The 576716-nt window shown below is 40.3% G+C and overlaps 4 protein-coding genes and 4 pseudogenes across 12 annotated transcripts; 5 read left to right on the top strand and 3 right to left on the bottom strand.

The window, feature by feature from the left end:
• Nucleotides 1-35835: 35835 nt before the first annotated feature.
• Nucleotides 35836-275977, top strand: PTPRJ (protein tyrosine phosphatase receptor type J). 9 transcript variants are annotated; one of them, XM_073216569.1, is made up of 25 exons: nt 35837-36282; nt 203964-203982; nt 205699-205923; nt 211187-211438; nt 212551-212769; nt 214018-214281; nt 217565-217816; nt 228611-228868; nt 229533-229811; nt 233758-234051; nt 237266-237397; nt 238817-239027; nt 239142-239266; nt 240473-240560; nt 243545-243586; nt 244224-244311; nt 247471-247561; nt 249190-249263; nt 249368-249502; nt 251807-251926; nt 254796-254956; nt 256482-256617; nt 265805-274278; nt 274547-274621; nt 274755-275977. In XM_073216569.1, exons 1-23 carry the CDS (start codon nt 36019-36021, stop codon nt 265961-265963), a joined length of 3888 nt encoding a protein of 1295 aa, XP_073072670.1. In that variant the 5' UTR covers nt 35837-36018; the 3' UTR covers nt 265964-274278; nt 274547-274621; nt 274755-275977. The 9 variants fall into 9 exon arrangements, with proteins under 9 accessions (XP_073072674.1, XP_073072670.1, XP_036874707.2 ...); XM_037018812.2 differs by having other exon boundaries at nt 265805-267823; nt 274180-274278; nt 274547-275977; XM_073216571.1 differs by lacking the exon at nt 274547-274621 and having other exon boundaries at nt 265805-267823; nt 274180-274278.
• A 48790-nt stretch (nt 275978-324767) lies between these two features.
• On the top strand, nt 324768-325742 carry LOC108403478 (olfactory receptor 4B1-like). The gene is given in 3 exon segments (XM_017670645.2): nt 324768-325095; nt 325098-325555; nt 325557-325742. Coding segments are annotated over 3 exon segments (972 nt in total).
• Nucleotides 325743-375802: 50060 nt separating this feature from the next.
• Nucleotides 375803-387392, bottom strand: LOC118966902 (vitamin D 25-hydroxylase-like; annotated as a pseudogene).
• A 33636-nt stretch (nt 387393-421028) lies between these two features.
• On the top strand, nt 421029-421961 carry LOC108405322 (olfactory receptor 4B1-like). Its single transcript, XM_017673431.3, has one exon. The coding sequence runs from the start codon at nt 421032-421034 to the stop codon at nt 421959-421961; it is 930 nt and encodes a 309-aa protein (XP_017528920.2). The 5' UTR covers nt 421029-421031.
• A 12442-nt stretch (nt 421962-434403) lies between these two features.
• On the top strand, nt 434404-435338 carry LOC108405321 (olfactory receptor 4X2-like; annotated as a pseudogene).
• Nucleotides 435339-516831: 81493 nt separating this feature from the next.
• On the top strand, nt 516832-518745 carry LOC108409658 (olfactory receptor 4C12-like). Its single transcript, XM_017680329.3, is given in 3 exon segments — nt 516832-516842; nt 517835-517898; nt 517900-518745. Coding segments are annotated over 3 exon segments (921 nt in total).
• A 22574-nt stretch (nt 518746-541319) lies between these two features.
• LOC108406570 (chromobox protein homolog 3 pseudogene) lies at nt 541320-541897 on the bottom strand (annotated as a pseudogene).
• Nucleotides 541898-558649: 16752 nt separating this feature from the next.
• Nucleotides 558650-559648, bottom strand: LOC108406568 (olfactory receptor 4C13-like; annotated as a pseudogene).
• Between the last annotated feature and the right edge of the window lie 17068 nt (nt 559649-576716).

Below are 576716 nucleotides of genomic sequence, written 5' to 3' on the forward strand. Positions count from 1 at the left end.
ATTGGGCTGACCATCAAGTTTTTTTTCACTACCCTGGCCTTTATCAAATCAACCCACATCTGGGTCCTCGAGACCTTCACGAGGCCTTTTGTACTTCTCCTATCAGTCATGGCCCGTACTTCTGTCCATGCCCTTATTGTTTCAACCTCCCCCAGATCTGCTAAAGTACGAGTAGCCTCACTCATGGGTTGCCCTAGGTAGGGGGCAAGAGTATTCACTAGGGAAACAAAGAGAGATGTGGGAGCTGTATGCAGCACCAGGTTTCTCATTCCTATAGTGAACACCTACTCATCAGGGCCCTGGGGGTCCATATTATAGATGATGTTTTTCATACCCAATTCCACAGTACCTGTTGGAGCTCTGCATACGTTTTCCAACTACTGGAAAAATATGGTAAGTCACCCTGATTAGGCCAAACTATCCTGATGGTGGCTGTCAGCCATTCCAGGAGTGTCTGATTCTCTGAGGCATGATGGTCATTTTGCAACAGCTGCTGGAGGGAAGGGTGAGTTGTCAGGGAAGCCATTCTATTCATCTCAGTACCCAGCACAACAATGTTTTCCACCCCCATATCGCAAAGACATAAAAGCCATGTAGGCAGAGATTCCAATGGCCTCTGCCTATACTGGATGCTCATGTCTACCAGCTCTTCCTGGGTATAGGGGCAGAGCATGGAGTGTTCCACAACCTGGGGGTGGGGCTGCTCTTCCCCCTGAGGAGCCCGTAGTTGCTTTGTTTTTATTTTCTTAATTACAGCTGGGCAGGCCTTTAAAACAGGAGAAGATGGTACCTCCAGTGGTGGCCCGGGTAGCAGATCCGCCAACGGCCCCGCCTCCTCCTCTTCTCCCTGGGGCTTCTCCGCCAACAGCGACTCCTCCACCATTTCCGGGGCTGAAGGCACTACTCTTTCCTCCCCTCCCCCACGGCCTTCTGCAACGTGGCTTTTCCTGCCATCTCTCTCCTCGCTGCTGCTAAGGAATCTTCTAGGAGCGTGAGCTGTCTTTTCAGTAACTATCTCTCTTCTTTAACAGCATCCCATAGGTTATTGCCCAGCTCATCCAAGCAATGCTGAAGTGTGTCTCTCTCCTGCCCAAGTCCCTCGATAATCCTCTCTTTCTCCTGTATAACATTTTCCACTATGTCGATGAAAAGAGACCCTACGATGCCAGCCACTATACAGCCCCCTAAGGTCTCCAAGCAGTCTTCCAACTCACAGAGGGCTAAATCTGCAGCTACCAATGTTCCCACCCTTCCCCATTTCAGGGGAGGGCCCCACCTCTCTAAGATGTACTTTACCCTAGACCAATTCCCCACTAGGGGTTCCCAACTTGGAAGCCCCACAGCTGGGGGGATAATCACAGGTGAAGCCACACCCTCTGTTGCTGCATCCCCTGGGGCCTCCCCAGCATCCACAGGGGGGCTTCTAGGCATCTCCCCGCCATCTCTACTGGCAGCCCTCCCATTGGTTGCAACCATTTTGACACATTTTGAGTTCAGAGATCCTGCCGATGATGCCAGATATAAGTCCGGGGAGAGGAAATCCCAGGGCAAAATACCTCTAAAACTGAGGAAGTCAAAGGGAGAAATAAAATTTAAAACCTGCTTATTGCTTACAGACTGCATTGTGGGGTTGTCTCTTTCCTGCTCAGGTAGAAGCAAGCAAGACCCCCCTAACCTCTCAGGTTCAGATAAGCACTTTGTTGTCCAGGTAATTACCCATTGGTACAAAGCTGAACAATTCTCCCCCCCCGAGGAACACCTGTTGATATCCAGATGCACTAAAGTCATGCAAGATATTCTGCAAATATTGCAATTTTACCCACAGGATAAAATATCCTAGGGAGAGAAAACAGCAAGAACAAAGGCTCTGTGTTGTGGACATTCGTGGTGAATTAGAGGAGCCCTATCAATATAGCATGCACTCTTGTAGACTCTTGCACTCCTATGAATGTGGTACTGTTGTCCCCATTCACAGATGGACAAAATGGCCAGAGAACATGAAATCTATTCTAGGTTAAATTAGAGGTACAGGCAGGCTGTAATCTAGGTAGTCTGCTTCCAGACAGTTTGCTCTTAAATACTGAGCTTTGTTAAGTGAATTTGTTGGCCTGGGTAACCCAGGTGCTAAAGAGTTCCACCTCCAGCTCTAAGCTTCCTTCCTAGCCCTGGAGGAAAACCCTGGGTGTGGTGGTAGGGGAGGGAGTGGCTCAGGCCTTGGCTGACTTCCTGCTTAATCACTGCTGATGGGCCCTGGAGGTGAGACAGGGACTGCTGATGTAGTCAGAGTAGGGTGAGGGCCTCCGGAGGGGGCATCGCGGGATATTTGCAGTCAGAGCAATGTTACTACATGCAAAGAAACTCCCCTGCTAAAGCTCTATGTTAAACATTGAGCTCTAGAATCATTCTTCAGTGAAATCAGTTAATGTTCCCCAGATAAAGAAGAGTAGCACATGTTTTATTATCCTAACCATTTATAATCATGTGTAAGGTTCACTTTAGCATACCAAAAGGCCCAGGCCTATGTGCTGTCTTTCCTCCTTCAGATCTGATGAAGTGATTTTGCAAGCTGGGCAACTAATTTAGCAAGTAAGCCCAGGCATAAACAACACAGTAAAAGGCAGGAAGGATTCCACCTTAAAGATAAGATTGCATTTTAATACCCAAGAAATTAAGATTTTAGAAATTCTTAATTTACTCTTTAGCAAACAATACCTCAGCCCACCTTGGGGGGCTGAGCAGGTGGCCTTGTTTCATATGCTCCCAGACCAAGATGCTGATATCTCAGAGAGAAATCATCAGAGGAAGTTGCTTGTGTTAATTCTAAATATTCAGAGGCCACTTAACAAGTCCACACCCCTAAGTTTTCTTCATGTTCTTGAAAAATCCTCAACTGTCTATAAAACCCCCTAGACAATACACCACTACGGGCTCTCTTGTCCCCTCCTGGCGTGAGCCAGGAGCTCTATTCTCTCACTAAATAAAAGCCTGTGCCTTGCTCTCCTACCTTGGCTGTTTGTGAAGCTCATTCTTGGCTTCATGAACAAGAACCCCAGCATCAAAGGGGTGCAAGTGGCACTCAGTCCTCTCCTCACACTGGCACGTTCCTGCTTTTTGGAGGGATATGCCTGGTGACAGGCCATAAACCACACACCATCAATGGACACATTTGTCTGACTCTCTCCAAGAGCTCCATTCTGAAATTGTGGATGGGCTCCATTTCCTGGTGTGGCTCCACAGCCAGCAAGAGGGTCTTCCTGCTCAGCTTAGCCCTGCATTCTCCAACATGTCCTGGATGGACACATTCTGTCCCATATCAGGTTGTCTTTCCTCTTGGGTTTAAGTATTCAAGAACAGATATGTGCTTGGCATTGTTAGGAAAGTGTATAAAACCTAAATGTGATTTATTCCCATTAGGATGTTTAAACATTTTAACAGTAAGGTATTAACAAAGGGCCACTGGTGGAAGCTGCTTGGGCTGAAAGTGGGGTGGAGGTGAGAGAATTGATAAAGGTCTGGCTATACCTGTTTAAGTTCTTTAAACCTACCAATAAGATTAAGACAGATGTAAAGGAAAGACATAATGGGCTTAGGCAAGTCTGGGGAAGAATGTGAACCCTGTAGTACTCAGCCAGTGAGGAACCAGGGGAGGGACTCACGCACTAGGAGATAAATTATTGGCGCCAAACTCCCCAGGTGTGCCTGCTCACCAGACACCCGATCTTGCAAAACCATCATTAAAGCCTCGCTAAGCTGTTCTCTTTGTCTCTGTGTCCACTTACTGAATTTAGACCAGTGAGTGTGTTTCTCACAGCATGCCACTACAAAGAACAGGAAGATGCAAGGGGCAGCCACACATGTCACCCTGGGCCTCATTGAGACAGGGACCATGGGCTTAGACAGGATAGGGTGAGGGCCTCTGGAAAAAGCAAGGCAGAATATTTACAGTCAGAGCAATGTAACTACATGCAAGGAAACTCCCTACCAAAACTCTGTATTAAACATTAAGCTCTATAGAGTCATTCTTCAGTGAGATCAGTTAATATTCCCCAGATAAAAAAAATAGCACATGTTTTTACTATGCTAATCATTTGTAATCATGTGTAAGTTTCACTTAAGTATGTTAAAAGGCCCAGGCCTATGTGCTGTCTTTCCTCCTTCAGATCTGATGAGGTGATTTTGCAAACTGGGTAACTAATTTAGCATGCAGACCCAGCTGTAAACAACATAGTAAAAGGCAGGAAGGATTCCACCTTAAAGATAAGATTACATTTTAACACTCAGGAAGTTTAACAAGTAAGATTCTTAACTTACTCTTTAGCAAACAGACAATACCTCAGCCCACCTTGGGGGCTGGGCAGGCAGCCTTTTGATGTGCTCCCAGACCAAGACGCCAGTATCCCAAAGAAATCAAGGCAGGAAATTGCTCATGTTAAGTTAACTTTTAATATTCATGAACCACTTAACAAGTCCACACCCCTAAGCTTTTTTTTCACATTCCCAAATATCCTCAACTGCCTATAAAACCCCTAGACAATGCACCACCATGGCAGGAGCTCTGTCTGTCCTCTCACTGTATATAAATAAAAGTCTCCCTGGCTCTCTTACCTTGACTGTTTGCCAAGTTCATTCTTTGACTCCGCATAGAAGAACCCTGGCATCATCGTGATGCTCACCCTCTTGAAATACTCATTCACAAATTCAGCAAGGAAGGAATGCATAAGTATATAATGTGCATATCAAGTTTGTTAGGATTTCACAAGCATTAATGAATAATAATAGCTAACAGGTACTGAGCACTTACCATGTGCCAGGCAGTATTCTAAGCACTTAACATGTTTTATCTCATGTTCATGACTCTCACAACACCTAATAAGGAAGGTACTTCCCATTTTATAGGTATGAAAATGGAGGCTTAGAGATGTCACAGCTAGGAAAGGACAGAAAGGGCAATGGGAACAAAATCCTAGGATCAGGAAAGTGCAGGCTGGGTTTAGGGAGCTGTGAGGGGCTGGAGCAAGAGGCTGAAAGAGGATGTGAGAGATGGTGCTGGAGAGGACAGTGGGATGAGACTCCAAAGTCTGGACTTGAGTTCATGGTGCTAGGGAACAACTGCAGATTTTTCAGCTGCCGGGAGCCATGCTACTCAAGCTGTGTAGCAAAGCTCAGGCTGGAGGAAGACCCCCACAAATCAAGGGCCTTTGCAGCTGGCTCCCTCTATTACCCACCTTGATTTTGTTATTCTCTATTATACTATTGGCTTTGCTTTTGCTTGCATTTTTGCCAAAGACTAAGCTATCCTTTGATAAGCAGCACTGAAAAGAGGAGAACATAAACTTCCCAAAAGCTTTTCAGGACAGTGCTCCTGAAGAATAGAACACGCAGGGCCAGATGGCCATCTTAGCATAGAATACCGAAAACTGCAGTCAGTCAGTCAAACACTGACTACCCCATCTCCACCTAAGTAGGAATGCCCCCCTTGTTTGCAAAGCTAGTGAAATTAGTGATGAAGAGTTTTATAGGAAAATTAGAGAAGTAGAGTTATAGGGGAATACTGAATGGAATAACCCTGTCTGACAATCAATCTTCTCATGTTTTCTTCCCTCTGCTACTTCTATAGTTTTTCTTCTTTCTTCCTAATTACAGACCTTTACTAGAATTTGTGCCTCATATGTGAAATTACCAAGTACCATAATTCTCCCAAGTGGTAAAGATACCTCAAGACAAGTGCTGGGCATAGAAGCCACGGAGCATAAATCTGCAAAGAAGTGAAAAACAAACCTTTTCAAAGAACATTACTTCTCTCTCACTTACCAGCTTTACATCTCCCTGCATGGCCCCAGAAGATGGCTGGTTAGCCAGAGACGGGTAAGATTCCTCAAGGGAGGAACAACCTAAGACAGGCACAGTCACAGGGGAGCTATCAGTTGAGAAAATGGGGGCCAACAGAGGTGAGGCTTAGAACCTCACCTACCCAGTTTTGAGGGAAATTGTCTATACCCATGTATGTTTTGTTGCCCTTGTCTGGCTTGGATTAATACCTAGTCTACAGGAACAAACCTGATCATCTACACTTGCCTTCTTACAGTTCTAAATCATGCTTTTTATCTTTATCTTGCATCTACCTATGATAGAATAAATATTATAAGGGGATAAAATGTACCCAGTGCATTAGAAATATAGATGATGATACCTGCCTAGCTAACTGTAGCAGTGAGTGACCCATATTTCACCCTGAGCTGATAGACTCCAAAGTGACTATTATATGCTGCACATTTCTGTGGTCACATGCATTACTTAGAAACCGCTTTGCATAGAAACAGGAGACACATAGAGTACATGTTGCTAGGAAAAGTTTCAGTCAAGGAACAGAAAAAGATCACCTGTCTAACACTTGGCTAACCATGTATAGATTAGAAGAAAACAGAAAGAAAAAAGCTTGCCTATGCTTGTTAATCAAAAGAACAACTAAAAAATAATCATATCCTTGTGCAAAATGGTATAAATAAAGCTGTCATTGGCCCTTTTTCGAGAGACCACCTCTATCTGACTCTGTGTCCTGTCTCTCCGTGCATCAACTGCGTCTCATCCTTTTGGACTTCATCCCCCCCCCCCCCCCCCCCCCCCCCCCCCCCCCCGCCGCTGGAGCTGGACTCCGGCATTCAGCAATTTCTCCTTTGTGTAGCTGTAGCTTTGTTGCTTGGGCTTAGGGTCACCTTGGAGCATGAATAGTGGGGATTGAAGAAAAACAGTAGGAAGAACTCAGACTGTGTGTGGCAAGGAGACCTCTCACTTGTTCTGAAGGGTCCCCACCAGTAAGATGGCAAACTTCCGGCTTCTCTTCGGGGTCCTCAGTTCCCGCCGGCGCCACCTGAAGCCCAATCACCTCTTGCCCCCCTCCCAATCCCAGCACCTATCCAACAGCCACCAGCCCCATAGAAGTGACACCTCAATCAATCATGCCCCCTCCTATATAACCCAGCACCTTTCCCTAATAAAGCGGAACTCTCCGGTGAATTGCTGCTATGTGTCGCTCCTTTCCTTTCATTGGTGCCGAAACCCGGGAGACGGGACACCCCAACTGGGCCCCGTCTTCCCCCGACACCAGCAGCAGCTTGCCCTCGTCCTCTTTTTCCGGCGCTGGCTCATCACACTCACCACTCCTCTCTGGCCTTTAGGTAAGTTTTCCCCCCCGGAGTGGGTCGCTCTTCCCTGAGCTATCGCAGTGCCATTGACCGTAATCGTCCCGCAAGGCCCTGACGCTCGGGGATGAGGAGGGAACGCTCCCCGCCTCAGGCCTTCACGGCTGCGGCGGACCCTCAGGCCTCTCCTCCAAAAGCCATAAATCCCCGCCTCAAGCCTTTACGGCTGCGGCGGATGCTCAGGCCCCTCCTCCGACAGTCATAAATCCCCGCCTCAGGCCTTCACGGCTGCGGCTGACTCTCAGGCACCCCCTCCAACAGCCATAAACGAGGTGACTCCTTTGTGGATGAGAACGCTCCCTTTCCCCCCCTCCTCCTTCTGCTCCGTCCGCCGAAAACGCCTAGCGCTAGGTACCTCGTGACTCCGGCACTCTGCCTTCTTAGGGAAGTCTGGGTGACGACCCACACTTCCCAAGAAATTCCGACTCATATACGAGTTTCCGCAGACCCCCAAGGATCATCGGGGACGCCCTTTGTCTCCTTGTGGTCTGCTTCCAGTCCGAGGATCTCCGTTCGTCTTCCCCTGTTTGTCTCCTTCTCTGTCCTTTAGCCATGGGAGCCTCCTCATCCCTCCCTGAAAGTTCACCTCTTGAATGCCTGCTTAAGCATCTGGCTACCCTCTCCCTGATGCCTGATATAAAACCAAAACTTCTCCGTAAATATTGCTCCCAAGATTGGCCGACATACCCCCTAGACAATAAAAACCAATGGCCTGCAGGGGGAACTCTTGATCCTAACATCACTCGCGATCTTTTTAACTACTGCCAGCGCCTGAAAAAATGGAAGGAGATTCCCTATATCGAAGCTTTCCGCCTCCTCCTCTCCCCGCACCCTTCCAAGTTCTCCTAGCCTGCAAGCCGCCGCCCCCGCAGAAGCCTCCTGTTCACTCCCTTCCCCTTCTTCTCCTACAACAGCCCTTCTCCCTTCCTCCCCAACCATCTCCTCCCCCATCTCACCTCCTCCACATTCATTCCCTGCAGATTAAGCCTGAGCCTTTCAGCCCCCCTTTAACTAGGTCCCAAGAGCCTCCTCCGTCTTTGCCCTCACCACCTGTTTCTCCCCTGTTAGGGACCGCCTTTGTCTTCTCACATGTTTGTAGGGAGAATGGGAAAGCACCTTCCCCCATGTCTGAACGCAGCATGGGAAGGCACAAGCTAGAGAACAACCGGTACAGTCCTTAGAAGTTATCTGTCTACAAAAACATATCTTGCCAAGACTCCTCACTCTGAAAATAGGGAGACCTTGAAGATGTGTAGAAAAACTGCCCCTGCTTCTAAATATGCCCTTCCCCCACTTGCAGATGTGGCAGCAATGGAGAACAAAGAACATTCTGTTTACGTATTCCATAAGCAATTAACTAGAGCCCTGCTGCAGCTCAGTTAGTAGAGCATGGGACTCTTAATTCAGAGTCATGAGTTCAAGCCCAACTAGAGCGGCAGAAGTAAGCAGCTGGGCTGCTAGCTGGCCACATGTGGGTCCGATTCTATCTTTCTTTATTTTCTTTGCCCCCCTTCTGCACTTCAGGACCTGCTCGACTAGGCACGGCTAGACCGCGTCACTCCCCCACAGACTGAGCCAGAACCCTTCAGTCCCCCTCAGACTCAGTCCCGAGAGCCTCCCAAAATTATCGCCCCCCTCCGGGAGGTAGCAGTATCCGAAGGCAGCGTGCGTGTTCACATCCCTTTCTCCTTAAGAGATTTAGCCCAACTAGAGAAACGCCTAAGTTCCTTTTCCACTGATCCCATGACATACATCAGGGAGTTTCAATAGACCCTCCAGTCTTACAGCCTCACACATCATGACATTTTCATGCTCCTTGCCAATACTCTCCTCCCTGAAGAGCGTAGACGAGTTTAGGACTTCGCCCAAATGCAGGCTACTGAAACCCACAGGACTGACCCCACTTATCCCCCTGGCCCCACTGCTGTCCCCGAACAAGACCCACACTGAAATTATAACACCGCCATGAGTCTCCGCTCTTGAGATATTTTTGCCTCCTGCTTAATAGCAGGTCTGAAAAAGGGCAGCTTGTAAAGTAGTCAATTTTCAAAAGCTCCAAGACATAATTCAAAAGAGAGATGAAATCCCCTCCGAGTTCTTAGACAGACTCACTCAAGCCCTATTACAGTATACCAGCCTGGACCCAGAAACACCTGAAGGAAGACATGTCCTTATGACATACTTCCTAGCTCAAGGCTACCCCGACATTAAAGCTAAACTCAAAAAGTTAGAACAGGGCCCCGCTACCCCACAGACTGAGATCCTAACAGTGGCCTTTAAAGTCTTCCATAAGTGGGAGGAGGAGAAAGAACGCGGTAAACAAAAGGCTGATCAGGCCAATTTCCAGATGTTGGCCCAGCTGATAAAACCACAACCTGGGCGCCCCTCTACAAACAAGCCCCCCCAAGAGCTTGTTTCAAGTGCAGAAAAGAGGGACATTGGTCAAGGGCGTGCCCCTCCCCCAGATCTCCTACCACCCCATGCCCCAGATGCCACAAAAAGGGCCACTGCGGGTCTGATTGCCCAACCACCCGAAGGGGAGGCTGGACGAACAACCCCCATCCTAAGCCCGCTGTAGTGGGGCTGGCAGAAGAAGATTGATGGGGCCCGGGGGCTTCTCGCCCGACCATTTCCATCCCCAAACAGGAGCCCAGGGTTACTCTAACAGTAGACGGTCACCCCATCTCCTTCCTCCTAGATACAGGAGCCACCTTCTCAGTCTTGTGAGAATACCAGGGCCCTACCACGCCAGCCATTACTCCTATAGTCAGAGTAGGAGGTAAACAGATTTTCCGATTAAACCCCCCACCCACCCTTTTATGCACAATCCAAGACAATCCCATACCTTTCTCCCACTCCTTCCTGGTTATGCTCCAGTGTCCCATCCCTTTACTAGGATGAGACATCCTTTCCCTCCTCCATGTTTCCATAACTATATCCACTCCCACAGCCCCCAGTACTCCCTTTCTGATGGCCCTCATAGCCGACGACCCCCCTCTACCCAATGAAAACTCCGGTTCTGCCCTCATACACCCTGTAAATCCCAAAGTTTGGGACATTACAAGCCCCTCCGTGGCCCTATGTCCCCCTGCCTCTATCAAATTATGTGACCCCTCTCAGTATATCTGTCAGGCCCAATACCCCCTAACCACTTCAGCCCTCATAGGCCTCCAACCCATCATTCAAGCAGACCCACTCACTCCCCATTTAATACCCCCATATTAGCTGTTAAAAAAACCAACGGATCTTTCCGCCTTGTCCAAGACCTTCGCCTCATCAACATAGCCATTGTCCCTATCCATCCCTTAGTTCCAAATCCATACAGCCTCAGCATCCCACTTCTCAGTCCTAGATCTCAAAGACATACCCCCATATTAGCTGTTAAAAAAACCAATGGATCTTGCCGCCTTGTCCAAGACCTTCGCCTCATCAACATAGCCATTGTCCCTATCCATCCCTTAGTTCCAAATCCATACAGCCTCAGCATCCCACTTCTCAGTCCTAGATCTCAAAGACCCATTTTTCTATCCCTCTAGACCCCTGCTCCCAAGATTTTTTCATCTTCACCTGGACGGACCCATACACAAGACATTCTAAACAACTCACTTGGTCAGTTTTGCCACAAAGCTTCCGAGATAGTCCCCATATTTTTAGACAGGTCCTAGCTCAGGACCTCAAACAGTTTCATCATGATCACTCCAAGTCCACCTTATAATACATAGACAATCTTCTACTCTGCAGTCTCTCGTGGGAACAGTCTCAACTTGACACTGCCTCCCTACTTAACTTTCTAGCTTCCAGAAGTTACCGAGTATCCCCCGTCAAAGCTCAAATCTCTTCCCCTCCTTTCACTTACCTCAGATTCCTTCTATCTCAACAAAGAAAGTCCATTACCTTAGACAGAAAATGGCTCCTCTCTGACCTGCCCATTCCCAAAACCAAGACAAAAATCCTTTCCTTTTTAGGCCCTTTCTAAGCCTAGCTAGATATTTTAGAACGTAGATCCCTAACTTCTCCCTGCACCCTGTTGGCAAGACCCCTATATAACCTCAGCAAGAGCCCCCCTAAAAAACCATTATCCTCCTCACCCCGACACTCCTTCATTAAGCTCTGTCAAGCCCTTGTGGAAGCCCCAGCTCTCCATCTTCCTGATTTGTCGAAGCCCTTCTCATTATACATTCATGAGAGGTCCAGTCAAGCTCTAAGAGTCCTAGGCCAATATTATGGCCCATCCTTTGCCCCCCAGTAGCTTATCTCTCCAAGCAATTAGACCCCACAGTTCGGGGATGAGCCCCCTGCCTACGAGCATTAGCCGCTAGACAGCTCTTTCAGGAAGAAGCTCGTAAACTGACATTCAGGGCGCCCCTTACCATTCTGTCCCCACATCACCTAAAAGATCTCTTAACCTACAAAAGTTAACAGACTCTCCCTCCCTCCAGACTCCTGACCTTACTGTCCTCTTTCCTCCAAAATCCCGTTCACCCCCTTTGCCATCCATACCCAAATCATGACTTTTTCCTCCTTTACTGCTCTCTCGCCTTTTTTTCCTCATTCCTATTGTCTTCCCCACCACCCCAGCCTCCTTTGTATGGCGATTCAAAGTCAGAGAGACTTACACACAGCATCAAACAAAAGTTACTGCCCTCATTGCCACACCAGACTGCCCTCTGAAAAGCTGCTCTGAGCCTTTACACCTCCACTTTCCTCCCTCCACCGAAGTGTTCACTAGCAGCTACCCTTATTCTCCCTACCTCTGCTTCCTCTATGACCAAAAACAAGCCTATTGCAGGCGATGGTCAGACACCTACGGGAGATGTCCCTACTAGTCTTGCACCATTCACTACATAGGTAACTTCCAGTACCCACAGTATTACTCCTCCAACCGTTTCATGAAATATCCCAACAGCTCATTCTCCTTATCAATCCCAGATCCCTGGGACTCTTGATGGGCTGCCAGAGTCACAGCCTCAGTTTACTACGGGGAGTCCTCGACCCCCCACAGTACCCTTCATATCTCTCGAAAGTATGTTCCCTCTCATTCCCAGATCTCTCAAGTTGCATCAGATAGCAGACATTCCGAAAAAGTCATTATCCAAACTCTTGATAGCGCCTCTTCATCTTCTTATCCCCACCCCTCTTCCCATTTCTCCTACTCTTCATTACAGCTCATTCAGGACACCACCATCTTTCTCAACCACACCCTTAACACAGCCAATTGTTTCTTGTGCGCATCACTACAGCGCCCACTGCTGGCCGCCGTGCCCCTTAATATTTCCAACTACTCCTTCCATGCAGAAAGACAACCCCTCTGCCCCCTGGTAGACATACCCCTATGGGAACCAGAATACGCAGATAATCTCACCATCCACCACTGTGTAGGCCCAACTCCACCCCCCTCCAGCGCACTTCACTGCCTCTCTATCTACACCCCTACCTCCAGCTCTAAGACTTTTACGCAACCGGGACACTTCTTTTAGTGTAATAGTCTTTTCAACTCACTGCCTCTCAACTCCGATACACCCTGCATTCTCGTCACCCTAATCCCACAGTTAACACTTTACAGCATGGCAGAATTTCTTGAGCTCCAACCTCCCTTGCCCTCGTGCACAAAAAGAGCTGCTTTCCTTCCCATCATGGTCAGTAGCTCTTTGATCACCTCAGCCATTGGGGCAGGGTTTTCGGGAGAAGCCTTGGGTCACTCTCTATAGGCAGTTAGAGATCTCAACGCCAAACTTGAGGGAGCCCTGACATCCACTGCCGATTCTCTAGCCTCTCTCCAAAGACAGGTCACTTCGCTAGCTAAAGTCACCCTTCAAAACCGGCGGGCCCTAGATCTGCTTACAGACGAGAAGGGCGGCACCTGCGTCTTCCTCTGGGAAGAGTGCTGCTATTACATCAACGAATCTGGCATTGTAGAAACTGACATTACCAAACTCACCGACCTTGCCTCCAGTCTCCACTCTGCTTCCAATTCCAACCCATTCTCTTCAATACTAACAAACCCCCTCCTCACCTGGCTCTGGCCCATTGCAGGCCCCATAATAATCATTCTTCTCGCCTGTCTCTTCTTACCCTGTATAATAAAGTTCATCAAATCCCAAGTCGGAAAAATCTCTAATCAAGCTTTCAACCAGCTTTTACTCAGGAACTACCAGCTTCTGGCCACAGAAGATCCCTCACCCTCACGTGACCTCCTCACCACACGCTGAGATGGACCCCTCTCTCCACTGGAAACTGTTCCTGGAAACAATAGCCGCAGACGCCTGGCTCCTGACACCCATATCCTCTTGGCCAACCTATGGTTACAGGGAACCTTCATTGATTTCCAAACCTGAAGAAGTCCACATCTACTCGTCCTTACTGCGGGGAGTCCTATCAACCCTTTCCTCCCAATCCTCAAGCCCTCACTCCCTTCTCCGCCCCTGTTCAGCAGGAAGCAGCCAGAGAGAAAGCAACGTCCACAAACCCATAGAGGAGAAAGGGGGGAATGAAGGGTCCCCACCAGTAAGATGGCAAACTTCCGGCTTCTCTTCGGGGTCCTCAGTTCCCGCCGGCGCCACCTGAAGCCCAATCACCTCTTGCCCCCCTCCCAATCCCAGCACCTAGCCAACAGCCACCAGCCCCATAGAAGTGACACCTCAATCAATCATGCCCCCTCCTATATAACCCAGCACCTTTCCCTAATAAAGCGGAACTCTCCGGTGAATTGCTGCTATGTGTCGCTCCTTTCCTTTCATGTTCCTTGTGCACCAAGAGTACTCTATGTATGTTGAACTTCTGTTGCAGAATATCTTTAGATAAATACTGTATTTTCTAGGAAATGTCCTGACAGGTGCTGTCTCACAGCAGGCTAGTCCTCTCCTTTGGGGCTGTGCCCACTTCCCCTAATTCAACTTTTCCTGGATTTCGCCTCCTTCTTCCCAGTTCTAATGTAAATGTCAGTTATTTCTGTCAAGCCAGCATTTCCACTTTTTTGCAAAATTTCCTCCTGTTTGTATGACATGATCTAATGAGGATGCTTCACACCTTCTTGTGGTAGGTACCATTAATTACCTGCCCAATCTAATTGCCCTCTTTCCTGGTTTATGAAACCCCAATTTTGTTCAGAGTGACCTTGTGGGCTAGCCCCAGGCAATGAATCATGATACATCTAAGCCAATGACAGCCCTGTATGATGTTTTCCCAGACTCCCTCGCAGCTACAGGTATCCATGTGACCCAGATTTGCCAGTAAGACCTGAGGGGAAGTCTGTTCTGGGGTTTCTGAGAAAGCTTCCAACAAATGGGAAGAGTCCCAGCTTCCTCCCGTGCAACCTCTTCCCCTGCCCTCAGTTTAAACACAGTCATGATATGGCTAGAGCTCTCTGCAACTGGAAGGATGTCAATGAAGGATGCCATCATTTGGAGAAAGCCTGCTTTCTGAAGAGTTAAGATCGAACCCAGAGCAGAAAGCAAACTATGACCAAGTTTGTGTATTGTGTGATCAATGGAAACTATGTCAATGGCCTGGCTGTCAGCCATTTGAGATGCTGTTGATTACAATACACAATGTTCTTTTAAATGTATAAAAATATGGAAAAAAGTGTTATAAATTTGATGATAAAATACAATATTAAAATTCAAATACCCCCACCCCCATCCCCACGGCTGTATGGTTCCTTATTTGGTTTTCCAAAAGCCATGATGGCTTAAATCAAACCTATTTAGGTTTTCCTTCTAGGTAATGACTTTGTGTTGCTTAAAGCAATGCTAGCTGCTATGAAAGATAAACCCTAAAATGGAATCAGTTAACACTATAAATGTTTATTTCTTGCTTATTTAAAGACCAAATCAAATATTCCTCCATGTAGTCATCCAGGGATCCAGATACATAGAGATTTTGTCAGGTCATTTTAAGGGTTATTGTAGACCCATAAGCATAGAAGGTTATATGGGCTGACCTGGATGTGGCTTGCACAGCACACATTTTCTCACATTCTACCACTAGAGCTTGATCACATGGCCACATCTAACTGCAAGGGAGGCCTGGAAATGTCCTGTAGCTATGTCTCCAGGAAGAAGAGGAACTCAGTTTAGTGATGATGTACCAATTTCTGCTCTAAGCTTTATAGGAAAAAAGGTGCTCATTTGATGGGCATGCTGCATAAGTTAATTCATTCCACCCTCTTAGCAGCCACACAAGTGGGTATTATCTTCATTTTACAGATAAAGAAATAATCTCAAAGAGGTGAAATGACTTGTCCAAGGCCATATTGCTCCACAGTCAGGGAGCAGAGTTGGGGTGTTGTCTACTTATATTCTTCTCATCACACCCACTTGCCCCTTTGAATTATACAAGAAAGGCAAGGGGAGACAGAGAGAGAGAGTATACTAGTCCTTTTCATCTGGGGCTGATTCACATATAGGGTATCCTTTGGTTTGTTTTTCCAAGTCTGGAGGCTTCATCCATATTCAGTCACCTCTTACAGTGGATGGGAGGGAATAAGGCCACAATGGGAGGGGAGCAGGCTATAACATTTGCCACCCATGAATTGGCTGTTCTTGTGGCTGGGTCTGGCAACAACGCATCCTCTTCTGAGTACATGATATCTGGAAGCAGTCGTTTTTCTCAATGAAGATATACCTGTAGGTAAAGATACAGATACAGATGAGAAGTAGATATAGATATTAAAAAGAGACTAAAAAGCAAAAACAACCAAATGTGTAGATGCCAATTGGATCCTAGTTTGAAAAACCAGCATTAAAAAAATTGGGGGAACAACTTTACATATTTGAGTATATATACAGAGTATTTGGTTATATTAAGGAATTATTGTTAACTTTCTTGCATATGATAATAGTGTTGTGGCTAAGTAGAAAAATGTCTTTATTTTTAAGAGATGTGCACTGAAGTACATAGGGGGGAATGTCATGATGTGTGTACTTTAAAACACACCAACAAAAGCAGCAACAGAAAACAGATGAAGCAAACAAGGTAAAATATTAAGAACTGTTAAATGGCTGTAATAGGTACGAAGATGGTCCTTATATTTTGTTTTCTCCATGACATTTACTGTTTGAAGTAAGACAATGAGGATATTTGGATGAGGCTTAAAAATGAATAGTGTTTGGAGTAGCAGTACTTGTATCAGACAAAATAGACTTCAAAACAAAGAAGGTCAAAAGAGACAAAGAAGGGCATTATATGATAAAGGGGTCAGCCCAACAATAGGATATAACCATTATAAATATCTATGCACCCAACATAGGAGCACCCAAATATGTACAACAGATATTAACAGAATTAAGAGGGAAATAGAATGCAATGCATTCATTTTAGAAGACTTCAACACACCACTCATTCCAAAGGACAGGCCAACTGGACAGAAAATAAGTAAGGAGACAGAGGCACTGAACAACACATTAGAACTGATGGACCTAACAGACATCTACAGAACACTCCACCAAAAAGCAACAGGATACACATTCTTCCCAAGTGCACATGGAATGTGCACTTGGATTCAAGAATAGATCATATACTAGGCCACAAAAAGAGCCTCAGTAAATTCAGAAGGATTGAAATTGTACCAACCAACTTCTCAGACCACAAAGGTATAAAACTAGAAATAAATTGTGCAAAGAAAACCAAAAAGCCCATAAACACATGGAGGCTTAACAACATGCTCCTAAATAATCAATGGATAAATGACCAAATAAAAACAGAGATCAAGCAATATACAGATACAAATGAAAACAAGAGCTCAGCACCCTAACTTCTGTGGCAGTAAAGGCAGTTCTGAAAGGAAAGTATATAGCAATACAGGCTTGTCTCAAGAAAGAAGAACCATCCAAAATGAACAGTTTAAACTCACAATTAATGAAACCAGAAAAAGAAGAACAAATGAGGCCCAAAGTCAGTAGAAGGAGGGATATAACAAAGATCAGAGAAGAAATAAATAAAATTGAGAAGAATAAAACAATAGAAAGAATTAAGGAAATCAGGAGCTGGTTCTTTGAGAAAAATAAACAAAATAGATAAACCCCTAGCCAGACTTATCAAGAAAAAAAGAGAGTCTACACACATAAACAGAATCAGAAATGAGAAAGGAAAAATCACCACAGAAATACAACTAATTATTAGAGAATACCGACCCAGTAAGAAACAGAAAATCTGAGCAGACCAATTGCCAGCAATGAAATTGAACTGGTAATCAAAAACCTACCTAAGAACAAAACCCCTATAAAAGATGGCTTCAACACTGAATTTTATCAAACATTTAGAGAAACCTTAATATCCACCTAAAGGTTTTCCAGAAACTAGAAGAGGAGGGAATACTTCCAAACTGATTCTATGAAGCCATCATCACTCTAATACCAAAACCAGGCAAAGACACCACAAAACAAAGAAAATTACAGACCAATATCCATGATGAACATGGATGTAAAAAAACTCAACAAAATATTAGCAAACTGACTTCAAAAACATGTCAAAAAGATCATCCATCATGGTCAAGTAGGATTTATTCCAGGGATGCAAGCATGGCACAACATTAAAAAATCCATCAACATCATCCTCTACATCAATGAAAAGAAGGACAAAAACCACATGATCATCTCCATAGATGCTGAAAAAGCATTTGACAAAATTCAACATCCATTCATGATAGAAACTCAACAAAATGGGTATAGAGGGCAAGTACCTCAACATAATAAAGGCCATATATGACAAACCCACAGCCAACATCATACTTAACAGAGAAAAGCTGAAAACTTTTCCTCTAAGATCAGGAAGAAGACAAGGATGCCCACTCTCTCCACTTTTATTCAACATAGTACTGGAGGTCCTAGCCATGGCAATCAGACAACACGAAGAAGTAAAAGACATCCAGATTGGCAAGGAAGAAGTTAAACTGTCATTGTTTCCAGATGACATGATATTGTACAGAAAAAACCCTAAAGAATCCACTCCAAAATGACTGGAACTAATAAACGAATTCAGCAAAATTGCAGGATACCAGATTAAAACAGAAATTTGTTGCATTCCTCTATACTAATGATGAAGTAGCAGAAAGGGAAATAAGGAAAACAATTCCATTTACAATTTCATCAAAAAGAATAAAATACCTGAATAAACCTAACCATGGAGGTGAAAGACCTATACCCTGAAAACTACAAGACACTCTTAAGAGAAATTAAAGAGGGCACTAATAAATGGAAATTCATCCCATGTTCTTGGGTACGAAGAATTAATATTGTCAAAACGGCTATCCTGCCTAAAGCAGATTCAATCCCTATCAAAATACCAGCAGCATTCTACAACAAATTAGAACAAATAGTCCTAAAATTTTGTATGGAACCACAAAAGACTTTGAATAGCCAAAGTAATCCTGAGAAGGAAGAATAAAGCTGGGGGGATTATGCTCCCCAATTTCAAGTTCTACTACAAAGCCATAGTAATCAAGACAATTTGGTACTGACACAAGAGCAGACCCATAGATGAATGGAGTAGAATAGAAAGCCCAGATATAAATCCTCACATATATGGCCAATTAATATATGATAAAGGAGAAATATATATACAGTGGGGAAATAACAGCCTCTTCAACAGCTGGTGTTGGCAAAACTGGAGAGCTACATGTAAGAGAATGAAACTGGATTACTGTCTAATTCCATACACAAAAGTAAACTTGAAACGAATCAAAGGCCTGAAAGTAAGTCATGAAATCATAAAACTCTTAGAAGAAAACATAAGCAAGATCTATTGAATATAAACATGAGCAACCTTTTCCTTAATGCATCTCCTCAGGCAAGGGAAACAAAAGCAAAAGTGAACAAATGGGACTACATCAAACTAAAAAGCTCTGTATAGCAAAGGACACCATCAACAGAACAAAAAGGCATCCTACAGTATGGGACAATATATTTGTAAATGACATATCCAACAAGGGGTTAAGATCCAAAATATATAAAGAACTCACATGCCTCAACACCCAAAATGCAAATAACCCAATTAAAAAATAGGCAAAGATTCTGCAGAGACACTTTTCCAAAGAAGAAATTTAGAAGGCCAACAGGCACATGAAAAGATGCTCCATATCACTAATCTTCAGGGAAATGCAAATTAAAACCACACCACCTCACACCAGTTCAAATGGCCAACTTTCATTGAAAAGACTAAGAACAACAAATGCTGGCAAGGATGTGGAGAAAGGGGAACCCTCCTACACTGCTGGTGGGAATGTAAACTAGTTCAACCATTGTGGAAAGCAGTATGGAGGTTCCTCACAAAACTCAAAACAGAAGTACCATTTGACCCAGGAATTCCACTCCTAGGAATTTACCCTAATAATGCAGCAGCCCAGTTTGAAAAAAACATAAGCACCCCTATGTTTATCACAGCACTATTTACAATAGCCAAGAAATGGAAGCAATCTAAGTATCCATCAGTAGATGAATGGATAAAGAAGAGGTGGTACATATACACAATGGAATATTATTCAGCCATGAGGAGAAAACAAATCCAACAATATGGATGGAGCTAGAGGGTATTATGCTCAGTGAAATAAGCCATGTGGAGAAATATAAGTACCAAATGATTTCCCTCATTTGTTGGAGTATAACAACGAAGCAAAGCTGAAGGAAGGAAACAGCAGCAGACTCACAGACTCCAAGAAGAGACTAGCAGTTACCAAAGGGGAGGGGTGGGGGAGGATGGGTGGAAAGGGAGGCAGAGGGGATTAAGAGGCATTATGATTAGAACACATAATGTAGGGGGGTCACGGGGAAGGCAGTACAACACAGAGAATACAAGTAGTGACTCTATAGCATCTTACTACACTGATGGACAGTGACTGCTATGGGGTGTGTGTGGGGAGACTTGATAATATGGGTGAATGTAGTAACCACAATGTTGCTCAGGTGAAACCTTCATAAGATTGTATGTCAATGATACCTTAATTAAAAAAAAAAGAATAGTTCTTATCAGTGTCTGGTATTTTTTTTGTCTTTATTTATTGCCTGATCAGTCAATTTTCTCTACCCTCTCCCCACTCTGACTGTAACACCATGAAAATAGGGACCTTGCTAGTTTGGATTACTCCTAGCTCCTGTATCCTTATCACCTAGCACAATACCCAGGGCAAAGTTGGATGTTCAGTTTTTTTCCCTGCTAAACTCAGTTCTCACTGGTGTTGTTGGCCCTCCTCCATCATTGCCAGTCTTTGTTTTGGTTCTCCCTGGTGCTGGTTGCATCTCTGGCTTTCAGGTTCCCCCATCTACAGCCCTCCCTGCCTCTCTTGGTCTATTTCTGGTCACAGGCCCATAGATAGGCAGGAAGCAGAAGGCTGCTGGTGGCTCACGTGCCCACCAGTCCCAGCATAAGCCTGAATCCATCTCCAAACCCTCCCCTCTGACTTGCTGCCTCCATGTTGTTGACTCCTGGAGGGCAGGGACCTTGCCTTACAATTCTTGGTAGCTGCTGAAGTTTTTGACACTACACACAACCAGTGCCCTGAAATAATTTGCTAACTGATCACTTGTATTCATTCCCCTTCTGGCCCCACTTCACTTTTTTTATTTTTTACTTTAGGTATCATTAATTTAAAATTACACGAGCAACACTGTGGTTACTAGATTCTACCCATTATCAAGTCCCCACCATATAACCCATTACAGTCACTGTCCATCAGTGTAGTAAGATGCTATAGAGTCACTACTTGTCTTCTCTGTGCTATACTGCCTTCCCCATGCACCCTCACTACATTATGTGTGCTAATCGTAATGTCCCTTTTTCCCCCTTATCCCTCACTTCACACCCATTTTCCCCAGTCTCTTTCCCTTTGGTAACTGTTAGTCCATTCTTGGGTTCTGTGAGTCTGCTGCTGTTTTGTTCCTTCAGTGTTTGCTTTGTTCTTATGGTCCACAGATGAGTGTGGTACTTGTCTTTCTCTGCCTCGCTTATTTCACTGAGCCTAATACCCTCTAGCTCCATCCATGCTGTTACAAATGGTAGGATTTGTTTTCTTTTTATGGCTGAATAGTATTCTATTGTGTATATGTACCACCTCTTCTTTATCCATTCATCTACTGATGGGCACTTAAGTTGCTTCCATTTCTTGGCTATTGTAAATAGTGCTGCAATAAACATAGGGGTGCATATGTCTTTTTGAAACGGGGCTGCTGCATTCTTGGGGTAAATTCCTAGGAGTAGAATTCCTGGGTCAAATGATATTTCCATTTTGAGTTTTTTGAGGAACTTCCATACTGCTTTCCACAATGGTTGAACTAATTTACATTCCCACCAGCAGTGTAGGAGGGTTCCCCTTTCTCCACATCTTCACCAGAATTTGTTGTTCCTAATCTTTTCTATGTTGGCCATCCTAACTGGTGTGAGATGATATCTCATTGTAGTTTTAATTTGCATTTCCCTGGTAATTAGTGATGTGGAACATCTTTTCATGTGCCTGTTGGCCATCTGAATTTCTCCTTTGGAGACGTGTCTCTGCAGATTCTCTGCCCTTTTATAATTGGGTTACTTGCTTTTTGGGTGTTAAGACATGTGAGTTCTTTATATATTTTGGATGTTAACCCCTTGATGGATATATCTTTTATGAATATATTCTCCCATACTGTAGAATGACTTTTCGTTCTGCTGATGGTGTCCTTTGCTGCACAGAAGCTTTTTAGTTTGATGTAGTCCCATGTGTTCATTTTTTATTTTGTTTCCCTTTCCTTTGGAGATGCATTCAGGAAAAGGTTGCTCATGTTTATATGCAAGAGATTTTTGCCTATTTTTTTTTCTAAGAGTTGTATGGTTTCATGAGTTATATTCAGGTCTTTGATCCATTTCGTGTTTACTTTTGCATATGGGGTTATACAATAATCCAATTTTATTCTCTTACATGTAGCTGTCCAGTTTTGCCAACACTGGTTGTTGAAGAGGCTGTCATTTCCCCACCACTTCACTCTTTTTTGATGAGAAATATTTTCATGCATTCATTTCTTTGTATTAATTTTATTTATACATGTAACACATGGTCATTGTAGAAAAATTAGAAAACAGAAATAAACTAAAAGAAAGAGGATTGAAATGATCTGAAATCTTATCCCCTATTGTTATCATTTTGATGCATTAATAACTTTATTCTGTGCATATATTAAAATGATTTTTTCTCTATATAAAATCAAATTACTTTTTATCCTGCTTTCTTCTCCCAAGAAAATATTGAGACTCTTTCTCCAAAGCAATAGGTATACATCTATGTCATCATTTTTTAATATCTGGTAAGCCTTCTCTTAGAATGCTATACCATAATTTATTAACTAGTCTCCTATTGGTTGGCATTTAGGTTATTTCTAATTTTGTACTGTACTGAACATCCTTGAATATGCCTTTTTGTACATGTCATTCATCCAGTTGTTCATTCAGTTTTTTTATCAAGTCCCTTCTTTGTGTCAGGCTATTCAAAGGAGAAACCATAACAGTGGATTTTCTTGGGTAAAGATGCCTTTATTATTATTGTTATTGTTGTTATTATTAAAGACTTTAATACATATTGTCAAACTGCCTCCAGGAGACTAGATTGGTTTCCATTTCCATCTGCAATGTGTGAGGGTGCCCATGCCCCATCCCCTCCTTGTCCTTAAGAGCCACCTCTGCAAGGCTCTTTAGTGTCCAGGAGTGTGTCTGGCTTCAGTTCCTGGCTCTCCCCATCCTTTGGGTTCTTTTCTTGACCATTCCTGCTGCTCTTTCAGCATCAGCTCTGGTCTTTCATGCTGCCCTTCTCTGGCTCAGTTTCCTGCCTGCCTCTGAGCAGGCCTTTGATTTTGAGACTCCCTACAGATACACTTTCTACCTGCTATGGCCCATGTAGTGCTCTCCACAGTGTCAGCTCACGCATAGAGGGTTCAGACAACTGGAGGACAGGAACCAGGGAGGCATCTGGGGCTCCATGGCTGAAGGCAGGTTTTAGCTTTCCTTTGTCTCTTTGTCTTGTTTTATTAATACCCTCAGGAACAATCTAGGGGAGTCTGCTTTGTACAGGAAACCTCACCGCTTGCTGGAATTGAATGTTAGCCCTTGGCCTAAATCTTTCCAGGGCAGCAGGGATGTTCTTTGGCTTCCAAGGATTAGTGCAGGGTGAGCAGTCATGTATTTGGATGTGGCCTTAGAAACAGAGGGACCAGTGGTCTATGGAAAGGGCATTATGGAAAGAGTACAGAGGCTGGGGCCTGAGCCCTGGCTCTGCATGTCCCCTGTGACCATAATAGACAAATTTTGGGGTATCTTCCCAGATCACTGCCATCCCTTTTTGTGCATCTGCCCCCCATGGGGGTGATCTTTGGTAGCCATTTTAGTATAATCTGTACTGTCCCTGTAACATTGATTGAACTAGGGATGGGCATGGGAGCCTAATTGGGCCAATCAGATTCCTTCTGGGAATCAGAATTTGAAATGGTCTTGGAGTTTCTGTAAGAACCTGAAACAGAAGTGAGGAAAACTGGAAAGTTGAGCAAAGAAATACAGAGGAGGGTGGCCTGCAGGAGGCAGATGTGCAGAGACAACTAACTGGCCTGGACTCTTGGTGGTGTTCCTGTCTCAGTGCCACAGCTGTGTTCCCACCTTGGGGGGGTCTGTGAGACACCGCAGTGCTCTCATAATAAGGCCTCCCTTTTTGCTTAAGCTGTCTCAGTAAGCTGCAAAGAAGCAAACACAAATCTTAGCTAAGTTGGTGAACAGGGCTAAATGCCAACCTTTCTGAGTCTGTTATCTCCTCATCTGTAAGGTATGAACAGTAATGGAGACCATGTCTTAGGGTTGTCAAAAGGACCAAATGTATTAATGTTTGCAGAGCTATAGGCTGGTGTCTATCCTGATTCATCAGAACCTGTGCCTGACAGGTTAAAATATTTTGAGTATCATCCTTGACTGTATGTGAAAGAACTCTGTAAACTATAAAATAACATTATGCGTGGTGTGCACTCGAGCATGTGAGTATATATCTACATATATATCCCATCTCCCATCCCGGTCCCCATTTTGACTTTTCCTATAGACTTTTCCACGGCGTTAGATAGGTCACTGTCTTTCCCTTGGCCTTTGTTTGTTGGTAAAAGCAGGGGTTGCATGCTTGACCTCTAAACTGACTTCCAGTGCTGGGAATGGAAGGTTGAATTGGTTGGCTAACACCTGGGATGGTCCAGACGTACAGAGAACACACCTGCTTTAGTTCGGTGCTGAAGGCCAGGGGGCTGGGAGCCAGGGATCCTCCCAGCTAACAAATGCCAGGGTGAGTTAGGGAGTTGGGCAAGATCCCTTCACTGCTCTGCCCTGTTTAGGTTTATGCTTGTGCTATGTGGATGGCTTGCTCCAGCCATAATGAGTCTCCAGGCTGTTACTGTGTCAGCAGGGGCCAGAGTGAGGGAAATATAGCTTTGCCAGAAAAGCCAAGACCTTGAGGACACTTGCTCAGCCTCACCTATGCTGGGGTCACAACTGATCCACAAACTCCTCTCTGCTGGATTTCTCTGCTTAGGATGAAGGCCCAGTCAGAGCCAGGCCCAGGATCAGCCCAGCCTAGCTTGCTCTCCCAGGGCCCAGAGGCTCAAGGCAGAAGCACTTCACATTCTGTATGTCTTTGGTGACTGCTGCAAACTTCAAGTCTTGGCTAAATCAAACATGACTGACATTTCTTTATAGTCCAGAAATTAATGAAGGTCATTTGAGAAGTCTAGAGGGCCAGAAGGAGGGAGATCTTATTTTCCTCCCAGCCAGTCACACAGAGGAGAGGGAGCAGTGTCATGACAGATGGTGGGACAGAAGCCTTATTGCTAAAGCACTGCTGAATAGCTAGACCAGCTGTGTTTCCATTCACAAGTCACAGCCTCTCTGAGCCTCAGTTTCTTCATCTATAGCATGAGCAGGTTGGACTGGGTGGCTTCCAAGGTTCTTGGTCGGGTGTTACATTTTACAATTCCCTGAATTTCAGAATGATAAACCCTAAATGCATCAGCAGCATCTTTCAACAGAGTGGAAGCAAGGCTCTGAAAAAATGCCTAATGAGAATGACAACAACAGAGGATGACAGCAACAGATGAATATGAATCAAGGGACATGAGGAATTTGTCTACGTCTCTGTATGGAAACCACTCATTTACTAGATACATGTAGGGAGTTCAAGGGCATATATGTTATGCTACCCTTGGCAGGAGGGTGAAGGTGGAGGCCACAAAGCTGGGGAATGAATTTTGCAGAGGGACTTCCTTAGGTCAGGGATGCTTGCTCTGGGAAGTGATTATGGTTAACACAGGCTTTGGCTTTAGGCAGATCTGTGTCTGCCTCCTGGTTCTGCCTCCTGTGCGTCTTTGAGCAAGATATTTAAACTGTACATGCTTTCGCTTCCTTAACCAAAAAATGGGGACCATAATAGTGCCTCTGCAGTATGGTTGTGGTAAGGATTACACAAGATAAAGTATATCAAGTATCTTTCACAGAGCCTGGTTCATAGTTAGCTGCCAATAATGCGAGTAGATAGAATTACTTAGGTTTTTACCCTCTGCCTTAGGTTATAGTTTCCAATTAAGGAAACTCTCAAGGTATTCTGCTTATATGTAGTGGTCTAGGCCTTTTAAAATTCATTTTCCTTCATAGAAAAAAAATCCCACAGATTCAGATCAAACTTGAGAGTATTTTCTCAAAGTGTCATTGGAGGAAGCTGCCTACAACTGTGTCACCTGTGTGCTTCTTGCTGCACTGTCTTGAGCTCTGATTCTAATTAGAAATAGAACTGATTCTGAGTCTCTGAGGGTGGCCCAGGAATATACATGTTATCCAAATCCACCAGTAGAGGCTGAGAGCCAGGCTCTCAGGAGGATGCTGCCTTGTCACCCAAAAGACTGGGGCGATTCTTCTCACACTTTAATGTGTATAGGAATCTACTGTGAATCTTGTTAAAATGCAGATTCTGATTCCATAGGTGTATTAGAGTTTGCCAGAGAAACAGAACCAATAGGATATCTATTTAAATAAATAGATAAATATATATAACATAAAATTTTGGCTCATGTGATCACAGAGGCTGAGAAGCCCCATGGATCTGCCATCTGGCAGCTGGAGACCCAGGAAAGCTGGTGATGTAGTTCAAAGGCCAGAGAGCTACCAGTGTGGATTCCAGTCTAAGTCTGAAGGCCTGAGAACTGGGAGCTCTGAAGGTAGGAGAAGCTTAATGTCCCAGTTCAAACAGGTAGGCAGAGAGAGAATTGAGGCATCCTCTGCCTTTTTGTTCTATTCAGACCCTAAACAGATTGGATGAGGTCCACCACACTGGGGACGGCCATCTGCTCTACTCAGCCCATCAATTCAAATGTGAATCTGTTCTGGAAGCACCCTCACAGATACACTCAGAAATCATCTGGGTACCTGAGGCTTTCTTAATTTGACACATAAAATTTACCATGACAGTAGGTCTGGGATGGGGCCAGAAATTCTTCATTCCTAAGAAGCTCCCAGGGAACATCCATACTGCTGTGGACCACACTTTTAAAAGCAAGGTTTAAGAGGTTCTGGAATTTTGCTGGTCATGAGTGCTGTTCACCAGACATTTCTAGCTCTGCTTTCTAGGCAAATGGTAGAACTGTACTTCTTGGTCCCCTTGTAGCTGGGTTGTGCCATATGACTAGTTCTGCCTAATGATTTGTAAATGAAAGAGATTAGTGTCACTTCCAGAACAGGTTATTTAATTGCCTGCTCAAGACTCTACAAAGTTCTTTTTCCCTTAGCCACAGCAATTGGCAATGTGTCAGATAGTGGCTGCTCCAGCAGACAGTGCTGGCCATCAGGATGACATGGAGCCAGCCCTCATCTGACCTGTGAGTACATGTAGTGAGAAGAAGACATACATGTTTGTTGATTTTAGTCACTGAGATTTGGGCAGGTATTTGTTGCTGCAGCATAACCTAGCCCATCCTGATACACTAATCTAATCCCTTCTTCACAAAAGAAGAAATGAAGCCCATGAAGAGTGACTTGTCTGTGCTCTGAGACCTGGTTAAGAAAGTCTTAGGGCTCTGACTCTCAGTCTCCTTTTCTTTCATTCAATGGTTTCATTAATCTACAATTACATGAGCAACATGATGTTTACTAGACTCCCCCCATCATCAAGTTCCCATGACATACCCCATTACAGTCACTGTTCATCAGCATAGTAAGATGCTATAGAATCACTACTTGTCTTCTCTGTGTTATACAGCCCTCCCCGTGCGCCCCCCCCACATTATGTCTGCTAATAGTAATGCCAATTTTTTCCCCCTTATCCCTCCCTCCCTTCCCACCCATCTTTCCCAGTCCCTTTCCCTTTGGTAACTGTTAGTCCATTCTTGGGTTCTGTGAGTTTGCTGCTGTTTTGTTCCTTCAGTTTTTCTTTATTCTTATACTCCACAGATGAGTGAAATCATTTGATACTTGTCTTCCACCGCCTGGCTTATTTCACTGAGCATAATACCCTCTAGCTCCATCCATGTTGTTGCAAATGGTAGGATTTGTTTTCTTCTTATGGCTGAATAATATTCCATTGTGTATATGTACCACCTCTTCTTTATCCATTCATCTACTGATGGACATTTAGGTTACTTCTATTTCTTGGCTATTGTAAATAGTTCTGCGATAAACATAGAGGTGTATATGTCTTTTTCAAACTGGGCTGCTACATTCTTAGGGTAAATTCCTAGAGTGGAATTCCTGGGTCAAATGGTACTTCTATTTTGAGTATTTTGAGGAACCTCCATACTGCTTTCCACAATGGTTGAACTAATTTACATTCCCACCAGCAGTGTAGGAGGGTTCCCCTTTCCTCACCAACATTTGTTGTTGTTTGTCTTTTGGATGGTGGCGATCCTTACTGGTGTGAGGTGATATCTCATTGTGGTTTTAATTTACATTTCTCTGATGTTTAGCAATATGGAGCATCTTTGCATGTGTCTGTTGGCCATCTGAATTTCTTCTTTGGAGAAGTGTCTGTTCAGATCCTCTGTCCATTTTGTAATTGGATTATTTGCTTTTTGTTTGTTGAGGTACATGAGCTCTTTATATATTTTGGATGTCAACCCTTTATTGGATCTGTCATTTATGAATATATTCCCCCATATTGTAGGATGCTTTTTTGTTCTACTGATGGTGTCCTTTGCTGTACAGAAGTTTTCAGCTTGATATAGTCCCACTTGTTCATTTTTGCTTTTGTTTCCCTTGTTCATGGAGATATGTTCATGAAGTTGTTGTTCAAGTTTATATTCAAGAGAGTTTTTCCTATGTTTTTTCCTAAGAGTTTTATGGTTTCATGACTTACATTCAGGTCTTTGATCCATTTTGAGTTTACTTTTGTGTATGGGGTTAGACAGTGATCCAGTTTCATTCTCTTACATGTAGCTGTCCAGTTTTGCCAACACCAGCTGTTGAAGAGGCTATTTCCCCATTGTACATATCCATGGCTCCTTTATCATACATTAATTGACTGTATATGTTTGGGTTAATGTCTGGAGTCTCTTTTCTATTCCACTGGTCTGTGGGTCTGTTCTTGTGCCAGTACCAAATTGTGTTGATTACTGTGGCTTTGTAGTAGAGCTTAAAGTTGGGAAGCGAGATACCCCGTGCTTTATTCTTTCTTCTCAGGATTGCTTTGGCTATTCGGGGTCTTTTGTGGTTCCATATGAATTTTAGAACTATTTGTTCCAGTTGTTGAAGAATGCTGTTGGTATTTTGATAGGGATTGCATTGAATCTGTAGATTGCTTTAGGTAGGATGGCCATTTTGACAATATTAAGTCTTCCAAGTCAAGAGCATGGACTCTGTATGTATTCTTTCTTTGCATCTTCACAACTATGTGAGGCCAATATATCATCATTCTCATTCTTTATTTCTCCTTGAACCTATGATCATCTGATCCAAAGCACATATTCTTCCCATTATGCCATCCTACTTCAGATCTGCCAAAAACATCTTTGAATAATGGCAGATAATTTCATGGTATTTGTTTTATTCCAGTCATTATTACCAGTGTTTTAACTATTTTAATACTTGTAATAATCATATGATGTAGATATTATCAGTTAGAACATCCTCATTTAAAGATAAGGATTTGGAGGCACAGAGAACTTAAGTAACTTATCTAGGGTCACAGAGCTAATAAATAGCTGTACCAGGATTTGAATCCAGCAGTTGACTCCAGAGTCTATACTCATACCCACTATATACTTTATTGAATATGAGCAAATCTCATGCATCTATCTTTGTTATATTATACACACACACACACACAAATACATACACACACCTGTTTACACATACATACATAATATAACTATGTGGTCATATATAATTTTTACTTCCTTATTTAGATTGCACATTATTTTCTTTCCTACTAGCAAGATTCCACTACACAATCATTCCAAGATGACTTATTTCCTGAACTGCAGGGACCCAGGTGTTCTATACACTCAGCACAACATGCTTAAGAATCTTTTTCAACCTGATAAAAAAGAACTTTTCAAACCTGAGAGGTGTTTTTTTTTAATTTTTTTATTAAGGTATGATTGATATATACTCTTATGAAGGTTTCACATAAAAAAACAATGTGGTTACTACATTTACCCATATTATCAAGTCCCCACCAATATACCCCATTGCAGTCACTGTCCATCAGTGCAGCAAGATGCCACAGATCCACTATGTGCCTTCTCTGTGCTACACTGTTCTCCCCGTGATCCCCAACACCATGTGTACTAAACATAATACCCCTCAATCACCTTCTCCCTCCCTCCCCACCTGCCCTCCCACATCCCTCCCCTTTGGTAACCACTAGTTCCTTCTTGGAGTCTCTGAGTCTGCTGCTATTTTGTTCCTTCAGTTTTGCTTAATTGTTATACTCCACAAATGAGGGAAATCATTTGGCATTTGTCTTTCTCTGCTTCGCTTATTTCACTGAGCATAATGTCCTCCAGCTCCATCCATGTTGTTGCAAATGGGAGGATTTGCTTCTTTCTTATGGCCGAATAGTATTCCATTGTGTATATGTACCACATCTTTCTTTTTCTTATTTTTTGTATCATTAATCTACAATTACATGAGGAACATTATGTTTTCTAGACTCCCCCATCACCAAGTTCTCCCTACATACTGCACTACAGTCACTGTCCATCAGCGTAGTGATGGACAGCCCTCCCTGTGCCCCCCCATACATTATGCATGCTAATTGTAATGCCCCCCTTTTTTTACCCCCTTACCCCTCCCTTCCCACCCATCCTCCCTGGTCCCTTTCCCTTTGGTAACTGTTAGTCCATTCTTGGGTTCTGTGAATCTGCTGCTGTTTTGCTCCTTCAGCTTTTTCTTTGTTCTAATACTCCACAGATGAGTGCAATCATTTGGTACTTGTCTTTCTCTGACTGGCTTATTTCAGTGAGCATAATACCCTCTAGCTCCATCCATGTTGTTGCAAATGGTAGGATTTGTTTTCTTCTTATGGCTGAATAATATTTCATTGTGTATATGTACCACCTTTTCTTTATCCATTCATCTACTGATGGACACTTAGGTTGCTTCCATATCTTGGCTATTGTAAAAAGTGCTGCGATAAACATAGGGGTGCATATGTCTTTTTGAATCTTAGAAGTTGTATTCTTTGGATAAATTCTAAGGAGAGGGATTCCTGGGTCAAATGGTATTTCTATTTTTAATTTTTTTGAGGAACCTCCATATTGCTTTCCACAATGGTTGAACTAGCTTACATTCCCACCAGCAGTGTAGGAGGGTTCCCCTTTCTCCGCATTCTCACCAGCATTTGTTTTTATTAGTCTTTTCACTGGTGGCCATCATAACTGGTATGAGGTGATATCTCATTGTGGTTTTAATTTGCATTTCCCTGATGATTAGTGATGAGGAGCATCTTTTCATGTGCCTGTTGGCCATCTGAATTTCTTTGGAGAACTGTCTCTTCATATCCTCTGCCCATTTTTTAATAGGGTTATTTGCTTTTTGGGTGTTGAGGCATCTAAGTACTTTATATAGTTTGGATGGTAACCCCTTGTTGGATATGTCATTTACAAATATATTGTTCCATACTGTAGGATGCCTTTTTGTTCTGTTGATGGTGTCCTTTGCTCTACAGAAACTTTTTAGTTTGATGTAGTGCCATGAATTCATTTTTGCTTCTGTTTCCCTTGCTCAAGGAGATACATTCAGAAAGAAGTTGCTCATGCTTATATTCAGGAGATGTTTGCCTATGTTGTCTTGTAAGAGTTTTATTGTTTCATGACTTACATTGAAGTCTTTGATCCATTTCTAGTTTATTTTTGTGTATGGGGTCAAACAATAATCCAGTTTAATTCTCTTGCATGTATCTGTCCAGTTTTGCCAACACCAGGCATTGAAGAGGCTATCATATCCCATTGTATATCCATGGCTCCTTGAAAGAAGGTTTTTAAGAAGCCTGGATGGATCCAGCTGCTGAGAAGCCCTTGGACTCTGGGTCCCCTGCTCCCTCTCCCTTTCTTGTCTGTGTGTGTTTGAGATGATGGCTCTGCTGCAGGCTTGACTGCCTTCTGACCCCTGCCTGCCACTTCTGGTCTTTGTGATGAAGTCACTCTCAAGTCCTGGACAAAGGCTCCTTGTGCCCTAAGACCCCCCTGAGTTTCCTTGCCATAGACTTTCTTTGTTTCCAGGCACCCTAAGACCCTGGTTCCTGGTTCCTGCCAGAACATGGAAGGTCCTGGCCTCACTGGCATCTTGACTCAGGACCTAACTGCTGGGAGCACAGAAGCCAGTGGGCTCATTCTTGTGGGGGCCTAAACTTGGAAAACGATGGGAACTCTTAAGAGAAATGGGTTTGTTCTAGGCTCCCAGATTCTGAGGTGGCTCCAATAGGCTTCTTTCCTGCCCTGAAAATCTGTCACATGCAACTACTTTCTTTTGTAAGTCAAATTTTGTTTCCTACCTCAACACACACACACACACACACACACACACACACACACACACACACACACACACACACACACACACACACACACACACACAGTAGAAAAGGATTAAGAAAATGCCTAATGTTGCAAGTGCCTGAAGTCAGAAACAGAAAGGCATTGTGAAGGCACTTCCTGGCTGGGTGCATGGGCAGGTGATTAAGGCACTGTTTAGGGAGGAACTGAGGTCTGGTTGACAAACATGGAGTTCTAACCACAGTCCAGTTATTAGTCCACGGGAAACATCCTGTTACTATTATAAAGATGAAGTGCTATTTTTTTTTTAACTTTCTGAAAGTCTTCCTTTCCATTCTGATTCCGTTCAAGTCTGTGAGGCAGGAAGGTCTTAGGGCAGCCATGCCTGCAACATTAGCTAATCAGACTCCCAAGAAACATTCCATTCTGCTTAGGAGGGCTTTGGAGAATGGTTTGCTCATGGTGGCTTTTAAAATAAACTGAGGGTTGCCAGGCTGGACTCCCTGTGGGGCTGATGACCTGGTTCCAGGCTGGTTCCCAGTAGGCTTGCCTCCTGGTGGGATAGTGACGTGTCATTAAACATGGTTGCCTCCCCTGTACCCTATTCTTGGGGGATGAAGTAGAAAGTCTCATACTCACTGTCCCTTCCCATTTTAAAATTGGGGAAACTGAGGCCTAGGAGATCAGTAATAAAAGTAATAATAACAGCCAACACATACAGCACTTTATATTATCTTACCTATAAATGTCAAGGAGGACAGCACCATGGCATAGTGACAAGAAAGATTTGGTCTGATCCTGATTTGCCATTCTGATGCTGTGTGACCTTGTGTAAGTAACTAAACCTCTCTGAGACTTTGTGTCCTTTTTTGTGAAATGTTGATAATCCACCTACAGGGTTGTTGTAAGGTAGAAATAATGAATGCAGAGTACCTAGAGTAGTGTGTGGCACCTAGCAGGTACCTGATCAAGGGTCTTTATTATTACTAGAGACACAATGCAAGCCAGTTATAGGATAAACAGTGTCAGTGTTTTCCATCTTGCTTGATAGCAAGAATTACCCAAGGAACTGGTTAAAAGACGGATCCCCAGGTCTCATCCTCTGCAGCTGATGGAAAGGTACAAAGTCTATATTATTGCAAGCTACCAGGCGATTCCTATCAGGCAATTCTGGAGCACATCCAGGAACCCTCCACTCCAAACTTGGGGTTTGGCTCTTTTGTTTCTTTGTGTACCTGGCCCCCATTCAGTAAAGCTTTAGCTTTTGCTTGAAGATGGACATAATTCAAAGGTCAGATATTACATATTCTCAAAGGGAATGTGCCCTGAACTTCGCACAGCAGATATATAGCCTCAAAAGCTGTTTGCAAGTGGAATTGGTGTGTGTGTGTTTGTATGTATGTATGAATGGGCATATATTTACTAGCTTAGTTTGCTATTCAAGGAATGCTTTCAATTCAACTAAATAATGATTATTTGAGTGACCGTTATGTGCTGGGGATACAATGATAAGCAAGATGCAGGCCCCATCTTCAAGGAGCTTACTGAAAAGTCCAGTGAGGAAGATGGTCAAATGAACAGGCAATTACAACACTTTGGTTACATGAGGTTAAGACAGGGAGCCGTAAGAGCATGGAGGGGGAAGTGCACTCAACATCTGGGAAGTTCTAGGGTTGGGACATCTGAGGAAGAGACATATGAATTGGAATCTAGTCTCAAATCCTTTTGTAGAGTGAATGATCCTTCCCTAATTTATCCTTGTGGAAAAATGAACTTTCATATGGTAACCCTGGATACATTTATACAACCGGGCAGCTGCACAAATATTGAGTTCCTGCCTTGGGCAAGGCACTGAGTGAGGTGTTGCAGGGCAACCAGGGTGAGAAAGGCCCAATTCCTGCCCTCAGGGGGTTTATACCACACCTACTCAGGATTAATTTCATTTCTCATATAGATTATTAATCCAGTGGGATCTGTTTATGACTAACAGGGAGTTTATTATTCAGGTTTTAACTCCTTTAACTGAAAAGACTATTTATTCTCTTTCATCACTATGGTGAGGAAGTGGAGGTCCAACCAACACTTATGTGCTGGCATGTATTTTATCGAGGAGAAAATCAAAGGGCACAATGGAGTCCATAGAGTTGTTTACAGACCCAAGCCGCAAAGTTGTGGAGGCCTGGATGGATCTTTAGGGTCTGTAGGATCTGTGAGTATCTGGGACAGCTTGCACTAAGTCATGCTTTCCTTCCCTCTGGGCATCATGGACACGAACACCTTTCAAACCTATCTCTGCCCCAGGAAAAGGAGGAGGCAGGGAGGAATTCCTTGTGAATTGTGATAATTATGTCATGTTTACACAAAACTTGGCAAGGTATTTAAGTCAACAGGAGAGGTCCCCTTACCTTCTGAGCTTGTGTGTGTGCGGTCGGGTAGCAACTATTTAGGGCTTTTGAATGAAGGTGTGCTACCATCTTGCAGACAGGTACGAGGGCTGTCTGGAGGCAGTGTGGACACCTGTTGTTTGCACCTTGCTGCACACAGAATCCAGCCCAGACTCATTATTCAAAGTTTCCCACAAATATGAGCCCCTCCACCCCCACCCCCACCTTCTCATTCCCTGTTTCTCAGAAGACCAACTTTGGAGCATCTGTCTACTGCTTTTTGCCAAGTTGCTCCCACTTCCTGAGGTGCTACCCACCTCTATCTGGTGAAATTCAACCCATCCTTCAAAGCCCAGCTCAGGTGTCACCTCTCCGCCTCCTTGGAATTCATCTTCCCCTCCCCAGGAACTCCTTAGTTTGGCCTTATCTCTAATTACTTCTCCCTGGGCAACGGGCCTAGGACCCAGACCTTCTGTTCTCTCCTCTGTGCAGGGTATAGTTTTAACATCTGTCGTGATCTTCACCCCCTTTCAGGTGTGGGCTTCTTTGACGGTGTGATGCAAGCTGCCAGGAGAGCTAATGTTTACTGAGGCCCACTGTGTGTCAGCCCTAGTATTCAGGACTTCTCTGCCCATTATCTCATGGGATCGTCAGTCGAGTCTATCCAGGTACTAGCACTACCTTCATTTCACAGATGAGGAAAGGTGTGCCCAGAGAAGTGAAATGCCTCTCCGGAGGTCACACAGCTAGTACTGCGTGACTAGCAGAGCCAGGCTTACCATACGCCAGAGCTGGAGTCCTAATCACTGGACCCGCTCCAATGCCGGCTGTCTCCGCGGCCTGGGGATGGGGGCGGGGAGAACATAACAGCACATCTCCTACAATTTAGGGGTTCAATCAACCCCGAGCCTGATCACCAAACGGGCTTTTGCGGGGTTGCTGTCCAGACACAGGCCTGGCTGTTTCTCAGGGTCTCGGTCCACATATGGAGACCCAAACCCGGTCCGTGGAACAGCGCGGAGGCTGCGGTGCTCGTACAGAGAAGTACCGGCTCGCAGAGGGCGGGTATGCCGGTGGCGCTTCCTCTGCCGGCAGGAGGGGAGCCGCCAGGGCGCGCACGGGGCGCGCCGCCGCCCCCTCCCCGCCGCCCACCCGGCCGGCTCGGCGGGGGCGGGGGCTGCAGCAGGAGGGCTGTGAGGGCCCCCGGCGCGCTGCAGCCACCCGGCCGGCCCGGGCGGGAAGAAGTGATGAATATTCAGAGGGGGAGGAGGCTGAGTGCTCGCTGCGGCTCCCTTAAGCCCCAACCGCCTGACGCGCGGAGGAGGCAGCGGGAGCCGCCGGTGCCGCGAAAGCTGAGATCAGGGCGCCGAGCGCGAGGGGTGGGCGCCGCTAGCTCCGCCCCGCGAAGCTCCTGCGCGCCCAGGGACGCGTCCCCTCCGCGGCAGTCGCGCCAGGCTCCGCCGTGTGGCCGCCGTTGCCATGTCCCCGGGGAAGCCCGGGGCGGGCGGAGCGGGGACTAGGCGGACCGGTTGGAGGAGGAGGCGGCGGAGGTGGCGGCTGGAGGCTGCGACAGGGGCGCCCGGGCTCGGGCGTAGAGCAGAGCCGGACTCCCGGATCCCGGGCACGTACCAGGACGCGCGGGAGATGAAGCGAGCGGCGCGGGAGGCGCAGCCGCCTCCGCGCTCACCCCGGCTGCGCTGGGCTCTGCCGCCGCTCCTCCTGCTGCTGCTGAGCCTGGGCCAGGTGAGCCGGCGGGAGGGCCCGGGCCCGGGCGGGGGGCGGGGTTGGCGTCCCCTGCACCTGCCTCGTGAGCCCCACCTGCGGGCTTCGCGGGCGCCGGCGGGGGCCTGCGTCTGGAGCTCCCATCTTGAAGGGCTTCGCGGGCCGGCGACCGAGCCGCTTCCCCGGCTGCCCAACTGCAGACGGGGGCTGCGGGAGCCGGGGTCCCGGGGTGCCCGCTGCCTCCCACTGGAAGCGCCCGCTCTGGCTGCAGGCCGCCTCTAGCCCGGCCCTTCCCGGAGCTGGTCACATCTGCACGGCACGGGCCCGGCTCGCCCGCCCGAAGAGGCCCGAGGGGGGCGTGTTTGCGAAGGGGCCACGACGCGGAACCGAGCGTCCTGGCCGAGCCACGGCCGTCCTCCGACCCGGCCTTCAGGGGCCCGAGGGGCTGGGCCGAAGGGCAGCGGCGGTTTCGGGGAACCGGGCAGGGCCGGGCGCCGGGCGGCTGGGCGGCCGGGCGGTGGGAGAGGCCCGGGACCTCTGGACCGAGGGCACTGCTTCTGGGGAAAGTCCCCAGCCCCGGGGAAAGCTGAGACTCTCAGGCTTTTCTCAAGGAGGACGGTCCTCTTCCTGGAGAACCTGCTTGCTTCCTTGGGTGTTTAATTCGTGCTTTGTGGGCGCGGACTCTAGCTTCCCTACCCCCCACCGCCCTGTTTTCTAGCTTTGCTTTTCAGATAACGCCGGGCTTGGCGTTCTGGTGACCAACCTTTCTGAAAGCGCCGTTTCATCCTCTTGGTATTCCCATTGGGGATGAGGCAGAGCAGCTGGGGAGGCGTTCCCATTTCACAGATGGGGAACTTGAGGGAGGGAAGTGAAAGGAGCATCATCGCCTAGCCCTTTGCGCGGGAGCTGAGCAAGCGGTTTGTTATCACAGCCTTCTAGGAGCCAGCTGGGGTCTTGCACTGCAATGGAAGGTGGTGTGGTGTTCGCCCTGCTGTGCGTTTTGTTAATGAAAATCTTGCTTGTTTTATGCAGACAGCAGCTCTAAGGAGATGATGTTTGAAGCCTGGGAAGTGAGTTAATGGCTGGGAGGAACCTGGTTTCAGGGAAAACTTTTAAAGGACAAACACAGGATTGTCCAAGAGCAGAAGCATTATTAGCCTTGGAGCAGCAATGAAGCCCAGCAGGCAGGATGAGAAGGGAGCTGGGGCTTGGGCTCTGTAGTAACTCTCTGCACCCGAAGGGTAGCAGTGGGTACTAATGTCCCCTCAAACCTCGGCAGGCTTTGGGAGGCCGTGTGATTTCCTGCAGAGAATGCTCGATTCGGTGTCAGAAGACCAGCTCCAGGGCCAGGCTTCAGGGCTGGACAAGGTCTTTAGTCTCCAGCACACTCAGCTGACAGCATTTGTAGGATGGGTGTGATACCAACTGCCCCACAGAATGGTTTGAGGGGCTTCCACTGACCAACGTCCGAAAGAGCTTTGTAAACATTAATGGGTGGGATTATCACTAAGGTGAGTGTGTATGGGCTGTCCTCTCCCTGTCCCTGTGGGGAAGTGCATGGAGGGCAGTCTAAGAGATTAAAAAAAATTTTGCCTTATGATTGACGATCTCTTACATCAAAGTTTATACTAAAGAAATGTTTTCCTTCATTTATTTTTTCATTTAATTTGGTACATATACAGATATGTGGGCATTTAAAATTTTATTTATTTATTTTTGCTTTGTAGTTGCTATCTATGCTTCAAATCAGTGAAAAATTTCTTCGGTAAATTTATTTCTTGCCCAATCCTTCCTTGTAACATAATGCCGCTCTTCCCTCATACCCTATTCAGATATTTCCTTCCTTTCTCATTTGTTCTGAGGAAACTCCAGATGTCTCTTATTTTTGATTTTTGAATACATTGTAAAGTAGGAAATCTAAAAGACTCTGAAAAAGTATTTTTGAAATCCACATTTGACAGTTCATTTTGATATCGGATATTTTCAATGCATTTTTGAGCTGGACCAGATTTTCAAAATAGCTCAAATTCTTTACTTTTTTAGATGAGGATATTGAGGTGCAGACACGACAGAGATCAAGCTGAGGCCCCCTGGGCAGGACCACGGAGGAGCGGAGCCTGGGGTCTGCCATGCTTGTCTGTGCCCGGTGTTTTCAGGATGCTTTTTTTTTTGGCCGTGTTTTCACTTTGCTGTTACTTTTTTTTTTTTTTTGGTGTCATTAATCTACATGAAGAACATGTTTACTAGGCTCCCCCCTTCACCAAGTCCCCCCCACATACCCCTGCACAGTCACTGTTCATCAGCGTAGTAAGATGCTGTAAAATCACTACTTGAATTCTCTGTGTTGTACAGCCCTCCCCGTGCCCCCCACACACTATACATGCTAATCGTAATGCCCCCTTTCTTTTACTTTGCTGTTACTTTTAACTGTAGGCACAACCCTACCTCACTGTGTACTCCCAAAACTGTAACTGCAAATTGAGTTTTTCAAAGTTAAGTATTTGAGATATTTGAGGCTGGAAGTAATATTTAATATTTCTGAAGTTGTGTGGTTAGGAAATGTGGGTGAAGGTGTCTATTTCTGTAACACTGGATTGGTTTTGTGAGGTTTGGATAATGTGTGTGTCTAAATGGAATCAACTATAGCAGGTTAAAAAAAAGGACAAGTCATGGAAAAGACGAAGCTATGTTTGGGCATTTATGAGGAAGGGGTGTGGAAGCTGGAACCCGGAGATGCTGGAAAACTCAGTGCTTAGTAAGACCAGAAAAGCCATTTTTGAACCTGGCATCCCATTCCCATTCTTCAAGACAGGAAGGAAGGATGGTTGGAGATGATTCCAACATGAGGACTTTGTTGGTCTGACTTCACCCATTCTCGTAGCAAGTTTGCACACCAATTTTGGTTTATGTATATGTTTTAGGCAATGTGACAAAGCAATTTCCCCCCTTGCCACCTCCTCTTCAGAAATGTAGTTTTGACAGATTCTTTAAGCTCGATAGTGGGCTGCTTTAAAATGAGGAAAGAAAAAAGCTAGTGATCTGTAGCTGCTTTGTTGCTCATATAATTGTTTTGGATTTGCTTCCCCCCATTTTTTTTTCCTGGTGAAAAAATATTTGTGTTTATTATCTATTACAGCTAATCCTTAAGCCTGATTACCTTCATCCAGGATCCAAAAAATACTTTGACTTCTCTTTAAATTGCTTGTTAAATTCTCATAAGGGCGACTTCAAATATTTTTTGTTTCTCTTCAGAACAACAATGGAAAAACCAAACGGTCATGTTTTGTTTGTATCCAGTGTAAGAAAACGGAGCAAACTTGTTTATGGTCAGACTGTGATTTTGACTTGACTTCAGGTTTAGCCCCACGATAAAGATAACCATGGAATACGCAAGGTTTCCTGAGCAGGCAGATCCTGGCTTCTCATGAGTCATTTTGATCAGCTAAGAGGTTATTTGGCTCCTAAAAGTAAGTTTTGCGTGGGGTTGAGGCTGAGGCAGGGTTGCTGAATGACTGTAGGCCTGAGTTTTGTCAGCATATCATTAGCAATTACTTCTTAGTTCCTTTGCTACTTGGTCAAAAGAATTATGTTGAGTGTAGGATCAGAGACAGTTTGCTATGTTATTTCCCTTCTAACATAATGCTGATGATAGCATTATAATTAATAGGTAACATTTTCATGGCAGGTACTGTGCTAAGGGTTTTAATGCGTTATCTCATTTGACCATATCAGAAATACTAGGTTCTGTTCATATTCCTATTTTTCCTGAGAGAAAACAGCCAGAACTTCAAAGATTCATAACTGGTGTGTGATAGAGCCAAGTCTCCGTTGCCCTATTTTACTATCCTATGTGTAAGGTGTCTTGTGTTCTAGAGGGTTTCAATGTGCAGCCCAGAGATGAAGTGACAGACTTTTGTGGTGGACAGTCTTGTGGTACCTGAACCCAGATTGGTCAGGGAATCATTTGGGGTTTTCTGCATCTCAAACCCAATAGGATCTGTTCCTTTGGTCACAAGGATAACCCAGGTTCTCTCCTTCCTGCTCATGTTCCTTTGGGAGCCTGAGTTTATGAGGCAAGCCTATCTTAGTGGAGACAAAATGTGATCTGGAGTGGAAAGACCTGGGTTCAGGTCCTCGCTCTGCCACTTATAGCTATATAAACTTGGGCAAGTTCCTTAACCTCTGTGACTCCTCATTTCCTTATCTGGGAAATGGGACTAATACTTCCTGCTTCACTGGGTAGTTGAAGGGATCAAGTGAGTTAGAAGAGGAAGTACTGTGTGAAATCTAATGCACGATGCAATTGCCAGTTGTGGTTGCTGCTGTTATTTGGGGAGAAGTGGTGAGGCTTCAAGTCATTAGTTTATGTAACATTTATCAAGTAGTTATGTAATGAAAATTTATCAGTATTTTTCACTTGCAGGAATGCAAAATGAACTTAGGTCAGTCACAAAACATTTTTTTAATGTTAAGAATTATTTACTTTAGGCCTTATTAGTAAAAATGGTAAGTTGCTTATCAAGCCCTTGATATTATATAGGTAGAGTGAAGGTAAATGTAGTAGAATGGTAACTAAGTTGGTTTAAATTTAATAAGTTCATCTAAAGAAAAATGTTGAGTAAATAATTATGTAAGGGTGATGTGGTTATGGTAAACTTGTAAAGGTGACGAATTGCTTAAGTTTGGGAAATACTGAATGCAGGGCAGACACTGAATGGAGGCCAGGGTGATGGGCAAGAAAGAAAGGCAGGCTGAATTCCTGACTCTCACAAGCCTTGGAAGAGAGACATTACCCCCATCACCCGCAGCCAACTGATCACATACAGGCGGTGCGTGAGAGGTCGTGGTCATCCCTTCGGAGAGAGAGTGTAATGATGAGGCAGAGTCCCCACATGGAGATCCTGGAGTGGCAGGTATCTCAGATCAGAGAAGTCCACTCTGCAGGTTTGTCACCATCACATATGGCCTTCAGTGGCTTTTCTGGACAAGAGCTGTAGGAAATTCGTTATTACTTCCTTAGTAGTGATAGCTGTGGTATTCCTGTTGTCTCGGAATTTCCATGGCATGTAAATGCTTGGATGGAGGGGTGGTGGTTCTGAGATGGAGGATGGGGGACATTTTGAAAGTGAAGTAGTGTCAGCTCCCACAGAAGGTCTAATTTTAAACATGCAGATAATTTTCAGTTCCACTTTTCCTTCTTCCTATTAAAGGGAAGCAGTACCCTGTTGCCATTTCTGAGGCTCGAGCAGACAATGTCAGTATTATGCCATAAACTGTCTCCTTCTCTAGGGCAGGAATGGGGTGGGGTTGTTCTGGTGCCTGTGCAGGGTCCCAGCCCAGTGTTACTTCATGACTTCGGAATAAATGAGTGAATATTAAAACTTAGCACCAATATGGAGTCTGTAACATAGTGGTTCTGAGTCTTTCTGGGAATGGGAGGTATAAGACCTTTATAGTATGCAAAAGGGAAGAATCCTCTCCCCAAGAGGAATGTATATATTTACAATTTTGTATCTGATTTCAGGGGTTTCATAGACTCTTTCAAAGAGCCCATAAATCTCAGGTTAAAAACCCTCCAATTTAAAACTATATAATGTTAGAAAAGTATAACTCTTCTTCAAGGATAACCACTGTGGGAAAAACAAAATTCCTGTGTAATATACACAAATATCTATTTGCATCTTTTAAAAAAGTTACATTAAAGAAAACAAATGTACATTACATTCTAGTTAGCTTTTTAATTTACTTAGTTGTCTTGGAGATTATTTTATATCTGTACCTATAGTTTGAACTCATTCTTTTAAATGACTGCCTGGGTATTCTGACGTGTGAATTTACCTTAATTTATTCTATCAATGAACATTTAGTTGTTTTTAGCCTCCCCTTCCCCCCTTTTACAAATCATGTTTCAGAGAATGTCTTTTATGTGTATTTATTGTGACTTTCACAAGGATGTTCATAGGGGTAAATTTCTAATTTTAGGATTGCTGGATTAAAGGGTACATGTATCTAGAAATTTGATAGCTGTTGTTAAGTAGTCCTCCAGAAACTTTGCCGCAGTTTGTACCTGTACTCACAGGCTTGAAAAGTGTCTGTTTCTCCATACCATCACCTGAATGGAGGATTGTTAAGGTTTTAAATGTGTGCTGGTCTGAGAGATGAAAAATTGTATCCTGTTGCTTTTATTTACATCTTTAATTTTGAGTTAGTTGAGCATTATTTCCCAAGTTTTGGGCCATTTGCACTTTTTCTGTTGTTGTTAACCCCTTGCTTGTTTAAAAAAAAAAGTCTTTGTTATCGATTTGTATAAGCTCTCTGGAAACTAAGGAAGTCATTCCTTTGGCTCTCATTTGTGTTGCAAATATATATATTTTCCAACTGTTTTAGATGAAGCCCTTGTTCCTTAGGAACTCAGAGGTAAATAATACCCCTGGGTGGTGAAGAGAATATAGAACTTGGAGCCAGACTGCTTGGTTGGAATCCTGTCTCTACCACCTAACTAGCTGTGTGATCTTGGGCAGGTACCTTAACCTTTCTGACCTTTGATGTTCACATTTCTAAAATGCTAATGATAATAATAGGACCTCTCACATAGGTTAGCTGGATAAATTGAGATCACATTCTGTTAAATTCCTTGTAAATGCATATAGAAATGTAAGAACAATATTTAACAAAATAATCCATTTACTTAAGAGTTAGGTTTTCAAGTTAGTGCAAAAAGGCCATAATGTGAATTGTCAAAATTGTGCTACACAATCTTTTAAATTGGATTAAGAGATTAAATCTACAATGGATAGTGTGTATGGTATATATATAAATGTATAACATGGAACAGTCCAGGCTTCACTGATAGCACAATTTAAATTATGTTTCTTTTTGACAAGTGAATATAATTGAATTAATACAGGTTAAATGACTACTCAATGTGGTTGTAAAGTGTCCAGTGTGTTTCTAGCCCCAAAGGAGAGTAGGAATATTGACGATGTCCCTTGTAAAAACAGGGTCCTCCTTATATTGGCTTGAGCATTTCTTATCTTGTGACCTGGCCGGCTCTGGCTGTGGCTGCCTCCTATCTCTGGGTACATTTTCTGTAGGTGCAGTTATTTTATGCCACCAACTGAAAGCTTAAAGATAATACTCTTTGGTTGTAATTGCAGGAGATGGGAGGCCGAGGGAATCAGCTGACTTTGCCACCTGTTTCCACAGCAGGAAGGTGATCCTGCATTTCTTGCTGGTGGCTGAGGGGTCACCATGTTTTCATGTCCTTGCGTCATGGGCTGCTTCTTTCCTCATTCCGAGCAGATGACACTGGTAGTCCTGTTCCTGAGCCCTGGAGATGGAGACCTGTGAGGAGGTGGTTGTGGTTGTGGAGGGAGATTGTTGCCCAGCGCTTGGTGCACTGGCTTTGGAGTCCGACAGATTCAGCTCCTCCACTTCTAGCTGTGTGGAGCCTCACTTATTCTCATCTGGAAAATGGGGGCAACAAGAATACCTACCTCATAAGTCAATTGTGCAGGACTAAATGAATCCACACAACAATCTCTTAGCATGAAATAAACCTTCAAGAGATATTAGCTGTTGTTTTATCATGTTATTTTGCTGGAACACTGGCATAATTCAGCACTTAGATCAAAAAATTGTTTTTTTACCTTAGATTTCAAGGCCCCTCAACATATATGAGCCCATTCAGGTGTCATATGTCTTCTGCACAATAATAATGTATAAGTATAGCCAGTTTTGAAAATAACTCAAATTTAGAATTAGCTTACAAGAGGGAATTGGGCAGTTGAGTCCCCTACTTTGGTTCATATGTAATTAAGTTGAACCATATGAAATTAATGTTTCTGGTTCTTTGAATATCAGTATCTGTATATGGTTCCACCTAATATGTTCCAGAAAATGTGCTTTTTAGGGTGAAGTTTCAAAGACCAAATCATAGGCTTACATGCTGTAATGGAGTGCATTTAAAACTGTGGGTCATAAAATCAATTTAGTGAGTTATGATCAGCATTAAAAATGATAGAAAATAGAGTTTGCTATATGTAGGAAGGTAAGTATTGTGTCATAAAAGTTGTTTCAGTTATAAATACTTTGTGTGTGTGCGCGCACACGTGCGCGCTGAGTTGCATATATAGTGAATTTCTTATTGTGGCTTCAGTCATTGCCCAAAAAACTGGAAGTCATTGTTACATATATATGGAACCGAGTGGTGAAAGATGGGGGTAGGAGGTGGAGGTGGAATGTTGGATAGGAGCTGGAGGTGGGTTCTGTTCCCAGAAACAGTGGAAAACCTGTGTAAAGTCCCCAGTTACACATCATCACTGCCCCCATGTGTAGCTGAAAACCATCTTGCAGTGGCTGGTGCAGGAAGGACCAGCTTCTGGAGAGGTTCGTTAGGAAGAGAGTGGGTCAACTGAAAGCTGAGGAGGACTTCCCTTAGGTAGTTGCTCTTCTGGAAACTTCCAGGGCAATGCCCAGTGGAACAAGCTATTGGCCATCCTCTGTGTTCTGTGGTTACTGGGTTCCATAGAGAGTGAACACTTACTGCTGACTATGTTGTGTACATTGAGAATTTAGGACCACTTCCCAGGCTCTGAGGTTTCACCACCTATCTTAAGTACTGGGCCACTCAGACTGGGCCTTGCTTGGCCTCAGCCCAGAATCTTTACCTCCAGGTCACATTGCCCACCCTCCCCATGCTGATGCCCTCTTGAGGCTGTTGGCTTAGGTAGCGGAGGATCCTGATCCAGAGGTTGATTTGAGTCCATCTGGGTTCTGGATTTTTATTTTTTGATATAAGGAATTAGAAATATAGGTAAATAAGAGAAGAAAGCAAGATTACCTGTAATGTTCACTCCTCTAAAGTTAATTCCAGGTACCATTTTGATGGATAATCTTTGTCTTTTTTAATGCTTGTTCTGTCTCTGACTCTCTGTCTCCCCTCACCTGATCCATCCATTCATCCATCCATTTGCGTATCCTAAAATAGGATTACCTCCTATACATTTTGTTATTTTATTTTTGACACAGTAAGGGTACCCCAGGAAGTCAGAGCATAAACATGAGCCTTCTTCCTGGAGGGTCACTGTTACTCTATGGAAGGTATTTTGAAAACAGACATGGACTTATTATAGATTATATACCAAATGTGCGTCCAGAATTTTTCAGCAAATACAGGAGACAACAAAGAAACCTCAACTCCTCAGACCCTCAATTCACTTTTTTCTCCTGGGCAGTTTGTGACAGTTTATGAAGTAGGGACAGTATGTTACAAACATTTTCCCTTGCCAGTAAATATTCTTCTCCTGTATAATTTTTAGCTGTTGCATCCCACTGAAGTATATGGAAATACCTTAACTTATCTCATTTGTCCTCTGATTGGTCCTCTAGTTTATATCCACCATTTTATGCCTTGATGGACACTATTCAGATGACACTGTGATTAAATCTCAGAACATATCTTTGATTGTCTTAGGATAAATTGAGATAATAAAAAATAACAATAGCAGCTATCATAGGTTGAATATTTGTTACAAACTGTTGTCAGCACTTTGTACATAGTAACTCATGTAATCCTATGACAGAGGTACAGGGAAAGAAACAGGCCCAGAGAGTTAAAATCCAGTCCATGGCCACGTGCTGTGCCAGAACATCACCCAGCTAGTTGTAGGCTCCCTTAGGGCATGAGGACTATCTACACGGGCCAGTGCATGTCTGAATCCTGGGAGGGCAGCTGGGCTCCAGGGCCATTCACAGGTGGGAGGGAGGCTATCTTCCTGTGTGATGGTGGCACATGGACATTTGCTGCTCAGAGCCATGGCGCAGCAGGAACAACATGCTTCTCAAAGCCACAGAAGATGAGTATCTTTGCCATGGATTTTAGGTGGTGGAGCCAAAAGTGGTAAAGGCTGCCTGAAACTTTGGGGCCTTGGCTGCAACTAAATGGATGCCATAGTGCATCTTGTTGGGGCCTTGGCCTTCCTGTTGTGACTGAATTTGGATTTCATAGAGCTTGAAATTGGGCATGGATGGCATGACTTCAGGGTGTTCTGTAAGAAGACCATGGAAAAGAGCATGGGCTTTGGTGACAGCAGAGGCATGGATCCACATCCTGTGGCTCTGCTCTCTGCCCAGGTACTCAAGCTTCTTAGAACCTGTTTTGTCACTGGAAAATAGGTGATAATTGCAGAGCCACGGGTTGTTAGGCTTAAAGGTGGGAAGGTGTGTAAAGCAACCCAGTCCAGTTTGTGGCACTTGGGATGTAGACCCTTAAACGTTCACTCCTAGCTCACCCCTCTCTGTTAGAATACAACACATCCTGACTTTGGGGCTACAGCTGCCATGTACCCAAGGTTGAGAGCTGCTGTGAAGGTTTTCAGATAACTTCTGCTGGCCTTGATGCCTCAGAGTTTTGTTGTCTCAAGTGGTCACCAAGTCCCACTGGGTGAAGAGAAATTGTGGGGGAAGGAGGGGTGAGAGCTTTTATTTAAGATGCGTCAGTGTGTCTGAAGATCTCCTGTGCTCACCTAGAACCATAACTCTCTGAAAAAGGGTAATGTTAATTATGGTAGAGATGAAGCTCTCAAGTGAGGGACCACATATAACCAGCCAAAGCCAGCCTAATACTGGAGAAGAATAGTGACTTGCTAGCCCTTTTTCCCTGCTTGTTGAGCCATCCCAGCCCCTCAGATCCTTACCTCAGGGAGGTATTTTTAACAACCACTCACCATCTCTTTCAGGTTGAGCACTCTCCAGGCTCTTTTTCTCCTAAGTGGTGACACCTGCACCTGCTACATATATTTTGGCCTTATCAAATGCCCATCTTTTGACTTCATGCCTCAACCCATTTCAAGCTCCTCTCATCGGCAAACCACTCTGCCTGATACCACCTTTTCCCTTATTCTTGGTCCTGCATTCTTATTATAGTTTAGACCTAATACTGAAGTTGTTTTCATAGCTCAGACCTGGGCTTCTCTAAAATTGATAATAAACTCCAATTTACCTTCACAGTATTTATCTGCTGGGAGCCCCTCCCTCTGGCAGTGGATATCTGGCACTGTGAAGTCAGCTTTGGTGATGGTTTTGCTCTGGGCTCGCTCATGGGGCTGAGAGACAGTATGGTGCAGTGGTGAAAAGCCCAGGCTCTGGAGCCAGATGCCTGGGTGGGAATTCCTTGTTTCTTCTTAACTGTGTTGGTTGACCTTTCTGGGTCTGGGTTTCCTCAACTATAAAATAGTAGTGATAAGAGGGCTGTTCAAGGAAGTACACAAAATAAGGTATGTGTCACAAAGAATTGTTTAGCACATAAATATTAGAAAAGAAAAAAGATGACGTGTTGGCTGGGGAAAAGACTCAGACCCTCAGCTTCTGTCTGACCACCGAGTTTGTGACGAGCCTTTGATTTTTTTGGGAAGATGCATGCAGTACTTAGCTGTTGCGCTCCCCTGGAATCTGGATTTTAGGTACTAAATAATTGTTTAAAAAAACCCTGAGGGGAGGAGCCAAGATGGTGGCGTGAGTAGGGCAGCAGAAATCTCCTAAAACCATATATATTTTTGAAAATACAACAAATACAGCTATTCCTAAAAGAGAGACCAGAAGATACAGTACAACAGCCAGGCTACATCTACACCTGTGAGAACCCAGTGCCTCACGAAGTGGGTAAGATACAAGCTGTGGCCTGGTGGGACCTAGGCACGCCCCCCACCCCAGCTCGCCGGTGGGAGGACAGGAGTCGGAGTAGGGAGGGAGAGGGATCCTAGGACTGCTAAATGCCCAGCCTTAGTAATCCGCACTGGGAGCGCAGACACACAGTGTGTGGTGTGCTGGATAATAGGGAAACGAAACAGTAAAACCTGTGAGTGGGTTCCCATAGCTGGCACCCCTGGGACAAAAGAAAAGTGAGTGCTTTTTGAAAGTCTTAAAGGGACAGGAGCCTCACAGCTGGACAGAAGCGTCTTGGCACACTCAGCCTAGCAGCTGGGAGTCCCGGGGAACTCTGGGCACCCTAACCCCCTGGACGGCAGCACAGCTCTAAGGCCCTTCACGGTGATAAATAGCCTCCTACCCGTTCCACCTCCGGTGTGGCCCCACCATAGTGGAGCAGCAGCCTGAGACCAGCCATGCCCACAGCAGCTGTGCAGAGCCTCCCGTGTAGCCGCCAGGGCCAGACTCAGAGACCCTGTGGGTGTGCAGCTGCCCAGCACAAGGCTCTAGGGATCGCCGTTCTTGCAGGAGAAGAAGGCAACGAGCAAGTGGGAAGGTACTATGTTCTCCCAGCTGACACACGTGACAACTGCCCATGACTATTTCTATCGCCATGAAAAGGCAGGAGAATTTGATCTAGACCAGTATCACAGACATTCCCTGAGAGGGAAGCTGGGGAGATAGATTTAACCAATCTTCCTGTAAAACAATTCAAAATAAAGGTCATAACCATGCTGATGGAGCTGCAGAGAAATATGCAAGAGGTAACGGATAAAGTTGGGAGGGAGAATACAGAAATAAAACAACCTCTGGAAGGACATAAAAGCAGAATGGATGACGTGCAAGAGGTTGTTAATGGAATAGAAATCAGAGAACAGGAATGCAGAGAAGTGGATGCAGAGAGAGATAAAAGGATCTCCAGGAATGAATGAATATTAAAAGAACTGTGTGACCAAAAGGAACAATACCTGCACTATAGGGGTACCAGAAGAAGAAGAGAGAGAAAAAGGGATAGAAAGTGTATTTGAAGAAATAATTGTTGAAAACTTCCCCAACTGGGGGAGGAAATAGTCACTCAGACCACGGAAGCACACAGAACTCCCAACAGAAGGGACCCAAGGAGGACCACACCAAGACACATAGTAATTGAAATGGCAAAGATCAAGGACAAGGACAGAGTATTAAAGGCAGCCAGAGAGAGAAAAAGGTCACCTACAAAGGAAAACCCATCAGGCTATCATGAGACTTCTCGACAGAAACCTTACAGTCCAGAAGAGAATGGCATGATATAGTTAATGCAATGAAACTGAAGGGCCTTGAACCAAAAATACTGTATCTAGCACGATTATCATTTAGATATGAAGGAGGGATTAAACAATTCCCAGACAAGCAAAAGTTGAGGGAATTTCCTCCCACAAACCACCTCTACAGGGTATTTTAGAGGGACTGCTCTAGATGGAGGCACTCCTAAGGCTAAATAGATGTCAAAAGAGAAAATAAAATCACACCTAAGAAAGCAGACCAACCGAATACTAACTAAAGGCAAAAAATAAAATCAACTACTCACAAAAGCAGTCAAGGGAAACACAAAAGAGCACAAAATAAAGCACCTAACATATACAGAATAGAGGAGGAGGAATAAGAAGGGAGAGAAATAATCATCAGACTGTATATAATAGCTCAATAAGCGAGTTAAGTTAGATGGTAAGGCACTAAAGAAGCTAACCTTGAACCTTTGGTAACCAAGAATCCAAAGCCTGAAATGGCAATAAGTACATATCTTTCAATTATCACCCTTAATGTAAAAGAACTGAATGCACCAATAAAAAGACACAGTAATAGAATGGATAAAAAAGCAAGACCCATCTATGTGCAGCTTACAAGAGACACACTTCAAATGCAAAGACATGCACAGACTAAAAGTCAAGGGATGGAAAAAGATATTTCATGGAAAGAACAGTGAGAAAAAAGAAGGTGTTGCAATACTACTATCAGACAAAATAGACTTCAAAATAAAGTAACAAAAGATAAAGAAGGACATTACATAATGATAAAGGGCTCAGTCCAACAAGAGGATGTAATCATTATAAATATATATGCACCCAATATAGGAGCACCAACATATGTGAAACAAATACTAACAGAATTAAAGGAGGAAATAGAATGCAATGCAGGAGCACCAATATATGTGAAACAAATACTAACAGAATTAAAGGAGGAAATAGAATGCAATGCCTTCATTTTGGGAGACTTCAACACACCACTCACTCCAAAGGACAGATCCACCAGACAGAAAATAAGTAAGGACACAGAGGCACTGAACAACACACTAGAACAGATGGACCTAATAGACATCTATAGAACTCTACACCCAAAAGCAGCAGGATACACATTCTTCTCAAGTGCACATGGAACATTCTCTGGAACAGACCACATATTAGGTCACAAAAAAGAGGCTCAGTAAATTCAAAAAGATTGAAATTCTACCAACCAACTTCTCAGGCCACAAAGGTATAAAACTAGAAATAAATTGTACAAAGAAAGCAAAAAGGCTCACAAACACATGGAGGCTTAACAACATCCTCCTAAATAATCAATGGATCACCGACCAAATTAAAATAGGGATCAAGCAATATATGGAAACAAATGACAACAACACAAAGCCCCAACTTCTGTGGCACACAGTGAAAGCAGTTTTAAGAGGAAAGTATATAGACATCCAGGCATATTTAAAGAAGGAAGAACAATCCCAAATGAATAGTCTACAGTCAAAATTATAGAAATTGGAAAAAGAACAAATTAGTCCTGAAGTCAGCAGAAGGAGGGACATAGTAAAGATCAGAGAAGAAATAAAATTGAGAAGAATAAAACAATAGAAAAAAATCAATGAAACCAAGAGCTGGTTCTTTAAGAAAATAAACAAAATAGATAAGCCTCTAGCCAGACTTATTAAGAGAAAAAGAGAATCAACACACATCAACAGAATCAGAAACAAGAAAGGAAAAATCACGATGAACCCCACAGAAATACAAAGAATTATTAGAGAATACTATGAAAACCTATATGCTAACAAGCTGGAAAACCTAGAAGAAATGGACAACTTCTTAGGAAAATACAAGCTTCCAAGACTGACCAAGGAAGAAACAGAAAATCTTAACAGACCAATTACCAGCAACAAAATTGAAGTGGTAATCAAAAAACTACTCAAGAGCAAAACCCCTGGGACAGATGGATTTACTGCAGAATTTTATCAGACATACAGAGAAGACATAATACCCATTCTTCTTAAAGTTTTCCAAAAAAACGGAAGAGTAGGGAATACTCCCAAACTCATTCTATGAAGGCAGCATCACCCTAATACCAAAACCAGGCAAAGACCCCACCAAAATAGAAAATTAGAGACCAATATCCCTGATGAACATAGATGCAAAAATACTCAACAAAATATTAGCAAACCGAATTCAAAAATACATCAAGAGGATCATACACCATGTCCAAGTGGGATTCATCTCAGGGATGCAAGGACGGTACAACATTCAAAAATCCATCAATATCATCCACCACATAAACAAAAAGGACAAAAATTACATGATCATCTCCATAGACGCTGAAAAAGCATTCAACAAAATTCAACATTCATTCATGATAAAAACTCTGAACAAAATGGGTATAGAGGGCAAGTACCTCAGCATAATAAAGGCCATATATGATAAATCCATAGCCAACATCATACTGAACAGTGAGAAGCCCAAAGCTTTTCCTCTGAGATCGGGAACAAGACAGGGATGCCCACTCTCCCCACTGTTTTTCAACATAGTACTGGAGGTCCTAGCCATGGCAATTAGACAAAACAAAGAAATACAAGTAATCCAGATTGGTGAAGAAGTCAAACTGTCACTATTTGGAGATGACATGATATTGTACATAAAAAACCCTAAAGACTCCACTCCAAAACTACTAGAACGGATATCGAAATTCAGCAAAGCTGCAGGACACAAAATTAACACACAAAAATCTGTGGCTTTCCTGTACACCAACAATGAACCAATAGAAAGAGAAATTAGGAAAACATTTCCATTCACAATTGCATCAAAAAGGATAAAATACCTAGGAATAAACCTAACCAAGGAAGTGAAAGACCTATACCCTGAAAACTATAAGATACTCTTAAGATAGAATTAAAGAGGACACTAACAAATGGAAACTCATCCCATGCTCCTGGCTAGGAAGAATTAATATCGTCAAAATGGCCATCCTGCCCAAAGCAATCTACAGATTCAATGCAATCCCTATCAAATTACCAGCAGCAATCTTCAGTGAACTGGAACAAATAGTTCAAAAATTCATATGGAACCACCTAAGACCCTGAATAGCCAAAGCAATCCTGAGAAGGAAGAATAAAGTGGGGGGAATCTTGCTCCCCAATTTCAAGCTCTACTACAAAGCCACAGTAATCAAGACAATTTGTTACTGGCACAAGAACAGACCCACAGACCAGTGAAACAGAATAGAGACTCCAGACATTATCCCAAACACATGTGGTCAATTACTATATGATAAAGGTACCATGGACGTACAATGGGGAAATGACAGCCTCTTCAACACTTGGTGTTGGCAAAACTGGACAGCTACATGTAAGAGAATGAAACTGGATCATTGTCTAACCCCATACGCAAAAGTAAATTCGAAATGGATCAAAGACCTGAATGTAAGTCATGAAACCATAAAACTCTTAGAAAAAACATGGGCAAAAAGCTCTTGATCATAAACATGAGGGACTTCTTCATGAACATATTTCCCCGGGCAAGGGAAACAAAGGCAAAAATGAACAAGTGGGACTATATCAAGCTGAAAAGCTTCTGTACAACAAAGGACACCATGAACAGAAGAAAAAGTCATCCTATAGTATGGGAGAATATATTCATAAATGACAGGTCCAATAAAGGGTTGACATCCAAAATATATAAAGAGCTCACGTACCTCAACAAAGAAAAAGCAAACAGTCCAATTAAAAAATGGGCAGAGGAGTTGAACAGACCGTTCTCCAGAGAAGAAATTCAGATGGCCAACAGACACATGAAACGATGTTCCACATCGCTAGTCATCAGAGAAATGCAAATTAAAACCACAATGAGATATCACCTCACACCAGTAAGGATTGCCACCATCCAAAAGAAAAAACAACAACAAATGTTGGCGAGGTTGTGGAGAAAGGGGAACCCTCCTACACTGCTGGTGGGAATGTAAGTTAGTTCAACCATTGTAGAAAGCAGTATGGAGGTTCCTTAAATTGCTCAAAATAGACTTACCATTTCGTCCAGGAATTCCATTTCTAGGAATTTACCCTAAGAATGCAGGAGCCCAGTTTGAAAAAGACAGATTCACTCACCCCTGTGTTTATCGCAGCACTATTTACAATAGCCAAGACATGGAAGCAACCTAAGTGTCCATCAGTAGATGAATGGATAAAGAAGAGGTGGTAGATACACACAATGGAATATTATTCAGCCATAAGAAGAAAAGAAATCCTACCATTTGAAACAACATGTATGGAGCTAGAGGGTATTTTGCTCAGTGAAATAAGCCAGATGGAGAAAGACAAGTACCAAATGATTTCACTCATCTGTGGAGTATAAGAACAAAGAAAAAATGGAAAGACTAAAACAGCATCAGACTCACAGAACCCAAGAATGGACTAACAGTTACCAAAGGGAAAGGGACTGGGGAGGTTGGGTGGGAAGGGAGGGTGAGAGGGGAGGAAGAAACGGGGCATTATGATTAGCATGTAAAATGTTGGTGGAGGTATGGGGAGGGCTGTGCAACACAGAGAAGACAAGTAGTGATTTTGCAGCATTTTACTTTGCTGATAGACAGTGACTGTAATGGGTGTTGTCGGGGGAACTTGGTGAAGGGGAGAATCTAGTAACCATTATGTTCCTCATGTAATCGTAGATTAATGATACGGGAAAAAAAACCTGAGGTAAGGATATGAAGGAATCAGCTCACAGTGTGGCTAGGGTGAACGGGATAGCTTCCTTTCCTGTAGAACAGGGTTTGTCACCCTCAGTACTATCAATACTTAGGCGCTGATAATTGATTTTTTTGGGGACTGTCCTCTGCACTGTGGGATTTTCAGCAGCACTCCTGGCCTCTGTTAGATTGCAGAAGCATCCCTGCCCCCCAACTTGTGAGGATGAAAAATGTCTCCAGATATTTCCAAACAGTCCCCTGAGGGTGAGAACTGTTGCCTGAGGCAATGCCTGCTTTGAAACAATGGCAGTTATTGATCATCTATGCTCAGGCAGTGAGATTTGGTGGGGGTCGGTGGGGGTGGGTGGTAGGGGGCGAGACTGACTGACTGACCTTCCATTCCCATGGATGTCACTGGTAAGTGACTTCCTCCCGGTTAGACTGTAGGGGAATGAATGAGCTTTTACAGATGTGACAAGTACCCAGGTTGTGAGTTCTCAAAAGGAGGTTCCCATCTGACCTCCAGCTTAGCTTGTTCAGTTCAGGGATGTGGTGGTGGAGTCGGCGCTCTGCTGGGTGGCTCTACATCTCTGTGTTGGTTCCTGTGCCACATTTCTGTCTGTGTTCTCAGAATAACCGATGCTATTTCCACCATGCATGTTCTGGTGATAATGATGCGTGTGGTGCTCAACTCTGCTGCTGGGGCTGTGAAGTTGAGGGAAGGGCCAAAGGTGTCAAGTTCCACAGGAGAGCTAGACCCTGTTCCAAGGAGTTCACATTGCAAAGGGATTCACTGCCAAGTTCCACCTCCCACCAACTCCTGAAGCAATTCTCAGCTTTTAGAGTGTTTAGAGGCCCCTGGCAGAAAACTAGAGTTAATGCCTTCAGACCCAGAGACTGGGAGACCTGCAAGAATGAGGTGGGAGGAGAAACCCAGGAAATATACTTAAACTTAATAAAAATGCCAGCCAGGGACAAGGAGGGTTGGCTTTCTGCACACTCAATGTTCATACAGCTTTTCAGGAAAACATCACTTTGTGAAGCCAAAAAAGGGCCCCAGCTCAGTGTTGGTCAGACCTGGTCAGGACATACTGTTGTCTGGGACTCCTTTTTTCTTTTAAAACCTAGATTTCAGCCAGTTATTTTGCGGTGTCCCCTGTCCTGTCACACAGTGTGCTGGGCTCTTATCTCATTCTTACAGTTGCCTTTAGAAGGGACTTGCTCCAGGCCAGGTATATGGCTGACAATCTGAGGCCTAGAGCTTTTGTGATCAGCTTCAGCTTAGTAGCTTTCAAAGGCCTGAAATTTCTTGGGTGCCAAATAGGGACAATAAACACCTTCAGAGGACTGTGATCAAGATTTCAGGAGAAAATGTGTGGAGGTCCCCAGCATGGTGCCTGATATAAAGAAAGTGCCCCATGAATGCCAGCTCTTATCATTTATTATTATTTCAAGTGTCAGTGATAGCCCAGGGCAACTGCTTTGATGGGCTTTTCCAGAAAGAGGACTGGTTTGCTCTTATCCAATCATTCAGTTAATCTCAGGCCCTGTTCATTAAATATTTGGGGGTGCAGCTGCCTGGGGTGGGTGCAGTTACCTGGAGAGGGCAGAGTCTGAGATTCAGGAAATAAAGCAAAACCTGCTCTCAGGGATGGAACTTGTGATCTCACAGCCTGTCTTCAAACCAGCTGAGCTCATTCCCATGAACAGGGTAGTTAATCATTATAGTAAGAATATAAAAAGGATCATCACCTTAAAGAATGTCATAGTGAGAAAGGGCCTTTGGGATATTAGACTCAGAGATAAATGGGTTCCAGTTTGAATTTGGGTTCACCTTCACGTGATTGACAGTGGCTCCTCAGGCCTTGCCTAAAGGGTTATCAGATCCCTTGGGACAGCCTAACTGCAGGAGAGAGTGCTGGCATTGATTAGTGATGTCTGTGGTGGCCACAAGAAAGGCAGGGGGTGGTGCACATGCTGTTTATTCATTCTCTTTGATTATAGTTGAGGACAGTGAGGCCTAAAACTTGCTCACTGTAGGGTCACCCAGCAAGTCATAAAACCACAAAAATCTCTTTTGGAAGGCATCTTGTAAGGGTGTCAGATTCTTGAGTTTCATCTCTGCAAAAGTGGTTTTTGCTTGACTGTCTTCAGCAAGGAGGAGCTGTGTTGGAAGGCAGTGCATTCTTTCTGGCCACCTCTCCCAGTTAGTACTTATTCCATCAGTGGGGAGAAGGCATTGGAAGCCCCGTTAAGAGGGCTTATCTTAACTGTGGCTGCTTTAGAAAATACTGATTGCAGGCCCACATTCCTGATCAGTGAGATTTGAATATCTGGGTGGATGGATGGGCACATACCATCCCCAGCATTGTTGTTTTTCCCAAACTCTTCATGTGATATTGATTTGTAGCCAGGATTGAGAATCACTGAGACCAAACAGAGGCCCAGAAAGGGCAGGATTGTCCGGGGTTATGTAGGGTAATAGCATAAGAAGAAGGAAAACCAGGGGCTAAAACCCTTTAAGAAGTGCTGATGGTACTCTAGGCTCTTTTACTTCCATGCTGAGATCTTCTTGTCCCACCCAGTCATGTTATTCCTCTGCTTAAAACCCTCTGTGGCTTCATATTGCACTTAATGTAAACCTAGATAGTGGCTTGCAGGACCCTGAACCTTGGACCTGATGACCAGCCCCCTTCCTTCCCTCTGACCTCACCCCATCCATCCGCCCCTTTTTATTGACTTCAACCGCATTGTCTCTTATAGCCACACTGGTACCCTCCCTGCTGTCCCTCAGGGGGCACTGGCTGCAGTGTTGTCCTCCAGATCTTCCTCTCTCCTTTTCAGTCCTCAACTTGCCCTTGCCCAGGCTGTTTATCCTATTATCCTGCTACCTTTCCTCTGTCATTAACACCTCCTGAAACTATCTTATTAGTTTACTGTCTCTGTTTCTCCACCACCTGGAATAGGGACTTCAGGAGGTAGGGACCCCATCTGGTTTTCTGTTCCATCCCTCATACCTAGCACAGAGCCTCCCTCAAAAAGATGAGTGTTGACTGGATAAATTGAAAGAACAACCCTGACACAGAGTTGGTATTATACCCCAGTTACAAACATCTAAAATCCCCTTTTACTGTCTGAGTCCCGTATTATTTCCAGTTATGTCATATTTTTACCTTTTGTTATGACAGCCCTAAATGTGTGTGTGTGTTTGGAGGGGATCATAGTAATCTTTGGGGGTTGGTCTAGCAAAATCCTTGCTCTAGTAAAAAGAGCACAGAATTTGAAGTCCTTTGGATCTGAGTTTGAATCCCAGCACCACCTCTTAACTAGCTGTGTGATTTGGGGAAACTACTGAACCTGTCTGAGGCCTTATTTTTCTCATCTGGAAAATGGAATCACACTACTATTGGTTAGCCAACATTGATCAACCTTCTATGTGCCAGGCACTGTGCTAGGTGCTTTATATGTTTCAACTGAGTGAATCCTCATGAGGTGGTTCTCTTCTAGAAAACACTGTAGAGAGAGGTTAAGCAACCAGCCTGAGGTTACACTGCTAATCAGTTGAGGGACCAGGTTTCAAGCTTTGTCAGCTTGGGTCCATAGTCAGGAAGTTAGGAGTTTGTGAAATCATGTTCAAATAGCCCCAGAACAGGTGGTGGTAGAGACACTCAATAAACATTAATTCTCCTTTGAATTTTACTCTCAAAACAGTTTTCTTACTGTTTTGTTTTCAAGTTGGTGACAAACCTACCAATTTCCTGTCTGCTGGAGGTGCTCACTTCCAAACACAGCTTCTGTTGACATGACATCAGGGACCATACCTTGCAGGCCCTGAGGGGTGTGCACTGTGTGTTGGGCCCTAGTGCTCAGGGAGGTCAGTGAACAAGTGCATTTTCCCATTAAAAACAATTTCTGCCTCAAGTGAGTGCCTACTTTGTGCCAGGCATTGTGACTATGGCCAATCAAATGAAAACAATCATTCTTAGTCCAATCACCCCAGCTCATCAGCCCTCCACTCACCATGTCTTGTCACCTCAGCACTTTTCTTGGTTGTGATCATTCAAATTAGAGATGCAGACTTGTGGCTGGAATGGGCCTTTGTTAGGTGTCACCTTGCTGAGGCATTTCTGGGAGGATTTGCCCTGTTTTGATAAACAGAAGCATGAGCAGTCAACGCCACATTCCAAGTGGCCTCCTCATTGTGGGGCAGGTGTGTGATCTCTGTTGGTAGGAGACCAAACAGCTTCAAAATGATTTTTTTTAAATTAATTTTTTCTGAATTATGTAAGAGTGGTATACTAGCATTAAAAGAAATTTAGAAACTAGATGTTGCCCCTCACCACCGAACTATTATAATTTTAAAGTAGTTACAGCTATGATTTATTCCAGGTGGCTCCTCATTTAAAGTAATTGTGATCACAGAGCAGGGATAGTTTCAGATCCTTTAATGCCAAAAGGCCAAGGGAAGTTAACATTTTTTCCATGGTGCTACATGGATGATAATCACAGTTTTTAATAGCTGCAGGACACTGCCTGGAGTGGTGTACTGTAATTCACTTAACATTTTTCCTATTTAGAGATTTACATAGCAGCCAGTTTTTCACTAAGTAGTACAGGGCTGAATATCTCCACTCATACAGCTTTTTCTGTGAAACAAATGATTTCTCCCAGATTAATTTCCAGGCATCTTTATAATCTTTGACACTGTTTGTCAAATGACTTCCCAAAAGTGGTGTATTGTTTATATGGCCATTAGACTGAGACTGCCTGTTTCATTATGCCCAGCACTGAATGTTGCGTTTTTTAAAAACAGATTTTAAATTTAATACTTGCAGGCATGACAGCTTGGCTGTGGAGTGACTGCCTCACACTGCTTTGTGACCATGTGTGACTCACATAGAACTTGTTTTGTGGGATCTTTTTAAAAGAGTCATTAATTGTTTTATGCTCAGTGAAAAATGTCAAGTCTCTGTCTGTGTTTTGCACTGTGATCTGTGTTTGTCTGGCTTGTGGTACCTAGAAAAATTCTAAGTGCAACCAGAAAGTAGCTGAGCTGGGTTATGTATTACCCAACTGCAAAGATAATCAGGTATATTCATTTCATTTTTAGAGCTAATTGTAGGGGTGCCTGCTCTCCAGTATCTACCTTTAAACTGAAATTGCATGATGGTTGGATGGTATTTGCAGAATGAAGTATTATTGAGCTCCTTCCTGATTACATCTCAAAAGTGGCAGCATGTGCTAGCACACTGGGATGAGAACATTGAGTTCAAATCCCAGCTTAATCCCTTGTATTGTGGCCTTGATCAGGTTTCTCCCCTGTCCCTTCTGCCCCTCTTCCATTACCTGGCTTTGTTTCCCCATCTGTAAATCAGTCTGATAGTGCTTATACAGAGGGCTGAGGTCAGGGATTTAGCAGCAGGAAGTCGTCAGGATCCTGCTGTGGGTACTGACATAACTATGGCCTGGGGTGGGGATAGCAGGGTTAGAGAAAGGAGCGGTCCAGATCTCCTTCCTTTAGGACGCTCTGGTTTAGTGGGAGAGAGAAGATGGGCTGGCTGGGGACAGTTTCAAGTCACAGACAGTGCAGGCCTCAGGGCAACACCCAGAAGTAAGGCCAAGCGAGTAACCTTGGTTGCTGTTTAGGGGTGAGTGGGGAGAGCCCCAGGCCTACCGTGGGGAAGAGGCATTCTGGGTACCATGAGGGCTCACACCGGGCAGTCATATTGTCTGTGTCAAGTAGGCTGGGGCTGGCCTGGAAGTCTTGGTTATCTGCAGTACTTAGGCTCTGTCTTGTAGAGATTGAGACATTATGGAGGATTTTCTTTCTGGATTTTGAATATTAATCACTTTATTATTTTTTTAATGGCAACTTAAAAAATAACAGCCTCATTGAGATGTAATTCACATTCCATAAAGTTCATTCTTTTAACTTGTACAGTTCAGTTATTTTTAGTTTACTAAGAGGTGTGCAACCATCACCATTATCTATTTCAGAGTATTTTTATTACTTCAGAAAGAAACTCCACACCCATTAGCAGTTACTCCCAATTGCTTCCTCTTCCCCCAGCTCCTGGCAACCACCAATTTGCTTTCTGTTTCTAAGAATTTGCCTATTCTATGCATTTCTGTATTAAGTATAATTTGGCATATTTCACCTAGCATGTTTTCAAGGTCCACCCTTATTGGAACACATGTCAACACCTCATTCCTTTTTAGGGCTAAGTAATAGATATACCATGTTTTACTTCTTTCATGAGTTGATGGACAGTGGGGTTATTCCATTTTTTGGCTCTTAAGCATAATACTTCTGTGAACATTTGTGTACAGGTTTTTCGCATGTGAGGATTTTCAACATGGGAGGATTCTGGGCTGGGGAGTGGTGTTTGAAGCCTTTGAGCAGGGTGGGCAGTGAGGAGGCCTGTGTGTGTGTCTGCCTAACGAGCCAGTCCGGGCAAGCTTTACCTGCTTCATTTCTTTTCATTGACCCTGTAAGTCAGGGTCTGTTATTATCGTCTTTTTACAGATGAGGATACACAGGTTCCATGAGGTTAGGTAAGCTGCACAACTAGATGATAGATCCCAGCTCTGTCTAGCCCTCAGCAGGCCAGTGTGCCACCTGCTCCCAGTAGACCAGGTGATTGTGGTGGCCTTGCTGCAGGGGGGGTGGTATCAAGAGACTGAGTGGTGCTGTAGAGCAGCAGGAAGCTGGACAGAGGGGTCTGTGTGTGTGTGTGTATGTTTTTACTGGTGTGAGTGGGGTGAGGGGAGATGTTTCAGAGGCAGCTTTGGCAGGACCTGCCAAGTAGAGGTGGTAGTAGAAACAATGCTAGCTTGGAGTTATGAAAGAGGGTGGGATTCTTGGCATGGTCTTTGTGATCTCGGGCTGATTTGGCTCCTGGGAGCATCACTTTACTCAAGTGGAACCTGGGGCTCTTCTCTCTGCCTCCTTCCTTCCTCAAGGCTGATGTGAATAAGCTGGAGTGGAGGGAGGAAATGGAAGACCGGCACTTGCTAGAACATGTGGAGCTGATTATTTGGGAGGCGGGGTAGGGGGACATGCAGCAGGTATAGGCTGGTTCAGAGGGAGGTGCCCCCTGGTCTGGGAGGGCATCCGCATTCTGGGGAGTTTGGAATCCTGTGAAAGCTCATACCCAGAGGCTAGTAAGCTGGTTATAACCCAGAGCATTGATTTTTCTTAGTATTTGTATGTGAGCCTTTGTTTCTGGGAAGAGTCTGGTGTTGACCTACCCCCAGTATCAGTAGCTGCCCCTCCCTCAGCATGTCCCTCCCTCGTTTTGGTTAGGCATCACCTTAAAACCATGAGGCTTTCCTGAGTTGTAGCAGTCACTGGAGTGGCCTCTCCTATCTGGGCCTGTCTCTGTTCAAGTGGCAGGGCTACTGCCCCCTTTATCAATGACTTGCAGCTTGCCTGGGCTTTGTGAAAAGCTTGTCATTGCCAGTTAGAAAATAAAGACAGAAACCTCCCCTCTGGAGTTTAAGTTGCAATGACTTGCTCTTGTTCTGACTCCAGTATTTTGCTGGGTTGTTATGAGTCAGTGACTTTATTTCTTTTAAGTGTGACAAGCACATTAGTCTTTATGAGAAACTAGGCTTATGAGGTTCAAGTTAGATGATTTTTTCCTGGACAAGGTCAGAATCTGGCTCTGTCAGAGAACCACCTGATGTATTCTTTTTTATTCTGAATGATGAGGACATGAGGGGACCTAGGTAAGAGGTCTGGCCTCCATGTTTCTGCTCTCTTCCCTCCAGGCAGCAGCTGTTGGTTGGGGGCTGTACTTATCAGTTTGCACCATGAAGTGCAGTTAGTGTTCATTTGTACAATTGGTCAGGCCCAGTGGTTTCATTTAGAGCAAGAAGGGACCTTGAAAATCATCTAATCCAACCCTTTCACTTTGCACATGTTCAAACTGAGGCTCAAGAAGGGAAACAACTTGCTTAAGACCACATAGCCAGTCACTTTGAGCCCAGCTTTCTGACTTGATCACCCAGGACTACAAAATAGCATAACTCAGTAACCTGTTCTTTCAGACAGTAAAATGCCAATAGTGAGCACACAGGGGATTCAGGGAATTTACCTCTCTTGACCTGTTTCTAATGAATGTTGGACTGGTTTTCTGGAGTTGAATTCTGATGTGTGCTTGGTGATCTGCCGGGGAGGGTAGGGAGATCCATTTCATCTGGGGAAGAGTTCCATTTCATCCAGTGTCTGCTGGATTCTTGCATGTCTGCTTTTTTTTTTTTGCCATCTGAGGGGAGGGTGAGCATTCATGGCTCACCAGGAGGTATTGGCTGCCAGATGGTCCCCACCTGCCACCCCCATGTATTATATTTATATCAGATAGAGAAACTGACCCCTTAACCAGATGAACTTATGGTTTGTAAAACTGAGAGGCTGTTTGGGAGGTGGGTTGGGGAAGAAAAAAGTGTAGGGTTCTTTCTATAATAAAACTTGCTGATATAAAGTTGAAAGTCATTGTCTTACTCATCCTCATCCGAGATAAGTCACACAATGGGTGGTACAGGGCTAAGGAGTTTCCACCCCATGAGAACCCAATGAGATGAACTCTTCTTGGGCTGCTCTGTTAAAAGAAAAGCCATGGGTTAGAAACAACCTAATGTTAAGTAGTGGGAGATTGCTACAGTCATAGAGTACTGTGCAGTCATTACAAATACTTTGGAAGAATGCTTCGTGATGGGGGAAAGTGCTCATAATATGAGACATTTAAAGATGTGGGCTATAAAATAACATAAAGTATCAACCCACTTGGGTAACACAAACAGACTTCAAACTCAGAATGTGTGTTGTACAGATGTGTGAATGCACTGTAGTATGGTATTTAAAAGTTAGACCTGGGGCAAGGCCACAGGGCTCAGCCACATAATTGCTGTGTGCCCTTGGGCAAGTCACTGGACATTTTCAAGCTCAGGCTTCTCATCCTTAAAATAGGAACCGTACATTATCTCTGGGTTGTTGTGAGAATTAAATGAGGTGACTGGGCCTTCAGGGACTCATGCCTCCAGGTTGGGACATCTCCAGTTGAGCTTTTGTACTATGACTGAGTGATCAGACCAGAGCATGGTATGCTTCAAGCCCACCGAAGCTCCCTATGTTTTCTGAATCTGGACACACACCCTGTGTGGGCTCACCACCCCCATTTCTTGCAGTTCCTCCAGTGTGCCAGGCCCTTTCTTGCCACCAGGTCCTTACACATGCTGAAGTAACTCTTGTTTTATTATCTCCCTAAATAGACTGGGTTTCCCAGTGACACCATGTCACAGGGCCTGGTACCCAGTAGGTGCTCAGCAAGTGTTTGTGTGGTGAATTGAAGAGCTGGGACTTTAATTGGGCCTTTACATAAAAAGTGGGGGTTGGTGAGCAGAGTGGGAGCACTGTTCTAGAAGGTGGTTAGGGGAGAGGCAGTAGTGGTCATTGCTGCCTGTTCAGGGACCAGACCCTCTGGGTGCAGCAGAGGTTGACATAGGTGCAACCTGCCTTTCAGTGTTCTTTGTCTTGCAGGAGTCACCACACAATGTAAGACATCTAATCTATGAAGCCTGGTCAGTTTTGGTACCTTTTGTAGCCTGGGGCTGTGTGTGCTTCTTTATAAGAGAGACCCATCAAGACCAAGCAATACACATGCAATAACATGTGTACATAAGGCTGTTGGAACTGTGCTAATAGTAAGACAAGAGCTGGACTTAGAGCTGGGAGCAGAAGGCAGCCTGAGTTCTGTTTCTTGCCTTATCACTTACTAGGTTGGCAGACTAGAGGAGAGTGACTTAAGGAAGGAAAGTAATGTTTACCAGAGTGTCCAAGTGCTTTACACACAGTATTCTCATTTAGTTCTTATGGCAGGGGTGCAGCTGGAAGAGAGTGACAGGCCACACGTGCCTGATTGGTGTTAATGAGGCAATAGGGAGTAATGAGGACTCTTTAGACTATGAGAACGTGCCCTGTTTGAAGGGAAGTGCCTCCTGAGCCAATTTTTAAAAATTAATGCAATAATTTAGAATGTGGTAGGCACTGTTTTTTAAAAAAAATTATAAAATGTATGTAACGTAAAATTTAGTATTTTAATCATTAAGCATATAATTCGGTGGCACTGTTAACATGTCTGATACTGTTTGCGCATCACCACTCTCTTATTTGGGTACTGCTTTTGCGCTATACTAATATCAACTCACTCAGTTCTCACTACAGTCCTATAAGGTGTCTCTGGTTTTTATCTTCATTTGAGAATTGAGGAATCTGAGACACAGAGGGGTTAAGTAACTTACCCCAAGACCACTCAGCTAGTTAGTGTTAAGGCTAGGATTCTAACCCTAGGGAGCCTGGAGCTGTCAGGTACTCCTTTTTCAAGAAGAGATGCAAATAGCTTTCAATGTTAAGTCTCTTGCTGTTAAAAAATATTGACTGAAACAAACCAAACAGAACACTGTTGGGGCCAGATGATCCACTGTAGGCTGGGCAGGGGCCGCCCCGCCTCGTGACTTGCTGCCTCTGCCCTCCCTTACTGCCGCTGCCCTCCCTGCATGTCCCCAGGAGCACGTGGGAGGGTCCATGGGGATGGTGTAGGGGAACACCATTTGTGACCTGTGAAGAGCGATTCAAGCGTCAGGTGTGTTAGTGCTCAGAGCTGATGTGTATGTGGAGTGCAACCTATGTGCCAAGCTCTCTAAGCACCTTCATTTTCAGGAGAGCCCTGTGAGGTTGGGGTTTTGTTAGTCCCCTTCCGTGCCCCTTTTGCAGATGAGGAAACTGAGGCTTAAAGGTGTCACATGCCTGTTTGAGGGCATACCTGAGAGTGACAGTTGGGCACCAGAGTGGGGCTCTGTGCACTGGGCCTGCTGCCTTGGCCTGGCTCTGGAGAATTGTCAAGGGAGGGGCAACAAAGAACATCGAGAAGCCCTGGCTGGTGCCGTACCTGGTGCCAGGCACTTTCTCTCACTTTGTTTCTTTCAGCTTTCACAACCATCCTGAGCCCACAGTGGGGTTTCTTATTTTACAGATGTGGAAAGTGAGGATCACAGAGGTCTAGTGACTTGCCAAGATCATGCAGGGTGGGAGTGACAAAGTTAGGATTTGAACTTGGATCTGAGAGACTTTAAAGCCTATGATACTCTTTCTACCACATGGAAGGTGGTTATCATCTGATTTTTCAGTTTTTTAAAGAATACAAGCTTGAGGGGAATGCACTGGAAAGTGCTGTGAAGAACTTCCTGGGTGAGCTCTGCAGACGGACTAAGAGGTAGAGCAGTTTCTTTTTGCAGGTGTTTAGGTGGCTCTTTATGGAGGTCACATGAGTCAAGTTCTAAAGCAGCTTGTGGGCATGGGGTGGGGATGCATCATACTAGGATTCCTGGTGGGTGCGTGTGGCTCTAGCCATTGCCCCGGTTTCCCTCTCATTTCTTTTTTTGTGAAAGTTTTGCTGGTAACCTTGCAGAACAGCTTGTTTTGATCCACACCCTTTCTCTAAGTGGTGCTAATTGAATTAAACCACAGCCCCAGTGTGGTGTTTCTGAGGTTGGCATCCAGGAGGCTTTTGTCATAGGTCTAGCCAACCAGAATGTTGACTGTCAGTGCTGTTCCTGTGAGCACATGTTCTGTGCCAAGCCCTGTGCTAAGTACCAGGGGAGTAAGCCTGCAGGAGAATGTCAATGTATGCCACTACCTCATGATCAATCATGAGGACCTCATGATCTAGTGGGGTACGGAAGGGACAATTGCTGTGCCTGTTAGGACAGCAGATGCAATCTTTAGGGAGGATGTTCTGGGTGGCAAGAAAACCATGGGTGGACCGGGGAAGGTGGGAAGGGAGACACACATCCAGGAGGTCTCATCCAGCTTCCTAGCCCTGGCTGGCAGACAGGGACTGCTGAGAATGCATTTCAAGATTGCATTTAAGATGTCAAACTCCATGGGGCAGAAGTTAAATGACAATTGATGTTAAACTCCATTTGGGCCCATGTTAGCCTACAGGCCACTTTAATTTCTTTCTAACACATAGAATAGGCACCTAGAGCTAGAAGACTAGGAATCTGTTGGCTGTGTAGGTCCACATTAGGTATGGACAGCAGACCTGGAGCCCACAGTGTATAGGTCAGTGTTCTAGTTAGAAGCCTGGACTGGTACTGAGTACTGAGTAGGTGCTTAGCAGCTGCTTCACAAATAAGTGAATGTGGACCAGAACCTGTGGGGTGGAGGGACTGAGGCTGGGAACAGCCCTCTGCTACCTGGAAGTGCTCAGTAAACACTCGTTAATCATTTCCTCCCCAGCCATCCCTGTGGTGTGCCCAGAAGAGCCCAGGTTTGCATGGGGGAGGGGGTGCTAGTCACTTGGTGGCCTGATCTCCCAGCTGCCTGGATCTCTCAGAGCCAGAGGGTGGCACCAGTCTGGAGGCAGGCAGTAAGAGCACCAGAGAGGGGAACCTGTTGCCAGGCGTCTTCTCAGCACAGTGATGCAGAAACCTGTGATGCACCCTGCAGACGGCCACTCAGGAACTCTGGGATGCTGGGGCAGACACAGGCCTAGAACTCTCCTCCCCTGTTCTTTTCAAAGAAAGTGCCACCCTCCTTGGGGGTGGTGAGGACCCTCCCCCTGCCCCGTTTTCTGGGACCTTTGCTTTGACTTGGGCATTTTTCTACTAGATGCAGGTGACCCTGAACCAAGAGATTGGGAGCCGGTCTTGCTGAAGTTGAGCTGAGCAAGTGGGTTCTGGAATGTTCAGGGTCCTTGTGCCCAGACAAAGGGGGCTGTTCAGGTCTGGAGGATCTATTTGACTTTAAAAAATGCAGTGTATCCCAAAGTTAATGGGTGGTTGGTGGTGGAGGGTCTGGCCTGGAGAATGGGGATCCTCTTGTTTCTTGGCTGTTAATGAGACCACCCCTTATCTCTGGGGTGGCCCCCTTTCTGTCTTAGGATCAGTTAGAGTCTCTTAGGGTCATGGGAACACTGTGGGTCTGTCTCCCTTCCTGTGGGGGGAAAAGGGAGGGTTTGTGGTCAAGCAAGTTTAGAGATCTCTGGGGTTAACCACATCAGATGTCTTTCTTTCTTTCAGGACTTCGAAGAACCTTGAATACTGATGACTCTGAAAAAGGGAGAGGGATGTAAAATGCTCATTTTTCCAGGTTTTTGTTTGATGTTGTATCTTTTTATTTCTTTTTAATATTATCTTGTGAGACTAGTGTTTTCCTGCAGAACCTGCTGCAGGAAATTAATTTATTCAGTCAACAGGTATATATTGAGTACCTACTATGGGTCAGTGAGCATTCTAGGTGCTTGGGGTATGTCAATTCAGACTGAGAATTATATCCTGGAGGAACTCACATTCTCCAGAAGCAGTGAAATGATCTTTGTGGAGCACCTACCTTGTGTCAGGCATGTGCATTTCACACAACAGCCTGCTTAGGTAGATGGGTATTTTACAGACTAGTAACTGAGGCTCTAAGAGGTAAAGTGGCTTGCCCACTTTGGCTGAATTGTCCTTTGGATTATGCCTTTGAACTGCAGGAGGAGCTGGTGAAGTAGGAACACCTGAAAGAGACATTAGTGTCTGTGGTGGGGATGTCACAGGCCCTGCTGCTGTGCTGCTGTGTCCCTTTATGGAGGTCAATGGTGAAACTCCTCTGAGGCTCTGAGGAAAGAGAGACATGCTTCTGTAGGACAACTGGACTGTTTTCATGTTCTGGGCCCTAAGAATCTCATGGCTGATCATGTTTCCCTTTGGCTTTGGTTACTAAGAACCTGAGAGCTGGATTTGTGGCCCATCTAGACACTTCTGCAGAAAGAGACCAAATGGTATATATTTCCATGTGTTCATCTTACCTCTGGCTTTTTTATTTCTTTACACTTATTTTCTCTTGGCTGGATTTTCTTGACTGTTTATTTTATTCTTTTGTGTTGTTTGTATTATTCTAAGCCACTGTAAATACTTGGTGGATGGAGCTGAGTGTCACTGAATTTTAAAAATAATGGTAAGACAACTTCTGTAAGATTCCCCAGCTGGTCTGTGGGGAGGCAGGCTCCACCCTCTTTCCATCACACTACGCTCCAGGTTAGGACCCATCAGGAGACAGGTCTGTTTGCTTCTGCAGCCACCATTTTGTGGGTTCCAAAGAAGCTGGCCTGGCAGGATTGGAGGTCTTGAGAGGCTTGAACTGACCTGAATGTTACAAATGTGGTTTGAGCAAGGCTCTGGGCCATGGATTCCTTCAGAAGGTCAGGGCCGCTTAGCTTCTCCTTCCTGCTTGTGGTGCAAAAAGTCCCATGGGGGGACACATAGATGAGCACTTATGCCCTTTGCAGCTACTCCCCATTCATAATACTCATGGCAGCTCTGCGGGGCAGAAGGAGAGGAGGAGCAGGCAGCATTGATGAGAAAACTGAGGTCTGGAGAGGGTGAATGACTTCCCCTGCTGGGTGATGCCCAGGCCTGCACCCCAGCATGAAAGCACATGGCTCCCGTTAGAGCCCACCCACCCTCCGTTGGGTAGAAGGCAGCATAGGATTGGGAAAGACCTTAGGCTTTGAGATTGGAGTCCTGGCCACAACTGTGTGGATGTGGGTAAACCCTTTTTCTGAGCCTTGGTCTCATACTTAAAATGGGTACCCTGATTCCTGCCCTGCCAGCCTCACAGGATTATTGTGAGAAAATGAAGAGTTCAAGCATGGAAGTGTCTGTCTGGTGTTAGGCACTGTCCCTGTGTGCTGTGCTCTGCACTATGCTACCACTGTGGTTACAACACAGTGGTGGTGATGATGTGAGTGTTGTAGGAACATTAATTCTGTGCCAGTTACTGTGGTAAACTTTACATACCTTATTATTATTATTTTATTGAAGTGTAGTTGACAGACAATATTATATTAATTTTAGGCATCAATATTTATACATTACAGAGTTATCACCAGGATAAATCTAGCCACCACCTGTCACCATACAAAGTTGTTACAGTATTTTAAACTATGTTTCTCTGTTATACATTACATCCAGTGAGCTTATTTTATAAGTGAAAGTTTGTACCTTTTAATCCCCTTCAGCTATTTTGCCCATCCCCCACTCTCTTCCCCTCTGGCAGTTACCAGATTGTTCTCTGTATATATGAGTCTTTCTGTTTTTGTTTATTGGTTTTGTCTTTTAGGTTCTACACAGAAGTGAAATCATGTGGTCTTTGTCTTTCTCTATGTTAATTTCACTTAGCATAATACCCTAGGTCCATCTATGTTGTTGCAAATGGTAAGAGTTCATTCTTTTTGTATGGCTGAGTAATATTCCATGGGGTATATGTACCATATCAGTCAGCAGACACTTATGTTTCCATATCTTGGCTATTGTAAATAATGCTGCAAACCATAGGAATCCACATGTCTTTTGAAATTAATGTTTTGTTTTGCTTGGATAAATACTCAGAAGTGGAATTGCTAAATCGTATGGTATTTCTATTTTTAATTTTTTGAGGAACTTCCATACTGTTTTCCATAATGACTGTACCAATTACAATCTCACCAGCAGCATGTGAGGATTCCCTTTTTTCTGCATCCTCATGAACACTTGTTATTTCTTGTCTTTTTGATCCTAGCCATTCTGACTGGTGTTTTCTGACATTGACTTAGTGAATGCACAAAACAAATAGATGAATAGAGACTAGTATGTCTCTTTTTATAGGTGGGAAAGATTTAGTAATTTGCTTTAAAAAGATTATGTAATTGTGTAAGGTCACTATTAAAAATGGTAGAGCCAAGATTTGAACCTAGGCACCTGAACCTACAGCTGAATTTAACACCACTGTTATATAGGAAAGGGCATAAGCCGGGGACCTTTTTGGATAGTGGTATGTATGCACATCAGTGTGGTAGTATTACTACATGGGGCAGGGATTAGCCTGGTGGTCCTGGGGTGGGGGCCGTAGAACCTGGAATTCAGCAAGGTAAGAGCCCTGGGTGACTGAGCTTATCTCTGAGCTTCACGTTTCTCACCTGTAAGATGGGTGTATAATAATATTTGTCAGTGGGTTAAATGAAATAGGCGGTGCTTGTACAGTGCTATAAAATGTCTGTGATACATGGATGCCATTCTGCAAATATGGAGAGTAGATGTAAATTAGTTGAAATGGCCACGTCTCTGTTTTAGAATGATCTTCCTTGCTGAGGTGACATGCTCACCCCCAGTATGCAGCATTGGGTCATCTGGCTGGGGAGCAGCATTTGTATTCTAGCCACTCTGAACAAGTTCTCAACTGTGGAAAGAATTCTACCGTCACTCTTACCTGCAGGCATCATGTCTGTGCTCTCTTGTATGCTGAAGCACCTTGCAGAGAGCTGTCTAGGGCCTGCCAGCTGCAGATTGCCTGGGTGGGGAATGGATGAGGGATGAAGGTGAGAACAGTTCAGTGTGTCATGGTTTACTCATAGAGCTCTGGGGAGAGATGCTAGGAAGCAGAAAGTCATAGGACCATCATTGACTCCTGAAAATTTTGTGGCTTTAAAAGTACTTTCTCTCCTCCTGAGCCCCTCACCACCTGCTCTGGTAGATTTAGCCGTCTTTCAAATTCACTTTTATTTTCATCCTTATATTTCATATACTCCCATCTCAATGCTGTTAACAATTTATATTTGAAGTAATAGAAGTTTCTCCAAAACCACTGATAACATGGAAAATTCAAGGATTATTTAAAGGCCTGATGATCACCTACAAAATGTTATTCTGGTTATTTAAGTCATTTCTGTGATTCTATCATGTACAGTTTCCAGAATTGTCACTGTGCATTCAAAAGTACTGAATCTAACAGAATGATTTAATATACACTCCCCTTTGCTTATAGTGTGCATTTTTTGGAAGTCACTCAAATTTTCCCTTTTCTGTGATTGCTGTAGTTTCTTTCATAGAAAGCAGCTAATCCAATGTAATCGTTTTACCTTTTCAAAAACCAGGATAGAATACTTATTAGAGTTTTACATCGTTGATGACAGATGAACAATAAAGTGATGTTCTGGTGGGGAAAAAAAAGTGCTTTCTAAACTGTGAAGCTCTTTAGTACTGCGTTAGTTTCTAAACAGACATGGAACATAAATATACAAAAAATGAAGGATCTACCAGGTTAGGGTGGGGAGATGAATGTGTATGCATATGTGAATATGATTTATTTCTGATTTTAAAAATACCTATGTGAAACTTGGAAAATAGAGGAAAATAGAGAAATGTACAAAATTGAAAATAAAAAGCACCTCTAATCCTACTAAGTGGCTATATCATTTAATATTTATAGTGTCTATCCTTCCAGTGTTTTTTACTTTGTGTATAAGCAAAGGGTTTTTAACCCTTTACTTTCTGGAAACTGTTGGACCCTTCTTTTCTTTAACCAATTTGATGAGAATCCATTTTTCATAGTTTTATCATAGTGCCAGGGTTGTTGGTGAGGTTGGGGGCTGAGGGCAGAAGAGCCACAGGTGGCATGAAACTGCCTTCAGGAGAGTTGGGAGAAATCTTGAAAGTGGACTCCCTGGGATCAGGGAGTGTGATGTATACCTGGGCTTTGACCTGAGAGGGATACTTTCCGCTTCATTGTTTAGATCTTTTTTCTTACCATGTGCAAATCATAAAAATAATTTAAAAAATTATATAACAAGCAGCTAATTAAAAAAAACAACAGACGATATCAAGCTGAAAAGCTTCTGTACAGCAAAGGGACACCATCAATAGAACAAAAAGGTACCCTATGGTATGGGAGAATATATTCATAAATGACAGATCCGATAAAGGGTTGACATCCAAATTATATAAAGAGTTCATGCACCTCAACAAACAAAAAGCAAATAAGCCAATTAAAAAATGGGCCGAGGAGCTGAATAGACAGTTCTCCAAAGAAGAAATTGAGATGGCCAACAGACACATGCAAAGATGCTCCACATCGTTAGTCATCAGAAAACTGCAAATTAAAACCACAATCCACACCAGTAAGGATTGCCACCATCCAAAAGACAAACAACAACAACTGTTGGCGAGGTTGTGGAGAAAGGGGAACCCTCCTACACTGCTGGTGGGAATGTAAATTAGTTCAGCCATTGTAGAAAGCAGTATGGAGGTTCTTCAAAATGCTCAAAATAGACTTACCATTTGACCCAGGAATTCCACTTCTAGGAATTTACCCTAAGAATGCAGGAGCCCAGTTTGAAAAAGACAGATGCACCCCTATGTTTATCGCAGCCCTATTTACAATAGCCAAGACATGGAAGCAACCTAAGTGTCCATCAGTAGATGAATGGATAAAGAAGAGGTGGTACATAATACACAAAGGAATATTATTCAGCCTTAATAAGAAAACAAATCCTACCATTTGCAACAACATGTATGGAGCTAGAGGGTATTATACTCAGTGAAATAAGCCAGGCAGAGAAAGACAAGTACCAAATAATTTCACTCATATGTGGAGTATTAAGAACAGAGAAAAACTGAAGGAACAAAACAGCGCAGACTCACAGAACCCAAGAATGGACTAACAGTTACCAAAGGGAAAGGGACTGGGGAGGATGGGTGGGAAGGGAGGGATAAGGGCAGGGAAAAAGAAAGGGGGAATTATGATTTGCATGTATAATGGGGGGGCATGGCAAGGGCTGTACAACACGGAAGACAAGTAGTGATTCTACAGCATCTTACCACGCTGATGGACAGTGACTGTAATGGGGATTGTGGTGGGGGGGGGCTTGGTGAAGGGGGGAGGCTAGTAAACATAATATTCTGCATGTAATTATAGATTAATGATAATAAAATAAACATAAATAAATAAATAAAAAACAAAACAAAACAAAACAAAAAAACAACAATCCCCTTGGAGACTAGAAACAGGCACAAGAGAAACAGGTTAAGTGAGAACAAGACCCTTTATAGTTCCATTGAAGGGAAGGGGTGAAGAGAGGGGGTCTGGTAGGCAAAGCCCTCATTCTGAAGGGGCTGGGGGCAGGGTGCTCCCTTTAGTTAGACTTGATGAGCTTTAGATTTGAGTAAGTGACAGACCTTTTATTTCCTGCTTTGTTCGCTCCCGGGTACAAATTGACCTTACTCTTCATTCATGCAAACGCAGCTGGCAGAGGGAGGGAAGATAACCTGGAGGATGAAGGAGGGCCTTCCTTTCCTCCTGGCCTCTCCAGAGTTGGGTCACCCCTCTCGCTGAGCTTCTCTGGGGTGTGTGTGTTTTGGGAGTGGAAACGCCCCCTCCGCAGGGCCTGTGGACATGCCAGGGAAGGGGGTAAGGCTGTCAGTTCTCCCCTTCCACGCTGCTGGGAGTGTAAATTACCATGTCCCAATCTCTGTGTTCTTTTCTGGGATTTAGGAATGTGGAGGCTGGTGGTGGTGGGTGACATGGGCATTTGGCCTTTAGAGAAGGACTCTGTGGAAGAGAGGCCCCCTTCTTGGTTCCCCGTCATCCATCTATCTCCATGGGGCAGGTGCACAGGGGCAAGCCTGTCTTGACTTGAGACCTCGTGATTCGCTAGTCTAGAATCCCCACTCACTGCCATGACACCTCACCTCTCCACCCCTCGCCAAAAAGCCCCAAAGCCCCACCTCCTTTGTCTGAGCCTGAGAGGAGTTAGTTGCGTTGAGTGGACTGAGGAGCCTTCAGGAAGGGGTCCTACTCGTAACGGCTGTTGGGTGAACTCATTTGTTCAAGTCTTAAAGTAAAATACCCTGACCCAGGTTACGGAGAAAATGTAGGTGGTGATGGACATTTTGCCAGGGTACCAGGCAGTATGTTACACCTCTTCCAAGGCATCACCCTGAGACCTAGGAACATTTATAATTTTTTTTCCCCACTGTGGTATTGAATGCTGTCAGCTTTTCCTCCTAATTATTTATCTTAATAAATTATTTGAGAAAAGTTATCTGCTTTTAAAAATCAGCATCTAAGCATCCCCTGTCACACTGCACATGAGAGATTAATGCAGTTCTCTAGAATTTGTTGCTGGTGTTGTGTTTTGTTGTGTGTTGTGTGTACATAGCAAGAGACCTGGGTGGTGGTCATGTGCTCACATGGTGAGAGAAGAGGAACTATAAATTTTGCAGCAAGAATCTGTTTTGGTGCCCGGTTCTATTTGCTTTCCATCACATATTGTTTAAAAGAGGGATATTTTTGTTAAGGGAAAAGGAGCTGTGTATTTGAGATAAGAAGTAGAATAAAGTGAAATAAATAATTAGGTTTTGTCATGTGGGTGTCAGAATGGCATGATTTCCGAGGTCACCATGTTTCTGTACTGCTCCAATATTTACACGAAAATTAGAAAATACAAAGTATGGCTAGGTGCTGAGATCCTGGTTAGATTGTGATGTATAATGGCGTTCTTTTTCATTTTTTTTTGCAGAACTGAGTTTGGTGAAGTTTCAGGAGGTTTTAGCTAGTGGTGATCCAAAGACAGTAACTGTTGCTTTTGTGGGGAGGTCTCCACACTGTATCTTATTTGGTGACCATTAAATGATAGCCAAATGTCAGAAGCCTTTATGCAAATACATAAGTGGCCGGATTTGAGTCAGTCACCTCAGCTCACGGCATGAAATAACCTGGTGTTTGGTGGTGGAGGGTGTTGGTGTGGAAAGTGGGGATACTCTTTGTTCCTTGCTCTGTGGGAAAGTCTTGTTTCTCCCAACCACTTGTTTGGGGTGGCCTCCTTTCCTTCTGAGGACATTTAGAGTTCCCTTGGTGGTGAGAACCTTTTGCACATCTGTGGTTAAACTCATGGTTGGAGGTCTTGTAGCTGAGCTTGCTGCAGTCTGGGTGCAAAGAGAACGCTCAGTGACTGCACCTGTCATGGCCCTGGTGCCCGAGGTGGGTCAGCAGCTAAGTGGGTAGAGGTTTCAAAGCCCTCTAAAAATCCAGCCACATGTTGGCTCCACCACTGCCAGCCATGAGCCTGGAGCTTCTGGATAAAGTGCTGACTGATCTGGGTCTTAGGGCTGGATGCCTCTGCTCTTCTCCTGCCCCTCTCTGGTGTGGATGTGCTGGGGAGCCATGAACAGGCTGTGGGCAAGTGAATAAACCAGTGAAGAAGCAGGGGATTTTGAACCTTATCTGGGTTGTATGACTTTATTTTGAGGGGTATGTGCCAGATTTGGTGAAGAAAGACCCCCAGATAAAGTCAGAGAAAGATCCCCAGAAGGGTAGGCTGCCACTAAAAAGTTGTTTTAAAAGAAAGGGTGGGACATTTTACTCTTCTGTGGTAGACAGGTAGGCTGGCCAGAGCCCCCGACAATTAACAGGAGGTTAGGTTTTGTATGTGGGCCATTTCTAGTCCTTGTTGTGGAAACCCCACAGGGTTTGGGGCATCAGGAATGGGAATGAAACCCAAAATGGGTATGTGCAAAGGACAAATGCATTGAGAATAGGTAAATAAAAAAATGTGGCCTGGTGTTGTAGATTAACATGATTGCCCTGTGTCATTCCTCCCCCACTGCCACCCCGCCCGCCACCAGGCACGCAGCATCCTGAGAATGGAATGAAAGCTGACAGAAATGTACTAGTGTGGGTCTTGTACCTTTAGGCTTTCATTGTAATCTCCAGTTGTTTTTATTTTTCATTTTTATGGGTCTTTGCTTTTTAAGACAGATGCTGTGTATATTTCATTTGTCAAATGAAATATTTGGTAACATAATATTCCCTTTTCTGCCTAAAGGCAGCAAGTGATTTGTTCTTGCAAACTGCTTAAGAACTGTGAGTGTGGAGCCAGGCTGCCTGGGTTCAAACCCCAGCTCTGCCACTTAACAGCCCTGTGACCATCACCAAGTTCCTTTATCTCTCTGTGCCTCAGTTTCCAACTCTGTAAAATAGGGAGAATAAGAGAATTTACATCAAAAGATTGTTGTGGAGATTATATGTTCATCTACGTAGAGGGTTTAGGGAAATGCTGGGCACATGGTAAGTTTTGTATGAGTGCTGATCGAGTACAATGATCACAGTGCAGTGTGGACAGTGAAGAGCACTGGTCTGGTGAGTCAGGAAACACGGCTTCTGGCCTGTTTCTAATAGGTGGTGTGTGCTTGGGTCAGACTCTTTGCCTGTCTGGGGTTCTGATTCTATACCTGTGAAATAAGGAAATTTGACTTGAATAGTGATTTTTTTGGACTGTGTAGCGAGGGCTAGAGATTAGGGGCAGCCCCAAGGCAAAGCGATGGAGGCCTATAAAGCCCCAACTTTACTTTAGCCGAGGCAGTGCGGGCTCATTTCATGTATGGATTTTGGTTTAGGGGGAAGAAAGGTTGTTTTTTTTTCTCTCGTGTGTGTGTGTGTGTGACATAAACAAAGAAAACACATAAAAGTGGCTGAATGCACGTATCCTTCCTGGGGGCAGTTGGTGAGCTAAAGGGCAGCTGGTGAAGATGGGCCAGGTAGTGTTAAAGGGACCCGGGGAGAGGGATTTGAAGGCTGAAGTTACATGGTACAAGATGGGACTAAATGTGGTGTAGGATAGACCTGTGGGGAAATGCTGCAACCAGTTTTGTACAAGTGGTATGTGGGCTGACTTATTTATTGGGGTACAAATGGCTGCATGTGTTAAGGTGACCAGAGGTTCGAGGAGAAATTAAGTCAAGAAAACGAGGAAAATGACTATTAAAAGTGTAAAAAATTAGTTTTATTTTAGCTTGGTAGTTCTTGCTGGAGGTCATCCCAGCTTGAATGAAACAGCTGTTGCCTTTGCCAGAATTTAAGCCAGAGGGTGCCTGCCGGTGGTTAATACTCTTGCTTCCTCCTCCCTCTTTTCTTTCCTTTCCATTCTAATAATCACCGGAATTTCCCTGGTGTGAATGCCCATTCATTCCTTTGTATTGTCACTTGGAGATGAGGAGCTGTCTTGCCAAGTGAAAAATCCATTCACAGGCTGAATCTGTGACTTACTGAGCCAGAGATTTCCCTGGGACTTTGACTTTCACTCCAACTAAAGTGGATTTAATATTTCCTATCATTTCTGCAGTTATAGTGTTATTAGATGCAGTTTTTTTCAGTGGGAGGGCCTGATGATTGGTCAAAATCAGAATTTTGATTATTTGTGCTTTTAGCATGTCCTTGGTTCAAGAAAATCTTTCAAAACCCAGGTCTAGCACACTTCATCCAGCAGGCCTCTTACCTGGATCCCAGCCCATATTCACATTCCTTCCACACCTGTATTTATGACTTCATTAATCTCTAGGGTTTGATGTTTTGATCCCCAATTAGACTGTTTACTCACCAAAAACAGGAACCATACTTCCATTTCTATTTATCTACTATGACCAACCTTTTCTCCCTCTCTCTTACTCTATCTGTAATATCAAAGCAGTGGGTAAATTTGCTTGCCTGTTTTGCAAACAGCTGATGGTGATGGCAATAAGTGTTAGAGACCAATCTGCCTAGTCTGAAACATGTGCCTGCTGCCTTGTTTACTAGCTAGTGAGTGCTGTGCATGTGGTTGTAGACTGTATGTGGATTGCCAAGTTTCATGCATGAGCTCTGTTGTATTTCATTCATTCTGAGTGGCAGTAAGCTAGGGCTACCTGGAGTTTTTCCTGGCCCATCAGACCTGGTGAAGGCAGGAATTCCATCTTAGTAAGCTCTATTTCTTGAGCCCTGGTTAGAAGGCCTGACACACAGTGGGTAATGGGGAAGAGTTGAGTTGGTGATAGAAGGGAAATTAAAGATATATTAAATTTCTTCTAAGCTTGTTGCTCAGTTCTCTTGAGATTTCTTCTGATTTGTTTTAGCAGTGCCATCTGCCAGGGCTGGAGGCTTATATGGGAAATAGTGAGTGCTGATCTTGCAGGGGCTGCTGTGGATCTGGTGAAGGATTGGTAGCTGGGATTGGAAGGATCGGAATCTTGTAGGCTCAGAAATCTAGGCTAAATATGGTGGGGTGTTGCAAATTTAGAGGCCTTTGTGGGTGTGTGGTAGGTGGCTTGGTAAAAGGTAGGCAGTGGATATTTATTCTTTTTTTAATTTTATATATATATATATATATTATTTTGGTATCATTAATCTACAATTACATGAAGAACATTATGTTCACTAGGCTCCCCCCTTCACCAAGTCCCCCCCACATTCCCCTTCACAGTCACTGTCCATCTGTGTAGTAAGATGCTGTAAAATCACTACTTGTCTTCTCTGTGTTGCACAGCCCTCCCTGTGCCCCCCACGCACTATACATGCTAATTGTAATGCCCTCTTTCTTTTTCCCCGTCCTTATCCCTCCCTTCCCACCCATCCTCCCCAGTCCTTTTCCCTTTGGTAACTGTTAGTCCGTTCTTGGGTTCTGTGATTATGCTGTTGTTTTGTTCCTTCAGTTTTCCTTTCTTCTTATACTCCACATATGAGTGAAATCATTTGGTACTTGGCTTGCTCCGCCTGGCTTATTATTTCACTAAGCATAATACCCTCTAGCTCCATCCATGTTGTTACAAATGGTAGGATCTGTTTTTTTTCTTATGGCTGAGTAATATTCCATTGTGTATCTGTACCACATTTTCTTTATCCATTCATCTACTGATGGACATTTAGGTTGCTTCCATATGTTGGCTATTGTAAATAGTGCAGTGATAAACATAAGGGTGCACCTGTCTTTTTCAAACTGGAGTGCTACATTCTTAGGGTAAATTCCTAGAAGTGGAATCCCTGGGTCAAATGGTATTTCTATTTTGAGCATTCTTAGGAACCTTCATACTGCTTTCCACAATGGTTGAACTAATTTACATTCCCACCAGCAGTGTAGGAGGGTTCCCCTTTCTCCACAGCCTCACCAACAGTATTTGTTGTTTTCCTTTTTGATGATGTTGATCCTTACTGGTGTGAGGTGATATCTCATTGTGGTTTTAATTTGCATTTCTCTGATGATTAGCGATGTGGAGCATCTTTTCATGTGCCTGTTGCCCATCTGGATTTCTTCTTTAGAGAACTGTCTATTCAGCTCCTCTGCCCATATTTTAATTGGATTATGTGCTTTGTTGAGGTGTGGGAGCTCTTTATATATTTTGGATGTCAATCCTTTATTGGATCTGTCATTTATGAATATGTTCTCCCATACTGTAGGATACCATTTTGTTCTACTGATGGTGTCCTTTGCTGTACAGAAGCCTTTTAGCTTGATATAGTCCCACTTGTTCATTTTTGCCTTTGTTTCCCTTGCCCGGGGAGATATGTTCATGAAGAAGTCACTCATGTTTATGTCCATGAGATTTTTGCCTATGATTTTCTCTTAAGAGTTTTATGGTTTCATGACTTTCAGGTCTTTGATCCATTTGGAGTTTACTTTTTTATACAGGGTTAGACAGTGATCCAGTTTCATTCTCTTACATGTAGTTGTCCAGCTTTGCCAGCACCATCTGTTGAAGAGACTGTCATTTCCCCATTGTATGTCCATGGCTCCTTTATCATATATTACTTGGCCATATATATTTGGGTTAACGTCTGGAGTCTCTATTCTGTTCCACTGGTCTGTGGCTCTTTTCTTATGCCAGTACCAAATTCTCTTGATTACTGTGGCTTTGTAGTAGAGCTTGAAGTTGGGGAGCGAGATTCTCCCCCACTTTATTCTTCCCTCTCAGGATTGCTTTGGCTATTTGGGGTCTTTGGCGGTTCGATATGAATTTTTGAACTATTTGTTCCAGTTCATTGAAGAATGCTGTTGGTAATTTGATAGGGATTGCATCAAATCTGTATATTGCTTTGGGCAGGATGGACATTTTGACGATATTAATTCTTCCTAGCCAGGAGCTTGGGATGAGTTTCCATTTGTTGGTGTCCTCTTTAATTTCTCTTAAGAGTGTCTTGTAGTTTTCAGGGTATAGATCTTTCACTTCCTTGGTTAGGTTTACTTCTATGTATTTTATTCTTTTTGATGCTATTGTGAATGGAATTGTTTTCCTGATTTCTCTTTCTATTAGTTCATTGTTAGTGTGTAGGAAAGCTACAGATTTCTGTGTGTTAATTTTGTATCCTACAACTTTGCTGAATTCCAAAATTAGTTCTCGTCATTTTGCAGTGGAGTCTTTAGGGTTTTTTTAATGTACAATATCATGTCATCTGCCAATAGTGACAGTTTAACTTCTTCTTTACCAATCTGGATTCCTTGTATTTCTTTGTTTTGTCTGATTGCCATGGCTAGGAACTCTATTACTACGTTGAATAACAGTGGGGAGAGTGGGCATCCCTGTCCTGTTCCCGATCTCAGAGGAAAAGCTTTCAGCGTCTCGCTGTTCAGTATGATGTTGGCTGTGGGATTACCATATATGGCCTTTGTTATGTTGAGATACTTGCCCTCTATGCCCATTTTGTTGAGCGTCTTTATCATGAATGGATGTTGAATTTTGTCAAATGCTTTTTCAGCATTTATGGAGATGATCATGTGGTTTTTGTCCTTCTTTTTGTGGATGTGGTGGATGATGTTGATGGATTTTCGAATGTTGTACCATCCTTGCATCCCTGGGATGAATCCCACTTGGTCATGGTGTATGATCCTCTTGATGTATTTTTGAACTCGGTTTGCTAATATTTTGTTGAGTATCTTTGCATCTACGTTCATCAGGGATATTGGTCTGTAGATTTCTTTCTTGGTAGGGTCTTTGCCTGGTTTTGGTACTAGGGTGAAGTTGGCTTCATAGAATGAGTTTGGGAGTATTCCCTCCTCTTCTGTTTTTTGGAAAACTTTAAGGAGAATGGGTGTTCTGTCTTCTCCATATGTCTGATAAAATCCAAGGTAAATCCATCTGGCCTGGGGTTTTTTTTTCTTGGGTAGTTTTTTGATTACTGATTCAATTTCGTTGTTGGTAATTGGTCTGTTTAGATATTCTGATCCTTTCTGGGTCAGTCTTGGAAGGTTGTATTTTTCTAGGAAGTTGTCCACTTCTCCTAGGTTTTCCAGCTTGTTAGCATAAAGGTTTTCATAGTATTTTCTAATAATTCTTTGTATTTCTGTGGGGTCTGTCGTGATTTTTCCTTTCTCGTTTCTGATTCTGTTGATGTGTGTTGACTCTCTCTTTCTATTAATAAGTCTGGCTAGAGGCATTTTGTGTATTTTCTCGAAGAACCAGCTCTTGGTTTCATTGATTTTTTCTATTGTTTTATTCTTCTCCATTTTATGTATTTCTTCTCTGATCTTTATTATCTCCTTCCATCTGCTTACCTTAGGCCTCATTTGTTCTTCTTTTTCTAATTTCAATAATTGTGACATTAGAGTATTCATTTGGGATTGATCTTCCTTCTTTAAATATGCCTGGATTGCTATATACTTTCCTTTTAAGACTGCTTTTGCTTCATCCCGCAGAAGTCGGGGCTTTGGGTTGTTGTTGTCATTTGTTTCCATATATTGCTGGATCTCCATTTTAATTTGGTCGTTGATCCATTGATTATTTAGGAGCATGTTGTTAAGCCTCTATGTGTTTGTGGGCCTTTTTGCTTTCTTTGTACAATTTATTTCTGGTTTCATACCTTGTGGTCTGAAAAGTTCTTTGGTAGGATTTCAATCTTTTGGAATTTACTGAGGCTCTTTTTGTGACCTAGTATGTGGTCTATTCTGGAGAATGTTCAATGTGCACTTGAGAAGAATGTGTATCCTGCTGCTTTTGGGTGTAGAGTTCTATAGATGTCTATTAGGTCCATCTGTTCTAGTGTTTTGTTCAGTGCCTGTGTCCTTACTTATTTTCTGCCTGGTGGATCTATCCTTTGGGGTGAGTGTGTTGAAGTCTCCTAAAGTGAATGCATTGCATTCTATTTCCTCCTTTAGTTCTGTTAGTATGTATTTCACATATGCTGGTGCTCCTGTGTTGGTTGCATATATATTTACAATGGTTATATCCTCTTGTTGGACTGAGCCCTTTATCATTATGTGGTGTCCTTCTTTATCTCTTGTTATTTTCTTTGTTTTGAAGTCTATTCTGTCTGATACTAGTATTACAGCACCTGCTTTTTTCTCTTTGTTGTTTGCATGAAATATCTTTTTCCATCCCTTGACTTTTAATCTGTGCATGTCTTAGGGTTTGATTTGAAACTCTTGTAAGCAGCATATAAATGAGTCTTTTTATCTGCTCTATTACTCTATATCTTTTTATTGGTGCACTCAGTCCCTCTCCATTTAGGGTGATTATTGAAAAATATGTACTTATTGCCATTGCAGGCTTTAGATTCGTGGTTACCAAAGGTTCAAGGTTAGCTTCTTTATTACCTTACTGTCTAACTTAACTCACTTATTGAGCTATTATAAACACAGTCTGACCATTATTTCTCTCCCTTCTTATTCCTCGTCCTTCATTCTTCATATGTTGGGTGCTTTTTTCTGTGCTCTTTTTGGGAGTGCTCCTATCTAGAGCAGTCCCTCTAAGATACCCTGTAGAGGTGGTTTGTGTGGAGGCAAATTCCCTCAACTTTTGCTTGTCTGGGAATTGTTTAATCTCTCCTTAATATTTAAAGGATAATCATGCTGCATATAGTACCCTTATTTCAAGGCCCTTGTTTCATTGCATTAAATATATAATGCCATTCTCTTCTGGCCTGTAAGGTTTCTCTTGAGAAGTCTGATGAGAGACTGATGGGTTTTCCTTTGTAGGTGACCTTTTTTCTCTCTCTGGCTGCCCTTAATACTCTGTCCTTCTCCTCCTTGATCTTTGCCATTTTAATTATTATGTGTCTTGGTGTTGTCCTCCTTGGGTCCCTTCTGTTGTGAGTTCTGTGTGCGTCCGTAGTCTGAGCAACAATTTCCTCCCCCAGTTTGGGGAAGTTCTCAGCAATTATTTCTTCAAAGACACTTTCTATCCCTTTTTCTTTCTCTTCTTCTTCTGGTTCCCCTATAATGCAGAGATTGTTCCTTTTGGATTGGTCACACAGTTCTCTTAATATTGTTTCATTCCTGGAAATCCTTTTATCTCTCTCTGCATCAGCTTCTATGTGTGCCTGTACTCTGGTTTCTATTCCATCAATGGCCTCTTGCATCTTATCCATTCTGCTTATCAATACTTTCAGAGATTGTTTCATTTCTGTAATCTCCCTCCAGACGTCATGCCTTAGCTCTTGTATATTTCTCTACAGCTGTGTCAGCATGTTTACGATTTTTATTTTGAATTCTTTTTCAGGGAGACTGGCTAGGTCTGTCTCTGCAGATCCTCTCTCAGGAGTTGTCTGAACTATTTTGGACTGGACTAAATTTTTTTGCCTTTTCATGGTGATAGCGGTGGCTGTAGGCAGTTTGCGGGTGTGTCAGCTGGGAGAAGAAAGTCCTTTCCTACTTGCTGGATGCCTTGCCCTTCTCTGCTACCTGTGTCGGTTACCTGCACTGCTGGAGCAGCAACCGGGTTAATCCCCTAAGATGCTGTGGGTGGGGTCTCCGTCAGAGCAGCGTGGAGCCCTGCAGGGAGTGTCAGGCACACCAGGTGCGCTCCTCCGTGATAGTGGTGCTTCTGCTGGGCAGCTGTGTGCCAGCAGCAGCCTTTTGGTCTGGCCCGAGCGGCTGTGCGTTGGGTTGGGATTCCAGTCGGCTGCTGGGAGTGTGCCTGCTCCCTCTGGCTCTGCTGCAGGTGCGTGTGGGGCTCTCCTGCACGGGCCTCTACCAGGCTCCTCTGGCTCCACTACCACCGGTGTGCGCGAGGCGCACCCAGGCTGTTCGGTCGCCGCTGCTGCAGGCTCTCTCAAGCCTCTCCTGGGTTCCTCTGGTGCCGTTGGTGCACGCAATCTGCTCCTGGTCCCTTCTGGTGCCACTGCCTCCGGCACGTGCTGCCAGTCTCCCGCTACTGGGTCGGTGTGTTGGTGTCCGTGCCAGTTGGAGGAACGACTGGCAGACTGCTTAGTGCCATGAGGGGCTTTAGAACTGCACTGCCTCCTTGGGGTTTAGGGCACCTAAGGTTCCTGGGGATTCCCAGCTGCTGGCTAAGTGTGCTGGGACGACTTCGTCCAGTTATGGTGTCCCTGTCTCTTTAAGAGTTGCAGATAGCACTTGCTTTTCTTTTGTCTCAGGGGCACCGGTTGCCGGGACCTGCCCACAGGTTTTGCTTTTCCATTTCTCTAATATCCAGCACCCTGTGCACCTTGTGTCTGCACTCAAGGTGCGGATTTCTAGAGCTGGTTGTTTAGCAGTCCTGGGCTTTCACTCCTTCCCTGTTCTGACTCCTTTCTTCCCTCCGGTTTCTGGGGTGGGGATGTGTTCAGGTCTCGCCTGGCTGCGGTTTTTATCTTATCCCCATCGTGTGGTGTTGAGTTCTTGCAGTTGTAGATGTATCCTGGCAGTTGTACTGCATCCACTGGTGTCTCTTTTAGGAATAGTTTATTTATTGTATTTTCATAAATACATATGTTTTGGGTAGGAGATTTCCTCTGAACTACTCACACCGCCACCTTCCCATGATCTCTGGATATTTATTCTTAGTTTTGGATATTAAAAAGAGGTGAGACTATGGGAAATGGAAGGATTAGCTGCCTGTCAGTTTCCTTGTTGCCATGTAGTGGTGTAGTCCTAAAGAATCCAGACTTTTTGATGAGATGTCACTTTATTTTTAAATGTTGGCAACCGAGTCAACTACGAAATCATGCCTGCTGGCCTCTGAGTGGAAGGCAAGGCTAGTAAATGCCAGAGGGCCACCAGGGGACACACACATACCATAGGGTTAGATTAGCTGGGTGATAGTCACTGTCCAGATGGTCAGATCCCGGGATTGCCTTAGAAATGGACATGACATGACTTGCAGAGTGGATAAATCAGATGCCAAAAATTGACATCAAGGAGTTAGTGATGACCAAGAGCAAGTTATTTATTCACCAGAAACCTTTCTGTTCATGTCCCCTTCTCTCCTCTATGCCCCAAGGGCTCCTCACTGCTCCCCATAAGAAAGTCTGAATTTTCCAGTCTGTGAAGTTTACACTGGTCCTACGAATGGTGCCACCATTTCTATATGTGGCCTCAACTTACCATTCCAGTGCTATCTCCTGAGTTTACGGGGCTGCAGCTTTCTCAGACATGCCCATGGTTTCTTCCCTTGTGCCTTTTTTTTTCTTTTTATTATTATTATTTTTTTATTTTTTTAATATTTATTGAGAGGGCATCTCTCATATTTATTGATAAAATGATTGTTAACAACAATAAAATTCTGTATAGGGGGGTCAATGTTCAGTGCACAATCATTAATCCATCTCAAGCCTAATTCTCGTCAGTCTCCAATCTTCTGAAGCATAACGAACAAGTTCTTACATGGTGAACGAATTCTTACATAGTGAATAAGTTCTTACATGGTGAACAGTACAAGGGCAGTCATCACAGAAACTTTCAGTTTTGATCATACATTATGAATTATAAACAATGAGGTCAAATATGAATATTTGTTTGATTTTTATACTTGATTTATATGTGGATCCCACATTTCTCCCTTTATTATTATTATTATTATTATTATTATTATTATTATTATTTTTATTAGGAGACATTTTTTTTTAGATAAATATTTTATATTGAAGGGTAGTTGACACACATTATTACATTAGTTTCAGGTATACAACACAGTGATTCAACATTTATATACATGATAATTCTACATGCCAGCTATCACTATACCAAGTTGTTACAATATTTTGACTATATTCCTTATGCTATACATTACATCCTGGTTACTTATTTATTTTACAATTGGAAGTGTGTACTTTTTTTCTTTTTTCTTTTTTTTTGAGAGGGCATCTCTCATATTTATTGATCAAATGGTTGTTAACAACAATAAAATTCAGTATAGGGGGGTCAACGCTCAATGTACAATCATTAATCCATCTCAAGCCTAATTCTCGTCAGTCTCCAATCTTCTGAAGCATAACAAACAAGTTCTTACATGGTGAACGAATTCTTACATAGTGAATAAATTCTTACATGGTGAACAGTACAAGGGCATTCATCACAGAAACTTTCGGTTTTGATCATGCATTATGACCTATAAACAATCAGGTCAAATATGAATATTTGTTTGATTTTTGTTCTTGATTTATATGTTGATCCCACATTTCTCCTATTATTATTATTATTTTTATTTTTAATAAAATGCTGAAGTGGTAGGTAGATGCAAGATAAAGGTAGAAAACATAGTTTAGTGCTGTAAGAAGGCAAATGTAGATGAACAGATGATCAGGTGTGTGCCTATGGACTAAGTATTAATCCAGGCTAGACAAGGGCAGCAAGACATCCACGGATGCAGAAGATTTCTCTCAAAGCAGGGGGGATGAGGTTCTGAGCCTCACCTCTGTTGATCCCCAAATTCTCACCTGATGGCCCCCCTGCGACTGTGCCTGTCTTAGGTTGTTCCTCCCTTGAGGAATCTTACCCGTCTCTGGCTAACCAGTCATCTTCCGGGGCCATACAGGGAAATGTAAAGTTGGTAAGTGAGAGAGAAGCCATATTGTTTGCAAAGGTTAGCTTTTTACTTCTTTGCAGATTTATGCCCTGTGGCTTCTATGCCCAGCACTTGTCTCGAGGTATCTTTACCACCTGGAGGAATTATGATACTCGGTAAATTCGATATGAGGCACTAATTCTATTTAAGGGTTGTAATTAGGAAGGAAGAAGAAAAGCTATAGATGTAGCATATGAAGGAAACATGGGAGGATTGATTATTTCTTTGACATATCTTCTTGTATAGTACCTTAAGTATGTATAGGTTTTAAACTACTAATTTGCACACACATATTAACATAATAGGAATACGGTGACATAAACAAAGCAAATCTATAATTACCATCCATCTCCAGTGAAGCCAAGAAAACCATTTAGGCACCCTAGGCATTTGTGAAAATTTATCTATGATATGATGGATATTGTCCAACTGTACTTGAATCATCAGACAAATTAAAGCAGCCCATTTCTGGGATCTGTTCACATCCCATATGTTCTTTTAACCATAGATAGTCTATAGTCATGAGATTTTGGAGTGCTACAACTTGCACCCCTCCCAACTCCTGGTTGAGTTCCAACAGTACAGATCGGTCAAATTCGTTGTCTCACTGTATGCACATGCCAGCCTAGACATCTCCCTCCTCCTTCTTATGGCAAGTCCAGGAGACGGTGGGCTGGATGCAGCCACAACCGCAGCATCGTCTGGATCCCTGTGGAGGCTTTCTGATGATCATCCTCCTGCACAAGTCCTCTAGAGAGTGCTGATGCCGGAAGCTCCTCCTCATATCGTATCTTAGTTCATTTTCTGGGTATCCAAGCTAGGCCTTGATCTTCTGCATAGAAACAAACAGACCCTTTGCCCACAGTTTGACATGCCCTCTATACCACTGTGCAGAAGTCAGCACACAGTAACTGCTTTTTTTTTTTTTATAAAGAGAAAGGAATATTATCAGAAAAGAATACCTCCATAGCTGATCATCTGACACCCTTTAAGTAATCAACATTAAGGATATTTAAAGCATGCGTTGATCTTTGATTTACCAATAGTTTTATCCTGTTAAGGAGTAATCCCCCTTTTCTTTCTTTCTTTCTTTCTTTTTTTTTTTTTTAATTTTTAATCTACACTTACATGAAGAATACTGTGTTTACTATGCTCTCCCCTATATCAGGTCCCCCCTAACAACCACATTACGGTTACTGTCAATCAGCTTAGCAAAATGTTGTAGAGTCACTACTTGTCCTCTCTGTGTTGTGCAGCCCACCCTCCCCTTTCTCCCTTCCCCTCATGCATGCTAATCTTAATACCCCCCTTCTTCTTCCTCCCCCTTATCCCTCCCTGCCCACCCATCCTCCCCAGTTCCTTTCCCTTTGGTACCTGTTAGTCCATTTTTGGGTTCTGTAATTCCACTGCTGTTTTGTTCCTTCAGTTTTTCCTTTGTTCCTATACTCCTCAGATGAGTGAAATCATTTGGTATTTCTCTCTCTCCGCTTGGCTTATTTCACTGAGCATAATACTCTCCAGCTCCATCCATGTTGCTGCAAATGGTTGGATTTTTCCACTTCTTATGGATGAGTAGTATTCCATTGTGTATATGTACCACATCTTCTTATCCATTCATCTACCGATGGACACTTAGGTTGCTTCCAATTCTTGGCTATTGTAAATAGTGCTGCGATAAACAAAGGGGTGCATCTGTCTTTCTCAAACTTGATTACTGCGTTCTTAGGGTAAATTCCTAGGAGTGGAATTCCTGGGTCAAATGGTAGGTCTGTTTTGAGCATTTTGATGAACCTCCAAACTGCTTTCCACAATGGTTGAACTAATTTACATTCCCACCAGCAGTGTAGGAGGGTTCCCCTTTCTCCACAGCCTCGCCAACATTTGTTGTTGTTTGTCTTTTGGATGGCAGCTATCCTTACTGGTGTGAGGTGATACCTCATTGTAGTTTTAATTTGCATTTCTCTGATAATTAGCGATGTGGAGCATCTTTTCATGTGTCTGTTGGCCATCTGTATTTCTTTTTTAGAGAACTGTCTGTTCAGCTCCTCTGCCCATTTTTTAATTGGGTTATTTGTTTTTTGTTTGATGAGGCATGTGAGCTCTTTATATATTCTGGCCGCGAAGCCTTTATCGGATCTGTCATTTTCAAATATATTCTCCCATACTGTAGGGTTCCTTTTTGTTCTATCAATGGTGTCTTTTGCTGTACAGAAGCTTTTCAGCTTAATATAGTCCCACTTGTTCATTTTTGCTGTTGTTTTCCTTGCCTGGGTAGATATGTTCAAGAAGAGGTCACTCATGTTTATGTCTAAGAGGTTTTTGCCTATGTTTTTTCCCAAGAGTTTAATGGTTTCATGACTTACATTCAGGTCTTTGGTCCATTTTGAATTTAATTTTGTATATGGGGTAGACAATGGTCCAGTTTCATTCTCCTCCATGTAGCTGTCCAGTTTTGCCAGCACCATCTGTTGAGGAGACTGTCATTTTGCCATTGTATGTCCATGGCTCCTTTATCAAATATTAATTGACCATATATGTTTGGGTTAATGTCTGGAGTCTCTAATCTGTTCCACTGGTCTGTTGCTCTGTTCTTGTGCCAGTACCAAATTGTCTTGATTACTATGGCTTTGTAGTAGAGCTTGAGGTTGGGGAGTGAGATCCCCTCTACTCTATTTTTCTTTCTCAGGATTGCTTTGGCTATTCGGGGTCTTTGGTGTTTCCATTTGAATTTTTGAATTATTTGTTCCAGTTCATTGAAGAACGTTGCTGGTAATTTGAGAGGGATTGCATGAAATCTGTATATTGCTTTGGGCACGATGGCCATTTTGACCATATTAATTCTTCCTAGCCATGAGCATGGAATGAGTTTCCATTTGTTAGTGTTCTCTTTAATTTCTCTTAAGAGTGACTTGTAGTTTTCAGGGTATAGGTCTTTCACTTGTTTGGTTAGGTTTATTCCTAGGTATTTTATTCTTTTTGATGCAGTTGTGAATGGAATTGTTTTCCTGATTTCTCTTTCTATTGTTTCATTGTTAGTGTATAGGAAAGCTACAGATTTCTGTGTGTTAATTTTGTATCCTGCAACTTTGCTGTATTCCGATATCAGTTCTAGTAGTTTTGGGGTGGAGTCTTTAGGGTTTTTTTATGTACAATATCATTTCATCTGCAAATAGTGACAGTTTAACTTCTTCTTTACCAGTCTGGATTCCTTGTATTTCTTTGTTTTGTCTGATTGCCATACCTAGGACTTCCAGTTCTATGTTAAATAACAGTGGGGAGAGTGGGCATCCCTGTCTGGTTCCCGATCTCAGAGGAAAAGCTTTCAGCTTCTCGCTGTTCAGTGTAATGTTGGCTTTGGGTTTATCATATATGGCCTTTATTATGTTGAGGTACTTGCCCTCTATTCCCATTTTGCTGAGAGTTTTTATCATGAATGGATGTTGAATTTTGTGAGATGCTTTTTCAGCATCTATGGAGATGATCATATGGTTTTCGTCTTTCTTTTGTCGATGTGGTGGATGATGTTGATGGATTTTCGAATGTTGTACCATCCTTGCATCCCTGGGATGAATCCCACGTGGTCATGGTGTATGATCCTTTTGATACACTGTTGAATTCTGTTTGCTAATATTTTATGGAGTATTTTTGCATCTACATTCATCAGGGATATTGGTCTGTAATTTTCTTTTTTGGTGGGGTCTTTGCCTGGTTTTGGTATTGGGGTGATGTTGCCTTCACAGAATGAGTTTGGGAGTATTTCCTCCTCTTCTATTTTTTGGAAAAGTTTAAGGAGAATGGGTATTATGTCTCGTCTGTGTGTCTGATAAAATTCTGAGGTAAATCCATCCGGCCCAGGGGTTTTGTTCTTGGGTAATTTTTTCATTACCATTTCAATTTCTTTGCTCGTAATTGGTTTGTTTCACTTTTGTGTTTCTTCCTTCGTCAGTCTTGGGAGGTTGTATGTTTCTGGGAAGTTGTCCATTTCTTCTAGGTTTTCCAGCTTGTTGGCATATAGGTTTTCATAGTAGTCTTTAATAATTCTCTGTATTTCTGTGGAGTCTGTCGTGATTATTCCATTCTCATTTCTTATTCTGTTCATTTGTGTTGATTCTCTTTTTCTCTTAAGTTTGGCTAGAGGTTTATCTATTTTGTTCATTTTCTCATAGAACCACCTGTTGGTTTTGTTGATTTTTGCTATTTTATTCTCAAATTTGTTTATTTCTTCTCTGATCTTTATTATGTCCCTCCTTCTGCTGACTTTAGGCCTCATTTGTTCTTCTTTTTCCATTTTTGATAATTGTGATGTTAGACTATTCATTTGGGATTGTTCTTCCTTCTTCAGGTGTGTCTGGATTGCTATATACTTTCCACTTAAGACTGCTTTCGCTGCGTCCCACAGTAGTTGGGGCTTTGTGTTGTTGTTGTCATTTGTTTCTATATATTCTTTGATCTCCATTTTGATTTGTTCATCGATCCATTGATTATTTAGGAGCATGTTGTTAAGCCTCCATGTTTGTGAGCCTTTTTGTTTTCTTTCTAGAATTCATTTCTAGTTTTTGTACCTTTGTGGTCTGAAAAATTGGTTGGTAGAATTTAAATATTTTGTAATTTACTGAGGCTCTTTTTGTGAGCTAGTATGTGGTCTATTCTGGAGAATGTTCCATGTGCACTTGAGAAGAATGTATATCCTGTTGCTTTTGGATGTGGAGTTCTCTAGATGTCTATTAGGTCCATCTATTCTAGTATGTTGTTCAGTGACTCTGTGTCCTTACTTATTTTCTGCCCGGTGGATCTATCCTTTGGGGTGAGTGGTGTGTTGAAGTCTCCTGAAATGAATGCATTGCAGTCTATTTCCCCCTTTTGTTCTGTTATTATTTGTTTCACATATGCTGGTGCTCCTGTGTTGGGTACATATATATTTAGAATGGTTATATCGTCTTGTTGGACTGAGCCCTTTATCATTATGTTCACTGTCTGGAGATTTTTTTCTTCTCTCCCTTCTTATTCCTCCTCCATTCTTCATATGTTGTGTGTTTTGTTCTGTGCTCTTTTTAGGAGTGCTCCCATCTAGAGCAGTCCCTGTAAGGTGCCCAGTAAAGATGGTTTGTGGGAAGCAAATTCCCTCAGCTTTTGCTTCTCTGGGAATTTTTTAATCCCGCCATCATATTTTAATGATAGTCGTGCTGGATACAGTATCTTTGGTTTAAGGCCTTTCTGTGTCATTGCATTAAATATATCGTGCCATTCTCTTCTGGCCTGTGGGGTTTCTGTCGAGAATTTTGATGTTAGCCTGATGGGTTTTCCTTTATAGGTGATATTTTTCTCTCTAGCTGCCTTTAAAACTCTTTCCTTGTCCTTAATCCTTGCCATTTTAATTATTATGTGTCTTGGTGTTGTCCTCCTTGGATCCTTTCTGTTGGTGGTTCTGTGTATTTCCGTGGTGTGTTCGATTATTTCCTCCCCTAGTTTGGGGATGTTTTCAGCAATTATTTCTTCAAAGAGACTTTCTATCCATTTTCCTCTCCCTTCTTCTTCTGTTACCCCTATAATACACATATTATTCCTTTTGGATTGGTCACATAGTTCTCTTAGTGTTATTTCGTTCCTGGAGATCCTTTTACCTCTCTCTATGTCAGCTTCTCTACGTTCCTGTTCTCTGGTTTGTATTCCTTAAATGGCCTCTTGCATCTTATCTATTCTGGTTATAAATCCTTCCTGGGTTTGTTTCCCTTCTGTGACCTCCTTCCTGACATCTGTGATCTCCCTCTGGACTTCATCCCATTGCTCTTGCATTTTTCTCTGCATCTCTGTCAGCATGTTCATGATTTTTATTTTGAATTATTTTTCAGGAAGACTGATTAGGTCTGTCTCCTTCTTATGTGTTGTCTCTGTGTTCTTGGTTTACCTGTAGTTTTGCCTTTTCATGGTCATAGTAATGGTTTGCAGAGGTGGCACGAGTGATGCCTGGAAGAGCTTTCCTTCTTGTTGGTTTGTGGCCTTCCTCTCCTGGGAGAGTAGCGACCTCTAGTGGCTTGTGCTTGGCAGCTGTGCGCTGACAGGGCTTCTGCTTCCTGCCCCATTGCTATGCAGTTTATCTCCGCTGTTGCTGTAGGCGTGGCCTGGCTCGGGCTGCTCCTCCAAAATGGTGGGGCCCCATTGGAGGGGGAGCGGTTGGGAGGCTATTTATCTCTGTAAGGGGCCTCTCTGCTCCCTGGTGCCCAGGGAGTTAGAGTGCCCAGAGATCCCCAGACTCCCTGCCCCTGCGCTATGTCTCCTGTCCTGCCCCTTTAAGACTCCCAAAAAGCACTCTCCAAACTAAAACAACAGCAACAACAAAAGAAAAAAAATTAAATAAATAATTAAAAAAAATAGGGAAAAACGCACGATTTTTTTTGTCCTCAGGTGCTGGTCTCAGGCACCCGCTCACTGGTCCTGTTGCCCTGTTTCCCTAGTATCCAGGACCCCACGCATGCACTGTGTGTGTCCTCTGGTCCGGAATCCTGGGGCTGGGTGTTCAGTAGTCCTGGGCTCTTTTTCCTTGCTGACTCCTCTCCTCCCACTGGGAGCTGGCGGGAGGGGCGCTCAGGTTCCACTGGGCCGGGGCTTGTATCGTACCCCCTTCGCGAGGTGCTGGGATCTCACTGGTGTGTATGTTGTCTGGATGTTGTCCTGTGTCCTCTGGTCTCTATTTTAGGAAGAGTTGTCTTTGTTATATTTTCATAGATAAATGTGGTTTTGGGAGGAGATTTCTGCCGCTCTACTCACGCCTCCATCTTGGCTCCCCCCTTCTGCCTTTATTAATGGTGTTCCTTCTTTCTGGGATGCTTGTTCTCCCAGTTTAGGGAATTCCACTCTCCATTCATCCTTCAGTGGGCTCTGCTCAAAAGGCTCATTCTACCATAAGTTCATTGCTTGCTCCCTTCTACCCCCCAATTTGGAATAAATCACATCTTTCTCTTAACTTCTACTGCACTTTCTCTCCATCTCCACCATAGTACTTGGATCATGGTTGTTCAGAAGTCTGTCTTCCATGGTAGATTGTAAGGTCATTGTAGAAGGGTTCAAGTCTTCCTCATTAACATGTCCCCTCAGCATTTGGCTCAGGGATTTATTGAATTAGACACTTCATTTTGGGGGTTCGAGAACTGATCTGCAAGAGGAAGCTGCTTACTGGAGAAGACAAGTTATGACTCTGTAGCATCTTAACTATACTGATGGACCGTGACTGCAGTGGGGTCGAATGGGGACTTGATAGTATGGGTGAATGTTGAAACCACAATGGTGCTCACTTGAAATCTTCACAGGATTGTATATCAATAATAACATAATTAAAAAAAAGTTGGGGGGCAGAAGAAGCTGCTTAAGATCTACAGGAGCATGGACAAGGGGGCAGTTGGCTGGAACAGAGGCTGTGGTGGGAGCGTATAAGGCTGGATCTAACTTCTCTTCAGCCTAAGGCAAGACCTAATGCCATACCTCTGACTTGGGTGGGCTGCAATGTGGTGGTGACCCCCATGTGGGCCTGACTTGAACACCATGATTTTAGGTCTGTCCTTGACACTTGCAAGAAGCTGAAGATAGGGACAAAATAAAACAGATCCAAGTTCATCCTTTTCCCCAGATAGCTTCCTGCTTATCATACAGCCATTCTAGAGTCCCTTGAGGGGGTAAGAGGGTGGGAGGAGCCTAGGGGTGGTGAGCAGGTGGAGGTCCACCTTCCAGGAGAGTGAGAAGAGGCTGTATGTTGTAGGGAGAACCCTGGTTCTGGAGTGGGGAGAAGTGGATTCTAGTGCCAGATCTGCCTCTTCTGACTGGGTGACTTTAAGCAAGGCTCTTAACCTCGACCTTATTTCCACATCCAGGTTAAATAGTTGCTTAAGTCCTTTGGGCTCTGACGTCCCATGACTCAGTCTTACTTGGTCAGGTAGTCAGTACTGTAGGTTTGTGAACCCCTTTGTCATTCCCTGTCTGCCATCTCCTTACCCCCGAAATGAACATGGATCCAGTGCAGGGGTTACAGTAGGATGATCTAGAGGAAAGGAGTTTTTAAAAGACCCTTTTCAAAATTAGAAAGAGCATTTCAGTACAATGGCCCAGTTTGGATGAGCCTTGGAATCCCTTTGAGTTGTCATAATCAGAAAGGGCTGAGGATGGGAGAGATCCTGTGACAGAGTCCACCCATGGAAAGAAGTGTCACCAGGAAAGATGGTCTTTATACGGATTGGGTTAGAATTGCCATGTTGTTGCTCAGAATGTGCAACAACTTAAACCCTCTGCTTCCCTCTCTGCCCCCACAAAAAGGGCAAGTGGTTGAGAGTTGGAACAAAGGTGCCTTTGGCTATGAGTTTCTGCTCAAAGAATGAGACTTTCCGTTGATGATTATTTCTAATGGGCTTTGTCATGGAAGTTTTCAGTTCATTGGTTTCAATGAGAGGAAATGTTGTGGGCACCAGTTTTATCTTTCTCAGACCTGTTAGAGATTCAGTGATTAGGTTTTGAAATATGCTTGTTACGGCCCAGCTCCTCCCCACCAGTGAGGACTGCTGTACAGGCTTCAGCGGTTCTGTTACCAGACTGGGTCCCTAAGGGTGGTGAAAGGCCAAGTCCAAGGTGGTGTTTCTTAGTTGGCCAACAGGACACAGAGATGGTTAGTGTGTGGTTGGGGGCTAGAGGCAAAGACCCAAAGACCCCGGAGTGAACACAGAGAAGGGTTGTGGCCTGGGAGGGCATGGTGCCTGCCTTACAGTCTTACCTGGAAGGAAAAAAGATCTAGTATGTCTGCAGACTGACCCAGCCTTCCATAGGAGGCCATGTGCTCTGCTGTGAAGGATGGTGACACACTGAATGGCATGTGAGGATAAGGCTCACAGTCCATCTGCTGTGGAGATTGTCTCTCCCAGGCAGCAAAGGCACACACGCTATTTGAATCTGAATGGCTGCAGCCGTTCACTTTCTGCTCTTGCCCTGATGGCTTCCTGCACCGTTGATCATCCTCCAGCTCAATCCCCGAGAGCCTTCAGCCCGCTGCCTATCTCCAAATTACTGACAGTGACTTTGGGTAAGTTATTAGCTTCTCAACCTGTTTTTCATCCGTAAAAGTGGGGTGGATGCGACCTAAGTCGAGAGGCTGTGAATATGAAATAGGACTACACATGTAAAGCACCTGGCATATCGCCTTGAATAAGCTTATGAAATGGAGGTTCCTGCCGTACAGATGTCTTTCCCAACCCTAGACACTGTCATTCACATTCCTGTCCTGAGCATTTTGGTGGCCGCTCTTTCAGGTGTATATAGAGGGGAGGGGGTGACAGATGTGTGGTTCATTCACTCCCCAGAACAAGGCTGTGAGCTCTGTGGGCTGGCTTAGCTGGCTTCTCTTGGCTGGGGGCTGCTTGGATCACTGGCCCCTAAAGCTGAGTGTGGGGGGCTTTTTGGGCTCCCAAAATAATAATAGAAACTGAGAGTAGATATCTTAATATATCACTCCTGTGGCCTTGCAAATGCACATTTGGCAGTGGCCTGTGACCCATCTAATGGTCTTTGCAGACGTCTGTGTAGAGGCTGCCTGCCCTCCAGGGGACGCTGCAGTACTTTCAGGTTGTTAACTTTTTCTCCACAAAAGCTCTTCTTTAGAGAAGTCTTAGATCCTAAGCTGACATGCATCCAGGACCCAGGCAGTGAGTGGGAATGAGAGTGGCTCCCCAGGTGAAGGAAAAAAAACCCGAAGTGAATAGTATTTCTTCACAGTTTTACTTGGCTTGCATATTAGCCAGAAAGCAAAGGCCTTCCTTACTACCAAGTCTCACGCTCTCTCACTTTTCTCAAAATATAACATCTTCTTGGTTTAGCTTTCCATCTTGTGCATGTACACTGGGAAATGTTTCTCTTGTGATGGAAAAATAGGTTTGAAGATGGGTGACAGCCCCAGCTGTGGTGGTACTGGGTGGGGCCCAGGGCTTCTTCCCACACCACCATCTTCCTGATGGCCAGCCCACGAGTTTGGGCCTAGTGTTGCCATACCTGTCAGTTCTTTGTGAAAAACTTAAGTCTTGGCTTTTAATGTGAAACCTATTACTTGTGAAAGTTGGCTTAGATTTGTTTCAAACCTTGTGTGGGTGAATGCATCTATGAGCCCAATTCAGCCTTGTATCCCACCAGTCTCAGCCTTTGTGTGGACCCCTAGCAGAGAGGGAAGTCACACCTACAAGTTAGGACCCCTGCAATTGAAAGGTAGTTTGGAAGTGAATCTAAAGCAGGAAGAAAAATTTTAATTTGTGATTTCATACCATGTTCTTGTGCTATATGACACAGCCTTGTCCCTGCTGTTGTACAGGGGCCTTGTGCCCAGCACTGGTAGTGGGCTTGCCACGTGTGGGCCCGGCTCTCAGCTGAGAGCTGTGGATGCAGCAGGGAACACAAGTGGGCAAGGTCTGCATCCTTTCACATCCCTACCCATGCCTTGTGGATGTGAGCTTGTCTTCTTGGGCCAGGTGGTCCACATACCTGCGTGCATTGCTTAAATTGTGTGACCTTATGCATATTGAAAATAAAAAGAAAATTACTTTTCTTTTTTTAAAGCCATGAGAAGTAATTTTTTTATTATTTTGAAAGGAAAAATATAACCAAAAAAATATGTGTATATGGTTGTATAAAATTCAGATTATCCAGAAAGATAAAAAGAGGGAAAACTGCTCTTTCATCTCTTCCTCTCCCATGTATTTTAACAAGAAGAATGTCTGACTAGTTGTATGACCTCAGACAAATCCTCTAACCTCTCCAAACAGAAGTTTCCTCCTATGTTATGAGTTAATAGCAGAACTGAACTCATGTTTTTATTATTTCTTTAGTGTGGGTTAAATGAGGTGATGTAAAAATCCCATAAACCTATGCACAGGTAAGGGTGCTCATAAAACTTTTTTTCTTTTGTGTATATTCAGGATTTCTTTGGCAGTCCCCTTTGTAATTACTGCATGTTTTTTGTCTGATAAACATACATGTTTGGCTGCATAAGAGAAAGAATAAAAATATTAAACATGAGCAATGCTATTTTCAACTTGAAGTCCTGCTCTGCTCTTCATCCTCCCATGTGGGAGCTTAAATTTGCTTATTACAACCTCTCATTCCCTGGCCTCATGAAGACCTCTGATAAGTGCCTCCCAGTAAGACTGGAGGACCTTTCCTCCTAATTAACAAAGGACATTGATGCTTGATTGTAGGTTACTTGGACCTGGTGATAAAGATGATAGTATAAGAAATTCTGGATGTTGAATGTAAAACATTAATTTGTAGGCATGTTGGATTTTTATCTGGACAGATGTTTTGCTTTTTATGGAGCTGTTTGGGAATAACAATGGGGTAGGATTTTGTCTGTGTTTTCTTTTTGCTTGGCTCCTGAAACTCCAGTGCTCATGTCTGAGCTGGGTGCTGGCAGAAGCAGAAGGGGTACAAGCCAAAAAGGAGGCCATTCTCTGCTGAATCAGCTCTCTATGCTCATTTCTGGAAGTTTTTTGGAACCTTTCTGCTTATGCCTCATCAGCAGTAACTTAGTCACATGCCCACACCTAGCTGCAAGGGAGGCTGGGAAGTATAGCCTTTTCATCCCAGGTACAATATTTAAAATTAAGACTAAGGGTCTTTTACTAAGTAGGAAGAGGAGATTGGATGTTATGCATGTGGGCAGCAAGCAGTGTTTTTTAAGATTTTAATAGTTTATAAACATTTGTAAATTGTCTTCTTTCCTACTCCTCTGCTTGCCTCTAACCAGAGAACAACCTAATTGTTCTGCACAGTGACAGTCGTCTGTTAGAGTCTTGGTGTACAGCCTCCTAGCAGCTCTTTCTTTTTATAAATGGTAGAACAAGGATGCAGGGAGCCTGAAAAGGTAGAGTGCTGAGGGGAGAGGTAACTAACACAGGGGTAGAAGATCAGTTCTATTGAATTGTAGAATGAGCCTGGGCCCTGGTGTCAGAACACCTAGGTCAGCTCCTGTCCTCCCCTGGGACTAAGGTGAGCTCTTACCTCTCAGAGTCCTCCACATCAGTGAGATGGGGAGTAACACCACCTTGTAGGGCTGCTAATCTGGAGCCTATAGAAGCCTCTGGTGGACTCTAAAGCATGATGCAGATGATTAATACTCTGCTTGACTGAAGTGCTTCCAAGGCACATCAGGGCACATGTGGAGCAGGGACTCAGGAGGACTTAGTGTGAACTCTGAGGTGCTGACACCAACAGTTGCTGAGTGGAGCCCTTCACGGTTGGAAAACAACCTATAAACTTGGCCCTAGTCTCCCTTTTCCTCTCCTTCAGCCCATCCTGTCCTGGTGCTGGACGTTGGCTTGGACCTCCCCACTGGCCGTCCCGTCAAGATGGCATGTGAGGAGGATGCACTCTGTTTGGAAGAACTTGGCTGTACAGGCAAAGATTTGAGCTAGGAAGAGAGCAAGTGGTCATTCATTTGGTACTTCCTATGAACCAGGGCCTTTTTTTCTTCTTTCTTAAAGTAAACTTTTAGGAAAGGAAGATTCGCAGGCCTTCCTTGGAATTTAGGCCCCAATTTCACATCATAGGATTGTTTTACTCAGGTTTCAATTAAAGCTTTAAATAAGGAAACCATAATATGATAATGAAAGCATAATGTAGATATTAGTAACTGCTGCTATTGCATTAAGGACACGCTCCTGTTCCCTAGATCCCCATTTATCTATCTTACTTTTATTTACCTAAAAATTCATTAGACTACGTTTAGACGGGAAGATGGCGGTGTGAGTAGTTCAGTGGAAATCTCCTCCCAAAAACATATATATTTATGAAAATACAATAAATACAACTATTCCTAAAAGAGACACCAGTGGATGCAGTACAACAGCCAGGATACATCTACATCTGTGAGAACTCAGCATCACATAAAGGGGGTAAAATACAACCCCCAGCCAGGCTAGACCTGAATGCTCCCCCACCCCAGAACCTGGCGGGAAGAAAGGAGTCAGAATGGGGAGGGAGTGAAAGCCCAGGACTGCTAAACAACCAGCTCTAGAAATCCACACCTGAAGCACAGACACAAGATGCATGGGGTGCTGGATATTAGAGAAACGAAAAAGGAAAAGCTGCGGGCAGGGCCCCGCAACCGGCCCCCCTGAGACAAAAGCGAGTGCTTTTTGCAAGTTTTAAAGAGACAGGGACCCCACAGTTGGATGAAGTCGTCCTGGCACACTTAGCCAGCAGCTGGGAATCCCAGAGAACTTTAGGCGCCCTAAACCCCTGGGTGGCAGTGCAGCTCTGAAGCCCCTCATAGCACTAAGCAGTCTGCCAGTCATTCCCCCAACTGGCGTGGACCCCAACACACCGGCCCAGTAGTGGGAGAGTGGCAGCGTGCACCAGGGGCAGCGTCGTCGGAGGGGACCGGGGGCAGCTCGTGAGAGCCCGCCGCGGCAGGGACTGAACAGCCCGGGAGCAGTGTGCACGCACCTGCAGCAGTGCCAGAGGGAGCAGCCATGCTCCCAGCAGCTGAGCAGAATCCCAGCCTTATGTGCAGCTGCCCGGGCTAGACCCAAAGGCTGCTGCTGGCACACAGCTACCCGGCAGAGGCACTGCTATCACAGAGGAGCACACCTGGCGTGCCTGCCACTCCCTGCAGGGCTCCTCACTGCTCTGACAGAGACCCTGCCTGCAGCAGCTTACAAACTAACCCAGTGGCTGCTCCAGGAGCGCGGGTAACCGACACAGGCAGCAGAGAAGGGCAAGGCATCCAGCAAGCAGGAAAGGACTTTCTTCTCCCAGCTGACACACCGCAATCGGCCTACAGCCACCGCTATCACCATGAAAAGGCAGAAAAATTTGGTCCAGTCCAAGACAGTTCAGACAACACCTGAGAGAGGATCTGCAGAGACAGACCTAACCAGTCTCCCTGAAAATGAATTCAAAATAAAAATTATAAACATGCTGACACAGCTGCAGAGAAATATGCAAGAGGTAAGGGATGACGTCCAGAGGGAGATTACAGAAATGAAACAATCTCTGGAAGTATTGATAAGCAGAATGGATAAGATGCAAGAGGCCATTGATGGAATAGAAACCAGAGAACAGGAACGCATAGAAGCTGACGCAGAGAGAGATAAAAGGATTTCCAGGAATGAAACAATATTAAGAGAACTGTGTGACCAATCCAAAAGGAACAAAATCCACACTGTAGGGGTACCAGAAGAAGAAGAGAAGAGAAAAAGGGATAGAAAGTGTCTTTGAAGAAATAATTGCTGAGAATATCCCCACACTGGGGGAGGAAATCATTGCTCAGACTATGGAGGCACACAGAACTCCCAACAGAAGGCACCCAAAGAGGACAAAACCAAGACACATAATAATTAAAATGGCAAAGATCAAGGACAAGAACAGAGTATTAAAGGCAGCCAGAGAGAGAAAACAGGTCATGTACAAAGGAAAACCCATCAGGCTCTCATCAGACTTCTCAAGAGAAACCTTACAGGCCAGAAGAGAATGGCATGATATATTTAATGCAATGAAACAGAAGGGCCTTGAACTAAGGGTACTATATCCAGCATGATTATCATTTAAATATTAAGGAGGGATTAAACAATTCCCAGACAAGCAATAGTTGAGGGAATTTGCCTTCCACAAATAACCTCTACAGGGTATTTTTAGAGGGACTGCTCTAGATGGGAGCACTCCTAAAAAGAGCACAGAACAAAACACCCAATGTGTGAAGAATGGGGAGGAGGAATAAGTACGGAGAGAAACAAAGAATCACCAGACAGTGTCTATAATAGCTCAATAAGCAAGTTAAGTTAGGCACTAAGATACTAAAGAAGCTAACCTTGAACCTTTGGTAACCACAAATCTAAAGCCTGCAATGGCAATAAGTTCATATCTTTCAATAATCACCCTAAATGTAAATGGACTGAGTACACCAATCAAAAGACAAAGACTAATAGAATGGATAAAAAAGCAAGACCCATCTATGTGCTGCTTACAAGAGACCCATCTCAAACCCAAAGACATGCACAGATTAAAAGTCAAGGAATGGAAAAAGATATTTCATGCAAACAACAGGGAGAAAATAGCAGGTGTTGCAGTACTAGTATCAGACAAAATAGACTTCAAAACAAAGAAAGTAACAAGAGATAAAGAAGGACATTATATAACCATTATAAATACATATGCACCCAATAGAGGACACCAATATATGTGAAACAAATTCTAACAGAATTAAAGGAGGAAATAGAATGCAATACATTCATTTTGTGAGACTTTAAGACATCACTCACTCCAAAGGACAGATCCACCAGACAGAAAATAAGTAAGGACACAGAGGCACTGAACAACACACTAGAACAGATGGACCTAATAGACGTCTGTAGAACTCTACATCCAAAAGCAACAGGACACACATACACATTCTTCTCAAGTGCACCTGGAACATTCTCTAGAATAGACCACATACTAGGCCACAAAAAGAGCCTCAGTAAATTCCAAAAGATTGAAATCCTACCAACCAACTTTTTAGACCGCAAAGGTATAAAACTAGAAATAAATTGTACAAAGAAAGCAAAAAGGCCAACAAACACGTGGAGACTTAAAAACATGCTCCTAAATAATCAATGGATCAACGACAAAATTAAAATGGAGATCCAGCAATATATGGAAACAAATGACAACACCACAAAGCCCCAATTTGTGTGGGATGCAGCAAAAGCAGTCTTAAGAGGAAAGTGTATAGCAATCCAGGCATGTTTTAAGAAGGAAGAACAATGCCAAATGAATAGTCTAATGTCACACTTATCGAAATTGGAAAAATAAGAACAAATGAGGCCTAAGGTCAGCAGACGGAGGGACATAATAAAGGTCAGAGAAGAAATACATAAAATTGAGAAGAATAAAACAATAGAAAAAATCAATGAAACCAAGAGCTGGTTCTTCGAGAAAATAAAAATGCCTCTAGCCAGACTTATTAAGAGAAAAAGAGAGTCAACACACATCAACAGAATCAGAAACGAGAAAGGAAAAATCACGATGGACCCTACAGAAATACAAAGAATTATTAGAGAATACGATGAAAATGTATATGCTAACAAGCTGGAAAACCTAGGAGAAATGGACAACTGTCTAGAAATATACAACCTTCTAAGACTGACCCAGAAAGGAACAAAAAATCTAAACAGACCAATTCCCAGCAGCAAAACTGAATTGGTAATCAAAAAATTACCCAAGAACAAAACCCCTGGGCCAGATGGATTTACCTTGGAATTTTATCAGACATATGGAGAAGACAGAACACCCATTCTCCTTAAAGTTTTCCAAAAAGTAGAAGAGGAGGGAATACTCCCAAACTCATTCTATGAAGCCAACATCACCCTAATACCAAAACCAGGCAAAGACCCCACCAAAAAAGAAAATTACAGACCAATATCCCTGATGAACGTAAATGCAAAAATACTCAACAAAATATTAGCAAACTGAATTCAAAAATATATCAAAAGGTTCATACACCACGACCAAGTGGGATTCGTCCCAGGGATGCAAGGATGGTACAACATTTGAAAATCCATCAACATCATCCACCACATCAACAAAAAGAAAGACAAAAACCACATGATCATCTCCATAGATGATGAAAAAGCATTTGACAAAATTCAACATCCATTCATGATAAAGACGCTCAACAAAATGGGCATAGAGGGCAAGTATCTCAACATAACAAAGGCCATATATGATAACCCCACAGCCAACATTATACTGAACAGCGAGAGGCTGAAAGCTTTTTCTCTGAGATCAGGAACAAGACAGGGATGCCCACTCTCCCCACTGTTATTCAACATAGTACTGGAGGTCCTAGCCATGGCAATTAGACAAAACAAAGAAATACGAGGAATCCAGATTGGTAAGGAAGTCAAACTGTCACTGTTTGCAGATGACATGATACTGTACATAAAATACCCTAAAGACTCCACTCCAAAACTACTAGAACTGATATTGAAATTCAGCAAAGCTGCCGGACACAAAATTAACACACGGATATCTGTGGCTTTCCTGTACACTAACAATGAACCAATAGAAAGAGAAATCAGGAAAACAATTCCATTCACAATAGCATCAAAAAGAATAAAATAAGAATAAAACTAATCAAGGAAGTGAAATACCTATACCTTGGAAAGTACAAGACACTCTTAAGAGAAATTAAAGAGGACACTAACAAATGGAAACTCATCCCATGCTCCTGGCTAGGAAGAATTAATATCATCAAAAATGGCCATCCTGCCCAAAGCAATATACAGATTTGATTCAATTCCTATCAAGTTACCAACAGCATTCTTCAATGAACCGGAACAAATAGTTCAAAAATTCATGTGGAAACACCAAAGACCCCCTGAATAGCCAAAGCAATCCTGAGAAGGAAGAATAAAGTGGGGTGAGGGGGGAATCTCGCTCCCCAACTTCAAGCTCTACTACAAAGCCACAGTAATCAAGACAATTTGTTATTGGCACAAGAACAGAGCCACAGACCAGTGGAACAGAGTAGAGATTCCAAGCATTAACCCAAAGATATATGGCCAATTAATATATGATAAAGGAGCCATGGACATATAATGGGGAAATGACAGTCTCTTCAACAGATGGTGTTGGCAAAACTGGACAACTACATCTAAGAGAATGAAACTGGATCACTGTCTAACCCCATACACAAAAGTAAATTCAAAATGGATCAAAGAGCTGAATGTATGTCATGAAAACATAAAACTCTTAGAAAAAACATAGGCTAAAATCTCATGGACATAAACATGAGTGACTTCTTCATGAACATATCTCCCTGGGCAAGGGAAACAAAAGCAAAAGCGAATAAGTGGGGCTATATCAAGAATAGACAGTTCTCTAAAGAAGAAATTCAGATGGCCAACAGACACATGAAAAGATGCGCCACATCGCTTGTCATCAGAGAAATGCAAATTAAAACCACAATAAGATATCACCTCACACCAGTAAGGATCACCATCATTGAGAAGACATAGAGCAACAAATGTTGGCGAGGTTGTAGAGAAAGGGGAACCCTCCTACACTGCTGGTGGGAAAATAAATTAGTTCAACCATTGTGGAAAGCAGTATGGAGGTTCCTCAAAACGCTCAAAATAGAAATATATTTGACCCAGGAATTCCACTTCTAGGAATTTACTTTAAGAATGCAGCATTCCAGTTTGAAAAGGACAGGTGCACCCCTATGTTTATCGCTGTACTATTTACAATAGCCAACATATGGAAGCAACCTAAGTGTCCATCAGTAGATGAATGGATAAAGAAGATGTGGTACATAACAATGGAATATTACTCAGCCATAAGAAAAAAACAGATTCTACCATTTGCAACAACATGGATGGAGCTAGAGGGTATTATTATGCTCAGTGAAATAAGCCAGGTGGAGCAAGACAAGTACCAAATGATTTCACTCATTTGTGGAGTATAAGAAGAAAGGAAAACTGAAGGAACAAAACAGCAGCAGAATCACCAAACCCAAGAATGGACTAACATTTACCAAAGGGAAAGGGACTGGGGAGGATGGGTGGGAAGGGAGGGATAAGGGCGGGGAAAAAGGTGGTATTACGGTTAGCATGTATACTGTGGTGGGGACATGGGGAGGGCTGTGCAACACAGAGAAGACAAGTAGTGATTTTACAGCATCTTACTACAGTCATGGACAGTGACTGTGAAAGGGGTATGTGGGGGTTTCTTGGTGAAGAGGGGAGCCTAATAAAGATAATGTTCTTCACTGTAATTGTAGGTTAATGATACCAAATAAAATATCATTAGAGTAGTGCCTGTCATCCCTCTCTCACTTTCTCTCTCACATACACACAGAAGCACAGTAGCTATACTTTGCACATACTCACTCATTTAATTCTCATAGCAGCTCTAGGTGTTAGGTAGGTACTATTTTCGTCCATTTTGCAGGTCAGGAAATTGGCATGGAGGTTAAATAAGGTCACCCAACACCTAGCAAGTGGTAGAGCTAGAAATTGAACTTGGGGTGCCTGCCTACAGGGTGCAGGTTCTCATACATTATTTTCAAGGCCTGATAGTTTTTCCACAATTCTCTGCTAGAGAAGAATGAGGATGGCCATGCCAATAATTGGTGCTCTTTGTGTGCTGTGCAGTTTGTGCCATGAATTTCAGATGCATGTGTAAGACCCCTCATCCCTGCATAGTATTCAAAGCCTGTGTTTCAGAGGCAAACACAAAGGCCTCTGGAAAATGGAGAAGGAATGGAGCCAGGAAGCAAACTTTGGTCTGTGTGGTTTCTGAATCCTGCTGTTTTCTCACCACAGTGACTGTTCCATAAGACCACAATACTCTCCTTCACTGGTGGTTCATGGCACCTGGTTACCTCCTTTCAGAGTCACTCTGTGTCCCTAGCACTGGTTGGGCCACAGGAAGGGACAGCAGCCCATGTTTCTCTAGGCCTGAATCCAAGGCCACATGGGCCAGTCCAGGGAGACCAGCAAAATCAGAGCTTGGATTTGAAAGAAGTTAATCCAGCTGGGCCCTTCCACATCCAGTGCTCCATTTTATTAGGCCTAGAGTTTCCCTAAAGCATGGTAAATCTCGCTTTCCTGTGTGAGGAGATCAGGCCGATGTACAAATGGTGGTGCACAGGGTTTTCTGGTCAGTATCAGGATGGACCATTTCTTGTGAAGTGCCTGGGCCTACTGAGCTCTTGGGAAGGGTGGGGACCATCTGTGCTGTCCTGTAAAGGAAATTGTGGTTTCTTTCTTTTTCTTTTTTAGTTTATGGGAAAGGAGACTGTCTCAATCAAGCCTTTGTGGCGTTGTATTACAGAGAGTCACAGAAAATGTTCTATGTAAATGACTGTGTGCCCTGATTAGAGCCTCAATAAGCTCCATTGTGTCATATTGCTGTTATTGGCAATTGCAGGATACTAAATGATATTCTCTTCAGGCTGAAAAAGTTCAGTGTTAGTGGTGAAACTCAGGGTTAATTACACTGCTCTGAATCAGAGCGTAGAATTAAGTCATAGGGAGAGCAGGACTTTTGCTTTCTTTTCTTTTGTCTCTTCAGGGCTGTTGCTGGGGGTCTGACCAGAGCACTGTTTAACCCATGTTCTAAATTTGTACTTACTGGCATTTTGCTCTGCATGATTTATTATCCTTTTTGGTGTTGGGAATCACAGGACCAATTATTAGGAAAGTTGGAGACGGGGAGAAATATTCTACTTAACAGTGCATTATTCCTGGTCAATAGCTGGGTTAAAAATAGCATGAAGACTGAAGTCTTTGGGGAGTGCTGGACTCTCTAGAGAGGCCTCTTTAATTTAGCTCTTGTCTCTTCTGCCTTTGAATTATCGGCAGCTCTGATCCTGACTCACTTCTTTGAAGAAATGACACACTGACCTATATCTCTGGTGAAATAGAGGAGCCGATCTCTGGTCTGCCCCTTCTTGGTGTTCCCTGTACAGCCTACGGGGTATCTGTTGGAGGGCTGAGCCCTCTCGGGTTTTGTGCCATTGACTTCTCTGCTTTGGTTTAATCCTGGAGCTTTGCGCTTTTTGAGTCATTCCTGATTGTAAACTTCCTGCATTCCTTTCCTCATTTCTTTTGTGTATAAATTTCACGTCACTGGTTTTGGAGTCAAAGCCACATTTCCTCCCTTTAATGTTACATGGGTCTTGAATATAATTAATATCAGGACATCTTTGAAAAGTGATTTTTAGTGGTGACCTCATAGTTTATCATGTATATATGTACCACTACCTATTTAACCACAGCATCAGTTTGAGATGTTTAGGTTCAATGTTTTTTTTCTCTTCTCTGTTGCTATTATAAGTCACACTGTATTGGCAATTGGCCCAGGACAGATTCTTAGAAATGAGTTTACTGGGAGTATGAACTTAAGAGAAAGGATATAAACCCAGATCTGCCTGCCTTCAAATCTACTGCTCCTTCTACTGCTGTTAGTTCTCCTTCAGAACTCCAGAGAAACCACACACACATCTCTCCAGGAGCAAACTGCCTCTCCTGGGTGCCCAGGGCGATTGGGTGCTGGATTTCTTTTTCTTCTGCTTCCTCTTCTTTTTTAAAAAATTTGTGCATGGTGAACTGTTCTCTGGAGAGCACTGGGTAAGCCAGCTTGCACCCCAGGGCCACCTCCTTTACTTGCACAGCACACACAGATACCATGTTAAAGAATATGGTATTGTTTATAAACAGTTGCATTTAAAGAGTAAAATGTAATTTGTTGACTGTGTTGAAGGTGATTTATCCTCCCAATTCAGAACTCTTGCAAGAGTGCCTCATAGTCCTATTTGGAAACACCAGTTAGAGTTTCAGTCAGTAGAGTAATATATTTCCTACATTTATGATCCTGAAAATAGACTTTCTGAAGAGGTTCCCCGATGAACACAACAGTCTCTTTACACTGTATTCTCTCAGAACAAGGAGAAAATATGAGGGGGAAAAAGGGCTTTTTTGGCCAAACATGCTGTGGGAAAGCACCATTCATTCTAAGGAAATTTCCTGAGGTCCTGAGAGCTCTGAATCAAACTGGTCAGAAAGCCTGTTTGATTCTGTAGAAGCCAGTTTTTGTCCCACAGGACGCCTGTCGATATCCTGTGGAATAAGCAGCATGTGGAATGATGCAGAGCTAAGGATTAAAGTCTAGACTTGTAGCTTTTAAGCCTCATGTGATGTCTGTTGTCTCCCTTACCTTTCTTATCCTTTCTGACCTCTGTGTCCCATTGTCTCTGCCTGGAGTGCCCTTCCTCTGCTTTCTACATGGCTTAAAAAATCCTACCCCTTTTGCAAGGCTCAGTCCAGATCATCTTTCTTTGCTTCATCCTTATACATTCTCTGTTCAGTTGGCCTCCTGTATCCTTACAGCTGCTCTTGGTACCTGCCCCATGCACGCTTTGCTGATATTTCCTATGACTTATTTGTGTCTATGTCTTTTTGATAGTTCATCTCCCTGAAGACAGTACAGGCCTTCCACCATTGCTCCGGTATTGGTTGTTACATGGGCTGCGCATAGACAGTGCTCTCATGGGGTGGATGTTCACTGTGCCATTTAATACTCAGTGGAGGGGGCCTGACCACAGCACTGACAGTGGCAATGTTTCCATGGCCATTTCTATACTGACCTCAAACAGGTCACTGCAGGAGACAAAGAACCTGTCGTTTTCTTCAGTCAACATCTCTGGCGGGGGGGTGCTGGTGCGGGGGAACAGCTTTGCTTATGATGCTTTTCTGGTCAGTTACATGAAAGTTTCATCCTAAGATTACTGGTAAAAGTCTCACTTTTTGAGCACTTATTCTTACTAGATTTTATTGTTCAGGCAATGTTTAAAAACTGTGGCCCAGAGAGGTTAAAACACTGGCTCAAGCAAGGTCCTGCAGTAAATGGCCATACTGGGGATCACATTCAGGTCTGATTCCAGAGTCACTACATCACAGAACTGTGCTGCCTCATGCCAGTGTGCCAACATGTGTGTGGCATTTACTGATTTGCTGAATTGATCCTGGTACCTTCCTGCTTCCTGGCCCACTTTCTATTTGAGAATAACAACATTTAACACCATTTTTTCTCTGTCTCCTGTGTTTGGTATCTATGGATTTAAGTGTGGCTAATTTACCCAGTTTTACAAGTTCACGTAATTCCACGTTTCCCTTACCCCTCCTTTTGAAGCTTCATTGAGAAGCTGGCTTGAAGGGAGGCTCACGGGCTCCCAGTGTCAAGTTTGATACTAGAAGTTAAGTCTCCCTCCTGGTCTGCCTTATGCCTTTTCTTGGCATCACTGATGCATCTGGTCCCTGAGCCTTTCCAAGTCTTGGATTTATATTCTTTGGAGAAAAATTGCAAGTAGGTATTGCTTCTTACTGAAGTTCCCAGATAGCACAGACTTTGCTGAACAACATGGCACCAGGAGCTCTGTGGCAAGACTCTGCAGGATGCCATGTGCGTGCATGTATGTGTGAGATGTAAACATTTATGGGGAAGAAAAGACATTCCTTCCATAGAGCCAAAATTTGGATAGTATGTACACAACTTTGTCAGTGATTCCATGTGTTTTGTTCATCTTTACTTTTTGCAGCCTCCACAATGTATTTTCCATACTGCTACCATCAACAGAAGAGGTGTTTCCAAAATGGAGGTCTGATCATCATGTCATTTCACTGCTAAAACCCTTCTAGGGCCCTTTGGCTGCTCACCTCTCCAGCTTCTTGTCTTACGCTCCTCACCTGCTATTTGCTCCAGTTATTTTGAGCTCCATGTTGTTTCTGCATGTGTGTGGTCTTCTCTCTCCTTTCTAAGGCTTCCAGGCTGGCTGCACCCCTTGTCCAGGTCACCTTCCGCCTCCATCTGGCTAATACCTGTTGGCTACTTCCAGAAATCTATGTCCAATCAAATCAATCTGGGGCCCATCCCTCTGCTGCATCACTCAGCTTACTGTGCTCTATTTCGTTTCTCTGTCTCTCCCTTAACTGGACTGTTCACATCTTGCCTTCTTCATCTGTGTACCTCCCAGCTCAGGGTCTTGCTCACTATATATAGGAGCTGATAAATAAAGGAACTGTTAAATGAAGGAATAGTCAGGTGTGTTTATTTCCTGTGAAAATGTGATCTTGTTCTGTGAGCACTCCTAGGTTTGTGTAATAACGACAATACGCACTACCGTTTGTCAAACATCCACTATGTACATTCTGTGTGCTTTACTAGCTTATTGCTGTCCTCATAGATCCCATGTTCATCACAAAAATAAAGAAACCAGGACTGGGTTTCTTTTTGTTTCTTAGTTGCGAAGTCTTTTCTCTGGCATAGACTGTGTTTCTGAGCATTTCAAGGTGTTTTCTGGATTTAAAGCTGAAAGGCATTATTAGTGAGGCTCAGGGAAATATTGTGACAAAATTTCAAACATAATTCTTGGTGCTTAGACTCCCAACTGTTGAGTGCAAAGAGGGAGAGAGAGGATTTTCTTTCTCAAATGGTTTGCATTTATGTGAAGGCCAAGTTGGACTTGTTTATTGAATCAGTAAAGATACTATCTCTTTGAAAATTCAGAATCTGATGTCCCTATTAGACTGAGTTCACCTTTTGTGAGGGTCACAGGTCTGCTGCATGGGGCATTGCAGAGCTGGGAAGTTATGTTATAAGGGGTCTTTTCAGTGTCTTCTTGGTCATATGAATTTTATTTGCCCAATCGGACATCACTGAGGCTCTGAACAGTCAAAGAAAACATCTCTCTTACGTTTTCCTCATGAATAGAACGCACTGTGTCCTGAATTGTTACTCTATTGAGGCCAGTACGTGGTGTACTTTTCTAACGTTTGAGCCAGTAGGCTTTTTCACTTTGGGGTGACCCAGGTAAAGATTTTCTGGTGCTCCTGTGTGGCAAGGAAAGCATGTCTTCTCTTCTCTCCCTTTCTCTTTGCCTCTGTCTGTGAGTTTGAAAAATATATTTTGAGTTACACGACTTATTTTAGCATATTTACTAGAAATGTATGTTCTGCCAGTGATGGGGATTCCTTCCTCTATTCCTTTCTCTCAAATCAAAACATTGCTGTGGACTGGAGCGAGAGGGTGTTCAAAACCAGAAGACAGCAGTTGAGAACATTGCAGACATTTGCAAGAATAAATCTGTGGCCATGGGCTCTGACTGTGTTTTTATCTGTTGGGTGTGGATGTGTGTGTGAAAGAGAGAGAGAGGGAAACAAAGAGAGGAAGACTGACTGGAAGGAGGCTATTGTGCAGAGTAGAACAGGGCTTCCTGAAACATGGGACCCAGAGACATCATAGATAATTATGTTCTCCAGCCCCTGAATCAGGCTCAAGTTCTGGTAAAAGATTTTCTTATGATGTTTGAATGTGTTCATATGGAAAGCCTTACAAAACTGTAAAAATGCAACTGGTAGGCAGCCTTATGAAAGAGAATAACCCCTTACAAAGAGAGACCCAGAACTTGGTACAAGTGCAGATAGTGGTTTTCTTAGTCTTTTAATCGGCTCTTTTTGGGATGGAAACTTCTTTCCTACCCTGATATTCATAAACAGGCTCAAACCTAGTCTGAGGTCTTTTTCTTTCCAAGAAGAATGGAACCACACCCCTCAGGCCCGCAGGACTTGGGCACAGCTCTGGAGAGAGCACCCCTTTGGCTGGGGAATCTGTGAGCTGAGGGTAGATGAGTACAGGAAAGCAGTAGGTTCTTCTTTAGCAAAAGTTCAGTGCTCAGTGGAGTAGAGCAAGTGCCACCTGTATGACACTGTGGAAGATCAAGCAGAATGGGGAAGGAAATGGTGGAATAATTTTTTTTCCTTTGTTGAGTTTTTCCTTTCCCCTCCCTTCAAGCGGGATATTTTCTAATTGTCAAGGTCCAGTGAAATGGCTCTCAGTGTCTGTGGGGGTGGGATCTCTGAAGGGGCTCAGCCATAATTGACTGATTGTTGCCTCTCACTGAGTGCTGCTCCATGCCAGCACCATGGGGGCTTAGAGAGGGTGAGTACCCAGTATCCCAGATAGTAAATGCCTTTCCAATCCATGCTGATGGGCAGATGAGAGAAGTCAGAAGGGCACAGACATAGTCAGAAGGGCAATTGTATATCCCCTCTCTTCTCCCTTTGAAGGGAAGCTTAATGCTTCACTGTTGTTTTGATGTTCTGGGGAGTTCTAGAACCAGGTGAGCAGTTTGTCATAGGGCTCCCCAGTACTGGGCTCATTTCTTCCTACCTGGAAACTGGACATATGGGAAAAGTGGAGGGGATCTGATGTGCTAGACTGTGGGAGGCCTTGTCCTCGTCCCACATAGGCTTCACTGGGATGGGGAGGTCCACCCTTGTGCTTTTCACTTGTATTTTATTTTGAGGCATATATGCTTCCTGCTTGAGTGATGTTGGACTGGTTCCTTGCCCAGATGGACATAGGTTGACTTCCATAGTGGGTCCACTTGGGCGATGGGAGGTGCGATCTCTTGTGAGGTTCATGGTATGGTTGGGCAGATTCACAGCTGCTCTGAGGTCAGGCCTGATGGCTGGTGAGAGCCTGAGAGGAATTGGATCAAACAGAGACCAGGCTAGGGCTGGGATGTTTACCTGTGACTATCAGAATGGCTGTCCAAGGGTCTCCAGAATTGGTTGGCTTGCTAGTGATGCTGGACAAAGGAACAGCTCATTTGCATAATGCTTTCATATGTGTCAACTAGATTTTGGTTCTCAGAATATACCAGTAAATAGGTCAGGTCAGGTGATTCCCTACCCCATTCCATACATGAGAAAATGGAGATTTATTTAAGATCATGAAGTAGTTGAAACTCAGCTACCCTCTCAGGTCTGGATGAGTACAGGAAATACTGTACTGGATGAAGCCAGGGTGAGGACACAGGCCACGCAAATCAGAGCTTTAGTGAGCAAAGCTACAGGAGAGGGAAGGGCCAACTCAGCAGTGAACGAAGACAGAGGCAGTCTTCATGATTGGGGTTGGTCTTGGTCACTGCTGTCTCACTAGCCTTGGACAGGGCCTGGCCATAATATGTTCTCAATGAATGTTTGCTGAGAACATGAAAGAATTTCTTACAGCATGGGGGAATCATCTTGCTCACTTGCTCAACACCTTCCAGGAATTTTCCCTTCCCTATGTGATCTGTTCTTTCCTCTCTTAGTGACACTGCTCACCCCAGGAGTGGGATGGGGTTCGAGCAGTACTCTTGAGAAAACCTATCGGGTTCTCCCCACACCCCCAGGTGATGGGACTTGGGATTGTTCTGGATTTTGATCTGAAAGAATGTCCTTGTAACCTGCTTATTTTGACATCTGGGATGAGTGGGTCACAGGGAGGCTTCAGGAGCTGCCTGGGGCCCCAGCGAGCAGTAGCAGTGCTGAGCTTGAACCTGCTCCTTCACTGCAGTGCTTTCTCTGCAGGGTTCAACTTCTATCCCAGATCTCAGTGGCAACCTTGGACTTCTTTTGAGGTTTCAGTCTCTCTAGTTTCTGCCACTTGGAGCTGAGCAGGAGAACTCTTCAATGCAAAGATGGTGGGAGTGTCTCTGTCCAAATTTAAACTTATGGCTGTTTGCTCAAGCCTCTTGTAGCTCTCAGGTTAAGATCTCGCAAGGATTTTTCTTTTGAGAGTTTGTTTTTCTCCCCTTCCCTCCACCTCCCTTGTCTCTATCCATTTTGTGTTTTGAGTTCCCCATGGCCGCCTGGGCAGAGACAGATGGAGGGAAGCTGGTGGAGTATTTGAGTGTGGAGCCCATTTCTCAGACATTTTTTGGGTCAGTGTGGGTGGTAGTGGTTGAGGTTGCTTGGCCTTGTGGTCTGAGTTCTATAGGCCACACCCTGCCCTGCCTCTCTCCAGGGGCAAGGGGCTGGCCACCTGTTACTTGCAAGTATGGTTCTGTGTGTTCCTGTGAATAGAGGAGAAAATGAAAATGCCACCTGATGATATGCATATACTCTGTGACTGTTTCAAAGCCTAGTTCTGTTTGCCGTCTCATTTGAGCTAATGAGAGGTGGATTGCTACTTAACAGGTATCTCTGTGGAGGCCGTGTGCTGGGCATCTTCCCATACATTAGTTCATTTAATCTTCACAATTATGCAGGGGATAATATCTGCCTTAATAAATAAGGACACTGCGACTTTGCTCTGGGTTAAGTTTGTTTATCTGTTCATTCAATGGATAGTTAATGAGCAGCTGCTATGGACTAGGCCCCATTCTAAGCTTGTCCTTGGTGGAAGAGACTGTTAGGAATAAGACAAGGTCCCTGTTCTCACAGAGCTGAGACTGTGGGGATGGCAGCCTCCCTATTAAGGTGTATGTTGTGTTGCTCTGGGTGGGAGGTGGATCATGGGAGCAGGGATTGGAGGCTGGAGGAGAGAGAGGATTTTAGCCCATTGTACTCAAATGCTTTATATTGCACCATGGTACCGCCCTTCTCCTTGTTTGTCCTCCCCCACCCCCAACAGAGATTATTAACACAGTTGGCATATATGTTAATGTAGGCTCAGAGAGGCTGGATAACTTATTCAAGGTTGCACAGGAGATGAGCAGGAGTTTGAACAGACTCTGGATTGAGTTCTGTTTTCTTATCCTGCCTACCTGTGAATAATGTGACTTTTTTCCCTCCTTTTTACTACAAGTTTTAAAATTGAGATTATTGATGTATAACATTATATTTTTTGGTGGACAACATTAAGGTTTCTTTGTAAAAATAATCTGTTTGCAGAAGAATATGCAGTCATTCTGTTAACCTTTTGGTGAATGCTTAAACACATTTGAGATGTTCAAAGTTGCTAGTAAGTCCAGGGTGCAGCCCTCTGTCTCATCTTGTAATTTGGACTCAGCAGCATGGGCTATCTGACCCTTGGGAGTAGCTGTCTGTAGACATGGGATTGACCAAGTATCACAATCATAGTCTAGTTAAAATTGGGGTAGAAAGCTCTTAGAGCCCTCACATTTGTTGCCAACATTAATCTATATTAATTAATTAATTTTATTTATTTCATTTTTAAAAATTTGGTATCATTAATCTACAATTATATGAGCAACATTATGTTTACTAGACTGCCTCCATCATCAAGTCCCCCCCACATACTCCATTACAGTCACTGTCCATCAGCATAGTAAGATGCTATAGCATCACTACTTTTCTTCTCTGTGTTGTACAGCCCTCCCGTGTCCTCAGGTACATTATGTCTGCTAATTGTAATGCCCCATTTTCCCCATTGTCCCTCCCTTCCTACCATCCTCCCCAGTCCCTTTCCCTTTGGTAACTGTTAGTCTACTCTTGGATTCTGTGAGTCTGCTGCTGTTTCGTTCCTTCAGTTTTCTTCTTTCTTCTTATACTCCACATATGAGTGAAAACATTTGATACTTGTCTTTTTCCACCTGGCTTATTTCACTGAGCATAATACCCTCTAGCTCCATCCATGTTGTTGCAAATGGTACGTTTTGTTTTCTTCTTATGGCTGAATAATATTCCATTGTGTATATGTACCACATCTTTATCCATTCATCTACTGATGGACACTTAGATTGCTTCCATTTCCTGGCTATTGTAAATAGTGCTATGATAAACATAGGGGTGCATATGTCTTTGTCAAACGGGCTGCTGCATTCTTTTTTTAAAATTTATTTTGTTATCATTAATCTACAAGTACATGAAGAACATTATGTTTACTAGGCTCCCCCCTTCACCAAGAAACCCCCCCCCCCACCCCATTACAGTCACTGTCCATCAGCATAGTAACATGCTATAGAATCACTACTTGTCTTTTCTGTGTTGCACAGCCCTCCACAACCCCCCGCTACATTATACATGCTAATCGTAAAGGCCCCTTTCTTTTTCCCCACCCTTATCCCTCCCTTCCAACCCATCCTCCCCAGTCCCTTTCCCTTTGATAACTGTTAGTCCATTCTTGGGTTCTGTGATTCTGCTGTTGTTTTGTTCCTTCAGTTTTTCTTTGTTCTTATACTCCACATATGAGTGAAATCATTTGGTACTTGTCTTTCTCTGCCTGGCTTATTTCACTGAGCATAATACCCTCTAGCTCCATTCATGTTGTTGCAAATGGTACGTTTTGTTTTCTTCTTATGGCTGAATAATATTCCATTGTGTATATGTACCACATCTTCTTTATCCATTCATCTACTGATGGACATCTAGGTTGTTTCCATTTCTTGGCTATTGTGTATAGTGTTGCAATAAACATAGGGGTGCATCTGTCTTTTTCAAACTGGGCTGTTGCATTCTTAGGGTAAATTCCTAGAAGTGAAATTCCTGGGACAAATGGTATTTCTATTTTGAGATTTCTGAGGAACCTCCATACTGCTTTCCACAATGGTTGGACTAGTTTACATTCCCACCAGCAGTGTAGGAGGATTCCCCTTTCTCCACAACCTTGCCAACATTTGTTGTCTGTCTTTTGGATGGTGGTGATCCTTACTGGTGTGAGGTGATATCTCATTGTGGTTTTAATTTGCATTTCTCTGATAACTGGTTATGTGGAGCATCTTTGCATGTGTCTATTGGCCATCTGAATTTCTTCTTTGGAGAACTGTCTGTTCAGCTCCTCTGCCCATTTTTTAATTGGATTATTTGCTTTTTGTTGAGGAGCATGAGCTCTTTATATATTTTGAATGTCAACCCTTCATTGGATCTGTCGTTTATAAATATATTCTCCCGTACTGTAGGGTACCTTTACCTTTTTGTTCTATTGATGGTGTCCTTTGCTGTACAGAATTTTTTCAGCTTAATGTAGTCCCACTTGTTCATTTTTGCTTTTGTTTCCCTTGCCCGGGAAGATATGTTCATGAAGAAGTTGCTCATGTTGATGTCTAAGAGATTTTTGCCTATATTTTTTTCTAAGACTTTTATGGTTTCATGACTTACATTCAGGTCTTTGATCCATTTCGAATTTACTTCTGTGTATGGGGTCAGACAGTGATCCAGTTTCATTCTCTTACATGTAGCTGTCCAGTTTTGTCAGCACCATCTGTTGAAGAGACTGTCATTTCCCCATTGTATGTCCATGGCTCCTTTATTGTATATTAATTGACCATACATGCTTGGGTTAATGTCTGGAGTCTCTATTCTGTCTTGATTACTGTGGTTCTGTAGTAGAGCTTGAAGTTGGGGAGCAAGATCCCCCCCAACTTTATTCTTCCTTCTCAGTATTGCTTTAGCTATTCGGCGTCTTTGGTGTTTCCATATGAATTTTTGATCTATTTGTTCCGGTTCATTGAAGAGTGCTGTTGGTAATTTTATAGGGATTGCATTGATTTTGTATATTGTTTTGGGCAGGATAGCCATTTTGACAAAATTAATTCTTCCTAGCAAGGAGCTTGGGATGAGTTTCCATTTGTTAGTGACCTCTTTAATTTCTCTTAAGAGTGTCTTATAGTTTTCAGGGTATAGGTCTTTCACTTCCTTGGTTAGGTTTATTCCTAGGTATTATATTCTTTTTGATGTTATTGTGAATGGAATTGTTTTCCTGATTTCTCTTTCTTTTAGTTCATTGTTAGTGTATAGGAAAGCCACAGATTTCTGTGTGTTAAATTTTGTATCCTGCAACTTTGCTGAATTTGATATTAGTTCTAGTAATTTTGGAGTGGAGTCTTTAGGGTTTTTTTTATGTACAATATCATGTCATCTGCAAATAGTGACAATGTAACTTCTTCTTTACCAATCTAGGTACCTTGTATTTCTTTGTTTTGTCTACTTGCCATGGCTAGGACCACCAGTACTATGTTGAATAACAGTGGGGAGAGTGGGCATCCCTGTCTTGTTCCCAATCTCAGAGGAAAAGCTTTCAGCGTCTCGCTGTTCAGTATGATGTTGGCTGTGGGCTAATCGTATATTGCCTTTATTATCTTGAGGTACTTGCCCTCTATACCCATTTTGCTGAGAGTTTTTATCATGATTGGATGTTGATATTGTTGAATGTTTTTTCAGTATCTATGGAGATGATCATGTGGTTTTTGTCTTTCTTTTTATTGTTGTGGTGAATGATATTGATGGATTTTCGGATGTTATACCATCCTTGCATCCCTGAGATGAATCCCACTTGGTTAGGTGTATGATCCTTTTGATGTATTTTTGAACTCGGTTTGGTAATATTTTTTTGAGTATTTTTGCATCTACATTCATCAGGGATATTGGTCTGTAGTTTTCTCTTTTGGAGGGGTCTTTGCCTTGTTTTAGTATTAAGGAAATGTTGGCTTCATAGAATGAGTTTGGAAGTATTCCCTCCTCTTATACGTTTTGGAAAACTTCAAGGAGAATGGGTATTATGTCTTCTCTGTATGTCTGATAAAATTCCTATGTAAATCCGTCTGGCCCGGGGGTTGTGTTCCTGGGTAGTTTTTTGATTACTGCTTCAATTTTTTTGCTGGTGATTGGTTTGTTTATATTTTATGTTTCTTCCTTGGTCAGTATTGGAAGGTTGTATTTTTCTAAGAAGTTGTCCATTTCTCCTAGGTTTTCCAGCTTGTGAGCATATAGGTTTTCATAGTATTCTCTAATAATTCTTTGTATTTCTGTGGGGTCCATCATGATTTTTCCTTTCTCATTTCTGATTCTGTTGATGTGTGTTAGGTCTCTTTTTCTCTTAATAAGTCTGGCTAGAGGTTTATCTATTTTGTTTATTTTCCTGAAAAACCAGCTCTTAGTTTCATTGATTTTTTTTCTATTGTTTTATTCTTCTCAATTTTATTTTTTTCTTCTCTGATCTTTATTATGTCCCTCCTTCTGCTGACTTTAGGCCTCGTTGGTTCTTTTTCCAGTTTTGATAATTGTGACATTAGACTATTCATTTGGGAATTGTTCTTCCTTCTTTAAATATGCCTGGATTGCTATATACTTTCCTCTTAAGACTGCTTTTGCTGCGTCCCACAGAAGTTCGGGCTTTGTGTTGTTGTTGTCATTTGTTTCAATATATTGCTGGATCTCTATTTTAATTTGGTTATTGATCCATTGACTATTTAGAAGCGTGTTGTTAAGCCTCCATGTGTTTGTGGGCCTTTTTGCTTTCTTCGTACAATTTAGTTTTAGTTTTATTCCTTTGTAGTCTGAAAAGTTGGTTGGTAGAATTTCAGTCTTTTGGATTTTACTGAGGTTCTTTTTGTGGCCTAGTATGTGCTGTATTCTGGGGAATGTTCTGTGTGCACTTGAGATGAATGTGTATCCTGTTGCTTTTGGATGTAGAGTTGTATAGATGTCTATTAAGTTCATCTGTTCCAGTGTGTTGTTCAGTGCCTCTGTGTCGTTATTTATTTTCTGTCTGGTGGATCTATCCTTTGGAGTGAATGGTGTGTTGAAGTCTCCCAAAATGAATGCATTGTATTCTATTTCCTCCTTTAATTCTGTTAGTATTTGTTTCACAGATATTGGTGCTCCTCTATTGGGTGCATATGTGTCTATAATGGTTAAATCCTCTTGTTGGACTCCGCCCTTTATCATTATGTAATGTCTTTCTTTATCTCTTTTACTTTCTTTGTTTTGGAGTCTATTTTGTCTAATACTAGTACTGCAATACCTCCTTTTTTTCCTCCCTGTTGTTTGCATGGAGTATCTTTTTCCATCCCTTAACTTTTAGTCTGTGCATGTCTTTGGGTTTGAGATGGGTCTCTTGTAAGGAGCACATAGATGGGTCTTGCTTTTTTTTCCATTCTATTACTCTGTATCTTTTGATTGGTGCACTCAGTCCATTTTCATTTAGGGTGATAATTGATAGATATGTACTTATTGCCATTGCACGCTTTAAATTTGTGGTTACCAAAGGTTCAAGGTTAGCTTCTTTAGTATCTTAGTGCCTAACTTAACTTGCTTATTGAGCTATTATAGACATTGTCTGGTGATTCTTTCTTTCTCTTCATACTTATTTCTCTTCCTCCATTCTTCATATGTTGGGTGTTTTATTCTGTGCTCTTTTGTGTTTCCTTTAACTCCTTTTGTGGGTAGTTGTTTTGTTTTCTGCCTTTAGTTTAGTATTTGTTCGGTTTGCTTTCTTTGCTGTGATTTTAGTTTCTCTCGTGACATCTGTTTAGCTTTAGGAGTACTCCCATCTAGAGCAGTCCCTCTAAAATACCCTGTAGAGGTGATTTGTGGGAGGCAAATTTCCTCAGGTTTTGCTTGTCTGGAAATTGTTTAATCCCTCCTTCATATTTAAGTGATAATTGTGCTGGATACAGTATTCTTGGTTCAAGGTCCTTCTGTGTCATTGCATTAAATGTATCATGCCATTCTCTTCTCGTCTGGAAGGTTTCTGTTGAGAAGTCTGATGATAGCCTAATGGGTTTTCCTTTGTAGGTGACCTTTTTCCTCTTTCTAGCTGCCTTTAAAACTCTGTCCTTCAAGTAGTGATTCTACAACATTTTGTTAAGCTGATGGACAGTAACCGTAATGTGGTTGTTAGGGGGGACCTGATATAGGGGAAAGCATAGTAAACATAGTATTTTTCATGTAGATTAAAGATTAAAAAAAAAAGATGGAAAGAAAGAAAGGGGGATTACTCCTTGATAGGATAAAACTATTGGTAAATCAAAGATCAACACATGCTTTAAATATACTTAATGTTGATCACTTAAAGGATGTCAGATGATCAGCTATGGAGGTACTCTTTTCTGATAATATTCCTTTGTCTTATTAAAAAAAAAAAGCAGTTCCTGTGTGCTGACCTCCAATGAGTTCAGCACAGTGGTATAGAGGGCATGTCAGAGTGTGGGCAAAGGGTCTGTTTGTCTCTATGCAGAAGATCAAGGCCTAGCTTGGATACCCAGAAAATGAACTAAGATACGATATGAGGAGGAGCTTCCGGTATCAGCACTCTCTGGAGGACTTGTGCCAGGGGGATGATCATCAAAAAGCCTCCACAGGGATCTGGGCGATGCTGCGATTGTGGCTGCATCCACCCCACCGTTTCCTGGACTTGCCACTGTAATGAGGAAGGAGATGTCTAGGCTGGCATGTGCATACAGTGAGACAATGAATTTGACCAGATCTGTACTGTTGGAACTCAACCAGGAGTTGGGAGAGGTGCAAGTTGCAGCGGTCCAAAATCTTACGACTATAGACTATCTACGGTTAAAAGAACATATGAGATGTGAACAGATCCCAGAAATGGGCTGCTTTAATTTGTCTGATTTCTCTCAGACTGTTCAAGTACAGTTGGACAATATCCATCATGTCATAGACAAATTCTCACAAATGCCTATTGTGCCTAACTGGTTTTCTTGGCTTCACTGGAGATGGATGGTAATTATAGATTTGCTTTGTTTATGTCACCGTATTCCTATTATGTTAATATGTGTGCGCAAGTTAGTAGTTTAAAACCTATACATAAGGTACTCTACAAGAAGATATGTCAAAGAAATAATCAATCCTCCCATGTTTTCTTCCTTATGCTTCCTCTATAGCTTTTCTTCTTCCTTCCTAATTACAACCCTTAAATAGAATTCGTGCCTCATATCGAATTTACCGAGTATCATAATTCCTCCAGGTGGTAAAGATACCTCGAGACAAGTGCTGGGCATAGAAGCCACAGGGCATAAATCTGCAAAGAAGTAAAAAGCTAAGCTTTTCAAACAATATGGCTTCTCTCTCACTTACCAACTTTACATTTCCCTGTATGGCCCCGGAAGATGACTGGTTAGCCAGAGACGGGTAAGATTCCTCAAGGGAGGAACAACCTAAGACAGGCACAGTCGCAGGGGGGCCATCAGGTGAGAAATTGGGGATCAACAGAGGTGAGGCTCAGAACCTCACCCCCCCAGCTTTGAGAGAAATCTTCTGCATCCGTGGATATTTTGCTGCCCTTGTCTAGCTTGGATTAATACTTAGTCCATAGGCACACATCTGATCATCTACATTTGCCCTCTTACAGCACTAAACTATGTTTTCTACCTTTATCTTACATCTACCTACCACTTCAGCATTTTCTTAAAAATAAAAGTAATAATAATAATAAAGGGAGAAATGTGGGATCAACATATAAATCAAGTATAAAAATCAAACGAATATTTATATTTGACCTGATTGTTTATAGTTCATAATGCGTGATCAAAACCGTAAGTTTCTGTGATGAATGCCCTTGTACTGTTCACCATGTAAGAATTTATTCACTATGTAAGAATTCGTTCACCATTTAAGAACTTGTTTGTTATGCTTCAGAAGATTGGAGACTGACGAGAATTAGGCTTGAGATGGATTAATGATTGTACATTGAGCATTGACCCCCCTATACTGAATTTTATTGTTGTTAACAACCATTTTATCAATAAATATGAGATGCCCTCTCAAAAAAAAAAATGCCCCTTGGTGCAAAAAATTTATGAGTATGTGCAATAAAAACAACAAAACCCCCAAAAAAACAAAACAAAAGAAAACTCTGTCTTTGATCTTTGCCATTTTTATTATTATGTGTCTTGGTGGTGTCCTCCTTGGGTTCCTTCTGTTGGGAGTTCTGTGTAATTCCGTGGTCTGAATGATTATTTCCTTCCCCAGTTTGGTGAAATTTTCAGCAATTATTTCTTCAAATACACTTTCTATCCCTTTTTCTCTCTCTTCTTCTGGTACCCCTATAATGCAGATATTGTTCGTTTTTGGATTTGTCACACAGTTCTCTTAATATTGTTTCATTCCTAGAGATCCTTTTATCTCTCTCTGTGCATCAACTTCTATGCGTTCCTGTTATCTGATTTGTAGTCCTTCAATGGCCTCTTGCATCTTATCCATTCTGCTTATAAATCCTTCCAGATATTGTTTCAATTCTGTAATCTCCTTCCGGACTTAATCCCTTAGCTCTTGCATATTTCTCTGCAGCTCCATCAGCATGGTTATGACCTTTATTTTGAATTCTTTTTCAGGGGGATTGGTTAGGTCTCTTTCTCCAGATTCCTTCTCAGGGGAGGATGTCTGAGTGAGTCTGGTGTGTATGAAATTCTTCTGCCTTTTCATGGCGATAGAAGTAGTTGTGGGGAGCTTGTCTATATGTTGACAGGGAGAATGTCCCTTCTTGCTGGTTTGTGGCCTTACTCTCGTGGGAGAATGGCCACCCCTAGCAGCTTGTGCTGGGCAGCTGCACGCCGATGGGGTCTCTGATTCTTGCCCAGCCACTGTGGAGTTAAGTTCTGTGGCTGCTGTGGGCATGAGTGGCCTCAGGCTGCTGCTCCACTACGGCAGAGCTGCATTGGAGGGGAAACGGGTGGGAGGCTGTTTATCTCTGTGAGGGGCCTCCGAACTGCAGTGCCCCCCAGGGGGTTAGGGTGCCTGGATTTCCCTGGGATTCCCAGCTTCTGGGCTAAGTGTCCTGGGACGTTTCTTTCCAGCTGTGGGGTCCCTGTTCCTTTAAGCCTTTCAAGAAACACTTGCTTTTCTTTGTCCCAGGGGTGCCAGCTGCGGGGACCCGCTCACAGGTCTTACTGTCCTGTTTCGTTTGTATCCAGCACACCACGCACTGTGTGTCTGTGCTCCTGTGTGCGCAGGGCTAGGGCTGACTATTTAGCAGTCCTGGCCTCCCTTTCCCTCTCCGCTCTGACTCTTCTCCTCCTGCCAGGAGGTGGTGTGAGAGGTGCTTGGGCCCGCCGTGCCATGGCTTGTATCTTACCCCCTTCATGAGGTGCTGGGTTCTCGCAGGTGTAAATGTAGCCTGGCTGTTGTCCTGTATCTTCTGGTCTCTCTTTTAGGGATAGTTGTTTTTGTTGTATTTTCAAAAATATATATGGTTTTGTGAGGAGATTTCTGCTGCACTACTTATACCGCCATCTTGCCTCCTATATTCTTTGGGTAAATTCCTAGGAGTGGAATTCCTGGGTCAAATTGTACTTCTATTTTGAGTTTTGTGAGGAACCTCCATACTGCTTTCCACAATAGTTGAACTAATTTGCATTCCCACCAGCAGTGTAGGAGGGTTCCCCTTTCTCCACAACCTTGCAAACATTTGTTGTTTGTCTTTTGGATGTTGGTTATCCTTACCGGTGTGAGGTGAAAACTCATTGTGTTTTTAATTTGCCTTTCTCTGATGATTAGTGATGTGGAGCATCTTTTCATGTGTCTGTTGGCCATCTGGATTTCTTCTTTGGAGAAGTGTCTATTCAGATCCTATGCCTATTTTTTAATTGGATTATTTTTGTTTGTTGAGGTGTGTGAGCTTTTTATATATTTTGGATGTCAACCCTTTATTTAATCTGTCATTTATGAATATATTCTCCCATACGGTATGATGCCTTTTTGTTCTATTGTTGGTGTCCTTTGCTGTACAGAAGCTTTTCAGCTTGATATAGTCCCACTTTTTCATTTTTGCTTTTGTTTCCCCTATCCGGAGAGATATGTTCATGAAAAAGTTGCTCTTGTTTATGTCTAAGAGATTTTTGCCTATATTTTTTTCTAAGACTTTTATGGTTTCATGACTTACATTTAGGTGTTTGATACATTTCGAATTTACTTTTGTGTATGGGGTTAGACAATGATCCAGTTTCATTCTCTTACATGTAGCTGTCCAGTTTTGCCAGCACCGTCTGTTAAAGAGGCTGTCATTTCCCCATTGTATGTTCATGGTTCCTTTATCGTATATTAATTAACCATATATGTTTGGGTTAATATCAGAACTCTCTATTCTGTTACTCTGGTTGGTGGCTCTGTTCTTGTGCCAGTACCAAATTGTCTTGAGATTACTGTGGCTTTGTAGTAGAGCTTGAAGTCGGGAAGGGAGATTCCCCCTAGTTTTTTCTTCCTTCTCAGCATTGCTTTGGCTATATGTGGTTCCCATATGAATTTTAAAACTATTTGTTCCAGTTCATTGAAGGATGGTGTTGATATTTTGATAGGGATTGCATTGAATCGGTACATTGCTTTAGGTAAGATGGCCATTTCGACAATATCAATTCTTCCTAGCCAAGACCATGGGATGAGTTTCCATTTGTTAGTGTTCTCTTTAATTTCTCTTAAGATGTCTAGTTTTCAGGGTATAGGTCTTTCACTTGCTTGGTTTGGTTTATTCCTAGGTATTTTATTCTTTTTGATGGATTGTGAATGGAATTTAACCTATATTAATTTTTAAACCCTGCTCAATCTTTTAGAAAGCGGAGGTCTGGAAATACCAAGTTGAGCCACTAGTACCTTCCTGCCACACATGAGAATGAGTGTGGCATTGGATCCTGGAGGATGATGTGGCCTCAGGGCTGATGTTTTTGTGGTTCTCCTTAAAAACAGAAGTCCCACTGCACATGGAGTCCTTGCCCCTTTTGGCACTTCTGTGGGTCTGCGAGCTTTCCTGGTTGGTTATTATTAATGTTACTTGACTCTGGTTGTTAATGGCTTTCTTTGGGAAATGCCTTTTAGTGAGTGGGCTTTTGGGGGGCCTGTTTGAGGCCCCTGAATGTTGCAGTCTCAGTTGTCACATTCTTTAAAGGACAGATTGCAGGGGGTTGTGGTTCATTCAGCTGCTGTTTCCTTTCGGGTCTACTGAAGAACCCCAACTAACCATCCTCTTTGATAGTATTTGCCCTTTCCCACCAAATGCTGACCTGGGTGTGCTCTGGCACATGGGCGCCCCTCCTTCCTGCCTTTGCTTGGTAATCATTGCCTCTATTCAGGATGCCTTTTAGGGTACAGGACCCCAAGAAAATCTGCTCAGCTATTGGTGTCTCTTCTCAGCATGCTCTGAGCTGCCCAGATCTCAGCCTCCCCAGTGTTCTGACTTGCATCTGGAAGACTCACTTCTGCCTGATGCTTCCTCAGGCCTCGGCTCCACAGCTGAAAGTGGTGATGGTGTTAACAGTCCAGGAGATGTCTCAGCTTTACTGATTAGTCTTGTGTATTTTGTGTTTGAGATGTGCTGGGCGCTGGAGCCCTCCAAAGTGTTTGTGTCTAATAGGCTCACATTGTTTTCACCAGTCTTGGGAGGCAGGCATTTTTATTATCTCGTTTTTATAGCTTAAGAAACAGAGTCTTGGATAGGGCAAATCAGTGTCTAAGCACACACAGCTGACGATGGAGGGCTGCGCCCTCCCCAAAGGAGCACAGATGTACTTTGGAATAAACCTTCATTTACAGTCTTGCAGCAGGAGTTTTATTAAAGGCACCCACAGCTTTTCCCTTGTAAGATTTCTGGTTATGGCAGGGCCCTTCAGCCTCACACTACTGTCATTTGGGGCCTGATAATTCTTTGCTGTGGGAGCTACCCTGTGTATTTAGGCTGCATAGCAGCGTCTGTGACCTCTGCCCACTAGCGGCCAGTAGCCTAGCTTTCCCATCCCATGCTCCACCTCACCTCACCCCACCCAGCTGTGACCACCAAAAACATGTCCAAGCATTGCCATGCCCCCTGGAGGACACAACTGCACCTGACTGAGAACCGCTGAGTTATGGCCACTGTTCATACCCTAAATCAGGATGTACCAAGGGTGGAGGTGGAGAAAGGTAGAACATTTGAAATCAAGACTGTCTTAGAAACCTGAAACAGCTTCTTTAACTCCCGCCCTCTACAGGGGAAGGATGACTGACAAAGGGTTTTATGTGGGGAGAACCTTTCATGATGAAATGTACACTATACTGCATGCCTCCTGGGTGCCTCATTATAGAGCCCCCTTAACATAATGTTGTTATGGACTGGAAACTTCTGGGGCAAAAAATAGTGTTCGATTTATTGAAATTTTGTGGTTGAAAGCACTTTTTGTTGAAAAGAACCTGGTGAAAATGAGAAGGGCCCCCTTGGAGCCTCTGACAAGTAGAGAATATGCGGTGGGCAGAACATTCCTGGGCTGCCGTCAGTGCCCCTGGTGAACCTGCTTTTCAGGTTTCATAGCTGCTCCAGTCAGATGGTTTGAGAAACGTGTTTTGTGGAGTGTGTACGGAAGCCCCAGTGAGTTTGTTTTCACACACATGGCTGGTAAACCTGTCATGTTTAGTCAGATGTGGTTTCTTTTCCTTATCCTATAGATCTGTTTGTTCACACATACATCCCTCAGAGTGCTTAACTGCCTACAATGTACCCCTGAAGCCTCTGAGCATTCATTTGGATACTTTATTGAATATTAGAGTATGTAATTTGTCGAGATGACTTACACTGAGAAAAATCCAATTTATAAAAACCTCGAATAGAACTGTAAAATTAGGGAAATTTTTATTTCCCCTCAGTAATATAATCAGATTAAAAACCTATTTCTTGGATTATGTGAAACAGAGTTCCCTCTTGTTATGTTATAAAGAGGCTTCAATTTACAATATCCCCTTACAAGCCCTTTTTCAGCCAGATGTCTACGATGAGGTGCAGTGTGCCCCTTTCTTAAGGCAACCTTTGTGGATAGACATGCTAGTGGATTTATGTTTGATACCACTCGCGAGAATGGCTAGTTTTCAGGTAATGGCTTACTTGTCAGTCCTGTGAACTCTGACAGAGGAGTTTGGTGAAAGTGCCTGGTACATATTTGTCTTCTTGGGTTACTAATATAGTTCCTTCAGGGGTGACAGTTAATTAACCAATGATGTCTTTTTTTAAATTTTTTTAAAATTTTTATTTTTAAAATATATATATTTTTTGAGAGGGCATCTCTCATATTTATTGATCAAATGGTTGTTAACAGCAATAAAATTCTGTATAGGGGAGTCAATGCTCAATGCACAATCATTAATCCACCCCCGGCCTAATTCTCATCAGTCTCCAATCTGCTGAAACATAACGAACAAGTTCTTAGATGATGAACAAATTCTTACATAGTGAATAAGTTCTTACATGGTGAACAGTACAAGAGCAGTCATTACAAAAACTTTTGGTTTTGATCACTTATTAGAACTATAAACAATCAGGTCAAATATGAATATTCGTTTGATTTTTATACTTGATTTATATGTGTATCCCACATCTCTCCCTTTATTATTATTATTATTATTATTTTTTAAATAAAATTCTGTAGTGGTAGGTAGATGTAAGATAAAAGTAGAAAACATAGTTTAGTGTTGTAAGAGAGCAAATGTAGATATCAGGTGTGTGCCTGTAGATTATGTTAATCCAAGCTAGACAAGGGCAATAATACATCCACGGATGCAGAAGATTTCTCTCAAAACAGGGGGTGTGAGGTCCTAAGCCTCACCTCTGTTGATCCCCAATTTTTCACCTGATGGCCCCCCTGCGACTGTGCCTGTCTTAGGTTGTTCCTCCCTTGAGGAATCTTACCCGTCTCTGGCTAACCAGTCATCTTCCGGGGCCATACAGGGAAATGTAAAGTTGGTAAGTGAGAGAGAAGCCATATTGTTTGAAAAGCTTAGCTTTATACTTCTTTGCAGATTTATGCCCTGTGGCTTCTATGCCCAGCATTTGTCTTGAGGTATCTTTACCACTTGGAGGAATTATGATACTCGGTGAATTTGATATGAGGCACGAATTCTATTTAAGGGTTGTAATTAGGAAGGAAGAAGAAAAGCTATAGAGGTAGCAGATGGAAGAAAACATGGGAAGACTGATTATTTCTTTGTCATATCTTCTTGTAGAGTAACTTAAGCATGTATAGGTTTTAGACTCCTAATTAAATTGCACACACACAGTAACATAATAGAAATACAGTTACATAACCAAAACAGATCTATAATTACCAGCTATCTCCAGTGAAGCCAAGAAAACCAGTTAGGCACCCTAGGCATTTGTGAAAATTTGTCTATGATATAATGGATATTGTCCAACTGTACTTGAACAGTCTGAGAGAAATTAGACAAATTAAAACAACCCATTCCTGGGAACTGTTCACATCTCATATGTTCTTTTAACAGTAGATAGTCTGTAGTTGTAAGATTTTGGAGCGCTACAACTTGCACTTCTCCTAATTCTTTGTTAAGTTCCAATAGTGTAGATCCAGTCAAATTTGTTGTTTTACTGTATGCACAGGCCAGCTTAGATATCTCCTTCTTCATTCCCATGGCAAATCCAGGAAACAGTGGGATGAATGTAGCTACAGCTGTAGCAGTGCCTGGATCTTTGTTGAGGTTTTTTGATGATCATCTTCCGATATATCTCTTCCAGAGAATGCTGAAGTTGGAAGTTGTTCTGCATATTGTATCTTAGCTCATTTTCTGGGTAGCCAAATTAGGCTTTGATCCTCTGTATAAACACAAACAGACCCTTTGCCCACACTTTGATATGCCCTTTGTATCATTGTGTAGAGAAAGGAATATTATCAGAAAAGTGTACCTCCATAGCCGATCATCTGACACCCTTTAAGTGATCAAAATTAAGGATAAAGTATGCATTAATCTTTGATTTTCAGTTAGTTTTATCCTATCAGGGAGTAATCCCCCTTCTCTTTCTTTCGTTTTTTTCTTTTTTTTTTGTTATCTTTAATCTACACTTACATGAAGAATATTATGTTTACTAGGCTCTCCCCTATACCAGGTCTCCCCTATAAACCCCTTTACAGTCACTGTCCATCAGCATAGCAAAATGTTGTAGAGTCACTACTTGTCTTCTCTGTCTTATACAGCCCTCCCCTTTCTCCCCTCCCATGCATGCTAATCTTAATACCCCTCTTCTTCTTACCCCCCCTTATCCCTCCCTACCCACCCATCCTCCCCAGTCCCTTTCCCTTTGGTACCTGTTACTCTATTCTTGGGTTCTGTGATTCCGCTGCTGTTTTGTTCCTTCAGTTTTTCCTTTGTTCTTATACTCCACAGATGAGTGAAATCATTTGGTGTTTCTCTTTCTCTGCTTGGTTTATTTCAGTGAGCATAATACCCTCCAGGTCCATCCATGTTGCTGCAAATGGTAGGATTTGCCCTCTTCTTATGGCTGAGTAGTATTCCATTGTGTGTATGTACCACATCTTCTTTATCCATTCATCTACTGATGGACATTTAGGTTGCTTCCAATTCGTGTCTATTGTAAATAGTGTTGCGATAAACATAGGGGTGCATCTGTCTTTCTCAAACTTGATTGCTGCGTTCTTAGGGTAAATTCGTAGGAGTGGAATTCCTGGGTCAAATAGTAAGTCTGTTTTGAGCATTTTGATGAACCTCCATACTGCTTTCCACAATGGCTGAACTTATTTACATTCCCACCAGCAGTGTAGGAGGGTTCCCCTTTCTCCACAGCCTCACCAACATTTGTTGTTGTTTGTCTTTAGATGGCAGCCATCCTTACTGGTGTAAGGTGATACCTCATTGTAGTTTTAATTTACATTTCTCTGATAATTGGTGATGTGCAGCATGTTTTCATGTGTCTGTTGGTCATCTGTATTTCTTTTTTGGAGAACTCGCTGTTCAGTTCCACTGCCCATTTTTTAATTGGATTATTTGATTTTTTGTTTTTTGAGGCATGTGAGCTCTTTATATATTTTGGACATCAAGCCTTTATAGGATCTGTCATTTACAAATATATTCTCCCATACTGTAGGGTTCCTTTTTGTTCTATTGATGGTGTCTTTTGCTGTACAGAAGCTTTTCAGCTTGGTATAGTCCCACTTGTTCATTTTTTACTGTTGTTTTCCTTACCCGGGGAGATATGTTCAAGAAGAGGTCACTCATGTTTATGTCTAAGCGGTTTTTGCCTATGTTTTTTTCCACGAGTTCAATGGTTTAATTACTTACATTCAGGTCATTGATCCATTTTGAATTTACTTTTGTATATGGGGTTAGACAATGGTTCAGTTTCATTCTCCTACATGTAGCTGTCCAGTTTTGCCAGCACTGTCTGTTGAAGAGACTGTCATTTCGCCATTGTATGTCCATGGCTCCTTTATCAAATATTAATTGACCATATATGTTTGGGTTAATGTCTGGAGTCTCTAAAATGTTCCACTGGTCTGTGGCTCTGTTCTTGTGCCAGTACCAAATTGTCTTGATTACTATGGCTTTGTAGTAGAGCTTGAAGTTGTGGAGTGAGATCCCTCCTACTTTATTCTTGTTTTTCAGGATTGCTTTGGCTATTTGGGTTCTTTGGTTTTTCCATATGAATTTTTGAATTATTTGTTCCAGTTCATTGAAGAATGTTTTCTGGTAATTTGAGAGGGATTGCATCAAATCTGTATATTGCTTTGGGAAGGATGGTCATTTTGACAATATTGATTCTTCCTATCCACGAGGATGGGATGAGTTTCCATTTGTTAGTGTTCCCTTTAAGTTCTCTTAAGAGTGACTTGTAGTTTTCAGAGTATAGGTCATTCACTTCTTTGGTTAGATTTATTCCTAGGTATTTTATTCTTTTTGATGCAATGGTGAATGGAATTGTTTTCCTGATTTCTCTTTCTGTTGGTTCATTGTTAGTGTATCGGAAAGCTACAGATTTCTGTGTGTTAATTTTGTATCCTGCAACTTTGCTGTATTCTGATATCAGTTCTAATAGTTTTGGGGTGGAGTCTTTAGGGTTTTTTATTTACAATATCATGTCATCTGCAAGTGGTGACAGTTTAACTTTTTTACCAATCTGGATTCCTCGTATTTCTTTGTTTTGTCTGATTGCTGTGGCTAGGACCTCCAGTACTATGTTAAATAGCAGTGGGGGAGTGGGCATCCCTGTCTATTTCCCGATCTCAGAGGAATAGCTTTCAGCTTCTCGCTGTTCAATATAATGTTGGCTGTGGGTTTATCATATATGGCCTTTATTATGTTGAGGTACTTGCCCTCTATTCCCATTTTGCTGAGAGTTTTTATCATGAATGGATGTTGAATTTTGTCAAATGCTTTTTCAGCATCTGTGGAGATGATCATGTGGTTTTTGTCTTTCTTTTTGTTGATGTGGTGGATGATGTTGATGGATTTTCGAATGTTGTACCATCCTTGCATCTCTGGGATGAATCCCACTTGGTCATGGTGTATGATCCTTTTGGTATACTTTTGAATTTGGTTTGGTAATATTTTATTAAGTATTTTTGCATCAACATTTATCAGGGATGTTGGTGTGTAATTTTCCTATTTCGTGGGGTCTTTGCCTGGTTTTGGTATTAGGGTGATGTTGGCTTCATAGAATAAGTTTGGGAGTATTCCCTCCTCTTTTATTTTTTGGAAAACTTTAAGGAAAATGGGTATTATGTTTTCTCTGTGTGTCTGATAAAATTCCGAAGTAAATTCGTCAGGCCTTGGTGCTTTGTTCTTGGGTAGTTTTTTGGTTACCGTTTCTATTTGTTCGTAATTGGTTTGTTTAACTTTTGTGTTTCTTCCTTGGTCAGTCTTGGAAGGTTGTATTTTTCTAGGAAGTTGTCCATTTCTTCTATGTTTTCCAGTTTGTTGGCATATAGGTTTTTGTAGTAGTCTCTAATAATTCTTTGTATTTCTGTTGGGTCCATCATGATGTTTCATTTCTTGTTTCTGATCCTATTGATGTGTGTTGATTCTCTTTTTCTCTTAATAAGTCTGGCTAGAGGCTTATCTATTTTGTTTATTTTCTCAAAGAACCAGCTCTTGGTTTCATTGATTTTTGCTATTGTTTTATTCTTCTCAATTTTTTTTATTTCTTCTCTGATCTTTATTACGTCCCTACTTCTGCTGACTTTAGGCCTCATTTGTTCTTCTTTTTCCAATTTCAATAATTGTGATGTTCGACTATTTATTTGGGATTGTTCTTCCTTCTTCAGGTGTGTCTGGATCGCTATATACTTTCCACTTAAGACTACTTTCGCAGCGTCCCACAAAGTTGGGGTTTGTGTTGTTGTTGTAATTTGTTTCCATTTATTCTTTTATCTGTATTTTAATATGGTCATTGATCCATTGATTATTTAGGAGCATGTTAAGCCTGCATGTGTTTGTGAGCCTTTTTGTTTTCTTGGTAGAATTTATTTCTAGTTTTATACCTTTGTAGTCTGAAAAGTTGGTTGGTAGATTTTCAATATTTTGGATTTTGCTGATTCTCTTTTTGTGGGCTAGTATGTGGTGTATTCTGGAGAATGTTCCATGTGCACTTGAGAAGAATGTATGTCCTGTTGATTTTAGATGTAGAGTTCTATAGATGTCTATTAGGTCCATCTGCTCTACTGTGTTGTTCAGTGCTTCCATGTCCTTACTTATTTTCTGCCTGCTGGATCTATCTTTTGGGGTAAGTGGTTTGTTGAAGTCTCCTAAAATGAATGCATTGCAGTCTAATTCCCCCTTTCGTTCTGTTAGTATTTGTTTCACATTTGCTGGTGCTCCTGTGTTGGGTGCATATATATTTAGAATGGTTATATCCTCTTGTTGGACTGACCCCTTTATCATTATGTCTTTTTTTATCTCTTGTTACTTTCATTGTTTTGAAGTCTATTTTGTCTGATATTAGTACCACAACCCCTGCTTTCTTCTCGCTGTTGTTTGCCTGAAATATGTTTTTCCACCCCTTGAGTTTTAGTCTGTATATGTCTTTGGGTTTGAGGTAAGTTTCTTGTAAGCAGCATATAGGTGGGTCTTGCTTTTTTATCCATTCTATTACTCTGTGTCTTTTGATTGGTGCATTCAGGCCATTTACATTTAGGGTGAGTATTGAAAGATATCTACTTATTGCCATTGCAGGCTTTAAATTCGTGGTTATCAAAGGTTCAAGGTTAGCCTCTTTAGTATCTTACTGCCTAACTTAGCTCACTTATTGAGCTGTTATATACACTGTTGGGAGATTCTTTTCTTCTCTCCCTTATTATTCCTCCTCCTCCATTCTTCATATGTTGGGTGTTTTGTTCTGTGCTCTTTCTAGGAGTGCTCCCACCTAGAGGAGTACCTGCAAGATGCCCTGTAGAGGTGGTTTGTGGGAAGGAAATTCCCTCAGGTTTTCTTCTCTTGGAATTGTTTAATCCCACCATGACATTTAAATGATTGTCGTGCTGGATACAGTATCCTTGGTTCAAAGCCCTTCTGTTTCATTGCATTAAATATATCATGCCATTCTCTTCTGGCCTGTACGGTTTCTGTTGAGAAGTCTGATGTTAGCCTGATGGGTTTTCCTTTATAGGTGATCTTTTTCTCTCTAGCTGCCTTTAAAACTCTTTCCTTGTCCTTGATCTTTGCCATTTTAATTATTATGTGTCTTGGTGTTGTCCTCCTTGGATCCTTTCTGTTGGGTGTTCTGTGTATTTCTGTGGTGTGTTCGATTATTTCCTCCCCTAGTTTGGGGAAGTTTTCAGCAATTATTTCTTCCAAGATACTTTCTGTCCCTTTCCTCTCTCTTCTTCTTCTGGTACCCCTATAATACGGATATTGTTCCTTTAGGATTGGTCACACAATTGTCTTAATATTGTTTAATTCCTGGAGATCCTTTCATCTCTCTCTATGTGAGCTTCTGTGCATTCCTGTACTCTGGCTTCAGTTCCAGCAATGCCTCTTGCATCTTATCCATTCTGCTTATAAATCCTTCCAGAGTTTGTTTCATTTCTGTAATTTCCTTTCTTGCCTCTGTGATCTACTTCCGGACTTCATCCCATTTCTCTTGCGTATTTCTCTGCATCTCTGTCAGCATGTTTATGATTTTTATTTTGAATTCTTTGTCAGGAAGTTTGGTTAGGTCTGTTTCCTTCTCTGGTGTTGTCTCTGTGATCTTGGTTTGCCTGTAATTTTGTCTTTTCATGGTGAAAGGAGTAGTTTGCAGAGCTGGGACTCGTGATGGCTGGAAGAACTTCCCTTCTTGTTGGTTTGTGGCCTTCCTCTCCTGGGAGAATAGCGACCTCTAGTGGCTTGTGCTGGGTAGCTGCGTGCAGACAGGGCTTCTGCTTCCTGCCCAGCTGCTGTGGAGTTTATCTCTGCTGTTGCTCTGAGTGTGGCCTGGTGGGGGTGCTGCTCCAAGGTGGTGGAGTTGCGTTGGAGGGGGAGCGACTGGGAGACTATTTGTCTCTGTAAGGGGCCTCCATGCTCCCTGCAGCCCAGGGGGTTGCAGTGCCCAGAGATCCCAGGATTCCCTACCTCTGGACTAAGTGTCCTGCCCTGCCCCTTTAAAACTTCTGAAAAGCACCCGCCAAAACAAAACAATGACCACACACACACAAAAAAAGGCCCCTTGTTTTTCTTTATTCTCCGGCGCCAGCCTCAGGTACCCGCTCACTGGACTTGCTGCCCTGTTTCCCTAGTATTGGGGTCCCTATCCCTTTAAGACTTCCAGAAAGTACTTGCCAAAACAAAACAAAACAAAACAGAAAAAAAGGTGGCTGCTCGCGTTTCTTTTGTTCTCTGGCTCTGGTCTCCGATACCCGGTCGCCGGTCTTGCTGCTCTGTTTCCCTAGAGTTGGGGTCCCTGTCCCTTTAAGACTTCCAGAAAGCACTCACTGCAAGAAAACAACAACAACAACAACAACAAGAACAAAAAAGATGGCTGCTCGCTTTTCTTTTTTCCTCCGGCGCTGGCCTCCGGCACCCACTCACTGTTCTTGCTTCCCTGTTTCCCTAGTATCCAGGGCCCTGTGCATGCACTGTGTCTGTGCTCTGGTCCGGTTGGCTGGGGCTGGGTGTTCAGGAGTCCTGGGCTCCTTCTCCCTCCCGCTCAGACCTCTCTCCTACCGCCCGGAGCTGGGGGGAGGGGCGCTCGGTACCTGCCAGACCCGGGCTTGTATCTTACCCCCTTTGTGATGCGCTGGGTTCTCACAGCTGTGGATGTGGTCTGGATGTTTTCCTGTGTCCTCTGTCTCTATTTTAGGAAGAGTTGTCTTTGTTATATTTTCATAGATATATATGGTTTTGGGAGGAGATTTCCGATGCTCTACTCACGCCGCCATCCTGGCTCCCCAGTGATGTCTTTTTATCCCATAATATCTATTTTTATTTCCAGGGCTCAACTCCCCCCTCCAGTTATAAAAGTAATAAGAATATTAGCAACCATCCAGAGTCCTTGCTAATATTATTATTAGTGTTGCTAACCAGGAGAAGTTAAATATCCAGCACAGGGTCACATAGCAGGTGAATGGTAGAGCTGGGGTTCCAACCTTCACTTACCCACATAGCTGGCATTCCTGCCTCTGATGGTCATTGTAGATGCAGAGCTGGGGAAATGAAGGAAAGTTTAAAGAAGATATAAAAATCCCTCAGTCTGTTATCTAGAGATCAACATTGTTATCCTTTTACTGTATTTACTTATGACTTCATCCCCCAGAATACACATATTACAGAAATGATCATATTATATATATAATTTTTTGTGTCTTGTCTGCCTCACTTAATGTCTTACACTATTTCATATTGATACTTTTTCTTTCAAAGTATCATTTGTTAACTGCATAATATTCCAGCACCCATTATAACATATTTCTTTGCATTATTGAGCATTTGGTTGTTTTAGTATCATAAAGGGCTGCGTTGTAGTCTTGCTTTGCTCCAGATATTTGTGTGTGAGCATGCATGTGTGCCTGTGTGTGCACAAACTGACTCACAGCATCAAGGATGTGTGATGGGCTATTGGGATTCAGGCTTGAGCTGGAAGATTCTTACGTTTGACTTCCAGGCTAGGCTGATTGTGATTTTCTTTCTTTTTATTTCCTTTTTTATTTTTGGTTTCAAGGAAGTCCACTGATCATCTCCTCCCCCAATCTGATGACTTAAGGAAAATGGTGTTTCTGATGGTTGTGTTATCTATAAATGTGGAAAGATCTCCTGGTTTTCAGAGATATTTTCCAGTTCACTGTGAGGTGGGTCTGAACTGGATGGCCAGACTCATTCTGTCAATGATTAACGAAGACATTTAGCATTGACCATGAGCCAATCACTGACTTAGTCCTTGGCAAAGCTAGTTTCATTTACTCTTCGTATCAGCCCCACGAGAGAGATGCAGTATCATTTCTGTTTTACAATGGAGGGGACTGAGGCACATGCCAGGGGCTGGATTTAAGGGCAGGCTCATACCTGGTCTCCTCTCTCAGCTTGTGCCTCTTATGCTATGTAGTCCTGGGTTCTGCCCATAGTGTCCTCTGTATTCACAACTGGGGACTGCTTTTCCCCCCATGGGACATTTGTCAATATCAGGAGATATTTTTGATGTCATGAAGGAAGGGCAGAGGATTCTAAGGGCGCTCTTGGCATCTACTGCATAGAGGCCAGGAGTACTGGAAGAAGTGCACAATGTACAGGACAGCTCCCCATTCAATGAATTATTGAGTCCCAGATGCCAGTAGTGTGGAGATGGAGAAGCCCTCCTGTGAGGGGAGATAGTGAAGAAAACAGACTTCTGGGGAGCGGTCAGTAGGGAGTGAAAGAAAGTGGGGTTGGAAGTAAGAAAGACCACTTCCTACTTTTGTCATTTTAGACAAATTGCATAAATTAACAAATTGCATAAACTTTCTGAGGCTCAGTTTCCTCATATGAAAATTAGGAAATGATGCTACTCTGGTATTTCCAAGATGTGTTCAGGAGTCAGACAACCTGGGCTTGAATTCTAGCTCCCTCTATGACTTTGAGCAACTCACTTTAACTTTGCAAAGCCTCAGTTTTCTTGTTTGTTAAGTGGGCATACAACAGTCATCCCAGGATGTGCTGATGAGAATGAAATGCATGACATACATGCTGGGACATCATGAGTATTTGGTATCTTTTTTTTTTTTTTTGTGGTGTCTTTCCCTGGTTTTGGTAGGGAAATACATTTTTACCTTTAGTAAAATTAAAATGACCAGATACTAGGGTAACTGAGAATTCAAGAGGTAGATTAATGAAACAACATTTGAATGTAATTTTATCTTACCAAAAACATTTTTGAGAAGACCTGTTTGTTACCAGGAAACAAGCTTCAGGAAAACTCACTTTTCCACTGAAATGTGTGTGGTTTACTATAAACAAAGATTGAGCTCCTGTGAGCTGCTTTTTCATAATTTATAGAAGCTATTTTTTTAAAAAAAGGATCCAAACTCATGTTGCCACACAAACAGCAAAATAAACCAGTATGTTCCAAGAATAAACATTTACTTTACCCACCCACCAACTTGGAAAGATGTAGGATTGAAGGAAAAGTCAGAAGCTAGGGAGGTAATGCCAGATTCCTTTAGGGATACCTCTTAATTTCAGCAAGTCTGGAAGAAGCTCTTAAGTCTTTTAATGTTTGAATAGAGCTACCACCTCAACACATTTGTTAGAAAAAGTATTATTGTAGATTCACTGGGCTCTGTATCCCCTGAGCATTTGGGAGCTCCCAGCCCCTTAACAGGGAGGAAGGCTTCTATCTGCCTCTCTTCCTCATCCCCCCTTTTCAGAATCATGGAGGGCAAAGAAACCTTTGAGTCCTAAGTAACCAGTGGCTTCTGAGGGAGCACTGAAGAGGCATAGGCTGCTCACTGCTTGACCTATCCCCAGGAGCCCTCCTCCATGGAAGTATGGCCACAGGCTGCCTGGGCTCATCTGACTCCACCCTGGTGGGGACCCTGCTGGTTTGCTTCTCAGTTCCCAGTCTTCCAGTTTGCTTCCTGAGTCTCACTTGCACACAGGGGTGGCCACCTAACCTTATTCTGGTGAATGGTTGCATGTTGTCATCACTGGGCAGGACTCCTGGGAGAGCCTGGTACAGGGTATTGACTCTGGTTTGTTTGCTCTTTGGCTGTGCCCCTCTGCTCAAGTGTGCTTGGTCAGTGATACAGCTGTAATGCTGCTGCTAATAGTAATAATAAATACTTAGTGTGTCTGTGTGTCAGGAACTTTTCTGAGCCACTTCTGTTAACTCATTTAAGATAGGTAATATAATGATCTCCATTGGATATATGGGGAAACTGAGGCTGATGAAGGACAGTGGACCCTCCCAGGGCCTCACACTAAGTGACAGAGCTGGGACCCTGGCACCAGCATTTGTATCTGCTCCCTCTCTGTTATGCCACCTCTCACAAAGGTTTAAGTTCTGTCCTGAAGCATGTGAGCAGGAAGGAGCCTTGAGCCACTGTAAGTGTCCTGGGCAGCCTGCTTCTGGAGTACTTGTTATTTGGGAAAAATAAATTCCTTACTTGTTACCAAGGACAGAGTGCTTTACAAAATTGATGGAAACACTCCCTGTTATGTGACATTGGACATGTTTCTCAGCCTTTATCTTGGTCTTCTCATCTGTAAAGTGGGGATAATAATGGCTCCAACTTATAGGTTGTTTAGAAAGTGCCTGGTATATACTCATGTGCTGTTACTGTTTTATCATCATCATCAACAACATTGACAGTGAATTCAACAACTATTGATTTCCTACTGTATATCAAGTCAATGAATATGGAGACAGAACTACCTGCAAGGGTTGGATAAAGTCCTGGAGGCACATTGAGAAAAGGGATAAGCAAGCAGGTTGCTTTGTCCTCGGACAGCTTTGTTTCTGAAACCCTTTCTCATATGTTGTCCCATTTAATCACCTCCTCTTGCAACTGTGCTAAAAGGTACATCCCTACGTAGAGCTATTCCTTACCAGCCTAGGGTTGAGATTTGTTCCAGGCCAGGTTGCCTATGTCTACACCTGAGTGGATGCAGAGCAATGGATTGGTGTGAATTCCAGGCTGCTAGCTAGGCAGAAATAGGAGCCAGTTAAAAGCAGGTATACAGGCATGAATGAGGGCATAGGAGAATGTCCTAGATGTCATTTCAGTTGTAAAAACTAGAGAAATGGCCCCTTTATTTAAAAATCTAACTTTGGGAAAGTTAACCCCACAAGGAGAGAGGTTTCTGTCTGTTTTGCCCACTGCTCTAAAATAGTGATTGGCACATAGTACATTGGTTGAAAGAGTGATGGAAGAAATGGGCCTTCTTTGCTCATTTCTCATTGAGAAATCTCATTTCACTATGTAGGTCCGTGTCCTGGAGCTGCCATGAGGGTAGCTGTTTGTGATCGCCTCACCAGTCTTTCCTGATGGATGGAACTGCACATTTTTAAGCTACTTTTGCTCTGACTGATACACTTGGTTGCCTAACAAAAAGCCAGAGAAAAACCCAGATTTTTAGCATCATTCAAAATGCTTGCCATTCCTCTTGATTTGTGAAATCATGAGCTAGTTATTTGGAGTTCATGTAAAGGTCAAAACTTGATCTGCAGGAAGGAGGTTCCCCTTGGTTTATGCTACAGAACATTTTTCCCCTTCTGTTTATTTTACCCAAAAGCTCTGTTTTTCTCCCAAGCTAAAATCTGGCATTTGTTGTAGAAAGTTCTTGGCTTATGCGTGTTTTTTAAAAAGAGCTCATGTTTTGGCTTTAGTTTTGATTCTTGGTAATTTTTTTTGCTGCCTAAAAGTTGATTTTCTGCTTCTTGAAAGGCTGTTGCTGAAGTGGGTGCCTGAAGTTCACTTTCAGTTTTAGAGGTGACTCAGACACCAGTTTCCTAGGCTGTCCCAGCTGGTGTTTCTTTCTGTTTTTAGTTGATATATGGGATGGAGTCTCTTGAAATACATGGGCTCCTCTCCCTACCATTCCACCCCAGTTTTGTTTTTAAGGACTGTGAGACAAGGGAGACCTTTTCTCCTTCATGTGAAATTTTTTTTGTGTGGGGGTGGGGAAGCGAAAGCCCTTGAGCCATGGCCTTGTCAGAGCCCCTCCTCTGAGGAACTGAAGGTCTCTTCCCTCAGGGATGAGTTAGTTCAGGAAGTGGGGAGGGTTGGACCTTGGGGGAAGGATACTGTAGGGACTGAACGGCCAAGCAGAGGCTGGGCAGGGGCCAGCGGCAGTCATGGCTGCAGGCTCAGCTCACTGTGGCCTGGGTGGCTGCTACCAGGGCTTTGCTTGGGTGGTGAGGTTGCCTGAGCCCTTTCTGCTCCTCCAGGAGCCTCAGAATGTTTTGTTACATAGCAAGGAGTGGAGGATAAATCCCACGAGTCAGCCAGTTTAACAAAGGAGTGGGAGAAAGAGTTTCTCCACACCCCTGGCTAGGTTTAGCCTTGCTTCTCCCAACAGGCTTGGTTGTTCAGCCCTTCCCACCGCTGCCACCCCTCAACATGTGTCCCTCCAGGGAGGAGGACCCCACACCCTGCTCTGCACTCTTATCTTCGTTTTCTCACCCTTTTGTACCCACCAGCTTTTCTCCATTGCACATATTTGCATTTATGAGTTCTGGAAACATCTGCAAGTCTTTTTTTCAGTTTGTAAATTGTATATCTCTTGTTAGAGTTTAAAACTGTGTAAAGCAAGTGCCTTTCAGTGATGCTGTGACCTGTTTGTCTAGTACATTATAGATTACAAAGGGCTTTCATACCTTATCTTACTTAAAAACAATAACAATGGCAAACACTTCCCTAGTGCTTACTATGAGCCAGGCTCTGTTCTGAGAACTTTATTCATGCTAACTTCCTTCATGCCACCCCTTGTGCTACTTTCACCCACATTAGAGGGAGAACTCTATCACCCTCTACCTAGGGGAGAGCTCAGGCAGAGAGAAGCTAAATGATACTCCCAAGTCCACATGTTTGCCAAATGGAGGGCTGGGACTTGAGCCCAGGCAGGTGAGCTCTGGAGCCCTGGCATTTAACCAGTATATCATCCTGGCCTTTATCTTAGCAAACAGAGTTAGGACTTAACACTTTTATTTCTCAAAATGAAAAATCTCTCTTAAAAATATTCAAAAGTAATACCATAGGGAAAACTTAAATGATGCTGATGTGTAAAAGCAGAAACAGATCCCCACCCCTCCATTCCCAATTTTCTGAGATAAGCCAGAGTGCTAATAGGGTATCCTTGCAGACTTACCCATTTGGAATCTTTATGTATTTGATATGTTAGCTATTGTAACATAGCTAATTACACTAATGGCCCCTGTTATTGCCCTGCAGGTGGTAGGATGGAAGCTCAGGTGTTAAGTCTACTCCAGGGCACACAGTTGTGCCTCCTGTGGAACTAGTTAGAAATCCTTTTGCTGTATTGTTGACAGATGGTCTTCAACTTAGTTGTGGCCACCTTCCAGTGTTATGACTAAAAAGGGAATAATAGGCTTCAGGCAAAGACAGAATAATGCAAATCTTCAGTTTCAGTTTATAAAATCTGAAACTTGCAGTGGGGATATAGAAAATAAGGAAGTACAATTTTTCCCTCTCCCTTCTTTCTGTCTTCCAGAGAGAAAAGGGATTATTAATAGGCCTCCTGGAAAAGAGTCCCGGAGAGTTCTTTCCTGTGATAAAACAGCCCCTTCCCCTTCCCCTCCCCTGGGCAGTTGCGAGTCTTGCCTGGAACCGCCACACCAGCCTGTAGGAGACACCATCTATGAACAATGGGGGGAAGGAAAGGAAAGCAATGCGCTTGCCAAAGGTGCGGATGACTTCCTCAATGCAAGACTAGGGCTTGTACTTAGAAAATCCCCACCTGGAGGTTCCCTGGTGGGATGCGCTTATAGGTTTTGCTTTCACTCTCACGTCCTGTTTGTTGTCCAGGAAAGAAAATTTCAGGCTGTAGGGACGGGCCCTTTGACTGTCAATTCACCGGGAAATCTGAAAGTGAAGCGAACCTTATCCTGGGAAGCCTCTGTCTTTGGATTTGCCTGGTCAGGCAACAGCAATTATCCAAACCACAGCTCTGAGCAAGAGGCAAACCACAGGAAAGAGAAGTCTGAACAAGCAATGAAAATAGATGTCCCCTGAAGTATGCATTAATGTTTTTTCAGAGGAGAGTTCTTTTATTCATGTTGGAAAGACTGGTCCAATAATTGTTCTTCTGGCTTCCTGTCCAGTAGCAGATAAATAGGACATTAGAAGGAATAGGAGAAGCCTGTAGAATAGGAAAGGATAGCCAGGGCAGAGATAGAAGAAACTGGACAAAGGGGGGAACACATGCTTAAACACCTCTCTAGCTCCTGGAGACCCTTAGGTTCTTGGTTTCTAAGGAGAGTGTTGAAGGCCCATATCTCAACAGGCCTGGAAAATAGTAATGTAGTATAGTATGTAAGGCTGCTAATAATGTGACTGGACATCCTCAGAAGATGAGGTGAAGACCAGGGTAATATTAGTAAACTCTGAGTGGTCAGTCTTATGAGGTGAAGACCAGGGTAATTAATATTAGTAAACTTGGAGTGGTCATCTTAAGACAACAAGACAGTGTGATAAAAAATCATTTCGTTCTTTATTTCTCATTTTGGAGAGGCAGCACGATTGAGATAGGCATGTGAGCAATGGCTAGACTGATTATTGATTTAATAAGTGGCCTCTCCAGGCAGCAAGAACACTGAATAAACATCTGTCAGCTGGTACAGATCGAGTGTTCAGGTTGCTGGGAATAGGTAGATGAAAGACACATGGAGCTGGTCCGCAGGATTGCACTTCAGTGGCTGTGAGAAGCATGTGATCAGTGTTGAGCCCAGACAGGGAAGCATAAAGCCAGGATGAGTAATGCATGGAAGCTGACCCTGCCATTTGCCTTATCAAGGAGTGCTGGCTGGGCCCCTCTCCTCCCTAATCCTCCCTTTGCTCCTGTGTGAAATGAAGCCCGTGAAAAATTCTACTCTGTGAAGATTAAGTGAGAAAAGGCATAGAAATTGCCTTTGCACATAGCCTGGCATATCCTGATAACTGCTGTTCTTATTTTTATTCTTCACATTCTGAATCTGTCTCAGGTGGAATTCCAGGACAGCTTTGGAGGGGAAATTATCTTTGAACCCCATCAAGTCACCATAGTAGGTGCAAAGTAGGTGACACAAGTTGAGAGTAATTACAAATGGCTGTGATAAAAAGTGCTCTGACAGTTCATTTGTGTATATGGAATGTCGTGTTGCCTGATGATGGTAGTAAATGCACCTTGACAGCATAATACTTTGATTTTGGACCAAGATCATCATCAATGAAGCCAAATAGAATTGCATCTCAGTTGGAGTATAGGTTCTTGATCAGAAAATAAGTGCTGTGGCAGAAATGCTGTTTAGTTAAAATCACAAATGAAGAGATTTCCTTGAGTCATCCCAAAATACAGGTATTCATTACCATCTCTTAGTAAGCCTCCCTCAGGTAATTATTCTTCCATGGTTGAAAGAGGTGCCATCTGTGTTTGAACATCAGATGAAATATTATATTTAGGGGTATCTGGAATGGAAAACCTGTATCCTTAAATGTTAGGGATGCACTAAGGCCACAGTGGCTTTGAGTCTCCCAATTTAGGCTCATTCCGGAGTGTGGGTGGAGAAGTCAGCACTATTTAAATTATGTTCCCTTCACTTTTACCCTCTCTTCAGCAGGTATGCATGTGTGTATATATAGGTATATATGTGTACACACACACACACTCAAGTGATTGGCTTGTATGCTGAGACTTCAGCATGGGCCTTTTGTTTTTGTTACTGATGTGATGTTTAAATATGAATATGTCATTGCTAAGAGTTTTTGTTTTATGTATTCTCTGAAAAATTTATTAATGTATACTTCATTATTTATCTCCTGGCAATTTACCAATGGCAGCAAATATCATTCATTTTATTGTTTGGAGGAGCACACTCTTTTTATATTTTCCAGTTAAAAGTGGCTTTGACATTTTCAACTACAGAGGGAAATTTTGCAATTCAGTGTCATATGCTAGCTGGTCTGAATGTTACCTGATACTGCTAATTGCCATGGAGGTTGTTTATTGCCTGTTTTCTGAGGAGTATAGGGCCTTGGTTTTCCTGAGATTGCACAATTATTTTGTCATTAAAACTGCAGACAAGTTGAAAGACAAGTCAGAGACTGTCTAGCTTACCTCTTTCTAGTGCAGGGAACTTTCTACAAGATTCTGAACAGATACAATAGGGCATAATGACATCGACCAGCACTCAGTCGAGTTCTAGAGTCTGTTGACAATCCTAACTGCCACCCCAATAGAGGAGGTGCTATTTGATACCCATTTGCAGGTGAGGAAATGTACAGAGTGGGGAGTTTTGCCCTACGATTGTCTAATTGAAAAGCCAATGTTGTGTTTTGCTTGACTCTTTCTGGTCCGTGGTCCTACATGTGGTATTCATATACCTGCTGATGTGTGAGATGATTTTTAGATGCTGCACAGATGAATATTTATCTCCATAGTTATCTATTTAATGACCACAGAGCAAAACCAAATCATTTCTTGAATAGTATTACATAGAATGAAGTTAAATTCATCTCAGTAAAATATGGAGGTAATTTAAAGAAAAATATTAAATTGATATGTGGGTGGTTTATGACTATGGTAACAGTGATACTGGAACGACAAGTAATTTCACTGATGCGTTTGTTCATAGATATTGTTCCACTGTTAATGGGGTTATGCTTGTTAGAAACTCCTTACAAGGGGGTGGTCTCCTTGCCTGCACCTTTTGCCCACTAGTTCTGTTTGGTTCCCCTGGAGCCATACACAGGGAACCTGCATACATCTTTCTCATTCCCTTCAGTATTTTCTTCGTGGGTTAGATGTCAGCTGCTGTCTCAGCCATTCCCCGTGTGCCTTGGTCATTCCTGCCCACATCATTCCTTAGTTCTAAAATGTGGGCATCCCACATGAGGCCAGATTCCTTCTGGGATCTGGAAATGCTGCTTTTCTGATGGCAACCTTCTTCAGCAGATCCTGGGAGCACTGTGACCTCCCACTCATTGCCACTTCATGTTTTTCTCAAGAACCACTCACATTAGTTTTCTCATCTGTAAGGTGGAGTGATTACATGTATGTAAAATGCTTAGCACAGTGTTTACACAGACTTTTGCTACTATCAAGTCACTTCTCTGCTGCTCATGGGTCATATTCTCTGATTATGGCCTCTTCAATATGAAGGAGGCAACTGTGACTTGAAAATCTACAGACTTAAGACTTTTGGCCTCATAGTGAAAGGATTCCTTCTCAATTCCCTTTATCACTGTTGCCTTTCAAATTAAAAAAAAAAGGATGTTTTACATTTTTTCACTTTCAAGTTTAGTTTCTCTCTTCTGCTTTTTTCTGGGTGATAGTTAAAATTATTATTTTAAAAAATTATGTTCATGTAATATCAAATAAACCAGTGTGGTTGCAAGTATCTAAAAAGTTTTTCATGCATATTTTAAAACTCATCTACTTTGTAAGTCTTTAAGATATTAAGTTAAATTACAGTCTTTTACATATATTTTATAGGGCAACATTATACTTACAACATATTAAACTCCTTTTTAAACCATAGAGGAAAAACTTTCTAAATTTTAAAAACTAGAAGTGTTTACAGCATTTAAATTTGAGAACTCCAAGTTCTCAACTCCACTTCACGTGTTCTGTGATCCCAATTTACTTTAATAGTAGTAATTATTTGAGCTGTCTTTAGTATTAGCATGTGGAAACACTGGAATAATTTGTGAGTAAGTATATTTAGAGTCTTTTACTCAATAAGAATCATGTACATCATGCCTGAATTTGTAATTACCCAGCATGGACCCAAATTAATATATAGTGTTTAGATTCTAGGCAAGAATGCTTTATTAAACTGGCATCATTTACATGGTGGTAGAGTCTCTGCACTTGGTCAGAGTATGTATTCTGAGCCACAGCTCCTAATATATCAAATGGGATGATTAGACCCTTACTCCTTGTAACTCACAGGGATGTTAGTAAAGGTAATTGAAAACAATCATTGTAACAGTACAACTTGCGTGAAACTGCGAAGTTCAGTGTTAATGTCACAGTCACGGAGATTTTGTACTTTAGTCTTTAGGTCAGTGCTTCAAAATTTTTTTTGCCACTCTCGTTTGATGTTCTCTAAAGTGCAGTGTGTCATCGTTTTTAGGTATTTTTGAGAAGACTAAAGCACTTGTTGGAATAGTTGATGAACCTGTGGTATTTCATCAAATTAGGGCTAGGAGTCAGTGCTGTCAGCACAGAAGAATCTCACCTTCTGTGTTTGTGATGCAGGTTGTGCACCTTCAGCAAGCACAGTAGAGACACAGTGAGGTGACCACTGATTGCTATCAGACCTGAGTTTTCTTTGTGACCAGGGGAGCTAGTGAAATCTTACCAGGTGAAACATTAGCTAAAAGGAGAAGAACATAAAGAATACTTGATTGAGACTTGAATTTTCAAGATTCTCTGGTCTTTATTTACAACTAGAAGCTATATTCTTGCCTCTTCTTATGCCTTTTCCAGAAACTCAAGAAGAATATTTTGCCATGTGATCACATCCCTCTCCTGCTCCAAAGACCTTGGTGGCTTCTGCTTTCTGCCACATTTCACCTTGGTATTCCACACCCTCTACTATCTGTCTTCTTCCAGCCTCACTCCTCTTGACACAGGCCAACTTTAAGTCTAGCCAGTCTGCTTATTGTTTTCCCTCAGAGAGCCAGGTGTTGCAGATTCCTGCTTGGGAAGTCTTCCCTTCGCAGCTGTGTCTATTAAGGTGCTGATTGTCTGGTCTCCATCTTGAAGGTTCCTTGTTCCTGAAGCCTCCCATGGTCAGAAAGCCCACCCAGAGCGGGCATACTTTTTCTGTTCTTGGTCTGCGGTGGCTTGACCTAGATTCACATTCCCACCATGTGTCTACCTGAGAGATGATCTCGGGTGGGTCAGCTCATGTAGAGCCTTTGAACACCTTGCTTCCATGAGATGGTATAGCTGGAGCACCTCATGCAGGATCCAGCCTTGGGCTCTCTCCAAGTGTTGGTGTCTTACCTCTTCTGTTTCCCTAATGGTGTTTCTATTTGCTATTGTACTAGAGTTTTGTTTTTGTCTTGTATTGATACATTATAGTAAATTATAATCTGATGACAAAAAGAACTGTCTTTTCTTTGTTTCTCCAATAGTGCCTAGCATAGTGCTTTTACGTAAGTAGGTGTTTTGCCAATTTTTACAGAATCAAGTTGGTCCATAGTTATTCTGGTTAAGGGATGAAATTGGAGAGCTCTTGTATCCAGAAAGCCCTTCCTCCCCTTTTTTATCCTAGTATTTTTATCTTCTCTCCATCTTTTGGTTTCCATTTTTTACTTCCTTTAGTACTGAGAAAGTGCCAAGCTCACTTCAAAGAGCTGACTTCAAAGTCCCCTTGGCTGAGAACTGCTTGCCACTGAAGCCTATAGGAGTTGGTGTCAATAGAAGGCCTTGTGTCAGTTGCATTTAAGTTTTTTGGGATTTCCATTTATAATCCTTTTTAAGGGAAAGCAGAAAGGGTTACTGAAACATCTGCTGCTTAAAAAATTTCTAACATAAGCCAGTTTAATTCCTCAAGAAGTTATCCTTTAAAAAATGATTTTATAATTGGTGGGAAAGAACAAGTCTTCTTTCTTAAAAAAACTTCCCTGTTTTGTCCTAGTCACAAGGACTTAGGGTAGAAATACAGTCTTGAATTACATGCAACATTTTCCAAGGTCTTTAAGCAGGATTGTGGGTTAAGAAGCAGAAAACGGCTGGGGCTTGGTGAAACCTCACACTCTGCTCCCCTTTGAGCTGTGGTGTGGGCTGGAGGAGGGGAGAGGGAGGTCAAAGACCTGCCTCTCCTGCTGTGGGCCGTTTGGTGCTCCTGTTTGTTGATGTTTTGATGCTGGGAATGATTGACTGTTCCAGAAATGAGAAATGGAACTCTACCAGTTGCTATGGCAGTCCCAGAATGTATTCACCAGAGGTCTACTGTGTGTCTCAGCGCCATGTCATGCCCCACAAGGCCTTGCTAAGTGTGCTCCTGAGTCAAGGAGCTCTTCGTGATCTGACTTTGGTGTCTACTCAGTCTTCACCCTTGCCTTTGCACAAATATTTCCAATCTGTTATGCTGCTTTGTCCTGCTCTCAATCCCTTACATCTTACTGGCTTAATGAATCCTTACCCACCTGGTTAAATCCCTTATGGAGACTTCCCCTAGTTTTCCCTCAGCTGGTTGCTTTGTTCTCCAGGATGACCTTGTGAACACCCATTAGAATGTTTTCAATAACTGTATATTTACACCGCAGTCCCCTGCAGACTGTAAGGTTGTTGAAGGCTAAGTGAATGGTATGAAACAAGTGCTGTGGGAAATAATATTATGTTGAGATTAGGGGATCAAGGAAGAGAACTGAGTCAAATCTATAAAGAATGAATACAGCTTGTTTGCACAGTGGATGAGGATGGGCTTAGACTGTCCAGACTATTAGGACAAGGGTGTAGAAATATCTTGTAGCCTGACTGAGACAGGCCTCAAGTGCCAGCCAAGCTCTTTGGCCACATTTAGGAGGGGAATGAGGTGATTAAAGTAGATTTTTTAGGAAGATCTGCCTGGAGAAGAGTGAGCAGGATGGATTGAAGGGGTAGTGAGAGGTGCCAGGAAGGCCAGGTAGGAGAAAGTTGCTGAGATTGGGAATGAAGTGACAAGGGTGTAGACCAGGGTTCATCAAACTATGGTCCACCACCTATTCCTGTACAGCCAGAGTGCTAAAAAAATATGTTGTCACATGTGGAGATTATATGAAATTCAAATGCCACTGTCCATAAGTCAAGTTTTGTTGGAACACAGCCATACTTATTTATTTATGCTATTTATCTGTGGCTGCTATCACACAATCATGTCAGCCTTGAGTAGTTGCAACAGAGACCCAGTGGCCTGCAAAGGTTAAAATATTTACTATCTGGCCCTTTACAGAATAAGCTTGCTGATCCCTGGTATAGGCCAACCAGAGTGACTGACAGTATGAATGGGAAGGGAGAGATGGGAAGGATGAAGGGACATTTTAGAGGAAGATGTAATATAGGAGTTTTTCCAAGTAGTTGCTTTCTCCTTCTGTAACTCCAGGTTGTGTTAATGGTGACCTAGATTTGGGCTTTGTTAGGGCAGGGGAGTGTGGAACAGCAAAAGGATTATGCTTTCATGTTGGGTGGCCTGGGCTGATTTTAGAGCAAAGTCTGATGAGCTGGGTGGCTCCAGGTCCAAGGTGAGTTCCTCATGCCTAGGTCAAGGATAGCTTGTCAGCTGCTGAGGATGCAGGACAAGACAGAGGCCTACACCTGACTTATTGAGGGCTTTTGGGGGCAACTTTTTTCCTCAGAGAGGGCAGAAAGAGAGGTGAGGGGGGAGGCCACTGGAGGATGCCTTTGCCCAGCTGCCACTTCTCAAGGGTGTGTTTGTGTGTGATCTAGGCTGTGGAGCTCTTTGTTTCTGGCTGATGTTTCTTTTCCCTGCCTTTGGGGATGAGAGAGGCAGCTGATGACTCCCATTATTAGCCCTTAGTGAGAAGGAGGCTGGGAGGTCCAGTTACCTACTGTCTCATGCCTGCTTTGGGGGAGTGTCACCCACAGAGCTCTTTTAGTATGGAAAGATACGAAGAAGAAGCATGGGGTGAGAAGGGAGGCCCAAAAGGAAAACAAAACATCCTGAGGCATGTGCCCAGTCAGGGAAAAGGTATGACTTTCACTCAGCCTTAGGAGTGTGGAGTGGGCCTCTCAGGCACCATGAGTTAGAGGGAACATGCTTATCTGTCTAGGACACATCTTGGGGACTAATTAATGTCTCTTACCACTTTTACAACAATTTTTGTTGCCAGAAAAGATTTTAGAGAAGGTCTTGGTCTAAGACTCTTGTTTTTGCCAGTGACAAACCCAAGGCCTAAGATGGATGGATTTACCAAAGCTGGTTAGTGGTAGATCTTGGGTTTAATTGTAGACCTTTTATTATTATTATTATTATTATTATTATTATTATTATTATTATTTTTGTTTTGGTATCATAAATATACAATTAGATAAGGAACATTATGTTTACTAGACTCACCCCATCACCAAGTTTCCCCCACATATCCCATTGTAGTCACGATCCATCAGTGTAGGAAGATGCTGTAGAAACACTACTTGTCTTCTCTGTGTTGTACAGCCCTCCCCATGTACCCCCCCACCATTACGCATGCTAATCGTAATGCCCCCTTTCTTCACCCTGCCCCCGCTTATCCCTCCCTTCCCTTCCATCCTCCCCAGTCCCTTTCCCTTTGGTAACTGTTAGTACATTCTTGGTTTCTGTGAGTTGGCTGCTGTTTTGCTCCTTCAGTTTTTTCTTTGTTCTTATACTCCTCAGATGAGTGAAATCATTTGATACTTGTCTTTCTCCATCTGGCTTATTTCACTGAGCATAATACCCTCTAGCTCCATACATGTTGCAAATGGTAGGATTTGTTTTCTTCTTATGGCTGAATAATATTCCATTGTGTATATGTACCACCTCTTCTTTATCCATTCATGTACTGATGGACACTTAGGTTGCTTCCATTTCTTGGCTATTGTAAATAGTGCTGTGATAAACACAGGGGTGCATCTGTCTTTTTGAAACTGGGCTGCTGCATTCTTAGGGTAAATTCCTAGGAGTGGAATTCCTGGGTCAAATGGTATTTCTATTTTGAGTTTTATGTGGAATCTCCATACTGCTTTCCACAATGGTTGAACTCGGAGGGTTCTTTCTCCACAACCTCACCAACATTTGTTGTTGTTTGTCTTTTGGATAGTGGCGATCTTTACTGGTGTGAGGTGATATCTCATTGTGGTTTTAATTTGCATTTTTCTGATGACTAGTGATGTGGAGCATCTTTTCATGTGCCTGTTGGCCATCTGAATTTCTTCTTTGGAGAAGTCCTGTTTAACACCTCTGCCCATTTTTTAATTGGATTATTTGCCTTTTGTTTGTTGAGATGCATGAGCTCTTTATATATTTTGGATGTCAACCCTTTATCAGATCTGTCATTTATGAATATATTCTCCCATACTATAGGACAACTTTTGTTCTATTGATGGTGTCCCTTGCTGTACAGAAGCTTTTCAGCTTGATACAGTCCCACTTGTTCATTTTTGCTTTTGTTTCCCTTGCCTGGGGAGATATGTTCATGAAGAAGTCACTCAAGTTTACGTCCAAGAGATTTTTGCCCATGTTTTTTTCTAAGGGTTTTATGGTTTCATGACTTACATTCAGGTCTTTGATCCATTTTGAATTTACCTTTGTGTATGGGGTTAGAGAATGATCCAGTTTCATTCTCTTACATGTAGCTGTCCAGTTTTCCCAGCACCAACTGTTGAAGAGGCTGTCATTTCCCCATTGTATGTCCATGGCTCCTTTATCATATACTAATTGGCCATATATGTTTGGGTTAATGTTTGGAGTCTCTATTCTGTTCCACTGGTCTGTGGCTCTGTTCTTGTGCCAGTACCAAATTGTCTTGATTACTGTGGCTTTGTAGTAGAGCTTGAACTTGTGAAGTGAGATTCCCCCTGCTTTATTCTTCCTTCTCAGGATCGCATCTACGTTCATCAGGGATATTGGTCTGTAGTTTTCTTTTTTGGTGGGGTCTTTGCCTGATTTTGGTATTAGAATGATGCTGGCTTCATAGAATGAGTTTGGGAGTATTCCCTCCTGTTCTATTTTTGGAAAAGTATAAGGAGAATGGGTATTATGTCTTCTCTGTATGTCTGATAAAATTCCGCGCTAAGTCCATCTGGCCTGGGGGTTTTGCTCTTGGGTAGTTTTTGATTACCAGTTCAATTTCGTTGCTGGTAATGGGTCTGTTGAGATTTTCTGTTTCTTCCTTGGTGAGTCTTGGAAGGTTGTATTTTCCTAGGAAGTTGTCCATTTCTTCTAGGTTTTCCATCTTGTTAGCATATAGATTCTCATAGTATTCTCTAATGATTCTTTGTATTACTGTGGGGTCCATTGTGATTTTTCCTTTCTCATTTCTGAATCTGTTGATGTGTGTAGATTCTCTTTTTCTCTTAATAAGTCTGGCAAGGGGCTTATCTATTTTGTTTATTATCTCAAAGAACCAGCTCTTGGTTTCATTGATTTTTTTTCTATTGTTTTATTCTTCTCAATTTTATTTATTTCTTCTCTGATTTTTATTATGTCCCTACTTCTGCTGACTTTGGACCTAATTTGTTCTTCTTTTTCCAATTTCAATAATTTTGACTTCAGACTATTCATTTGGGATTGTTTTTCCTTCGTCAAATAGGGCTGGATTACTGTATAGTTTCCTCTTAGAACTGCTTTAGCTATGTCCCACAGAAGTTGGGGCTTTGAGCTGTTGTTATCATTTGTCTCCATATATTGCTTGATCTCTTTTAATTTGGTCATTGATCCATTGATTATTTAGGAGCATGTTGTTAAGCCTCCATGTGTTTGTGAGACATTTTGCTTTCTTTGTACAATATATTTCTAGTTTTATACCTTTCTGGACTGAGATGTTGGTTCATAGAATTTCAATCCTTTTGAATTTATTTCGGCTCTTTTTGTGGCCCAGAATGTGGTCTATTCTGGAGAATGTTCCATGTGCACTTGAGAAGAATGTGTATCCTGTTGCTTTTGGATAAGAGTTCTATAGATATCTATTAGGTCCATCTGTTCTAGTGTGTTGTTCAGTGCCTCCGTGTGCTTACTTATTTTCTGTTTGTTGGAGCTATCCCTTGGAGTGAGTGGTGTGTTGAAGTCTCATAGAATGAATGCATTGCATTCGGTTTCCTCCTTTAGTTCTGTTAGTATTTGTTTCACATATGTTGGTGCCCTTGTATTGGGTGCATATATATTTATAATGGTTATATCGTCTTGTTGGCTGAGCCCTTTATCATTATGTAATGTCCTTCTTTATCTCTTGTTACTTTCTTTGTTTTGAAGTCTATTTTGTCTGATACTAGTACTGCAACACCTGCTTTTTTCTCCCTGTTGTTTGCATGAAAAATCCTTTTCCATCCCTTGACTTTTAATCTGTGCATGTCTTTGGGTTTGAGGTGAGTCTCTTGTAAGCAGCATATACATTGGTCTTACTTTTTTAATCCACTCTATTACTCTGTGTCTTTTGATTGGTGTATTCAGTCCATTTACATTTAGGGTGATTTTTGAAAGATACATACTTATTGCCATTGCAGGCTTTGGATTTGTGGTTACCAAAGTTCAAGGGTAGCTTCTTTACTATCTAATCATCTAGCTTAACTTGCTTATTAAGGTATTAAAAACACAGTCTGATGAATCTTTATTTCTCTCCCTTCTTATTCCTCCTCCTCCATTCTTTATATGGTAGGTGTTTTAATCTGTACTCTTTTGTGTTTCCTTTGACTGTGTTTGTAAGTAGTTGATTTTATTTTTTGCCTTTAATTAGCATTTGGTTGTTCTGCTTTCTTTGGTGTGATTTTATTTTGTCTGTTGACATCTATTTAGCCTGAGGAGTGCCTCCATTTAGAGCAGTCCCTCTAAAATACCCTGTAGAGGTGGTTTGTGGGAGGCAAATTCCCTCAACTTTTGCTTGTCTGGGAATTCTTTAATCCCTCCTTCATATTTAAATGATAATCGTGCTAGATACAGTATTTTTGGTTCAAGGCCGTTCTGTTTCATTGCATTAACTGCATCATGCCATTCTTTTCTTGTCTGTAAGGTTTCTGTTGAGAAGTCTGATGATAGCCTGATTGGTTTTCCTTTGTAGGTGATTTATTTTCTCTGGCTGCCTTTAATACTCTGTCATTGTCCTTGGTCTTTGCCATTTTAATTATTATGTGTCTTGGCGTTGTCCTTCCTGGGTCCCTTGTTTTGGGAGATCTGTGGGTTTCAATGGTCTGAGGGACTATTTCCTCCCACAGTTTCAGGAAGTTTTTAGCAATTATTTCTTCAAAGACACTTTCTGTCCCTTTTTCTCTCTCTTCTTCTTGTCGTACCTCTATAATGCGAATACTTTTACATTTGGATTGGTTACACATTTCTGTTAATATTCTTTCATTCCTGGAGGTCCTTTTATTTCTCTCTGCCTCAGCTTCTCTATGTTCCTGCTCTCTGATTTCTATTCCATTAATGGCCTCTTGCACCTCATCCAGTCTGCTCTTAAGTCCTTCCGGAGATTGTTTTATTTCTGTATTTTCCCTCCCTTTTTGACCCTTATTTCTCTACAAGTCCATCAGCATGGTTATGACCTTTATTTTGATTTTTTTTTTCAGGAAGATTGGTTAAATCTATCTCCCCATGCTTCCTCTTGGGGGTTGTCTGGGTAATTATTGACTGGATCAAATTCTTCTGCCTTTTCATGGTGTTAGAGGAAGTTGTGGACAGATGGCATGTGTGACAGCTGGGAGAACAAATCCCTTCCTGCTTGTGGGTTGCCTTGCCTTTCTCCACAACCTGTGCCGGTCACCCTCACACAAGGAGCAGCTTCTGGTTTTATTTCCTGAGCCGCTGTGGGCAGGGCAGCTGTCTGGGCAGCCCAGAGCTTTGCAGGCAGTGGCAGGTGCAGCAGGTGTGGTCTCCTGTGAGAACGGCGCCCCATTGCACCTTGTTCCTGCTTCTTCTGTCTTTGCTGGGTAGCCACATGCTGGTGGGGCCTGTGAGTCTGGCCTGGGTGGCGGTGGAGGAGGGTTTGGGCAGCTGCTGTGGGAATGGCTGCTCTCATGCTGCTCCCCTGCTGTGGCGGAGCCATGCTGGAGTGGGAATGGATGGGAGGCTATATATCGCCATGAGGGGCTTCAGAGAAGCGCTGCTGCCCAGAGGGTAAGGGCACCTGAAGTTCTCTGGGATTCCCAGCCTGGTGGGCTGAGTGTGCCTGGACGATTCCGTCTAGCTGTAGAGCCCCTGTCCCTTTAAGACTTTCAAAAAGCACTCGCTTTTCTTTTGTCCAAGGGGTGTTGGCTGCGGGGACCTGCTCGCAGGTTTTACTCTTCCATTTCCCTAGTATCCAGCAGACCATGCACTGTGTCTGCACTCCCAGTGCGGATGACTAGGGTTGGGTATTTAGTAGTCCTGAGCTCCCAATCCCTCCCTGCTACGGCTCCTTTCCTTCCCCTAGTAGGCTGGGGTTCGGGGAGCCCTTGGGTCCTGCCTGGTCTTGGCTTGTATCTTACCCACTTCATGAGGTGCTGAGTTCTTGCAGATATTGGTGTAGACTGACTGTTGTACTGTATCTTCTGGTCTCTCTTTTAGGAATAGTTGTATTTGTTGTATTTTCAAAAATATGTATGGTTTGGGGAGGAGATTTCTGCTATCCTACTTATGCTTCCATCTTGCCCTGGAAAACCCTTTTCTTTGTTTTTTTAATAACAGAAGAATAGATTAAAAAAAGTGAAGTACAGTTGATATATACTATTATTTTGATTTCAGGTTTCCAACATAGTGATTTGACAATTACATACAATACTAATTGAGGCCAGGATTTCTTCATATACTTTGGTCCCCCGAAACCATCCTGTAATAGATTGAATGTGGAAGCACATCAGAATCCAGTTGTCTCTTACTCAGCAGGACATTAAAGAGACTTGAAGAATATAAAATAATGCCACTCCTCTCAGGAGGGTTTTTTTTTTTTGTATTGGAAAATATTTTCCATGAAGTTTTATTTCTGTTAACAGAGAATAAGTTTTTTTTATCAACAAAAGTTCTTTGGGGTCCTTGGTAATTTTTAAGAGCACGGAGGAGTCCCAGGACCAAACAGTTTGAGAAGCACTGGTTTAGATAGAGCCTCAGGGGCTATGGAAGGGACTGTGTCCATCCCACAGCTCACACAGGATTCTCCTCTAGGCATGTGATGAGCATCCTGTATGTCAGCAGGAGCCTGTCTGGGTATGTTTGCCTTCCAACTGTGTGTATTTGGACAAGTTGCTATCTCTCTGGGCCTTGTCTTTCTTATTTGTTGACAATTGGGCCTGGGAGCTGGGGGAATGGTGATATGATGATGCGTTGGGCCTGCTCCAACTCTAATATTTTTATATTTAATTCTTGAAACTTTCTCTACATGTTAGCTCCATTCAGCCTTCTAGAAGAGACTGGTTGGAGTTGAAATGGAGGTTTCAGGGAAAAGGGGAAGCTAAAGCTGAGCAATGTTTGCCTGTGAGGCAGGGAAGGACTTATCGCATCTTGCAGGCACACTGAGGTTCTCTGACACCTGAGACAAGAGGCACTGGTGGAGGTTCAGTTACATTGATTCTGGGTCCCATACTGTCTCAGTCTGTAGCCTCGAGCTTCTTTTTCTCATTCCGTAGTCCATGATGACAGCGCTGACTTCACATGGTGCTTTTCCTGGGATTTATTGAGCAACTGTGGTCAGTGGCCTGGAGCCACCTGTCCTTCCTGACTGCAGGATGACAGTGTATGTGTATGTTTATTTGAATTGCTCTTCTGTTACTTCCTGCCTCTCTTCTCAGTGCAACAGTTCTTTAAAAAAAAGACTATGTGTGAGGTGGATCCAAGATGGCGGCGTGAGTAGTTCAGTGGAAATCTCCTCCCCAAAAACATATATATTTATGAAAATACAATAAATACAACTATTTATAAAAGACATACCAGTGGATATAGTACAACAGCCAGGCTACATCTACATCTGTGATAACTCAACATCACACGAAGGGGGTAAGATACAAGCCGCAGCCTGGCGGGACCCAAACGCGCCCCCCCCTCCCCACCACCCCAGAACATGGTGGGAAGAAAGGAGTCGGAACGGGGAAGGAGTGAAAGCCCAGGACTGCTAAACAACCAGCTCTAGAAATCCACACCCGGAGCGCAGACACACGGTGCATGGGGAGCTGGATATTAGAGAAATGGAAAAGCAAAACCTGTGGGCAGGTCCGTGTAACCCATGCTCCTGAGACAAAAGAAAAGCGAGTGCTATTTGCAAGACTTAAAGAGACAGGGACCCCACAGCTGGACAAAGTCGTCCCGACACACTTAGCCAGCAGCTGGGAATCCGGGGGAACTTTAGGTGCCCTAAACCCGAGGGCAGCAGCGCAGCTCTGAAGCTCCTCATGGCACTAAGAAGCCTGCCAGTCATTCCCCCAACTGGCGCGCACCCCAACAACCGGTCCAGTAATGGGAGAGTGGCAGTGTGCATCAGGGGCAGCGGCGCTGGAGGGGACCAGGAGCAGCCTGCATGTGCCGGCGGCACCAGAGGGCACCGGGAGTGGCTTGTGCGAGCCCACCGCGGTGGCGAGTGAACAGCCCAGGAGCGGTCCATGCGCGCCTGTAGCAGTGGCGCCAGAGGAGCCCGGGAGACATCCGCGTGTGAGTCACCCATGCGCACCTACAGCGGTGCCAGAGGGAGCAGCCACGCTCCCAGCTGCTGACTGGAATCCCAGCCTGACACACAGCTGCCCTGGCCAGAAACAAAGGTTGCTGGTGGCACACAGCTGCCCGATAGGGCCACCACTATTGCAGAGGAGCGCACCTGGCATGCCTGCCACTCCCTGCAGGGCTCCTCACTGCTCTGACAGAGACCCTGCCCACAGCAGCTTAGGGGACTAAACGTGTGGCTGCTCCAGGAGTGCGGGTAACTGACACAGGCAGAGGAGAACGGCAAGGCGTCCAGCAAGCAGGAAAGGACTTTCTTCTCCCAGCTGACACACCCGCAACCTGCCTATAGCCACCACTATTACCATGAAAAGGCAAAAAAACTTAGTCCAGTCCAAAATAGTTCAGACGAATCCGGAGAGAGGATCTGCAGAGACAGACCTAACCAGTCTCCCTGAAAAAGAATTCAAAATAAAAATCATAAACATGCTGACTGAGCTGTAGAGAAATATACAAGAGCTAAGGGATGACGTCCAGAGGGAGATTACAGAAATGAAACAATCTCTGGAAGTATTTATAAGCAGAATGGATAAGATGCAAGAGGCCATTGATGGAATAGAAACCAGAGTACAGGAACGCATAGAAGCTGACTCAGAGAGAGATAAAAGGATTTCCAGGAATTAAAGAATATTAAGAGAACCATGTGACCAATCCAAAAGGAACAATCTCTGCATTATAGGGGTACCAGAAGAAGAAGAGAGAGAAAAAGGGACAGAAAGTGTCTTTGAAGAAATAATTGCTGAGAACTTCCCCAAACTGGGGTAGGAAATAGTTGTTCAGAGTACGGGGGCACACAGAACTCCCAACAGAAGGGACCCAAGGAGGACAACACCAAGACACATAATAATAAGAATGGCAAAGACCAAGGACAAGGACAGAGTATTAAAGGCAACCAGAGATAGAAAAAAGGTCACATACAAAGGAAAACCCATCAGGCTATCGTCAGACTTCTCAACAGAAACCGTACAGACCAGAAGAGGATAGCATGATGTATTTAATGCAAAGAAACAGAAGGGCCTTGAACCAAGGATACTGTATTCAGCACGATTATCATTTAAATATCAAGGAAGGATCAAAGAATCCCCAGAGAAGGAAAAGTTGAGGGAATTTGCCTCCCACAAACCACCGTTACAGGGTATTTTTGAGAGAGTGCTCTAGATGGGAGCACTCCTAAAAAGAGCACAGAACAAAACAACCAATATAGGAAAAATGGAGAAGGAGGAATAAGAAGGGAGAGAAATAATCATCAGACTGTGTTTATAATAGCTCAATAAGCGAGTTAAGTTAGACAGTAAGGCAGTAATGGAGCTAACCTTGAACCTTTGGTAACCACGAATCTGAAGCCTGCAATGGCAATAAATGCATATCTTTCAATAATCACCCTAAATGTAAATGGACTGAATGTACCAATCAAAAGACACAGAGTAATAGAATGGATAAAAAAGCAAGACCCATCTATATGCTGCTTACAAGAAACTCACCTCAAACCCAAAGACATGCACAGACTAAAAGTCAAGGGATGGAAAAAGATATTTGATGCAAACAACAGGGAGAAAAAAGCAGGTGTTGCAGTACTGATATCAGACAAAATAGACTTCAAAACAAAGAAAGTAACAAGAGGTGAAGAAGGACTTTACATAATGATAAAGGGCTCAGTACAACAAAAGGATATAACCATTATAAACATATACGCACCAAACCACTAATAGAATTAAAGGAGGAAATAGAATGCAATGCATTCATTTTGGGAGACTTTAACACACCACTCACTCCAAAGGACAGATCCACCAGACAGAAAACAAGTAAGGACACAGAGGCACTGAACAACACACTAGAACAGATGGACCTAATAGACATCTATAGAACTCTACATCCAAAAGCAACAGGATACACATTCTTCTCAAATGCACATGGAACATTCTCCAGAATAGACCACATACTAGGCCACAAAAAGAGCCTCAGTAAATTCCAAAAGATTGAAATCCTACCAACCAACTTTTCAGAGCACAACGGTGTAAAACTACCAATAAATTGTACAAAGAAAGGAAAAGTCTCACAAACACATGGAGGCTTAACAACATGCTCCTAAATAATCAATGGATCAATGACCAAATTAAAATGGAGATCCAGCAATATATGAAAATAAATGAGAACAACAAAACAAAGTCTGAACTTCTGTGGGACGCAGCAAAAGCAGTCTTAAGAGGAAAGTATATAGCAATCCAGGCATATTTAAAGAAGGAAGAACAATCCCAAATGAATAGTCTAATGTCACAATTATTGAAATTAGAAAAAGAAGAACAAATGAGGCCGAAGGTCAGCAGATGGAGATAACAAAAATTAGAGAAGAAATACATAAAATGGAGAAGAATAAAACAATAGAAAAAAAATCAATTAAACCAAGAGCTGGTTCTTCAGGAAAATAAACAAAATGCCTCTAGCCAGACTTATTAATAGAAAAAGATTCAATACACATCAACAGAATCAGAAACGAGAAAGGAAAAATCACAGCGCACCCCAGAGAAATAAAAAGAATTATTAGAGAATACTATGAAAACCTATATGCGAACAAGCTGGAAAACCTAGGAGAAATTTACAACTGTCTAGAAAAATACAACCTTCCAAGACTGACCCAGAAAGGAACAGAAAATCTAAATAGACCAATTATCAGCAAAGAAATTGAAGCAGTAATAAAAAACTACCCAAGAACAAAACACCCGGGTCAGATGTATTAACCTTGGAATTTTATCAGACATACAGAGAAGACATAATGCTCATCCTCCTTAAAGTTTCCAAAAAACAGAAGAGTAGGGAATACTCTCAAACTCATTCTATGAAGCCAACATCACCCTAATACCAAAACTAGGCAAAGTCCCCACCAATAAACAAATCTACAGACCCATATCCCTGATAAACTTAGATGCAAAAATACTCAACAAAATATTAGCAAACCGAATTCAAAAATACATCAAAAGGATCAAACACCATGACCAAGTGGGATTCATCCCAGGGATGCAAGGATGGTGCAACATTTGAAAATCCATCAACATCATCCATCACATCAATAAAAAGGACAGAAACCACATGATCAGTTCCATAGATGCTGTAAAAGCATTAGAGAAAATTCAACATCCATTCATGATAAAAACTCTCAACAAAATGGGAATAGGGGGCAAGTAGCCTAACATAATATAGGCCATATATGATAAACCCACAGCTAACATCATAGTGAACAGCCAGATGCTGAAAGATTTTCCTCTGAGTTCGGGAACAAGACAGGGATGCCCACTCTCCCCACTGTTATTCAACATAGTACTGGAGGTCCTAGCCATGGCAATTAGACAAAACAAAAAAATACAAGGAATCCAGATTGGTAAAGAAGAAGTTAAATGGTCACTATTTGCAGATGATATGATACTGTACATAAAAAAACCTAAAGACTCCACTCCAAAACTACTAGAACTGATATCAGAATACAGCAAAGTTGCAGGATATAAAATTAACACACAGAAATCTGTAGCTTTCCTATACACTAACAAAGAATCAATAGAAAGAGAAATCAGGAAAACAATTCCATTCACCATTGCATCAAAAAGAATAAAATACCTAGGAATAAACATAGCCAAGGAAGTGAAAGACCTATACCCTGAAAACTATAAGACACTCTTATGAGAAATTAAAGAGGACAGTAACAAATGGAAATTAATCCCATGCTCTTGGCCTGGAAGAATTAATATCGTCAAAATGGCCAACCTGATCAATGCAATATAGAGATTTGATGCAATCCGTATCAAATTACCAACAGCATTCTTCAATGAACTGGAAGAAATAGTTAAAAAATTTATAAGGAAACACCTACGTCCCTGAACAGCCAAAGCAATCCTGAGAAGGAAGGATAAAGTGAGGGGGATCTCGCTCCCCAACGTCAAGCTGTACTACAAAGCCATGGTAATCAAGACAATTTGGTACTGGCACAAGAACAGAGCCACAGACCAGTGGAACAGAATAGAGACTCCAAACATGAACCCAAACATATATGGTCAAGTAATACTTATTAAGGAGCCATGGACATACAATGGTTAAATGAGAGTCTCTTCAGCCGATGGTGCTGGCAATCCTGGACAGCTACGTGTAAGAGAATGAAATTGGATCACTGTGAAACCTGATACACAAAAGGAAATTCGAATTTGATCAAAGACCTGAATGTAAGTCATGAAACCATAAAACTCTTAGAAAAAAACATAGGCAAAAATCTCTTAGACATAAATATGAGTGACCTCTTGTTGAACGTATCTCCCTGGGCAAGGGAAACAAAAGCAAAAATGAACAAGTTTTACTATATCAAGCTGAAAAGCTTCTGTACAGCAAAGGACACCACCAATACGATAAAAAGCTATCCTACAGTATGGGTGAATATATTCATAAATGACAGATCTTATAAGGGTTGACATCCAAAATATACAAATAGCTCATGCACCTCAACAAACGAAAAGCAAATAATCCAATTAAAAAATGGTCAGAGGAGCTTAATAGACAGTTCTCTAAGGAAGAAATTTAGGTGGCCAACAGACACACGAAAAGATGCTCCACATCGCTTGTCGTCAGAGAAATGCAAATTAAAACCACAAATTAAAACTCACACCAATAAGGATCACCACCATCCAAAAGACAAAGAACAACAAATGTTGGCGATGTTGCGGCGAAAGGGGACCCCTTCTACACTGCTGGTGGGAATGCAAATTAGTTCAACCATTGTGGAAAGCAGTATGGAGGTTCCTCAGAATGCTCAAAATAGAAATAACATTTGACCCGGGAATTCCACTTCTTGGAATTTAACCTAAGAATGCAGCACTCCAGTTTGAAAAAGACAGATGCACCCCTACGTTTATCGCTGCACTATTTACAATAGCCACGAAATGGAAGCAACCTAAGTGTCCATCAATAGATGAATGGATAAAGAAGATGTGGTGCATATACACAATGGAATATTTTTCAACCTTAAGAAGAAAACAAATCCTACCATTTGCAACAACATGGATGGAGCTAGAGGGTATTATGCTCAGTGAAATAAGCGATGTGAAGAAAGACAAGTACCAAAGAATTTCACTCGTATGTGGAGTATAAGAAGAAAGAAAAACTGAAGGAACAAAACAGCAGCAGACTCACAGAACTCACGAATGGACTAAAAATTACCAACGGGAAAGGTTGGGAAGGATGGGTGGGCAGGGATGGATATGGGCATGGAAAAAGAAAGGGGGTATTACAATTAGCATGTATAATGGAGGGCGGGGTTATAGGGTTGTGCAAAACAGGGAAGCAAGTACTGATTTTATAGTATCTTACTATGCTGATGGATCGTGACTGTGTTGGGGTATGTGGGAGGCACTTGGTGAAGGGGGGAGCATAGTAAACATAGTGTTCTTCGTGAAATTGTAGATTTATGTTACCAAAGGAAAAAAGAAGAGAATGTGTTGTGTGTGCGTTTCCCCATGTTGAGCTGTGAAATGCACTGAAATCTGTTTTTTTCCCAATCTGAAAATATTTCCGTATCACTGTGCTGCTGGAGAACTGCACACCTTGGGGGAAAATGGGAAAAAGTTGGAAATGGAGAATTAATAGAAGGAATGAATACAGAGCACTGAGCACCTTGCTTGTCTCAACAACAGCAGCAACCATAAAATTAAAATGATGTAGAATCATTATGACCAATGCTGTTTCTCTTCAGCGATCTTCATAATTGATTTGTACAACTCACATTATACTACTAGTGCATTCTCCAACTAAAATGCATTGGATTCTCCCAGTACCAGCAAAGCAATAAATTTTATGTCCTGTGATGATTGTGATTAGAAATGAATGTGACATTGGTTCCTAAACAGTGGTTTGCCAACTGGTGCACAGCCTGTGATGTTTCCAGTGGTCCAATGTAAAAAGAGAAAAATCAGGACAAAGTACTGAGATTCTCATGACACCAAGTCAGTTCAAAGGATCATCCTTTCATCAGAATATGCACTTCCTATATTTTTTGGGGGAAAGTATCTCCTTTTGAGAAAGAACAATGAACGTAGGTGATAAGTAAAGAGTTGTAACCTCTGGGCGAAACCTTAATGTTTTGTGCGCAATTTTTGTAGCTGCATTGATCTTTGAAATCTGAAGCCAGGTAGATGAAACCATATGTCAGTCCTAGAAGGAACCCTATGAATCAGTCAAGGTGTGCTCACCTCATTTTATAAGTAAGGACCCTGAGATGCAGAGAAATCATCCAACTTGCCCAAGGTCACACAGCAAATTTGAGGCAACTCAGGGCTAAAATCCAGAGAGGATGCTGTGAGACTTGTCTGTGAGCCAGCCATATCTGTATTAAAATTCGTCCTGTGCCTCTTATGAGGTGATCTCTTACCTCCTTTGAAATTGTGACACCTAGACAAGGAATTAGCGTGAGGATTTAATTAGATGATTTGGTTTAGGAGAAATTTAGGCTCAAGTGCAAGGGAAACCTTCTTTTTGCCCTCTCAACTCTCTGTTTCTTAACGTCAGTGCATGTCATTAGTCTGTAAAGTTTTATTTTAAAAAAGGTCCCTGCATCCCTGCTTGTAATTCTGAGTAGTATCAGCTGTTCCTTATATTGGTTTCCGTCCACTTTGATGATCTTTCTCTTTGACTATTGAATGATTTCAAAGATCTAATTTGAGCCTGTGTGTCCTCAGTCCCAGGCACAGGTCCAAGGAGGATGGGATAAAAGGAGTTTGCCAGGGTCCAGTGCTGTACACGGAGAATGGGTAGACTTCCTTTTCTTGAGGGGACCTGCTTCCTCTCAAGAGTCCAAGACAATTGAGGACCCAAACATTTTCTTTCTTGTCTGGAGCACTGAGAGGCAGCCTTTTAACAGGGAGACCACAGGGGCACATGTAGAGTCCTCATGACATATTGTCAGTTTTACAGGCCAAAGGACATCCCATGCTCCCTCTTAAAGCCTTGTAATAACTGACATGTGGGAATGGGATGGCCCTTGCCTAAGCAAAGCTGTACCATGCTCTCCTAGGGACAGTTTAGTGACTCTATATGGTCCCAGATGAAGGAAACATGGTAACTTGGCAGATGGACCAAAATGCCTCTGGCTTCCTGCCCCAGGTATTTCTGAGAGACCTGGATGGAGCAATGTGTGAGGAACACCCGCCTTTGTTCCTGGTGTCCAGGGGGCCCACTGTAGGTGGTGGTCCTCACCCCTGGGACTTCCCACTGTCGCTGGTCCTGAGCTATTCTATTTACATGCTTTGAGTCTCTTCTTAAGTCTCCTGTGTCCTGCTGGATGGATGAATTACATGCCAGCAATAGGTCCATCTGTGCATAAGGGCAGGAATCACACATGGCTTCTATGCTAAGACTTGCTGTGCCTGGCTTGGGGCAATCTTGGCAAAGACAGCTTCCATCTTGGTGTGTCATAGCAAGAAAATTTATGTTGTATTGGCTTCAGCCAAGTCAGTCAATGTGCTTTGCTTTATGGACTCTGTGAAGTCTTTAACGTCTGTTATTCACTCAGGTAACAAGTTGTATCTCTCTATCTTAACTGTTTCTTTGTCTTCCCTGGCCAGCACCTCTTGCAGCCAGGAGGACTGTTGCCTGTTTGAGAACCATTTTGAATGTTTTAATTTTGGTTGTTACTCATTCTCAAATATGTGTTAAATGGAATTAAACAAAATCCCATGTTTGAAGGAAGCCATGCCCTGTGTGGAAATTATGGCAAGTACATAAACCTATTAGAAAAAAACATTGCCTATAACCAAATACCCGAGGAGATGGTGATTTGGTGTCTTCTAAGTACTGTTTTAATGCATTAAAATAATGTAGTTGGAAGCACAGAGATTAAAGATGGTGGTGTGAGAGGAGAGACAGAGGATTCCTCCTAAAACTGGATACAATTAGAAAATTTAATTGGCACAACTAATCCTGAGAGAGCAACAGGAAAGAGGATGCATCAGACTGCACACACCTGGAGAAAAGAGCAGACCTTTCAGAACAGGGTAACGTACTGGAGCTGTGGCTCCGTGGGACCTGAGCCCCTCCCCTGCTCCAGCTCACCGGTGGGAGGAAGAGAAAGGAGCAGGGAGGGAGTGGAAGGCTTTGGACTGCTGAATACCTAGCTCCAGAGATCTGTGCTGGGAGCAGAAACCTACATTTCATGATGCTTTCATGAGACTCCCATGACTACCAGGTTGGAAAATTAATACAGGCAGAGTTCCTGGGGAGACTGGGATTCTAGCTCCTTGTGGAAAGCAGGGATCCATATCTGGTTGCTCTGGGACAAAAACTTATAACTGTGTGCATGGCTCACTTGCTCAGGCAGTGGAGACAGGCACAGCAGCCAGGAGGTGGGGAACAGCTCTTTCCTACCCCCAGTACCGCTCCCCTGCAACCCGTGACATTGCTTCAGGGGCTCAGGAGGTCCAGAATAGAGCTTCTGGACACTAGAGGGCACCAGATACAAACATGAAACGCCAAAGGAATCTTGTCCAGACTAAAATTGTTAATACAACTCCCGAGAAAGATTTAAATGATATGGACCTCGTGACTCTTACTGAAAGTGAGTTCAAAATAAAAATAATCAACATCCTAATGGAGGTATGGAAAGACATCCAAGAACTCAGGATAGAATTCAGGTCAGAGATCCAATCGTTAAAGAACACGATGGAGGGTATTAAAAGCAGTTTGGATACGGTGGAGGAGACAATAAATGAAATGGAAACTAGAGAAGAGGAATACAAAGAAGCTGAGGCACAGAGAGAAAAAAGGATCTCTAAAAATGAAAGAATATTGAGTGAACTGTGAGACCAATCCAAGTGGAACAATATACGTATTATAGGGATACCAGAAGATGAAGAGAGAGAAAAAGGGACAGAAAGTGTGTTTGAAGAGGTAGTTGCTGAAAACTTCCCCAATCTGGGGAAGGAGATAGTCTCTCAGGCCATGGAGATCCACAGATCCCCCTACACAAGGGACCAAGGAAGACAACACCAAGACACAGTAATTAAAATCGGAAAGAACAAAGATCAGAAAAGACTGTTAAAAGCAGCCAGAGGTAGAACTAAGATCACATACAAAGGAAAGCCCATCAGACTAACAACAGACTTCTCAGCAGAAACCTTACAGGCCAGAAGGGAGTGGCATGATGTATTTAATGCCATGAAGCAGAAGGAACTGGAACCAAGATTACTTTATCTGGCAAGATTATCATTTAAATTTGAGGGGGGATTAAACAATTTCCAGATAAGCAAAAGCTGAGAGAGTTTACCTCCCACAAACTATCTCTGCAGTCTATTTTGGAGGGACTGCTATAGAAGGAAGTGTTCCTGGGGTTGGATAGCTGTCACCAGACATACTAAAATCATGGTAGGGAGGGTGGAGCAGCTGATTGTGAGGCAAATGCAAAATTAAATTGACTATCCCCAAAGCCAATCAAGGGATAGAGAAAAAGTATAGAATTTGATACCTAGTATATAAAGAATGTAGGAGGAAGAAAAAGGAGGAGAAATAGAAAAGAACCTTTAGATTGTGTTTGTAACAGCATACTAAGTGAGTTAAGTTAGACTCTTAGATAGTAAGGAAAGTAACCTGGAACCTTTGGTAACCATGAATCTAAAGCCTGAAATGGCAATAAGTACATACCTATCGATAATCACCTTAAATGTAAATGGACTGAATGCACCAATCAAAAGACATAGAGTCACTGAATGGGTAAAAAAACAAGACCCATCTATATGCTGCTTACAAGAGACTCACCTCAAACCCAAAGACATGCACAGACTAAAAGTCAAGGGATGGAAAAAGGTATTTCATGCAACAATAGGGAGAAAAAAGCAGGTATTGCAGTACTAGTATCAGACAAAATAGACTTCAAAACAAAGGAAGTAACAAGAGATAAAGAAGGACATTACATAATGATAAAGGGCTCAGTCCTACCAGAGGATACAACCATTATAAATATATATGCACCCAACACAGGAGCACCAGCATATGTGAAACAAATACTAACAGAACTAAAGGAGGAAACAGACTGCAGTGCATTCATTTTAGGAGACCAGAACACACCATTCACTCCCAAGGACAGATCCACCAAACAGAAATGAAGTAAGGACACAGAGGCACTGAACAACACACTAGAATGGATGGAACTAATAGACATCTATAGAATTCTACACCCAAAAGGAACAGGATACACATTCTTCTCAAGTGCACATTGAACCTTCCCCAGAAAAGACCACTTACTAGGTCACAAAAAAAGCCTCAGTAAATTAAAAAAGATTGAAATCCTACCAACCAACTTTTCAGACCACAAAAGTATAAAACTAGAAATAAATTGTACCAAGAAAGCCAAAATGCTCACAAACACATGAAGGCTTGGCAACACGCTTATTAATATTCAATGGATCAATGACCAAATTAAAATGGAGATCCAGCAATATATGGAAATACATGACAACAACAACAGAAAGCCCCAACTTCTGTGGGATGCAGCGAAAGCACTCTTAAGAGGAAAGTATATAGCAATCCTGGCATATTTATTTATTTATTTTATAAGCTCTCTTTGGGACATTTAAAATTTCAGCAGTCTTATAGTTTTCAGTTACAGAGTGTTATACATTTCAGTCATACAAGTTTGTAGAATTCCTGTACATTTTTGTTAAGCATATTCTTCAGTATTTATTAATATCATAAGTGGTAATTTTAAATTTTCATTTCCAATTGTGGTTTATACAATTACTGCTGATTCTAGGACCTTAAAATACTTATGTAGATTTTTTAGGATTTTCTGCATAATTATATCGTTTGCTAATACAATCTGGGGCTGACAATAGACTATTATATAAAAAATGATAAAATGCGTATCCTTGCTTTGTCCCCAGTCTTAAAGGAAAGTAACTTAATATTTCATCATTATTAAAGGAAAGTAACTTAGTATTTCATCATTAAGTATAATGTTATCTGTGGGTTTTTCATAACTGCCTTTATTCAGATTCTGTTAATTCCCTTGTTTCTCATATGCTAAGCATTTAAGTCATGGATGGGTGTTAAATTTTGTCAAATGTCTTCATTCTTCTATTAATATGGCCTCATGGGGTTCTTTCCCCTTCCTTTATCCTTTTTTTTTTTTGAGAGGGCATCTCATACTTATTGATCAAATGGTTGTTAGCAGAATAAAATTCTGTATAGAGTTCTCAATGCACAATCATTTATCAACTTCAAGCCCAACTCTCAACAGTCTCCAGTCTTCTGAAGCATAAAGAAAAAATTCTTACATGGTGAACACATTCTTACATGGTGAACAGTGCAAGGGCAGTCATCAGAGAAACTTTCGGTTTTGATCATGCATTATGAACTATAAACAATCAGGTCAAATATGAATATTCGTTTGATTTTTATACTTGATTTATATGTGAATCCCACATTTCTCCCTTATTATTATTATTATTATTATTATTATTATTATTATTTTTAATAAAATGCTGAAGTAGTAGGTAGATGCAAGATAAAGGTAGAAAACAGTTTAGTGCTGTAAGAGGGGAAATGTAGATGATCAGGTGTGTGCCTCTAGACTAAGTATTAATCCAGGCTAGACAAGGGCAACAAAACATCCACGGATGCAGATTTCTCTCATAACAGGGTGGGCGATGACGTTCTAAGCCTCACCTCTGTTGATCCCCAGTGTCTCACCTGATGGTCCCCTGTGACTGTGCCTGTCTTAGGTTGTTCCTCCCTTGAGGAATCTTACCTGTCTCTGGCTAACCAGTCGTCTTCCAGGGTCATACAGGGAAATGTAAAGTTGGTAAGTGAGAGAGAAGCAATATTCTTTGAAAAGGTTAGCTTTTTACTTCTTTGCATATTTATGCCCTGTGGCTTTTATGCCCTGCATTTGTCTTGAGGTATCTTTACCCCTTGGAAGAATTATGATACTCGGTAATTTCAATATGAGGCACAAATTCTGCATAAGGGTTGTAATTAGGAAGGAAGTAAAAAAGCCATAGAAGTAGCAGATTGAAGAAAACATGGGAAGATTGATTATTTCTTTGACATACCTTCTTGTAGTTTAATATAAGCATGTATAGGTTTTAAACTACTAATTAAATTGTGCACACACATTAACATAATAGGAATACAGCTACATAACCAAAGCAGACCTATAATTACCAGCCATATCCAGTGAAACTAAAAAAACCAGTTAGGCACCCTAGGCATTTTTGAAAACTTATCGATTATATGATGGATATTGTCTAACTGAATTTGAATACTTTGAGAAAAATCAGACAAATTAAAACAACACATTCCTGGGAACTGTTCACATCCCATATGTTCTTTTAATAGCTGATAGTCTATAGTCACAAGATTTTGGAGCGCTGCAACATGCACTTCTCCTAATTCTTGGTTCAGTTCCAACAGTACAGATCCAGTCAAATTTGTTGTTTTACTGTATGCACAGGTCAGCTTAGATATCTCCTTCTTCATTCCAATGGCAAGTCCAGGAACCGGCAGGATGAATGCAGCTACAACTGAACAGTGCCAGGATCTTTAAGTTTTTTGAAGATCATCTTCTGGAATGACTCTTCCAGAGGATGTTGATTTTCGAAGTTCTTCTTCATATTGTATCTTAATTCATTTTTTGGGTAGCCAAATTAGGGTTTGATCCTCTGTATAAACACAAACAAACCCTTTGCCCACACTTTAATATGCCCTTTATACCATTGTGAAGAACTTATTGGAGATCACCACACAGGAACTGCTTTTTTGTTTTTCTTAAGAGAAAGGAATATTATCAGAAAAATGTATTTTGATAGCTGATCATCTGACACCCTTTAAATGATCAAAATTAAGGATAATTAAAGCATGCATTAATTGTTGATTTGCAGTTAGTTTTATCCTATCAGGGAGTAATCCCCCTTTTTTTGTTTTTTTTTTGTTATAGTTAATCTACAATTATATGAAGAATATTATGTTTACTATCCTCTCCCCTATACCAGGTCTCCCCACCCCACAAACCCCTTTACAGTCACTGTTCATCAGCATAGCAAAATGTTGTAGAATCACTACTTGTCTTCTCTGTGTTGTACAGCCCTACCCTTTCTCCCCCCCCATTATGCATGCTAATCATAATACCCCCTTTCTTCCCCTCCCCTTATCCCTGCCTACCCACCCATCCTCCCCAGTCCCTTTCGCTTTGGTACCTGTTAGTCCATTCTTGGGTTCTGTGATTCTGCTGCTGTTTTGTTCCTTCAGTTTTTCCTTTGTTCTTATACTCCACAGATAAGTGAAATCATTTGGTATTTCTCTTTCTCCCCTTGGCTTATTTCACTGAGTGTAATGCCCTCTAGCTCCATCCTTGTTTTTGCAAATGGTAGGATTTGTTTTCTTATGGCTGCATAGTATTCCATTGTGTATATGTACCACATCTTCTTTATGCATTCATCTCCTGATGGACACTTAGGTTGCTTCCATTTCTTGGCTATTGTATAGTGCTGTGATAAACATAGGGGTGCATTTGTCTTTTTCAAACTTGAGTGCTGTGTTCTTAGGGTAAATTCCTAGGAGTGGTATTCCTGGGTCAAATGGTAAGTCTATTTTGAGCATTTTGAGGAACCTCCATACTGCTTTCCACAATGGTTGAACTAGTTTACATTCCCACCAGAAGTGAAGGAGGGTTCCCTTTTCTCCGTATCCTCACCAGCAGTTGTTGTTCCAATTCTTTTCTATGTTGGTCATCCTAACTGGCATGAGGTGATATCTCATTGTGGTTTTAATTTGCATTTCCCTGAGAAAAAGCGATGTGGAGCATCTTTTCATGTGCCTGTTGACCATCTGAATTTCTTCTTTGGAGAATTGTCTGTTCACATCCTCTGCACATTTTTTTTTTTTTTTTTTGAGAGGGCATCTCTCATATTTATTGATCAAATGGTTGTTAACAACAAGAAAATTCTGTATAGGGGGGTCAATGCTCAATGCACAATCATTAATCCATCTCAAGCCTAATTCTCATCAGTCTCCAATCTTCTGAAGTATAACGAACAAGTTCTTACATGGCGAACGAATTCTTACATAGTGAATAAATTCTTACATGGTGAACAGTACAAGGGCATTCATCACAGAAACTTTCGGTTTTGATCACTCATTATGAACTATAAACAATCAGGTCAAATATGAATATTCGTTTGATTTTTATACTTGATTTATATGTTGATCCCACATTTCTCCCTTTATTACTATTACTATTTTTATTTATTTATTTTTTTAATTTTTTTTAAATTTTTTATTTATTTTATATTTTTTTGAGAGGGCATCTCATATTTATTGATCAAATGGTTGTTAACAACAGTAAAATTCAGTATAGGGGGGTCAACGCTCAATGTACAATCATTAATCCATCTCAAGCCTAATTCTCGTCAGTCTCCAATCTTCTGAAGCATAACAAACAAGTTCTTACATGGTGAACGAATTCTTACATAGTGAATAAATTCTTACATGGTGAACAGTACAAGGGCAGTCATCACAGAAACTTTCGGTTTTGATCATGCAATATGACCTATAAACAATCAGGTCAAATATGAATATTCGTTTGATTTTTGTACTTGATCTATATGTTGATCCCCCATTTCTCCTACTATTATTATTATTTTTATTTTTAATAAAATGCTGAAGTGGTAGGTAGATGCAAGATAAAGGTAGAAAACATAGTTTAGTGCTGTAAGAAGGCAAATGTAGAGGATCAGATGATCAGGTGTGTGCCTATGGACTAAGTATTAATCCAGGCTAGACAAGGGCATCAAGACATCCACGGATGCAGAAGATTTCTCTCAAAGCAGGGGGGGTGAGGTTCTGAGCCTCACCTCTGTTGATCCCCAAATTCTCACCTGATGGCCCCCCTGCGACTGTGCCTGTCTTAGGTTGTTCCTCCCTTGAGGAATCTTACCCATCTCTGGCTAACCAGTCATCTTCCGGGGCCATACAGGGAAATGTAAAGTTGGTAAGTGAGAGAGAAGCCATATTGTTTGAAAAGGTTAGCTTTTTACTTCTTTGCAGATTTATGCCCTGTGGCTTCTATGCCCAGCACTTGTCTCAAGGTATCTTTACCACCTGGAGGAATTATGATACTCGGTAAATTCGATATGAGGCACTAATTCTATTTAAGGGTTGTAATTAGGAAGGAAGAAGAAAAGCTATAGATGTAGCATACGAAGGAAACTTGGGAGGATTGATTATTTCTTTGACATTTCTTCTTGTATAGTACCTTAAGTATGTATAGGTTTTAAACTACTAACTAATTTGCGCACATATATTAACATAATAGGAATACAGTGACATAAACAAAGCAAATCTATAATTACCATCCATCTCCAGTGAAGCCAAGAAAACCATTTAGGCACCCTAGGCATTTGTGAAAATTTATCTATGATATGATGGATATTGTCCAACTGTACTTGAATCATCAGACAAATTAAAGCAGCCCATTTCTGGGATCTGTTCACATCCCATATGTTCTTTTAACCATAGATAGTCTATAGTCATGAGATTTTGGAGTGCTACAACTTGCACCCCTCCCAACTCCTGGTTGAGTTCCAACAGTACAGATCCGGTCAAATTCGTTGTCTCACTGTATGCACATGCCAGCCTAGACATCTCCCTCCTCATTCTATTGGCAAGTCCAGGAGATGGTGGGCTGGATGCAGCCACAACCGCAGCATCGTCCGAATCCCTGTGGAGGCTTTTTGATGATCATCCCCCGGCACTAGTCCTCCAGAGAGTGCTGATGCCGGAAGCTCCTCCTCATATCGTATCTTAGTTCATTTTCTGGGTATCCAAGCTAGGCCTTGATCTCCTGCATAGAAACAAACAGACCCTTTGCCCACACTTTGACATGCCCTCTATACCACTGTGCAGAACTCATTGGAGGTCAGCACACAGTAACTGCCTTTTTTTTTTTTTTTAAATTAAGAGAAAGGAATATTATCAGAAAAGAGTACCTCCATAGCTGATCATCTGACACCCTTTAAGTGATCAACATTAAGGATATTTAAAGCATGCGTTGATCTTTGATTTACCAATAGTTTTATCCTGTTAAGGAGTAATCCCCCTTTTCCTTCTTTCTTTCTTTCTTTCTTTTTTTTTTTTTTTTTAAATTTTTAATCTACACTTACATGAAGAATACTATGTTTACTATGCTCTCCCCTATATCAGGTCCCCCCTAACAACCACATTACGGTTACTGTCCATCAGCTTAGCAAAATGTTGTAGAGTCACTACTTGTCCTCTCTGTGTTGTGCAGCCCACCCTCCCCTTGCTCCCTCCCCCCCATGCATGCTAATCTTAATAACCCCCTTTTTCTTCCCCCCCCTTATCCCTCCCTGCCCACCCATCCTCCCCAGTTCCTTTCCCTTTGGTACCTGTTAGTCCATTTTTGGGTTCTGTAACTTCACTGCTGTTTTGTTCCTTCAGTTTTTCCTTTGTTCGTATACTCCTCAGATGAGTGACATCATTTGGTATTTCTCTTTCTCCGCTTGGCTTATTTCACTGAGCATAATACTCTCCAGCTCCATCCATGTTGCTGCAAATGGTTGGATTTTTCCACTTCTTATGGCTGAGTAGTATTCCATTGTGTATATGTACCACATCTTCTTTATCCATTCATCTACCGATGGACATTTAGGTTGCTTCCAATTCTTGGCTATTGTAAATAGTGCTGCGATAAACATAGGGGTGCATCTGTCTTTCTCAAACTTGATTCTCTGCACATTTTTTAATAGTGTTATTTGCTCTTTGGGTGTTGAGGCATATGAGTTCTTTATATATTTTGATGTTAACCCCTTGTCTGATATATCATTTACAAATATATTCTCCCATACTGTAGGATGCCTTTTTGTTCTTGTGATAGTGTCCTTTACTCTACAGAAGTTTTTTAGCATGATGTAGTCGTATTTGTTCATTTTTTATTTTCTTTCCCTTGCCCAGGGAGATATGTTCATGAAGAAGTCACTCATGTTTATATCGAAGAAAATTTTGCCTATGTTTTCTTCTAAGAGTTTTATCGTTTCATGACTTACATTCAGGTCTTTGATCCATTTTGAGTTTACTTTTGTGTATAGGGTTAGACAATTATCCAGTTCCATTCTCTTGCATATAGCTGTCCAGTTTTGCCAACACCAGTTGTTGAAGAAGCTGTCATTTCCCCTTTGTATGTCCGTAGCTCCTTTATCATTTATTAATTAACCATATATGCTTGAATTTATATCTGGGCTCTATTCTGTCCATTGGTCTATGGGTCTGTTCTTGTTCCAGTACCAAATTGCCTTGATTATTATGGCTTCATAGTACAGGTTGAAGTCAGAGAGTGTAATCCTCCATGCTTTATTCTTCTCAGGATTGTTTTGGCTTTTCACGGTTTTTGTGGTTCCATATGAATTTTAGAACTATTTGTTCCAGTTCGTTGAAGAATGCTCATGATATTTTGATAGGGATATCATTGAATCTGTAGGTTGCTTTAGGCAGCATGGCCATTTTGACATTATTAAGTCTTCTATCCATTAGCACAGGATGTGTTTTCACTTATTGGTATCTTCTTTAATTTCTCTCTTGAGTGTCTTATGGTTTCAGAGTATAGGTCTTTACTTCATTGGTTAGGCTTATTCCCAGGTATTTAATTCTTTTTGATGCAATTGTGAATGGAGTTATTTTCATCATATCTATTTTTACTAGTTCATTTTTAGTGTATAGGAATACAACAGATTCCTGCGTATTGATTTTGTATCCTGCAGCTTTGCTGAATTCAGATATTTGATCTAGTAGTTTTGGAGTGAGTGGATTCTTTAGGGTTTTTTATGTATAATATCATGTCATCTGCATATAGTGACAGTTTGACTTCTTCCTTGCCAATCTATATGCCTTTTACTTCTTTGTGTTGTCTGCTAGCCATGGCTAGGACTTCCAGAACCATGTTGAATAAAAGTGGAGAGAGTGGGCATCCTTGTCTTGTTCCTAATCTTAAAGGAAAAGCTTTCAGCTTCTTGCTGTTAAGTATAATGTTGGCTGTGGGTTTGTCAATATATGGCCTTTATTATGTTCAGGTATTTGCCCTCTGTACCCATTTTGTTGAGAGTTTTTATCATGAATGGATGTTGAATTTGTCAAATGCTTTTTCAGCATGTATGGAGATAATCATATGGGTTTTGTAGTGCTGTTTGTGGCTGTGGTGGATGATATTGATGGATTTTCAAATGTTTTTCCATCCTTCCATCCCTGTGATGAATCCCACTTGATCTTTTTGATGTATTTTTGAATTTGGTTTGCTAATATTTTGTTGAGTATTTTTGCATCTATGTTCATCATGGATGTTGGTCTGTAGTTTTCTTTTTTTGTTGTGTCTTTTCTGGTTTTGCTATTAGAGTGATGTTGGCCTCAGAAAGAGTTTGGGAGTATTCCCTCCCCTTATACTTTTTGGAAAAGTTTAAGGAGGATGGGTATTAGGTCTTCACGAAATGTTTGATAAAATTCAGCAGTGAAACTATCAGGTCCAGGAGTTTTCTTCTTAGGTAGTTTTTTGATTACCAATTCAGTTTCCTTGCTGGTAATTGGTCTATTCAGATTTTCTGTTTCTTCCTGGGTTAGGCTTGGAAAATTGTATTTTTCTAGACAGTTGTCCATTTCTTCTAGGTTATCCAGTTTGTTAGCATATAATTTTTCATAGTATTCTCTCATAGTTCTTTGTATTTCTGTGGTGTCTTTAGTGGTTTTTCCTTTCTCATTTCTGATTCTGTTTATTTGTATGGACTCCCTTGTTTTCTTGATAATTCTATTGATGGGTTTATCTATTTTGTTTATTTTCTTGAAGAACCAGCTCCTGCTTTCATTGATTCTTTCTATTGTTTTATTCTTCTCTATTTTATTTATTTCTGCTCTGATCTTTATTATGTCCCTCCTTCTACTGACTGTAGGCCTCATTTCGTCTTCCTTTTCTAGTTTCATTTAGACTAGTTTCATTAGTGAGTTTAGACTGTTAATATGGGATTGTTCTTTCCTAAGGTAAGCCTGTATTGTAATACACTTCCCTTTTAGCATGGCCTTCACTGCATCCTACAAATTTTTGCGGTGTTTAATGGTTGTTGTTATTTGTCTCTGTATATTGCTTGATCTCTATTCTTATTTGGTCACTGATCCATTGATTATTTAGGAGCATGTTATTAAGCCTCCTTCTGTTTTTGGGCTTTTTCATTTTCTTTGTGTAATTTATTTCTAGTTTCATACCTTTGTGATGTGAGAAGCTGGTTGGTACAATTTCGATCCTTTTGAATTTAGTGAGGCTCTTTTTGTGTCCTAGTAGATGATCTATTCTTGAAAATGTTCCATGTGCACTTAAGAAGACTGTGTATCCTGTTGCTTTTGGATGGAGCATTCTGAAGATATCTGTTAGGCCCATCTGTTCTAATACATTGTTCAGTGCCTCTGTCTCTGCTTATTTTCTTTCTGGTTATTCTGTCCTTTGGAGTGAGTGGTGTGTTAAAATCTCCTAAAATGAATGCATTTGCAGTCAATTTCCCCCTTTAATTCTGTTAGTATTTGTTTCAAATATGTAGGTGATCCTGTGTTGGGTGCATAGATATTTATAATAGTTATATCCTCTTATTGGACTGACCCTTTTATCAATATGTAATATCCTTCTTTGTCTTTTGATACTTTCTTTGTTTTGAAGTCTATTCTGTCTCATGCTAGTACTGCAACTCCTGATTTTTTCTCCCTATTAGTTGCATGAAGTATCTTTAACATCCCTTTATTGTCAGTTTGTGTATGTCTTTGGGTTTGAAGTGAGTCTATTGTAGACAACATATATGTGGGTCTGTTTTTTTATCCATTTAGTGACTTTATGTCTTCTGGTGTATTCAGACCATTTACATTTAGGGTGATTATCGATAGGTAAGTACTTTTTTCCATTGCAGGGTTTAGATTCGTGGTTACCCAAGGTTCCATAGTAATTCTCTTACTATCTAACAGCATAATTTAACTCACTTCATATGCTATTGCAAACACAGCCTAAAGGTTCTTTTTTTCCCCCTCATTTTTCTTCCTCCTCCATTCTTCACATATTAGGTATCATATTCTGTAGTCTTTGTCTTTGTCTATCCCTTGATTGACTTTGGGTGTAGTTGATTTGATTTAGAATCTGTTTAGTAATTAATTGTTCTACTTTACTGTGGTTTTATTTCCCCTGGTAACAGTTATTTAGCCTTAGGAGTACCTGCATCTATAGCAGTCCCTCCAGTATGCACTGTAGAGGTGGTTTGTGGGAGGTAAATTCTCACAGGTTTGTTTATCTGAAAATTGTTTAATCCTTCCTTCAAAATATAAATGATAACCTTGCCAGGTAGAGAGTATTATTGGTTCGAGGCTCTTCTGCTTCATTGCATTCAGTATATCATGCCACTCCCTTCTGGCCTGTAAGGTTTCTGTTGAAAAATCTTATGATAGCCTGATGGGTTCTCCTTTGTATATGATCTTTTTTCTCTCTCTAGCTGCTTTTAAAAGTCTGTCCTTACCCTTGATCTTTGCCAGTTTAATTATTGTATGTCTTGGTGTTGTCTCGCTTGGTTTTCTTGTGTTGGGAAATCTATACACCTCCATGTGTTGAGACACTATCTCCTTCCCCAGATTGGGGAAGTTTTCAGCAAATACCTCCTCAATGACACTTTCTATCCCTTTTTCTCTCTCTTCTTCTGGTACTCCTATAATGTGAATATTGTTCCATTTGGATTGGTCACACAGTTCTCTCAATATTTGTTCATTCTTAGAGATTCTTTTTCTCTCTGTGCCTCAGCTTCTTTATATTCCTCTTGTCTAATTTCTCTTCCATTTACCATCTCTTCTACTATGTCTAATCTGCTTTTAAATCCCTCCATTGTATGTTTCATTTCAGATATGGAATTTCTTAGTGATTGAATCTCCATCTTAAATTTGTTTCTGAGTTCCTGAATATTTTTCTGCATCTCCATGAGAATGTTTATGATTTTTATTTTGAACTCTCTTTCAGGAAGATTGGTGAGTTCAGTTTCATTTGGCCCTTTTTCTGGGGATTATGAGATTTTGGTCTGACTCAGTTTCCTGTGATGTTTCATTTTTCTATGTGGTGCCCTCTAGAGTACAGAAGCTCTACTCTCTGGAGTTACTTGGCCCCTAGAGTGAGGTTGAGGGTCGCAGGGGAGTGGAGGTGGTGCCTGGGGGGAGGAAAGAGCTCTTTCCTGATTCCTGGCTGCAGTGCCTATCTCCAGTGTCAGAGTTAGTGGACCGAGCACAGAGGTGTAAATCTCTGTGCTTTGTGTCTCTAGCTGTTGTAGGGAGTGCCTCCCTTTGGATGGCCTGACACCAGCACCTTGACTGCCAGTTTGTGAACTGGTGCTGTCAGGCCAGGAGGAAGGCACAGCACACTGCATGTCACAGTTGGGGGCCTTGAAGATGTGTAGCCAGCCAGGGATATTGAGGGCCTGAAGCTCCTCAATGTTCCCAACCTGCTGCGCAGAGCATGCCCAGACAACCTTGTCTATCTATCCCTTCTCCCATGCAGCAATCTCCATGCAAAGCCCGCCCCTTCAGCAGCCTTCTCACTGCTAGGAAGCATCTCAGACCACCTGCTTTTCCTTTTTCCCAGACCTGCTATATGTGGATCCCCATACTCCATAACCTGCTGGAATCTCAGTCTCTCAAGCACTCTGCCTGTCCCAGATCCCCAACCCACCAACCTCCAGAGCACCACACAGTGCAGGTTTTATGCTCCAAAGCAGACCTCCAGGGCTGGGTGTTCAGCAGTTCTAGGCTTCCACCCCATTCCAGCTCCATTTCTCTTCCTCCCGCCAGTGAGCTGGGGTGATGGAAGGGCTTGCGTATCACTGGATCAAAGCTTTGGTACGTTACCCTGTTTTGTGAAGTCTGCTCTGTTCTCCAGGTGTATGCAGTCTGGTGCAGCCTCTTTCCTGTTCCTGTTTTAGAGTTAGTTGTATTAACTACATTTTTGTACTATATGTGGTTTTGGGAGGAGTTCTCTGCCTCACCTCCTATGCTGCCATCTTGAATCCATCTCTGTTGAATTTACATTTTTAAAATTACTTTCCTGTGAGGAGTTGTGTGTGTGTGTATTTAATAGTTTAGGCTGTAAAATAAAACTCTTCATAGACCTTAGGGTGGGATGTTTCTTTAGCAGTGTTGGTGACTGAGGGAAAGTCGTGACCATGCTGTTCTGGCCTCTGCTTTCCTCTTAAATGCAGGTCTCCATGGGCCTTTTCTAAGTGAAAAACATGTTCTTTTCCCTCTCTCCTCCTGCTTTGACCTTTTGTTCTTTCAGGTGATTGAAAAATTTCGGAAGGACTCTTGCTTCCTTAGGATTGGTATCAAGACAAAACTAAGTGAAACCACTAGTTCAACCATTGTGGAAAGCAGTATGGAGGTTCCTAAAAAAACTCCAAATAGAAATACCATTTGACCCAGGAATTTCACTTCTAGGAATTTACCCTAAGAATGCAGCAGCCTGCTTTGAAAGACATATGCATCCCTATGTTTATCACAGCACTATTTACAGTAGCCAAGAAGTGGAAGCAACCTAAGTGTCCATCAGTAGATGAATGGATAAAGAAGAGGTGGTACATATACCCAATGGAATATTATTCAGCCATAAGAAAACAAATCCTACCATATGCAACAATATGGATGGATGGAGCTAGAGGGTATTATGCTCAGTGAAATAAACCAGGTGGAAAAAGACAAGTATCAAATGATTTCACTCATCTGTGGATAAGAACAAAGAAAAAAACTGAAGGAACAAAACAACAGCAGACTAACAGAACCCAAGAATGTACTAACAGTTACCAAAGGAAAAGGAACTGGGGAGGATGGATGGGAAGGGCAGGATAAGGGGGAAAAAGGGGCATTACAATTAGCAGACGTAACAGAGGGGGGAGGTGCAGGGAGGGCTGTACAACACAGAGAAGACAAGTAGTTATTCTATAGCATCTTACTACGCTGATGGACAGTGACTGTAATGGGGTATGTGGGGTTACTTGATGATGCGGCGAGTCTAGTAACCATAATATTGCTCATGTAATTGTAGATTAATGATACCAAAAAAGAAAAGCTATGTCAAACCACCAGAAGTCAGTTCTAAGAGCTCCTGGCTTTTGCTCCAGGATGTTATTTCTGAGAATGGTGTTCCCTCCCCCAGCCACAAGAAAGGTCAAATCTTGTTCTCTGGGGTCTTGGGAGGGCAGAGGCTGCTGAGGATTGGAGTGGGGCCTGAAGGATTGCCAGTCTGAGGTGGAGTTGTGTCTCTACAGTGAAGCTTGTAAGTTGTAGGTTTGGGCAGCATACAGCCTTATCTCTGGATCTTCCTGGTGCTCTGCAGAAATGTAGGTGCTTCTAGTCCCTGCTGTGGGGTCGTGAGGTAGTTAACAAATTGAAAATGGTGGCCCCCTGCTTCTGAAAAGCTGTCTTAAATATGTACTTTTCTAGACAGGAAAATTCTGTGAGCATATATGAAGAGAGCAGTCTGCAAAGCATTAGTCTATACCTCACTGGGTCTTTGAAGAATTCTGTGAAGTTAGAGGCAGGAGTGAGAAATCTCATGTTAATGGACAAAAGAACAGAGGCTTGAACAGGATGAGGCATCTTGATCTCAGGTTTGGAACAGTAGCTAATCCAGACCAGGATGCAGGTCTCCAGACTCACTGAGTCTCCCCATTCTCGTAGATCCGTTCTGAAGTGGGTGTCCTGTTCTGTGATCTCTTACCAGCTGTCTCCTGCACTGTCCTGCTGTGACCTCATCAGTCAACCACCTGATCTAACTAACCAACCAGCAAGCCAGCCACCTCCACCCTGCTCCTGACATCCTAATCCTGCCTTTCGCTCTTATTCTTCCTCCCTCCTTCCTTAGCTGCCTCCGTTCCCCCTGTCCTCCCTCTCTGTCCTCTCTCTATATTATGGTCCTTGTTGCTGCTTCCCTGCCCACTGCACAGGCCTGTAGCCCCAGCCTGGCCATAAACTCACCCCTTTTCCTCCTAGTTAATAAGGCCTGTTGAATCTTGCAAGTGATGGCTGTTTGGAGAGCTTTGATTTTGCTCTACTAAGAAGAGAAGTCAACTATTTGCAAGTTCATTAGTAACAAACTATAGGCAGACTCCTCATGACTGATGGCGGCACACCCTTCTGTTGCCACCTTCTCAACCAAGAGCCTCTTTGCTAGAAGCTAATGATTAGCTGCTAAGGGATGAAGCAGTGGGTTCTAAAGTGTGTGTGGACACATGGGCTGCCTCATCATGCTCTGCACTAACTGGCTGAGCATGTCACTGTGGAGCCTGGTGCACTTCACAAAGCCTCCAGGTGGCAGGTATTTATCAGGCACCCATGTGCCAGGCGCTCAGAAGGGACGAGCTGAGAAGGTGTGTCCCTTCACTTACACCGTAATCTGGGAAGTGAAGCAGACCCTGAAATCCTGTAGGCTGGCGTAGTAAGGCAGAGAGCAGAGCGGGAAGGGGGCACTGGCTGAGAGTGAGGAGGTCCAGCATTGCTTCTGGCTCCTTGCCTCCCCGGTAGCGCTGCTCTGGGCAAGCCGCCTGCCTCCTCTAGCCATTTGTCTCATGGTGGGGGCAGTGCCTGGCCTCTGGGCACTGCCTGGGGAGCATTAGCTGCTGTCAAGGGCAGTGAAGATGATGACTGTAGATGGTCTCAGTCATTTAAACATTTTTATCATGTAGTATTTGATAATCAAAAACACCCTTGAGTTGTAAGTACAATAATAAAGTGTACACCTGTGAACGCACCACCCAAATTATTCCATTTTTAGTCTGTCACTTGCCTATCCTCTAATCAGATCACCACTATCTTGAATTAATTTATCACTTATCAACAATATTTTAAAAACGTATCTGTATGTATACCTAAGCAACATATGGCTTAGGTTTGCTTCAGGTTGTAGCTCACACAGCTTTCTACCACTTGCTGTTTCTGCTCAGCATTGTCTCTCTGACATTTGTCCATACTGTGTGTTGCTGCAGTTAATTCAGTTTTATGCATATAAACTGTTAATTGGTATGTTATTCTGCAGTTTATCCCTTTTCCTAAATAATGAAAATTTGGATTTTCCCACTTTTTTTTGGTGTTGCCGTGAACATTCTTGTCCATTTCTCCATGTTCACATATATGTGAGAGTTTCTCAGTGGTTCATCCCTGTGAGTGGTTCATCCCTGTGAGTGGAATTGCTGTGATGACGTTTAACTGCCGAGTTGTTTTCTAGAGTGGTTGTGCCCAATTTCCCCTGTCAGCACTGTATGAGTTCCTGTTGATCCATGGCTTCTCCATCACTGGTTATAATCAGAGTTCTCAATTTTTTGCAAATGCATTGGGTGTAAAATGCCATGTTTTTGTGCTTTCCATCTGAGCAGATGTTTGTATTTTTCTTGGTCATGTATATTTTTGTCTGTGTAACATTGGGTCATCCAGTCTTTTTTTTTCTACTGGATTATTTTTTTCATAGATTTATTGAAGCTCTTTTTATATTCTGGGGATTAATTCTCTCTTGGCTATAGGCACTGCATCTTCTCTCAGCTTGTGGCTTGTCTTTTTAAGGTATCTTTTGAGGAACTGAAAGGCTTAGTTTTTTATGGGGTCAAATTTATCAGTCACTTCTTTTTATGGTTATATTTTTGAGTTTTATTTAGGAAACAGTTCCTTACCCTGAAGTTACAAAGATACCCTCCTCTATTTCATTCTAAAAGTTTCAGGGTTTTGCCTTTCACATTTATGTCTAATTTGTTTAGAAGTGATTTTGATATCTGGTATGATGGTAGAGATCCTGTTTCACTGTTCCATGTGAATATCAAAATTTGCACCAGTATTTGATGAATTCTATCTACCTCAGTTACCTATGATGGTCAGAATTGCCTGAGCCAGAGAGCAGGTTCTGTATGTGGGTGGGTTTCTTTCTGGGTTCTTCATTCTGTTTCATTGCTCAGTTTTTGTGTTCCTGTGCCAACACCACATTGTGTTAATTACTACTAACCACATTGTGTTAATTACAATAATCTTTATAGGTGGGAGAGGAAATCCTTCCAAGTTCTTCAGGAGGAGGTCTTGGCAGTTGCTGGCTTTTTGCACTTCTGTTTAAGTTTTAGGATTAACTTTCTGAAAAAAAAAAAAACAACCTCATTTGGATTTTGGTTGGGTTGAATCTGTAATCAGCTTGGTAAGACTTGACATCTTTCACTATTGAGTATTCTAGTCCAGGAACATTGTGTCTCTTTCCTCTTTAAAGTCTTTGAATGAAGTTTGAGAATTACTTCCATATACAGTTTACATATTTTTTATTAGATGCAGTCGTGGGTTCCTTAGGCTTTTATTGTTATTGTAAATGCTAACTTAAAAAAAATTACCTCTTCTCTTTAAGGCTGGTATATGAAAACACATTTTATAGTAGCTGTGCTAAATTAAATTCTTTGATAACTTGTAATACTGTGTAGATTAAAAATTTTTCCTATACAGCCAATTCTATTACCTCATTTTCTGTAAGTAAGGAGAGTTTTATTTCCACCTTTCTAATTCTTACTTATTTCCTTTTCTTGTCTGTTATGTAGACAGAAGTAGTAACAGTGAGCATTCTTGTCTTGGTCTTAATCCGCCCCCCCCACACCCTCAGGCATTATTAAGGTATAGCTGACCATTAATGTCCTGGTCTTGATTTTAAAGGGAATCCTCCTTGGTTTTACCTGGGTTCAGAATGATACCTACTATAACTGTTTAGTAGATTGCCATTATTCAGTTAAGAAAGTTCCTTTCTAGTTTTAATTTGCCAAGAATTTTTCATGTGTGAGTATTGAATATTACCAAATGTTTTTCTGCGTCCATTGGGATGAGCTTGCGGGTTTTTTCCCTTTAATCTGATACTGTAATAAGTGACATATGTTTACTATTTCTACGCCAGTCTTACATTCCTGGGTAAAATGAACTTGATCATGATACTATTGTTTTTATACATTGCTGGATTTCTCTTTACTAATATTTTGTTTGGGATTTTTGCATCTGTGATCATGTTCAAGTTGGCCTGTAATTTTGTTTTCTCATTTTGTCCTTGTCTGTTTTAGCATCAAGATTATATTGGCTTCATAGAATGAGGGAAGGCCCCTCCCACCCCTTTTTAATCCTTTAATAGGCTTTGTGTAAAATTAGAGTAAAGATTAGTAGTTTAAAAATCTTCTAAGGAAACATTTTGTTGAAGTGTTTCAGGAGTTCTGTTAAATGTTTGGTTCAAATTTCTTTTTTTTAATTTTATTTATTTTTCATTATTTAAAATTTTTAATACAATACTGTACTGTTTGCTTAAAAGTTCCCAAAAGAGTAGATTTCAAATATTCTCATTGTAAAAAAAGAGAAACTATGTCAGGTCATGGATGTGTTAATTAACTTGATTGTGGTAATCATTTTGCAATCCATACATGTGTCAAATCACCACATTGCACACAACATTATCTGTCAATTATATCTCAATAAAGCTGGGGAAAAAACTTTTAACACTGTAGGCTACCCATGTGCTCCTTTGTACTGCTAGCTTAACTTTTTTTCTATGACACCTTAATTAAGCTTTTACCATTTACAACTCCACATTTATGTGAATCAGAATTTTATTGATTTTTATGCCAAGTGAAACCAAATGAAACTCCGAAATGGATGAGATGTAACATGTGACTTCAGATTTTTGTGTTTTCCCAAGTTACTATTTAAAAAAAACGGATTGTTGCTTCATAATAAGTAAATGTTACCAATTTAAACTTTTAATATTAAGTCTTCCTAATAATGTTAAACCATCTTATCTGGTTTTATTTGCATTTCACATAAGATTTAATCTGGTAAGAGGATTTTGCTGCTCTAAAATAATGAATAGGGAAGCCACTGACTGCTAATGGCTCCTATAGCTCTGACTGTTCATGATGAAGTGTTCTTTGATTATGTGTCAAGATGAATGGTGCTGACCTTTGACAGACACACAGCTGTAGCTGGAGAGGGCCTAGCATTAACTGCTGCCCGTGCATTCCCAAGTAACCAGGTGTTGGGCGAGCTTCGTTCCCTCTTGGTCCTTCCTTTCCGCTGGTGTTGGTCATTGGCTCCTGAGTAAGACAGATGCATGCAAGGGAAGAGCTGATAATGGTATTTACTCTGTCTTAATGCTTTTTGACCCCATTCATATTTCAGTGTCTGAAACTTAGTAGAATGTCAGAAGCCACAGGGCAACTAGGGAAATTTTTCTTTGAACAGTGAGGACCAAGTCAAATTGTTTTCCTGATTATTAATTTGTTAAAATATGTGAAAGTAGAATTTTCCCTCTTAGATCCCAAATAGAATGCCACCAAAAGATCTTGTCAAAATGACCTTCCTGGAGCTTCTCATTATCTTTAGTTTTAAAATATGGCAATAAAGTCATTTTACCAAACTTACCAAGTACCATAATAAGACATTCCTGGCATATAAGTTTACTGAGTGGAGACATAACTTTGACAGAGGTCCATGTCTGAAATCAAGTGTTGTTTGTCTGATGTAAACCTGTGGGGAACTTGGACCTTTCACTCTTCACTGAATTTATGACTTTAGACTCTGCTTGGGCTTGTTGGCCATACCTTTTGGTTAACAAGACCTGGCTGTTACCTTGCACATCTAATATTAGGAATTTGGAGAATCCCAGTACAATGCCAGGAAGACTGAGGCCCCGGTTTCTGTTGAGATAAATTTTGAGACAGGGTGGGCTGGGCCGCTGTGCCTCCTGTGATGGATGGATGTATTGAAGTCTGTATGTGGCCACTAAGAATGATTTTGGGTGTAGAAGTTCTTAGTAGAACAGCAGCTCCCCAAATGCTATATTCTGGATCAGACCTGAGGTCAACTTCAGGGTAACAAGAGGATGGATACCCAAGAACATGCTGTCTTCGATTTCCTGGCCTTCCTCTTCTAAGTGCTGGACTTTACTGGCTGGAGATGGGTCTTGTCTGGAGAGGGAACCCTTTCTGCCATTTGGGTTCCTGCACAGCCCCGGGGTGAGGGCTGGCTGAGGAGGGTCCACGCCATTGTGGGAGAGAAGGCTGAGAGCTCCTTGGGGAACATTTGGGGTTTGAGTCAGTTGTGTCTTTGAAAAAATTTTCAGATTCTGGACTTGTCTGTGGAAGCAATTAGGAAGATCACAGGACCATTTCTGATTCCTGATTCAGTATAGTGTCTATTCAGAAAAAATAGATAACAGTCAACTGGAACAGGGGATTATTTGAACTCACACGGAGTCCTGCTGTCTCAGAGGCATGCCCTTAGACAATCTGCCTTTTAGTGAAGTTTAAACCCATGAAAGGAAATAAAAAAGTATTTTATTAGATGGCAAAGAAAGATGGACTGGACTTATGAGACTTGGAGAATTTTAGCTTTTTCTTTGTTAAGGCAAACTTTGGAAGAGAGTGACTCTTTATATAATGTTATTTATTTGGACATTGTAATTATTGCTAGTAGTTAATAATTATCTTCAACTGGGTAAAATACCAGTGTGTGTGTGTGTGTGTGTGTGAGAGAGAGAGAGAGAGAGAGAGGGAGTTGTGTATCTTCCGTTCAAAGCTAAATATCACCACCTTTGAAGATGAGTGTGTCTTACAGATTTAGCCTGCTAACATTTATTGAACATCTATTTTGTATAAGACCTTATAGAGAAGTTCTTGCTTGCCAGAGCCATAGGAGGTCAAGCAGCATTGTTTTTTCCTATGAATATGTGGAAACTAAAGCTTTAAGAGAATTGGTCATTTACCCAATGTCATACACACCTAGTAGGTGGAGTGGTGGGGCAGGGATTCTAACCCAGGCCTGACATCCACATCAGTCCTTCCTCTGCAAACTGCTGACTCATTCACTTTAGGTCTGGCTGGAACCCAGCACAGGTTATTGCAGTTTACAGAACATGTTTACATCTAGCATGTCTTTTAAGTGTTAGAGTTTGTTTGTTTCCTGAAAGGACACAAGGAAAGGTGAGGGATTTGCCCATGTGGCAAGTAACGTGCTGTGTGAGCTCATGATGCTGGTCTGCAGGCAGGAAAAGGATTTAATAAGTGCTGAGCAGCAGAGTGTCGGTCTTCTTGACCTTGGTGTGAAAACTTTTCAAGGTCTTGGTTAGTGAGGAAAATCATTCTTAGCCCAAATTCTTCCAAAGGCCGATGGGGCTACTGTTTAGGGTTTGTCGGGTTGCTGGATTTGTTGAAGGGAGAACTGGAAGAAGCTGCCAGAAGTTTGAAGTGTGTCCAAAGGAAATTGTCCCTTTGGCCCACCTTCTCCACTAAATATAGTCTGGTTTTAGCCTAGGTAGAACCTGTTGGGCAAACACAGATGGTGTTCCAGAAGACAAAGCCCCTCCTTTGTGTAAAAATCATTTAAGGATATCTTACAGTTTATTCTGGGTTAAATTTTTCTCCAACCAAACCAGCTTCCATCTCAGCCCCTGGAGTTCAGAGTTTTTCTGGGAGCTTAGGGGTTGTAGCTGTTTTGGACCTGAGGTGATTCTGTGGGCTACATCATCTTATCTCACTGTCCCTTTAAAATATCTTAAGCCAGTGGTTTTCAAACTTTGGAGGGTATTTGAGTCACCTAGAGAACTGATAAGAACAGGGAGGCCCAGGCTGGTTGAAGTAGGGTATGGGTGGGCCTTTGTGTTTTTTACCCTAGTTCCCCCCACATGGTTCTCATACCTAAAGTGTGAGAACTGCTTCTGTGTGCTTTCTTGCCATTGCATTTGTGTTCTCACATTCTTTTTGGCTGAATGCTCTCCTTTCCTGCTGACCAAGTCAAATCCAGTTCTCACTCCTAGACCTTGATCCTGTCTTCCTTTCAGCTTGCCCAACTGCTTACCTACCAACCATCTAGCCATCTGGCTGACTGTGCTAGGTGTGAATTACAGAGTCCCTACCCTCAAGCAGTTTTCAGCCAGTCACAATAATGATCAGTAAGAGGTGAGGTGAGGTGCCCAGCACACCCACAGAGAGATGCGCCCTCTGGGCTGTGCTGGAGCTTGAAGCTCATTAGTGAAGTTGTCCTGATAGCAGAATGAGCAGGAATTAGCTGGGCAAAGGAGGGAGTGTGACAGCTCTTACTTTCTAGGTAGTAGGACCAGCATGAGGCCAGGTAGGGGGTGGTACAGATTATTCAGGGAATTTGTGGTATGTTCATATGTGGAAAAATGTACATGAAATGTGAGTTCTGCTTTTATGACTCACACTTGCCTTTATGGAAGGCATTAATTACAACTGTTGTTTAAAATAAGTGTGTGAAAAGTTCAGAAGAGGACAGAAAGTGGTAGAATGTAAAAAGTTGATACCCTCTTTTAAATCTTAATTTAAATATTTCCACCTAAGAGCAGAAAAGAAAAACCGTTTATTTCTTTGTCTCTTTGCCAGTATTTAAGCAACTTGAGTCAAGGGAACTTTGATTTCTGTGTCCCTAGAATGATGACAGGACCTGATATAGAGAATGTAGTCAGTGAACACGGGGTGAATGAATGAGTTTCAGACCCAGGTACTTTGGACAAACCATGTTACCTCTCTGGGCCTGTGTTCCTTCAACTTGAAATAGAGGCAGACTGGTACACATAGTCCATAAGGTTTTATCCTACTCTGTGACTGACCACGTGTACCCGAACTGCTTGCTTTCAAGGCCCTGAAGTACATGTTCCTATTTTAGCTTTACCTGCTACAACTGAGTTGGCTCCATACCAGGCCCTGGAGATACAGTTGAAACCCACCACTCAGCCAGTGCTGAATGAGCATGTGGCAGGGAAGGCCTTGTGCTGGATTGGCATGGTGCCTGTGAAGTGTCTGGCTGTCCTAACCTTAGGAGGAGTTTATCCTCTAGCTAGAAAGAGAAGGTAGGTATGGAAAACCAAACTGGCTCATGCTGAGTGCTGAAAGAGACAGTCAGCCAGCAGATATGCAGGGCACCAGAGGGCCCACTCTGAGAAGCAGCTCTGTGGCTGAAGAGCGTCAACCACCAGGCACCATCCTCCATCCTCTGTCGCCAGTGGACCCCTATCACAAGTTATTCGTGAAGAAAACCTTTGTTCCTTCCCATGTCTATAATCAGCCAGAGACTTCCAATTGGAAATTCAGACTAGCATTGAGAGATCTGTATTCTTGAACTGAGTTGACTGAAATCTAGCCAAAAGCAAAGAAACAATGGCGATGATGATAGTTATCCTCTCTTGAACATTAGCCTTGTGCCAGACATTATTTCATGTAATTCTCTTAAGTGTTTAAGGAGGGGACTGTCATAATTCCTGTTTTCTGAAGAGAGGATTAAATTTTCACTTAATACTCAAGCTAGTAATTGTCAGAACCAGAACAGAGAACCAGACCCAGACTGCAGGCTCTTGCTTGTCCTGCTGTAGGCCTGTGCCGGTGCTCTGTCCATAGTGAACATGTGTAAGGCCATGGTCGGTAAGTTGCAGTTTGCAGGCCAAATCCAGTTGCTGCTTGTTTTTGGGTGGCTTGTGAGCTAAGAGTGGTTGAAAAAAGTAGAATAATATTTTATGACAGGTGAAAATTATATGAAATATAAATTTAATGCTTAGAAAAAGTTCTGTTGGAACTTGGTCACTATTATTAGTTCACATATTTTGGCTGATTTCACACTTCAACAGCAGAGCTGTATGACCTGCAAAACCTAAGCTATGTACTGTACTGTCTGGCCTTGTACAGAAATAGTGTGCTGACCTTTGACTTAGGGCCTTCATTAGGCTTTATGAGACCTTAAAAATAACCTGTCACCTCCCATTGCTGTCTTCACAATTTTTGGACAGGCTCTGCTGAGCTAGCTCTCCCATAATCTGCTATTTTATGACTCAGAGTTCTCTTCTCATTGCTGGGATGTCAAATAAAAATGTTGACTTTGTGGCATCACTGGTTTGACAGCACCTGCTCCAGGGAATTTGCCAAGGTGCCATTTTGTCAAAGGTCAGTCCTTCATAGAGGACGATGGTGTGGCTTTACCTTCACACTTTTCTTGGTGGTTGTTGTAGTTAGGTGGTTGTGAAAAGCTGATTGGAGAACAAAACAATTGAACTTCCCTGTGTTATTGGGATAGTTCAGTGACGCAGTTTTAATTAGAAAGGAATATTGTAGGCAGAGAAAACTGCAAGAACTGACCTGCCACCACCACCTGTGATTTTTTAGGCCACCTTGAGACTGTTCTGGCATGTGGGGGAGGAGGAGGACCTGAATCCTGCACTGTCAGCTAAACTGAGGAGACTCCACTGGTGATATGGGGAGAAGGCTTGATGGTGGATTTGCAGAGAATGCCCTTCTCCATGGGCTGCTGCAGGATGGTGGCACCCCTGGCCTTGGTGGGTGGTGGTGGCGGAAGACGAGAATGCTGCCAGCCTGAGAATTTTAGCTCAAGTTCGTCTCATCATGCAAACATAATCCAAGATGCTGACTTTCCCTTTTCTGCTGTTCTTGCTTCTGTGTTAGAAATATCTCTTGTTCTGCTTTTTCTTAGTCTTATTGCAAGACAACTCACCTCTCCCCATGCTTTGCCTCCCATGCCCTCCTGTCTTAGCTCCTGCTAGTAGGAATAATTGTAATAATGCTAACATTTATTGTTTGCTCACTGCATTTTAAGTGCTTCACATGGATTATACTATTTAGGACTACTCATAACATCCTATAAACAGCAAATACTGTTTATCCCATTATTTTTCTAGTTTTGAAAATTATCAGGTATACACAAGTGAACTCTCACACACCAATCGTTCAGGTCCAGCACTTCTCAGAATCTCCACCCACCCTTGTTCAGTGGGTCCTGTTGCTATCGTTGCTGAAAGAGGATGCGGAGCTCGCTCAGTTTCATGCAGCTGGAAGGGCTGGACTCCCAAGCATGTTCTCTTAACTCCTGTGCTCTCCTTCCTTGATGACTGATGTTCGCTGCTGTTTGTACAGTGCCTGCTTGTATTTGGGTCTTGCTGGTTTCCTCCCCCACCCTGAGGTTCCCTGTCCTCTCAGTCGCACAGCACAGTGGGAACCAATGGGGGTGGTTTGGCTTGTGGGAACTTCTGTTTGCAAAATCTTGAAAGAACACAGGATTATTTCAGGATGCTTCTAAGAGGGCATGAGAAGTATCTGGGTCTGTTGAAATCACTGCTGGCTCCTGTTGCTTCTGAGATAGGATTCACCCTTGGCTTTTTGTCCAGAGTGAATATCGTAAGAGACCCCTTAGCTTTTTGTGGTCAGTCAAAAGGTGGAGTCAGAGGTGAGATCCTAAAGCTGGAACCTGGAGTCCTGAGGTTCAAGGGGGAGGGACATGAGAGACTGGGGAGTCAGGGAGGTGTAGACTGTCCCTATATGTACAGCTGGGTGCAGAGGGGAATGGGGGGATTCCCTGGGGCACCGGCTTGAACATAGTAAGCGCTTGGTAAATGTTGGCTATTAGTTATTTTTTATTCTTACTCTATGGATGATGAGCAGTACAGGAGGGAATTGGTGAGGTTTATGGAGTGTTTTATTACTCATATTCAAGGGTAGGGTATTAGAGTCTTTAAGGGGAGGATCAGAGCTCTCTGCCCTGCTTTTGCTCCCTTTGGGGTGGTGCTGGCTTCGGTAGGGGCAGGTCAGTGAATGAGCAGAGAATTTAGGGGCAGACAGTATGGTCCATTTTATTTTCACATTGTGCACGTTATTCACATTGTTCAAACTGAAGTGTGGTTGTCATACAATATTATATTAGTTTCAGGTGCAGACCATAGCGATCTGACAATTTATATATTATGAAGTGCTCACCATGATAAATGTAGTTCCATCTGTTACCATACAGAGTTACTGCAATATTATTGACTGTATTCCCTATGCTGTCCTTTTCATACCTGTGACTTATTTATTTGGTTAAATATCTCTTCCTAAGAGACAAACCTAGAAAGTAAATGGTTTTTTAAAAATAATTGCACCCCTTGAATTTTGTGAGATGCACTTCAGCAATGATTAGAAACTCAAATATTTCCAGGGGTAGTTGGGAACATAAATAAATAAATGGAATGGGCCAAATAATGAAAAGTCACATCACCTCTTGATGTTTCATATGCCCACATTTGATAGAGAAAACGAACAGTGTGGGTACCTTGTTGCTTGGCAACTGCCAGTTGTCCTTAGCATTGGGATGGTAATTCTAGGGAGTGCACTCCATGCCCTTACCTCACTGAATAGGGAGAGCTCACACTCACATCCAGTTAATTGCTTATCTGTGACCAGATAAGAAAGCCAGATCACCTTTGGGTTTTGTTTTATTATTTTGAGAAACTAATGATTAGAATTTCTAAAGTGCCAAGTCTCCTAAATTTAAAATATGTGCTTGAGATTTTAAGAAACATTGTGGCAAAACATCGTATTTTAGACCTTAAATATATAGTTGTTTATTTGTCAGTTATATCTCAATAAAGTTGGTGGGAAAAAACCAATGGGGAATAATTGGACCATGTTCTAATGGAGGTAAATTTTAAAAAAATGCACACAGTGCATCAAGCAAAACATGTCAGTGGGCTAAGTTAGGACAGTGCAGCTCCAATTTGTGCCCCGCTCCCCCCAGCCTCTGATTTATTCTGTGACGTGGACCAAGGGTTCAGATAGGAACCTGGGGTTTGCCAACTCTGACTCTCTCTTGGGATAAGGGGATGAGGCCTGCCACGCAGTCCATGGATTTGCCTGTTAGCTCAGTACTGGGTGATCTGGGTTGAGTTGCTGAACCATTCTGGGACTTACTTTCTTCCTTCATAAAGTCAAAGGGTAGGTGTATCACTGGTTTTCAAATTGTGTTCCTTGAGGCCAATCAGGGGGTTCCGTAAGTGTCATATTTGAGTTTTATTGAAAACACACCCCCTTTCAATTTGGCTGTGTTTGAAATTGTAATGAAAACACTTGCCCAAGTGTGTGTTAGGCCAAATTTTAATACACTGGAGAACACTAGAGTCTTCACTTGGTTACACACTGATTATATTGAAAATGAGAACAAGGTAACTTGAACTTTAAAATATACATAACAAAAAATAAATGCTTTCATCCAAGTATACACATATACACATACACATTTATATGTATGTAGATATATGAAATGTAGAACTCTATGTGAGGTTCTTCATAAAGTTCTTTTTGAAAAATTATTTCTGCTGCTAAAAATACCCATGGAAACTTCTGGCCTAGGGTTTCCAAGAGCATCTTTTGCTCTGTGTTTCAAAGTTCACATAGTCTCACCAAAATAGCCCTTCCGGTCACTTTTTTCTCTGTGCATCTGGAAGAGTTCACCACGTCTCCAGCTGCCCCAAGAGGGGAGAGATGAACCAGCTGGTCTTTGTGGGGTGGTTGGTGCTAATCTCTTCCATCAAAACCTTGCTGGGGGCACAGAATTATGGATTATAGAGTCTCTTTTCCACAGTCCCTTTTCATGAAAGCATCAAGTTCAGAGAGTCATATATTTGCAAACGAGGCAGAATAATTCAGTGCATTCTTACTGTGCTTTGCCCATTGATCTTAAACCTCTGTGGGCACCTCTTTGTGTGAGCCATGGGCACTGCTTGCCATGCTGCCTGTTGGGCTGCCTATCCCTTGCCTTTTGTACTCTAGAGTGGAAACGGATGCCAGGTATTTGGGCTACCCACAGTGCTACACCTGTTTTCGTGGAAGTTTCCCTAAAGATGTTTATTTCCTGGCTTCTGCGTTCAGAGGGAGAGCCCATCTACCATTTTTAAGATCAGTGATGTATCTTTCAGCAGCCAGTTTTATAGGGAGTTCTTGAGTAGTTTTCACAAGGGAGATAAATGAGACTAAGGAAGAATGATGACCTTTCAGAATTGAAATGTGTGCTTTGTAACAAATCCCATAAAATACAGTTTGATTTTAAAAATTGCTTGAAGCATTTCACATTTTGGTTAATTACATCAGTGGGTAAAAATAACTATCGTCATATGGTGTGTGGGCATGGTTTTAGAAGGATAAAGAGTCTATTGTGTTATTCAGTTACTTATTACCCATCCCTAAAAACCAAACATGTACAATAAAAACCCTGAAGGTTTGTCACTTGCTGAAATCCAGGTTTCTCTGTGAATTTACCCTCAACCTGTGCTCCTTTTGAGAATAGTGCTGATGCCTTCCTAATGGAGTCAATTTACATGGAGTGATAGGGCTTGTCCCCAAGGCCCATGATGAGGGTTTGCGGGGGGTGGTTTGTGACCAACAGCCCTGGGGTTGCTTGTGTTCCGTGGTGTCAGCTGAGTCCCAGAGATAAGCCAGCCTAGTGCCCCTGGGAGAGGTTGGGGTCAAGAGCTTCAGGATCTGGTAGACTTGAGTCAGAATCTTAGACTTACTAACTGTAAGATGCCAGGTCAGGAACTTAACTTTTCCAAGGCTTAGTTTCTTCATCTGTAAAATGGAAATAAACACAGTTCTGGCCTCCTGGGATCATTGTAAGGCTTAAATGAGGTAACAATCAGAGTATCTGTTAGCACAGTGATGGGCCAGTAGTATGATCAGTATTCTAACAAGTAGAATCAATTAGCATTAAGTTCCCACAGTGGGTCATTCTTCCCCGGCGTGTTTCCTTCAAGCCTCCTGAGCCCCTTCCTCCTGTCCGCCAGGCTCCCCATGTCCTGGGCACCCTTGTCTGTCCCGCGGGCTGCTCCTGGCTGACTCTGCACATCCGCACTGTCCTGTTCTTTGGCGCTTCTCTGCCTCTGCGCTCTCGGAGAGGGGAAACCACCTTAAGCGCCTGCAGTGTCTTTGGCACCTAGCCCAGAGCCGAGCACAGTGTGGGCACAGAAGGCATGACTGGCAGAGACTGAATGGGCCTCAGAGGCTGGAGGGCTCCTGGGGGCTGGAGCAGATACAGAAGGTCAAGACAGCTAAAGGGTATCAGCTTTGGAGGTTCAGTGAGGCCGGAAAAGGGAATACAGGAACCTTGTTTTGTCTTAGCCTCAGGGTAGAACTCAGACACAGGCTCTGTATCACTTTTCCACTATTTTGTAATTGATGAAACGGATGGCTTGGTGAGACCCTCAAGTCCCAGAGCTCACAAGTGTCAGGGGAAGTCAAACCTAAACCTCTTAATCACCATGCAGAGCTGTGCCTACCAGATTCACAGGCTCTTGGTGGTGATGTGACACGAGCTCTGTGCTGTGTGTGGATCTTTTGTGTGCCCTGCAGACCACAGCCCACCCATCTCTGCCTACTGGGAGGAGGCTGACCTTTATAGTCTACACCAGTGAGTGCCCTTGACTTCTAGCTTCCCATGTGGCCAGCCCAGCAGGAAGCTCCAGATGGAGATGGGGGAGAGAGGCAGCCTCTTAGCCTGTTACCTTCCCCATTCTCGCTGCTGCTACCTCAGGATTCTTACCCATCTCTTATGGGTTTCCACCCTTGTAAACAAACCTTCAGAAATTCTCCTCAGTTAACCTGGTTGAATCTGTCCTCTGTCCCGATGGATACTGGCATGTTTTAGAAACAGTAATCTAGCAGGTCTGTTTAGTTTTCACTGTGCATTGAAGGAGAGGCAGTGAGGTCTGTGCAGGAAAAAATCAGGCCTTTCTCCCACCTCTGGTGTTCACAGAGGGCCTCAGTTTAGGGTTTGACCTTTTATATTTCAAAGGAGGGATTACAGAGTAGAGTTTCAGTGATACTTTGACAAGATGGAAACAAAAGTGTACTGCAACAGATATAACCCTGTCCTGACACTTTTTAATTTTTTATGTGTGTACTGAGAGCTTCAAAAAATAAGTAGGAAAATGGCCATCCTGTCTAAAGCAATCTACAGATTCAATGCAATCCCTATCAAAATACCAACAGCATTCTTTAATGAACTGGAACAAATAGTTTTAAAATTCATATGGAACCACAAAAGACCCCAAATAGCTAAAGCAATCCTGAGAAGGAAGAATAAAGCAGGGGGGATCTCACTTCCCAACTTCAAGCTCTACCACAAAGCCACAGTAATTAAGACAATTTGGTACTGGCACAAGAACAGACCCACAGACCAGTGGAACAGAACAGATAGTCCAGATATTAAACCAAACATATATGGTCAATTAATATACGATAAAGGAGCCATGGAAATACAATGGGGAAATGACAGCTTCTTCAACAGCTGGTGTTATCAAAACTGGACAGCCACATATAAGAGTGAAACTGGATCATCATACACAAAAGTAAATTCAAAATGGATCAAAGACCTGAATGTAAGTCAAGAAATCATAAAACTCTTAGAAAAGAATACAGGCAAAAATTTCTTGGACATAAACATGAGCTCTTTCTTATGAACATACTCCCCGTGCAAGGGAAACAAAAGCAAAAATGAACAAGTGGGACTATATCAAGCTGAAAAGCTTCTGTACAGCAAAAGACACGACCAATAGAACAAAAAGCCATCCTACTGTATAGGAGAATATATTCATAAATGACAGATTGATGAGGGGTTGACATCCAAAATATATAAAGAGCTGACCCACCTCAACAAACAAAAAGCAAATAATCCAATTAAAAAATGGGCAGAGGTGCTGAACAGATAGTTCTCCAAAGAAGAAATTTCAGATGGCCAACAGACACATGAAAAGATGCTCCACATCGCTTGTCATCAGAGAAATGCAAATTAAAACCACAATGAGATATTACCTCATACCAGTAAGGATCGCTACCATCCAAAAGATAAACAACAACAAATGTTGTTGAGGTTGTGGAGAAAGGGGAACCCTCCTACACTGCTGTTGGGAATGTAAATTAGTTCAACCACTGTGGAAAGCAGTATGGAGTTCCCTCAAAAAACTCAAAATAGAAATACCATTTGACCCAGGAATTACACTTCTAGGAATTTACCCTAAAAATGCAGCAGCCCAGTTTGAAAAAGACATATACATCGCTATGTTTATTGCAACACTATTTAAAATAGCAAAGAAATGGAAGCAACCCAAGTATCCATCAGTAGATGAATGGATAAAGAAGAGGTGGTACATATACCCAATGGAATATTATTCAGCCATAAGAAGAAAACAAATCCTACCATTTGCAACAACATGGATGGAGCTAGAGGGTATTATGCTCAGTGAAGTAAGCCAGGTGGAGAAAGGCAAGTACCAAATGATTTCACTCATCTGTGGAGTATAAGAACAGAGAAAAAAATCTGAAGGAACAAAACAGCAGCAGACTCACAGAACCCAAGAAGGGACTAACAGTTACCAAAGGGAAAGGGACTGGGAAGGATGGGTGGGAAGGGAGGGATAAGGTGGGTGGGGGGAGAATGGGGGCACTATGATTAGCATGTGTAATGTGTATGGGGGCACGGGGACGGTTGTACAACACAGAGAAGACAAGTAGTGATTCTATAGCATCTTACTATGCTGATGGACAGTGACTGTAATGGGATGTGGGGAGGGACTTGGTGATGGGGGGAGTCTAGTAAACATAATGTTCCTGAAAAAAAAAATCTTTCAAATAAAAATGTAAATGAAAGTAAAAAAAAATAAGTATGGAAATGATCAGAGTCTTTCTCCTACCTAGGATGAGGCTGTTTCTGTTATTTAGGGTCAGGGCTTATGAGGATTTGGTTTGCTTTGGCCACAGCACGGAAGTGGGAAAGTCAGGGTGCTTTGGGCAAGGAAGCATCTTTAGAATGTAAGCCCTGAGTGTACTCATGAAGGGGGAAGGGGAGGGGAGGGAGGACTTGGAGGTTTCTCTGAGGTGTATAGAATAGGGGATAGGTTTAGTGAGGCAGTTACATAGGGATGTGGAGAGAGTGGAAGAGAAGATGTGTGAGTCTGTTCTGGTACGTATGTAGGAGTAAGGTTTATGTGTAGAGGAGATGGGGAGAATTTAGGAGTTTAAGGTAAGTGCAGCTAGGTATTGAACAACCCAGTGTTCAGAATGGACCACTGATATATGGTCCAAAGCTGTTACATCAGCTATGACTGAATTGGAATGGCTTCAAGGGCAATGTTAATAGTTTTGTTTTCTCTGGGGCCTGGAGAAAGATCCTTGTGCCTCGCACCAGTTTCAAGACTGGTGGTGTTTCCCAAAGAGAGGGAGAGAGAGCTTTGGCTCATTAGCATAAACAAAGGAGGTTGTTTGGTCAGGCTCTTTCCCTGGCCCGTATTTTCTGATTTCCAGTTGCAGTGGGTTCTTCCCTCTTCTCTGACTGTCTAAATCCACCTTTCAAAACCTCCCTACTTACTGCCTTTCTCTTCTCTGCACTGTGCTGTCTCTTCCTTCAGGAAGCTTCCTTTCCCTCCTCCCTTCTAGTGGCTGAGCTTGATTATACACAGGCAGCTGTCTACTATTTTTTTTTATTAAAGTAAAATTACCACAACATAAATTTAACTGTGTATACAGTTCAGTGGCATTTAGTACATTTGCAGTGTTGTGCAACCGCCACCTCTGTCTACTTGCAACCATTTTCATTACCCAAAAGGAAACCCAGTACTCCTCTGCAGTCACTCTCCTGTCCTCGTCCTAGCCCCGTACAACTGCCAGTCAGTCTGCTTTCTGTTTCTATGGATTTCCCTGTTCTGGATGTTTCATATAAATGGAATCATACAATATTTGGGCTTCTATGTGTTTGGCCTCTTTCATGCATTATAATGTTTTTGCAGTTCATCTGCATTGTAGCATGTATAAAATTCCATCATAGAGATTTTCACATTTTGCGTATCCATTCAGCAGTAGATGGAAATGATGTCGTTTCCACTTTTTGGCTGTTGTGAGTAGTGAATACTGCTGTTGTGACACACCTGTCTTTTACGGAAGTACTGCCCTCAGATTCAGTTTGGGTCCAGGAGCTGTGACTTCTGACATCCTCTGAATCTGAGCCACAGGGTGGGCTCATTCATACTCTCTTATTGACTGGTTTGCTGAAGCCAGAAGGGAGAAGGTGGGTGCCTCAGAGGAGAAGGGAACAGACTTGGAGCCTGATGTGCCTCTGGCACTGGGCTAGGCTCTGCGTACTTTATTGGGTTTAATTTCTACCCAGAGGGAGTTTTAGAGAGTGAAAAGTGGTGGTTTTATTTCTAGCCTGAAGCCCCTCTTTTCCTCTCTCCTCTTGTGCCCAAGGCAAGTTTGTACTACCCAAACTCCTCAGCTGTGACCTCAGGCCTGTATTCTGTGCTCCAGTGTCCTCAATGTGTACAATGGGGATTATAATTCCTATTTTACAGGGTTGTTGTGAAGATGAAATAAAGTGGAAGCTTGCCTTTCTCCCTACCAGGATTTGGAGCCACTGGGTACGGGCCGGTTGTGGAAGAGCAGACATGTGCAGGATGATTTCTGTGGAATCCTCTGTGGATTAACAACTACCCTTGTCTTTCTGGGTCTTCTTAGAAGGGGAAGGTCCTGAGGTTAAACTCATCATCCTGTTGAGCTGTTCCTGCTGGGAAGTTGTCCCCAGCTTCCTTTTTCTGCAGTTAACTTTGATGCCCAGTGTATAAATCTGTGGAAACTGGTTTCTTCCTTTTTCACCCCTTGGCACAATTAGGCTTTGAACTAAATTTAGGAAGATGAGATTTCTGCCGATTGTATTCTTTTAAAAAGCATTTACAAAGTGCACACCATGCCAGCTATCTTGCAGGATGTTGTTCCCTGTGGTTTGGGGGCCTGGCAGATGTGCATTTGCTGGCTTTACCTCTCACTGACCAGCTCTGTCACCCGGGGCAGCAGATCACTGGCGTTTTGCTTTCTTTATCTGTAAAATGGGGGTTAAAGTGAAAATTAGTTACCTTGCTGTGTTGTTATTGTATCAACTAGTGTTCTTTTGGTTGTAAATATTAGAAAACTCAGACAAAAGTATTTAAGTGATGGGTGTTGCATCCCCTCCAGGCAAATCTGGAAGTAGGAAGAGTCTAGGATTGGTTGATTTAGTAACACAAGGATCCAGGTGTTTTTCCCTCTTTCCCCTCACCAGCCATCCTTAGCAGATGGGTGATCTCTCTTCTCCCTGTCACACCGTGGCTGTAGAAGCTCCAGGCATCATAGGCAGATCCAATGAAGGCTTGCAAAGCAGGGTGTTATTTCCTTCCACGTAATCCCTTGTTATTAGTGAGGAAACTTCTTTCCCAGGAACCCCTTTGCAGACTTCTCTGAGGTCCCCTTTTTCCATGTGTTAGTCTGGGTCCTTCGGGTTCCCTGGGTCCTGTGTCAAGGATAAAAGTGTCGATGCTGTATTTGGGAAGACAGGCCCAGTGAGGTCAAGATGAGGGGAAAATAGGGGGAGTGAGGCCAGGATGAATGTGAAGCCATGTGATGCACTGTGTAATCATCCTGGCTCTTGTTTCATGATGAGCCGCAAACAGATGCAGGCTCATGTGTTTGCATTGTACATAGGGTCTTGTTTGGGAAGGTTGCCAGAAGAAATCAGATTTGTCAAGGCTGGATTTTTTGGAGGGTAGAGAGAAGAATGCACACTGATGATAACTTTGGAAGTTAGTCCTCCCCACCACCGCCCAGTCTCAGTAAATGTCTTGCCTGTTGGTTTATGCTGGGAGGTGGTGTGATCTAGTGGCTAAGGACATGGCCTCTGGAGTCAGGCTGCCTGGGTTTGCCCCCAGGCACTGCAGCTCACCAGCACACAGAGGACCTCTGCCTACTGTTCAGGGAGTGTTTGGAGGGTTGAGTTAATATTTGAAAGTACTTGGGGGCAGTGCCTGGTAGAGTCAGCACTCTGTGTGTATTGGGTCAAAAATAGAGTCAAGGCTGTGATTTTAATTTTTGGAAACTTGCCTTTTTACCTTGCACTTTCATCACTAGAACTTGGAGCTCTTTGACAAATTGTCCCACATAATGATCATCAGCCAGTCAACGTTTCCTGAGTCCAGGACTGTGAAGGGCAGATACTCTTTGCCTTCAATTCAAGCACACCCTTGTCTGACCTCCCCCAGTGACAGCCCCAACCCCAGGGTGTCCTTCACCTGTCCTGTGCTTTGGTCCACCTGCCTTCCTTTCTCCCTTAACCATGAGGCCCCTGGGATACAGAGGCTGTCTGCATTAGCCTTAGGGCTTTAGCACAGTGCCTAGCACATGTAGGACCTCGGGAATTGCTTATTCAACAAGGTGTCAGTGCTTTCTACCTGGAGTTACTTTTTACAGACATCTCTTATTTCCCTGACTTTTGAGCTTAGGACCCAGATTTTTAATGTTTTTAGGCAACATTTGGGTGGATGGATGACTGCATGGATTCCAGTTGAGGATCTATCACATAGATACATATTCAAAGAGATAAGAACAATACAAGGGGTTGGGATGTGCCACTCTAGAGTCATGAGGTTATGTAGTTTAAGCTACTATAGTTCCAGTGACTGAGAAAAAAAAAATGCTTTGCTGCCCTGTGCTGCTTGCCTGGCAGCTGACTCCGGGTTTTCCTCCTAGGGCCTGTCAAGGACTGTGTGGACTGATGCATGGCAGAGAGTGAGGGCAAGGAAGATGAGCTGAAAAAGCTTTTAGGCCTGAGTTGGTGAGGGCTTGATGGTGAGTCGGGTGTGGAAAGGAGAATCCACAGGACTGGGGCCCAGGCTTGTGTGGAGAGGAGGAGGACTGGGATTCCTTTGAGGTGCCTGAGCCACAGGGAGCTGGGCTAGAAACAGGCATTTCAGCATGTGTATAAATTCACAAGATGAGAATGACTGCTAGCCTGTCTTCTCCATTTGGTCAGTGCAGAGGGTGAGTTAAGTGGAAGAAATCCACCAGATGATCAGGCTCATGGACTTGACCACCCTTGGCCTTGGCCTTGCTGGGGGAACTTGAGCAAATCTTTCCCTCTCTGGGCCGTGGGGATTGCCTCTGCTCCCAAATAAGAGGCTCCTTCCTTTCTTCAGTGGCGTTTATGGAGTGCCTGCTTTGCGCACCACTCTAGGTCTGGGCAAAGATGTGGTTCTGTTCTTGTAGAGTACGCATTTTAGTTGGAGGAGACTGACAAGAATTGAAGTAAATACTGAGGAGAAAATACCCCAGTGATGTGATGGGGGGTGAAGGGAGGCGCTCATTTCTTTTGGTTGGTTGGAGAAGGACGCTGTAAGTCCGAGGAAAGGAAATCCTGGGGGCAAAATACCTCTAAAAACCGAAATCAGTCAAAGGGAGAAATAAAGTTTAAGACTCATTTATTGCTTACAAACTGCAGTCCAGGGCCATCTCTCTTCCCTGCTCCTGAAGGAAGCAAGCCAGCAAGCCTGCCAGCCCCTCCCCTTAAACTCTCACATTCAGACACGCCCTTGGTTGTCCAGGTATTACCCAGTGACATGGAGACAAGTGCTTTCTGCCCTTGAGGATATGTAAATGAACTAAAGCCAGGCGAGATACTCTGGAAATGTTACAATTTTACCAACAGACGCCCTGAAGAGGTGGCATTTCAGGCCATGACACAGGAAGGTCTTGGGCAGCGTGTTTCTGGAGAAGGGAAAAAAGCCGGAGGAGCCGGCTTCAAGAACATTGCGAGGGGCATGAGGCAGTAGCGTCAGAGGGGCTGCAGAGGTTGTGGTTAAGAGTTTGAATTTTATTCTGAGAGTGATGAGCAGTTGGAGGACATTTTTCTATTAGAGCTCCTTTGGATTATTTTCCTCTTCAGGAGGACCATACTTTGAAAAATACTGTTAACCGAAAAGGTGTGTTTATTAAACAAGGGAATGCACACCCTTGACTTATTTTAGCTTTTAGAGTATGGAGAAGTATTTATGGATCATGGTGAATACCTTTGAGGCCTCTCCAGGGATCTGAAGCTGGCAGGTCAGGTCGCTGTCAACTAAATAGTCTTTATAGTCTGTTTCCAATATTCTTCCCAAAGCTGGGTGCCATGATTTAAGAGAAAAAAAAAAAAAGATTACTGCCACGTAGTGATAGAAGGAAAAGGTGAATTTTTGCACAAGAACCCCAAACCGCATGGAATTCTTCTGTCACCCGTCTGGCTTTCCACTCTGCAGTTGCGACCTCGAAGTAGCTCTGGGGCAGGGACCTCGTGGACCGCCTTCCATTCTCTCTGACCTGGAGGAGCTGACTCTGCTTCTGTATCCTTCTGCTTCAATTCGCGATGCAGTGTCGGGGGGAGTGCTGGCCTGGGCAGCGGCCCCAGTCTGGGATGTGCCTGTGAGGAAAAACACGGGGTAGCAGCAGCCAGTTGGTCTCCATATAACCCATTACTCCACTGTTGTAACCAACCTGTGGTCGTACTGAATTCCCATACTCAGTGTCCCCATAAGCTAGCCCCAGCCATCTGGTCTGTGCTGCACATGCTTAACACCCCATCCCCATTACTACATTCTCAACCGCCTTATTTCTGATTTGCATTTTCCGGGGTTGAATGAATCTGCTGATTTCCGTTTTCTTTTTCTGTTACAGATTGTGTGCGCAGGTGACTGTAAGTACCACTTCCCTCTCCGCTCTTGTATTTTTCGCTACTGCCCCCTGATGGACGTAGCGACCTTAATGGCAATGGGACAATCACAGAAAATGCTTCTGTGCTAAAACTCGCTTAATATTCAGTTTCTCCTTAGAAGTGGGGAGAGGGTGGGAACAGCAAGTGAGAGAAAGAATACAGTCAACTGTGCAGTACTGACAAAAAGGTTTCTATTTTCTGTGAATTTTTCCTCCAGCCTACATCTGTGAATGATTAAAAAAATAAAACTCAAGTGTTCAGAATGCAGTGTGATTACATTTATTTTGTGTGCTTTTATCCCATAAGTATTTTCTTGGGTTGCCACACTCATCCATGATTTTTAAAATGGTGTACAGGGTTTGTATGCTTTGGAAAACCAAATGTATATTTTGCTTCCATGTGGAGAGCTGAGTCCCAGTTGCTAACTAGTGTTGGTCCTGAAGTCTTCCTTGGTCTAGAGTAAAATGAGAAAAATAAGGTGTGATAGCAAATTTTTAATGAAGCTAAATGTATTCAGTTGAAAGCACTGTTTGTTCTTGAATTTGTCTGTACTAATTTTTTAGATCATAATTTGTTTCTTTAAGTAAGAAAGATAATGGTACTTGATAATTGTTGTTATTAATTTTTTAAATTTACCTTTTGGAAAAAAATAAATATTGGTAATTTTTGGTCTGTCTTCAAAATTTGGGGACTTATTCTTTTTTTTTTCCTTCTGATTGGTAAAATCCCAAAGTCTGTTTACCTTAGAGATGAAGTAATTAGAGTGTTCTTGCAATGCCAGTACTAAGGGGGCAGATCTTGCTGAAACCTTCTAATAAAGCAAATCTCAGTTAATGATAGTAATTAGGCAAAGCCGGTGCAAACAGTGGGAAGAGTTCTGCAGTTGCTTTTCCTTTCCTTCCTTGTTGATCAGTGTGCTGCATAAGCTGGTGGGCACCTTGTGTGGGCTAGGATCGCTGGTGCAGAAGAAGAAAATGTCTCAGTGGGGTGGTATTTTAAAGCCAGGGAAGGGGAGATGAGGGAACTGTGATGCATTAAAAATATTTTTAATGGTCAAATCCAATGACCTTGTTTAGCATATCATGGTACTTTAAAAAACAATACTTTCTGTTTAACATAGTGCATCAGAGCTGTCAACAGAGGAACCTGAGACTGAGGTTCTAAGGGACTAAAGAGGCACAGCAGTTCTTTTATGTCCAGGTCTAGATTCCAAGACCAGTTATTTTCTCTTTATGCTATTTGTTCCCATGCCATTGTTATATGGAGCTTCCTCCTGATATCAAGGCTTGGCAAAAATAATGATCACCTTCTTCTGCACCATGTAATGCCTGTCCACATGCAGTGTTTTCTGAGAATCAGGAGATAGACTCATGCTGCTTTTTAGCTCTCCTTTTGTATCAGCTTCTCTATAGATTTAATCCATGTTCAGGTCACAGCCAGCATGGCCAACCTCTATCATTTTTGTCTGTTTTTTCACTAACATGCATGCTTACATGTATGGCTATCTAAAATTATTTTGTTAATGGGAAATATAGGAGACAAGTAAAGAGAAATGAAATTCTGTGATTGCAAAATTAGCTTCTGAAAAGTAGACATACAGAGCAGTCCTTACTCTTATATTTCTTTTCAAAATATGATTTCTTTCCTTTTTTTGGGAAAGTATTAAAATAGAGCCCTGTCTTGTGTCTGATTTTGCAGCTGTTTCCATCAGTGCGGCCCCCGTGTGGGAAAACATGGGCACAGCTACTTCTGAGTCCACACATCGAGTAGAGAGAGAGATGGAAAATGGGCAGATGAGGTTTGTTGAAAATCAGACAGTAGGTAACATGGGCTTACGTCCAGCGACTCCATCCACGTTTGCTGTCACTGCAGGAGCAGCCCTTAGGGCTCAGGGAGACTCTGCCAGCACAGGAGACACCACAGGTAAGATGGCTAGTGCCCAGACATGCTCACGAACTATGCCTTCTCATCCTGCATCTTAGAGCCTTGTCAATTCAAGTTGCCTGTTGGAAAGAGACTGGTTTTCATTGACTGGGGAAGGGAAGAAGATATTTTATCTTTTTTCAAACCCTGGAGTTTAGGTGGCCAGATAATTCAGTGTTAAGGTCCTGCATGTTTTGGGATGTTCTAATTACTTCCAACTGTCCAGTTTTAAAAGTCTTTTGTCATTATTGGTCAATACTATTCTGCTAAAATTAGAAATGTGGTATCAGTTTGATGGTGTCAGTAACTACTAGGCTTCTTTTAAGCTCCCCAGGAAAGCTGATGTTGTATTTGTATTCCCAAGAGTTTCTGTTGGGCACGAAAGGTTGGCATACTTTATAGAGAAGTGTGTGTTTTAAATGAAGTTAGAGCCCAGTAACATTCAATTAAGCTTGGATTTTTATTTAGTTTAGATGTGAATACCATGAGCCACCTGTTAAAGCTGCAGATTTAACTTTTTTTTAAGCTGAAAAGAATCAAAAATATATACAAGACATGAGAAGCTCTTTTAAGCTGAGAAGACCCAAACATTTAAAAAGAGGTGTTCCATTGGTAGTCTGGTCCGGGTGTATGATCACACGGGCTGGTGAAGGCCGTGGAACCTGACCTCTCAGAGCTCTGAGTGACTGCCTGGCATAGTGCCTTCTGCATGGGGAGTAGGCAAACATAAAACTAGTTTTCAGCTATTTTTTTCAAGCCAGGATACTATTCTTTATACAGACTTTTGTTTAGAAGCCCAAAAAATAAAAAGAACTGTAAAGAGAGGACCTATAGGAATGGGGTGTCACAGTACCTTCCAGAAACTCTGGGAGCTCCCCAGACTACAGTTCTGGAGGGGAAAAGCCCCACAGTAAAGGTTCATTGTATTGTGAAAGAGGAAAAAGAAAGGGTAGAGAGAAGATAGAAGAAAATTAAGGAGGAAAAAGAAGACAAAATTTAGAAACTGTGATGGGAACAAGGCAATGCAGAATTGATGAGCATAGGAAAGAGGGGGTGAGAGGTGGCAGGAAGCATCCAGCCCCGGAGCTGATTATCCTTACTCTACCTTAAAGCCCCTGAGGATGAGGCTGTGTTCATCAGCTACTGTTTATTGGGCAAATACTATGTGCTAAGTTGTTCTTAATACATTCTTTTGCCCTCACAGTAACCTGGTGAGCACCAGTGGAAGAAACAGTAATGCTGAGAACTGTTTCTTCTGAGAGCCCTGAGTTACTGAGCATTGAGGGGTGGGAACCCAGGTAGCCTGATGTTCATAACAGTTACCCAGAGTCACTGAGCTGCTACTTCCTTGGTGTTACATTCCTTTCTTTCTTTCTTTCTTTTTTTTATTAAGGTATCATTGATATATACTCTTATGAAGGTTTCATATGAAAAACATTGTGGTTATTACATTCCTCCCATTATTGAGTCCCCCCCCATACCCCTCTGCAGTCACTGTCCATCACTGTAGTAAGATGCCAAGAGTCACTACTTGTCTCTTCTGTGCTATACTGTCTTCCCGTGACCCCACACACACTGTGTGTGCCAATCATAATACCCCTCACTCCCCTTCTCCCTCCCTCCCTCCCTCCCAACCAACCCTCCCCTACCCTCCCCTACCCCTCCCCTTTGGTAACTGCTAGTCTCTTCTTGGAGTCTGTGAGTCTGCTGCTGTTTTGTTCCTTCAGTTCTGCTTTGTTGTTATACTCCATAAATGAGGGAAATCATTTGGTACTTGTCTTTCTCTGCCTGGCTTATTACACTGAGCATAATATCTTCCAGCTCCATCCATGTTGTTGCAAATGGTAGGCTTTGTTCCTTTCTTATGGCTGAATAGTATTCCGTTGTGTATATGTACCACCTCTTCTTTATCCATTCATCTACCGAGGGACATTTAGGTTGCTTTCATATCTTGGCTATTGTAAATAGTGTTGCGATAAACATAGGGGTGCATATGCCTTTTTCAATCTGAGAAGTTGTTTTCTTTGGGCAAATTCCTTGAAGTGGAATTGCTGGGTCAAATGGTATTTCTATTTTTAGTTTTTTGAGGAACCTCCCTATTGCTTTCACAATAGTTGAACTAGTTTTCATTCCCAACAGCAGTGTAGGAGGGTTCCCCTTTCTCCTCATCCTCACCAACATTTGTTGCTGTTTCTCTTTTTGAATTTGGCCATCCTAACTGGTGTGAGATGATATTTCATTGTGGTTTTAATTTGCATTTCCCTGATGATTAGTGATGTGGAGCATCTTTTCATGTGCCTGTTGGCCATCTGAATTTCTTCTTTAGAGAATTATCTGTTCATATCCTCTGCCCATTTATTTTATTTTATTTTATTATTTTATTTTGGTATCATTAATTTATAATTACATGAACATTGTTTACTAGACTCCCCCCATCAAGTCCCCCCCCACATACCCCATTACAATCACTGTCCATCAGCATAGTAAGATGCTGTAGAATCACTACTTGTCTTCTTTGTGTTGTACAGCCCTCCCCATGCCCCCCACCGCTACATTATGTCTGCTAATCGTAATGCGTCTTTTTCCACCTTGTCCCTCCCTTCCCACCCATCCTCCCCAGTCCCTTTCCCTTTGGTAACTGTCAGCCCATTCTTGGGTTCTGAGAGTCTGTTACTGATTTGTTCCTTCAGTTTTTTTTTTTTGTTCTTATACTCCACAGATTAGTGAAATCATTTGGTATTTGTCTTTCTCCACCTGGCTTATTTCACTGAGCATAATACCGTCTAGCTCATCCATGTTGTTGCAAATGGTAGGATTTGTTTTCTTCTTATGGCTGAATAATATTCCATTGTGTATATGTACCCCATCTTCTTTATCCATTCATCTACTGATGGACACTTAGGTTGCTTCCATTTCTTGGTTATTGTAAATTGTGCTGCGATAAACATAGGGGTGCATATGTCTTTTTCAAACTGGGCTGCTGCATTATTAGGGTAAATTCCTAGGAGTGGAATTCTTGGGTCAAATGGTATTTCTATTTTGAGATTTTTGAGGAACCTCCATACTGCTTTCCACAATGGTTGAACTAATTTACATTCCCACTAGCAGTGTAGGAGGGTTCCCCTTTCTTCTCCACATCCTCACCAACATTTGTTGTTGTTTGTCTATTGGATGGTGGCAATCCTTACTGGTGTGAGGTGATATCTCATTGTGGTTTTAATTTGCATTTCTCTGATGATCTCCGCCCATTTTTTAATGGTGTTATTTGCTTTTTGGTTGTTGAGGCATATGAGTTCTTTATGTATTTTGGATGTTAACCCCTTGTCTGGCATGTCATTACAAATATATTCTCCCATGCTGTAGGATGCCTTTTTGTTCTACTGATGGTGTCGTTTGCTGTACAGAAGCTTTTTAGCATGATGTAGTCCCATTTGTTCATTTTTGCTTTTGTTTCCCTTGCCCAAGGAGATGCGTTCAGGAAAAAGTTGCTCATGTTTATATTCAAGTGATTTTTGCCTATGTTTTTCTATGAGTTTTATGGTTTCATGACTTACATTCAAGCCTTTGATCCATTTTGAGTTTACTTTTGTGTATGGGGTTAGGCAATAGTCTAGTTTCATTCTCTTGCATGTAGTGGTCCAGTTTTGCCAACACCAGCTATTGAAGAGGCTGTCATTTCCCCATTGTATGTCCATGGCTGCTTTATCGTATGCATATGTATATTTTCATCTTTGACTTTTTAATCCTTTGATTAAGCAGCAAGCATATCACTCTTCAAGGCCAAACACTGCTTAAACAAAGAAGAAAAATAATGACATGCATATTTGCAAAATATGCAAAGCACACAATAAAGACATCTCACTATATACATGTGTCATATTACTAATGAAGCTAAGATTTTTCTACAGTGTGCTCTAGTGTACATAAATCAAATTACAGCACATACCTCGGATACAGCACGTTGGCCTATAGTTGGGATAGAACAGATTTTAAATGAATCGTAATATACCTAACAGCTGGACAGATGCTGGTGCTGACTAACCTGACTGGCAAACCCCATCATACTGTATACTGAAGGTCTACTGACAAGAGACAAGACAATAAAAGCTGTAGAGTATGCACATATGCATGACAATCTAAGTACTTTAAAAAATGCTTTAGATATTTTCTATTAAGATATGTAACTGTCTCCCGTGGCTTCTTTATTGTATATTAATTGGCCATATATGTGTGGGTTTATGTCTGGGCTTTCTATTCTGTTCCATTGATCTACGGGTCTGTTCTTGTGCCAGTACCAAATTGCCACGATTACTGTGGCTTTGCAGTAGAGCTTGACGTTGGGGATCATAATCCCCCCAGGTGTTACATTTCTTAAAAAAAAAAGGACATGTGTGACCCAAGTTAGAAGTCTTTGCATCAGGAAAACTTGATGGGAGAATAGAATCATAGAGTGGATTAGCTTGCTTCAGAGCTGGACAGTTCCTACGGACACCTTCAGCAGTGTGTTCCAGTTCAGCCACTTGCCTGCAGACTGCAGGCACTGTTTTGGCTCCATCTGTAGCACTGTTTATGCTTTTATGTGGTTAAAGCTGGAGCCCTGAGTTCCAGTTTCCTCATGCTACCAGTAAGCTGTGCTTTTGAGCACGCTGCCGTGCCTCTCTGTGTTTCATGTTCTTATCTAAAGAATGTAGGGAGTGGATGTCATTTTGGCTGAAATGGTTTGATTTATGTTGCCACCAGACAAATAAAGTGATGGAAAGAATGGCATGAGGGAGGGTATAGATTGGAAGTCTTCTGAAATATCCTCTTGGGTTTGGAATACAGGGATGATTTCTTCAGCTGAAATAACATGGTACTAGGAAATGGTATTATTTGTATTATCTTGAATCAAGACCATTAGACATAGCAAAAAATTGCTTTATATAATACCCCATTTCTCATGTTTAAACAAATGTAATTAAATGCTACTGTTTAAAAGAGCCAGTTTACAAGAGTGTTAAATCACCGTTGGACTTACCTGTCCAGGAGAATAGTACAGATCCTAAAAAACTGTGGCTTTAAGGTATATTCTCTTCTCTTTTTTGCATAATAGTATATATATTTTTCCTTCTGTGCAATGATAGAATGGCACTGGACTGGACTCTAATAAAAAGGAATTGTTTTCAGTAGGTCAATTGAAACATCAATGATCCTGGTCATTCTTAATGAAAAGTGACTACAGATATCTCGCTCCATCAATTCCCATTGTATGTTTTTAAAATAGAACCTCATCCAATTTCTGGTCTTCGTCTTGCCTTTGTGGGTGTGATGCAAGTTGCTCTTATCTGGAAAAGTGAAAATGGCACTGTCACCTGCCAGATACTTCTTGAAAGCATTAGAAGCTGCGAGGAGTTGACTCAAGACTTAACAGCTAACATTTCAGACCTGAAGCCAGGGATTCAACATAACATCACCCTGTATCTTTTAGAATCATATGAGAACCACAGAGATCCCCTGGCTACAGAAAGTGGCTTAGGTGAGTTACAGAAGTATGCTTTGCTTTTTTTCTCAGTAACTTAATATATTGAAAAAATACTGCTATTATATTTGTTGTTGTATTTGAGTTTTAGAATTTATAGAGGGCTTCTCCAATTTTAGTGTGACCTCGCAACTACAGAAAAAATGAAGAAGGAAGGAAAAATTTCACATGTCAGCGCAGTGGGGCTCAGAATAGCAGTGGGGGTGCAAATTCTTTGCAGTCTGTCATCTCAGAAAGATGCTGGCCCCTTTAGCTACTTCTAAGTTTGGTTGAACAAATAACAGATGTTAATCCAAGTAGGGCCACTGGAGGAACATACTACAACCATTGAGAAAAGGGACGCTGAGCAGGCAAATCTGGCAGGTGACTTCCACACTGACAATGGACTAGTCATTTGCAGATTTCAAAACATTTTCAGGGGTGACCCTGTGAATTGAGAACAAGCTCTCAATCCCCGTTTTACACATAAGGAAAGAGAACTATAAAATGGGTGTTAGGATTCTTGATCACAAGAGACAGAAACTAGACATTGAATAGCTTAATTGAGCAACTTACTAGCTCATGTTTATTCCTCTGCTATGGGCAGCAAGGCCTTGAAGAGAGATGAGATGACTTTCCTCTCTTCTCCCTGCTTCTTTCTTTTTATCAGCTTTGTTCTTGAACTGGCTTCCTTTACACAACTTCAGGAGAAATGGCCACTGGGCCATTCTCCTGTTACACTCCCTGTCAGCAGGGTTCCTGTCTGGGGGGAGAGATTCCTTGAGAGTGGGCTCTGATGGGCCAAGTTTGAATCATGTGGTTGTCCCTAGCCACATTTGCAGCTGGGTGGGAGAAGATGATTTCTTGAAAGAATGGGGAGAGATACAAATAGCTAAGCTTGGAAGAGTACCTGGGACAAAACCAAGAAAGTGAAATATCTACCCGATGTCAGGGTCTTTTCAGGAGGCGGTGTATCTCTGTGGGGGAGTAAGGGGAGAGAGATTTGTGGAGTACTAACTGTGGGTAATATCTGATGTATCTGTTATCCTATGGAGGAGGGCAGAGACGCTGAAAGAAGAGGGGACATGGTTCTGTTGCAGTTAATGTCTTTCCTTTGATATTTGAAACAGATGCTAACAACACAGAGACCTTCACTCAGCCACCTGGGAGCCCCACTGCTCCTGCCTACCCTCTCCATCATACAGACCCGCCCTCTGACAGGCCTCTGACTTTCCACACACAAGTCCTGGATTTTGGGTTAACGTCTCATGCACCGAACAAGGCACCTGTTCATTCTCAAGCAGCAGATGGCACAGAAGGACAGCCCCAGTGCATAGATTTCAGCACAAGTATGTTAAATTTTGTAAAATAATTTCCGTCACAATTTTCTAGCACAAAGTTTCATCTTCTGTGATTCTGGTTCTCTCTTGCTTCACAAGTGGTTTTGTTGTCAGAGGTAATTTTCTGGAAGAGATTTTGGACTGAGCAGATCCAGTGAATTTCTTCCTAACTCTGGGGCCAGGAATCTTCCAGCTCAGTAAAACATACTGAGCAGCTACTGTGTGCAGATTCTAGGCACTGCTACTTCATGTCTTTCTTTGATATCTCTGCGTACTAGCCAGTGAGACAAACTGGTGTGATATTTTTCTCCTGTAAATAGATTTCATTTTGTTGATGTTAGTTAAGTATTTTCCCTTTGAGATGAAAAATGAGTTTCCTTTTTTGACCTGACCTTGGAGTGTATACTCATCTTCCTATTGAAATTTGTTGACATGCACATTGATGCTTTTTACCCAAAAGTTATTAGCATTCCCACTCTGTAAATTGACTGGTATTTGGAGGCTTTTTGGATTGGTGCTGATGAGACTGTGGGGAGAAAGACTCCAATAGCTTTCTCCCCAGCCTCCAAGTAGCTTGCCCATATTGCTGGTTGGTGGAACGTGACCCCAGGCCATCTGGCAGAGTGCCCCCTGCCCTCTCCCGAACCCAACAATGCAGTGTGCGGGGGTCAGCCTTCCAGGGCCCAGAGCAGGCAGAGAGGATGGGTCGGGAGGGTGGGGTGGACAAGTGCAAAATACAGGCACTCTTGTATTATCTTTCCTTGAGGTTAGGATTGTTATTTTGATTTTATAGATGAGGAATTGGAGCTCAAGTGATTTTCCTTAGATCCACCTGGCTATTAAAGCAGAACTGACCCTGGAATTGAGCCCCATCTCATGCTAAAGTCTGTGATCTTTAATTGATCATGTATAGTGTAGTGTTTATTCTTGTGTGATTTATGCTTGAGAACTTTTCTGGGTCACACAGCACTTAGGGCAAGGCATGTGGAGTCCATATTATTTGAGAAGTCCATCCTGTCCATAAGAGGCAACACACAAGAACAAAAGTACCTATGCAGTTCCAACTGGCCAGGCTGTTTCTTCACTGAAGATGATTTCTGACTTTTGCTGGGCACCCCCCACATTGGTGTATGTTGTGGTTGTGGTTAAATGGTGTACAACAGGAAGGAACACTCTGAATGTGTTTCTTGGATCAGATGATGTGCCCTGATGACAGCTTCCTCTCTCTCTGATGTGGCCATTCTTGTGTCATCACAGATTCCAGTCAGACTTTTGACCTTAAAGTCGTGAACATCAGTGCCACCATCATGGCCCTGTCCTGGAAAATGGACAGTAATAAGTCCTGTGTCTATATCTACAACATTCAGGTCACCAGCAAGGACTCCATCCTCGATTTCAACGTCAGTGACACCCATGCCATCATCTCTTCCCTCACGTCGAGTACCTTATATAACATCACAGTGTATCCTTTCCTTGTCAGTGGTTCAGGGGGCATGCCGGAGTTTCTACAAGTGTACACCCGTGAGTTTGCTCATTGTTTTGCTGACCCCTGTCTCCTCCTGCTGTGTGCCAGGCTCAGGTACACAGAGCCCTGTTCCTGCCATCAAGGAAAGCACAGCTCAGTGGTGGGTCCACAGGGACTGTGGCCCCTTCAGCACATGCCCTATAATAACAGGGATCACTGGCCGGCCCTACGCACGTGTTGAGCTTCATGCAACCTGCGTTCTTTGTGCTGTCCTGTTTAATGTTCTCAAGTCTGTGACATGGTGGGTATTAGCCTTACTTTATGGATGGGGAAGCCAGGACTAAGAGAGGTGTGCCTTAGGCAGGTGTCACAGCTGGTAAGTGAGAGAGGTGAGCTTAGCTATCTGGTCTGTCTGAACTCCAGCCGGTGCTTATAACAACCATTCCAGTGTGACAGAGCCTAAAATAAACTGATATGCAGAGACAGAAGGACCTGGCTGCTCCTCTCCCTTTGCCCTTTGGGTGCCAACGTTATAATGAAGCAGGGCACAGCTGTATCTCATCCTTCCTTTGCTTTGTTGTCCCTTAAAGATAAAATGATAGGCAGCAAATAAAAAGGTTTCTCTCCGGTAATTGGAGGTAAAACAAGAATGGTGTACCAGCAGTGTAGTAGTGGACTAGCATCGGTACCCCACTGGACTGGGAGCTTTACGAGTATTGCAGCTGCCTTCATGGTAGGTATTAGGATCCCTGTGGCACAGGTGAGAAAACTGCAGCCAAGCATGACTGAACAGTTTGCCTCAGGCCACAGAGCTAGTGAGCAGCAGAGCCAGGATGTGAACCTAGGGTGCTGGCTCCAGACCCAGGGCTCATTCCGCAAGAATGCTTTACTCAAGTTGGTGTTGCTTCCGGCGAAGCATATTATAGGCTTCCTTACGAATGTCTCCTGGGCTGGCCTTCTGGGGTTAATGGAATCTGCTGTCACTTCGTCACTTTTTAATTTTGTTAACAGCTATAAAAATGCTGAGTGAGGCTACAGCCCTTACTAAGAAATGACATGCATCCTGTAACTAGGTCATAATTTATCTATGAAAGGAGGGACAACAGCAGAAACCTAGATATTTGTTGATGACATAACTACTCCAATTAAGGACCTTTTCATTATTTGTTCTCTTTTTCTATACATTTTTCAAGTTTATTTTAACTAAGAGATTTATTAAAATCTCCCCAAAGGACACTGTAAAAAAATTTGTTTTGTTTACATCTATGGTATTGTTAGAAGTAAAAAAAAATTTTTTTTTCTCTGGATCTTGACAAAAAATGTAAAATCTTGAGAATGAGATGGAGATCTTGCTGTATGTTCTGGGGTTTTCTCTCCAGGAAGTTGAAAGCAAGTGTCATGCAGAAAAGAATATACAACTTTAAAAAAAAAATTTAAGTATAGTTGATATACAGTGTTATATTGGTTTCAAGTATACAACATTTGACAGTTGTCCCTACTGTTGTCCCTCCTTTCATAGATAAATTATGACCATTACAGGGTGCATAGTGATTTGACAGTTATCTACATTATTAAATGCTCACCCCAAGTAGTGTAGTTACTATTCTGTCAACATAACAAAGATGTTACAGAACTAGTGACTATATTCTCTATGCTGTCCTTTCATCCCTGTGAATAATTTATATTATGATTGTGATTTTGTGTCTCTTTATCCCCTTCACCTGTGTTACCCACCCATCCCAGCCTCACTCCATGGTAACCACCAGTCACTTCTCAGTGTCTATGAGTCTGTTGATGTTTGTTTATTTTGGTGTTTTTTTTTTTTTTTAGATTCCACGTGTAAATGAAATCATATGTTGTTTATTATCTTTCTCTGCCTGGCTTATTTTACTGAGCATAATACCCTCTAGGTTCATCCATGTTGTCCCAAATGGCAGGATTACTTTTTTAACTGTTTAATCTATTAGTTAGGATTAGGTTCATCTGTGAGTAACAAAAACTCCCCAAGTATTAATGGCTTAAAGAAGACAGGAGTTTCTCTGTCATTGTAAGAGGCCCAGCACTAGGCAGGATGGATGGTATAGTATCAGTCAGGGCTCTGTGGTAGCAAACAGAAGCTATGAGGTATTTCATTTCGTCCTGGGAATCGAGGATCCACAGAACCTTTGGAAGGGCTGGTGCGTTAGTTTGCTCTGGCTGCCATGACAAGTACCACAGACTGGGAGGCTTAGTGGATATTTATTTTCTCACACTTCTGGAGTTGAGAAGCCTGAGATGAAGGGATGCAGGGTCAGTTTCTTCTGAGGCCTCCCTCCTTGGCCTGTAGATGGCAGTCTCCTCTTTGTATCTTCACATGGTTGCCCTTTGGTCTGTGCAAGTCTGTGAATTTATCTCCTCTTCTGATAGGGACTCCAGACATGGGATCAGGGCCCACTTTAATCACCTCATTTTACCTTAATTACCTCTTTAAAGACACTGTCTGCAAATAACAGTTACATCCTGGGGCACTGGGGATTAGGACTTCAACATACGAATTTTGAGGGGATACAGTTAACTAATAACTGTTGAGGGTGTCGAACTCCCCACGGGGGCGCCACCAGCTTGGTCCGACAGCAGCCCTGGCTATTGTTGGCTCCAGGAATGCATGTTCTGCACTGCAGTCCTGGGATCCAGAGGTCATAGCTACCACCACAGCCACAATATTGTTTCAAGAGCTAGGCAGCTTGAGCTCCAGTCATCACATCTATACTCCAGCTACAGAAAGGAAGAAGGGCAGAAGTAGTGTTCCATGCTTTAGGGATACTTACTGGAAGCTACATAGCACTTCTGCTCACATCTCATCGTCAGAAATTATTTGCATGTCTAATCTAGCTGCAGGGGAGGCTGGGAAATGTAGTCTTTACTCCACAGGAGTGTATGACTAAGGAAAAAGGGGGAATGGATTTTGGGGGTCAACTGTAGCCTCTGTTGCACCTCCCTAAACAGAGGCTCTGGGAGGTTTATGATGTATTGAAAATAAAGCAACCAGCAGTTGCCAAGGTCTTCCTCCAGAACTTGAGCCCCTGCCCACTTAGGGTTTATGCCTCCTCTCATTCCCGTGAGTGACTTCGTACAACCTAAGCACGCATTTCTGCACTCTTGTAGTCAGGTGTTCTATCAATGGACAGAAATGCCAGTTTCTGAGGGGCTTGTGTTGTAGGTGATAATACAAAGAAGGGTAAAAAAGAGGTCAGGTGTCCCAAATGTGCCTTTAATTTGTATAAGTATTTGTGAGGTTCAGGCACCCTTGTTTTCTGGAGAAATAGATTCTTAATCTAGTCATTTACTTTCTTCCTGCAGGTCCTACTCCAGTTTCTGACTTTCGAGTGACAAGTGTCAGCATAAGGGAAATTGGCTTAGCTTGGAGCAGCAATGACTCAGTTTCCTTTAAGATATGTATCACCCCATGTGGAGAAACTCCAGTAAACACAACTACCAACCTAAGTATTGTCATTAATGGTCTGCAGCCTGCAACCAGCTATGTTTTTGAAATAGTTCCACAAGGACCTAATGGGACTGAAGGGGCTTCCCAGACAGTTGGCGGTAGAACAGGTAAACAGTGTCTTCTGTGAAACAGTCATGTTTCTTAAAGAAAATGAGTGGAGCTTATAAATGTCAGGTCTTCCAAAGATTGCTTTTCTTTTAATTATCTAAGAAAAATCTTTTAAGAAAATTTATAATGACAGTAATGCATATACATTTTATAAAATACAAATTAATGAGAAGAAAAAAAATCACATGTAAACCATGAACCAGAGATAATCACTGATAATTTTTGGTCTAGAAATGTTTTACAATTTCACACATGCACATATGCATATGTATACATATACACACACATGCATGCATACATTCTTTTAGACACATTGAAGTCATCCTGTAAATGTGTTTTTATTATGTTCTGTTTCCACTTTCTAATTTATTACCAGTTTAATTATAAATATTCTTCCCTTTCAGTATGAACATTTCTACAAGATAATAGTACTACCTGCCTCACATTCCATTGTCTCAATCAGGGGTCAGCAGATAATAATAGTCCATAGGAAAAAATCTAGCCTACTGCTTGTTTTTGTAAATAAAGTATTATTGGAACACAACCATGCTTATTTGTTTATATGCAACCTTTGGCTTCTTTTGTGCTAAAAATGAGTAATTGCAACAGAGAATATATGGCTTGCAAAGCCTAAAGTATTTATTTTGTGGCTCTTACAGAAAAAGATTGCTGATCCCTGGGCCAGATCAGTGGTTCTCAAAGTATGATCCAGGGATCTCTGGGAGTCTCCTAATTCTTTCAAGTGATCTGTGAGCTATTACTAGCATAAGAATAGTGAAATGTTATTGTTGGATTCCCCTGAGGAAGGCGCCGCCCCAAATCACTCACCAAAGACGTTTCTTGATGCAACAAGCAAGAGGAATTTATTCGGAAGCCAACTAGTTGGGGTCCAAGTCAGCCCGTCGCAGCAGGTCTCAACGAGGACCCTGAGCACTTACAACTAAGTGGTTATATAGGATTTTCTGAGGCATTCAGCCCTAGAGGATTACCATGGTTACAGATTGTTTTGTAATAACAAGATAACAATACTACATAGCAAGATAACAATACTACAAAGGCAGTAATTTTTCAAACCTACGATTTCTGGGTTAGTGCCACGTCCTGGGGGTGTAGCAAGGTAGGGTCGGCATTTATGATTAACTAACTGAGAGGTTAGCGCTGCCAGCAGTCATGATTGATTAACTTGTTTTTCCAGAGGAGTTACCTGGTTTCAGTTGTTCCCTCTGAGTCATATATCAGAATGGCTTTTTGGGCTTCAAGATGGCTACTCTTAGGCTAACTTATTTCTCAGGGAGGTTGGGGTCCTACATTATTGGCTTTTTCACTCTAATTCTCTCATGATGAGTGTACAGTAGAGTCTTTATGATACTGTATGACATGGGATGACATTGTTCTCTGATGGCAAATAGAATGTATGCTTGTGTATTCTTATGTTTTAAAAATTTCCCACTTTTTTTTTAATAACAGTAAATATAAATATAACCCACATGAGCAAAAATTTTCTGAGAGTCTTAATAATTTTTAGGAAGGTGAAGGGGTCTTAAGGCCTAAAAACTTAAGAACCACTTTGATTGAATGTGTTGTGAATTATTTAAATACTCTCCTATTGTTAGACAGGTAGATTATTTATAGTCTTTCGTAAAAAAACATCCTGATGCATTAGTTTTGTTTATTCTATAAGGCTAATTGATATTGATAAAAGTACTTCATGAAAACAATTTAACGTTCACTACTGTTGTTTTTCAAATTTGAAATAAAATTCGTTGGAAAGCTTGCAAAACATACAATACTTCTTGATCTTTGATTGCATAATAAAGTCCTTTATACAGAAGGGAAGAATAAGGAGAAGAGAAACTGATTTCTGGAGCCACACGTGAAATCAGTTGGGCTTTTGATTCTTCTTGTGTAGGTTTCTTCAACTGTTAATTGGGTTAACCATTGATAATTACTTAGATCTGCTTCCAAAATAAGGGAATTGCTAAAATACATCCATCAGATGAAATGTAGTAAGTCCTTATGAAGTATGAATTTTAGATTCGACTGTTGAGAGGGGATCTTATTACTAACATGTATTGCTTTATTGTCATAAATTTAATATATTTATGTGAATATATAATATATTTATATGAATGTATAATATATTTACATAACTATCATATTTCTACATTATCAACATGCATTTTTTTCTTTTTGAGAATGTAGATAATGGTAAGAGGATTACTACTGTAAGGGACCCTTGATACTGTGTGACTTGTCAATCCCCAGAACTTAATGTAATAGTAATATAATATATTAGGTGTCTATAAAGTGCTGGACTCTCAGCCCATTTAAAAAAAATCTTAACATTATGTCATGAGGTAGGTACTATTACTATTTCTGTTGTCTAGAGCAGGAAATGGAGACTCTGAGAGTTTAAACAACTGGCCTCTGGCTTTGAAGACTGAGGTCTTAACCACAGTATGAACTGGCATTTTGTTATGGTGCAGCTGCAAAGTAATTTGGGTTTATTTGGGAGGAGAAGGCATTTCTTGTGTCACAGCCTATAACTGGGTTCCATTGAATGGAAATCAAGAAGAGTTGCAGTAAGGCACTAGATGCTTAGGGGATCACTATCCTGTTACTGAACTTTACTTATTATTGGGGAAAATTAACGTAACAGCATTAAAGGCAGTTTTGAAAAAGGAAAACAAATAGGCCCCAGCAGTTCCATTGCTACATGTGTGTATTTCCAAAAGAATTGACAGCAGGGACTTGAACAGTTGTCTGTGTACCAGTGTTCATGGTCACATGATTCTCAATAGCCACAAGGTGGAAGCAACCAGGTGTCCATTGACAGATGCATGGGTAGATGAAATGTGGTACATACAATAGAATATTACTCATCCATAAAAAGGAATGAAATTCTGATATTTGCTACAACATGTATGGGCTTTGGTAAACACTATAAGTGAAACAAACCAGATACAGTAGGATAAATATTGTGTGATTCCACTTATATGAGGGACCTAGAACAGACAAATTTGTAGAGATAAAAGGTAGAACAGAGGTTATCAGGGATACAGGGAAGGAGGAACTGGGAGTAGCTTAATGAGAACAGTATATGTTGGGGATGATGAAATGTTTTGGGTATAGATAATGGTGGAAAACCATTAAATACATTGTGTATTTAATGCTACTGAATTATACACTTACAAATGGTAAACAAATGGATGTATATTAATGTATTTTTTTACCACCATAGTAAGGAAGGGAAACAAAAATATTCTTCTAAGTCAACCAGCTTCCTTTTGTGTCCACAGTTATACCTTTTGTTTATATCATTCTAATTACTATACTATCATTTTGTATTTTAACTTTTTATTTACTCATTGTATGCTGTAGCTTCCCTCTCATAGTTAGTAGGGCTTCATGGTTTTAGTGGCTGCAGACTGTATCACCATGTAGCCAGACCATAGTTGACACAGCCCTTCTCTTTTTTTTAAATTTAATTTTTAAAATTTTATTATCATAAACCTACAATTACATGAAGAACATTACGTTTACTAGGCTCTCCCCTATACCAAGTTCCCCCCAAAAACCCCATTACCGTCACTGTCCATCAGCATAGTAAGATGTTGTAGAATCACTACTTGTCTTCTCTGTGTTGCACAGCCCTCCCCTTTTTCCCACCCTCCACATTATGCATGCAAATCATAATACCCCCTTTCTTCTTCTCTGCCCTTATCCCTCCCTACCCTCCCATTCTCCCCAGTCTCTTTCCCTTTGGTAACTGTTAGTCCATTCTTGGGTTCTGTAATTCTGCTGCTGTTTTGTTCCTTCAGTTTTTCCTTTGTTCTTATACTCCTCAGATGAGTGAAATCATTTGGTATTTCTCTTTCTCCGCTTGGCTTATTTCACTGAGCATAATACCCTCCAGATCCATCCATGTTGCTGCAAATGGTAAGATTTTCCCTCTTCTTATGGATGAGTAGTATTCCATTGTGTATATGTACCACATCTTCTTTATCCATTCATCTACTGATGGACATTTAGGTTGCTTCCAATTCTTGGCTATTGTAAATAGTGCTGTGATAAACATAGGGATGCATCTGTCTTTTTCAAACTGGAGTTCTGCATTCTTAGGGTAAATTCCTAGAAGTGGAATTCCTGGGTCAAATGGTAAGTCTATTTTGAGCATTTTGAGGAACCTCCATGCTGCTTTCCACAATGGCTGAACTAATTTACCTTCCCACCAGCAGTGTAGGAGGGTTTCCCTTTCTCCACAACCTCGACAACATTTGTTGTTGTTTGTCTTTTGGATAATAGCCATCCTTACTGGTGTGAGGTGATATCTCATTGTGGTTTTAATTTGCATTTCTCTGATGACCAGCGATGTGGAACATCTTTTCACATACGTTGGTCATCTAAATTTCTTTTTTGAAGAACTGTCTGTTCAGCTCCTCTGCCCATTTTTTAATTGGATTATTTGTTTTTTGTTTGTTGAGGTGCGTGAGCTCTTTATATATTTTGGATGTCAACCCTTTATTGGATCTGTCATTTATGAATATACTCTCCCATACTGTAGGATACCTTTTTGTTCTATTGATGGTGTCCTTTGCTGTACAGAAGCTTTTCAACTTGATATAGTCCCACTTGTTAATTTTTGCTTTTGTTTTCCTTGCCCAGGGAGATATGTTCATGAAGAATTCACTAATGTTTATATCCACGAGATTTTTCCGTATGTTTTTTTCTAAGAATTTTATGGTTACATGACTTGTATTCAGGTCTCTGATCCATTTTGAATTTACTTTTGTGTATGGGGTTAGACAGTGATCCAGTTTCATTCTCTTACATGGAGCTGTCCAGTTTTGCCAGCACCATCTGTTGAAGAGACTGTCATTTCCCCATTGTATGTCCATGGCTCCTTTATCAAATATTAATTGACCATATATGTTTGGGTTAATGTCTGGAGTCTCTAATCTGTTCCACTGGTCTGTGGCTCTGTTCTTGTGCCAGTACCAAATTGTCTTGATTACTATGGCTTTGTAGTAGAGCTTGAAGTTGGGGAGTGAGATCCCTCCCCACTTTATTCTTCTTTCTCAGGATTGCTTTGGCTATTCAGGGTCTTTTTTATTTCCATATGAATTTTTGAACTATTTGTTCCAGTTCATTGAAGAATGTTGTTGGTAATTTGATAGGGATTGCATCAAATCTGTATATTGCTTTGGGCAGGATGGCAATTTTGACTATATTAACTCTTCCTAGCCAAGAGCATGGGATGAATTTCAATTTGTTAGTGTCCTCTTTAATTTCTCTTAAGAGTGTCTTATAGTTTTCAGGGTATAGGTCTTTCACTTCTTTGGTTAGGTTTATTCCTAGGTATTTTATTCCTTTTGATGTAATTGTGAATGGAATTGTTTTTCTGATTTCTCTTTCTATTGGTTCATTGTTAGTGTATAGGAAAGGCACAGATTTCTGTGTGTTAATTTTGTATCCTGCAACTTTGCTGTATTCCGATATGAGTTCTACTAGTTTTGGAGTGGAGTCTTTAGGGTTTTTTATGAATAATGTCATGTTATCTGCAAATAGTGACAGTTTAACTTCTTCTTTACCAATCTGGGTTCCTTGTATTTCTTTGTTTTGTCAAATTGCCATGGCTCGGACCTCCAGTACTATGTTAAATAACAGTGGGGAGAGTGGGCATCGCTGTCTTGTTCCCAATCTCAGAGGAAAAGCTTTCAGCTTCTCGCTGTTCAGTATGATGTTGGCTGTGGGTTTATCATATATGGCCTTTATTATGTTGAGGTACTTGCCCTCTATTACCATTTTGCTGAGAGTTTTTATCATGAATGGATGTTGAATTTTGTCGAATGATTTTTCAGCATCTATGGAGATTGTCATGTGGTTTTTGTCCTTCTTTTTGTTGATGTGGTGGATGATGTTGACGGATTTTCGAATGTTGTACCATCCTTGCATCTCTGGGATGAATCCCACTTGGTCATGGTGTATGATCCTTTTGTTATATTTTTGAATTCAGTTTGCTTATATTTTATTGAGTACTTTTGCATCTATGTTCATCAGGGATATTGGTCTCTAATTTTCTTTTTTGGTGGGGTCTTTGCCTGGTTTTGGAATTAGGGTGATGTTGGCTTCATAGTATTGGGAGTATTTCCTCCTCTTCTATTTTTTGGAAAACTTTAAGGAGAATTGGTATTATATCTTCTCTGTATGTCTGATAAAATTATGAGGTAAATTCATCTGGCCCGGGGTTTTTTTTCTTGGGTAGTTTTTGAGTACTGTTTCAATTTCTTTGCTGGTAATTGGTTTGGTTAGATTTTGTGTTTCTTCCTTGGTCAGTCTTGGAAGGTTGTATTTTTCTAGGAAGTTGTCTATTTCTTGTAGGTTTTCCAGCTTCTTAGCATATAGGTTTTCATAGTAGTCTCTAATAATTCTTTATATTTCTGTTGGGTCCGTCGTGATGTTTCATTTCTCATTTCTGATTCTGTTGATGTGTGTTGGTTCTCTTTTTCTCTTAATAAGTCTGGCTAGGGGCTTATCTATTTTGTTTATTTTCTCAAAGAACCAGCTCTTGGTTTTGTTGATTTTTGCTATTGTTTTATTCTTCTGAATTTTGTTTATTTCTTCTCTGATCTTTATTATGTCCCTCCTTCTGCTGACATTAGGCCTCATTTGTTCTTCTTTTTCCAATTTTGATAATTGTGATGTTAGATTATTCATTTGGGTTTGTTCTTCCTTCTTTAAATATGTCTGGATTGCTATATACTTTCCTCTTAAGACTGCTCTCGCTGCATCCCACAGTAGTTGGGGCTTTGTGTTGTTGTCATTTATTTCCATGTACTGCTGGATCTCCATTTTAATTTGGTCATTGATCCATTGACTATTTAGAAGCGTGTTGTTAAGCCTCCATGTGTTTGTGAGCCTTTTTGCTTTCTTTGTACAATTTATTTCTAGTTTTATATCTTTGTGGTCTGAAAAGTTGGTTGGTAGAATTTCAATCTTTTTGAATTTACTGAGGCTCTTTTTGTGGCCTTGTATGTGGTCTATTCTGGAGAATGTTCCTTGTGCACTTGAGAAGAATGTGTATCCTGTTTCTTTTGGGTGTACAGTTCTATAGATGTCTATTACGTCCATCTGTTCTAGTGTGTTGTTCAGTGCCTCTGTGTCCTTACTTATTTTCTCTCTGGTGGATCTGTCCTTTGGAGTGAATGGCGTGTTGAAGTCTCCTAAAATGAATGCATTGCATTGTATTTCCTCCTTTAGTTCTGTTAGTATTTGTTTCACATATGCTGGTGCTCCTGTGTTGGATGCATTTTTATTTAGAATGGTTATATCCTCTTGTTGGACTGAGCCCTTTATCATTATGTAATGTCCTTCTTTATCTCCTGTTACTTTCTTTGTTTTGAAGTCTATTTTGTCTGATACTAGTACTGCAACACCTGCTTTTTTCTCCCTGTTGTTTGCATGAAATATCTTTTTTCCATCCCTTGACTTTTAGTCTGTGCATGTCTTTGGGTTTGACATGAGTCTCTTGAAAGCAGCATGTAGATGGGTCTTGTTTTTATATCCATTCAGTGACTCTATATCTTTTGATTCGTGCATTCAGTCCATGTACATTTAGGGTGATTATCGATAGGTATGTATTTATTGCCATTGCAGAGTTTAGATTTGTGGTTATGAAAGGTTCCAGGTTACTTTTCTTACTATCTAAGAGTCTAACTTAACTCACTTAGTATGCTGTTACAAACACAATCTAAAGGTTCTTTTCTGTTTATCCTCCTTTTTCTTCCTCTTTTATTCTTTATATATTAGGTATCAAATTCTGTACTTTTTGTCTATCCCTTGATTGACTTTGGGGATAGTCAATTTACTTTTGCATTTGCCTCGCCATCAGCTGTTCCACCCTCCGTACTGGGGTTTTACTACCTCTGGTGAGAGGTATCCAACCCTAGGAACACTTCCATCTGTAGCAGTCCCTCCAAAATAGACTGCAGAGATGGTTTGTGGGAGGTAAACTCTCAGCTTTTGCTTATCTGGTAATTGTTTAATCCCTCCTTCAAATTTAAATGATAATCTTGCTGGATAAAGTAATCTTGGTTCCAGGCCCTTCTGCTTCATGTCATTAAATACATCATGCCACTCCCTTCTGGCCTGTAAGGTTTCTTCTGAGAAGTCTGATGTTAGCCTGATGGGCCTTCCTTTGTATGTGATCTTATTTCTGCATCTGGCTGCTTTTAAAAGTCTGTCCTTATCCTTGATCTTTCCCATTTTAATTACTATGTGCCTTGGTGTTGTCTTCCTTGGGTCCCTTGTGTTGGGAGGTCTGTGGATCTCCATGGCCTGAGAGACTATGTCCTTCCCCAGATTGGGGAAGTTTTCAGCAACTACCTCCTCAAAGACACTTTCTATCCCTTTCTCTCTCTTCTTCTTCTTCTGGTATCCCTATAATGTGAATATTGTTCTGCTTGGATTGGTCACAAATTTCTCTCACTATTTTTTCATTTTTAGAGATCCTTTTTTCTCTCTGTGCCTCAGCTTCTTTGTATTCCTCTTCTCTAGTTTCTATTTCATTTGTCTCATTCACTGTATCCAACCTGCTTTTAATTACCCTCCATCGTACTCTTCAAGAATTGGATCTCTGACCTGAATTCATTCCTGAGTTCTTGGATGTCTTTCCATACATCCATTAGAATATTGATGATTTTTATTTTGAATTCGCTCTCAGGAAGAGTCAGAAGGTCTATGTCATTTAAATCTTTCTCCGGAGTTGTATTAATAATTTTACTCTGGACAAGGTTCCTTTGGTGTCTCATGTTTGTATATGGCGCCCTCTAGTGTCCAGAAGCTCTGTTCTGGCGCTGTTCAGCCCCTAATGGAATGTCGTGGGTCGCAGGGGAGTGGTATTGGTGCCTGGGGGGAGGAAAGAGCTGTTTCACACCTCTTGGCTGCTGTACCTGTCTCCACTGCCTGAGCCAGTGGGCCGGTCACACAGGTATGTTTTTGTCCCAGAGCAGCTGGATATGGATCCCTGCTTTCCACAAGCAGCTGGTATCCCAGTCTCCCCGGGAACTCTGCTTGTATTAACTTTCCAACCCTGTAATCACGTGAGTCTCATGAAAGCACCATGAAATGTAGGTTTGTGCTCCCAGCGCAGATCTCTGGAGCTAGGGATTCAGCAGTCCCAAGCCTTCCACTCCCTCCCTGCTCTGTTTCTTTTTCTCCCGCCGGTGAGCTGGGGCTGGGGAAGGGCTAGGGTCCCACAGAGCCAGAGCTCTTGTACTTTACCCCGTTCGGTGAGGTCTGCTCTTTTCTCCAGGTGTGTACAGTCTGACGCCTTCCTCTTTCCTGTTGCTCTCTCAGGATTAGTTGCACCAATTAAATTTTCTAATTGTATCAGGTTTTAGGAGGAAGCCTCTGTCTATCCTCTCACGCTGCCATCATTAATCCAGCCCTTCTCTTTTTATAGATTATTTAGGTTATTTCTAGTTTTTTTATGTTTATAGAAAATGGCTGCCTTTAATGGTCTTGTCTATGGGGCCTTTGACATCAGTAATCTGGTAATAGGGAAAGAAGATTCTCTGAGATGCTTCCCACTTTTAAAAATAAATTAACTTTGGAGTAGATAGAACATGCATGTGGTATAATATTAAAAAAACAAACTTAAAACAATAAATAATTTTACAGTGAAGTGTTTCCTTCTTTTGCCCTCCAGCCACCCAGTTCTTCTTGTTAGAGGTCACCTTATTTACCAGGTAAAGGGAAAAGTTTTGAAAGCAAGGGCAGAAAAGAGGCCTTCTTCTGTCATTACTTCTGGGCCTTAGTTTGTGTATTCATACTGCAGATGGTTCAGTGTGTGGAGGTGAGATGATATGAGTGGTGCAGGACGCAGAACACTCATGTGGGCAATTTTGCTTCTGTCCTAGCTCTGAGTGTGGAGGTCGCCCATGTTTTTCTTCATGCCATTCCCTGCCTCGAATGCTCCCACTTCATAAATGTTAGCTGTCCATTTCTGTTTGTCCTTTGGTGTGCCTAAGTTACAGGAAGATGTTTTCTTTTGAGGGAGTGATTAAAAAACACCCAAGAAACCATAGTTGACCCTTGAACAATGCAGCAGTTGGGTAAGTGACCCCTCAACCCCACCTCTGCACAATCGAAAATCTGAGTATTACTTTTGTCTCTCCCAAAACTTAACTACTAATAGCCTTTGGTTGACTGGAAGCCTTACTGATAACAAACTGTCAATTAAAAAATATTTTTTATGTCAAATGTATTATATACTGTATTCATACAATAAAGGAAGCTGGGAAAAGCAAATTTTTTCAAATTGTCACAAATCTTTTTCCAGTGTATTTATTGAAAAGAAAAACTACTTTTAAGTGGACCCATGCAGTTCAAACCTGTGCTGTAGATATTGAGACATAAAGTACATACTGAAAAGCACATACATTCTAAGTCTGATGAATTTTCAGAAACTGAACCCATCTGGTCACCAGTGCTGTGATCAAGAAGGTGAACATGGTTTCTACTCCAGAAGACCCCCAAAGGGGGCATTATTATGATAAAAACAAAAGACTAGAAAGTTGATAGGATAAACTGGTAAATTAATGTGTTACGGAAAAGCCAACGTTCTTGAAAGAAGAGAGTGTGTGTTTCTCACCTAAGTTTTGGTGTTTGGTCTTTGTGAACTCATTTCAGAGCTTGATGGCAAAAGAGCAGGTTCTCTTGATACACTTTGAAATAAAGCTGAATATTCTGATGGTCATTAACACATTTTTTTCTTCCTTTCCTTCGACCAGACCCCAGTGCAGTGTTTGACATCCATGTGCTCCATATTACCACAACTGAAATGCAGTTGGAATGGCAGAATACAGACAATGTGTCTGGATACATCTACCATCTAAGCATACAATCTGAGTATGGCACTAACAACACTAACACTTCTCACAGAGCAGCCACTCTCAGGGGCCTGATCCCAGGCACCTTATATAACATCACAGTCTCTCCAGAACTGAGCGATGTCTGGGGAAACTCCAGCACCATTGAACAGTACACATGTAAGTCTCTTAGGATACCCTCCTAAGAGTATATTTGCCCTGACTTTCATTTGAAGGGTGAGAAGTTAGCACTTGTTAAATGATGAGGTAAAGGACCATTGTGTGTCCGGGCTCCAGGTAGAAAGTGAAACTCCTTAAACGACAGCCTAAGAGAAGGTTCAGTGTTTTCATGGGGCAGTGGTGCTGAGCCATGTAAAAATGATCCCATAAGCATGGGAAACATGACTGTTCCATTCATTCCTTGGGCATATGGACTAGAGGAGGGTGGCCCCATCATGGTGACATTGGAAGGTTCTGCTCAAGTGAGTGTGCAGCAACAGTGTGGGAGGTGATGTACTACTACTTGGCCTAAATATGTGGTAGAGATGGCAGCTTATGATCTTTCCAGTAAATTTTTCTCCTTCTTTATCTGTTTTCAAAAATAGGGACTTTTATCTTGAAAATATATTTCAGATAAAATATTAAAAGAAGCCTGAAAACTAATTGTTTTGAGATTTAATCTAATTATTTTCTGAGTGTCTTTTTGGGAAGCCTTCCATCTTTTGAGTCACAAAATATAGCTTTATTCATTCTTTCCCAAGAGGAGCTAGGCTGTATTTAAATGCACTCCGTAAAAGAGTCATGGAATTCAAGCTAATCTACATCTTTTTTTTTTTAAAATAAGGGCCCAGCAATGTCTCCAACCTTGAAATAAGTGTCAACACCACAGCAGCAACCTTACGTTGGCAGAACTTTGATAAAGCTTCTCCCATGTATATTTACCGCCTTCTTATTTATGAGGATGGAGAGGCTCACAAGGCGACAGAAATAGTCACAGGTGTTGGCCTCACCAGTGCGACAGTCACAGAGTTAACACCTGGCTCTTTGTACACAGCAGAGATCCTGACCCAAATGCAGAATGTCACCAGGTCGCTGGTGCCTGTCTGCCAGTCATTTTGCACAGGTGAGTAGGTCCAGGTGTTTGCCTCCTTCTTGTGTGGTACTGATCTTGATGGGAGGTCCTCCCAGACTTAGTTTATTAGGTTCCATGTGGCATGCAGTAATAGGCTCTGAGCTCTCTGAGACATTCTGTGAACTTATTAGTGTTGTCTTGTTACTATCATCATTTAGTCGTCCAGCAAATATTTATGGTGCACTTACTTTGCAAGGCCCTTTTAAATGACTCAGATCTAAGTCCCTGCCTTCCTGGAACTTTTGTTCTGGTAGGGGAAGGCATAATAAACAAGATAAATAAGTTACTAGATGATGGTTACTGCTGAGGAGAGGGGAAGAAAAAACAAGGAAGGGGAGATGAGATGTTTATCCAGGGGGCCCAGGGAAGGTGGGCAAAGGTGAATTTTGAGCAGAGACCTGAAGGAAGTGAGGGAGCCAGCCATGTGGATATCAGGCAGCGGAGCAGCCAGTGCTGAGGCCTGAGGCTGCAGTGTTCTTACTGTGTTGAAGGAAGAGCAGGAGGCCAGGGTGGCAGCGGATCCATGGGAGCAGGAGGGTGAGGCATAGGACGTGAATCCCAGGCGGTCATGGGCCAGGGTGTGGATGGTGCCCAGGTGTGCTGTTCATAGTCTGGCTTTCATGCAGAAGAAGGTGGAAGGGATTTCATTAAAATGGGTGCTCAGCCTTCACACCTTTCTTGGTCCTTCTCTCACAATGCAAAAGATGGCGCTGAAGAGAAGGCGGCCACTGCAGCACCCTTGGAGGGCAACCTGGGGATGCTGTGCAGGCCGTGATGAGTGCTTCTCCCGACATTTTCAAGTATAGATCATATACTAGGACACAAAAAGAGCTTCCAGAAATTCAAAAAGATTGAAATTGTACCAACCAAATTGTCAGACCACAAAGGTATGAAACTAGAAATAAATTACACAAAGAAAACAAAAATGCACACAAACACATGAAGGCTTAATAATATGACTCTAAATAATGTATCGATCAATGACCAAATAAAAACAGAAATCAAGCAATATATGGAGACAAATGACAATAATAATTCAACACCACAAAATCTGTGGGATGCAGTGAAGGCTTTTCTAAGAGGGAAGTATATTGTAATATAGGTCCATCTTAGGAAAGAACAATCCCATATGAACAGTCTAAACTCACAATTAGCAAAACTAGAAAGGAAGAACAAATGAGGCCCAAAATCAGTAGAAGGAGGGACGTAATAAAGATTAGAGAAGAAATAAATAAAATCAAGAATAATAAAACAAAGGAAAGAATCAATGAAAGCAGGAGCTGGTTCTTTGAGAAAATAAACAAAGCAAATAAACTCCTAGACAGACTTATCAAGAAAAAAAGAGAGTCTACACACATAAAAAGAATCAGAAATGAGAAAGGAAAAATCACTATAGACACCACAGATATACAAAGAATTATGAGAGAATACTATGAAAAATTATATGCTAACAAACTGGATAACCTAGAAGAAATGGACAACTTTCTAGAAAAATACAACCTTCCAAGGCTGACCAAGGAAGAGGCAGAAAATCTGAATAGACCAATTACCAGCAATGAAATTGAATTGGTAATCAAAAACCTACCTAAGAAGAAAATCCTTAGACTAGATGGTTTCACTGCTGAAGTTTATAAAACATTTAAGGAAGACCTAATACCCATACTCCTTAAAGTTTTCCAAAAAGTAGAAGAGGAGGAAATACTCCCAAACTCATTCTATGAGGCCAACATCACTCTAATACCCAAACCAGACAAAGACACCACAGAAAGAAAATTACAGACCAATATCCCTGATGAACAAATATGCAAAAATACTCAACAAAATATTAGCAAACCAAATTTAAAAATACATCATAAATATCATCTATTATCATCAAGTAGGATTTTTTCCAGGGATGCAAGGATGGTACAACATTCCAAGTTCATCAACATCATCTACCACATCAACAAAAAGGACAAAAACCGCATGATCATCTCCATAGATGCTGAAAAATATTTGAAAAAATTCAATATCCATTCATTATAAAAGCTCTCAACAAAATGGGTATAGAGGGCAAATATCTCAACATAATAAAGGCTATATATGACAAACCCACAGCCAACATCATACTTAACAGCACAAAGCTGAAAGCTTTTCCTTTAATAATTGAGAACAAGACAAGGATGCCTACTCTCCCCACTTTTATTCATCATAGTTCTGGAGGTTCTGGCCATGGCAATCAGAAAAGACAAAGAAATAAAAGGCATCCAGATTGTAAAGAAGAAGTTAAACTGTCCCTGTTTGCAGATGACATGATATTATACATAAAAAAAACCCCTAAAGAATCCACTCCAAAACTACTAGATCTAATATCTGAATTCAGCAAAGTTGCAGGATACACTAATACACAGAAATCTGTTACATTCCTGTACACTAATGATGAATTAGCAGAAAGAGAAACCAGGAAAACAATTCCATTCACAACTGCATCAAAAAGAATAAAATACCTAGGAATAAACTTAACCAAGGAAGTGAAAGACCTATACTGTGAACACTACAAGACACTCATGAGAAGTTAAAGAAGATACCAATAAATGGATACATATCCCATGCTCATGGGTAGGAAGAATTAATACCGCCAAAATGGTCATCCTGCCATCTACAGATTCAATGCAATCCCTATCCAAATACCAACAGCATTCTTCAACAAACTAGAGCAAATAGTTCTAAAATTCATATGGAACCTCCAAAGACCCCGAATAGCCAAAGCAATCCTGAGAAGGAAGAATAAAGCTGGGGTAATTATGCACCCTGACTTCAAGCTTTACTACAAAGCCACAGTAATCAAGACAATTTGGTACCAGCACAAGAACAGACCCATAGATCAATGAAACAGTCTAGAGAGCACAGATATAAACCCAAGCATATATGGTCAATTAATATATGATAAAGGAGCCATGGATGTACAATGGGGAAATGACAACCTCGTCAACAACTGATGTTGGCAAAACTGGGCAGCTACATGCAAGAGAATGAAACTGGATTCTTGTCTAACCCAATACACAAAGGTAAACTTGAAATGGATGAAAGACTTGAATGTAATTATGAAACTACAAAACTCTTAGTAAAAAAAATTGGCAAAAATCTCTTAAATATAAACATGAGCAACTTTTTCCTGAACATATCTCCTTCTCTAAGGGAAACAAAATAAAAAGTGAACAAATGGGACTACATTATGCTAAAAAGTTTCTGTACAGCAAAGGATACCATTGGTAGAACAAAAAGGCATCCTACAGTATGGGAGAATGCATTTTTAAATGACATATCCGACAAGGGGTTAACATCCAAAATATATAAAGAACTCACACGTGTCAACGTACAAAAAGCAACACAGAAAAAGGGGGATAGATATGAAGAGACACTTCTCCAAAGAAGAAATTCAGGTGGCCAACAGGCACATGAAAGGATGCTCCACATCACTGATTATTAGGGAAATGCAAATGAAAACCAAATGAGATATCACCTCACACCAGTTAGGATGGCCAACATAGAAAAGAATAGGAACAACAAATGCTGGCAAGGATGCAGAGAAAGGGGAACCCTCCTACACTGCTGTGGGGAATGTAAACTAGTTCAACCATTGTGGAAAGCAATATGGAGGTTCCTCAAAAAAGTAATAATACAAATACCATTTGACCCGGGAATTCCACTCCTAGGAATTTACCCAAAGAAACCAACTTCTTAGATTCAAAAAGACATATGCACCCCTATGTTTAATTGCAGCACTATTTACAACAGCTAGGATATGGAAACAGCCTAAGTGTCCTTTGCCTCTTCTGCCATACCACATGACTGTCCTCTCCTCACAGATGGGCCAGGGTTCTACTGCTCCCCAAGAGTCAGTGTTTGCAAAAATGCACATCCCAGAACCTCACGATGTGCTGTGCTTGACTTACAGATGCTGCACCAGTAGCCACCGTCCACTGTGAGGAAGTCCCCAAAGAGCCAGCCTTGGTCCTCAAGTGGGCCTGCCCTCCTGGCACCAGCAGAGGCTTCTTGCTGGAGATGAGCAGTGAAGCTTGGGAAAATAAGACCAACCTGGAGAGCTGCTCCTTGGAGAATGGCACTGAGTACAGGATGGAAGTCACACATTTGAATTTTTTTACCTCGTACAACGTCAGTATCACTGCTTTGTCCTGCAACACCAACCCAGTACTCCCTGCCCAGAGCATCTGCCACACTGGTGTCACAGGTGGGCTTTGTGGTCACCCTGGAGAGGCTGACCCTGTGGGTGGGTCTGAAAATATGGCCCAGAAACCTCTTTTTAAAAAAATTTCTGCTAAAATATTTGTTTTTGTTGGCATAGAGTGTAAACTCAGGTCTATAAAAATCTAGTGTAAAAAAGCAGAGTAAAAGGGGCTCATTCTTTACATTCTAAAAGTTTCTTTTGCTTTACAGAATAATTCATTTGCTACATTTTCTCTTAAGTAATGAGTTTCCTTGCTGCATTAAAGAAAAGCATTTTTATAGAAATGTTCCAATACATACAAAAGTAGAGGAAAGCATAAAGAAACCCACTTATCTATCATTACCCTGTGGAACATATTCCAGCCTTTGACCAATCTCATTTCATTTATACCCCCTCCTCCCATACTGGATTATTTGGAGACCAGTCCTGGTCATTTGATAATTTTGTTTGTAGCATTTCAGTATGTATTGCTCCAAGAAAGGGACTCCTTTGCCCTTCTTTCAAACATAACCACTTTGCTATTATCATCACACTTAAACATTTAAGAAGACTTTTTTTTCACTATTACTAGATTCTCAGTTGAGATTTGTATCTTCCTACAATCCATATTAACAAGGTCCATAAAATAGGGGATCACACACTGTGCAGGGGATTCCCCTAGTTAATTTTTTCTTGCTCATGTGTTTTTTTGTGGGGTGGGAGAAATTGCTTCTTGTTATCTTAGCTTCATTTTTATCTGTCTTTTGCTCCCATGTCTTTGATAAAGTTATGTCTTAGGTCAACCTGGTGAGTTGGTTTTCTTTGTGCTTTTTGCCTTCTGGATATTTTTCCTTTAGGGTATCACAATGGACAATTTCTAAAGAAGTAATGGTTGTGATAGTAAGAAAAAAATGGCCTCTTAGTATAGGGACACTGACTTGAAAAGTAGTTGAGGGGTTCTGTGGACAGAGCATTAGATTTAGACAGGCAGACCTGAGATTAATTTTTAGTCCTTCTTTTACTAGCTGTGTGATCTCAGAAAAGCTACTTAACCTCTCTGAACCTTGTTTTTCTTAGTTTTAAAAGGGGGAAATTATACCCACCTTTTAGGACTGTTACACAATTTAGATGAGGTAGTGTGGCTGCTCAGGTTGTGTACTGCACAACTCCAGGGGCCACCATTCATATGGACGATGATGTGCGTGGGGCTCCTTGGTGTTATGTAGTACATAACTGTATAGGGTGGACCTGGGTCATACTCCTTTGGGTTTCTACAGCACTCTAGAAGATGATAGAAACAATGAACCTGTGGGTGCTTTTTTTTTATGTGCAAGCTCTTTATTATGTCATTCTCTCAGTGGGTAAAAGCTGCTGAGGAGCAGGAACTGTGTCTGATTTGGTATCTCCAGGGTTGAGCACAGTGCCTAGTGGAGAGAAGAAGCTCTCTGAGGCTGAAAGATATATGGCAAGGTTGGATGATGACCACCTACCATTTAGTCCAGTGATCTGTAGCTCCCTTTCCTCAGATTTTTATGCACAAATTTATGTGCATAATTCTTATGTGCAAATTTTTATGTGCGTAATTCTTATGTACACATTTTTAAGTAGAAATTTAACATGCTTTTTGAGTGTACAAATTTAACATTTTTAGAATTTAACATAAAAGGGGAGTTGTATTTTCTCTGAGAAAGATAGGAAGCATTGGTGGGATGGCTGAGAACTGGAGTGATAGTCTTTAGCCAACATTTGCTGGTTGGTTACTGTGTACCAGGGATAAGGGACACTATGGTGAGTAAGGCAGACAGGCTTGCTGGAGTACAGAATTGAGGTAAGTGTGAGAGTGGACAGTCTTGGGGTGGGAAGCTGGGGAATCCTGGGTGGCTAAAAGGCATAGAGCAGTTGGTGAGGGGAAAGGTGAGGGCCTGTGTTGGAAGTCTCTGTTGAGGCCGGTGACAATTAGATATGGGACAGCGCCTCCACGTGGTCACTGCTGACAGTTACTTGAGAGGTTGTTGAAGCGTGTTCAGAGCTGCTCTGTCCAATAGAAGATTCTGTGAGCCTCATGTATAATTCTAGGAGCCACATTAAAAAAGACGAAAAGAAATGGCTGAAATTAAGTCATATTTTGTTTAACTCAGTATATTAAAAATGTTATCATTTCAACATGTAATCTGTTTAAATTATATTAATGAGATATTTCCTATTCTTTTTATTAAGTCTTTGATATCCAGTCTGTATTTTACATGTATAGCACATCTGAATTTGGACTAGTCACACTTCAAATGCTCAACAGCTGGTATGGCCTGTGGCTGCCATGCAGAGACAGTTTGCTGTATTGAGAGAATTGCACTGTGGTCTTCTTGGAGATCAATTTTCTCAGTCTCCCTGAATCTTGAATATAATAATGAACACATAGGACTTGTTCATGGAAGATAAATTTAGGAAGAGAAAGTGTGTGGAAAGAGATGATCTTTAATTCGGTGTTTTCTTTCTTTTGTGTTAATTCAGAGAGCTGCTTTGCCAGCTTAGCTCAGGAGGGGAGGTACACCATTGTGAAGGTCAGCCATGGAATTCTCCTGTGTTGGCTTTTCCACTTTCTGGGAAGCAGGTTGGCTGGGTTACTCTGGTGGCATTTTAAGCCAACTGTTGCAAAAATGAGAACTCAAGTGTTGAAGGACATGAGCGGGAATGAGACCAGGTCTCAGGAGAAAGTGCGTTCTCTACATGCCATCTTTGCTTCCCTCTGGGAACCTGCTTCTCATCGTTCCCAGCCCACTGACTGGTTCTGGTGCCGAGTCTGTGTGGGCGGCAGGTGTCTGCGTGTAGCTCCCAAGGCCCCACCTTAGCGTTCCAGCCACACAGTCTCCCTCTCACTCTCCTTCTAATACTCCAGTTCTCATGGCAAGGAACTGGCCCTCCTGGTTCAGGAGGGACCTGGAGAAGGTCAAGAAGGTAGGTTATTTTTATTTAGCAAGGCTGTGGGAGCACCCCAGGCATGTGGCTGGGCACCCATGTGCCCATCGTGAACCAGGCAGGCTCCCCTATGAGCTACCATCTCTGCTTCTCACCAGTTCCCTCCCCTGCCTCTTGCTTCTGGATTTGCTTTGCAAGCGCCCAGCACACAGCTTCTAGAGCAAGGGCAGAACTTCAGGAGGTCACTGCACCAAATTCTCTCCTTAATACTGTTCCCTCTTGGTTTTAAATGTTGGGTGATCATGTTTTATTTGTTCTGTTTCAGATCCTCCTGTTCCAGATGGATCCCCTAACATTACCTCTGTCAGTCACAATTCGGTAAAGGTTAAGTTCAGTGGGTTTGAAGCCAGCCACGGACCTATCAAAGCCTATGCTGTCATTCTCACCACTGGGGAAGGTAAGGAGGGCTCATTCCAGGACAGTCAGCCAGTGCCTGGGTGCCACTTCTGTGCCCACTGAGGCATGGGGTTAAAGACACCAACGCATGTCCGTCTTAACACTGGGGTAAGCTGTTCGCCTAATGGTCTAGGTCACGGGTCACCAAACTTTCTATCAAGGGCTACATAGCAAATACTTGAAGGTTCTCAGGCTTTACAGTCTCTGTTGCAGCTAACTCAACTCTGCCACTGTAGCATGGAAGCAGTCATAGGAAATCTGTAAACAATGGGTGTGGCTCTTTCAATAAATGGTATTTACCAAAATGGGTGGCAGTGTGGATTTGGCCTGTGGGTCTGGACCACTTGGTGACCTCCAGTCTAAGTTATTCTTCTCTTTTATACCACTGGATCTTTTAGGTGGCAGAATATTAGTCTTAACCAACTTTTTCTCTCTAAATCAGTCTCTCGCTCTTTCTCTCTCTCTCACACACACACACACACACACACACACACATGAATCATCCTTAAAGGGTGATTTTTTTCTTGAAAGCAACCAAAATGGTTTGCATTTGTAGTGGGAACTTGCAAAAAGCATCCTCATAGCAGAGAGAGGAGGTGGATTCAAGCCACTTTTCCATAAAGGGCTCTATTAAATTCTTTGGTAGGAAGAAGGGAATGACTTGAGGGTTCCTTTGTTAGCTGCGTGTGGGTGATCTGCATAAGGCCTGGGTTTAAAGTGCCAAGTTTTGTTGTTTTTGGTGATTCTTTAAGCAAAATGTGAATAATACAATACTGCCCCTGCCCAGTCTTTCAATCAGTGATTCTGTCTTCATCTCCCTGAGAAAGTAGAGATCAAACACACAGTAAGAGTGTGGGGGTCCTGGAAGACAAGGAATTGGCTGGTGTCATAAACCTGGGGCAGAGTTTCAAAAAGTGATGTTGTGATCTCACTGGCTGTCTTTGTGTTTGTGTCTGCTTCAAACACTAGTCGTTTTGCTGTGAAGATTTTCAGCAAATCCCAAGCTCAGACCTTTGCTGAGTGAGGGAGGAAATATTTCCTTGTGACCAGATTGACTGCTGGCAGCCTGTGATGGATGTGAGCACACCCTTCAGGTTGATGGCTTGGGCTAGGAATACAGCCCACCATATAGGCAGTGTGGCCTGCGCCCAGGTCCTTCTAGCTTTCTATGCCTTTGTGTCCTCATCTGTACAATGGGGAAAGTAAACCTAGGTAATGGGATCATTGTGGTGAGTAAATGAGTTAATGTAAGTAAAGGACTTAGAACAAAATGTAAGTGAAGCCTGGCATAGAAAGCACACTGAGAGTGACAGTGTCATCATTATTACCTAGCATCAATGTCATTATTTACAAGCATGGGAGACTTAAATCTCTCCACAGTCAGTGTCTTAACAACTTTGCTTCTGTGTGCCTTTCTTAGCTGTTCACCCATCTGTAGATGTTTTGAGATACACATATGAAGATTTCAAAAAGGGGGCCTCAGATACTTATGTGACATACCTCATAACAACAGAAGACAAGAGAAGTTCTCAAGGCCTGTCTGAAGTCCTAAAATATGAAGTTGATGTTGGGAATCAGTCAACCACACATGGCTATTACAACGGGAAGCTTGCACCTCTGGGCTCCTATCGGTAATGGCTTCTGATTCTTGCTCTTTGGAGTCTGAGCCTTGTGAATGCAAAGCTTTTCATGCCTGAGGTGTTGGACACGTCTCAGCTGCCTCTTTTCCTCTTGTCATCCTGTAGGGCTTGTGTGGCTGGCTTTACCAATATTACCTTTAACCCTCAAAATGATGGACTCATAGATGGCACCGAGAGCTATGTGTCCTTCAGTCACTATTCAGATGCTGTTTTCTTGCCCCAGGATCCAGGTAAAGGAAGAACAACATTGCTTTTGGCAGCTCAGTTGGTGTTTGCTTCCAGTGTTTGCAGAGAGGCTGGTGTCTGTGCATCGCCTTTAGATTCCCAAAGGAGTTGCAGCTGCTTGTCTCATCTCAGAAGTAGAGATGGAACTTGGCCATCAGGGTGCAGCTCAGCTTCCTCTTCTGAGACCCCCAAAACCCCTGTCCCCTCACCCCATTCTCTGAAATGCCGGTTGCATTCCCAATCTGCAAAGAGGGCTTTAGTCCTCTTTTCCCAGTGTGGTGATTTGTGTGCCCATGTACCAGGCACACAGTGTGAATTTTAGTGTCTAGGAAGAATGCTTGAGTATTAGGATCAGGAGGGGCCATAGAAATCATCTTGTTCAAACCCCTTTTAGAAATGAGGTTGTTAAGGCTCAGAGAGGGAAGTGACCTGTCCAAGGTCACACAGGGCCTTAGAGGCAGGCTTGACATTCTGGTCTTAGCCTCCTTGTCTAATGCTCCTGTCCTTTATCATGCAGCGACAGGTGACTTAGGAGCTTCAAGGGCCCAAAGGGGGTACATCCCCTACCTTCAGGCTGAAGACAGTTGACTGACTAGTTAGTTTGTTTAGTTTTCATACTTGGTAGTTGTTGGCTTCAGGAAAGAAGCCCAGAGGCAAAGGGAGTCCCCACTCTGTTCCCCAATAAGCAGATGGGTTTTGATAGCTGAACATTGCCTGTAGGTACTTGTGCTCATGTGTGGGGTTAGTCTCCAGGAGTCAGAGGGGGCAGGAGCCACATGGACCATCTTGCCTAGTGGTTTTCAAACAGTGGTTGCTCCATTAAGCAGGGCCCAGTCCTGAGATGCTCCCCTTGCTCAACAACAGTGTTTCTCCTGGTTTTCTGTATTATATATTGGGCTGCTGCATGCAATTTCATTTGAAGAAGGAAATCATGGGTTAGGTGAATCGGAAAATCACGGATACCCCAGGTGCCTAAGTCTGCAGTTGAGGAAACTGAGACCCAGAGGGAAACAGTGGCTTTCTCAAGACCATCCCGTTCAGTGGCAGCCTGGAGACAGAGCACTGGGTCCCAAATGCCTGGAGAGAGAGAGAGAGAGAGAGAGAGAGAGACACACACACACACACACATACACACACGCACTCTGGTTCGAGACTCTGGGCCTGTTGTTGGTGAGCACCTCTCAAAGTGCCTCCCTTTTGATTTTGCCCAGGTGTCATTTGTGGAGCAGTCTTTGGATGCATCTTTGGTGCCCTGGTTATCGTGGCTGTGGGAAGCTTCATCTTCTGGAGAAAGAAAAGGTGACTGTTGCTTATGTTACCGTTAATACCTTACTTTTTAAGGGTGCTTTTCATTATGGAAGCTTTCAGACATTCATGCAGTTGGAAGGAGCAGTATAATAAGACCCATGCCCCCATCATCTAAAACCTTCACCATATGGCCAGTCTTACTTCATCTCAACCCTGAAGCTGGGGGATTTCAAAGCATCAGGGCAGAGGGTCGGGGTGGTGGGGGAAACACTGCAATGTAGGATGCTACTTTTAAGTCGTGTGTTCTGAGTTCACAAATCAGTTTCATAGTTGGTAAGGGATTTCTGTTGAGAGTTAGCTCAGTTTGAACACTTGCTCCATCTCTGACTAGCTGTTAGGGAGCTTAGCCTTAATGTCTATTACAATCCTTGACATAGGGGTGATAACAGTGCCTAACTTGAGATGCTGAGGAGCATTGAATACATAAAGTGCTTTGACAGTATCTGGTACCACGTATGCTATTACTATTATTTTATCTGTATGACTACCCTTGGAGTTAGTTAAATAGTAAAGTAGCAATCTGTTTTGAGTGTTTACTGTGTACCTAGATATGTGCTTCCTGTGACTTCTCATTCATGAGCTCTGAGGCAGGTCTGATAAGCCCCATCACAGGGATGTGGAAGCTGCATGTAGGAGGTGTGGAGATGGATTGAACCTGGTCTTTGCACTTCATCACATGCCCTCTTGCCTAACCGTGTGTGTGTGAAGCCTGTGCATCAACTGAGATTCAGTCTCAGTTATTAGCTACTTCTGGCCAGGAAATCTCCTCCTGGCCTGGGCATTTCCTACAGTGGGCTCTGCCAGCCCCTTTTGCTGCTGCTTTGCCCTATTGAGTTGACAGGCAGCCTTTTTTTGTGCAAGGGCAGAGTCAGCTTTATTGTTTCTTATTAAAATAAAAGCAGTACAAAGGCAAAAATGAACAAGTGGGACACATCAAACTTAAAAGTTTCCATATACCAAAGGAACCCATCAACAAATCAAAAGGCAACCTACTATATGGAGAATATGTTTACAAATGATACAGTTTATGAAGGTTTACTATCCAAAAAATATATGAAGAACTCATGCATATCAATATCAAAAAAAACAATCCAATTAAAAAATGCGTAGAGGACTGGAATAGACATTTTCCAAAGAAGACATACAGATGGCTAACAGACATGTGAAAAGATGTTTGACATCATTAGTAAATCATCAGGGAAATGCAAATCAAAACCACAATAATTTATCACCCCACACCAGTAAAAATGGCTAATATAAAAAAAGACAAATAAAAAGTGTTGGTGAGGATGTAGAGAAGAGGGAGCCCTTGAACACTGTTGGGGCAAATGTAAATTTGTACAGCCACTGTGGAAAGCAGTATGGAGGTGTCTCAAAAAACTAAAAATAGAAATAGGACCCAGCAATTCCACTTCTGGGATTCTATCCAAAGAAAACAAAATCACTAATTCAAAAAGAAACATGCACCTCTGTTTTTTTAAAGTTCTTTATAATAGCCAAGACATAGAAGTAACTACATGTCTGTTGATGGATGAATGGATAAGAAGATGTCACACACACACATACACACACACAGAGGAATATTACTCAGCCCTAAAAAAGAACAAAATCTTGTCATTTATGACAACATGAATAGACCTAGAGGTTATTATGCTAAATGAAGTAAGAGAAAGGTAAATACCATATGGTTCCTTTTTATGTGGGATCTTAAAACCAAACAAATAAACAAACAAAACAGAAATAGACTCATAAACATAGAGAATAGACTGCTGGTTACCAAGGTGGGGTGGGACAGATGAAACAGGTAAAAGTGGGTAAAGAGATACAAACTTCAAATTATAAAATAAATTAGTCATGGGGATGAAAGTACAGCATAGGGAATATAGCCATTAATATTATAGTATCTTTTTATGGTGACAGATGGTAATTACACTTATTGTGATGAATATTTCCTAACATAATTGTCAAATCACTGTTGTTCATCTGAAACCAATATAATGTATATCAACTAATTTCAATTACAAAATTAAAAAAAGGAACATTTATTGTTAAAATTCAAAACAATTACAGTGGAAAAAAGTCTAATATTTATAAATTTTAAAAAGTTACACATGCTTATGGCAAAAAAAAACCATGGAAGACCAAAGAAAATAGATAACCTGTAATCACAGCACCCACACAATACTACTGTTAACATTGGTGTGATTGCAGTTTAATCACACACAAATACACATGTATACACACACAAATGGAATCACATTCATTGTTTTCTAGCCTGCTTTATTAACTTAAGACATTGTGGACTGCTTCATTTCTTCTTTATTTTAAGTGGCTACAGAATATTCAACTGTCTGGGAATTATTCAACCAATTTCCTGATGTTTTCAGTTTTTTTTTTTTCCACAGTCACTTACCCTTGTGCCTAATCTTTGGCACATTCATTATTTCCTTAGGCTATATTCCAAGGTGGGCAGTTGCTTGGTCAGTGGGCATGAATGTTTTCAATTTCGATAATGTACTGTCAAATTACCTTCTAGGAAGTTGTTTTTTAAACATCAATAGGGATTTAGCCCCAATACAGGAGAGTGCCAAGGGTCTTACCAACTTGTCTACACTGGGTATATTTTCTGGTTTATTCCATTAACTTATTTGAAAGTCTTCTTAAAAAAACCGAGTATGAAATAATGAGTCTGACTTTACAATAGGTTAATGCTGCTGATTTATATTTACATCAGGAAATTTCTTTAAGTTGCTTAAGTAAGATTCTTTCATACTTTGAGGTGGTATGAATGAGAGTTACTTACAGATACATAGTCATCATTTGCTGCTTAGACCATTAGGCTTAGTACTAGTGAGCAGGTTTTAGTGTCTTATGAACTAATGCCCAGGGAAAAGGCATTCTGAAAACACATGAAAGGGGGAACCATGGAATTAACTTCTTTTGGTCTAATGGGTCTTTCTTTTCTTTCAAAATAGGAAAGATGCAAAGAATAATGAAGTATCCTTTTCTCAAATTAAGTAAGTCTTGAGAGTTATGGGCTTCAGTTTAAGACATTTAATCTCCCAATCTGTTTAGTGACTAGAGAATTGGTGGAACTTGCTGTCATTTCACCTGATTGACATAGCTGGCTATGATCTGCCAGAAGCTCCTGCTGGCTTTGTCATTCTGCCAGGAGTTTGTGTTTATCAGTCTCCCCAAGCTGGCCTCCTTGTCGTGTCCACGAGGGCGAGTAGAACCGTATTTGTCATATTCTACCAATAAATATGTATTTTGTAACCAAAAAAAAGCTTATCAGTATCTCAGAGAAGAACTTGCTCAAAGTCACAAAGCCAGTCAGTTACATAACAGAGTCTAGAAATCATATGTCCTGATTCACATTTCAGTGTTTTGTAGATAACTTTATACTTATATTTGCCATCTCTCCTCCCACCCCCAGTTATGCTATGGTTTTGTTTCTTGGAGAAGATGTTTACTATCTTATCTAGTCATGGTTGAGTCAGTTTTTCTAATTGCTTGTTTTTTTTTCTTTCCCTTTCTGTGATGAAGGCCTAAAAAGTGAGTGACCTCTTTGATTTTTGTGACTTGTGTTTTCCCATTTTGGGCATGAACTTTATTGAATGTAAAAAGCCCTAATAAATTGTTTTGTTTTCTTAGATCCAAGTTAGTCAAAGTGGAGAATTTTGAGGCTTACTTCAAGAAACAACAAGCTGACTCCAACTGTGGGTTTGCAGAAGAATACGAAGTACGTTGTTGTAACTACTGTGTTTTTAATTGCTTTATGTTTCTCCTGAGAGTTGGAAAATATCCGGTTTTGGTTCATGGTGAAGCTTTGGGTTGAGAAACGTCCCGCTTGGAGGGGAGAGAGCAGCTCTTGCATGTGCCTTGGCTCCCACTGTTGCCATGTTGGCTGTGAGTGCTTAAATGCCCCTTTGCTTCTAGTGAATTATACATTTAATTTTGTTGATACTTCAAGATTTTGCAGAGGGATACAGAAGCTGGAAATTCAAGTTAAAGGGCAATTAGTTAGAGAAATTGGGGCTGTATGAGCTGGAAGGACACCAGATGGGGCTCGATAACTGTGTGGCCAAGGTTGGTTTTTGAGGCTTATGTTGCATCCCATGCAAAGACTTTGTGCCTTTCAGGCCCTTGTGTGCCCTGTTCTCCTAGCCGGCCTGGGAACTGGCCCTCCCTGCTGGGATGGCCATGTACACTTGCCCCTCAGGGGCTCCCCCTGCTACAGCAGCTCTGCCCTTACTGAAATCTATTCACCATTTGTTTTGGTTTCCTGTGACTGCCGTAAAAAATTACCACAAACTGCTGGCTTAAAACAACAAAAATTTATTCTCTTCCGGTTCTGGAGGTGATACAAAATCCAAAATCAAGCTGTTGACAGGACTGTGCTCTCCCCAAGTCCTCAAGGAGAAGAATCTTTCCTCAACTCTTGCAGGTTTTGGTGGCACCAGGCAACCTTGGCTTACAGCTGTGCCACTCCAGTCTCTGCCCCTGCTTTCTCCTCCTCCTCCCTACATCTCCTGTTGGACTTGTTGGATTTGGGGTTCACCCAGACAGTGTGAGATGATCTCAGCTCAGGATTCTTAAGTTAATTCCATCTCCAAAGACCCTTTTTCCAAATAAGATCAGATGCATAGGTTGCAGGAGTTAGGATGCGGACATGTCCTGTTCACCTTCAACCTACTGGGCATGCAAAGTACAGCCCAGCTTTTGCCACCTCTGTGATGTTTTCTCTGATGACATTAGGAGAACTTGAAATCTGTGTTTTTATCCCTGTTTCATCTGTGACATATTGCTTGTTACTGATATTCAGCATTCAGCCTTGTAATGTTAATAACTTCTGTCTGCACGTCTCTCCCAAGTTGTAAGTCCTTAAAGGCAAGGACCATCTTTTTTTTTTTTTTTTTTTTTTGAGAGGGCATCTCTCATATTTATTGATCAAATGGTTGTTAACAACAATAAAATTCAGTATAGGGGGGTCAATGCTCAATGTACAATCATTAATCCATCTCAAGCCTAATTCTCGTCAGTCTCCAATCTTCTGAAGCATAACGAACAAGTTCTTACATGGTGAACGAATTCTTACAGAGTGAATAAATTCTTACATGGTGAACAGTACAAGGGCATTCATCACAGAAACTTTCGGTTTTGATCATGCAATATGACCTATAAACCATCAGGTCAAATATGAATATTCATTTGATTTTTGTACTTGATTTATATGTTGATCCCACATTTCTCCTATTATTATTATTATTTTTATTTTTAATAAAATGCTGAAGTGGTAGGTAGATGCAAGATAAAGGTAGAAAACATAGTTTAGTGCTGTAAGAAGGCAAATGTAGATGATCAGATGATCAGGTGTGTGCCTATGGACTAAGTATTAATCCAGGCTAGACAAGGGCAGCAAGACATCCACGGATGCAGAAGATTTCTCTCAAAGCAGGGGGGGTGAGGTTCTGAGCCTCACCTCTGTTGATCCCCAAATTCTCACCTGATGGCCCCCCTGCGACTGTGCCTGTCTTAGGTTGTTCCTCCCTTGAGGAATCTTACCCGTCTCTGGCTAACCAGTCATCTTCCGGGGCCATACAGGGAAATGTAAAGTTGGTAAGTGAGAGAGAAGCCATATTGTTTGCAAAGGTTAGCTTTTAACTTCTTTGCAGATTTATGCCCTGTGGCTTCTATGCCCAGCACTTGTCTCGAGGTATCTTTACCACCTGGAGGAATTATGATACTCGGTAAATTCGATATGAGGCACGAATTCTATTTAAGGTTTGTAATTAGGAAGGAAGAAGAAAAGCTATAGATGTAGCATATGAAGGAAACTTGGGAGGATTGATTATTTCTTTGACATATCTTCTTGTATAGTACCTTAAGTATGTACAGGTTTTAAACTACTAACTAATTTGCACACACATATTAACATAATAGGAATATGGTGACATAAACAAAGCAAATCTATAATTACCAGCCATCTCCAGTGAAGCCAAGAAAACCATTTAGGCACCCTAGGCATTTGTGAAAATTTATCTATGATATGATGGATATTTTCGAACTGTACTTGAACCATCAGACAAATTAAAGCAGCCCATTTCTGGGATCTGTTCACATCCCATATGTTCTTTTAACCATAGATAGTCTATAGTCATGAGATTTTGGGGTGCTACAACTTGCACCCCTCCCAACTCCTGGTTGAGTTCCAACAGTACAGATCCAGTCAAATTCGTTGTCTCACTGTATGCACATGCCAGCCTAGACATCTCCCTCCTCCTTCTTATGGCAAGTCCAGGAGACGGTGGGCTGGATGCAGCCACAACCGCAGCATCGAAGGACCATCCTTTTTTTAAATTTCAACCTCCACAGTAGTTTCTGAGGGCTGCTCTAACAAAATGTCACAAACTGGGTGGCTTAAAACAATAGAAAATATTCTCTCATAGTTCTGGAGGCCAACAACCAAGTTGTTGAGCAGGGCTGTGCTCCCTCCAAAGCCTCTGGAGAGGATCCCACCTTGCTTCATGCAGCTTCTGGAAACCCTGGGCATCTCCGACCTGTGGCAACCTCCCTATTGCCTGCCTCCATCTCAGCATGGCCATCTACCTTTGTGTATCACTGTCATCGTATCTCTTCTGCTCTTACAAGGACATCAGTCATACTGGACCAAGGGCCTGCTGCACTCCAGGATGACCTTCATTACACCTGCTAAGACCAAAGTTCCAAATAAAGTTTTATTCCTGGGTCCCAGGGCTTAGAACGTCAAGTCACCTTTTTGGAGTATGCAGTTTAACCCATAGCATCCCTGCATTCCCACTTGATTGGGTCATGCTCTGTGCTCTGTATGAATAATCTTTGAACACTAAATAAATGAACAACTTACTTGTTTTGTTTTCAGGATCTGAAGCTTGTTGGAATTAGTCTACCAAAATATGCAGCTGAACTGGCTGAGAATAGAGGAAAGAATCGCTACAATAATGTCCTGCCCTGTGAGCTGTTTTATCCATATCATTTTGCCTTTTTTCTGTCATTGGCCATCGCATCTCTAACAGGAAGGGGAGGGGGATCAAGTGCTAATGAGCCCAAATCATTCATTAGTCACCTTCCCTATGCTAAGCACTGTATGTAGGCATATTTCTTTGAATTTAATCCTAACAACAATCTTATAAAATAGATAGTTGAGTATTCGTTTTGCAGATGAAGACAGTGAGGTGCAGAGTAGGGAGCTGATATGCCCAAAGTTGTGCAGATGGTTGTGGCAGGACCAGGCTTAGACCAGGTCTATCCGTTTGGTTCAGGGAGAAGGCCAGAATCTGTGCTCTTCTTTCCTCCATGTCAGAACCCCTTTATTTCAGCTAATATAGTTCTAGAATGAAAGGGAGCAGGGGGGGACAGACAGAGTGTAATGCTTTCTCTGACTCTGGTTGGCTAAGAGCATTTCACAGCTAATTATGAATCGTGTTTGGATTCATTCCTGTTCTTGAAAATCAACAATGTCTGCAACATAATGGACAGGGTTAACAACAGATTGAGTTTAAGTGAGAATGATTTATTGTATCATCCATTACGGTGAAGTGTAAACCCTTCTCCATAGAAAGTTCTTTATGGTCTCTCTTTTGGGTGGAAATTAGGGCACAGAAATAAGTGTCCATAGATGGCAGCTGTGTTTCAATTTAGCCCATGTTCTGAGAAAAATGCCTTTAAAATTGGCCATGGGAGCTGCTGCTTATTGCCCTTCTAGGTTTAGCTCAGGATTATTGGCCTGCTCTTGTGAAGGTTGTGGGGATTTTCAGATCCAGAGTTTGCGTGTCATTTTTATTAGGAGGGTTTTAGGCTGAAACTCAGGTCAGCAACTAGGTTTGGAATTGCTAAGTCTCATCCGGAGAGGTGAGACAGGGTACGGTCAGTGACCAGGAAACAGGTGGTGCCGCTCACAGCTCAGCCTGACATTTGAAATCTAAGGTTATTATTTCATTTTGTGAGCTGGACAACTGTTTTGATCCTTCCACTCACAGTAATCTTATACATTCAGTTTATTCTTGAATTGGGTACTGCCTTTGTATAACCACTATTTTAGTAGAAAAGAGAAAATGTGAAAAGGTTAACCTGGGCATGTACCCTGCTGTAGTGAGAAGGGCACTCGGTCTGCATTCTAACTGCTGCTGACCAGATACAAGTGCTTGGAGAAGTTACCTAGCCTCCTGATCCTCAGTTTCCTCATCTGTAAAGTGAACACCAAAGCTCATAGGGTGGTTTTGAGGAATGGATAAAGTTCCTTAGTGCATTCCCTGGCTCATGGCATACACACAGGTCTGTTTGCCTTAGAAAGTGGTTTGGTGTCATTAAGAGCTTGGGCCCTGGTGCCAGGCTGCCTTGATTTGAGCCCTGGCTCTGCCACTTCCTCACTGTGCCTGGTTAATCATGTACCTTCTCTGTGCTGGTCACACAGGGTGACTGTGAGAATCAAATAAGGTCGCATGTGTGAAATGTCAAGTCATGCCCCTTTAGAGTGTGGCAGAAGCTCTGTGTGCCATTTTGTACTTCTTTTTCTCTCTTGTATGTAACTCTCCTCAAAAATTTGCTTTCAACGAGGACCTTTTTTCTTTTAATGCCACAGATGATATTTCTCGTGTCAAACTTTCAGTCCAGACCCATTCAACCGACGACTATGTTAATGCCAACTACATGCCAGTAAGTGGGCTATGTCTTCATAGCACTGGTTGTTGGGATGAAATCTTTAGAGCTCCTCTTCCTGTTTCATTGACATAGAATGTATGTTGCTTTTCTATTTTTAGGGCTACCATTCCAAGAAAGATTTTATTGCCACACAAGGACCTTTACCCAACACTTTGAAAGATTTTTGGCGCATGGTATGGGAGAAAAATATATATGCCATTGTTATGTTGACCAAATGTGTTGAACAGGGAAGGGTAAGCATCTTCCATTTAAATGATCAAGTTAATTCATTTTTACTGTGGTGGAAGGGTATCTTAAAAAGCATTTGTCTGTTTAAAGAAACACTCCCCCAAACATTAGCACCTCTATTCTTAGAAACTTGTTTTCTGTCTTTTTCTCCTCTAAAAGTTAAAAAATCTTTTAAAAAGTCTATTTTGTCGTTCCCTTACTTTGTGGACAAATATCAATGCTCTCTGTTCCTGAAATTGCTGCTGCTGGAGTTAGTAAGTGGAGGTGTTGGGTAAGCTCAGTGGAAAAACTCCCAGGCTTCAAGCCATGGCCGCCCATCCTTCGTCAGCTGTGTGCTTGGGTGCAGCCCATGGAGTTGCTAAGCAACCAGCTTCTCCTCTGAGATGAGGGATTTGACCAACACAGTTATCAGACTTGAGTATTTAGCACTGGAATCCTTTCTTTACAGAAAAGCTCAGACTTATCCCCAGGTACATCTCAGCAGGCCCCTCTCCCCTCTGATGGCCTGGAATTCCCTGGCTGCTTCCATCAGAGAAAAGATTTCTTCTAGTAATAAAATCCATGTTTCTATAAATGCATCTCAGGTGAATTGAACATGTGCTAAATTCAGAAGTTCTGTACCTGAGGAGTAAGACCTAATGTTGCTCTGTGAATTTCTTCATGTAGCTTCATTTCTTGAGGAGTAGGATAGGAGTCGATTCTCTAAGCCAGGGATTCTCAAACTTTAACATGCATCAGAATTGTCCCTTGAGGAGCTTCTAATGCAGGTCTGTGGTGGGACCCCAGAACTGTGTATCTGATGATTCCTGGGGCTGCAACCTCTGCCAACCCAGGCTGTGCTCTGTGTGTGGCGCTGTCCTTGGTGGTTCAGGGAACCCGCCAGGTGTTTCTTTTAATGTTCCTTATTTTGCTTTAATTTAGCAGATGTTTATCCTGCCCAAGTATGTGGAAGGTCCTGTGGTAGGGGCTGGGGATGGAGGAGGGAAGTATGACAAAGAACAGTAAGAAGTGGTTCCCATCTTCACATCACCTGTGATACAGAAGGTTGGGTTCTGCACACACTCCCTACATAGGAGAGCTGGCCGTTCTGCCCACGAAAGAAGATTGTTTAGGAATGCAGATGGGCTTGATGGTGCCATGGAGCCCAGGGCCTCTCCCATGGAGCATTCTCATAAATATTTGTTAGACCAATGAACATGATGTAGTTGAATTAATGGAGACCACAACGGTGAATTTAGGTGGGCCCCTGTTGATCTTTACAGGACAGAAGTGGATGTCACTGAGTCAGTGTGGGAGGGCAAGGAGGCCTGTGTATTTTCTGCACTTGGTACTCTGTATGTGTTACTTCCCTCCTATTACAACCCCATGAGGTATAGTTATTTTATAGATGTGGAAACTGAGGCTCAGAGAGTTTAAGAACTTGGTCACAAGGTACCAACAAAAGTCAGCTGGAGGAGGCTGAGCCAGGATCAGGTCCATATCAGTGTATCCAAGTTCTGTATTCTTTCTTGGAGCGGTGGTCCCAAAACTGGGGTCTTTGACTCTGGCCCAGGGATCTGTATTTTTTTAATCTCTGGAGGGGGACCCAGGCCTCTGTTTTTAAAGCAAGACAAGGCTTGCAGGTGAGTCAGATTTGATCATGTTTTGAAGCCACCTGCAGTAGAGCATGCCTCAGAAAGAAGAATGAGTGTGTGTGGGTGTGTGTGTGTTTTATATCATTTGCCAAGTGGGGATTCAGATATTCCTGAGAGTAGTAGTTTCCTGATTTTTATTTATTTATATCTGCCCACTGGCTTTATACAAATCAAAGACCCCAGAATGATTTAATTTGATCCTCTTTGTTGGTGTCTGTTTGTATTGCAATTAGTATGTATCTAAAAGTATTGGGGGGAGTTCTCATTTCTTCCAGCTGCTTGGGGTTATAGGTCAATCTGAGTTTGGTTCAGTGAATAGTGGTGGAGTGGCTGCTGTAGGTACCAAAGGGAACTAGATGAGGCTGTGTCCCCTGTGAAGGGACAGCCACTGTCCAGCTGTCAGTCAGTCTTCATGCAAAAATGGGGCTTGTGCTGGCTGGATCTTCTGATTCTTTGAGAGAAGCCAGAAATCTGGATTTTTATGAGAAACCTGTCCATTTTTAAAGAGTTGGCAAAATTATATTTTACAGTTTTTTTAAGGGTCAGACAGAACCCAACTAAAAGGCTGATTCAGTCCCTGATGTTAATTTTCAATATCTAGTTTCCCTTGTGGGGCTTTAGTGATGGCAGATGTTACCATTTGAGTCTTTGTATAACAATGCAATTTTATTTTAGACCAAATGTGAGGAGTACTGGCCCTCCAAGCAGGCTCAGGACTATGGGAACATAACTGTGGCAATGACATCAGAAATTATTCTTCCGGAATGGACCATCAGAGACTTCACAGTGAAAAATGTAAGTAAGAGGCAGGATGGATAGGTCTCATATATAATTACCATTTATTAATTCTGGGGCAATACTTTTTAGGTTGATACTAACTAGTATTTTTTTATGCATCAGAGTACGGTTTTTGCTCTCTTCCTTACAGAATAAAACAATCCAATATATACTTATACTCTAAGTCCTTTAGCCTTATTTTCTTAAGGGGAATTTTGTAAGTTATTTCTGAGTGAAATGAATCTTAAGAGCATGGCTCTGCAAAAGTAACTCCTTTCTTTACACTTCTAGGTGACTTGTGCAGAGTGCTTTTGTTACAAATCAAGGCCAATCAGATTATTTGTTTGCAAATAAGACATCAGGAGTGGCCATTTGCTGTTGGGAGCCATTTATGATAACAGTTATATTAATAGGATTCTAGGGCATACACAAATGGTCTTCCCTTCCCCTTAAAAGTTGTGAAAACAAATCCAGTGTAATGGTATAGGTATTCTAGGAAGCCAGTTAATGTATCCTTTCTTTCTTTGAGGGTGTTTGAAAATAGAGGCAGTGTCATGAAGCAGCATTAATATCTTTTAATGGGTGTGTAAGTTGGTATAACTCTATATAATAATCAGTGACATAAAACTCCATTCCCCTTAGATCAAAGGGGATTCCAAGTTTGAGGATCTGTCCTTAAGAAATAATATGAAATATAGGAAAATGTTTATTACTTTTCATAGAGATGAATCTCTGTCATTCATTTATAATGGAGGGAAAATTTGGTAACTGTGCAAATATCTAGCTTTCAGAGAATGGATAACTAAACTATGGGTTATCTAGTCATTGGGTCAATCCGAGTTTGGTTCAGTGAACAGTGGTGGAGTGGCTGCTGTAGGTACCAAAGGGAGCTAGGTGAGGCTGTGTCCCCTGTGAAGGGACAGCCACTGTCTAGCTGTCAGTCAGTCTTTATTGTCCAGCTGTTCAAATGATGGCTTTGGAGGCTGCATAAGTGCCATGAAGAGATGCTGGAATGTACTTGAGTGAAACATACTAGGAGGCAAAATCTAATTCATGTTATGAATAGTGCTTAAAAGAAAAGCTTAGAGGTAGATTCAGTCGACGTGACTCTGGGGGCATTTGGTATTGGTGGGTGAGGTTTGAGTTTAGGAGAATTACCCATAAAGATTCCCACAGTTCTGGATATAGTATAGTATATTGAGTATTAACTCTACTAATGACTGTGTCTCAAATATTCTAGCCTCAATTATTATTTCACTTCCTTCTCTAGAGATGCTGTCAAAGCTGTTATGCACTGGTGCAATTCACAATAGCTGAGAAACCCTTAAAATGTTATTTTTACTGATTTCACCCATTAAACTGACTTATCTGTGGCTGCTTTCACTGTTTGGGGTTTACCCTTGTGCAAGGGACTCATGGGTGGAATTGTCCACATCATTTAAAAAATTACATTACTATTGTTACAAAACTAAATAGGCTTTTCTACTATTTTCTACTATTTCACATTTTCCGCCTTTTCCTGTTCCAGGATCCAATCTAGGATACCACATGGCATTTAGTAAATGTTACTTTTGAGTCACACAAAATGCAGGAATGTGTTTTTCTTTTAAAAAGTAGGAACACAAAGGAGCTAAAAGTTTCCTTTGATTGCCACCCCTAACCTGAGTTCCTTTGCCCCTTTGCAGAGATAATACTGTAAAGTCTGACCCCCCCACCCCCCCCACCCCCACCACCACTCTCTTTCTCCTCTTATTTCACATGGCTGGTTTCTTTCTTCAGATGACTATTTTTGGTCAAATTTGTGAATGTCACCTTTGTGTGTGATAAGATTTCACAGTTCCCTCTCCTTACATGCTTTTTTTTCTCCATATTTTGAATAATGTTAGTACACTGCTTTTATAATGTATATACATTAAAAAAATAAGTGAGCTTCCAAAGGTAGCTGTTATACAGGAGATGGACATGCTTACAGTCCAGATTGGATCTATATGGGTAAGAGCAGTGCCCAGGTGTGGGCATAAAGAGTACAGTTGCATCAGGGCAAGAATGGCCCAGCCTGGGCAGAGTTCTAATAATTAAAGGTATTACTTATTATTATTGGTAGTTAAAGGTCCGTGGTAGGAAATCTGTAGGTGTAATAACTAACTCTGTTATGACAAGGCCCACTTTCTGTTGTCTGTCTGATGTTGAAATAGGTGTATTTTTTTGGTGGCAGGTGGGGCATCCTTTCTCCATTCCCTGCAATTCTGAATGTTTATTTGGTGCTTGCTAGTTGCCTATCACTTTAGTAGATTCTCCAGAAGACGTGAATTATGAGGCAGTTCTTGCCCCAAAGGAACTGATGATCTGAGTTGTGTTTTTGTCATTCATTTTTGATATCTTTTTTGGTGACATTCCCAGGTGGGCTCAGGGATGGGGCTTACGATGCTGTGGAGTGGGTGTAGGTATTGAACCGTAGCACATTACTGGCAGGCAGCTGTGTTGGATAGGGAAGAGAGCGGAACTCAGAATCAGAGGACCAGGGGTGTCTGCTACATCTCAGCTGTGTGTTGGGGAAGTTGCCTCACTTCTCTCTCAGAATCTTTGCTGCCTTGCCTTTGACGGAGGGCAATCAACCTTCCTTTTTTGGGCAGATTGTAAGGATTTGATGAGCATTTCAAAGTCTGTGCAAACACTTTATCAGCTGTCGTGGTTTTGATGAGCATGTCAAAGTCTGTGCAAACACTTTATCAGCTGTCGTACCACTGTTACATTCTAGTTGTCAGTCGTACCCACCCCTTTCAGCTGCCCCGCGCAGGTCAGCATACAGGTGCAGCTCTGCTTAGTGTCTTTTTTGTGTAGTTAGGCAACCTTTCTTTTGAATCCAACCTTTTTTCTTCGCATTCAGATCCGGACAAGTGAGAGTCACCCTCTGCGACAGTTTCATTTCACTTCCTGGCCGGACCATGGCGTTCCTGACGCCACTGACTTGCTCATCAACTTCCGGTACCTTGTGCGTGACTACATGAGGCAGAGCCCTCCAGAGTCGCCGGTCCTGGTGCACTGCAGGTAAGCATAGCGCGCCCCGCTGGCGCACAGATTTCCAATGTAATTATCAGCGCGGACGCTTTTGAAAAGCAAGGCCTGAGGGAGTACAGTAGACATTTACAAATTCAGGAAAGGTTTGGAAAAGAGAGTTTGGAACAGGGTTTGGCAAACGATACAGTCCACGGGCTACATCTGGTTGGCTGCCTGTTTTTTTTTTTTTTAAAGATAAATTCTGTTATTCAAGGAACAAAAACTCAATCCTACATAAACCTTCTAGAGCCTAGAAAAATAACCATTTTCTAATTCATTTCACAAGGTTATGGTGACCTGATACAAAACATAACAAAACAAGTATAAGAAAGGAAAATGACAAGCCCAACTGAACTGTGAACATACATGTAGAAATGTGAAACAAAATATTAACAAACCCAGTAATGGTTTGTTATCAGGTCCAAGATGGATTTAATTCAGGAATAGAATGTTGGTTTAACATTAGAAGTCAATTAATGTAATTCACCACATTAACATATTGAAAGAAAAAATACGACCACCTAGAAAGATGCAGAAAAAGCATTTGATAAAATTCAACATACAGTTATGATCGAATCATTTAGAAAACTAGAAAAAATTTCCTTAACTGATAAAGCATGTCTATGTGTCTTTTTAAAAAATCATATCTTAATTTATTTCTTATATATAATACTTTAAAATATTTCAACCATATCAAAATAGAGAATAAGAATTTAGTAAAGCATAATCTGAGGCCATTTATGTTTCTTTCTGTTAATAATATATAACAAATTCAAAGTTTCTACCCATCAGTGCCCCATCCCATTCTCCTTACATGGTAAATATGGTTCTAGAGTTGTTCTGCATCATTCCCTTCCACACATTTATAGTTTGCTGCATATGTATGTAGCTCTGTGGTGTTATATAGCTTTAAGCCTCACCAGATTTTGTAATGTATACATCATTCTGTGCCCTACTTTCTTCACTCAGCATTTTGGTTTGTTACTTAACAATGTTAAAACAGTTTCAGTTCATTTTTATTTATTTACTTAAAAATATTCTTTTGACATATAAAAACTATATGTAAATTAATGTGTACAACTTGATGTGTTTGGGGATAAATAAACACTGTGAAACCAACACCACAAACTTTGTAGAAAAAGAACAATAAAACATTGGCTTTAAAGCAAAAGGAATTAATCTCGGACTGAAGGAAGGGGAGGGCTTTGTTGTCATATGGGGAATGAATTGATAAAACTCGCCATCTGAGGTTGTAGTGGCGATTTGAAAGGGTCTGAGATGCAGGAAGCTCTGGCAAGGTGTTTTATTTGTGGCATTTGAGTAGAAGGAACTTGAGGATGGGGGCCCCAGTCCCAAGCTGGTGTAGTCTAACTTGCTGAGATGTCACTTGAACGAATGTTCAATGATCCTGGGCATTGATAGTGGAGGAGAGCAGATACATGTACAAATGGGGACATTTGAGAGTTTCACAGTAGAGGTAGCCCTTGGTGATGTGCTCATTTCCCCTCCCTTTCAGTGCTGGGGTTGGAAGGACTGGCACTTTCATTGCCATTGATCGTCTGATCTACCAGATAGAGAATGAGAACACTGTGGACGTGTACGGGATTGTGTTTGACCTTCGGATGCACAGGCCTCTAATGGTGCAAACAGAGGTGAGGCCAAGATCTGTGTTTGATAACCCATCCTTCCTGTTTCTAAAAGGTTGTATCATGTCACATGCTTCTGTTAAAATAATTTCACCTTTCTAGATGTTTCTGGCTCTTGGTTTCTTTAAGATCCTGAACTGACCTGGGATTAAAGTATCCGATACAGTGACAGAGGGTACTCATATCAGCAATGGAGCTGCAAACCAAATAGTACCAGGATTCCATACCCTGCAGCCACTGAATTACTAAATAATCTTAGCAAGTCTCTCAACTTTAGATTCTGGGTTTTAAATTCATAAAACTGGTTTTTTGCACTCTTTGTTTCTAAGAAGGTCTGACCATTCTTAAAATAAGCTAATGGAATGGACTTAATCAAATATTAATGATATTAAATGGCACAATGCTGCTTTAACCATTAGTAGAGCAATGTATCCTCACTTAGCCTTGTAAATGGAAAAGAATGTCAGTTATCATAGCTATTAGTAGAGCAATGTATCCTCACTTAGCCTTGTAAATGGAAAAGAATGTCAGTTATCATAGCTACAGGAGGATGGCTGACCTGCTGGGCAAATGAATACTTAATATCTACAGTATCATTTGTGTAAGACTGTTGGATTTGGCTTTCCCTGAAATGTTCCTGTTAAGGAATGTTTTTGAGGTACATTTTCAACAAATGTTTTAGGAAATAGCTTTCCTCAAAGCTGTCAGGGTGAATGTGTCTTGACCAGGATGAGAGCAGAATATTAATTTTTGTATCAGGCTCTTGCCTGTGCCAGTTTAGAACTCTATGAATATATTCTGTTTTTGAGTCTAGTAGGGAGTGTGCTAGAGGCCTGGGGACATTGTGTGCTTTGGGGTGAGCTGTGCCAGTTTTGGGATAAAGAGTGGAATTCATCTTCTGCATTGGTCAGAAGAGAGATTTTCTTTTCTCTGCTATTATTATACAGAGTAGTAGTTCTCAATCTTTTATGCTCTTTTGAGAAGCACAGAAATCTTATTCCTGCCTACAAATTTTTTCCTTGTTTCTTTTTTATTTTTTGAAAATAATAACACTTCTGGGCATAGAAGCCACACGGCATAAATATGCAAAGAAGTAAAAAACTAACCTTTTCAAACAATAAGGCTTCTCTCTCTCACTTACCAACTTTACATTTCCCTGTATGGCCCTGGGAGATGACTGGTTAGCCAGAGACGGGTAAGATTCCTCAAGAGAGGAACAACCTAAGACAGGCACAGTCGCAGGGGGGCCATCAGGTGAGGAATTGGGGATCAACAGAGGTGAGGCTTAGAACCTCCCCCCCACCGTTCTGAGAGAAATCTGCTGCATCCGTGAATGTTTTATTGCCCTTGTCTAGGTTGGATTAACACGTAGTTTACGGGCACACACCTGATCATCTACATTTGCTCTCTTACAACACTAAACTATGTTTTCTACCTTTATCTTGCATCTACCTACCACTTCAGCATTTTATTAAAAATAATAATAATAAAGAGAGAAATGTGGTATCCACATATAAATCAAGTATAAAAATCAAACGAATATTCATATTTGAACTGACTGTTTATAGTTCATAATGCATGATCAAAACCGGAAGTTTCTGTGATGACTGCCCTTGTACTATTCACCATGTAACTTATTCACTATGTAAGAATTTGTTCTCCATGTAAGAACTTGTTCATTATGCTTCAGAAGATTGGAGACTGATGAAAATTAGGCTTGGGGTGGATTAATGATTATACATTGAGCATTGAGTCCCCTATACAGAATTTTATTATTGTTAACAACCATTTGATCAAAAAAAATAGGAGAGATGCCCTCACAAAAAAAAATAAAAAAATAAAAAATAAAAAATAAAATAAATAAATAAAATAAAGTACAAACTTCCAATTGTAAAATAAGTAAGTAACTGGATGTAATGTATACCATAAGGAATATAGTCAAAATATTGTGACAACTTGGTATGGTGAAAGCTGGTACCTAGAATTATCATGTATATAGATGTTCAATCACTGTGTTGTACACCTGAAACTAATGTAATGCTGTATGTCAACTACCCTTCAATAAAAATAATTATCTAAAAAAAATAATAATAAAACTTGTTCATAACATTTAACAATACAGTATGACAGAATATAATTATATAGTATATTTTATTAATGATGTAATATATATTTTTTTGTTTTCTGATCCCACTCCCTAGAGGTAGTGAATGTTTATAATTTGTCTATATCTTTATAAGCTTCTTTATGAACATCTGTAGAAAAACACATGTACACATGCACCTGCACACACACACACACACACACACACACACACACACACACACGCAGTATTTTAAAAATCGGATCCTATTTAATATATGATGCTTCCCTGAGATTTTTCATACAGCATCTTGGATAGTTTTCTGTGTCAGCATATATTTGTTTTTTTTAAAATTAAGGTATTATTGATATACACTTCTATGAATGTTCTACATTAAAAAATGTGGTTATTGCATTTACCCATATAATCGTGTCTCCCCACACCCCATTGCATTAACTGCCCATCAGTGTAGTAAGATGCCACAGAGTCACTATTTGCCTTCTCTGTGCTACACTGTCTTCCCCATATTACCCCCCAAACCGTATCTGCCAATCATAATACCCCTCAATCCCCTTCTCCCTCCCTCTCCACCCTTTCTCCCACACCCCTCCCCTTTGGTAACTGGTAGTTTCCTCTTAGAGTTTGTGAGTCTGTTGCTGTTTTGTTCCTTCAGTTTTGCTTCACTGTTACACTCCACAAATGAGGGAAATGCGTTGGTACATGGCTTTCTCCACCTGCCTTATTTCACTGAGCATAATATCCTCCAGCTCCATCCTTGCTGTTGCAAATGATACGATTTGTTTCTTTCTTATGGCTGAATAGTATTCCATTGTGTATATGTACCACATCTTCTTTATCCATTCATCTTCTGATGGACCCTTAGGATGCTCCCAAATCTTGGATATTGTAAATAGTGCTGCAGTAAACATAGTGGTGCATATGTCTTTTTGAATCTGAGAAATTAAATTCTTTGGGTAAATTCCTAGGACTGGAATTCTCTGGTCAAATGCTATTTCTATTTTTAGTTTTTTAAGGAACCTCCATGCTGCTTTCCACAATGGTTGAACTAGCTTACATTCCCACCAGCAGCATAGGAGGGTTCTCCTTTCTCTGCATCCTCGCCAGCATTTGTTGTTCTTAGTCTTTTTGATACTGGCCATCCTAAGTGGTGTGACATGTATCTCATTGTGGTTTTTATTTACATTTCCCTGATAATTAGTGATGTGGAGCATCTTTTCATGTGCCTGTTGACCATCTGAATTTCTTCTTTGGAGAAGTGTCTATTTATGTCCTCTGCCCGTTTTTTAATTGGGTTATTTGCTTTTTGGTTGTTGAGGCATGTGAGTACTTAGGTATTTTGGATGTTAACCCCTTGTCAGATACGTCATTTACAAATATATTCTCCCATACTGTGGGATGCCTTTTTGTTCTGTTGATGGTTTACTTTGCTGTACAGAAACTTTTTAGTTTGATGTAGTCCCATGTGTTCATTTTTGCTTTTGTTTCCCTTGCCTGAGGAAATGCATTCAGGAAAAGTTGCTCATGTTTGTATTCAGTAGTTTTGTCTGTTTTCTTCTAAGAGTTTTATTGTTTCATGACTTCCATTCAAGTCTTTGATACATTTTGAGTTTACTTTTGTGTATGGGGATACACAATAGTCCAGTTTCCTTCTCTTGCATGTAGCTGTCCAGTTTTGCCAACACCAACTGTTGAAGAGGCTGTCATTTCCTCATTGTATATCCATAGCTCCTTTATCATATATTAATTGATCATATATGCTTGGGTTGATATCTAGACTCTCTAGAAGGTTCCATTGGTCTATGGGCCTGTTCTTGTGCCAGGACCAAATTGTCTTGATTACTGTGGCTTTGTAGTAGAGCTTGAAGTTGGGGAGCATAATCCCCCCAGCTTTATTCTTCCTTCTCAGGATTGCTTTGGCTATTCGGGGTCTTTTGTGGTTCCATATGAATTTTAGAACTATTTTCTCTAGTTCGTTGTAGAATGCTGTTGGTATTTTGATAGGGATTGCACTGAATCTATAGATTGCTTTAGGCAGGATGGCCATTTTGACAGTATTAGTTCTTCCTACCCAAGAGTATGGGATGAGTTTCCATTTATTAAGTGTCCTCTTTAATTTATCCTAAGAGTGTCCTGTAGTTTTCAGGGTAAAGATCTTTCACTTCCTTGGTTAGGTTTATTCCCAAGTGTTTTATTCTTTTTGATGCAATTGTGAATGGAATTGTTTTCTGATTTCTCTGTATGATAGTTCATCATTAGTGTATAGGAATGCCACAGATTTCTGTGTATTAATTTTGTATTTTGCAGCTTTGCTGAATTCAAATATTAGATCTAGTAGTTTTGGAGTGGGTTCTTTCTGGCTTTTTGTGTACAATATCATGTCATCTGCAAACAGTGACAGTTTAACTTCTTCTTTACCAATCTGGAAGCCTTTTAATTCTTTGTGTTGTCTGATTGCCATGGCAAACACTTCCAGAAGTATGTTGAATAGAAGTGGAGAGAGTGGGCATCCTTGTCTTGTTTCCAATCTTAGAGGAAAAGCATTCAGCTTTTCACTGTTAAGTATGATGTTGGCTGTGTGTTTGTCATATATGGCCTTTATTATGTTGAGGTGCTTGCCCTCTATACCCATTTCGTTGAGAGTTTTTGTCATGAATGATATTGAATTTTGTCAAATGCTTTTTCAGCATCTATGGAGGTGATCATGTGGTTTTTATCCTTCTTTTGTTGATGTGGTGGATGATGTTGATGGATTTTCTAATATTGTACCATCCTTGCATCTCTGGAATAAATCCTACTTGATGATGATGGATAATCTTTTTGATGTATTTTTTAACTCAGTTTGCTAATATTTTGTTGAGTATTTTTGCATCTATCTTCATCAGGGATATTGGTCTGGAATTTTCTTTTTTTTGTGGTGTCTTTGTCTGGTTATAGTTTTAGAATGATGCTGGCCTCATAGAATGAGTTTGGAAGTATTCCTTCCTCTTCTACTTTTTGGAAAACTTTCAGGAGGATGGGCATTAGGTATTCACTAAATGTTTGGTAAAATTCAGTGGTGAAGCTGTCTGGTCCAGTGGTTTTGTTCTTAGGTAGTTTTTTGATTACCAGTTCAATTTCTTTGCTAGTGAGTGGTCTGTTCAGATTTTCTATTTCTTTCTGTGTCATCCTTGGAATGTTGTATTTTTCTAGGAAGTTGTCCATTTCTTCTAGGTTATCCAGTTTGTTAGCATATAATTTTTCATAGTATTCTCTAATAAATCTTTGTATTTCTGTGGTGTCTGTAGTGATTTTTCTTTCTCATTTCTGATTCTGTTTATGTGTGTAGACTCTCTTTTTTACTTGGTAAGTCTGGCTAGGGGTTTATCTATTTTACTTATTTTCTTGACTAGCTCCTGCTTTCATTGATTCTTTCTATTGTTTTATTCTTCTCATTTTATTTTTTTCTGCTCTGATCTTTATTATGTCCCTCCTTCTACTGACTTTGGGCCTCATTTGTTCTTCTTTTTCTAGTTTCGTTAATTAGACTGTTCATATGGGATTGTTCTTCTTTCTTGGGGTAGGCCTGTATGGCAGTATACTTCTCTCTTAGCACAGCCTTTGCAGCATCCCACAGATTTTGCAGTGTTGAAATATTGTTGTTATGTGTCTCCATTTATTGCTTGATCTCTGTTTTTATTTAGTCATTGATCCATTGGTTATTTAGGAGCATGTTGTTAAGCCTCCATGTGTTGGGCTTTTTCATTTTCTTTGTGTAATTTATTTCTAGTTTCATACCTTTGTGGTCTGAGAAGCTGGTTGGTACAATTTCAATCTTTTTGAATTTACTGAGGTTCTTTTTGTGTCCTTGTATATGATCTATTCTTGAAAATGTTCCATGTGCACTTGAGAAGAATGTGTGTCCTGCTACTTTTGGGTGTAGAGTTCTGTAGATGTCTGTTAGGTCCATCTGTTCTAATGTGTTGTTCAGTGCTTTTGTCTCCTTACCTATTTTCTGTCTGGTTGATCTGTCCTTCAGAGTGAGTGGTGTGTTGAAGTCTCCTAAAATGAATCCGTTGCATTTTATTTCCCTTTTTAATTCTGTTAGAATTTGTTTCACATATGTAGGTGATCCTGTGTTGGGTGCATGGTGGTTATATCCTCTTGTTGGATTGACCTCTTTGTCATTATGTAATGTCCTTGTCTCTTGTGACTTTCTTTGTTTTGAAGTTTATTTGTCTGATACAAGTACTGCAACACCTGCTTTTTTCTCCATTTTAGTTGCATGAAATACCTTTTTCCATCCCTTCACATTTTGTCTATGTCTGTGGGTTTGAAGTGAGTCTCTTGTAGGCAGCATATAGTTAGGTCTTATTTTTTTATCCATTCAGTGAATCTATGTGTTTTGATTGTTGCATTTAGACCATTTACATATGGGGTGATTATCGATAGATTTGTACTTATTGCCATTGTAGGCTTTAGATTCCTGGTTACCAACAGTTCAAGGGTCAGTTCCTTACTATCTAAGAGTCTAACTTAACTCACTTACTATGCTATTAGAAACACAATTGAAAGGTTCTTTTATTTTTTACTCCTTTTTCTTCTTTCTCTATTCTTTATATATTAGGTATCATATTCTGTACTCTTTCTCTGTCCCTTGACTGACTTTCAGGTTAGTTGATTTAATTTTGCATTTGCTTAGTAATCAACTGTTCTACTTTATTTACTGTGGTTTGTACTATCTCTGGTGACAGCTATTTAGCCTTAGGAACACTTTCATTTGTAACAGTCCCTCGAAAATACACTGTAGAGACAGTTATTGGGAGGTAAAGTCTCTCAGCTTTTGCTTATCTGGAAATTGTTTAATCCCTCTTTCAAATTTAAATTATAATCTTTCCAGGTAGAGTATTCTTGGTTTGAGGTCCTTCTGCTTCATGGCATTAAATACATCATGCCACTCCCTTCTGGCCTGTAAGGTTTCTGCTGAGAAGTCTTATGATAGCCTGATGGGTTTCCTTTGTAAGTGATCTTCTTTCTCTCTCTGGCTGCTTTTAATAGTCTGTCATTATTTCTGATCTTTGCCATTTCAATTATTGTATGCCTTGGTGTTGTCTTCCTTGAGTCCCTTGTGTTGGGCGATTTGTGCACCTCCATGGCCTGAGAGACTGTCTCCTTCCCCAGATTGGGGACGTTTTCAGCATTTACCTCCTCAAAGACACTTTCTGTCCCTTTTTCTCTCTCTTGTTCTCCTGGTGCCCCTATAATGCGAATATTGTTCCATTTGGATTGGTCTCACAGTTCTCTCAATATTCTTTCATTCTTAGAGATCCTTTTTCTCTCTGTGCCTCAGCTTCTTTCTAGTCCTCTTCTCTAATTTCTATTTCATTTATCCTCTCTTCCACCATATCTAATCTGCTTTTAAAACCTTCCATTTTATTTCATAATGATTGGATTTCCAACCAGAATTCATTCCTCAGTTCTTCAGTATTTTTATGTACCTCCAGGAGCATGTTTATTTTTATTTTGAAATCTCTTTCAGGAAGATTGATGAGATTGGTTTCATTTGACTCTTTTTCTGGTGTTTGTGGTATTTTTGTTTGAACCAGGTTCCTTTGACATTTCATATTCATATGTGGCACCCTCTAGTGCCCAGATGCTCTACTCTCTGGAGTTGCTCAGCCCCTGCAGCAATGTTCTGGTCCCAGGGAAGTGGTGCTGGTGCCTGGGGGGAGGAAAGACCTTTTTCCTGCTTCCTGGCTGCTATGCCTATCTCCACTGCCTGAATCAGTGGGCCAAACACACAGGTGTAAGCCTCTATGCTTTGCATTTGTAGCTGCTGTAGGTGTATCTTCCCTCTGGCTCTCCTGATGCCAGGGCAGGGGTTGTCAGTTTGCAATCCAGGTTTTGGGCTGGCTGGGAGGAAGGTGCAGGAAACTGCATATCACAGTGGGGAGCCTTGGAGCTGTGTAGCCAGCCAGGGGGCTGGAGCACGTGAAGATCCTGAAAGTTCCCAACCTGCTAGGCAGAGTGCACTCGGACAATTTTGTCTACCTGTCCTTTCTCCTGAGCATTAAGCTCTGTGCAATCCTTACCTCTTTAACAGCCCTCTCACTGTTAGGAAGTCTCTCAGACTTCCCACTCAGAGAAGCCAGATATGGATCACTGTTTTCCACAAGTGGCTGGAATCTCAGTCTCTCCAGGTATTCTGCCTATCTTAGCTTTCCAACCCCTCTAATCACCAGAGCAGCATGCAATGTAGGTTTGTGCTCCCAGAACAGATCTCTACAGCTAGGTGTTCAGCAGTCCCAGGCCCCTACTCCGTACCCACTCCATTTCTCTTCCTCTAGCCAGTGAGCTGGGCTGGGGGAAGGGCTTGGGTCCTGCCGGATCATGGCTTTAGTATGTTAACCTGTTCCATGAGGTCTGCTCTTTTCTCCAGGTGTATGGAATCTGGTGCATCCTTCTTTCCTGTTGCTCTTTCAGGATTAGTTGTATTAATTATTTTCATATTATTTGTGGTTTTAGGAAGAGTTTTCTGTCTCATCTCTTATGCCACCATCTTTAATCCAGTCTCCTCTCCTTTTGGGTTTTTATCAGCATATATTTCTTACTTGTCTTCTGAATGTCTACCTGAAGGTTCTGATACGCTTGCATGAAGAGTCCTCACTCAACTCTGCCCCAACCATTTGCCCTTTTACCTACCCCTTCTGCAAATGTTTAATGTCCTGGGCACTGAGATTCATAATTTCATCTTTATACTGCACATCCTCACTAGTCAAGAAAATCTTACTGTACTTTTAATCATTTGAATGCACTGTACATTTTTTCCTGTACTTTATTTCTTTGTCCTTCTAGAGAGTCTGGTATTTCTCCTGGGGGTGGTGGGTATGGGGAGTCTGCCCCTCTGGTTGAGAATCATTGATGATAAGAATCTTGTTTTCTGTAGTTTCAGATTTCACCAGAATATTATTACCTGTTGACACATGTTAACTTGATGTGTTTGCTGTGGGATGGGTGGGCTTGGATGGGGGTGGTAGTAATCTGTTTGAAGATCACTTTGGGGCCAAAATCTGGGATCTGTGCTCATTTGATTTCTCTTTCCTTTTCTAACAGGACCAGTATGTTTTTCTCAATCAGTGTGTTCTGGATATCATCAGATCCCAGAAGGACTCAAAGGTCAATCTCATCTACCAGAACACAACTGCAATGACAATCTATGAAAATCTTACACCAGTGACTGCATTTGGAAAGACAAATGGTTACATCGCTTAATTCCAAAGGAAAACCTTTCTGGAGTCAATTAGACTGTCACACCCACAGCAAAGGAAAATGCCCCAATGTTGACATGTTTTTATGTGTCTAATACCTTAATTCTTTGTTCTGTTTTGTTAGAACTGATTTGAGGTTGTGAAGCTGCATGTGTAAAACATGACAATGAGAAGTTGGGGCCATCAGGAGCTGTGGGTGGGTGGTGAGCAAATCAACTCCATTCCAGTTACCAGTGGGATGAGCTTACTTTTTTTTTCTTGAAAATTATGGAACAGCAGGAAAAGTGAGCTATGACTTTTTTTTCTTTTTCAAAACAGATTCTTCTTAAAAGAGACAATTTTATATGATTCAAATGCTAAAGCCAGGATTGTGTTGGGTTGAATATATTTTAAGTATCAGAGGTCTATTTTTACCTACTGTATCTTGGAATCTAGTTGATGGAAAATACATAATTGTGGATGATTATGACTTAGGGATGGGTATGTGGTGCCTCTTCCCCCTGGGTTTTCTATTTGAACATGTGCCTTTTCTGAATTATGCTTCCACAGGCAAAACTCAGTAGATATCTATATTTTTGTATTGAATCTCATAATTCGAATATGCAGAATATTTAAACTGTTGTTTAGTATCAGAGGTTCAGCTTTCTCAGTAAGGTTTCTTTTCTCATTTGATTAGAGGAGGCCTTCCCCAAGCCTACTCCCCATACCCCCATTTTGTGCTCTCTTCTTTCTTCCTTTTTCCCTACAGTTTTCCCCAAAGACACTTTTGTTGGCCACATTTCAGCCCATTGGTCGAGTGAGAGTGGAAACTGTCACCTTGAGAATTTCTGGTGGGGAGGAAGTGGAGGAGCCCCTCAGTGATGTAATCTTTTCTCATCCCTGTTTTATCTTTTTTCTCATTTCAGTATTTGGTAAGAAGGATTATTTATAGGTGCAATATGTGACTTAGTGATTCATGATGCTCTAGGTTTTTAGTAATGTTTTACTCAGGTTGGCATTTGATGTGTGTCTGTGTGTCCTGTGTGTGTGTTTTTAAAAGTGTGGCAATCTGTGAACACTTCAGTGTGAAAACTGTCCAATTAATCCCTCCTCCCTCAAAGTCCACTGGCTTTAGTTTCTCTGCAGTGACACATATTGGTATCTACTGTGTGTGTGTGTGTGTGTGTATATATATATATTATATATATATATATATATATAATATATATATATACTAAACTCCTAAAACAGTCATTTCTTTGAATTGAGGTGTAAAGTTTGAGTTTGTATCAAAGATGTAATTATTATTTTTAAAACTGCTTTTCACTATACTGCTGCTGTAATTACTTTGATTATTTTTAACGTAGATTAATTTTTTATTTTTGTTTTTTTTTTGCTTCAGGTGTGTATTCACCAGGAATCTCCGAATTTATGTGGATTAATTTTATTGGTACATAATCTGTAAAATTCTAAAGGCATTAACATGAAAGGATTTGTTTCTTTTTATTTTACATTGTGTCTCAGGTTGTATTTTGAAGAAGTTTTGAGTTTCTTCTCCAATACGCAATGAAGTATATGAGGTCTTATGAAGGAATTCCCAAGTCCCTGGAGTCCTGTGGCAGTTTTCCATAGTAATAAATCCTGCTGTAAACTTAGGACAATGTGTCATTTTGAAAATGGGAGCAGGGTCTTCTCTGCGTGCCCTGGTCACTGCTGCCCTGTGGGAGCTCATCTCCTGACCCTGCTGTGCTCCTTGACTCGCTGACACTTTGATGACTGACTTGATGTGTTAATGAGTTATGAAGGCTGAGCCACAGCATGCTGAGAGCCTTGATCTGGTCCAGAGGTTCAGCGCTGCCTGTCTTTTGTCCCCTCTTCCTCTGAGGTACTGAAAGGATTAAAAGGAGAGGTGGTGGTGGTGTGCTTTGGGAGAACCTTCCTTCCCAAAGGGAAATTGCACTTTTTGCTGAATCCTTTGCTCTCTTGGGCAGTAGGCAGTCCATTCAGTCTCAGGCCCTTAAAGAAATGGGTTGACCAGGCCAGGGTGTGACCCCTTGACTCAGCTTCAGAGGGGGCCCTGTGGTTTGGATCAGGGAAGCCACATCATCCCAGGGTGTTGAGAGAAGCTGGGCAGATGGCTTCCTTTGCTCTGGTCTGCCCCTTAATGCATGTGGCTCTGGAGAGTTCTGCGGCTTCCTCCAAAGGTCCCTGTGGAGCCAGTGGGTTCCTCACTCCCGTTTGTCAGGAAATCATTGTGATGGATGTCTGTCAAGTCCCATGTAGATGCTCCACCCTTTCCTGCCCATGTCACTGCCTTGGAGAATTTGGAGGGGACTTGGCTTTAATTCCTTTAAAAAGTTAAAGCAACAATAATTATAAACATATTGTATAAAAATGCGAAAAAACAGAAACCCTCCTGCCTTCTGCCTGGTGTGGGCTTGGGACATGGCATCAGCCCCAGCAAGCCGCTCCAATACTGTTCCTGACTAGGGAAGAAGGCTCATGGTGGAAAGTCATGGGTTCCACATGGCAGCTCACACCAAGGTCATGGTGCATCTCTGCATCCTGAAGAGGTTTGCAGATGGGACCCATGGGTCATTAATAGCACAGTGACTGAAAAGGGAGGATAAACGTGTAGATATAAAGGACATGTGGGCCGGGGTTGGCCAGAGTGAAGAGAAGGTGCTTTTGAGCTGCCCCAAACCCTCCTAGGAGCAGTGAGCTAAGATTTGAGGGATCCCATGGAATGGTGGGCATGTGTGGCTCCCCTGGCTGTAGTACTAGACATTTGCACACAGAGAAGCAGCTGGGGTGGGAGTAGTTGAAAGCACTAAAGGTTGATGATCAGTTGGTGTGGAGAATTTGGGCCATAGACATTTTCTTCCAAGAGCCAGGATATTTTGCCTCCAGAGTTACATCTAGTGGTGAATGGTGCCAGCAGGAAACGGTAGTGCCCATGTCCTGTGGCAACCTGGTAACCTCAGCTAGGCCCTGACATATGTGGCTCCACTGGGTTGGGCTTCATCAGGTCAGAGGCCCCTGGGGGGTGGGGGCCATCTCTGCAGGGGATTTGTGTTTGCTTTTCATCTGAGATGAAGAGTCCTGGTTTTCCCCTTAAACGTTTGATTTCGCTTACGAAGCTAATAAGCAAGACTAGGTCACTGATGTTGCTTTGCCTCCAAAGCCCAAGCTCTGAGTTTCCCGTCTTTGTGTAGCAGTCAAGTGTTGAACATACCATAGTTTTTCTCCCTTGGGGGCGCATATGAATAGGATGTGTTGATGTGGACTCTAAAACTGTAATTTCCTTCTAACTATTTTGGAATGATGCATATTTCTAGTGTTTGTTATACTTGTACAGAGTATTGCTGTTGGTTGCTTCTTTTTTTTTTAAGGAAAAAATGGCCTGAAAAAAAATTTTTTAAGACTTACAAATACCAAATATAAAAAATGTCAACACATTATCCCTTTGTTTGTTTATTTCCCCGCATCCTTACTTTATGTTCACACTACTGCATTACCATGTAATTTACTGGCCTGCATTCACTTGGAATATCCTTAGCAAAAACGTGTTTCCCTTGGGATTTTCTTCCTGATGTTAGCTTGCTGGGGCCACCGTAACAGAGTGCCACAGACAGGGGTTTGAGCAAATGAATTTTCTCACAGTCTTGCAGCTTGAAGTCTGAGATCAAGGTGACCATAGGGTTGGTTTCTTCTGAGGCTGCTCTCCTTGGCCTGTAGGTGGCTGTCTCCCTGTGTCTTCATGTAGTCTTCCCCCTGGGTGTGTCTGTGGCCTAATCACCATGTTCTCTCAGGACACTAGGCATGGTGGAGTAGGGCCCACCCTAACCACCTAAGTTAACCTTAATTACCTCTTTAAAGACCCTGTCTCCACATACCTTTTGAGGTACCGGGTTTAGGACTTTAACATGAATTTTGAAGAGACATGATTCAGCCCCAAACACACATGCGGCGTGATGAGGTGAAGAGGAGCCTTGGCTGAACTACATGTGTGTCTCTGATGCGGCTGCACTTGCTCTCAGAGGGCCAGACCCATGGGTCAGCAGGTGCACAGACACCCACTTGTTGGTAGCATACATGCCTCAGACACACAGGATTTTTAGAGGGCTTTTTGTTAATGGATTCAGAGAATCGCAGAATTAATTGGTATTCTGTGGCATTTTGTGTGGTTTTTATTTCCTGTCTCCCCCCTTATCTATTGATGCAAACTCTAAGCAGACTAAGATGATTTTGTTTTGAGCTCTCTTTTGTTCCTCTTTCCTGAGACAAATCCATTCAACAGCTATGAACTGAGTGCCTACTATGCACCTGCCACTACACCTCAGTGGCTGAGGGCTCAGCAGTGAACAAAGCGGACAAAAATTTGTGCCCTCATGTAGCATCTGTTCTGATAAGGTTGCTGCAGCAGTTCATCATCCCCACGTGAGAGGCCTGTGGTCACACTGCATCAGGGAGAAAGCTCTGCAACACCCCCCACATGTTCTCCACACAACCCCTGCTTTGGGGGAGAGACTGGGCAGCAGCAGAACACACTTCTTGGGCCTGGCAGGGAGGCAAAGATGAATGCAGAAGTCCTGGCCATGAGAAGCAGACAGTCCACAGGGAGGGGCAGCGGTATGTGTGATGCAAATGCAAACTGAACCCCGAGAAATACCAGGGGTTGAAAGGAATAGGTTATTGGATTCCAGAAGACTTAAGAGTGAGGTGGTATTTGAGCTGTCTTAAACAATTTCAGCATAAGAATAAAGAGGGTAAGGCTGTGGGTGTGCAAGTGGATGCCTTTCTTGGAGAATGAGAGCTTTTCAGGGAAGCTGGTGCATGAGATGGAGGAAGGGGTGAGGTGGTGGCTGTGACCTTGAAAGGCATGAGCCTTAGAATTGTGTGTGGTTGAGACAGTCTCACCTTTAAAACTGCACCAGGCACAAATGCGTGTGTGTGTGTACACACATATATATATGTGAGTAAACAAACACATACACAGTTCTGCCTTCACTGTTGTCTTTGGGTGGAAGCTGCATGTTGGTCACATGGTGTCCATTACAGGACAGAGGAAAGGACACCAGACCCTTGGCTGGCTAATGCCAATTATGTCCTGTTAATGTGAGTAAAAAGTATAATTTACCACACAGAACAGGGCACAGCAGAGCACTTTCTGTGGGAGCCATGTACTTGGCTGTCAGGTCCTTGCTAGGTTCTCAGCCATCACAGACATTGGACAGATCAGTAAGGGGCCTCTCAGGGTTTTCTAGGACCTTGCCAGCGGCATTCTCTCTGTCCCTGCCTTCCCTCTCTCTCTCTCTCTCTCTCTCTCTCTCTCTCTCTCTCTCTCTCTCTCTCTCTCTCACCCTCTCACCGTCCTTGCCCCTCACAACCATCTGGAGACATGGCTTGATGCTGCCTGGCTTTCCAAGTGCAAAATAACTAGTAACAATCTAGCACATTCCTGGGTTGTGTACTGTGGAGTGCTGTGTGGACAAAGGTTGGTGTTCCAGGCATGGTGTCCCTCAGTGAGCCCAGCTTTGCCCCAGGCCCATTGCTGTTTACTTTTCTGATTAGGTAAAAAGCACAGATGTGGAGCATATCACAATTTAATTACTCCAGACACAATTGCTCCACTGGTTGAGGATAGAAGGTGTTTTGCTTTTAAAAAGATGCTCCTGGATGTATGGTGGTATGAAGGGTGGCCTGGGTCTGTAGGCTTGAGCTGTAGTTCTTCTCTTACCCAAATTGATTGAGTGGGAATCACAGGACTTTTCTACTTTTGATAAACATTAGGTAGCAGAAAGCTGAAGCTTTTCTGGAGTGTTGGGAGTGCCGTGTCTGTGGCTTACTGAATGCATAGCCCTGTGCCCCTGAGCAGAGGTAGACGTGGGTCGACATCTTATTCAGGCTGAGGAAGTTTAGAGACTTCGGCTCCTACAAGGGCATCCTCCCATGGGTATTGTGAGCCCTAGTGTCATCTAGCCATCACACCATCAACTGGGAAGTTTCCAGGGGCTTACCCTAATGTCTCAGACCCTGCCACTGAGCAGAGTGGGGGCTTGAGATTAAGTTGAGTAAGAAAAAGGTGGCAGTTAACATTTTTTGCACATAGGCATATGGTTATAATTTTGATGCTGTAACATGCTGAGACACACAGCCTATTGCCTGGGATATTAAAATCCAATGTTCATCTATCTACTTAAATTTTTTTTGGTCATCTATGGGCTGGTAGTGGGCCCTGGGTATGTATGTTTGTGAACAAAACAGGCATAATCACTGGCCTTGTGGAATGTAAGGACCCATCAGAGAGACAGGAAATTGGAATCAAACACACGTCTGCTGATACTGCAGCTCAAATGAGGCAGCCATCCTGGAGGGAGGGACAAGAAGGGCAGAGTGCACCAGACCCCAGTGAATTTTGCACTTTGAAGAACAATTAGAAGACTGGATCTCTGGACCATAGCTAGTGAGGGAGTGAAGAGCACAATATCAAGCTGGAGATGTAGACAGGCAATCATGCTGGGCTTCATGAGCTGTGGGAAGGAGATGGGATGTGAGTCTACAAGCAGTGGGAGGCCATCAGAGTTTCCAGTAGCAGGTGTCATGATTGTGCTTGTCACTGTACAGAGAATGGGTTGTTGGAGGGGAGACTGGAAGCAGGGAAACCTGTTAATATTTTTGGAGAAGATAATAGTAATTTGGGGAAGATAATGGCCGTGAAGAAGGAGTGAGTTGGGTGGATCTGAGACACGTGATTGCTGTGAGCCCCGCACTCCCCTCCCTTGTCTCTGGCTGAAGAGAAGGCCAGGTGATTTGCTTTGGCCCATGGATGTAGGCGGAAGTGACAGCACTAGTTCTGAACCCAGACTGTAAGAGACTTGGTTCACTCTTGTACTTCAACCATTGCTGTGAACAGAAAATCTCCCCTGGGCAGCTGCTGTTCTGTGAGCCTGGGCCCTAGAATGCATATATGTGGAGCAGAGCTGCCCCTGCTGGGCTCCACCATGGACACCTGGCCCAGCCCTGCCTAGGTTAGCTGGCCTCTACCTGACCTACATATCTATGTGAATAACTGACTCGATGAGAATCTGTGACTTTGGGGTCAGTTATTAAAGTAGCTTTTTTTCTTTGTGGCAATAACTAACCAAAACAGCCTCATAGCTAGTAATTGGAACTGGGATCCGAACCAACTCTAAAATTTGGTTTTTTGTCACCTCTTTCAACAGTAGATGATTTTGTTTAAGATAGTCAATTTCTTAACATGGCAATTATGAATAGAATCTGGGGTTATCTATCACATAAGAGAAAAAGTCAGGATTTGCTTACACCTCTCTGCTAAAGGCCTTCACTAAAGATTATGATACTATCTGCTCTCTGGGCTTTCTGCTCAGAGATGACTCTTGGTAGGGGAATGCATCTGTAGTCTTCATGCTTTGATTCAGGCCAAAGTTGTCACAAAACTCTTCTGCATCCACTATTGGTTTGGGGAGGGCAGGAGTATGCAATAAATCAAATTCTTTAAATTCTACTGCCGACCTGTTGTTAGCTGTGTGCTTTTTGAAAAAAATAGGCTAAATTACAAAATGGCCTAGCATTCAAATGTCTTCTGCTTCCAGAACTTGGTTTGATAAAAATTAGTAGAGCCAACTTGGGTGTACAGCATTGGGAATAAATATTTGATTATCTTGTGCTTTTATCATATGTAAAGCTTAAGTGAAAAAGCTATTTATAAAACTGCCAGTAGGGAATAATCACATTAACAAATTAGGTAAATGCATAAAAGACAAAGACAACTCCAGAATAATGTAATGGTGGGATTATGAGTGGCTTTTATTTTTATTTTCACTTGCCTCATTTTCCAATTTCTCTCAATGACTTTGGCATGCTTGTTAAGAATAATTAAAACTTAGTATTTTTTCTCTCTGATTAAAAAAGCTACAATGTATTTTTAAATATGTCAGATTTTAAAAAGTTCTTTAGAATGAGTGTGAACACAAGGCTTGGAAGTACCTCTTCTTGCTAGCAGTTTGTTAAAAAAGAACTTCAAGTTTTTGGACATAGATTCTGAGCTGTAAAGCTGGAGGAGACAAGGGCCCCTTTATTGTCCCTGGGTGGGTGGGGGTCTGCCGGGGTCGAAGGTGAGTTGGCATCTGGGGAGCAGAAGAAGGCAGGGAGTATAGAGGTTCTGTCTCTGCTCCCACAAGTTCTGACAGCTCTCCCATCCCTTCTTGTATTTCGCAGCTACCTCCAGCGCTGGACTGGAGAGATCCCTGGCACTGCTGAAGAGAAACATGAGACCAGAGCTTTTACCTCCTATCAAGGTCACTTTGCTGCAGGCAGGTAAGGCCTTGGGACCCAAGAACTGAACCGCGTAGGCTGGGGCAGCAGTTCTGAATGCGGCCACTAGGTGGCGCCAGATGACTGGGTTGAGGAAGCAATCTTCGGTTAGGCTGTGAGAAGGCAATGGCGAAAAATGAGAGTAGAAAAGGAACTAGGAGATTGATGCTTAAAAGCCAACAACAGGGCTGAGGAGGTACCTTTGCCAGCAGTCGGTAGCTTTTTCCCTTATAATTTATTACATAATATGTTCTTGGTAAACCAATTTTAGGAAATTAAGACAAGAAAAACAAGGAAAACTATCCCACGTTCTCAACCAGGACGGCCCCGGGACCCTTGCCTTCAGGTCCGCCCCCCGCACGTCGTGCCGGCGCAGGGCTGTGTGGCCAGTGGCGGCAGCGGCAGCGGCAGCGATGGCATGCTGTTTCTGGGTGAGACTGAAAGGCTCTGCAGCTTCCGATCTGATCCTTCTTCCTCAGGAGCAGCCCTGTGCGAGGCCCACCTGGTGAGGAGCTGAATCTCCTGCCACCTGTAATCCTGGAAGCATTTTCTCCAGCTCCAGTTAGGCCTTCAGATGACTGTGGCCCAGCCAACAGCCTGACTGAAACTCCCTGGGAGACCCTGAGCCAGAACTACCCAGCTAAGCTGCTACCAGGTTCCTGATCCTCAGAAACTGCTCTAGGCTTTGGAGTCAGATGGCCCTGATTTATATTCTAACTGACCACCAGTTGTGATAGTGCGAGACAAGCCACTCCACCTCTTTGAGCGTCTAGTTCTTTGCCTATAACGTGAGGATAAAAGCATTTACTTACAGCCTTAAATGAGATAATGCGTGCAAAATTAAAGATGAACTGCTGGCTGCCACATTGTGGAGGCAGAGGCAGAAAGTTTCCTTGGAGTAAATGTCTTTGTTATGTGAAGTTAATTGAGTGCCCTGCTTAAAAATGCAGAAGTAGTGTGTGTAGGTACCTATTTATTATGAATTTCCTGAGGCAGAGCAAGAAGGGCCTTTTTTCTTGGTATGTACAATTTTTGTACACAGCAAGGGGCTTTCTGGGAGGAAAAGGGCTGAGACCCCTAACTTTTGGTCTCTGAGATTTCCAATTACGGAAACCTATTTTGGTGGTTCACGGTAACATTGACTATGATCCACCAGCATAAAAGAAGATTAAAAGCCCCAAGAGGGAATCCAGGAGGTTAAGAGGGACCAGTGTGGGTGATAGAGGTTCAGCGCTTGAGTTTGTGGGGGAGGCTTGATTTGGCGCAGCATGTGGCTGGGACTGGAATTACCTCTGGATCTAGCCGTCCTGGACTCTCATGCTTTGGGGAGCAATAGCTGAGCCCATGAGAATGAAAAAAGAGAGTTATGACCCTAGAGCTCAGATATGGAGTCTAAGTATGGTATAGAGGGGTCCAGCACCATCACAGCCATGGGCAGTGGACCCACATCCATCAGATTATGCAGGACCAATTACATGGTGTGAACACAGACAAAGCCTGGTCAGATTTTTAATTCCTCTCTTCCCTCATGGCCTGTGGAAGCAGGAGTCCTTTGGACTGAAAGTTCCTCAGAAAAGTTCTTGTACTATCTGGGACAGGGATGGGGTCCAGCATTATGTGAGAGGTAATGAAGTCTTGCTAACAAAGGAGGTGTGGCCTTGAACTATTAAATGGATAAATAAAAGATGTAATTTAACTTGTATTTTCCAGATGTGAAAAAGATTGTATGAATTGGGTAAACTAACTGCTGTATAACAAACAACCCCCAGACATATACCAGCTTAGTACCTATGTCACAGTTTAATGTGGCTGGTACCGTTCAAGGACCCAGGCTGGTACAACTTCCATTACTTCTAACCCAAATCTCTCAAGGTTATCCAGAGAGACACCATTCAGCTGGCAAAAGAGGAAGAGAAAGTGGAAGACTGTGTGGGAGGTTTCTATGGGCTAGGTTTGGAAATGACGTATATTGCTTTCATCCACATTGCAGTGATAGGGAAATAACATTTAGCTGTGTACCCAGGAAGAAGGGGGAGAACTGTGGATATTGATAAGCATTTGCATTCTGTGACACATTGATCAGGCCAATGGATAAAGTGCTCAGCACAGTGCCTGCACCTAGTAGGGACTGCATAAATGTTGGGGTCCGCCTCTCTTCCAGAGCCATCTGTGTGGGGAAGGAGTAGATGGGGAAGAAATATCCTCTGTGTTCTTGCGTGGGCAAGGCTACCCAACTGCATCTTAACGTCTTGTTTTGTGGACCTGATCGGGTACTGGAAACGTTATTTACCAGTTTTCTTTTACACTGTGGTCACAGGAGGAGTCTGGAACTGCAAGTTCTGGCTCAGCAGTGACTTGCATACTGACTGGGGGGTATATTCTCCCAGCTTCCAAACATGCCTTCAATTACTTACCTGAAGCTCTTGGGAATCTCAAGGAGATAAAAGAAATTATCAGTTAGCTCTGAAGAATCCCAAAGGGATGACACTAATTTGCTCCTTTGCAAACTTTTCCTGCCTCTTTGTCTCAGCTCCTTAGAGTATAATTAGTTGCCAAAGGCTGTCATCATGCCACAAAGCCTGGGTGTGAGCCACATAACCAGAAGATGAACTGATCATCAACTCACAGAACAGAGACCTGAATGACTCCTTTTCTTCCCGTGATGATGATGGTAGCAGAGAACTTTTTGTACTAAATGTCTGAGCTTTGGAGGGTTAGTGGAAACAACTGAGAATACATGGATGTGATCAACAAGTTATTATTTTTTACATCTATAGTATATGTCATGCATACTGTATTTCAAGTTGCCTTTAAAAAAAACCCTAACAGTATACTGTGGAGGTCTTTCATTACCAGATGTATATGTGGATGAGCCCATTTGTGTCAGCAGGCTCAGGCTGCCATAACAAAACACCTTAGATGGGGTGGCTTAGACAACAGGACTTTATTTCTCATAGTTCTAGGGGCTAGAAGTCTAAGATCAAGGTGCTGGTGGTTTTGGCTCCTGGGTGGGGGCTCTCTTCCTGACTTGCAGAAGCTGCCTGCTAGCTGTGCTCACATGACGGTAAGTCTGGGGGTTGAAGGAGGATAGTGTTATCTTTCTCAAAGCTTTGAATCCTATCATGAGGCCCCCACTCTCATGACCTCTTCTAATTATCTCCCAGAGACCCCACCTCCGAATACTATTACATCATATTTGGGGCTTCAATATGTGAATTTTGGGGGATACAATTTAGTCTATAGCACCATTCTTTTTATATTCCTTTATTTAATTTTAGCTTTATTGGGGTATAATTGACAAATGAAATTGTAAGATATTGAAAGTACAAATGGTGATGATTTAATATATATATACCTTGTGGAAGGATTCCCCAATCTGGTTAAATGACACATCTATTACCACAAACCTCACATTTTTTAAAATGTGTGTATGAAAATATTTAAATCCTAATCTCTTGGCAAATTTTAATTATACAACACAGTGTTATCAACTATAGTCACCATGTTTTACAGTAAAGTCTCAGATCTTCTTCATCTTATAGTTGAAAGTTTGTACCCTTTACCAACCTTTCCCTAATTCTCCCACTTGCTAGCCCCTGACAACTACCTTTCTACTCTCTATTCCTATGAGTTTACCTTTTTTTTTTCAGGATTCCATATATAAGTGATACCATGCAGTAATATATATATACCACAGCTTCTTTTACCCATTCAGCCATTGGTCTGTTCAGATTTTCTATTTCTTCTTAATTCAGTCTTGGTAGGTTGTATATTTCTAGGAATTTATCCATTTCTTTTAGATTGTCCAATGTGTTGGTGTGTAATTGTTTATAGCAGTCTGGTATTATCTTTTGGATTTGTGTAGTATCAGTTATAATGTCTTACTTTTCATTTCTAATTTTATTTATTTGAGTCCTCTCTTTTTTTCTTGGTAAGTCTAGCTAAAGATTTTTCTACTTTTTTAATCTTTCTGAAAAACCACCTCTTAGTTTCATTGATTTTTTAAATTAAAATATAATTTATATATAATGTTATGTTGGTTTCAGGTGTACAATATAGTGATTCTGCAATTATATACATTATTAAATATTCACCATGGTAAGTGTAGTTGTTGTCTGCCAATATATTCAGACTTTACAATATTATTGACCATATTCCCTATGCTGTACTTTCATCCTCCAATTTATTTATAATTGGATGGGACTCTTTATCCCCGTTGCTTATTTCATCTAGCCCCTCACCCCCCTCATTGATCTGTTCTGTTTTTTTAGTCTCTATTTCATTTATTTCTGCCCTGATCTTTGTTATTTCCTTCCTTCTACTAATTTTGGATTTCATTTGTTTTTATTTTCTAGTTCCTTGAGGTGTAAAGTTAACTTGTTTATTTGAAATATTTCTTCTTTCTTTTTGTTTTTTGTAGATAATTATTTTTTATTGAAGGGTAGTTGACATACAGTATTACATTAGTTTCAGGTGTACAACACAATGACTCAACATTTATATACATGATAATTCTAGCTACTAGCTATCACCTTACAAAGTTGTTACAATATTTTGATTATATTCCTTATGCTATACATTACATCCTGGTTACTTATTTATTTTACAATTGGAAGTCTGTACTTTTTTTTTTTTGAGAGGGCATCTCATATTTATTGATCAAATGGTTGTTAACAACAATAAAATTCTGTATAGGGGGGGTCAATGCTCAATGCACAATCATTAATCCATCTCAAGCCTAATTCTCGTCAGTCTCCAATCTTCTGAAGCATAACGAACAATTTCTTACATGGTGAACGAATTCTTACATAGTGAATAAATTCTTACATGGTGAACAGTACAAGGGCAGTCATCACAGAAACTTTCGGTTTTGATCACGCATTATGAACTATAAACAATCAGGTCAAATATGAATATTCATTTGATTTTTATACTTGATTTATATGTTGATCCCACATTTCTCCCTTTATTATTATTATTATTTTTATTTTTAATAAAATGCTGAAGTGGTAGGTAGATGCAAGATAAAGGTAGAAAACATAGTTTAGTGCTTTAAGAGGGCAAATGTAGATGATCAGGTGTGTGCCGATGGACTAAGTATTAATCCAAGCTAGACAAGGGCAGCAAAACATCCACGGATGCAGAAGATTTCTCTCAAAACAGAGGGGGTGAGGTTCTGAGCCTCACCTCTGTTGATCCCCAATTTCTCACCTGATGGCCCCCCTGCGACTGTGCCTGTCTTAGGTTGTTCCTCCCTTGAGGAATCTTACCCGTCTCTGGCTAACCAGTCATCTTCCGGAGCCATACAGGCAAATGTAAAATTGGTAAGTGAGAGAGAAGCCATATTGTTTGAAAAGGTTAGCTTTTTACTTTTTTGCAGATTTATGCCATGTGGCTTCAATGCCCAGTATTTGTCTTGAGGTATCTTTACCACTTGGAGGAATTATGATACTCAGCAAATTCGATATGAGGCACGAATTCTATTTAAGGGTTGTAATTAGGAAGGAAGAAGAAAAGCTATAGAAGTAGCAGGCGGAAGAAAATCTGGGAAGTTTGTTTATTTCTTTGACATATCTTCTTGTAGAGTAACTTCAGCATGTATACGTTTTAAACTACTAATTAAATTGTGCACACACATTAACATAATAGGAGTACAGTTACATAACCAAAGCAGAACTATAATTACCAGCCATCTCCAGTGACACCAAGGAAACCAGTTAGGCACCTTAGGCATTTGTGAAAACTTATCTATGATATGGTGGATATTGTACAATTGAACTTGAACAGTCTGAGAGAAATCAGACAAATTAAAACAACCCATTCCTGGGGACTGTTTACATCCCGTATGTTCTTTTAATAGTACATAGTCTGTAGTTGTAATAAGATTTTGGAGCGTTACAACTTGCACTTCTCCTAATTCTTGTTTGAGTTCCAACAGTACAGATCAAGTCGAATCTGTTGTTTCACTGTATGCACAGGCCAGCATAGATATCTACTTCTTCATTCCTATGGCAAGTCCAGGAACCGGTGGGATGAATGCAGCTACAGCTGTAGCAGCGCCTGGCTATTTGTTGAGGATTTTTGATGATCATCTTCTGGTATGAGTTTTCCAGAGAGTGCTGATGTTGGAAGTTCTTCACATCGTATCTTAGTTCATTTTCTGGGTAGCCAAATTAGGCTTTGTTCCTCTGTATAAACACAAACAGACCCTTTGCCTACACTTTGATATGCCCTTTATACCACTGTGTAGAACTCATTGGAGGTCACCACAGAGGAACTGCTTTTTTTTTTTCTTAAGAGAAAGGAATATTACCAGAAAAGTGTACCTCCATAGCTGATCATCTGACATCCTTTAAGTGATCAAAATTAAGGATATTTAAAGCATGCATCAATCATTGATTTACAGTTAGTTTTATCCTATCAGGGAGTAATCCCCTTTTCTTTCTTTTTTTTCTGTTATCATTAATCTACACTTACATGATGAATATTATGTTTACTAGGCTCTCCTGTATACCAGGTCCCCCCTATAAACCCCTTCACAATCACTGTCCATCAGCATAGCAAAATGTTGTAGAATCACTACTTGTCTTCTCTGTGTTGTACAGCCCTCCCCTTTCTCCCACCCCCCCATGCATGCTAATCTTAATACCCCCCTTTCTTACCCCCCCCTTATCCCTCCCTACCCACCCATCCTCCCCAGCCCCTTTCCCTTTGGTACCTGTTAGTCCATTTTTGGGTTATGTGATTCTGCTGCTGTTTTGTTCCTTCAGTTTTTCCTTTGTTCTTATACTCCACAGATGAGTGAAATCATTTGGTATTTCTCTTTCTCTGCTTGGCTTATTTCACTGAGCATAATACCCTCCAGCTCCATCCATGTTGCTGCAAATGGTAGGATTTGCCCTCTTCTTATGGCTGAGTAGTATTCCATTGTGTATAGTACCACATCTTCTTTATCCATTCATCTACCGATGGACATTTAGGTTGCTTCCAATTCTTGGCTATTGTAAATAGTGCTGCGATAAACATAGGGGTGCATCTTTCTTTCTCAAAATTGATTGCTGCATTCTTAGGGTAAATTCCTAGAAGTGGAATTCCTGGGTCAAATGGTAAGTCTGTTTTGAGCATTTTGATGAACCTCCATACTGCTTTCCACAATGGTTGAACTAATTTACATTCCCACCAGCAGTGTAGGAGGGTTCCCCTTTCTCCACAGCCTCGCCAACATTTGTTGTTGTTTGTCTTTTGGATGGCAGCCATCCTTACTGGTGTGAGGTGATACCTCATTGTAGTTTTAATTTGCATTTCTCTGACAATTAGCGATGTGGAGCATCTTTTCATGTGTCTGTTGGCCATCTGTATTTCTTTTTTAGAGAACTGTCTGTTCAGTTCCTCTGCTCATTTTCTAATTGGGTTATTTGTTTTTTGTTTGTTGAGGCATGTGACCTCTTTATATATTCTGGATGTCAACCCTTTATCGGATCTGTCATTTTCAAATATATTCTCCCATACTGTAGGGTTCCTTTTTGTTCTATTGATGGTGTCTTTTGCTGTACAGAAGATTTTCAGCTTAATATAGTCCCACTTGTTCATTTTTGCTGTTGTTTTCCTTGCCCGGGGAGATATGTTCAAGAAGAGGTCACTCATGTTTATGTCTAAGAGGGTTTTGCCTATGTTTTTTTCCAAGAGTTTAATGGTTTCATGACTTACATTCAGGTCTTTGATCCATTTTGAGTTCATTTTTGTATATGGGGTTAGACAATGGTCCAGTTTCATTCTCCTACATGTAGCTGTCCAATTTTGCCAGCGCCATCTGTTGAAGAGACTGTCATTTCGCCATCGTATGTCCATGGCTCCTTTATCAAATATTAATTGACCGTATATGTCTGGGTTAATGTCTGGAGTCTCTAGTCTGTTCCATTGGTCTGTGGCTCTGTTCTTGTGCCAGTACCAAATTGTCTTGATTACTATGGCTTTATAGTAGAGCTTGAAGTTGGGGAGTGAGATCCCCCCTACTTTATTCTTCTTTCTCAGGATTGCTTTGGCTATTCGGGCTCTTTGGTGTTTCCATATGAATTTTTGAATTATTTGTTCCAGTTCATTGAAGAATGTTGCTGGTAATTTGATAGGGATTGCATCAAATCTGTATATTGCTTTGGGCAGGTTGGCCATTTTGATGATATTAATTCTTCTTTGCTACGAGCATGGGATGAGTTTCCATTTACTAGTGTCCCCTTTAATTTCTCTTAAGAGTGACTTGTAGTTTTCAGAGTATAAGTCTTTCACTTCTTTGGTTAGGTTTATTCCTAGTTATTTTATTCTTTTTGACGCAATTGTGAATGGAGTTGTTTTCCTGATTTCTCTTTCTGTTGGTTCATTGTTAGTGTATAGGAAAGCTACAGATTTCTGTGTGTTAATTTTGTATCCTGCAAGTTTGCTGTATTCCAATATCAGTTCTAGTAGTTTTCAGGTGGAGTCTTCAGGGTTTTTTTATGTACAGTATCATCTCATCTGCAAATAGTGACAGTTTCACTTCTTCTTTACCAATCTGGATTCCTTGTATTTTTTTGTTTTGTTTGATTGCCATGGCTAGGAGCTCCAGTACTATGTTCAATAACAGTGGGGAGAGTGGGCATCCCTGTCTAGTTCCCGATCTTAGAGGAAAAGCTTTCAGCTTCTTGGTGTTCAATATAATGTTGGCTGTGGGTTTATCATAAATGGCCTTCATTATGTTGAGGTACTTGCCCTCTATTCCCATTTTGCTGAGAGTTTTTATCATGAATGGATGTTGAACTTTGTCAAATGCTTTTTCAGCATCTATGGAGATGATCATGTGGTTTTTGTCTTTCTTTTTGTTGATGTGGTGGATGATATTGATAGACTTACGAATGTTGTACCATCCTTGCATCCCTGGGATGAATCCCTCTTGGTCATGGTGTATGATCCTTTTGATGTATTTTTGAATTCGGTTTGCTAATATTTTGTTGAGTATTTTTGTATCTACATTCATCAGGGATATTGGTCTGTAGTGTTCTTTTTTGGTGGGGTCTTTGCCTGATTTTGGTATTAGGGTGATGTTGGCTTCATAGAATGAGTTTGGGAGTATTCTCTCCTCTTCTATTTTTTGGAAAACTTTAAGGAGAATGGGTATTATGTCATCCCTGTATTTCTGATAAAATTCTGAGGTGAATCCATCTGGACCGGGGGTTTTGTTCTTTGGTAGTTTTTTGATTACCGCTTCAATTTCATTGCTGGTAATTGGTCTGTTTAGATCTTCTGTTTCTTTCCGGGTCAGTCTTGGAAGGTTGTATTTTTCTAGGAAGTTGTCTATTTCTCCTAGGTTTCCCAGCTTGCTAGTATATAGGTTTTCATAGTACTCTCTAATAATTCTTTGTATTTCTGTGGGGTCCGTCGTGATTTTTCTTTTCTCGTTTCTGATTCTGTTGATTTGTGTTGACTCTCTTTTCCTCTTAATAAGTCTGGCTAGAGGCTTATCTATTTTGTTTATTTTCTCGGAGAACCAGCTCTTGGTTTCATTGATTTTTGCTATTGTTTTATTCCTCTCAATTTTATTTATTTCTTCTCTGATCTTTATTATGTCCCTCCTTCTGCTGACCTTAGGCCTCATTTGTTCTTCTTTTTCCAATTTCGATAGTTGTGACATTAGATCATTCATTTGGGATTGTTCTTCCTTTTTTAAATATGCCTGGATTGCTATATACTTTCCTCTTAAGACTGCTTTTGCTGTGTCCCACAGTAGTTGGGGCTTTGTGTTGTTGTTATCGTTTGTTTCCATATATTGCTGGATCTCCATTTTGATTTGGTCATTGGTCCATTGATTATTTAGGAGGGTGTTGTTAAGCCTCCTTGTGTTTGTGAGCCTTTTTGCTTTCTTTGTACAGTTTATTTCTAGTTTTATGCCTTTGTGGTCTGAAAATTTGGTTGGTAGGATTTCAGTCTTTTGGAATTTACTGAGGCTCTTTTTGTGGCCTAGTATGTGGTCTATTCTGGAGAATGTTTCATGTGCACTTGAGAAGAATGGGTATCCTGTTGCTTTTGGATGTAGAGTTCTGTAGATGTCTATTAGGTCCATCTGTTGTAGTATGTTGTTCAGTGCCTCTGTGTCCTTACTTATTTTCTGTCTGGTGGATGTGTCCTTTGGAGTGAGTGGTGTTTTGAAGTCTCCTAGAATGATTGCATTGCATTCTAGTTCCTCCTTTAGTTCTGTTAGTATTTGTTTCAGATATGTTGGTGCTCCTGTATTGGGTGCATATATATTTATAATGGTTATATCCTCTGAGCCCTTTATCATTATGTAATGTCCTTCTTTATCTTTTGTTACTTTCTTTATTTTGAAGTCTGTTTTGTCTGATACGAGAATTGCAACACCTGCTTTCTTCTCTCTGTTGTTTGCATGAAATACCTTTTTCCATCCCTTGACTTTAAGTCTGTGCATGTCTTTGGGTTTGAGGTGAGTCTCTTGTAAGCAGCATATGGATGGATCTTGCTTTTTTATCCATTCTATTACTCTGTGTCTTTTGATTGGTGCATTCAGTCCATTTACATTTAGGGCGATTATCTATAGGTAGGTACTTATTGCCATTGCAGGCTTTAAGTTTGTGTTTACCAAAGGTTCATGGTTAGCATCTTTACTATCTTACTGTCTAATTTAACTCGCTTGTTGAGCTATTATAAACACGGTCTGATGATTCTTTATTTCTCTCCCTTCTTATTCCTCCTCCTCCCTTCTTCATATGTTGGGTGTTGTGTTCTGTGCTCTTTTTAGGAGTGCTCCCATCTAGAGCAGTCCCTGTAGGATTCCGTGTAGAGGTGGTTTGTGGGAGGCAAATTCCCTCAACTTTTACTTGTTTCGGAATTGTTTAATCCCTCCTTCATATTTAAATGATAATCGTGCTGGATACAGTAGTCTTGGTTTGAGGCCCTTTTGTTTCATTGCATTAAGTATGTCATGCCATTCTCTTCTGGCCTGTACAGTTTCTGTTGAGAAGTCTGATGATAGCCTGATGGGTTTTCCTTTGTAGGTGACCTTTTTTTTCTCTCTGGCTGCCTTTAGTACTTTGTCCTTGTCTTTGATCTTTGCCATTTTAATTATTATGTGTCTTGGTGTTGCCCTCCTTGGATCCCTTGTCATGGGAGTTCTGTGTACCTCTGTGGTCTGAGAGGCCATTTCTTCCCCTAGTTTGGGGGAAGTTTTCAGCAATTATTTCTTCAAAGACATTTTCTATCCCTTTTTCTCTCTCTTCTTCTTCTGGTACCCCTCTAATGCATATATTTTTCCTTTTCGATTGGTCACTCAGCTCTCAGAATTCTTTCATTCCTGGAGATCCTTTTATCTCTCTCTGCATCAGCTTCTCTGCGTTCCTGTTCTGTTTTCTAGTCCATTAATGTTCTCTTGCATCTCGTCCATTCTGTTCTGAAGTCCTTCCAGAGCTTGTTTTATTTCTGTATTCTCCTTCCTTAGTTCTTGCATATTTCTCTGCAAGTCCATCAGCATGGTTATGACTTTTGTTTTGAATTCTTTTTCAGGAAGACTGGCTAAATCTATCTCCCCAGGTTCCTTCTCAGGGGAAGATGTAGCAGATGCTGAAGCTGTCTGGGTTAGTCTTGTCTGGATCATATTTTTTGCCTTTTCATGTTGGTAGGTGCTATTGACTGTCAGCTGGGGGCGCCAAACTTTTCACTTGCTACTGGCCTTTCTTTACTGGGACATCTGTGACCCCTAGTGGTTTGTGTTGGGTAATTGCGTGTAGACTGGGTCTTTGTGTCTTGCCCGGCTGGTGTGGAGGAAGCTCCCTTTCTGAGGGCCGGGCCTGCCTTAGGCTGCTTCTTTGCTTTCACAGCGCCCGGAGGGGTAATGGACGGGGGCCTGTTTGGCTGTTTACCTCCGTGAGGGGTCTCAGAGCTGTTGCCCAGGGGGTTAGTGCGCCCTGTTTTCCCTGTAATTTCCTGCCACTGGGCTGTGAACTGTGTTGTTTCCATCCAGCTGTTATGTCCCCGTCCCTTTAAGACTTTCAAAAAGCACTCGCTTTTCTTTGTCACAGGGGCGTCAGCTTCAGAACCCACTCAACAGGCTTGCTGCCCTGTTTCCCTAATTTCCAGCACCCCACGCATGCACTGTGTCTGCGCTCTGGTCCGGATGGCTAGGGCTGAGTGTTTACCAGTCCTGGGCTCCCTCTCCCTCCCTGCTCCGACTCCTCTCCTCCTGCCGGGAGCTGGGGTGAGGGGCGCTCGGGTCCTGCCGGGCCGGGGCTTGTATCTTACCCCTTTCACCAGGCGCTGGGCTCTCGCATGTGTGGATGTAGTCTGGCTGTTGTCCTGTGTTTTCTGGTCTCTTTTAGGATTAGTTGTATTTGTTGTATTTTCAAAAATATATATGTTTTTGGGAGGAGATTCCCACTGTCCTACTCACGCCACCATGTTGGCTCCGCTACCCTCTTATTTCTTAATGTAAGCATTTATTGCTCTGAATTTCCCTCTTAGAACTGCTTTTGCTGCATACCGTAAGTTTTTGTAGTTGTATTTCCATTTCCATTTGTCTCAAGATATTTTTTTATTTCTCCTTTGATTTCTTCTTTGACACATTGGTTACTCAATAGCATGTTTGTGAGTCTGTGAATATTTCTAATTTGTGAATATTGTGAATTATTGGTTACTCAATAGCATGTTTGTGAGTCTGTGAATATTTCTAATTTGTGAATATTGTGAATTTTCTCATTCTCTTTTTGTGATTGATTTCTAGTACTATACCTTTGTGGTTGGAAAAGATGCTTAATATGATTTCAGTATTCTTAAATTTATTAAGATTTGTTTTGTGGCCTAAAATATGACTTTTAGAGAATGTTCTAATTGCCCATAAGAAGACTGTGTATTCTTTTGCTGTTGGGTGGAATGTTCTGTAAATATCTGTTATGTTCTCTTGGTCTAACATGTAGTTTAACTCTGTTTTTTTATTGATATTCTGTCTGGTATTCTATTCACTGATGGAAGTGGGGTATTGAAGTCCCCTACTGTTATTGTATTGCTGTCTATTTCTCCCTTGAGGTTTTTAAATATGCTTTATATATTTAGGTGGTTCTATGTTGGGTGGATAAATATTTACAAATATTATATCCTTTTTGTTGGATTGACCCCTTTATCATTGTATAATGATCGTTGTCTCTTATAGCATTTGACTTAGTCTATTTTGTCTGATATAAGTATAGCTACTCCTGCTTTCATTTGCATGGATTTCCCCCCCATCCCTTCACTTTCAGTCTGTGTGTATTATTAAAGTTGAAGGGAGTCTCTTCCAGATAGCATATCTTTCTTGGGACTTATTTTTTATATCATTCAGCCACTCTATGTCTGTTGTGTGGATAACTTAGTCCATTTACATTCAGAGTAATTATTGATAAGTGTGGACTTACTATTGCTGTTTTTTAAATTGTTCCCTGGCTGTTTTGTAATTCCTTTGTTCCTTCTTTTTCTGTCTTCTTTTGTAATTTGATGATTGTCTGTAGTAGTGTGCTTAGATTCCTTTTTCTTTTGTGTATCCACTATAGATTTTTGCTTTGGATTACCATGAGGATTACATAAAATGTCTTTCTTGTATTTATTAATCTATTTTAAGCTGATAACAACTTAAAGTTCAAATGCACTGTAGAGCTCTACATTTTTACTTTCTCCCACACCCAGCACATTTTATGTGTTTGATGTCACAATTTACATCTTTTTATCTTGTGTATCCATTAACAGATTATTGTAATTATAGTTATTTTTAATACTTTTGTCTTTTAACCTCTATACTAGAGTTATAAGTGATTTACCCACCAGCATTACAATACTGCAATATTCTGAATTTTACTGTGTTATACCTTTACCACTGAAGTCTGTACTTTCATATTTCATGTGACTAATTAGTATCCTTTTGTTTTAGCTTGAAGAAATTCCTTTAAAATTTCTCATAAGGCTGGTATACTGGTGTTTAATTCCTTCATCTTTTGCTTATCTGAAAAACTTTATATCTCCTTCAATTCTGAAAGACAACTTTGCTTGGTTAAGTGTTCTTGGTTGAGAGTTGTTTTCTTTTAGCACTTTGAATATGTCAGGCCACTCCATTCTGGTCTACAAAGTTTTTGTGAAAAATGACTGATAGTCTTATGGAAGTTCTTTGTATGGAATAAGTTGTTTTTCTTTTGCTACTTTAAAGATTCTCTTTTTGTCTTTAACTCTGCCAACTTAATTATAATGTGTTCTGGGGTTGGTCTCTTTGGATTCATATTTTTTGGAACTCTCTGGGCTTCCTGGATCTGGATATCTGTTTTCTTCCCCAGGTTAGGTAAGTTTTTAGCCATTATTTCTTTGAATAAACTTTCCACCTCTTTTTCTTTTATCCTTCTGGGACCCCTGTAATGTAAATATTGATTTGCCTGATGGTGTCCTATAAGTCCCTTCACACTTTTTCATCTTTTAACATTTTTGTCTCTCTGTTTGGAGGCATTCCACTGCCTTGTCTTAGAGTTCAGTGACCTTTCTTCTGCTTGATCTCGTCTGGTATTGAATCTCTATTGAATTTTCAGTTTAGTTATTGTATTCTTCAGCTCTGTGATTTCTGTTTGGTATTTTCTTATATTTTCTATCTTTGTTGAAATTCTCACTTTGTTCATACATTGTTCCCCTAAACTTGGTGCCCATTACTTTGAATTCTTTATCAGATACATCACTTATCTCCATTTCATTAAAGCCTGTTTCTGGAGTTTTATCCTATTCTTTTGTTTGAGACATATTCATCTGTTTCTTCATTTTCCTTGACTCTGTTTGTTTGTTTCTGTATGTTGGATAAAACAGCCACTTCTTTCAGTCTTGATGGAGTGGTCTCATGTAAGGGATGAACTTTATCATTCAGCCTGGCCTGAGAGTTTGGGTGTCTATCAAACCTTTATGACCATCCAAGCTTCCTTCTTTGTTCTCAGTGGCTGCCAGTAGTTGAGGCTATGCTAAGACCTGTAAGTGTCCGACAGGGGAGGATCTCATCAGCACCTAGAAGCAGACTGTTTGAAAGCTTAACCCTAAGGCAGCAGCTTTTAGAGTATGCAAATAGGCCTCTTTCAGGGAAAGACTGGGAGATGGGCAATTCTGCTTGCTCCAGGTGGCTAAGCCTTGAAGAGAGAGCCACAATGAGTCCTCGTGAGTCCACTAAGAACTATTTCTTTGTTTGCTATAGTCTTATGAATCTCACTGACACAAGCTGTGTTGGCTCTCAGAGCTTGGTGTGCTGGGGGCCTGCTCCTCAGTGGGAACATTAACAGTCAGGGTGGTAAACGCTGGGTCCAAACACCCAACTCCTCAGGGAGAGGCTGGGTGTCACCCTCCCATTGTATGTCATTATGCTGGGTGCTGTTTATGGTGAGATTGTGTCTCAGCTTTTCCTACCAATTTCAAGATGTTTTTTTCCTGTTTACTTGATATATAGGAGTCACTCAACTAGTTCCTAGAATTCTTTCAGAAGGAATTGTCCTATATGTAGCTGTGATTTTGTGTATGCATGGGAGGATATGTGTTCAGGAGCCTTCTAGGACAACATGACAGCATCTTGGACTGGAACCCATAGTGTCATTCTTTTAACTGTCTCACAGTATTTTATTTTATACATCTTCCAAAATGTGTGTGTATTAATCTCAGCAGTGAACTAATTATATTCCTTGTTTCATCACTGATCCATGTAAGGCAGCACCTCTTGCTTAGTTCTTTACATTTATCTTCATTCTTTTCTCCCATCCGATATTAGTTTGCCTGGACTTCCATAACAAAGTGTCCTTGACTGAGTGGCTTAAATACAGAAATTCATTTCCTCACAATTCTGGAAGTTAGAAATTCAAGATAAAGGTTGGTTTTCTCTGAGGCCTCTCTCCTTGGCTTGTTAGATGGCTGTCTTCTTCCTGTGTCTTCATATTATCTGCCTCTGTGTGTGTTTATATCCTAGTTTTCTCTTACAAGTACACCAGTCACATTCAACTAGGGCCTGCTCATCTGATGTCATTTTGCATCTTTAAAGGTCCTATCTTCAAATACAGTCACATTCTGAGGAACTGGGAATTAGGACTTCATTGAATTTTAGGGTGAAGGGGGACAATTCAGTGAAAACACATCCCTTACAAATAGATAATGGTTATATTGTATTTATGTGGAATTTTTGAGTACATTACAAATGATGCTCTATGTTACAACTTATCTTTATGCATCTCCATATGCCTATTTGCAACATTACTTTAGGAGAAATAGCCAATAGAATTGCTGGGTCATAGAGATGTACACACTACATTTTAATGGAGGAAGCCAAATTGCCCTTTAGAAGAGCTAATTGAGTTTGTCAGTTTAGGACAAGCTACGGTAACAGATGGTCTAGAAAACTCAAAAGCTTGACTACTTTGTTGGTTCCTCCCTGCTTCTGACTCACAGATAAGGGAGGAGACATGATGAGATATCGAAGATCTGAAAGGACCAGCCAGGGGACTCAAGGCTTAACAGTGCAAGAGTGATGCTGAAAGGGCACCCTTCATATTTATTGAGCAAATACATGTTAACAATAGAATTCTGTGTGGGGGGACTTAATAGACAACCATTAACTGACTCTAAACTTTATCCTTGGCAGTCTCCAGTCTCCTGGGGTGCGATGTCTTACATGGTATTGAAACAATAGAAAGGACAATTAGGTCACAGAAACTGTTTTGGTCTTTTTTGTTCTGTTCTTGATCACTTATCAGGAATTACAGGAAAAATAATCAAGTCATATATGATTATACATTGGATTTCTATACTTGATTTATATAGTAATCCCACACTACCTGATGTGTGTATTTCTTGATCAGGTAGTTGTAGACAGTGTTAGGTTGGTGGGTGGCTCTTTTCCACACCTTCATTCAGGGATATTTTATTAGTCAGGGTTCTCCAGAGAATCAGAACCAATAGAATATTTAATTATTTACTTAAAGGCATTGATTAATGTCATTATGGAGGTTAAGTCCCAAACTCTTCAGTCCACAAGCTGGAGACCCAGGAGAACCATTGGCATAGTTTTAGTCTGAGTCCAAAGGCCTGGGAGCCAGGGCTGCCAGTGGTTTAAGTGCCAATGCAGGGCAGGGGAAGACCAATGTCTCAGCTCAAGCTGGTATTTTTATGCTCTATGAGAACTGTATGCATTGTTACCATTTTGCTATACTTTGTGCCTACCCATGTGTCCATACTTCCCTAATTTCATTACTTAAATTTTTAGTATGTTTTGAAATTTGTTTCCAGTGTTTTACCATTAAAAGTAAGGGTTGTGAAGGTAGGAGTTCCAGATGAGCAGAGTAAGGAGCTCATAAAACCTATCTCTAAGAAGCAGCCATAATCTAGACAAAAGTATCAAAAATAATGATTAAGAACTCTGGATATTGACTAAAAGTATACAAGTTGAGAAATGTTTATTCAAGAAAGTGTGCCCAATCTTGGGAGGAAGAGTGGGAATGTGGCATTTTATCCTGCGGGTGTTACCCATGTCCTCACTCTCCAGCTCCATCATGTATATGTTCTATCATGGCAGAGAAGCAGACTGTGAGGACAGGAAGCTCCTCTGCTGGAAGGGCTGACTTTTTTTGGAGCAGAGTGAGGAGAATTTCATGCCCAGGGGTGTTGTGGGAGACAATAGTCATCTTGGTGGCAAACAATCAGAGAAATCCAAATTGGAGCTAATCTGAGCTCTTGACACTTGTTGAGTCAAACAATAGCCTGGCAGACAAGCCAGAATATGACAGGAAGAGCCAGGCAATTTAGACAGCCAAATAGGGCCTCGATAAGGTCCTGCTTATTGTTTATGGTCTGGAATGCTGTGTGAATTTATAACTCCACACCAAATGCTTATGATCAGAGTAAATCATGAAAGCTTCTTGTTTCTGGCTGAGTAATGTGAGACCTTGCAAATGCAGAAAGTAAAAGCTGGGGCAGACTTGTAAACTGTCTGAAACTGTCTTAACATTTCTGAAGCCATGCACAAACCCGTTTGCAAAGGGCAGAAGCCTTACTGGCCCCAGAGGTTTAAGCATCCCTTTGATTAATTATTGGCTGATCACAAAGCTATAGTGACTTCATGATGACCTGTAGTAAGCCAGGCTTAAGACTTAAAACAAGAATAAAAAGAAAACTGTGAGTAATTACAACTTTCTGGGGAAACAGATTCTATGGAATTAATCTAGGCAAGTCACTAAACAAACAAATGACAATTCTCTCACCACATGCCCAAAATGTCTAGCAACACCAAAGTAGGATAAATGCAGTGATTCATATCTACATAAAACATAGTTAAGTCTTTGAAAGACAAAGACAAAATCTTGAAAATGGTAAGAAACATGCAACTCGTATGTACAAGGGACCCTCAATAAGATAACAACTGGCTTCTCATCAGAGACCATGGAGACCAGAGGGCAGAGGGAGTACATATTCAGAATGTGGGAAAAAAATCAACTAAGTTCTATATCCAGGAAAACTATCCTTAAAATTGAAGGCAAATAAAGATATTCCCAGGTAAAGTGAGAGAATTTTATTATAAGTACAGTTGCTTTACAAGAAATATTAAAAGAGGTTTAGGAACTGATAATCAGTGATTACCCAACATGAAAAAATCAAGAACATCAGCAAAAAAAAAAAAAGCAAATTATAAAATGTAGTATAAATACGTATTTTTCTCTTATATTACTAAAAAGATAGGTACATAAATTAAAAGTAATAAAATCATATTGTTCATTTATAACATAAAGATCTATTTTATAGTAATAGCATAAAGTAGAAATGACCCTACATTAGAGCAAGAAAATGACACCAAATGGTACCTTAAATCCATAGGAAGATATGAAGAATATAGGAAATGGTAGATATGTAGGTTAATATAGATAACTCTGAAAATACATTTCTGTTCCTTTCTTTACTTGGCTTCTTTAGAAGACATAAAATAGTATAAAGCAATAACTGTAACACTGTATTCTTGGATTTATTATATCTATAATAATGTACATGATAATATTAGCACAAAAGAGGAGAGAGAGGTATGAAGCTATACTATAGGAAAGTTTCTATATTTTCTGGACCTAAGTATTAATTTGAAATAGATTGTGAAAAGATACATATTGTAATTTTTAGAGAATTACTAAACTAAAAAGCCTCAAGAACATAAAAAAATATCAGTGAAGGGACTTCAGGATGGGATTAAAGATGGTGGCGTGAGAGGAGAGACAGAGGCTTCCTCCTAAAACGATATAATTAGAAAATTTAATTGGTGCAACTAATCCTGAGAGAGCAACAGGAAAGAGGATGGCATCAGACTGCACACACTTGGAGAAAAGAGCAGACGTCAGAGAACAGGGTAACGTACCAGAGCTGTGGCTCAGCGGGACCCGAGCCCCTGCCCCACCCCAGCTCACTGGCGGGAGGAAGAAAACAGAGCAGGGAGGGAGTGGAAGGCTTGGGGCTGCTGAATACCTAGGTCCAGAGATCTGCTCTGGGAGCACAAACCTACATTTCATGGTGCTTTCATGGGACTCGCATGAGTACTGGGTTGGAAAGTTAATACAGGCAGAGTTCCTGGGGAGACTGGGATTCCAGCTGCTTGTGGAAAGCAGGGATCCATATCTGGCTGCTCTGGGACAAAAACTTATACTTGTGCGAACGGCCCATTGGCTCAGGTAGTGGAGACAGGCACAGGAGCCAGGAGGCGGGGAACAGCTCTTTCCTACCCCCAGGCACCAGTACCGCTTGCCTGCGACCCCCGACATTGCTTCAGGGACTCAGCAGCTCCAGAATAGAGCTTCTGGACACTAGAGGGTGCCATATACGAACATGAAATGCCAAAGGAACCTTGTCCAGAGTAAAATTGTTAACACAACTCCCAAAAAAGATTTAAGTGGTATGGACCTTGTGACTTTTCCTGAAAGGGAGTTCAAAATAAAAATCATCAACATCCTAATAGAGGTATGGAAAGACATCCAAGAACTCAGGAATGAATTCAGGTCAGAGATCCAATCGTTAAAGAACATGATGCAGGGTATTAAAAGCAGGTTGGATATGGTGGAGGAGACAATAAATGAAATAGAAACTAGAAAAGAGGAATACAAAGAAGCTGAGGCACAGAGAGAAAAAAGGATCCCTAAAAATGAAAGAATATTGAGAGAACTGTGTGACCAATCCAAATGGAACACTATTCATGTTATAGGGATAGCAGAAGAAGAAGAGACAGAGAACAGGATAGAAAGTGTCTTTGAGGAGGTAGTTGCTGAAAACTTCCCCAATCTGGGGAAGGACATAGTCTGTCAGGCCATGGAAATCCACAGATCACACAACACAAGGGACCCAAGGAAGACAACAGCAAGACCCATAGTAATTAAAATGGGAAAGATCAAAGATAACAACAGACTGTTAAAAGCAGCCAGAGGCAGAAATAAGATCACATACAAAGGAAGGCCCAGCAGGCTAACATCAGACTTCTCAGCAGAAACCTTATAGGCCAGAAGGGAGTGGCATGATGTATTTAATGCCATGAAGCAGAAGGACCTCAAACCAAGAATACTCTACCTGGAAAGATTATAATTTAAATTTGAAAGAGGGATTAAACAACTTCCAGATAAGCAGAAGCTGAGAGAGTTTACCTCCCAAAAACCATCTCTACAATCTATTTTGGAGGGACTGCTATAGATGGAAGTGTTCCTAGGGTTGGATAGCTGTCACCAGAAGTAGTAAAATCATGGTAGGGAGGGTGGAGCAGCTGATTGTGAGGCAAATGCAAAATTAAATTGACTATCCCCAAAGTCAATCAAGAGATAGACAGAAAGTACACAATTTGATACCTAATATATAAAGAATGAAGGAGGAAGAAAAAGGAGGAGAAATAGAAAAGAACCTTTAGATTGTATTTGTAACGGCCTACTAAGTGAGTTAAATTAGACTCTTAGATAGTAAGGAAAGTAATCTGGAACCTTTGGTAACCACAAATCTAAAGCCTGAAATGGCAATAAGCACATACTATTGATAATCACCCTAAATGTAAATGGACTGAATGCACCTATCAAAAGACACAGAGTCACTGAATGGATAAAAAAAACCAGACCCATCTATATGCTGCTTATAAGAGACTCACCTCAAACCCAAAGACATGCACAGACTAAAAGTCAAGGGATGGAAAAAGATATCTCATGCAAACAATAGGGAGAAAAAAGCAGGTATTGCAGTACTAGTATCAGACAAAATAGACTTCAAAACAAAGAAAGTAACAAGAGATAAAGGACATTACATAATGATAAAGGGCTCAGTCCAACAAGAGGATATAACCATTATAAATATATATGCACCCAACACAGGAGCACCAGCATATGTGAAACAAATACTAACAGAACTAAAGGAGGAAATACACTGCAATGCATTCATTTTAGGAGACTTCAACACACCATTCACTCCAAAGGACAGATCCACCAGAGAGAAAATAAGTAAGGACACAGAGGCACCGAACAGCACACTAGAATAGATGGACCTAATAGACATCTATAGAACTCTACACCCAAAAGAAACAGGATACACATTCTACTCAAGTGCACATGGAACATTCTCCAGAATACACCACATACTTGGCCACAAAAAGAGCCTCAGTAAATTCAAAAATGTTGAAATCCTACCAACCAACTTTTCAGACCACAAACGTATAAAACTAGAAATAAATTGTACCAAGAAAGCAAAAAGGCTCACAAACACATGGAGGCTTAACAACACACTTCTAAATAGTCAATGGATCAATGACCAAATTAAAATGGAGATCCAGCAGTACATGGAAATAAATGACAACAGCAACACAAAGCACCAATGTCTGTGGGACGCAGCGTAAGCAGTCTTAAGAGGAAAGTATATAGCAATCCAGACATATTTAAAGAAGGAAGAACAAACCCAAATGAATAGTCTAATGTCACAATTATCAAAATTGGAAAAAGAACAAAAGAGGCCTAAAGTCAGCAGAAGGAGGGACATAATAAAGATTAGAGAAGAAATAAACAAAATTGAGAAGAATAAAACAATAGAAAAAATGAATGAAACCAAGAGCTGGTTCTTTGAGAAAATAAACAAAATAGATAAACCTCTAGCCAGACTTATTAAGAGAAAAAGAGAATCAACAAACATCAATAGAATCAGAAACGAGAAATGAAACATCATGATGGACCCAACAGAAATACAAAGAATTATTAGAGACTACTATGAAAACCTATATGCTAAGAAACTGGAAAACCTAGAAGAAATGGACAACTTCCTAGAAAAATACAACCTTCCAAGACTGACCAAGGAAGAAACACAAAATCTAAACAAACCAATTACCAGCAAAGAAATTGAAGCGGTAATCAAAAAAATACCCAAGAACAAAACCCCCAGGCTAGATGGATTTACCTCAGAATTTTATCAGACATACAGAGAAGATATACTACCCATTCTCCTTAAAGATTTCCAAAAAATAGAAGAGGAGGAAATACTCCCAAACTCATTCTATGAAGCCAACATCACCCTAATACCAAAGCCAGGCAAAGACCCCACCAAAAAAGAAAATTACAGACCAATATCCCTGATGAACGTAGATGCAAAAGTACTCAATATTAGCAAACCAAATTCAAAAATAAATCAAAAGGATCATACACCATGACCAAGTAGGATTCATCCCAGGGATGCAAGGATGGTACAACATTTGAAAATCCATCAATATCATCCACCACATAAACAAAAAGAAAGACGAAAACTACATGACCATCTCCATAGATGCTGAAAAAGCATTTGACAAAATTCAACATCCATTCATGATAAAAACTCTCAGCAAAATGGGTATAGTGGGCAAGTACCTCAACATAATAAAGGCCATATACGATAAACGCACAGCCAACATCATACTGAACAGTGAAAAGCTGAAAACTTTTCCTCTGCAATCGGGAACAAGACAGGGATGCCCATTCTCCCCACTGTTATTCAACATAGTACTGGAGGTCCGAGCCACGGCAATAAGACAAAACAAAGAAATACAAGGAATCCAGATTGGTAAAGAAGAAGTTAAACTGTCACTATTTGCAGATGACATGATATTGTACATAAAAAACCCTAAAGATTCCACTACAAAACTACTAGAACTGATATCGGAATACAGCAAAGCTGGAGGACACAAAATTAACACACAGAAATCTGTGGCTTTCCTGTACACTAACAATGAACCAATAGAAAGAGAAATCAGGAAAACAATTCCATTCACAATTGCATCAAAAGGAATAAAATACCTAGGAATAAACCTAACCAAAGAAGTGAAAGACCTATACCCTGAAAACTATAAGACACTCTTAAGAGAAATTAAAGAGGACACTAACAAATGGAAACTCATCCCATGCTCTTGGCTAGAAAGAATTAACATTGTAAAAATGGCCATCCTGCCCAAAGTAATATACAGATTTGATGCAATCCCTATCAAATTACCAACAACATTCTTCAATGAACTGGAACAAACAGTTCAAAAATTCATATGGTAAACACCAAAGACGCCAAATAACCAAAGCAATCATGAGAAAGAAGAATAAAGTGGCAGGGATCTCACTCCCCAACTTCAAGCTCTACTACAAAGCCATAGTAATCAAGACAATTTGGTACTGGCACAAGAACAGAGCCACAGACCAGTGGAACAGATTAGAGACTCCAGACGTTAACCCAAACATATATGGTCAATTAATATTTGATAATGGACATACAATGGGGAAATGACAGTCTCTTCAACAGATGGTGCTGGCAAAACTGGACAGCTACATGTAAGAGAATGTAACTGGATCACTGTGCAACCTCATACACAAAAGTAAATTCAAAATGGATCAAAGACCTGAATGTAAGTCATGAAACCATAAAACTCTTAGAGAAAAACATAGGCAAAAATCTCTTGGACATAAATATGAGTGATTTCTTCATGAATATATCTCCCAGGGCAAGGAAAACAAAAGCAAAAATGAACATGTGGGACTATATCAAGCTGAAAAGCTTCTGTACAGCAAAGCACACCATCAATAGAACAAAAAGGTACCCTACAGTATGGGAGAATATATTCATAAATGACAGATCCGATAAAGGCTTGACATCCAAAATATATAAAGAGCTCACGCACCTCAACAAACAAAAAGCAAGTAATCCAATTAAAAAATGGGCAGAGGAGCTGAACAGACAGTTCTCCAAAGAAGAAATTCAGATAGCCAACAGACACATGAAAAGATGCTCCACATCGCTAGTTATCAGAGAAATGCAAATTAAAACCACAATGAGATATCACCTCACACCAGTAAGGATCACCACCATCCAGAAGACAAACAACAACAAATGTTGGCGAGGTTGTGGAGAAAGGGGAACCCTCCTACACTGCTGGTGGGAATGTAAATTAGTTCAACCATTGTGGAAAGCAATATGGAGGTTCCTCAAAATGCTCAAAATAGACTTACCATTTGACCCAGGAATTCCACTTCTAGGAATTTACCCTAAGGATGCAGCACTCCAGTTTGAAAAAGACAGATGCACCCCTTTGTTTATTGCAGCACTATTTACAATAGCCAAGAAATGGAAGCAACCTAAGGGTCTATCCATAGATGAACGGATAACGAAGATGTGTTACATATACACAATGAAATATTGTTCAGCCATAAGAAGAAAACAAATCCTACCATTTGCAACAACATGGATGGAGCTAGAGGGTATTACGCTCAGTGAAATAAACCAAGTGGAGAAAGACAAATACCAAATGATTTCACTCATCTGTGGAGTATAAGAATAAAGAAAAACTGAAGGAACAAAACAGCAGCAGAATCACAGAACTCAAGAATGGACTGACATTTACCAAAGGGAAAGGGACTGGGGAGGATGGGTGGGTAGGGAGGGAAAAGGGCGGGGAAGAAGAAAGGGGGTATTATGATTAGCATGTATAATTATCATGTGAGGGGGGCATGGTGAGGGCTGTGCAACACAGTGAAGACAAGTAGTGATTCTACAACATCTTATTATGCTGATGGACAGTGACTGTAATGGGGTTTGTGGGGGAACTTGGGGGTAGGGCAGAGCCTAGTAAACATAATGTTCTCCATGTAATTGTAGATTAATGATAACAAAACTAAAAAAAACCGCAAAAAAAAGTATCAGCAAAGGAATGAGGAGGTGCATTAGAAAAGACATATTTAATACAAAAGAAGGTGATAAAGGGGGAAAGAGAAGGAAAGGACATGACACCTATGGAGACACAGCCACAGGGCAGTCACAGATTCAATCGCATCAGTACTTAACCGACGTTAAACTGAATGGGTCAACCACTCTAGCCAGAGGTAGAAATTATCTGACTAGTTAAAAAAAAGAAGATTCAGCTGTATGCTTTCTACAGAAGGCACACCACCCTCATGCCTCTCAGTCTCTAGACTTGTCCTCATTTTGCTTAAAAAGTTTTTCCTCTACACAGGGGACTTAGTCATGGTTCTGTGGGATGCTGTCAATTCAGTCATTATCCCATCTGAATCCTAAAATATTGGCTACACTATTGTACTGATATAAGGCAGTGGGGAAAAGGGCGGATAGAAACAGCATAAAACAACTGCTACAGTCCCCACTTCTGTAACCAGCTAACAGGCCTGATCTGACTTGTAGTCAGTACCATCCTAAGACACAGACATGTGGGGCCCCGACCCCAGGCCCTGTGCCTCAGGAGGCCTGCACTTTGGGGCACCTCCCTTGTAATATTTTAAGTCCCCAACTAGTGCTTTTAGAGAAGCCAGGGTCAACTTCCTTACTTACCAGGAGAGAAAAAGGAAAAAACCATTCACTCAAAACTGTCTTGGGATGGAAATCAAATGGTTTCTTTATCATACCTATAGTTCAATGGTTTAAATATAATTTTAGTATATTCATACTATTGTTAAACAAGTTAGGTCCGCCTGCTGAGAAGCCAGAACTCTCTTCTTTCCACGTCATGCAAAAGCAATTTCAATTATTTTAACATTTGCATACATTTTCTTCCCTTTGATTATAGATCTGTGTCAAAGGTTTCTTAGGAACCCTCTCTGAGGTGAGTTTGTGTGTAAAAGTTTATGGGGGACTGCTCTCAGGATCAGCATTGGTAAAGAAGTGAAGGAAGTAGTATTGGACAGAGAGAAGTTGAACCATGACACAGTAATGAGAAATTCTGGATTAGCCCACTAGCAGCTTTTGAGCCAGCCTGGTCCTTTAGAATTGCTTCAAGTTGAGGCAAGAGGCCTAGGTCTTTTAACCACCATGCTAACCATCATTGGATGCAGCCTGCTGGAGGAAGAGGGTGTGATATTGGTATTCCTCTGGGGAGCAATATCTGCTGCAGGATCAACTGTAAGCTCTGAGCAGCCATCACTCCCGGCAGCTGAGAGACTGAGCACCTCCATCCAAATTGCAGATCTGGGAGGCTCACCAAACCATCCACTACAAACCCTCTCCTTGACTCAGATAACTCTAGAGTGAGCATGTTTCTTCAATTCTGAGTCACTTTAGCTTCTGCTGTAATATCAACAAAAACACTTCCCATCTATGAACTGTTTAAAGAGAATTATGTGAGAGAAACCTCTAAACCTCAAACTGAGTTCTTTAAATGAGAGTTGTCTGTAGGGGGGAGTTGCCAAGTTCATGGTAACAGTGATAACTTCCATGAATGCCCCTACATTACTATTGACAAAATGCTTTTACCTCCACTCCCATCTCATCTGATTCTATAAACAACTATGGGAAGTGGAGGGAAAAGTAGCTTAATCCTCATGTTAAAATGAGGAAACAGACTAGGCACAGGACAGTTAAATCAACTTCAGCATTTGTTTTGGTGTCATTCCTTTATTAGCGTATATATGCTTGACACAGAAATCACTGAGAGGCTATTGCTACGAGGGAATAGTACTCTGTGTTATGAAATAGGCTGTGCTCAGATGTCAGATTTCTCTGTAAACATTTAATCCAGGAGGGCACCCATCAGGGAATATCTCTTTCCTAAAATCAAACTACTAGTAATTGATAGGGTGGCCCGTCCAAACCAGGTCTTCAGACTTCAGACTTTTATACTCTCTTACACCATTTCTTGTGAGACAGGATTTGAGGGATGATGTCTGAATTATTCCCAACAAACCCTTGGAAACTGGCATGACTGAGGCTGTCCCAACCCCACTGAGCTCCACCTCAGGGTCTTTTCTGTTTCTACCCAACAACATTTTGAACCACAGTCTATTTGTGGCATTTTTCAACTTGGTGTTTCTTAGGGTGTAGATCAGAGGGTTCAACATGGGTGTGATGATGGTGTAAAACACAGCCATCATCTTGTCCTCAGTAGAAGTGGTGGCAGGCCTTAGGTACATGAAGATGCAGGGGACAAAATCCAGATCAGTGCTATGGTGTGGGAGGCACATGCAGCCAGGGCCTCGCACCTCCCCTCTGATGAGTGGGTAGGTCTTACAGGAAAGTAGGATGACAGTGTAAGAGGCCTTGAGAATGGCCAAGCAGCTTAGCAGAATCACGCCCCTGCTGGCCCCCACAGTGAGCCCCCCACATATGTGTCCATGCAGGCCAGCTTCAGTAGAGGGCAGACATCACAGAAGTAGTGGCCCACCAGGTCGGGACCAGAGAAGGGCACCTGTACAGTGAGGATGGTCGGGACAAAGGGATGCACAACCCCCCTGAGCCAACGGTCACCACAAGCACAGAGCAGACCTTCCAGTGCACAGCGATGATATGGCATTGAGGCTTACGGAGGGCCACGCACCTGTCATAGGCCATCACTGTGAGGACAAAGATCTCTGTGCAGCCAAAAGGATGGATGCAAAAGAGCTGGACCATACAGCCAACAAAAGAGATGCTTCTGACCTTGGCTTGGAAGCCAGTCATCAGCTTTGGGGCTGTAGCAGAGGAATAGCAGATGTGGACAAAGGATAGGAAGCTAAGGAAGAAGCACATTGGTGAGTTGAGATTTGGGCTCCTTTGAATGGTCATTATAATGAAAAAGTTTCCACTCATGACTATCATATAAAAGAATAAAAACAAAAAGAAGCATACTTGTGGCACTTACTCATTTCGGGAAAGACCCATAAGGATAAATGTGGTAACATTATTTTCCATGGAATCTGGGCAGTTCACAAGAGAAACACAGTGTGACTTCACCTTATAGGGAAAAAATGTAAAAGACAATTTGATTTGAGCACATGGTACCATAAAATTGTTAATTTTTTTTCATAAAATTTATCACTTAAGGTATTGGTTTGGGCAAAGTCTGTTTCTTAAAATTACCAGAGATTGAGAGAGAGTGGGGTGGGGAGAGAGAGAGTGGGGTGGGGAGAGAGAGAGAGAGAGGAGGAGAGGAAAGTAAAGGGTTTTAAGTGGATTTAGGAATGCAGTTTAGGCTCTCCCCTTAAGCATTAGTGCCTGAATTATTGTTGCTCTAGAATTTAAATACTATCTCTTGAATCAAGGCCCCAAGCAATCACCTCTACTCTCTTCACTCCAGGATGCTTTTCACCTATTTCCAGAGGTTGTATGTAGTTTAATTAAACACACACACATTTGTGATTATAAGAATGTAAGTATTAAAATGTACAACTTTGGGTCATACCTAGGATATAAGTGGCCTTTTATGTGGCCCGTTGGACTCCCAAATTATTGACAGCCCAATTGGCTTTGTCATATTTTATATTATTCCACGACTTCATTCTTTGTCATTCCTTATATGTCTAAAACTGGGAAAAATACAAAGAGGCTTCTATGCATAAAAAGGAACTACCATTTGCAAGATTCTCAAGACTTCAGATCCTAGTTCACATTAGTTATATGATATGGGGAGAAAATAACTCTTGACTAGGCTTAGCTCTGCATCTAATAATGACCACCTGTGAGATGGGGACAAATGACTTACCTTCTTAGAGACCCAGTTTCTTTGGCCATTGGATTGGACTCTATGCACCAAAGTCTTTTCCAGCTTTAATATCATATCACAACACTTGGGATGATCTTTCCAATAAAATGAATCCCGGTCATTGAATGTGGTTTCTGTTTCATTATCTTTGTATTCCTTTGAACCAAAAGATGTGTAAAGGTGGGGACAATGTGTATCTTCTTTATTTTTATATTGCCTGAGCACAAATATTGATTCCATTAGTTTGACAAGTCATTTAAGCTCTGAGCCTGTTTCTTCATCCTTCAAATGAAAATGCTATTGAATACTAGAGTTGTTTTAAATACCAAATGTAGCTCAACATATAATAAGCACTCAATGAATTTTGCCTTTTGATTTTCTAAAGATTACCAGTATTTTATTTTATACAAAGTGGAGGTATTATAAGGTCTCATATATTGATTACTCAGATTAAAAAATAGTTAATGTTTTACTGCATTTACTTCATCCATCCGTCTTCTTCATTTTTTTCCCAAGTCTTTTAATGCAAATCCCAGTCATCATGTAACTTCAACCTCTACATGCTTTTTTATCCATGTCTCTAAAAATAAGGAATTGTCTTCATAAACACAAAGTGAAGATCACATCTAACAAAATTACCAGTTGTTTCCTGGTATTAACCAATTCCTGGTCTGCTGGAGCTATGTTTTATTCCGATCTCTCTTTACAGTGCTTAGTTGAGTATCTACTATGTCCTCTCCATATGAGATGGTAACTCACTGTGGCTACTGAGCACTTGAAATGTGGATCGTGTGACTAAGGAACAGAAGTTTCAGTGTTATTTAAATTTAAATGTAACAAGTATAGCAATGTAAAATATTTTGACATAAAAAATTTGGATATATTGGGTTAAAGTATTATTAAACATTATTAAAATTAATTCCACCTATTTCTTTTGCTTTTTTTTATTGTGGCTACCAAAACATTTAAAATGACAAACATTTAAAATATCATGTTTTTTTACACAATGCTGTAACTAAGGATTTAGCCCTGGTCTAAGTGCTTGAGCATCCTATCTAATTTAATTCTTGTAACTCCATGAAGTATGTAGAACTAGTCCCATTATTCACATAAGGAATAAAACTCAGAAAGGTAAACTAACATTATCCATAGTTACACATAGCTAGTCATTGGTAGAACACAGATTCAATCTTGAAATATTCTCTTGGCCTATGCTACTTTACAGCATATAAATGTGCAATTTACATTGGCCTTTAAAAAATGTCAGTAATAACTTTGGAAACTTCTTTATTTTTCTAGGGTTTCTGGGATAGAAATTTCTGCTTTAGTTAGTCAAAACAAAACTTAATTAGCCAAGATAGACACCAATGCTTTGTGGTAAGTTCATAGGATCTGTGCCCATTGGTCTGATAAACAAAGAGCAGTTTTTGCTATAGAACAGGCCATCCTAGAAAATGCCTCAAGTTGTGGAGAAACATATTCAAACTCTGCCATTTCTCCTGCCAGAGTCAGGGACTCAGTAGGATCCTTTCTCACCTTGCTTCTCCTTACCATTACGTGACTGTGTGGTGCTGGGACTAGGCATGGAATATTGGATTATTAATAATGTGGATTATTCTACATCGTGGAAGGCATCAGTACTTTTTAACCTGTAGTTGAATAAGGAAGCAGGCAAAGCCTAATGGATAAGACCTTAGACCTCAACAAATGCTAAATTCCAATGCCTTGACTAAATGTTGGATCACTGAAAAAATTTGTCCAGAGACATTTCCTGCGATGTGGCTTTCCAAAAATCAGCAGTAGAGGCCTCTCTTGACCCTTGTAGGTATCCTCTGTTTATTTCTATAATAGCATTAAAATCACTGTCTCTTAGACTACTTGTAAAGCTCTCCCAATAGACTGTGTATTGCTTAAATGCAGAGACTACTCCTATTTGTACGGATTCCCCCAAACTTGACCCTAGGCCTAGCATGTATATTCAGTCCTCAGTAAACTTTGTAGGAGGGAAGGAGAGAGGGGGAGGAAGGCTATGAAAGTTACTGGTTTGTGATTCTTTCAAGGTGGCCTGGTTTTAGCATTACCTACTGTCTATCATAAAATGCTTAAAAACACATACTCCTATCAGAACTGAATTTTCCACCCCTTGCCACACCAATTACCACTTGTAGGACTTTAATCAAGTAATTTTACCTATTTAGTCATTATCATCATCTATAAAATAGTTCCTTTCTCATAGAGTTGGTGTGAGAATTTACATAGCTAATGCACATAAAGCTAATCATAGTGTCTGGTCCATAGGAAGTACTTAAGAAATCTTAGTTATTCTTATTTTTACCTGGCATATCATAAAGATGGGAAATATAAAGCAAAGAAGAAAGGTGAACCAAGTGACTTCACTAACCTGGAGAGTATGGAACTCTTCCTATCATTTTCCTGCTTACAGGTTCTATGAGCCCAAGTACTATTCCTATTCCACTAGTCTGAGATTTCTGTAGGTCAAAGCACGTATGTTGTGTGGAGAAATAGTTTGTTCCCAATTTATTCTTCAGAATTTCTGCCTGGGTCACAAACCAAAAGATTGTTTTGGAACCTGAAGCAAAGCTGTTGTGTATTAAGTTCCTGGCAGGTGCTCAGTAAACAGCAAGGACAGAGGGCAAATGCATTAGAAATATGTGACTTTGGGATCATCTCAAAGGTTAACTTACTCCCTCCCTGAGATGCAGTTGCTCCTCAGCTCAGTGTAAATTCAGTGAAAAGCCCTGGCCAAAGGGTCTTTCAAAACCAAAATCTATGGCTCGGGAAGGAGAAAGGAAAGCCCCTGCGGCCCAGAGGGCGCTGCGCTCCCTGTTGCTGTCCCACGGAACGAAACGAGCTCCCGGGAGCCTCCAAGTTGCTTCCCCTGTTGACAATTCTTACCAAAGATACAAGTAACTTTCCCCACTGCACTGGTCAAGTGTGAAGGCCCACTTGGGAAGGGGTTCTTCAGAGGGGATTCCCCTGGTTTCATGGTCTGTGGAGTTGGGTCAACCTGGGTTTCCTGTCTGATATCCACCTTTTAATCTAACAATGGATTCCATTGGTTAAGCATTCACTATGTGTTCTGCATTATTATCAGCACTTTATATGCCTTCCATGATTGCTTTTGTTTTATACTTAGGGTCTCAGTTGAGTTGAAATGAAGAAATCATGATTATTGTTTTGAGGCTCACTATCACCATTGTTCTATGCATGACCTACTTCAGTACTAAATAAATAAATAAATATCTGTAAACCAAAATGTAATCCAAGTGTTAGATGTTATGAATAAATTACATCTACCTGCATGTGCCTTTAGTTCATCCCATTGCTCATCCTTGAATGCCAAGATGTATCTATATTTTGTGTATTTTATGTTTTAAATCAGAATTTTTCTGAGGTTGAACATTTTTTCATGACTTGCATACTACTTAGATAGTTTTTTGTATGAAGTGACTGGGGTTTTTTTTTTTTTGCCCAATTTTGAGTTACCTGTCCTTTCTTATTGATCTTCAGAGGTTCTTTTTATACAATCTGGATTTTATATGAGTAAAAATCCCTTGTCCTAATTATATCTACATCTCTGTCTCTACATCTATGTCTTCTCCTCCTAGTTTTGTAGCTTGCTTTTTTCTTTTTCAAATGAAGAGAAGCTCTCTAATCGAATCTATCAATATTTTCCATGATGATAGTTGTTATAGACTGAATATGTCCTGCAAGATTTGTAAATTGAAATTTTAATCCCCAAGGTGATGGTATTAGGAGATAGAGCCTTTAGAAGGTGATTAGGTTGCGAGGACAGAGCCCTCATGAAGGAGACCCCAGAGAGCTAGCTTGTCCCTTCTGCTATGTGAGACATAACAAAGAACTGCCTTCTGTGAGCCAGGACATCGGTCCTCACCAGAGACTGAATGTGCTGACACTTTGGTCTTGGACTTCCCAGATTTCAGAACTGCAAGAAATAAATTTCTGTTGTTTATAACCTACCTATTCTATGGTATTTTGTTATAGCAGCCCAAATAGACTAAGGTAATAATAATTTTTGTGTCCTTTTCAAGAGATCCTTCCCTATTCCAAGTTCATAAAGATATTCCTCTCATTAATATTGTTATTGAGTCTAAGCTTGTGCCACCCATCACATGACATGCTAATGAGTCAAGAAACAGGTGTTGGGGCAAGGAAAGCGACTTTATTTAAAAAGCCAGCAGACTGAGAAGACAGTGGACTAATGTCCTAAAGCACCATCTTAATTCAGGGTTTATTACAAGCTTCTTTTATGCTAGGGACAGGGGGAGCAGGAAAGGAAGTGGGTTAGGGAGTGACCGAGGGCCGCAGACACCTGGACACTAGCAAGGGTCTGAGGAGAGCTGAGAAATGCTTTGTCCAGTGTTAGCTGGCTCTCGCTGACCCAGGTCTGTTCACCAGGTGCCTAAAAGCCCTTGGCAGAAAGTCATAATCTTCCTACATACTTCCCTGTCTCCTGGAGGAGGCAAGCTTCAGGTAAGGAGCTATTTGTAGTAATCTCAAACTGTAAACAAAATTTCTTTTGATGATTAGCAAGCCTATGTATGGAGCTGGAGGGCTGAGCAGAAGCCATTTTCCTTTTTATTCATTTTGGCCCAAAGGTTAAGGCAGCAAAGGAGACAAATTTAGTATGGAGGCAGAGATGCCAAGCCATTTCTATCTGTTACAATGTCTAGATGCTTTATTGTTTTACTTTTCACATTTAGATCTGAAATACCCCTGGAATGCTGTTGGGGCATTCTATGAGGTGGGGATGGGGGGGCAAGATAAGTTTTTTTTTCATATGGGTATCTAATTGAACTACCACTTTGAAAAGCTTGTCCTTTATCATTCTTCTGTGTACCTTTGTAATAAATCAGATGTCCACACATGTATGTGTCTGCCTCTGGACTTTCTACACTACACTACTGGTCTATTTGTCTATCTTTGCATCAATATCTGTTCTAATACCTAATCTTATAGCAACTCTTGATCATCAGTACTATAAAGTCCACTAACCTTGATCTTATTTAAAGGTGGTTTAGCTATTTTTTGGCCTTTTGCATTTTCATGTAAATTAAGAATATGCTCACAAATTTCCACAAAAAAACCTCTTGGATATGTTTGGGGTTACAATGAATCAATTTTCAAGTAGGGTATGTTGGGCATTTTAATAATCTTGAAGCTTAAATGGTATATTCTTTAATTATCTAGGTCTTTAGTATCTATAAATGCTTTCTAAATGTGTTTTAATTTTCAGTGTTGGGGTCTTACACAGCATTTTGAAGATTTATTTCTAGATTTTCTACTTTCACCTAGATGTATAAAACTGGAAAAGGTGTTGTTCCTAGCCTGTCAACAAGAAAAATCTAGATAGATTATGAATCATAACTTTTAAAAAACTTACAAGATAGTTGAGGTCACAGAGTAGTAAATATCCTGAAATGTAAGGAAACACAGACCCAGTAAACACAGATAGAACACAAACACTGACTCACTGGAGAGCACTGAAGGAAGAAATGCCAAGTGCCACAAAAGTAGACAAGAAAAATATGGCCAGTTTCAAAAAATAAATTGCTTGTAGGTCAAATGTGACTTAACATGAGAATATAGAATCTTTGAGAGCCACAGACACAAAGAGAGTTCATGCTCACTCATAGGATTTTCTCTGTGGGGACCTCTGGACAGGGCAGGAGACTGGAGAAAATCTACATTGGTGGTACAAACCTGGATAAGGGAGCAGCTGCCACTGTGGGAAAGGCACAAAGCCTCACTCAGAGCCTTCTATCTCATGGAACAAAACCTTTAGGCCTCTGGGGAAAAAACCTGTTGCCCCCAGGGTACATGTGAAGATCCACTGCAGTAGGGTGAAGGGTGAAAGAATAGAATATTCTACTTTTGAGAAGGAGCAGGAGAGATGCCTGGGTCCAGTATCCTGTGATAATACAATTTAAGGTCTTCTTTGCCTGGGGGAGGGGCAGTAAGATCTGCTACACAAGAATCATCAAAGATACAAATCAAATTTTGGCTATCATAACAAACATGGTAACAGATGATGAATGCATTAGGTGTGCTCGGTGGTAGACTTGACACAGCAAAGAGTAGTTACCTTAAAGATAGGTTAATATAAATTACCAACTGAAACAGTAAAAAGAGCAGGAGAAAAAACTCAGACTAGAGTATCCAGGAACTCTGGGATAGTATCAAACAATCCAACATCAGTATAATTGGAATTCCAGGAGAAAGAAAGAGAGAATGGAGCAAAAGAAGTATTTAAAGAGATAATGACTGAGAACTTCCAAAAATAATGAAATATATCCAACTACAAATCCAAGAATTCCAGAGAACTCAAGCAAGATAACAACAATAAAAATAAATGAAAAGTTAAACCACACTCTGACACATTATATTCTACCTGCTGAAAATCAAAGATAATGAGAAAAGTTGGAAGGCATCCATGGGAAAAAAAGGCACATTATATAAAAAAGAAGGCCTGAATTATTAGCAAACTTCTCATCAGAAGCTATATAAGCAGGAAGGCAAAACCTGAGGTCTTTAAAGTATTTGGAAAAAAACCCTGTCAACCCACAATTATTTCCTGCAAACTGGTACAATCCACAATTGTACCATTAAAAATATTTTTAAAAATAAAGGTAAAATAAAGATTTTTTTGACAATCAAAAACTGAGGAAATTCATACCAGCAGACCTACACTACAAGAAATACTAAAGTTTTCAGACAGAATGTGATATCTGATAGAAACTTCTATGTATACAAAGAAATGAAGAGCTTCAGAGTGATTGAAAAAAGGTAAATATAAAGGACTATTTTTTCTTATTTTAGTTGTTCTTAAAAGTAAGAGGTTTCAAAATAGTAGCAGACTCACAGAACTCAAGAATGAACTAACAGTTACCAAAGGGAAAGGGACTGGGGAGGATGAGTGGGAAGGTAGCGATAAGGGAGAAAGAGGCATTACGATTAGTACATATAATGTGGGGGGGCATGGGAAAGGCAGTATATACAGAGAAGACAACTAATGATTCTATAGCATCTTACTACGCTGATGGACAGTGACTGTAATGGGGTATGTGGGGGGACTTCATAATAGGGGGAGTCTAGTAAACATAATGTTGTTCAAGTGATTGTACATTAACAATATCAAAATTAAAAAAAGACTTAAAAAAGGTTTCTAAAACAAAAGTAGTAGCATATACTTTATAGCATATGTAATTATGTAAAAGTAAATTATATAAAAACATCACAAAAATGGAAAAATTGAAAGTACAGTGACCCTTGAACAATGCAGGTTAGGGGTGCTGCCCCCCTACACAGTAAAAAATCCATACATAACTTTTTACTCCCCCAAAACTTAACTACTGATAGGCTCTGTTGATCAGAAGCCCTGCTGATAACACCAGCAGTTGATGAACAGATATTTTGATGTTACATGGTTTACATACTGTATTCTTATAGTGAAGTAAGCTGGAGAAATGAAAATGTTTTTTCAAATTGCCACAAATCTCCAAAAATTTTCCAGTATATTTATTGAAAAAAATCTGTGTATGAGTGGACTTATTCAAACCCATGTTGTTCAAGGGTCAACTGTACACTGTTTTATGGTTCTTAGACTATGTGTGAAGTTGTATAAAAATACTTAAAGGTAGACTGTGATTAAAAATGTATATTATATATCATATATTGCATATGTTGTTATATATGTGTATGTTATATATTAGCAACCACTAAAATATTTTAAAAAGAAGTATAATAATAAACAAATAGGCAAAATGGAATCATAAAAAAATGAACAACTAACCCAAAATTAGAAAATGAGGGAAAAAGGAACAAAAACCAGTGGAACAAATAGAAAACAATTAGTAAGATGTTCAAATTATATAAAACCAATCAATAATTACAGTAGATGTGAATGGTCTAAACATACCAATTAAAAAATTCAATTTGTATAAGGTAGTAAGCCCAAATTTATCCTGCCTTTAAGAAATCCTTTAACTATGAAGCCATACATAGGTTTTGAGTAAGATCATGGAAGAAGATATACAATAAAAGCATGATTCAATAAGACCTAGAATAACTGTATTGATATCAGACAAAGTAGACTTGAGTACAGGGAATACTACTAGAGGTAAACAGAGATATTGCATAATGATAGACAGATCAATTCACCAAGAAGACATAATAATCCTAAAAGTATATGCACCTAACAAAAAAGCCTTTGAAATACATGAAAAAAAAATTTATAGAACTGCATTACTTTATTAAACTTTTCCCAGTCATCTTTTGGTCAGATGAAGCACATCAGGAAGCAGATTTCTCAGAAAGGGTGCTTATATGCAGTATTTACTGAATTATTGCATGATCAAAACTTCTTTTTTTAAGTCTTGTCTATTGAATGGCAGCTTGACTGGGTATTATATTCTGGTTTATATTTTTTAATAATTTTGATAATGCTGCTACACAGTTGCCTTTTTTGTATTGTTTTTGGGAAGTCAAATGCTCTTGGAATTCTGTTGCTTTTGTAAGTTATTTCATCATTTTGCCTAGAGTCTCTGATGATTTATTTCTTTGCTTTAATGTCTCATAGTTGTACTAGAATATGTCTTGGGTTTGTTTCCTAGGCCTATTTTTCCTGATAGACCCTTTCAGTGTGTAGATTCAGATATTTTTTAATTTATGGAATTTTTTTGGATTATAATTTTGAACATTGATTCTATTCCCTTTTTTTTTGATCAGATACATCTGATTTAACTCCTATTTCTACTTATACCTTTCTGATCCTTTTTGCTTCTTCTTTTAAATGTCATTTTATTTCCTTTGGTTGATTATCTGATCTGATTTACTTTCATGCTCTTTATATTTTAATTTGATTCTCCCTTTGGTATTTTAATTTTCATTATTGTCTTTTTATTTTGTTTTTTTTCCTGAGGTTAATCAACTGTCATTTCATCCCTTCCTGATTTTAGAAACTGTTTTTGTTCTTAGGTTTTGTATTTATAATTCCATGTTTTATTTTCCGATCAAAATAAATGTCATGTCTTTAGCTTCCCTTTCTAGAGCATAATTACTGAGTGTGACTTTTCAAAGTTCTCTAGTTGACTTAATTGAAACACATTTTGAAAGTTTCACTACTTCATAGTTTTTTGGCAAAGTTTCACACTAGAGACAAGAAATTCCATGGGGAATTTGGTACCTTGATCACAGCATAGAGCTTAATTTATTTTAAATATTTCATGCACCTCAATATTGAAAAACAATCCTTGGTCTTCTAGTGGGTGAGAGGGTTTTCCAATCTAAAAAACAGGATCTAAAACTCACTGGTTAGCTGCTTACTGTAGCTATTTTCTGTTTCTAAACAGTTGATCTAAAGATTAGTCATGGGCTTGATTTCCTGAATCCTTTCCTTTGTGATTTATTCACATATCCAAAGGCTGTTTTTTTCTAAAAGTTGATACGAACCATGAGATTTTGTTGTGGGAAACAACATTGACACTGTTAATTGGCAATAACAATCACAATATCAGTCACTAAAAAGGAATCCCAGTATCACAGAAACTGCCTCAGTAACTTGATCAATAGCACAGTCCATAAGCAGACTGACCATCCCCACCGACTATTGGCTGAGAAGTCAGTTAAACTCTCTGGCCCTAAATTGCTTCATCTGTGATTTAAAGAGATTGGGTTAATGATCTACCAACTTTCATTCAGTTGTATTTCTTCAGTTTCACCCAGTGTCTTGCTGAAATGAAGTGGCTTAATCCTCAGGGGGTCTTCAATGCAGAGGAAAGAGCCTGGTGGAAGGGTTTTATTATGAAGAGAGCCTGCTGTGCTCCAGAGCACACCCTTCCAGTCTCCTTAGCCCAGGACATCCCTTTGAGGGATGAGCTCTTGCAACAGAGGGAGAGATTTTTCCTGAGCCTGAGGAGAAGGGACTACATGTTCAACTCAGTGCTGTAAGACTGAACATTATCCAAATGAGGTAGGCAACGCTATACCCAGAACGTCTTGGGGTGACTGAGTGTAGAAGGCTCCAAGTTGCTGTGTATCTAGGGTGAGTCACTCTTCTCCATGAGCCTGTTTATGCCTCTATGAAAGTAGAGGGCTGGACAGGATGTACCCTATCATTCTTTTGGCACTCACATTCTGGGATGCCATGAAATACCACTTGGGGGTCCAGAGTGAGTGTGGGAAGGAGGCCCTTGGGATGTGACTTTACGTTCTTGGCACTCTCTCTTCCAGGCTATCACTTACTATTTTGTACCTTTCAGATTTCTCTCATTGGGACTTTATATTAGAGGACAGAATTCTACCTAGTTGGGGTCCAGGTCATCATTTGCCTACCTAGGGTTTTACATGAAATCCATGGATTACCTTGTTACCCACAATCCTAGGGTGAGGGTTTAATTTGAGAGAAGTGGAAGTATTTTATCTCACATATACTCTTAGAACAACCATGTCAAATATGGTTACCCTATTCCAAGAAAACAAGGACATATGATATGTGGGTGATAGAGCTAAAAGTTGGCTGACAACTGCAATGCTCATTTTCATAACCATTGGTCTAAACCAATCACTGAGGAGAGTGAATGGCAGCTCAATGGGTGTCCTTGTTTTGTTTTCTCAAGTCCTTTAACCTGGTGTATGAACTGGGAGCTATTCTATTCACTAAAAGGCAGGTTCACTTCTGACCTGGGATTTATCACCTCTTTCTCTCATAAAGATCACATGAAATCAACTAATATAATTATATTAAAATCCTCTAATGGATTTTAAAAAAAAATATCACATGGTCCTAAATTGTAACTGTCTTGCCAATGGGTTTCAGCCCCGGGCAAGTTCAGTATGGATTCAGTGTGACCAAAGAAATTGGTTGGAACAAAGTTTATTATCGGCTTGTTCTTTCAGCAGTAAGTTGAGTACTAGAATCTCTGCCTCCACCCAGAGCACTGGGCTGAGCTCTCTATATAGCGCAATAATAGCTTATTGCCTAAAGGTGTGGAAGCAGTAGCCTAGCAACAGGCCAGTTACGTGATCAGGTGGTTTAAGTTCAGTGAGAATCCTGGCCATAGAAACCCTAACTTCCCCATACTCCACCCTTCCAGGATTCTCACCTTACAATCTACATGCTTTAAATCTTCCACAAAGGTCCCTGAAACAAAGCTGGAGCACTGTAACTAGATTCCACAATAGCAACAGAGGATAACAACAACTTAGAGATAATAACAAAAATAAAGACACAACAAGAGTTTGATACAGGTAACAAAAATTATAATAATCCTCAAGCCAGAAGAGCTTTCCAATAACAAAAAATTATAATAATCCTTAAACCAGAGGAAGTTCCCAATCCACAAAGACTTTAGGGGTGATAAGACACATATTTTAATGCCACCAACATAAGCAAATCTTGTCCATCAGGTAGGATGCATGCAAGACAGTGGTCCTGTGGTAGGACTGTAGAAGGAAGGGGGACCCTTCCAGGTCTAGTATACTATACTTTTACTCCTTTTCCCATGGGGGTTACTGAAGGCTCTATATATAGTGCTACTGGAGGTGCATGGACTGGCCATAATGATAAAACAAAACTCCCTGGTAAGATGCTCCTACCTTCTGGCCATTCAGGATATACAACTGTGACCTTTGGTGGCCACTTTGCTGTTATTCCAGAAGCACACAGAAGGCCAGCTTCCAGGCCTTGTCCCCAAGGTGCCAGGAGAGCCAGCCATCATTGGTCCATGTGTCAAAAGGTCCAAGGCCATGTCCACTCAATGGAGTCTCTGAGGTTCAGTGCAGTTGGTACTGGCAGCAAGATGTTATTCTGTTGGCCGAACCTCAGCTTCAGTGATTCTTCCTTGGTTTGTACTTGCAGTTGTGTAGGGGGGGGCAGCCATATGTGTTAACATGTCAATGGGGCTCAGGGGTCCCTTTCGGAGTCTCTTGTTCAAACACCATAGGACAGTCCATAAGTGGACTGATCATCCCTACAGACTATTGGTATCTGACTTTAGTCTGGACTTTAACAAGCTGTTGTGCCTCTCTATCATGCCTGCTATGGTAGGATTGTATGGCACATTAAACTTCTATTTGATTCCCAGCTGTTGCACCCATTCTTGCAGTGTATGTCCAGTAAAACGGGTGTCCTGATCACTCTCAATTACCTGTGGTCAGCCATAGGCAGCAAAGAGATGCTCCAGGCCTCTTTTGGTCATCTGCTGGTCTGCACGACAGGTAGGAAAAGCTGCCAGAATTCCAGTAGCTGTGTCCACACAAGTCATAGCATACTGATATCCTTCTGACACAGGTAGAGGCCCAATATAGTCTATACCCCTGATAAGGGGTATAGGCCCCTTAGCTATTGTCCCATGTTGCTGTGGAACTCGGTGTAAGTCCCTTTTGGAGCACACGACACACTCCTACCAGGCTCTACTAAGTTCTTCGAGGGTCAAAAGCAAGCCCCACTGACGGGCCACAGTCCACATTGTCTTTTGCCCTGCAAGCAACAAATGCTGATGTATAACCATTGGGCTACATCAGAGGCAGCGTTCCTTCTAACTAACATATCTGGGCCAATATATCGGCTTCATCATTTCCTGGGGATGCCAGGGGCAAATGACCTGTCACATTGTATTGTATACTATAATTATTTTAGTCTGACCACAGGCCCATAAGTCTTGCCACAATTCTTGCCCCAAAGGGATTGGTGACCAACCAGTCAGTTGGCATGGTACCAGGTTGATAGCTACAGGGTCAAGCTCCAATAGACAGCCCAGCTATCAGTGCAGATCACTAAAGGGGAGGGTTCCTGGCTGATCACAAGCCACACAGCCTGCAACTCTGCCAATTGGCAGCTCTTCCCCTCACCATCTTACATCCATATTGTTTCAGTCTTAGGATGGAAAACTATGGCTCTCCATTTTGGGGGCTTCCCATGGCTGGAGCCATCTGTGTACCATGCATCTTTGAGTATAGGGGCTCTTCCCTCCTGATAGGGACTCTCTGCTACTAAGGGTTCAAAAGCAAGTTCTTCCTGCTGTTCATTAGTATATGTCACCGGCCCCAACAAGCGTTGGAGTTCTTCACTCAAGGGGCTACTAGAGAGGGCACTATGCTGCTGTACCTCACCTGGCTACTGTGGGTGTTTGTGCCACACCACTTCTTGGCTTTTGGGTCCAGTCTTGTACCCACCCCAAGATGGGATAGGTGGTTATTACCTTTATCAGGGCCATTCCAGTGATGGGTTCTGTAGCCAGCAAGGCCTGATACATGGAAGCCAGTTGTTTTTCTATCAAAGTGTATCATACCTCTGCCCCTTTCCAGAGTTGTGACCAGAATCCAACAGGTTGGTGAGTTCATTCAAGCTGCTACCAGAAACCCCAGCCATAACCATCTTCAGTCACATGAACATCCAGCTCACAGGGCCTTGATGGTTCTATCACACTCAAGCCTGCACGGCCTTGATTGCCTGTTTTGCTATAGTAAAGGCAAATGCACATGTCTCATCCCAGTCCCACCGGATGCCCTTCCATAGCAACTGGTATAAGGGCTTCAGAATTTGTGCCAAGTGTGGGATAAACACTCTCCAGTAGCCTAGAAGACCCAGAAACTCCTATAGCAATGCTACAGTTGTAGGGGTAGGAAAGGCCTGGACTTTGTCTATAACTGTTTCTGGTATAACTTTGGTCTTACCTGACCAGATGACCCCAAAGAATTAGACAGACAAACCAGGTCCCTGAATCTTGGTACTGTTCACAGCCCATCCTTTCTCCCGCAAATGTTGCAGTAGTATAGGTGCTGCACCATCTAGATCTGAAAGAGAATTGGATGTAAGCATGACATCATCAATATAATGGTACAGTTGCACTGTTGGCAGTTTCTCCCATGTAGGCAAGTCCTGGGCTACAAGTCCATGACAGATAGTGGGGCTGTGGAGGTATCCTTGCAGAAAGATGGTGAAAGTCCATTGCTATCCTTCTCATGTGAAGGCAAACTGTTCCTGAATTTCCTGTTCAATGTCAATGAAAAAGAAGGCATTAGCAAGATCTACCACATAATGGTTTGTTTCTAGCTTCATGGCTGAGGGCATCCATCAAGCCTGAAATAGAGGGGACAGCAGCATGCATAGAGGATATGACTTTATTCAGTTATCTCTAATCCACTGTCATAAGCCAGGAGCCATCCGGCTTTTTTTTACTGGCCACACTGGGGAATTGAAAGGACTATGGGTGGGATTTATAATAATCACCTCTTCTAGCTCCTGGAGAGTTTCTCCAATCTCTTTATGCCTTCCAGGCAGTTTGCATTGTTTGGTATTAGTCACCCGCTGAGGCATAGGCAGAGCTATGGGCACGTGCCTAGCATGTCCCATCAGAACTACCTTCACCACACATACTCTCAGTCTGAACTTACCTGCAGTTGTCTTCAGCCATAGACCCTGCAGGATATTAATCCCCAAAATATATTCAGGGATAGGAGATATATACACAGCATACTCTTTTGGGGGTCAATGCCCTATTCCCAAAGGGATTTGGGCTTCTTTCACTCTGATAACCTTACCCCCATATCCATCTATGATAGTGGGGGTCCCAGGGAACTGCTCAGGGTCACCATGAATCAGTGAACATTCAGCCCCTGTGTCCACCAAAGCCAGGACACATTGTTTGTTCACTGGGGACCAATGGATAGCTATTTTGACATGTGGCCTCCAGTCCCCCCCTGTTCCCTTAGGGCAGATACCTTAACCTTCCCCTCAGTCAAACCGTCTTCCCCAATGACCTTCCTATGTGGTCTCAAATGAGGTTGGCTCACTCTCCAGCAGGAAGTCTTGCAAACACAGAGGCCGGACTTGTGGCTCTGTCTCTGACCTCTGCCTCTTAGGTCTTAATGGCTGGAACTGCTGCTCTTGTTTCAGCTGCTGCCATAGCTCTAGTAAGATCCTATTTTACTTCCCATCTAATTTCCTTCCATCTGCTCCTGCCCGTATTAAATCAACCCACATCTGGGTCCTCGTAACCTTCATGGGGCCCTGTTAATTCTTCCTGTGAGTAACAGATCTTATTTTCTTCCAGATTCTCATTGCTTCAGCCTCTCCTAAGTCTGGTACTCTGTCACCTCACTTTTGGGATGCCCTAAGGGAGGGGAAAGAATGGCGACTAGAGACCCAAAGAGGGATGTAGGAGCCATTTGAAGTGCAATATTTCTCATCTCATTAGTGAAAATCTCTTCATCTGGGCCATAATTCTCTGGACTGTAGATGGCATTTCTTATGCCTAGCTCTTGTAACACCTGTTGGTGCTCTGCATACATCTGCCATCTAACAGGAGAGGTTGGTAGATAACCTGGATTGGGCCACACAGTATGAAGTGCAGACATAAGCCAATCGAGGAGGGAGTGACTCCCTGGGGTCTGATGAAAATTTTGTAATTGCTGCTTCAAGGCAGGCTGCACTGTCAGTGAAGACAGCTTTCCCATCTCTGATCCTGAAAGAACAATTCCATCCACCCCTAAGTCCCACAGATGCAGGAGTCAAATCAATATTGACTCCAAGGGCTTCTGCCTAAACTGGGAACCCAAATCCACCATCTCAGCCTCAGTGGAGGGACAGACCATAGAGTGCCCCATGACCTGGGCAGGGTGCTGCTCCTCTCCTAGGGGAACTTTCAGCTCCTGGGTCTTTATTTTCTTTACAGCTACTGGGCGTGCTTTCAATACAGGAGGGGTCGGTGCCTCTGGCACCATCCCTTCATCCTCTCCCCAGTCCTCCATTTCTGGGGCTGATGGCACCTTTCTCCCCACCCTACCGCCCAAGTGCCTCTTCTGCTGCAACCTTTACCTTTTCTACTGTGCCTCACAGCAATGCTACCTCTGTCTTCAGAAGCTCTCTTACCTTCACCTCAATGCTTCACAGCTGACGTTCTTATGCCACCTCCGCCTGTGCTTCCCTCAGGAGTTCATCTTTTTCCTTGATGGCCTCTTCCTCCTTCAGCACACCTGGCAGCACTGCCATCTTGTTCTGTAAGGAATTGTTTACCTTTCCAAAGGCACCTTGCTGTCAGCATTCTTGTGCTGCCTCCTCTCACATCAATGCCATTTCCTTCTTCAGGGAATCCACAGAAATTTGCAGCTCGCGTTTTCATGCCACCATTTCTTGGGTCTCTTCTGTAGACCTTTTAAATACTGTGAGAAGCAGCCAACCCACAGTCCCTGCTGCCTCACAGGCACCTGTTTCTCAAAAGACCTACTAACTATACCAAGGGCCACCCCTTCTGCCTCAGGTGTCACCTTCACTTGCCTCCAGTCCTGGGGTGGGGCCCAATCTTCTAGGAGGCAAGCCACCTAAGACCACATACCCATTGGGAGATGATCCACTGTTTCCCCATTCACAGGGGTGGCCCACTGAAGCACCCCTACCATAAGGGCAGCCTGTCTTTTTCCTTGGTCAAGACTAAACTCTGCTGACTATGCCAATTGTCTTGCCAATGGGTTTCTGCCCCAGGAAAGTTCACTATGGATTCAATGTGACCAAAGAAATTGACAGAAAAACATTCTTTCGGGTGAAAGGGTTTATTACCCAGCTTGTTCTCCCTGCAGTAGGTCGAGCACTAGTGTCTCTGCCTTGGCCCAGAGCACTGGGCCAAGCTCTCTATATAGTGCAATAATAGCTTATTGCCTAAAGATGTGGAAGTGGTAGCCTAGCAACAGGCCATTTTCAACATCAGGTGGTTTAAGTTCAGTGAGGATCCTGGCCACAGGAACCCCAACTTCCCCACAGTAACCTCAATATATTAGACTCAGATATGATGTGTGTATGTGTGTAAGAGATTTGGTATTTTACATGAGATTTGGACAATTCATGTCCAAGTAATAGTGGACAAAAGTAAGAACAACAAATGTCTTCAATGGAACATAATGATTTTAGGGTCCTCCCCACCCAGTTCATGGAAGTAATCCATGAAGTAGAGAAAATACCTGAATGGCAAAGTTGCAACATGTGTGGCTTTGACCCAGTGCAGCAAAATGTCTGTTTCTGATATAGAAATGGTCAGCATTGTTCATGACTTTAGATATTTGGTGAGAAAAATCTCATCTAGGTTATATAAGGTCACCACAGACTCAAAGGAAAATGATGGCATTATCATTAGACTAAAATACAGCATTAAAGAATCTAGTTCCTTCTCATCAGCTTTATTATTTAACCAGTTTATCATCAAGGGTCTACATATTTATTGAGCACCATCTGTGAGGTTGATGCTTAGTTGCTCTGTAGGTTCAAAGAGTAATAGGCTCTGTTTCTGAGGACAAATAGGGCAACATGAAACCATAGTGATCAATAAAAGTCTGTTTAAAAATAAAATGTAACAAATTGTGTAGTTCTAAGTATAGGTGGTAGAAAATTTCTTCATTTAAAATTCAACTCAATAAACATTTGTTGAGCACTTCCTGTGTATGTAGTTCTGAATATTTGGACATGAATAAGCTCAGCTATGGAGAGACAAACAATAATTATAATAAAATTTGCTAAATACTCCAGAAGAAGATGTAAAGAACATGGAAAAAGTACTGGCTGGAGCACAATGATGACTGGTGTTTGACCTGTGCATTAAAACAGGAATATTAGTTGGAAAGCCAGGTGTGCAAACCAACCAAGGGGAACAACATATGTAAAGAGCAAGCTGAAAAAATATATTATTTCATAAGCCAAGTGGAGAAAGACAAATACCATATGATTTCACTCATCTGTGGAGTATAAGAACAAAGGAAAAACTGAAGGAACAAAACAGCAGCAGAATCACAGAACCCAAGAATGGATTAAAAGTTACCAAAGGGAAAGAGACTGGGGAGAATGGAGGGGTAGGGAGAGATAAGGGCGGGGAAGAAGAAAAGGGGTATTATGATTAGCATGTATAATGTGGGGGGTGGGGAAAAGGGGAGAGGGCTGTGCAACACAGAGAAGACAAGTAGTGATTCTACAACATCTTACTATGCTGATGGACAGTGACTGTAATGGGGTTTGTGGGGGGGGGACTTGGGGTAAGGGAGAGCCTAGTAAACATAATGTTCTTCATGTAATTGTAGATTAATGATAACAAAATAAAAAAAGTAAAAAAATATATATTATTTCAGAAAGGCTAGAATATAGGCTCTTGGAGAGTGATAGATGGCAAGTAAAGCTAGAAAGACAAATAAGATCCAGTTCACATGCCATGCTAATACTATTAGACAGTCTTATAGGCAATAGGAAACTATTGAGAGATCTCAAGTCAATGCATAACTTGTTCAGATTTGTGTTTTAGAAATATAACAATAATGATACTAGCTTAAAATTTTTGAGGGCTTGCTATGAGCTGAATACTATGTGCCTTATTGCATTAAAAACAATCACTAAAGCTAATTTCCAGAGTTAAGAGCTGTGATAAATGAACTAGTATTGAAGTACCCAGGAATGTTTCCTAGAAAAATGACATTATTGAGTGGGAAAGCCTTGAAGAGGGACGCAAAGACAGGCAGGCACAGCATTTAATGCAGAAAATGAGAGCTTAAATATAAGGTCTTGTGGTGGCTATCCATTTGCATTCATGAAAAGGCGAGGAGACCTCTGAATAGAACAATATTATGTGTTGTTTAGTGGTCAATGAAGTTGTTTTGAAGAGGTATGGAGAAGTACTTCAGAGGGCTCTACAAGTTAGGTAGAAGGATTTAGGCCTGATTTCTAGGCAAAAGGGAGACAGTGGTGGTTTCTGAGTGATCCAAGGAGAGGGAAGAATTTCTGACTTCATGTGCAGAACAGACTGGGGGAAGTCTAGGAACACCTGGAGACAGATGGCACATCTAAGAGCTGCATAATCCTCACCTGAGCCTATATCCTGCCTGCAGATGGAGGCTGCAGGAAGGTGGGAAGAAATGGGTAAAATTAACAAGTTGTGGGGTATCTTGCCAATGGGTTTCAGCCCTGGACAAGTTTGCTATGGATTCAGTGTGACCAAAGAAAATGACAGCAAAAAGTTTTCGGGGTGAAAGGGTTATACCCAACTTTATTTCCAGGTGGCAGGCCAGTCACTAAAATCCCATTCACTCAGAGCGAGTCTGTATGCAGCAAGCCAGTCTCTGCCTCTGGGCCTCTCTGTCCACAGAGCTGTCCTCTGGGCTTCTCTGCCTGCACAGCCATCCCAAACAGCCATCCTCTGGGCCTCTCTGCACAGTCATCCCACACAGCCATCCTCTGAGCCTCTGTCCTCTGCACTGCCGTCACTCCAGCCTCTGCTCTGCTCTCCTGCAGCCTTGCAACCATGCCATCATGTCGTGCCCAGAGCACTGGGTGGAGCTCTTTATATAGAGTCAACAGCCATGTATTGCCCACAGGTGTGCAGTGAGCTAGTCAACCAGGGCCAGGTGAGAATCCTGGCCACAGGAACTCTCATTTTATCCACATGAGGATTGTGTAAATATGGGAAGTGCAGGAGAGGCATGAGAAGCAACTCCAGGGATTCAAGTTTGAGGGCAGGAGAGAATGATGATGGCTGCTGTAAGACCCAGATGTGAAGAGGGGTTCTGTCATGTCACCCCAGCTAGGAAATAATGAGAGATCCCATAGCTCAGGCTCATTAGCTGCAGCTCTAACCCCTAAGTCCCTGCCATGGGCAGAGGAGGAAAGGGACATTCTCCATCCCATATTCTGCACAGTATCCCATATAGCTTCTTAGTTTCTCATGTTCTAGAGATTTTGATATCAAAATATCCCCAATAATTTTTAGTTTTCCTCATATGCTCCTGCTATTCACAGGGAAATCCTGATAAATCGATTTGGACAAATTTTGTATCACCCATGGGTCTTGATGCTATTGCTCTCAGGCACTGGAGTGCTAATGCTGTTCTTTGGCTAAGGAGAGGTGGTTCTCCCTCCCATTCTAGATAGACCCGCATTTCAGCCTTGGCTCAATCATTCACCAGCTGTGTGTATTTGGGAACATAACCTCTTTGAGTTGCCTAACCTATCAATTAGCTACCTCAGAGTGGCACAGGAAGAATGAAATAAGATGACTGTAAAGTGCTTTCCATAGTCGGTACTGAACAAATGCTAGTATTTGCTCCTGTGGTTGTTGGGATAAAAATGAAAATGGTGAACATCAGGTAACATGCTTAATTTCCTTCAGACCACTAGACTATTTCACAGCCTCTTTGGGTTGTTTTTGAACCTTTCTCATTTCCATTCCTTTGCACCAGTGAGGGAGGTAGCTGTCTTGATTCCTCAGTCTGTTCAGTTCTTCCTCAGAGATCTTCTTTTATGCCACACAACCCCCAATTTCTTCTCCGGTTTTAGCCAGTAACTTACTGAAGGTGCTCTGAGCACCTTTTCAGCTTGTATGTCTTCAAATTCTCACTATGGGAAAAACTGGGGCAGGGGAGGTATTTAATCTATTTCAGCATGGAAGTACAAGTGGGAGAAGGAAAAATAAGAGGAATAAGAGATACTTCAAATAAATTTTAAAAGCACAGAAAACCTTGAAGGTTTTTTTCTGCCTCATTTCATAAATGTGCTGTTGAATTGCATGAAGTTGCAAGCTTCCTGAGGGTGAGAGACATCTTTTCTTCTTCCATATATGCTGAATCACCTAAGCACATGGTAGGTGCTTAATAAAATATTTGCCCAGAGAATTGAATTAAAATAGATCCTTACCTCCTGTTGACAAAAATCCTTGCCAATGGTGGAAAAACTGGAAGACAAACAAGAAAACTGGTGAATCTCTGCATGTTATGTTTGAACTATTGTCTGATAGTGAGCTATAATCTCAAAACTTCCAGAGGTCCACTTTGGTTCAAAGTGTCAAAATATTCTCAATGCTTGTAAATTTTCATGAAGCTGTGGGACTGGGAAAAACCACAGGACCTGATGGAATTCAGAAACATATAATTCGTGTAATGAAAATGCTGAAGATACTCTTTAGAAAGGGAGAAATATTAATGAAATGGGCATTTCTGGGGAATAATGAGAGGAAACAAGGGATTCAGAAGCAGGTCACTTGAGAATTCTAACACAAAAGCATCATGAGAAACACTGAGAATGGGAGAATTGTCAGCAATTAATATAGGTGGTTATTAATGCTGAAAATGTTGATTTTTTTTCAGTGTGGTATACTTGAAATAACATACTAGTTGGAAAACATGATCTGGTTCTTGTTATGGATCCACTTCTTATGGGAGGCTTGGCTATTCCACAGCCTCTCTGAGCCTCAAGTTTTCTCATTTGTGGTATGGAGATCATAGTTTTTGTGAGGTAGATTGTACAGTGTCTAGTCAGTAGCATTGACTGGACTGGCTTTTGAGCAGTGAATGGATAAACATTGGCTATGTTAACAAACATGTAAATAAATAAACCAGTCAAATAATATGTGTGAAAGGAATCTATCAAAGCAGGTGCTAAAAAAACATGAAAGATTTGTGATATGATTGTGTTTGTTTTGTCACAAGGCTCTTCTCTGAGATCCATCTTCTCCAAATGGAATCCATGGCACCTACAAATAATGTGACTGAGTTAATTATCATGGGTCTTTTCCAGGACTCAGAGGTGCAGAGAGCATGCTTTGTGGTTTTTCTCCCTGTGTACCTGGCCATGGTGCTGGGCAATGGCCTCATCATTCTGACGGTCAGCGGCAGTGAGAGTCTGCACTCCCCCATGTACTTCTTCCTCAGCCACCTGTCCCTGGTGGAGATAGCTTACTTCTCTACTGTCATCCCTAAATTCATCACAGACTTACCTGCCAAGACTAAAACCATCTCTCTGGAGGGCTGTGTGGTTCAGATATTCTTCTTCCACTTCTTTGGTGTGACTGAAATCCTTTGCTTGTGGTGATGGCCTATGACCACTATGTGGCCATCTGCAAACCCCTTCATTATAAGAACATTATGAGCCACCAACTATGTCATGTACTGGTGGCTTGTTCCTGGCTTGGGGGCTTTTTTCACTCCATAATTCAGATTCTGATCATCATCCAATTGTCATTCTGTGGTACCAATGTGATTGACCACTACTTCTGCGATCTCCAGTCATTATTCAAGCTGGCCTACACTGACACCTCTGTGGAGGGTATTTTTGTCTTGGTCAATAGTGGATTAATTGCTCTGTCCTCTTTCCTCTTATTGGTGTCCTCCTATATCGTCATCCTGGTCAGCTTGAGGAAGCATTCTCCAGAGGGGAGGCGCAAAGCCCTCTCCACCTGTGCCTCTCACATCACGGTGGTCCTCTTGTTCTTTGGACCTGCCATCTTCCTCTACATGCGGCCACCCTCCACCCTTCACTGAGGACAAGCTGATGGCCATGTTCTACATGGTCCTCACCCCCTTGCTGAACCCCATCATATACACACTTAGAAATGCAGAGGTGAAAATAGCCATAAGGAAGTTATGGGGCAGAAAGGAAAACTCAGAGATGGAGCGAAAATGGAAAGTGATAAAAAATGCATTTCTGCTTATGTGTTCTTGAAGTGGGTTTTGATAATGGGACATTGAAGAGTGGCAGAAAAAAATGTGAGGATTTAATGTTACTGGCTCTGTGATTCCTTAGTAACCAAAGACTCCTGGCATCCTGTGTAATTTTCCAAGGACAGAGGTCAGATTGGCTCCATGATTTCCAACAATATCATGGAATTAGGTAATATTGACTCAAACTAATTGCAAGTGGAAAGGGAAACATTTTGAGAAATGCTTGCAGGTTAAATTACTTCTTCCTATGACATATTTTGTCCTTCCCTGCCTTCCTCTCCCCCACCTTCCTGTTTCCTCTTTGTTCAATCTCCTTCATGAAAAGAACCTATATTTCATTGAAAAAGGAATTCAAATAGAGGAATTATCATGGGCTATTTGAGGAGAATGATACCAGTCTGATCTCTTCCCAGGTGGGCAAATGTGTCTTTGAAAATGGTGTCCAGGAGTTTTTCTATCCTTTTTTGTTCTTGGCAACAAGTACCAAATCCATCTGATTTCAAGTAGTGGGAATGTCCCTGGAGTAATTTCAGTTCTTGTGACATGTTGGCACAAAAGATAGTCCTTAAATCTTATGGGGGTTCTCACAATCTGCAGCACCCACAAATTAAAAAATACTTATCAAAGTGCCAGATATTGTAGCTATTGATAGGAAAGGATCAAGTCAATCATTTTAACAAAAAGGAGGTCACCTTTAGCCTTATCCAGGTGTAGATAAATACCAAATGGAGAAAATTGTCATTAGGCCTAACTTGAGGAATGAAGGGGAGGGATGTACCATCCATGCTTTTTTCTACTCCAGACTTCTGTTCTTTACCTATATTACTGTGCCAGTTCCATTTCTTTTTATGCCTATTAGTGTTCTGGGTGAAGTAGAATGAGACAGTTTGTGTCTATATTGTAATCCCAATGCTTGACCACTATTGTAATCTTCAGCCTCATCCAAGCTGGCCTGCACTGACACTTTTGTGGAGGGGGTAACTGTTGGCCAACAGCGGCTTGACTGGTCTGTGCTCCCCCCTCACCTTGGCAGCCTTGTGTGTTGTTTCACCTCTCCAAAACTTCACTGCACCCAACTGACCCATATCATCGTGGACATGTTAGAGAATATCACAAATTTTCCCCTTTGGCTTTGGCCTTATTCAGATTGGCTTTGCATTTGCACCTCATCTTTCCACCTCTCCTTGAGGATCAGGTGAAATAATGCAGACAGCTTTCCTGCAGAGGGACGGAGTATGCTTAGTGTGTTATAGGCCTTAGGGCCTTTTCCCTTTCTCTGGTTCAATATGTAGATGATTAGTGGTTAAAGGCATCAGGAATTCTTTCCCACTTCCCTTGTTGCCTTCTCTAATCATGGCCATGAATGAACACCATTAATCCCTGAGAAAATACTGCTGCTCTGCCTGGAATCACTTACTACCCTTTTCCATATGGCAAAATCCTGTGCACCCCTTAAGACCTAGGTTAAAGTCATCTCCCTTATGAGGCCTTCACTTCCCTCTTTCTTGGGTTGAATTTGCATGTCCTTTCCATGGTTATTTTTATATAACTTCATATTTGCACTTATCACTGTGGTTGTAATTATTTTGTATGCATTTCTCTCTCCCAGTACTCTTAAGATCTCAAGGGCAGACTGTCCACTGTGCATCTAGTGAATCTTCTGTGTAGCTTTAAATATTATGCAATAACTGGTATGTCATGAATGCTTGTAAAAATGCTTTAAGCCCACACACAGTCCTCTGCATATCAATTCTTACTGATTCTTTCTGCACACTTTCATGGTGAGAAAGACCTCCCTTTCATGTTAAAATTTGAAGAGCATAGGCTCTGAAATTCATTAGGCTGTTCAATTGTCTCTTAGTTATAACCCAAGAACTAAGCTACTTACTTTCTCTGAACACTGGTTTTGCATAAATATAGTAAGATTTACAATAGTATTAGCTTCATAATGTTATTCTAAATATTAAATGAGATAATATACATGTAAAGCTTTTTGGAAAGAATTGTACCATGGACTGAACAATTATTAGCCATTATCATCATTATTATTACAACAGGTCATTAATTATGTTTTGCATGATGACTGCAATTCTGTGCACATGTAGGTCCTCTTTTAGTCCTTTTGAGCTACTCAGAATGGGTCCTTCTTGAACCCCAAAAAGCCTCAGGTATTTGAAGGCAGTTCAATCCTTTTGTGTTGAGGCTTCTTTGGGCTAGACATTCTCTGTTGCTTAATTGCTTTTGAGTGCCTAGCACAGTAGCTGGTACATAGTAGATGCTCAATAAATACTTGTTGAATAGAAGTTGATTATAACATAGCTTTCCCATTATTATGTGAAATGACTTAAATTTTGTTAATACATATTTCAAAACATTTGGACTAGAAAGCTCAGTGGAGCTACTCTCCCTTTCTGTGGATACCTACCTTGTATTGTAGCAGGCTATGACTTCAGGATGCAGGCTGTGATAGGAGTACCTTGGCAAGTGTACATTTGGTTTCCTCATTGAGGGTTATTAAAAGAGCATCATTAATAAACTCTGAGTCATTGGATACTGCACAGGCAGACAATATCTACTCTAAAAGAACTGTAACAATTCCCATGGATTGAAAGATGGTGGCATGAGAGGAGAGACAGAGGCTTCCTCCTAAAACTGGATGCAATTAGAAAATATAGTTGGTGCAACTAATCCTGAGAGAGCAACAGTAAAGAGGATGGCGCCAGATTTCATACACCTGGAGAAAAGAGCAGACCTCACCGAAAGGAGTAATGTACCAAAACTGTGGCTCAGCAGGACGTGAGCCCTTCCCCCAGCCCAGCTCACTGGTGGGAGGAAGAGAAACTGAGCAGGGAGGGAGTGAAAGGCTTGGGACTGCTGAACACTTAGCTCTGGAGATCTGCACTGGGAGCACAAACCTACATTTCATGGTGTGTTTATCATACTCTTCTTATTACAGGGTTGGAAAGCTGGGACAGGGGGAGTTCCTGGGTAGACTGAGATCCTGGCCACTGTAGAAAGCAGGGATCCACATCTGGCTGCTCTGAGACAAAAGTTTATACCTGTGTGCTGGACCCACTGGTTCAAGCAGTGGAGACAGGCAGAGAATCTGGGAAGCAGGAACAGCTCTTTCCTCCCCGCAGGCACCAATACTGCTCCCCTGTGGCCCCTGACATTGCTTCAGGGGCTGAGCATCTCCACAATAGAGCTTCTGGGCACTAGAGGGAACCATATACAAATATGAAGTGCCAAAGAAACCCAGTCCAGAGTAAAATTATTGATACAACTCCCAAGAAAGATTTAAATGATATGGACCTTATGACTCTTCCTGAAAGGGATTTCAAAATAAAAATAATCAACATGCTAATGGAGGTAGGGAAAGACATCCAAGACCTCAGGAACAAATTCAGGTCAGAGACCCAATCATTGAAGAGCATGATGGAGGGTATTAAAAGCAGGTTGGATATGGTGGAGGAGATGATAAATGAAATAGAAACTAGAGAAGGGGAATACAAAGCAGCTGAGGCACAGAGAGATAAAAGGATCTCTAAGAATGAAAGAATATTGAGAGAACTGTGTGAACAATCCAAACGGAACAATGTCTGCATTACAGAGATACCAGAAGAAGAAGAGAGAGAGAAAGGGATAGAAAGTGTCTTTGAGGAGGTAGTTGCTGAAAACTTCCCCAATCTGGGGAAGGACATAATCTCTCAGGCCATGGAGATCCACAGATCTCCCAACACAAGGGACGCAAGGAAGACAACACCAAGGCACATAGTAATTAAAATGGAAAAGATCAAGGATAAGGACAGACTGTTGAAAGCAGCCAGAGACAGAAATAAGATCACATACAAAGGAAAGCCCATCAGGCCAACATCAGACTTCTCAGCAGAAACCAGACAGGCCAGAAGGAAGTGGCATGATGTATTTAATGCTATGAAGCAGAAGGGCCTGGAACCAAGATTACTTTATCTGGCAAGATTATCATTTAAATTTGAAGGAGGGATTAAACAATTTCCTGATAAGCAAAAGCTGAGAGAATTTACCTCCCACAAACCAACTCTACAGTCTATTTTGGAGGGACTACTATAGATGGAGGTGTTCCTAAGGATGAATAGCTGTCACCAGAGGTAACAAAACCACAGTAAAGAAAGTAGAACAGCTAATTACTAGGCAAATGGAAAATTAAATTAACTAACCTCAAAGTCAATCAAGGGATAGACAAAAAGTACAAAATATGATACCTAACATATAAAGAATGGAGGAGGAAGAAAAAGGAGGAGAAACAGAAACGAACCTTTAGATTGTGTTTGTAACAGCATACTAAGTAGTTAAGTTAGACTCTTAGTAAGGAAATTAACCTTGAACCATTGGTAACCACTAATCTAAAGCCTGCAATGGCAATAAGTACCTACCTATAGATAATTGCCCTAAATGTAAATGTACTGAATGCACCAATCAAAAGACATAGAGTCACTGAATGGATAAAAAAAACAAGACCCATCTATATGCTGATTACAAGAGACTCAACTCAGACCCCAAAACATGCACAGACTAAAAGTCAAGGGATGGAAAAAGATATTTCATGCAAACAGCAGGGAGAAAAAGCCGGTGTTGCAGTACTAGTATCAGACAAAATAGACTTCAAAACAAAGAAAGTAACAAGATATAAAGAAGGACATTACGTAATGACAAAGGACTCAGTCCAACAAGAGGATATAACCATTCTAAATATATATGCACCCAACACAGGAGCACCAGCCTATGTGAAACAAATACTAACAGAACTAAAGGAGGAAATAGAATGCAATGCATTCATTCTAGGAGACTTCAACACACCATTCAATCCAAAGGACAGATCCACCAGACAGAAAATAAGTAAGGACACAGAGGCACTGAACAGCACACTAGAACAGATGGACCTAATAGATATCTATAGAACTCTACATCCAAAGCAACAGAATACACATTGTTCTCAAGTGCACATGGAACATTCTCCAGAATAGAATGCATACTGGGCCACAAAAAGAGCCTCAGTAAATTCTAGAAGATTGAAATCCTACCAACCAACTTTTCAGACCACAAAGGCATAAAACTAGAAATAAATTGTACAAAGAAGCAAAAAGGCCCACAAAAACATGGAGGCTTAACAACATGCTCCTAAATACTCAATGGATCAACAAACAAATTAAAAGAGAGATCAAGCAATATGTTGAAACAAATGACAACAACAGCACTAAGCCCCAACTTCTGTGGGACGCAACAAAAGCAGTCTTAAGAGGAAAGTATATAGCAATCCAGGCATATTTAAAGAAGGAAGAACAAACCCAAATGAATAATCTAACACCACAATTATCAAAATTGGAAAAAGAAGAAAAATGAGGCCTAAAGTCAGCAGAAGGAGATAAAGGAAATAAACAAAATTGAGAAGAATAAAACAATAGAAAAAATCAATGAAACCAAGAGCTGGTTCTTTGAGAAAATAAACAAAATAGATAAGCCTCTAGCCAGACTTATTAAGAGAAAAAGAGAATCAACACACATCAACAGAATCAGAAACAAGAAAGGAAACGTCATGACAGACTCAACAGAAATACAAGGAGAATTGGAGACTACTATGAAAACCTATATGCTAAGAAGCTGGAAAACCTAGAAGAAATGGACAACTTCCTAGAAAATTACAACCTTCCAAGACTGACCAAGGAAGAAACACAAACTCTAAACAAACCAATTTCCAGCAAAGAAATTGAAGCAGTAATCAAAAAAATACCCAAGAACAAAACCCCCAGGCCAGATGGATTTACCTCGGAATTTTATCAGACATACAGAGAAGATATAATACCCATTCTCCTTAAAGTGTTCCAAAAAATAGAAGAAGAGGGAATACTCCCAAACTCATTCTATGTAGCCAACATCACCCTAATACCAAAACCAGGCAAAGACCCCACAAAAAAAGAAAATTACAGACCAATATCCCTGATGAGTAGATGCGAAAATACTCAACAAAATATTAGCAAACTGAATTCAAAAATACATCAAAAGGATCATACACCATGACCAAGTGAGATTCATCCCAGGGATACATGGATGGTACAACATTCGAAAATCCATCAACATCATTCACCACATAAACAAAAAGAAGGACAAAAACCACATGATCATCTCTATAGGTGCTGAAAAATCATTCGACAAAATTCAACATCCATTCGTGATGAAAACTCTCAGCAAAATGGTTATAGAGGGCAAGTACCTCAACATAATAAAGGCCATATATGATAAACCCACAGCCAACATCATACTGGACAGCGAGAAGATGAAAGCGTTTCCTCTGAGATCAGGAACAAGACAGGGATGCCCACTCTCCCCACTGCTATTTAACATAGTACTGGAGGTCCTAGCCACAGAAATTAGACAAAACAAAGAAATACAAGGAATCCAGATTGGTAAAGAAGAAGTTAAACTGTCACTATTTGCAGATCACATGATATTGTACATAAAAAACGCTAAAGACTCCACTCCAAAACTACTAGAACTGATATCAGAATACAGCAAAGTTGCAGGATATAAAATTAACACACAGAAATCTGTGGCTGTCCTATACACTAACAATGAACTAATAGAGAAATCAGGAAAACAATTCCATTCACAATTGCATCAAAAAGAACAAAATACTTAGGAATAAACCTTACCAAGGAAGTGAAAGACCTTTACCCTGAAAACTATAAGACACTCGTAAGAGAAATTAAAGAGGACACTAACAAATGGAAACTCATCCCATGCTCTTGGCTAGGAAGAATTAATATAATCAAAATGGCCATCCTGCCTAAAGCAATATACAGACTTGATGCAATCCCTATCAAATTACCAACAGCATTTGTTCAACGAACTGGAACAAATAGTTCAAAAATTCATATGGAAACACCGAAGACCCTGAATAGCCAAAGAAATCCTGAGAAGAAAGAATAAAGTGTGGGGGATCTCACCCCCCAACTTCAAGCTCTACTACAAAGCCACAGTAATCAAGACAGTTTGGTACTGGCACAAGAACAGAGCCACAGACCAGTGGAACAGAATATAGACTCCAGACATTAACCCAAGTGTATGTGGTCAATTAACATTTGATAAAGCTGAGAGAATACAATGGGGAAATGACAGTCTCCTCAACAGATGGTGCTGGCAAAACTGGACAGCTACATGTAAGAGAATGAAACTGGATCACTGTCTAACCCCATACACAAAAGTAAATTCAAAATGGATCAAAGACCTGAATGTAAGTCATGAAACCATAAAACTCTTAGAAAAAAACATAGGCAAAAATCTCTTGGACATAAAAATGCATGACTTCTTCATGAACATATCTCCCTGGGCAAGGGAAACAAAAGCAAGAATGAACAAGTTTGACTATATCAAGCTGAAAAGCTTCTGTACAGCAAAGGACACCATCAATAAAATAAAAAGGCACCCTACATTATGGGAGAATATATTCATAAATGACAGATCCGATAAAGGGTTGACATCCAAAATATATAAAGAGCACATGCACCTCAAAAACAAAAACCAAATATTCCAATTAAAAAATGGGCAGAGGAGCTGAACAGACAGTTCTCCAAAGAAGAAATTCAGATGGCCAACAGACACATGAAAAGATGCTCCACATCGCTAGTTATCAGAGAAATGCAAATTAAAACCACAATGAGATATCACCTCACACCAGTAAGGATCACCACCATCCAGAAGACAAACAACAACAAATGTTGGCGAGGTTGTGGAGAAAGGGGAACCCTCCTACACTGCTGGTGGGAATGTAAATTAGTTCAACCATTGTGGAAAGCAGTGTGGAGGGTCCTCAGAAAGCTCAAAATAGAATTACCATTTGACCCAGGAATTCCTCTTGTAGAAATGTACCCTAAGAATGCAGCAGCCCACTTTGAAAAAGACAGATGCACCCCTTTGTTTATCGCAGCACTATTTACAATAGCCAAGAAATGGAAGCATCCTAAGGGTCCATCAGTAGATGAATGGATAAAGAAGATGTGTTACATATACACAATGTAATATTATTCAGCCATAAAAATAAAACAAACCCTACCATTTGCAGCAACACGGATGGAGCTAGAGGGTATTATGCTCAGTGAAATAAGCCAGGCAGAGAAAGACAAGTATCAAATGATTTCACTCATATGTGGAGTATTTGAACAAAGGAAAAACTGAAGGAACAAAACAGCAGCAGAATCACAGAACGGAAGAATGGACTAACAGTTACCAAAGGGAAAAGGACTGGGGAGGATGGGTGGAAAGGGAGGGATAAGGGCGGGAAAAAAGAAAGGTGGCCTTACGACTAGCATGTATATTGTGGGGGAGGGGGCATAGGGAGGGCTGTGCAACACAGAGAAGACAAGTAGTGATTTTAGAGCATCTTATTATTTACAGCATATCTTATTATGCTGATAGACAGTGACTGTGAAGGGGTTTGTATGGGGGACTTGGTGAAGGGCGGAGTCTAATAAACAATATTCTCCATGTAATTATAGATTAATGATAACAAAATGAATTTAAAAAATTCCCATGAATCACTTCACCTTCTGGGGGTTGAGACTTGGTGGGTTCTATTAGGGCTTACTATTACTTTGTTCTGTTCTCACTGGGAAAACACAGGAGTCAAGACAAAGTATTTTTCCCCATTGCTTAAGAGACAGAGAATGTTGTGAAACTTTAAAGAAACCTCAATTCACAGAAGCATGACAGTCTATGTCACTTAACATTGCAGAACATGTAGTTAGTTCTCAGTTGCTGATTCAGTTCCAGCATTTAAAAAGAAACATGTATTTCTTTTTCAGTTACCATGGATGTTTTTATTAGTGAGATAAGTATCTTTTCTAAATTAAATTATCATTGATATACAATCTTCTGTTGGTTTCAATTATACAATACAGTGGTTCAACAGTTATCCATATTATTAAATCCTCACACATTCTAGTGTGGTCATTATCTATCAATGTAGTAAGATGTCAGAGGATCATTCACTGTATTCTCTGTGCTGTACTATTGTCCCTGTGACCAACTTATATTGTGATGCAAATTATTGTGCCCCTTAATCCCTTTCCCCCTCCCCACAACACTAACCCCTCCTCTTTAGTAACGACTAGTCCCTTCTTGGTATGTATGAGTCTACTCTATTTTGTTCCTTCTGTCTTGCTGTGTTTTTATACTCCACGAATTAATGAAATCATTTTGCATTTGTCTTTCTCTTCCTGACTAATTTCACTGAGCATAGTAACCTCTTGATCCATTCATGTTGTTGCAAATGAGAAGACTTCTTTTCTTTTAATGGTTGAATAGTATTCCATTGTGTATATATACCACATATTCTTTATCCATTCTTGTACTGATGGACACTTAGGTTGCTTTCATATCTTGGCTGTTGCAAATAGAGCATCAATAAACATAGGGGTGCATATGTCTTTTGGGGGACTTTAATTTTTTCATGTAAATTCCTAGGAGTGGAATTACTAGGTCAAATGTTATTTCTATTTGTAGTTTTCTGAGGAAACTCCATATTGCTTTCCACAATGGTTACACCAATTTACATTCCCACCAACAGTGTAGGAGGGTTCCTATTTTCCTGCATCATTACCAGCTGCAAGGATTACATTCCCTGACTTCAAGCTCTACTACAAAGCCACAGTAATCAAGACAATTTGGTACTGCACAAGAGCAGACCCATAGATGTATGGAACAAAATAGAGAGCCCAGAAATAAACCCACACATATATGATCACTTAATATATGATAAAGGAGTCATGAATATACAATGGGGAAAAAGCAGCCTCTTCAACAACTGGTGTTGGCAAAACTGGACAGCTACATGTAAAAGAATGAAACTGGATTATTGTCTAACTACATACAAAAAAGTAAACTTCAAATGGATCAAAAACTTGAATGTAAGCCATGAAACCATAAAGCTCATAGAAGAAAACATAGGCAAAGTCTCTTGAATATGAACAAGAGCAACTTTTTCAGGGACACATCTCCTTGGGCAAGGGAAACAAAATAAGAAATGAAAAAGTGGGACTACATCAAACTAGAAAAGCTTCTGTACATCAAAGGACACCATCAGCAGGAAAAAAGGCACCTTACAGTATGGGGGAATACATTTATAAATGGCTCATCTGATAAGGAGTCAACAGCCAAAATATATAAAGAACTCATACACCTCAACATCCAAAAAGCAAAATAACCTGATTAAGAAATGGGTAGGGGACATGAACAGACAATTCTCCAAAGAATAAATACAAATGGCCAAAAGGCACATGAAAAGATTCTCCATATTACCTCTCATGAGAAATGTAAATTAAAATCACAATGAGATGTCACCTCATACCAGTTAGGATGGCCACTATTCAAAAACTTGTAATTTTTTTAAATAAAAAAGAATAAAAGAAGATCATTTAAGACAAATTGGTAGAGTGCTGCAAACTACTCTGCATATATAATTTTGTATTCTTTCCCCATTATTTATTTATATATTTTACAATTATTTTATTATGGTATTATTGATATACACTCTTATGAAGTTTTCACATTAAAAAATGTGGTTACTACATTCACCCATATTATCGAGTCCCCCCCCATGCCCCATTGCAGTCACTGTCCATCACTGTAGGAAGATGCCACAGAGTCACTATTTGCCTTCTCTGTGCTACACTGTCTTCCCCATGATTCCCCCCAAACCATGTGTGCCAATCATAATACCCCCAATCCCCTTCTCACTCCCTACCCCACCCCTCCCTTTGGTAACCACTAGTCCCTTCTTGTAATCTGTGAGTCTGCTGCTGTTTTGTTCCTTCAGTTTTCCTTTGTTGTTATACTGAACAAATGAGGGAAATCATTTGGCACTTGTCTTTCTCCACCTGGCTTATTTCACTGAGCATAATACCCTCCAGCTCCATCCATGTTGTTAAAAATGGTAGGATTTGTTTCTTTCTTATGGCTGAATCGTATTCCACTGTGTATACCTACTACATCTTCTTTATCAATTCATCTACTGATGGACACTTGGGTTGTTTCCATATCTTGGCTATTGTAAATAGTGCTGCAGTAAACATAGGGGTGCATATATATTTTTGAATCTGAGAAATTAAATTCGTTGTGTAAATTCCTAGGAGTGGAATTCCTGGGTCAAATAGTATTTCTATTTTTAGTTTTTTGAGGAACCTCCATATTGTTTTCCACAACGATTGAACTAGTTTACATTCCTACCAGCAGTGTAGGAGGGTTCCCCTTTCTCTACATCCTTACCAGCATTTGTTGTTTTTAGTCTTTTCAATGCTAGCCATCTTAACTGGTGTGAGGTGATATCTCATTGTGGTTTTAATTTGCATTTCCCTGATAATTAGCGATGTGGAGAATCTTTTCATGTGCCTGTTGGCCATCTGAATTCCTTCTTTGGGGAATTGTCTATTCATGTCCTCTGCCCATTTTTAAACCAGGTTATTTGCTTTTTGGTTGTTGAGGCATATGAGTTCTTTATATATTTTGGATGTGAACCCCTTGTCAGATATGTCATTTACAAAAATATTCTTCCATACTGTAGGATGCCTTTTTGTTCCTTTTTGTTCTGCTGATAGTGCTCTTTGCTGTACAGTAGTTTTTTAGCCTGTTGTAGTCCCATTAGTTCATTTATGCTTTTGTTTCCCTTATGCAAGGAGATGCATTCAGGAAAAAGTTGCTCATATTTATATTCAAGAGACTTTTGCGTATGTTTTCTTGAAAGAGTTTTATGGTTTCATGACTTAAATTCAGGTCTTCAATCCATTTCAAGTTTACTTTTGTGTATGGGGTTAAACAATAATCCAGTTTCATTCTCTTGCATGTAGCCATCCAGTTTAGTTTTGACAACACCAGCTGTTGAAGAGGCTATCATATCCATTGTATGTCCATGGCTCCTTTATTGTATATTAATTGACCATATATGCTTGGGTTTATACCTGGGCTCTCTAGTCTGTTCCATTGGTCTATGGGTCTGTTCTTGTGCCAATACCAAATTGTCTTGATTACTGTGGCTTTGTAGTAGAGTTTGAAGTCAAGGAGCAAAAATCCCCAGCTTTGTTCTTCCTTCTCAGGATAGCTTTGGCTATCTGGGGTCTTTTGTGGTTCCATATGAATATTGGACCATTTGCTCTAGTTCTTTGAAGAATGCTGTTGGTATTTTGACAGGGATTGCATTGCATCTGTAGATTGCTTTAGGCAGGATGGCCATTTTGAGAATATTAATTCTTCCTGTCAATGAGCACAGGATTTATTTCCATTTTTTGGTATCTTATTTAATTTCTCTCATGAGCATCTTGTAGTTTTCAGAGTATGGTTCTTTCACTTTTTCATTAGGTTTATTCCTAGTTATTTTATTCCTTTTGACACAACTGTGAATGGAATTGTTTTCCTGATTTCTCTTTCTGATAGTTCATCATTGGTGTATAGGAATGCAACAGATTTGTGTGTATTAATTTTATATCCTGCAACTTTGCTGAATTCATATATTAGATTTAGTAGTTTTGGAATGGATTCTTTAGGATTTTTTATGTACAATATCATGTCATTTGCAAACAGGGACAGTTTAACTTCTTCCTTACCAATCTGGATGCCTTTTAGTTCTTTGTGTTGTCTGATTGCTGTGGCTAGGACATCCAGAACTATGTTGAATGAAAGTGGGGAGAGTAGGTATCCTTGTCTTTTTCCCAATCTTATAGCAAATCCTTTCAGCTTTGTCATATATTGTCTTTTTATGTTGAGATACTTGCCCTCTATACCCATTTTGTTGAGAGTTTTTAACCATGAATGGATGTTGAATTTTGTTGAATGCTTTTTGGGTATCTATGGAGATGATCATGTTGTTTTTGTCCTTCTTTTTGTTGATGTGGTGGATGATCTTGATAGATTTTTTAAATATTGTACCAATTTTGCATCCCTGGAATAAATCCTACTTGATCATGATGGATGATCATTTTGATGTAGTTTTGAATTTGGTTTGCTAATATTTTGTTGAGTATTTTTGCATCTATGTTCATCAGAGATATTGGTCTGTAATTTTCTTTTTTTTTGTGGTGTCTTTGCCTGGTTTTGGTGTTAGAGTGATGCTGGCCTCATAGAATGAGTTTGGAAGTATTCCCTCTTCCTCTACTTTTTGGAAAAGTTAAAGGAGGATGGGCACTAGGTCTTCACTAAATGTTTGATAAAATTTAGCAGTGAAGCCATTTTGCAGAGGGATTTTGTTCTTAGGTAATTTTTTGATTACCAATTCAATTGTTTTCCTGGTAATTGATCTGTTCAGATTTTCTGTTTCTTCCTAAAGGAGATAACAGAGCTTCACAGATAAAAACTTAAAACAGTTCACCACTACTAAACTGGCCTTAAGAAATGTTAGAAGGATTTCTTTAAGAGGAAAAGAAAAGAACAAATTATGAAAGGGAAAAGATTTCACTGGTAAAAGCAAATATAGCAGAGGTAGTAGAACAATCACTTAAAAGCTGGTTATGAAGGTCAAAAAAACAAGCAGTATAATCAATTACATCTAAAAATTAGTTAAGGGAATCACTAAATAAAAAGGTATAAAAGATATCCTACATAAAATGAGGAGGAGGAGTTAAAAAATGTAGTGCTATTAGAATGCATTCAAACTTAAATGACCATCAACTTAATATAGATTACCATATATGTAGGACATCATATGTGAACCCACTGATAACCACAAACCAAAAACTTATGATACATAAAAAATAAAGAGAAGGGAATCCAACCATAACACTAAAGAAAGTCATGAGTCACAAGGAAGAGGTGAAGGATCAGAAGAAAACAAAAATAACCAGGAAACATTTAACAAAATGGAAAAAAATACATACTTATCAATCATTACTTTAAATGTGAATGGATTAAATGTTCCAATCAAAAGACACTGGGTGACTGAATGGATAAAAAACCAAGACCCCTCTATTTGCTGCTTACAAGAGACTCACTTCAGACCTAAAGACCCAGAAAGACTGAAACTAAAGAGATGGAAAAATACATTGCATGCAAATAGAAATAGACAAAAAAGCTAGAGTAGCAATACTTACATCAGACAAAATAGACTTTAAAACAAAAATTGTAACAAGGGACAAAGGACATTAAGGGCTCAATCCAGCAAGAAGAAAACAATTATCAATATCTACACACCTAACAGAGGATCACCTAAATATATAAAGCAAATATTAACAGACAAAAAAGGAGAAATTGATAGCCATACAATAGTAGGGGACTTTAACACCCTACTTATATCAATGAATAGATCATCCAAACAGAAAATCAATAAGGAAATAGTGGTGTTGAACAACATATTATACCAGATGGACTTAACAGATATGTACAAGATATCCCATCCAAATCAGCAGGAAACACATTCTTTTCAAGAGCACATGGAACATTCTCCAGAACAGATCATATGCTAGGCCACAAATCTAATCTCAATAAATTTAAGATTGAAATCATATCACACATTTTATCCAACCACAATGGTTTGAAATGGAAAATAAATTATAAGGAAAAAAAAGGGAAAACACTCAAACGTGGAGGCTAAACAGCATGCTACTAAACAACCAATGAGTTGGTGAGGAAATCAAAGAGCAAATAAAAATATACTTGGAAAATAATGAAAATAAAAATGAAATAGTTCCAAATCTTCGGAATGCAGGAAAAGCAGTCCTAAGAAGTTGATAGCAATACAGGTCTATGTTTCTTGAGAAGCAAGAAACATCTCAAACAATTTAACCCTACACCTAAAGGAACTAGAAAAAAAAAAAGCCCAAACTTAGAAGAAAGGAAATAAAGAACAGAGCAGAAATAAGTGAAATCGAGACTAAAAAAACAAACAAAAGATCAATGAAACTAAGATCTGGTTCTTTGAAAAGATAAAATTGATAAGCCTTTAGCTAAACTCATTAAGAAAAAAGGACAACTCAAAATCTGAAATGAAAAAGTTCCAACCGACCCCACAGAAATACAAACGATAGTAATTATGTTTCCTAACATATGCTATCTGCATCCACCCCATTCTGAAATAGCCAGATGATGTATTTTAAAAAGGAGCATGGGTAAATTAAAAGAAGTTCAGAAAGGAGTGATAAAAATCAAGTCATATGAAGAACCTAGGGTATTTAGCATGTTGAAGCAAGGATTTACAGGGGAACCTGTGACAGCTTTCTTCAAATGTTTAAGTGGATATTTACCTACAAACCCAGATACAAATTGTAAATTAAGTGATGTCGGTTTGGTGCAGTGCATATGTATATGTCATATAAAACACCACAACTCAGCTCCAGTTGTTTTTTGCCATTAGAATGCCAACTCAGCATTCACAGAATATCATATTTTTAAGAGAAAAGCTGAAAATACAGATTTTTTTTTTACAAGAAATCCTGACTTTTAAAAGTTAAACCTAAGATTCTGGAACCAATTCCAATGTGAAGATGCAGTCTCCCTATACCACCACCACCAAGCAATTCTCTGACACCAACTGTGTGTTAGCAATTCAACTCAATTCTGACACTATCTACCTCTCCAGGTATCAAATCCACATTAGCATCAAATTTCACAGGTTAAGGGGTCAGACCCACAGTCCTCCACTTCAGAGGTCATTCACTCACTCACTGACCAGCTACAGATTGGAGATTTCCATGCGACCCTCACTGTACTTGAGATGCCAGTCCCGAGTCCAGGTTTTTACCTTTACTTCTGACCAACTGGCCATAAATCAGAGGTTCCCATGCCGCCCCCCTGGCTTGGGTTTGATTAATTTGTTAGAGTGGCTCACAGAACTCAGAAAACCCATTTACTCACTAGATCATGGGTTTATTACTCAGGATATTAAAGGATATGAACCAACAACCAGATAAAGAGATACAGAGAGGAGGTCATGAATTAAAGAAGCTTTTTTTTGTTCATGGATTTTTATGGTAACAGTCATGATGGCACATTGGTAAGAGTCTGGTTCACCAACATGGAAGCTCTCTGAACCTTTTCCTTTTGGCTTTTTATGGAGGCTTTATACACAGATATGATTAATTAAATCATTGGCCACTGGTAATTGGTTCAATCTCCAGCCTCTTTCTCCTCAGAAATCGGGATGGGACTGAAAGTTCCCAACCTTTTAATGATGGCCGGTTCCCTTGACGACCAGCCCCCATCCTTAGGCGCTTTCCAAAAGCCACTTCATTAACATAAATCCAATTGTGGTAGGAAGGGGCTTGTTATGAAAAATAAGACACTTGTTTCACCTTTATGGCTCTGAAGGGTGTTTTTTAGGAATTGAGGACAACAGACCAGATATTTTAACAATAGATTCACTCATTGCTCTTACTGCTCAGGAAATTAGAAGGATTTTGGGAGCTGTGTTCCTGGAGCTGTGAGAAGACCAAATGTAGATGAGAAATATATTTTGGTCATTTAAATGAACAAATACATATTTCTTATAAGTTACAATATCAAAAACCTCTTATTAATCATTACTACATATAATATTTGAGAAATATTCAGTATTCTTCAGTAAAGAGCCTCATCTGCTTTGGGAGAAAATTTATAAATGGAATACTTTTATATTAAAAAGTGGGTAACATTTTCAAAATCTTTGGGAAATATATAGAAGGGTATATATAGAAATATTCATAACAAAATATTGTAAACCTTATTATATAGCAAACATGGTTGTCTCCCGAGAAGTCCTCATGTGCCTCTTCCAATCACAATTCCCACTTTTCCCTGCTAAAGAAAACAACTCGCCTGACTTCTGTCTTAAGTGTGTCTTTCACCTCCTGGAGTGATATCAAGGCTGAGTGTAATATTATAGGTTAATTATTTTCTTTCAGCATTTAAAGATATCATGTCTTTATCTCCCCACTTGCCACTGTCTGTATTGTGATGTAGCTATCTGTCTTATTGTTATTTTGAAGTGATTTTCTTCCCATTCACTCTGTATGGCATTCATAGGTCTTCTTGAATCTCTGGTTTGTTGTCTTTCAGCAGTTTAGGAACATTCTGTCATTAGTTCTAAAATTCTACTTCCAATTCTTTCTCTTCCCTCATCTGGCTTTCAAGTACACAAATGTTAGATCTTAACATTGTATTACCCATGTCGCTTACACTTTTTTTCCATCCTTTTATCTCTCTGTGTTTAATTCTAGATGATTTCTTAACTACATTTCAGCTGTGTCTACTCTGCTATAAAATCTACCAAGTGCTTAACTTTAGTTAATTTATTGTTCAGTTTTAGAATTCCCATTTGACTTCTTTTTCATGGTTTTCAATTCTCTGGTGAATTTCTCATCTTAAACATTATGTTACGTTTCCTAGAAGGGCCTGAGCTAGGGATTATTGTGCAATTGATTTTTTAAAAAGATTATTTAGATTTATTTTCATCTTTTACATAATCATATTTGCATATAAATGTGTCTGTACATGCTGATAAGCTAATAGAGGAAAATATTGTTTTAGTCACAAAAAAGGAAACTTAAAGAATTAATCATCCTTTCTTTATGATCTGTTATGGAATTTGATTATGCAGTATGTGAAGAATGGAGTAAAGAACTTATGGATTAATATCTTTTTTTTTTGAGAGGGCATCTCTCATATTTATTGATCAAATGGTTGTTAACAACAATAAAATTCGGTATAGGGGAGTCAATGCTCAATGCACAATCACTAATCCACCCTCAGCCTAATTCTCATCAGTCTCCAAAATTCTGAAGCATAATGAACAAGTTCTTACATGGTGAACAAATTCTTACATAGTGAATAAGTTCTTACATGGTGAACAGTACAAGGGTAGTCATCACAAAAACTTTCGGTTTTGATCACTCATTATGTACTATAAACAATCAGGTCAAATATGAATATTCGTTTGATTTTTATACTTGATTTATATGTGAATCCCACATTCTTCCTTTATTATTATTATTTTAAATAAAATGATGAAGTGGTAGGTAGATGCAAGATAAAGGTAGAAAACATAGTTTAGTGTTGTAAGAGAGCAAATGTAGATGATCAGGTGTGTGCCTGTAGACTATGTGTTAATTGAAGCTAGACAAGGGCAATAAAACATCCACGGATGCAGAAGATTTCTCTCAAAACAGGGGGGGTGGTGAGGTTCTAAGCCTCACCTCTGTTGATCCCCAATTTCTCACCTGATGGCCCCCCTGTGACTGTGCCTGCCTTAGGTTGTTCCTCCCTTGAGGAATGTTACCCGTCTCTGGCTAACCAGTCATCTTACGGGGCCATACAGGGAAATGTAAAGTTGGTAAGTTAGAGAGAAGCCATATTGTTTGAAAAGGTTAGCTTTTTACTTCTTTGCAGATTTATGCCCTGTGGCTTCTATGCCCAGCATTTGTCTTGAGGTATTTTTACCACTTGGAGGATTTATGATGCTCGGTGAATTCGATATGAGGCACGAATTCTATTTAAGGGTTGTAATTAGGAAGGAAGAAGAAAAGCTACAGAGGTAGCAGACAGAAGAAAACACGGGAAGATTGGTTATTTCTTCGATATATCTTGTAACAGTAACTTAAGCATGTATAGGTTTTAAACTACTAATTAAATTGCACACACACATTAACATAATAGGAATACAGTTACATAACCAAAGCAGATCTATAATTACCAGCCATCTCCAGTGAAGTCAAGAAAACCAGTTAGGCACCCTAGGCATTTGTGAAAATTTGTCTATGATATAATGGATATTGTCCAACTGTACCTGAACAGTCTGAGAGAAATCAGATAAATTAAAACAACCCATTACTGGGAACTGTTCACATCCCATATGTTCTTTTAACAGTAGATAGTCTGTAGTTGTAAGATTTTGGAGCACTGCAGCTTGCACTTCTCCTAATACTTGGTTGAGTTCCAACAGTATAGATCCAGTCAAATTTGTTGTTTTGCTGTATGTACAGGCCAGCTTAGATATCTCCTTCTTCATTCCCATGGCAAGTCCAGGAACCGGTGGGATGAATGCAGCTACAACTGCAGCATCGCCTGGATCTTTGTTGAGGTTTTTTGATGATCATCTTCTGGTATGAGTCTTCCAGAAAGTGCTGATGTTGGAAGTTCTTCTTCATATCGTATCTTAGTTCATTTTCTGGGTAGCCAAATTAGGCTTTGATCATCTGTATAAACACAAACAGACCCTTTGCCCACACTTTGATATGCCCTTTATACCATTGTGTAGAACTCATTGGAGGTCACCACACAGGAACTGCTTTTTTTTTTAAGAGAAAGGAATATTATCAGAAAAGTGTACCTCCATAGCTTATCATCTGACACCCTTTAAGTGATCTAAATTAAGGATATTTAAAGCATGCATTAATTATTGACTTACAGTTAGTTTTATCCTATCAAGGAGTAATCCCACTTCTCTTTCTTTATTTTTTTTGTTATCTTTAATCTACACTTACATGAAGAATATTATGTTTACTAGGCTCTCCCTTATACCAGGTCCCCCCTATAAACCTCTTTACAGTCACTGTCCATCAGCATAGCAAAACGTTGTAGAATCACTACTTGTCTTCGCTGTGTTGTACAGCCCTCCCCTTTCTCCCACCCCCCATGCATGCTAATCTTAATACCCCTCTTCTTCTCCCCTCCCCTTATCCCTCCCTACCCACCCATCCTCCCCAGTCCCTTTCCCTTTGGTACCTGTTAGTTCATTCTTGGGTTATGTGATTCTGCTGCTGTTTTGTTCCTTCAGTTTTTCCTTTGTTCTTATACTCCACAGATGAGTGAAATCATTTGGTATTTCTCTTTCTCCGCTTGGCTTATTTCACTGAGCATAATACCCTCCAGCTCCATCCATGTTGCTGCAAATGGTAGGATTTGCCCTCTTCTTATGGCTGAGTAGTATTCCATTGTGTATATGTACCACATCTTCTTTATCCATTCATCTACCGATGGAAATTTAGGTTGCTTCCAATTCTTGGCTATTGTAAACAGTGCTGTGATAAACATAGGGGTGCATCTGTCTTTCTCAAACTTGATTGCTGCATTCTTAGGGTAAATTCCTGGGAGTGGAATTCCTGGTTCAAATGGTAAGTCTGTTTTGAGCATTTTGATGAACCTCCATACTGCTTCCCACAATGGTTGAACTAATTTACATTCCCACCAGCAGTGTAGGAGGGTTCCCCTTTCTCCACAACCTCGCCAACATTTGTTGTTGTTTGTCTTTTGGATGGCAGCCATCCTTACTGGTGTGAGGTGATATCTCATTGTAGTTTTAATTTGCATTTCTCTGATAATTAGTGATGTGGAGCATCTTTTCATGTGTCTTTTGGCCATCTGTATTTCTTTTTTGGAGAACTGTTCAGTTCCTCTGCCCATTCTTTAATTGGATTATTTGTTTTATGTTTGTGGAGGTGGGTGAGCTCTTTATATATTTTGGACGTCAAGCCTTTATCGGATCTGTCATTTACAAATATATTCTCCCATACTGTAGGGTTCCTTTTTGTTCTATTGATGGTATCTTTTGCTGTACAGAAGCTTTTCAGCTTGATTTAGTCCCACTTGTTTATTTTTGCTGTTGTTTTCCTTGCCCGGGGAGATATGTTCAAGAAGAGGTCACTCATGTTTATGTCTAAGAGGTTTTTGCCTATAATTTTTTCCACGAGTTTAATGGTTTCATGACTTACATTCAGGTCTTTGATCCATTTTGAGTTTACTTTTGTATATGGGGTTAGACAATGGTCCAGTTTCATTCTCCTACATGTAGCTGTCCAGTTTTGCCAACACCATCTGTTGAAGAGACTGTCATTTCGCCATTGTATGTCCATGGCTCCCTTATTGAATATTAATTGACCATATATGTCTGGGTTAATGTCTGGAGTCTCTGTTCTGTTCCACTGGTCTGTGGCTCTGTTCTTGTGCCAGTACCAAATTGTCTTGATTACTATGGCTTTATAGTAGAGCTTGAAGTTGTGGAGTGAGATCCCCCCTACTTTCTTCTTCTTTCTCAAGATTGCTTTGGCTATTCGGGGTCTTTGGTGTTTCCATACGAATTTTTGAATTATTTGTTCCAGTTCATTGAAGAATGTTGCTGGTAGTTTCATAGGGATTGCATCAAATCTGTATATTGCTTTGGGCAGGATGGCCATTTTGACGATATTGATTCTTCCTAGCCACGAGCATGGGATGAGTTTCCATTTGTTAGTGTCCCCTTTAATTTCTCTTAGGAGTGAGTTGTAGTTTTCAGAGTTTAGGTCATTCACTTCTTTGGTTAGGTTTATTCCTAGGTATTTTAATCTTTTTGATGCAATTGTGAATGGAATTGTTTTCCTGATTTCTCTTTCTATTGATTCATTGTTAGTGTATAGGAAAGCTACAGATTTCTGTGTGTTAATTTTGTATCCTGCAACTTTGCTGTATTCCGATATCAGTTCTAATAGTTTTGGAGTGGAGTCTTTAGGGTTTTTTATGTACAGTATCATATCATCTGCAAATAGGGACAGTTTAACTTCTTCTTTACCAATCTGGATTCCTTGTATTTCTTTGTTTTGTCTGATTGCCATGGCTCGGACCTCCAGTACTATGTTAAATAGCAGTGGGGAAAGTGGGCATCCCTGTCTTGTTCCCGATCTCAGAGGAAATGCTTTCAGCTTCTCGCTGTTCAGTATAATGCTGGCTGTGGGTTTATCATATATGGCCTTTATTATGTTGAGGTACTTGCCCTCTATTCCCATTTTGCTGAGAGTTTTTATCATGAATGGATGTTGAATTTTGTCAAATGCTTTTTCAGCATCTATGGAGATTGTCATGTGGTTTTTGTCTTTCTTTTTGTTGATGTGGTGGATGATGTTGATGGATTTTCGAATGTTGTACCATCCTTGCATCCCTTGGATGAACCCCACTTTGTCATGGTGTATGATCCTTTTGATATACTGTTGAATTCTGTTTGCTAATATTTTATTGAGTATTTTTGCATCTACATTCATCAGGGATATTGGTCTGTAATTTTCTTTTTTGGTGGGGTCTTTGCCTGGTTTTGGTATTAGGGTGATGTTGGCTTCATAGAATGAGTTTGGGAGTATTCCCTACTCTTCTATTTTTTGGAAAACTTTAAGGAGACTGTGTATTATATCTTCTCTATGTTTCTGATAAAATTCCAAGATAAATCCGTCTGGCCCGGGTGCTTTGTTCTTGGGTAGTTTTTTGATTACCGCTTCAATTTCTTTGCTCGTAATTGGTTTGTTTAACTTTTGTGTAAGTTTGGCTAGAGGCTTTTCTATTTTATTTCCTCAAAGAACCAGCTCTTGGTTTCTTTGATTTTTGCTATTGTTTTATTCTTCTCAATTTTGTTTATTTTTTCTCTGATCTTTATTATGTCCCTCCTTCTGCTGACTTTAGGCCTCATTTGTTCTTCTTTTTCCAATTTCAGTAATTGTGATGTTAGACTATTAATTTGGGATTGTTCTTACTTCTTCAAGTGTGCCTGGATCGCTATATACTTTCCTCTTAGGACTGCTTTTGCTGCGTCCCGCAGAAGTTGGGGCTTTGTGTTGTTGTTGTCATTTGTTTCTATATATTCCTTGATCTCTATTTTAATTTGTTCATTGATCCATTGATTATTTAGGAGGATGTTGTTAAGCCTCCATGTGTTTGTGAGCCTTTTTGTTTTCTTTGTAGAATTTATTTCTACTTTTGTACCTTTTTGGTCTGAAAAATTGGTTGGTAGAATTTCAGTATTTTGGATTTTGGTGAGGCTCTTTTTATGGGCTAGTATGTGGTCTATTCTGGATAATGTTCCATGTGCACTTGAGAAGAATGTATATCGTGTTGCTTTTGGATGTAGAGTTCTGTAGATGTCAATTAGTTCCATCTGCTCTACTGTGTTGTTCAGTGCTTCCGTGTCCTTACTTATTTTTTGCCCGGTGGATCTATCCTTAGGGGTGAGTGGCACATTGACGTCTCCTAAAATGAATGCATTGCAGTCTATTTCTCCCTTTATTTCTGTTAGTATTTGTTTCACATATGCTGGTGCTCCTGTGTTGGGTGCATATATATTTAGAATGGTTATATCCTCTTGATGGACTGAGCCCTTTATCATTACATAGTGTCCTTCTTTATCTCTTGTTACTTTCTTTCTTTTGAAGTCTATTTTGTCTGATCATAGTACTGCAACCCCTGATTTCTTCTCACTGTTGTTTGCCTGAAATATGTTTTTCCATCCCTTGACTTTCAGTCTGTACATGTCTTTTGGTTTGAGGTGAGTTTCTTGTAAGCAGCATGTAGATGGGTCTTGATTTTTTATCCATTTTATTACTCTGTGTCTTTTGATTGGTGCATTCAGTCCATTTACATTTAGGGTGTCTATTGAAAGATATGTACTTATTGCCATTGCAGGCTTTAAAATCGTGGTTACCAAAGGTTCAAGGTTAGCCTCTTTAGTATCTTGCCGCCTAACTTAGCTCACTTATTGAGCTGTTATATACACTGTCTGAAGATTCTTTTCTTCTCTCCCTTCTTATTCCTCCTCCTCCTGCCCCTTTAAAACTTCTGAAAAGCACCCGCCAAAACAAAACAATGACCACACACACACACAAAAAGGCCCCTTGTTTTTCTTTATTCTCCGGCGCCAGCCTCAGGTACCCGCTCACTGGACTTGCTGCCCTGTTTCCCTAGTATTGGGGTCCCTATCCCTTTAAGACTTCCAAAAAGTACTTGCCAAAACAAAACAAAACAAAACAAACAGAAAAAAAGGTGGCCACTTGCGTTTCTTTTGTTCTCTGGTGCTGGTCTCCGATACCCGGTCGCCGGTCTTGCTGCTCTGTTTCCCTAGAGTTGGGGTCCCTGTCCCTTTAAGACTTCCAGAAAGCACTCACTGCAAGAAAACAACAACAACAACAACAAGAACAAAAAAGATGGCTGCTCGCTTTTCTTTTTTCCTCCAGCGCTGGCCTCCGGCACCCACTCACTGTTCTTGCTTCCCTGTTTCCCTAGTATCCAGGGGCCTGTGCATGCACTGTGTCTGTGCTCTGGTCTGGTTGGCTGGGGCTGGGTGTTCAGGAGTCCTGGGCTCCTTCTCCCTCCCACTCAGACCTCTCTCCTACCGCCTGGAGCTGGGGGGAGGGGCACTCGGTACCTGCCAGACCCGGGCTTGTATCTTACCCCCTTTGTGATGCGCTGGGTTCTCACAGCTGTGGATGTGGTCTGGATGTTTTCCTGTGTCCTCTGTCTCTATTTTAGGAAGAGTTGTCTTTGTTATATTTTCATAGATATATATGGTTTTGGGAGGAGATTTCTGCTGCTCTACTCACACCGCCATCTTGGCTTTTCCCAGTCCGTATTCTTATCTTATGGACCACTTTTATTTGGCAACTTGTGATAATAACTGCAGGTACTCATTGGAGATAATGCCTTCAATTGCTGGTTTAATGTTTTGTGTAACTGATTTTGAGAGAATGCTCTTAGACGAAACTTGTGAGGGGAGCAGGGTGGAGCTTGAGAAGAAGGCCAAAAAGTTGATGTGACTGAAATTGAAATATTTGAAGGCTAGGATTTTTATTTTCCTCCAGAGAGGATTTGTTTGCCTCTGGCAGGCTGCTGGAGCATTCGTATTAGTAATCTTGAGTCACTGCAATCCAGTCGCGGACTGAGGCAATTCAAAGCTGGGCTTCAATTTCAGTGAATCCTATTTTTTCACTCTGAGTATATAGCTTTTTTAGGGTCCTTCATAGGCTGTGTTCTCCAGTTTTTTTGGCCCTCAGCTCTGTGAGTCAGTCAGAAACCGCTTAACGTCTCAGCCTCTCAGTTGCCTCTTTCAGACTGGGTTGACAACTCTAGGAGAAAATAAGTGACATTTCAAGGTCCTTCTTGGAATTCTAGTTTCTTCCTTTGTTTAGATCTTGGCCCCATAATTCTTTGTTACCTTGTTGTTATGTATTCCCCAAATTCATTTGATGAAGTCCTAAAGCCAGTACCTCAAAATATGACCAAATTGGGAGACACTTTGAAAGAGGTAATTAAATTAAATGAGAAAATTGTGAGGTCCCTATTCAAATCTTCCTGGTGTCCTTAGCTAATACCTTCAATACAATATGAAAATAGTGGTGGTGATAGTGGACTTGTTTTTAACTTAAAAAAAGTTAAAGTTATGTGTATGTGAACTGTCCATGTCCGTGGACCAATGTTTTCTAATGCACTGTTAACCTTTCTCCTGTGTTTTTAACTTTAAAAGAATGACTCCAGTATTTCCATATCAGATTTGGAATGTATCTATATAATATATATACATATTTGCACATATACACCGATATGATACACGTATATATGTATATATTCATACACTCATCCCATCAATTTGTGTTTTATTGAATGTTGAATTTTTTCAAATACCTTTTCAGCATCTATGAAGATATCCACATGAATTTTCTTTGTATATATGAGTAATAGTATTTCCTAATATTGAACCATTTTACATTCCTGAAGTAAATTATACTTAATCATAGTGCATTAATTTGTGTCAGATCTTTGTCTAATAATTTATTTAGGATTTTAAAATTGATAGACATAAATGAGAATAGTTTAATGTTTGCTGTTGTTTTGATTCCCATAAAGTACTCAAAGGTGTCATTCTGCTTTTGTGCTCTGGAACAACTCAGTTTTTTTGAGGGCTACAGCGTTGGCAACTTTTTCTTTTATGAAAACTGTCTATGGAGACTATCTCTTCTAGAGTCAATTTTGGAAAATTATATTTTCATAGAGATTATCCATTTCATTCAGGTCCTTGGACTTCTTTGTATTGAGTTGTATAAATCAATTTCTTATGATTAATAAAACTTTCTGTGGTAATTCTTCCTTGTCATTTCATATTTTGAGTATTTATGCTATGTCCCCCTTTTCCTTGATTAATCTGGTTAGGGGTTTCTCCAGAGTCACCAAACATTTTTGGGCAGAGCAGATGGCTTTGCCATCCAAGGGCACTATGCAGGTACTTACATAACAAGAGTGAACATTTTCTAAAAAACTTTTATTGATGCCATACAAAATATAATAACTAAGTATTCTTTTTTAAAGAAAGTAATATTGATCCACTAATGAGAAAAAAGAAATTGTTTCTCAGCAGGTAAAATTTTGCTTAGTCAGGGCTCATAGTTAATGTTTCCTATCAAAACATTACAAATGTTCATCTATTAACACTTATCTGTAATGAGATTAACATATTTCATATTTGAAAGTGTCTTTTCACACAGATGTTGTGGATATATTCTGGTATGGCCAGAATTCTCACCTGGCCCCGGTCAGCTAGCTCACTCACACACGTGTGGGCAATATGTTGTTACTGACTATATAAAGAGCTCCGCCCAGTGCTCTGGGCCACACAGTGGCATGGTTGCTGCACAACTGCAGGATAGCAGAGGCTGGAGTGGTAGCAGCACTGAGGACAGACTGAAATAGCTGTGGGGGCAAAGAAACTCACAGGCAGAGACCCGCTTGCTGCATGCAGATTCGTGCTGAGTGGACAGTATTCTAGTGACTGATCTGCCACTGTGGGAGTAAAGCTGAGTATAAACCCTTTCATCCCAAGAACATTCCACTGTCATTTCTTTGGTCTCACTGAATCTATAGTGAACTTGCCTGAGGCTGAAGCCCATTACAACTGGTGATAGTTGGCAGAATTCATTGTTGACCAAGGAAAAGAACAGGCTTCCCTCACGGGAGGAGTGTTTCAGTGGGCTGTGTCTGTGGATGGGGAGACCTTCGAGTGTCCCCCAGTGGACATGTGGTCCAATGTGGCTTCCCTCCTAGAGGACTGGGCCCCACCCTGAGACTGGGAAGGGGAAGAGGCAACACCTGAGGCAGTAAAGTTGGCCCTCAGCAAAATAGGGAATTTCTTAGAGAAGCAGAGTGCCCGTGAAGCTGAAGGAATGGTGGGGAGTTTTCTTCTCATGATATTGAGAAAGGCCATCAGGGAGAAAGACGCCCTCCTGCAGGAAGCACAAGAAGAGCAGCATGAGTACGTGAGCTGCGAGGTGCCATTGAGATGTAAAAAATTTTTTGGTGACTGAAATGGCGTCACTTCGAGGTGCTGTGGAAATGGTAAAGGATGTCATGGTAGCGCAAGAGGAAGCAGTGCACAGGAGTGGCATGAGAAGCAGCAGCCAGAGTGCAGGCTTCAGGAGCCATGGGGCAGGTGAAGGGTGTAGGGGAGCTGTCAGCCCCAGAAATGGAGGAGCGGAGGTTTGATGAACAGGTCGGATGGAGGCCCTGCCAGTACCAGAGGCATCAGCCCCTCCTATGTTGAAACCCCACCCTGGTTGAAAGCTGGTGGAAAGCCAGAAGGAAAATAAAGACTCTGGAACAGTGGGTTCCTCCAGGAGAGGTGCAGCCCCCTCCCCAGGTTGTGGAGACTCCATGCTCTGCTCCTATCCTCAGGATCAAGCAATGAAAGCACAGAAGGAAAAATGGTCTGCTACTCGAAGGAAGAATTTAAAGGGCCCTGTGAAGGTCACGAGGACCCAGATGTGGGTTGATTTGATAAAGTCAGGGTAAGACAGAAAGAAATTGGATGGGAAGTCAAATAGAATCTTACTGGAGCTGTGGCAACAACTGAGACTGGAGCAGTGGTTCCGGCTGCTGAGGATGAAGCAGAAGCCAGAGACAAAGCAACAAGATCTGCCTGTGTGTCTGCAAGACTTTCTGCTGGAGAGGCTTGAAAAGGTGGGTATTGTAAGGCCCACCCTTTGGTTAACTCATTTGAGTAGAACCGGTTTGAATACAGCTAGGGTGACCACTTGGTGGCAGTGCATCTCCTCAGGCTTGAGGGTTATTATAATTTGTTGTAATTTTTGTTATTTGTATATTGTCATAGCCTCTTTTGTTATGGAATTTGGTTACAATGTTTCAGCTTTCTCCCAAAGGGACCATTGCAAAAAACTGAGGGCACATAGATTGAGAGGTGAGAATTCTGGAGTGGCGGAGTGTGGATTAAGTGAAGGTTCCTATGGTCAGGATTCTCACCTGGCCCTGGTTGGCTAGCTCACTACACACGTGTGGGCAATACGTTATTGACTATATAAAGAGCTCTGCCCAGTTCTTTGGGTGACATGGTGGCATGGCTGCTACGCAGCTGCAGGAGAGCAGAGACTGGAGTGGTGGCAGCACTGAGGACAGAGACTGAAATGGCTGTGGGGGTGGAGAGGCCCAGAGGCAGAGAACAGCTTGCTGCATGCAGACTCGCTCTGAGTGGACAGGATTCTAGTGGCTGACCTGCCACCATGGGAATAAAGTTGGGTAGAAACCCTTTCACCCTGAGAACATTCCATTGTTATTTTTCAGTCTCATTGAATCCATTGTGAACTTGCCCAGGGCTGAAGCCCACTGGCAAGACATATGGGTACTGCCAAATACTTGTATCAATCCATGAGCATCTGATTTTTATTGAGTACATTAATAACTGAGGAGGCATTTATTGAATGCAATTAAATTCTCATTTACTTTTTAGCTAGTCATTATTTTACAGACTAACCATTTGTGATTGAAGGTTAAGTGGAAGCTCCTCAATTGCAGTGTTAAATAAATTTTGATATATGGAAATTTCCTTTGCACTGCATCCAGGTCCAAAAAAGTGCTGCTGTAACTATAGTTTGAGCTCACAAAATATATCTTCTGGAAAGCTGTGTGGGAATGGAGACCTCACTTCTTCATTTAACTTTTGACAGTGCAGTAAGTATATAAAGCAGCCTGATATTACTTTCAAAGTGTTAGGTTGCTGCTGAAATGACTTCCACCTCAGTATGTTTTTCATATAAGCACTGTTTTGCCTTGTAATTTTAAGTGAAACTCAGTGAGATAATCAGGTGAGCCAATTTCACCTGTGGAGTGTAATGATGTGCTGACCCTTGATCTAATATACTGATTTTTTAAAGAAAGAACTAACTTGTAAGTTCTATTTTTCTGTTGTCTAACACACTAATTCCTGCTTGTAAGGAATTTTCAATTGCTTCCTTCTACTTCCTTTGGTTTATTTTTCTAAATTAAAATAGTATGCTCAATTCATTCTCAACATTTCATTTTTCATTGCAATAAGTATTCAGGGCTATGAGCTTTCTTCTGAGGACTATTTTAGCTGTGTTGCAAACACTCTGATATGCATAATTTTTATTATTGTTTTCTAGAAATTCTGTAATTTTGTTTTGTATTTGAAACCCTTTCTCCAAATATGATGTTACAATTTTTTTCTTTATTTTGTTATCATTAATCTACAATTAAATGAAGAACATTATGTTTGCTAGGCTCCCCCCTTCACCAAGTCCCCCCAGCACACCCCATTTCAGTCACTGTCCATCAGCGTAAGATGCTGAAGAATCACTACTTGTCTTCACTGTGTTGCACAGCCCTCCCCATGCCCCCCTCACATGATAATTATACCTGCTAATCGTAATACCCCCTTTCTTCTTCCCTGCCCTTATCCCTCCCTTCCCACCCATCCTCCCTAGTCCCTATCCCTTTGGTAACAGTTAGTCCATTCTTGAGTTCTGTGATTCTGCTGCTGTTTTGTTCCTTCAGTTTTTCTTTATTCTTATACTCCACAGATGAGTGAAATCATTTGATACTTGTCTTCCTCCGCCTGGCTTATTTCACTGAGCATAATACCCTCTAGCTCCATCTGTGTTGCTGCAAATGGTAGGATTTGTTTTCTTCTTATGGCTGAATAATATTTCATTGTGTATATGTACCACCTCTTCTTTATCCATTCCTCCACTGATGGACACTTAGGTTGCTTCTATTTCTTGGCTATTGTAAATAGTGCTGTGATAAATATACGGGTGCATCTGTCTTTTTCAAACTGGGCTGATGCATTCTTAGGGTAAATTTCTAGAAGTGCAATTTCTGGGTCAAATGGTATGTCTATTTTGAGCTTTTTGAGGAACCTCCATACTGCTTTCCACAATGGCTGAACTAATTTACCTTCCCACCAGCAGTGTAGGAGTGTTCCCATTTCTCCACGACCTTGCCAACATGTGTTGTTGTTTGTCTTTTGGATGGTAGCGATCCTTACTGGTGTGAAGTGAATATCTCATTGTGGTTTTAATTTGAATTTCTTTGATGACTAGCAATGTGGAGCATCTTTTCATGTGTCTGTTGGCCATCTGAATTTCTTCTTTGGAGAACTGTCTGTTCAACTCCTCTGCCTATTTTTTAATTGGATTATTTGCTTTTTGTTTGTTGCTCTGCATGAGCTCTTTATATATTTTGAATGTCAACCCTTTATCGTATCTGTCATTTATGAATATATTTTTCCATACTGTAGGGTACCTTTTTGTCCTATTGATGGTGTCCTTTGCTGTACAGATGCTTTTCAGCTTGATATAGTCCCACTTGTTCATTTTTGCTTTTGTTTTCCTTGCCCAGGGAGATATGTTCATGAAGTCGCTTATGTTTATGTCCAAGAGATTTTTGCCTATGTTTTTTTCTAGGAGTTTTATGGTTTCATAACTTACATTCAGGTCTTTGATCCATTTCGAATTTACTTTTGTGTATGGGGTTAGACAGTGATCCAGTTTCATTCTCTTACATGTAGCTGTCCAGTTTTACCAGCACCATCTGTTGAAGAGACTGTCATTTCCCCATTGTATGTCCATGGCTCCTTTATCATATATTAATTGACCATATATGTTTGGGTTAATGTCTGGAGTCTGTATTCTGTTCCACTGGTCTGTGGCTCTGTTCTTGTGCTAGTACCAAATTGTCTTGATTACTGTGGCTTTGTAGTAGAGCTTGAAGTTGGGGAGCGATATCCACCCCCCACACTTTATTCTTCCTTCTCAGGATTTCTTTTGCTCTTTGGGGTCTTTTTTATTTCCATATGAATTTTTGAACTGTTTGTTCCAGTTCATTGAAGAATGTTGTTGGTAATTTGATAGGGATTGCATCAAATCTGTATATTGCTTTGGGCAGGATGACCTTTTTGACTATATTAATTCTTCCTAGCCAAGAGCATGGGATGAGTTTCCATTTTCTAGTGTCTTCTTTAATTTCTCTTAAGAGGGTCTTATAGTTTTCAGGGTATAGGTCTTTCACTTCCTTGGTTAGGTTTATTCCTGGGTATTTTATTCTTTTTGATGCAATTGTGAATGGAACTGTTTTCCTGATTTTTCTTTCTTTTAGTTCCTTGTTAGTGTATAGGAAGCCACAGCTTTCTGTGTGGCAATTTTTTATCCTGCAACTTTGCTGTATTCCGATATCAGTTCTAGTAGTTTTGGAGTGGATTCTTTAGGGCTTTTTTAATGTACAGTATCATGTCATCTGCAAATAGTGACAGCTTAACTTCTTCTTTACCAATTTGGATTGGTTGTACTACTTTGTTTTGTCTAATTGCTGTGGCTAGGACCTCCAGTACTATGTTAAATAACACTTGGGAGAGTGGGCATCCCTGTCTTTTCTTGATCTCAGAGGAAAAGCTTTCAGTTTCTTGCTGTTCGGTATGATGTTGGCTGTGGGCTTATCATATATGGCCTTTATTATGTTGAAGTACTTGCCTGCTATTCCCATTTTGCTGAGAGTTTTTATCATGAATGGATGTTGAGTTTTGTCAAATATTTTTTCAGCATCTATGGAGATGATCATGTGGTTTTTGTCTTCCTTTTTGTTTATGTGGTGGATGATGTTGATGGATTTTCGAATGTTGTACCACCCTTGCATCTCTGGGATGAATCCCACTTGGTCATGGTGTATGATCCTTTTGATGTATTTTTGAATTCACTTTGCTAATATTTTATTGAGTATTTTTGCATCTACATTCATCAGGGATATTGGTCTGTAATTTTCTTTTTCTGTGGTGTCTTTGCCTGGTTTTGGTTTTAGGGTAATGTTGGCTTCATAGAATGAGTTTGGGAGTATTCCTTCCTCTTCTATTTTTTAGAAAACTTTATGGAGAAGTGGGTATTATGTCTGATAAAATTCTGAGGTAAATCCATCTGGCCCTGGGGTTTTGTTCCTGGGTAGTTTATTGATTACTTCTTCAATTTTTTGCTGGTAATTGGTTTGTTTAGATTTTGTGTTTCTTCCTTGGTCAGTCTTGGAGGGTTGTATTTTTCTAAGAAGTTGTCCATTTCTTTTAGTTTTCCAGCTTGTTAGCATATAGGTTTTCAGGGTATTCTCTAATAAATCTTTATATTTCTATGGGTTCCATCATAATTTTTCCTTTCTCATTTTTTATTCTGTTGATGTGAGTTGGTTCTCTTTCTCTCTTAATAAGTTTTGTTTATTTTCTCAAAAAACCAGCTCTTGGTTTCATTGGTTTTTTTCTATTGTTTTATTCTTTTCAATTTTATTTATTTCTTCTCTGATCTTTATTATTTCCCTCCTTCTGCTGACCTTAGATCTCATTTGTTCTTCTTTTTCCAATTTTGATAATTGTGACATTAGACTATTCATTTGGGTTTGTTCTTCCTTCTTTAAATATGCCTGGATTGCTATATACTTTCCTCTTAAGACTGCTTTCGCTGCGTCCCACGGAAGTTGGGGCTTTGTGTTGTTTTTGTCATTTATTTCCATATATTGCTGGATCTCCATTTTAATTTGGTCCTTGATCCATTGATTATTTAGGAGCATGTTGTTAAGCCTCCATGTGTTTGTGAGCCTTTTTGCTTTCTTTGTACAATTTATTTCTAGTTTTATATCTTTATGGTCTGAAAAGTTGGTTGGTAGGATTTCAATCTTTTTTAATTTACTGAGGCTCTTTTTGTGGCCTAGTATGCATTCTATTCTGGAGAATGTTCCATGTGCACTTGAGAAGAATGTGTATGCTGTTGCTTTTGGATGTAGAGTTCTGTAGATGTCTATTAGGTTCATCTCTTCTAGTATGTTGTTTGGTTCCTCTGTGTCCTTACTTATTTTCTGTCTGGTGGATCTATCCTTTCGCGTGAGTGGTATGTTGAAGTCTCCTAAAGTGAATGCATTGCATTCTATTTCCTCCTTTATTTTTGTTAGTATTTGTTTCACATATGCTGCTGTTCCTGTGTTAAGTGCATATATATTTACTTATTTTTTTCTCCAATCTTCTGAAGCATAACGAACAAGTTCTTACATGGTGAACAGTACAAGGGCAGTCATCACAGAAACTTTCGGTTTTGATCACGCATTATGAACTATACACAATCAGGTCAAATATGAATATTCGTTTGATTTTTATACTTGATTTCTTTGTGTATCCCACATTTCTCCCTTTATTATTATTATTATTATTATTTTAAATAAAATGCTGAAATGGTAGGTAGATGCAAGATAAAGGTAGAAAACATAGTTTAGTGTTGTAAGAGAGCAAATGTAGATGATCAAGTGTGCGCTTGTAGACTATGTGTTAATCCAAGCTAGACAAGGGCAATAAAACATCCACGGATGCAGAAGATTTCTCTCAAAACAGGGGGGGCGGTGAGGTTCTAGGCCTCACCTCTGTTGATCCCCAATTTCTCACCTGATGGCCCCCCTGCGACTGTGCCTGCCTTAGGTTGTTCCTCCCTTGAGGAATGTTACCCGTCTCTGGCTAACCAGTCATCTTCCAGGGCCATACAGGGAAATGTAAAGTTGGTAAGTTAGAGAGAAGCCATATTGTTTGAAAGGTTAGCTTTTTACTTCTTTGCAGATTTATGCCCTGTGGCTTCTATGCCCAGCATTTGTCTTGATGTATCTTTATCACTTGGAGGATTTATGATGCTCGGTGAATTCGATATGAGGCACGAATCCTATTTAAGGGTTGTAATTAGGAGGGAAGAAGGAAAGCTACAGAGGTAGCAGACAGAAGAAAACATGGGAAGATTAGTTATTTCTTTGATATATCTTCTTGTAACAGTAACTTAAGCATGTATAGGTTTTAAACTACTAATTAAATTGCACACACACATTAACATAATAGGAATACAGTTACATAACCAAAGCAGATCTATAATTACCAGCCATCTCCAGTGAAGGCAAGAAAACCAGTTAGGCACCCTAGGCATTTGTGAAAATTTGTCTATGATATAATGGATATTGTCCAACTGTACCTGGACAGTCTGAGAGAAATCAGATAAATTAAAACAACCCATTACTGGGAACTGTTCACATCCCATATGTTCTTTTAACAGTAGATAGTCTGTAGTTGTAAGATTTTGGAGCGCTGCAGCTTGCACTTCTAATTCTTGGTTGAGTTCCAACAGTATAGATCCAGTCAAATTTGTTGTTTTATTGTATGTACAGGCCAGCTTAGATATCTCCTTCTTCATTCCCATGGCAAGTCCAGGAACTGGTGGGATGAATGCAGCTACAGCTGTAGCAGTGCCTGGATCTTTGTTGAGGTTTTTTGATGATCATCTTCTGGTATGAGTCTTCCAGAGAGTGCTGATGTTGGAAGTTCTTCTTCATATCATATCTTAGTTCATTTTCTAGGTAGCCAAATTAGGCTTTGATCATCTGTATAAACACAAACAGACCCTTTGCCCACATTTTGGTGCATATATATTTATAATGGTTATATCCTCTTGTTGGACTGAGCCCTTTATTATGTAATGTCCTTCTTTATCTCTTGTTACTTTCTTTGCTTTGAAGTCTATCTTGTCTGATGCTAGTGCTGCAACAACTGCTTTTTTCTCCCTGTTTTTTGCATGGAATATCTTTTCCCCATCCCTTGACTTTTTAGTCTGTGCCTGTCTTTGGGTTTGAGGTGAGTCTCTTGTAAGCAGCATATAGATGGGTCTTGCTTTTTTATCCATTCTGTTACTCTGTGTCTTTTGATTGGTGCATTCAGTCCATTTACATTTAGAGTGGTTATTGAAAGATATGTACTTATTGCCATTATAGGCTTTAGATTCGTGTTTACCAAAGGTTCAGGGTTAGCTTCTTTAGTATCTTACTGCCCAACTTAACTTGCTTATTGAGCTATTATAGACACTGTCTGGTGATTCTTTATTTCTCTCCCTTCTTATTCCTCCTTCTCCATTCTTTATATGTTCGGTGTTTTATTCTGTGCTCTTTTGTGTTTCCTTTAACTGCTTTTGTGGGTAGTTGATTTTATTTTTTGCCTTTAGTTGGTATTTGGTTGGTCTGCTTTCTTTGCTGTGATTTTATTTTCTCTGGTGACATCTGTTTAGCCTTAGGCGTGCTCCCATCTAAAGGAGTCCCTCTAAAATACCCTGTAGAGGTGGTTTCTGGGAGGCAAATTCCTTCAACTTTTGCTTGTCTTGGAATTGTTTAATCCCTCCTTCATATTTAAATGATAATCATGCTGGATACAGTATTCTTGGTTCAAGGCCCTTCTGTTTCATTGCATTAAATATATCATGCCATTGTCTTCTGGCCTGGAGGGTTTCTGTAGAGAAATCTGATGATAACCTGATGGGTTTTCCTTTGTAGGTCACCTTTTTCCCTCTCTCTAGCTGCCTTTAAAGCTCTGTCTTTGTGCTTGATCTTTGCCATATTAATTATTATGTGTCTTGGTGTTGTCCTTCTTTGGTCCCTTCTGTTGGGAGTTCTGTGAATTTCCGTGGTCTGAATGATTATTTCCTCCCCCAGTTTGGGGAAGTTTTCAGCAATTATTTCCTCAAATACACTTTCTATCCCTTTTTCTCTCTCTTCTTCTTCTTCTGGTACCCCCATAATGCAAATATTGTTCCATTTGGATTGGTCACACAGTTCTTTTAATATTGATTCATTCCTCTAGATCCTTTTATCTCTCTCTGCATCAGCTTCTATGCATTCCTGTTCTCTGGTTTCTATTCCATCAATAGCCTCTTGCATTTTATCCGTTCTGCTTATAAATCCTTCCAGAGATTGTTTCATTTCTCTAATCTCCTTCCGGATGTCATCCCTTAGCTCTTGCATATTTCTCTGCAGCTCCATCAGCATGGTTATGAATTCTTTTTCAGGGAGATTGGTTAGGTCTATCTCCCCAGATTCCTTCTCAGGGGAGGATGTCTGGGTTAGTCTGGTCTGTACCCAATTCTTCTGCCTTTTCATGGCAATAGAGGTAATTGCGGGCAGCTGGTTCATGTGTCGGCTGGGAGCATGTCCCTTCTTGCTGGTTTGTGGCCTTCCTCTCATGGGAGAACAGCCACCCCTAGTGGCTTGTGCTGGGCAGCTGCTCACAGACAGGGTTTCTAATTATTGCCCAGTTGCTGTGGAAGAAGCTCTGCCCTGCTGCCTCAGGTTGCTTCTCCACTATGTCGGAGCGACGTCGGAGGGGAAATGGGCAGGATGCTGTTTATCTTCACGAGGGGCCTCTGAGCTGCACTGCCGCTCAGGGAGTTAGGGTGCCTGAGTTCCCTGGGATTCCCAAGTGCTGGGCTACATGTCCTGGGACGTTTCCGTCCAGCTGTGGGGTTCCTGTCCCTTTAAGTCTTTCAAAAAGCACCCGCTTTCCTTTGTCCCAGGGGCACCAGCTGCAGGGACTCACTCGCAGGTTTTACTGTCCTGTTTCCCTAGTATCCAGCCCAGCATGCACTGTGTTTCTGCACTCCAGTGCAGATGACTAGGTCTGGGTGTTGAGCAGTCCTGGGCTCCCACTCCCTACCTGCTCTGACTCCTCTCCTCCCGCTGGGACCTGGGGTGAGGGGTGCTCGGGTCTCACCAGGCTGTGGCTTGTATCTTACCCCCTTTGTGAGGTGCTGGGTTCTCACAGGTGTAGATGTAGCGTAGCTGTTGTCCTGTATCTTCTGGTCTCTCTTTTAGGGATAGTTGTGTTTGTTGAATTTTCAAAAATATATATGGTTTTGGGAGGAGATTTCCGCTGCTCTACTCATGCCACATTCTGCTGCTCCATGTTACAATTTTTTAAAAGTTTTCAAGATATACGGGCAATTGTTTTTTCTGGTTTTGTTATTAATTATTAATTATTAATTATTAATACTCATTCTTATTATTGTATTTTCAGAAAATAAAAACGTAATTATACTTCTGTAACTTATCAGAGTTCACTTTTGTTCATTATATGGTCAATTTTCATGAATGTTACATAGCATTTGTAAAAATGTCATATTCACGTATAAAATTTGATGTATATATTCATCAGATCTACCTTACTGTTTATGTAGAATAAGTTTTCTTTATCTTCATTTTTTTGGGGTCTACTCTATTAGTCAGATTGGGAAAAGTAAATTTAGTCTCCTACTGGTCATGTACTTCTACATATTTCTCATATCTCTTATCTTTTTTGCTTCATTATGGATGCTGTTATGTTATTCGGTACAATATTACACATAACTATAACTTCCTTGAGAATTAGAGTCTTTAGGATTGTAAAGTATACTTCTTCTGGCTTATGCCTTCTGCCTTCAGTTCGATCTTATTTTATTAAGATCATGACTCCTGCTTTCTCTGTATTTCCATTTGCCTGATATGCCTTTGCCCATCTATTTCTTTTTAACTTTAAATGCAAGTTTTATATGTCTCTTGTACACAGCATGATACAGCTTTGGATTTTGTCTGTGATCCATTCTGAACACCTTTTTAATAGGTGAGATAAGCTTATTTGCATTTTTCATGTGACTGTAGGGAGTTAGTTTTCTAGTATTATTTGTTCTTTATTAAAAATTAATTTTAGTTCTGACATTTAGATGGGTTCTTATTTTTAATTTAGTGATCATCTTTATTCTTATACCTTTAAATAATATCTTTGTGCCCTGTTTCTTTGGACAGTATCTGCTTCTCTTACATGAATATAAAAGTAGCTTGTACATCCTTCCTCTATATTCTCCACTATTCAATTTTAGGCAATATTACTATCCTTTACTTTTGAACTCCTAAATATACTTAAAATTCTACCACTTGATTTGTCAGTTTTAAATTATACTCTTTGGCTCCTATTATAAGAGACATTCAGAGAGGTTATTTTACATCCTACTTTTTTCTCCTCTTTTTTTTCTTAGATGCATTATTTCTACACTCTCAGAGTATAAAAAATTTAGATATTACTGTCATACTTATTCCACCTTTGTTTTAGTCATAGTTCTACAATTAAATATATTCAGCTAACACTAGCCTTTTGCTGACATTTCCCAATTATCATTAATATTTTGAATGATACAGAACTTTAGGTTCAAAATCAGAGGAAATTAGTGTACTGCCAATCAGGGCACCAATCCCTATGTAGGAACACCACTAAGCAGAGTACTCAAATTTATTTAGACTTTTACTTCATCATTGGGAACATGTTCCACAACTGCACAAACAGTAAGAAAAAGTAGAGTGAGGACATGGACATGACCCTGATTTTGTTTCCGCTTTTGCTGTTCTTACCTACTCCTTGTCTTACCTTCTCATTTTCTCCTTAGCTATCCTGTGAAGAATGAACTTCCATCTCTACCTCAGTCTTCATCTATGCATGGCCTTACCTATGGTTACTTTAGTATTCCATTTACCTTCCATCCTTTAGAACTTGAAAGAATCTGATTCACTAATATCACTCTCATCCCCATTCTTAATGTCTATATCCCTTTTTCTATCTTTATGGTTATTTCAGTGGCATTTGAGGAAAAGTAAGTGTGCTCAATAGCCATCTTGAATCAGAAGCTAGATTTCCAATATTCTAAGTAGTAGCTCACCACTAACTGATGAGAGACAAGGACTTCCAGGGCAGAAGGTTCCCACTGCTGTTACTACGTAGTTCCAAGAAAAATTTTTTTCATTATGGATAACTTATTAATACATGTTATTTTGTATTATTGCCAAAATGAAGCATTTTATTTTTAACCGCAGTTAACTGGCTCCAAACAGTCAAGAGCTGACAGAATATGAAAAGCTTTATAAATTGTAAAAGTATAGTATAAATTATTGAGTAAATAAATGTTGAGTAAAATTGTAAAATTGTAAAAATGTAAAAATTTATAAATTGTAAAAGCTTTACAAATTGTAAAAGCTTTATAAATTGTGTAGTATAAATTATTGAGTAAATAAGTATTGAGTAAAAAGAACATGGAATGAAAAAGAGCATGCCTTTGCTATGAACTAGAGGAACCACTTCCCCTGTCTTAACTCGTTTCCTTGGCCATTAAATAAGCACATTGAGTGAGATTAAAACTCTATGGTGTTTAAAGTTATGAATCTACATTTTTTGTGATTTTTGTCAATTAGCATTAACTTGATTCAGGAAAAATATAACACTTCCTTAAATATAAGGTAAAGAAAATAAACACCATATTCTCCATTCTGTGCAGGTTCATCAAAGTTCTTATGAAATAATGGTGGTATTCAAAAGCAAAATAAGGCTTTATCAATTTTGATTACAACGTACTCCAGTTCACTACATTTCTTTGCTGAGTATGAATACCAGGCCTCCAGTTCCCCATTCTGTTGAGTTCAACTTAGGCATTTACAGGAGATGTGACAATAAGTAGGAGGCCCAGTGATGAGGGATTTGCTGTGTCAAAGGAAGAGCAAAGATCAGGAAGCAACTTGAATGAACGTGTTTCTCAATATTCAGGGAGGTGGGCTGGAAAGCTGCTTGGCTTAGCAGGTGGTCAGAGGGCAGTGAAGTAGATACTGTAATTAGTCTCCTAGTCAGGAGTTACCCTTCTCTTTATAACTCTCCTTATCTTTTCTAGGTAACTATACTAAATGATATTTTTGTTTAGTTAACTACTAACTATATTTGTGTTCTTACTGTAGCACATGTACTTTGGGGGAAGCTGACTCCATTAGCTCTAGTCATCAGGCCTAAGTGAACCATACTCCCACTCGTGAAACGTGGTTTTACTGGATGGAGCATAGATCTTGGTTAGGACCTTTGGGACACAAAGAACAATTTTTGACAAACATCTGAAAAGCTCCTCTGATCTCCCCAAAACAATCAAAAGCTCATTACGAGGAGATGGGCAAAGCATATGTATGTCCTTGAGATAAAGCTGATACCACATACAAGGAAAAATTGAGGGATGCAAAGAAACAGGATCTCTTATTATATCATGGAGTATCTGGGTCATACTTACCCAAAAATTGCAACACTACCTCCGAATTTGTCCTTTATTAAGTAAATTTACACAATATTTTTCACCATGCAACAAAAGAAACTGCAAAGACTCCTGATTTACCACACAGAAACTTGAAAATATTCAACAGATGAAGTCAAATAAGGCTAAACTCACATTATTTTTTTTTTTTCACAGTTCAACTTATCCTTTATTGTGGCACATTGAAATTGATTCCAGTCTTTTCACAATTATAAATAATGCTTCAGTGAACATTCCTTGATTAATCTTTTTTTTTTTGAGAGGGCACCTCTCATATTTATTGATCAAATGGTTGTTAACAACAATAAAATTCAGTATAGGGGGGTCAATGCTCAATGTACAATCATTAATCCATCTCAAGCCTAATTCTCGTCAGTCTCCAATCTTCTGAAGCATAACGAACAAGTTCTTACATGGTGAACGAATTCTTACATAGTGAATAAATTCTTACATGGTGAACAGTACAAGGGCATTCATCACAGAAACTTTCGGTTTTGATCACGCATTATGAACTATAAACAATCAGGTCAAATATGAATACTCGTTTGATTTTTATACTTGATTTATATGTTGATCCCACATTTCTCCCTTTATTATTATTATTATTTTTATTTTTAATAAAATGCTGAAGTGGTAGGTAGATGCAACATAAAGGAAGAAAACATAGTTTAGTGCTTTAAGAGGGCAAATGTAGATGATCAGGTGTGTGCCTATGGACTAAGTATTAATCCAAGCTAGACAAGGGCAGCAAAACATCCACGGATGCAGAAGATTTCTCTCAAAGCAGGGGGGATGAGGTTCTGAGCCTCACCTCTGTTGATCCCCAATTTCTCACCTGATGGCCCCCCTGCGACTGTGCCTGCCTTAGGTTGTTCCTCCCTTGAGGAATCTTACCCGTCTCTGGCTAACCAGTCATCTTCCGGGGCCATACAGGGAAATGTAAAGTTGGTAAGTGAGAGAGAAGCCATATTGTTTGAAAAGGTTAGCTTTTTACTTCTTTGCAGATTTATGCCCTGTGGCTTCTATGCCCAGCACTTGTCTCGAGGTATCTTTGCCACCTGGAGGAATTATGATACTCAGTAAATTCGATATGAGGCACGAATTCTATTTAAGGGTTGTAATTAGGAAGGAAGAAGAAAAGCTATAGAGGTAGCATATGGAAGAAAACATGGGAGGATTGATTATTTCTTTGACATATCTTCTTATAGAGTACCTTAAGTATGTATAGGTTTTAAACTACTAATTTGCACACACATATTAACATAATAGGAATACGGTGACATAAACAAAGCAAATCTATAATTACCATCCATCTCCAGTGAAGCCAAGAAAACCAGTTAGGCACCTTAGGCATTTGTGAAAATTTGTCTATGATATGATGCATATTTTCCTACTGTACTTGAACAGTCTGAGAAAAATCAGACAAATTAAAGCAGCCCATTTCTGGGATCTGTTCACATCCCATATGTTCTTTTAACCATAGATAGTCTATAGTCATAAGATTTTGGAGTGCTACAACTTGCACCCCTCCCAACTCCTGGTTGAGTTCCAACAGTACAGATCCGGTCAAATTCGTTGTCTCACTGTATGCACATGCCAGCCTAGACATCTCCCTCCTCATTCCAATCGCAAGTCCAGGAAACGGTGGGGTGGACGCAGCCACAACCGCAGCATCGCCCGGATCCCTGTGGAGGCTTTTTGATGATCATCCCCCAGCACGAGTCCTCCAGAGAGTGCTGATGCCGGAAGCTCCTCCTTATATCGTATCTTAGTTCCTTTTCTGGGTATCCAAGCTAGGCCTTGATCTTCTGCATAGAAACAAACAGACCCTTTGCCCAAACAAACTTTGACATGCCCTCTATACCACTGTGCAGAACTCATTGGAGGTCAGCAAACAGGGACTTTTTTTTTTTTTTATTAAGAGAAACGAATATTATCAGAAAAGAGTACCTCCATAGCTGATCATCTGACACCCTTTAAGTGATCAACATTAAGGATATTTAAAGCATGCGTTGATCATTGATTTACCAATAGTTTTATCCTATCAAGGAGTAATCCCGGTTTTCTTTCTTTGTTTCTTTCTTTCTTTTTCTTTCTTTCTTTCTTTCTTTCTTTCTTTCTTTCTTTTTTTCTTTCTCTATTTCTTTCTTTCTTTCTTTCTTTCTTTCTTTCTTTCTTTCTTTCTTTTTTTCTTTCTTTCTTCTTTCTTTCTTCTTTCTTTCTTTCTTTCTTTCTTTCTTTCTTTCTTTCTTTCTTTCTTTCTTTCTTTCTTTCTTTCTTTCTTTCTTTCTTTCTTTCTTTCTTTCTTTCTTTCTTTCTTTCTTTCTTTCTTTTAATCTTTAATCTACACTTACATGAAGAGTACTATGTTTACTATGCTCTCCCCTATATCAGGTCCCCCCTAACAACCACATTACGGTTACTGTCCATCAACTTAGCAAAATGTTGTAGAATCCCTACTTGTCCTCTCCGTGTTGTGCAGCCCACCCTCCCCTTTCTCCCTCCCTCCATGCATGCTAATCTTTATACCCCTCTTCTTCTCCCCCCCCTTATCCCTCCCTGCCCACCCATCCTCCCCAGTTCCTTTCCCTTTCGTACCTGTTAGTCCATTTTTGGGTTCTGTAATTCCACAGCTGTTTTGTTCCTTCAGTTTTTCTTTTGTTCTTATACTCCTCAGATGAGTGAAATCATTTGGTATTTCTCTTTCTCCACTTGGCTTATTTCACTGAGCATAATACTCTCCAGCTCCATCCATGTTGCTGCAAATGGTTGGATTTTTCCACTTCTTATGGCTGAGTAGTATTCCATTGTGTATATGTACCACATCTTCTTTATCCATTCATCTACCGATGGACATTTAGGTTGCTTCCAATTCTTGGCTATTGTAAATAGTGCTGCGATAAACAAAGGGGTGCATCTGTCTTTCTCAAACTTGATTGCTGCGTTCTTAGGGTAAATTCCTAGGAGTGGAATTCCTGGGTCAAATGGTAGGTCTGTTTTGAGCATTTTGATGAACCTCCAAACTGCTTTCCACAATGGTTGAACTAATTTACATTCCCACCAGCAGTGTAGGAGGGTTCCCCTTTCTCCACAGCCTCGCCAACATTTGTTGTTGTTTGTCTTTTGGATGGCAGCTATCCTTACTGGTGTGAGGTGATACCTCATTGTAGTTTTAATTTGCATTTCTCTGATAATTAGCGATGTGGAGCATCTTTTCATGTGTCTGTTGGCCGTCTGTACTTCTTTTTTAGAGAACTGTCTGTTCAGTTCCTCTGCCCATTTTTTAATTGGGTTATTTGTTTTTTGTTTGTTGAGGCGTGTGAGCTCTTTATATATTCTGGACGTCAACCCTTTATCGGATCTGTCATTTTCAAATATATTCTCCCATACTGTAGGGTCCCTTTTTGTTCTATTGATGGTGTCTTTCGCTGTACAGAAGCTTTTCAGCTTAATGTAGTCCCACTTGCTCATTTTTGCTGTTGTTTTCCTTGCCCGGGGAGATATGTTCAAGAAGAGGTCACTCATGTTTATGTCTAAGAGGGTTTTGCCTATGTTTTTTTCCAAGAGTTTAATGGTTTCATGACTTACATTCAGGTCTTTGATCCATTTTGAGTTTACCTTTGTATATGGGGTTAGACAATGGTCCCGTTTCATTCTCCTACACGTAGCTGTCCAGTTTTGCCAACACCATCTGTTGAAGAGACTGTCATTTCGCCATTGTATGTCCATGGCTCCTTTATCAAATATTAATTGACCATATTTGTTTGGGTTAATTTCTGGAGTCTCTAATCTGTTCCACTGGTCTGTGGCTCTGTTCTTGTGCCAGTACCAAATTGTCTTGATTACTATGGCTTTGTAGTAGAGCTTGAAGTTGGGGAGTGAGATCCCCCCTACTTTATTCTTCTTTTTCAGGATTGCTTTGGCTATTCGGGGTCTTTGGTGTTTCCATATGAATTTTTGAATTATTTGTTCCAATTCATTGAAGAATGTTGCTGGTAATTTGATAGGGATTGCATCAAATCTGTATATTGCTTTGGGCAGGATCGCCATTTTGACGATATTAATTCTTCCTAGCCATGAGCATGGGATGAGTTTCCATTTATTAGTGTCCCCTTTAATTTCTCTTAAGAGTGACTTGTAGTTTTCAGAGTATAAGTCTTTCACTTCTTTGGTTAGGTTTATTCCTAGGTATTTTATTCTTTTTGATGCAGTGGTGAATGGAATTGTTTTCCTGATTTCTCTTTCTATTGATTCATTGTTAGTGTATAGGAAAGCTACAGATTTCTGTGTGTTAATTTTGTATCCTGCAACTTTGCTGTATTCCGATATCAGTTCTAATAGTTTTGGAGTGGAGTCTTTAGGGTTTTTTATGTACAGTATCATATCATCTGCAAATAGGGACAGTTTAACTTCTTCTTTACCAATCTGGATTCCTTGTATTTCTTTGTTTTGTCTGATTGCCATGGCTCGGACCTCCAGTACTATGTTAAATAGCAGTGGGGAAAGTGGGCATCCCTGTCTTGTTCCCGATCTCAGAGGAAATGCTTTCAGCTTCTCGCTGTTCAGTATAATGCTGGCTGTGGGTTTATCATATATGGCCTTTATTATTATGTTGAGGTACTTGCCCTCTATTCCCATTTTGCTGAGAGTTTTTATCATGAATGGATGTTGAATTTTGTCAAATGCTTTTTCAGCATCTATGGAGATTGTCATGTGGTTTTTGTCTTTCTTTTTGTTGATGTGGTGGATGATGTTGATGGATTTTCGAATGTTGTACCATCCTTGCATCCCTTGGATGAACCCCACTTTGTCATGGTGTATGATCCTTTTGATATACTGTTGAATTCTGTTTGCTAATATTTTATTGAGTATTTTTGCATCTACATTCATCAGGGATATTGGTCTGTAATTTTCTTTTTTGGTGGGGTCTTTGCCTGGTTTTGGTATTAGGGTGATGTTGGCTTCATAGAATGAGTTTGGGAGTATTCCCTCTTCTTCTATTTTTTGGAACACTTTAAGGAGAATGGGTATTATGTCTTCTCTGTGTGTCTGATAAAATTCCGAGGTAAATCCGTCCGGCCCCGGGGTTTTGTTCTTGGGTAGTTTTTTGATTACCGTTTCAATTTCTTTGCTCGTAATTGGTTTGTTTAACTGTTGTGTTTCTTCCTTGGTCAGTCTTGGGAGGTTGTATTTTTCTAGGAAGTTGTCCATTTCTTCTAGGTTTTCCAGCTTGTTGGCATATAGGTTTTCATAGTAGTCTTTAATAATTCTTTGTATTTCTGTGGAGTCTGTCGTGATTTTTACATTCTCATTTCTGATTATGTTGATTTGTGTTGATTCTCTTTTTCTCTTAATAAGTTTGGCTAGAGGCTTATCTATTTTGTTTATTTTCTCAAAGAACCAGCTCTTGGTTTCATTGATTTTTGCTATTGTTTTATTCTTCTCAATTTTGTTTATTTCTTCTCTGATCTTTATTATGTCCCTCCTTCTGCTGACTTTAGGCCTCATTTGTTCTTCTTTTTCCAATTTCGATAATTGTGATGTTAGACTATTCATTTGGGATTGTTCTTCCTTCTTCAAGTGTGCCTGGATTGCTATATACTTTCCTCTTAAGACTGCTTTCTCTGCATCCCACAAAAGTTGGGGCTTAGTGTTGTTGTTGTCATTTGTTTCTATATATTCCTTGATCTCTATTTTGATTTGTTCATTGATCCATTGATTATTTAGTAGCATGTTGTTAAGCCTCCATGTGTTTGTGAGCCTTTTTGTTTTCTTTGTAGAATTAATTTCTACTTTTATACCTTTGTGCTGAAAAATTGGTTGGTAGAATTTCAATATTTTGGAATTTACTGAGGCTCTTTTTGTGAGCTAGTATGTGGTCTATTCTGGAGAATGTTCCATGTGCACTTGAGAAGAATGTATATCCTGTTGCTTTTGGATGTAGAGTTCTATAGATGTCTGTTACGTCCATCTGTTCTAGTGTGTTGTTCAGTGCCTGTGTGTCCTTACTTATTTTCTGCCCGGTGGATCTATCCTTTGGGGTGAGTGGTGTGTTGAAGTCTCCTACAATGAATGCATTGCAGTCTATTTCCCTCTTTAGTTCTGTTAGTATTTGCTTCACATATGCTGGTGCTCCTGTATTGGGTGCATATATATTTAGAATGGTTATATCCTCTTTTGGACTGAGCCCTTTATCATTATGTAGTATCCTTCTTTATCTCTTGTTACTTTCTTTGTTTTGAAGTCTATTTTGTCTGATATTAGTACTGCAACCCCTGCTTTCTTCTCACTGTTGTTTGCCTGAAATATGTTTTTCCATCCCTTGGTTTTTAGTCTATGCTTGTCTTTGGGTTTAAGGTGAGTTTCTTGTAAGCAGCATATAGATGGGTCTTGCTTTTTTATCCATTCTATTACTCTGTGTCTTTTGATTGGTGCATTAAGTTCATTTACATTTAGGGTGACTATTGAGAGATATGTACTTATTGCCATTGCAGGCTTTAGATTCGTGGTTACCAAAGGTTCAAGGTTAGCTTCTGTAGTATCTTACTGTGTAACTTAGCTCGCTTATTGAGCTGTTATATACACTGTCTGGAGATTCTTTTCTTCTCTCCCTTCTTATTCCTCCTCCTCCATTCTTCATATGTTTGGTGTTTTGTTCTGTGCTCTTTCTAGGAGTGCTCCCATCTAGAGCAGTCCCTGTAAGATGCCCTGTAGAGGTGGTTTGTGGGAAGGAAATTCCCTCAGCTTTTGCTTGTCTGGGAATTGTTTAATCCCGCCATCATATTTAAATGATAGTCATGCTGGGTACAGTATCCTTGGTTCAAGGCCCTTCTGTTTCATTGCATTAAGTATATCATGCCATTCTCTTCTGGCCTGTAGGGTTTCTGTCAAGAAGTCTGATATTAGCCTGATGGGTTTTCCTTTATAGGTGATCTTTTTCTCTCTAGCTGCCTTTAAAGCTCTTTCCTTGTCCTTGATCCTTGCCATTTTAATTACTATGTGTCTTGGTGTTTTCCTCCTTGGTTCCTTTCTGTTCAGGGTTCTGTGTAATTCCATGGTCTGTTCGATTATTTCCTCCCCCAGTTTGGGTAAGTTTTCAGCAATTATTTCTTCAAAGAGACTTTCTAACCCTTTTCCTCTTTCTTCTTCTTCTGGTATCCCTATAATACGAATATTATTCCTTTTGGCTTGGTCACATAGTTCTCTTAGTGTTGTTTCATTCCTGGAGATCCTTTTATCTCTCTCTATGTCAGCTTCTATACGTTCCTGTTCTCTGGCTTTTATTCCTTCAATGGCCTCTTGCATCTTATCCATTCTGCTTATAAATCCTTCCAGGGATTGTTTCACTTCTGTGATCTCCTTCCTGATATCTGTGATCTCCCTCTGGACTTCATCCCATTGCTCTTGCATTTTTCTCTGCATCTCATCCCATTGCTCTTGCATTTTTCTCTGCATCTCTGTCAGCATGTTCATGATTTTTATTTTGAATTCTTTTTCAGGAGGACTGGTTAGGTGTGTCTCCTCAGGTGTTGTCTCTGTGATCTTTGCCTGTAGTTTTGCCTTTTCATGGTGATAGAGATAGTTTGCAGAGCTGGTATTAGTGACCGCTGGAAGAGCTTCCCTTCTTGTTGGTTTGTGGCCTTCCTCTCCTGGGAGAATAGCGAGCTCTAGTGGCTTGTGCTGTGCAGCTGTGCGCAGACAGGGCCTCTGCTTCCTGCCCAGTTGCTATGTGGTTTATCTCCGCTGTTGCTGTGGGCGTGGCCTGGCTGGGGCTGCTCCTCCAAAATGGTGGAGCCCCGTTGGAGGGGGAGCGGCTTGGAGGCTATTTATCTCTGTAAGGGGCCTCTGTGCTCCCTGCTGCCCAGGGGGTCAGAGTGCCCAGAGATCCAGATTCCCTGCCTCTGGTCTAAGTGACCTGTCCTGCCCCTTTAAGACTTCCAAAAAGTACTCCCCAAACCAAAACAACAACAGCAACAATGAGAGAGGGAACAGAAAAAAAAAAAATGAAAAAACACGCGATTTTTTTTTCAGTCTTCAGGCGCCGGTCCCAGGCACCCGCTCACTGGTCCTGCTGCCCTGCCTCCCTAGCACCAGGGTCCCTGTCCCTTCAAGGCTTCCAAAAAGCACCCACCCACCGGTCCTGCAGGAAAAAATGCGCGATATTCTTTGTCCTCAGGCACCAGTGCCAGGCACCCGCTCACCAGTCCCGCCGCATTGCCTCCCTAGCAACGGGGTCCCTGTCCCTTTAAGGCTTCCAAAAAGCACTCGCCAAAAAGAGAAAAAAAAAAGGGGGGGGGCGAAACGCGCAATTTCCTCGGTCCTCAGGTGCTGGTCTCAGGCACCCACCCACCAGTCCCGCAGGGAAAAACGCGCGATATTCTTTGTCCTCAGGCGCCAGTCTCAGGCACCTGCTCACCCGTCCTGCTGCTCTGCCTCCCTAGCACTGGGGTCCCTGTCCCTTTAAGGCTTCCAAAAAAGCACTCGCCAAAAAGAGGGGGAAAAAAAGGGGGAAAAACGCGCGATTTCCTCCATCCTCAGGCGCCGTTCTCAGGCACCCGCCCACCGGTCCCGTAGGGAAAAACGCGTGATATTCTTTGTCCTCAGGTGCCGGTCCCAGGCACCCGCTCACTGGTCCCGCCACCCTGCCTCCCTAGCAACGGGGTCCCTGTCCCTTTAAGGCTTCCAAAAAGCACTCGCCAAAAAAAAACCAAAAACAGCTCCGGTTTCTTTCCACCCACTGGGAGCCGGGGGAAGGGGCGCTCGGGTTCTGCCGGGCCGGGGCTTGTATCTTACCCCCTTTGCAAGGCGCTGGGTTCTTGCAGGTGTGGATGTGGTCTGGATGTCCTGTGTCCTGTGGTCTTTATTTTAGGGAGATTTTTCTTTGTTATATATTCATAGCTCTATGTGTTTTTGGGAGGAGATTTCCACTGCTCTACTCACGCCGCCATCCTGGCTCTGCCTCCTCTAAACTCATATTCTTAACAGAAGTCATTATCTGCATTTACTGTAAGGCTTCAGATATTCATGAGCCAAGTTATAAGAGGCAGAACCCTAATGTACAACTTTAGAAGAAATAATGTAAAAAAAACCCATAAATGAGTGAATATACATACCAGTTTGATTAGGACAGTTACAGTTTACATTTGTTTTACCAGCATAATTATTAATAGAAGCCATCAGTCTCATGTGTCCAAATGTATGTATATAGTTGCCCTGGGTCTAAAGCACAGTTTTTGTATTTGAATAGTATTATCTTTAGAAAAATAAATGTAATCAAGGGAATGCCTAGAGACCTCTAAAAGATAAGAGAATTCAATCTTCAAGCATTGTGACAAGTTTTGGATAAAAGTGGTACTAGGGATAATGTGCCTACAAATAACTAACAGTCACATGTCATTTTAAAATACATTATTGTAGTTGCCTATCTACTGAAATGCTACTATGGGGATAAATATTCAGAGGTCACAGATACCCTCATTTGTAGGAAGAATGATGCAGTTCTAATGAAAATATAGTAGGGAAAGATTTGAAAGCATTAGCAGGTTCTACATTAAATATATAGGTATTTCTTCTGTCATCTGCTACCATGTCTAAAATGCATCTGTACTCCAAACTCATTTATTTGGGTTCTAATTTCTTGTTTAGTTCTCTATTAAACTGGACTAATGCCACACAATCTATTTATGACAATACCTGATCAGAAGGGAGCTGGCACTGGCATTTAGAAACAAAGCTCCCAGAACAGGAGCAAGATGGAGTCAAAACAGGATAAAGAGTATCTTCTGGTGCTCAAAAGAGACTGAAAAATCAGGCTCTGCTCAGGGTAATCATGGTCCTTTTTAGTATCTTAAGCAAGACCTGTCATTTGTATATTTGTTTTCCTCAACAGATAATCTACTGTAGAAGTCATAAAAGCTTGAAAAAAGTCTTAGATAATGCTTATGCTTTAGTACTGTTTTAAAGACACATCTGTGTTCATTTGGCTCTGATGCTGTGCCTCTGGTTCAAACATACACACTGATTAAGTTAAGCAAAGTTCAGGGGTGAGGCAAACAGCCTTTTTCCAAAAAATACTCATGCAGTTTCAGCGTCTTTCTGCACAGATGAGGTAGGGTTGGGGTTGCAAAGTCATGCCTAACCTGGTCTTCAGATTTGTAACCAGTTCATGTGGGAAATGCAAGTGAAACCGCTGAAGCAATGCTGTGAGAAACAGGAACATTTCCATCCGTGCCAGCTGTTCTCCAAGACAATGTCTTCTCCCATGACAGAAAAAACAGACATCATTAATATTTTTAAATCCACAATAGTTACCAAGATTTATGCCTAACATACAGGTGCTATTCAGAAATCCGGAATTTAAAGAACATTAGAGAAAGTTATGTTTATGAGAGGATTTTCTTAAACCCAAAAGAAGAAAAATTAGCACTTTAGCTCTCATAGCCCATTTCTTTCACCTTCTTTTGCGAGGTCATGGACTTTTATAAACTTACTAGTCCCTTTCCCCACTTCGTACATTGCAACAGAGCTTAGGATATGCCATGAAACGTCTAACTTGAGGTGTGGCATTTTGTTCTATAGATCCAGGAGCAACTCATTTTGTTTCACAGGACTAAATATATACTCCTCCCCAGTGAAGGGAAGAGTCTGCAGTACATCTCTCATGGGTCTTGGGATCTGTGTACTTTTTCAAAGCATAAGCAGTTGTTTTGGAGATGAGGTGCAATAAACTAGGAGCCCAGAGAGCTACATTCTATTTTCTTTTTTTCTCCAAATTAATGGTGTTCTTCCCCTCCATGGGTCTCCATTTTTCAATCTACCTGTTACTAACTTCCAGCTCTACAAGTTTTGATTACAAGCCAAAAATGCACAAGCAAAAAAGTTTCAGAAGAAGACAGAGCTTTTCAACAGTTTCTCTCTAGTTACTAAATTAAGTGTTGTTTATTTTGAATAGAAACTGGTATCAGTAACCTCTGATTAAACCATTCTCTCTTGTAAAAATCAATGTTATTTTCTCAGAGTTGGAATATTTAATTGTACAACAGAATGTTTCAGATTAAGATGTTATACATGATGAATCATCATTATACTTTGTCCTAAAGTTATGCCCCTGTGAAAGTTCTCTTACCTAGAGAAAAAGGAATGAAAGCTTCCTTCTTGGCAAAATATCCACTGCTGTCCAGAAATCACTCAGGATAGAATATCTCTGGGTCTCTCCAGTACTTTTCATCAAAGTGTAGAGAATAAATATTTGTAATTATTGTTGTGACTTTAGGAATGGAATAACCATGTACAACTACATCTTCAGAGGTTGCATGGAAATCCCTAATGGCACTATATTACAGAATCTTAAAACTTCATGCAAAACTGCCTCAGTATAAGGCATTTTGCATTTGTCATCCCAAGAAGGCTTCCCACTGGGTCCCATAATTAAATCAATCTCTTTCTGAACTTGTCAGAGAAAAATTGTTCAAGTTATTATACAATTCTTGGATCTAAAGTATTTTCCCTTTGGGGTAAAAAAAAAGGATGACTTATAAGCCAAAGCGTATAGGTATACCCAAATTCAGATTTTTCAATTATCTGGGAGTCCTATTTAAATATATGCCATACATCTTACATTAACAATAGCCAATGTTCTCAGTAACTTTGTTGTGAAAAACACATTGAAAGTGATGAAAATAATAATTAAACAAACCTAGAACTGAAGTAACATCACTTTCAGCAAGGAAAACGGTGGACAAATTTGAATTAAAAAAAAAGTGGGGGTTCAGGTCCCAGCTCTGTCATTTCCAAGGGCTGAGCTTGGCCAAGTCAGCCACACAGCCTTTTCTCTTACTTATAAAATTGGCATAAGACCTACCGCTGAGGTTTTCACATGAATTGAGTAATAGATTTGAAGACTCTAGAACTATTAAATATTTTTCTTCTTGGCTAGGAGAGCAGGAATTTCTAAATAAAATGCTTTGTAAACAACAGTGAGAAGAAAGCAGGGGTTGCAGTACTAATATCAGACAAAATAGACTTCAAAACAAAGAAAGTAACAAGAGATAAAGAAGGATACTACATAATGATAAAGGGCTCAGTCCAAAAGAGGATATAACCATTCTAAATATATATGCACCCAATACAGGAGCACCAGCATATGTGAAGCAAATACTAACAGAACTAAAGAGGGAAATAGACTGCAATGCATTCATTGTAGGAGACTTCAACACACCACTCACCCCAAAGGATAGATCCACCGGGCAGAAAATAAGTAAGGACACACAGGCACTGAACAACACACTAGAACAGATGGACGTAACAGACATCTATAGAACTCTACATCCAAAAGCAACAGGATATACATTCTTCTCAAGTGCACATGGAACATTCTCCAGAATAGACCACATACTAGCTCACAAAAAGAGCCTCAGTAAATTCCAAAATATTGAAATTCTACCAACCAATTTTTCAGCACAAAGGTATAAAAGTAGAAATTAATTCTACAAAGAAAACAAAAAGGCTCACAAACACATGGAGGCTTAACAACATGCTACTAAATAATCAATGGATCAATGAACAAATCAAAATAGAGATCAAGGAATATATAGAAACAAATGACAACAACAACACTAAGCCCCAACTTTTGTGGGATGCAGAGAAAGCAGTCTTAAGAGGAAAGTATATAGCAATCCAGGCACACTTGAAGAAGGAAGAACAATCCCAAATGAATAGTCTAACATCACAATTATCGAAATTGGAAAAAGAAGAACAAATGAGGCCTAAAGTCAGCAGAAGGAGGGACATAATAAAGATCAGAGAAGAAATAAACAAAATTGAGAAGAATAAAACAATAGCAAAAATCAATGAAACCAAGAGCTGGTTCTTTGAGAAAATAAACAAAATAGATAAGCCTCTAGCCAAACTTATTAAGAGAAAAAGAGAATCAACACAAATCAACATAATCAGAAATGAGAATGTAAAAATCACGACAGACTCCACAGAAATACAAAGAATTATTAAAGACTACTATGAAAACCTATATGCCAACAAGCTGGAAAACCTAGAAGAAATGGACAACTTCCTAGAAAAATACAACCTCCCAAGACTGACCAAGGAAGAAACACAACAGTTAAACAAACCAATTACGAGCAAAGAAATTGAAACGGTAATCAAAAAACTACCCAAGAACAAAACCCCGGGGCCGGACGGATTTACCTCGGAATTTTATCAGACACACAGAGAAGACATAATACCCATTCTCCTTAAAGTGTTCCAAAAAATAGAAGAAGAGGGAATACTCCCAAACTCATTCTATGAAGCCAACATCACCCTAATACCAAAACCAGGCAAAGACCCCACCAAAAAAGAAAATTACAGACCAATATCCCTGATGAATGTAGATGCAAAAATACTCAATAAAATATTAGCAAACAGAATTCAACAGTATATCAAAAGGATCATACACCATGACAAAGTGGGGTTCATCCAAGGGATGCAAGGATGGTACAACATTCGAAAATCCATCAACATCATCCACCACATCAACAAAAAGAAAGACAAAAACCACATGACAATCTCCATAGATGCTGAAAAAGCATTTGACAAAATTCAACATCCATTCATGATAAAAACTCTCAGCAAAATGGGAATAGAGGGCAAGTACCTCAACATAATAATAAAGGCCATATATGATAAACCCACAGCCAGCATTATACTGAACAGCGAGAAGCTGAAAGCATTTCCTCTGAGATCGGGAACAAGACAGGGATGCCCACTTTCCCCACTGCTATTTAACATAGTACTGGAGGTCCGAGCCATGGCAATCAGACAAAACAAAGAAATACAAGGAATCCAGATTGGTAAAGAAGAAGTTAAACTGTCCCTATTTGCAGATGATATGATACTGTACATAAAAAACCCTAAAGACTCCACTCCAAAACTATTAGAACTGATATCGGAATACAGCAAAGTTGCAGGATACAAAATTAACACACAGAAATCTGTAGCTTTCCTATACACTAACAATGAATCAATAGAAAGAGAAATCAGGAAAACAATTCCATTCACCACTGCATCAAAAAGAATAAAATACCTAGGAATAAACCTAACCAAAGAAGTGAAAGACTTATACTCTGAAAACTACAAGTCACTCTTAAGAGAAATTAAAGGGGACACTAATAAATGGAAACTCATCCCATGCTCATGGCTAGGAAGAATTAATATCGTCAAAATGGCGATCCTGCCCAAAGCAATATACAGATTTGATGCAATCCCTATCAAATTACCAGCAACATTCTTCAATGAATTGGAACAAATAATTCAAAAATTCATATGGAAACACCAAAGACCCCGAATAGCCAAAGCAATCCTGAAAAAGAAGAATAAAGTAGGGGGGATCTCACTCCCCAACTTCAAGCTCTACTACAAAGCCATAGTAATCAAGACAATTTGGTACTGGCACAAGAACAGAGCCACAGACCAGTGGAACAGATTAGAGACTCCAGAAATTAACCCAAACAAATATGGTCAATTAATATTTGATAAAGGAGCCATGGACATACAATGGCGAAATGACAGTCTCTTCAACAGATGGTGTTGGCAAAACTGGACAGCTACGTGTAGGAGAATGAAACGGGACCATTGTCTAACCCCATATACAAAGGTAAACTCAAAATGGATCAAAGACCTGAATGTAAGTCATGAAACCATTAAACTCTTGGAAAAAAACATAGGCAAAACCCTCTTAGACATAAACATGAGTGACCTCTTCTTGAACATATCTCCCCGGGCAAGGAAAACAACAGCAAAAATGAGCAAGTGGGACTACATTAAGCTGAAAAGCTTCTGTACAGCGAAAGACACCATCAATAGAACAAAAAGGGACCCTACAGTATGGGAGAATATATTTGAAAATGACAGATCCGATAAAGGGTTGACGTCCAGAATATATAAAGAGCTCACACGCCTCAACAAACAAAAAACAAATAACCCAATTAAAAAATGGGCAGAGGAACTGAACAGACAGTTCTCTAAAAAAGAAGTACAGACGGCCAACAGACACATGAAAAGATGCTCCACATCGCTAATTATCAGAGAAATGCAAATTAAAACTACAATGAGGTATCACCTCACACCAGTAAGGATAGCTGCCATCCAAAAGACAAACAACAACAAATGTTGGCGAGGCTGTGGAGAAAGGGGAACCCTCCTACACTGCTGGTGGGAATGTAAATTAGTTCAACCATTGTGGAAAGCAGTTTGGAGGTTCATCAAAATGCTCAAAACAGACCTACCATTTGACCCAGGAATTCCACTCCTAGGAATTTACCCTAAGAACGCAGCAATCAAGTTTGAGAAAGACAGATGCACCCCTTTGTTTATCGCAGCACTATTTACAATAGCCAAGAATTGGAAGCAACCTAAATGTCCATCGGTAGATGAATGGATAAAGAAGATGTGGTACATATACACAATGGAATACTACTCAGCCATAAGAAGTGGAAAAATCCAACCATTTGCAGCAACATGGATGGAGCTGGAGAGTATTATGCTCAGTGAAATAAGCCAAGTGGAGAAAGAGAAATACCAAATGATTTCACTCATCTGAGGAGTATAAGAACAAAAGAAAAACTGAAGGAACAAAACAGCTGTGGAATTACAGAACCCAAAAATGGACTAACAGGTACGAAAGGGAAAGGAACTGGGGAGGATGGGTGGGCAGGGAGGGATAAGGGGGGGGAGAAGAAGAGGGGTATAAAGATTAGCATGCATGGAGGGAGGGAGAAAGGGGAGGGTGGGCTGCACAACACGGAGAGGACAAGTAGGGATTCTACAACATTTTGCTAAGTTGATGGACAGTAACCGTAATGTGGTTGTTAGGGGGGACCTGATATAGGGGAGAGCATAGTAAACATAGTACTCTTCATGTAAGTGTAGATTAAAGATTAAAAAAGAAAGAAAGAAAGAAAGAAAGAAAGAAAGAAAGAAAGAAAGAAAGAAAGAAAGAAAGAAAGAAAGAAAGAAAGAAAGAAGAAAGAAAGAAGAAAGAAAGAAAGAAAGAAAGAAAGAAAGAAAGAAAGAAAGAAAGAAAGAAAGAAAGAAAGAAAGAAAGAAAGAAAGAAAGAAAAAGAAAGAAAGAAAGAAAAGGGGGATTACTCCTTGATAGGATAAAACTATTGGTAAATCAATGATCAACGCATGCTTTAAATATCCTTAATGTTGATCACTTAAAGGGTGTCAGATGATCAGCTATGGAGGTACTCTTTTCTGATAATATTCGTTTCTCTTAATAAAAAAAAAAAAAAGTCCCTGTTTGCTGACCTCCAATGAGTTCTGCACAGTGGTATAGAGGGCATGTCAAAGTTTGTTTGGGCAAAGGGTCTGTTTGTTTCTATGCAGAAGATCAAGGCCTAGCTTGGATACCCAGAAAAGGAACTAAGATACGATATAAGGAGGAGCTTCCGGCATCAGCACTCTCTGGAGGACTCGTGCTGGGGGATGATCATCAAAAAGCCTCCACAGGGATCCGGGCGATGCTGCGGTTGTGGCTGCGTCCACCCCACCGTTTCCTGGACTTGCGATTGGAATGAGGAGGGAGATGTCTAGGCTGGCATGTGCATACAGTGAGACAACGAATTTGACCGGATCTGTACTGTTGGAACTCAACCAGGAGTTGGGAGGGGTGCAAGTTGTAGCACTCCAAAATCTTATGACTATAGACTATCTATGGTTAAAAGAACATATGGGATGTGAACAGATCCCAGAAATGGGCTGCTTTAATTTGTCTGATTTTTCTCAGACTGTTCAAGTACAGTAGGAAAATATGCATCATATCATAGACAAATTTTCACAAATGCCTAAGGTGCCTAACTGGTTTTCTTGGCTTCACTGGAGATGGATGGTAATTATAGATTTGCTTTGTTTATGTCACCGTATTCCTATTATGTTAATATGTGTGTGCAAATTAGTAGTTTAAAACCTATACATACTTAAGGTACTCTATAAGAAGATATGTCAAAGAAATAATCAATCCTCCCATGTTTTCTTCCATATGCTACCTCTATAGCTTTTCTTCTTCCTTCCTAATTACAACCCTTAAATAGAATTCGTGCCTCATATCGAATTTACTGAGTATCATAATTCCTCCAGGTGGCAAAGATACCTCGAGACAAGTGCTGGGCATAGAAGCCACAGGGCATAAATCTGCAAAGAAGTAAAAAGCTAACCTTTTCAAACAATATGGCTTCTCTCTCACTTACCAACTTTACATTTCCCTGTATGGCCCCGGAAGATGACTGGTTAGCCAGAGACGGGTAAGATTCCTCAAGGGAGGAACAACCTAAGGCAGGCACAGTCGCAGGGGGGCCATCAGGTGAGAAATTGGGGATCAACAGAGGTGAGGCTCAGAACCTCATCCCCCCTGCTTTGAGAGAAATCTTCTGCATCCGTGGATGTTTTGCTGCCCTTGTCTAGCTTGGATTAATACTTAGTCCATAGGCACACACCTGATCATCTACATTTGCCCTCTTAAAGCACTAAACTATGTTTTCTTCCTTTATGTTGCATCTACCTACCACTTCAGCATTTTATTAAAAATAAAAATAATAATAATAATAAAGGGAGAAATGTGGGATCAACATATAAATCAAGTATAAAAATCAAACGAGTATTCATATTTGACCTGATTGTTTATAGTTCATAATGCGTGATCAAAACCGAAAGTTTCTGTGATGAATGCCCTTGTACTGTTCACCATGTAAGAATTTATTCACTATGTAAGAATTCGTTCACCATGTAAGAACTTGTTCGTTATGCTTCAGAAGATTGGAGACTGACGAGAATTAGGCTTGAGATGGATTAATGATTGTACATTGAGCATTGACCCCCCTATACTGAATTTTATTGTTGTTAACAACCATTTGATCAATAAATATGAGAGGTGCCCTCTCAAAAAAAAAAAAAAAAACAGAAAAAAAAAATGCTTTGTACATGGCCAAAGACTAAAACATGTCTTAGCCTTAAATGTAAGTTAGAGATCAAGAATATCCTCACCTTGAACGTGAGGATAAAGGGTCATGAAGTTAACTGCCCACTGCAGCACATTGGTTGTCGTTTCAGTTCTAGCTATGATGATTTCACCCACGGAGAAAATCAGGTTTTCTTGGAAAAAGTAGATGACGGGTCATTTTTACCTCAATCCATCTCATCTAAATAAGCATCAACAAAATGCTGAGGTAACTGAGGCTTTCTGTTGATGGAAGATTTTTCAATAAGCCTGGAGAGAAAATCATAGACCATAGCTGCGTTTTTGAACAGCCATTGATGTTTTCCAAAAGGTAGTACGCCAATCCACGGAAAGGCATTATGCAGGAAGACCGAGGTGCTGGCAGCTAGTTCCACATTGTCGCTAAATAACTCAATCATATGCTGAAAGTCAGTGTCTTCCTAAGTGAATCATTCTCCATAAATGATCAGATTGGTAATGTTTGAAACAGCATTTGTTATTAATTGTTTCAAGTCAAAAGGTCTACCTTTGTAGGTTTCAATAGCATCAATGAAAAATTTGGTTTCTTCTAAGATTTTGGATTCAAAAGACTTCTGGCCATATACAAAATAGCAAAAACTGTTTACAGTTAATCTGTGATCAACCCGTCCTCGGCCATATCTGGAATTGAGTAAGCCTGAGAAAAAAAAGATTACAAACCTATAACCCTGTATCTAACAGCTGAAAATGAAAATGCTATGGAGTGGGGAAAAAAGAAAAAAGATGGTTAATCTTTCTTAGTCATTCTCTAAGTCATCTTTCTTTCAAATTAAAACTAGACCTAGTCTTCTCTGCTACTCATTAGCCATAGAATATTATAAAGATAAAACTTACCTACTTTTCATCTGGGTACAGGCAGAAAAGATCTGTAATTCTCCTGCCACATGAAACTGGACAGTCTTGTGTAATTCAACCTGGGTGAACCAGGCCTGGGTAACTTGATTGTCTATTTTGCAAAAGATAAATGGCTGCATGTTCCATGGGCAAAATTTTATCCTGGAGTAAACAAACACCTGAAAACCATTCTTCTAGGATTAGAAATTTGGATTTTAGAATAAAAATTTCTTCCTGTTAAAGGCATATGTTACTTAACAAGATAACTTTGGCAGAGGGCAAGGGTGGCCTGAATGAGGTATCAATGTGGTAGAAATACTCAAGCCAGAAGAGGGACAGTATGGATTGCATGTTTGTGTCCCCACAAAAGTCCTACATTAAAGTCTAACCCCCAATATAACTTTAGGACGTGAGGCCTTTGAGGGGTAAATAGGTCATGAGTAGGTAATTAGGTAGCTAGGCAGAGCCCTCATAAATGTGTAAGTGTCCTTATAAGAAGGAACAGGAAAAGAGAAATTGCTCTAGGCCATATGAGGATACAGGAAGAAGGAAGCTACCTACAAACCAAAGAGTAGATAGAGTCTTTACAGACATCAGATCTGCTGTGCCTTGATTTTGGATTTTCCAGCCTCCACATATTGAGGGATAAATATTTGTTTAAGTCACTCAAACTAAGAAGGAGGGCAAACATGAAAAACTTCTAATTTGATACTATTTGCCTTAAAATTTCAGAGCTTCTACAGTATATTCTGCTGTTCTGATGTGGCTACTATAAAATATTTTCCCATTAAATTAACTATCAAGGAAAAACCCAACATCTTTGGCATATGTATTTATTTAACATGTATTTTACTCAAAATTTCATAACTGGTACAAATATGTACTTTTGAAATATGTCATGTTCTCTTGTCTACATGAGGTACCTATGTAATTACATTCTAACAACTTCTGTGCAACAAGTTTTAAATTTGGAGCTTATAATGAAGTTAGCCATATATAAGGAGGTCTTTAGTGCTGTGCAGCTATTTTATATTGCCATAGTCCATTCTCTTTTCCATACTCCCAAATGACCATTCAACAAATACTCATTTAACATGTATTTATGGAGGCACTACTGTGTTCTAGGCAGTTAAGTATCACAGATACATGAGTGAACAAGAGAGGCAAAGATCCTTGCTCTCTTACATACCAGTGAGGAGAGGCACACAAATAAACAGCAAGGAAGGAGACATAGGGTGGTCAGGGAAAGCCTCCCTAAGCAGTAAGTAAAGACACAGGAGAGGAGAGATTGAGTCTAGTAGATATCTGGGGAAAGGTCACTGCTAGTAGAGGGAACAGCTTTAGTGCAAGGCACTGAGATGAGAGGAATCCCTAGAGAAAAGTAGGCTTATGGGCTGCGTGTACAAGAAGGTACACAGGGGCTTTGTTATAATCCTACAGAGGGCAACCTGTATGCCCAGGCATGAGCTAAGCTCATACAAGGGCAACTTTTCTTCCAAAGAGTGGGCTAGTGGTGGCTTTGATTTCCCAGTTCCAAGTTTAGTGCATATGTATGTTGAAATTAGATATATAATTTTCTACCTATTTTTCTGTTTTTTGAAAATCTTAATTTGAATACTTATTTTATTTTTACAACAAAAATGGTATAAACTATAAACTTATAGCTCTGAAATATATATTATACTTTATTCCAAATATAACTCCGATCACATCACCTTTCATTTTCATAATTTCTTTAAAGACCTTCTATTGTAATTGTGGCCTAATTATTATTTAGAAGTGTATTTAAGAGGCCAGAGATTTGTGTTTTATTTATATGATTGCTTTCAAGTATCATTATACTCTGGCCAGAGAATTTGTTCTTAAAATTAGTGTTTGCATTAGTTGATTTGCTTTGCAATTTAAGTGGTTAATTTTATTTTTTTCCTTTCAATCAATGTTTTTATTTTTAAGATATTATAAGCAAGATATTGTTAAAATTTTATTTGAAATTATACTGTGATGCTCTCATTAAATTACAGAGAGTTTGGACACCATTATTGTAAAAACTTTTATGCTCTTAAGTATTAAAGCCATTGTATCTAACTTCACCATTCTATTGTAGGCTTCCTGTTGCTTTCTTTTCACTAATTCTGTTAACTTTCAGCCTTTCTCCCTGTTGAATATGGGATCATCAAATACTGATCAACATTAAACCTTACAGAATCCTAGTCCTTTACACAAATCCTACAATTCTTCATTTACCTATCATGTAGATGAGTAGTTAAGAATGGCTGCTTTGGGTTCCATAAGTTTATTATGTATTTACAAAATATGTCACCAAATATTTAAGACTGGCTTTCAAAACACTTTTGATTCAAATGTGTGTGCATGTGTGTGTATTCCTAACTTGTTTCACAAGACCTGCAGATATTATTAAATGCTAATTCTTTAAAATATTATTTACTATATTTATTAGAACTGGATCACAACAGGAAGATTAGCATGTAGTGGTCTAAAAAGGAGTGTAATGCAGCTGAACAGCCCTCAAATATTAGGTTTTGTAGGCAAAATTAATTATTTCCTATTAATCAGTACAATAGAATCCAAACTCTATGTATTAAATTTATATAAAATAAGGAATGTGATTTAAAATAGTTTAGTAAATCACTAAATAGGTGACAATAAACATACCTCCCATTTTTGTCATCTTCATGAATAAAGGAAGGCACGGTCTGTCTGCAAAAATTTCACTTTGATGAATAAGGCATTCCTTTACTACATCATAGCCATTTAAAACAACAGTTGATATACCTCCAAGATCTAAACTGAAGATCTTTGAGAAGAAAAGAAAAACAACATTTAAATAGAAAAATGTATGGAGAAATATAACAATGGAAATCCACATATACTAAGCCCAACTCTTCTATTATGTCACTTCCCTGAAAATGCAAGCGGTTGGAGAGCCTTCTCTCTACTACATAATACATACATCTCTACATGATTTCATTACACATTCGGTGCTTGAAGATGTATAAGTATAATGGAAAGAGTACTGGATTCATGAGGCCTGGGTTCTAGTTTGAGCGTTGTCATTAAATATACATAGGACCCTGGGATAATCTTTAATCTTTTTGGGTGCCAAAGTTGCCATAGAAAATGTGATAGTTGATTTAGACGCTCTTGAAGGTTCGTTCCAACTCAAACATCCAATGATATCTAGGAATATCTTTTCATTTCTAAGATGAATGAGGAAGCAGCACCATCTACACGCCACTTTTAACTGTAGGTTTAGATAGTGGAGGGGACTGTCAAAGGCCTGAGAGGCTACTCTGAAGTATAAACACATTGTAACTAGGCTCATTTGGTTTTGGGCCCCTGAATTCCATGAAGTTAACTTGGAGAACCCCAAGGAAATCTGACCATGGAGAAAAGACATTCACCTTATAGGCACAGGTGGCTGTCCCTCAGCTGAGGAGAAGGCAAGGCAGAATATCTGTCCTATGCCGTATTGGAGCTGATCATGTGTTTCACTTCAGGTTCACTTACAATGTCACAACTCTTGCAGTCTATTCTATTTAGCCCAAGATAAGGGCCTAGTCCAGTGAGGGAACAATGCTACCCTATCAGTGGGATGCAAAGATAGCTTGTCCCCATCCGCTCAAGGGTTAGCTGAGAGCTTATTAGAACTAAAGTACTGAATCCAGCCTTGTTTCTGTGCAAACAAGTTAAGTAAATTTAGCCATGGTGTACTCATTTGGGAAAAACAAAACAGGAAGGCATAACACTACAGGAGTTCAACAGAAGTAGTAACAGCAGCAAAAGTGATGAAGACCTCCAAGTTGTGACAGAATCAACCAGCTGAGCAATGGAGTATTTGGCATAAGGATGGGCCTTAACTCAGCTGTTGGTATATCCAGAATCTTGAAGAAACATGGACTGCTTATGACAAGCAGTGGTATTAGTTGAAAGTGGCAGTGTAATAGCGCAAAGGGATAGATACCAGCTAAGCAGAGGTAGGTCTCCTTCAGTTTCCTAAGCAGGAATGGAACGATCTTTTCCAAGAAGTGTAATTTTAGCAGCTGTAAAGGAAAAAAATTCATCCTCCTGTGTTTTTCCTTTACTTGCAATACTCTACTACAAGACTGCTGATTCCAGATATGTGGAGTTTACATATCAAGCAATTCTGAGACACCAGTTAGGTGACCTGCAATTTACCTCAATTCTTTCAACAACTACCCAGAGATAGTGTCTTCCTGGGAAAAGTATCTGATCCTACAGGCTAAGGTCACAGTGCCAAATGCGTGCTCCTTCACTTCAGGTGCCAACTGCAAGTCCAGGTCATTACCTATGATTCTGACTAACAGGCTATAAATCAGAGGTCCCATGACTGACTCCTCAGGTTTCTTTAATTTGCTGGAATGGCTTGTAGAACTCAGGAAAATATTTTACTTACTACATTACCAGTTTATCATAGGAGGATATGTTAAAAAAAATAAAATTCAACCAAGTAAATTTGAAGATCTAATTGGCTTTATTAAGTAGTTCATGAATTCAGCAGTATCCCATCTTGCTAGTAGAGATGCTCCAAGGAGTTCTACCAAATGGAAGGTTTTTATAAACAGGAGGTCAGGGCAAGAAGTTATTAACAAAAGAAAAGGGACTATTTCAGGCCTGATCATTTTCCATTAAGGGGATGTACAGGTGGTCTTATCATGCAGATTACCTCATCTTCTTCAGAGGGAATGGAGGGCTCACGTGACAGATTACCTCATTGATGTTGACCAGAAAATTCGTGATGGACATCTCTGGGGGAGGTTAAAATTGCAATTAGGTTAGGTGTTAAACCCTGGTTTGGTGACATGGCCTTGCAGAAGTAACTATTTTAGGCCTGTAGTTTCTTTCTTTCTTTCTTTCTTTCTTTCTTTCTTTTTCTTTCTTTCTTTCTTTCTTTCTTTCTTTCTTTCTTTCTTTCTTTCTTTCTTTCTTTCTTTCTTTCTTTCTTTCTTTCTTTCTTTCTTTCTTTCTTTCTTTCTTTCTTTCTTTCTTTCTTTCTTTCTTTCTTTCTTTCTTTCTTTTTTTCTTTTTTTCTTTCTTTCTTTCTTTCTTTCTTTCTTTCTTTCTTTCTTTCTTTCTTTCTTTCTTTCTTTCTTTCTTTCTTTCTTTCTTTCTTTCCTTCTTCTTTCTTTCTTTTTTCTTTCTTTCCTTCTTTTTTTCTTTTTTTTCTTTCTTCCTTCTTCTTCCTTTCTTTCTTTCTTCCTTCCTTTCTTTCTTCCTTTCTTTCTTCCTTCCTTTCTTTCTTTCTTCCTTTCTTTCTTCCTTTCTTTCTTTCTTTCCTTCTTTCTTTCCTTCTTTCTTTCTTTCTTTTCTTTCTTTCTTTTCTTTCTTTCTTTCTTTCTTTCTTCTTTTCTTTCTTTCTTTCTTTCTTTCTTTCTTTCTTTCTTTCTTTCTTTCTTTCTTTCTTTCTTTCTTTCTTTCTTTCTTTCCTTTCCTTCTTTCTTTCCTTCTTTCTTTCTTCTTTCTTTCTTTCTTTCTTTTCTTTCTTTCTTTTCTTTCTTTCTTTCTTTCTTCTTTTCTTTCCTTCTTTCCTTCTTTCCTTCTTTCTTTCTTTCCTTCTTTCCTTCTTTCCTTCTTTCCTTCTTTCTTTCTTTCTTTCTTTCTTTCTTTCTTTCTTTCTTTCTTTCCTTCTTTCTTTCTTTCTTTCTTTCTTTCTTTCTTTCTTTCTTTCTTTCTTTCTTTCTTTCTTCTTTCTTTCTTTCTTTCTTTCTTTCTTTCTTTCTTTCTTTCTTTCTTTCTTTCTTTCCTTCTTTCTTTCCTTTCTTTCTTTCTTTCTTTCTTTCTTTCTTTCTTTCTTTCTTTCTTTCTTTCTTTCTTTCTTTTCTTCTTTCTTTTCTTTTCTTCTTTCTTCTTTCTTTCTTTCTTTCTTTCTTTCTTTCTCTCTCTTTCTCTCTCTCTCTCTCTCTCTTTCTTTCTTTCTTTCTTTCTTTCTTTCTTTCTTTTCTTTCCTTCTTTCCTTCTTTCCTTCCTTCTTTCCTTCTTTCCTTTTCTTTCTTTCTTTCTTTCTTTCTTTCTTTCTTTCTTTCTTTCTTTCTTTCTTTTTCTTTCTTTCTTTCTTTCTTTCTTTCTTTCTTTTCCTTTATTTTCTTTTCTTTCTTTTCTTTCTTTCTTTTTATCATATATCTTTGGCCATTTGCATTCCTTCCACTCTGAAATATCTTTTCATAGCACCATACCGATTTCCTACCAGCTTTTTTTCTTTATTAGAGTATCATTGATACATGATCTTATAACAGTTTCACATACACAACACAGTGGTTCAACACTCACCCATATTATCAAGACCTCACTTGCAGTCATCAATGTAGTAAGATGTTGCAGAGTCAGTAATTGTATTCTCCATGCTGTACTGCCTTCCCCGTGACCTACCTATATTGTGATTGTGAATCATACTGCCCCTTAATCCCATTTCCCTCCCCACCTCCCCTCCCCCAACCCAAACTTTTGGTAAACCGCTACTTCCTTCTCCTTGTCTGTGAGTCTACTGCTTTTTTGTTCCTTCTGTTTTGCTTTTTAAAAAATTCATTTTATTATCATTAATCTACAATTACATGAAGAACATTATGGTTACTAGACTACCCCCTTCACCAAGTTCCCCCCCACAAACCCCATTACAGTCACTATCCATCAGTGTAGTAAGATGCTGTAGAATCACTACTTGTCTTCTCTGTGTTGCACAGCCCTCCCCGTGCCCCCACCACATTATAAATGCTAATCATAAGGGTCCCTTTCTTTTCCTCTGCCCTTATCCCTCCCTTACCACCCCTCCTGCCCAGTCCCTTTCCCTTTGGTAACCGTTAGTCCATTCTTGAGTTCTGCGATTCTGCTGCTGTTTTGTTCCTTCAGTTTTTCTTTGTTCTTATACTCCACATATGAGTGAAATCATTTGGTACTTGTCTTTCTCTGCCTGGCTTATTTCACTGAGCATAATACCCTGTAGCTCAATCCATGTTGTTGCAAATGGTAGGATTTTTTTTCTTCTTATGGCTGAATAATATTCCATTGTGTATATGTACCACATCTTCTTTATCCATTCATCTATTGATGGACACTTAGGTTGCTTCCATTTCTTGGCTATTGTAAATAGTGCTGCGATAAACAAAGGGGTGCATATGTCTTTTTCAAACTAGGCTGCTGCATTCTTAGGGTAAATTCCTAGAAGTGGAATTCCTGGGTCAAATGGTATTTCTATTTTGAGCATTCTGAGGAACCTCTATACTGCTTTCCACAATGGTTGAACTAATTTGCATTCCCACCAGCAGTGTAGAAGGGTTCCCCTTTCTCCACAACCTCGCCAACATTTGTTGTTGTTTGTGTTTTGGATGGTGGTTATCCTTACTGGTGTGAGGTGATATCTCATTGTGGTTTTAATTTGCATTTCTCTGATGACAAGCGATGTGGAGCATCTTTTCATGTGTCTGTTGGCCATCTGAATTTCTTCTTTGGAGAACTGTCTATTCAGCTCCTCTGCCCATTCTTTAATTGGGTTATTTGCTTTCTGTTTATTGAGGTGCATGTGCTCTTTATATATTTTGGATGTCAACCCTTTATCAGATCTGTCATTTATGAATATATTCTCCCATACTGTAGGGTACCTTTTTATTCTATTGATGATGTCCTTTGCTGTACAGAAGCTTTTCAGCTTGGTATAGCCCCACTTGTTCATTATTGCTTTTGTTTCCCTTGCCCAGGGAGATATGTTCATGAAGAAGTCACTAATGTTTATATCCAAGAGATTTTTGCCTATATTTTTTTCTAAGAGTTTTATGGTTTCATGACTTACATTCAGGTCTTTGATCCATTTTGAATTTACTTTTGTGTATGGGATTAGACAATGATCCAGTTTCATTCTCTTACATGTAGCTGTCCAGTTTTGCCAGTACCATCTGTTGAAGAGACTGTCATTTCCCCATTGTATGTCCATGGCTCCTTTATCATATATTAATTGACCATATATGTTTGGGTTAATGTCTGGAGTCTGTATTCTGTTCCACTGGTCTGTGGCTCTGTTCTTGTGCCAGTACCAAACTGTCTTGATTAGTATGGCTTTGTAGTAGAACTTGAAGTTGGGGGGTGAGATCCTCCACACTTTATTCTTTCTTCTCAGGATTTCTTTGGCTATTCAGGGTCTTTGGTGTTTCCATATGAATTTTTGAACTATTTGTTCCAGTTTGTTGAACAAATGCTGTTGGTAATTTGATAGGGATTGCATCAAATCTGTATATTGCTTTAGGCAGGATGGCCATTTTGATTATATTAATTCTTCCTATCCAAGAGCATGGGATGAGTTTCCATTTGTTAGTGTCCTCTTTAATTTCTCTTACGAGTGTCTTATAGTTTTCAGGGTATAGGTCTTTCACTTCCTTGGTAAGGTTTATTCCTAAGTATTTTATTCTTTTTGATGCAATTGTGAATGGAATTGTTTTCCTGATTTCTCAATTAGTTCATTGTTAGTGTATAGGAAAGCCACAGATTTCTGTGTGTTAATTTTATATCCTGCAACTTTGCTGTATTCTGATATCAGTTCTAGTAGTTTTGGAGTGGAGTCTTTAGGGTTTTTTATGTACAATATCATGTCATCTGCAAATAGTGACAGTTTAACTTCTTCTTTACCAATCTGGATTCCTTGTATTTCTTTGTTTTGTCTAATTGCCGTGGCTCGAACCTCCAGTACTGTGTTGAATAACAGTGGGGAGAATGGTCATCCCTGTCTTGTTCCCGATTGCAGAGGAAAACCTTTCATCTTTTCACTGTTCAGTATGATGTTAGCTGTGGGTTTATCATATATGGCCTTTATTATGTTGAGGTACCTCCTGTCTATATCCATTTTGTTGAGAGTTTTTATCATGAATGGATTTTGAATTTTGTCGAATGCTTTTTCAGCATCTATGGAGATGATCATGTGGTTTTTGTCCTTCTTTTTGTTTATGTGGTGGTTGATGTTGATGGATTTTCGGATGTTGTACCATCCCTGCATCCCTTGGATGAATCCCACTTGGTCATGGTTTATGATCCTTTTGATGTATTTTTGAATCCAGTTTGCTAATATTTTATTGAGTATTTTTGCATCTACATTCATCAGGGATATTGGTCTGTAATTTTCTTTTTTTGTGGGGTCTTTGCCTGGTTTTGGTATTAGGGTGATGTTGACTTCATAGAATGAGTTTGGGAGTATTCCCTCCTCTTCTATATTTTGGAAAACTTTAAGGACAATGGATATTATATCTTCTCTGTATGTCTGATAAAATTCCAAGGTAAATCCATCTGGCCTGGGGGTTTTGTTCTTTGGGTGGTTTTTTGATTACCGCTTTAATTTCTTTGCTGATAATTGGTTTGCTTAGATTTTGTGTTTCTTCCTGGTCAGTCTTGGAAGGTTGTATTTTTCTAGGAAGTTGTCCAGTTCTAGATTTTCCAGCTTGTTAGCATATAGGTTTTCATAGTAGTCTCTAATAATTCTTTGTATTTCTGTTGGGTCCGTCGTGATATTTCCTTTCTCATTTCTGATTCTGTTGATGTGTGTTGATTCTCTTTTTCTCTTAGTAAGTCTGGCCAGGGGCTTATCTATTTTGTTTATTTTCTCAAAGAACCAGCTCTTGGTTTCATTGATTTTTTCTATTGTTTTGTTCTTTTAAATTTTGTTTATTTCTTCTCTGTTCTTTATTATTTCCCTCCTGCTGACTTTAGGCCTCGTTTGTTCTTCTTTTTCCAATTTTGATAATTGTGACATTAGACTATTCATTTGGGTTTGTTCTTCCTTCTTTAAATATGTCTGGATTGCTATATACTTTCTCTTAAGATTGCTTTCGCTGTGTCCCACAGAAGTTGGAGCTTTTTGTTGTTGTTGTCCTTAATTTCCATATATTGCTGGATCTCAATTTTAATTTGGTCGTTGATCCATTGACTATTTAGGAGCATGTTGTTAAGCCTCCATGTGTTTGTGAGCATTTCTGCTTTCTTTGTACAATTTATTTCTAGTTTTATACCTTTGTGGTCTGAAAGGTTGGTTGGTAGAATTTCAATCTTTTTGAATTTACTGAGGCTCTTTTTGTGGCCTCATATGTGGTCTATTCTGGAGAATGTTCCATGTGCACTTGAGAAGAATGTGTATCCTGTTGCTTTTTGGTGTAGAGTTCTATAGATGTCTATTAGGTCCATCTGTTCTATTCTGTTGTTCAATGCCTCTGTGTCCTTACTTATTTTCTGTCTGGTGGATCTGTCCTTTGGAGTGAATGGTGTGTTGAAGTCTCCTAAAATGAATGCATTGCAGTCTGTTTCCTCCTTTAGTTCTGTTAGTATTTGTTTCACATATGCTGGTGCTCCTGTGTTGAGTGCATATATATTTATAATGGTTATATCCTCTTGTTGGACTGAGCCCTTTATCATTATGTAATGTCCTTCTTTATCTCTTTTTACTTTCTTTGTTTTGAAGTCTGTTTTGTCTGATACTAGTACTGCAACACCTGCTTTTTTCTCCCTATTGTTTGCATGAAATATCTTTTTCCATCCCTTGACTTTTAGTCTGTGCATGTCTTCGGGTTTGACATGAGTCTCTTGTTAGCAGCATATAGATGGGTCTTGTTTTTTAATCCATTCAGTGACTCTATGTCTTTTGATTGGTGCATTCAGTCCATTTACATTTAGGGTGATTATCGATAGGTGTGTACTAATTGCCATTTCAGGTTTTAGATTTGTGGTTACCAAAGTTTCCAGCTTACTTTCGTTACTATCTAAGAGTCTGACTTAACTCACTTAGTATGCTGTTACAAACACTATCTAAAGGTTCTTTTCTGTTTCTCCTCCTTTTTTTCCTCCTGCATTCTTTATATATTAGGTATCAAATTCTGTCCTTTTTGTCTATGCCTTGATTGACTTTGAGTATAGTTAATTTAATTTTCCATTTACTTAGTAATTAGCTGTTCTACTTTCTTCATTGTGGTTTTATTACCTCTGGTGACAGCTATTCAACCTTAGGAACACTTCCATCTATAGCAGTTCCTCCAAAATAGACTATAGAGATGGTTTGTAGGAGGTAAATTCTCTCAATTTTTGCTTATCTGCAAATTGTTTAATCACTCCTTCAAATTTAAATGGTAATCTTGCTTTATAAATTAATTTTGGTTCCAGGCCCTTCTGCTTCATGGCATTAAATATTTAATGCCATTCCCTTCTGGCCTGTAAGGTTTCTGCTGAGAAGTCTGTTGTTAGCCTTTTGGGCATTCCTTTGTATGTGACCTTATTTCTGCCTCTGGCTGCTTTTAACAGTCTGTCCTTATCCTTGATCTCTCCCATTTTAATTACTATGTGTCTTGGTGTTGTCTTCCTTGCATCCCTTGTGTTGGGAGATGTGTGGTTCTCCATGGCCTGACAGACTATGTCCTTCCCCAGGTTGGGGAAGTTTTCAGCAACTACCTCCTCAAAGACAGTTTCTATCCCTTTCTCTCTCTCTTCTTCTTCTGGTATCCCTATAATGCAAATATTGTTCTGCTTGGATTGGTCACACAGTTCTCTCAATATTCTTTCATTCTTAGAGATCCTTTTTTCTCTCTATGCCTCAGCTTCTTTGTATTCCTCTTCTCTAGTTTGTATTTCATTTATTGTCTCCTCCATCGTATCCAACCTGCTTTTAGGATCCTCCATCATGCTCTTCAATGATTGTATCTCTGACCTGAATTCATTCCTGAGTTCTTTGATGTCTTTCCATACCTTCATTAGAATGTTGATAATTTTTATGTTGAACTCCCTTTCAGGAAGGGTCATGAGGCCCATATCATTTAAACCTTTCTCAGGAGTTGTATTAATAATTTTTCTCTGGACAAGATTCATTTGGTGTTCATGTTTGTATATGGCGCCCTCTAGTGTCCAGAAGCTCTATTCTGGAGCTGCTGGGCCCCTGAAGCTATGTCAGGGGTTGCAGTGGAGTGGTACTGGTGCCTGGGGGGAGGAAAGAGCTGTTCCCCGCCTCCCGGCTGCTGTGCCTGTCTCCACTGCCTGAGCCAGCGGGCCGAGCACACAGACATAATTTTTTGTCCCAGAGCAGCTGAATATGGATCCCTGCTTTCCACAAGTGGCCTAAATCCCAGTCTACCCAGGAACTCTGCCTGTATTAACTTTCCAACCCAGTAGTCATGTGAGTCTCATGAAAGCACCATGAAATGTAGTTTGTGTTCCTCCTCTAGTGAGCTGTGGTGGGGGAGGGGCTTGGGTCCTGTGGAGCCCCAGCTCTGGTACATTATCCCATTCAGTAAGGTCTGCTCTTTTCTCCAGGTGTGTGCAGTCTGACGCCATCCTCTTGTTGCTCTCTCAGGATTAGTTGCACCAATTAAATTTTCTAATTGTATCCAGTTTTAGGAGGAAGCCTCTGTCTCTACTCTCATGCCGCCATCTTTAATCCAATCCTCCTCCTTCAAATTCAAATGATAACCTTGCCATATAGAGTATTCTTGGTTTGAGGTCCTTCTGCTTTATTGCACTAAATAGATCATGCCACTCCCTTCTGGCCTGTAAGGTTTGTGTTGAGATGTCTTATGATAGCCTGATGGGTTTTCCTTTGTAGGTGATCCTTTTTCTTTCTCTGGCTGCTTTTAATATTCTGGCCTTATCCTTGATCTTTGCCATTTTAATTATTATATATCTTGGTGTTGTCTTCCCTGGGTCCCTTTTGTTGGAAGATCTGTGTACCACTGTGGCCTCAGAGACTATCTCCTTTCCCAGATTGGGGAAGTTTTCAGCAATTACCTTCTCAAAGACACTTTCTATCCCTTTTTCTCTGTCTTCTTCTTCTTCTTCTGTTACCCCTCTAATACGAATATTGTTCCATTTGGTTTGGTCACCCAGTTCTCCCAATATTCTTTCATTCCTAGAGATCCTTTTCTCTCTCTGTTCCTCTGCTTTTTTGTATTCCTTTTCTCTAATTTCTGTTCCATTTATCATGTCCTCCACTATATCTAATCTGCTTTTAGCTCTCTTCATTTTATGTTTCATTTCTGATATTTTATTCTGTAATGATTGAATCTCCATCTGGAATTCATTTCTGAGTTCTTGAATATTTTTCTGTACCTCCATAAGCATGTTTATGATTTTTATTTTGAAATCTCTTTCAGGAAGATTGATAAGTTCAATTTCATTTGACCCTTTTTCTGGCGTTTATGGGATTTTGGTTTCAACCAGGTTCCTTTGATGTTTCATATTTGTATGTGGCGCTCTCTAGTGCCCAGAAGCTGTACCCTCTGGACCTGTCAGTCCCTGGAGCAATGTTGGCAGTGATGTGGGAGTGACGCTGGTGCCTGGTGGGAGGAAAGAGCTGTTACCTGCTTTTCGGCTCAGTACCTGTCTCCCCTGCCTGAACCAGTAGGCCAAGAACATAGGTGTAAGTCTCTGTGTTTTGTGTTTGTAGCTGCCATAGGTGGGGCTTCCCTCTGGCTGCCCTAATGCCAAGACAGGGTGTGCCAGTTTGTGAGCCAAGGTAGGCTGGCCTGGAGGAAGGTGCAGCAGGCTGCATATCACAGTGTGGGGCCCTGGAGTTGCATAGCCATCCAGGGTGATGGAGCACCTGAAGCTCCTGAAAGTTCCCAACTAGTTGTGCAGAGTGCACCTGGACAGTTTTTTTCCACCTGTACTTTCTCCTGAGCAGTAAGCTCTGTGCAATCCTTGCCACTTTAGCAGCCCTCTTGCTGTTAGGAAGTCTCTCAGACTGCCTGACTTTCTTTTATCCCAGAGCAGCTGGATGTGGATCCCTGCTTTCCACAAGCAGCTGGAATCTTGGTCTCTCCAGGTGTTCCACGTGTCCTAACTTTCCAACCCCATTAATCTCCAGAGCACCATGCAATGTAGGTTCATGCTCCCAGAGCAGATCTCCAGGGCTGGGTGTTCAGCAGTCCTAGGCCTCCACCCCTTCCCCACTCCATTTCTATTCCTCCTGCATGTGAGCTGTGGTCAGGGAATGGCTTGGGTCCTGCCAGGTCACTGCTTTGGTATGTTACCCTGTTCCATGACATCTGTTCTTTTCTCTGAGAGTATGCAGTCTGGTGCAGCCTTCTTTCCTGTTGCTCTTTAAGGATTGGTTGTATTAATTAAAATTTCATATTATATGTGGTTTTGGAGAAGACCTCTGTTTCACCTCTTATGCCACCATGTTTTATCTCCTTTGTTTTCTCTTTGCCCATTTATTATCTGTATCCTTTTGGTATGGGTATGACCATGTATAACAGATAAAAAAGCAATTTAATGAAACAGAACTATAGAAGTACAGAGTTAGAAAGCCTACCACTATTGTGGCAGTCCAGAAATACTATACAAAATCTAGACTCTGTCATCTTCAGCATGTAGCATCAACCTCATGACCTCAAAGGGCTGTTAGTTCTCCATATTAGTGCTGTCCAGTAGAACTGTATACCATGCTGGGGATATTCTCTGTCTGTCTGTCTGATATGGTAGCATCTACTGAGCAGTCAAATGTGGCTAGTGAGCCTAAGGAACTGACTTTTACATTTTATTTAATTTTAATAATTTTAATTTGAAAGCTCTTTGTGGCTAGTGGATGCCATACTGGAGAACACAGTTCTAACATTTCGTCTATATCCCAGGAGGCAGAGGGAGGGTAGACTGTTCAGTTTTTCTTTTATGAGATTTTTCAAAAGTGCCATATAAACTTTTAACTTCATCTTATTTGATAGAAATTAGTCACATGGTCATTCTTAATTGCAAAGGAGGCTGGAAACTACAATATTTTGTTTTGTGTGAAATTTTATTTTGTTAGAAATCAAGATTCTATTCTGTTCCTAAAGAGGAATGGAATGGGAGAATGGATGTAAAGATTGGATATAGTCTCAGGGAGTCTCATATATACATTATTTCATGTGTAATTAAATTTTTTTCAAAACTTATGGGATGTGAAATATACAGTTCTAAGAGTTAAACATGGTGTTAAACACCTACAGCAAGAAACAAGAAAGATCTCAAATTAGCAACCTAATTATATACCTCAAGTAACTAGAAAAGAAGAATGAATAAACTAAAAGTTTGTAGAAGGGAAGAAATAACAAATGTCATAGTGGAAATAAATGAAATGGAGACTAAAAAGAAATAGAAAAAAATCAATAAAATTTGGAGCTGATGTTTTAAAAAGAGAAACAAATTGACAAACTTTTAACTAGGCTCATCAAGAAAAAAAGAGTACACTCAAATAAATAAAATGAGAAATAAAAGAGAAAACTTTACAACTGATACCACAGAAATACAAAATAATACAAAATAATAAAGAACTACTAAATAATTATATGTCAACAAATTGGCAACTTAGAAGAAATGGATAAATTCCTAAAAATATGTAACCAAGACTGAATCAGGAAGAACTAGAAAATAACAAATTACTAGCAGGGAGATTAAATTATTAATAAAAAACTTCATAAGAAAGAAAAACCCATTACCACACGGCTTCAGTGGTGAATTCTACTGAATATTTAGAGAAGCATTAATACCAGTCCTTCTCAAAGTGTTCCAAAAAATAGAATGGAGAGAACTCTTCCAAGCTCATTTTACCAAAATCAGCACAATAGAAAAGTACAGGTCAATATCCCTGAGCCAGCTGGATGCAAAAATCCTCAACAAATATTAGCAAGGTGAATTAAATATGTTAAAAGAATTGTATACCAGGATCAAGTGAGATTTATCCCAAGGATGCAAAGAGAGTTCAACATCTACAAGTCAATCACTATGATGCACAACTTTAACAGAGTGAAGGATACAAATTATATCACCATCTTTATAGATGCAGAAAAAGCATTTGAAAAAATTCAACATCGATTTATGATGAAAACTCTCAACAAAGCAGGTATAGAGAATATACCCCAAAATAATAAAGGCCATATATGACAAGCCCACAGCTAATGTTGTACTCAAAGATGAGAGGCTGGAATCTACTTCTCTAAATTAGGAACAAGACACCTCAATTAACTAGAAAGAGATGCCCTATCTTTCCACTTTAATTTGACATAGCATTGTAAGTGCTAGCTAGAACAATTAGGTAACAAAAAGGAATAAAAAGCATCCACGTTAAAGAGGAAGAAGCAAAACTGTCACTAATCAAATGATATTTTGTATAGACAACCCTAAAAATTCCAATGAAGAATGGTTAGAACTAATAAAGTAATTCAGTGAAGTTGTAGGATAGAAAATCGACACATAAAAAATTTTTGTTTCCTTAACTAATGAAAAAGTATCTGAAAGATAAATTAAGAAAGCAATTTGATGCAATTTATAATTGATTCAAAAGGAACAAAATACCTGGCAATAGTTTTAACCAGGGAGGTGAATGACCCATGTACTCACAACTATAAGACACGGATGAAATAAATGAAAAAGACACAAACAAATGGAAAGTTATCCATGCTCATGGGTTGGAAGAATTGTTAAAATGTCCATGCTACCCACAGCCAGCCACACATTCAATGCAATCTCCATCAAAATTCCATTAACATTCCTCAAGGTAATAATTCTAAATTTGTATGAAACCAACGAAAAAAAGATGGCGGTGTGAAAAGTGAGGCAGAAACTTCTCTCCAAAATCACATATAACATGAAAATACAGCAAATACAACTAACCATGAAAGAGCAACCTTAAGACTGCAGAAGAGACTGCCTACATCTGGGGAAAAGACAAGACCTCACAGAAAAGGGAAAAGTAGCAAGGCCATGGTCCAGTGGGATCCAAGCCCTCCTCCAACCCCAGCCCACAGGCAGGAGGAAGAGAAATGGAACAGAGAGGGAGTAGAAGCCCAGGACTGCTAAACATGCACCCCTGGAGATCTGCTCCAGGAGATAAACTCACATTACAAGGTGATCTGGAGATTAGGGGATTAGATAGCAAAGACAGGCAGAATACTCAAAGAGACTAAGATTCCAGCCGCTTGTGGAGAAAAGTATGCACAAATGGCCACTCTGGGACTAAAGAAAGGAGGGCAATTTGAAAGACTTCCCAACAGTGGGAGGGGTGCTAAAGGGGCAAAGATTATACAGAACTTGTTGCTCAGGAGAGGACAGGTGGACAAAATTGTACCAGCACACTCATCCCAGCACGTTGGTAGCTATCAGAGCTTCAGACACTCTATCCCTCTGGCTGGTAATGCATCCACAAGGCTCTCCACTATAATTCTCAGCCTGCCACTCCTTCCTCCTGGCTGGCACCAGTCTGCACACCTCCTGCCCCCACAATTGTACCAGACCAGCTGGAGGGTGACCCCACCTACTGCAGCTACAGGGGTATAATGTAGAGGCTCCTTCCTGCATATTTGGCCCAGTGGACCTGGCAGTAGAGGCATGTACTGCAGCTGGGAAGCAGGAAAGAGCTCTTGCCTCCTGGCAGGTGCTGGTGCCAGTGTGCCTGTGGACCCCACCATTGCTCCAGAAGCATGGCAGCTCCAGAAAGTAGAGCTTCTGGGAACTAGAGAGTGGGGACTACACAAAGTTTTTATTCCATAGGAATCATTAGAAATATGAAACAGCAAAAAATTTTATATACAAACAAAAATTCACTAGACACCAGAGACAGGGCTAAGTGAAACTGAAACCACCAATTTTCTTGATAAAAATTTCAAAATAATAATCATAAACATACTCATGGAGCTACAGAAAATATTAAAGATCTCAGGGAGGACTTCAAGAAAGAGATAGAAACTTAGGAAAATACACTGTAATGAAATATACAATGCAGGGATTTAAAAGTAGATTAGGTGAAATAGAGCAGACAGTAAATGAAATAGATATTAGAAAACAGGAACACAAAGAGGCTGAGGCACAGAGAGAAAAAAGGATCTCTAGGAATAAATGAATAATAAGAGAAACTGTGTGACTAATCCAAATGGAACTATATTTGCATTATAGAGGTACCAGGAGAACAAGAGATAAAAAGGGTTAGAAAGTATCTTTGAGGAAATAATTGTTGAAAACTTCCCCAATCTGGAGTAAGAAACAGCCTCTCAGGTCTTGGAAGTGCAGCGATCTCTCAAAACAAGGGACCCTGGGAAGATAACACCAAGACATATAATAAATGAAATGGCAAAGATCAAGGACAAGGAGAGATTTTTAAAAGCATCCAGAGAGATAAAAAAGATCATGTACAAAGGGAAACCCATCAGGCTATCAAGCTGACTTCTCAATAGAAACCTTACAGGCCAGAAGGGAGTGGTATGATCAATTTAATGCAATGAAACAGAAGGACCTGGAACTAAGAATACATTCCCTGGAAAGATTATCATTAAAATTTGAAGCAGGGATTAAACAATTTCCAGATAAGGAAAAATTGAGGGAATTTACCTCCCCAAAACTGGCTATACAGTGTATTTTGGAGGGACAGCTATAGATGGAAGTGTTCCTAATGCTAAATTGTCGCGCGCCCCGTCCTCGCCGGCAAGAACAGCACGCAACAACAGCAGGATTCTTCTGCAGAAAGCTTTATTCTTCAGCTCTTTGTGAAACAAATGAGTTGGGCAGGACCCAGAGGGGAAGGAGAGGCTTGCTTATATAGTTCTCATGCTCTGACCTGGTTGGTGCGGCTCCATATGCCTTATTAGCATAACCATTTGGTGGGTCTCATTGGTCCTTATGCCAAGGCGCAATTAGCATGTAGTTTAGTGGTGTGGGATGATTTGTCATTAGGAAGTTCGGGGCCTTCCGGCTGCCCTGCATTGGGCGCTATTTTCTGAGCGTGGCTGCCAACATCTCCCCCTTTTTTGTCTAACAGAAGCTCAAGGCGGAACTTGCCAGCAGAGGCGGAGACAGAGGCCTGACCTCCATCATACTTCCTGATGCCCCCTTTTTGGAGAGGGGTTCTGGGCATCTACCCCTATGCAGTCAGGCATGCCTCTCAGAGGGGTCCAAGACCTCTTGCAGTGCTTTGCCTCGCATCCTCTGGCTGGCGTTGGGACCGCTTGGTACAAAGGGTTTGGACCCTTTTTCTCAACCCTCTTGCACCATGAGCTTCTTAAAGAAAGCTGTGATTAAGCATTGAGGTACTCGGGCCTGGTGCAGTGCCACATGGGCTCAGGGTGCAAGAGCTACCTCAAGCTAAAGCTGAGCTTCCTTCTTAAGCATATTGAGCCACACTTGGGGAGAGGCGCCAATGTCTATCGCCATTAGGGCTTGAGCAAGGATCACCTTGTCCTGCTTATGTTGGTTGCGGAGTCTGCATAACAACCAGAGTAAGAGCATGAGACCTCCAAGCAGGAACACGCCCATCCCAGCCATGCCCGCCCACTCCTTGACGTGGGAGAGAGCTCTGAGGAACCAGGAAGAGAGTCCTTCCGCTACGGAGATATCTAGACGGGTGGAGTTGATGTGGATAATTTCTCGCCGCAGCTCTTCTAGTGCTCCATCAAAGTCCTGGGACCAGTTTCCTGAAAGATACTGGGACAGGCCTCGTGACAGATTAGTGAAAGCATTTAATACTTCTGTTAGTGATCCTGGCTTGTTTGTGGCTCTGTAATATGGCTGCGGCTAGGCCCGCGTTGGTGAGTGGCCCTCCTATTTCTCTACAGGCTTTCAACCAAGCGTGTATCCCTTTCTGTTTCCAGGGTGTTATCGCCTGTCTGCATTCCTTGGTACATTGTTCAAATACTAATTGCTCTACCAGGGGCATCGCTTGTTCCTGATCTCCAAATATTCTGCCTGCGGCCTCCATCATACGAGCGACAAAGTCAGAAAATGGCTCGCTCGGCCCCTGAATAATTTTTGTCAAATTGCCTGATACTTCTCCTTTGTTGGTGAGGGCTTTCCATGCCTTGGCAGCGCACGTGTTTATTTGTGCGTATACCTGTAAGGGGAAGGCGGTCTGGTTGGCTACCCACTGTCCTTGGCCCGTCAGCGTATCATATGACCACGCAGGCTGTCCTTCGGCCGCGTTTGCGCGTGCCTGGGTCATGCTGATATCATGCCACAATGCCTTCCATTCTATGTATTGCCCCATACTAGAAAGGCATGCCTTAGTTACATATTGCCAGTCTGCGGGTGTCATGGCTGTCTCTGTTAATCTCTCAACTTGTGCTATGGTGTAGTTGGCACTGACTTCATAAGCCCGAACGGATTCTGCTAACTCCTTAACTTGTTTATGGCTCAGGGGCTGGTGAGAGCGTACGCCATTATCCTCAAATACAGGAAACATTTGTCTAATTGCCTGAAGAGTATCTGGGTGGCAAAAGGAGAGTGCGCCACTCACGTAAGGTGGCGGGGCAAAGGGCGTCGGGGGACACCCTGCTTTCATTTTTTCCTTGGTCCGCTTTTCAACTTTGCTGGTTCCCTTACTTCTACACTCTGCGGTTTTATTTTCTTCCCCTTCCTCTGCGGACGTTAATTCCTCCTCAGATTCCCTATTGGAGAGTTGGAGGTCCCTCAACTCTTTCCAGGGGTATTTACTATTTTCTCCGAGGCGATCGTCACTCGCTTCTCGGGGCTCTTTCGCTTTTGCCCTAGGCGGGCTTTCTCCCTCACTCTGAGGTTTCTTTACCTTCGTTTTTGTGGCCTTTTTTCGGCCGCGCGCGCTCTCTGTTTCCCGTTCCGTTTCTGACATGCTCTCTTGGATATCTGTCAATGCTCTCTGACCTTCTTTTATTACCTTTTCACATCTCTCATCTTGCAGACAAGCTCTAATCAGTTTCCAGAGGGGCCTGGTGCCTCCCCTCAGGCTACCCTCCTCCTCCTCTCTATCAAGATCTTTCCCCAGTTTGTCCCAGCTCGGGATTGAGAGGGACCCTGAACAAATGAACCAGGGGGCCACACGGTCTATCTCCTTCACAAAAGATCCTAAGACTTTGCTGGAGACCTTCAAGTTTCGCTCTTTGAGAGCTGTCTGCAGCGCTGTGACTAATGACGGTGCATTCCCCATGGTGCCTCCTTATTTACAGAGAACCATCAACCATCATCCTAAAAAGCAGGGGCCTCTCGGAACTTACCCCTCCGGGCTTTCTTCTGACCTGCAGTTCTGAATCCTCTCCAGATGTCTGAAGGGTCCTCCCTGTGCCGGTGATGTTCTGGTTCCCGGGATTCGGCACCACTTGTCGCGCGCCCCGTCCTCGCCGGCAAGAACAGCACGCAACAACAGCAGGATTCTTCTGCAGAAAGCTTTATTCTTCAGCTCTTTGTGAAACAAATGAGTTGGGCAGGACCCAGAGGGGAAGGAGAGGCTTGCTTATATAGTTCTCATGCTCTGACCTGGTTGGTGCGGCTCCATATGCCTTATTAGCATAACCATTTGGTGGGTCTCATTGGTCCTTATGCCAAGGCGCAATTAGCATGTAGTTTAGTGGTGTGGGATGATTTGTCATTAGGAAGTTCGGGGCCTTCCGGCTGCCCTGCATTGGGCGCTATTTTCTGAGCATGGCTGCCAACACTAAATAGCTATCATCAGAGAAAATCAAGCCAGAGCAAAGGAAGAAGACCAATTAATTGCTAAGCAAATGCAAAATTATGTCAACTACCCCCAAAGTCAGTCAAGGGATACACAAAAAGTACAGAATATGACACCTAATATATAAAGAGTAGAGAAGAAAAAAGGGAGGAAAAGAAACAACCTTTAGATTGTGTTTGAAATAGCATAATAAGCAAGTTAAATTAGACAGTTAAATGGTAAAGAAGAGTCTCTTGAACCTTTGGTAACCACAAATCTAATGCCTTCAATGGCAATAAGTACATATCTATTGATAATCACCCTAAATGTAAATGGACTGAATGCACCAATCAAAAGACGCACAGTCACTGAATGGATGAAAAGACAAGACTCATTTAATATGCTTCCTACAAGAGACTCTCTTCAAACTCAAAAACATACAGACTAAAAGTGAAGGGATGGAAAAAGATATTTCATGCAAACAATAGGGAGAAAAAAGCAAGAGAAGCAGTACTTGTATCAGACAAATTAGACTTCAAAACAAAGAAAGTAACAAGAGACAAAGAAGGACATTGCATAATGATAAAGGGGTCAGTCCAACAAGAGGATATAACCATTATAACTATTTATGCACTCAACACAGGGGCACCTACATATGTGAAACAAATATTAACAGAATTAAAGGGGGAAATAGAAGGCAATGCATTCATATTAGGAGATTTCAACACACCACTCACTCCAAAGGATAGATCAACCAGACAGAAAATAAGTAAGTACACAGAAGCACTGAACATCACATTAGAACAGATGGACCTAACAGACATCTACAGAACATTCCACCCAAAAGCAGCAGGATACACATTCTTCTCTCAAGTGTACGTGGAACCATTTCCAGAATACATCACATACTTGGCCACAAAAAGAGCCTCAGTAAATTCAAAAAGATTGAAATTGTACCAACGAGCTTCTCATACCACAAAGGTATGAATCTAGAAATAAATTATGCAAAGAAAACAAAAAAGCCGCAAACACATGGAGTCTTCACAACATGCTCCTAAATAACCAATGTAGCAATGACCAAATAAAAAGAGAGATCAAGCAATATATGGAGACAAATGAAAATAACAACTCAACAGCCCAAAACCTGTGGGATGCAGCAGAGGCAGTTCTAAGAAGGAAGTATATAACAATACATGCCTACCTCAAGAAAGAACAATCCCATATGAACAGTCTAAACTCACAATTAATGAAACTGGAAAAAGAACAAATGAGGCCCAAAGTTAGTAGAAGGAGGGACATAATAAAGATCAAAGCAGAAATAAATAAAATCGAGAACAATAAAACAAAAGAAAGAAGCAATGAAACCAAGAGCTAGTTCTTCAGGTAAATAAACAAAACAGATAAACCCCTAGCCACGCTTATCAAGAAAAAAATAGAGTCTACACACATAAACAGGATTTAAAATGGGAAAGGTAAAAATCACTATGGACACCATGGAATTACAAAGAATTATTAGAGAATAGTATGAAACATTATATGCTAACAAACTGGATAACCGAAAAGAAACGGACAACTTTCTAGAAAAATACAACCTTCCATACTAACCTAGGAAGAAAGAGAAGATCTGAACAGTCCAATTACCAGCAATGAAATTGAACTGGTAATCAAAAAGTTACCTAAGAACAAAATCCCTGGACCAGATGGCTTCAGTGTTAAATTTTATCAAACTTTTAGTGAAGACCTAATACCCACCCTCCTTAAAGTTTTCCAAAAAAGTAGAAAAGGAGAGAATACTCCCAAACTCAGTCTATGAGGCCAGCATCACTCTAATACCAAAACTAGGCAAAGACACCAAATAAGAAAGAAAAGAAAATTACAGACCGATATCCCTGATGAACATAGATGCAAAAATACTCAACAAAATATTAGCAAACCAAATTTAAAAATACATTGAAAAGATCATTCATTATGATCAAGAGGGATTTTTTCCAGGGATGCAAGGATGGTACAATATTAGAAAATCCTTCAACATCATCCACCACATCATCAAAAAGAAAGACAAAATCACATTATCATCTCAATAGATGTTGAAAAAGCACTTGACAAAATTCAACATACATTCATGATAAAAACTCTGAATAAAATGGGTATAGAGGGAAAATACCTCAACATAATAAAGACTATACACAACAAACCCACATCCAACATCACACTTAATAGCAAAAAGCTGAAAGCTTTTCCCTCAAGATAGGGAACAAGACAAGGCTGTCCACTCTCCCCACTTTCATTCAACATAGTTCTGGATGTCCTAGCCACAGCAATCAGACAACAAAAGAACTAAAAGGCATCCAGATTGGTAAGGAAGAAGTTAAACTGTCCCTATTGCAGATGACATGATATTGTACATAAAAATCCTGACAGAATCCGCTCCAAAACTACTAGATCTAATATATGAATTCAGCAAATTTGCAGGATACAAAATTAATACACAGAAATCTGTTGCATTCCTATACACTAATGATGAACTAACAGAGAGAGAAATCAGGAAAACAATACCATTCACAATTGAATCAAAAGGAATAAAACACCTAGGAATAAACCTAATGAAGGAAGTGAAAGACCAATACCCTGAAAACTACAAGACACTCATGAGAGAAATTAAAGAAGATACCAATAAATGGAAACACATCCCATGCTCTTGGATAGGAAGAATTAATAATGTCAAAATGGCCATTCTGCCTACTACAGATTCATTGCAATCCCTATAAAAATACCAACAGGATTCTTCAATGAACTAGAGCAAGTAGTTCTAAAATTCATATGGAACCACAACAGACCCCGAATAGCTAAAGCTGAAAAGAAAGAACATAACTGAAAAGAAAGAACATAACCGGCAAGATTATGTTCCCTAACTTCAAGCTCTATACAAAGCCACAGTAATCAAAACAATTTAGTATTGGTACAAGAACAAACCAACAGATCAATGGAACAGAATAGAGAGCCCAGTTATAAACCCATACATATTTGGTCACTTCATATATGATAAAGGAGCCATGAATATATAATGCAGAAATGACAGCCTCTTCAACAACTGGTGTTGGCAAGACTGGACAGCTATATGCAAGAGAATCAAACTGGATTATTGTCTAACCCCATACACAAAAGTAAACTCAAAGAAGATCAAAGACCTGAATGTATGTCATGAAACCATAAAACTCATAGAGGAAAACAAGGCAAAAATCTTTTGAGTATAAACTTGAGTAACTTCTTCCGGAACACATCTCCTCGGGCAAGGGAAACAAAAGCAAAGATGAACAAATGGGACTATATTAGACTAAAAAGTTTCTGTACAGCAAAGGACATCATCAGTAGAACAAACATCCTACAGTAAGGGAGAATATATTCATAAATCCAATAAGGGATTAACATCCAAAATATATAAATAACTCACATGCCTCAACACCAATATAGCAAATAAACTGATTAAAAATTGGGTGGAGGATCTGAACAGACAGTTCTCCAAAGAAGAAATTCAGATGGTCAGCAGCCACATGAAAAGATGCTCCATATCACTAATCATCAGAGAAATTCAAATTAAAACCACAATGAGATATCACCTCACACCAGTTAGGATGGCCAACATCCAAAAGGCAAACAACAACAAATGCTGGTGAGGATGCAGAGAAAGGGGACCCCTTGTACACTGCTGGTGGGAATATAAACTAGTTCAACCATTGTGGAAAGCAATATGGAAGTTCCTCAAAAAACTAAAAATAGAAATACCATTTGACCAAGGAATTTCACTCCTAGGAATTTACCCTAAGAATGCTGTATCACAAATTCAAAAAAACATATGCACCCCTATGTTTATCACAGCACTATTTAAGGTAGCCAAGAAATGGAAGCAACCTAAATGTCCATCAGTAGATGAATGGATAAAGAAGATGTGGTACATATACACAATGGAATATTATTCAGCCATAAGAAGAAAACAAATCCTACCATTTGCAACAACATGGATGGAGCTAGAACATATTATGCTCAGTGAAATAAGCCAGGTGGAGAAAGACAAATATCAAATGATTTCAGTCATCTGTGGGAGATAACAACAAAGCAAAAACTGAAAGAACAAAACAGCAACAGACTCACAGAACCCAAGAATGGACTAACAATTACCATAGGAAAGGGACTGGGGAGGGTGGGGGGGAAGGGAGGAGTAAGGGGATTAAGGGACATTATGATTAGCACACATAATGTAGTGGGGGGCACAGGGAAGGCAGTATAACACAAAGAAGAAATGTAGTGACTCTATAGCATCTTACTATGCTGATGGACAGTGACTGTAATGATGTATGTGGTGGGGACTTGATAATGTGGGTATCTAGTACCCACAATGTTGCTCATGTGATTTTATATGTACCATAATAAAAAAAACGAAACAACAAATTCTGGCAAGGATTTGGAGAAAAGTGAAAACTCCTACACTGCTGGTGGGAATGTAAATTAGTTCAACCACTGTGGAAGGCAATATGGAGGTTCCTCAAAAATTAACACTGAAATACTATTTGATTCAGTAATTCCACTCCTAGGAATTTAACCCCAGAAAAGCAGATCCCTGATTCAAAAAGATATGTATACCTCTCTGTTTATTGCAACACTATTTACAATAGCCAAGATGTGGAAGCAACCTAAGTTCATCTATAAATGAATGGATAAAGAAGATGGTACATATACACAGTAAAATGTTTTTCATCCCTAAGAAGAGAACAAATCCTACCATTTGCAACAGCATGGATGGAGCTAGAGGGTATTATGCTCAGTGAAATAAACCATGCAGAGAAGGACAAGTACCAATTGATTTTACTCATTTGTGGAGTATAACAACAAAACAAAACTGAAGGAACAAAACAGCAGCAGACTCATAGACTCCAAGAAGGGACTAGCAGTTACCAAAGGGAGGTGGTTGGGTATGGTGGGCGGGAGGGAGAGAGAAGGGATTAAGGGACAGTATAATTTTCAATCACAATATTGGCAGGTCATGGAGAAGGTAGTACAGCACAGACAAGACAAGTAATGACTATAGCATCTTACTATGCTTATGGATAGTGATTGCAATGGGGTGGGGGTGGGAATTGTAAATATCAATGAATGTTAAAACCACAATATTGCTTATGTGAGACCTTCATAAGAGTATATATCTATGATACCTTAATTAAAAAAAATTTGTATGAAAGCACAAAAGGCCTGAAATAGCAAAGAAATTTTGAGAAACAGGAACAAACCTGGAGGCAGCACACTCCCTGATGTAACATAGTGATCAGAACAGTATAATATTGACATAAAAGCAGACATACAGATCAATAGAACAGTAAAGAGAGCTCAGAAATAAACACGTGCATATATGGCCTATTAATTTACCACAAAGGCAACAAAAATATACAATGGGGGAAGGACTACCTCTTCAATAAATGGTTTGGAAACTGGGAAGCTACAGGCCAAATAATAAAATTGGGCCACTGTCTTACACCATACACAAAAATTAACTCAAAATGGATTAAAGGCTTGAAACCATAAAACTCCTAAAAGAAAATATAGAGGACAATGTCCTTGAAATAGTTTTGGTGATGATTTTTTGGATTTAACACCAAAAGCAAAGAAACAAATGCAAAAATAAATGAGTGGGCATATATAAAAGTAAAAAGCCTTTGCATAGCAAGGAAACCATCAACAAGATGGAAAGGCAACACATGAACTGGAAGAAAATATTTACAAATCATGTACCTGATAAGGGGTTAATATCTAAAAATATAAACAATTCACTTACACAACTCAGTAGCAAATAAAAAACAATCCAATTAAGAAATGGATAGGGGATTTAAATAGGAAATTTTCCAAAAAATGATATACAGATGGTCAACAGATACATGAAAAAGTGATCAACATCACTAATCATCATAAAGATGCAAAGCAAAACCACAGTGCGTTATCACTCTACACCTGTTAGAATGACTATTATGAAGAAGACAAATATCATGTGTTGGTGAGAATGTGGAGAAAAAGGAACCTTGTGTTTTGTTGGTGGGAATGTAAACTGATAAAGCCAGTATGGAAAATAATATGGAGGTTCTTTAAAAAATTAAAAATAGAACTACCATGTATTCCAGCAATTCCATTTCCATCCAAAGGAAACAAAAATGCTACCTTGTTCTAAAATGCATATGGAACCATAAAAGACCCCCAATAGACAAAGCAACCATGAGAAGGAATAATAAAGCTGGGGCGATCTCACTTCCCAACTTCAAGCTCTACTACAAAGCCACAGTAATCAAGACAGTTTGGTACTGGCACAAGAACAGACCCATAGACCAGTGGAACAGACTAGAAAGTCCAGATATTAACCCAAGCATATATGGTCAATAAATATATAATAAAGGAGCCATGGAAATGACAACCTCTTCAACAGCTGGTGTTGGCAAACTGGACAGCTACATGTAAGAGAATGAAACTGGATTATTGTCTAACCCCATATACAAAAGTAAACTCAAAATGGATCAAAGACTTGAATATAAGTCATGAAAACATAAAATTCTTAGAAAAAAATCATAGGCAAAAATTTCTTGGACAAAAACATGAGCAACTTCTTCATGGACATATCTCCCTGTTCAAGGGAAACAAAAGCAAAAATGAACAGGTGGGACTGTATCAAACTAAAAAGCTTATGTACAGCAAAGGACACCATCAATAGAACAAAAAGACATCATACAGTATGGGAGAATATATTTATAAATGACATATCTGATAAGGGGTTGACATACAAAATACATAAGGAGCTCACGCATCTCAACAAACAAAAAGCAAATAATCCAATTAAAAAATGGGCAGAGGAGGGCTGTGCAACACAGAGAAGACAAGTAGTGATTCTACAGCATCTTACTACGCTGATGGACAGTGACTGTAATGGGGTTTGTTGGGGGGACTTGGTGAACTGGGGAGCCTAGTAAACATAATGTTCCTCATCTAATTGTAGATTAATGATACCAAAAAAAAAAACTACTTTGAAAAAAAAATGGGCAGAAGATCTGAACAGACACTTCTCCAAAGAAGAAATTCAGATGGCCAACAGGCACATGAAAAGATGCTCCACACTGCTAATCATCAGAGAAATGCAAATTAAAACCACAATGAGGTATCACCTCACACCAGTTAGGATGGCCAACATCCAAAAGGCAAACAACAACAAATGCAGAGAAAGGGGAACCCTTGTACATTGCTGGTGGGAATGTAAACTAGTTCAACCATTGTGGAAAGCAATATGGAGGTTCCTCAAAAAACTAAAAATAGAAATACTATTTGACTCAGGAATTTCACTCCTAGGAATTATCCTAAGAATGCAGGAGCCCAGTTTCAAAAAGACGCATACACCCCTATGTTTATCACAGCACTATTTACAATAGCCAGGAATGGAAGCAACCTAAGTGTCCATCAGTAGATGAATTGATAAAGAAAATGTGGTACATATACACAATGGAATATTATTCAGCCATAAGAAGAAAACATATCCTACCATTTGCAACAACATGGATGGAGCTAGAGCGTATTATGCTCAGTGAAATAAGCCAGGCAGAGAAAGACAAGTACCAAATGATTTCATTCATCTGTGGAGTATAAGAACAAAGAAAAAAACTGAAGGAACAAAACAGAACCCAAGAAGGGACTAACAGTTACCAAAGGGTAAGGGACTGGGGAGGATGGGTGGGAAGGGAGGGATAAGGGGGAAAAAGGGGCATTACGATTAGCACACCTAATATGGGGCGGGGCATGGTGAAGTCAGTATAACACAGAGAAGACAAGTAGTGATTCTATAGCATCTTACCACACTGATGGACCGTGACTATAATGGTCCACATACCCATGTGGTGGGGACTTGGTAATGTGGGGAGTCTAGTAACCATAATATTGCTCATATAATTGTACATTAATGATAACAAAAAATAAAAATGCTACCTTGAAAAGATACATGCACCTGCTGGTTTATTGCAGCCTTATTTACAACAGCGAAGGCATGGGAGCAAACTGAGTGTCTGTCAGTGGATCAATGGCTGAAGAAGAGTTGAATGCAGATATTATATATAATTTATATAATACAGATATAACATATATAATACAGATATAACATATATAATACAGATATTATATATGTATATATAAAGGAGTAATACACACACAAACAGAGATACACACACATGCAGATATACTACTACTCATCCATAAATAGAAGGAAATCTTGCCATTTGTGACAATGTGGATGGACCTCAAAGGCATTATGGTAACAGTCAGACAGAAAAGACAAATACTGTATGATCTGATTATACATGGAATCTAAAAACAAAGAAACAAAAACTGAACTTATAGATTGTTGGTTGCCAGAGGTAGCGGATAGGGGAGGGCAAAGTGGGTTAAGGGGACCAAAAGGTACATACTTCCAATTATAAAATAGTAAGTCAGGGGATGTAATGTGCAGCATTGTGACTATAGGTAATGATACTGTACTGTAAATGTAACGTTGCTAGGGTTGTACATCTTAAAATTTCTCATTACAAGAAAAATATTTGTGAGTGTAATGGCCATGGATGTTAAGTAGACTTATTGTGGTGATCATTTCACGGTATATACAAGTATCAAATCATTATGTGGTACACCTGAAGCTAATACAATCTTTTTTGTCAATTATATCCCAATTTAAAAAGTCAGCTTGCTTAAAAATTTTTTTCCTAAACGTAATTTGTGTTCACTTGGCAATGTCACAGAGTCCAATTGCAACATAATTTACATTATCATTCACCCATTTCAGGTCTTTTAGTTTTACTCAATAATTTATTCAACAAGACTTAATGAACATGTACTATGTGCCAGACACCGATGGAGGCTGAGGCCCCATGATGCCAAGTGATGTTATACATGAATCCCCGAATGTTAGATTGGAAGGTACAGTGGAAAGAATCCAGCTCAGCTCTGTCATTCTATGTAGACGTGGGGACAGAGGAGACTGAGAAGTGCAGAGGTGGATGATGGGGCTACAGGTATATAATTAACCCATCACTGACCAGAACGAGTGCCACATGTCCTGGATCCTTGTCCAATCCTCATTTGCTTCTCTATTAACTGTTTTTGCTCTCAAACAAGGCTGAGAAAACGTTCTCTTTATGTCTTTCCTTCAAGTTTTTCTCTTACTATCTCATAATTTGGTGCAAAAACTTTTTTAAAATTTCACTAAGCTAATTGAAACAGATTTTGAAATTTCCTAAGTCACTGCTTAATGGACAAAGTTTAACCTGTGAGAAAAGAAATTCCATGGGGAAGTTGTTCCATTGATTATAGTGTGCAGCTTAATTTAGTTTAAATAATGAAAGGATCTAAGCTTTTATTCAGAACCTTTGTATCAATAGTGGGTGTGTAGGTTTTCTACATCAAAATCAGGATCTTAAATTCTCTGAATCTGCTGCTTTCTATAGCTTTCTAATTCTTAGATATTATAAATCCAAATATCCTCTGTATTTTCCTCTTTTATAATTCATTTTAGATACCATCATTTTGTGTTCTAAAATCTTCCAGTACATGATGTTTCGTTCTGGTGATAAGACCTGACCCTTGAATTGCAGGAGCAACTACCACCCCCTACAGTCAGAAGACAGCCTCGGGTTGTTGAAGGAGCACTAGTTTCTGAGTCAGTATCCTGGCAAATATCTAGTGTGTGGTTTTGGGAAGCCAGTTGACCTCTGCTAGCCTCGGTCTCCTCATTTGTAACAGAGGGGGTTAGAATAAAATGTCTCTATCTCTTTTCGGCTTTACTTTCAGAGTAACTTAGCTGAGTATTACCTGGACATTGCTCATTGGGGGCCTAAGTGAAAAATCAGCCTGGTGGGTGAGATTAGCCAAGGCACCTTGCTTGTCCAGGGACCAGGATTCCCAGAGAGGAATCCAATGCTCTCTCCCATCCAAGTTTTCCCAACCAGATCATCTCCTTGAATAATAACCTATTCCAGCAGGGTGGCTAACTTCATGATAAGTTGGAGGCACTTGGGTGCATTTGAGATCCATCAGATCTAGTCCTGCTCCAAGGCAGAATGAAAGCACAAGAGATTTTCTTACCTAAAGGTAGGTGACATGGCTGGAAGTGAGGTACTAAGTCTCTAAGCAGCCCTAGGATGTTGGACTGATCAGTTCCTCTCTTTGAGCCTCAAGTGTACATTCGTAAAATGGACTAAACGTTTTTGGAGATTTTTTGGGATGGCTAATGAACTCCATTTATTTATTTATTATTATTGTGGTAAAATTATACAAAACATAAAACTTAGTTTTTAAAATCCTTTACAATTTTGTGATTCTGTACAGTGTGGCTTGGGTATTACCAAGTGGGAACACATGATAGGGATGGAGGTTCCTCTAGGTTACCTGAGAGCAGCCATACTGGCACATGAAGACATCTCTTATGTGGCTCTTCTTCACATGAAGCCTCCGGCCATTGTCTGCATCCTATCATTATGCTCTGGTCCTGAGCACAGCAGGTTACCCGATGTCAGGCTCAAGTGCCGACCTAGGCTTTTACATGCAGGTCACATTTTCTTTCCATGCTTCTATGTGAGGTAGCATTGTGAGAAGAGATGAGGTATTTGTTAACATTTAAGAAGGGAGAGATGGTGGGAATGGATGAAGGCAGGGTGGCTGAGAGGAATAAATGCAGAAAAGGCAGAGATGACAGAGGAGGAAAAGGGAGTTGCCAAAGTTCCAATATTCCTTCACTTGGGGATGAAGCTTGGAAAAACTGGACCTCACAAGATTCTTCCCTAATCTCTGAGTGAGCTCTCAGATCGCTCCTGGGATATACTCCTAATTTCTTTACTGGATGAAGAAAAGTTTGAGTTCATGCTCACGTAAGAAATATAAATGTGTCCCGGATTCATGGATATAGAGACTAATCTGGTAGTTGCCAGAAGAGGGTGAGTGTGGGGATAGGTGAAATAGGGGAAGAGGGTTAAAAGGCATGAACTCCCAGTTATAAAATAAATAAGACATAATGTATAGAGAATATAGTTAGTAATATGTAACAACTTTGTATGGTGACAGAAGATAGCTAGCTTTATTATGGCGATGACTTCATAAATATAAATGTTTAATCAATATGTCACTGGAAACATAATATTGTATGTCAACTAATGTTCAATTAAAAAAGGAAATGTTTTTCGGCAAATAAATATACTTTGGACTTCTAACAAAAGGGAATATTTAATTTTAACTCATCACTTATATGTTATGTACCTAGAAATTGTATAGGGCAGTGCTGAAAGAGTACAGGATCTCTGGTTATGCTGCTTAGATTGAATTTTTGGCTCTACTGCTGTGTAACTTTAGGTCAGTAATTCACTTCTCTGTGCTTCTATTTCCTCATAAGTAAAAAGTGAGGTGACAATAATACCCACGTCACCAGTTTGTTTTTAGAATTGAATGAATTAATGAATATGGAGCACTTACAAATTATGTGGCATATGGCTCATTGAAATGCCAGCTATTATTATCAACCAAAATACAATTGATAATAAAGATTCAAGAAAAATATTAAACAGAAAATTGTGAATATTTGGATAGTAGATTGCTTAGTAGAACATGTAGACACAGAGCCACAATTATAAATTGCCATAAAAGAAGATGAATTACTGCAAGAACACAAAGGAAGGCATGCATGGATCCTATTGTCATCAGGTTCATGCAATGTAGAAAAAGCAATACTAAACATAAGGAATGGAGAAAGGACACCTTGGGTTAGGTAAAAGCTGTATAACGTACATTTATGAATGCATAAAGGTGCAAAAATTGACAATGGCCAGTTCAGGAAGCCCCTGGAACCCATGCTGAGAATATTGGTTGGGTTTATGCTGTGGGTGCTGGGGAGGGGCTGTAAGGCAGGGAAGTAACACGACCGGATTCACATAGAAGGAAAATCAAAGTACTTCTGAAGCTCATAGAGGAGAAGATATGTACGGGCTACAGTATTAGAAGCAACCATGGAACACACATGGCTGGAGTTGGCCTTGGGAGGTGGGTAGGGTTGGGAGGGACAGTGAGAGGCATTTTTGGAGAAGGGAGGCTGTGTGGTGGAATGAGCAGGATGGGCTTGGGGGAGGGCGAGAGGACCCTGAGTTGAACAGAGGTGAGTTGAGGTTTGTGAGTAAGAGGTTTGTAAGTTGAGGTGGGTAAGGGGGTGGTTTGTGAGGTGGCTCAGTTTGTGAATGTCTTTAAAAGTGACCCCAAGGAGTTCGGGTTTCCCTGGTCATTCCTACGCGGTGGACGATCTGAGGAAAGAAGGGTGTTGGGAACAAGTTTCTGGCTGCAGTGTGCAGGACGGATGTGTGGGGGCATCCGAAGACTAACAGGCTTTGGTAATCTGAGCATCAGCTGACAGTGGGTGAGAGGGTGGTGGCAGGAAGAATGGGGAGATAGTGCACACAGGAAAGATGGTTTAAAGATAAAATTATTGGCATGGTGACTGACTGGACATAGGGATGAAAGGGAGGCATGTTGACATTGAAGCTACAAGCCTGGTCATCTTAGAGAGGGATGGTTTATCAGAGCATCTTCTGGTCACACTTGCCTGTAGGTCTCCTGTTACTCCCTGGCTTAGTCTCATCAGCCATAAGTCTCTGTCCAAAGGCTTTCCTTGGGTTCATGAATGATGATGTGGTAATGGCAATTCTTGAGGAGCTTCAGAGTAAGCTTCTAACCATTCAGCTACTTGATTTTCCAAGGTGCTGATATGGTGCCAGATGTTCCTAGTAATTCTGGACACCTGGTCTCCACAGCACTTCTATTGGAAAGGGCACCACACTGATGAATTTAGCAATATTGCTTTTCTTTGGCATGAATATCAATGTGAATATCTGCTTGACCTATGTTCCCTGAAACTTTCTCTGTTTGGTGGGCAGTTTCTTTTTCTTCCCATGGATGGCCATTCCTTTTTCTTTCATCCTGCAGATGAACTTTACAGTAATTATATAAATTTCAAAGAAAAATTCCATTGGATTTGATCGAGGTTGCATAAATTTGTAGATAAATTTAGGGAGAGTTGAAATCTTCATTATGTTGAGTTTTGTTACTCAAACATTATTTTATAAAAATATTTTTTTAGTTGACATAGTATGTTTTCCCTTGTATGTATGTATTTTCTTAGTAGTTTTATGGTTTTTCTCTGCATAAATATATCAATTTTTTAATGCTTTCTAGGAAACATTTTTTGCCTGTTATAAAGGGAATATTTTTAGTTGTGTTTTTTAACTATTGTATTTTGAACTTTCTTATTGTTGCTACGGTTTTCAGTTATATTTATTTTTTTCCTATATTAATAGCTTAATGGGGTCCGCTTCCAAGAAATAGACACCCATCAGAAGGAGAATTTGAGGAATAACTGGCATTGTCTGGTACTCAAGAACACAAGAGATTGAATTAGGGATCGTGAAGTCAAGGATTAAGGATATTCTCTGCATCTCTGAGATGACATGGTCTTTTTCTGTACTATTTTTCTGGCTCCAGAATATTAGTTCTCAATTTTTTCAGGATTGATTGCTTTATTTAGTCTTAAAATTTTTTGGCTAGGAAAACTGGTATATATTTAATGTTTACAGCTTGATGTTGTGATATACAAATACAGAAAGAAATGATTAGTATAGTTAGGCTATCATATTCATCTCCTCCTGTAGTTCCCTTTTATTATTATTTTTTTGGTGAGAACTCTCTTAGAAAATTTCAAACTTTAGCATGTGTTCTTACCTGACAAATTCTGGCACACACTCTCTTGTTGCCATCTGTCTGCCTCACTGAATTTTGTTTTCTCTCTCTATTCTGGTCTTTGGTATTTATGTGCATTTTTACTTTTTCAAAAGAATATTTCTTGAAAATTTCAGTATGAAATCAGAAATAAAAGGAAAAGCAATAAAGTTTATGGCAGAGAATCAAAGTATTCATGTTATTTATTCCTTACCTTTTATGGGTTATATGTGAGAGAAAAAGTCCCAATAAGGCATCTTAATCTCAAGAATGTTGTCATGAACCACATGACATTATTAGCCTGAGGGTATATTGTCATACACAGTTCTTCTGTATAGTCTGGAGGGTGTATAGATGTTTAACAGGTGCTCAGTAAATATCTGTTCAGGGGAATAACTCATAGAGAAATTGTTACCTTGTTTATCATGCACTTTGCTGCTGACCACCTAGGATCAGAACAAGCAGACTGCCCAGCCAGAACAATGTTATCAGAGGACAGGCTCTCTTGAGTTCAGAACCTGTCAGTAGTTTGAGCAGTGAATGTGGCAAGTGGTGTGAGAGTAATAGTGAAATGATGGAGACAAACTCACAAGTTGAATTCTCCTCATAAGAGTTTGAGCATTTGCCAAATCAACATAGTTATTGAAGTTTCAAGGCTGGTGAAATAATCCCACCTGAGTGAGTGGATGGCTGGTGTCTCTGAGTGAAGTCAACAGCCCAGAGGATTTTGGAAAGGGAAGAATTATTGGTGGGAAGATGGCTCCTTGAAGAGAGATGAAGGAAACAAGGAATCCAGGAGCAGAGGTGTATCATGGGAATGCCCCCACAGTAGAGAGCTATCAGAATGCAATGAAGAAAATAAAGGTGTAGGCTATGAATTTGAATGACTCCCAGCTGAGAATGTCTGGTGGCGAATTAGAAAGAATCTTGGACTGATGTCAGAAAGCCTGATTCTGAGTCCCTTAATTCACCACTTTCTGCATGATCCTGGATAAATAACCATTTCCCTGAGCCTTAATTTTCTACTATGTACATTGTTAGATTAATATTTAAAGCTGAGTGAATACATATGGATTAAATGAATAGGTACATGTTAAGTTTGTGTTGTAAAGTCAATTACACATTACACAGTCTAACATGGTGTAAATAAGCAAACTGGTTACAATCAGTATTTGTTTTGTGGCAGGCCTCTCAGTAGCCCGCATCCAGAACAGCTGGCTGGATCCCATGGCCTGGATGAATAATGTGACTGAGTTAATTATCATGGGTCTTTTCCAGGACCCAGAGGTGCAGAGAGTGTGCTTTGTGGTGTTTCTCCCTGTGTACCTGGCCACAGTGCTGGGCAACGGCCTCATTGTTCTGACAGTCAGCGTCAGTGAGAGTCTGAGCTCCCCCATGTACTTCTTCCTCAGCCACCTGTCCCTGATGGAGATCACCTACTCCTCTACTGTCATCCCTAAATTCATCACAGACTTACTTGCCAAGACTAAAACCATCTTCCTGGAGGGCTGTGTGGCTCAGATATTCTTCTTCCACTTTTTTGGGGTTACTGAGATCTTCCTGCTCATGGTAATGGCCTACGACCACTATGTGGCCATCTGCAAACCCCTTTACTACACAACCATCATGAGTCGGCCTGTGTGTCACCGTCTGGTTGCTGGTTCCTGGCTTGGGGGCTTTTTTCACTCTATGGTCCAGATCATTGCCACTCTCCAATTGTTTTTCTGTGGTCCCAATGTGATAGATCACTACTTCTGTGACCTCCACCCCTTATTCAAGCTTTCCTGCACTAACACCTCTGTGGAGGGGGTTATGGTGTTTGCCAACAGTGGATTATTTTCTATCTCTTCTTTCCTCCAATTGGTGTCCTCCTATATCATCATCCTGGTCAGCTTGAGGAAGCATTCTGCAGAGGGGAGGCGCAAAGCTCTCTCCATCTGTGCCTCTCACATCACGGTGTTCCTCTTGTTCTTCGGACCTGCCATCTTCCTCTACATGCAGCCACTCTCCACCTTCACTGAGGGCAAGCTGGTGGCTGTGTTCTACACGGTTGTCACCCTCATGCTGAACCCCATCATTTACACACTCAGAAATGCAGAGGTGAAAAATTTCATGAGGAAGCTGTGGGGCAAGAAAGTGAATTCCAGGATGGAATAAAAATGAAAACATGAAAAAAGCAGCATGTATGGGGTGACCAAATACGCTCTGATTTTAGCCAACTATGAGGAATAGAGGAATAGCTAACCCATTCATATTTTTTATATATTCAGACAAGCCTCATACTCCATAGTATCAGTCATAGCCCTTTAATAGTTTTCTGTATCTTGGCTCCCCACCAAGGGTGCACAGTGACTCAGCATATCCAGATATTTTATGTTCATATGAGGGGATGGAGGGGCTGTCATTTTATTTGAGAAATATTTCTCATAGACCTTCAGAACAATTCTTATTTTGTTCTATTGACCAGAACGAGGTGTCATGACTATGCCTAGATACAAAGGAGACTGGGATAGGGAATAGCAGCAGAGGGAATGGGATTATATTATCAGCTTAGACCAGCACTGTGTTTCACTTGCACTGGCACATTGGTGTTTGAACAAAGTCAGGGACCTGTCATTAAGGAAGGAGTATCTGCCACAGGGAGTTTGATGAAAGTTGGGTGGTGCACTGTATCATAGTGAAGTTGTAAAGGGATTTGAGCTGGTGTCAGAGTAACTGACTGAAGCCCAGCTCAACTACTTAGTGACTGTGCAACATCAGGCAAGCAACTGAAACTCTGTGATTCAGTTTCCTTGGCATGGAAGTTTGGATTAAGCATAAGAACTATTTTCTTTGTGTCACTCTTTTCCTGAGAATGCACCTGCTTTAATTTCTCTCTAGAGTATAAAGGGGGGAGGCCCTGGGATCAGAGCGCCTGGGAGTTGTGAATAGGAACCAAACCACCCTGAGTTCTTGGAGGAAGGGCATGGGTTTTTTATGCATACATATCTCTACCCAGAGTTCTGAGCCAATTCCCTGCAAGTTAAGTCACAAAGTGGGAATTTGCTAATATCAAATTTCTGATTAATCCAAAACACATTTCTATTAAGACTTTATAAAATTAATTTCAATTATGTTTTGTGGAGGCCTGTGAAGGATAATTTATCTGGGGAGGAATTTTTGTGTGTTTTAATTTCAGTTTTCTTGGAAATAATAAGTAGCAAGGATTTTATATATGATGGTTTCTTTCTTACAATGAGTTTTCAATCTAGTTAACTGACTTTCCTAATTCTTTCTTGGGTTTACTTTCTTGATAAAGGGATGTAGGCACAAGGCACAAATGAGGAGCTGTGTTTGGGCACGTTTTCACATGACTGACCAAGCTTTTCCATTTCAGATTGAATTATTGTCCCCAATTCTTTACTTCTTCCTGTGTCTGTGCCCCTTTCCATGTAATTTTATAGTTCTCCCCACCAAACATGGAAAATACTTTCTGATTCCTTGACTTCAGCCTCAGCAATATGACTTTCTTTGGCTAATGTAATGTGTGTGGAAATGACCATGTATTGTTTAAACCTGGAAGTTAAGAGGTCTCATGTATTGCATAGTCATGTGCCTCTGGTGTCCCTGTGGCCATCATGAGGTGATGGAGAGCAGCTATGGCACATCCTGGGCTACAGAGTGACTCCTAAGGAGGGAGCTGCTCTACCTGCTCTACTGACTGCAGCCTCAGGCCGAGCTGCCCCAGCCAACCTGCAGACCCAGGAATGTGAGAACACATGCTTATTGTGACAAGCTGCTGAGCATTTGTGGTCATTTGTTTTCAGCACAGACTCACTAGAGTTGAATGGCAAATATGCATATCACAAGAAAACAGAAAAGTCAAAGGACTGGGTTAAGAATGGTTACTATGTATTTGCCTTGATATGCTTATCTCACATTATTTATAATGATTTTGCTGAGCATGAACATTGATGTGTCCTTTCTGCTGCCTTGAAGGTTTTACTTTGATTTGAGCTATCTGGAAACAATGTCCACAAATTTCTGCCAGATTTGCACAACTCAAATTTTCTTTTATGTTTCATGGATTTGTTGATTTGGATTCATTCAATATTGTTTTTTCCATGTTTTATAATTCAGATTTTCCAAGATTCCTAATTAAGAGTGAAAGCAGTAGAGTAGAATTGGAGGTGGAAGCATGTCTTTAATGAATTAATAATTTAGTGAATTTGTCATTTGCCTAGTAGCTAAATTGTCAAATCGGTTTATTATCTGAGTTAACTGTTGACAGTTCAGTTATCTGGCTAACTTACAGTTAGTGAAAGATTTCAGGTGAACTACTGTTTTACTACCTAGTGTGATAAGTGTCAGGGTAGGCACACAATGTGAATTAATAAAAGATATCAAGGTAGTGTCAACATTATTTATTTTTATCATTTGGGAAAGGCTTGAACTAGATGTGAGATAATTTGGAGCCAGAGAAGATCTTTCTTTTGAGTTACTTTTAGTTGCAATATAGAAGTGATGTTAATATATTATGCTGCAATGAAAATATATCAACTTCTCAAATGTGTGGACATGCCCAAAAGCTGCATCTGGGATTATTAGTAGAGCAATTGATATCTCACATTTGCATAACATATTTCAAAGCCTTTGTGAAATTATTATTTCACTGGAGTCTTATAGCAATCCTGTGAGGCCAATGAAATATGAATTAATCATTCCCAGTGCATATTTTTGGCAATTGAAACATCATTTAGTTTAGGTTTTATCTGCATGGAACAGAACCTAAAGCAAGATAGAAATCAAGAAATAGATAGTTCAGGGTGCAAATGGTCTTTGTCTGTCTTGTATCTCTGTCCTTTATAGCTTCCATTCCCAAGGTTGCCTCATAGCCCAAGAAGGTGCTGAAAATACAGGCATAGTGACAACATTCCTCACATCAGCAAAGAGGAAGGGACAAAAATAAGTTCATGTCTTCTCTCTTAAAGTTGCAAGGGAGGCTGGATAATGTAAATTTTATTCCACATAGCTGTGTGCTCAGATAAAAATTTAGAATTCCTAGTATCCTAGAAGTGTTAGGGACACGAGCAATCTCTACTCCTGAATATATAACATAAAGCAACAAATTTGGTTATTATGACACTAAGACCAGATGTTCCTCCATTGTGGTCTCCCATCTCAGCTAGGAATTTTTTTTTCTTTAGAGAAAATTGAAGTCTAAATTATATCCAATGAAATGCACAGACTTTAGTATAAAATCTAATGAATTTTTACAAATTTATGTGACTATGTAATTGACATCCCAACCAAGATGTAAAATATTTCTGTCTTCCCATAAGATCCTCTCATGACTCCTTCCAGGCAATACCCCCTCACAGGCAACAAGTGATCTGATTTCTATCATCATGGAAGCTCAGCATCTTCTGAAACTCATAAGATGGGACCATAAAGCATGTGCTTTATTGTGTCTGGTGTCCTTCAGTTAACATAATGTTTTTCTAAATTTAATTATCATTAATCTACAATTACATGAAGAACATTATGTTTACTAGGCTCTCCCCTACCCCAAGTCCCCCCAGCAAACCCCATTACAGTCACTGTCCATCAGCATAGTAAGATGTTGTAGAATCACTACTTGTCTTCTCTGTGTTGCAAAGCCCTCCCCTTTCCCCCAACCCCCACATTATACATGCTAATCGTAATACCCCCTTTCTTCTTCCCCGCCCTTATCCTTCCCTAACCTCCCATTCTCCCCAGTTTCTTTCCCTTTGGTAACTGTTAGTCCATTCTTGGGTTCTGTGATTCTGCTGCTGTTTTGTTCCTTCAGTTTTTCTTTTGCTCTTATACTCCACAGATGAGTGAAATCATTTGGTATTTGTCTTTCTCCACTTGGCTTATTTCACTGAGCGTAATACCCTCTAGCTCCATCCATGTGGTTGCAAATGGTAGGATTTGTTTTCTTCTTATGGCTGAACAATATTTCATTGTGTATATGTAACACATCTTCTTTATCCGTTCATCTACTGATGGACCCTTAGGTTGCTTCCATTTCTTGGCTATTGTATATAGTGCTGCGATAAACAAAGGGGTGCATCTGTCTTTTTCAAACTGGAGTGCTGCATCCTTAGGGTAAATTCCTAGAAGTGGAATTCCTGGGTCAAATGGTATTTCTATTTTGAGCTTTTTGAGGAACCTCCATATTGCTTTCCACAATGGTTGAACTAATTTACATTCCCACCAGCAGTGTAGGAGGGTTCCCCTTTCTCCACAACCTCGCCAACATTTGTTGTTGTTTGTCTTTTGGATGATGGTGATCCTTACTGGTGTGAGGTGATATCTCATTGTGGTTTTAATTTGCATTTCTCTGATAACTAGCAATGTGGAGCATCTTTTCATGTGTCTGTTGGCCATCTGAATTTCTTCTTTGGAGAACTGTCTGTTCAGCTCCTCTGCCCATTTTTTAATTGGATTATTTGCTTTTTGTTCATTGAGGTGCGTGAGCTCTTTATATATTTTGGATGTCAAGCCTTTATCAGATCTTTCATTTTCGAATATATTCTCCATTACTCTAGGGTACCTTTTTGTTCTATTGATGGTGTCCTTTGCTGAACAGAAGCTTTTAAGCTTGATATAGTCCCACTTGTTCATTTTTGCTTTTGTTTTCCTTGCCCTGGGAGATATATTTATGAAGAAGACACTAATATTTATGTCCAAGAGATTTTTGCCTATGTTTTTTTCTAAGAGTTTTATGGTTTCATGACTTACATTCAGGTCTTTGATCCATTTTGAATTTACTTTTGTGTATGGGATTAGACAATGATCCAGTGTCATTCTCTTACATGTAGCTGTCCAGTTTTGCCAGCACCATCTGTTGAAGAGACTGTCATTTCCCCATTGCCTGCCCATGGCTCCATTATCGAATATTAATTGACCATATATGTTTGGATTAATGTCCAGAGTCTCTAATCTGTTCCACTGGTCTGTGGGTCTGTTCTTGTGCCAGTACCAAATTGTCTTGATTACTATGGCTTTGTAGTAGAGCTTGAAGTTAGAGAGTGAGATCCCTCCCCCCACTTTATTCTTCTTTCTTAGGATTGCTTTGGTTATTTTTGGTCTTTGGTGTTTCCATATGAATTTTTAAACTATTTGTTCCAGTTCGTTGAAGAATGTTGTTGGTAATTTGATAGGGATTGCATCAAATCTATATATTGCTTAGGGCAGGATGGCCATTTTGACAATGTTAATTCTTCCTAGCCAAGAGCATGGGATGAGTTTCCATTTGTTAGTGTCCTCTTTAATTTCTCTTACGAGTGTCTTATAGTTTTCAGGGTATAGGTCTTTCACTTCTTTGGTTAGGTTTATTCCTAGGTATTTTATTCTTTTTGATGCAACTGTGAATGGAATTGTTTTCCTGATTTCTCTTTCTATTGGTTCATTGTTAGTGTACAGGAAAGCCACAGATTTCTGTGTGTTAATTTTCTGTCCTGCAGCTTTGCTGAATTCCGATATTAGTTCTAGTAGTTTTGTAGTGGAATCTTTAGGGTTTTTTATGTACAATATCATGTCATCTGAAAATAGTGACAGTTTAACTTCTTCTTTACCAATCTGGATTCCTTGTATTTCTTTGTTTTGTCTAATTGCCATGGCTCGGACCTCCAGTACTATGTTAAATAACAGCGGGGAGAGTGCGCATCCCTGTCTTGTTCCCGATCTCAGAGGAAAAGCTTTCATCTTCTTGCTCTTCAGTATGACGTTGGATGTGGGTTTATCGTATATGGCCTTTATTATGTTGAGGTAATTGCCCTCTATACCCATTTTGCTGAGAGTTTTTATCATGAATGGATGTTGAATATTGTCGAAAGCTTTTTCAGCATCTATGGAGATGATCATGTGGTTTTTGTCTTTCTTTTTGTTGATGTGGTGGATGATGTTGATGGACTTTCGAATGTTGTACCATCCTTGCATCCCTGGGATGAATCCCACTTGGTCGTGGTGTATGATCCTTTTAATGTATTTTTGAATTTGGCTTGCTAATATGTTATTGAGTATTTTTGCATCTATGCTGATCAGGGATATTGGTCTGTAATTTTCTTTTTTGGTGGGGTCTTTGCCTGGTTTTGTTATTAGGGTAATGTTGGCTTCATAGAATGAGTTTGGGAGGATTCCCTCCTCTTCTATTTTTTGGAAAACTTTAAGGAGAATAGGTATTATATCTTCTCTGTATGTCTGATAAAATTCCGAGGTAAATTCATCTTGCCTGGGTGTTTTTTTCTTGGGTAGTTTTTTGATTACCACTTCAATTTCTTTGCTGGTATTGGTTTGTTTAGATTTTGTGTTTCTTCCTTGGTCAGTTTTGGAAGGTTGTATTTTTCTAGGAAGTTGTCCATTTCTTCTAGGTTTTCCAGTTTCTTAGCATATAGGTTTTCATAGTAGTCTCTAATATTACTTTGAATTTCTGTTGGGTTTGTCGTGATGTTTCCTTTCTCATTTCTGATTCTGTTGATGTGTGTTGATTCTATTTTTCTCTAAATAAGTCTGGCTAGAGGCTTATCTATTTTGTTTATTTTCTCAAAGAACCAGCTCTTGGTTTCATTGATTTTTTCTATTGTTTTATTCTTCTCAATTTTGTTTATTTCTTCTCTGATCTTTATTATGTCTCTCCTTCTGCTGACCTTAGATCTCGTTTGTTCTTCTTTTTCCAGTTTTGATAATTTTGATGTTAGACTATTCATTTGGGTTTGTTCTTCCTTCTTCTAGTGTGCCTGGATCGCTATATACTTTCCTCTTAGGACTGCTTTCGCTGCGTCCCACAGAAGTTGGGGCTTTGTGTTGTTGTTGTCATTTATTTCCATATATTGCTGGATCTCCATTTTAATTTGGTCATTGATCCATTGACTATTTAGAAGCATGTTGTTAAGCCTCCATGTGTTTGTGAGCCTTTTTGCTTTCTTGGTACAATTTATTTCTAGTTTTATACGTTTGTGGTCTGAAAAGTTGGTTGGTAGGATTTCAACATTTTTGAATTTACTGAGGCTCTTTTTGTGGCCAAGTATGTGGTGTATTCTGGAGAATGTTCCATGTGCACTTGAGTAGAATGTGTATCCTGTTTCTTTTGGGTGTAGAGTTCTATAGATGTCTATTAGGTCCATCTATTCTAGTGTGCTGTTCGGTGCCTCTGTGTCCTTACTTATTTTCTCTCTGGTGGATCTGTCCTTTGGAGTGAATGGTGTGTTGAAGTCTCCTAAAATGAATGCATTGCAGTGTATTTCCTCCTTTAGTTCTGTTAGTATTTGTTTCACATATGCTGGTGCTCCTGTGTTGGGTGCATATATATTTATAATGGTTATATCCTCTTGTTGGACTGAGCCCTTTATCATTATGTAATGTCCTTTATCTCTTGTTACTTTCTTTGTTTTGAAGTCTATTTTGTCTGATACTAGTACTGCAATACCTGCTTTTTTCTCCCTATTGTTTGCATGAGATATCTTTTTCCATCCCTTGACTTTTAGTCTGTGCATGTCTTTGGGTTTGAGGTGAGTCTCTTATAAGCAGCATATAGATGGGTCTGGTTTTTTTTATCCATTCAGTGACTCTGTGTCTTTTGATAGGTGCATTCAGTCCATTTACATTTAGGGTGATTATCAATAGTATGTGCTTATTGCCATTTCAGGCTTTAGATTTGTGGTTACCAAAGGTTCCAGATTACTTTCCTTACTATCTAAGAGTCTAATTTAACTCACTTAGTAGGCTGTTACAAACACAATCTAAAGGTTCTTTTCTATTTCTCCTCCTTTTTCTTCCTCCTTCATTCTTTATATGTTAGGTATCAAATTGTGTACTTTCTGTCTATCCCTTGATTGACTTTGGGGATAGTCAATTTAATTTTGCATTTGCCTCACAATTAGCTGCTCCACCCTCCCTACTGTGATTTTACTACCTCTGGTGACAGCTATCCAACCCTAGGAACACTTCCATCTATAGCAGTCCCTCCAAAATAGACTGCAGAGATGGTTTGTGGGAGGTAAACTCTCTCAGCTTTTGCTTATCTGCAAATTGTTTAATCCCTCCTTCAAATTTAAATGATAATCTTGCTGGATAAAGTAGTCTTGGTTCCAGGCCCTTCTGCTTCATGGCATTTAATACATCATGCCACTCCCTTCTGGCCTGTATGGTTTCTTCTGAGACGTCTGATGTTATTCTGATGGGCTTTCCTTTGTATGTTATCTTATTTCTGCCTCTGGCTGCTTTATCAGTCTGTTGTTATCCTTGATCTTTCTCATTTTAATTACTATGTGTCTTGCTATTGTCTTCCTTGGGTCCCTTGTGTTGGGAGATGTGTGGATCTCCATGGACTGACAGACAATGTCCTTCCCCATATTTGGGAAGTTTTCAACAACTACCTCCTCAAAGACACTTTCTATCCCTTTCTCTCTCTCTTCTTCTTCTGGTATCCCTATAATGCAAATATTGTTCTGCTTGGATTGGTCACACAGTTCTCTCAATATTCTTTCATTTTTAGAGATCCTTTTTTCTCTCTGTGCCCCAGCTTCTTTGTATTCCTCTTCTCTAGTTTCTATTTCATTTATTGTCTCCTCCACCGTATCCAACATGCTTTTAATACCCTCCATCGTGTTCTTTAATGATTGTGTCTCTGACCTGAATTCATTCCTGAGTTCTTGGATGTCTTTCCATACCTCCATTAGGATGTTGATGATTTTTATTTTGAAGTCCCTTTCAGGAAGGGTCATGAGGTCCATATCATTTAAATCTCTCCGCAGTTGTATTAACAATTTTACTCTGGGCAAGGTTCTTTCGGCGTTTCATGTTCATATATGGCGCCCTCTAGTGTCCAGAAGCACTATTCTGGAGCTGCTGAGTCCCTGAAGCAATGTTGGGGGTCTCAGGCGAGCGGTACTGTGTCTGGGGGTAGGAAAGAGCTATTTCCTGCCTCCTGGCTCCCGTGCCTGTCTCCACTGCCTGAGCCAGTGGGCTGGTCACACAGGTATAAGTTTTTGTCCCAGGGCAGCCAGATATGGATCCCTGCTTTCCACAAGCAGCCGGAATCCCAGTCTCCCCAGGAACTCTGCCTGTATTAACTTTCCAACCCAGTAGTTATGTGAGTCTCATGAAAGTTCCATGAAATGTAGGTTTGTACTCCCAGAGCAGATCTCTGGACCTAGGTATTCAGCAGCCCCAAGCCTTCCACTCCCTCCTTGTTCTGTTTGTCTTCCTCCCGCCAGTGAGCTGTGGTGGGGGAGGGGCTTAGGTCCTGTGGAGCCACAGCTCTGGTACATTACCCTGTTCTCTGACGTCTGCTCTTTTCTCCAGGTGTGTGCAGTCTGATGCCGTCCTCTTTCCTGTTGCTCTCTCAGGATTAGTTGTGCCAATTACATTTTCTAATTGTATCCAGTTTTAGGAGGAAGCCTCTGTCTCTCCTCTCACACCGCAATCTTTAATCCTTTTTTGTTTTAAAAGTGTAAGTCAGGCAGACTACCTCATGGGAAGCAGGACCCAAATACTGAGATCTCAAACTTCCTGGTAGGTAACGTAACTTCAGAAGTCAACACGACGTGTGAAAATTTAAAAATTTACACAATGTTCACAGGCCCCTATCTCTGTTGGGGCTGTATGCTTTCCGAGTCCAGTTAGATATAGCTTCTGCTTATCATGAATTCAATCATGTGGCTTTACATGAAATGCCACCACTCAAAAGGGCAGGCCCAAGAAGTGGGGCCACAAGTGTCAGCAAATTCAAGTAGCACATCTCCTTTCCTTTTGTATGGATGTGGGTAGAGATAAGTTTATTTATTTTTCTTGTAAAATACCTTTTCACAAGGAGGAATGTGTAGAGATATACTCCTAATTCTAAAAGAATCTGTACATCATTCACAATGGTGAGGTTTGACTAAAACTGGGGAAGTGATGCTTAATCAAGTAGTAGTTAGCAAATAAAATCAACCTCTAATGACAAACACAGTTTATAATGTTAGGTGAACAAACACAGTTTTATACCATAAATATTATAACAAACTATGAATTCATGAATGCATAAATTCACATTTAAACAATTATTTCCCTTAGATTTAGCAAACTGAATATTTCAATATAGAATATAATTAGGCTGACAGACTTTCAAAGAAAAGCTTCATGATGATGTTACAGAAAATACTTAAATATTTGGTGATTTCATGTAATTATTTGCTAATCTTTATTGTATTTCTATATAAAGGATAATAGTTAATTCAGTGTTTGTTGTCTCAAAAGCAATTACATAAAAATCTCTTAATGTTAAAATGTTTCATAAAAATTTCTTATTCATCATTAATTGAAACTTGTGACATCTTGTCCCAATTCTAATTTTAAGGAAAGCTGAATTAATGCTATTTGTCAGTAGCATTCGAATAAAGTACATTTCATTTTACCAAGTGGTCTTATGGCATTTAAAAACCTCTTATATAGAAAATTTAATACATATGTAGGAGTTATCAAATCACAGTAATGAAATCACATGTATCCAACACTCAACTTTGAAAATAATCAATTAAGGACAAATTTTGTTTCATCTTACCAGAGTATCTCCACGTAGCACTATTAACACTTTGGATCACATATTTCATCACTGTGAGGGGCTGTCCTGTGTGTTTTAGGGTAGTATGTAACATCCCAGGCATCTACCCACTAGACTCAGGTAGTACCTCTTTCCCATTCAGGTTGTGAAAATGACCTGTTGGGGACAAATTTGCCCCCAGTTGAGAACCACTTATCTCTACCCACATCCATACAAAAGGAAAGGAGATGTGCTACTTGAATTTGCTGACACTTGTGGCCCCACTTCTTGGGCCTGCCCTTTTGAGTGGTGGCATTTCATGTAAAGCCACATGATTGAATTCATGATAAGCAGAAGCTATATCTAACTGGACTCGGAAAGCATACAGCCCCAACAGAGATAGGGGCCTGTGAACATTGTGTGAATTTTTAAATTTTCACATGTCGTGTTGACTTCTGAAGTTATGTTACCTACCAGGAAGTTTGAGATCTCAGTATTTGGGTCCTGCTTCCCATGAGGTAGTCTGCCTGATTAGGACAGGGAAAGTATGGCTCTTTCTCACTTGATCATGACGACTTCCCCCGATGTATCTCAAGCAGTGTAAACCCAAGGCTGAGCTGCCAGAATTCTTATTCTCTGTGGAACACCTGAGAGGCAGGTCTACTTTGCTCTTGTTTTAAATCAGTGGGAACTGAGACCCAGGGGCTTAGTCTCATCATTTCCCAGCCTGAGGCTGCAGGGGGCACTGATCCTCCTCTGGTGACTCCTGTGAGGCATGAGCTCTGGTTGGTAGGTTGGCCTTACCGCTTTCCACCTGGCTGGCTGGGACACCTGCATGCGCTGAGGGCTGTTCTCAGTGCACTGTTTGCATCTCTGTAGTAGAACTGAAAAAGGAACTGGTGAGAAGGGCAAAGCCACAGAAACACGGGGCTGAGTATGTTTTGTGAGCATGTGCTTCTTTTGTGTGATGATTACAATTCTACTTTGAAAGCAAAGGGAATGTTGCTATGAAGCACATGGCATTTTATAGGTGCTCTCACATAGGTCTGGTCTTTGTTTGAGGCAAGCAAAATGGGAGGTACTGGGATTCAAGGATGGAGAAGGTGTGACCTCTGTCCTTGGACCTCAGCTGCCCTGAACAAGTCCCAGCATGGATGAGGACTGTCTGCACACCAGTCAGTGCACATTCTTGAAGACACACTGGTGTTAGGAGGCTGGACTGTACAATGTATGTCTTAGTATGAGAGGGCACTCTGAATGGAAAGGTATCTGAAGCCATTGTGGGGGACATATGATTGGAGAAAATTGGAGGTATCAGTGAAGAGAAGAATTGTACATGGATTGAGCTGGATGGACCCTTGGAAAGGGACAAGGTCACTAAGCAACCAAGTGTAGAAGGAGAAAATTAGGAGAAAGCAGAAATATGAGGGAGTGCTGAGTGTCAAGGGACATCTCTTCTGAAGAGTCTGAAGGGGATGTGGAGAGGTGAGAGTCCTGCTTTGTAAGCCAGGGAAGGAAAGGTAGCTAAAGGAAGTAGGATGAAGAAAAGCTTCAGGCAAATGACAATTGAAAGCATTCAAAGGCAACAGAGGGACATTTAACATGGAGACAGCAACACTGTCCTTGCTGCCACCATCCACCAAAGAGGCACTCATCTCTAATAGGTCTTGCCTCCTCTGGTCTGTTCATACAAGTCCAGCCTCTACATGCAAAGCCATTTGACTTTCCAGTTGCCTAATATTCCTGATGATCCCCCATTGTCTGCAGGATAAACCCCCAAGTTCACAACAGTTCTTCATGGACTGGTACTAGACTCTACTCCAGCTTTACCTTTGTTCTCTCCAATTCTCCAACCATGCATGGATGAATATTCGTAGTTTTGCATTGCTCTTCTGCTTTCTTAGAATGCTCTCCCTTCTGTATATAACATTATTCTACTCATCCTTCAATATCCAACTCACAAGCTTCTCAGATTTGCAAGGGATGATTGTGTAATACACCTGCTCAATAGGGGAGTCTTTTGTTTTGTATTATTTCAGACCACTTGCCCAAATTGCTCCCTCCTGTGGCATGGCTAACATACATAATGTGACTGAATTCACTTTTATGGGACTTTCTCTCAATCAGGAGGTGCAGAAAGCATGCTTTGTGCTATTTCTGCTCTTGTACAAAGCAATAGTGCTGTGGAATTTCCTCACTGTGCTCACTGTCACGACCAGTAGAAGCCTTGGTTCCTCCATGTACTTCTTCCTCAGCTGCCTGCCCTTTGTGGAGATCTTGTTACTCCTCTACTACAACCTCCAAACTCATCTCAGATTTGCTGGCTGAAAGGAAATCCATTTCTCTGTGGGGCTGCATAACACAGCTTTTCTTTATCCACTTCTTTGGTGGCACTGAGATGTTCCTGCTCAGAGGGATGGCCTACGACCACCGTGTGGCCATCTGTGAGCCCCTGCACTGCACGAGCTTCATGAACTGGTACGTGTGTGCTCTCATGGTGGAATGGCATGGGTGGGGGCTTTGTGCATCCTTCTGGCCAGATCCTTTCAATCCTCCACTCGCCTTTCTGTGGCCCCAGTGTGATGGACCACTGCTTCTGGGACCTGCTTTCCCTGCTCTGATACCTTCCTCGCTGGTTGCTGATTGTTGCTAATGGAGGGACCTTGTCTGTGATCAGCTTCTTTGTCCTCCTGGCCTTCTATGTGGTCATCCTGCTCTATCCAAGGATGCGAAGCTCTGATGGATGGAGAAAGGCCCTCTCTTCCCGTGGGTCCCATGTCGCCATGGTTACCTTGTTCTTTGGGCCCTGCACCTTCATCTGCCTGAGGCCTTCTACTACCATGTCTGTGGACGAGATGGTGGCCATGTTCTATGCAGCAATCACTCCACTTCTCAACCCTACCATCTGCTACCTGAGAAATGCCAAAGTGAAGAAGGCCATGAAGAGGCTGTGGGTCAGGACAATGAAGCTAGATGAGAAATGGAGGCTGGGGTCTTGGTACTGATGCTTAGCTTTAGAATGATGCTGAGTCCAAACTGAAGGGGCAGAATGGGATAAAGGAAAGTTCATAGGATTTGTTAGTTCAATAGTTATTCTGATTTTCATCTTCAAAAACTTTATTTTAATCACTTGTAAAATATATCCCATTTTCTATTAGATGTTTTCATCATTTCTAATTTTGACTACTATGAATAACACTGTGGAAAGTATTCTTGATAAAAATGTTTATACTTGTAATTTTCTGTTAGACCTACTTGCCATAGTAAATTTACTGTGTTAAAAAGTTTTAATACATTTGTTGTTAATTGATTGGTTAAGTCAAAAAGGTTGTAACAATTTATTTTCCTTGTGTATTTGCTCTTCATAGAATCAAACACTGTCATTAAAATTTTTCTTGATGGAAAGTAAGATTTTATATAGTCTCAGATTATCTCTTCGCAACATACTTATTAATGCATATGGAAAATTGTAACTATATAATTGAGAAATTGGAAGACACTCCCTTAAATAATTACTCAGTTATCAATATGGAGCTGTAGAGGTACACAATATCATTAATATTGTATTCCTAACAAAAATGTATAACCTAAGTCTAATCATCACAAAATATCAGGCAAAACACAAGTGAAGAACATACTGCTGAATTCTTTAAAAGATAGAGAAAGAATGATTATCTTTTCCAGATTATAGGTAGATGACAACTAAATTCAACCTGTAATCCTTGTTTGAATCCTATGTAAGATGAAGATTATTAGTGGGACAAAGTCTTTGTAGATGAGATAATAAAATTTTATCAAAGTTAATTCTTATATTTGATAATTTTGCTGTCAGAGAATGTCCTTGTATTTAGGAATTGCTTTTGTATCTAGAGTTAAAGGGGCATCATATAGGCAAAATTCAGTATTTCAGAAAAGTTCTGATTATACACTCATCTATTGATAGAATAAATACTAAAGAAAATGTCAAAATATAATTAGGGAATTAAGGGTGCACAATAATTCTTTTATTACTGCAATGTTTTTGGAAGTCAAATTATTTTAAAATTTAAAGTTAAAATATTTTTGCAAATAAGACATCTTATTTTTAATTAATTATTTTTGCAAGGAGGGCTGGTTTAATGTTCAGTTAGCTTTCAGTCTACAAAGTCTTCAAAGTTTAAAAGCTTTACATTTTTTCTATACTTTTATTGAGATACAATCAACATTCATCACTGTATAAGGTGGACAGCATTATCATTTTACTTGCATGTTTTGAAATAATTGCCACAAGTTAGCATTCATTGTCTCAGAAAGATACAAAAAATGGAAAACAGAAAAACAAATGATTTTTCCTTGTATGAGAACTTAATATTTACCCTCTTTACAACTTTCAGCTATATCATAGAGCAGTGTTAACTTGTTATCATGTTGTACATGACATCTTTAGTACTTCTTTTCTTATAAATGTTAGTTTGTACATTTTAACCACCTTAATCCTATTACCGCAGTCTGGTAACACAAATCTGATATCTTTTTTCTAGGAGTTTCAATTTTGTTTTTGTATTTTAGATTTCACATGTAAGTGAGATCATATAGTATTTGTCTTTGTTTGACTATTTCATTTAGTACAATGTCCTCAAAGTCTATTCATGTTGTCATAAATGGCAAGAAATGGAAATGAAGAAAAACCAAGGACTTTGTTTTTATATAGTTAATTATAATTATTTTCCTTAATGCTTTTAGAATACCTGGGGCCACACTGTTTCTCATTTTGAAAGCTTTAAGGAATATTTTAATATGTTGCTAGCTAGTCTCTTCACATTGCTCTTCTTTTTCAAAATTCTTCAGGGTATTGTTTTTCCATATGAGCTTTAGATTTAGTTTTCTCTTCCTGCTCCATATAGCCCCCAAATAACCTATTATTTTGATTAATGTCATACAAATGTGTTTAAAAGAATCAACATCATAATGTAAATCTTCTCATCCAAAGCCCTGGTATGTCTTTCCATTTGCTGACATACTCTTTTATGTTCTTCAGTAGAGTTTTAAATTTAAAATGTATCTTTAAAAATTTATTTTATTTTCCAACTTTATTGAGGTATAATTGACGTATAACATTATGTCAGTCTCAGGTGTATAACATGATGATATGATACAAGAATATATTGCAAAATAATTAACATTATAAGGTTAGTTCACATCTCCATGCCATTTTTGGTGGAACATTTAAAATAGTCTTAGTAAATTTCAAGTATATAATACAGTATTATTAACTATGTTAGCATTCTGTACATGATTTCCCCAGAACTTATTCACTTTGTAACTGAAAGTTTGTAAACTTTGACTAATATCTCCTCATGTCCCTTATTCCCCAGCTCCTGGCAACCATAAATTTCCATTTCTATGAGTTTGGCTTCAGATTCCACATATAAGTGAGATCATACAGTATTGATCTTACTCTGTCTGAATATTTTCACTTAGCATAATGTCTTCATGGTCTATACATGTGGTTTGCCATTTAATCCTGCCTTATTTAATGGCAGGATTAAATAAGGATATTTATTTAATATATATATTAATTAAGGATATTTTTTATGGCTGAATAATAAATGTCGCATGACTTTCATGTTACTAATTAGCAACCTTTTTTTCAAGTTGAAGAACTTTAGCATTTCTTGCAAGGTATGTATAGTGGTAATGAACTCTGTCAGCTTGTCTGCTTGAAGCAAATCTTTGGAAAGTGAGTATCTTGCTTTCATTTCAGAAGACAACTTTGCTAGGTAAAGTATTCTTGGTTGGCAGTTTTTTTCTTACAGGATTTTGAATATATTATCCCACTTTCTTTTGGCTTGCAAAGTTTCTGCTGAGAAATCTGCCGATAACCTTATGGAGGTCCCTTATGAAGGATGTTTTTTCCTCTTACTGCTTTTAAAATTTTGTCTTTGATTTTGGATAGCTGTATTACACTGTGTCATGGAGAATGTTGTTTTGCACTGAAATTTTGGGGTGAGTTTCAGGGACTTGGATGTTCAAACATCTCCCCAGATTTGTGAGGTTCTCAACCATTATTTCTCTAAGTAAGCTTTCTGCCCCCTTCTCCCTCTCTTCTACTTCTGGAATCCAGTAACTCATAGATTTATTCTCTTGATGGTGTCCCATGGTTCACATAGGCTTTTTTGCTCTTTTTCATTCTTTTTTTGCTTTTTTCTCCTATAGAATAATTTCAAATATCCTATCTTCTACTTTACAGATTTGTTGTTGTGCTTATGATCTCTTCTGAATTTTTCATTTCATCCATTATAATGTTCATTCATTATATTCTTCAGCTCCAGGAGATGAATATCAATGATTTCTATGTCTTTGTTGAATTATTACTTATTTTGTGAATTATTTTTCTGATTACACTTAATTGTCTTTTTGTATTTTCTTGTAACTCATTGAGATTTCTAAAAACAGTTGTTTTAAATTATTTTCTGGAGGTAAATCACAGATTTCCATTTCTTTAGGGTCAGTTTTTAGGAAATTATTGTGTGTTTTTTTGGTGTGGTCATATTTTCTTGATTTTTCATGTTCCTTGAAGTTTTGTGTTGCTGTCTTCATACTTGAGGTAACAGTAATTTCCTCCACATTTTATAACACAATTTGGGAGAGAAAAAATTTCCATTAGCTCTGCTAGGAATTCTGAGGCTTTCTTAGGCCTTTTTGATAGGTATACATACCTCATACTTCTTGCTCCTCTTGTGGCAAAATTCTTAAGCTTGTATGCTTTCTCTCAATTCTGCAAAGCCAGACCAACTGATGATAGCCTCCCCTTTGCTTTCTGTAGGCCAGTGCTGAATGCTCAGTTTCATGGTATCTCCCAATCAGGCCTGCAGCTTTGGGCCAACTTTCTGCATGTGCCCACTAGCTGTCTGCAAAAGCTCCCTCTTGTTACCATCCATCAGGAGCACACTTTCTAGCCATCGGGTGGAGTTGTATGTTGATGGCACTTGGAACTCTGGGGTGACTCTGGACCATCTGGAGTGATCCCCAGGGGAAGCATCCCTAGTGGCCTGTGGACAGGCACCCTGATAGAGTCTGTGTTATGGTTTGTAGGATCCACATCACTTTCATAGGTTTCCTTATGAACCCTGGCTGCTGTTCTTTCAGTTGTTTTTGAACCCTCAGTCCTATGACTAACAACTTAGTACTTAGTACGGTGAAAGAACAATGGATTTCTGGAATTTCTTGCTTACTCACACTCTCTCACTTTCCCTCGTTGGGCTAAGAAGATCTATCTTGGCACAGAGCTCTGCCACCTTAGGGAATGGGTGATATGGGTAACATCAAACTGTTCCTCTTACTCTCTCCAAAGTGTCCCATCTTGGATTTTTTTTCTTCCATCAGTGTGCTATAACTTCTCTACTGGATGCCTGTACTTCCACAAAGGCTCTTTCATCCATGGGTGATTGTCTAAAGTAATGTTCTCCATGGGCTCCTGAACCACAGCTGAGAGGGCCTGCAGTTGATTCATGGGCCACTTCAGATTTCACAATTAGGTCTGAATTCTGTATGCTTATTACCTGATGCATGAATGGGCAAGATTCCTCCTGGGTTCTTTGGTATATGGTGCTAGTGACAGAACCAAACAGGACTGTAGCCAAGTCCTCTGGGTTACAGAGCTGTTTCTGGGTCTGTAGCAGGCACCATGGTCAATGAGTCAGTTATAACCTTCAAATTTTATGTATCCTTGTATTTTAGGTGTGTCTCTTGTAAATAGCATTTGGGATAAAAGAATTGCAATTTGAGGTACACAGATTTGGGCAGCAACCCAAATAATGTCCCACTCGGGAGCAAAAGTCAGGGGTTTCTAAAGCAAAAAGGGAATGCTTGTATAGGTTGTTACAAAATTTTTTGATTAGTGCTTGTGGCAGAGACCAATCTTGGCTAAGCATAGTTAGTTGCAAAGGCCATCACCAAGCAAAAGTCTGGTGCTCTAACAAGTTGCAGGTGTTCTTTCAGAATTCTTGGAATTTTGAAATTTGGCTCAGTTTAAAAGTTCATGATTCTACCAGGTAAGGACATCTCCTTAATGGCCTCCAGCTCCATTTAAAAACTCCTTGACATAATTGTCTCCATTTTATTTCACCTTTCACAAGTCCAAAGATACTCAGGTTTAATGTAAGATTATACTGAGGTTTGTGGTGGTGTCTGTTGGTTCTTTTGTTGCCAAAATCTCAATTTGATTCTGGTTAATTTTATATGCCACAGAAATTTTTCTGAGGACCAGTTTGAACCACTATTTCCACAATTTAGATCAGTAAACATACTTCTTAAATTTCTTTGAGCACTTTACCTTTATACTTTGTTAGCGAAACAAAATTCTGCTTTCCTGGGGTAACTTGTGCAATTGAGTCAGTTTTCTGACTACAAAAATATTCAGAAGACAAAGTTAATAATCAAGGAAAAAAGGTAGGTACATTCACCTAATTTCTGTGGAGCATGTTTTGGAATTACTTTCAAAGAGAAGAGATTAATCTTTATATACTAAATACTCTCTCCCCTTATACTTTAACCTTTTTGCTGTTTATAGGCCTCCACATTGCTAACTTGGTTTAGAAATGGTAGTAACAGAAAATTCAGGGATAAAATAACAGAACTTATTAACCTGTATGTGTTCCCTGCCCTGTGCAAAGTGCAATAGTGGATATAAGAGAGTATTCTAAAGCCTTCAAAAGCTTACCCTCTTTATAATGTTGAAAATAACTCACAGATATATGTGAAACAGATAGAGAGTAATTTAGCCCTTGGTGACACTGCTAGAGGTAAGATCTCAAGTCACCAAGTCTTATCTTGCAAATGCTTATTTCAATGGCAGTCTATTGTGTCTGACTCCTGAAATATCCTCTCCTCTTTAGGGCTTCAAAGCTCTGCACAGGTGTCTGGGCAGAAATTACACCTCAGGAAGGTTGACAACTGAAGTTGGACCACATTGTTCTTCTTCTTCTCACTGTTATTTATTTTTTATCTCAGCTTTGCTTTGCCTTTGTTATAAACATGTATCTCTTCTTTCTCCATCCTGGAAGCCATCTTTGGATGAGCACCAGGGAGAAGAGTCAGTAGATGAGATGAACAGTGAAGCAAGTACCACACAGGAAGCCATGTATCATCTCCTGTTCAGGCTCTGTACCAACTGGCTGTGTGACTCTGGATCCAGATTTCTTTTCTTGAATAGGGAGAATAAAAAATAATAAACAAGCACACTTCAGAGAACAATGGAGATGAAAAAGATGGGCCTCCTCCCAACTCAGCTTTTTCACTGCAAAAGCCTGTTCTTTCACTAGGGAAGGACACACACACACACACAAAGAGGGAGAATCCATCAGCTTCCTTCCAAACTTAACAGTTTATTATTATTTAGTAAGGGAAACTAGCAAGGAGAGGCCCACATCTGAGTCCTCTGGTAAAGGTTATCTTTAGAAAAAAGGAGAAGAAAAATGAATGTTGGAAAAGGCCAGTCAGACCAGTCCAATTTTTTAGAATCCACAGGACATGAAGTTCTATAATAGGAAAGGTATATAACTCAATGTGTTGATCAAGAAGAGATTTTTTTCCTAGTGAAATAATGCTGAAAGGCAACATTCTTCAGAGTACCATACATATCAGAAAATTAGAAATTATGCAAAAGACTAATATAATTTGAGCAACCACAAAAAATTTCCTAAAATTAAATCTTAGGAAAGTGCTGCTGTCTATGTAATACAATTCTTTCTTTGCAGTTAAGGAAAGGACAGGTCAAAGACAGTTCCAAAGCCCTTGATGTTTTTTTCTATACTAATTGTTTGTGGAGTATGATTCAGAGCCCAGAGTCCTTCAAAAACCACAGGCTTTGGGCAGGAGCAGAGTAGGAGAGGATAGGAGCTGAAGTGGCTTTTCTAGGACTTCAGTCAAAGAAGCCAATTCTCTCTTTTTAAGAAATTTCTTTTGTATAGAATTTATGTTGATAAAAGGTATTCAAATCCTTTGAAAAAAATCTAAAAATCACTCTAATATGCTGTGCTTAAATTTCTTCCTTAATTAATCATAAGTCTTCCCTGGCTTAGGTATGGAGTGGCAGACTTTAGGAAATGACCTTCATTCTGAGAAGGGGAAGAAAAGCCTTCCTCCTAAGTTCAAGTACAGAAAGTCAGTGCAAGACCTTCAATAACAGTGAAAACATACCTCAGAAAATGCAGTCTGTCCAAGCGGGGTGAACTCTCCTTGAATGTGTCATGTTGATTCAGCCTTGTCTAAAATGGCCTCCCCTCTTAGGATGATGCTTCTATTGCGGCTTTCTGTTATGATTGCAGACTGTGCCAGAAGACTCATAGCATTTCATCTTTATAACTTTAAAACTTAAAAAAAATTTGAGTTGAATAGAACTCTTAGAAGTACTGTGCTTTGATCATTTATGAGTGTAGTTAATATAATTATTCCTAAATAATTATTCTGAGAATTCTAAACGTCAAGTGTCTTTTCTCTTTTAGCCAATCTGGGAAAGCATTTCAAGAGACACTGCCCTGATTCTCTCATTTTTTTATCTTTGCTCAGTATCCATATTCAGTAGTATTTCTGAGGAAAATACTTAATTTCTTAACTAATCATAGCACTTAAGCAGAGCATATTAGAGTGATTTTTAGCTTTTTTCAAGAGATTTGAATATACCTTTTATCAATAGAAGTTCTATATAAAACAAACTTCTTAAAAAGAGAGAATTGACTTCTTTGATTGAAATACCAGAAAAGCTACTTCAGCTCAGAGTATTTCAGGGATAGAGATATCAGATAATTATAGATATGGCTGCTCTTGTAAAAGTCTGAGAAACAAGGTTGCAATGGAATGAATGACAGAAGTGGTTTTCACTGTTGTATTTCCTTGAAATAGTGACTTGCTTGTGGGTGAAAAGCTATGCTGAAGAATCATATACACAATTGAGGCTGGCATAGTCATAGCTAGTATGTGCGGCATCATGTAATGGGTTGTGGTCCTATACACCAAATTGGGGGTACCTGAACTCACCTCCCATGGGCACCGAATCTAAAGCTACACAAGTAACACTTCCTTCTGAAAGATTCCAGAAACCGAATGACTCCTACACATGGGCAAATGAGAAAAAACCAACATCCAATGGATAGAATAGGCTGAGATATGCTGTTGCCATAAACCCCACCCCATCACAGCAACATACAATTGGAAGGGTACTCACAACTCCAAGCTTCTCCCTGAGAAGAGAATTTTGGACCCAACACCTACAATTTCTAAGACTTCCATTTGAGAAATGGGCTCTGAAGGGTCCCCACCAGTAAGATGGCAAACTTCCGGCTTCTCTTCGGGGTCCTCAGTTCCCGCCAGCATCACCTGAAGCCCAATCACCTCTCGCCCCCCTCCCAATCCCAGCACCTAGCCAACAGCCACCAGCCCCGTAGAAGTGACACCTCAATCAATTCATGCCCCCTCCTATATAACCCAGCACCTTTCCCTAATAAAGCGGAACTCTCCGGTGAATTGCTGCTATGTGTCGCTCCTTTCCTTTTATTGGTGCCGAAACCCGGGAGACGGGACACCCCAACTGGGCCCTGTCTTCCCCCGACACCAGCAGCAGCTTGCCCTCATCCTCTTTTTCCGGCGCTGGCTCATCACACTCACCACTCCTCTCTGGCCTTTAGGTAAGTTTTCCCCCCGGAGAGGGCCACTCTTCCCCGAGCTATCCCAGTGCCATTGACCGTGATCGTCCGGCAAGGCCCTGACGCTCGGGGATGAGGAGGGAACGCTCCCCACCTCAGGCCTTCACGGCTGCGGCGGACCCTCAGGCCCTTCCTCCAAAAGCCATAAATCCCCGCGTCAAGCCTTTACGGCTGCAGCAGACGCTCAGGCCCCTCCTCCGCAGTCAAACGCATTCACCATCCCTTCCATCAGTGCTGAAAGTTTTTAAGCAAAATTTCCCCGGGGTGGGCCACTCTTCCCCGAGCTATCGCAGTGCCATTGACCGTGATCGTCCGGCAAGGCCCTGACGCTCGGGGATGAGGAGGGAACTCTCCCCGCCTCAGGCCTTCACGGCTGCGGCGGACCCTCAGGCCCCTCCCCAAACAGCCATAAATCCCCGCCTCAAGCCTTTACGGCTGCGGCGGACGCTCAGGCCCCTCCTCCGACAGTCATAAATCCCCGCCTCAGGCCTTCACGGCTGCAGCTGACTCTCAGGCACCCCCCTCCAACAGCCAAAAACGAGGTGACTCCTTTGTGGATGAGAACGCTCCCTTTTCCCCCCCTCCTCCTTCTGTTCTGTCCGCCGAAAACGCCTAGCACTAGGTACCTCGAGACTCCGGCACTCTGCCTTCTTAGGGAAGTCTGGGTGACGACCCACACTTTCCAAGAAATTCCGACTCGTATACGAGTTTCCGCAGACCACCAAGGATCATCGGGGATGCCCTTTGTCTCCTTGTGGTCTGCTTCCAGTCCGAGGATCTCCGTTCGTCTTCCCCTGCTTGTCTCCTTCTCTGTCTTTTAGCCATGGGAGCCTCCTCATCCCTCCTCATCCATCCCTCCTCATCCCTCACCTCTTGAATGCCTGCTTAAGCATCTGGTTACCCTCTCCCTGATGCCTGATATAAAACCAAAACTTCTCCGTAAATATTGCTCCCAAGATTGGCCGACATACCCCCTAGACAATAAAAACCAATGGCCTGCAGGGGGAACTCTTGATCCTAACATCACTCGCGATCTTTTTAACTACTGCCAGCGCCTGAAAAAATGGAAGGAGATTCCCTATATCGAAGCTTTCCGCCTCCTCCTCTCCCCGCCCCCTCCCAAGTTCTCCTAGCCTGCAAGCCACCGCCCCCGCAGAAGCCTCCCGTTCACTCCCTTCCCCTTCTTCTCCTACAACAGCCCTTCTCCCTTCCTCTCCAACCATCTCCTCCCCCATCTCACCTCCTCCACCTTCATTCCCTGCAGATTAAGCCTGAGTCTTTCAGCCCCCCTTTAACTAGGTCCCAGGGGCCTCCTCCGTCTTTGCCCTCATCACCTGTTTCTCCCCTGTTAGGGATCGCCTTTGTCTTCTCACATGTTTGTAGAGAGAATGGGAAAGCACCTCCCCCCATGTCTGAATGCAGCATGGGAAAGCACAAGCTAGAGAACAACCGGTGCAGTCCTTAGAAGTTATCTGTCCACAAAAACATATCTTGCCAAGACTCCTCACTCTGAAAATAGGGAGACCTTGAAGATGTGTAGAAACGCCGCCCCTGCTTCTAGCTATGCCCTTCCCCCACTTGCCGATGTGGCAGGAATAGAAAACAACGCATTCCATAAGCAATTAACTGGAGCCCTGCTGTAGCTCAGTAGAGCATGGGACTCTTAATTCAGAGTCATGAGTTCAAGCCCAACTAAAGCGGCAGAAGTAAGCAGCTGGGCTGCTAGCTGGCGACATGTGGGTCCGATTCTATCTTTATTTTCTTTGCCCCCCTTCTGCACTTCAGGACCTGCTCGACTAGGCACGGCTAGACCGCGTCACTCCCGCACAGACTGAGCCAGAACCCTTCAGTCCCCCTCAGACTCAGTCCCGAGAGCCTCCCAAAATTATCGCCCCCCTCCGGGAGGTAGCAGGATCTGAAGTCAGCGTGCGTGTTCGCATCCCTTTCTCCTTAAGAGATTTAGCCCAACTAGAGAAACGCCTAAGTTCCTTTTCCACTGATCCCATGACATACATTAGGGAGTTTCAATACACCCTCCAGTCTTACAGCCTCACACATCATGACATTTTCATGCTCCTGGCCAATACTCTCCTCCCTGAAGAGCGTAGATGAGTTTAGGACTTCGCCCAAATGCAAGCTACTGAAACCCACAGGACTGACCCCACCTATTCCCCTGGCCCCACTGCTGTCCCCGAACAAGACCCACACTGAAATTATAACACCACCATGAGTCTCCGCTCTCGAGATATTTTTGCCTCCTGCTTAATAGCAGGTCTGAAAAAGGGCAGCTTGTAAAGTAGTCAATTTTCAAAAGCTCCAAGACATAATTCAAAAGAGAGATGAAATCCCCTCTGAGTTCTTAGACAGATTCACTCAAGCCCTATTACAGTATACCAGCCTGGACCCAGAAACACCTGACGGAAGACATGTCCTTATGACATACTTCCTAGCTCAAGGCTACCCCGACATTAAAGCTAAACTCAAAAAGTAAGAACAGGGCCCTGCTACCCCACAGACTGGGATCCTAACAGTGACCTTTAAAGTCTTCCATAAGCGGGAGGAGGAGAAAGAATGCCGTAAACAAAAGACTGATCAGGCCAATTTCCAGATGTTGGCCCAGCTGATAAAACCACAACCTGGGCGCCCCTCTACAAACAAGCCCCCCCAAGAGCTTGTTTCAAGTGCAGAAAAGTGGGACATTGGTCAAGGGCGTGCCCCTCCCCCAGATCTCCTACCACCCCATGCCCCAGATGCCACAAAAAGGGCCACTGGGGGTCTGATTGCCCAACCACCCGAAGGGGAGGCTGGACGAACAACCCCCATCCTAAGCCCGCCGTAGTGGGGCTGGCAGAAGAAGATTGATGGAGCCCGGGGGCTTCTCGCCCGACCATTTCCATCACCAAACAGGAGCCCAGGGTTACTTTAACAGTAGACGGTCACCCCATCTCCTTCCTCCTAGATACAGGAGCCACCTTGTCAGTCTTGTGAGAATACCGGGGCCCTACCACGCCAGCCATTACTCCTATAGTCAGAGTAGGAGGTAAACAGATTTTCCCATCAAACCCCCCACCCACCCTTTTATGCACAATCCAAGACAATCCCATACCTTTCTCCCACTCCTTCCTGGTTATGCCCCAGTGTCCCATCCCTTTACTAGGACGAGACATCCTTTCCCTCCTCCACGTTTCCATAACTACATCCACTCCCACAGCCCCCAGTACTCCCTTTCTGATGGCCCTCATAGCCGACGACCCCCCTCTACCCAATGAAAGCTCTGGTTCTGCCCTCATACACCCTGTAAATCCCAAAGTTTGGGACATTACAAGCCCCTCCGTGGCCCTATGTCCCCCTGCCTCTATCAAATTATGTGACCCCTCTCAGTATATCTGTCAGGCCCAATACCCCTAACCACTTCAGCCCTCATAGGCCTCCAACCCATCATTCAAGCAGACCCACTCACTCCCCATTTAATACCCCCATATTAGCTGTTAAAAAAACCAATGGATCTTGCCGCCTTGTCCAAGACCTTCGCCTCATCAACATAGCCATTGTCCCTATCCATCCCTTAGTTCCAAATCCATACAGCCTCAGCATCCAACTTCTCAGTCCTAGATCTCAAAGACATACCACCATATTAGCTGTTAAAAAAACCAATGGATCTTGCCGCCTTGTCCAAGACCTTCGCCTCATCAACATAGCCATTGTCCCTATCCATCCCTTAGTTCCAAATCCATACAGCCTCAGCATCCCAGTTCTCAGTCCTAGATCTCAAAGACCCATTTTTCTATCCCTCTAGACCCCTGCTCCCAAGATTTTTTCATCTTCACCTGGACGGACCCATACACAAGACATTCTAAACAACTCACTTGGTCAGTTTTGCCACAAAGCTTCCGAGATAGTCCCCATATTTTTAGACAGGTCCTAGCTCAGGACCTCAAACAGTTTCATCATTATCACTCCAAGTCCACCTTATAATACATAGACAATCTTCTACTCTGCAGTCTCTCGTGGGAACAGTCTCAACTTGACACTGCCTCCCTACTTAACCTTCTAGCTTCCAGAAGTTACCGAGTATCCCCCATCAAAGCTCAAATCTCTTCCCCTCCTATCACTTACCTCAGATTCCTTCTATCTCAACAAAGAAAGTCCATTACCTTAGACAGAAAATGGCTCCCCTCTGACCTGCCCATTCCCAAAACCAAGACAAAAATCCTTTCCTTTCTAGGCCCTTTCTAAGCCTAGCTAGATATTTTAGAACATAGATCCCTAACTTCTCCCTGCACCCTGTTGGCAAGACCCCTATACAACCTCAGCAAGAGCCCCCCTAAAAAACCATTATCCTCCTCACCCCGACACTCCTTCATTAAGCTCTGTCAAGCCCTTGTAGAAGCCCCAGCTCTTCATCTTCCTGATTTGTTGAAGCCCTTCTCATTATACATTCATGAGAGGTCCAGTCAAGCTTTAAGAGTCCTAGGCCAATATTATGGCTCATCCTTTGCCCCAGTAGCTTATATCTCCAAGCAATTAGACCCCACAGTTCAGGGATGGGCCCCCTGCCTACGAGCATTAGCCGCTAGACAGCTCTTGCAGAAAGAAGCTCATAAACTGACATTCAGAGCGCCCCTTACCATTCTGTCCCCACATCACCTAAAAGATCTCTTAACCTACAAAAGTTTACAGACTCTCCCTCCCTCCAGACTCCTGACCTTACTGTCCTCTTTCCTCCAAAATCCTGTTCACCCCCTTTGCCATCCATACCGAATCATGACTTTTTCCTCCTTTACTGCTCTCTTGCTTTTTTCCTCATTCCTATTGTCTTCCCCACCACCCCAGCCTCCTTTGTATGGCGATTCAAAGTCAGACAGACTTACACACAGCATCAAACAAAAGTTACTGCCCTCATTGCCACACCAGACTGCCCTCTGAAAAGCTGCTCTGAGCCTTTACACCTCCACTTTCCTCCCTCCACTGAAGTGTTCACTAGCAGCTACCCTTATTCTCCCTACCTCTGCTTCCTCTATGACCAAAAACAAGCCTATTGCAGGCGATGGCCAGATACCTACAGGAGATGTCCCTACTAGTCTTGCACCATTCACTACATGAGTAACTTCCAGTACCCACAGTATTACTCCTCCAACCGTTTCATGAAATATCCCAATGGCTCATTCTCCTTATCAATCCCAGATCCCTGGGACTCTCGATGGGCTGCCAGAGTCACAGCCTCAGTTTACTACGGGGAGTCCTCGACCCCCCACAGTACCCTTCATATCTCTCGAAAGTATGTTCCCTCTCATTCCCAGATCTCTCAAGTTGCATCAGATAGCAGACATTCCGAAAAAGTCATTATCCAAACTCTTAATAGTACCTCTTCATCTTCTTATCCCCACCCCTCTTCCCATTTCTCCTACTCTTCATTACAGCTCATTCAGGACACCACTATCTTTCTCAACCACACCCTTAACACAGCCAATTGTTTCTTGTGCGCATCACTACAGCGCCCACTGCTGGCTGCCATGCCCCTTAATATTTCCAACTACTCCTTCCATGCAGAAAGACAACCCCTCTGCCCCCTGGCAGACATACCCCTATGTGAACCAGAATATGCAGATAATCTCACCATCCACCATTGTGTAGGCCCAACTCCACCCCCTTCCAGCGCACTTCACTGCCTCTCTATCTACACCCCTACCTCCGGCTCTAAGACTTTTATGCAACCGGGACACTTCTTTTAGTGTAATGGCAGTCTTTTCAACTCACTGCCTCTCAACTCCGATACACCCTGCATTCTCGTCACCCTAATCCCACAGTTAACACTTTACAGCATGGCAGAATTCCTTGAGCTCCAACCTCCCTTGCCCTCGCGCACAAAAAGAGCTGCTTTCCTTCCCATCATGGTCAGTAGCTCTTTAATCACCTCAGCCATTGGGGCAGGGTTTTCAGGAGAAGCCTTGGGTCACTCTCTATAGGCAGTTAGAGATCTCAACGCCAAACTTGAGGGAGCCCTGACATCCACTGCCGATTCTCTAACCTCTCTCCAAGGACAGGTCACTTCGCTAGCTAAAGTCACCTTTCAAAACCGGCGGGCCCTAGATCTGCTTACAGCCGAGAAGAGCGGTACCTGCGTCTTCCTCTGGGAAGAGTGCTGCTATTACATCAACGAATCCGGCATTGTAGAAACTGACATTACCAAACTCACCGACCTTGCCTCCAGTCTCCACTCTGCTTCCAATTCCAACCCATTCTTGTCAATACTAACAAACCCCCTCCTCACCTGGCTCTGGCCCATTGCAGGCCCCTAATAATCATTCTTCTCACCTGTCTCTTCTTACCCTGTATAATAAAGTTCATCAAATCCCAAGTCAGAAAAATCTCTAATCAAGCTTTCAACCAGCTTTTACTCAGGAACTACCAGCTTCTGGCCACAGAAGATCCCTCACCCTCACGTGACCTCCTCACCACACGCTGAGATGGACCCCTCTCTCCACTGGAAACTGTTCCTGGAAACAATAGCCGCAGACGCCTGGCTCCTGACACCCATATCCTCTTGGCCAACCTATGGTTACAGGGAACCTTCATTGATTTCCAACCTGAAGAAGTCCACATCTACTCGTCCTTACTGTGGGGAGTCCTATCAACCCTTTCCTCCCAATCCTCAAGCCCTCAGTCCCTTCTCTGCCCCTGTTCAGCTGGAAGCAGCCAGAGAGAAAGCAACATCCACAAACCCATAGAGGAGAAAGGGGGGAATGAAGGGTCCCCACCAGTAAGATGGCAAACTTCCGGCTTCTCTTCAGGGTCCTCAGTTCCCGCCGGCGCCACCTGAAGCCCAATCACCTCTCGCCCCCCTCCCAATCCCAGCACCTAGCCAACAGCCACCAGCCCCGTAGAAGTGACACCTCAATCAATTCATGCCCCCTCCTATATAACCCAGCACCTTTCCCTAATAAAGCGGAACTCTCCGGTGAATTGCTGCTATGTGTCGCTCCTTTCCTTTCAGGCTCCCCAAACACCTAGCTCTGAAAGCCAATGAGGCTTGCATCCATAGAACACAAGAGTACAGTAAACAAAGAAACAATTCCTAATGAGTTGTGTGAGTACTCCTCATGGTGTTGGATTCCCCTGAGGAAGGCGCCGCCCCAAATCACTCACCAAAGACGTTTCTTGATGCAACAAGCAAGAGGAATTTATTCGGAAGCCAACTAGTTGGGGTCCAAGTCAGCCTGTCGCAGCAGGTCTCAACGAGGACCCCGAGCACACTAAGGCAGAAGGTTTTATAGCATTTTCAAAAGGGGTAGAATTTTCCATAATCACAATACAGGGTTTTTTTCTATAGGCTCATAAATCTTTTGCTGGCGCCACATCCTGGGGTCTGATTAGATGAGATCACCTACGGAATGTCTAGGGTGGTTCTAGTAAGATAAGCTAGGCGTGTATGATTAACTGATTTACGGTTAGCTAACTAAAGGTCACTACAATTGACACAGGCTAACTAACTTGTTTTTCAAGATTCTAATGATTTTCCTTCTTTTGGGTTAGGGGGTGGTATTTAGGCCTTAAGATGGCTGTACTTATGCTAACTTTTGATTCTTCAGATCCTACAATGGCTATCAACCCAGGGATTAGCACAGAGGCAGCAGTCAGAAACACACATTTCCCAATCTCCCACACAAGTGTGAAAAGCAAGCATTGAGATCTTAATAATGCTTGATATTCAAATACTGGGCACCTGCTAAGTATCAGGCACTGTGCTAAATACTTTTATGTTATCTCACAATGGCCATCCTAGGTGTTGTGTATTATTATCCCCAACTTACATATGAGAAAACTGAGTTTCTAAGAGGTCAATAACTTGCCTGATGTCATTCAGCTGAGGAGTGGCAAAGCTGGGATTCAGTCCTGTCGAATATGTCTCTAGTGCCTGCCTTCTTACTGACTGTGATGCCTCCCAGAGCAGTTTTCACTTGGTGGCCTGAACACCAACTGAGTGATTCCATGTAGGTATTTTTGGTTTTACATTAGAATGTCCTTATTGGTTCTTTTTGGAGTGTTGCAAAAGACCAGATAGAAACAACAGGCACATTTTACAGTTCTTGTAAAACTGGGAAAAAAAAAACCACCCCCAAAATACAGCAGAATTTCTTTTTCATGAAATAATAGTTATTTACCTCCTTTCAAAATTTTCTTTGGGGAGTACACATGTGTGGGTAAAATTACAATATTTCCAGAATCTCTAGCCTGGCCTTAGTGCATCTCCATCTCAATAGGTGTTTCCAAGTGGTGGAGAGAAGTAGGCAATCTCCATATCAATAGGTGATTACAAAGTGGTTGGAGAGGTGAGCTGGCAAGGGGACCAGAGAAGTTTTTCTTGTTTTTTGGTTTCTTCCCAGCCAGTCATGGAAGAGACACAGGCGAACAGGAGTAGACGACTTCTTGTAAGCAATAAATAGGTTTCTCCAACTTTATTTTTCCCTTTGACTGGTTTTGGCTTCAAAGGTTTATTTGCCCTGGGCTGGGAGCACATTTTCCTTCTGGAATTACAGAGATCCTTAATAAGCCTGGGTGAAATATGCAAGGAGATGACAATTACTTCCTTGTTTCTGCCTTCAGCATTGTTTGTTGTTCTCACTTTCAGCTGCTCCTTAATTTGGCTCCTCAGAGTGTAAACCTGATGCCAGGGTTCTTGTTTGTTGAGTCAAAGAATGAATTTAGCAAACACTCAAGGTAGGAGAGCCAGGGAGAGGCTTTTATTTAAAGATAAAATGAGAAGACAGAGCCCCTGGCACATGCCATGAGGGGACAAGAGAGCCCAGGGTGGTACATTTTATCTAGGGGATTTATAGGCAGTTGAGGATTTTCAGGAACATGATAAAGGGCTTAGGGGTGTGGATTTGTTAAGTGGTCCCTGAATATTTAAAATTAACTTAACACAAGGAACTTCCTGCTCTGATTTCTCTATGAGATACCAGTGTCTTGGTCTGGCAGCATATCAAGCAAGACTGCCTTCCCAGCCCCCAAGGTAGACTGAGTTATTGTCTGTTTGCTAAAGAGTTTAAAAGGCAATCTAATATGGAATCTTTCTTGCTTTTACTATGTTGTTTACGGCTGAGCTTGCTTTCCATTATTAATTGCCCATATTGCAAATCACCCGATCAGGTCTGAAGGAGGAAAAACAGCATATAGGCCTGGGCCTTTTAGCATGCTAAAATGAATCTTACACATGATTACAAATGATTAGCATAACAAAACACATGGGCTACTTTCCTTTATCTGCAGAATATTAACTGATGTCACTGAAGAATGACTCTAGAGCTTAATGTTTAACCCAGAGTTTTGGGAGGGGGTTTCCTTGCATATGTTACACTGCTCTGACTAATTAGCCTGCCTTGCTTTTTCTGGAGGCCTTCACTCTACTCTGTCTAAGCCCACAGTCCTTTTCTCAAACCATTTATGCCAACCTCAGTGAGTGTATGCTCCAGGCTTTCTATTCTTTTTCTCAGTCTTCCGTGAACTCTTTACCAGGATCCTAATGATGCAGGGATTCTTGTTCACGGAGCTGAAGAATGAACTTTGCAAACACTCAAGGTAGGAGAACCAGGGAGAGGCTTTTATTTAGAGATAAAGTGACAGGACAGAGCTCCCGGCTTGCGCCAGGAGGGAACAAGAGAGTCTGTGGCAGTGTGTTGTCTAGGGGATTTATAGTTAGTTGAGGATTTTTTAGGAATGGGGGTGGAGGGCTAGAAGTGAAGACTTGTAGAATGCTCATTTTTGATAAGTAGAAGAAATTTGCTGTTCTGATTCTTAGGATAGCAGCTTCCCTCTGGGAGCATATCAATGAAGACCACCTGCCCTGCCCCCAAGGTGGGCTGGGATGTTGTCTGTTTGCTAGAGTGTGTTAAGAATCTTACTTCTTAAATTCTTGGGCTGTTTATAGCTGGGATTGCTTACTAAATTAATCTTTTGCCTAGGTTGCAGATACTTGATTAGGATTAGAGAAGGAAACACAGCATATAGGTACAGTTAAAAATAAGCTGGGCCTTTTAGCAGGCTAAGGTAAATTTTACAGTGTCATCTAATTGATATAATGAAGTCACGGGTTATGCTGAGATACTTGTCCTTATCTGGGGAATATTTAAATATTCCAGGCCAAGTTGTTCCTGGCATTTTGAGCTTTAACTGATTTCACTGAAGAATGTCTATATTCCTAGTCTGGTATCTTTACCCTAGAGAATAAGTGTGACTCTGACTTTGCAAAATGCCTAATACAGAGTTTTGATAGGGACTTCTTTGCACATTATTACATTGTTCTGACTACGATTATCTTGCATTGCCTTTTTCTCTGGAGGTCCTCACTCTACTCTGCCTAAACCCACAGTCCCTGTCTCACTAAGTCTCCTGGAGATGCAGGGACTGGACATGATCTAAGTTCTTATAATATATGATGGAGGGTTCTCTTTACTGTTCTGCTATTAACAAGTGTCATTTGACTTCCTTTTTTGTAACCACAATGGCAAAATGATTGTAATACAAACAGAGCTCAAGGACAGTCTTGTGGGATTTCACCTCCTTTGTCCCCATTCTCTGCAAAACATTAGTAACTGTATACCTTCCTCCAGTTGTTGCTAATGTATTCACAGTGGAACTTGCTGCAATTTTCCAAGTTTGTTGAATGAAGTACCCAGAGGGAGAAGGCTTGAATCCCAGCTTCCAAACATCAACACCTTTCTTTTTTTTTAAAAAAAAAATCTCACTTCATCCTTAAAGCAGCCCTGTTGAGAGAGGCATTTGATATGATGCAAGGCACTTAGAGGCCAATGAACAATCATTATTTAATTTAATACAATTAATTATCTTATAATACTTTATTTATAAAAAATACTTAGAATCTAAGACATTTGTTTATGCATTCAAATATTCATTCATTTGTTTAACACACATTCATAATTTCCCCAGGTCTATCTCTGGTGTGTGTTCTGACAATATACATGTTCCATGGTAGACATCTCATGGAACCTCACAGTTTCTAGACAACAAAATGCTTTCTGCATAAAATATTTTAGCTGTGGCATAAAGAAGGAGTTATGGGTATGTGTTAGGACAATGTGTATCCTTGAATAGCTGAAAGTTTTAAATCCTGTGTATGCAAAATGAGAAAAAAATGCATTTCCAATGACTGTTATATTGATTTAAGCTAATATAAGCAAGGACCTTAGCCTGTGTATGGCTCATATTAATGTCAGTAAATATTAGCTCAATGAAATAAGATGATGTGCAATTGTGAAGTTTTATATGTGTATAGGTTGTTGTCATGAGTTTTGACCTCCATAACCATTGCTCATTCATTTGTTGGGGAGGAAATATTTTCCCCTGCCCTTCAGGGTTCTTCCAGCTGGTCTAAGACTCAAAGTGAGATGAGATAGATTAACAGGAGAAAACACCCAAATTTTATTATGTGTGCATCAGGCCCAATAATGAAATCAAGAGGCAAAGAAATGATCCAAGCAGGCAGTTTTTTTTGGTATCATTAATCTACAATTACATGAAGAACATTATATTTACCAGGCTACCCCCTTCACCAAGTCCCCCCCAACAAACCCCATTACAGTCACTGTCCATCAGCATAGTAAGATGCTGCAGAATCCCTACTCATTTTCTCCCAAGCAGGCAGTTTTTATACATTTTAGACAAAGAGATGATAAATCTGAGGAATTGACAGGGCAATGAAAATTTCTGTTTGAGAACTTCAATTAGCAAGGAATTCCAAACAGCACTGTGCTGGGATAGTAAATTCGTAAAAAAGTAACAAGATTTGTTTATGCAGCTTTCTCAGCTCTGAATTCTCTGTCTTTGGTAATAAGGATGCTCTCTACCCTCCAGAAACAGAGAGGGTTCCTTTCACATGGGAGATTTATCTCCTGGCATCAGGAGGAACTGAAGAGGGCCAACTATCCCTCCTGCTTGGGCTGTTTCTCAATTTGTTTTAATTCAAAGTAATCAGTAAGCCATTGTGGCACATTTTGGGGTGGCCTGCCCTGGGGCCCTATGAAGGCATAGCCAGTATTAAGATCCCAAAGTGGCAGCATGCCTCATGTTTGATGAATACTAAGGAGGCCAGTGAGCTTGGAAGGAGGGAAGAAGGAGGAAAGTGGGAGAAGATGAGGTTAGGGGTTGATGGGGCTCAGGCCATGTAGAGTCCTGTACATGATGGCAAAAGTTCTGAATTTTATTCTGAATGGAATGGGCATCTATTGTAGGACTTCAAGGGAGCACCCTGGTGTTGTGATTATATTAGGATGGAATATGTGGTGTGAAAAGAATTAGGGAAACCAGTTAGTAAGCAAGAGAGAGACAGTTCTGGCTTAGAATGGGATAGAGCCTTGGAGAAGGTAGGACGTTCTCCTTACACCATAAAGGTAAAGACAAACCAAGTCTTAACTGATTAAATGTGAGATCTGAGAAAAGAGGAATTGAGGAGGACAGCAGGTTTTCAGACTGAGCATTCAGGAAGTCATAGTTATCATCCACTGACATAGATGGCTGCCAGAAAGATATATTTAAGGGGAAAGTTCAGGAGTTTATTTTTGGACTTGCTGACATAGGGCAGGTATTTATTCATTACTTTATTCTAGAAATATTTACTGAATGCATACTAAGTGCTAGATATTGAACATTATCTACCAGCCTGCCAGAATCTGAAAATTTTATACAGAGGCCTCAACTGAGTTTAGTCACTCACACCATCCAGATGGTCTCCCAGTACCTTACTCTCTCAAGGCTACATCATTAAAAACAGCTCTGGCTGTGGGAATGGTGGGCAGAACGTACATTCCAAGGATAAGGGGGCTGTGAGGAGCCTCCCACTGACCAGGAATTCATGTCCTATTGATGACTTCCTCTGACAATTAAGCATCCATGGGTTCTTTGAGCTCATTCAGTGTAAATTTCCACATTTACCAATAGAAACAGTGGCAATACCAGCTTCAGAAGGTTGCAGGAGGACCTCCAGGACTTTGTAAAGCCTGTATCAAAATCTGCTCTTCAGAAGAGGCTGCTACCTCTGCTTCTTTATAAAGTCTTTGTGGGATCACAAGTCTGGTTGCAGGTCCATTTGGGTAAATTGCAATGAGAAAGACCTTGAAAGACCAAGGGGAAGATCTGGAGACACTATGGGACATGAGAGATTATTGGGACTTACTTCTGAGGAGTCTGGAAGTGGCCAGCAGAATTAGGTTGCACCACTGTCATGCATAGGGAGGGAAGTGATTATATGGGGTGAGGGGACAAAGACTGAGTGTGCTTTGCTAGAAGGAATCATTCTAGGGTGAACAGTGCCACAAGAAGCAAAACCCTGGTTTGAGGGGTCTGCATCCCAATAAGATGTTTCCATCGATAAGGTAGTACTGGATTTTGCCAGCCCTGGGCCATCAGCATACTGTATACCTAGCATAGTGCCTGAAGGAGGGGGCCATGTGGACACATGGTTATTCTAGGACAAAATATGAGCAGACAGTGCTTGTCCCCAGAGCCTTCTATTCCCTTCTCTTCCTATTCCCCATTTGTCTTGTCCTTTTAGAGTCCCTGTAGCTCCCAGATTGCTTCATTTATTCCTCAAATGTTTATTGGTCACCTAGCATGTGGTCAGTACATTCTTGCATTTGTTTTCATCTGGGTTTGCATTTATTCGAAACAGACCAGCTCCCAGCTCTTTCCCAGAGAGGTAGCTGAGCTGGGGGAACAAAACAAAGACCACTGAGGTGAGTGTGGACTCAGGTGAGCCTGGGGCAGGGGAGGGTTACATGAGGCATTGGCCCCAACCTTGGCTGCCCTCCCCAGCCCCTCACTCACCACAGGCTCCCAGTGAAGTTGTCCAGGAGGAACAGGTGCTGGACTCTCTGCCACCTCCACCTCATCTTCGTTTCTGCCCTCTCTCCTTCCTAAGGCAGGTCCAGAGAGAAAAGTCTCCACCTGGCTGGGGAGGTGGGGCAAGGAAGGATGGAGAGGCCAGTGTTCATGGCCCAGGCCAAGGCTCTGATGTTTTTCCTGGGTAGGAGCTGGAGGTACAGCAGAAAAGAAGCAGACAGACATCCCTGTATGCACAGAGCTTGTATTTACATATGTGATAAAGACTGACTCTTCAGAACTCTTCCAGTACGCCGGACACAGTTCTAAGTGTTTTTAGTGAGTGTATTTCTCTGGACTGTGAACTTCGCAAGGGCTTGTCATTTTTTTTTCTTCACCCTTACATGGGACAGGATGGCTACAGCTGCAAAGAGCTGAGTGTTTTCTTTACCCAGGTCAGTTATTCTCTGGTAATAACAGCCCAGCAGGTTAAGTTCTGGTTCACTAACTTCCCCCAAGGGTAGGCCTGTGAATTACTTACTTTTTTATGTGAATTACTTATTATTTCTTTTAAGAATTGCACATTATTCTATTGAGTTATTTAAATAAAAAAGATTTATGAGAGTTTTGTATATATTTGGACTAATTCTTTGTCAGATTAATATTCAGTTAAAAGTTTAGCTCACAGCTTGTCATATCATGTATGCTGTGTTAAACATTTGATTTTCAATGTAGTGAATATTTTTAATTTCCTGTTAATGTTAGTTCTTTTTGTGCTTTAAAAAATACTTTCTTAAGTCAATATCTGGAAGTTCAATTGATATTTTATTCCAAAAGTAAAGTTGTACTTTTTCATTTAAGTTCTTATCCCACTTAAAACTGATTATTGAGTATTGTGTGAGGAGAGAATCCAATTTTATTTTATTTTTGTTATATGGAAAACCAATGTTCCATTATCATTTATTGAATATTCCTTCTTTTCTCTATTTTTCTACACTACCACTTTTGTCATATGGCAATTTGTGAGCCTCTTTCCAGGCTAAGTCTACATTGTCTGAATTACTACAGTTTTATAATGCCTTGACATCTGGTAGAGCAAAAGCTCTAATTTGTTCCTTTTTTTTTCAGTTTAATTTGTGTCTCTTTATTATTATTATTATTATTGATCAAATGGTGGTTAACAACAATAAAATTCTGTATAGGGGACTCAATGCACAATCATTAATCAACCCCAAGCCCAATTCTCAACAATCTCCAATCTTCTGAAGCATAATGAACAAGTTCTTACATGGTGGAAAAGTTCTTACATACTGAATAAATTCTTACATGGTGAACAGTGCAAGGGCAGTCATATCACAGAAACTTTTGGTTTTGACCACCCATCATGAACTATGAACAATCAAGTCAGATATGATTATTCATTTGATTTTTATACTTGATTTATATGTGAATCCCACATTTCTCCCTTATTTTATTTTTTTTAAATAAAATACTGAAGTGGTAGGTATATGTAAGATGAAGGTAGAAAACATAGTTTAGTGCTGTAAGAGGGAAAATGTAGATGATCAGGTCTGTGCCTATAGACTAAGTATTAATCCAAGCTAGACAAGGGCAAAAAAACATCCACAGATGCAGAAGATTCTTTCAAAACAGGGGGGGTGAGGTTCTAAGTCTCACCTTTGCTGATCCCCAATTTCTTACCTGATGGCCCCCCTGCAACTGTGCCTGTCTTAGGTTGTTCCTCCCTTGAGGAATCTTACCCGTCTCTGGCTAACCAGCCAACTTCTGGGGCCATACAGGGAAATGTAAAGTTGGTAAGTGAGAGAGAAGCAATATTGTTTGAAAAGGTTAGCTTTTTACTTCTTTGCAGATTTATGCCCTGTGGCTTCTATGCCCAGCATTTGTCTTGAGGTATCTTTACTGCTTGGAAGAATTATGATACTAGGTAATTTTTGATATGAGGCACGAATTCTACTAAAGGGTTGTAATTAGGAAGGAAGAAGAAAAGCTGTAGAATTAGCAGGTGGAAGAAAACATGGGAAGTTTGATTATTTCCTTGACATAACTTCTTGTAGAGTAACATAAGCATGTACAGGTTTTAACAAACTACTAATTAAATTGTGTACACACATTAACAGAATAGGAATACAGATACATAACAAAAGCAGACCTACAATTACCAGCCATATCCAGTGAAAACAAGAAAACCAGTTAGGTACCCTAGGCATTTGTGAAAACTTATCAATAATATGATGGATATTGTCTAACTGAATTTGAATAGTTTGAGAAAAATCAGACAAATTAAAACAACACATTCCTGGGAACTGTTCACATCCCATATGTTCTTTTAAACAGTAGATAGTCTATAGTCGCATGATTTTGGAGCACTGCAACTTGCACTTCTAATTCTTGGTTGAGTTCTGACAATATAGATCCAGCCAAATTTGTTGTTTTACTGTATGCACAGGCCAGCTTAGATATTTCCTTCTCATTCCAATGGCAAGTCTAGGAACTGGCAGGATGAATGCAGCTACAACTGCAACAGCGCCAGGATCTTTGTCGAAGTTTTTTGATGATCATCTTCTGGAATGACTCTTCCAGAGGATGTTGATGTTGGAAGTTCTTCTTCATATCATATCTTAATTCATTTTCTGGATAGACAAATTAGGCTTTCTTCCTCTGTATAAACACAAACACTTTGCCCACACTTTGATATGACCTTTATACCATTGTGAAGAACCTATTGGAGACCACCACACAGGAAATGCACTTTTTTTTAAGAGAAAGAAATATTATCAGAAAAATGTACTTCCATAGCTGATAATCTGACACCCTTTAAAAGATCAAAATTAAGGATATGTAAAGCATGCATTAATCATTGATTTGCACTTAATTTTATCCTATCAGGGAGTAATTGCCTCCTTTTTTTGTTATCATTAATCTACAATTACATGAAGAATATTATGTTTACTAGGCTCTCCCCTACACAAGTCCCCGCCCCAAAAGTCACTGTCCATCAGCATAGCAAAATGTTGTAGAATCAGTACTTGTCTTCTGTGTGTTGCATAGCCCTCCCCTTTTCCCCAACCCCCACATTATACATGCTAATCATAATACCCCTTTCTTCTTCCCCGCCCTTATCCCTGCCTACCCTCCCATTCTCCCCAGTCTCTTTCCCTTTGATAACTGTTAGTCCATTCTTGGGTTCTGTGATTCTGCTGCTGTTTTGTTCCTTCAGTTTTTCCTTTGTTCTTATACTCCACAGATGAGTGAAATCATTTGGTATTTGTCTTCCTCTGCTTGACTTATTTCACTGAGCATAATACCCTCTAGCTCCATCCATGTTGTTGCATATGGGAGGATTTGTTTTTATCTTATGGCTGAATAATATTCCATTGTGTATATGTAACACATCTTCTTTATCCATTCATCTACTGATGGACACTTAGGTTGCTTCCATTTCTTGGCTATTGTAAATAGTGCTGTGATAAACATAGGGGTGCATCTGTCTTTTTCAAACTGGAGTGCTGCATTCTTAGGGTAAATTCCTAAGAGTGGAATTCCTGGGTCAAATGGTAAGTCTATTTTGAGCATTTTGAGGAACTGCATACTGCTTTCCACAATGGTTGAACTAATTTACATTCCCACCAGCAGTGAAGGAAGGTTCCCCTTTCTCCACAACCTCGCCAACATTTGTTGTTGTTTGTCTTTTGGATGGTAGCCATCCTTACTTGTGTGAGGTGATATCTCAGTGTGGTTTTAATTTGCATATGTCTGATAACTAGCGATGTGGAGCACCTTTTCACATGTCTGTCGGCCATCTGAATTTCTTTTTTGTAGAACTGTCTGTTCCGTTCCTCTGCTCATTTTTTAATTGGGTTATTTGTTTTTTGTTTGTTGAGGCATGTGAGCTCTTTATATATTCTAGACGTCAAGCCTTTATTGGATCTGTCATTTTCAAATGTATTCTCCCATACTGTAGGGTTCCTTTTTGCTCTATTGATGGTGTCTTTCGCTGTACAGAAGCTTTTCAGCTTAATATAGTACCACTTGTTCATTTTTGCTGTTGTTTTCCTTGCCTGGGGAGATATGTTCAAGAAGAGGTCACTCATGTTTATGTCTAAGAGGTTTTTGCCCATGTTTTTTTCCAAGAGTTTAATGGTTTCATGACTTACATTCAGGTCTTTGATCCATTTTGAGTTTACTTTTGTATATGGGGTTAGACAATGGTCCAGTTTCATCCTCCTATATGTAGCTGTCCAGTTTTGCCAGCACCATCTGTTGAAGAGACTGTCATTTCCCCATTGCCTGCCCATGGCTCGTTTATCAAATTTTAATTGACCATATATGTTTGGGTTAATGTCTGGAGTCTCTAATCTGTTCCACTGGTCTGTTCTTGTGCCAGTACCAAATTGTCTTGATTACTATGGCTTTGTATTAGAGCTTGAAGTTAGAGAGTGAGATCCCTCCACCGACTTTATTCTTCTTTCTCAGGATTGCTTTGGTTATTTTTGGTCTTTGGTGTTTCCATATGAATTTTTTAACTATTTGTTCCAGTTCATTGAAGAATGTTGTTGGTAATTTGATAGGGATTGCATCAAATCTGTATATCGCTTTGGGCAGGATGGCCATTTTGACAATGTTAATTCTTTCTAGCCAAGAGCATGGGATGAGTTTCCATTTGTTAGTGTCCTCTTTAATTTCTCTTATGAGTGTCTTATAGTTTTCAGGGTATAGGTCTTTCACTTCTTTGGTTAGGTTTATTCCTGGGTATTTTATTTTTTTTGATGCAACTGTGAATAGAATTGTTTTCCTGATTTCTCTTTCTATTGGTTCATTGTTAGTGTACAGGAAAGCCAAAGATTTCTGTATGTTAATTTTGTATCCTACAACTTTGCTGTATTCCAATATCAGTTCTAGTAGTTTTGAAGTGGAGTCTTTAGGGTTTTTTATGTACAATAGCACGTCATCTTCAAATAGTGACAGTTTCACTTCTTCTTTATCAATCTGGATTCCTTGTATTTCTTTGTTTTGTCTAATTGCCATGCCTAGGACCTACAGTACTATGTTAAATAACAGTGGAGAGAGTGGGCATCCCTGTCTTGTTCCTGACCTTAGAGAAAAAGCTTTCAGCTTCTCGCTGTTCAGTATGATGTTAGCTGTGGGTTTATGATATGTGGCCTTTATTATGTTGAGGTACTTGCCCTCTATACCCATTTTGCTGAGATTTTTTATCATGACTGGATGTTGAATTTTGTTGAATGCTTTTTCAGCATCTATGGAGTTGATCATGTGTTTTATGTCCTTTTTTTTGTTTATGTGGTGGATGATGTTGATGGATTTTCGAATGTTGTGCCATTCTTGCATCTCTGGGATGAATCCCACTTGGTCATGGTGTTTGATCCTTTTGATATATGTTTGAATTCGGTTTACTAATATTTTATTGAGTATTTTTGCATCTACATTCAGCAGGGATATTGGTCTGTAATTTTCTTTTTTGGTGGGGTCTTTGCCTGGTTTTGTTATTAGGGTGATGTTGGCTTCATAGAATGAGTTTGGGAATATTCCCTCCTCTTCTATTTTTTGGAAAACTTTAAGAAGAATGGGTATTATGTCTTCTCTGTATGTCTGATAAAATTCCGAGGTAAATCCATCTGGCCTGGGGGTTTTGTTCTTGGGTAGTTTCTGATTACTGCTTCAATTTATTTTTTCGTAATTGGTTTGTTTAACTTTTGTGTTTCTTCCTTGGTCAGTCTTGGAAGGTTGTCCATTTCTTCTTGGTTTTCCAGCTTGTTAGCATATAGGTTTTCATAGTAGTCTCTAATAATTCTTTGTATTTCTGTGGAGTCTGTCGTGATTTTTCCGTTCTCGTTTCTGATTCTGTTGATGTATGTTGATTCTCTTTTTCTCTTAATAAGTTTGGCTAGAGGCTTATCTGTTCTGTTTATTTTCTCAAAGAACCAGCTCTTGGTTTCACTGATTTTTTTCTATTGTTTTATTCTTCTCAATTTTGTTTATTTCTTCTCTGATCTTTATTATGTCCCTCCTTCTGCTGACTTTAGGCCTCATTTGTTCTTCTTTTTCCAGTTTCGATAATTGTGATGTTAGACTATTCATTTGGGATTGTTCTTCCTTCTTTAAGTATGCCTGCATTGCTGTATACTTTCCTCCTAAGACTGCTTTCGCTGCGTCCTACAGAAGTTGGGGCTTTGTGTTGTTGTTGTCATTTGTTTCCATATATTCCTTGATCTCTATTTTAATTTGTTCATTGATCCAGTGATTATTTAGGAGCATGTTGTTAAGCCTCCGTGTGTTCGTGAGCCTTTTTGCTTTCTTGGTACAATTTATTTCTAGTTTTATACGTTTGTGGTCTGAAAAGTTGGTTGGTAGGATTTCAACATTTTTGAATTTACTGAGGCTCTTTTTGTGGCCTAGTATGTGGTCTATTCTGGAGAATGTTCCATGTGCACTTCAGAAGAATGTGTATCCTGTTTCTTTTGGGTGTAGAGTTCTATAGATGTCTATTAGGTCCATCTGTTCTAGTGTGTTGTTCAGTGCCACTGTGTCCTTACTTATTTTCTGTCCAGTGAATCTATCTTTTGGGGTGAGCGACATGTTGAAGTCTCCTAAAATGAATGCATTGCATTCTATTTCCTCTAGTTCTGTTAGTATTTGTTTCACATATGCTGGTGCTCCTGTGTTGGGTACATATATATTTATAATGGTTATATTCTCTTGTTGGACTGAGCCTTTTATCATTCTGTAATGTCCTTCTTTATCTCTTGTTCCTTTCTTTGTTTTGAAGTCTGTTTTGTCTGATACTAGTACTGCAACCCCTGCTTTCTTCTCTCTGTTGTTTGCATGAAATATGTTTTTCCATCCTTTTACTTTTAGTCTGTGCATGTCTTTGAGTTTGAGGTGAGTTTCTTGTAAACAGCATATGGGTCTTTCTTTTTTATCCATTCTATTACTCTGTGTCTTTCAATTGTTGCATTCAGTACATTTACATTTAGGGTGATTATTGAAAGATATGTACTTATTGCCATTGCAGCCCTTAAGTTCATGGTTACCAAAGGTTCAAGGTTAGCCTCTTTAGTATCTTACTGCCTAACTAAGCTCACTTATTGAGCTGTTGTATATATTGGAGATTCTTTTTTTCTCTCCATTCTTACTCGTCCTACTCCATTCTTTATATGTTGGTTGTTTTACTCTGTGCTCTTTCGTGTTTTCTTTAACTGATTTTTGTGGATAGTTGATTTTATTTTTTGCCTTTAGTTAGTATTTGGCTGGTCTGCTTTCTGTGCTGTGATTTTATTTTCTCTGGTGACATCTGTTTAGTCTTAGGAGTGCTCCCGTCTAGAATAGTCCCTCTTAAATACCCCATAGAGGTGGTTTGTGGGGGGCAAATTCCTTCAACTTTTGCTTGTCTTGGAATTGTTTAATCCCTCCTTCATATTGAAATGATAATCATGCTGGATACAGTATTCTTGGTTCAAGGCCCTTATGTTTCATTGCATTAAATATATCATTCCATTCTCTTTTGGCCTGTAAGGTTTCTGTTGAGAAGTCTGATGATAGCCTGATGGGTTTTCCTTTATACGTGACCTTTTTCTTCTCTCTAGCTTCCTTTAAAACTCTGTCCTTGTCCTTGATCTTTGCCATTTTAATTATTATGTGTCTTGGTGTTGTCCTCCATGGCTCCTTTCTGTTCGGAGTTCTGTGTTCTTCCATGGTCTGATCGATTATTTCCTCTCCCAGTTTGGGGAAGTTTTCAGCAATTATTTCTTCAAAGACACTTTCCCTTTTTCTCTCTCTCTTTCTTCTTCTGGTACCCCTATAATGCAAATATTGTTCCGTTTGGATTGGTCACACAGTTCTCTTAATATTGATTCATTCCTGGAGATCCTTTTATCTCTCTCTGTGTCAGCTTCTATGTGTTCCTGTTCTCTGGTTTCTATTCCATCAGTGGCCTCTTGCCTCTTATTTATTCTGCTTATAAATGCTTCCAAAGATTGTTTCACTTCTGTAATCTCTCCTCCGGACATCATTCCTTAGCTCTTGTATATTCTCTACATCTCCATCAGCATGTTTATGATTTTTATTTTGAATTCTTTTTCAGGAAGACTGGTTAGGTCTGTCTCCTTATCAGGTGGTGTCTCTGTGATCTTTGTCTGCCTCAAATTCTGCCTTTTCATGGTGATAGGGAAAGTTTACAGAGCTGGCACGAGTGAAGGCTAGGAGAATGTCCCTTCTTGTTGGTTTGTGGCCTTCCTCTCCTGGGAGAACAGCGAGCTCTAGTGGCTTGTGCTGGGCAACTGCTGCAGACAGGGCTTCTGATTCCTGCCCAGTCTGGCCGCTATGGAGTTTATCTCTGCTGTTGCTGTGCGTGTGGCCTGCCTCGGGCTGCTGCTCTGATATGGTGGAGCTATGTCAGAGGGGGAGGGGAAATGGCCGGGAGGCTGTTTATCTCCGTGATGGACCTCTGAGCTGCCCTTCTATCCAGGGGATTAGGGTGCCCAGAATTCCCCGGGATTCCCTGCCACTGGGCTAAGTGTCCCAGGATGCTTCCATCCAGCTGTGGGGTCCCTGTCCCTTTAAGACTTCCAGAAAGCACTCACTTTTCTTTGTCCCTGGGGCTCCGGCTGCGGGAACCTGCTCACAGGTCTTACTGTCCTGTTTCCCAAATTCCAGCATCGCACACATGCACTGTGTGTGCGCTCTGGTGCGGATGGCTAGGGATGGGTGTTTAGCAGCCCTGGGCTCCCTCTCCCTCCCCACTCTGACTCCTCTCCTCCTGCTGGGAGTTGGGGTGAGGGGCGCTCAGGTCCCGCCAGGCCACAGCTTGTATCTTACCCCCTTCATGAGGCACTGGGTTCTCACAGGTGTGGATATAGTCTGACTGTTGTCCTGTGTCTTCTGGTCTCTCTTTTAGGAAGAGTTGTCTTTGTTGTATTTTCAAAAATATATGTAGTTTTGGGAGGAGATTTCCACTGCTCTAGCCATGCTGCCATCTTGCCTCCACCCCTAATTTTTTCCTTTTTAAGGAATATCTTGTCTGTTTTGAGGTCTCTTAGTATGAAAAGTAAGTGATCAGTTTATTGGGGTTTGTTTGTAATTGTATCTGTAGATCAATTTGGGGAGAATTTATACTTTATGACATTGTATCATCATATTCTCAAGTATGTGTAACTGATTTGGTTAGGCATTACTGGACAATTAAGTCCTTTGAAAAATCTAAAGGCATAGATTTTTGTGACTTACTAAATGCTCCCAGGGAAACTGATTAAGGGAGTAGAGCAAGCCAGGACAGGAAGGGAGAATGCAAACATGGATGCAGTTTCAGGTAAATTCCAGCAGAGGTTCACCTTAGACTGATTTTGCAGAACACTGGAGTGTAAATTATGCTTGGAGTTGTTCTGATTTGAAGCAAGGGAGTGTAGCTTTCACATTCTTGCACCATTTAGACATTAGCTAAGGGCTTCCCTGGGGTGTATTGGGGCATAAATTACCAGATACTTTTGTATGTCTATTAATATAGGGGAAATGGACTTCAGTAGCCCAAGAGCAACATGTACTAACTGTTGTCAGTGAAAGCACATAATGGTCATGGATAGAAGGAAAAGCAATAGATATGGACAGATCTCAACATTCTCTGCCATACTCACCTTTATTTTTGTGCTGTTTAATGTTTGAAATTAAGTTGATAAATTTCTGTACCTAGTTCCTTTGATTAAATTTATTTTTAGAAACCTTATGCTTTTGTTGCTATTGTAAATAGTGTTCTTATAAATTGCATTTTCTAAGTTGCATCATATAGAAATGTAATTTTTTATTACTAATTGTATGACCATTCATATTACTAAACTGTTTCAATCTAATAATTTTTCTGTAAACACTCTTGGTATTTTCTAGATAATCTTTCTAGTAGATAAGTATGTCATCTGTGAGTGCTGTTGGTGTCATATCTTCCTCTCAATTTTTTTTCTTTGTATCTCTGGGTAGAAATTCTAGCATGACAACAGATATAATAGTGATAGTAGGATTCTTGTCTTTTTCCTTATTTTAAAGGGTACATCTCTAACTTCCCTGTTAGGAATGATGTTTGATGTAGATTTTGGAGAAGTTGCTTTCTCAGATTAAGAAAGTTCCTTCTATTTTTAATTTACTAATAATTCTTATTGAAGTCCAGTGTTATTATTTTCCCTTAAAAAATGCCCAAGTCAGCAGTTTTATATGGATCTTTGTAAACTCATTAGTAATGGAAAATTAAATATTAAACAACAATGACTTACATCTAGCACACTAAAAAAATTCCTATCTGGGAATATTTTAGACTACTGATTCAATTATTTTAGTAGGTATGGGACTTTTTGGCTTTCTTTTTTTGTGTGTGGGGGGTGTCAGTTTTAGTAAAAGGATTATATATTTACGTATGTAGTCCACTATAAGTGTATGCACAAATCAAAACTTCTTGGTAGTAGATGAGGTCTAGAAGTGAAGAGATGACTACTCTGTCACCCTGCTGTGTTTGTTCTCTTCACACTGATACAATGTGTAGTTGTTTTCTTGCTTCTTTACTAGTTTAGTTTCTGTCTCTCTTGAGCTTTTAGAGGGCAGGAACCCTTTTTGTCTTGTCCACCATAGTATCCTTAGCACCTTCCACAGTGTCTGGCACATAGTGATGATTACTAACATTTACTGAGCACATGCTATGTGTAAGGTAGTGTTCTATGCCCTTTACATGATATCTTTTTCTTTATTGAGATAAAGTTTACATAACATAAAATCGACCATTTAGAAGTATATCATAGAGTGACACTTAGTATATTCACATTGTTGTACAACCACCACCTCTATTTAGTTTTACAATAATTTACCACGCTAAAAGGAAATCCTGTACCCATTAAGCAGTCACTATCATTCACTACTTCCTTCAAGCCTTGGTAACCACAGATTTGTTTTCTGTCTCTCCGGTTTTATCTATTCCATCTATTTCATATAAAAGGAGTCATATATGTGACTTTTTGTGTTTAGCTTCTTTCACTTAGCATAATATTTTCAAGGTTCACCCACATTGTAACATGTATCTTTACCTCATTCCTTTCTATGGAGAATAATTTTCCGTTATATGCATGTATCTCTTTGAAATCATGTTTTTATTTCCTTTGGGTATATACCCAGAAGTGGAATTGCAGGGTTGTATGGTAGATCTATTTTTAATTTTTTGAGGAGCCTCCATATTGTTTCCCATAGTGGTTGGATCAGTTTAACATCCTACCAACAGTGCATGAGGGTTCCCTTTTCACCACATCCTTACCAGTTCCTGTTGTATCTTGTCTTCTTAATACCAGCCATCTTAATGGATGTGAGGTGGTATCTCATCGTGGTTTTGATGTGCATTTCCCTGTTGATTAGTGGTGTTGAGCATCTTACCATGTGTTTATTGGCCTTCTTGATGTCCTTTTTGGAAAAATATCTGTTTAGTTCTTCTGCCCATTTTAAAATCGGATTGTTTGTTTTTTTGTTATTAAATTGACTGAGTTCTTTATATATTTTTAGATATTAACCCATTGTCTGATAAACAGATTGCAAGAAAACCTCCTATTCTGCAGGTTATCTTTCCATTTTATTGATTTTTTTCTGTACAGGAGTTTTGAGTTTGATTTGATCCCATTTGTTGATTTTTGCTTTTGTTTGTGCTTTTGGCTGTGTTTAACTTTTTTGAAGAAACACCAAAATATTTCCACAGCAGCTGCACCATTTTACATTCTCAGTAGTAATGAACAATATCTTCAAATCCTTGTAAACACTCGTTGCTTTCAATTTTTTAAAAAAACCAGCTAACCTTGTGGCTGTGAAGTGGCATCTCACTGTGGTTTTGATTGGCATTTCCCTGATGACTCAGCTAACCAGAACCAGGAGTGGGGATTGTTATTTTCTTGGTCACCACAGTTCTGGGATGTGGGTAATGGTAGGCAAGCTGCTTCCTTCTTCACCAAGCCTTTTCCTGGTCGTTGTTGGATTTTGACTACATTCAACTGTTCTGCAGAAGTTGATCCTGATTGTTTTCCCCAGCTCATTAGTTGCTCCTGATGTGGGGGATGGAGCCCTAGAGTTCCTTACTCTGCTATTTTCAGTGGTGTCATTCTTGTAATCATGATAATTCTTTGAGGTAGATATCAATATCATCTCCATTTTATGGAACAGTAAAATAAGGCACAGAGAGGTTAATTAACTGTCCCAAGATCATAGAACCATAAATAGTGAAGCCTGGATCCAGTGCTTCAAATCGTTATAGTATGGATGCTAGTAGATGTTTGATAAATATTTATGGATAGAATATAGCAGAATATGGAAGCTAAACTTTCTTTTTGGACTCTGGTTTTGATTTGATCATGAAGGTCTATTGAAATCAGAGGCACCTTGAGTAGACTAATAAATAAACTTTGAAGGGAAAAGGGGAGGGAGAAAGGCCAGATAATGAGGAAGTGTGGTTCATCACATTGCATTGACTGTGTTTACAAATCATCTCATCTTTTTCTCCTGATACACTGAGTACATTTCCTAGCTCCCTTACATCCCTGTGGGGTCTTCTCAATAATGGGTGGAAGCGATGTACCCCTGTTTAGGCTTGGTTAATAAAGTGTCCCTGATGGTCCCTAATCTCTATTTGGTCATTGGCTAGTTGGATGCAGATGACCCAGCAGATGGACCTAAAGCCCTAGGGGACTGGAGGCATCACAAAATGTAATGGGCATGTACTGGGGAGTCACAGATTAATGGAGAGCTGCATATGAAGCCCACTTCATTAGCTAAATCTGCATTGGACTTCGTGTGAATGAGATACAGAAGATACAAAAACTTTTTTTGGATTAAGCCACTGAGATTTGGGGCTGTATTATTATAGCATTTTTTTAACTCCTCCCTATTTACATAGGGAGCTAATAGAAAGGATTACTAATGAGTTTATCTAAGAAAATTAGGGATGGAAAAGGTAGGGATGGGGGCACCTGGGAAGGGATGGCTGGATGGACCATTCTGAGAATTATTCAAGGACTGAGAGGTGTCCTGGATAGAGTCTCTGCCAGCCTGTAGTGTGCATTAGGACTACACCAATCACCATCATTCTCACCCTGTGGCTGCATTCTCACAATGTTGCCAGCCCTTTGGAGCCCTCAGGGTGAATTTTGCACATTCCTGGGTTAGTGGTGGAGGACACAATTTTACTTTGGGGTGTTTCTGAACTGAGAAAACTTGAGACCCCTGGGCTGGATGAGAAGTCAGTGGTGCAGCACCACATTACAGAATAAATGAATGTGAAATGCTGCCAATCCTGTCATCTAACTCTTCCTTTTACACATATTCTGATGAAAAAGGCTGTCAATAGGTGAGAAAATCATTTGCAAAACTTAATGCACAAATAAGAGGAAGCACAATTACTGTTAATACAGTCTTTAACTATAGGCTGCTTCTGGGTTATATTGTTGAAAATTCTGAGAAAACTTCCTAATTCCAAATTACAATCCTGAAATGAGTCATTATATCCACTAGGTTGGCCATGCCATGAGGGAAGGAGTCATGTTGTATTTTTTTCTATTGACCCTCCTTAATTCCAGACCCCACTGTGAACAATGTCCAGGTAAAAGGTGCTGGTTCCCCTTGGATGGGAGGCTGAATACAAAGACTGAAAGCCAGAGAGGTGAAGTAACTTTGACAGGCTGTTGATTTTTGGAGATGGTTCCTAGCTCTTGATTCCCACCATCTCCCCACCCTTTCATTAACTTCTATGAGCTGCTATAATATTTTCATTAAAATGAGAGGTTAGATCTATATAAACTTTTGAATGTCCCTATCAGAATTTTTTGTGCAATTTCAAGCAAAATTTAATAGGGATTTAGACTTTCATTTTTATAGTTCCCTTATATACCCTTGGGTACATAAGTGACCAGGGGATGATGAAATAGACAAATGTATGAAGCACATGATACCATGAAATAGCATGCTAAAGATTAGAGCCAAGATTTATGGGGCATCATTTGAAAGTGGGGATGCTGAAAAGTCATAGAAGGAGGAGGACCACTGAATGGTCTGGGGAAGGCAGTCAGGGTGGGGAAAGGGAAAATTTAGAAAAATTTTAGATTCACACTTAAACAGATGACACATGTTTTTCAGCATTCTAAGGATGGTGGCAGAACTCATTTTTGATATTTGGTTAGGAAAATATTTTTCCTTACCATTTGATTTTTATGAAGACAAAGTCCTGAGTCTCTGGAGAGGAAAATTTGAGGCAAAGAACTAACCTGCTCTACTTGGTAATATGTACTAAAATATAAAATAATAAAAGTAAAAAGTGACTTTCATTGGTGGAGAAGTTGTAATGATTCTGACTTTTGCTTTCCCTAAAGGGCCAGAGGCAGATATTTGGGGCTCAGGATAGGGGGAAGAGAAGATCTGGAAGGTGGGATGAGACTTAAGTGGAAGCAGGGCCCTAAGAGATGGAGGCAAGCTAGTATAGACTCCCTGGCACGCAGCATGTTTAGTGGCCACCAGGAGCAGTGGTTCATGGTATTAAAATTTAGGATTTCTTTTTTTTTATTACTGTATGTTCTTTATGATATCCTTGGGTCATATAGTTCAGCCATGTGTCCATATGCTGAAGGGAAGAAAGGGAGGTGCTGGAGTGGCATAAAAGTGGTGATCAGGTGGCTAGGTACATGTGGTTAGGGAATAGTGACACTGATAATAATGATGATGGTGTTAATAATGGTAGTAGTAACAGCAGTACTTAGATAGCAATTACTATTTGTCAGGTATTGTTCTAAGCATTTCATATAAATTACTTCATTTTATCTTTATAATGACCTTTTGAAGAAGGCACTATTTTTTCCAGCTTTGTTGAGATATTGACATATAACATATATAAATTTAAGGTGTACAATGTGATGATTTGTGCAATGTGATGATATATGTACATATTAAATTATTATTGTAATTAAGTTAGTGAATACTTCCATGCTCTCCATGTAATTACCATATTTTATGTGTGTGGTGATAGCATTTAAGATCAACTCTTTTGAGGGGTGGAAAAGATGGTGGAGTAGGAAGGCAAGGAAGCAACTACAGCAAATACAACTAGCCCTGGTGATGATCTGAAGACTGCAGAACAGACCACTTGCAATAATAGAAGGCTACACAGAGAAAAGAAGGAGAGCCACAGTCAGTAGGGGCTCCAGCCCTTTCCCCATTTCAGTCCACAAGTGGTAGGAAGAGGAACAGAGCCAGGAGGGGAAAAGTGCTCAGGAGCTCTGCAAACCTGGCTCTGGATTCTGCTCTGCACACCTGGACCTGCTCTGGAAGGAAAAGAGATAGACAAAGAGGGAGAAAGTCTCTTTGAAGAAACAACTTCCTCAATCTGGGGAAGGAAATAGACACCCACATCCTGGAAGTGCAGAGAACCCCTAACAAAAGAACTCCAGGAAGACAACACCAAGATTTATTATAATAATTAAAAAACAAAGATTAAGGATAAGGAGAGTGTACTGAAAGCAGCCAGAGATAAAAAAATTACTTAAAAGGGAAATGCCATCAGGCTTTAAGTAGACTTATCAGCAGAAACATCACAGGACAGAAGGGAGTGGCATGAAATATATAATGTATTGAAACAGAAGGACTTTCAACCAAGAATCCTCTATCCAGAAAGATTATTATTCAGATTTGAAGGAGAAGTTAAACATTTCCCAGACAAATGAAGGCTGAAGGAATTTACCAATCCTAAAACAGAATTACAGGATATGTTAAAGGGATGTTTGTAGAAGTAAGTGTTCTTAAGACTAAATAGTTTTCAAAAGTGAAATAAATCCACAGTAAAAGTAATAGCCCAATTACTTACAAAGCAAGTATGAAATCAAAACAAAACAAAAGTAGTAACATCAACTATACACAAAATCAGTCAATGGACAGATGTTTTGGAGGAGATTAAAGATGACGGTGTGAGAAGTGAGAGAGAGAGATATCCTCTTAAAACCACACATAATATGAAAATATAGTTAATAAAACTAATACTGAAAAGGCAACAGGAAAGAAGGCAGTGCCAGACTGCCTACACCTGGAGAAAAGAACAGACCTCACAGAAAAGGGTAACATATCAAAGCCATGATCTGACGGGACCCAAGCCCTTCCCCCACCCCAGCTCAACGGTGGGAGGAAGAGAAACAGAGCAGAGAGGGAGCAGAGGCCTGGGACTGCCCTGGATATCTGCTCTGGGAGCACAAACCTACATTACATGGTGTTCTGGTGATTGGTGAGGTTGAAAAGCTAAGACAGGCAGAATACCTGGAGAGACTGAGATTCTGTTTGTGGAAAACAGGGATCCATATCTGGCTGCTCTAGGCAGGCAGTCTGAGAGACTTCCTAACAGTGAGAGGGCTGCTAAAGGGGCAAGGATTTCACAGAGCTTACTGCTCAGGAGAAAGGACAAATAGGCAAAATTGTCCAGTTGCATTCTGCCCAGCATGTTAGGAACTTTCAAGATCTTCAGGTGCTCCATCCCTCTGGCTGGCTATGCAGCTCCACGGCCCCCCACTGTGATATGCCACCTGCTGTGCCATCCTCCTGGCCAGTGCACACCTGGCTCACAAACGGGCAAAGCCTGCCCTGGCATCAGGATAGCCAGAGAAAGCCCTGCCTACAGCAGCTACAAATACAAAGCATAGAGGCTTATACATCTGTGTTCAGCTCACTGGTTCCGGCAGTGGACACAGGCATAGCTGCCAGGAAGCAGGAAACAGCTCTTTCCTCCACCCAGGCACCAGCATTGCTCCCCTGAAAACCCCCACGTTGCTCCCGGGGCTGAGCAACTCCAGGGAGTAGAGCTTCTGAGCACTAGAGGGTACCACATACAAATATGAAATGTCAAATGAACCTGGTTCAAACCAAAATCCAAAAAAGAAAAACACCAGAAAAAGGGTCAAGTGAGACTGAACTAATCAATCCTCCTGGAAGAGACTTCAAAATAAAAATAATCATGCTACTGGAGGTACAGAAAAATATTCAAGAACTCAGGAACAAATTTAGGATGGTGATCCAATTGTTAAGGAACATGATGGAGGGTTTCAAAAGCAGATTAGATAGGGTGGAGGAGACAACAAATGAAATAGAAATTAGAGAAGAGGCATACAAAGAAGCTGAGGCACAGAGAGGGAAAAGGATGTTTAGAAATAAAATAATATTAGAAAATAAAATAATATTGAAAGCAATAAAATAATAATAAAATAAGATAAAATAATGTTTAGAAATAAAATAATAGTGTGACCAATTGAAATGGAACAATATTTGTATTATAGGGGTACCAGAAGAAGAAGAAGAAGAGAGGAAAAGGGTAGAAAGTGCCTTGGAGGAGGTAATTGCTGAAAACTTCCCCAATCTAGGGAAGGAGATAGTCTCTCAGGCCATTGAGGTGCACAGATCTCCCAACACAAGGGACCCAAGGAAGACAAAACCAAGACATATAATAAATTAAATGGCAAATATCAAGGATAAGAACAGACAATTTTAAGTAGTCAGAGAAAGAAAAAATCACATACAAAGGAAAACCCATCAGACTATCATGAAACTTCTCAGCAGAAACCATACAGGACAGATGGGAATGGCATGATATATTAAATGCAGTGAAGCAGAAGGGCCTTGAACCAAGAATACTCTATCAGACAAGATTATCATTTAAATTTAAAGGAGGAATTGAACAGTTTCCAGATAAGCAAGAGCTAAGAGAATTTACCTCCCATAAACTGTCTCTACAGTGTATTTTGGAGGGACATCTATACATGGAAGTGTTTCTAAGGCTAAATAGCTGTCACCAGAGGTAATAAAACCAAAATAAAGTAGAAGAGTTAGTTGCCAGGCAAATGTAAAATTAAATCAATTACCCCAAAAATCAATCAAGGGATAGACAAAGAGTACAGAATACGATACCTAATATATAAAGAATGGAAGAGGAAGAAATGGGAGGAGAAAAAATCCTTTAGATTGTGCTTGTAATACATAGTAAGTGAGATAAGTTACACTCTTAGGTAGTAAATAAGTTACCCTTGAACCTTTGGTAACCAAGAATCTAAAGCCTGTAATGCCAAAAAGTACCTACCTATTCATAATCACCCAAAATGTAAATGGACTGAATGCACCAATAAAAAGACATAGAATCAGTGAATGGATAAAAAAACAAGACTCATCTGAAGGCTGCCTAAAAGAGGCTCACTTCAAACCTGAAGACATACAAAGACTAAAAGTGAAGGGATGGAAAAAGATATTTCATGCAACTAACAGGGAGAAAAAAGAAGGAGTTGCAGTACTTGTATCAGACAAAATACACTTCAAAACAAAGAAAGTAAAAAGAGACAAAGAAGGACATTACATAATGATAAAAGGGTCATTCCAACAAGAGGGTATAACCATTATAAATATCTATGCACCCAACACAGGATCACCTACATATCTGAAACAAGTACAAACAGAATTAAAAGGCGAAATAGAATGCAATGCATTCATTCTTGGAAATTTCAACTCTCCACTTACTCCAAAGGACAGATAAAACATGCAGAAAATAAGTAAGGAGACAGAGGCACTGAATAACACGTTGGAGCAGATGGACATAACAGACACCTACAGAACTCTACAACCAAGAGCCAAAGGATACACATTCTTCTCAAGTGCACACAGAACATTTTCAAGAATAGGTCATATACTAGGCCACAAAAAAGAGCCTCAGTAAATTCAGAAATTGAAATTGTATCAACCCAGTTCTCAGACCACAAAGGTATGAAACTAGAAATGAATTATGCAAAGAAAAAAAGAAATCCCACAAACAACATGCTCCTAAATAACCAATGGATCAATGACCAAATGAAAACAGATCAAGAAATTTATGGAGACTAATGACAATAATAATTGAACACCAGAAAAATCTGTGGGATACAGCAAAGGCTGTGCTAAGTGGTAAGCATATTGTAATACAGGTATACCTCAGGAAAGAAGAATAATCCTATATGAAGAGTCTAAACTCAAAAATAATGAAACAAGAAAAAGAAAAGTTAATGAGTCCCAAAGTCAGTAGAAGGAGGGTCATAAAAATTAGAGCAGAAATAAGTAAAATTGAGAAGAATAAAACAATTGAGAGAATCAATGAAAGCAGAAGCAGGTTCTTCTAGAAAATAAACAAAATACATAAACCCCTAGTGAAACTTATCAAGAAAAAGAGAGTCCACACACATAAACAGAATCAGAAATGAGAAAGGAAAAATCACTATGGATATCACAGAAATACAACGAATTATGAGAGAATACTATGAAAAATAATATGCTAACAAATTGGATAACCTAGAAGAAATGGAAAACTTTCTGGAAAAATACAACCTTCCAAGACTGACCCAGGAAGAAACAGAAGATCTGAAGAGACCAATTACCAGAAATGAAATTAAATTGGTAATCAAAAAATTACCTAACAACAAAATCCCTGGAACAAATGGTTTCACTGCTGAATTTTATGAAACATTTAGTGAAGACTAAATACCCATTCTCCTTAACGTTTTACAAACAGTAGAAGAGGAGGGAATACTTCAAAACTCATTCTATAAGGCCAGCATTACCATAATATCAAAACCAGGCAAAGACACCACAAAAATAGAAAATTCTAGACCACTATACCTGATGAACATAGAGGCAAAAATAATCAACAAAATATTAGCAAACTGAGTTTAAAAATGCATGAAAAAGATCATCCATCATGATCAAGTAGGATTTATTCCAGTGATGCAAGGATGGTACAATATTAGAAAATCCATCAACGTCACATACCACATCAACAAAAAGAAGGACAAAACCACATGATCATCTACATAGATGCTGAAAAAGCATTCGAAAAAATTCAACATGCATTAATGATAAAAACTCTCAACAAAATGGGTATAGATTTCAAGTACCTCAAGATAATAAAAATCATATATGACAAACCCACAGCCAACATCATACTTAACAGCAAGACGCTGAAAGCCTTTCCTATAAGATTGGGAACAAGACAAGGATGCCCACTCTGCTCACTTTTTTTCTCCCATATTCTTTATTCATTCATTCATCCATTAATTAATTAATTAATTTTGGTATCATTAATATACAATTACATGAGCAACATTGTGGTTACTAGATTCCCCCCATTATCAAGTCCCCACGACATACCCATTACAATCACTGTCCATCAGCTTAGTAAGAAGCTATAGAATCACTACTTGTCTTCTCTGTGCTATACTGCCTTCCCTGTGACCACCGACTACATTATGTGTGCTAATCATAATGCCCCTTATTCCCCTTCTCCCTCCTTTCCCACCACCTCCCCCAGTCCCTTTCCCTTTGGCAACTGTTAGTCCATTCTTGGGTTCTGTGAGTCGGCTGCTGTTTTCTTCCTACAGCTTTTGCTTTGTTCTTATGCCCCACAAATGATTGAAATCATTTGGTACTTGTCTTTCTCTGCCTGGCTAATTTCACAGAGCATAATACCGTCTAACTCCATCCATGTTGTTACCAGTGGTAGGATTTGTTTTCTTTTTATGGCTGAATAATACTCCATTGTGTATATATACCACATTTTCTTTATCCATTCATCTACTGATGGACACTTAGGTTCCTTCCATACCTAGGCTATTGTAAAGAGTGCTTCAATAAACATAGGGATGCACATGTCATTTTGAATCTGAGAACTTGTATTCTTTGTGTAAATTCCTAAGAGTGGAATACCCAGGTCGAATGGTATTTCTATTTTTAGTTTTTTGAGGAACCGCCATATTGCTTTCCATAATGGTTGAACTAGCTTACATTCTCACCAGCAGTGTAGGAAGATTCCCCTCTCTCCACACCCTCACCAGCACTTGTTTTTCTTAGTCTTTTCAATTCTGGCCATCCTAACTGGTGTGAGGTGATATCTCACTGTGGTTTTTATTTGCATTTTCCTGATATTTAGTGATGTGGGGGATCTTTTAATGTGCTTGTTGGCCATCTAAATTTCTTTGGAGAATTTTCTGTTCATATCATTCACCCATTTTTTAATTGGAATTATTTGCGTTTTGGTTGTTGAGACATGTGAATTCTTTATATATTTTGGATGTTAAGCCCTTGTCAGATATGTCATTTACAAATATATTCTCCCATACTGTAGGATGCTTTTTGTTCTGTTGATGGAGTCCTTTGCTGTACAGAAGCTTTCACTTTGATGTAGTGCCATGTGTGCAGTTTTGCCTTTGTTTCCCTTGCTCGAGGAGATGCTTTCAGGAAAAAGTTGGTCATGTTTATATTCAGAATATTTTTCTCTATGTTTACTTCTAAGAGTTTTATGGTTTCATGACTTACATTCAGGTCTTTGATCCATTTTGAATTTACTTTTATGTAGGGGGTTAACAACTGATCCAGTTTCATTCTCTTGCATATAGCTGTCCAGTTTTCCCAACACCAGCTGTTGAAGAAGCTGTCATTTCCTCATTATGTGTCCATGGCTCCTTTATCATATATTAACTGACCTTATATGCTTGGGTTTATATCTGAGCTCTCAAGTCTGTTTCATTGGTCTGTGGGTCTGTTCTTGTGCCGGTGCCAAATTGTCTTGATTACTGTGGCTTTGTGGTAGAGCTTGAAGTCGAGGAGCATAATTCCCCATGATTTATTCTTCCCTCTCATGATTGCTTTGGCTATTTGGGGATTTTTGTGGTTCCATATAAATTTTAGAACTATTTGCTCTAGTTCATTGAACAATGCTGTTGGTATTTTGACAGGGATTGCATTGAATCTGAGGATTGCTTTAGCAGGATGACCATTTTGACAGTATTAATTCTTCTTATACATGAGCACGGATATGTTTCCATTTAATGGTATCTTCTTTAATTTCTCTCATGAGTGTCTTGTAGTATTCCGAGTATAGGTCTTTCACTTCCCTGGTTACATTTATTCCTAGTTATTTAAAATTTTGATGTAATTGTAAATGGAATTGTTTTCCTGATTTCTCTTTCCACTTCCTCATCGTTAGTGTATGGGAATGCACAGATTTCTGTGTATTAATTTTGTATCCTGCAACTTTGCTGAATTCACATATTAGATCTAGTAGTTTTGGAGTCGATTATTTAGGGGTTTTAAATGTACAATATCATGTCATCTGCAAACAGTGACAGTTTAAGTTCTTCTTTACCAGTCTGGAAGTCTTTTATTTCTTTGTGTTGTCTTATTTCCATGGCCAGGCCCTCCAGAACTAGGGTGAATAATAGTGGAGAGAGTGGGGAAAACAAGTCCATTCACAATTGCATCGAAAAGAATAAAATATACCTAGGAATAAACCTAATCAAGGAAGTGAAAGACCTCTACTCTGAAAACTACAAGACACTCATGAGAGAAATTAGATACCAATAAATGTAGACACATCCTGTCCTCATGGATTGGAAGAATTAATATTGTCAAAATGGCCATACTGCCTAAATCAATATACAGATTCAATGCAATCCCTATCAAAATACCAAGAGCATTCTTCAATGAACTAGAGAAAATGGTTCTAAAATTCATATGGAACCAAAAAAGACCATGGATAGCCAAAGCAATCCTGAGAATGAAGAATGAAGTGGAGGGAATTATGCTCCCTGACTTCAAGCCCTACTACAAAGCCACAGTAATCAAGACAACTTGGTACTGGCACAAGAACAGACCTATAGACCAATGGAACAGACTAGAGAGCTCAGATAGAAACCCAAGCAGATATGGTCAATTAATATATGATAAAGGAACCATGGATATACAAGAGAGAAATAACAGCCTCTTCTACATCTGGTGTTGGCAAAACTGGACAGCTATAGGCAAGATAATGAAACTAGATTATTGTCCATACACAAAAGTAAACTCAAAATGGATCACAGACCTGAATGTAAGTCATGAAATGATATAACTCTTAGAAGAAAACATAGGCAAAAATCTCTTGAATATAAAGATGAGCAACTTTTTCCTGAACACATCTTCTTGGGCAATGGAAACAAAATTAAAAATGAACAAATGGGACTACATCATGCTTAAAAGCTTCTGTACAGCAAAGGATACTATCAGCAGAATAAAAAGGCATCCTACAGTATGGGAGAATATATTTGCAAATGACATATCTGACCAGGGGTTAACATCCAAAATATGTAAAGAACTCATATGCCTCAACACCCAAAAAGGAAATAATGCTAATTAAAAAATGGGCAGAGGATATGAATAGACAATTCTCCAAAGAGGAAATTCAGATGGCCAATAGGCACAGTAATTATCAGGGAAATGCAAATTAAAACTGCAATGATATATCACCTCATGCCAGTTTGGATGGCCAACATAGAAAAGAATAGGAACAACAAATGCTAGCGAGGATGTGGAGAAAGGAGAACCATCCTACACTGCTGGTGGGAATGTAAACTAGTTCAACCATTGTGGAAAGCAGTATGGAGGTTTCTCAAAAAACTAAAAATAGAAATATCATTTGACCCAGGAATTCCACTCCTAGGAATTTACCCTAAGAATGCAGTTTCCCAGTCTCAAAAAGACATATGCACCCCTATGTTTATCTCAGCACTATTTACAATAGCCAAGAAATGGAAGCAACCTAAGTGTCCATCAGTAGATGAATGGATAAAGAAGATGGGGTACATATATACAATGGAATAAGAACAAAGCAAAAGCTGTAGGAAGAAAACAGCAGCCAACTCACAGAACCCAAGAATGTAGTAACAGTTTCCAAAGGAAAAGGGACTGAATGGGGGGGGGGGGATGTGTGTGTGTGGATGGGAATGGAGGGAGAAGACGAATACGTGGCATTATTAGCACACATAATGTAGCGGTGGGGCATAGCAAGGGCAGTATAGCACAGAGAAGACAGGTAGTGACTCTATAGCATCTTACTAAGCTGATGGGCAGTGACTGTAATGGGTATGTGGTGCAGACTTGATAATGGGGGGAATATAGTAACCACAATGTTCCTCATGTAATTATATATTAATGATACAAATATTAAAATATTTAGAAATAAAGAAAGAATGTGGGGGAAAAAGTACAGAGAGTGGACATCTTTGTCTTCTTCCTGATCTTATAGGAGAGGCTCTCAGCATCTCGCTGTTAAGTATGATATTGGCTGTGGGTTTGTCACATATGGCCTTCATTATTTTGAGGTACTTGCAATCGATACCCATTTTGTTGAGAGTTTTTATCATTAATGCATGTTGAATTTGTCGAATCCTTTTTTGGCATCTATGGAGATGATCATGTGGTTTTTGTCCCTCTTTTTCTTGATGTGGTGGGTGATGTTGACAGATTTTCTAATATTGTACAATCCTTGCATCACTGGAATAAATCCTACTTGATCATGATGGATTATCTTTTTGATGCATTTTTAAACTCAGTTTGCTAATAGTTTGTTGAGTATTTTTGTATCTATGTTCATCAGGGATATTACCCTGTAATTTTCTTTTTTTGTGGTGTCTTTGCCAGGTTTTGATATTAGGGTGATAGTGGCCTCATAGAATGAGTTTGGAAGTATTCCCTCCTCTTCTACTTTTTGGACAACTTTAACGAGAATGGTATTAGGTACTCACTAAATGTTTCATAAAATTCAGCAGTTAAGCCATCTGGTACAGGTGTTTTGTTGTTAGGTAGTTTTTAAAATACCAATACAATTTTTTTGCTGGTAATTGGTCTGTTCAGATATTCTTTTTCTTTCTGGGTCAGTCTTGGGAGGTTGAATTTTTCTAGAAAGTTGTCCATTTCTTCTAGGTTATCCAGTTTGTTAGCATATAATTTTTCATAGCGTTCTCTCATAAGTCTTCATATTTCTATGGTGTCTGTAGTGATTTTCCCTTTCTCATTTCTGATTCTGTTTATGTGTGTAGACTCTCCTTTTTTCTTGATAAGTCTGCCTAAGGGTTAATGTATTTTGTTTATTTTCTCTAAGAACCAGCTCTTGGTTTCATCAATTCTTTCTATTGTTTTATTCTTCTTGATTTTATTTATTTCTGCCTTAATCTTTATTATATCCCTCCTTCTACTGACTTTGCATCTCATTGGTTCTTCTTTTTCTAGTTTCATTAATTGTGTTTAGACTGTTCATATGTGATTTTTCTTTGTTCCTAAGCTAGGCTTGTATTGCAATATACTTCACTCTTAGCACGGCTTTTGCTTTGTCCCAGAGATTTTACAATGTTGCATTATTGTTGTCAGTCTCCATATATTGCTTGATCTCTGTTTTTATTTGGTCATTGATCCATTGTTATTTAGGAGCATGTTGTTAAGCCTCCATGTGTTTGTGGCCTTTTTCGTTTTCTTTGCATAATTTATTTCTCATTTTGTACCTTTGCAGTCTGAGAAGCTGGTTTGTACAATTTCAACCTTTTGAATTTAGTGAGGCTTTTTTTGTGGTAATGGTCTGTTCAGATTTTCTGTTTCTTTCTTGTTGTAGTATATGATCTATTCTTGAAAATGTTCCATGTGTACCTGAGAAAAATGTGTATCCTGCTGCTTTTGGGTGTAGCATTCTGTGGATGTCCTTTAGGTCCATTTGTTCTAATGTGTTGCTCAGTGCCTCTGTCTCCTTACTTATTTTCTGCATGGTTGATATTTCCTTTTGAGTGAGTGGTGTGTTGAAGTCTCCTAAAATGAATGCATTGTATTCTATTTCCCCTTCAATTCTACTAGTATTTGTTTCACGTATGTAGGTCGTCCTGTATTGGGTGCGTAGATATTTTTAATGGTTATATCCTCTTGTTGGAATGACCCTTTTATCATTACGTAATGTCCTTCTTTGTCTCTTGTTGCTTTCTTTGTTTTGCAGTGTATTTTGTCTGATACAAGTACTGCAACTCCTGTTTTTTCTCCCTATTAGTTGCATGAAATCTCTTTTTCCATCCCTTTAGTTTCAGTCTGTGAATGTCTTTGGGTTTGAAGTGAGTCTCTTGTAGGCAGCATATAAGTTAGTCTTGTTCTTTTATCCATTCAGTGACTCTGTGTCTTTTGATTGGTGCACTCAGACCATTTGCATTTAGGGTAATTATCAATCGGTATGTACTTACTGGCATTGCAGGCTTTAGATTCCTGGTTACCAAAGGTTCAAGGGTAACTTCCTTACTATCTAAGAATCTAACTTAATTCACCTACTATGCTACTACAAACACAACCTAAATGTTCTTTATTTCCCTCTTTTTTCTTCCTCCTCCATTCTTTATATGTTAGGTGTCATATTCTGTACTCTTTTGTCTACCCCTTGACTGACTTTGGGGTAGTTGTTTTCATTTTGCATCTACTTAGTAATTAATTATTCTACTTTCTTTACTGTGTTTTATGTCCTCTGGTGACAGCTATTTAGCCTTAGGAACACTTCCATCTATAACAGTCACTTCAAAATAAACTGTAGAGGTGGTTTTTCACAGGTATATTTTCTTAACTTTTGCTTATCTTTAAATTGTTTAATCCCTCCTTAAGATTTAAATGATAATATTTCCAGGTAGAGTATTCTGGAGTCAAGGCCCTTCTGTTTCACTGCATTAAACATTCGTGCCTCTCCCTTCTGGCCTGTAAGGTTTCTGGTGAGAAGTCTGATGATAGCCTGATGGATTTTCTTTTTAAAAGTCTGTCCTTATCCTTGATCTTTGCCATTTTATTTATAATATATCTTGGTGTTGTCTTCCTTGGGTCCTTTGCATTGGGAGATCTGTGAACCTCCATGGCCTAAGAGACTATATCCTTCCCCAGTTTGGGGAAGTTTTCAGCAATTATCTCCTCAAAGGCACTTTGTACCCTTTTTCTCTCTTCTTCTTCTTCCAGTACCTCTATAATGCAAATATTGTTCCTTTTTGAAAGGTCACACCATTTTCTCAATATTCTTTCACTCTTGGATACCTTTTTCCTCTAGTAGCCTTCGCTTCTTTCTACTCCTCTTCTTTAATTTCTATTCTATTGACTGTCTCTTTTACTTCATCTAGTCTGTTTTTAAATCCCTGCAGTGTGTGTTTCATTTTGAACATGGAGTTTCTCAATGGCTGAATCTCAATCTTAAATTCATTCAATTCTTAAATATTTTTCTGTGCCTCCATGAGCATGTTTATGATTTTTATTTTGAACTTTTTTTTAGGAAGATTGATGAGTTCAGTTTAACTTGGCTCTTTTTCTCGTGTTTGTGCAATTTTGGTTTGAACCAGGTTCCTTTGACGTTTCATATTTGCTTGTGGTGCCCTCTAGTGCCCATAAGCTTCACTCTCTGGAGCTTCTCACCTCCTGGAGTGATGTTGGAAGTTCACAGGTGAGCAGCACTGGTGCCTTGGGGGAGAAAAGAGCTGTTTCCTCCTTCCTGGCTGTTGTGCATGTCTCCACTATCAGAACCAGTGGGCTGAGCACACAGGTGTAAGCCTCTATGCTTTGCATTTTAGCTGCCATAGGTGAGGCCTCCCTCTGGCTGGCTTGACACCAGGGCAGTGACTGTCAGTTTGTGAGCTGGTGCTGGCAGGCCAGTTGCATATCATGGTTGTGGGTGTTGGATCTGAGTAGCCACCAGGGGCTTGTAGTGCCTCAAGCTCCTAAAAGCTCCCAACCTGCTGGGCAGAGTATGCCCAGACAATTTTGTCCACCTATCCTTTCTCCTGAGCAGCAAGCTCTGTGAAATCCTTATCCCTTTAGCAGCTCTCTCACTGTTAGGAAGTCTCTTATACTGTCCACCTTTTTCTCCCCAGAGAAGTTGGAAGTAGATCCCTGTTTTCCACAAAGAGCTGGAATATAAGTCTCTCTAGGTATTCCACCTATCTTAGCTTTCCAACACTATTAATCTCCAGAGCACCATGCTATGTAGGTTCATGCTCCCAGAGAAGATTTCCAGGACTGGGTGTTCAGCAGTCCTAGGCTTCCACCCCTTCTCTGCTCAATTTATCTCCCTTCCACTGGTGAGCTAGGGTGGGTGAAGGGCTTGGGTCCTTCCAGTTCATGGCTCCAGCACGTTACTCTGTTTCATGAAGTCTGCTCTTTTCTCCAGGTGTATGCAGTCTGGCGTTCCTTCTTTCCTGCTGCTCTTTTAGGATTAGTTGTATTAACTATGTTTTCATATTATATGTGGTTTTATGAGGAGTTCTCTGTCTCACCTCTCATGCTGCCATCTTTAATCCAATCTAGATCCACACTTTCTGTTGCATTCATATATACTAACAACAAATTAGCAGAAAGAGAAATCAGGAAAACAATTCAATTTGCAATTGCATCAAAAAGAATAAAACACCTAAGAATAAACCTGACTTAGTAGGTGAAAGTCACTACTCTGAAAACTATAAGACGCTTATGAGAGACATTAAAGAAGATACAAATAAGTGGAAATCTATCACAGAGTGATGGATAGGAAGAATCAATACTGTTAAAATGTCTATCCTGCCCATAGCAATTTACAGGTTCAGTGTAATCCCTCTCAAAATAACAACAGCATTTTTTCAGTGAAATCAAAGAAACAGTTGTAAAATTCATATGGAAGTACAAAAGACCCCAAACAGTCAAAGCAATCCTGAGAAAGAGAAAAGCATTGGGGTTGTGCTCCCTGACTTCAAGCTATACTATAAAGCTACAGTAACCAAATAGTTTGGTACTGGCACAAGAACAGACCCATAGATGATTAGAACAGAACAGAGATCCCAGAAGAAAACTCACACATATAAGGCCAGTTAATATACAGTAAAGGAGACATGTATATAAAGTGGGGGAAAAGACTGCCTCTTTTGTCTTTGAAAAGACAGCTATGAAAACTGGGCAGCTACATACAAGAGAAAGAAACTGGATTACTGTCTAACTCCATACACAAAAGTAAACTCAAAGTGTATTAAGACTTAAATGTAAGACAGGAAACAAAACTCTTAGAAGAAAATACAGGTAAGAGTATCTTGAACATAAGCATGAGCATTTTTTTTCTGGACACATCTCCTTGGGCAAGGAAACAAAATAAATAATGAAGTTGTGGGCCTATATCAAACTAAAAAGCCTCTGTACAGCAAAGGCCACCATCAATAGAACAAAAAGACAAGCTACAGTATGGAAGAATATATTTGTAAATTATTTATCTAAATGAGGGTTTAACCTCCAAAATATATAAAGAACTCATATAAAAACTCACTCATATAAAGAACTCAACACCCAAGAAACAGTAACCTGAATAAAAAATGGGCAGAAGACCTGAACAGACATTTTTCCAAAGAAATACATATGACCAACAGGCACTTGAAAAGATCCTCCACATCACTAATCAGGGAAATGCAAATCAAAACCACAGTGAGATTTTACCTCACATCAGTTATAATGGCCACTATCTGGAAGGCAAGAAGTAAGTGTTGGTGAGGATGTGAATAAAAGGGAATCTTCCTACACTGTTGATGGGAGTGTAAATTGGTTCAAGTACTGTGGAAAGCAGTATAGAGGTTCCTCAAAAAACTAAAAATAGAAATACTATACAATCAAGTATTTCTACTTCTAGGAATATGCCTGAAAAAAAAAGCAAAATCCCTGATTCTAAAAGGTATATGTACTTCTATGTTTATTGCTGCATTATTTACACTAGCCAAATATGAAGCAACTAAAATGTCCCTCAATAGATGAATGGATAAAGAAGATGTGATACATATACACAATGGAGTATTATTCAGCCATAAAAAAGAAAGTAATCCTGCCATTTGTGATAACATGGATGGACCTTGAGGGTATTATGCTAAGTGAAGTAAGCCTAGTGGAGAAAGACAAACACTGCATGATTTCACTTATTTGTGAAAACTAAAAACAAAAGAAAATAAAATGAACAAAATAACAGTAGACTCACAGACACTGAGAAGTGACTAACATGTGGGAGGGGTTGGGGTGGGTGAGTGGGGAAGGGTAAAGGCTATAAAGGGACATAGTAATTTTTAATCATAACATAAGTTGGTCACAGCATGGAGATATAGTCAGTGATTCTCTCACATATTCCTGTGTTGACAGATAGTAACTGCACAAGTTGATGTGAGGATTTAATAATATGGGTAACTGTTGAACCACTGTGTTGTAAACTTGAAATCAGATAGAAGATTGTACATCAATGACACTTCAATTAAAAAAATGACAAGAAAGAAAAAAATCTACTCTTTTAACACCTTTCAAGTATGAATCAGTGTTGTTATAGTCACTGTGCTGTGCAATAGACAGTGTTTTTAGTCCCATTTTACAGCTTAAAAACACCGAAGCACAGGTTAAAGATTAAATCATTTTTCCAAAGGGAAGAGTCTGAAACAAAAACACGGGGGTAGTGATTTCCTGCAGGTAGCCAAAACCAGTGCAGTAAGCCATTGTATTTGCATAGTTATATGAAGCATGACCTAGAAACCTAGAAAAAACCTGGGGCCACATGTTCAGCCCTTGTGATAAACTTTATTCACCCTCCTCTATTTTCACACCTGGCTCTGGGCCCCACTCAGCATACTCGGTACCCTCTGAGACAGGGTCTCACAGGACTACAATTACTGTTTAAATTCCTGGTCCAGTGCCAACTTCTTCCAGCTGGCTGGGAGGAGGGAGCTGGTCCCTTTCAGGAGCTGACTTTTCATTTCAGGCAGAGAAGAGACCTTCAACTTCTTCCAGTCTTTGTGGGCAAGAAAGACAATGGGATTACAGTGTTCCCAGTCTGATTGGGTCACAAATTTAGTGATTTCATCCAAGAAGTCTGCCATCAGGGCCCTACAGCTGGGATCACCTAGGGGATGGAACAGCCATCTCCTCATTACTCTCCTGTCCACTCTGAATCCAGAGAGCCAGAAGGGACTTAGGATCAGCTTTAGGTGAGTTTATTGTTATGGGGGTTGCAACAAAGGGCATAATGGGAACTGATGTTATAGTCAGAATCCAAAATGTTTTATTCATATTTCAGAAATTTTCAATCCTCCAGACTTTTTCTAGAGAAAATATCCAAGAATAGCAAACAAACTGTGTAACATTCAAATATTGCAACTTGGTGGCTCTACAAGTAGGTTTTACTTCAATGTTGGTATCTTTTAAATCTAACTTTTCTATAATTTCCTATGTAATACAACATGAAATAACCCATTTGACTTTTTGTAATAACCCTAATCCTCTCTTCTCTCTTCTGAATTTTGACTAAAGTTTCCAAAAGCTTTCTTATTCTTGATACTAGGGTTTGAATTGATAAGAAAAAGATAAAAATATCAATCAACAGCCTACATTTTTTCCCCTAGAGCTTTGTAGTGTCTACAATCTGTTCATTTATTTTCTCATCTAACTTCTCTACACCTTTCAGAGGCAGGTAGATTACTGGCATCCCTATTTTACAGATGAAGAAATAGAGGCTCAAACTGGGTGGATGGAGGAGCTGGGATCTCCATGGTGTGATGGCTATTTCAGAATCTCAGGATTCAGTAGCATTAAGAACATGCCATGGGAACCAGACATGGATGTTCTAATCCAGTATAGTGAGCCCCTACCCTTTGGATATGTGATCAACTTTTTTTGCATGATTTCTTTACCTGTCCTCTGCCAGCTCCTTTAATTCATAACAATAGGTAAAGGCATATATTATGTAGTTTTCTCAAGCTCTTTTCTAAGTAGACTCAGCTTCTATTTTACTCTAAAGTATGTTTTCAGCCATTTTTATCTATAAGGACCAGTGGATTTACTTGACAATTCATAGTATGTTGTTTGATATTATGCAGTATTATGTAAAATAAATTCTTCTAATTCTTTTGATTTTCTTTGTTTGTGACTCTCACAGTTGTGGCTGGGGGCTGGAAGCACCAGCAATTGTCAGTGTGTTGAAATTTATGAGCCCCAATCAACAATTTAGATGTTAGGGGTTGGAGTTTAAACATAAAGAAGGGCATTGAAGGACTTTAAGAAGATCAAAGGTTAGGAGGGGTGGGATGGGGGAGAGGAAGTGGTGGAACACAGAGAGATGGATGGGGAGGTCTGGGAGTTGGCAACCAGGGACCATGAGTTGGCAGTGGGAAGGAACCCAGGTGAGAATTGAGAATAATCTGTGCAGTTGAGGCTGACAATACATGGAGCTGAGGGACATGAGTTTGCATCTGAGTAATTTAGGGTCATTTTCTACTCTCCTAACCAGGTTGGGGTGAAACTCCTCCTCATGCTCATTCAATTACTTGGGCAAATTTCCATCACAGAATGAATACAATGTACTCTGTGAGAATAGGGAACAAGCTAATTTCATCTGCTACTTCCTTAGCAATTAGCCAACACCTGACATAATATCTATGGACTGAATGAATGAGTGTATGAATAGAGGATCTAAGACTTTTCCCCACATTTCAGCTCCATTTCAATCTGATTTAAATTTATTCTAGGAAGTCTTATTTGTTGATCCTCTAAAGGCATGGGACTCCATCAGTATGAAAGCTGATCAGAAAGGGACCAGGGTTGGGAATACCAGTGTCAGGGATTTTAGAGTACACTAAACTGTTCTTTTTTTGAGTTAATACTGTAATCGTTTAATAGTTTCAGTTTTTAGTAAATATATTCATTGTATTATCTGTTAGAATGCCAGGTTTCTTCTTTTTTTAAGTTCTGTTTTTGACCCTATGTATCTGTCCTTTCTACAACAAAGAACACCCATGCTTCTCCATCTGTGTTCTTAGAAGAGGATAGGATGCTCTTTGGGCTGGGTTGAATTCTCCATCATTTTTAGGTCCTGGGTTTCAGCTATGAATGTCCAAAGTTAATTATACATATTTTTTAATTTCATTAATCAAAATGTTTTAATGAGGTATAATTTTTGTATATTCTACTTTTTCACATTTGCTTAGTGCCCTTTTACTGAAAATACACACATTTTAGAAGAAATATACATCATCTTATTTACATTTTTCCCCAATATATGCAAATTATTTCAGGAATCTCAGACAGCTCTTCCTTTCATGCACTTAATTATGTTCTGCAAAGAAATGGACAATTTCCAAGTTCTACTTTGTCTTTTTTTCTTATTACTATTCACTTTTTTGGTACCATTAATCTACAATTACATGAGGAACATTATGTTTACTAGACTCCCCCCTTCACCAAGTCCCTCCCACAAACTACATTTTAGTCACTGTCCATCAGAGTAGTAATATGCTGTAGAATCACTACTTGTCTTCTCTGTGTTGCACAGCCCTCCCCATGCTCCACACACACACACACACACACACACACATTATACATGCTATTCATAGTGCCCCCTTTCTTGTCACCTCCCTTATTCCCTCCATTCCCACCCATCCTCCCCATTCCCTTTCCCTTTGATAACTGTTAGTCCAATCTTGGGTTGTGTGATTCTGCTGCTGTTTTGTTTCCTTTTGTTTTTTTTCCTTGTTCTTATACTCCACATATGAGTGAAATCATTTGGTACTTTTCTTTCACCACCTGGCTTATTTCACTGAGCATAATATCCTCCAGCTCCATCCATGTTGTTGCAAATGGTAGGATTTGTTTCCTTCCTATGGCTGAATAATATTTCATTTTACCACATCTTCCTTATCCATTCATCTACTGATGGACACTTAGGTTGCTTCCATTTCTTGGATACTGTAATAGTGCTATGATAAACATAGGGGGGCATATGTCTTTTTCAAGGTGGGCTGCTGTATTCTTAGTGTAAATCCCTAGGAGTGGAATTCCTGGGTCAAATGGTATTTCTATTTTGAGCATTTTGAGGAACCTCCATACTGCTTTCCACAATGGTTGAACTAATTTACATTCCCACCAGCAGTGTAGGAGGGTTCCCCTTTCTCCACAACCTCACCAACATTTGTTGTTGTTTGTCTTTTTGATGAAGGCAATCCTTACTGGTGTGAGGTGATATCTCATTTTGGTTTTAATTTGCATTTCTCTGATGACTAGTGATGTGGAGCATCTTTTCATGTGTCTGTTGGCCATCTGAATTTCTTCTTTGGATAACTGTTCAGCTCCTCTGACCATTTCTTAATTGGATTATTTGCTTTTTCTTTGTTGAGTTGGGTGGAGCTCTTTATATATTTTGGATGTCAACCCTTTATCAGATCTGTCATTTATGAATATATTCTCCCATACTGTAGGATGCCTTTTTGTTCAACTGATGGTGTTCTTTATCATACAGAAGCTTTTCAGCTTGATATAGAACCACTTGTTAATTTTTGCTTTTGTTTCCCTTACCCAGGGAGATAAGTTCATGAAGAAGCTGCTCATGTTTATGTCAAAGAGTTTTTTGCCTATGTTTTTTTCTAAGAGTTTTATGGCTTCATGACTTACATTCAGGTCTTTGATCCATTTTGAATTTACTTTGTGTATGGGGTTAGACAATGATCCAGTTTCATTCTCTTACATGCAGCTGTCCAGTTTTGCCAACAACAGCTGTTGAAGAGGCTGTCATTTCCCCATTGTATGTCCATGGCTCCTTTATTGTACATTAATTGATCATATATGTTTGGGTTAATGTCTGGAGTCTCTATTCTGTTCTACTGGTCTGTGGGTCTGTTCTTGTTCCAGTACCAAATTTTCTTGATTACTGTGGCTTTGAAGTAGAGCTTGAAGTTGGGTAGAAAGATCCCCCCACTTTATTCTTCCTTCTCGGGATTGTTTTGGCTATTCAGGGTATTTGGTAGTTCTATATGAATTTTCAACTATTTGTTCCAGTTCATTGAACAATGCTGTTGGTAATTTGATAGGGATCACATTAAATCTGTAGAGCTTTGGGCAGGGTAGCCATTTTGACAGTATTAATTCTTCCTAGCCAAGAGCATGGGATGAGTTTCCATTTGTTAGTGTCTGCTTTAATTTCTCTTAAGAGTGTCTTGTAGTTTTCAGGGTATAAGTCTTTCACTTCCTTGGTTAGGTTTATTCCTAGGTGTTTTATTCTTTTTTGAGCAGTTGTGAATGGAATTGTTTTCCTGAGTTCTCTTTCTTTTAGTTCATTGATAGTGTATAGGAAAGCCACAGATTTCTGTGTATTAATTTTGTATCTCACAACTTTGCTGTATTCAGATATTAGTTCTAGTAGTTTTGGAGTTTAGTCTTTAGGGATTTTTATATACAATATGATGTCATATGCAAATAGTGATAGTTTGACTTCTTTACCAATCTGGATTCTTTGTATTTCTTTGTTTTGTCTAATTGCGATGGCTGGAACTTCCAGTACTATGTTGAATAACAGTGAGGAGAGTGGGAATCCCTGTCTTGTTCCCAATCTTAGAGGAAAAGCTTTCAGCTTCTCAATGTTAAGTATGATGTTGGCTCTGGGTTTTTCATTTATGGCCTTTATTATGTTGAGATACTTACCCTCTATACCCATTTTGTTGAGAGTTTCATCATGAATGGATGTTGAATTTTGTTGAGTGTGTTTTCAGCATCTATGGAGATGATCATGTGGTTTATGCCCTTCTTTTTGTTTATGTGGTGGATGATGTTAATGAATTTTCGAATGTTGTACCATTCTTGTATCCCTAAGATGAATCCCACTTGGTCATTGTGTATGATCCTCTTGATTCATTTTTGAATTCAGTTTGCTAATATTTTGTTGAGTATTTTTGCATCTATGTTCATCAGAGATATTGGTCTGTAATTTTCTTTTTTGGTGGTGTCTTTGCCTGGTTTCGGTATTAGAGTGATGCTGGCCTCATAGAATGAGCTTGGAAGTATTCACTCCTCTTCTGTATTTTGGAAAACTTTAAGGAGAATGGGTATTATTTCTTTTCTGTGTGTCTGATAAAATTCCACAGTAAATCCATCTGGCCCGGGAGTTTTGCTCTTGGGTAGTTTTTTGATTATTGCTTCAATTTCGTTGCTGGTTAATTGGTCTGTTTAGATTTTGTGTTTCTTCCTTGGTCAGTCTTTGAAGGTTGTATTTTTTCTAGGAAGTTGTCCATTTCTTCCATGTTTTCCAGCTTTTTACCATATAGGTTTTCATAGTATTCTCTAATAATTCTTTGTATTTCTGTGGAGTCTTTCATGAATTTTCCTTTCTCTTTTCTGATTCCGTTGATGTGTGTTGATACTCTTTTTCTCTTAATAAGTATGGCTAGTGGCTTATCTATTTTGTTTATTTTCTCAAAGAACCAGCCCTTGATTTCATTAATTTTTTCTATTGTTTTATTCTTCTCCATTTTATTTATTTCTTCTCTGATCTTTATTGTGTCCCTCCTTCTGCTGACTTTAGGCCTCATTTGTTCTTCTTTTTCCAATTTCAATAATTGTGACTAGACTATTCATTTGGGATTGTTCTTCCTTCTTTAAATATGTCTGGATTGCTATATACGTTCCTTTTAGAACTTCTTTCACTGTCTCTCACAGAAGTTGGGGCTTTGTGTTGTCATTGTCATTTGTCTCCATATATTGCTTGATCTCTATTTTAATTTGATTGTTGATCTATTGAATATTTAGGAGCATGTTGTTAAGCCTGCATATGTTTGTGGGCCTTTTTGCTTTCTTTGTACAATTTATATCTAGTTTTTTCCCATTGTAGTCTGAGGTAGAATTTCAATCTTTTTGAATATACTGAGGCTCTTTTTGTGGCCTAGTATGTGGTCTATTCTGGAAAATGTTCCATGTGCACTTGAGAAGAATGTGTATCCTGCTGCTTTGGCAAGTAGAGTTCTGTAGATGTCTATTAGGTCCATCTTTCTAGTGTGTTGTCAGTGCCTCTGTGTCCTTACTTGTTTTCTGTCTGGTGGTCCTGTCCTTTGGAGTGAGTGGTGTGTTGAAGTCTCCTAAAATGGCTGCACTGCATTCTATTTCCTCCTTTAATTTTATTAGTACTTGTTTCACATATGTTGGTGCTTCTGTATTGGGTGCATATGTATTTATAATGGTTATAGCCTCTTCTTGGACTGACTCCTTTATCATTATGTAATGTCCTTCTTTATCTCTTGTTACTTTCTTTGTTTTGAAGTCTATTTTGTCTGATACTAGTACTGCAACACTTACTTTTTTCTCCTTGTTGTTTGTGTGAAATATCTTTTTCCATCCCTTGACTCTTCTTTGTGTATGTCTTTGGGTTTGAGGTGCATCTCTTGTAAGTAGCATACGGATGGGTCTTCCTTTTTAATCCATTCAATTACTCTGTATCTTTTGATTGGTGCATTCAGTTCATTTACATTTGGGATCATTATTGAAAGATATGTACTTATTGCCATTGAAGCTTTAGATTCGTGGTTACCAAAGTTTCAAGGTCGGCTTCTTTACAATATAACTGTCTAACTTAACTCATGTATTGAGCTGTTATAAACACAGGCTGATGATTCTTTATTTATCTCCCTTCTTATATGTTCTTATATTCTTTATATGTTGTGTGTTTTATCCTGTACTCTTTTGTGTTTCTCTCAACTGCTTTTGTGAATAGTTGATTTTACTTTTTGCCTTTAGTTAGTATTTGGTTGGTCTACTTTCTTTGCTGTGATTTTATTTCCTCTGGTGACATCTATTTAGCCTTAGAACTGCTTCCATCTAGAGAAGTCCCTCTAAAATACCCTATAGAGGTGGTTTGTGGGAGGCAAATTCCCTCAACTTTTGCTTGTCTGGAAATTGTTTAATCCCTCCTTCAAATTTAAATGATAATCGTGCTGGATACAGTATCCTTGGTTCAAGGCCCTTCTGTTTTGTTGCATTAAATATATCATGTCATTCTCTTCTGGCCTGTAAGGTTTCTGTTGAGAAGTCTGATGATGGGTTTTCCTTTGTAGGTGACCTTTTTTCTGTCTCTGGCTGCCTTTAGTACTCTGTCCTTGTCCTTTATCTTTGTTGTTTTAATTATTAATGTCTTGGTGTTGTCCTCCTTGGGTCCCTTCTGTTGGTAACTCTGTGGGCTTCCATGGTCTGAGAGACCATTTCCTCCCCCAGCTTAGGGAAGTTTTCAGCCATTATTTCTTCAAATACATCTTCTATTCCTTTTTCTCTCTTCTTCTTCTTCTCCTGCTACCCCTATAATGCGGATATTGTTCCATTTGGATTGGTCACACAGTTCTCTTAATATTCTTTCATTTCTAGAGATCCTTTATCTCTCTCTGCCTCAGCTTCTCTGTGTTCCTGCTCTCTGATTTCTATTCCATTAACGGCTTCTTGCACCTCATCCAGTCTGCTCTTAAGCCCTTCCAGAGATTGTTTTATTTCTCTATTCTGCCTCCCATCCTTATCCATTAGCTCTTACATCTTTCTCCGCGGCTCCATCAGCATGGTTATGACCTTATTTTGAATTCTTTTTCAGGAAGATTGGTTAAATCTATCTCCCCAGCCTCATTCTCAGGGTTTGTCTGGGTTATTCTTGTCTGGATCAAATTCTGCCTTTTCATGGTGATAGAGGTAGTTGTGGGCAGTTGGCATGTGTGTCAGCTGGGAGAACAAATTCCCTTCCTGCTTGCTCATCGCCTTCCTCTCCTGCAATAATGGCGACCCCTAGCAGCTTGTGCTGGGCTGCTCTGTGCTGACAGGGCCTCTGAGTCTTGCCCAGGCAGCTTTGGAGGGGGCTCCAGGTGGTTGCTGTGGGTGCAGCCACTCTCAGGCTGCTCCCTGCTATGGTGGGGCCGCACAGAAGGGGGAATGGATGGGAGGCTGTTTATCACTGTGAGGGGCCTCAGAGCTGTGCTGCCTCCCAGAGAGTTAGGGCGCCCAGAGTTCCCTGGGATTCCCAGCTGCTGTGCTAAGTGTGCCAGGATGATTCCATCTAGTTTTGAGGCCCCTTTCCCTTTAAGACTTTCAAAAAGCACTCGCTTTTCTTTTGTCCCAGGGGTGCCTTCTGTGGGGACCTGCTCCCAGATTTTACTGTTCTGTTTCCCTAATATCCAGTACACCATGCACAGTGTGTCTGCGCTCCCAGTGTGGATGACTAGGGTTGGGTATTTAGCAGAAAAAAGCTTCTGTACAACAAAGGACATCATCAATAGAAAAAAAGTTACCCTACAGCATGGGAGAATATATTCATAAGTGACAGATCCAATAAAGGGTTGACATCCAAAATATATAAAGAGCTCATGCACCTCAACAAACAAAAAGCAAATAATCCAATTAAAAAATGGGCAGCGGAGCTGAACAGACAGTTCTCCAAAGAAGAAATTCAGATGGCTAACAGACACATGAAAAGATGCTCTACATCGCTAGTTATCAGAGAAATGCAAATTAAAACCACAATGAGATATCACCTCACACCAGTAAGGATGGCTACCATCCAGAAGACAAACAACAACAAGTGTTGTTGAGGTTGTGGACAAAGGGGAACCCTCCTACACTGCTGGTGGGAATGTAAATTAGTTCAACCATTGTGGAAAGCAATGTGGAGGTTCCTCAAAATGCTCAAAATAGACTTACCATTTGACCCAGGAATTCCACTTCTAGGAATTTACCCTAAGGATGCAGCACTCCAGTTTGAAAAAGACAGATGCACCCCTATGTTTATCACTGCACTATTTACAATAGCCAAGAAATGGAAGCAATCTAAGTGTCCATCAGTAGATGAATGGATAAAGAAGATGTGTTACATATACACAATGGAATATTATTCAGCCATAAGAAGAAAACAAATCCTACAATTTGCAACAACGTGGAGGGAGCTAGAGGTATTATGCTCAGTGAAATAAGCCAAGCAGAGAAAGACAAATACGAAATGATTTCACTCATCTGTGGAGTATAAGAACAAAAGAAAACTGAAGGAACAAAACAGCAGCAGAATCACAGAACCCAAGAATGGACCAACAGTTACCAAAGGGGAAGAGACTGCGGATAATGAGAGGGTAGGCAGGGATAAGGGTGGGGAAGAAGAAAGGGGGTATTTTGTTTAGCATGTATAATGTGTGGGGCGGGGGAAATGGGAGGGCTGTGCAACACAGAGAAGACAAGTAGTGATTCTACAACATCTTACTATGCTGATGGACAGTGACTGTAATGGGGTTTGTGGTGGGGGACTTGGGGGTAGGGGAGAGCCTAGTAAACAGAATGTTCTTCATGTAATTGTAGATTAATCATAACAAAATAAAAAATTATATATCTATATCTATATATATATATATATCGTTTTGGGTGGAGATTTCCACTGCCCTACTCACATCGCAATCTTGGCTCCCTGCTTAATGATATTTTGATCACTAAATCTCCTGTTTAACCAGAGTGAGCCTCCACTCTTTTTGGTGCAATCTTTCTGATTGTTATTTCCACCTGGCCACAATGGACCATTTAGTACTTCAGGATCATTTCTTTTCAAATCCCTGATGTGTATTTAAATGTTTTCTATTAAAATCCAGACTGGGCCCCTTACCGGTCATGACAAGTAAGCTTGAGTATGATACTTATCTTCTCATTTACACACTTCTTCACTGTAAAAATGGCATCCACCTTTGTAGGATTATTTTGGAGATTGAATGAGATGATGTATGTAAAGGGTTTAGTGCAGTGTGAAAGGGATTAATCTGTAAATGTTTGTTCTCACTGTCTTTAAAAAACTATATTCCTTGGCTTTCAATCTAATTCCTTCCCTCTTAAAGCTCTTGTTTGCAGGCAATGCTTCTCTTCCCACCATCCTCTTAGTAGGATTCCTCTCTTTCATTTGAAAGTCTGAACATTTTTCTTCAAACAACCAGAGAGTAATCTTTCATACTAAACCTTGGCTGGAAGAGTGAGGTATTCCCCATTTTGGAGAAGTTCTCTTGAAACCCCAAACAGAGTTTATACTTTTCAAGATGGTGGGTTCCCTACAAAGTGTCCCCTCCTGAAGAAGACAGTGCAATACCACCAGGAGACTGTATTACATGTTTGGGGCACTAGACTCAAGGGTCACAGTCTGTTAGGTTTTCTCTATTCTTTGGACATTCATGTCTGCAAGGAATGTAGACCATGGAAGATGAATTCTCTCATTTCTAGGGTTGTAGCCAGGTGCATATTCTTCCTAGCTTCCAGAGGAAGATATTTTTGGGTAATTGTGGGGGAACCGGTGTGATTCCAGGGAGCTGTGGATGAACTCCAACTTTATTTGGCTTACAAATAATTAGAATGTGTAGTCTCTTCATCATTTTCTGTGGTTCATCTTTCAAGGTGTATACAGAATTTTTAAATTCCTTCTTTCACACTTGTAACTACTGAGATAACTAACTTTGGAGACATGCAGGCCAAATCAGTAGATTGGTGGCAGCATCTTAAGGGAATGATATGGATTTGAGAGATCCCTACAGGTAATTTCTGTGGGGATATCTGCAGAAATAAGTGAAAACATATTTTATTCCTTTAGATAACACACAGAATAGGAAACCAAGACATAAAGAGGTTAAAGACCTGTTCAAGATCACACCATTAGTAAGTGCCAAGGCTGGGATTCAAAATCAGGGCTTTGTAAACCAAGAACAGTGAGGTTGAGGTTGTAAAACAAGAACAGGGGCTCACTGACAGGCTCAGTCAGCTAAAGCTGATAACACTAATCTTACTCTGCTTTTCTCACTTTACAGGTGAGAATACCATGGCTCAGAAAAAGGAATTGAATTTCTAGAAGTCTCACAGTTACTTTGGGGCATCATCATGATTAGAACCTATATTTCCTGACTCCTAGGCAGTATTACCACCCAGTTGTGATGCTTAGGAAAGAAAGAATTGTGAACATCTCAAGCAGTGACTAACCTAATATAATTGATGTAATAAAAAGGGTGTGGGCTTAATGTCATGTACCTGTGATCAAATTCTGTTTCACCATGTACTAGCCTTGAGATAATAGTTAACAGGAAGAAACTTCACTGATATTTAATTTCATCATCTATGAAGGAGAAAATAAAACCCACTTTTCAGTCTCATTGATATGATGAAACAATATAGTGTGTACTAAAGCATTGAGTTCTACATTCAAATAAATCAGTTAGATGGACAAAAAATTTTTAATACTGGTTCCAACCACTGCTTTCACAAGAACCTCAAGAGTTGGTACCTAAGAGGCTGAGATTGGGAAATGCTGTTTACTTCTCAGTTCACTCTGAATTACTCTTTAAAGCTTTAACAATTTCCGAAAGGGAGGATATATTAGAAAAATATAGGAAGTTGTTCAACATTAGCCATGGTCAAACAAATATGAATTTTAAAGGAAATGAGATAAATTTGGCAAAAAATCCTGATATCCATTATTGGCTAGGATCAAGGAAAAAAATAACTTACCACACCTCAGTGATGGTTATGTAAATTGGGACTGGCTTTTGGTGAGAGCTATTAAACATCTTTGTAATATCTAGGTCTCTCTGTTCTGTATATACAACCAAGAAATTATCTTAGGGACCCAGAAATAACTTAATGCATGAGGTTTTGTGGCATTAGAAAAAATTATTATTAGATACACCTACTTGAGAGAATAATAGCCAATCATTTAAAAAATGCTTTAAAGGTTTGCAATGATATGGGAAATGCTTAAATTATACTAACCTGGATTAACCATATTAACTATATGATACAATTTAAAAAGTATAAATGAAAAGTGAACGAAAATCTATATATAAAGAAAGAATGGAAGAAAATACATTAGAAATTTTCTAAGATTTTCTTTTTGGAGGGTAATACTAAGAGTAATTTTTTCTCTTCCTTTAAATATTTTCTGAACTCTGGTCACCATGAGCTTTCTTTGTCATTACTTTTCCCCCCTTTCCTAAGAGGATCTGCTGATACTTTACCTTGGCAAAAACCAGAGGTAGCAACTTTCTTTCCTTGTGTTCCTTGTGTGTTCTCTGTGGGCTAAGTAATCTGGTTCTGAGAGGCCATATTTTGGTATAGGAGGAGATACAGGCTTGGGATTCAGAAAACATGGAATCTGTGTTCGATCTGCCAAACCTGTTTTATGTGACTTGGATTAGCTATTCAATATTTCTAGATCAAAATGTTAACATTTTAAAACCAAATGTATTTGTACCAGATTATTACAAAAATCACTGTTCTCAATGGCTTTTTAGCAAAGGAAATGAGAAGAGATTGTTCAAGAGGTCCTCTGTAGCCCATAAATGGATAAAATTCCTTATTTTGTTTTGGAACTGAGGTCATTTAGGATTGTGAGAGAGTTCCAAGTCAGAGAAGGGATTATGAAACTACAAGTTATCACTTCATTTTTTTTCTCCCTACAGGAACTTTCTTTAATTTTATCTAGGCATTCAATGCATATGTCATCAAAGCAGGGAAAGGAAGACAAGATGATGCAGAAGGGTGGACCACATGACCTGTTAAGAATACCAGTGGTTCTATCACTGTTCCATGTTAGAATGTAATAAACACTATCAACTTCCTTGAATCCAGGTATTGTAATATCTAGATCTCTCTGTTCTGTATATAGACACTATAAGTTCTGCTAAGATGCTATCAACCTCCTTGAATCCAGGTATTGTAACTTTCCTATATATTATTATTTAACAAATACTTACTGAACACTGTGCTAGAACTGTCAATGTCAATATTAAACTAAAAAAATCCCTGATTCCAAGATAACCAAGTATAGGGTGGGAGGGTGGAAGGAGAAAGTGTACAAAGACCTAGGATGGAGATGGAAGCTCAGTACTGTAGGAATATAGTGAAAGTCCTTAAGGTTTAGCCGAGGGTGGGGGAAATGATCATCTTCCTTGTGGATATGATATCTGAGCCTAGTTTTGGAGGATGTATAAGAGAAAGCCAGAGATTGGGAAAGGATACCTAAGATGAGGGGGATAGTATGTGGAAGGCAATGAGGTGTGAGTGAGCATGACTTGATTAGTGAATTGAAGGTTTTTTTTAAATGGGTAGGGTGCATGGTAGTGGATGGGGATGGGTTCTGAGACACATCAGAGATAGGTCAGCAAGGTCCCGGGACTTGTAATGAGAGTAATATGCTTAGATTTTATCTTGAGGTAAAGAGGAGCTTTTGAAGGATTTTAAACTGGGTATTGACACTATTGAATTATTGAATTTTATGAATATTGTGGCTTCAGTGTGAATGACTGAGCAGATGTCTGGATGAGATATGAGGCAGGGGAAACCAACTATGACATTGCTGGAGCAACCATCAGCTTTTGGCTAACTAATCTAAATTTAGTGCTGATAACTATGGTTGTGGCATAGTAGGTGCTTAAAATTTTGCTGGGGAGAAGGGGGCTCAAGATGGTGGCATGAGTAGGGCAGCAGAAATCTCTGCCCAAAACCATCTATATTTTTGAAAATACAACAAATATAACTACTCCTAAAAGAGAGACCAGAAGATACAGTACAATAGCCAGGCTACATCTACATCTGTGAGAACTCAGCATCTCACGAAAAGGGTAAGATACAAAGCCATGACCCAGTGGGACTTGAGCAGTCCATCCACCCCAGTCACCAGTGGGAGAAAAAGAATCAGAGTGGGGATGGAGAGGAAGCAAAGGACTACTAAGTAACCAGCCCTAGTAATCTTCACTGGGAACACAGACACACATTGCATGGTGTACTGGATATTACAGAAATGGAAAAGTAAAATTCAAGATGGAGACTACAAGAGGGTCCCCACAGCCAGCTCCCCTGGGACAAAAGAAAAGCAGGCACTTTTTAAAAGTCTTAAAGGGAAAAAGGCTCAACAGCTGGACAAAATCATCCCAGAACACTCAGCCTAGCAGGCCGGGAATCTTTAGGAACTTCATGCCCCTAACCACCAGGGGTAAAGCAGCCCTGAAGCCCCTCATGGTGATAAGCAGCCTGCCATTCATTCCTCCTGGCTGGTGCTGAGAGCAAACCAGCTGACCCACCACAGCGGCAGAGCATCCAGAGAACAGCCCTACCCACAGCAACCACACAGAGTCTCCTCCCAGTACACGGCTAACTGGGACAGACAGAGGAAGCTAGAGCAAAGTCCAGAAGGCATGAAGGGGTGCCGTTCTCACAGGAGAACACACCTGGCGTGTCTGCCACCTCCCGCGGTGTACTAGGCTATCCTGAGGGCAGCCCCGCCCATGGAAGCTCAGGAGATTACCCCAGAGAGTGCTCCTGGTGTGCAGGTAGATGGCACAGGCAGTGGAGAAGGACAAGATGACCAACAAGCAGGAAGGGACTTTGATCTCCCAGCTGACACACCTAACACCTGCCTGCAACCACTTCTATCACTATGAAAAGGCAGAAGCATCTGGTCCAGTCAAAAATCACTCAGACAACCCCAGAGAGAGGGCCAGGTGAGGTAGATATAAGCAATATTCCTGAAAAAGAATTCAAAATAAAAGTCATAACCATGCTGATGGACCTGCAGAGAAATATGCAAGAGCTAAGGGATAAAGTCCAGAGGGAGATAACAGAAATGAAACAATCGATAGAAGGCCTTAAAAGCAGACTGGATGAAGGGCAAGAGACTCTTAATGGAATAGAAATCAGAGAACAGGAATGCAGAGAAGCTGAGGCAGAGATAGAGATAAAAGGATCTCTAGGAATGAAATAATATTAAGAGAACTGTGTGACCAATCCAAATGGAACAATATATACATTATAGGGGTACCAAAGAAGAAGAGAGAGAAAAATGGGTAGAAAGTGTCTTTTAATAAATAATTGCTGAAAATTTCCCAAGCTGGGAAATAAAATTGTCTCTCAGACCATGGAAGCCCACAGATCTCTCAACACAAGGGACCCAAGGAGGACAACATGAAGACATAATAATTAAAATGACAAAGCTCAAAGACAAGGACATAGTATTAAAGGGAGCCAGAGAGAGAGAAAAAATCACCTACAAGAGGAAAACCCATCAGGCTATCATCAGACTTCTCAACAGAAAATGTACAGGCCAGAAGAGAATGGCATGATATAGTTAATGCAATGAAACAGAGGGGCCTTGAGCCAAGAACACTGTATCCAGAATGATTACATTTAAATTTGAAGGAAAGATTGAACAATTTCCAAACAAGCAAAAGTTGAGGGAATTTGCCTCCCATAAACCACATCTACAGACTATTTTAAAGGGACTACTCTAGATGGAAGCACTCCTAAGGCTAAGTAGATGTCACCAGAGAAAATAAAATCACAGCAAAGAAAGCAGACCAACCAAATACTAACTAAAGGCAAAAAGTAAAATCAACTATTCACAAAAGCAGTTGAGGTAAACACAAAAGAGTACAGGATAAAACATGCAACATATAAAGAATGGAGGAGGAAGAATAAGAAGGGAGAGAAATAAAGAATTATCAGACTGTGTTTACAATAGTTAAATAACAGAGTTAAGTTAGATGGTTAGATAGTAAAGAAGCTACCCTTGAAACTTTGGTAACCAGGAATCCAAAGCCTGCAATGGCAACAAGTACATATCTATCAATAATCACCCTAAATGTAAATGGACTGAATGCACCAATCAAAAGACACAGAGTAATTGAATGGATAAAAAGCAAGACCTATCTATATGCTGCTTTATAAGAGACTCACCTCAAACCCAAAGATATACACAGACTAAAAGTGAAGGGATAGAAAAAGATTTTTCATGCAAACTATAGGGAGAAAAAAGCAGGTATTATACTACTTGTATCAGACAAAATAGACTTCAAAGCAAAGAAAGTAACAAGAGATAAAGAAGGACATTGTATAATGATTAAGGGGGCAGTCCAACAAGAGATATAACCATTATAAAGATACATGCACCCAACACAGGAGCCCTGAATTATGTGAAACAAATACTAACAGAACTGAAGGAGGAAGGATGAAATAGAATGCAATGCATTCATTTCAGGAGACTTCAACACACCACTCACTCCAAAGGACTGATCAACCAAACATAAAATAAGTAAGGACACAGAGGCACTGACCAACACACAAGAACAGATGGACCTAACAGACATCTACAGATACACATTCTTCTCTAGTGCACATGGAACATTTTCCAGAATAGACCACATACTAGGCCACAAAAAAAAATCTTAGTAAATTCAAAAAGAATGAAATTCTACCAACCAACTTCTCAGATCACAAAGGTATGAAACTAGAAATAAATTCTACAAAGAAAACAAAAAGGCTCACAAACACATGGAGGCTTAACAACATGCTCCTAAATAATCAATGGATCAATGCCCAAATTAAAACTGAGATCAAGCAGTATATGGAGACAAATGATAACAACAGCACAAAGCCCCAACTTCTGTGGGATGCAGTGAAGGCAGTTTTAAAATGAAAGTATATAGCAATCCAGGCATATTTAAAGAAAGAAGAACAATCCCAAATAAAGTCTAAAATCACAATTACTGAAACTGGAAAAAGCCAAACAAATGAGCCCTAAAGTCAGCAGAAGGAGGGACATAATAAAGATCAAAGAAGAAATAAATAAAATTGAGAAGAATAAAACAATAGAAAAAATCAACAAAACCAACAGCTGTTTCTTTGGGAAAAGAAGCAAAATACATAAACTAAGAGAAAAAAGAATCTACACACATAAACAGAATCAGAAATGAGAAAGAAATCATGACAAACCCCACAAAAATACAAAGAATTCTTAGAAAATACTATGAGAATCTATATACTAACAAGGGGGAAAACCTATAAGTAATGGATAACTTCCTAGAAAAATACAACCTTCCAAGACTGACCAAGGAAGAAACATAAAATCTAAACAGACTAAGTACCAGCATGGAAATTGAATCGGTAATCAAAAAACTACCCAAGAATAAAACCTCTGGGCCAGATGGATTGACTGCTGAATTTTATCAGACAAGACAAAACATAATGTTCACTCTCCTTAAAGTTTTCTAAAAAGTAGAAGAGGAGGGAATACTTCCAAACTCATTCTATGAAGCCAGCATCACTCTAATATCCAAACTAGGCAAAGACCCCCCAAAAAAGAAAATTACAGACCAACATCCCTGATGAACATAGATGCAAAAATATTCAACAAAATATTAGCAAACTGAATTCAAAAATACATCAAGAGGATCATACACCATGATCCACTGGGATTCATCTCAGGAATACAAGGATGGTACAATATTTGAAAATCCATCAACATCATCCACCACATCAACAAAAAGAACAAAACCACATGATCATCTCCATAGATGCTGAAAAAGCACTCGACAAAATTCAACACCCATTCATGATAAAAACTCTCAACAAAATGGGTACAGAAGGTAAGTACCTCAACATAATAAAGGCCACGTATGACAAACCACAGCCAACATCATACTCAACAATGAGAAGCTGAAAGCTTTTCCCTTAAGATTGGGAACAAGGCAGGGATGCCCACTCTCCCCGCTTTTATTCAACATAGTACTGGAGGTCTGAGCCAGGACAATCAGACAAAACAAAGAAATACAAGGCATCCAGATTGGTAAAGAAGAAGTCAAACTGTCCCTGTGCAGATGACATGATATAGTACATAAAAAACCCTACAGACTCCACTCCAAAACTACTAGAACTAATATCGGAATTCAGCAAAGTTGCAGGATACAAAATTAATACACAGAAATCTGTTGATGTCCTATACACTAATGATGAACTAGCAGAAAGAGAAATCAGGAAAACAACTTCATTCATAATTGCATCAAAAAGAATAAAATACCTAGGAATAAACCTAAACAAGCTCTACTACAAAGCCACAGTAATCAAAACAATTTGGTACTGGCACAAGAACAGAGCCACAGACGAGTGGAACAGAATAGAGTCCAGATATTAACCCAAACATATATGGTCAATTAATATATGATAAAGGAGCCATGGACATACAATGGGGAAATGATGGCTTCTTCAACAGCTGGTGCTGGCAAAACTGGACAGCTACATGTAAGAGAATGAAACTGGATCATTGTTTAACTCCATACACAAAAGTAAATTCAAAATGGATCAAAGACCTGAATGTAAGTCATGAAACCATAAAACTCTTAGAAAGAAACATAGGCAAAAATCTCTTAGACATAAACATGAACAATTTCTTCATGAACATATCTCCCCAGGCAAGGGAAACAAAAGCAAAAATGAACCAGTGGGACTATATCAAGCTGAAAACCTCTGTACAGTGAAGAACAACCCCAATAGAACAAAAAGGTATCCTAAGTATGGGAGAATATATTCATAAATGACAGATCTGATAAAGGGTTGACATCCAAAATATATAAAGAGCTCACACACCTCAACAAACAACAACCAAATAAGCCAATTAAAAAATGGCAGAGGAGCTGAACAGTTGTCCAAGGAAGAAATTCAGATGGCCAACTCACACATGAAAAGATGCTACACATCACTAGTCATCAGAGAAATGCAAATTAAAACCACAATGAGATATCACCTCACACCAGTTACGATGGCCAACATCCAAATGACAAACAACAACAAATGGCAAGAATGTGGAGAAATGGGAAACCCTCCTACACTGCTGGTGGGAATGTAAATTAGTTCAACCATTGTGGAAAGCAGTATGGAGGTTCCTCAAAAAAATGAAAATAGAAATACCATTTGACCCAGGAATTCCACTCCTAGGAATTTACCCTAACAATGCATCAGCCCAGTTTGAAAAAGACATATGCACCCCTATGTTTATTGTGGCACTATTTACAATAGCCCTGAAATGGAAGCAACCTAAGTGTCCATCTGTAGATGAATGGATAAAGAAGATATGGTACATATACACAGTGGAATATTATTCAGCCATAAAAAGAAAACAAATCCTACCATTTGCAACAACATGGATGGAGCTAGGGGATATTATGCTCAGTGAAATAAGCCAGGCAGGGAAAAACAAGTATCAAATGATTTCACTTATCTGTGGAGTATAACAACAAAGAAAAAACTGAAGGAACAGAGCAGCAGCAGACTCACAGAACCCAAGAATGGACTATGGACTAACAGTTACCAAAGGGAAAGGGACTGGGGAGGGTGGGTGGGAAGGAAGGGATAAGGGGGAAAATGGGGCATTGCTATTAGCACACATAATGTAGGGGGGGCATGGGAAAGGCAGTATATACAGAGAAGACAGGTGGCAATTCTGTAGCATCTTGCTACACTGATGGATGGTGAGTGTACTGGGTGTGTGTGGGGACTTGATAATGGGGGGAGTCTAACCATAATGTTCAAGTAATTGTACATTAATGATATCAAAATTAAAAAATTAAAAAAATGTCTTAATGGCCTCTTGAAAAACACATTCAGTATTTACCAGAGGGAAAATCCTTATTTATGGGATTCTTGAATCAGTATATATATATATATCATCTGTCTAGGATTACTGATGGCAAGTAAACCTAGAATTTGTGGATTTATGGGACATGGCTTTCTGGAAAATCTCACATAAGCTATATAGTTATCAGAATATAAAATGTTATGACCAAAATAGCTCCATTTTGTGTGATGGCTGAATGCATTACTTACAGAAATCATATTATGCATGAACCAGAGAGCATACTAAATATGGTAAGAAAGGGTCTAGGGAGCAGTGCTGATGGTCCTGGACTTCAGTTTTCTACTATGTCTCATGATTACTTGTATCCTCTAAGTTATCAGTAGAACTTGATACTAGATAAGATCTCTGAGTTTTGAGGATCTAACTTGGCAATCTGATTTTTTTGTTTTCTCAACCAATAAAAACAAAAGTTTGTTCTTGGAAAATATTTAAAAAATAGGAAAATCATGAGCAAGACTAATCAAAAACAAAAAAGGCAAAAAGAGAACACAAATTATCCATATAAGGAATGGGAAAGGGACAGTTACTACACATTTTTATTGAAATTTAAATAGTAAGAGGCTTTTATAAAAATTTATGTTAATCAAAGTGAAATTTGATATGAAATAACCAATTAAATAATCTCAAAACCTATAAAATAAGAAATAAAAATTCTAACATTTCTCTGTGTATTAACTTGATTCGGAGTTAAACCATTACCCCAAAGAAATACTTAGACCCATGAGTTCTACAAATATTTAAGGAAAAAGTAGAAACCATTATGCAAAAATTTTTGGAGAAGAAAAGGTGAGGGCTATATAATCATGATGCTAAAGCCTGACAAAGAGTTTACAAGAAAGAACATGAATATAAATGTAAATATCCTAAGCAAAAATTAGTATATTTAATCCAGCAACATATATAAGAAGTAATACATCTCGATCAAATTCTGTTTGTTCCAAAAATGCAAGACTGTTCTAGTATTAAAAGTTTAATCAGTATATTTTCTCACCTTAGGGGAATAAGGGAGAAAATCTATAGGATCATGTCAATATACTCAGAAAAATTGTTATGAAATGAATATTTTTATTGAAGTAGCATTGATATACAATCTTATATTGGTTTCAAGTTCACAACACAGTGGTTCAACAGTTACACATATTAAATCCTCACCCCCTCTAGTGCAGTTACTATTTATCAGTATAGAAAGATGTTACAGAATCATTGGCTATATTTTCCATGCTGTACTACCATCCCTGTCACCAGCTTATATTCTGATTGTGAATTATGTGCCCCTTTATCCCCCTCCTCCTTCCTCTTTGCTGGTAGAATATCTTAAAAGTTCTATAAATTTCAGTGTATTTCATAGGGAAAAGTAAATATCTCTAAGACTAGGAACAGAATAAGAATGTTTACTCTCATCACTTCTATTAAATGTAATACTGGAGTTTTATGTAGTGAAATATGAAAAGAAAATGAAGGATATTAAGATTGGAAATAAAGAAAGAAAATATTATTCAAGATAATGTAATTTTATATATAGAATCAAGGGCTCAGCTGAGCTGGAGAGAGAGAGCTGAGCTGCAGGATGTCAGAGTAGTTAATTAAATCAAAGCCCAAAATGAAAGTAACAATCAAGCCTTTAAACACTTACTATAATAGTATAAATAAGAGGCTAAAACTAGAGTAAACTCCAATTCCCCCATTCCATTATCCCAATGGAATAGGGCACCAATCAAGAGTCAGATAGATCAGTAGATATGTGGGAGTCATGTCACTGCTGTGGGGGCCCTAAACAGAAGATTCCCACTTTTATGAACCTAGGGGATCAGGGAGATTGGCAAAAGGGAAGGACTAGCAGGAGTGGAAAAATAATGAATACTGAGTTAGAGTGGAGAAGAGTTTCTTCAAGTTTCTCTGGTAATGAGTCCTCCAAATGGAAGTACCTGGAAAGAAAGAAAAAAGAATGAAGAAAGAAATGACCAGAACCTGAGAGACCTGGGAACACCATCAGGAACACCAACACGTGCTCAATGGAAGTTCCATAAGGAAAGAGGAGAAAGGATCAGGAAGAATATTTGAAGAAATAGTGGTTTAAAACTTCCCAGGACCTTAATCTCCATATTCAAAAAGCCCAACAAACTCAAAATAGGATAAAGTCAAAGAGATTGGGATATCAACATCAATCAAAAGCCAAAGACAATGCGAGAATCTTGAAAGCAACAAGAGAGAAACTACTCACCAATTACATGAAATTCTCACTGAGACAAACAGCTGATTTCTCATCAGAAATGGTGTAGATCAGGAAGTAATGGGATGGTATGTTCAAAGTGCTGCCAACTAAGAATTCTATATTTAATAAATGTATCCTTTAAAAAAGAAAAAGAAATTAAGACATTCACATATAAACAAAACTGAGGCTTCATCATTTACAGACATGTTCTACAAGAAATACTAAAGGAAGTCCTTCAGACTGAAATGAAATGACATGAGACAGTAACTTGATTTCACATGAAAAAATCAAGAACTCTGTTAAAGTTAACTACATAGGTAAATATAAAAGGCAATATTTATACATTTTAGTTTGTAACTCTGTTTATATGATTTGAAAGGGATCTGCATAAAGTAGCAATTGTAAATCTGTGTTGGGCATATGTGCACAGATATAGTTTGTATGGTAATAATAATACAAAAGAGAAGGGAGGGAATAGAGCTATATAGAAAAGTTTTTGTGCAGTGTAGTAATTATACTGGTGTTATTCTAAACTGTCTTGCTAGAACATTAGATATTATATTCCCCAGGGAAATCAAGATAACTTAGTTATGATAGTTTAATTACAAAAACAAATAAAAAACAGTAAAAGAAGAAGCAGGAGAGTTAAAATAGAACATTAAAAATATGTATTTAACCCAAAAAGGCAGTAATGGAGGAATAAATAAATAAAAAGGCTAGACAGTATATATAGAAACTAAATAGCAAAGTAGATGCAAATTCTATATGATCAGTAATTACATAAAATATAAATAGTTTATATTTTTATATTAAAAGGCAGAGATTCACAGAACATATATGAAAACATCATCCAAATATATTTTGTCTACAAGAGACATACTTAAGATTCATAGACAGAAATAAGTAGAAAAAGTATGGAAAATATATACCATACAAATAGTTACCAAAGATGAGTTGAAGTGGCTATGGCTATACTTTATCTAATATTAATATAAGACAAAATAGACTTTAAGATATAAACTGTCACTAGAGACCAAGAAGAACACTTTATGTTGATGAAATAACTAATCAAGATATAGTAGTTATAGATTTATATGCACCTAACAAGATAGTCCCAGAATATACAAATACATGTATAATGCTGGTGCAATAGGAAGGATAAATAAACAATTCAACAATAATAATTGGAGACTTCAATATTCCACTTTCCATAATGTATAAACAGCTAGCCAGAAATTCAGTGAACAAAGAGAAGACTTAAACAATGCTGCAAACCAACCACACCTAACGTATCTATAGAGCACTCCATTCAGCAGCAACAGAATATAAATTCTTCTCAAAGGCACATGGAACATTCTGTGGTTTAGACTAAATGTGAGCCCATAAAACAAGGCTCAATAAATTTAAAATTATCAATCATACAAAGTATGTTCTCTCACCAAAATGTAATGAAATTGAAAATTGTAACAGGAAGAAATTTGGGAACTTCACAAATATGTGTAACTTAAATGCACATTCTTGAATAACCAATGAATCAGAGAGGAAATCAGAAGGTACTTTGAAATGAATGAAAATGAAAACACAACATACCATAACCTATGGGATGCATCTCAATCAGTGCTTAGTGGAGCATTTATAGCTATAAATACCTATGTTAAAAAAAGAGGAAAGTTCTCAAACCAATAACCTAACTTTCCCCCTTAAGATACTGGAAAAAGAAAAGTAACCTAAAACCAAAGCAAACAGAAATAAGGATAACAAAGATTAGAGTAGAAACAAATAAATTAGAGAATAGAGAATAGAAAAACAATAAAACCCACAGTGGATACTTTGAAAAGATCAGCAAAGTGACAAACCTTTAGCTAAATTGACTAAAGAAAGAAATAGAAGACTCAAGTTACCGAAAAAAAAAGGAATCAAAGAGGGGACATTACTACCAAACCTACAGAAACAAAAAAAATATTATAAGGGGATACCAAATTGTATGCCAACAATTTATATAACAGATGAAATGGGAAAATTCTTAGTAGAACAAAAACTATTGAAACTGTCTCAAATGAAATAGATAATATAAATATACTTATAAGTAAAAAGATTGAGTTAGTAATAAAAAAAATCCCACAGAGAAAAACCTAGGCTAAGATGGCTTTACTGATGAATTTTATCAAACATTTAAGGAAGAATTAACAATGATCCTTCACAAACTCTTCCAAAAAATAGAATAGGAGGGAACACTTCCCAACCCATTGTGTAGGGTCAGTAGTACCCTATCAAAAGTAGAGAAAGATATTACAAGAAAACTATAACCAACATCTCTTATGACTACAGATGCAAAAATAATAAAATGATAGTAAACTGAATTCAGTAGCCTATCAAAAGCATTATATACCAAGAGCAAGTGGGATTTATCCCAGGAATACAAGGTTAGCTCAATATATGAAAATAAGTCAACATAACACACCATATTAATAGAATAAAGGACATAGTGCTTAGTAATGAGAGTTGCTGTTATTACTATTTTTCCAAGTTGTCCACCAACTGCCTACTTATACATTTAAATATGGCAGTTGCTTCAGCTCTCAAGGTATGTGATTTAAACAACACCCTCTCTTTTAAGCAGCAGATTATTTGTTCTAGTATGTGTTTGCAAGGTGGCAGAACATATTTGGATGTTCTAATCTCCACTGGCCTTAGGATATTATGTGTGAAGAAAATTTGAAGAAATATGCCTAGGTATGACTTCTTTCATTGAAAAGCCAGTGGAATTCCTAGAATTCTAAAAGAAGTCAGTGGGAAGACATATAAATCTATCCTTTTTAGAGTTCTACACTGTACACATTGAATTAGGAGTTTACCCTCCATTTGGCCTCCAATTCTAGATATCACACTGACTAAAATTATATGAGGTCCCAATGGTCCTGCAAACAGTATGTCCTGATGTGTTTATAGTACAGTTGAGAGCGCGACTCAGTATCTCAACCTCCTCTGGTGACCTCAGCCATTGAAGAAATTTCCTCAGGAACATACAACCTGAATGAAACCCCATGTTGTTGTTCATTTAGAGCCTTTCATGTCCCAGTTTATGATACCCAAGGGCTTATAAGAGGAGTGTTTTATCACATAATTTTCTAGACTAGGAATGTAGGCTTTTAATACATAAGTTTAAAGTACAGGGAAGAGAACCAATCAAACGAAGCAGATGAAGATGTGTGGCTTATAGATGAATTCTACCAATTATCTGTTTCTAAGGCAAAATATTAAAAAAACATGATTAATTCCTGGGAGGGTAAAGCTTACACATAAAGATAGGTCCTTTAATGTTCTTAGTATTCTTTCTAAATGCTATGATTCAAAAATAAGCTGTTTTCTTATTTTAAGAGCAGAATAAGAGGGGCTATTAAGTGACAGAAATTTTTGTGTCTTCTTGTGTAACTAGAGAGCTAGGTGTTAAAGATCCAAAGATTCTCTCCTCAGTACCTGAGGACTTTGGTTTTCAAATTCAACATAACATTTTCTTTTCCTTTGACTTGAGGCACTGACGCTTTGAAGATGCTTGCTGAATCCATTTGAATAAATTTATACTATCTTCATATTCTCTGCTTCCTGTAATATTGTCCAGTAAGTGGGGACTTGAGAAATATAGATTACATGACATGATGTTTGAACAACTACATGTAATGGTTATTCATTATTCCTGAGTAGACTGGGCATTCTCCTTAACTACACAGGCAACCACGGTAAGTTAACTAGAATTGCCAATTTTTCATTCAATTTCTTACATTTCAATTTTCTCATATTCTTGTCAATGATTAAAATTATTGAAGCATTACTCTCTGATATTTGATGGAGTATCACTTTTAGATGTTTTAGGACTCTTTGCAGAAATATCTGTTCTTCTCTTTGTATATGTAAATATCCATAATTTATCAGGAACAGGTTTACATTTTATGGATTGCTGAGTCATTTTCTAGATTTTTGAATGTGCAGATAGTGCAGCAGATTGGAGCTAGATGGGATTTCCTTCAGGGTTAGGGCATAAGATTGGTTTATGTATTGGATAGTCATTTCCTTAAAACAGTGTTGTGACTTTGATAATTTCCAGGGATGAAAGAGGGAGGAATCTCATCTTGTACTGATAGGAGCAGTATGAGAGGCAGCTGGAAATAAAGAAAGGCAAATTTGAAGTGGAGCTGAAACAGGGTGTGTGACCTTCATTGTGGTCAATACAGGTCAGCATGAGAAAGAGGAGAACAAATTTGGATTCTGTTTCTTGAAGGAAATCTTTAGCCCTAAAATAGATCCATAGGAAAATGCATTAAAATACCAAAATATAGGCTATAGGCTATAGGCTCTGCAAGGGAAGAATGTACCTTTTCTATGTTTGGGAATCTATATTAAACTCCAGACTCAGGTCATTTTTTGTTTTCACTTTGTTAAGACTTTCTTGTATCTTATTCTAACCAGATAACACCATATTTCTGCTACAGTGGATGTAGTTCAGAAAATATGGCTGAATTTTTGCAAACTTGAACTCAGACCTAGCCCCTTTTTTTGGATAGTCAAGACAAATATTGCTAAAGATAAGAGATGAAAATTACCATAGGGTGAAAATTTTCTTCATATATACTCATCTTAAGTCATCTTAAAGAAGATAAAATGTGGTGGCAGAAAAAAAAAATCAATGTATTGGGCATTTTAAGACCTATATTTTTGTTGTGGTCTGATACTAATCAAATAGCTGTGTCTCTTTGGGCTTTACATCTTGGCCTCAGTTCCACATCTTTAAAGAGAGTATTAATTACCAAATGCAATGTACTGGAAGATTTCTAATATATGATGATTATAGGATCTTGTCTAGTAGACCCTCCACTCATTTAACATTTAACTTTACATTTCATAGATTAGCAAAAGCACTTCCATGGTTTTCATATGCTCACAGGTGGTGGCTTTAGTTACTCCATTTGCCCAAACTCGCATTGCTGATTCCTGGAAGTCAATCTCTATTGCGGAGCACTAAGTGTTAAAGAGCTAGAGATAGACATTCTGGATTTGCATACAGGCTCTTCTGTTTTTTTTTTTTTTTAAATCATTATGACTTTGGGCAATTCATTTACCTTCTCCTAAGCACAGTTTCCTTTTCTTTAAAATGTAGATAATAGTGTAACAACCTCATAGCATAGATGCAAAGATTAAGTGAAATACTTTGTGTAAATCACTTAGTATAGTGCCAGAACATGGTGAACACTCAATAAACTTTATTATTATAGGAATTATATGGTATAAAAAGAAATATCTGTATGTTATTAGGAATGGGGAATAACAAAGATAAAGTAAAAATTTGTATTTCAAAATGTTTGAATATGTGATTTAAACTAGTAACAAGGTTTCTCTGCTTGAAAGAAGCTTTCCTGCTTATGTTCTTGCCTTTCCTTTGCAGTCTGAGGGGCAACCTAAAAAATATTTATTTATTTATTTTTATTGAAGTATCTTTATATACAGTCTTATATTGGTTTCAAATGTATAACACAGTGGTTCAACAGTTACTCATATTATTAAATCTTCACTCCATCTAGTGCAGTTGTTATCTCAACATAGAAAGATGTTACAGAATCATTGGCTATGCTGTACTACTGTCCCTGTGACCAACTTATATTGTGATTGTGAATTATTGTGCCCTTTTATCCCCCTCACCCTGAGAGGCCTTTTATGGGAGATCAGGGTCATCCTGCTAGATCAACTCTTCTCCATTTCTTCTTTCTCTTAAAGTATGGGTATTAGCGGATTTCAGTGGCAACAGGCAACACTATTGTCTTTTGACTGGGACAGAAAAAGACACTGATTCTATTCTTGAGTCTATCAATTAACAGAGGACATCAAAGACATTAATTTGATATAAGACCAAGTTGTTTTGTTTGTTTCTGTGCAGTATGAGACAAAATGAGGGCTGAAAATTGTAAAAAAGTTTTAAAAAATGTATTATAATACTTTAAGATTTACAAAAATTTGAAGAAATAAGTGAAATAATGATGGTGAATGGATCAAATTTGGAATTTCTGTCTGTTTTTGACATGAAATCCAACTTTGGTTCAGACCTTCAAGAAATCATAAAGCATATTATTTGGTTGTTGGTTCTCCCAAGGGCCATCTCCTCTAGAGAAGAGTCAGCAATTAGAAGTGCATTCAACTTCCTTCTCAAGGTGCTTAACCATGGCAGGATTCTCTGATGCATTGGGATACCTAGAATGGAGACCGCTGTCTTGGGGCTTCGAATGCCAAAGCTAGCTTCTCAATGAAGCATCTGTGAGAGCATCTGGAAGAGGTTTCTTTCCCATGTACCTCATTATGTACCTTACCCATGTGTAACAGGAACAATTCATCTTACCCTTTGCATCTTTATGCTTTAAGAATACATTAAGACATATAGAAAATAATTGAATAGCTATCCAGGAGAAAGTGAGAATTAATAGTAGCAAAAACTTAGTTTTAATTGCTATCTGGAGGTTTAATTGAATGAATATGTATTCCTTACTGAGTAAATGGAAATAGACTTGGCATTAAACTATTCAGAATTGACTTATTGACTATCATTATCAACGGCATAAGTTAAAACCAGAGATCAATAATCTTTGTTTGGTAGACTAAAAATGGCATTTAGGTAATTGTAAGTGATCCATGGGACAGTTAGGGCAGCCTCATTCTCTCTTCTGTCATCTGAAAGCAGTTAGTGCCCAGTTGGGCCCCTGCTCTATATTTATTTGGCAAACCAGTAACAACAATTTCTTGACTACGTTACAGGAATTACTTTAATTAAAGTTAGTAAATATTTCCTGGAGTCCCGTAATATGCCAATGTACAATTCTGTTTTCCATATATATTACACTCATTAAAATTTCATTATTTCAACTTTAGTGTCCTCTAAGAAAAAATACATAGAAATTATTTTTATTTTATGATCATAAAATTAATAATGCAAGCCATAGGTATTTGGAAAATACTAAAAGATGTAAGGAAAAAAAACACACCCATAATCTCACAAGGAGGAGTTAATGTCCTAAATATAGTAATTCATTTCCTCATTGACTTTTCTATGCATATGTTTTAATATAAATAACACCTACATAAAATTTCATAACAAATTTTTAAATTTGATTTTATTCTTAAAAGATGTATCTATAAAACCTATAATCTTCATATACTATTTCCATTATTATCATTTAAATTATTATGACAACGATGATTATTTTGTGTTTTTTATTCATGTTTTTCATATATACATTTTAAAGTCTTGTTAGAATACAAAATTATTACTTCTAATAACTACATTATTCCACAATATTGATGTTCAAGTGAAGTTTTGCAAAGATTACCCTGATATAAGGAAATGGAGTTCCTTTCTTCTGAGTACCCTATGTTTTATAAGAATATCTAGAGGCCAGGATAATAAAAGACTAAGAGAAGTTTTGAGGTACTATTCCTAGAGAGTTTTGGGAAGAGAAAGAATCATCTGTAATATTGTGAGAGTACTGTTAAAATGCAGCATTTGGGTCTATGTTACTCCATTTCCCTTCTTTTTTCTTTTTTTAAAGGTAAAGCCTTCCTTCCTGGAGTTTTTATCACCCACACTACATACATAAATGGAAAATAAAGGAATGTGACTGAGTTCATTTTAATAGGTCTTACACAGAACCCCAAAATGCATAAAATAGTGTTTGGGGGTATTTTTGGTTCTATACCTGCTAACACTCTCAGGTAACCTACTCACTGTAATTACCATTACCACCAGCCAGGCTCTGAACTCCCCCATATACTTCTTCCTGACCCAGCTTTTCTTGGTAGACATAATTTCTTCCTTTTCTTCAGCTGCTAAACTGATTGTGGATTCCCTTCACAAGGTGAAAATTATCTTCTTTAATGGGTGTATGGCTCCAGTCTATGCAGAACACATTTTTGGTGCTCTTGAGATCATCCTACTGATAGTGATGGCCTATGACCACTATGTGGCCATCTGCAAGCCTCTGCACTACATGACCATCATGAGTCACAGGCTGTGTATTCTTCTGCTGGGAGTGTCCTGGACTGGAGGATTTCTCCATGCAACCATTCAGATCCTCTTCACAGTCTGGCTGTCCTTCTGTGGCCCCAATGTCAAAGATCACTTCATGTGTGACTTGTATCCTCTGTTTAAACTTGTCTGCATGGACACTCATATCCTTGGTCTTTTCATTGCTGCCAACAGTGGCTTCATCTGCCTGTTAAACTTCCTTCTCTTGTTGGTCTCCTATGTGATCATTCTGAGATCCCTAAGGACCTTCAGCTTGGAAGCCAAGCACTAAGCCCTTTTCACCTGTGTTGCTCACATCACAGTAGTTGTCTTATTCTTTGTACCCTGTATATTTGTGTATCTGTATCTAGTGACCACTCTGCCCGTTGATAAAACCATTGCCATCTTTTATACTATGGTGGCTCCAATGTTAAATCCCTTGATCTACACCCTCAGAAATGCTGAGGTAAAAAAATGCTATGAGGAAGCTCTGGAGAAAAAAAATGACTTTAGATAACTATTAAACAATTATTGAACACCATAAATAGAAATAACAGAGGTAATCTAGTCTAAGACTCTTAATTTATAGATGAAGACATCATAATGAGGGGCTGAATGATGCTTGCAGATAACCACCTAAGCACAGAGGTAAAACTTGGACTGGAATCCAGACTTACCATACCACAGCTCATACACTTGTCATTACAACTTACTGTTTCTTAGTCAATAAATATTTATTACTTGGAAATCTAAAATAACTTTAGAAGCTAGGAGGTATGAATCTAGAATAATGGGTTTGTATTAAAATAATCTTATTATGTAACACATATGTTGGCTATTAATGATTATTGAAAAATAACATGTTTAATGATCATTAACTTCAAATTCTGGCCTCAATATAAATTCTTTCCATTATGAATTTTCTTGTTCATTAAATCTTGTACAGTAAAAAGATACTATTTATCAAATGCCTATGAGGCTGACATTACATATTTTCCATATTATATATCACTTAGGGTTCAAACAGGATTCAGACCACAAAGTAATTAGAACGCAGAAGTTTACATGCAATTGTTAATAATATTGGGGGCTAACAAGAAGGAGTTAATGAGTACTCTGAAGAATGCTCTGGAACTGAGAGATGAAATCCAAGGAAGGAACACATTGAGAAAATGAAACCCTTCCCCAAGATTGGAATTCCAATTTTTGGAGAAGGTGTATTTGTTACCAATTGGATGGTAGAGTTTACTGGTTTGCCTTGGGCCAGTACTAGTTCATGGTATCTGGACCAAGACTGACAATCTGGGAGCCTTCCACTGGGGTGCTGCTGGGCTGAAGCTGGGGAACAAGAAACTATGGCTACACAGGTGGAGAAAGTACCAAATGATTTCTCTCATTTGTGGAGTATAGCAATGAAGCAAAACTGAAGGAACAAAACAGCAACAGACTCACAGACTCTAAGAAGGGACTAGTGGTTGCCAAAGGGGAGGCATGGGGGAGGGCTGGTGGGGAGGGAGGGAGAAGGGGACTGAGGGGTATTATTATTGGCACACATGGAGTGGGGGGGATCATGGGGAAGACAGTGTAGCTCAGAGAGCGCAAATAGTGACTCTGTGGCATCTTACTATACTGTTGGGCAGTGATTGCAATGGGGTATGGGGGGACACAGTAACATGGGTGAATGTAGTAACCACATTGTTTTTTTCATGTGAAACCTTCATAAGAGTGTATATCAATAATACCTTACTGAAAAAATTAATAAAGTGGGGGAAAAAAGAAGAAACTGGCTACAGAGTTACCAACTGAAACTCAGTGGAAATTATCCATAGAGACATCAGTGTCAGCAACACTGGATACCTCTCCTGCCCCCCGTTCAACTCCCCCAACCACCAAACAAAACTGCACATGTGCGCGCGCACGCGTGCACGCGTGCACACACACACACTTTTGGAAGCTGTATAGTCAGAGCAAGAAGAAAAGAGAAGCGTATCCAAGAAACATTACTCAGACAAATGTCAGTAAGCTTTTCCCCTGTGTTTTCTTCTAGAAGTTTTATTGTTTCAGGTCTTATGTCTAAGTCTTTAATCCATTTTGAGTTGATTGTTGTGTATGGTGTAAGATAAGGTTCTAATTTCATTCTTTTGCATGTGAATATCCAGTTTTCCCAATATAGTTAAATGGAGAGACTCTCCTTTCCCCATTAGGTAGTTATGGTACCTTAGACAAATATTAGTTGACTATGTATACAAGTGTTTATTTCTGGACTCTCAATTCTGTTCCATTGACATAAGTGTCCGTTATGCCAGTATCATACTGTTTTGATTACTATATCTTTGAAACATAATTTAAAATCAGAAAGTAGAAGCCTCTGGGTTTGTTCCTTCTCAGGATCGCTTTGGCTGTACATGGTCTTTGGTGGTTCCATAAGTATTTTATGATTATTTATTCTATTTCTGTGAGAAATGCTATTGGAATTTTGATAGGCATTTCATTGAATCTGTAGAAGTTTTGGGTAGCACGAGCATTTTAACAATATTAATTTTCTCAATCAATGAACATGAGATATCTTTCTATTTATTTGTGTCTTTTACTTTTTTTTAAGGGCTGAAATGTTTAATTTCAATTTTAATTTTTTATTAAGGTATTATTAATATACACTCTTATGAAGGTTTCACATGAAAAAACAATGTGGTTTCTACATTCAACCATATTGTGTATCCCCCATACCCCATTGCAGTTACTGCCCATCATTTGTGTCTTTTTCAATTTCTTTAATCATGTCTTATAGTGTTCAGTGTACAGATCCTACACTTCCTTGGTTAAATTTTCCCTAAGTATTTTGTTCTTTTTAATGCTATTGTAAATGGGATTGTTTTCTTGGTTTCCTTTTCATATAGTTTGGTGTAAAGAAATGCAAATAATTGTGTGTATTGATTTTGTATCCTGCATCTTTCCTGAATTTATTAGTTGTAACAGTTTTTTGTATGTGAAGTTTTTGGAGTTTTCTACACATATGATCATGTCCACTGCAAATAGATAACATTACTACTTTCTTTCTGATTTGGATTCCTTTTATTTCCTTTTCTTGTTTGGTTTCTCATGCTAGTACTTAGTACACTTAGTACTATGCTGAATAGAGGTGGTGAGAGTGGGCTTCCTTGGCTTGTACTGGATCTTAGAAGAAAAGCTGTCAGTATTCCCTCACTGGTTATCATATTAGCTGTGGGCTTTTCATAAATGGCCTTTTGTGCTGAGGAAATTTCCTTCTAAATCCATTTTGTTGAAATTTTTATCATGAAAGAATGTTGAACTTCATCATATGCTTTTTCTCTATCTTCTGAGATAGTCATGTCATTTTTACTTTTCATTCTGTTAAAGCAGTTTTCTATCACACTGATTTGCATATTTAAGCCAACTTACATCTCAGGGATTAATTCCACTTGGTCATAGTGTATAATCAGTGAATTCAGTTTGCTGGAATCTTATTGAGATATATTTCTTTTTCATAATGCATGACCGATAAAATTTCTGAATCCTTGCATCTCTGAAAATGTATTTTATTCTCATATTTGAATTCTATATTACATGATATTACATAGGTTACCATTATTTTCCTTTGAAAACATTAAGGGCTTTTTTTCCCCATTAATTCTCAATTTCTATGTTTTGTAGAGAAAAACTGAAGCCAGGCTCATTTTTATTTCTTTTATACTTTATTTTTTTAAAGTAATTTGGTATTTTATTGAATTTCCAATAATATGCCAGCGAACATTTTTTCAGTTCTATTTTTGGATCAGATATTTTTGTTTTCTTCATAAAAACATAAAAATGGATGTGAATCAGGGGCATAGCCAAGATGGTGGTGTGAGTAGGACAATGGGAATCTCCTCCAAAAAACATATATTTTTGAAAATACAACAAATACAACTAATCCTAAAAGAGAGACCAGAAGACATATAACAACAGCCAGACTACATCCACACTTGTGAGAACCCAGAGCCTGGTGAAAGGGGTAAGATACAAGCCACAGCCCAGCGGGACCCGAGGCCCCTCACCCCAGCTCCCGGTGGGAGGAGAGGAGTCATAGCAGGGAGGGAGAGGGAGCCCAGAACTGCTAAACACCCAGCCCCAGCCATCCACACCAGAGAGCACACACAGTGTATGCGTCGGGTCCTGGATACTAGGGAAACAGGACAGTAAGACCTGTGAGCGGGACCCGAAGCTGGCGCCCTGGGACAAAGAAAAGTGAGTGCTCTTTGAAAGTCTTAAAGGGACAGGGACCCCACAGCTGGACGGAAGCATCCAGGGTCACAGCCCAGCAGCTGGAAATTTCAGGGAACTCCGGGCACACTAAACCCCTGGGCAACAGATCTGAGACCCCTCACAGAGGTAAACAGCCAAACAGCCCCCTGTCAATTACCCCTCCAGGGCCCCACAATAGCACAGCAGCAGCTGAGGCTGGCCACACCCACAGCAAGGGAGCTTCCTCCATACCGGCCGGGCAAGATACAGAGACCCAGTCTACACAAAATTGACCAACACAAGCCACTAGGGGTCGCAGTTGTCCCAGTAAAGAAAGGCCAGGAGCAAGTCTTGGCTCTCCCAGCTGACAGATGAGTCAATAACGCACCATTGCACCTATCAACATGAAAAGGCAAAAAAATTTGATCCAGACAAGAAAACCCAGACAGCTTCGATATCTTCTACATCTTCCCCTGAGATGGAAACTGGGGAGATAGATTTAACCAGTCTTCCTGAAAAAGAATTCAAAACAAAAGTCATAACCATGCTGATGGACTTGCAGAGAAATATGCAAGAACTAAGGAGGGAGAATACAGAAATAAAACAAGCTCTGGAAGGACTTCAAAACAGAATGGATGAGATGCAAGAGACCATTAATAGACTAGAAAACAGAGTACAGGAATGCAGAGAAGCTGATGCAGACAGAGATAAGAGGATCTCCAGGAATGAAAGAAGTTTAAGAGAACTGTGTGACCAATTGAAATGGAACAATATCCGCATTATAGGGGTACCAGAAGAAGAAGAGAGAGAAATGGGATAGAAAAGGGTCTTTGAAGAAATAATTGCTGTGAACTTAACCAAACTAGGGGAGGAAATGGCTTCTCAGACCACAGAGGTACACAGAACTCCCATGACAAGGAATCCAAGGAGGGCAACACCAAGACACATAATAATTAAAATGGCAAAGATCAAAGACAAGGACAAAGTATTAAAGGCAGCCAGAGAGAAAAAAAGGTCACCTAAAAAGGAAAACCCATCAGGCTATCATCAGACTTCTCAACAGAAACCCTAGAGGCCAGAAGAGAATGGCATGATATACTTAATGCAATGAAACAGTAGGGCCTCGAACCAAGACTACTGTATCCAGCATGATTATCATTTAAATATGGAGGGATTAAACAATTCCCAGACAAGGAAAAGTTGAGGGAATTTGCCTCCCACAAACCACCTCTACAGGGCATCTTACAGGGAATGCTCTAGATGGGAGCACTCCTAAAAAGAGCACAGAACACAACACCCAACATATGAAGAAGGGAGGAGGAGGAATAAGAAGGGAGAGAAATAAAGAATCATCAGACCGTGTTTATAATAGCTCAACAAGCAAGTTAAGTTAGACAGTAAGATAGTAAAGAAGCTAACCTTGAACCTTTGGTAAACACAAACAAAGGCTGCAAAGGCAATAAGTACATACCTTTCAACAATCACCCTAAATGTAAATGGACAGAATGCACCAATCAAAAGACACAGAGTAATAGAAAGGATAAAAAAGCAAGACCCATCTATATGCTGCTTACAAGAGACTCACCTCAAACCCAAAGACATGCACAGAATTAAAGTGAAGGGATGGAAAAAGATATTTCATGCAAACAACAGAGAGAATAAAGCAGGTGTTGCAATACTACCTTCAGACAAAATAGACTTCAAAATAAAGAAAGTAACAAAAGATAAAGAAGGACATTACATAATGATAAAGGGCTCAGTCCAACAAGAGGATATAGCCATTCTAAATATATATGCACCCAACAGAGGAGCACCAGCATATGTGAAACAAATACTAACAGAATTAAAGGAGGAAATAGAATACAATGCATTCATTTTGGGAGACATCAACACACCACTCACTCCAAAGGACAGATCCACCAGACATAAAATAAGTAAGGAGACAGAGGCACTAAACAACACACTAGAACAGATGGACCTCATAGACATCTACAGAACTCTACACCCAAAAGCAACAGGATACACATTCTTCTCAAGTGCACATGGAACATTCTCCAGAATAGACCACATACTAGGCCATGAAAAGAGCCTCAGTAAATTCCAAAAGACTGAAATCTTACCAACCAACTTTTCAAACCACAAAGGCATAAAACTAGAAATAAATTGTACAAAGAAAGCAAAAATGCTTACAAACACATGGAGGCTTTACAACATGATCCTAAATAATCAATGGATCAATGACCAAATCAAAATGGAGATCCAGCAATATATGGAAACAAACAACAACAATAGAAAGACCCAACTACTCTGGGATACAGCAAAAGAAGTCTTAAGAGGAAAGTATATAGCAATCCAGGCATATTTTAAAGAAGGAATAACAATCCCAAATGAATGGTCTAATGTCACAACTATCGAAATTGGAAAAAGAAGAACAAATGAGGCCTAAGGTCAGCAGAAGGAGGGACATAATAAAGATCAGAGAAGAAATAAATAAAATTGAGAAGAATAAACAGTAGCAAAAATCAATGAAACCAAGAGCTGGTTCTTTAAGAAAATAAACAAAACCGATAAGCCTCTAGCCAGACTTATTAAGAGGAAAAGAGATCAACACAAATCAACGGTATCAGAAACGAGAAAGGAAAAATCATGACGGACCCCACAGAAATACAAAGAATTATTAGAGAATACTATGAAAACCTATATGCTAACAAGCGGGGAAATCTAGGAGAAATGGACAAATTACTAGAAAAATACAACCTTCCAAGACTGACCCAGAAAGAAACAGAAAATATAAACAGACCAATTACCAGCAATGAAATTGAAGCGGTAATCAAAACACTACCAAAGAACAAAACCCCTGGGCAAGATGGATTTACCTCAGAATTTTATCAGACATACAGAGAAGACATAACACCCATTCTCCTTAAAGTTTTCCAAAAAATAGAAGAGGAGGGAAAACTCCCAAACTCATTCTATGAAGCCAACATCACCCTAATACCAAAACCAGGCAAAGACACCACCAAAATAGAAAATTACAGACCAATATCCCTGATGAATGTAGATGCAATAATAATCAACAAAATATTAGCAAACCGAATTCAAAAATACGTCAAAAGGATCATACACCATGACCAAGTGGGATTCATCCCAGGGATGCAAGGATGGTACAGCATTCGAAAATCCACCAACATCATCCACCACATAAACAAAAAGAAAGACAAAAACCACATGATCATCTCCATAGATGCTGAAAAATCATTCGACAAAATTCAACATCCATTCATGATTAAAAACTCTCAACAAAATGGGTATAGAGGGCAAGTACCTCAACATAATAAAGGCCATATATGATAAACCCACAGCCAACATAATACTGAACAGTGAGAAGCTGAAAGGTTTTCCTCTGAGATCGGAACAAGACAGGGATGCCCACTGTCCCCAGTTATTCAATGTAGTACTGGAGGTCCTAGTCACGGCAATCAGACAAAACAAAAAAATACAAGGAATCGAGATTGGTAAAGAAGAAGTTAAACTGTCACTATTTGCAGATGACATGATACTGTACATAAAAAACCCAGAAGACTCCACTCTGAAGCTATTAGATCTAATATTGGAATTCAGCAAAGTTTCAGGATACAAAATTAACACACAGAAATCTGTGGCTTTCCTATACACTAACAATAAAGTAATAGAAAGAGAAATCAGGAAGACAATTCCATTCACAATTGCATCAAAAAGAATAAAATACCTAGGACTAAACCTAACCATGAAAGTGAAAAACCTATACCCTGAAAACTATAGGACACTCTTAAGAGAAATTAAAGAGGACACTAACAAATGGAAACTCATCCCATGCTCCTGGCTATGAAGAATTAATACCGTCAAAATGGCCATCGTGCCCAAAGCAATATACAGATTCGATGCAGTCCCTATCAAACTACCAACAGTATTCTTCAATGAACTGGAACAAATAGTTCAAAAATTCATATGGAAACACCAAAGATCCTGAATAGATAACGAAATCCTGAGAAGGAAGAATAAAATCGGGGAATCTCACTCCCCAACTTCAAGCACTACTACAAAGCCACAGTAATCAAGACAATTTGGTACTGGCACAAGAACAGAGCCACAGACCAATGGAACAGAATAGAGACTCCAAACATTAACCCAAATATATATGGTCAATTAATATACGATAAAGGAGCCATGGACATACAATGGGGAAATGACAGTCTCTTCAACAGATGGTGCTGGCAAAACTGGACAGATACATGTAAGAGAATGAAACTGGATCATTGTTTAACTCCATACACAAAAGTAACTTCAAAATGGATCAAAGATCTGAATGTAAGTCATGAAACCATAAAACTCTTAGAAAAAAACATAGGCAAAAATCTCTTAGACATAAACATGAGTGACCTCTTCTTGAACATATCTCCCCAGGCAAGGGAAATGAATGCAAAAATGAACAAATGGGCCTATATCAAGCTGAAAAGCTTCTGTACAGCAAAGGACACCATCAATGGAACAAAAAGGTATCCTACAGTATGGGAGAATATATTCGAAAATGACAGATCCGATAAAGGGTTGACATCCAAAATATATAAAGACCTCACACACCTCAACAAACAAAAAGCAAGTAATCCAATTAAAAATAGGCAGAGGAGCTGAATATACAGTTCTCTAAAGAAGAAATTCAGATGGCCAGCAGACACATGAAAACATGCTCCACATTGCTTGTCATCAGAGAAATGCAAATTAAAACCACAATGAGATATCATGTCACACCAGTGAGGATGGCTACCGTCCAAAAGACAAACAACAACAAATGTTGGCGAGGTTGTGGAGAAAGGGGAACCCTCCTACACTGCTGGTGGGAATGTAAACTGGTTCAACCATTGTGGAAAGCAATATGGAGGTTCTTCAAAACGCTCAAAATAGAAATACCATTTGACCCAGGAATTCCACTTCTAGGAATTTACCCTAAGAATGCAGCACTCCAGTTTGAAAAAGACAGATGCACCCCTATGTTTATTGCTGCACTATTTACAATAGCCAAAATATGGAAGCAACCTAAATGTCCATCAGTATATGAATTGATAAAGAAGATGTGGTACATATACACAATGGAATATTATTCAGCAATAAGAAAAAATCAAATCCTACCATTCGCAACAAGATGGATGGAGCTAGAAGGTATTATGCTCAGTGAAATAAGCCAGGTGGAGAAACACAAGTACCAAATGATTTCACTCATATGTGAAGTATAAGAACAAAAGAAAACTGAAGGAACAAAACAGCAGCAGAAGCACAGAACCCACGAATGGAGTATAGTTACCAAAGGGAAAGGGCCTGGGGAGGACGGGTGGGAAGGGAGGGATAAGGGCAGGAAGAAAAGACAGGGGGCATTACGATTAGCATGTATAGTGTTGGGGGGGGCACAGGGAGGGCTGGGCAACACAGAGAAGACAAGTAGTGATTTTACATCATCTTACTATGTTGAAGGATAGTGACTGTGAACTTGGTGACAAGTAGTGATTTTACAGCATCTTACTATTTTGGTGGACAGTGACTGTGAACGGGGATGTGGGGGGTCTTGGTGAAGGGGTGAGCCCAGTAAACATAATGTCCTTCATGTAATTGTAGATTAATGATACCAAAAAAACCAATGCAAACAACTCGACATACCCAAGGTAGAATCTTCTTAAACCAAAAATATGCAGCTCTCAGCCAAGAAAGTCCAGCCAAGATACAACCAGCCTCACTTCTATCCCCTCTAACAGTTGCAGCATTAAGATCCTCTTTTCCAGTATGCATAAATTTCAGGCAGCCCAACATTTACTCCCCAAACCAGCCCCATATCTCCTCCTCTTATCCCACTTTGACCTTATAGGATGTCTATCCTTGGAAACTGGCATCTTTTGGGTGTGCAGCGATAGAGCATATGTCTGCTTGCCAACCAACTGGACCGGGACATGTACTTTAAGTCTCCTTACTCCCACCATTTCCTTAGCCACACCTGACTTACCCATTCATGTCTCCCTTATAACCCACATCAGAGAGCACCGTGTTGTACAATTAGTCACCCTAATTGCTACCCTAGGAATAATCACGGGTACCAGAACAGGAATTGGAGCTCTAGGAATACCCCTTTCAGGATTTGCTAAACTATCAAAGGAACTCACAAAAAGGGCTAAAAGATGTCTCTAACCAATTAGAACACCTGCAAGATCAAATAGACACTCTAGCCTCAGTTGTTCTCCATAACCACAGAGGTCCAAGACCACCTTACAGCTGCACAAGGTGCCATATGTGCCCTACTCCAAAAACAATGCTGCTTCTACACCAACAAATCCAGTCTCATCTGGGATGGTGCAAAACGCTTCCATGAACAAGCCTCAAAACTTCTAGAAAACTACCCTAATAACCATTCCCTTACCCCTTACATTGGCTCCTGCCCCTCCTAGCCCCTAATACCTTTATTATTAATATTCTCCTTTGCCTTCCCTGCTTCATTAACCTTTTCCAAAAGTTAATTCAAAATCAAATTTTGAAAATTTCCAACCATACTGTCAACCAGTTACTCCTCCAGGGCTATCAAGGCCTTCTCACAAAGAATAACAAAACCAGCCATTATGACATCACAAATCATCTCAAGATGCCTGCCCGTCCCCAACTCTACATCAGTGGCCTCACCAACCCCAGAATCTGTGCCCCCTTCCATCAGGAAGTATCTAGAGAATGAGATTCTATGCCCAGTTCCCCAGAGGCCTCTATTAAGAAAAGAAAAAGATGGAAATGAAGGCAAATTCTGGCATGATAAGATGCCCGACCTCTTAAGATCCAATCACCAATGACCAGACAGTCACACCACCCCTTAAGATCCAATCAGCAATGCGGAACACACTCTACCCCTACTCCTTAAAAACATGCTTCCTCACCCACGAGTGTCTCTCTCTCTCTCTCTCTCTCTCCACATAGAGACAGCCATTCTCTCTTTCAGCCATTAACATCTCTTGCGTGGGTCCATGCTTCCCTGAGTTATTTCAGGGTAGGGAGGGTCATGGCAAGATACCCTTTCACTCCCCAGTCCCTTTCACTTTGGTAACTGTTAGTCCATTCTTGAGTCCTGTGAGTCTGCTACCGTTACGTTCTTTCAGTTTTTGCTTTGTTATACTCCACAGATGAATTAAATCTTTTGGTTCTTATATTTCTCTGCTTGACTTACGTCACTGAGCATAATACCCTCCAGCTCCATCCATGTTGCAAATGGTACAATTTGTTTTCTTTTTATGGCTGAATAATACTCCATTGTATATATGTACCACCTCTTCTTTATCCATTCATCTACTGATGGACACTTAGGTTGCTTCCATTTCTTGGCTATTGTAAATAGTGCTATGATAAACATAGGGGTGCATATGTCTTTTTGAAACTGAGCTGCTGCATTCTTGGGGTAAATTCCTAGGAGTAGAATTCCTGGGTTAAATGGTATTTCTGTTTTTATTTTCTTGAGGAACCTCCATACTGCTTTCCACAATGGTTGAACTAATTTACATTCCCACCAGCAGTGTAGGAGGCTTCCCCTTTCTCCACCTCCTTGCCAGCATTTGTATTGTTTGTCTTTTGGATGTTGGCCATCCTAACTTGTGCAAGGTGATATCTCATCGTGGTTTTAATTTGCATTTAGAGAAGGCCTTTGTTAAAAGGAAACTTTATAGCTGAAAACAAAAGCATGGGAAGTTGCTACTTTTGGAGGCACTGTTAGATATAGTAAAATTTAGTAAAAATTTAACAAGGAAAATTATACCACTTCACAGATGACATGATCAAAAATACTTAAGAATTTTTACTGCAGTGCTATGTTGAAAAGGAGTGGTGAGAGTGGGCACCGCTGTCCTGTTTCTGACTTTAGTGGGAAAACTTTCAACCTTTCACTATTGAGTATGATGTTAGCTGTGTATCTGTCATGCATGGTCTTTATTACATTGATCTGTATTCCTTCTATATCTAAGTTTTGGGGAGCTCTTTTTTTAATTATGAAAGGCTGCTGAATTTCTATATTATCAATTAACAACCCAAAGAAGAAATAAAGAAAGCAATTCCATTTATGACAGCATCAAAAAGAATAAAATACCTAAGAATAAACTTATCCAAGGAGGCAAAAGTCTTCTACACTTTAAACTAAAAGATGTTGCTGGAAGTCATTATAGCACACACAAACAAATGGAAAGACATTCATGAACTGGAATATTTAATATTAAAATGTCAGTACTATCTAAAATGATCTACTGATGCAATATTTATCAAAATCTCAAAAAATATTTTTGCAGAAATAGAAAAATACTCCTTAAATTTATATGGAATCTCAAAGGTCTTCAAGTAGCCAGAACAATCTTGAAAAGTTACACAGAGTTCTCATACTTGCTGATTCTAAAACTTACAGCAAAGTATGGTAATCAAGACAGCATTGTAATGGCATAAAGAAAGATATATAGACTAACAGAATATAATACAGAGCCTAGAAATAAACCTTTCTGTATGTGTTCAAATGACTTTGACCCAACGTGTGCTAAGAGAATTTATTGATAAAGGACAGAATATTCCATAAATGATATTGTGAAACTGAATATTCACAAGCAAATGAATTAAATTGAACCCTTAACTTATACCACATATAAAAATTAACTCAAAATGGATCAAAGACCTAAAATGCCAGCAAAAACTATGTTCTCAGAAAAAATCTTCATAACATTCAAATTGGCATTGATTTCTTGGATATGACACCACAATCACAGGCAAGAAAAGAAAAAATAGATAAACTGTACTTTATCAAAATAAAGAACTTTTGTATATCAAAGGACATTCTCAATAGAGTGAAAAGGCAACCCAAAGAAAGGGAGAAAATATTTATATGTAATCAATCTGGTAATATATTGTTATCCAGAATATATTTAAAAACTTCTATATCTCTATAACAAAAAAACAACTTTATTAAAAATGAACCAAGCAGGTGAATAGACATTTCTCCCAGGAAAATATATAATGGCACTTAGCACATGAAAAGATGTTCATTACCACTAATTACTAAGGAAATATGCTTCAAAACCATAATAAAATACCACTTCACCTCCAGTATGACAAATAGTATAAAAAATACAAAAAATGGAAGGTGAAAAATAACTCATGTAGGAGAGAATGTGGAGAATTTGAAACAATTGGGCATGGCTTGTGGGAATGTAAAATCATGTAGCTGCTATAGAAAATGTTATGGTTCCTCAAAAAATTAAACAAAGAATTACCATACCATTCAGCATTCCGTTTTTGGATATACACATATACCCAAAATAGAAATTAGGGACTCAAATATTCCTAAACCCATTTCATGACAGTATTATTCACAATAGTTAATAAATAGAAAAAAACCAAAGTATTTACTGACAAGTAAATATGTAAACAAAATGAGGTATATGTACATGATGTAATATTATTCAGCCTGTAAAATGAAGGAAATTCTGAGAAATGCTAAAATATAGATTGACCTGAAATACATTATACTAATGGAAATACAATGAACAAATACTGTATGATTCCACTTACATGAAGTACTTAAAATAGTCAAATTCATAGACACAAAATAGAATGGTGGTTGACTGGGGCTCAGGGAGGGGAAACCTGGAATTATTATAAAATGGGCATGAAGTTTCTTTTTGATTTAGGATGATGAAAAAGTTCTGGTAATGGATGGTGGTGATGTTTGTATAACAGTGTGAATTAATTTAATGTCACTGAACTACATATTTAAAAGTGGTTTATTTTTTCTTTACATTTTACACAATTAAAAAATTAAATCTAAAAATTAAGGTGACTCCATTAATAGGTACACAATGTGGACATAAACTAGAGCATGAGAGCTTGAGTATATGCAAAGATCAGTGGCTTCAGATACACCTGAGCAATTTAAGAAGTAGAGAGAGCAATCCAACAAGAAAACTAAATAAAAACATGAGAAACCACATTCCAAAAGAACCCCAACTAACCCTGACATCACATTAAAGTTCAATAGCCAAGTGGGCAATACATATATCCAAGAAGGATATTTTTATGATGATAATTAATTTCCTGCCTGGACCTTTCCACAAAGTCCCTACATGTCAACATAAAAATCCCTTGGACAAATAGTGTTCACTTGGCCCTGAACCAGAGAAATTATCTTCTTTTCTCTTCTCCCTTAAAAGAAACATTATTTTATATAGTTATAATTATTTCTCAAAGTTGCTGTTCAACTCTAAAACTTCCTCACCACACATTTCACCTTTAATTACTGAGTGTGTAGGTTTACCAAGTTTAGCAAGTGAGATATGGTATAAAACAGAAAGATGGCTTTATCAGTAGAGAGTTTGGTGAGTTGATGCAATAATATAAATAAAAGAGGATTAAAGATGGTGGTGTGAGAAGTGAGACAGAGAACACCTCCCTAAACCACATATAATATGAAAATACAGTTAATACAACTGATCCTAAAAGAGCAACATGAAAGAAGGCTGCACCAGACTGCATATACCCGGAGAAAAGGGCAAACATCTGGAGAAACTGGTTCTGACAGTGGAGACAGGCACTGCAGATAGGAAGCAGGAAAAAGCTCTTTACTCCTCCAGGCTCCTGTGACCCTGTGACCCCCGACACCACTCCACGGGCTGAGCAGCTCCAGAGAAAAGAGCTTCTGGGCACTAGATGACACAACATACAAATATGACACGTCAAAGGAACCTGGTTCAAACCAAAATCTCACAAACACCAGAAAAAGCCTCAGTAAAACTGAACTCACCAATGTTCCTGAGAGTTCAAAATAAAAATCATAAACGTGCTTATGGAGGTACAGAAAAATACTCAAGAACTCAGGGATGAATTTAGGATGGAGATCCAATCATTAAGAAATTCCATATCTGAAATGAACATTACAATGGAGGGGTGAAAAGCTGATCAGATGTAGTAACGATGGTAAATGGAAGAGAAATTAGAGGAGAGAAATACAAATAAGTTGAGGCAAAGAGAGAAAAAAGGATCTCTAGGAATGAAAGAATATTGAAAGAGCTGTTGACCAATTCAAATGGAACAATATTTGCATTATAGGATTACCAGAAGAAGAAGAGAGAAAAAGGGATGGAAAGTGTCTTTGAGGATATAATTTCTGAAAACTTCCCCAATCTGGGGAGGGAGATACTCTCTCAGGCCATGGAGGTGCACACATCTCCCAACACAAGGGACCCAAGGAAGACAATACTAAGACACATAATAATTACATGGCAAATAACAAGTATAAAGACAGACTTCTAAAAGTAGCTAGAGAGAGAAAAAAGATCACATACAAAGGAAAGCCCCTCAACAAAGGCTATCAACAGACTTTTCAACAGAAACCTTACAGGCTAGAAGGGAGTGGCATGATATATGAAGAGCAATGAAACAGAAGGGCCTTGAATGAAGTATAATCTAGCTGGAAAAATTATCATTTAAATTACCACCTCTAAAGTATATTTTGGCGGGAATGCTATAGATGGAATTATTCCTAAGGTTAAATAGCTGTCACCAGGGGAAATAAAACCCCAGTAAAGAAAGTAGAATAATTAATTAAAAGCAGAAACAAAATAAAATCAAGGGATAGGCGAAGAGTACAGAATATGATACTTAATATATAAAGAATGGAGGAGAAAAAAAAGAACCTTTAGGTTGTGTTTGTAATAGTGTACAAAGTGAGTTCAGTTAGACTGTTAGATAGTAAGAGAATTACCCTTGAACCTTTGGTAACTACAAAATTAAAGCCTGCAATGGCAATAAGTACATACCTATAGATAATCATCCTAAACGTAAATACTTTGAATGCACCAATCAAAAGATGTAGAGTCACAGAATGGATTTAAAAAAGGACCCATCTACATGCTCCCTACAAGAGACTCACTTCAAACCCAAAGACATACACAGACTGAAAGTAAATGAATGGGAAAGGACATTTCATGCAACAAATAAGGAGAAAAAAGCAGGAGTTACAGTACTTATATCAGACAAAATAGACTTCAAAACAAAGAAAGTAACAAGAGGCAAAGAAGGACATTACATTCTGGTAGAAACATCAGTCCACAAGAGGATATAACTGTTATAAATATCCATGCACCCAGGACTCTCTTGTCTCCTCCTGGCCTGAGCCAGGAGCTCTGTACTTTCACTTTCTGTCTAAATAAAGCCCTCTGCCTTGATTTACTAAAATATATATATATATATATGTATATATATAAATGCACCCAACGCAGGATGACCTACATATGTGAAACAAATACTAACAGATTTAAAGGGGGAAATAGAGTGCAATGCATTTATTTTTGGAGACTTCAACACTCTACTTACTCCAAAGGACAGGTCAACCAGGCAGAAAATAAGTAAGGAGACAGAGGCACTGAACAACACATTAGAACACATGGACATAATGTACATCTATAGAACACTCCATCCAAAAGCAATAGGATACACATTCTTCTCAAGTGCACATGGAACATTTTCAAGAATGGATCATACACTAGGCCACAAAAAGAACCTCAGTAAAGTCAAAAAGATCAAAATATTACCATCCAGCTTCTCAGACCTTGAAGGTATGAAGCTGGACATAAATTACACCAATAAAATGAAAAAGCCCACAGACACATGGAGGCTTAATAACATGCTCCTAAATAACCAATGGATCAATGACAAAACAAAAATAGAGATCAAGCAATATATGGAGAGAAATGATAACAATAATTCAATAAGGCAAAATCTGTGGGACACAGCAAATGCCATGCTTAGAGGGAAGTATATTGCAATACAGGACTACCTCAGGAATGAACAACAATCCCATTTGAAGAGTCTGAACTCACAATTAACAAAACTAGAATAAGAAGAACAAATGAGATGCAAAGTCAGTAGAAGGAGGTACATAATAAAGATTAGAGCAGAAATAAGTAAAATCAAGGAGAATAGAACAATAGAAAGAATCAATGAACGCAGGAGCTGTTCTTTGAGAAAATAAAAAAAAATAGATAAACCCTTAGGCAGACTTATCAACAAAAACAGAGTCTGCGCACATAACCAGAATCATACATGAGAAAGGAAAAATCACTATGGACACCACAGAAATACAAAGAATTATGAGAGAATACTATGAAAAATTATTTTCTAAGAAACTGGATAACCTAGAAGAAATGGACAACTTTCTAGAAAAATACAACCTTCCAAGGCTGACCCAGGAAGAAACAGAAAATCTGAATAGACCAATTACCAGCAAGGAAATTGAATTGTTAATCCAAATACCACCTAAGAACAACGTCCCTGTACCAGAGAGTTTCATTGCTGAATCTTATCAAACATTTAGTGAAGACCTAACACCCATCCTCCTTAAAGTTTTCCAAAAAGTAGAAGAGGAGGGAATACACCCAAACTCATTCAAAGAGGCCAATATCACTGTCCTACCAAAACTAGACAAAGATACCACAAAAATAGAAAATTACAGACCAATATCCCTGATGAACATAGATTCAAAAATACCCATTCTCCCCACTTTTATTCAACGTAGTTCTGGAGGTCCTACTCATGGCAATCAGATGACACAAAAAATAAAGGCATTCAGATTGGCAAGGAAGGAGTTAAACTGTCCCAGTTTGTAGATGACATGATACTGTGCATAAAGAACCCTAAGGAATCCATGCCAAAACTACTAGATCAAATATCTGAATTCCGGAAAGTTGCAAGATACAAAATTAATACCAAAAAATCTGTCGCATTCCCATACACTAATTATGAACTAACAGAAATGAAAATCAGGTAAACAATTCCATTCACAATTGCATCAAAAAGAATAAAATGCCTAGGAATAAACCTAACCAAGGAAGTGAAAGACCTATACTCTGAAAACTACAAGACACTCATGAGAGAAATTAAAGAAGATATCAGTAAATGGAAACATATCCATGCTCATGTATAGGAAGAATTAATACTGTCAAAATGGCCGTCGTGCTGAAGCAATCTAATGATTCAATGTAATCTCTGTCACAATACCAATAGCGTTCATTAATGAGCTAGAGCAAATAGTTCTAAAATTCATAGGAAACTACAAAAGATCCTGAATAGCCAAAGCAATCCTGAGAAGGAAGAATAAAGCCGACGGGGGGTGGGGGGCGGTATTTTGCTCCCTGACTTCAAGCTCTACTACAAAGCCACAGTAATCAAGACAATTTGGTATTGGCACAAGAAGAGACCCATAGGCCAATGGAACAGGCAGGAGAGCCCAGATATAAACCCAAGCATATATGGTCAATTAATATATGATAAGGAGCCATTGGGGAAATGACAGCCTCTTCAACAACTGGTGTTGGCAAAACTGGACAGCTACATGCAAGAGAATGAAACTGGATTATTGTCTAACTCCATATACAAAAGTAAACTTAAAATGAATCAAAGTAAGTCATGTAACCATAAAACTCTTAGAAGAAAACAGGCAAAAATCTCTTGAATGGAAACATGAGCAACTTTTTCCTGAATGCATGTCCTTAGGGAACAAAATACAAAATGAACAAGTGGGACTACATCACGCAAAAAAGTTTCTGCATAGCAAAGGACATCATCAGCAGAACAAGAAGGCATCCTATAGTATGGGAGACTATTTTTGTAAATTACATATCTTATAAAGGATTAACATCAAAATATATAAGAAACTCACACACCTCAACACCTAAACAGCATATAGCCCAATTAAAAAATGGGCAGAGAATATGAACAGACATTTCTCCAAAGAAGAAATTCAGATGGCCACCAAACACATGGAAAGGTGCTCCACATAACTAATTATCAGGGAAATGCAAATTAAAACCACAATGAGATATCATCACACACCAGTTAGGATGGCCAACATAGAAAAGACTAGGGATGACCAATCCTGGTGAAGATGTGGAGAAAGGGGATTTGAAGATTCCTCCTACACTGCTGGTGGGAATGTAAACTAGTTCCACCATTGTGGAAAGCAATATGGAAGTTCCTTAAGAAACTAAAAATAGAAATACCATTTGACACGGGTATTCCACTCCTAGGAATTTACCCAAAGAATGCAACTTCTCAGATTCAAAAAGACATATGCACCCTACGTTTATTGCAGCACTATTTACAATAGCCAAGAGATGGAAGCAACATAAGAAATTCATCAGTAGATGAATGCATAAAGAAAATGTGGTTCATATTCCCAGTGGAATACTATCCATCCATAAAAAATAAACAAATCCTATCATTTGCAACAACATGGAAGGGGGTAGAAGGTATTATGCTCAGTAAAATAAGTCAAGCAGAGAAAGACAAATACCAAACGATTTCCCTCATTTATGGAGTATAACAACGAAGCAAAACTGAAGGAACAAAATAGCAACAGACTCACAGATTCCAAGAAGAAACTATTGGTTTCCAAAGGGGATGGATGGGGGATGATGGGTGGGGAAGGAGGGATAAGGGAATTGTGGGATATCATGATTGGTGCACATGGTGTGTGTGAGGTCATGGGGAAGTCTGTGTATCTCAGAGAAGACAAATAGGGGACTCTGTGGCATCTTACTGCACTTATATACAGTGATTGCAATGGGATATGGAGGGGACTCGATGATAGGAGTGAATGCAATAACTATATTGTTTTTCTTGTGAAACCTTCATAAGAGTGTATATCAATGATACCTTAATAAAAAGTATTGCAATAACAACAAAAAATGCAGGTATGCAAGGCACAAAGACTAAGATGACTGCAGTGATGTGAGAGAAATGCAAATTAAAACCACAATGAGATATCACCTCACACCAGTAAGGATTGCCTTCATCAAAAAGACAAACAACAACAAATGTTGGTGAGGTTGTGGAGAAAGGGGAACCCTCCTACACTGCTGGTGGGAATGTAAATTAGTTCAACCATTGTGGAAAGCAGTATGGAGGTTCTTCAAAATGCTCAAAATAGAAATACCATTTGACCCAGGAATTCCTCTTCTAGGATTTACCCCAAGAATGCAGCACTCCAGTTTGAAAAAGACAGATGCACCCCTATGTTTATCGCTGCACTATTTACAATAGCCAAAATATGGAAGCAACCTAAATGTCCGTCAGTATATGAATGGATAAAGAAGATGTGGTACATATACACAATGGAATATTACTCAGCCATAAGAAAAAAACAAATCCTACTATTCGCAACAACATGGATGGAGCTAGAGGGTATTATGCTCAGTGAAATAAGCCAGGCAGAGAAAGACAAGTACCAAATGATTTCACTTGTATGTGGAGGATAAGAACAAAAGAAAACTGAAGGAACAAAACAGCAGCAGAAGCACAGAACCTAAGAATGAACTAACAGTTACCAAAGGGAAAGGGCCTGGGGAGGATGGGTGGGAATGGAGGGATAGGGGTGGGAGAAAATGAAAGGGGGCATTACAATGAACATGTACAGTGTGTGTGAGGGCACGGGGAGGGCTGTGGAACACAGAGAAGACAAGTAGTGATTTTACAGCATCTTACTATGTTGATGGACAGTGACTGTGAATGAGGATGTGTGTGGGGGGACTTGGTGAAGGGGGTAGCCTAGTAAACATAATATCCTTCATGTAATTGTAGATTAATGATACCAAAATAAAATTTTCAAAAAATGGCTGTCAATCTTTTGAGGGTCACCCATATTTGACAAAATCATACTCTCTGTGGATGATGTTTAATACTTTTACAGTTTTAATTGCCATCTATATGCTCAAGGTTTCTACATTTCTCTCAGGTATATCTTTCTGAGGATCAGAAATACATATTCAGTAGTGATTCACTACTGAAATGTCATTGAACACACAAAATATTCATTTTCTCTCTGTTCCACCCATCCAGTAATCTCAGTTAGAAACTGTCATCCATGACTCCTGTCTTTAAATTTCATCTTATATCAAGTTCTTTTATTTATAATTCCTAAATATTTTTTGCGCCTTTTTTATATCTCTGTGGTAATTCAGGGTCTCTAGATGCATACTCTGAGACGGGTAATTTTATAAACATGGTTTTTGGAGAAGGGGCTGAGGGAAGCTGACCATAGGAGGGGGAAAAAAAGATGTGGTCTCAGCTGGAGTGTAGCTTCAGCCTGGATCTGAAGAAGCTCTGGAGGGCACATTGTGCCACAGAACTGGTTCTACCTTAAGGAAAATGGACTAACCTTTTAAAATCTCCACTCTAGTCATTCATTGGCCACTGGTTGGTCTTGAGATTGGGTGGCTGTGAGCTGTTAGTAGTCCATACAGCAGCAGGGGACATGGATGCACTGATTCGGTGAAGGGGATTGGAGCTGGACACAGTAGTATCCACCAACTCTGCACCCTCATGGCACAGCCAGAGTTCAGGCCTTCATCCTTTCACACCCAAGTCATTACAGTAACCTTCTAACTGCTCTCCTGCTGCCAATCTTGTCCCCTTCAGTCCATGTCCCAAACTGTTGCTGGACTTATCATCTAAAACTCAAATTAAACTGTACTATTCTTTAGCTTAAAAGACTTTCCAATGTTTTCCCCAGGGTACTTAGCATTGAGCCTTAACTTGATTATGAGACTCTTCTTGATCTTCTCTTTTCCTGTCTCTCCATCTTCATGCTTTGCACTTATCCTTTAACAAGTTTGTTTGTAGATGAAGCCATTCATTTTTTTAAAGTAATATAAAATTATTTATTGACTACTGTTTAACAGTTATTTACAATAAACAATATACAGTTGGGTAACATTCTGATCACAACAAAGTTATTGTTTTTCCTGTCTTCTGCTGAACCAGTAACCCGAATACTGAGACTGACCTACATATAAGGAATGAATTGGGGTAAAGGAAAACATGCAGGTCAAGAGTTTAGGTTACAAAAGCTTGTTTACTCATTTATTCTGGTAGGTCCTAAATTGCCTACATCTCTTAACCAACTGATTAGGTTTCCAAGAATGGAGTCTCAGACATTCCATGAGTCATGATCAATATAGCATAGGGATTTCAACTTCTTGAAAGGGATTGGTTAACTATAAAGAACCTTTAAATGTCCACTTAGCTGTCTTGCTTGTCTAATTAAAACACACCAGGACTTGTCTGTTTGTTTCATTTGGATGGGGAGGTTGTTGGTAGCGATTAACATTTTCCTGTATGGGACTCTCTAAATAAATTTGGAATTTGCATGTCTGTAAATATGGATTCTCATATGGTTGCTTTTAAATTGTCCACTTAATTATAAAATTATCTATTTAATCTGAAAGGCTATGGCTTCAGGAAATCTTTCAACTTAACCTGAAGTGATTCATTTTTAGGTTACTCAAAATCATAGCATCCCATAAACATGGGCTTATCCATGGTTGTGAAATGTTTTTTGTTTTGGTTAATGTTTTTTAAAAAGAAAATTAAAAAGCCATTTACATGTGTGTTTTGTGTACACACACAAAAAAACCCCAAATAAAAATAAAAACTCAAAAAGGTCCTTAGGCATGAATGAAACACAAGTTCTCATTACCTACAGCATTTAGAAGAATTATTATCTAATGCAGAGAAAATAATATACCATGATATTAAAATGTTCTTTTCTGATAAAGGAAGCAACTACATAAAGCTTTTATTTGTTCAAAGTAACCAGTGCTATACAAAAACAAAAAACAAAACAAATCTCCCCCACCCCACAAAACTCAACAACTCCCCCAATACCACTTTAAAACGAACATATCAAACTTGATTTTCAAGAGAATCTAGATATTTCTCCACACTAGTAAGTCAAAAAAACAAGACTTGGGTTTTATATATATATGTATAAATATACATAAAAAGCAATGCAAACACAATTACTGAGCTTCATCTTCTGGACACGAATGCCAAGTTAGTTTCTCTTCATAAAAAGCAATTACAATTTGAGGACACTTTATATTTGCCTCCTTTATGAGCACCAAGTCTGCCTCATCTGAATCTTTCCATTTCATAAGAAACATTAATTCTCCCCTGCTGTCTGTGGCACCAATTATTCGTTCAGGATCAAGACCTCTGGCAAAGCCTCTTGGTTTATCAGCAGCATCTCTTTTCTTTGATTTGCTATCATCAGATTCACTGTCAGATGAAGATTTTATTTTTGTACCATCTTTTTCTTTACCAGCTTTTCGAAAATTAAGAAATGCTTCAATTAACTCTGGGCAATCTAAATTTTCTTCAGGTTCCCAAGTATTGTCAGCATCTGTAAATCCCTTCCACTTCAGGAAATACTCCATCTTCCCATTCACTACACGTTGGTCTAGTACTTTTTCCACCACAAATTCTTCAGGATCTGCCTCTTCAACTTTTTACTCTTTCATTCTGTTTTTCCCCATTTTTTGAAATGTAATTTTATTGGAGGCCATTTTTTATTACAGACTCGACGAATTATTATTCACCGCCTCCAAGCTGCTCCAGGTCCCTGCTCTGTGGCGTCTCCTGCCCAGCACGCCTCAACCTCGAGCCACTTCAGAGGTGGAGGAGGCTGGGGAGCTGTGTGCCAGGCAGCAGCCTAGGAAGGAGTGAAGCCATACATTATTTTTTGAATTTTTTATTAAGGTATGATTGATATACACTCTTACGAAGGTTTCACATGAAAACACAATGTGGTAACTACATTTACCCATATTATCAAGCACCGCCCATACCCCAATGAAGTCACTGTCCATCAGTGCAGCAAGATGCCACAGATCCTCTATGTGCCTTCTCTGTGCTACACTGTTCTCCCTGTGATCCCCCACACCATGTGTACTAAACGTAATACCCCTTCTCCCTCCCTCCCCACCCACCCTGCCACATCCCTCCCCTTTGGTAACCACTAGTTCATTGTGGAGTCTCTAAATCTGCTGCTATTTTGTTCCTTCAGTTTTGCTTCATTGTTATACTCCACAAATGAGGGAAATCATTTGGCATTTGTCTTTCTCTGCCTGGCTTAATTCACTGAGCATAATGCCCTCCAGCTTCATCCATGTTGTTGCAAATGGTAGGATTTGTTTCTTTCATATGGCCAAATAGTATTCCATTGTCTACAGGTACCACCTCTTCTTTATCCATTCATCCACTGATAGACACTTAGGTTGCTTCCATATCTTGGCTATTGTGAAAAGTGCTGCAGTAAACATAGGGGGACATATATCTTTTTGAATCTGAGAACTTGTGTTCTTTGGGTAAATTCCAAGGAGTGGAATTCCTGGGTCAAATGGTATTTCTTTACCTTTGTTCTTTAATACATAAGCTTTATTCTTCCTTCTCAGAATTGCTTTGGCTACTCGAGATCTTTTTTGGTTCCATATGAATTTTAGAATGATTTTCTCTAGTTGGTTAAAGAATGTTGTTGGGATTTTGATAGGAATTACATTGAATCTATAGATTGCTTTAGGCAGGTTGGCCATTTTGACAATATTCATTCTTCCTAGCCAAGAGCATGGGATGAGTTTCCATTTACTGGTATCTTCTTTAATTTCTCTTTAGAGTGCCTTGTAGTTTTCAGGGTATAGGTCTTTCATCTCCTTGGTTAGGTTTATTCCTAAGTATTTTATTCTTTTTGATGCAATTGTGAATGGAATTGTTTTACTGATTTCTCTTTCTGCTAGTTCATTGTTAGTGTACAGAAATGCCACAGATTTCTGTGTATTAATTTTGTATCCTGCAACTTTGCTGAATTCAGATATTAGATCTAGTAGTTTTAGAATGGATTCTTTAGGGTTTTTTATGTACAATATCATGTCATCTGCAAACAGGGACAGTTTAACTTCTTCCTTGCCAATATGGATGCCTTTTATTTCTTTGTGTTGTCTGGTAGCCATGGCTAGGACCTCCAGTACTATGTTGAATAGAAGTGGGGAAAGTGGGCATCCTTGTCTTGTTCCCGATCTTAAAGGAAAAGCTTTCAGCTTCTTACTGTTAAGTACTTAAGTATGATGTTGGCTGTGGTTTTGACATATATGGCCTTTATTATGGTGAGTTTGTTGAGAGTTTATATCATTAATGGATGTTGAATGTTGTCAAATGATTTTTCAGCATCTATGGAGATGATGATGTGGTTTTTGTCCTTATTTTTATTGATGTGGTGGATGATGTTGATGGGTTTTCGAATGTTGTACTATCTTTGCACCCCCTGGAATAAATCCTACTTGATCATGATGGATGATCTTTTTGATGTATTTTTGAATTCGGTTTGCTAATATTTTGTTGAGTATGTGTGAGTATTTTTTGCATCGATGTTCATCAAAGATATTGGTCTATAATTTTCTTTTTTGGTGGTGTCTTTGCCTGGTTTTGGTATTAGAATTATGCTGGCCTCATAGAATGAGTTAGGAAGTATTCCCTCTTCTACTCTTTGAAAAACTTTAAGGAGGATGGGTATTAGGTCTTCACTAAATCTTTGATAAAATTCAGCGGTGAAGCCATCTCGTTCAGGAGTTTGTTCTTAGGTTAGTTTTTGATTATGAGTTCTATTTCATAGCTGATAATTGGTCTGTTCAGATTCTCTGTTTCTCTCTGGGTCAGCCTTGGAAGGTTGTATTTTTCTAGAAAGTTGTCCATTTCTTCCCGGTTATCCAGTTTGTTAGCATATAATTTTTCATAGTATTATCTAATAATTTTTTGTATTTCTGTGGTGTCCATAGTGATTTTTTCCTTTCTCAGTTCTGATTCTGTTTATGTGAGTAGACTCTCTTTTTTATTGATAAGTCAGGCTAGGGGTTTATATACTTTGTTTATTTTTTCTAAGAACCAGCTCTTGCTTTCATTGATTCTTTCTATTGTTTTATTCTTCTCAATTCTGCTCTAATCTTTATTATGTCCCTCCTTCTCCTGACATTGGGCCTCCTTTGTTTTTTTAGTTTCATTAATTGTGAATTTACAGTACTCATATGGGATTCTTCTTCTTCCATGAGGTAGGCCTGTATTGCAATATACTTTCCTCTCAGCACGGCCTTGGCGGCATCCCAAAGATTTTGTGCTGTTTAATTATTGTTGTCATTTGTCTCCATATATCGCTTGATCTCTGTTTTTATTTGGTCATTGATCCATTGGTTATTTATGAGCATGTGGTGAAGACTCCATGTGTTTGTGGGATTTTTCATTTTCTTTGCGTAATTTATTTCTAGTTTCATACCTTTGTGGTCTGAGAAACTGGTTGGTACAATTTCAATGTTTTTGAATTTACTGAGACTCTTTGTTGCCTAGTATATGATCTATTCTTGAAAATGTTCCATACGCACCTGAGAAGAATGTGTATTCTTCCGCTTTTGAGTGTAGAGTTCTGTAGATGTTTGTTAGGTCCATCTGTTCTTATGTGTTGTTCAGTGCCTCAGTGTCCTTACTTATTTTCTGTCTGGTTGATCTGTCCTTTGGAGTGAGTGAAGTGTTGAAGCCTCCTAGAGTGAATGCATTGCATTTAATTCTGTTAGTATTTGTTTCACATATGTAGGTGCTCCTGTGTTGGGCGCATTGATATTTATAACAAGAGAATGAAAGTAGATTTTTTAACCCCATACACAAAGGTAAACTCGAAATGGTTTAAAGACTTGAATGTAAGTCTTGAAAGCATAAAACTCTTAGAAGCCAACATAGGCAGACATCTCCTGAATATAAGCATGAGCAACTTCTTCCTGAATGCACCTCCTTGAGCAACGGAAACAAGAGCAAAAATGAACTCGTGGGACTACATCAAACTAAAAAGTTTCTGTACATCAAAGGACACCATCAACAGAACAAAAAGACATCCTACAGTGTAGGGGAATATATTTGTAAATGACATATCTGACAAGGGGTTAACATCCAAGATATATAAAGAACTTACACACCTCAACATTGAGAAAGCAAATAACCCAATTAAGAAATGGGAGGAGGATATGAAGAGACAGTTCTCCAAAGAAGAAATTCAGATGGCCAGCAGACACATGAAAAGATGCTCCACATAACTAATCATCAGGGAAATGCAAATTAAAACCACAATGAGATATCACCTCATACCTTCAAGCATGGCCAGCACCGAAAAGACTAAGAACAACAAATGCTGGCAAGGATGTGGAAAAAGGGGAATCCTCCTACACAACTGGTGGGAATGTAAACTAGTTCAACCATTGTGGAAAGCAATATAGAGGTTCCTGAAAAAATTAAAAATAGGAATACTATTTGACCAGGGAATCCCACTCCTTGGAATTTACCCAAAGAATACAAGTTCTCACATTGAAAAAGACAGATACACTCCCATATTTATCACAGCACTTTTTACAATAGCCAGGGTATGGAAGAAACCAAAGTGTCCATCAGTAGATGAATGGATAAAGAAGATGTGGTACATATACACAATGGAACTCTATTTGGCCATAAGAAAGAAACAAATTCTACCATTTGCAACAACGTGAATGGAGCTGGAGGACATTATACTCAGTGAAGTAAGCCAGGTGGAGAAAGACAAATGCCAAATGATTTTCCCTCATTTTTGGAGTATAACAATGAAGCAAAACTGAAGGAACAAAATAGCAGCAGACTTAGAGTCTCCAAGAATGAACTAGTGGTTACCAAAGAGGAGGGGTGTAAGAGAGTGGGTGGGGAGGGAGGAAGAAGGGGATTAAGGGGTATTATGTTTAGTACACATGGTGTGGGGGATCACAGAGAGAACAGTGTAGCACAGAGAAGGCATATAGTGGATTTGTATCATCTTGCAGCACTGATGGACAGTGACTTCATTGAGGTATGGGTGAGGACTTGATAATATGGGTAAATGTGGTAACCACATTGTGTTTTCACGTGAAACCTTCATAAGAGTGTATGTCAATCATACATTAATAAAAAATGAAAATAAGTTTCAGTGTGTGGGCCTGTGATATAATTTACCTTCTGACTCATGTGACTGAATTACCTAGTATTTTCCTGTTAACATTAATCCCTTACTGGAAAAGCACTGTTCATTACTTGAGCTAGACTAGTGAGGGAATAAAAATAATGGTGGCCATTTTACAGTATTTGACCCAAAACTGTTTCTCCCTTTTCTCAGAAGGTTTTGGGAGTAGCCAGATATTTCAGATTTCAGTTAGTTCTGGAGCTCATGAAAAATCTTCTGATTCTTTGACAATGTCTTCTGCAGGGCCAATGTTTTTAATTTAAATGAAATTCAGTGCATTAATTATTCCTTTCATGGACTGTATTTGTACTGCATCTAACATCATCACCATGACCAAAGTTGTCTTTATTTTCTCCTTTGTTATCTTCTAGGAGTTCTGTAGTTTTCATTTACATTTAGGTCTAGGATCTATTTTGAGTTAATTTTTGTGGTCAGTGTAAGTTGTATGTCTAGGTTCACTTTTTGCATGTGAATATCCAGTTTTTTTCTAGCACCATTTGTTGAAGAGACTATCTTTGCTCCATTGTATTGACTTTGCTCATTTATTGAACATCAGTGGACTATATTTATTTGAATCTATTTCTGGGCTCTCTATTCTGTTTCTTTCATCTGTTATCTATACTTTCACCAATACCACATAGTCTTGATTACTGTAGCTTTATAGTAAATCTTGAACTTAAGTAGTGCTAGTCCTCCTACTTTATTATCCTCCTTCAATATTGTGTTGGCTATTCTGGGTCTTCTACCCTTCCATATAAACTTTAAGATCGGTTTGTGAGTATCAAAGAAAAGCTTGGTGGGATTTTGATTGGCATTACTTGAATGTATAGATCAAACTGGGAAGAACTGACATCTTGAAAGTTGTCTTATCTGTGAACATGGGATATCTCTTCGTTGATTTAGTTCTTTTTTGATATCTTCACCAGAGTTTTAGCTTCTTTAGATTTTGTGCATATTTTTTAGAAGTATTCCTAGGTATTTCATGTTTTGGGGTGTGAATGTAAATGGTGTTATGTTTTTATTTTCAAATCACATTTGTTCATTGCAGGTGTAAAAGACACCTGTTGACATTTGTATATTAACCTTACATCTTGCAAGCCTGCTAAAATTGCTTATAAGTTCCAGGAATTTTTGTTGATTTTGTTAGGTTTTCGCCATAGATGATCATGTTATCTGTGAACAAAGACAGTTTCATGTCTCCTTTCCCTATCTGTATACCTTCTAATTCTTTTCTTGCCTTATTGCAATAGCAAGGATTTTCAGTACAATACTGAAAAGGAGTGGTGAGAGGGTCATCCTCAACTTGAATCTGTAAATAGCAGGAAATCTTTGATTTTCTCACCATAAGCATGGTTTAACTATAAGTTTTTTCCTAATCTTTCTCAAGTTTCCCTCTATCCCTTGTTTGTGGAGAGTTTTAATCATGAGTGTGTGTTGGATTTTGTTGAGTACTTTTTCTGCATCTGTTGATATGAGCATGTGATTTTTCTTTAACCTGTTGATATCATGGATTACATTAATTTGTCTTTGAATGATGGGCCAGCCTTACATACCTGGAATAAATCTGACTTGATCAGTTGTGTGATTCTTTTAATACATTTATGGATTTGATTTGATAATACCTTGTTGAGGATTTTTGCATCTATGTTCATGAGAAATATTGGTCTTCAGTTTTCTTATAATATCTTTGGTTTTGGTATTAGGGTAATGTTGGTCCCAGAGATTGAGTTAGGAAGTGTTCTCTCTGCTTTTACTCTCTGAAAGAAATTATAGAGAATTGGTATAATTTATCTCTTAAATGTTTTGTAGAGTTAACCTGTGAACACATCTGGATATGGTGTTTTGTGTTTTGGAAAGTTAATTCTTGATTCAATTTCTTTACTAGACCTCGGCCTTTTTGTTCCTGTGCGAGTTTTGGCAGATTTTACCTTCCAGGCATTTGGCCCATTTTATCTATGTCATCAAATTTTTGGGCATGTTTGTTCATAGTGTATTTCTTTATTATTCTTTTATTATCCATAGGATTTGTAGTGATGTCTACTCTTTCATTTCTGAGATTAGTAATTTTTGTCCTTTGTTCTTTTTTTCTTAACCTGGATATCATAAATATAGGTTTATTGATCTTTTCAAAGAACTAGCTTTTGATTTGTTGAGTTTTCTGCATTGATAGCCTGTTTCCAATGTCATTGATTTCTACTCCAGTTCTTATTATTTATTTTATTCTAGTTACTTTGAGTTTAATTTCCTCATCTTCTTCTAGGATAAGTTTGAAGGGTACCCAATTTAAATTGGTGGTGTGTTCCTCCTAACACATGAAATATTTCACTACACTATCTTCTTGCTTATGTATTTCAAAATGGTTTCTTTTCCCATCCCTCTTGAGAGGCGTGAAGATTTTTTTCTTTGATATTCACTGTGGAAACCTGGTTGAGCTCCTGAAGGTAAATCTCACAAAATTCTAGGGATACCCCTATGACTACATCCCCTCAGTTTTTAACACTCAGAATTGGCTATGATAAGCTTCAAGAAATTCATCAATTACCATTCTGGTTTTCCTATATCAACACTCATTCCCTATGCAACTTCTGTGTTTGTGTCTGCTCCAGTGAGTTTTATTGTCTGTATTTGCCTGTTTATCTCCTCATTTTGGGGAATGTGGTTTGCCTTTTTCATAATTTGTCTTATAGGTACTACAGTTGTTGATTTCTGTATCTGTTTAGCTTTTGTACTTGTGGAAAAGTGACCTCTAAGCTCCTTACATTCAGAAATCTCATTTATAAGATGTATGTTTTTCATATAATTTCTCCAAGACTTTATGTATTTTTTATTGAGTTTTTTGTGGTCTTTTTGGTTTTGAATGGAGGAGTTCTTTATATATTCTGGATACAAGACCTTTATCAAATATATGATTTGCAAATATTTATTCCCACAGTGAATTGTCTTCACATTCTTGTATTCCTTGACTGAAAAGAGTATTAAATTTTTGATGAAGTCCAATTATCATTTTTCTTTGGTTACTTGATATTTTTGCCACATTTAAGAAACCATTGCCTATTCCAAGTTACAGAAATATACTCCTGTATCCCTCTGTTGTACAGTTTTAAATGTTATGTTTGAGTCCCTAATCCACTTTATGTTATGGTGTGAGGGATCCAAATTCATTCTCTTGTATTTGGACATCCAGTTGTCCTAAGACTCTTCATTCTCTTGAATGGTCCTGACAGCCTTATCAAAAGTCATTGATTACAGATGTGGGTTATGTTTCTGGATTCTAATTCTATTCTATGTCTATCCATATGTGACAATGCACTCTTTTGATTACAGTAGCTTTGTGTTACATTTTGAGAGTGGGAGTATGAATCCTCTAATTTTGTCTTTCTTTTTCTAAATTGTTTGGCTATTTGGGGTTCCTTACCGTTTGGTATGAATTTTGGAATCAACTTTCCATTTCTCCATAAAATACTTCTAGAAAGAGATTCAATTGCATCTATAGATGTCTTTGGGAAGTGTTGCCATCTTAGTCATGTTGAGTGTACCAGTCTGTGAACACTAGGTATTTCCCACTTATTAGGTGTTCTTTAATTTCCTTTAGCAATTTTCTGTATTTTTCAGTGTTTATTATTTACTTCTTTGATTAAATTTATTCCTAAGTATTTTATCCTTACTGATGTTACTGTCAGTGGAATGTTTTCTTAATTTCATTGTCAGGTTGTTCATTGTGAGTACATAAATATAACATTTTGTATGTTGATCTTGTATCTTGCAACTTTGTTGAATTTGTTTATTATCTCTAGTAGTTTTTAGTTTTTTAAAGGATGGGAAAATTTATTATTTACAAATAAGCATTTATTGTCTACAATGTAGGCATTTACAGATACAAGTTTCAGCATCTGTAAAACAGGATTTCTTTGAGCACTGCTTTCATTGTATCCCTTAGCTTTGGCAAATTTTCATTTTCATTTATTCAAAACACTTTCTAATTTTTGTTGTTTTCTTCTTTGACCCATTAGTTGTTTAATAATGTGCTGTTCAATTTCCATGTATTCATGAATTTTTCAGTTTTTCTTCTATTATTGACATTCAATTTTACTGTTTGATGTGAGAGACAATATTTTATATGATCTCAATCCCTTTATGTTCATTGAAGACTGTTTTGTGACCTGACATATATTCTGTCCTATAAAATTTTCCTTGTTGATCTGAGAAGTGTGTATGTGTAGTGTTGTGTGGATTGTCATATATATTTCTATTAGGTCTAGTTGTTTAGTGTTGTTCAAATCCTCTATTTCCTTGTTGATCTTATTTTTAGTTGTACAAATTATTGAAAGTGGGTTAAGATCTCCAACTCTTATTGAAGAGCTATCTATTCCCCTTCAGTTCTGTTAATTTTGTATATGCGTTTTTAATGGATATGTCCCCTTGATGGATTGATACTTTTATCATCATATGTCTTGCTTTTCCTCTCATAACAATTTTTTCTTAAAGTCTTTTTTGTCTACTGAAAATATAGCTGTTGTATCCCATGGTTGCTGTTTGCACATAATGTCCTTCAGGCATATTGGACAAAGAGTTACAAACCAAAAATACAATTATTTTCTATGTATTTATATATGTAGTTGTCACATATATAAATATATAAATATGTGACTATTTGTTGTCTATAAATATATAATTATATAATTATGGTTTATGTTACATATATTTATGTTATATATATATATATATATATATATATATATATATATATGAATTCCTCTATCTGTATGAATTTAGTTACCTATATGAATTCATCTATCTATCTACCTATGATCTATCTTGGTAGCTATCTCTCTATCTTCATATGGGTTTGATTTACTGTATAGTTCTCTTTTATATCAACAGAAAGGACTCCTGGTAGCACATTTTTGTAGAGTAGGTGTGCAAGTGATCATGATTCACAGCTTCTGTTTTTCTGTGAATGTGTTAATTCCTCCTTCATGTTTGAAGCATGACTTTATTGGAATAGACTTCTTGGTTGGCAGTTTTCTTCTTTCATAAATTTAAGTATGTTTTCATACTGCATTCTGGCCTCTGTGGTTTCTGAGGAGAAATGTTAATATCTGTTGAAGATCTCTTGTATATGCCAAATTGATTCTCTCTTACTGCTTTCAAGATTCTCTCTTAGTCTTTGTCTTTTCACAGTTTTGTTGAATGACTCTCTATGTGAAGTTGTTTATGTTTATCCTGCATAAAATATGTTGAGCTTCTTGGATTTGTAGAGTTATTATTTCTTCAAATTTGGGAGTTTTGAGCCATTATTTTTTAAAATATTTTTCACCACTTTCCCTCCTCTTCTGGGAATCCCTTTATGCATATGTTAACTCAATTCTATACTACAGGTTTCTTAAGCTCTGTTCATTTTTCTCAGTTTCCAAGAAAATAGGTACACTGCTCAAAGTTATGCCCTCTGGGAGGTTTTATGTTCATTACTGTCCTTCAGAGATGTCCCAGAAAGAGGCTGTGGTGTTGCAGCTGTCCAGTTGCATATTAGACAAAACCATCTGTAGAACAGGCCCAAGTATTCTCTTCTGTCAACCGGTTATAGGGAACTCATTGTGAGGCCAGACATCCAGGCAAAGTGAGGAAAGGCAGTATAGCAGGAGTGGGTATAATGGGCATTTGGTCTATTTGTTCATGTAGAATGTGTGCCTTCAGGGCCTGTCCACTCTGATCAGGTGTACACACTTTTGTTTGATGATGGAGTGCTGCTGTACACACCTAATGGTATGGCATGAAGGTTCAGATACCATCCAGCTTATGATGGATGGCTCAGTTTGCAAAGTTTCTAGGTGGTTCACTGTCCAACATGCAGTCTCTACTAAGGCACATTTGTAGGCCAAGAGGAGTTTCTCAGCAGGAGAGTAATTATCTCTGGAGGATGGAGAATTTTTTGCCAACATCTTAAGGGCTGTGATATGATTTACTCATTGGGTCAACAGCAGCCTTACCTGCCATTAATCCTCAAACACCATGGATCTGTCTGATCATATGGCCCAAGTGGCTAAGTAGCCTGCACAGAGCCTTCTCTTGTTCTGTACCCCACTCAAAACTAGAACCCTTTGGTATCATTTTGTAAAATGGGCTAGGTAACATACCCAAAAGAGGAATATATTGCTTCCAAAATCCAAAGAGGCCCTCTAGGCAGTATGCCTCTTTTTTGGGTCATAGAAAGGGCCGTATTAAACAACTTATTCTTCACCTTAGATGGGATATTTTTAAATTCCTCACACCATTGGATCCCTATAAATTTCACTGAGTAGAAGGCTCCTGTATTATAATCAGATTTATTTCCTATCCTAACACACAAATGCCTTAGTGTAGTTTCTACTGCTTGTTCACTAGCTCCAATGAACATAAAGAAATCAATGTAGTGGATCAAGATAATACCTTGTGAAAAGGAAAGGTGATAAAGACTCCTGAAAACCAAATTATGATACAAGGCTGTAGAGTTGTTACACCCTAGGTAAGACATTGAAGTGCTGGTGGGCTTGCTAGCTGAAAAACATTGCTTTTGGTGATCTTCACTGGCAGGCATGGAGAGAAAAGCATTTTCCAGATCACTAGCTAAATGCCAACTGCCAGGGATATGTTGATTTTCTCAAGTAACAAAATTACATCTGGTACAGCAGGTGCAATTGTAGTCACCATCTGCTTAGCTGATGGCAATTTATGTCATTCTTCAAGATCCATCTGTTTTCTGCACAGGCCTAATAGAAGAGTTAATGGGGATGTGGTGGGTATCACCATTCCTGCATCTCGCATGTTTTTGATTGAGGCACTAACCTCTGGATTGCAGTATTGCTTTTGGTTTACTATTTTCCTATGTAGAGGCAGTACTAATGGCTTCCACTTGGCCTCTCCCACCTTAATAACCCTCACTGCATAAGTTGGGGGGCCAATATGGTGATTCTGCCAGCTGCCGAGTGCATCTCTTCCAATGACATATTCAAGAACAGGTGAGATGATCATAGGATGGGTTCAGGGACCTATTGACCCAACTATGAGATGGATATGAGGTCAAACTGATTTCTATAAGTCTAATCTGGGGATTACAGTGATGTGTGGGTGTCATTTAGCAGTGTTAATTCAGAGCCAGTGCCCAGCATTCCTGGATAGGTATAAGTATTTCCTTTTCCCCAGTATACAATTATCCAAATAAAAGGCTGTAGGTCTCTTTGGATAAGGCTTGGAGAAAAGTTAGTGCTATAAATTTTTGACAGTGTACTGGGGTCTTTTCCTTAATGATCCAACCCATCCTTCATTCACTAGGGCCTGGGCTTACAAATGGGCACAAGTATGGGAATTGATTGAGAAATTGTGTCTCTGCTTATGATTCAAGTTAGACTTTTGTTCATATAACATAAAAATATTTTGCTTACAGAGATTAAGCAAGAATTTACAAGGCTTCCTCTCTATTTCTGTTCTTAAAACACCATGATCAACCAGCTAACACTGTAAGTCTGTTTGAGTCAGATTATTAGGGGCCTGTTAGGACTTGAGTATAGTTATGTGTCTAGAAGCAAAGAGGGTGGATTCTGAGGAAAATCAAAATTGTCATTCATAACTGCCTCAGGGGAGTACATTATTGTTCCCTCAATTAGTGCAGTGTTGTACACTTGGATGGAGATAAAGAGGTTGCTTCTCCCTGGAGTTAAGGCTCCTGGCAATGAAGGCTCATGTTCTCCTGTTCCATCTTCTCAGTTCCCTCATCCTTCCAGTGACCACAGTTGGAACCTGGATTTCATCCATGTTTTTTCTCTCTCTAATATTGATCCTATATGAATTATTTTGTTTGTGAAATCATAAATATATCTTAAACTCTCAATCTTTCCATGTTAGTTTGTGTTTCCTAATTGAAGACTGACATGGATTTTTATGGAAGCAATTACTATGAAGAAGATGTTGAGTGAAGCCAACTTATAAGGGGAAGAAAGAATGTGGTCTTACCTAGAGTCTGGCTTCAGCCTGTGGTCATGGGAGTTCTGGAGCATAATTTCTAGCACAGAACAGGTTCCACCTTGAGGTGAAGGGGACAGCCTGTTTTACCTTTATGCCAGTCAGTCATTGATCACAGGTAGTCACTGAGGTGGTGAACATAATCCCCTAGGTGAGGTGGCTTCAATTTCTCTGACGCAAATGCCAAAGAAGACTGTGGCTGTGAACTCTTACCAGGTACAGAGCAGTCAGGGCCATGGGTGCACTGCTGGTCCTTGAGGAGGATTGGAGCTGGGTACAGAGCATCCACAAACTGTGCATCCTCTTGGCACCACCAGAATTCTGGCCTCCATACTTTCACACCCAAACCCCTACATTAACCTAACTGCTCTCTTGCTGCCAATCTTGTCCCCTGCTGTCCATTTTCTACACTGCAGCTGGACTTATCATCTAAAACTCAAACAGCACCACTCTCTAGCAAAAGACTTTCAGTGTTTTCCCCAGGATTCTTAGCAGTGATCCTTAGCAGGATTATGAGGCCCTTCTTGATTTTCCCTGTCTTCTCTCCATCTTCATGTCTTGCTACTTAACCTTCAACAAGCTCAGTATCAAGCAATGTGCCCAGCACACAGTGGGGGCTTGATAAATAATTGTTGAATGAAAGGATGGATTGATTGTCAGAGCTATGTTGTATTGACGAGGCTTCCTGCATGCTCATTCTCACCTCCTGGCCATTGTTATATTCCATCTCCTAGGACACTTTCCTTCAATATCATGCTATTTACCCTGCCACCCAATTTCTTTTCATCCAGTGCATCCAGTTTTTTTTTTCTTTTCATTTAGGAATATTTTCCTGATCCCACAGGGCTGTGCTGTGTGTCTCTTGAAAGCACTCTGTGTTTCCACTGTCTTATCATTAATGCTTACCATCTGCACTGTCTTGTAATTTTCTGTTCTCTGCTGGGAGTCTTTCAGTGGATCCTAAGCTCTGTAACAAGAGACCCAGGTGTCTCTTCATTCATCTCTGGAGCTCCAGCAACTATCAACATGCCTGATAAATTTCTTGGGTTAAAATATATTGATTATTAAATGAAGGATAAAAGAAATGAAAGGACATTGCATTGTGTGTAGATGGATCCAAATTTTTAAAAATAATAGTTTATAAAAATGAAATGTTATAAATAAGTAAATTGATTTAACAAAGAAACTTGTATATTTTTAAGAACTTAATGCTAATTATCAGTACAAATGCACTTCATTTTCTGTAAAACAGAGAAGTATAACTGAAATAACTCATATTCATCTCAATGAAATCTTTCTAAGGGCAGGAAAGATGTCAAGGTAGACTTTTGCTCACATGCTGGGACTCTGCTTTGAGTTTTTGTCATCCTCAATTTAAGAAGAATAAAACTTAATTGTGGCTTCCTAAAAGGTCCAAGTAAACTATCCTCACAGTCAGAATCAGAGAAAGCTAGGAATAATTCCTTAGCCTCCAGTTCTATATTTTTGCTCTATATCTTATTGAAATTTAACTTTATGTTTTTATTTATTCACTCAATATTTATTATGCACCAGACATTATGTTATCTTATAGGAATTATTGTTATACTGCAGCCATGTACTTGATGAAGTATGACAGTACATTTAATAAATAGAAATTCCCCAAGAATATATTTGTAAATGACATATCCGACAAGGGGTTAACATCCAAAATATGTAAAGAACTTACATGCCTCAACACTCAAAAAGCAAATAACCCAATTAAAAAAATGGGCAGAGGATATGAACAAACAAAGAAGAAACTCATATGCCAACAAGCATATGAAAAGATGCTCCACATTGCTAATTATCAGGGAAATGCAAATTAAAACCACAACGGATATCACCTCACACCAGTAAGGATGGCCAACATTGGAAAGACTAGGAACAACAAATGCTGGTGAGGATGCAGAGAAAGGGGAACCCTCCCACACTGCTGGTGGGAATGTAAACTAGCTCAACCATTGTGGAAAGCAATATGGAGATTCCTCAAAAAACTAAAACTAGAAATATCATTTGATCCAAGAATTCCACTCCTAGGAATTTACCCAAAGAAAAGAAGTTCCTAGATTCAAAAAGACATATGTACCCCTATGTCTATTGCAGCACTCTTTACAATAGCCAAGATATAGAAGCAACCTAAGTGTCTATCAGTAGGTGAATGGATTAAGAAGAGTTGGTGCATATACAGAATGGAATACTATTCAGCCATAAGAAAGAAACAAATCCTACCATTTGCAACAACATGGATGGAGCTATTATGCTTAGTAAAATAAGTCAGGCAGAGAAAGACAAATACCAAATGATTTCCCTCATTTGTGGAGTATAACAATGAAGCAAAACTGAAGGAGAAAAACAGCAGCAAGAAGGTCTCTTGCCTCTGTGAAGGGAGTCCCAAGAAGGGACTAGCAGTTACCAAAGGGGAGGGGTGGGGAGGGCAGGTGGGGAGGGAGGGAGAAGCAGATTGAGGGGTATTATAATTAGTACACATGGTGTTTGGGGGGCTCATGGAGAAGACAGTGTAGCACAGAGAAGACAAGTAATGACTCTGTGGCATCTTACTACACTGATGGACAATGACTGCAGTGGGGTATGGGGACGGGGCTCGATAATATGGGTGAATGCAGTAACCACATTGTTTTTCATGTGAAACCTTCATAAGAGTGTATATCAATGATATCTTAATAAAAAATTTTTTAAAAATAGAATTTCTGTTTGACATCAAAATGTTCTTTTATTTGAATTATTTTGGGTATTTTAGCAACCTAAACAGATGGTGAGATGAACAAGACAAAACGGTCTGATGCTTAGGAAGAAATTTGGAAACAAGGCATAATTGTCACTGTACTGTTCTACGGTATGCATGACACATTGCTTTTATAACCCTAAAATGGCTGTGTAAAGGCAGAGAAAGACAAATACCAAATGATTTCCCTCATTTGTGGAGTATAACAAAGAAGCAAAACTGAAGGAGCAAAGCAGCAGCAAGAAGGTCTCCTGCCTCTGTGAAGGGAGTTCCAAGAAGGATAATATGGGTAAATGCAGGCAACTTACTATCATCCACCATTATAAAAATGAGCTGAATTATTAATGCAAATTATTTTATTTTAAGTTATAGATAATTAACTAAATATACAATCTGTCCAGCACTGTCCCTGGTCAATATATGGTAACTAGTATTATTATCTTACATTTTTACCATCATTTCCCTGCATATATCATGGCACTTAAGAGTATGGTCTGAGAAATCAGGTTTTGATTCAGGTATTTGATATGTATGAGCAACCAACTACTCCTTTCTGTCAACAGCCTCAAATGTAACACAGGTAGAATGCAATGCCTACATGTTTGGATTGTTAAAGATACTATGCTCCAAAAAGACATATGCATCCCTATGTTTATTGCAGCACTTTTTACAATAGCTAAGAAATGGAAGCAACCTAAGTGTCCATCAGTAGATGAATGGATAAAGATGTGGTACATATACACAATGGAATATTATTCAGCCATAAGAAAGAAACAAATTCTACCATTTGCAACAACATGGATGGAGCTGGAGGACATTATGCTCAGTGAAATAAGCCAGGTGGAGAAAGACAAATGCCAAATGATTTCCCTCATTTGTGGAGTATAACAATGAAGCAAAACTGAAGGAACAAAATGGCAACAGACTCAGGGACTCCAAGAATGAATGAACTAGTGGTTACCAAAGGGGAGTGTTGTGGGAGGGAAGGTAGGGAGGGAGGGAGAAGGGGACTGAGGGGTATTATGTTTAGGACACATGGTGTGGGGGATCACGGAAAGAACAGTGTGTAACAGAGAAGAGACATAGTGGATTTCTGGCAACTTGTTGCACTGATGGACAGTGACTTCATTGGGTATGGGTGGGGACTTGATAATATGGATAAATGTAGTAACCACATTGTTTTTGCATGTGAAACCTTCATAAGAGTGTATATTAATCATACCTTAATAAAAAAATTAAATAAATAAATAAATAAATGCAAAGCCAAAAAAAGAGATGCTATGCTCACTACTGATATATTTTATCATTTCTTTGACTTTTTTTATTAGAGGGAAAACCTATGAATCCATATGTAGATGAAGCTACTAGAACTAAACACCAGTTTGGTAGTATTTTTAAATATGTTGAGAATGGTCCTGGCTTAGGATTTTTTGTCTTGTGCCATTTCTGCTCCCCTAGATTTAGAAACAAATAATCATGGTAGTTAATTATTTCTTTATCCCATTACTATACCTTACTGAGATCAGCCACAATTCCTTTTGAGCCTTGTCTCAGCTGAATAATATTAGTCTTTAGGCACTTTGATTTGTTGTGTGAAATAACTTCCTCACTACATAATTTCTTAATGGCTTTTTTCATCTGGGAATTTCTTAAGGTATAGATTAAAGGATTTAACATGGAGGTTATCATAGTGTAGAATACAGTAACTGCTTTATCAATTGATAATGTAGCTGCAAGTCTTATGTACACAAATATGCAGGGAACAAAGAATAATACCATGACTGAGATGTGGGAGACACAGGTGGAGAGGGCTTTGTGCCTGGCCTCCAAGGTGTAGGCCCTTAAGGAACTCAGAATGACCACACAGGAGACCAACAAGAGGAGAAAGTTTAACAGACAGATGAAGCCACTGTTGGCAGCAATGAAGAGCCCTAGAGTGTGGTTATCAATGCAGGCAAGATTGAGCAAAGGATTCAGGTCACACATGAAGTGATCTATGACATTAGGGCCACAGAAGGGTAATCCGGAGATGAAGAGGATATGTATGGTTGCATGAACAAAGCCACCCACCCACACCACTCACACTAGCAGGCCGCACACCCACCAGTTCATGATGATTGTATAGTGCAAGGGCTTGCAGATGGCCACATAGTGGTCATAGGCCATCACGGTCAGCATGATGACCTCTGCACCTCCAAAGAAATATTCCCCAAAGATTTTCTTCATACATCCACTGTACAGAATTGTCTTCCTTTCATAGAGTGAATCTACAATCAGTTTGAGTGTAGTGAGAGAGGAGTAGCAGGCATCAATGAAGGAGAGAAAGGCCAGGAAGAAGTACATGGGAGATGCCAGTGATGGACTTGCCTTGATGGTGACCACTATGAGCACATTCCCTACCATAGAGACGACAAAAAACATAACAAATATTATTTTCTGAATCTTTTGATCCTTTTGAGATCCAGTAAGAACAAACTCTATCACATTGTTCCAGTTCTCCATGTGTTTCAAGTGATGTTAATTGCATACTTGAAAACTAAACAATTTTTGTTACTACAACTGTGAATTCATTGAACTTACTTTCTAGTATATAATAAAGTTTTGGATGTTGTTCATTTGTCATTACTTTTGTGTTGTATTTGTGTGTGCAGAAACCAAAAAAATGAGTTCTTAGAAGTTACTCAAACTTCTGAGAGTAGGTGAAGTCTTTGTTAGCATAGACATGAGGAAGTTCTGAAAACAGAGGCATGAGCCCTTCATCATCTGAGATGACTCAGAGTTTATGCTCATGTAGTGGATTGTGCAGAGTGGTAGCTAAGTGGAAAAGAGGAGTAGGAAATATATATAAAAGCCACGGATGTAAAGCTTCCGAATTTTCCCTTCAGTCTCACTGAAAGAGGGAAGCATGGAAGGAAACACAGTGTGAGTGGAAGGAGAACAAAGATGTGAGGAGGAGGGGGTTTCAGATGCAACTCTAAAGATGATCTTGGTGTGTCTTGGTTGAAGTGGGCTGAGGCTCAGTAAGGGGTGGAAGGCAGACATAGGAACCTCAGTAACGGATTATTTAGAAGAGTTGAATAAGGAATAATGGCACTGGTGCTGGGAATGCAAAGGATAGATACACGAGCTGCTTAAAAGGAGGCTTAATGTATGTTGTATAAATCCAATGACTTTATAATAGCTAATTACATATACTTTCTAATGATTGATTGTACGTGAATGTATAGTGGCAAATGTTTTTTACACATGATCCCTTTTTTATGACAATAACCCATAGAGCTTGTATTCATCATCCATTTTGCAGAGAAGCAAATCATCTTAGAGATTAATTATATACACCTCATAGAATTATGTGAGAATTGATTTGAAGGGAACACATTCACCACTTTGTTAAGGATGAATGCAAAAACACTTCATTTATTTATCTTTATTTTTATTTTTGGGGATTTATTTATTTATTTATTTTGCTATCATTAATGTTCAGTTAAATGAACAACATTATGGTTACTAGATTCCTCCTCTTATCAAGTCCTCACCACATATCCCATTATAGTTAGTGTCCATCAACGTAGTAAGATGCTATAGAATCACTACTTGTCTTCCATCTGTTATATTGCCTTCCCCATGCCCACCCCCTACATTATATGTACTAATCATGATGCCCGTTTTCCCCCCTTATCCCTCCCTTCCCACCCATCCTCCGCAGTCCCTTTCCCTTTGGTAACTGTTAGTCCATTATTGGGTTCTGTGAGTCTGCTGCTGTTTTGTTCCTTCAGTTTTTTCTTTGTTCTTCTACTCCACAGATGAGTGAAATCATTTGATACTTGTCTTTCTCCACCTAGCTTATTTCACTGAGCATAATACCCTCTAGTTCCATCCATGTTGTTGAAAATGATAGGATTTGTTTTCTTCTTATGGCCGAATAGTGTTCCATTGGGTATATGTCCCACATATTCTTTATCCATTCATCTACTGATGGACACTTAGGTTGTTTCCATTTCTTGGCTATTGTAAATAGTGCTGCAATAAACATAGGGGTGCATATGTCTTTCACAAACTGGGCTGCTGCATTCTTAGGGTAAATTCCTAGAAGTGGAATTCCTGGGTCAAATGGTATTGCTATTTTTACTTTTTGAGGAACCTCCATACTGCTTTCCACAATGGTTGAACTAGTTTACATTCCCACCAGCAGTGTAGGAGGGTTCCCCTTTCTCCAGATCCTCACCAAAAATTGTTATTTGTCTTTTGGATGTTGGCCATCCAAACTGGTGTAAGATGCTATCTCATTGTGGTTTTAATTTGCATTTCTCTAATGACTAGGGATTTGGAGCACCTTTCAGGTCCCTTTGACCATTTGAATTTCTTCTTTTGAGAAGTGTCTCTTCAGCTCCTCTGCCCCTTTTTTAAATTGGATTATTTGCTTTTTGTTTGTTTAGGTGAATGAGCTCTTTATATAATTTGGATGTCAAACTCTTATCAGATGTGTCATTTATAAATATATTCTCCCATAATGTAGGATGTCTTTTTGTTCTATTGATGGTGTCCTTTGCTGTACAGAAGCTTTTAGTTTGATATAGTCCCACTTGTTCATTTTGCTTTCGTTTCCCTTGCCCTGGGAGATAGGTTCGTGGAGAAGATGCTCATGTTTATATCCAAGAGATTTTTGCCTATGTTTTTTTTCTAAGTGTTTTACGGTTTCATGACTTACATTCAGGTCTTTGATTCATTATGAGTTTACTTTTGTGTATGGGGTTAGACAATCATCCAGTTTCATTCTCTTGTGTATAGCTGTCCAGTTTTGTAAACATCAGCTGTGGAAGAGGCTGTTGTTTCCCCATTGTATATCCATGGCTCCTTTATCATATACTAATTGAGCATATAGGCTTGGGTTTATATCTGAGCTCTCTAGTCTGTTCCATTGTTCTGTGGGTCTGTTCTTGTGCCAGTACCAAATTTTCTTGATTATTGTGGCTTTGTAGTAGAGCTTGAAGTCAGGGAGCATAATTCCCCCCACTTTATTCTTCCTTCTCAGGATTGCTTTGACAATTCGAAGTCTTTCGTGGTTCCATATGAATTTCAGAACTATTTGCTCATTGAAGAATGCTGTTGGTATTTTGATAGGCACTGCATTGAATCTGTAGATTGCTTTATGCAGGATGGCCATTTTGACAATATTAATTCTTCCTATCCTTGAGCACAGAATGTGTTTCCATTTATTGGTATCTTCTTTAATTTATCTCTTGAGTGCCCTCTCAGGGTATAGGTCTTTCACCTCCTTGGTTTGGTTTATTCCTAGGTATTTTATTTCTGTGATGCAATTGTAAATAGAATTGTTTTCTTGATTTGTCTTTCTGCTAGTTCATCGTTAGTGCATAGAAATGCAACAGATTTCTGTGTATTAATTTTGTATCCCACACCATTGCTGAATTTAGATATTATATCTAGTAGTTTTGGAGTGGATTTTTTTAGGGCTTTCTAAATACAATATCATGTCATCTGTAAACAGAGACAGTTTGACTTCTTCCTTACCAATCTGGATGCCTTTTATTTCTTTGTATTGGCTGACTGTTGTGGCTAAGACCTCCAGAACTATGTTGAAAAAAAGTTGGGAGAGTGCGCATCGTGGTGTTGTTCCCAATCTTAAAGGAAAAGCTTTCAGCTTCTCACTGTAAAGTATAATGTTGGCTGTGTGTTTGTCATATATCACCTTTATTATGATGAGGAGCTGATTTTGTTGAGAGTTTTTATCATGAATTGATGTTGAATTTTGTCAAATGATTTTTCAGAGTCTATGGAGATAATCATGTGGTCTTTGTCCTTCTTTTTGTAGTGTATGATGTTTATGGATTTTCAAATGTACCATCCTTGCATCCATGGGATGAATCCCACTTGATCATGCTGGATTATCTTTTTGATGCATTTTTAAATTAAGTTTGCTAATATTTTGTTGAGTGTTTTTGCATCTGTGTGCATCAGGGATATTGGTCTGTAATTTTCTCTTTTTTTGGTGTCTTTGCCTAGTTTTGATATTACTGTTGATATTGTCCTTCTAGAATGAGTTTGGGAGTATTCCCTCCTCTTCTACTTTTTGGAAAAATTTAAGGAGGATGGGAATTAGGTCTTTTCTAAATGTTTGATAAAATCAGCAGTGAAAGCATCTGGTCCAGGTGTTTTGTTCTTAGGTAGTTTTTAAATTAGTAATTCAATTTCCTTGCTGGTAATTTGTCTATTCAGATTTTCCATTTCTTCCTGGGTTAGCCTTGGAAGGTTGTTTCTTTCTAGAAAGTTGTCCATTTCTTCTAGTTTATCCAGTTTGTTGCCACATAATTTTTCATAGTATTCTCTCATAATTATTTGTGTATCTATTATGTCCATAGTGATTTTTTTCCTTTCTCATTTCTGATTCTGTTTATGAGTGCAGACTCTCTTTTTCTTTGATAAGTCTGGTGAGGGGTCTATCTATTTTGCTTATTTTCTCAAAAGACCCAGCCTTGTTTTCATTGATTCTTTCTATTCTCTTATTCTTCTCAATTTCATTTATTTCTGCTCTCATCTTTATTATGTGCCTCCTTCTACTGACTTTGGGCCTCATTTGTTCTTCCTTTCCTAGTTTTATTAATTGTGAGTTTAGACTGTTCATACGGGATTGTTCTTCTTTCCTGAGGTATACCTGTGTTGCAATATACTTTCCTCTTAGCACGGCCTTCGCTGCATCCCACAGATTTTTGTGGTGTTGAATTATTGTTGTCATTTGTCTCCACATATTGCTTAATTTCTGTTTTTATTTGGTTATTGGTCCATTGATTATTTAGAAGCATGTTATTAAGCCTCCATGAGTTTGTGTGCTTTTTCATTCTCTTTGTGTAATTTATTTCTAGTTTTATACCTTTGTGATATGAGAAGCTGGTTGGTACAATTTTAATGTTTTTGGGTTTACTAAGGCTCTTTTTGTTGCCTAGTATATGATCTATTCTTGAAAATGTTCCATATGCAGTTGAGAAGAATGTGTATCCTGTAGCTTTTGGGTGAAGTGTTCTGTAGAAGTCTGTTAGGTCCATCTGTTCTAACACGTTGTTCAATGCCTCTGTCTCTTTACTTATTTTGTCTGGTTGATCTGTCCTTTGGAGTGAGTGGTGTGTTAAAGTCTCCTAAAATGAATTAATTGCATTCTGTTTGCCCCTTTAACTCTGTTAGTATTTGTTTCACTTGTGTAGGTGGTGCGGTTGGGTTTATAGATATTTATGATAGTCATATCTTCTTGCTGAACTGACCCCTTTATCATTATGTAATCTGCTTCTTTGTCTCTTGTTTCTTTCTTTGTTTTCACATATATTTTGTCTGATACAAGAACTGCAACTCCTGCTTTTTTCTCCCTATTAGTTGCATGAAATATCTTTTTCCATCCCTTCACTTTCAGTCTGTGTATGTCTTTGGGTTTGAAGTGAGTCTCTTGTAGGCAGCATGTAGTTGGGTCTTGTTTTATCCATTCAGTGACTCTATGTCCTTTGATTGGTGCATTCAGACCATTTACATTTAGGGTGATTATTGAAAGGGATGTACTTATTGTCTTTGCAGGTTTTAGATTTGTGGTTACTATCTAACAGTCTAATTTAAGTCACTTAGTATGCTATTACAAACAATCTAAACATTCTTTTTTCCTCCTTCATTCTTTATATGTTAGGTATCATATTCTGTAGTCTTTGTCTATCCTTTGACTGACTTTGGGTGTAGTTGATTTGATTTGGCATCTGCTTAGTAATTAATTGTTCTACATTGCTGTAGCTTTATTTCCTCTGGTGCCATCTATTTAGCCTTAGGAATGCTTCCATCTATAGCAGTCCCTCAAAAATGCACTGTAGAGGTGGTTTGTGGGAGGTAAATTCTCTCAGCTTTTGCTTATCTGAAAATTGTTTAATCCCTCTCTCAAATTTAAATGATAACCTTGACGGATAGAGTAATTTTGGTTCAAGGTCCTTCTTTTTCATTGCATTAAATATATCATGCCACTCCCTTCTGTCCTGTAAGGTTTCTGTTGAGAAGGCTGATGATAGCCTCATAGGTTTTCCTTTGTATGTGATCATTTTTCTCCCTATAGCTGCTTTTAAAATATGTACTTATGCTTGATCTTTGCAATTTTAATTATTATATGTCTTGATATTGTCTTCCTTGTGTCCCTTGTGTTGGGAGATCTGTGGTCCTCCATGGCTTGAGAAACTATCTCCTTATCCAGATTGGGGACGTTTTCAGCAATTACTTCCTCGATGACACTTCCTATCCCCTTTTCTCTCTCTTCTTCTTCTGGTACCCCTACAATGCAGATATTGTTCCATTTGGTTTGGTCACACAGTTCTCTCAATATTCTTTGATTCTTAGAGATCCTTTGTTCTCTCTGTGCCTCAGCTTCTTTGTATTCCTCTTCTCTAATTTATATCCCATTTACCATATTTTCTACTACATCTATTCTGCTTATAAATCCCTTTATTGTATGTTTCCTTTCACATATGGAATTTCTTAATGATTGAATCTCCATCTTAAATTCATTCCTGAGTTCTTGAATATTTTTCTGTACCTTCATGAGCATGTTTATGATTTTTATTTTGAACTCTCTCTTTCAGCAAGATTGGTGAGTTCAGTTTCATGTGGCCCTCTATCTGGGATTTGTGAGGTTTTGGTCTGAACCAGCCTCTTTTGACATTTCATATTTTCATATGGTGCCCTCTAGTGCTTGTAAGCTCCAGTCTCTGGAGCTGCTCAGCCCCTAGAGTGAGGTTGGGTGTCATAGGGAGCAGCACTGGTGCCTGGGGGCAGGAAAGAGTTGTTTCCTGTTTCCTGGCTGCAGTGCCTCTCTCCAGTATCAGAGCCAGTGGGCCAAGCACACAGGTGTAAGCCTCCGTGCTTGGCATCTCTAGCTGTTCTAGGTGTGACCTCCTTCTGCCTAGTGTGAGGCCAGTGCAGTGTCTGCCAGTTTGTGAGCAGGTGCCGGCAGGCCAGGAGGAAGGTGCAGCAGGCTGTGTGTCACAGTGAGCCGCCTCAGAGCTGAGTAGGCAGCCAGGGGGTGGGGCACCTGAAGGTCCTCAAAGTTCCCAATCTGCTAGGCAAAGTGCATCCAGACAACTTTGTCCACCTATCCCTTCTGCCACACAGCAAGCTCTGTGCAAAACCTGCCCCTTTAGCAGCCTTCTCACTGCTAGGAAGCCTCTCAGACTACCTGCCTTTCCTTTGTTCCAGAGTGGCTGGATGTGGATCCCCACCCTCCACAAATGGCAGGAATCTCAGTCTGTCAAGCACTCCACCTGTCCCAGCTCGCCAACCCCAGCAACCTTCAGAGCACCATACAATGTAGGTCTGCGGCCCAAAGTAGATCTTCAGGGCTGGGTGTTCAGCAGTTCTAGGCTTCCACTACCTCCCCACTCCATTTGTCTTCCTCATGCCAGTGATCTGGGGTAGGGGAAGGGCTCAGGTTCTGCCATATCTAGGCTTTTGTACATTACCCTTTTTCGTGAGGTCTGCTCTATTCATGAGGTGTGTATACAGTCTGGTGCAGCCTTCTTTCCTGTTGCTGTTTTAGGGATAGTTGTATTAACTATATTTTCACACTATATGTGGTTTGGGGAGGAATTCTCTCACCTCTCACCCCTCCATCTTGAATCTACTCCTACTTTGTTTTTATATCTGTCTATATACCCATGTGGTAGGAAGATTGAACAGTTTGGACCATGATACAGAATTATGTTTAACCATGTAACAAGCTCAAAAAGAATAATCAGTTTTCTCTCAAAGAAGTAACAGAGACTCATACTGTCCATGGCAGTTGGTTCCAGGAATGGTGCTCTGTGTATGTTTGCACTAAACAGCTGATGGTTTTTATCAGTTAATATTCATACTTTCTTTTTGTGTATTTAAATTTTGTTTTAGTCTTCATTGTTAGTCTTGATTTCTAAAGGTAGTGTTATTGCAAAAGATGGCACCTACTGTCAGAGAGCTGGGTCCTACAATTAATCTCTATGAGTCTTAACATTTTCATCTGTCAGATTGGGTTAACTATATTTGCCTATTAATTATATTAATGAAGAACTTGAAGAACTGGGTGAAATACCAATTGATGAAATACTCTTTAATCATAGTGAAACATATTGAAAAATTATGATGACTATATATGGAAGGTAACAATCTTTACAAAGCATCAGCATCACTGGAAACCTTATCTTAGCCATCTTAGATGACATTAATAATATTTTGGGGGTGTTCAGAGTCAATTCCATCTTCAAAATGATCACCTTTTGTAATAAATAACTTTGAATGTGAAAGATATGTCACACTTGTGAAGAGCCTATTCAGACAATTCATTATGAAATGAACCATTGTCACTGATTGTGTACATTGGACATGTGCAATTTTGGCAGTATATCCATGCAACTTAGTAAGCCTGCTTTTTAAAAAGGTGTTCTTTCAAGTCTGACTCTTTCTATCCAGCCTAATGCCTCAAAACTTTTTCACAGAAACCTGTTTTCTGATTTTGAGTTCAGAATGGATTCCTTTGAAACACTATGGAGAAATTATCTATAAGTGGTTCTGGTCCTGCAGGGCAAGAAGCAGATCATGGAGGAAACATCTTCAAAAACACCTTCCACTCTGCCTCTGATGAATCTTGCTCTGGAGAGGTGAAGAGCAACAAAAAAGATTTTCATCTTGTCCTGTAAAGAGATTTCCCTGAAAGTTCAAAAAACTTGTCTTATAGCTGCTGCTTGCTCCCCTAGGTATTAATTATCTCCACTTATGGAAAGGCTTTGTCTTAGAAACAGGTATTCTCAAGAGACATGTTGAGAAATTCCTTTTTAGGAGGGGAATCATATTCACCACACTTGGAACTGACATATGTAAGAGTTGCCTTCTCTGTCCAGTTCTGCTGTTAAGAAAGATGAATGTCATGTCAATAGCAAGATAGCACAATTCCAGTAGTGCTTCTGTGATGCAGTTTCCCTGTAGACTCTTGTCACTGAAATAGCTTCTATGCTGTTATCACTACAAAACTTTTATTGAAAAAATCACTATTGAATGCTTGAGAGCAAAATCAGTGAGGTCATAAAAGTAATGGCAGACATTTTAAAGTTCTTCATCCCAAAACTGTTTTTGTTATTTCTCAGAAGGCTCTGGGAATAGTCAGCTAGAAATCCAGATTTCAGATAGTTTGGGACTCATAGTGGTGGTGTTGGGGGGTTCAGTATGAAATAATAGCACCAAAAACTTGGAGAGACATCTAAAGCATAACAAGAGGTTTTCAGTTGCTCCACATCCTTGTAACATGGTACTTTTGTTTTCCTTTTAGCCATTCTATGGGGTTATGTAGTGGTAAATTATTGTAGTTTTAATTTGCATTTCCATGCCACTACTGATGACCAATATATTTTCATGTTTTCCTTGGCCCTCTGTATATATTCCCTCTTTCTTTTTTGGGGGATAATGTATAACAGTTTATCCATTTTAAATGATTCAGCTTTTATGAGACAAATTAGATATATGCAGTTACATTTTCAGACCTCATTCTAATTTCATCATCCACTTTGTAATTTAAGTACAAATAGTTCATGTGTATTTACTCCTCCAAGAATTTCTATCTTCTATTGTATTATTTTGTATCCACCAGGTACATAAATTATTTAGTATATCCTCCTTCTTTCTGTATGACATAATCATATAAGTTTTAAAATGTATTAAGTACCACAAAAGAAGTTCTGTTTGACATTATCATTGTCTTTGGCTACTACATATATAACAAAAAGCCAAGTTTAGAGCAATGTTTTTACAATGTAACATTCTGTGACATCTTTTTTCTTCTACACTTGGCCTCATGGAGAGACTAAACCTGATTTCTTTAAAGGAAAGGAAAATTTTGAACATGCCAACTAGTCCCACTGCAGTTTCAGGAAAAGTATTAGTTCATATGTAGTCATTCAACAATATTCCTTATTATATTCAAATTACTTAAATATTGAATACCTTGATTTCACAAGGATATCCCAATTAGAGTCCATTTTAGTTTCTTGTGAGAAGCAGTAATTAAGTTAAGGGCTCTTACAAGGTGGCAGCCATACACAGGACATAAACTTTATGCTTCTTAAATGATTCTTCAGCTATATATGGTTTGTCTGTAATATCACTTCAACGTGTAGGGTTGTGATCATATTGCATTTCTGTTGCAGACTAACATAAATGAAGGTAGGGAAACAACATGTTTGAAAAACCAGATTCATTTTTGATAAAGAATAACCATGCTTTTTTTTTCAAAAAAGATATAGGCTACTACTTTTAAAGTTCAAGTTCTACCATCTTAATATTTAAACACACCTATACAGATTTTTAAAAATCACACATACACACAAGCTTTAGGTAGATGTGCAATAAACAAATTCCTTTTATAAACAAATTTGTAACTGAAAAGCCACAGTAGATGAAAAAAAGAATGATATTACTTGGTAAAATCCAGTGAAACCTATTGTATTTTTAAAGGACATGTAAGCATTCTAGGGTTTCACCTGCCTTCCATTTCTAGTTGCTCCTTAAAAAATTGCCAATTATGAACATGTAAGCTTCAACCTCAAACTTAGTCCTGATTTTGATTCAGGGTAAAGCAAAGCAAAAAAAAAAGCCCTTAAATTTCTATCTTAATATTATAGCCTTAATTCAAAATTGGTTTTATTTAAAATACAATGTTTATCAAAATGGGAAATAAATAAAACCAAGCAGAGATATATAATTATACATAATAGTTATTAATTACATGAGAAATGTTTGTAAGAATGTATCTAGAATACACTTGCTCTGTGAGTATCTTCAACAAATCAATTTTGACACCACACTGGCAGTCTTAAAAGCAGTAATGCAAAAGAGAATATATCAAGGAGGCGGAGCCAACATGGCGGCGTGAGTAGGACAGTGGGAATCTCCTCCCCAAAACATGTATGTTTTTGAAAATACAACAAATACAATTAATCCTAAAAGAGAGACCAGAAGACACAGGACAACAGCCTGACTACATCGACATGTGCGAGAGCTCAGTGCCTGGTGAAAGGGGTAAGATACAAGCCCTGGCTGGTGGGACCCCAGCACACCTCCCTTCAGCTCCCAGAGGGAGGGAGAGGGAGCCCAGGACTGCTAAACACCCAGCTGTAGCCAACCGCAGCAGAGCGCAGACACAGTGCATGCGTGTAGGGCTGGAAAATAGGGAAATAGGGCAGCAAGACCTCTGAGCGGGTGCCGAAGCTGATGCTCCTGTGACAAAGAAAAGCCTGTGCTCTTTGAAAGTCTTAAAGGGACAAGGATTTAACAGCTAGACGGAAACAACACAGGTCACAGCCCAGTGGCTGGAAATTACAGGGAAAACTGGGTGCACTAACCCCCTGGGCAACAGCTCTGAGACCCCTCACGAGGTAAACAGCCAAACAGCCCCTCCCAGTCCATTACCCTTCCTGGCACTGCGAAAGCAGAGAAACAGCCTAAGGCAAAACATGCCCACAGAAAGGCAGAAAGGAAAATTCCTACACTTTGGCCGGGCAAGACACAAAGAACCAGTCTACATGCAATTACCCAACACAGGCCACTAGGGGTCGCAGTTGCCCCAGTAAAGAAAGGCCAGTAGCAAGTGAAAAGTTTGGCCCTCCCAGCTGACAGTCAATAGCACCTGTCAACATGAAAAGGCAAAAAAATATGATCCAGACAAGACTAACAAGACAGCTTCGGCATCTGCTACATCTTCCCCTGAGAAGGAACCTGGGGAGATAGATTTAGCCAGTCTTCCTGAAAAAGAATTCAAAACAAAAGTCATAACCATGCTGATGGACTTGCAGAGAAATATGCAAGAACTAAGGAAGGAGAATACAGAAATAGAACAAGCTCTGGAAGGACTTCAAAACAGAATGGATGAAATGCAAGAGACCATTAATGGTCTAGAAAACAGAGAACAGGAATGCAGAGAAGCTGATGCAGAGAGAGATAAAAGGATCTCCAGGAATGAAAGAATTCTAAGAGAGCTGAGTGACCAAACTAAAAGGAACAATATCTGCATTATAGAAATACCAGAAGAAGAAGAGAGAGAAAAAGGGATAGAAAGTGTCTTTGAAGAAATAATTGCCAAAAACTTCCCCAAACTAGGGGAAGAAATGGCCTCTCAGACCACAGAGGTACACAGAACTCCCATGACAAGTGATCCAAGGAGAGCAACACTAAGACTCATAATAATTAAAACGGCAAAGATCAAAGACAAGGACAAAGAATTAAAGGCAGCCAGAGAGAAAAAAAAGGTTACCTACAAAGGAAAACCCATCAGGCTATCATCAGACTTCTCAACAGAAACCCTAGAGGCCAGAAGAGAATGGCATGATATACTTCATGCAGTGAAACAGAAGGGCCTCGAACCAAGACTACGTTATCCAGCACGAATATCATTTAAATATGAAGGAGGGATTAAACAATTCCCAGAGAAGCAAAAATTGAGGGAATTTGCCTCCCACAAACCACTTCTTCAGGGCATACAGGGACTGCTCAAGATGGGAGCACTCCTAAAAAGAGCACAGAACACAACACCCAACATATGAAGAAGGGAGGAGGAGGAATAAGAAGGGAGAGAAATAAAGAATCATCAGAATGTGTTTATAATAGCTCAACAAGCGAGTTAAGTTAGACAGTAAGATAGTAAAGAAGCGAACCTTGAACCTTTGGTAACCACAAACTTAAAGCCTGCAATGGCAATAAGTTCATACCTTTCAATAATCACCCTAAATGTAAATGGACTGAATGCACCAATCAAAAGACACAGAGTAATAGAATGGATAAAAAAGCAAGATCCATCCATATGCTGCTTACAAGAGACTCACCTCAAACCCAAAGACATGCACAGACTTAAAGTCAAGGGATGGAAAAAGATATTTCAGACAAAAAACAAAGAGAAGAAATCAGGTGTTGCAATTCTGGTATTAGACAAGACAGACTTCAAAATAAAGAAAGTAACAAAAGACAAAGAAGGACATTACATAATGATAAAGGGCTCAGTCCAACAAGAGGATATAACCATTCTAAATATATATGCACCCAATACAGGAGCAGCAACATACCTGAAACAAATATTAACAGAACTAAAGGAGGAAATAGAATGCAATGCATTCATTCTAGGAGACTTCAACACACCATTCAATCCAAAGGACAGATCCACCAGACAGAAAATAAGTAAGGACACAGAGGCACTGAACAACACACTAGAACAGATGGACCTAATAGACATCCACAGAACTCTACATCCAAAAGCAACAGGATACACATTCTTCTCAAGTGCACATGGAACATTCTCCAGAATAGACCACATACTAGGCCACAAAAAGAGCCTCAGTAAATTCCAAAAGATTGAAATCCTACCAACCAACTTTTCAGACCACAAAGGCATAAAACTAGAAATAAACGGTACAAAGAAAGCAAAAAGGCTCACAAACACATGGAGGCTTAACAACACGCTCTTAAATAATCAATGGATCAATGACCAAATCAAAATGGAGATCCAGCAATATATGGAAACAAATGACAACAACACTAAGCCCCAACTTCTGTGAGACACAGCAAAAGCAGTCTTAAGAGGAAAGTATATAGCAATCCAAGCATATTTAAAAAAGGAAGAACAATCCCAAATGAAAGGTCTAATGTCACAATGATCAAAATTGGAAAAAGAAGAACAAATGAGGCCTAAGGTCAGCAGAAGGAGGGACATAATAAAGATCAGAGAAGAAATAAATAAAATTGAGAAGAATAAAACAAGAGCAAAAATCAATGAAACCAAGAGCTGGTTCTTCGAGAAAATAAACAAAATAGACAAGCCTCTAGCCAGACTTATTAAGAGGAAAAGAGAGTCAACACAAATCAACGGTATCAGAAATGAGAAAGGAAAAATCACGACGGACCCCACAGAAATACAAAGAAATATTAGAGAATACTATGAAAACCTATATGCTAACAAGCTGGGAAACCTAGGAGAAATGGACAACTTCCTAGAAAAATACAACCTTCCAAGACTGACCCAGAAAGAAACAGAAAATATAAACAGACTAATTACCAGCAACGAAATTGAAGAGGTAATCAAAAAACTACCAGAAAACAAAACCCCCGGGTCAGATGGATTTACCTCAGAATTTTATCAGACATACAGGGAAGACATAATACCCATTCTCCTTAAAGTTTTCCAAAAAATAGAAGAGGAGGGGATACTCCCAAACTCATTCTATGAAGCTAACATCACCCTAATACGTAAACCAGGCAAAGACCCCACCAAAAAAGAAAACTACAGACCAATATCCCTGATAGATGTAGATGCAAAAATACTCAACAAAATATTAGCAAAACGAATTCAAAAATACATCAAAAGGATCATACACCATGATCAAGTGGGATTCTTCCCAGGGATGCAAGGATGGCACAACATTCGAAAATCCACTAACATCATCCACCACATCAACAAAAAGAAAGACAAAAACCACATGATCATCTCCATAGATGCTGAAAAAGCATTTGACAAAGTTCAACATCCATTCATGATAAAAACTCTCAGCAAAATGGGAATAGAGGGCAAGTAACTCAACATAATAAAGGCCATATATGATATACCCACAGCCAACATTATATTGAAAGCGAGAAGCTGAAAGCTTTTCCTCTGAGATCGGGAACTAGACAGGGATGCCCACTCTCCCCACTGTTATTTAACATAATACTGGAGGTCCTAGGCACGGCAATCAGACAAAACAAAAAAAATACAAGGAATCAAGATTGGTAAAGAAGAAGTTAAACTGTCACTATTTGCAGATGACATGATACTGTACATAGAAAACCCTACAGACTCCACCCCAAAACTACTAGAACTGATATCGGAATACAGCAAAGTTGCAGGATACAAAATTAACACACAGAAATCTGTGGCTTTCCTATACACTAACAATGAACCAACAGAAAGAGAAATCAGGAAAACAACTACATTCACAATTGCATCAAAAAGAATAAAATACCTAGGAATAAACCTAACCAAAGAAATGAAAGACTTATACTCTGAAAACGACAAGTCCCTCTTAAGAGAAATTAAAGGGGACACTAACAGATGGAAATGCATCCCATGCTCGTGGCTAGGAAGAATTAATATCGTCAAAATGGCCATCCTGCCCAAAGCAATATACAGATTTGATGCAATCCCTATGAAACTACCAGCAACATTCTTCAATGAACTGGAACAAATAATTCAAAAATTCATATGGAACCACCAAAGACCCCGAATAGCCAAAGCAATCCTGAGAAAGAAGAAGAAAGTAGGTGGGATCTCACTCCCCAACTTCAAGCTCTATTATAAAGCCATAGTAATCAAGACAATTTGGTACTGGCACAAGAACAGAGCCACAGACCAATGGAACAGACTAGAGAATCCAGACATTAACCCAGACATATATGGTCAATTAATATTTGATAAAGGAGCCATGAACATACAATGGCGAAATGACAGTCTCTTCAACAGATGGTGCTGGCAAAAATGGACAGCTACATATAGGAGAATGAAACTGGACCATTGTCTAACCCCATATACAAAAGTAAACTCAGAATGGATCAAAGACCTGAATGTAAGTCATGAAACCATTAAACTCTTGGAAAAAAACATGGGCAAAAACCTCTTAGACATAAGCATTAGTGACCTCTTCTTGAACATATCTCCCCGGGCAAGGAAAACAACAGCAAAAATGAACAAGTGGGACTATATTAAGCTGAAAATCTTCTGTACAGCAAAAGACACCATCAATAGAACAAAAAGGAACCCTACAGTATGGGAGAATACATTTGAAAATGACAGATCCGATAAAGGCTTAACGTCCAGAATATATAAAGAGCTCACATGCCTCAACAAACAAAAAACAAATAACCCAATTAAAAAATGAGCAGAGGAACGGAACAGACAGTTCTCCAAAAAAGAAATACAGATGGCCAACAGACACATGAAAAGATGCTCCACATCGCTAATTATCGGAGAAATGCAAATTAAAACTACAAAGAGGTGTCACCTCACACCAGTAAGGATGGCTGCCATCCAAAAGACAAACAACAACAAATGTTGGCAAGGCTCTGGAGAAAGGGGAACCCTCGTACACTGCTGGTGGGAATGTAAATTAGTTGAACCATTGTGGAAAGCAGTATGGAGGTATATCAAAATGCTCAAAATGGACTTACCATTTGACCCAGGAATTGCACTCCTAGGAATTTACCCTAAGAATGCAGCAATCAAGTATGAGAAAGACCAATGAACCCCTATGTTTATCGCAACACTATTTACAATAGCCAAGAACTGGAAGCAACCTAAATGTCCATCGATAGATGAATTGATAAAGAAGATGTGGTACATATACACAATGGAATACTACTCAACCATAAGAAAAGGGCAAATCCTACCATTTGCAGCAACATGGATGGAGCTGGAGGGTATTATGCTCAGTGAAACAAGCCAAGTGGAGAAAGAGAAATATCAAATGATTTCACTCATCTGTGGAGTATAAGAACAAAGGAAAAACTGTAGGAACAAAATAGCAGCAGAATCACAGAACTCAAGAATGGACTAACAGGTACCAAAGGGAAAGGGACTGGGGAAGATGGGTAAGTATGGAGGGATAAGGGAGGGGGAGAAAAAGGGGGGTATTAAGATTAGCATTCATGGGGGCGTGGAAGAAAGGGGAGGACGGTACAACACACAGAAGACAAGTAGTGATTCTACAACATTTTGTTACACTGATGTACAGTGACTGTAAAGGGGTATATAGGGGGGACCTGGTTTAGGGGAGAGCCTAGTAAACAAAATATTCATCATGTAAGTGTAGATTAATGATAAAAAAAAAAGCAGTTCCTGTGTGGTGACCTCCAATGAGTTCTACACAATGATATAAAGGGCATATAAAAGTGTAGGCATAGGGTCTGTTTGTGTTTATACAGAGGATCAAAGCCTAATTTGGCTACTCCTAAAATGAACTAAGATACGATATGAAAAAGAACTTCCAACATCAGCACTCTCGGGAAGACTCATGCCAGAAGATGACCCTCAAAAAACCCCAACAAAGATCCATGCACTGCTACAGGTGTAGATGCACTCATCCCACCAGTTCCTGGACTTGCCATGGGAATGAAGAAGGAGATATGTAAGCTGGCCTGTGCATACAGGAAAACAACAAATTTGACTGGATCTTAACTGTTGGAACTCAACCAAGAATTAGGAGAAGTGAAAATTGTAGCGCTCCAAAATCTTACAACTACAGACTATTTACTGTTTAAAGAACATATGGGATGTGAACAGTTCCCAGGAATGGGTTGTTTTAATTTGTCTGATTTATCTCAGACTGTTTAAGTTCAGTTGGACAATACTCACCATATTATAGATAAGTTTTCACAAATGCCTAAGGTGCCTAACTGGTTTTCTTGGTTTCACTGGAGATGGCTGGTAATTACAGGTATGCTTTGGTTACATAACTGTACTCCTATTATGTTAATGTGTGTGTGCAATTTAATTAGTAGTTTAAAA

The sequence above is a fragment of the Manis javanica genome, chromosome 11, assembly GCF_040802235.1.
Source record: "Manis javanica isolate MJ-LG chromosome 11, MJ_LKY, whole genome shotgun sequence".
Classification (NCBI taxonomy): Eukaryota; Metazoa; Chordata; class Mammalia; order Pholidota; family Manidae; genus Manis; species Manis javanica.

Excerpts from the sequence above, each read along its gene's own strand:
- PTPRJ (XM_073216568.1), top strand. The coding sequence starts at position 36,019 with ATGTCCCCGGGGAAGCCCGGGGCGGGCGGAGCGGGGACTAGGCGGACC. Across the intron at positions 243,587-244,223 it reads GTATCCTTTTCTCAAATTAA|ATCCAAGTTAGTCAAAGTGG; the intron begins GTAAGTCTTGAG and ends TTGTTTTCTTAG. Across the intron at positions 247,562-249,189 it reads CTACAATAATGTCCTGCCCT|ATGATATTTCTCGTGTCAAA; the intron begins GTGAGCTGTTTT and ends TTAATGCCACAG.
- LOC108405322 (XM_017673431.3), top strand. The coding sequence starts at position 421,032 with ATGGCCTGGATGAATAATGTGACTGAGTTAATTATCATGGGTCTTTTC.